Raw genomic sequence first — 576,716 nt, forward strand, 5'->3', positions numbered from 1 at the left:
TGCATCATATTGTAACATGCCCTGCCTATAATTACATCTGACATCACTTCCAGTGGGAAATCCCAGAAGTGGGATCAAGTGGGACAGAAATGGCATTCCAGTCAATTTTCCTCCTCTGTCCATTTAGGTTTACTGCTTAAACTGAAGAGGAAATTGTGTTCACAGCAGAAAGACGGTTTCCATAAGCAGGCTGAGTCTCCTATAAACTGAATCCTACACTCTTGTGTATTTCATGAATGGGGCAACATGCCATGGGACTAATATTTACCCATTAATTACAGTATAATGCACCAGATGCACACTATACTTTCTCCTGTCTACTCTGAAAAATGGTACATACCACATTGCCAGACCATTACGTCAAGGATAAAACAAAAAAGTTTTATTTACAAGTAAGATGATTACATAGAAGCAGTAATGCACAGCAATTCACTGGTATTATATAGAAAATAATAAGTGTAAAATCAGTCTACAAGACTTTAAAATGTCTTCTTCAGGACATATATCTTACATATCTTGGATAATCTGCAAGACTTTTGGAAGAAACAATTTTTCGTAGACTTCCTGATCAGGTAATTGTACATGAATGTGGCACGATTCCTGCTCACCTCATGGAATCCAAAGTCAGGGTCTTTTGTTCAGCCATAATGCCAGTGGAAGTGTGGCTGGGCAGGATGTTCACCTGAACCACATTTGTACCATTGACCCTAGCCAATTTCCTGGAGTCAGCTGATTTAAATAATGTTGGGCAGGCTCCATTGTGGGCCCATCTGTGTTTGATGGTTTATGTCGAGGGGAAGAGAGGTGAAATTCCTTGTGCTGCTGCAGGATTTAAAGTCCTGCTGCAGCTTAAAGGGCCAAGTAGTGCAAGAAAAGAAAAGGAATCCCCATTGACAGTAAAGGCCACTTAGGCATGATGGACAGCTGGTATTGGGGTTAGTGAGATGGAGGTCCTCCTGCACATACAAAAGAGGACAGGAAAAGATCAACTGGTCCATCAGGCATGGTCCATCTTGGCATAGTGTGACATCTGCACATCATCACCCCCATTTCCCACCCAGTTGGACACAGTTTTCTAGATATGGTCTGACCAAGGCCTTATACAAAGAAAGGATAGTATTTCTTCTTTTATATTTATTTGTCCTGGCAAAAGAAAGAAAGGACAAACTTGCATTTATATAGCTCCTTTCACAACCTTAGGACATCCCAAGCACTTCACAGCTAATTAAGTAATTTTGGTGTAGTCACTGTTGCAATTTAGGGAAACACAGCAACCAGTTTGCACACAGCAAGGTCCCACAAACAGCAATCTGATAAATAACCAGATATATTTTGGTGGAGGGATAAATGTTAGACAGGGCACCTACTCTGCTCTTCTTTAAATAGTGCCATGGGTTCTTTTGCAGTCACTTAAGATGGCAGATAGGGCCTCAGTTTAACATCTCATCTGAAGGACAGCTCCCTTACTTCTACACTGAAGTCAGCTGTGCATCTTTGGACTGAAGCTTGAAGCGACAAACTTCGGACTCAGAGGAAGATTGCTATCACTGAGCCAAGGCTGACAATATTTCCTAATGCATAATTCACTTTCACAATGTCTTTATGGTCATGGACCTTCAATGACTCATGCACTGTAACCCCCAGGTCCTTCTCTCACTCAGCAACCTTGAGCAGACAACCCTGCATGATGTATACATGTTCTTTTGGAGTTTCCCCTACCCATGTGCATAAACCTACATTTATCTATATTAAAGAACATCTACCAGACTCAGGCCCATTCTCCCATTGCCTACAATCTATTTTTTTTCATGCAAGGTCCTTTTTGAAGAATGAGAAGACATAGCCTGTTTGGGTGCAGGACCGGAGATTGTTCCGAGAAATTGATGCAGCCCAGTAGAGGGAGGTAGCATTTGTGGCAAGTTTCACCTCTAGATATCTGTGCAATGCAGAAGAAAATTTAATGGTATCACAAGGTAGGTAAGATGAGAGAAGTCACCACGGCTTGCAAGAATTCCTTTATCTATGAATACAGATTGTAGGGCTTATTTAGCAACTAAACATCTTTGACCTGGACTCCTTTTTTCACAAAATGAAAACACCTGATTGAATCAATAAATACAAGCAGGAGCAATTCATTGTGGTGACAGTTTCATTTTCTTGTGATCTCTGTGGATGTAGTATGTGCGGCTAAAATGCCCTAAATCCTTTAATCTCAGAAGCACATTATCACTGTTTATTGTACCAAAATGTAGGGCAGCCTGCATGACAAGCCATTCCATTCTCTTCAGCTGTATGATGCCTGAATAAATAAATAATATCCATTTGAGTTTTAACTGCAAACAATATATAAATAAATATAGTATACAACAGAGGCTTCACAATTGGCTAGTAGTTTCAGATCCCGGAGGCTTAAAGAGAAATAGAGAGAAATAACTTATTTAATTTGTAGTTGCCCTTCGATCTAAAGACCCAACTGGGTTGTCTAATCTCCATATTTACCAAATTTCTAGTAGCTACAAATTCAAAAACATATATCAAGTAAGCTCTTTAGGTAAAAGGAATAAAACTGAAGTTAAGTACAGATCTTATTTCATTTGTTCTCAGGATGTGAACAACATTGGCAAGGTCACATTTATTGCCCACCCCTATTTACCCTGCAATGATAGTTTCATACAACTTGGTGGCTTGCTAGGTCACTTCAGGACTTTTTCCACACCCTATCACCCCCAGTTTTCTGATCTTCCCACACCACATCCAAAAGGGCAAGCAAAGAGCCTGCACCTAGAGCTCCTCCAATATAGCCTTGTTGCAGCTGCAATAAGATGTACGTACAAGCAGCTCAATGATGACTCTCCCTTAGACCACCAAGATCACAAAGATAAATACAAATGAAGGAGGCCATTCAGCCCAAATTGCTCATTGTTCCATTGATACTTATGATCCTCATATCACAACTCCCTCTTCAATGGCTCCAGTCTTGCCTATCCTACCTGGAAGACCATTTCAGGTATTAATCCCTTTTTGTACAAAGAAGTGCTGAGATTAACCCCAAACTTGTCTCTTACCGGATTGTACCTATATCCCTTTGTCCTGAATTTGTGCTTGAAATAGTGCTCAGGATTAACCTTTTTTATTTGAATTAGTATCTTTATACCTCTATAAGGTCCCATATCATTCACCTTCTTTCAAGGCTGAATAGTCCAAGTTTTTCTAACTTTTCCTCATCACTCAGTCCTCCGACACTAGGGATCAGCCTCGTAGCTCCTCTTTGCATTGCTTCCTGGACCTAGATGCTTCCATTGCGCCACAGTAAAGAGAACTGAATGCAATGTTCAAGGAGGAAAACCTGACCAGAGCACTATACAGCTTCAGTAATGTGGCCACAGACTTACGTTCTACTGATACACCTGTCCTCTGCTCAGTGTCTTCCATTAGAAGCACAGCTGAGATCAATAATTCAGCAGCATTGTAGATTGCAAGCTCGTATCCACTTTGTGGTGATGTAATATACTTACACATTTTATGGTGCGTTGTCCTGCTCACCGTGCCACTTGTGAGGAGTTTCTGGTACTTCTATCCTAATGACAGTTCAAGCTTGCACTTGTCAGTTATATAAGTAACTAGTGATTATTTTCTTCAAGGAGGAAGGTATGTGCAGGCTGTTTGGAGTCTATCGATGGAAGCTTAGAAACAAGTCTTTTGCAGACTCGCTAATCAGATACCTGAGCCCGGCAGGTAACAGTACTCCAAAGCACTGTTTATGATTGACCAGCCAACCTGCTTCATTAATTGCACATGGCAGGATAGACCTGTCATGAGGAGCTGGGATTCATCCCACTCACCTCCAGTTAACTGCTAGCCAATTGGTGGTCTTGGCTGGACAAACACTGGGAAGCTTGCCAAAGCTCCATGCTGGTTGATTGAATAATTTTAGCTGGTTAAACTCAAGCAAAATCCCTGCAAATAATCGGGGGCACCCTAAGCCTTGGCCCCTGCCAACCTGGGCCTATGTTCTCTGGTAAGTGAGGTATGTCCTGAGGTGGAGAGAATATGAACTCCTGTGATGTAAAAAGAAATTCTATCTGTGTGGATATCTCAGTAGTTTGGTTTGAAAGAAAGAACGAACTTGCAATTATGTGGTGCTCTATCATGTCTTCACAATATCTCAAAGCGTATCTCAACCAATTAATTATTTTTTGAAGTGCAGTTATTATTGTTATATAAGCAAAAACAGAAACAAATTGCAATGAATGTTCAGTTAATGCGTTTTGGTGGTGTTGGTTGAGAGAGGAACATTGGTGAGGACCGTCTAGAGACTCTTAAGCATGGTGATGGGTTCTGTGCGTGTCAGATACCTGGCTGACCAAAATATGAGAATCGGTACATGTTTGCTGCTATAATGCTGCATGCTCTGACCTTTAAAAAGGCTCAAATTTACAAACTGAGTAAATCAATGAAGGAACGTGTAAGACAGACCGTTACAAATTCTGATCTGGCATAGCTAACTTCTTGGGTTCAGAGGCTTCAGTCACTCCCATAAGTGGTCATCTTACTTATATGGAATTGACTCATACTGTCCAATGTCTATTAGTACGATAGTAATCCAAGGAAGTAACAGTAATATCCCTTGTGATCAGGACTGGACTTTGGACATGGTCTCACCATGTTTGCTTGGTTTGCCTTCTCTCTGAAAATTCAAATTAAGGTCAGGTATGTGTACATGGTGCCCAGGGGGTCCAATGTACCCACCTGAACACTTGCAAAGTAGGTTTGACATCACACTGGATTTATGCTCTGTGTGGTGTCAAATCAAAGTGATGTGCGATGACCCATTCCAGGGAGTCTCACCTTTGCCCAGGGGTCAGATCAGGCTCTGATTCCTGATTTATACTACAAATTTATCATTGGTGCAAAGCTGAAATCACTTTGCACCAATGCTAAACTTGCAGTGCTGATAACAATACATTAAAAAATATCCAAAATTGCTAACTAAAGTAAACGCAATTCATTCCTAATAATTAGCTAATAATATTTTTCATTTTTTGGTAATTGCTTGTGACTATTTTAAATCCACATTGCTAAAAATATCCTCACTGCCTGTTTTCCAGTTGGCTTTAAGTGGACAGCAACAATACTAACAATCTGAATATCACCCTCTACATATTGAAGAATCCTCAAAATTCCAGCATGCCGACATTAACAGACAAATATAATTATCGGGCCTCTGATCAGATATTTTGTTACATCAATTGGTAATTTATGTATATTTGGCATTGATGTATCAGTTAAAGGAGGTATCTCTCAATCTCACATGTGTGGAATTAGATTTTAGCTGACTGAAAATCCTTTCATATGACTCGGTGGGATTTACTGGTTTAGTTCAAATTGCTATGACCGCAGACCAGATTAAATGATCCGTGATGTTTTTTCGACATTTGAGCTATCAGTCAGTGAGAACTGAAAGACATTAGTCGGGCTTGAAAAGAATTAGGATTGTGTTTTTTATTTCTTCTTTCCCTACATTATTCTTTGGACTACTTGCTGTCATTATGTGGTTTGGGGATCTCTTGTTCTTTTGCTGCTTTTTTTGGGCTGTAGAAAGCAGATCAGAAAGGCAGAGGAGAGGAGATCAATTGGAAAATTACCATCAGGGCAGGTAGGAGAACCAACGGCAATCACAGCTGATAGGAGAGCCTGGATTAAGAATAATGGGAATGTGTTCTATTCTTTGTACCTTATTACTATCTCAGTGATTTTGTCCCTACGTATCTGAATGATAAACTGTTTTGATTGATACTAGGTACTATTATATATAGGCAGATATTTAAACTTCTTAACGTGGATCATTTGTTTATGTAGAAATATATTCTATAAGTGTATATAATGAGTAAACATATATCTACAGTAAGTTCAAAGATTTTAGTGGACTAATTTACTAGGTGCAATGAGCCTTTTCTCAGTGGTAGCATTCCCGCCTCTAAGTCAGAAGGTTATGGGTTCAAGCCCCACAGCAGACAGACGCAGAACTGAGAGTTCGGGCCTCTGAATGCTGGGTTGACATCTAGCGGGGTATACATATCCAAGCAGAGGGGGAGCAGAGTGGCCCGCCTCCCCCCCCCACAATCATAGACCTGGCCAGCAGTAGACCAATGATCTGGCCTCTGAATACTGGACTGATATCCAGTGGGGTACTCGTGTCTGATGGGAGTGGAGTGGTGACCCCCGCCATTGCATCTAACTGATCTCTACAGTCAGGCAAATGACCTGGCCACGTAAAGAAGGGGTCTTTGTTACGGAAACACCCAGAGCACGATATGCTGGATGTAAAACTAGTGGGAGAAACGGGTTGCCTTGTGTGCTGCTAGCCACAGAAGAGAAGAAGAATTTACTAGATACAAAGCATCTATTACAGGCACAGATCTCAAAGTTACATAAATTAAGGGAAACACAAAGATTAAGAGAAAATAATAGCAAAACAGATGGATGGCAAAAAAGGAAGATAGATAAGCACATCAACTTAGTAATTGTTTAATTGTTGCACTACATTCTGGTTGTCATCACACTAACTTCAAGTGTTGCTTTTTATGTTATTCTGCTACAATTTTTGGTATTTCATCTGGTTAATGTGTATTTTATCAAAATGTAATGTTGTTTTATGAACAAAAAAAATGAAGCCAGGAGTGTAAGCAAAAATCTAGGTTAATGCCATCTCGAATGTAGTTTCTGTAAACAGAAAACTAGACTAATGCCATCACAGATGAAAGAGAAACATTGGCTAGGACAAATAAAGGAGTGAAAGAGCATCGCAAATTGTTTAGTTTATCACTTTTATCAAGAGACTATGGAGGTGAAATTGCACCCAGTGATATTTGCAACAAACAGATTAACATGCTCAATTAAATTCCTTCATTTTTATTTTAACCATGATGTGGAGATGCCGGTGATGGACTGGGGTTGACAATTGTAAACAATTTTACAACACCAAGTTATAGGTGTTCACCTGAGGAAGGAGGAAGCCACCGAAAGCTTGTGGAATTTAAAATAAATTTGTTGGACTATAACTTGGTGTTGTAAAATTGTTTACAATTTTTATTTTAACACAGTTGTGCCTTTTAGTTTAAATGGGTTAATGAATATGTTAAAATAGTCCAAGAGGAATTTAAAATAAATGTGCTAAGGCTATAAATGTGACAGAAATTTCATCCCAATATGTTATCCATTTAATCTAAATATCAACAGTCACAAGAGACACCCTACAGTTCCCCAATACAACATTCAACAGTTTCTTAAAATAGCAATTCCAGCACTCTATCCAGAAGTTCATTGCAAGTGCTGATCACTCTTTGTGTGAAAAAGAACTTCATGGCATCTATTCTAAATTTGCCTTTTGCTAGTTTGAACCTGTCCCCTACTGTAACAGCTTAATTTGAAGTAATGTTCTGGTTGACGTTAGTTACGATGTTTACTAGTTTATATCTCTCTACAATGTCCCCAGTTACAAGCCTCTTTTCAAGGCTGAAAAGCCCAAGTTTCCCCAGTGTTTTCTCAAAACCCCCAGAGGATTGGCATCAGACTTGTGGCCTGACTCCAGGCCTTTTCTGTCCTAAAGGTGATGCCATAAAAAAATCTTGGAGGAATTTATTGGCCTGCAAAAGGGATTTTTGGGGAATTAATAGACTCCTACCAATTAATTTTCTGTTATAGATCCCATAAAATTTTTAGGGAATTAAAAAAAAAACAGAAGCAGGCTCACAATGATTCTGAAAACAGACTGATCGCATTGACGCTGATATTAAGAGGATGTCCGCACAGGGAATTCCCTTGGCTGACATCACCTAGGCATGTCCTCTTTTCTTTTCACTGAGTACCAACAGGGCTCAAAACAGCATTCTGTTTAACAACGAATTGTTGGCAGAAAATGCTAGGGACACACCGAGGATATGTACCTTGCAACTCTTTTATCCTTTAAAATATTAATATTGTAGGTTGTTTTTAAATCATAGCTTGTGCCATATTTATGACATGATCAGAATACTCAACATTTTAGTATCAAATATGATAATTATTCACTGCATGTGGATAATGCCTGCATGGAGGTAATCCATGCATAAAATGGAAACTATTTTTATGTCGTTCCCTTCACTCATGTTGTAAATTTCTGTGTTCAATTTTGAATGGTAAATCCCCACCACCAAGTTTGAGGCTGCACTTTTGCATCAATGTGAAGTGATTTTGGGTGCACAATGCTGCTGAAGCATCAGCTTATTTGCAGAATCATGTTCTAAATCTGACATCAGCACACCAGGGGGTTAGAGACCCATCCCTCCCCCGCCTCCTGCCCCCAGGAAGCTGTTTCACACCACTTGTGTTTGGCACCATGTGGGTGTGGGTTTGAAAAATGTGAACTTGCTTTTGAAAAGTATTCGGGCAGTCTGCAGGACCTCCCAGGCACTTTATTTCCCTACCAAAGATGCTCCTGCCCACACTGTCTAATATTTAAGAAACAAAAATAACAGAGTACTGGAGCATATGTAAAGAAAGCTTTTTTCTAGTAGGCAGAGTATGATTCTCAACCAGAGACAGGCCCCAATATAACTTGGGTGACTCCAGCTGTGATTCACACTCTAGAGTTATCAGTCTCAGACTGTTAGTGTTAGATTTCCACAACATTCACCTGAGGAAGGGGGAAGCCTCCGAAAGCTTGTGAATTTAAAATAAAATTGCTGGACTATAACTTGGTGTTGTAAAATTGTTTACAATTGTCAACCCCAGTCCATCACCGGCATCTCCACATCACTGTTAGTGCAGCATTTGTGTTACACAAGAGCCAAGGGTGTAGTGGAATATACTCATTTTTTATTTTTGGTGATAATGTGTTCATTTTTTAACACTTATGTGGTGGAGGGTATACTTGACTGTTCTGGGTACACGCACTTTTCATTATTGGATGCTAAGCGACATAGGAACATAGGAACAGGAGTAGGCCATTTAGAACATAAGAACATAAGAAATAGGAGCAGGAGTAGGCCATACGGCCCCTCGTGCCTGCTCCGCCATTCAATCAGATCATGGCTGATCTTTGACCTCAACTCCACTTTCCTGCCCAATCCCCATATCCCTTGATTCCCTTAGAGTCCAAAAATTTAGCCCCTCAAGCCTGTTCCACCATTCAATTAGACCATGGTTGATCTGTGACCTAACTCCATATACCCGCCTTAGCCCCATATCCCTTAATACCTTTGGTTAACAAAAATCTATCAATCCCAGATTTAAAGTTAACAATTGAGCTAGCATCAACTGACGTTTGTGGAAGAGCGTTCCAAACTTCCACCATCCTTTGTGTGTAGAAGTGTTTCCTAACTTCACTGCCGAAAGTCCTGGCTTTAATTTTTAGACTATATCCCCTAGTCCTCGTCTCCCCAAACAGCAGAAATAGTTTGTCTACCTACCCTATCAGTTTCCCTTAATATCTTGAAAATTTTGATCAAATCACCCCTTAATCGTCTAAATTCCAGGGAATACAACCCTGGTTTGTGTAATCTCTCCTCGTAAATTAACCCCTGGAGTCCAGGTATAATTCTAGTAAATCTACGCTGCACTCCCTCCAAGTCCCATATATCCTTCCTAAGGTGCAGTGCCAAGAACTGAACACAGTACTCCAGGTGTGGTCTAACCAGAGCTTTGTATAGCTGTAGCATAACTTCTAAACCCTTGTATTCTAGTCCTCCAGATATAAAGACCAACATTCCATTAGCCTTTTTGATTATTTTCTGTACCTGTCCATGACATTTTAATGATCTATGTACATGGACCACTATGTACATTGGATCTCCAGTGTATGAATTAGTAGGGTAGATTATGGGGACCCAGCAAAGTTCAGTCCAGAATGGTTAGATACGGGTGCAAGGCTACCTAGAAGTGCAGTGAGCTGATCGCACACAATTTTCTGTGGTCAGCTTATTTTCATAATTATTCAGAGCCATTTTATGTAAATCCTGGAGTTCCTGAGTTCCCACCCTTAATTCAGGAATAGTGTTAAGGCAAAACCGTTTTAAAAAAAAAATTCCTCATTCTCCAACTCTGGAAGTTGCTCGAGTCTCATCATCAGCAAGGGAGGGCTCCAACCAAGCGTATCCCTTACTTTTGTGTACTTTTTAATATAAAAATCCTATTGTCAAAACTTGCTGTCCTCAGCCAGATGTCACTCCTGCATGATGGATTGTTGATGTCAGGTGTACAATACCTGATTCCCAAGAGCAGTAATTGTAAATATTTGAATAAATGGCTCACAATTCCCAGTAGGAAATATCCTGGGAGAAGATCCTCACAAATACCTTTTAGCTACAAGGCTTTGCATCTACTGCTGGGAGGTACGTCCCATTGATAATTAGATATGATGTCCCCTTAAAAACAGATTTTTAAAAAGGCAGGTAAACACTGGATTTTCCACTCTTGCGGAATTCAACACACCTTCATAAGAACATAAGAAATTGGAGCAGGAGTAGGCCAATCGGCCCCTCGAGCCTGCTCCGCCATTCAATAAGATCATGGCTGATCTGATCCCAACCACAAATCTAAAGAACACAAGAAGTCGGAGCAGGACCCGGCCACATAGCCCCTGGGCCCTCTCCGCCACCCACAGGGCATTGACCGATCCGAACTCAGCTTCATGTCCAATTTCCTGCCCGCTCCCCATAACCCCTAATTCCCTTTACTTCTAGGAAACTGTCTATTTCTGTTTTAAATTTATCTAATGATGTAGCTTCCACAGCTTCCTGGGGCAGCAAATTCCACAGACCGACCACCCTCTGAGTGAAGAAGTTTCTCCTCATCTCAGTTTTGAAAGAGCAGCCCCTTATTCTAAGATTATGCCCCCTAGTTCTAGTTTCACCCATCTTTGGGAACATCCTTACTGCATCCACCCGATCAAGACCCTTCACAATCTTATATGTTTCAATAAGATCGCCTCTCATTCTTCTGAACTCCAATGAGTAGAGTCCCAATCTACTCAACCTCTCCTCATATGTCCGCCCCCTCATCCCCGGGATTAACCGAGTGAACCTTCTTTGTACTGCCTCGAGAGCAAGTATGTCTTTTCTTAAGTATGGAGACCAAAACTGTATGCAGTATTCCAGGTGCGGTCTCACCAATACCTTATATAACTGCAGCAATACCTCCTTGTTTTTATATTCTATCCCCCTAGCAATAAAAGCCAACATTCCGTTGGCTTTCTTGATCACCTGCTGCACCTGCATACCAACTTTTTGATTTTCTTGCACTAGGACCCCCAGATCCCTTTGTACTGCAGTACTTTCCAGTCTCTCGCCATTAAGAAAATAACTTGCTCTCTGATTTTTCCTGCCAAAGTGCATAACCTCACATTTTCCAATATTATATTGCATCTGCCAAATCTCCGCCCACTCACCCAGCCTGTCTATATCCCCTTGCAGGTTTTTTATGTCCTCCTCACTCTCTACTTTCCCTCCCATCTTTGTATCATCTGCAAATTTTGATATGTTGCACTCGGTCCCCTCCTCCAAATCGTTAATATAGATTGTAAAGAGTTGGGGACCCAGCACCGACCCCTGTGGAGCACCACTGGTTACTGGTTGCCAGTCCGAAAATGAACCATTTATCCCAACTCTCTGCTTCCTTCGGTGGGGAAGGAGGTCCACCCCCCACCCCCCACCCCCCCGCCCCCATTTTCCGGGGTCAAGGACCTTTGCATTTGTTGGGTGGGATCCATGGTCTGCACCAAAGAATCCGCCTGGGGAAGAGGAGGGCTGGACAGAGATTGGCTGAGGCAGGTCTCAGAGATCTGCTGCACCACAGCACGGCCGTGACCTCGGTGATGGTTGAAGAACATTAACATTTTTTTAAACTACCATTGTCCGCATAATCGATTGAACTGTAATTGATTACACAGTCTTTCTGTGGCCCCTCCAATGCCTCTAGCCAGGGATAAACAGGTATCTCTTGCACCAGCATTGCAAAGGCGCAGATGACAGGAAGTACATAATACAATGTATTGGCATTTTTTTTTTAGTAAAGTTATAATATGCCAACCCATCTTTGGGTAAACATATTATATACCCACCATCATTTCTGGCAGAAAATGTTAAAAGTGGCAGAGATGAATGGAGAGCCAACAAAGTGACTCCCTGCCCAGGTCGTTATCTCATTGATGTTAATGGGACCTTGCTGGGCACAAATTGACTGCCACATTTCCCTACATAACAACAGTGACTCCACTTCAAAGGTACTTCATTGACCATGAAGTACTTTGGGACAGTCTTTCTTTCTTTCTTTCTTTCTTTCTTTCTTTCATTCATTCTTTCTTTCTTTCTTTCTTTCTTTAACATCAATCAACCAGGGGCTGAAATTGCTTGGCCATCCTGGTAGACACTACTGTAACTCTGGGGGGAGTCTACTAGAATGGCCCCAAACTTACACGGAAGTTTCCTGTGGCATTATTTTGGAGCAAGAACCACCCATCCCAAACAAGGCCATTGATATGGAGGAGGTAGGTTCATGTTTTTAGCCTTACAGGGACCTAGCAAAACGTCAGAGGCCATTATAGCAAATGAGAAGAGGTGGACGAGCCACCCAAAGGGTGGGTGAGCCCTACAGCTCTAGAGTTCCAAAAAGGAGGTATGGGCAAATTTAAAAAAAAATCTTAGAGTGGCCACCGAAGGCACAGGCTGGTGCTTCTGAGGAGGGAGGCCCTAACACAACCCATAGACCAAACAACCAATGCAGGCTCCTGGGGCAGGCTGGTGTCCGACAAGCTCCCCCAGTGGTACCTAGTAATGTGGGTGCCCGCCAGCCCCATGTTAATGGGAACAGTGGCGTAATGGTTATGCTACTGGACTAGTAATCCAGTGGCCTGGACTAATCATCCAGAAGAACATGTGTTTGAATCCCACCATGGTAGTGTGAGAATCTGAATTTAGTTCAAAAAAGCCTGGAAATAAAAACCTGGGGGTTGATTTTCAGATGGCTGAGCGGGTGCATTCGTGGCGGGGGGGCTGCTAAAATTTGGGATTCCCAGGGCGGGTCCGGAGCCCGGCTCCAACCCACCCATCTCCGGGTTCCCCAATGACACACTTAGATGCGCGCGCAGTCCCCGCATGCGGGACTCCCGCCAGCAATTAAAGCTGGCGGGATCCCACTTAAACCAATTAATTAGATAGTTCAGGTCATTTGCAGACCTGATTTGTAGGATATTTTAGGAGGGGTGGGATTTTCATATCAACTGAGCGTGTTTCCCGTACTGGGGGAAACACTCTCAGTTGAAACAGGCATGTTGCAGCCACCAGCCTGTGGGAGCTGCAAAGGTCCATTTGACAGGTGGGGTGGGAGACCCTCACTCATTGCAGGAGGCCACTCTGTCACTTTGGACAAAGTTTGGCCTTCACCACCCTCCTCCTAACACAAAACTTCACAAACTTGCACACTTACCCCGGTGTGCAGACACATGTACCTACCTTGCAGACCCCCTCAAACGTACATCTTGCGGATGGGGGCTGCCATAGTTGCAATCATGACCTCATCGGAGGACGAGCAGCATCACCAGCCTCGCCAGCCATGCGTCGTCCTCTGACATGTGGAGCTCCACAACACAGTGCTGTGACACATCCACCTGCACAGCAGGAGGGAGGGCAACCTCAGAAAGAGATGCATTGCAGAAGGCACTACCCTCACCACAGGGTCTACAGACCTAGGCTCAGCTTCCTGAACCTCTCTGAGGAGCAGTGCACACAGAGGCTCAGAGTCACTCTACATGTAGTCATGGACATCTGCAGCCTCCTTGATGCCGAGCTGCTCCCGGCTGGCCCAAGCACCATCTTCTTACCTGTCGCTGTCAAAGTCACCACTGCCCTCAACAACTTCTCCTCTGGATCCTTCCAGGGTGCCACCGGGGACATTGCCAGCGTCTCTCAATCGTCTGCACAAAAGAGCCCTGCAAATACACCTACACCCACTCTGCAATGACACAATGGGTGGCATCAGGTGTGGGTCTTCATGGTGATCCTCAGGAAAGGGAATTATTGCACAAACCAGACAAGATTTGCAAAGACATGGCAGTAGTGGTGATAACAAATTTTAATGTGCTTGGCAAAACAAACAAAACAAAATCAAAAATATGACATTCTGTCATACACCCTTGTGCATCCCCTTTGTGCTCACAAAACCTTAGCCTTACATTTACGGGAACCCCTACGTGGTGTTACCCCTGTGGCTTCAGCAGAGGTAGTGGCAGGTTGCTCTTGTCCATGCCCTGACCGATGAGATGCTTTGCGCGGACGCCCTCTGGGCTTCGGTACCCGTGAGGGCCCCTCCAAAGACTGCTCCACCTGCACCTGGAGAGGGGGCAGCATTGCGGGTACTGGTTGAGAGGGGAGCAATGGGTGAGACATGGAAGCGCTTTGAGGGGCGTCCCCACTTCCATGTCCCCTTTCGCCATCATCCCTCTCCTGGGCCAGGCCCACATCACTCCTTCCACCCTGCTGGACAACAGTTTGGAGGACTTGTGTGAAGCCATGGCAGGCCAGTTGTAAGGTATCTGTCAGCCTGTTTAAGGTGGCAGAATGTTGCTCACCCTGAATCTGAACGGCCTTGTAAGGGCCTGAATGGACTCACTGTTGAGCCGTACTTGACGCTCGATGGAGGCTAGCCTTTCTCCATCGCAGACATTCCCGCACCTACCCTCGACACTATCTCAGAGATGCCTTCATGTCCCTGTGACAGTATTCCACTCATGCAGGAGTTGGACTCCTCCATCCTCTGCGCCATTGTGGAGAATGCGTGTGGCAACTGTTCCAGTACCTCGGCAATGTGCTGCTGGCCTTCGATGACTCTCCTTTTCATGGCTGGTCCCGAGGGTTCAGCATCTGGGTCCAGCTGAGCAGAGCCTGGAGAAGAGTGCTCCCACCGACGCAGACTCTCCACAGCTGCCCCTGCCACCAGGGTCTGCTCGTGCTCACATGTGCATGGTGACTCACCATGTGTAACCCCAACTAACTGAGGATGGGGACCCATCGAGGTTTGTGTATCTGCGCGGTGGATGGATGGCTCAGATGTGACGATGCCCCCTCAGAGGCCGGAAAGTCCTCTGAGGAATCGCCCTCCACAGTCACAGCGGTCACAGATGGCCCTGCAAGAGAACAGAAAGCAATATTAAGCATGTGGACAGATGTTGAGGTGCTGCAGATGCCAAGTGATGTTAAGATCATTCGCTATCATGAGTGCTGAGTGTTAGATTTCTGTCACCAGCCGCTTGTGCGCTCCCAGTCTCGGCGTCCGCTACGGACAGGCACTCCTGCGTGCGGCTTACTTCCATTGCCTGCTGCTCTGCGTCCGTTAGGACCACCTGGTGTGGCGGGCCCCCTCCGGTCCTTGCCCTCTCCCGGGCATTCTGGCATCTCTTCTCCTATCAAGGCAAAACACAGAAAGGCGTGATTGAGTGATGGTTGCATAGTGACCCACTGCTTGCATTGGTGTGGGTGGGGGTGACAGTGAGGGAGAGGCATGGGAGGGTGCGTGTGAGACGTAGCCATGAGACTGTATGAAGATTGGGTTGCGTGGTAGTGTTCAAATGGGAACTGGGGCGGTGAGTAAATGCAGGCAAGGTGAGGATGATGGTTGAGTGGATGTGAGGAGTGATGCGAGAGCGTTGTGGTGGCAGTGCAGAAGGAGTTGTGTGGTGGTGGAGGTGATATGGAAAACGGAGTGTGGGAGAATGCGTAAGTATACTCACTTTGGCTGACCTGGTTAGGTCATTAAATCGCTTCCTGCACTGGACCCAGGTTCGGGTGACATTGCTGCTGCTGCTCACCTCCTCTGTCACCTCGAGCCAGGCCTTCTTGGTGGCAGAGGGAGGACACCTCCTCCCATCAGGTGGGAAAAATGTTTCCCTCCTATTCCTCACCCCATCGAGCAGCACCTGGAGTGAGGAGTCAGAAAACCTTGGAGCAGCCTTGCCTCTGGCCTGCTCCATTCTATTATTTTGGTTGTTTGTTGCAGGAGGAGCATTGGAAGACTGCCCCTTTAAATAGGGCTCCTCCTGCTGACAGCCTGTGATGCGGGTGCGCAGTGCGCCCGCTGCACAGGTCTGCAACGGGAAACCCGGAAGCACGCATAAGTACCTTCAATTTGGCTGCGATCGTGTGCAGAGCACTCCGATTTCACTGGGCGCGTTACCCACACGCCCAGTCGACCTCCCGCTGCCAACCCGCCTCCCTCCTAATATTGGGCCCCTGATGTCAGTAAAAGTGACCATGAAGCTGTCAGACTGCTTGAGAAGATGGTCACGTTCATATATTCCTTTCTTTACTAATTGTTTCTTATTTATGGAGAATAGACTCCAGAGGCACGGGAGAGATGATGAAGAAATAAACAAACAGGGCAGGTTAGAGATCCAGGTCTTGGAAGCCCTGTACAACTTATCTGCTATTCTGCCAATCTATCATGGTGACTACCTTCTAATACCTCCACATGTTTGTGCCAAACATTTGTACAACTGTTCTTATTTAAAGATAATTTTTTTAGTTTGTTATCTTGAGGAATATCAGTATTTAGGAATGAGAAATTAAAAGGTTTCTACATTTTGCATCCAGTGATAAAACATTTATTGGCCATGAATATTAATTGACCTGCCCAATGGAAAATTGACATGTTCAGATCGACCGCCTGATTTACATCTCGTCCAATTTTACTTCCCACTGACTTCAGTGAAATGTAAAATCAGACAGGGTGTAAAATAGGCAACCAATCTGAATCCGTCAGTTTCCTGCCGAAGGGGTAATGTTAAAATGACCCCCAGAAGTGTTAGCTTGATTCAGTGCCTCTGAGTCAGAAGGTTCAAGCACCAATCCAGGTTGACATCTGAATGCGGTATTGAGGGGCTGCTGCATTGTTGGAGCTTCCATCTTTTGGATAAGACATTAAACCAAGGCACTGTTCAAATGGATGTAAAAGATCCCATAGTATTTTTCCAAAGATGTCTCGGCCAACATTCATCCCTTAACTAACACCACCCAAAGAAATCATCACAGTCCTGTTTGTGGCATCTCGCTGTGTGCAAATTACTACACTTCAAAAGTGTGAAGTGCTTTGGGTCAATCTGAGGATATGAAAGGCGCTATATAAATACAAGTTTTCTTTCTTTAGATGGAAGACAAAGCTCTCAATACATTGTTTCAACAATGTGCTTCAATCCCAATGTCCTCTACTGCATTAGTATGACATATTTGGTTTTCCACACTAACTGTACTCAGCGAGATTAAGAAAACTCCTGACAAAGTTACCCCAGTCCCCAATGTTTTTCATCTTAGACTCCAGGGAGTGGGGAGAATGGAAGGAGGGTGAAACTTTTTGGAGGGGGAACGAAGTTATTGGTGGGCTGCAGGGATTCACTCATATTGCACATGTCAAGTTTTCTGCCCCATTCTGCCACCAGAAAGAGATGTGCCCAACATCTGTTCAGGGCGTCCATGCAGATGATGGGATTATGTCACCTGCCTTAAATCCCAGCATTTGCGCCCTTAATTCTACCCATGAAAACAACACCAGGATTTAAGTGGGATTTCTCTGCTGACCTTGATGACGAATGCAGAAGAGGGTTCTTAAAGGGGAACTGCAAGTCTAATGTCAATCAAAAACTTCAGGCAGCTGCACCTTTTGTTTCCCTTAGGCAATCTTTAAAAGTTTTTCGGAGCTGCACTTTAGGAGGTTCAAATTGCATCTCACAACATACTGGGAGTATCAATTTCAGTAAGGAAATTTTGGGGCAGGGTTCAAAGTCTTCAGAATAGGATTCCCAAAGGGCATCCCACTGTTTATGCTTTACATATTGGAGACAAGATGAGCGAGAGGTAGCCATGGAAACCAGGAGAATCAGGCAACACCAGAGAAGAGTCAGATGCTCGCGGCGTTACCCTAACACCAGTTTACAATCCAAGAAGCTCTTTTACCAACATATCTTTCTAGCTATGTCTTAGCAGCCTCAGTTTCATGCCTGAATACGTAAAAGAGCTTTGCTCCATCCTTCAGGGTTACTTGAAGGCCGATTAAGAACAAAAATGATGCTTATCATATAGGAGAAAGTTAGAATAGCCCTTAATTTTTTTTACTACTAAGTCACTCGAGGGAGCTACTGGTGATTTCTGCCAGGTAAGTCACTTTGCAGTACCTTGCGGCATTAGGCAGGTTTGCACCTAGTATGCCAGGTTACTTTAGTTCATATATTCTTACTAAATGACAAGGTCATAGTGCTGGAGACCTGTGCACCAAAGTTAGCGACTCCCCTAACTAAGTGGTTTCATTACTGCTATGACACAGACGTGTACCTGGCAATGTGGCAGATTGTCCAGGTATGTCCTTTCCGCAAAAAAAGGAACAATCTAACCCGACCAATCATTGCACCATCAGCCTCCTCCCAACCATCAGTAAAATGATGGAAGGAATCATTAATAGTGCCATCAAGAGACACCTACTCACCAATAACCTGGTCACTGATGGTCAGTTTGAGTTCCGCCCAGAACCACTTGGCTCCAGAACTAATCACAGCCTTGATCCAGACATGGACACAAGAATTGAATGCAAGAGGAGAGGTGAGAGTAGTTGTCCTCAACATCAAGGCAACATTTGACCAATTGTGGCACCAAGGAGCCCTAGCAAAACTGAAGTCAATTGAGGTCAAAGGGAAAATCCCCCAATGGCTGATGTCATACCTGACACAAAGAAAGGTGGTTGTCAGAAGTCAGTCATCACAGGCCCAGGACATCGCTGCAGGAGTTCCTCAGAGAAGCATCCTCGGCCCAACTATCCTCAGCTACTTCATCAATGACCTTACCTCTCTCATAAGGTCAGGAGCGGGGCTGTTCGCTCATGATGCGACAGTGTTGAGCTCCATTCACAACTCCTCTGATAATGAAGCAGCCCATGGCAACCTAGAATAGGACCTGGCTAACACCCAGATTTGGGCTGACAAGTGGCAAGTAACATTCCTGCCAAATAAGTGCCAGGTAATGACCACCTTGAACAAGAAAAAGCCTAGCCACACTAAAAGCACCACCACTGCCAAATCTCCAGCCACCAACATATAAGGGGTCACCAATGACTAGAAGTTGAACTAGACAGCCCTATCAACACTATGGCTACAAGAGCAAGTAGTATGATAGTTATTTTGGGGATTCTAAAGGGACTAGATAATGTAGACCATGACAAGCTATTTCACCTTGTCCAGAACAAAAGAAACTGCGCTTGAAAGCGGTAAATTCAAAATTATTTTGTGAAAATATTATTTCAGTAAGCGAGTGGTAAATCTATGAAATAGGCTCCTTAGAGAGATGGTGGAAGCAGACAGTATTGATTCATTCAAATGCAAATTAGATATATTTCTTTCAGACAATAATATTTTGGGACACGGTATATAAGTAATGAGACATAGCATATGCTAAGTGTAACATGTTTGGGAGGAATAGGTGACTTTTAACATATGGTTCCCAACCATTGGGGGTTTCCTCGCCTCATGTCTGGGTCTGTTGTAGACTAGACGGATTGCTGTGATTAGTCAACAGCTCCATTATCGTTGTATCATGTGACTACCAGGATGGCAGGAGGCGAACTAGATGACCTGGGTCTTTTATCATCTAGCAATTCCTATGTTCCTCCAGAGGCTGGGTACTCTATGACAAGTGGCTCACATCCTATCCCCTCAAAGCCTCTCCACCATCTACAAAGCTCAAGTGAGGACTGTGAGAAGCTTGACATTATTCAGGATAGAGCAGTTTGCTTGATTGGTGCCCCTGTCATTGGACTTAATATCCACCACCGGCACACAGTGGCTGCAGTATGTATGATCTACAGGATGCATTGCAGCAACTGAACATGGTTATTTTGACAGAACCTCCCTTCCCTACAACCTCTACCACCAAGAAGAACAAAAGCAGCAATGACTTGGAAATACCTCACTATTCCTTCATCATCATTACACGTAGATAACTGAAGGACAATTTATACTTGGTCAAGACATTGTACTTCAATGCTATGTTTAGATCATGAATTCTACACAGTGGGAGTGAATTGTAAGATGATTTGGCCTATTGGAATCCTGGAATTGCTTTTGTAGGAGCATTATCAACATAAGGACTGCAGCGGTTTAAGGAGAAGGCCCACCACCATTTTCTCAAGGCAATTAGGGATGGGGAATAAAACCCAACTTATATCCCAAGAACAAATTTTTTAAAATGTCATCCTTGACAATGACCTGCCAGCACTGGACCCAAGAAACTACTCAATGCTTCAAATCCCTGCCCACTAGGCAGGTGCCCCAGTTGCACCAATGCGGGCACGAGAGTCCACCCACTAAATGTTAATTGCTTGACCCAAGGAAACCCGACAGGGTCAGGCACGTCAGTCAGTGGTAGACTGTAAGTCCCATGCTAGTACCATTGGCAGCAAAGAAGGATTTCAGGGGGCCAGTGTCTCACTTTAAATATCTTAAGCTGCCACAGGTAGTCCCTCTTTAGGTGACCTGACCAACTCTGGTCACAAGTTCAGCTACGTGGATCACTCTCAAAGATGATACTCAATGAAGTAGACATGTCTTAGAAACTATAATTGAGAAATTTTAATTTGCTTTAGAAAAGCTCTACTTCCAATTAATGCATTCCTCCCTTTTTCCCAACGTGCAAGTCAACAGCAAAAATTTGAAACTAAGGCCTCTTGTTATTGTGCTATCCGAGCAAGGACCACGGAATATAAATCTCACTTTGTTTTCTCTGTATTGGCAGATTCTAGCCTGTCTTGCAGCAGTGGCCAGCAATGACTGCTCCAAGGCACTGTTGTAAGAATTAGTCCTTAAATTTAAGCATCTCTTAGCATGCACAACATTGAGTTGTTATAACTTATTACATAAAATGTAGCAATTCTACAAACAGCAAAGTGATCCAATATATTAGATGGGTGGACTGGTGGAAATGATAAATAGATAGGTAGATAGAGTTGCTGCGTTTTCTTCATTGTTGAACATAATTACATTTTTCCTTGCAGTCCCATACTAAAGAGGAGCCCAGATGTAACAAAATCTTATTTGACAAAATCTGAACAACTTCTCAGAGTGGATGATCATGACTTCACAATGAGACCTGGATTTGGAGGTAGGAACAAATGGAGTTGAAATTTTCAGTCATATGATAGCACAACTGGATTTTTGGTTTCAAACATTTAGTTTGAATAGTTATTAATCAAATGAGCAGGTTAACATTTTACGAGGTGTAAAAAATAAAACAAATTGAGCTTTGCACTCTCACAGTCAGGTCCGACTGATGTTTGCAAACTACCACTTACTTCTAAGAAGCTGTTGTCACCACTTTAGTTGAGACCACCACCACTCTTGTGGGTATTTCAAGGTTAGCTTTCTTTTCTCTAGATTAGGGAAGTCAAAAGTTAATTTTAAAGAGGTCAGGGCCCAGTTGGTTTCCACAGCTATATAGCAATATTTAATACAGTCATGTTTCAACTTCTAGTTTACTCCACTGAAGAAAATGTAGCATAAGAGCTATTTTTCTATTAACGGGTGGCATAGTGCAGTGAGCCAGGATATTGGAGCTCCAATTGCACTGCCAAAAGGAGGGGCATGGGTTCACCCACTCTCTAAGCAGAGCTCTCATGATATGCTTCCCATCAGGGAACAGGTAAAATCGGAGGGAGCCCCTTCAATGGTTGCTCTTCGAAACCAACTCATTGGCGGAAGCTTTTAATAGCTATTAACCAACCTACATTCTTAGCTACAGCAGGTGTATGGTCTGAGAAGGCCCGGGAATGAGGATCAGAACTGAGCAAAAAATAGACAGAATCATACCCTCAAATACATTTCATAAGAAAATATATATTTTCCTCTTTCTTGTTTGCATTGAACAACATCAGTGAAAAGGAAAAATGTACTTATTTGTTCTTGTTGCAAAATTCCACTCATCCCTATGAGGAATTAAAGCATTTATTTTTAAATTTTCACTACTTTGTCTATAGATGAAGAAACTGGGAATACAATTTCTCTGCGTGTAAAATTAAAATTGAATTTCCATGGGGATTCTCCCGATTACAATAGTTTGCATTTATACAATGCCTTTAAAGTAGTAAAACATCCCAAAGCGCTTCACAGAAGCCTAATCAGACAGAAATTGTTACGGAGCTAAAGAAGGAGACAATAGACGGGTGACCAAACATTTGGTCAAAGAGGTAGGTTTTAAGCAACATCTTAAAGGAAGAGAGAGAGAGGTGGAGAGGCAAAGAGGTTTGGGGAGGCAATTCCAGTGCTTAGGGCTTAGACAGCTGAAGGCACGGCCGCCAATAGCGGGGTGAAGGAAGTGGAGATGCACAAGAAGCCAGAGTTGGAGGAATGCAAAGTTCTCGGATGGTTGTGGGGTTAAAGGAGGTTACAAAGATAGGGAGAGGCGAGGCCATGGAGGGATTCGGGCACTAGGAAAAGAATTTTAAAATTGAGATCTTGATGTATTATAACTGGATAGCCTGGTGGTGAGGGATAGAATATGGAGCCTGGTCTTCAGTTACTTCCAAGCCTTTATTCCCCCAGCTCAACATTACACACCCTCCTATAAATGGATACAAGAGAGTCCCCAATTGATACTCACCACCTGAATACAATTAACACTAATTGATATAAATCACATAGATACAATTAACATGGTGGACCGGGAGCCAATGTAGGTCAGCGAACACAGGGGTGATGGGTGAACGGGACTTGGTACAAGTTAAGGTAAAGGCAGCAGGGTTATGGATTATCCATTTTTCCAGGGTTTCCACACATCCTCTGCTGAAATTATGGTGGACAAATGTAATGGTGGTCAAATTTACAGCGGAGAATAGGGAGAACTCCCGCAGAAGTTCAACCCCGAATTCTTTTACTAAACTGATGTTATAAACCTCCCCAGTTTGGTTAAAGAATCTCTTTGACTTTACACACAGAATAAATTATGTCCCTGATTTTTAATCCCTAAAGCCACTATTTGAGTTCATGGTACAGGTCTAAACTCTACAGAGTTTAAGTTCCCAAATAATTATGTTTTTCAATAATTTTTGGATTTGATTTTTTTAAATTAGGGTACTGTATTTTTCCCCTTCCTCATTGCCTAAGGTTTAGGAGCAGACTACTCACATGTCATCTCCTGGCCTGAAAGTAGCACATATCCTGTGAAGAAGCTCAGGGCAAAACATAAAATAAAAGGGAAGGGGTTAAAACGCAAGACTTGCATTTGTTAAATTAAAGGAAGAAAGAACTCAGAAAGCCCCAAAGCGCTTTACAGCTAATGAAGTACTTTTGAAGTGTAGTCACTATTGTAATATAGGGAAATGTGGCAGCCAATTTGCATACAGCAAGATCCCACAAACAGCAATAAGAAAAATGAGCAGATAATCTTTTTAGTGGTGTTGGTTGAAGGATAAATGTTAGTCAGGACACTAGGAGAGCTCCCCTACATATTCCAGTTAATTATTATAGTATTAATCTGACAAATTTCTTAGGGATTTAATCTCGTACCTGTCAGGGAGAAAATATCCTTCATATTTGCCTTTCATATTTATAAAATAATCAGTTGACCCTTCCAAAGAGAAGGATTAAAGGAAATGCAGTTTAGGCCCACTGGATTAGATTCTGCAGTAATTTATTTAATTTCCACAAACGGCAGATGGTCTTCCAGATAATTCATACTTTAAATTTAAAAAGTACATTTGCTTAAAATGAAGCAACATTTCAGAAACGTAACTATCCTAGTGTTGTCTGGTACATTGAAGCAAACAGAAATTATTCTTATTAATTTGTGAAGAGCACTAATCTGTTGTGAATGGCCATGATCTCTATAAAGGAATCTTTAACTCCTTTTTCACCAATGATTTCCTTCAGTGTTTACGCAATACAGTGTTTTAAGTTATTAATGGATAACATCCAATCTATCATTGCTGAATTGATTCACTTCTTCAAAAATGAACTCAATGAATGTATGGTTTGTGTTAGAAACGTATTTTTGTAACAATATAGGCAGAGGCTGCAGTCCTATGTCTATTTACCAGAGATAATGGTCTGAGATGCAGGAGTCAAAACACTTGCAGTTTATTAAGGGTTAAGTGTTATATACTCATGGCCAACACAAGACGATGCTGTGCTGTAGAAGATTGCACGGTACAGTTAGTTGTGCTCAATCTTCCAGATCTCTTCCTTCTGCTTCATCTTCTAACCTCACGTCACAATTTTGCCATTTTTATATCTTCCTAACTACATTATTACACATGATCTTGATGAACTTTGCACCAATTTTCACCACTCTTTATCAAGAAGTTCCTTGCTCTAAACATCTATCACTATCTAACATCTGTGGTCTCGAAGGTTAATGGAAAATACTGGTGTTTAGGGTTAACAAGGCATAAAATGTATTATTATGGTTAGTTACAGATAACTTAATCTCTAAATATAAACAATGACGTACAAAGCAGGCTGCTTCTGACCTCTGTACAGACATGCACTGCCAATGACATTTGCAGACTTTTAATTTTAGGTTTTTAACTATAGAGCTTAATATAAAATAAAACTTAATACAAATGGATTCTTTTTATAGAAAATGGATTCCCTTACTAGCTCTCGATCTTGATCTCTAACAGTTTGGAATGAAAATGAAGGCTGTAGGTGTAATCTCTTATTCTCAGCACACTCAGTGGGTTCTTTACTACTTTGTGTCTCTATTTCTGACTGTTTCTTACAAATATACACAAGTTCAACACTTCTCTCTCAGAACTTAACAAAGTCTGTGGTGACCTTGTTACATCCCAGCTGCTTAAGGGCAATGGAATTTGAATATAACCAATCGATTTAAGCAGCTAACCATTGATTGCTACATCTGATTGATCATTACATTGACCTGGACTTGGGTATAGAGGGTATAATTTCAAAGTTTGCAGATGACACGAAACTCAGAAATTAAGTAAACAATGTGGAGGATAGAACAGACTCCAGGAGGACATAGACAGACTGGTGAAATTGGCAGACACATGGCAGATGAAATTTAACGCAGAGAAGTGTGAAGTGATGCATTTTGGTAGGAAGAATGAGGAGAGGCAATATAAACCAAATGGTACAATTTTAATGGGGGTGCAGGAACAGAGAGTCCTGGGGGTGCACAGACACAAATCTTTGAAAGTGGCAGGACAAGTTGAGGATCCCATAAGCTGTTAAAAAAGCTTATGGGATCCTGGACGTTATTAATAGAGGCTTAGAGTACAAAAGCAAGGAAGTTATGCTAAGTCTTTATAAAACATTGGTCAGCCCTCAGCTGGAGTATTGTGTTCAATTCTGGGCACCGCACTTTAGGAAGGATGTCAAGGCCTTAGAGAGGGTGCAGAAGAGATTTACTAGAATGGTGCCAGGAATGAGGGACTTCAGTTACGTGGAGAAACTAGAGAAGCTGGGGTCGTTCTCCTTAGAAGGTGAAGGGGAGATTTGATAGAGGTGTTCAAAACCATGAACGGTTTTGATAGAGTAAATAAGGAGAAACTGTTTCCAGTGGCAGAAGGGCCGGTAACCAGAAGGCACAGATTTAAGGTGATCGGCAAAAGAGCCAGAGGCGACATGAGGGAACATTTTTTTACGCAGCAAGTTGTAATGATCGGGAATGCACTGCCTGAAAAGGTGGTGGAAGCAGGTTCAATAGTAACTTTCAAAGGGGAATTGAATAAATACTTGAAGGGAAAAAATTTGTAGGGCATCATGACTTGGCTTTCCCCATTTCTAAGACACTTCTTCATTTCTTTTTGTGCTTTTTTGTTTTGTTTTTGAATCGCTTCCTCTTCATTGCCCAGAGTTTCTCTATTGCTTTTGTCACTAGCTTTCTAACTTTCTAACTTTATTTATAAGGGTTAGTTTTACGAATTTAAGCTCATCTTGCAGAGCACGTATCGGGAGTATGAGCATTTGCCCACCATGGTTTTCGATCCATTACGATAATGGACAGAAGACCATGGGGCCTCGGGCCCAAATTCCACACCAGGGGCACAAATTTATAAAATTACCCTATGAGGTTCGAGTCTATGGGCTCGCATTTCAATGGCTGTCTTTCAGAGAGAAGAAAAATAAAGTGCTCCACACAAATTACTGAGGCTGCTTTTATCATCAAGGCAGGGCAATCCAGTTCTCTTTCTTTAACGAAATGTCCCCATTAATGTGCGGGATGTTGGTGCTGGGGATTGGAAATCTGCCCATTTCAGGCTCCCATTGTCAGCATTAAGCACTCCCGAATTTGCCAGATGCAAAGCAAAAGATGCAAAGTAAAACTCCCCATAATTCACCCCAAAAACATGCCATAGCCCCAACTTCAGATAAGCACTTCCAACCACACTGGTATAACATTCTTCCATTATCCATGCTAGCCATCCTGTGCCCTCTCTGAGTGAGTTTACCAAATTAGTGCCAAATATGGGACAGTTTTTGTGCTGGAGGCATATATCCTCGAGGAACTGGATTGAGACTACCCAAACCCATTTCAAACAAGACCTTTACACCAGCAAATGGAGGAGAATGGAGTTCACCAAAACAAAGGCTTAGGGAGGGGGGCCTGGCTGTTATACTGGGATCACGCCCTGTGTGGAACTCCACCACAGACCATGCCGACGTTTGTGGGGCCAAGGCTCAGGGGCTTCCCCGAGTAAGTCCGAAGACCATGGAAATGCCAGCATAGGGATGCCAGGTCCCTCCCCACTCTAGAAGAACAATCTGGCTGCTCCTGTGGCCCCTTTTAAACGGTGAAAAATCATAAGACCAGGCACTGATGCTATGCCTGGCCCCGACTGAGAGCTGAGGGGCAGAAACCCCTGACCTAGCGAGTCCCTGCCGACAGTCTCACCTCCCTCCCAATAGTAATCCTCCGGTTGGAGCAGGGTTAGCGGTTGGGGAATAATTGGAGCAGGGCACGCAGACATAATTCAGTCTACATTTTAAAGTCATACATTTTGTTGTTATTTTTATATAATATTTTGATTTTCTATTATTATTTAACATTAAATAGAAAAAATTACAGCAGCTTCGGAGGCAGAAGACCAGAAATAGTTATAGGAATTTATTTGCAGTACAGGCTGTGGTGATGGAAGATGCATAACTGAGGCATCACCACTGACAAGAGGGTGTAATTACAGTGTGACAAGTTTACATAATGGGACTAAGAGCTGATAAATCCCCTGGACCTGATGGCCTATATCCGAGGGTTCGAAAAGAGGTGGCTGCAGTGATAGTGGATGCATTGGTTATGATCTTCCAAAATTCTCTAGATTCCAGAATGGTCCCAACGGATTGGAAGGTAGCAAATGTGACCCCACTATTCAAGAAAGGAGGGAGAGAGAAAACAGGGAACTACAGGCCAGTTAGCCTGATATCAGTTGTTGGGAAAATGCGGGAATCCATTATTAAGGAAGTGGTAACAGGGCACTTAGAAAATCATAATATGATTAGGCAAAGTCAACATGGTTTAATGAAAGGGAAATCGTGTTTGACAAACCTATTAGAGTTTTTTGAGGATGTAACTAGCAGGGTAGATAAAGGGGAACCAGTGGATGTAGTATATTTGGATTTTCAAAAGGCATTCGATAAGGTGCCACATAAAAAGGTTGTTACATAAGATAAGGGCTCACGAGGTTGGGGTAATATGTTAGCATGGATAGAGGAATGGTTAACGGACAGAAAACATAGAGTAGGGATAAATGGGTCATTTTCAGGCTGGAAGGCTGTAACTAGTGGAGTGCCGCAAGGATCGGTGCTTGGGCCCAGCTATTTACAATCTATATTAATGATTTAGATGAAGGGACTGAGTGTAATGTATCCAAGTTTGCTGACGATACAAAGCTAGGTGGGAAAGTAAGCTGTGAGGAGGACTCAAAAAGTCTGTGAAGGGATATCGACAGGTTAAGTGAGTGGGCAAGAAGGTGGCAGATGGAGTATAATGTGGGGAAATGTGAGGTTATTCACTTTGGTAGGAAGAATAGAAAAACAGAACATTTTTTAAATGGTGAGAAACTATTAAATGTTGATGTTCAGAGGGACTTGAGTGTCCTTGTACAAGAAACACAAAAAGTTAGCATACAGATACAGCAGGTAATTAGGAAAGCAAATGGAATGTTGGCCTTTATTGCAAGAGGGTTGGAGTACAAGAGTAAGGAAGTCTTACTACAATTGTACAGGGCTTTGGTGAGACCTCACCTGGAGTACTGCGTACAGTTTTGGTCTCCTTATCTAAGGAAGGATATACTTGCCTTAGAGGCAGTGCAGCGAAGGTTCATTAGATTAATTCCTGAAATGAGAGAGTTGTCCTATGAGGCGAGGTTGAGTAGAATGGGCCTATACTCTCTGGAGTTCAGAAGAATGAGAGGTGATCTAATTGAAACATATAAGATTCTGAGGGGGCTTGACAGGGTAGAGGCTGAGAGGTTGTTTCCCATGGCTGGAGAGTCTAGAACTAGGGGGCATAGTCGCAGGATAAGGGGTCGGCCATTTAAGACTGAGATAAGGAGGAATTTCTTCACTCAGAGGGCTGTGAATCTGTGGAATTCTCTACTCCAGAGGGCTGTGGATGCTGAGTCGTTGAATATATTCAAGGCTGAGATAGACAGATTTCTGGACTCTAGGGGAATCAAGGGATATGGGGATCGTGCAGGAAAGTGGATTTGAGGTTGAAGATCAGCCATGATCTTACCATGTGGCCTGTTCCTGCTCCTATTTCTTATATTCTTATGTTCTTATAGGTAGTTTCCACTATAAATGTGGACTTAAGAATCTATAGTGGGAAAAATGGCACAAAAGTATGTCAAAATGTGACAACACTAAATAAGATTTTGTAGACAGGAAATGTAAGAGATTTAATATATTATAGATGTGTTCTGCTTAAGTCATCCAAGGATCCATTTTTACCAGTAGCATTCACCACTTTTGATTGATCCTTACAAAGACATATATTTAACTTTCTCTCCGGCTTTTACTTCTTTCACAGTGAATCACACACATTAGCTCAGATTTTTGTATTAATACTGGTGAATTTTCAGAAAATTGAGCATTAAAGATGAGCCAGTATAGTGCCCACTCAATTTTCCGCTGTCATTTCTGAGCAGGCGCATTTAAAGGAGGTAGTAATAATATGGTGCTGTCGCATGTCCAGTTTTCCATCATTAGCAACTCATTTACACTCAGCAGCAATCATGCCCATATAAAACAGGTGCCCAGGTTTGCTAGACCTTACAGAAAAAGTGGAAGTGGATTCGAAGGCTCAGTAGGTACTTTCCAAAGATTCATAGAAAACTTATTTCTAAGCAGATTTTGTTTTTCTGCTCTTTTTTTGCTGCTGATGACACCTGTCTTATCTACAATGGGGCTGCCATTCCAACCATCCCCCACCCATTCTAAAGAGGTTTGCCATCGGGAATTCCCCTGTATTTTTTGTTTTTTGGAGGAAGGGAAAAAGCAATAGAGGGACGCTAGGCTCGTCAGGCGGGCAGCCGCTTGCCGATACTCCCACACCACAATATACTGCTGTTGTTCCAGTTATCCTTGGCCCCCTCCTCTTCCTCATCTACATATTGCCTCCAGGAACTTGGGTCAGCTTGTAAACGTATGCTGTAGATACCCAGTTCGACCTCTCCACCACCTCTCTCAACCCCTCCACTGCCTCTGTTGTCAGACAGCTTCGAATCATAGAATCATAGAAGTTTACAACATGGAAACAGGCCCTTCGGCCCAACATGTCCATGTCGGCCAGTTTATACCACTAAGCTAGTCCCAATTGCCTGCACTTGGCCCATATCCCTCTATACCCATCTTACCCATGTAACTGTCCAAATGCTTTTTAAAAGACAAAATTGTACCCGCCTCTACTACTGCCTCTGGCAGCTCGTTCCAGACACTCACCACCCTTTGAGTGAAAAAATTGCCCCTCTGGACCCTTTTGTATCTCTCCCCTCTCACCTTAAATCTAAGCCCCCTCGTTATAGACTCCCCTACCTTTGGGAAAAGATTTCGACTATCTACCTTATCTATGCCCCTCATTATTTTATAGACTTCTATAAGATCACCCCTTAACCTCCTACTCTCCAGGGAAAAAAGTCTCAGTCTATCCAACCTCTCCCTATAAGTCAAACCATCAAGTCCCGGTAGCATCCTAGTAAATCTTTTCTGCACTCTTTCTAGTTTGATAATATCCTTTCTATAATAGGGTGACCAGAACTGTACACAGTATTCCAAGTGTGGCCTTACTAATGTCTTGTACAACTTCAACAAGACATCCCAACTCCTGCATTCAATGTTCTGACCAATTAAACCAAGCATGCTGAATGCCTTCTTCACCACCCTATCCACCTGTGACTCCACTTTCAAGGAGCTATGAACCTGTACTCCTAGATCTCTTTGTTCTATAACTCTCCCCAACGCCCTACCATTAACGGAGTAGGTCCTGGCCCGATTCGATCTACCAAAATGCATCACCTCACATTTATCTAAATTAAACTCCATCTGCCATTCATCGGCCCACTGGCCCAATTTATCAAGATCCCGTTGCAATCCTAGATAACCTTCTTCACTGTCCACAATGCCACCAATCTTGGTGTCATCTGCAAACTTACTAACCATGCCTCCTAAATTCTCATCCAAATCATTAATATAAATAACAAATAACAGCGGACCCAGCACTGATCCCTGAGGCACACCGCTGGTCACAGGCCTCCAGTTTGAAAAACAACCCTCTACAACCACCCTCTGTCTTCTGTCGTCAATCCAATTTTGTATCCAATTGGCTACCTCACCTTGGATCCCGTGAGATTTAACCTTATGTAACAACCTACCATGCGGTACCTTGTCAAAGGCTTTGCTAAAGTCCATGTAGACCACGTCTACTGCACAGCCCTCATCTATCTTCTTGGTTACCCCTTCAAAAAACTCAATCAAATTCGTGAGACATGATTTTCCTCTCACAAAACAATGCTGACTGTTCCTAATCAGTCCCTGCCTCTCCAAATGCCTGTAGATCCTGTCCCTCAGAATACCCTCTAACAACTTACCCACTACAGATGTCAGGCTCACCGGTCTGTAGTTCCCAGGCTTTTCCCTGCCGCCCTTCTTAAACAAAGGCACAACATTTGCTACCCTCCAATCTTCAGGCACCTCACCTGTAGCTGTCGATGATTCAAACATCTCTGCTAGGGGACCCGCTATTTCCTCCCTAACCTCCCATAACGTCCTGGGATACATTTCATCAGGTCCCGGAGATTTATCTACCTTGATGCGCGTTAAGCCTTCCAGCACCTCCCTCTCTGTAATATGTACACTCCTCAAGACATCACTATTTATTTCCCCAAGTTCCCTAACATCCATGCCTTTCTCAACCGTAAATACCGATGTGAAATATTCATTCAGGATCTCACCCATCTCTTGTGGTTCCGCACATAGATGACCTTGTTGATCCTTAAGAGGCCCTACTCTCTCCCTAGTTACTCTTTTGCCCTTTATGTATTTGTAGAAGCTCTTTGGATTCTCCTTTGCCTTATCTGCCAAAGCAATCTCATGTCCCCTTTTTGCCCTCCTGATTTCTCTCTTAACTCTACTCCGGCAATCTCTATACTCTTCAAGGGATCCACTTGATCCCAGCTGCCTATGCATGTCATATGCCTCCTTCTTCTTTTTGACTAGGGCTTCAATCTCCCGAGTCATTCAAGGTTCCCTACTTCTACCAGCCTTGCCTTCACTTTATAAGGAATGTGCTTACCCTGAACCCTGGTTAACACACTTTTGAAAGCCTCCCACTTACCGGACGTCCCTTTGCCTGCCAACAGACTCTCCCAATCAACTACTGAAAGTTTCTGTCTAATACCATCAAAATTGGCCTTTCCCCAATTTAGAATTTTAACTTTTGGGCCAGACCTATTATTCTCGATAGCTATCTTAAAACTAATGGAATTATGATCACTGGTCCCAAAGTGATCCCTCACTAACACTTCTGTCACCTGCCCTTCCTTATTTCCCAAGAGGAGGTCAAGTTTTGCCCCCTCTCTAGTCGGGCCATCCACATACTGAATGAGAAATTCCTCCTGAATACACTCAACAAATTTCTCTCCATCCAAGCCCCTAATGCTATGGCTGTCCCAGTCAATGTTGGGAAAGTTAAAGTCCCCTACTATTACCACCCTATTTTTCTTGCAGCTGTCTGTAATCTCCTTACATATTTGCTCCTCAATTTCCCGTTGACTATTTGGGGGTCTGTAGTACAATCCTATCAAAGTGATCTCTCCCTTCTTATTTTTCAGTTCTACCCATATAGACTCAGTGGGCGAACCCTCGGATATATCCCCTCTCACTACTGCCGTGATGTTCTCCCTAATCAAGAACGCAACTCCCCCTCCTCTCTTACCTCCTGCTCTATCTTTCCTATAGCATCTGTACCCTGGAACATTGAGCTGCCAGTCCTGCCCCTCCCTTAGCCATGTTTCAGTAATAGCTATAACATCCCAGTCCCATGTACCCATCCGTGCCCTGAGTTCATCTGCCTTGCCCATCAGACTTCTTGCATTTAAATAAATGCAGTTTAATCTAGACTTCCCTTGGTCTTTGCCCTGCTTTCTCAGACCATCTGTCCGGTCATGTTTTGTACACTCTCCCTTACTGCCTTTTGTTTCTGTCACCACTTTACTTCCCACTGACTTCCTGCATCGGTTCCCATCCCCCTGCCACATTAGTTTAAACCCTCCCCAACAGCACTAGCAAACACTCCCCCCAGCACATTGGTTCCAGTCCTGCCCAGATGCAGACCGTCCAATTTGTACTGGTCCCACCTCCCCCAGAACCGGTTCCAATGGCCCAGGAATTTGAATCTCTCCCTCTTGCACCATCTCTCAAGTCACGTATTCATCCTAGCTATCCTGTCATTCCTACTCTGACTAGCCCGTGGCACTGGTAGCAATCCTGAGATTACTACCTTTGAGGTCCTACTTTTTAGTTTAACTCCTAACTCCCTAAATTCAGCTTGTAGGACCTCATCCCGTTTTTTACCTATATCGTTGGTACCTATATGCACCACGACAACTGGCTGTTCACCCTCCCCCTCCAGAATATCCTGCAGCCGCTCCGAGACATCCCAGACCCTTGCACCAGGGAGGCAACATACCATCCTGGAGTCTCAGTTGCGTCCGCAGAAACGCCTGTCTATTCCCCTTACAATCGAGTCCCCTATCACTATAGCTCTGCCACTCTTTTTCCTGCCCTTCTGTGCAGCAGAGCCAGCCATGGTGCCATGAACCTGGCCGCTGTCACCTTCCCCTGGTGAGCCATCTCCCCCAACAGCATCCAAAACGGTATACCTGTTTGAGAGGGGGATGGCCACAGGGGACCCCTGCACTACCTGCCTGCAGCTCGTACTCTGCCTGGTGGTCACCCATTCAGTTCCTGCCTGTACTCCCTTTACCTGCGGTGTGACCAACTCGCTAAACGTGCTATCCACGAGTTTCTCTGCATCGCGGATGCTCCACAGTGAATCCACTCGCAGCTCTAGCTCCGAGATACGATCGGTCAGTAGCTGCAGGTGGACACACTTCCTGCACACATGGTCGGCAGGGACACTGGTAGTGTCCATGACTTCCCACATCTTGCAGGAGGGGCATATCACGGGTGCGAGGTCTGCTGCCATGACTTGCCTTAGCTTAGTTACCCCTTTTAAATTACGTTGAAATGAGAAAATGTTAACTATACTAGGGACCGAGGTTCACCAAAAAAAACACTACCTGCTATTAAACCTGCAGACCTTCCCTTTCTTATTACTTTACTTACAGTAAAATGGTAGAAATACTCACCTCAACCGACTCACCAATCAGCTCCGGTCTCACCAATCACCAACCCGCTTCACCTGTGACGTCATTCTTTGATTTTTATCGGAACGCGGTCGTTCCACTCCAGCTCTCGCTGTGCGCTGTTTTTATCCTCGCTCCGGTGAACTCCCGCTCTCGCTGTGCGCTGTTTTTATCCTCGCTCCGGTGAACTCCCGCTCTCGCTGTGCGCTGTTTTTATCCTCGCTCCGGTGAACTCCCGCTCTCGCTGTGCGCTGTTTTTATCCTCGCTCCGGTGAACTCCCGCTCTCGCTGTGCGCTGTTTTTATCCTCGCTCCGGTGAACTCCCGCTCTCGCTGTGCGCTGTTTTTATCCTCGCTCCGGTGAACTCCCGCTCTCGCTGTGCGCTGTTTTTATCCTCGCTCCGGTGAACTCCCGCTCTCGCTGTGCGCTGTTTTTATCCTCGCTCCGGTGAACTCCCGCTCTCGCTGTGCGCTGTTTTTATCCTCGCTCCGGTGAACTCCCGCTCTCGCTGTGCGCTGTTTTTATCCTCGCTCCGGTGAACTCCCGCTCTCGCTGTGCGCTGTTTTTATCCTCGCTCCGGTGAACTCCCGCTCTCGCTGTGCGCTGTTTTTATCCTCGCTCCGGTGAACTCCCGCTCTCGCTGTGCGCTGTTTTTATCCTCGCTCCGGTGAACTCCCGCTCTCGCTGTGCGCTGTTTTTATCCTCGCTCCGGTGAACTCCCGCTCTCGCTGTGCGCTGTTTTTATCCTCGCTCCGGTGAACTCCCGCTCTCGCTGTGCGCTGTTTTTATCCTCGCTCCGGTGAACTCCCGCTCTCGCTGTGCGATGTTTTTAACCTCGCTCCGGTGAACTCCCGCTCTCGCTGTGCGCTGTTTTTATCCTCGCTCCGGTGAACTCCCGCTCTCGCTGTGCGCTGTTTTTATCCTCGCTCCGGTGAACTCCCGCTCTCGCTGTGCGCTGTTTTTAACCTCGCTCCGGTGAACTCCCGCTCTCGCTGTGCGCTGTTTTTATCCTCGCTCCGGTGAACTCCCGCTCTCGCTGTGCGCTGTTTTTATCCTCGCTCCGGTGAACTCCCGCTCTCGCTGTGCGCTGTTTTTATCCTCGCTCCGGTGAACTCCCGCTCTCGCTGTGCGCTGTTTTTATCCTCGCTCCGGTGAACTCCCGCTCTCGCTGTGCGCTGTTTTTATCCTCGCTCCGGTGAACTCCCGCTCTCGCTGTGCGCTGTTTTTATCCTCGCTCCGGTGAACTCCCGCTCTCGCTGTGCGCTGTTTTTATCCTCGCTCCGGTGAACTCCCGCTCTCGCTGTGCGCTGTTTTTATCCTCGCTCCGGTGAACTCCCGCTCTCGCTGTGCGCTGTTTTTATCCTCGCTCCGGTGAACACCCGCTCTCGCTGTGCGCTGTTTTTATCCTCGCTCCGGTGAACTCCCGCTCTCGCTGTGCGCTGTTTTTATCCTCGCTCCGGCGAACTCCCGCTCTCGCTGTGCGCTGTTTTTATCCTCGCTCCGGTGAACTCCCGCTCTCGCTGTGCGCTGTTTTTATCCTCGCTTCGGTGAACTCCCGCTCTCGCTGTGCGCTGTTTTTATCCTCGCTCCGGTGAACTCCCGCTCTCTCTGTGCGCTGTTTTTATCCTCGCTCCGGTGAACTCCCGCTCTCGCTGTGCGCTGTTTTTATCCTCGCTCCGGTGAACTCCCGCTCTCGCTGTGCGCTGTTTTTATCCTCGCTCCGGTGAACTCCCGCTCTCGCTGTGCGCTGTTTTTATCCTCGCTCCGGTGAACTCCCGCTCTCGCTGTGCGATGTTTTTAACCTCGCTCCGGTGAACTCCCGCTCTCTCTGTGCGCTGTTTTTATCCTCGCTCCGGTGAACTCCCGCTCTCGCTGTGCGCTGTTTTTATCCTCGCTCCGGTGAACTCCCGCTCTCGCTGTGCGCTGTTTTTATCCTCGCTCCGGTGAACTCCCGCTCTCGCTGTGCGCTGTTTTTATCCTCGCTCCGGTGAACTCCCGCTCTCGCTGTGCGCTGTTTTTATCCTCGCTCCGGTGAACTCCCGCTCTCGCTGTGCGCTGTTTTTATCCTCGCTCCGGTGAACTCCCGCTCTCGCTGTGCGCTGTTTTTATCCTCGCTCCGGTGAACTCCCGCTCTCGCTGTGCGCTGTTTTTATCCTCGCTCCGGTGAACTCCCGCTCTCTCTGTGCGCTGTTTTTAACCTCGCTCCGGTGAACTCCCGCTCTCGCTGTGCGCTGTTTTTAACCTCGCTCCGGTGAACTCCCGCTCTCGCTGTGCGCTGTTTTTAACCTCGCTCCGGTGAACTCCCGCTCTCGCTGTGCGCTGTTTTTAACCTCGCTCCGGTGAACTCCCGCTCTCTCTGTGCGCTGTTTTTATCCTCGCTCCGGTGAACTCCCGCTCTCTCTGTGCGCTGTTTTTATCCTCGCTCCGGTGAACTCCCGCTCTCGCTGTGCGCTGTTTTTATCCTCGCTCCGGTGAACTCCCGCTCTCGCTGTGCGCTGTTTTTATCCTCGCTCCGGTGAACTCCCGCTCTCTCTGTGCGCTGTTTTTAACCTCGCTCCGGTGAACTCCCGCTCTCGCTGTGCGCTGTTTTTAACCTCGCTCCGGTGAACTCCCGCTGTCGCTGTGCGCTGTTTTTATCCTCGCTCCGGTGAACTCCCGCTCTCGCTGTGCGCTGTTTTTATCCTCGCTCCGGTGAACTCCCGCTCTCGCTGTGCGCTGTTTTTAACCTCGCTCCGGTGAACTCCCGCTCTCGCTGTGCGCCGTTTTTATCCTCGCTCCGGTGAAATCCCGCTCTCGCTGTGCGCTGTTTTTAACCTCGCTCCGGTGAACTCCCGCTCTCGCTGTGCGCTGTTTTTATCCTCGCTCCGGTGAACTCCCGCTCCCGCTGTGCGCTGTTTTTATCCTCGCTCCGGTGAACTCCCGCTCTCGCTGTGCGCTGTTTTTATCCTCGCTCCGGTGAACTCCCGCTCCCGCTGTGCGCTGTTTTTATCCTCGCTCCGGTGAACTCCCGCTCTCTCTGTGCGCTGTTTTTATCCTCGCTCCGGTGAACTCCCGCTCTCGCTGTGCGCTGTTTTTAACCTCGCTCCGGTGAACTCCCGCTCCCGCTGTGCGCTGTTTTTATCCTCGCTCCGGTGAACTCCCGCTCTCGCTGTGCGCTGTTTTTATCCTCGCTCCGGTGAACTCCCGCTCTCGCTGTGCGCTGTTTTTATCCTCGCTCCGGTGAACTCCCGCTCTCGCTGTGCGCTGTTTTTAACCTCGCTCCGGTGAACTCCCGCTCTCGCTGTGCGCTGTTTTTATCCTCGCTCCGGTGAACTCCCGCTCTCGCTGTGCGCTGTTTTTATCCTCGCTCCGGTGAACTCCCGCTCTCGCTGTGCGCTGTTTTTAACCTCGCTCTGGTGAACTCCCGCTCTCGCTGTGCGCTGTTTTTATCCTCGCTCCGGTGAACTCCCGCTCTCGCTGTGCGCTGTTTTTATCCTCGCTCCGGTGAACTCCCGCTCTCGCTGTGCGCTGTTTTTATCCTCGCTCCGGTGAACTCCCGCTCTCGCTGTGCGCTGTTTTTATCCTCGCTCCGGTGAACTCCCGCTCTCGCTGTGCGCTGTTTTTATCCTCGCTCCGGTGAACTCCCGCTCTCTCTGTGCGCTGTTTTTAACCTCGCTCCGGTGAACTCCCGCTCTCGCTGTGCGCTGTTTTTATCCTCGCTCCGGTGAACTCCCGCTCTCGCTGTGCGCTGTTTTTATCCTCGCTCCGGTGAACTCCCGCTCTCGCTGTGCGCTGTTTTTATCCTCGCTCCGGTGAACTCCCGCTCTCGCTGTGCGCTGTTTTTATCCTCGCTCCGGTGAACTCCCGCTCTCGCTGTGCGCTGTTTTTATCCTCGCTCCGGTGAACTCCCGCTCTCGCTGTGCGCTGTTTTTAACCTCGCTCCGGTGAACTCCCGCTCTCGCTGTGCGCTGTTTTTATCCTCGCTCCGGTGAACTCCCGCTCTCGCTGTGCGCTGTTTTTAACCTCGCTCCGGTGAACTCCCGCTCTCGCTGTGCGCTGTTTTTATCCTCGCTCCGGTGAACTCCCGCTCTCGCTGTGCGCTGTTTTTATCCTCGCTCCGGTGAACTCCCGCTCTCTCTGTGCGCTGTTTTTAACCTCGCTCCGGTGAACTCCCGCTCTCGCTGTGCGCTGTTTTTAACCTCGCTCCGGTGAACTCCCGCTGTCGCTGTGCGCTGTTTTTATCCTCGCTCCGGTGAACTCCCGCTCTCGCTGTGCGCTGTTTTTATCCTCGCTCCGGTGAACTCCCGCTCTCGCTGTGCGCTGTTTTTATCCTCGCTCCGGTGAACTCCCGCTCTCGCTGTGCGCTGTTTTTAACCTCGCTCCGGTGAACTCCCGCTCTCTCTGTGCGCTGTTTTTATCCTCGCTCCGGTGAACTCCCGCTCTCGCTGTGCGCTGTTTTTATCCTCGCTCCGGTGAACTCCCGCTCTCGCTGTGCGCTGTTTTTATCCTCGCTCCGGTGAACTCCCGCTCTCGCTGTGCGCTGTTTTTATCCTCGCTCCGGTGAACTCCCGCTCTCGCTGTGCGCCGTTTTTAACCTCGCTCCGGTGAACTCCCGCTCTCTCTGTGCGCTGTTTTTATCCTCGCTCCGGTGAACTCCCGCTCTCGCTGTGCGCTGTTTTTAACCTCGCTCCGGTGAACTCCCGCTCTCTCTGTGCGCTGTTTTTATCCTCGCTCCGGTGAACTCCCGCTCTCGCTGTGCGCTGTTTTTATCCTCGCTCCGGTGAACTCCCGCTCTCGCTGTGCGCTGTTTTTATCCTCGCTCCGGTGAACTCCCGCTCTCGCTGTGCGCTGTTTTTATCCTCGCTCCGGTGAACTCCCGCTCTCGCTGTGCGCTGTTTTTATCCTCGCTCCGGTGAACTCCCGCTCTCGCTGTGCGCTGTTTTTATCCTCGCTCCGGTGAACTCCCGCTCTCGCTGTGCGCTGTTTTTATCCTCGCTCCGGTGAACTCCCGCTCTCGCTGTGCGCTGTTTTTATCCTCGCTCCGGTGAACTCCCGCTCTCGCTGTGCGCTGTTTTTATCCTCGCTCCGGTGAACTCCCGCTCTCGCTGTGCGCTGTTTTTATCCTCGCTCCGGTGAACTCCCGCTCTCGCTGTGCGCTGTTTTTATCCTCCCTCCGGTGAACTCCCGCTCTCGCTGTGCGATGTTTTTAACCTCGCTCCGGTGAACTCCCGCTCTCGCTGTGCGCTGTTTTTATCCTCGCTCCGGTGAACTCCCGCTCTCGCTGTGCGCTGTTTTTAACCTCGCTCCGGTGAACTCCCGCTCTCGCTGTGCGCTGTTTTTATCCTCGCTCCGGTGAACTCCCGCTCTCGCTGTGCGCTGTTTTTATCCTCGCTCCGGTGAACTCCCGCTCTCGCTGTGCGCTGTTTTTAACCTTGCTCCGGTGAACTCCCGCTCTCGCTGTGCGCTGTTTTTATCCTCGCTCCGGTGAACTCCCGCTCTCGCTGTGCGCTGTTTTTAACCTCGCTCCGGTGAACTCCCGCTCTCGCTGTGCGCTGTTTTTAACCTCGCTCCGGTGAACTCCCGCTCTCGCTGTGCGCTGTTTTTATCCTCGCTCCGGTGAACTCCCGCTCTCGCTGTGCGCTGTTTTTATCCTCGCTCCGGTGAACTCCCGCTCTCTCTGTGCGCTGTTTTTAACCTCGCTCCGGTGAACTCCCGCTCTCGCTGTGCGCTGTTTTTAACCTCGCTCCGGTGAACTCCCGCTGTCGCTGTGCGCTGTTTTTATCCTCGCTCCGGTGAACTCCCGCTCTCGCTGTGCGCTGTTTTTATCCTCGCTCCGGTGAACTCCCGCTCTCGCTGTGCGCTGTTTTTATCCTCGCTCCGGTGAACTCCCGCTCTCGCTGTGCGCTGTTTTTAACCTCGCTCCGGTGAACTCCCGCTCTCTCTGTGCGCTGTTTTTATCCTCGCTCCGGTGAACTCCCGCTCTCGCTGTGCGCTGTTTTTAACCTCGCTCCGGTGAACTCCCGCTCTCTCTGTGTGCTGTTTTTATCCTCGCTCCGGTGAACTCCCGCTCTCGCTGTGCGCTGTTTTTATCCTCGCTCCGGTGAACTCCCGCTCTCGCTGTGCGCTGTTTTTATCCCCGCTCCGGTGAACTCCCGCTCTCGCTGTGCGCTGTTTTTATCCTCGCTCCGGTGAACTCCCGCTCTCGCTGTGCGCTGTTTTTAACCTCGCTCCGGTGAACTCCCGCTCTCGCTGTGCGCTGTTTTTATCCTCGCTCCGGTGAACTCCCGCTCTCGCTGTGCGCTGTTTTTAACCTCGCTCCGGTGAACTCCCGCTCTCGCTGTGCGCTGTTTTTATCCTCGCTCCGGTGAACTCCCGCTCTCGCTGTGCGCTGTTTTTATCCTCGCTCCGGTGAACTCCCGCTCTCGCTGTGCGCTGTTTTTAACCTCGCTCCGGTGAACTCCCGCTCTCGCTGTGCGCTGTTTTTATCCTCGCTCCGGTGAACTCCCGCTCTCGCTGTGCGCTTTTTTTATCCTCGCTCCGGTGAACTCCCGCTCTCGCTGTGCGCTGTTTTTATCCTCGCTCCGGTGAACTCCCGCTCTCGCTGTGCGCTGTTTTTATCCTCGCTCCGGTGAACTCCCGCTCTCTCTGTGCGCTGTTTTTATCCTCGCTCCGGTGAACTCCCGCTCTCGCTGTGCGCTGTTTTTATCCTCGCTCCGGTGAACTCCCGCTCTCTCTGTGCGCTGTTTTTAACCTCGCTCCGGTGAACTCCCGCTCTCGCTGTGCGCTGTTTTTAACCTCGCTCCGGTGAACTCCCGCTCTCGCTGTGCGCTGTTTTTAACCTCGCTCCGGTGAACTCCCGCTCTCTCTGTGCGCTGTTTTTATCCTCGCTCCGGTGAACTCCCGCTCTCGCTGTGCGCTGTTTTTATCCTCGCTCCGGTGAACTCCCGCTCTCGCTGTGCGCTGTTTTTATCCTCGCTCCGGTGAACTCCCGCTCTCGCTGTGCGCTGTTTTTATCCTCGCTCCGGTGAACTCCCGCTCTCGCTGTGCGCTGTTTTTATCCTCGCTCCGGTGAACTCCCGCTCTCGCTGTGCGCTGTTTTTATCCTCGCTCCGGTGAACTCCAGCTCTCTCTGTGCGCTGTTTTTATCCTCCCTCCGGTGAACTCCCGCTCTCGCTGTGCGCTGTTTTTATCCTCGCTCCGGTGAACTCCCGCTCTCGCGGTGCGCTGTTTTTAACCTCGCTCCGGTGAACTCCCGCTCTCGCTGTGCGCTGTTTTTATCCTCGCTCCGGTGAACTCCCGCTCTCGCTGTGCGCTGTTTTTATCCTCGCTCCGGTGAACTCCCGCTCTCGCTGTGCGCTGTTTTTATCCTCGCTCCGGTGAACTCCCGCTCTCGCTGTGCGCTGTTTTTATCCTCGCTCCGGTGAACTCCCGCTCTCGCTGTGCGCTGTTTTTATCCTCGCTCCGGTGAACTCCCGCTCTCGCTGTGCGCTGTTTTTAACCTCGCTCCGGTGAACTCCCGCTCTCGCTGTGCGCTGTTTTTATCCTCGCTCCGGTGAACTCCCGCTCTCGCTGTGCGCTGTTTTTAACCTCGCTCCGGTGAACTCCCGCTCTCGCTGTGCGCTGTTTTTATCCTCGCTCCGGTGAACTCCCGCTCTCGCTGTGCGCTGTTTTTATCCTCGCTCCGGTGAACCCCCGCTCTCGCTGTGCGCTGTTTTTATCCTCGCTCCGGTGAACTCCCGCTCTCGCTGTGCGCTGTTTTTATCCTCGCTCCGGTGAACTCCCGCTCTCGCTGTGCGCTGTTTTTATCCTCGCTCCGGTGAACTCCCGCTCTCGCTGTGCGCTGTTTTTATCCTCGCTCCGGTGAACTCCCGCTCTCGCTGTGCGCTGTTTTTATCCTCGCTCCGGTGAACTCCCGCTCTCGCTGTGCGCTGTTTTTATCCTCGCTCCGGTGAACTCCCGCTCTCGCTGTGCGCTGTTTTTATCCTCGCTCCGGTGAACTCCCGCTCTCTCTGTGCGCTGTTTTTATCCTCGCTCCGGTGAACCCCCGCTCCCGCTGTGCGCTGTTTTTATCCTCGCTCCGGTGAACTCCCGCTCCCGCTTTGCGCTGTTTTTATCCTCGCTCCGGTGAATTCCCGCTCTCGCTGTGCGCTGTTTTTATCCTCGCTCCGGTGAACTCCCGCTCTCGCTGTGCGCTGTTTTTATCCTCGCTCCGCTCTCACTGTTTCCCGCCGCTCCGGTGAACTCCCGCTCTCGCTGTGCGCTGTTTTTATCCCCGCTCCGCTCTCACTGTTTCCCGCCGCTCCGGTGAACTCCCGCTCTCTCTGTGCGCTGTTTTTATCCCCGCTCCGCTCTCACTGTTTCCCGCCGCTCCGGTGAACTCCCGCTCTCTCTGTGCGCTGTTTTTAACCTCGCTCCGCTCTCACTGTTTCACGCCGCTCCGGTGAACTCCCGTTCTCGCTATGCGCTGTTTTTAACCTCGCTCCGCTCTCACTGTTTCCCGCCGCTCCGGTGAACTCCCGCTCTCGCTGTGCGCTGTTTTTAACCTCGCTCCGCTCTCACTGTTTCCCGCTTGTCCAACATCCAGGCACTGATGTTATGCCAGGGCCTTGGATGAGCTGTCATTTCCTCCAGCCATCATCTTTGGCTCCTGCCTCAAACTCCCTGCTCTTGCCACCAATTCCATCCTCCTTCTCGGCCACTGTCTCAGGCTAAACCAGATTGTTCGCAACCTCATCGTCCCGTTTGAGCCCATATTCTCCCCATTACAAAGTCTTACATAACATCGCACGCCTACACCTTTACCTCAACCCATGTGTTGCTGAAATCAACCCATCCATATCTTTGTCACCTCCAAATTCAACTGGCTGGCCTCCCATCCTCCATTCTCTCTGAACTTCAACTCATCCAAAACTCTGCTGCCTCTCTCCTGTTCCACAACAACTCCTGCTCACCCATCACCCCAGTCCTTGCTGATCTACATTGACTCCCCGACCCCCCATGACTCCAGTTTAAAAGTCTCATCCTCACATTTAAATCACTTCATAGCATTGCCCAACTCTATCTCTGTATCCTCCCCCAGCCCTGAACACTCCACTTCTCTGACTCTGGCTTTTTGTGCATCCTCCACTCCGTTTGCCCCACCATTGGCAGCTGTGCCTTCAGCTGCCTATACCCCTTTTAGAATCCCCTGCATAAGCCCCTCCCCTTCTCCTTCTCCCTCTCCTTTGACCTGGAGGGAAATGGAGAGGTGAGCGGGATGAGGAGGTTGGTGAGGTCAACTCCCAGTGGGCGCACAGGGAGGGAAGATTGGGAAAAGAGGAGGATGGGATTGGGGTTGCTCCTCATAAGGAGGCAGCGACGGGTGCCTCGATGGCTCTTTGGAGAATGCCAAGAGAGGCACAGAGTCTCTAGGCTTATTCAAGGGAGATTCAAGCCTGGGGCAGCGGCAGGAGAGTGGAAGGCAGTGGAGTAGTGATGGGTGGGATAGGGATTATGGGAGGCAAAGTACCCGAGAGTGGAGAAATGAAATGTGCATGTCTGGGTGACAGGAAGGGGAGGAAACACTAGAGAAGGGTCCACGAAGGGCCAGGAGAGAAAAAAAGGGTTTAGAACTATTGGCTCAGGTCTGGAGTGGCAGCCAAAATGCACACGCCCATGGACACAGAGGGAATTGGGATTACGTGGACATGGCAGAGATTAGAATAGACATTTCTTGGTCGTAAACAGAGGACTTCCCTTTATTCCAGGTGCCTTGTATCGGATGAATCAAAAAATTGTTACACTTGGTCTCTTAATGTTACAATAAATATCACAATATCTGATTAACCAACCATCCGTCCACAGGTGCAAAACTTTACTGGATCAACAACCTCACCAAACACTAGGGCTGGGAATTCCCTCGGAGCTGGTCCCATTCCACCATAGTAACTTCCACAGAAGTGCAGCTGCTCATTCACACTACACTCAACAAACTCCATGTCCCATTCGATCCTGAGCTTCAAATCCCACATCAAGAACATCATTAAAACCATTTATTTCCACAGGAGCCAGGAGTAGGCCATTCAGCCCCTCGAGCCTGTTCCACCATTCAATGAGGTCATGGCTGATCAGTATCCTAATTCCATTTACACGCCTTGACTCCATATCCCTTAATACCCTTGGCTAGCAAAAATCTATCGATCTCAGATTTAAATTTATTAATTGAGCTAGCATCTATTGCTTTTTGTGGGAGAGAGTTCCACACTTCTACCACCCTTTGTGTTAGGAAGGGTTTCCTAACTTCTCTCCTGAATGGCCTAGCTCTGATTTTATGGTTATGTCCCCTTGTCCTAGACTCCCCCATCCCCAGCGGAAAAAGTTTCTCTCTATCTAACCTATTAATTCCTTTCAAGATCCTAAAAACCCCAATCAAATCACCCCTTAAACTTTTATATTTGAGGGAATACAAACCTAGTTTATGAAATCTCTCCTCATAATCTAATCTTTGGAGCCTGGTGACATTCTGGTGAATCTGTGCTGCACTCCTTCCAAGGCCAATATATCCTTGCTAAGGTGCGGTGCCCAGAACTGTACACATTATCCAGATGTGGTCTAAACAGGGCTTTGTATGGCTGTAGCAATATTTCCTCCCCTTTATATTCCAGCCCTCTAGATACAAAGGCTAACATTCCATAAGCCTTTTTGATTATTTTTTATAGTTGACCACTACATTTTAGTGATCTGTTTACTTGGACCCCTAAGTCTCTTTGGACCTCCACTGTCCCTAGCTTCTCACCATTTAAAAAATACTCGAATCTATCCTTGTTTGGTCCAAAATGGATGACCTCACACTTACGTGCATTGAAATCCATTTTCCACAGTTTTGCCCAGTCTCTTAATCTATCAATGTCTCTTTGTAATTTTATGCTCCCGTCTACACTACTTGCTGTGTCACCAATTTTTGTGCCATTGGCAAACTTGGATATATGGCTCTCTATTGTGTTCTCTGTCCGCCATCATTGGAGTATCGCCAGCCTCTATCCCTAATGCCACTGGAACCAATATCAATGCCTTCATCACCTTCAGACTCAACTTCACCAATGCCCTCCTCACCTGCCTCCTGACTTCCACCATAACAAATCCCAACTTATCCAGAACTCTGCCACCTGCAACCTACCCCTGACCACATCCTTCTCACTTAGCACCCTTGTTCTCGCTGACTTCCTCAAAACATTGATTTAAAAATCTTTGTCCTCATTTATAAATCCCTTCATGACCACACCTCACCTTACCTCTGCAACCTTCACCAGCCCTACATTCCAGCACACGCCCTCCATTCTCTTGAGTCTGGACTACTTTGTGTCTGCCATCTTTCTGTTGCACCATCAGTGCTACAGCCATCAACCATCAAAGGTCTGCTCTCTGAAATTCTCTCTCAAAACCTCTTTGCCTTAGTTTATCTCTATCCAACTTCCACCTGCCTCTTCCATTTCAGCCTTGGTAATCTCCCATCAAACTTTTCCCAAGCCCTGACTGATGTCCGAACTTTTCCTTTTGTGAAGTGCCTTGGGTTTTGCAACATTAAAAGGGATATATATAAGTGTGAGTTGTTGCTTTTAAATAGTCTTTTTTTCTTATGTTCTTGTATTATTGTATATTTTTCACTTTGGGAATCCTTGAGCAATAGAGGAAAATTTGCTGACAATGTTACATTTGAAATAAATAAAAGCGTTCGCCAAAGCAAATGATTCTATATTAGACCACAATCCACAGTGTGGAATATAAAAGTCTGATTATAGGATGGGATGCAAAAATTCTCTTCTGATCTGGGAAAGAAATTCAGTTTTGATTTAGAAAACCTGTCAAATTATAATATTCAACCAGAGGTGCAACAGTAATCTGCCTTTTTTCCCTTCCCGCAGGTCCACCAATACCCGTTGGTGTTGATGTGCAGGTAGAAAGTCTGGACAGTATATCTGAAGTGGATATGGTAATTCATTAAATTTGCATAATATATCAGGACTCTTTGACTATGTATTCACATGTTGTGTTAAAATGGTTTGATTCCAAAAAATAAGTACGCGTATGGATTAATGTGGCGGCCCAGTTCTCAATTTGCTGTCTCGAGGAACAAAAAATAATGCTTGGGGTTGGCACAAACTTAATCTGATTTTTTTTGTGTGACATTTTCTCACAGGACTTTACAATGACATTGTACCTGAGGCATTACTGGAAAGATGAGCGCCTTTCATTCCCAAGCACTAACAACTTGAGCATGACCTTTGATGGGAGGCTGGTCAAAAAGATCTGGGTCCCTGATATGTTCTTTGTTCATTCAAAAAGGTCCTTCATACATGATACAACCACAGATAATATCATGCTGCGTGTCTATCCTGATGGGAAGATACTGTACAGTTTGAGGTAAGCAGACATTATAGTGAAGTACAGTAGATGCAGGAGCAACCAGCATTAGGGGAAGAAATAGGTATTCATATGATTATTTTTAACAACAAAGGACATTTTTATTTTTTACAAAAATCATTTTGTGAAGTCTTGAAAAAGAAAGAAAAGGTCAATTGCCAACTCATCTCCTCCCTACACTTATTCCTCATGCTCACCAATGAAAATGTCTCCACTGAAATCATGCTATGGTGCCACACACTCAATGGACAATACTCAATTTTTTAGTTCTATATATGCTCTACACAATTGTAAAAATCAGAATTTAGTACATAGGCACAAGCTATGCACAATTCTTCTAACTTTGCATTTAATTTTGCAACAGTAAAATTGGGCCATCTTTATGAGAAAAAAAATATATGAATTTCCTCAGGGCTTCTCCATCTCCGTCACTGTAATTCCAGCGGAAGTTCGTCGGAAACTCTGTTTATGCGCGGAAATAGTGGGGGGGGAGGGTAATTTTAACTTAATTTGCCAGGCAGGAAACTCACTGGATCAGGTGGAATGCTGGTTTTACATCCTGCCCAATGTTACTCTCCATTGACTTCAATAGCTGTTGATATCCACTGGGAAAGGAGATCAAAGTGCTGCCCATGCTGACTGATGCACCAGTCACCTGTTTGATAAATGTGTGCACACTGTATTGACTGATATTACAGTTGATCCCCATGTTATTCTAGAAAAATATGGAGGCAGAAAAATTGAGGGAGGAGATGCAAGCTGGCTGTAGGTGTCCTTGCAGCAGATGGCACAGTGCTGCAATTGGCTCCCTGCTGACCCTTTAGGGTCGATTTTATCTTCCGGTGGGAAGCTGGTGGGAGTGGCCTGCAATCCTGCGTGGGTGAGTCAGAGGTCCGACGGATTTTAACTGGTGGGTTTGGTTTGAATCCCGCCTTCCAGCTGCTCGGCTGCTTCTGATGGAACGCGGCAGCTAGCCGGCGGGAAAGGATGAAAATCAGGTGGCCCGCCAGCATCGGAAGACCCCCGGCAGGAAGGTCATCATGGGGTTGGGGGAGTGGGGGGAAGTTGTTTACAGGATCTCGTGGCTGGGGAGCCTCATCCATCGCCAAATCCAGTGACGGTAAAATCACAGATCGGTGGGAATGGAGCAGGAAATGGAGACACTCCATTTTAACTGCTCCCTTACTCCGTTCTCGCCAATTGGAGTAAGTTACATTCACCCCTATTGCAAAGCCAATTCCTCTCAGTCATTGCCAGGTCGATGTGCAGCAAAATGATCTCCCTGCGAGAGCTTCTTTTATCTTATACCATTTCAACCATGAAATGTTGCATTTTGGGGTGCTTTATAATTCACTCCCATTATTATTTTCCACTTGCCTTTGTTGCCCCTTGATTTCTCATGAAAGTATTGTAAGTGCTCCTTTTTAATATCCCTTCTTTCTTCAGCTATTCTTGTTCTGCTGAAGTGATGAGGAAGTTTACATTTGAACTAAATATGTGCATCACCTCTCTGCAGTCAAATACTGGCTTCTATATCCTGAAAGCTACTTGGGGCACTGATGTAATATTAATTATGAAGACCTGCAGTGTCTCACAACTGTGCAGTAACAATATTGAAAATGATCTGATGTAATGGAGTAGTCTGACTGCATTAAATATATGCTTGTTATGCGTTACTGTATTTGTGCTTTAGCTAGCTCACAGCAATAGTTACAGTATTTCATATGATTGCTTGCAGGGTTACAGTAACATCAATGTGTTACATGGATTTCAGTCGCTTTCCTCTTGATACCCAGAGCTGCTCACTGGAACTTGAGAGCTGTAAGTCAGGCATTGTGTCACATCAAAACCTAATCGTTTGATATAAACTTGTTCATGGCTACCATCTAATCACCTCACCAGGTTCATTCATAATGTAACTTAACATTCTCTTTTCTAATTATAAAAATATTTTAAACACCTTTTAATGTTGAATTAACCATAGGATTAGAATTAGGTGGTTGAAGGTCGTAAGGGATTGAATTCCCGTGTGGGTTCTGCCAATAGTCCGCTGTAAATTTGGCAGAAGATCCGCGCAAACTCCAGAGAAATGGCAATGAATGAGGCTCTACCTCTTCACTGCCTCTCTCGACCCCTTCACTGCCTCCGTGTTGTTAGCCTGTTTGTTCGACATCCAGTCCTGGAGGAGTCACAATTTCCTCCAGTTAAACACTGGGAAGACCGAAGCCATTGTCTCCGTTCCACTAAGTCCACACCCTCAGCAAATGCAAATTGGAGTCCCATGATGTACATGGGACATTGATGGCATTTGAACTGACTCCTGAGCAGGTGGCCCACAGTGGCTGCCCCACTAGGTAAAGCTGTCGTGAAGCCAGCAAGGCCACTGACGATAAGTGAGAAAATTTTTTGTAGTGGGGCCAGGAGAGATAGGAATGTCTGGGCCTCCAATGCCCCAAGCTTTCCCTCCCCAGCTACGAGACCCTCAGAACATCCTCTCCTGGATTTACCATAGTACCGGCAGCTTTTTCTTATTGCCAGTGGACAGCCTCTGGCCCAATCTTCATCGCCGGCCAACTGCTGCTTTACGTCGAAAACTGGTGAGCAGCTGACCAGCGGCATTCAAATGAGGCTCGGCTGTTATAATCTGCCGGGCCTCTGACTCAAACTCCAGGGCAGGAATGCCATCTGCTCCCACCGGCTTCCCGCTGGGAGTCACAATTGGGCCTCTAGGAGCAGGTCACCTGCATGCCTGTTCTCTTAGCAGTCAATGGGACATGCATGTGATTTTTCTTTTAATAGAGCACTAACAAATGTTAAAGCTTCATCTAGTAATTTATAAATAATGTTTTAAAATGTTAGTTCTTATTCAAATTCTACTTTCTAATATGTACTTGCCAATTCATTTATTTGTTATGATAAAATAGAAACTTTAAGGGTTAGTACTATACCTATTTTCCTGTACATGTCCAGAAGTATCGTTATTTTTCATAGCCATTCATTTAAAATAAATCCGATTTACAGGCCTCGCTCTTGAAGCACTGTGTATCTGCCATTCCATCAGCTAAACTGTGAAGTGCTACACTATATTGCAAGGCCGGATCCACACAGATCTTTGTCAGCTGGGTATCATTGGTCTGTGTGATCAGTTTGCTTTGCATTGTATTTGCAAGTTTGTTTTCGGTCTCCGCAAAGATCTTGCTACATTTTATCCAGCTCTGGCTTTACCTCTCTGAGATGTGGAATTATACCATATCTACAAAGATTATTTAATTGTGCTCCATCTTATTTGTCCAAGCTACTAAAATCATGTTGTATTTGATCAATGTTGTCTCCAGATGCTTACACTGACGATGACCTCATGTTGTACTGGAAGATTGGCAATGATTCATTAACGACAGATGAAAAAATTTCTCTATCTCAGTTCATGATACAAGAATTTCACACAACCACAAAGCTGGCCTTTTACAGTAGTACAGGTTGTACATTTATTTTAAGTTTTTTTTAAGTGAGACTTTTTTTTCCAATTCACATTTTAATTTGTATGTTTTGTTACTTAAATCAAAGTAATTCTTATCTTGGATCCTTTCTGGATCTGTATTTTTGGTGCTACTGGGACACATTGGCCAGGGGGATTGCGGAGGGGGTAGGGGAAATGTTGAAGTGGAACCTGCTCCAATGATAAGGAGGCCGATTATTACTGGACGGTAAAACCTAGAGACGTGAGCAATTTTCAAAACTTCTAAGTTTTCATTGGAAGACCAGCATTTGAAATGACTGGGCCCCACCTCTGCTAGGATCTGGCCCTTTCACACTAGTGTGCCTGTGTCATGTAGGCACACTTAGTGTTGAAAGCAACTGAGGCAGCTCTGACAGGATTACTGGCACAGGGCTTTGGTGAGACCGCAACTGGAGTAGTGTGTACACTTTTGGTCTGTTTACCTAAGGAAGGATATACTTGCCTTAGAGGTGGTGCAACAAAGGTTCACTAGATTGATTCCTGGGATGAGAGGGTTGTCCAATGAGGACAGATTGAGTAGAATGGACCCATATTCTCTGGAGTTTAGAAGAATGAGAGGTGACCTCATTGAAACATATAAGATTCTGAGGGGGCTTGACAGGGTGGATGCTGAGAGGTTGTTTCCCCTGGCTGGAGAGTCTAGAACTAGGGGGCGTAGTTTCAGAAAAAGGGATCAGCCATTTAGGACTGAGACGAGGAAAAATTTCTTTACACAGGGGGTTGTGAATCTTTGGAATTCTCTACCCTAGTGCGCTGTAGATGCTCAGTCGTTGAATATATTCAAGACTGAGATCGATAGATTTTTGGACTCTTAAGGGGACTCAATGGGTATGGGGATCGGGCAGAAAATGGAGTTGAGGTCAAAGATCAGCCATGACCTTATTGAATGGCACAACAGGCTCGAGGGGCCATATGGGCAACTCCTGCTCCTATTTCTTATGTTCTTCCCACCAGTGCCGCCTCTTCTGTTGACATCTGTATGGGGAGGGGGGGGAAGAAGCAAGAAACACCAGTCTCCACTTATCGCAGAACTTGACATTGCCCCAATTTCCAGTCACTATTCCTCAATTGCACTGAGTGCACTCCCAGCGTAGCAATTTCGAGGCCCCATTAACCTTGAAGAAGCCATTCAGCTATTTGTGCCTGTGATAGTTCTTCAGCTGGAGCAATTTACTCTACTCCCATTTCCCACTCCTTTTACCGTATCCTTTTATATTCTTCCTTTTCAAATACTTATTCAATTCCCTTTTCAAAGATATTATAATCTCTGCCTCAATATCCACTTCTGGTAAAACATGCCATGTTCTGATAACTGTGTGAAAAAACTCTTCTAACTTCCCCTTTCATTCTTCCAGTGATAGTTGTGAGTTTATGTTCCGTTATTATTGATTCACCAACCAGTGGAAACAATCTTTACTATTTACCCTCTCAAAATCTTTCATAATATTTAAAATTTCTGCTAGATCCTCCTTTAGCCTTCTCTATTCCACTAAAAAAAAGCCCCATTTTTTAAGCCTTTCTTCACAACTAGAACCTCTCATTCCTGGTATAATTCTAGTGACTCTTTACTTATACACTTTCCATGACTCTAATGTCCTTGGTGGCGAGCAAAGCTTGGGTAAAGGAAGGTAATTGGGGGGGCTACATGGAGGCAGAGGTGACTTCAACAAGGCCCTCTCTCTCCATTGGAGTACCTTGGGGCCTATTGCCACCTTACACAGGGTGGCCCCAGGAAGCAGTGATAAGTGGGGCAGACACAAGGAAAATCCACCAGGGGCACAGGCCTCCCCCACCTCCACCACCATGCAGCAGATAGGGAAGGGGTGGATAGCAACAATCCTGACGAGGGTGGAGAGGGGAAATTCAGGTTAGGTGATGAGGCAGTGGTAGGCCTCACCACCCAAATTTTCCCTCATTCTGTATTGTTACTTTGATTTCGGGCAGAATTATGGAAGAGAATCAAACGCCAAGTCTCATGTGGCACCTTACCAAACACCTTCTGAAAATCCATATATAAACATCTGTCACATTGCCTTTATCTATACACACAGTAGTCAAGCACAACCTGTCCTTTACAAATCCATGTGACGATTCCGGATTCTTTACTCTTAGTCTGGTTCAGCAAAAACTGAAAGCGAATACACTTGAAAGTTTTAACACAATTTATTAGCTGCAGCTGGCCCTATCTATAGAATTGATTTCAACTCTTGACAGAGTCTGGTCAATCTCATAGAACAGGCAATTTACACAGTCAAAGTTCACACAATTATACATTTTCAGAGTGGGGAGGGACATGAGTAGCAAGGGGTTAAAACCAATCATAAGCTGAGTCTGGGCAAGCCATACTAACTGACATAATGACCGACCACTCACAGGTGATACCTGTTCATACGTAGGTCACAGGAAAGGGAGTCTCACTTATCTCAGGCCTGGGATGTTTTTCGACCTTGTCCGAAATAAGGATCCATTCATTAGGTAGCTGCAAAACAACACTCCCTACACCTGCTTACCCCAGAATTCAGCTTATCATATCGCTTTGCTTGATTCATAATAAAGCATACATTTTCATACAGGAAATTAATAACAATTCAGCTTATCATATCGCTTTGCTTGATTCATAATAAAGCATACATTTTCATACAGGAAATTAATAACATAAACGAATGATCAAGGATAAACTCATTTGAAAAGCTCATTGTTCTAATTCTAGCTAGCAAAATGGGCCACTTATATTAACCCTTGGTTTACCATACTGCCATTTTGTTATGGAGGCATCTTATTGAGCTACTGAAAGCTTACTACATATGCATTTCATTAGAGGGGCACCTCGTAGGTATTCTCATTCCCCCCTTTTATCATTTATGATAACTAATCTTTGCTCAATCAACAGTTCTGATTGGTCAAGGCTCTATACTCGGATTTGGTTGATGGCTATCTTGCAGACAATTTTGATGCTAAGAATGGTTATGGCGAAAATGAGTATTGCTGCAATTAGGATAACCAATCCATGCACTAGATACGCTCCCCATGAGGTACCGAAAAGCCAGTCTAACCAACCCTCCCTTGGGGTTTGGCGTAATTTCTTTACTTCGTCCCGTATGTGCTTAGCCAGATTAGTTATGTTTTCTGAGTTATCTGGTATGTTTTCTGAGTTATCTGGTATGTATGCATTTCATTAGAGGGGCACCTCGTAGGTATTCTCACATGCTGATTGTCCCTAATTAGCCCGTTGCATTTTAAAGTGTTCACTAATTTCATCTCATATTTTGGACTCAAGAAATTCACTCACAACTGAGTTAAGATTAACTATCTCATAATTTTTTAACTCATTCCTTATCTCTTGAACAGGGATGTAACAATTTTGCCATCCTTTGGTACCATTGTCAAAAGTTTTTGGAAAATTCTGGTTAGTCCTCCACACAGTCCCTCAGTATTCTGGGATGCACATGCTGTTCAATGAATCTAAACCCAAGGGATGAAATCTATCTTTGTGGCTCAGTGCACTTAGGCCAGGAATCATCCATGTTGCCGTCTTCTGGTATGTTTTCTGAGTTATCTGGTATGTTTTCTGAGTTATCTGGTATGAGCCACACATACTACTGTGTGTATAGATAAAGGCAATGTGGCAGATGTTTATATATGGATTTTCAGAAGGTGTTTGGTAAGGTGCTACATGAGACTTGGCGTTTAATTCTCTTCCATAATTCTGCCCGAAATCAAAGTAACAATACAGAATGAGGGAAAACTTGGGTGGTGAGGCCTACCACTGCCTCATCACCTGACCTGAATTCTTGAGATGGAGGGCACCAAAATTGTAATATTGAACAAACTTTATTGTTAAAAAAAATTGCACTGTACTTGCTTTGTCTATCATGGTCATCTAAACAGGCTTTTTTTTCTCAGGTTAAACTAAAAATTATCTGTTTGTTAAACATTCTTTTCACTGCTGAACTGGTCATAAGGATGACCATTTATCTCTCATGTCAACTCATAGGTTGGTACAATCGCCTGTACATCAATTTTACACTACATCGCCACATTTTCTTCTTCTTGCTGCAAACGTACTTCCCAGCGACTCTGATGGTCATGCTGTCCTGGGTGTCATTCTGGATTGATCGCCGCGCTGTACCAGCTAGAGTTCCATTAGGTAAGAAAGGCAAAACTAAAGCAGTTACACCAATAAGATGGGATGTTTGTGTCCTGGTGAAATTCAGTCCAGAATGGCTAAGTTCTTGTGCAAATATAACTAGAAGTGTAGGAAGGAACTCGGGGCGTAAAATCAGCGTCCGATCGGCTACTGCCCGTTTTACGCCCCTGCCAAGGTTGAAAGTTGCGCCCAGGGCATGCTACCTACAAGCAGTGTCTCTGAGTCAGCTTATTTCCGTAATTATTCACAGTTCTGTAGCTTTGAGCTAACCTAATGAGGGGACTGGAAAATCATGGGCTAGGTGAAATTTCTAGGCTGCTAACAGGTTGAAATGATATTTGAACTTTTCTAAAGAATGTAAGAATCTCCCCCCAACCCCCATACAGCCATTTACCTTTAACTTACCATCATTACCTTCTTGCCTCTCTTTCTTCCTACTTCATGGTCATTACTCCTCTTAACTTTCCTTTTTTGTTCCTTTTAAGCTCCTCCTTGTATCTCAAAATCAAGACTCATCGCACCATCTCCTAGTTTAATTCATTCTTTGCCAGAACCTGAGAATTGTGCACCTCCTTACCTCCCTCAGTTTTCCATTTCTTCTGCAAACTATAGACTTTTAAAGTCCAAGCTTTCTGTCGCTTTATCAATACTTCTTAAGTTGCCTTTTTTTCATCTTTTCAGCCTTGATAGTGTCCATATTGTTGGTCTTGGTCCTCCTTTTAGGTATCTCAGTAAAAAAAATAAGACCTGGCAAATAACAGGTTACATTTACATCACATTATAATTAGCCATCATACATTTTGCTAGAGAGTTTTTGTCTAAATTCCTTATTATAAATGGTGTCACTTGTAAAACATGTCCTCTCCCTGTAATTCCAGGTATAACGACAGTTCTAACTATGTCCACCATCATCACGGGTATGAATGCTTCCATGCCAAGGGTGTCGTATATTAAAGCTGTGGACATTTACCTGTGGGTTAGTTTTGTGTTTGTCTTTCTCTCAGTGCTGGAGTACGCAGCTGTGAATTACCTGACTACTATACAAGAGAGGAAAGAAAGAAAACGCCGGGAAAAGGTGAGAATATTAATACTGTCTCCTTTGAATACTACTTTCATTATGTGGTGTGGAATCAACATATTAATCATCTGAAGTCCATCACTAGTATCTCTAATCATTTGTACTAACACTTCTTTAAGGGCTTACTTTAAAGGAGGGTAAAAAGAAAAAGGAAGATTTGCATTTTTATAGAACCTTATCAACTCTCTTGGAAAGGCCTTAAAATGCTTCACATAAATTATTGTCACTTTTGTTACATAGACTTACATGGCAACAATTTGTGCATAGTGAGATCCTATAAACGGTAATGAGATGAATGGCCAATTAATGGCTGAAGGAGGAATGTTGACCAGCACATCAGAAGAACTCCCTGCGCTCCTTCAAAATAGTGCCATTGGACCTTTGGCCGATAGGGCCTTGGTTTAACGTCTCATTTGCAAGATAGTACTTCTGACAATGGAGCACTCCCTCGGTACTGCACTGAAGTGTCAACCTATGCTCAAGTCTCTGGAGTGGGGCTTGAATCAACAACCTTTTGACTCTGAGGCAAGAGTGCTACCAATTAAGCTAAGCTGAGAGAAATCAAACTACTTACCCTGGTCTGGATATTATGCAGCAAAGTTTAAATTTTATCTTGTTTTCTAACTTAAAAATAGTCTTTACTTTTTTATTGAAAATCCTTATAGAAGTTATCACTTTCCAAGAGATATATTTTTCAAGCATTAATGTTTCTGAAGATATTTTACTGTGGTTTTTCCTCTCAATTTTAAATTACATAGGAGCATTGAATGAATAGCACCGGAAAATGATCATTTTGATCTATCTGGCTGGTGTCAGAATTCAAAAACAGATACTTGAATTGATTTTCTTGCCAAATGCCTTTGTCATTCTACCCATCTTTTCCATTTATCTATCACCTTATTCCATGTTGCAGAAACGTCATGCACAATCCTCTGGCTAAGACAATAGGCAGGTGACTGGTACCTAGGCTTCTGCTAATGTTCCTTGAGTTGACTGCATTCTCTGCCCAAGTTCAGGGACTCATTGTATATGAAACTGTATAACTGAACTCTATGCTTCTGCACTCTGGAGTGCACTACAGCAAGCCACTCCATGACTGGATCACCTGCTGTTGTTTCATATTTTTTATGGTATAAGTGCTTATAAATCTTTGACAGTGTTTAATCCTGATGTATAACTTTTTTTTAATAGAATCATAGAGCACAGAAAGAGGTCATTCGGCCCATCATACCTGTGCCAGCTCTTTGAAAGAGCTATCAAATTAGTCCCACTCCCCTGCTCTTTCCCCATAGCCCTGCAGATTTTCCCCCTTCAAGTATTCTTCTTCTATTTTGATCATTAATATAAGCCTCTTCTCTTACAGCTACTTTGCACATGTGCAATACCTCAGGCAAGACCATTAATGGTAGAGCGTACCTACAGTGATGGGGAAGTCAGCAACCTGGCTGAATTTGCTGAATCTGATTACATACCACAAGATGGAGAAAAGCAGGACAGAGGGCTGGCAGATCCACCAATTACTGATGAGACCACTGAAAACAAGGAAAAAACCTTAAGAGGATACATTTGGATTGACACCCACATTATTGATAAATACTCCAGACTGATATTTCCAGTTGCTTACACACTTTTTAATGTGATATATTGGTGTATTTACTCATAGAAATTGCTACATGTAGAAGGTTCTAAAGCCTTATCCTCCCTCCTCAGAAAGAACTCATTGGGAAGGTGCAATGGTTTCAATGGGGATGCTTTCTAACTTCCAATTATGATGGGATCAAGCCAATAACAATGATTAGTTACACTCTAGTCTGAAATATGGGACGCAGAGCTGGCTGATGTGTGAGGTAACAGCTACGTGGTTTAAAGTCTCCTATTCAGAGTAAGGGCTGTTTAATTATGTGATACATTGGTTGGTAGATGGTTTGGGCTAAATCACTTTATATGTACTTCAGGTATATGGTTTTATTCTGCTTTTTCCATAGGCACTTAGGAATGTTCAATATGTTCTTAGAAAGTGTCTTTTCTCATTGATTTTTTTTCTGATATAGATAGGAAATCTTGCATTTGTTCTTTTAATTCTTCAACTCCACATTTTTTGTTAACTTTTTTTTAAAAACTGAATCAATTCTTTGGAGATGTCAGTGAACTAGTTCTAACACAACACAAAATAGTCGCTGTTGGCCAACCATAGATTTTGCTCAACCATCTGCGAATAGGTATTCAGCACAGCTGATGGTGTAAACCCTGGAGGGTAAGGATTCTATAATTAAGATTAATTGTGACTAATTATCTACCATGCATCCATGGAATTAGGTAATTGTTAACAGCACAGCAATCTAAAATACACAACTTTCAGTTTAACATTGCCAAAGGATAAAAGATTGACCTTTGTTACTTAAGTGTTTAAATAAACACCAATATTAAATAAACTGATATACCTTTTAGTGAAGTCTCAGGTGACCATCATGTAGTGTGATTCTTCCTAATCTAATAAAACTTCAAGTGCCAATATTATGAGGCTCAAGTGGCAAGAGGAGACCATAAAATCATGAGGCCAAAGTACAGCATAGTGCATTCTCTAGCAAAGAAACTTGTGTAATTTCCAGTGACTGTTAGAATAAGCCTCGTTGGAAGTTAAAATTGATGTAAGTGGGTTCCTTGCTGGCCAGCTGCAACCCCATCGCTGAGTTCGCCTATATAAAATGAGGACCTGAGCAATGGTTTGTTTTGGGCTGCTGTAGTTGGATTCTTAAAGACAGGTTACTGCAGCAAAACATGATTAGAAAAATCATTTTTTTTCCACTCAGTGCTAATATTTGGTTGCATTTCCTTCCTCTATTAGTTTTAGTTGCTGTGGAGTGCACAATTTTTGTTTTTTCTTAGCAGTGTTGTTATGTTGCTGCAATTCAATAACAATAACTTGCATTTATATCGCACCTTTAATGTAGTAAAACGACCCAAGCAGCTTCACAGGACCGATTTTCAAACAAAATTTGACACCGAGCCACATAAGGAGATATTAGGACAGGTGACCAAAAGCTCTGTCAAAGAGATAGGTTTTAAGAAGCATCAGGAGAGAGAGGTGGAGAGGTTTAGGGAGGGAATTCCAGAGCGTAAGACCTGGGCAGCTGAAGGCACGGCCGCCAATGGTGGAGCAATTAAAATCGGGGCTGTGCAAGAGGTAAGGGTTGGAGGAGCGCAAAGATCTCGGAGGGTTGTAGGGCTGGTGGAGGTTCAGAGATAGGGAGGGGTGAGGCCATGGAGGGATTTGAAAACAAGGATGAGAATTTTAAAATTGAGGCGTTCCTGGACCGGGAGCCAATCTAGGTCAGCGAGCACAGGGCTGATGGACTTGGTGCGACTTAGGATACAGGCAGCAGAGTTTTGGATGAGCTCAAGTTTATGGAAGATGGGAGGCCAGCCAGGAGAGCAATGGAATAGTCGAGTCTAGAAGTAATAAAGGCATTGACTTGCAACTAACAAAGTGTTAAGGATGAAAATTCCTTTGGGGGTTCTATGTATTTAGATGAGGAAGAAGAATACACAAGGAGCCAACAAATGTAGGTTCATTGACACCTGAGGGGATACATAAATAGTCTGTTATCCCAGGATCCTCATTTACTCGCCCAGATCACCCAAACTGGGAATGTCAGAGGTTATCTGTCTTCACTGCTTCTGCCATGTAGCAGTGCCATTTCTTGAAGGCTTACCTCCAGACAACTTGTACCACATGGACAGCTTCTCCTGTGGGTATCATGATATGTTACAGCATAGAAGGAGGCCATTCTGCACATTGTGCTTGTGCAGGCTCCTTGAAAGAGCTATCCAATTAATCCCATTCCCCAGCTATTTCCCCATAGCCCTGTAATTTTTTCCTTTCAAGTATTTATCCAATTCCCTTTTGAAAGTTATTATTGAATCTGCTTCCACCACCCTTTCAGATCATAACAACTCTCTGCATGTTGCCTGTGGTTCTTTTGCCAATCATCTTAAAGCTGTGGCTTCTGATTACCGACCCTTCTGCCACTGGAAACAGTTTCTCCTTATTTACTCTATCAAAACCGTCCATAATTTTGAATACCTCTATCAAATCTCCTCTTAACCTTCTCTGCTCTAAGGAAAACAACCTTCTTCAGTCTCTCCACATAAATGAAGTCCCTCATACCTGGTACCATTCTAGTAAATCTCTTCTGCACCACCTCTAAGGCCTTGACATCCTTCCTAAAGTGTGGTGCCCAGAATTGAACACAATACTCCAGTTGAGGCATAACTAGTGTTTTATAAAGGTTTAGCATAACTTCCTGCTTTTGTACTCTATGCCTCTATTAATAAAGCCTAGGATCCCATGTGCTTTTTTAACAGCCTTCTCAACTTGTCCTGTAACCTTCAAAGATTTGTGTACTTACACCCCAGGTCTTTCTGTTCCTGTACCCACTTTAAAATTATTTATATTGCCTCTCCTTATTCTGCCTACCAAAACATATCATTTCAAACTTCTGTGCATTAAATTTCATTTGCTATGTGTCTGTCCATTACCAGTCTATCTATGTCCTCCTGAAGTCTGTTACAATCCTTCACATTGTTTACTACGTTCTTGAGTTTCATGTCATGCACAAACTTTGAAATAATACCCTGTATACCAAAGTCCAAGTCATTAATATATATCAAAAAGAGCAGTGATCCTAATATTGACCCCTGGAGAACACCACTGTACATTTCCCTCCAGTCTGAAAAACAACTGTTCACCACTACTTTCTGTCCCTTAGCCAGTTTTGTATCCACACTGCCACTGTCCCTTTAATCCAATGGGCTTTAATTTTGTTAACAAGTATATTATGTGGTACTTTATCAAATACCTTTTGAAAGTCCATATACACATCAACTGCATTACCCTCATCAACTCTTTCCGTTACTGCATCAAAGAACTCAATCAAGTTAGTCAAACACGATTTTCCGTTAACAAATCCGTGCTGACTTTCATTTATTAGCCCAACCTTTTCCAAGTGCCGATTTATTTTATCCCGGAATATTGTCTCCAAAAGTTGGCTGCGTTTAGGGCCACCGTTATTGGCTGTAGTGGCTCCATCTAGTGGCACTGGTAAAGGCAGTAGGACATTCTTGTAATGCCACCGACAGGATGTGGGAGGAGACAACTCAACCAAGTTCTCTGGAATGTGTAATTTGATCCAGTCATTGCCAGGCAGGCTACAGAGTTGAGACAAGGCACAGTGCTAACACTACAGATTTCAGAGAACAGACAGTATTAACACTACCGAGTTCAGAGAATGCACAGCACTGAAACTCCCGATTTCCGAGAACGCAGAGCGCTAACACTACCGATTTCAGAGAACGCACAGCGCTAACACTACCGATTTCAGAGAACGCACAGCGCTAACACTACCGATTTCAGAGAACGCACAGCGCTAACACTACCGATTTCAGAGAACGCACAGCGCTAACACTACCGATTTCAGAGAACGCACAGCGCTAACACTACCGATTTCAGAGAACGCACAGCGCTAACACTACTGATTTCAGAGAGTGCACAGCGCTAACACTACTGATTTCAGAGAATGCACAGCGCTAACACTACTGATTTCAGAGAGTGCACAGCGCTAACACTACTGATTTCAGAGAACGCACAGCGCTAACACTACTGATTTCAGAGAATGCACAGCGCTAACACTACTGATTTCAGAGAACGCACAGCGCTAACACTACCGAGTTCAGATAGGAAGGTGTGAGGCCACGGAGGGATTTCAACATGAGGATTAGAATTTTAAAACCAAGGTGTTGGTGGACCAGGAGCCAATGTAGGTCAGCGAGCACAGGGGCGACGGGTGAACAAGTCTTGCTGCAAGTTAGGATACGTGCAGTAGAGTTTTGGATGAGCTCAAGTATATTGAGAGTGGAAGATGGAAGGTCGGCCAGGAAAGCATTGGAATAGTCAAGTTTAGACATATCAAAGGCATGGAAGAGGGTTTCAGCAGCAGATAAGATGAGGCAGGGACCGAGATGGGCAGTTTTAAGGAGGTGGAAGTAGGCGGTCTTGGTGATACAGCGGATATGTGGTCAGAAGCTCATCTGAGGGTCAAATAGGATTCAAGGTTGTGAACGGTCTGGTTCAGCCTTGGACAGTGGCCAGGGAGAAGGATGGAGTCGGCGGCTAGGGAACGGAGTTTGTGGTGGGGACCAAAGACAATGGCTTTGGTCTTCCCAATATTTCATCGGAGGAAATTTTTGATGTAAGTTCAGGGTTAGGGCAGGGGGAAAGGTAGGGGAAGTTTGGCTTGGTGGGCTAGGGGAAGGGAGGGAAGCGGCAGAGGCAGCTGAACGGATAGTCTCAATCTTAGTGACAAACAAGTCCGTGAGCTCCTCGCATTTGTTGTTGGAGTTGAGGGTGAAGGAGGCAGAGAGAGGGGATTAAGAAGACGGTTTGTAGGGGAGAAGAGAAGCCGGGGGTTATCATTGCATTCCAGGACGATCCTGGAAAAGTGAGCAGTTTTGGCAGAAGTGAGCAGGATCCAATAGTGCTTTATGTGGTCGAGCCAGATCTCGCGATGAATGGCTAAACCAGTTGTCCGTCATAAACGTCCCTTGGACTTAAGGGAGTAGAGGTGAGGGCCGTACCAAGGGGAACAACCAGGCAGGGTGAGATAGAGTAATGGTTTTAATGGGGACAAAGGCATCAAGGGGGGAGGTGAGGTTGTGATTGAGCAGATCGGTAGCTGCAGAAATATCGTGTTGAATGGAGGGCCAAAGGATAGACAGTTGGGAATTAGAAACAGCCATTGTAAGTGACTTGGAGGAAGAGTTTGTTCCAGGGGTGAGCACAGAAGGAAGTGGGGTTGGGAGGGAGAAAGGGGATGTGGGAGGAGAGGGATACAAGGAAGTGATCAGAGATGGCCTTATCTGTGATTAGCATGGTGGGAGTAGAGAGGCCACGTGAGATGGCAAGGTCGATGGGGTGGCTGTGAATATGGGCAGGGGAGTTTATATGGAGGGAGAGATTAAGGGAGCATAGGAGGGCAGTGAACTCAGAGGGGAGAGTACATGATGAGTTGAGATGGAGGTTGAAATTACAGAGGAAGAGAAGTCGCTCGGTGCAGAGGCTGAGGGAGGAAAGCAGTCAAGACAGTTCAGTGCCTGCAATTTAGGATAGCAAGTGGGTAGCCATCCAAGAGGGTAAGAAGAGTAGAAGAGTCAGGCAGTGCAGGAATCTTCTGGGTGTGTGGCAATCTCAAACCGGTATACAGCATACCAGTGAAGGTGATGACACCTCGAAGGAGTGCAGTCCTGAGCATGGCACCATGGGGCAAAGGACTGCACAGAGGGGGCACAGCGAAGTGTAGAAATGCAGTAGTCTTAGGGAATTCGATAGTCAGGGAGACAGACATATGTTTCTGTGACTGACGACATGAGTTCTGCGTGGTGTGTTGCCTCTCTGGTGCCAGGATAAAGGACATCACCTAGACGGTGCAGCCATTCTGCGGGGGGAAGGGGAACAGCCAGAAGTCGTGGTCCATGTGGGTACCAATGGCAAAGGAAAGGAAAGGGATGAGGTCCTGTGGTCAGAGTTTCAGGAGCTAGGGAGGAAGTTAAAAAGCAGGACCTCAAAAGTAGTAATCTCTGGATTACTCTCAGTGCCACGCGTGAGTGAGTACAGAAATAGGGCAGGTTAATGCGTGGCTACAGACATGGTGCAAGGTGGAGTGCTTCAGATTCTTTGGGCATTGGGACCAGTTCTGGGGCAGGAGGGACCTGTTCAAGACAGATGGGTTGCACCTCAATAGAGCTGGGACCAATGTCCTCGCGGGAAGGTTCACTAGTGCTGTGGGGGAGGGTTTAAACTAATTCGGCAGGGGGGGAGGCACCAGGATGTAGCATTAGAAAGGAGGAACAAGGTGTACAAAGGATTTGGAGAGACACCTAGCATTAGCATAAGAAACAGTACAGTATTAGGTGGGATCAGACTAAGAGAGAATATGAGATGGTCTAAGATAGATTTAGAGTGTATGTGTGTGAACGCATGAAGCATGGTAAATAAGGTTGGTGAGCTGCAGGCGCAAACAGCCACGTTGGAATATGATGTAGTCATGATAAGAACATAAGACCATAAGAAATAGGAGCAGGAGTAGGCCATAAGACCCCTCAAGCATGCTCCGCCATTCAATCAGATCATGGCTGATCTTCAACTTCAACTCCACTTTCCTGCCCGATCCCCATATCCCTTGATTCCCCTAGAGTCCAAAAATCTATCTACGTCAGCCTGGAATATACTCAACAATTGAGCATCTACAGCCCACTGGGATAGAGAATTCTGAAGATTCACAACCTTCTGAGTGAAGAAATCCCTCCAAATCTCAGTACTAAATGTCCGACCCCCTATCCTGAGACTATGCCCCCTAGTTCTAGACTCTACAGCCAGGGGAAATAGCCTCTCATTGTCTACCCTGTCAAGCCCTCAAGAATTGTGTACATTTCAATGAGATCACCTCTCATTCTTAGAAACCCCAGAGAATATAGGCCCATCCTACTCAATCTCTCCTCATAGGACAACCCTCTCATTCCAGGAAGCAATTTAGTGAACTCTTGTTGCACCCCCTCTAGGGCAAGTATATCCTTCCTTAGGTAAGAAGACCAAAACTGTACTCAGTACTCCAGGTGTGATCCCACCAAAGCCCTGTACAATTGCAGCGAGACTTCCATACTCTTGTTACACCCTTGTTCAAAAAAGGGAGTAAGGATAAACTCGGCAACTTCAGGCCAGTCAGTTTAACCTCGATGGTGGGAAAGCTTCTAGTACCAATAATCTGGGACAAAATTAATAGTCACTTGGACAAGTGTGGAGTTACAAAGGAAATCCAGCACAGATTTGTTAAAGGCAAATCGTGTTTAACTAACCTGATTAAGTTTTTTGATGAGGTAACAGAAAGGGTTGATGAGGATGATGCTGTGTATATGGACTTTCAAAAGGCGTCTGATAAAGTGCCACACAACAGGCTTGTCAGTAAAATTGAAGCCCATGGATAAAAGGGGCAGTGGCAGCATGGATGCAAAATTGGCTAAGTGACAAGAAAGAGAGTAGTGGTGAACGCTTGTTTATTGGACTGGCGGAAGGTATACAGTGGTGTTCCCCAGGGGTTGGTCCTGGGACCACAGCATTTTTTGATATATATTAATGACTTGGAGTTGGGTGCACAGAGCACAGTTTCAAAATTTGCAGTTGACACAAAACTTGGAAGTGTAGTAGACAGTGAGGAGGATAGTAATACACTTCAAGAGGATATAGACAGTGTGTAGAATGGGCAGATACATGGCAGATGAAATTTAATGCAGAGAGGTACAAAATGATACATTTTGGTAGGAAGAATGAGGAGAGTCAATATAAACTAAATGGCACAATTGTAAAGGGGGTGCAGGAACAGGCAGAAGGGTCGAGAAGCAGAGGACACAGATTTAAGGTGATTGTCAAAAAAAACAAAGGCGACATGAGGAAACATTGCTTTACGCAGCGAGTACTTATGATCTGGAATGCACTGCCTGAAAGGGTGGTGGATGCAGATTCAATTGTGACTTTCAGAAAGGAACTGGATAACAACTTGCAGGACAAAAATTTGCAGGGTTGGTTACGGGGAACAAGCGGGGGAATTTGACTAACTGGATTGCTCTTAGACAGGCTCGATGGGCCGAATGGCCTCCTTCTATGCTATAACCATTCTATATGTTCAAGGGAGGACAAGGTGCCCGAGGAGTAGGGGGACAGACTCCAAGGTATGATTTGGTGATAAGGGCCACACCTCCACTGCGGCGGTCTGAGTGGGGCAAGTAGTGGAAGATATAGCCAGGCAGGGAGGTGTCGTTAAGGGGGAAGGTGTCATCACCCGTCAGCAGGTTCCGTCAAAGCCATGATGTCAACGCAATCATCCACAATAAGCTCATGAACAGACATTCTGAAGGGAGATGTAGAGAGGGGCGGTGATAGCTGATCCACTGGCAGAGTCCACAGGGTCAGTGCTGGGAGGGTGAATGGGACGGGAGAACAATAGGAAGGTCGAGGAGTGCTGAAGGATTGGGGTAGGGATTTGGGGGGGCAGAGTACTCGAGAGAGGAGAAATGAAAGGAGGCACAACGACAGGATGGAGGTGCCTAGGAGGGATAAAGAGAAAGAAAAAAGGGGAAAGAGAAGCGATGAGCTCGTGTCCAGATCAGCAGCCAAAACGCACACACGAATGGACACAGGGAAACTCAAGTTACATAGGTGTGGTTACATAGCAAGACTGGGATAGATATGTTCTGGTACTAAACAGGGAATAGAAAGGAGACAATAGGAGGAAGTCCAAAGTTAAAGTCAGAGGTCCCATGGTGGGTTAAGGTTGACATTGATGGGTGGAGTCAGGTTGGAGCATCGACGAACCGATGTCCAGGTTCGGAGACAGGTGTGGAGCGTGAACTAATAGGTTCGCTCCAATTGCATGCGCTCTCACTTTCATTAACAGTCTCTTATGTGGAACCTTGTCGAGTGCTATCAGCGTGATCTGTAAAAGCTCAAACCAAACTCCTGCCTGCTGGAATAAAAGCAGAAAATGCTGGAAAGCTCAGCAAGTCAGGCAGCATCTGTGGAGAAAGAAACGGAGGTAATGTTTCAGGTGGAAGTCCTTTCATCAGAAAGGTCTGCTGGAGGAGTGAGGCCTCCACATTAAGCAGCCTCCCGAGTCGCTTTGGCTCTGAAAACCCTCCACAGGCCAGCCCAGCAGTTGACTCATGGACCCCTACAAATATGTCACTCCATGAATTGGCACTGGTGGGCTTCTGAAGTTCTCTACTCCCCTTGCCCTGGACTCTGAGCATGTGTTCTCAGCACAAACTCTTAACCCTCCCAAGAAGCAGTATCACCACCCCATCCCAGCACAAGGCCTGGTTAATTTGCTCGTTGGTAATTTCACATTCTCTCTTCAATCTCTTACTGAATAGCAAGGAGAGTAGTTGATACTGATGCAGTGAGCAATGCATGTCAAGAACTTGCCATTTTTCTCACTACAGGTGTAGTCGCCTCAGCTTTTGGGCTGCCTATAATTTTTGAAAGTTGGTATCATTGCCATGTTCCTGCATAAAATGGACTCTGCACATTTTCAAAAATGCAGGGGAGCAGTAATGGTAAATAGCTTTATACTTTAGTAGTTGGCACTGTAATATGTGTTAAAATGCCACCCAATATATTGTAGGTGTAATATTTCCATAGCCACATTTTTCATGCAATCAGCACATCCAGATTATCAGCAGATGAATGTTTACTTTCCATTCTTGCCCTGGCTAAATGCAAGTTTTTGTCCAGGCTGCTACGTCATGTCCCTCCATTCTAATAGTGTTTCTACTTTTCCTGGCTTCATTTCTAATGCTTTGCACAGTTGCAGACAAGAACTGCAATCCCAATGTTTATCAGCATTGTTTTTGTTTCTATTCTTATTTCCTTCACCATTGGTTTTGTTAACCTCTCTTATTTGCCTCAAGTTATATCTTCCTATACCCCCCTTGAGATTACTGTTTTAAGAATGCTTTGCCTCTTCACTATACTTATTCTTAGCTTTTTCTCCTATGATCTCCTTCACAAGGGTGAAGTCCTTTCAACATTTGTGTCTCCCTTACATGCCTCCCAGGGCTACGAATCAGCTTCAAGTTCCACTTTTGCACTGATGTTCAAAATCGCCAGCAGTACTGCTTAAAGCTAGTCTGGGTACAGATCGGGGACCACTGTCCCAGTGTTCTGATGCAGTGGTCAGCCGCATTATGGGGCTTCCAGCTAAATATTCACCCCACGATCTGCGGACTCACTTAATCGTAAACTGCAAGGCACCGGGCTTAAACTCAGATTGAGTTGATGCAGGATTCATAAAGTATATAACTGGGACAGTACAATTTTTTACTGATGCAGGATTCATGAAAGAAGCACACGATACATAAAGAATTTCATGAAATTTATTGGCACGGGTCTCGAGACAAACAAGTAACATAGTACGACTTCCATGGATTTAATAGGGTTGACATACAGTATGTGGGGCGTGTGTGCAAGGTGGTGTGATTTGGCTCACAGTTTGTTCTGCATCCCGTGTAGGCCAAAGTAAGCGTGGGTTGCATGATTTAGCCAGATTGAGACAGTGGCATGAATATATGCCCCTCTCAGCAGGGGCCATACTGGCAGCCCATTGGGAGGTACCTGAAACAAAATGAAATTGGGGTCAGAATGATCAGCTGCACACAATGGATTCATGCATGCTCACAACTGCAGCTGGTCACAAGCATCGTGTCCACAGCCTATTAGTGCTCAGTGTAAGTCACTTATTGCGGTACTCGTTTGCATCACATACAAAGTTTGGGAGGGTTTAGGAAAGAAGTGAGCAGTTTTAGTTGCAGCGACAGTGCTGTTGAACAAACAATGTCACACCAGAGAGACAATCCATCTATTCGAGGGATGAGGCCTGGGAGTGCATGGCGGAGAAGCTAAAGATGCCAGTGGTACCACCTGACATGGTGGCTGGAATATCCCAGGAATGTGCTCACAGCCTGCAATTTTCCCCAGCCATTCATTCTGACAGGTGGGAAGCCGCAGGGCAGAGAGCACAATAGTCAGAAGCCCATTTACTGACTCTTAGATTGCTGGGTTGCATGATTTAGCCAGATTGAGACAGTGGCATGAATATATGCCCCTCTCAGCAGGGGCCATACTGGCAGCCCACTGGCTGGACGTCAATCCACAACCATTTCAACATGAACACCACAGTAACCAAACAGATGTGTAGCAGATGTAACACTTACCGCTGATTGGGTCTACTCCCAGTTGACCGGATGCGTGGCTGTCCATAGTGAACACAGCACAGTTTCACAGACATGTACTGAAAGCTGGTGGGGATTGGTATCTCCCGTCTCTTGTTCTCAGTTGCCACTGTGCGTGAGCGTGTCTTCGAGAACAGGCTTCCAGTCGCCTGCAAGAAGAGAGTTGATATTCACTGAAATCTGAGCCTTTTGCCAAGGTTAGATAAGGATGGCAGGGCAGGTGGTGTGTCGTAACTGCAGCATTTAGGAGTTTGTGGAGACCAGCGAGAACCCGAGCAGCCACACCTGCGGGAAGCGTCTGCAACTTAAGGAACTTCAGTTCAGAGTTGTTCAGTTGGGGTCCTAGCTGCAGACATTATGATGCATCAGGGAGGGGGAAGAGTTATCTGGACACTTTGACCTAGGAGGCAGTTAGATTAAGTAGTAGTTTAGAGTTGGTCAGTGGCCAGGGACAGGAGGGTTCTAAAAGAGGTGGGTGCAGAAATAGTGGATGCATTGGTTGTGATTTTCCCAAATTCCCTAGGTTCTAGAACGGTCCCAGTAGATTGAAAGGTAGCAACTATAACCCTGCTAGTCAAGAAAGGAGGGAGAGAAAATAGGGGACTACAGGCCAGATTCCTGACATCAGTTGTAGGGAAAATGCTGGAATCCATTATTAAGGAAGTAGTAACTGGGCACTTAGAAAACCATAACATGATTAGGCAGAGTCAACGTGGTTTTATGAAGGGAAATCATGTTTGACCTGGGGTACTGTGTACAGTTCTGGTGCCCTTATTTAAGGAAGGACATACTTGCATTGGAGGCAGTTCGGAGAAGGTTCACTAGGTTGATTCCGGGTATAGAAGGGTTGTCTTATGAGGAAAGGTTGAACAGGTTGGCTCTATACTCTTTGGAGTTTAGACGAATGAGAGGAAATCTTATTGAAACATACAAGATTCTGAGGGGACTCGATAGGGTAGATGCTGAGAGGATTTTACCCCTCGTGGGGGAATCTAAAACTAGGGGGCATAGTCTCAGAATAAGGGTCGCCTGTTTAAGACAGAAATGAGGAGGAATTTCTTCTCCCAGAGGGTCGTGAATCTTTGGAATTCTTTATCCCAAAAAGCTGTGGAGGCTGAGTCATTGAATACATTCAAGGCTGAGTTAGACAAATTTTTGATCAGCAAGGGAGTCAAAGGATATGGGGAAAAGGCAGGAAAGTGGAGTTGAGGTAAAAATCAGATCAGCCATGATCTCATTAAATGGCGGAGCAGGCTCGAGGGGCCGAACGGCCTACTCCTGCTCTTATCTCTTATGGTCTTGACAAAATTATTACAGTTTCTCGAGGATGTAACTAGCAGGGCAAATAAAGAGGAACCAGTGGATGTAGCATATTTGAATTTTCAAAAGGCATTCAGAAGGTGCCACATAAAAGGTTGTTACACAAGATAAGGGCTCAAGGGGTTGGGGATAAGATATTAGCATGGATAGAGGATTGGTTAACGGACAGAAAAGAGAGTAGGGATAAATGGGTCATTTTCGGATTGGCAGGCTGTAACTAGTGGGGTGCTGTAAGGGTCAGTGCTTGGGCCTCAGCTATTTGTAATCTATATTAATGACTCAGATGAAGGGACTGAGTGTAATGTATCCAAACTTGCTGACGATACAAAGCTAGATGGGAAAGTAAGCTGTGAGGAGGACACAAAGCATCTGCAAAGGGATATGGACAGGTTAAAAGAGTGGGCAAGTAGGTAACAGGTGGAATATAATGTGGGGAAATGTGAGGTTATTCACTTTGGTAGGAAGAATAGAAAAGCTGAATATTTTTACATGAAGAGCAACTATTAAATGTAGGTGTTCAGAGAGATTTGAGTGTCCTCGTACAAGAAATATAGTAAGTTAGCACGCAAGTACAGCAAGCAATTAGGAAGGCAAATGGCATGTTGGCCTTTATTGCAAAGGGGTTGGAGTACAAGAGTGAGGAAATCTTGCTACAATTGTACAGGGCTTTGGTGAGACCACACCTGGAGCACTGTGTACAGTTTTGTTCTCCTTCTTTAAGGAAGTATAGACTTGCCTTGGAGGTGGTGCAACGAAGGTTCACTAGATTAATTCCTGAGTTGAGAGGGTTGTCCTATGAGGAGAGATTGAGTAGGATGGGCCCATCCTAATATAGACTAGGATAACAATAATAATAAGAGGCAAAGAGGGGGAGGAATTTTTGAAATGTGTTCAGGACAACTTTCTTAACCAGTACGTTTCTGGCCCAACGAGGAAGGAGGCATTGCTGGGCTTAGTTCTAGGGAATGAGGCAGGCCAAGTGGAGCAAGTGTCAGTGGGGGAGCATTTAGGGAGCAGCGATCATAGTATCATAAGGTTTAGAACAGCTATGGAAAAGGACACGGACCGCTCTAAACTAAAAATACTCATTTGGAGGAGTGCCAATTTCAATGGGAAGAGAACAGATCTGGCTCCGATATGCTATATATGCTATGCATTTTTAGAACCCTTCACTCACCTGATGAAGGAGGTAAGCTCCGAAAGCTTGTGATTTAAAATAAAACTGTTGGACTATAACCTGGTGTTGTGCAAGTCCTTACATTTGTCCACCCCAGCCCATCACCGGCATCTCCACATCTCCGATAAATTGGAATCAGATTGGCATGCAAAACTGTAATTGAACAGTGGGCGGCCTTTAAAGAGAAGATGGTTCGGGTACAGTCTAGGCATAAAGGTAGGGCAACTAAAGCCAGAGCTCCCTGGATGACTAAAGAGACAGTGAGTAAGATGAAATGGAAAAAGGGGCATATGACAGATGTCAGGTTGATAACACAAGTGAATATTGAAAGTTCAGAGGGGAAGTGAAAAAGGTAATAAGAGAAGCAAAGAGAGAGTATGAGAATAGATTGGCGGCCAACATAAAAAGGAATACAAAAGTCTTCTACAGGCATGTAAACAGTAAACGGGTAATAAAAGGAGGAGTGGGGCCATTTAGGGACCATAAAGGAGATCTACTCATGGAGGCCGAGGTACTAAATGAATACCTTGCATCTGTCTTTACCAGAGTGTCAGTAAAGGAAGATATAGTTGAGATACTGGATGGGCTAAAAATTGATAAAGAGGTACTTGAAAGGCTAGCTGTACTTAAAGTAGATAAGTCACCCAGTTCGGATGGGAAGCATCCTAGGTTGCTGACGGAAGTAAGGGTGGAAATTGCAGAGGTACCGGCCATAATCTTCCAAACATCCATAGATACGGGGGTGGTGCCAGAGGACTGGAGAATGTTTCACCCTTGTTCAAAAAAGGGTGTAAGGATAAACCCAGCAGCTATAGGCCAGTCAGTTTAACCTTAGTGGTGGGGAAACTTTTAGAAACAATAACCTGGGACAGAATTAACAATCACTTGGATGAGGGTGGATTGATTAGGGAAAGCCAACATGGATTTGTTAAAGGCAAATCGTGTTTAACTAACCTGATAGAGTTTTTTGGTGAGGTAACAGAGAGGGTAGATGAGGGCAATGCAGTTGATGTGGTGTGTGTGGACTTTCAAAAGGCGTTTGATAAAGTGCCGCACTGTAGGCTTATCATCACGATTGCGGCCCATGGAATAAAGGGGACAGTTGCAACACAGATACGGAATTGGCTAAGGGACAGGAAACAGAGAGTAATGGTGAACGGTTGTTTTTCAGACTGGAGGGAGGTGTACAGTGGTGTTCCCAGGGGTCGATGCTGGGCCCACTGCTTTTCTTGATATATATTTTAATGATTTGGACGTGGGTGTACAGGGCACAATTTCAAAATTTGCAGATGACACAAAACTTGGATTGGTAATAAACAATGAGGAGGATAGTGATAAACTTCGAGAGGGTATAGTCAGACTGGTGGCATGGGCAGACACGTGGCAGATGAAATTTAACACGGAAAAATGCGAAGTGAAACATTTTGGTAGGAAGAACGAAGAGAGGCAATATAAACTAGAGGGCACAATGCTAAAAGGGATACAGGAACAGAGTGATGTGAGGGCACATGTGCACAATTCGTTGAAGGTGACAGGGGAGGTTGAGAACGCGGTTATAAAAGCATATGGGATCCTAGGCTTTATAAATAGAGGCATAGAGTACAAAAGTATGGAAGTCATGATGAACGTTTATAAAACATAGAAAGGCTACAGCAAGGAAGGAGGCCATTATAAAACACTGGTTCGGCCACAACTGGAGTACTGTGTCCAGTTCTGGGCACCGCACTTTAGGAAAGGTGCGAAGGCCTTAGGGAGGTTGCAGAAGAGATTTGCTAGAATGATTCCACGGATGAGGGACATTAGTTACGTGGATAGACTGGAGAACTGGGGTTCTCCTTGGAACAGATGGTTGCGGGGAGATTTGATAGAGGTATTCAAAATCATGAAGGGTCTAGGCAGAGTAGATAGAAAGAAACTGTTCCCATTGGTGGAAGGATCAAGAACCAGAGGACATAGATTTAAGGTGATTGGCAAAAGAACCAAAGGTCACATGAGGAAAACTTGATTACACATCCAGTGGTTAGGATCTGGAATGCACTGCAGGGGGTGGTGGAGGCTGATTCAATCATGGCCTTCAAAAGGGAACTAGATAATACTTGAAAGGAAAAAAAATGCAGGGCTACCAGGATAAGGCAGGGGAATGGGACTAGCTGGATTGCTCTAGCATAGAGACGGCACAGACTTGATGGGCTGAATGGCCTCCTTCCGTGCTGTAACCTTTATATGATTCTATGATAGCATTAACGTGGCAAGGTGCTGCTCAAGGTCAGAACCGAAACTTGACCTAGGTTTTGAAGCTTTCCAACAGCCTGAACATCCATGCTACCACCTGCCACTCATCATCAAATCAGGAGGCACCGCACCTCAACATTGCACCTCGTCAGTCAACAAATGGGTCATTAATTTCCACGCTCAACGTGCTGCACCTCAGAGGGCTGTCACCTCAATTACAGTAACAAATACAGTAAGTGCCAGAAATGCACAGCAAGCTGTTTGGAGTCTGAAAGAGCAAAGTAGTCGGACATTTTATTGGCGGGTCCGATGAAGGTCCGACTGAAAGATGAATCTTTCTCTGCAAGATGCTGCCTAATGTTCTGCACGTTTGCAGCATTCTCCGTTTTGATTTCAGGTTGCCAGCATTTACTTTTTTAGAAGAAAATCGCTATTTCAATCACATCTTTTTACTGGCAATGATTTAAAACAGGTTCAAATGAAACCCGGTCAGCAATATTATTTACTAGATTTTAAACTTTCACGTCAGGCAACGTCTCCAGAACCGCCTTAAGTGCCCAGGGAAGCGGAGATACCAACCTCGGCAATCAGGTTATGCCCACAGGCGTGCCCGATCTCGGGCAGGGCGTCGTACTCGCACAGCACCCCAACGGTGAGCCCACCTTCCGGGCCCCAGTCAGCCCTGGAAACAGCGTCCAGTTGGTAATGGATCAGCCAGGGGGGAAAAAAAAACTTGCTGAGGGCGTCGTGAGCCCGGGTCTCCTGGTAACGCCGGCTCCGGCTGACCCCAGATCTTCGTTGCTCAGAGGCGACATCTTGTCGGCGGCCTCGTCGATGAGCCCCGGGATCCGCTCCTTCAGCCCCCCGCGAGCTCCCGTCCCGCCCCTACCCGTCCCGCCCCTACCCATCCCGCACGCGCCGTCAACGGTCTCCGTAACACTGCCCGTTCCCTCGCTCGCTCACTCGCATGTGTTTGCCATGATGTGGAGATGCCGGTGATGGACTGGGGTGGACAAATGTAAGGAGTCGCACAACACCAGGTTATAGTCCAACAGCTTTATTTGAAATCACAAGCTTTCGGAGCTTTGCTCCTTCGTCAGGTGAAGTGAGGAGGAGTTGCATAAAGGCACAGCATATATAGTCGGAGAACAATGCCTGGTGATTACAGATAATCTTTCTAACTGCCCTTTATCACACCTCGGCAGACAGATAATCAAAGCAGTGTTCAAACAGGTTAGTCAGGGAAACCATACATCCAAGAATACTGGGGTGGGGTCACCAGGGGTCAAATGTAGCAGATGCTGGGGTTTGTATTAAAAACAGATAACTTTTTTTTGCTGGAAATCACAGCAGGTCCGGCCGCATCTGTGTATGGAGAACAAGCCAACTACGACTTGAGTCTGGATGACTCTACGTCAGGTGGGGTTACATGTAGCATGACATGAACCCAAGATCCCGGTTGAGGCCGTCCTCATGGGTGCGGAACTTGGCTATCAATTTCTGCTCGACAATTTTGCGTTGTCGAGTGTCTCGAAGGCTGCCTTGGAGAACGCTTACCCGAAGATCGGAGGCTGAATGTCCTTGACTGCTGAAGTGTTCCCCGACTGGGAGGGAACCCTCCTGTTTGGCAATTGTTGTGCGGTGTCCGTTCATCCGTTGTCGCAGTGTCTGCATGGTCTCGCCAATGTACCATGCTCCGGGGCATCCTTTCCTGCAACGTATGAGGTAGACAATGTTGGCCGAGTCACAGGAGTATGAACCATGTACCTGGTGGGTGGTGTCCTCTCGTGTGATGGTGGTATCTGTGTCGATGATCTGGCATGTCTTGCAGAGGTTGCCACTGGAAGTACTGGACGGCGAAGGGTACTCTGTTGGTTGTGTCCCGTGTTTGACTTCTGAGGAGGTCTATGCGATTTTTCGCTGTGGCCCGTTGGAACTGTCGATCGACGAGTCGAGCGTCATATCCCGTTCTTACGAGGGCGTCTTTCAGCGTCTGTAGGTGTCCATCACGTTCCTCCTCGTCTGAGCAGATCCTGTGTATTCGTAGGGCCTGTCCATAGGGGATGGCCTCTTTGACATGGTTAGGGTGGAAGCTGGAAAAGTGGAACATCGTGAGGTTGTCCGTGGGCTTGCGGTAGAGTGAGGTGCTGAGGTGCCCGTCTTTGATGGAGATTTGTGTGTCCAAGAATGAAACCGATTCTGAGGAGTAGTCCATGGTGAGTTTGATGGTGGGATGGAACTTGTTGATGTTATCGTGTAGTCTCTTCAGTGATTCTTCGCCGTGGGTCCATAGGAAGAAAATGTCGTCGATGTATCTGGTGCATAGCGTTGGTTGGAGGTCCTGTGCAGTGAAGAAGTCGTGCTCGAACTTGTGCATGAAAATGTTGGCGTATTGGGGTGCGAATTTGGTCCCCATGGCTGTTCCGTTTGTTTGGGTAAAGAACTGGTTATCGAAGGTGAAGACATTGTGATCCAGGATGAAGCGGATGAGTTGTAGGATGGCGTCTGGAGATTGGCTGTTGTTGGTGTTGAGTACTGAGGCTGTTGCAGCGATGCCGTCATCGTGGGGGATACTGGTGTAGAGTGCCGAGACGTCCATCGTGGTGAGAAGTGTTCCTGGTTCAACTGGTCCGTGGGTGCTGAGTTTTTGTAGGAAGTCTGTAGTGTCGCGACAGAAGCTGGGGGTTCCCTGTACGATGGGTTTCAGGATGCCCTCGACTTATCCAGAGAGGTTCTCACACAGGGTTCCGTTGCCTGATACGATAGGACGTCCGGGTGTGTTGGCTTTGTGTATCTTTGGGAGGCAGTAGACGTCTCCCACGCGGGGCGTACGTGGGATGAGAGCGCGTAGGATGCTTTGAAGGTCTGGATCGAAGGTCTTGATCAGTTTGTTGAGCTGGTGGGTGTGTTCTTTGGTCGGATCTGCGGGTAACCGTCTGTAGTGTTCCTGGTTGTCCAGTTGTTGGTATGCTTCTTTGCAATAGTCCGTTCTGTTCTGTATGACGTGTTTTCCAGTCAGCAGCCTCGCGCCATCCGTCACGAGGGGGGTGGGGCCGGGGCATATTCTGCGCATGCGGAGTCGCCATTGGGCGCTACGTTCATTCATCGCTCCAACGCCTTATTTAAGAACTACAGCTCCCGACGTTCTTTGAGCCAAAAGACCACAATCGGAGGCCTGCAGATTGCGTAATCAATGCATGCGTGCGATGTCAATCAAAGGGACTGCTCACAGTGCCCAGACTGCAAAGGACGTGCAAATGTCCGCAGTCCGTGTGAAATCGACAGTCAGAGCTAACCCAAACTTGATGTTGCATTATAATAAAATAAAATCAACCATATGATGAGTAGCGTTACAACATAGCCATACAACAAATGTCCCAGAGCGCTTCACAGGAGCGATTTTCAAACAATATTTGACACCGAACCACATAGGATGATATTAGGACAGGTGACCAAAAGCTTGGCCAAAGAGGCAGGTTTTTAGGAGCGTCTTAAATATGGAGAGAGAGGTAGAGAGGTTTAGGGAGGGAATTCCAGATCTCAGGACCTAGGCAGCTGAAGGCACGGCTGCCAATGGTGGAGCGATAAAAATTGGGGATGTGCAAGAGGCAAGAATTGGAGGAGTGCAGAGATCTCGGAGGGTTGTAGGGCTGGAGGAGTTTACAGAGATAGGGAGGGGCAAAGCCATAGAGGGATTTGAAAAACAAGGATGAGAATTTGAAAATCGAGGCGTTCCCAGACTGGGAGCCAATGTAGGTCAGCGAGCACAGGGGTGATGGGTGAACGGGACTTGGTGCGGGTTAGGATATGGGCAGCAGAGTTTTGGATGAACTCGAGTTTATGGAAGGTGGAAGATGGGAGGTCTCGCAGAACAAAGGCATGAATGAGAGTTTCAGCAGCAGATGAGCTGAGGCAGGGGTGGAAGGAAAAGGAACGTCGAAGATAGTACGTAACTCTACTAACATGAGGCTAATGGCGCTCGCCCTTATTTATGCACAACTGGTACAGCAACCTCAGGCGAGGGGCAGATAAGCGGTTAAACTAAAATATCCAAAAGTTGCTGTCCGAGTTGCACCGCTCCGTCATTAACTTCACAACAACGGCATCTCACTGTCTGCCTCACTATTGAAATGCATTGATTGGCGTGAAGTTGATGTATTTGCGCGGTAGATATGAACTAAATTACATAGAATTAAACAGAACGTACAGCACAGAAAGTGGCAATTCGGTCCAACAGGTCCATGCCGGTTGTTTATGCTTCACATGATCCTCCTCCCTCCCTACTTTATCTGACCCTAACAGCATATCCTCCTATTCCTTTCTCGTGTGTTCATCCAAATTCCCCTTAAATGCATCTATCCCTCTAGAAATGAACCCCGGTGCTTGGTTTGCTTTTTTTATGGCCTTATTAACCTGCGTTGCTACTTTTAGTGATTTGTGTATCTGTACCCCCAGATCCCTCAGCTCCTCTACCCCATTTAGACGCTTATTATCCAAGCAGTGTGTGGCTCCCTTATTCTTCCTACCAAAATGTAATACCTCGCACCTATATTGAAATTCATTTGCCAATTACACACCCATTCTGCAAGTTCATTAATGTCTTCCTGTATTTTGTTGTGGTCCTCCTCGGTATTAACTACACCCCCCAATTTGGTGTCGTCCGCAAATTTTGAAATTGTACTTCCGATTCCTGAGTCTAAATCATTTATGTGGTCCAAATAGTGTATGTTAAACTCGCCCCAGAAAGTTAAGTCTTGTCCATTCCAGTCTAAGTACCCTTTTAATGATGTGCTAAGTGTTAATTCCTGCCAATCCATCTCTCCGGCACTGAAAATTAACTATTACAAGTGAGGAGTCTCATTCCTTCAGGTTTTAATTGTTGGTGGACATTTTAAAATGTAAAATTTTAAATTTAAAAATGTTTTTCTTCTACTTTTCCTTTCTGTCTCCTCTCTCTCTTAATCCAATATTTCTGACTCTATTATTCTCTTTCTGTACCTGATTTGACATTGAATTCAGCCACTCAAATTTACATTTCTTTTTCAGTCTTGGCGCTGTTAATTTCACAATCCTTCAATCTGATAGGTTAAGCAGATACACAGTGCTTGATGTGTTCACTCATGTCCCAAATGCCCCATTTCCATTGCTGTGTCGTTATCAACTCGCACTTTCAGAAAGTCGACGCACAAAAAAGTTAAAAAACCTAAATGTACAATGGCAAGTCTAATTAACGACATAGCTAATTATGGCTCAGTATGTTCATCACGGTTCCACGATTTCAATCACAAGAATATTCCTATTCCAATTAGCATTTTAAAGCGACCTTCCCAATAGTGACGCAGGGTGTTTCTTTACACTGTGACTGGTGCCAGGGACTAGAGCATGCTCACTTGGGCCTGGGCCGCACATGCGCAGTCTGACGCACATCACACATGCGCACTCGATGTTGGACCTCACATGCGGATTCATTAACTATTGGCTGAGCGTGGCCGTCGCCATTAGTCAAGCATGCGGAGACCTTGATCAAGCCTGCTGAGGGAACCTTTGGCAGGTTTGCTACCTTGCTGGACCAACTGAGCCTGCTGAAGGAACTCAGTAGTGTTAGCACTGTGTTCTCTGAACTCGGTAGTGTCAGCGCTGTGCGTTCTCTGAACTCGGTAGTGTCAGCGCTGTGCGTTCTCTGAACTCGGTAGTGTCAGCACCAGCGTTCTCTGAACTCGGTAGTGTCAGCACCAGCGTTCTCTGAACTCGGTAGTGTCAGCACCAGCGTTCTCTGAACTCGGTAGTGTCAGTGCTGTGCGTTCTCTGAACTCCGAAGTGTCAGCGCTGTGCGTTCTCTGAACTCGGTGGTGTCAGTGCTGTGCGTTCTCTGAACTCGGTAGTGTCAGCGCTGTGCATTCTCTGAACTCGGTAGTGTCAGCACCAGCGTTCTCTGGAATCAGTAGTGTCAGCGCATGTGTTCTCTGAACTCGGTAGTGTCAGCGCTCTGCGTTCTCTGAACTCGGTAGTGTCAGCGCCATGCGTTCTCTGAACTCGGTAGTGTCAGCGCTCTGCGTTCTCTGAACTCGGTAGTGTCAGCGCCGTGCGTTCTCTGAACTCGGTAGTGTCAGCGCTCTGCGTTCTCTGAACTCGGGAGTGTCAGCGCCGTGCGTTCTCTGAACTCGGTAGTGTCAGCGCTCTGCGTTCTCTGAACTCGGTAGTGTCAGCGCCGTGCGTTCTCTGAACTCGGTAGTGTCAGCGCTCTGCGTTCTCTGAACTCGGTAGTGTCAGCGCCGTGTGTTCTCTGAACTCGATAGTGTCAGCGCCGTGCGTTCTCTGAACTCGGGAGTGTCAGCGCTCTGCGTTCTCTGAACTCGGGAGTGTCAGCGCCGTGCGTTGCCTGAACTCGGTAGTGTCAGCGCTCTGCGTTCTCTGAACTCGGTAGTGTCAGCGCCGTGCGTTCTCTGAACTCGGTGGTGTCAGCGCCGTGCGTTCCCTGAACTCGTTAGTGTCAGCGCCGTGCGTTCCCTGAACTCGTTAGTGTCAGCGCCGTGCGTTCCCTGAACTCGTTAGTGTCAGCGCCGTGCGTTCTCTGAACTCGGTGGTGTCAGCGCCGTGCGTTCTCTGAACTCGGGAGTGTCAGCGCCGTGCGTTCTCTGAACTCGATAGTGTCAGCGCCGTGCGTTCTCTGAACTCGGTAGTGTCAGCGCCGTGCGTTCTCTGAACTCGGTAGTGTCAGCACCGTGCGTTCCCTGAAATCGATAGTGTCAGCACCGTGCGTTGCCTGAACTCGGTGGTGTCAGCGCTGTGCGTTCTCTGAACTCGGTAGTGTCAGCGCTCTGCGTTCTCTGAACTCGGTGGTGTCAGCGCCGTGCGTTCTCTGAACTCGGGAGTGTCAGCGCCGTGCGTTCTCTGAACTCGGTAGTGTCAGCGCTGTGCGTTCTCTGAACTCGGTAGTGTCAGCGCCGTGCGTTCTCTGAACTCGGTGGTGTCAGCGCTGTGCGTTCTCTGAACTCGGTAGTGTCAGCGCCGTGCGTTCTCTGAACTCGGTAGTGTCAGCGCTGTGCGTTCTCTGAACTCGGTAGTGTCAGCGCTGTGCGTTCTCTGAACTCGGTAGTGTCAGCACCAGCGTTCTCTGAACTCGGTAGTGTCAGCACCAGCGTTCTCTGAACTCGGTAGTGTCAGTGCTGTGCGTTCTCTGAACTCCGAAGTGTCAGCGCTGTGCGTTCTCTGAACTCGGTGGTGTCAGTGCTGTGCGTTCTCTGAACTCGGTAGTGTCAGCGCTGTGCATTCTCTGAACTCGGTGGTGTCAGCACCAGCGTTCTCTGGAATCAGTAGTGTCAGCGCATGTGTTCTCTGAACTCGGTAGTGTCAGCGCTCTGCGTTCTCTGAACTCGGTAGTGTCAGCGCCGTGCGTTCTCTGAACTCGGTAGTGTCAGCGCTCTGCGTTCTCTGAACTCGGTAGTGTCAGCGCCGTGCGTTCTCTGAACTCGGTAGTGTCAGCGCTCTGCGTTCTCTGAACTCGGGAGTGTCAGCGCCGTGCGTTCTCTGAACTCGGTAGTGTCAGCGCTCTGCGTTCTCTGAACTCGGTAGTGTCAGCGCCGTGCGTTCTCTGAACTCGGTAGTGTCAGCGCTCTGCGTTCTCTGAACTCGGTAGTGTCAGCGCCGTGTGTTCTCTGAACTCGATAGTGTCAGCGCCGTGCGTTCTCTGAACTCGGGAGTGTCAGCGCTCTGCGTTCTCTGAACTCGGGAGTGTCAGCGCCGTGCGTTGCCTGAACTCGGTAGTGTCAGCGCTCTGCGTTCTCTGAACTCGGTAGTGTCAGCGCCGTGCGTTCTCTGAACTCGGTGGTGTAAGCGCCGTGCGTTCCCTGAACTCGTTAGTGTCAGCGCCGTGCGTTCCCTGAACTCGTTAGTGTCAGCGCCGTGCGTTCCCTGAACTCGTTAGTGTCAGCGCCGTGCGTTCCCTGAACTCGTTAGTGTCAGCGCTGTGCGTTCTCTGAACTCGGTGGTGTCAGCGCCGTGCGTTCTCTGAACTCGGGAGTGTCAGCGCCGTGCGTTCTCTGAACTCGATAGTGTCAGCGCCGTGCGTTCTCTGAACTCGGTAGTGTCAGCGCCGTGTGTTCTCTGAACTCGGTAGTGTCAGCACCGTGCGTTCCCTGAAATCGATAGTGTCAGCACCGTGCGTTGCCTGAAATCGATAGTGTCAGCACCGTGCGTTGCCTGAACTCGGTGGTGTCAGCGCTGTGCGTTCTCTGAGCTCGGTAGTGTCAGCGCTCTGCGTTCTCTGAGCTCGGTGGTGTCAGCGCTCTGCGTTCTCTGAACTCGGTAGTGTCAGCGCCGTGCGTTCTCTGAACTCGGTAGTGTCAGCGCCGTGCGTTCTCTGAACTCGGTAGTGTCAGCGCCGTGCGTTCTCTGAACTCGGTAGTGTCAGCGCCGTGCGTTCTCTGAACTCGGTAGTGTCAGCGCCGTGCGTTCTCTGAACTCGGTGGTGTCAGCACTGTCTGTTCTCTGAAATCAGTTGTGTTAGCACTGTCTGTTCACTATCAGTTGTGTTAGCACTGTGCCTTGTCTGAACTCTGTAGCCTGCCTGGCAATGACTGGATCAAATTACACATTCCAAGAACTTGAATTACTCTGCAGCAGGCTGGATCAAATTACACATTCCAGACAAAGGGTTGGGTAAGTATTGTCCTCCCATCGGCAACTGTTGGTGCCAATACCAGAATGGTGGCAGTTGATGCAACCGTTTCTTTAACCACCCTTCATTGTAAACATTAAAGTACTGTACTTAGTATCGAGTTTTGTAGTACTAAGGGGGTTGATAGTTGCTGGTGATTCTGGCGTCAAATTTGGTGCTGAAAGAACCTACAGATTACGCACACTGCCAATTGTCCAGTGTCTGGTTACACTGCTCATACACATATTTGTTCACAACTGTTTTGAAAGATGCAGTAATTATCAATAAATAACTATTTAGTTTTACCTAAAGACTGTCCTATAAAAACTATCTGATATAGACTGGTTAACCTCGGTTTAACTATAGAAATTGTTTTCCAAGCCCCATTGGTCTTTTATAAAATTTTCTTCTAATAAAGGACAGGATATTACTGATCAACAATCAATTTAACCAATTGAACCAAGTCAGTTGTCGTGATGGAAATTCATTTTACAAGAAAGAAAGAAAGAACTTGCATTTATATAGAATTCATACAAGAATATTGAGACTGCATTCAACAAGTGTGGCACCAAGGAGCCCTAGTAAAACTGAAGTCAATGGAGATCAGGGGGAAAATTCTCAAGTGGTTAGAGTCATACTGGGCACAAAGGAAGATGGTTATGATTGTTGGAGGCCAATCATTTCAGCCCCAGGACATCGCTACCCAGTTCCTCAGGGTAGTATCCTAGGCCCAACTATCTTCATCTGCTTCATCAATGACCTTCTCTCCATTATAAGGTCAGAAGTCGGACTGTTCACTGATGAAAGCAATGTTCAACTCCATTCATAATTCCTCAGATAATGAAGCAGTGCATCACCACATGCAGCAAGACCAGAACAATAACCAGGCATAGGCTGATAAGTGGCAAGTAGCATTCACACCACACAAGTGCTAGGCAATGACCATCTCCAACAAAAGAGACCCAAATGACTTCCACATGACATTCAATGGCATCACTCATCACCGAGTCAACCATCACCCATGACATCCTGGAGGGTCGCCATTGATTGGAAACTCAACTGATCCAGCCACATAGATCCTGTGGCCAGTAGAGCAGGTCAGAGGCTGGGTATTCTGTGGCGAGTGGCTCATCTGTCTCCCCAAAGCCTTTTCATTAATCAGGAGTGTGATGGAATATTCTCCACTTGTCTGATGGGTGCAACAACAAGAACATTCAAGAAGTTTGACGCCCTAGGAAAAAGCAGTCTGCTTGATTGGCATCTCATCCACCAGCCAAAACATCCACCCCCTTCATTACCAATGTCCATGGCCGCAGTGTGTACTATCTACAGGATACACTGCAGCAAGTTGCCAAGGCTTCTTTGGCAGCAACTCCCACACCTGCGACTGCCACCACCTATAAGAGCAGCAGAAGGTGCATAGGAACACCATCACCTCCAAGTTCCCCTCCCAAGTCACACACCATCCTGACTTGGGACATGTATAGCCATTCCTTCATTGTCACTGGGTCAAAATCCTGGAACTCCCTATCTAACAGCATTGTAGGAGCACCTTCACCACGTGGACTGTAGCGGTTCAAGAAGGCGACACCACCACCACCACCTTCTCAAGAGCAACTAGAGATGGGCAATAAGTGCCGGCCTTGCAGCGAAGTTACACCCCGAGAATAAAAAATGTCTTTAACACAATATGATGATTTATCCAACTGAGCAACAAAAATAAACATTCTGAACTGAAAATGTGAAATCAAATGATAACACAGTGGATGTATATAGACTACCTGCTCTACACAGATTTATGTAAAAGTAACAATGGTATGTAAAAAGTCTTGTGTCTGGTAGGAAATGTATCTAATTTCATTATTGATTTTCAGCACCAGTGAGAATCTCCATCTCTCCGAGGTATATATTCACCTAGGAAACCTTTTGTACATATTAGGGGAGGAAAGAGAATAGTTTTGATAGAAGGTACTCTCCCATCTAGATAGTACTTAAAATGTAAAACCCTTTGTAATGATGTATCCCTCCCTTATCATCTTTTAAACATATCAACAGTTTATACTTAATTCAACTAAGACAAACTTAATAAACAAACAAAATATATCATGCGTTAAACCAGTATATTTGAGGGCCGTAAGCTTGATCTTGAGAACAAATTCATTGACTTTCATGTTCTCACTGTTCAAAACTAACACATGTTGAATGTTCCCCTCACTTAACATGCTCCTTTAACACCAATTTTAGGCATTAGTTCTATTAACTTGGACTTGGAGAATGATATGGCGACGAATTCAATGTGACCTGTGACGTATAAAGCTCTGGGATTGGTTGTAAGCTTTGCTTTCTCCCAATTTTCTGGCATCCCTCACTGAAAGCACTGACTCTGGCAACAGCACCAGCAGCTCTTCAATAACTGATTCACTTAGACAATGAAAGTCAGCAGGCTATTTAACCACAAAGGGCATCACAGCTGGACCTTTTTGTGTTCTTAATCTAGGTCACACACATGCCCATTTTCCAGCAGGGGTCACTGGACACTAATCAGGAGAAGGGACTGTGATTGGTTTTCCCTCTCCTAGCACAATGGGAAATAATACAAAATGAAGCAAACAAATTTAAAAACTGACCGTTCTATCTCATTCATTTAATCGCCACAAACAACATGAAAGGCCGATTATCTAAAAAAGAACATTTTCTCTTTAAGAACTTCTGTAGCCTCCCAACAGTTACATGTTATTCCTGTGCTCTTGTGCTTCTAAAAGTCTCAGCCTTAAATCCCTTTTCAGTTCCTTCTCTCCATTGTCCAGCTATTGCTGACAATCAGGAAAAGCCATGTGGTCTACTTTTTGTATGGAATTGTTTATTAGCTCACTTTGTAGCCATAAGTCTTGTTGTATCTGTTGTTTACTGCCAACAGATACAACACTGAAAGTTTTCTTTTGTTTGCTTTGTTTTTGCCAATACCCAAACCAAGCTTTAAATTCAACTGTTTCTAGTTTTCCAGGTCTGTTGCCTTTCATCAAGGCAGTTTTGAAGAGTCCAGTGCTGGTTGTCATCTATTAAAAGGATTCATCAAGAATTTAGTAACTCATTCATCATAACCAGGCTGGCTATAGTTACCATAAAAGTGCATCATGCTCTCCCCTCTGCGACCTCCTGCAGCTATCTGCCTCCTGTTGTTCTTCCAATTATAATAATGTAAGAAAAAGTCAAAGGCACAAAATTGCCACTTGGCCCATTGAGTTTGTAATTGTAGGTATTTCAACTCATCCAGCATAACATCCAACTACATCTTGAACTCCCTTAATGCCTGATTCCAATACTGGAATAAAGACAGAAAATGCTGAAAATACATAGAAACTAGGAGCAGGAGTAGGCCATTCGGACCTTTGAGCCTGCTCTGCCATTCAATATGATCACGGCTGATCCGCTATCTCAATACCATATTCCCGCTCTCTCCCCATACCTCTTGATGCCTTTTGTGTTCCGAAATCTATCTATCTCCTTCTTAAATATATTCAGTGACTTGGCCTCCACAGCCTTCTTTTTTTTTATTCGTTCATGGGATGTGGGTGTTGCTGGCGAGGCCGGCATTTATTGCCCATCCCTATTGCCCTTGAGAAGGTGGTGGTGAGCCGCCTTCTTGAACTGCTGCAGTCCTTGTGGTGAAGGTTCTCCCACAGTGCTGTTAGGAAGGGAGTTCCAGGATTTTGACCCAGCGACGATGAAGGAACGGCGATATATTTCCAAGTCGGGATGGTGTGTGACTTGGAGGGGAACGTGCAGGTGGTGTTGTTCCCATGTACCTGCTGCTCTTGTCCTTCTAGGTGGTAGCAGTCGCGGGTTTGGGAGGTGCTGTCGAAGAAGCCTTGGCGAGTTGCTGCAGTGCATCCTGTGGATGGTACACACTGCAGACACAGTGCGCCGGTGGTGAAGGGAGTGAATGTTTAGGGTGGTGGATGGGGTGCAAGTTTACTCACGTACTCTATTTTTCCCCTCTTAATCAATCTCTTGGTCCTTTTTTGCTGAATTCTAAACTGCTCCCAATCCCCAGGCTTGCTACTTTTTCTGGCAACTTTATATGACTCCTCTATGGATCTAATACTAACCTTAATTTCTTTTGTTAGCCACGGTCGGGCCGCTTTTTCTTTTGTGTTTTTGTGCCAGAAAGGAATGTACAACTGTTGTAATTCATGCATTCATTCCTTAAATGTTAGCATCGCCTATCCACCGCCTATCAAGCGGGCTGCTTTGTCCTGGATGGTGTCGAGCTTCTTGAGTGTTGTTGGAACTGCACTCATCCAGGCAAGTGGAGAGTATTCCATCACACTCCTGACTTGTGCCTTGTAGATGGTGGAAAGGCTTTGGGGAGTCAGGAGGTGAGTCACTCGCTGCAGAATACCCAGCCTCTGACCTGCTCTTGTAGCCACAGTATTTATATGGTTGGTCCAGTTAAGTTTTTGGTCAATGGTGACCCCAGGACGTTGATGGTGGGGGATTTGGCGATGGTAATGCCGTTGAATGACATGGGGAGGTGGTTAGACTCTCTCTTGTTGGAGATGGTCATTGCCTGGCAATTGTCTGGCGCGAATGTTACTTGCCACTTATGAGCCCAAGCCTGGATGTTGTCCAGGTCTTGCTGCAGCGGGCTCGGACTGCTTCATTATCTGAGGAGTTGCGAATGGAACTGAATACTGTGCAATCATCAGCGAACATTCCCATTTCTAACCTTTTGATGGAGGGAAGGTCATTGATGAAGCAGCTGAAGATGGTTGGGCCTAGGACACTGCCCTGAGGAACTCCTGCAGCAATGCCCTGGGGCTGAGATGAGTGGCCTCCAACAACCACCGCCATCTTCCTTTGTGCTAGGTATGACTCCAGCCACTGGAGAGTTTTCCCCGATTCCCAGTGACTTCAATTTTACTAGGGCTCCTTAGTGCCACACTCGGTCAAATGCTGCCTTGATGTCAAGGGCAGTCTCTCTCACCTCACCTCTGGAATTCAGCTCTTTTGTCCATGTTTGGACCAAGGCTGTAATGAGGTCTGGAGCCAAGTGGTCCTGGCGGAACCCAAACTGAGCATCGGTGAGCAGGTTATTGGTGAGTAAGTGCCGCTTGATAGCACTTGTGGTAGAGAATTCCACAGGTTCACCACCCTCTGAGTGAAGAAATTTCTCCTCATCACCCCGTATCCTGAGACTGTGACCCCTCGTTCCAGACCCCCCAGCCAGGGGAAACATCCTCCCTGCATCCAGTCTGTCTAGCCCCGTCAGAATTTTATACGTTTCAATGAGATCCCCCCTCATTCTTCTAAACTCTAGTGAATACAGGCCTAGCCGATCCAATCTCTCCTCATACGACAGTCCTGCCATCCCAGGAATCTGTCTGGTGAACCTCTGCTGCACTCCCTCTATGGCAAGTATATCCTTTCTTAGGTAAGGAGACCAAAACTGCACACAATACTCCAGGTGTGGTCTCACCAAGGCCCTGTATAACTGCAGTAAGGCATCCTTGCTCCTGTACTCAAATCCTCTTGCAATGAAGGCCAACATACCATTTGCCTTCCTAACTGCTTGCTGCACCTGCATGTTTGCTTTCAGTGACTGGTGTACAAGGACACCCAGGTCCCTTTGTACATCAACATTTTCCAATCTATCACCATTTAAATAATACTCTGCCTTTCTGTTTTTCCTTCTGAAGTGGATAACTTTACATTTATCCACATTATACTGCATCTGCCACGTATTTGCCCACAGGCTCAACTTGTCTAAATCGCCTTGAAGCCTCTTTGCATCCTCCTCACAACTCACAATCCCACCTAGTTTTGTGTCATCAGCAAACTTGGAAATATTACATTTGGTTCCCTCATCCAAATCATTGATATATATTGTGAATAGCTGGGGCCCAAGCACTGATCCCTGCGGTACCCCACTAGTCACCGCCTGCCACCCCGAAAAAGACCCATTTATTCCTACTCTCTGTTTCCTGTCTGTTAACCAATTTTCAATCCATGCCAATATATTACCCCCAATTCCATGTGCTTTAATTTTGCACCCTAACCTCTTACGTGGGACTTTATCAAAGGCCTTCTGAAAATCCAAATACACCACATCCACTGGTTCTCCCTTATCTATTCTACCAGTTACATCCTCAAAAAACTCCAGTAGGTTTGTCAAACATGATTTCCCTTTCCCAAATCCATGTTAACTTTGTCTAATCCTGTTGATATTTTCTAAGTGTCCTGTTCTCACATCCTTTATAATAGACTCTAACGTTTTCCCTACTACAGATGTTAGGCTAACCGGTCTGTAGTTCCCTGTTTTCTCTCTCCCTCCTTTTTTAAATAGTGGGGTTACATTTGCCACCCTCCAATCTGCAGGAATTGTTCCATAATCTATAGAATTTTGGAAGATGACAACCATTGCATCCACTATTCCCATGGCTACCTCTTTAATCTGCACCTGGGATGCAGATTATCAGGCCCTGGGGATTTATCGGCTTTCATACCCATTAATTTCTCCAGCACTATTTTTTTACTAATACTAGTTTCCTTTAATTCCTCCTTCTCACTAATCCCTTGGTTACCTAACATTTCTGGGAAGTTATTTATGTCCTCTGCCGTGAAGACAGAACCAAAGTATTTGTTTAATTGCTCTGCCATTTCCTTGTTCACCATTATAAATGCTCCCATTTCTGACTGTAAGGGACCAACATTTGTCTTCACTAATCTTTTTCTTTTTACACATTGTAGAAGCTTTTACAGTCTGCTTTTATGCTCTTTGCAAGTTTACTCACATACTCTATTTTTCCCCTCTTAATCAATCTCTTGGTCCTTTTTTGCTGAATTCTAAACTGCTCCCAATCCTCAGGCTTGCTACTTTTTCTGGCAACTTTATATGACTCCTCTATGGATCTAATACTATCCTTAATTTCTTTTGTTAGCCACGGTTGGGCCGCTTTTTCTTTTGTGTTTTTGCGCCAGAAAAGAATGTACAACTGTTGTAATTCATGCATTCGTTCCTTAAATGTTAGCATCACCTATCCGCATTCATGCCTTTTAACGAAACTCCTCAATCTATGATAGCCAACTCACTCCTCACACCTTCGTAGTTTCCTTTGTTTAGATTTAGGACCCTAGTTTCGGATTGGACTAATTCACTTTCCATCTTAATGAAGAATTCTATCATGTTATGGTCACTCTTCCCTAAAGGACCCCGCACAACATCCTGGAACTCCCTTCCTAACAGCACTGTGGGAGAACCGTCACCACACGGACTGCAGCGGTTCAAGAAAGCGGCTCACCACCACCTTCTCAAGGGCAATTAGGGATGGCAATAAATGCTGGCCTCGCCAGCGACGCCCACATCCCATGAACGAATAAAAAAACCAAGATTATTAATTAACCCCTTCTCATTGCACAATACCCAATCTAGGATAGCCTGTTCCCTAGTTGGCTTCTCAATGTGCTGATCTAAATAACCATCTCGTACACACTCCAGGAATTCATCCTCCACTGTATTATTGCTAATTTGGTTTGGCCAGTCTATATGTAGGTTAAAGTCACCCATGATTACTGTAGTACCCTTGTTCCATGCATCTCTAATTTCCTGTTTGATGCCTTCCCCTACATTACCACTACTGTTTGGAGGCCTCTAGACAACTCCCACCAGTGTTTTCTGCCTATTGGTGCTTCTTAACTCCACCCAGACTGATTCTACATCTTGATTTTCTGAGCCAATATCCTTTCTCATTATTGCTTTGATGTCATCCTTTACTAACAACACCACCCCACCTCTTTTTCCTTTTTGCCTGCCCATACATAGCAGGTCAGTCAGCATCTGTAAAGACAAAGGACAGGTTATGATGTATACCCATCATCTGTTCTGCTGTGCATTTCCAACATTTTCTGTTTTTAATTTCAGATTTTCAACATTTCCATTTTTTCCCTTTTACCTTACCTGGTAGATCATTACAAACATTTATCAGACTTTAAATAAATCATTTTTTTTCTAAGACCTGTTTTAAATTTATTTTCCTCTAATTTAAATGTATGTACTCTTATTCTATTGGTCTGACTGGCCTTAAAGTAATACTCATCATAGCTGTGCCTCTTGGTACTTTATCTACCTCACTGAGGTTGCCCTTAACTTTCTTCTCTCGAGATTGTACAATTTAAGATTCGCTAAACTGTCCTTCCAATTTCTTTTCTCTGCACCCATTCCAATGCACATCGGGCTCATGATTGTGCACTGTTAAGTAAATTTTGCAATGTCCATGTCACTCCTGGAATCTTTAATGCAGCCAGCAAATACTACACAATTGCAGGCAACATGCCAAGTTTTCTGATTTGCACTGGTCGCATTTGAGGCCGCACCAGCAGTGTGTGGCCTTGCAAAATTTTCCAAGTGAGATCTGACAAGTGAATGCATTATAAAGCCTCAACTTAAACTTTGGCTATGTACTCCAATATTTTACTTGTTTTTAAAATTTCTTCTCCACGTTGTTATCGAAAGCAGTAAGACCTCCGTCACTCCCAAGTCCCTTTCACAGTTTCCCTGTGCTAATTCTAATCCTTTCATTGCATACCTATGTTGTTCATTCTTTCTTTCCAATAGGTAGTGCTTTGCATTTAGCAGATCTAATCTGTCTGCAATACTTTAGTCCTGATTTTAACTCGGGGCGAATCGAGCATGCCAATAACTCGTCCGTCACATCTCTTGCTGCAAGTTTTTGAGGTGGCCCTCCTTCTTCTGTTGCTTCCTAGCTTTTCCACAGTCTTCCTCATCCGAAGAAGACTGCTGCTATCGCTGCAGCTCCTTCAAACTTAGGCCCCTTTGTATGGCAAGGTTATGCAGGATGCAGCACACCGCTATGATGCAGGAGAGTCATTGTGGGGTATGTTGTAGGGAGCCCCCGGACCTGAAGCTCTGTTTTAGCAGCTCCAAGGTGTGCTCAATTGTCATCCTTGTGTTCCCCTGGCTTTGATTATACCTGTGTAACTCGGGCATGGTGGGGTTGCAGAGGGGTGTCATGAGCCACGTGTCCAGGAGGCAGCATCCTGCCACACTCCTGGAAGGGTTGAATATTGGGGGATGATAGACTGTCGCAGGATAAATACATTGTGACTGCTGCTTGGGTACCTTGCACAAACTTGCATGATTCTTTTTCTGTGATCGGGTCCACCTACACTTTAATGGAGTAGTAGCCTTTCCTATTCACAAAGGTTGCTGGCTGGTCTTATGGTGGCCTGATGGTAGCATGTGTGCAGTCAATTACACCCTGGACACAAGACACTGCTTCAAATCCCCAAGCTCTCTCGTGTTGAATGTTGAGGTCAATGGGGAAGGTGATATACTGGTTATCCCTGGCTAAAGGGGCATTGGCGACCTGCTTAATGCAGCTGTGTACTGCAGACTGGGAGATGTAGGTCATGCCCCTGCAGTAGTCTGGAAAGTGCCAGTGGCAAAGAAAGGCTGTGGTGATTTTGATAACTGCTGGCAAAGCATGGCCCCCTGGTCCAGCAGGCAGCAGAAGTCTACAACAGCCTGCTTGGAGAAGCGAAGCCTCCTGCTCTTCACATAGATCCAAGAAAGTGACTCTTCGCCTGTACATCCTGTGTGCTGGGTATGGCCAGCTACAATCTGACTTCCAATAGGCCCAGATACTGCTGGTGCTGGTTGCTGAGGCTGCTTCTGCTCCTTTTCCTCCACCTGTTCATCCACCCAAATGAAACTGTCAATAATAACATTTATGATAAGCAGATAGTGTTTACTGAGGGCAAGTAAAACAAAAGAATATAAGAAAGAAGTGACCTGGAAGCTAGAAACTCTCCTGACAAACCAAACAGCACAAGAGCACACAGATATATACAGGGCATATTTGCCTGCCCTGTTCCCGACAGGCGGTGTTAAAATGAGCCCTTTTAACTACATTACTGCACCTACTGCACCTCCTATTTTAGTGGACTCTGTAAATTTAAGAAGCTTACAATTGTTCTGTGAATCCAGATCTTAATATGGGTAAGAAACATGGTCCTAGTACTGGCCCCTGTTGTACTCCGCTTAGCACTGAGCCAGTCTAGCCTCTCACGAGTACTTCCTGGTTTCTACTTTTCATCCAATTTTTTATCTAATCCCATATTCTATCCAGGACCCCACTGGAATTTAGTTTAATTAGTAGCCTTTCGTGTTGTTCTTTGTCTAAGGCTTTCTGGAATCTAAATAAATTATAATATAGGGACTTCAACAACAATGATGACTTGCATTTACATTGTGCCATTAATGTAAAAAGTGCTCCAAGGCTCTTCATAGATAAGAGTACAGTAAACAGATAGTGAGCCAGAAAACAAGAATTTAGGATGGGTGACTGAAAGCTTGGTCAAAGAGATAGTTCTTGTTAAAGGAGGAGTGAGAAGCAGAGAGGTTTAGGGAGTGAATTTCAGACAGTAGAACCCAGGTGGGTGAAGGCTGTACCATCAGTGGTGGGGTAAAAGGTATGGGGCATGCATTAAAGGCCAAAGTCATAGAAACAGTGTATTGGGGGGTAGGGGGTGGGGGGATGAAGAATGGTAAAAACACAAAATGAAAGGTTCTTTATCTGAATGCGCGCAGCATTCGTAATAAGATAAATGAACTGACGACACAAATAGAAACAAATGGGTGTGATCTCGTGGCCATTACAGAGACTGGGTTCCAAGGTGACCAAGGTTGGGAGCTAAATAGTCAGGATTATTTAACATTTCAGAAGGATAGGAAAAAAGGTAAAGGTGGTGGGGTAGCTCTGATAATAAAGGATGAAATTGGTATAATAGTGAGAAATGATCTTGGCTCAGAAGATCAAGATGTCGAATCAATTTGGGTGGAGCTGAGAAATAGCAAGGGAAAGAAATCACTGGTGGGAGTAGTATATAGGCCCCCTAACAGTAGTTACACTAGGGCAAAATATAAATCAGGAAATAAGGGGGGCTTGTAAAAAAGGTAATGCAATAATCAAGGGCGATTTTAACTTTCACATAGATTGGACAAATCAAATTGGCAAAAATAACCCTGAGGAGGAGTTCGTAGAGTGTATTAGGGACTGTTTCTTAGACCAATACATCGGGGAACCAACCAGGGAACAGGCCATTTGGGATCTGATAATGGTTAACGAAACAGGATTAATTAACGATTTCAAAGTAAAAGATCCCTTAGGAAGCTGTGATCATAACATGATAGAAATTCACATCCAGTTTGAGAGCGAGGATCTTGGGTCTGAAACTACTGTATTAAACTTAAATAAGGGCAAATATAAAGAAATGAGGGCGGAATATGCTAAAGTGGACTGGGTGAACAGATTAGATGGTATGATGGTGGATAAGCAGTGGCAAACATTTAAAAAAATATTTTATGACTCGCAACAAAAATATATCCCTGTGAGGAGGAAAGGCTCTGTGAAAAGGGAGAACCAACCATGGCTAACTAAGGAAGTCAAGGATGGTATCAGGTTAAAAGAAAAAGCACACAACATGGCAAAGATTACTGGTAAGCCCGAAGATTGGGAAAACTTTAAAAACCAGCAAAGGATGACTAAAAGAATAATAAAGAGGGAGAAAATAAATTATGAGAGTAAACTAACAAGAAATGTAAAAACTGACAGTAAAAGCTTCTACAAGTATATAAAAAGGAAGAGGGTAGCTAAAGTAAACATTGGTCCCTTAGAGGATGAGACTGGGGAAATAATAATGGAAAACAAGGAAATGGCAGAGGAATTGAACAGATATTTTGTACCTGTCTTCACAGTAGAAGACACTAATAATATACCAATAATAGAAAATCAAGGTGCAAAGGGGAGGGAGGAACTTAAAACAATCACTATCAGTAGAGAAAAAGTACTAGGTAAACTAATGGGTCTAAAGGCTGACAAGTCCCCTGGGCCTGATGGCTTGCATCCGAGGGTCTTAAAGGAAGTGGCTACAGAGATAGTGGATACATCGGTTGTGATCTTCCAGAATTCACTAGATTCTGGAAAGGTCCCAGCGGATTGGAAAACCGCAAACGTAACACCCCTATTCAAGAAGGGAGTGAGAGAGAAAGCAGGTAACTATAGAACAGTTAGCTTAACATCTGTCATTGGGAAAATGCTAGAATCCATTATTAAGGAAGTAGTAGCAGGACATTTCGAGACTCATAATACAATCAAGGAGAGTCAACATGGTTTTATGAAGGGGAAATCATGTCTGACAAATTTATTAGAGTTCTTTGAGGAAGTAACAGGCAGGGCGGATAAAGGGGAACCAATGGATGCAGTATATTTGGATTTCCAAAAGGCATTCGATAAGGTGCCACATAAAAGATTACTGCACAAGATAAGAACTCATAGTGTTGGGGGTAATACACTGGCATGGATAGAGGATTGGCTAACTAACAGAAAACAAAGAGTCGGGATAAAAGGGTCATTTTCAAAAAGGCAATCTGTAACTAGTGGGGTGCCGCAGGGATCAGTGCTGGGGCCTCAACTATTTACAATATATATCAATGACTTGGATGAAGGAACAGAGTTTCTTGTGGCCAAATTTGCTGATGAAACAAAGATAGGTAGAATAGCAAGTTGCGATGAGTACACAAAGGCCCCAATATTACCAGGGAGGTGGGATGGCAGCGGGGGGGCAACTGGGCGCATGGGTAACCCGCCCAGTAAAATCCATCCGTCCCCCACGCGATCGCGGATAAATTGAAGGCACTTACCGTGGCTTCCGGGTTTCCTGTTGTCAACCTGCGCCACAGGCGGACTGCTCATCCGCATCACAGGCTGTCAGCTGGAGGAGCTCTATTTAAAGGGGCAGTCCTCCAATGCTGCTCCTGAAGTAAACAACCAAAAGTACAGCATGGAGCTGCTCCCAGATTTAACGATGCCTCACTCCAGGTCCTACTGGATGGGTGAGGAGGAGGAGGGATATTTTCTACCCAGCGGATGGGAGGAAGGGGCCTCTCTCTGCCACCAAGAAGGCCTGGCTCGAGGTGGCAGAGGAGGTCACCAGCAGCAGCAACGTCTCCTGCACATGGATCCAGTGCAGGAAGCATTTCAATGACCTAACTAGGTCAGCCAAAGTGAGTACACTTACTCATTCTCCTACACTCCGTCATCCACATCACCGCTCCCACCCCACAACTCCTTCTGCACTGCCAACACTATTCTATCACATCACTCCTCACACCCACTCAAACCTCATCCTCAACTTACTCACCTCCCCAGTACTCATCCCACCACTACCACTCAACCCAATCCTCATACAATGTCATGGCTCTGTCTCATACTCACCCTCTGATGCATCTCTTTCACGGTCAGCCTCACCAAAACCAATGCATTCAGCGTCCCTCATCCCTCACTCATGCCTCTCGACTTTCTCCCCTTATAGGAGAAGAGAGCCCAGAATACACGGGAGAGGGCGAAGACCGGAACGGGGGCTGCAACATCTGATCGTCCTCACGGACAAGGAGCAGGAGGCTCTTGAACTGAGCCGCACCCTTGAGTGCCTGTCCGTCAGGGATGCCGAGACTGCCACCTGACAAATGTCTGGTGACAGAACTTTTAACATTCAGCACTCACAATATCAATTGATGTTAACATGCCTTGCCATCTTCAGCACCTCAACATCTGTCCACATGCTTAATATTGCTTTCCGTTCTCTTACAGGGCCTTCAGCGACCGCCGTGATGGCGAAGGGCGATTCCTCAGAGGACCTGCCGGCCTCTGAGGGGGCATCGTCACATCTGAGCAAGCCGTCCACCAGCGCAGATACACACACCTCGGTGAGTCCCCGTCCTCACTTAGTTGGGGTTGCACATGGTGAGTCACCACACACGTGAGCATGAGCGGACATTGGTGGCAGGGGCAGCTGTGGAGAGTCCGCGTCGGTGGGAGCATTCCTCTCCAGGCTCTGCTCCGCTGGACACAGATGCTGAACCCTGAGGGCCATCCTTTAAAAGGAATGATCGAGGGGCAGCAGCACATTTGCGAGGTGCTGGAACAGGTGCCACGCGCACCCTCCACAATCACGCAGAGGATGGAGGAGTCCAACTCCTGCACAAGTGGAATGGTGGCACAGATACAGGAGGGAATCTCTGAGATACCGTCACAGGGACGTGAGGGCATCTCTGAGATAGTGTCGCAGGTAAGTGCGGGAATATCTGCGATGGAGGGAAGGCTAGCCTCCATCGAGCTTCAAGCACGGCTCACCAATGAATCCATTGAGGCCCTGACAACGGCCCTTCGGACTCAGGGTGAGCAACTTTCTGCTGCCTTAAACAGGCAGGCAGATACACTAGCACTGGCCTTACAAGGCTTCACACATGTCCTCCAAACTGTCGTCCAGCAGGGTGGTAGGGGTTATGTGGGCCTGGCCCAGGAGAGGGATGATGGCAAAAGGGGACATGGAAGTGGGGACACCACTCAAAGCGCCCCCACGTCTCACCCGTTGCCCCCCTCTCAACCAGTACCCACAATGCTGCCTCCTCTCCAGGTGGTTGAGTCTGCCCCTGCACAGGTGCAGGCGGAGCAGTCTTTGGAGAGCCCCTCAAGGGCACTGAAACCCAGAAGGCGTAGGCCCAAAGCATCCAATCGATCAGGGCACGAACAAAAGCAACCTGCCGCTACCTCTGCAGCTGCCAGAGGGGAAGCACCATGTAGGAGTGCTTGTAAGCACAAGGCAAAGATTTTGTGAGCACAAAGGGGATGCACAAGGTGTTTGACGGTTTGTCATGTATTTTATTTATATTTTACTTTTGTTATTGTCACTACTACTGCCATGTCTTGGCCATTCTTGACTGGCTTGTGTAATAAGTCCCTTTCATGAGGTTCACCATGAACACCCACACTTGATGCCACCCATTGGGTCACCCTATAGCGGGTGTATGTGTAGTTGCACAACTATTTTGTGCAGGTGCTTGTGGCGCAGCACTGTGTTGAGGAGCTCCACGTGGCGGAGGTGGACGGCGTGCCTGGCGAGGCTGGTGATGTTGCTCGTCCTCGGATGAAGTGATGAGTGCAGCCATGGCACCCCCCCATCCCGACGGTGGGGGGTGCCATGGTTGAGGGGGTCCGCAAAGTAGGTAAATGTGTTTGCACAGCAGAGTTTAGGGTATAAATTAATAATTTTGAGTGGAAAGACAAAGGGGGTGTTGCAGCCAAAACTTTGTCTGAAGTGACAGAGTGCCCTGCTGCAATAAATGAGGTATTCCCCCCAACTGTCAAATAATCCTTTGCATCTCCCACTGGCTGCTGGCTGAAACATGTCTCCTCCAACAGGGAGTGTTTCCCACAGCACGGGAAACACGCTGTGGATTCTTCAAAATTGCACCCCTGACAAAATCTCCAGTCAATGAGGTCTGTCAAGTACCTCAACTATCTAGATAACTATCTAAAACTGCATCTCGCCGGCTTTAATTGCCGGTGGGAGTCACGCATGCGGGAGTTGTGTGCGCACCCAATGACACGCATGTCATTGGGGAACCCGGAAATCAGCGGGTTGGAGCCGGGCTCTGAACCCGCTCCAGGATTAGGACCCCACCGCCCCCAGCGCACCCGCTCGGCCATCCGAAAATCGGCCCCAAAGTGTCTGCAAAGGGATATCGACAGGTTAAGTGAATGGGCAAAAATTTGGCAGATGGAATATAATGTGGGAAAATGTAAAGTCATTCACTTTGGGAGCAAAAATAAAAAAGCAAAATATTATTTGAATGCAGAAATACTACAACATGCTGCGGTACAGAGGGATCTGGGTGTCCTCGTACATGAAACACAAAAAGTCAACATACAGGTGCAGCAGGTAATCTGGAAGGCAAACGGAATGTTGGCCTTTATGTCTGGGGGATAGAGTATAAAAGCAGGGAAGTCATGCTACAACTGTACAGGGTGCTGGTGAGACCACACCTGGAGTACTGCATACAGTTCTGGTGCCCTTACTTAAGGAAGGACATACTTGCATTGGAGGCAGTTTAGAGAAGGTTCACTGGGTTGATTCAGGGTATGGAAGGGTTGTCTTATGAGGAAAGATTGAACAGGTTGGGTCTATACTCATTGGAGTTTAGAAGAATGAGAGGAAATCTTATTGAAACATACAAGATTCTGAGGGGACTCGATAGGGTAGATGCTGAGAGGATGTTACCCCTCATGGGGGAATCTAAAACTAGGGGGCATTGTCTTAGAATGAGGGATTGCCCCGTTTAAGACGGAAATGAGGAGGAATTTCTTCTCCCAGAGGATCGTGAATCTTTGGAATTCTTTACCCCAAAAAGCTGTGGAGGCTGAGTCATTGAATACATTCAAGGCTGAGTTAGACAAATTTTTGATCAGCAAGGGAGTCAAAGGATATGGGAAAGGGCGGGAAAGTGGAGTTGAGGTAAAAATCAGATCAGCCATGATCCTATTAAATGGCAGAGCAGACTCAAGGGGCCGAATGGCCTACTCCTGCTCCTATCTCTTATGGTCTTATGGTCTTATGGAGAGGGCACTATAGGGCTGGAGAAGATTGCAGAGATATGGTCGGGCAAGGACATGGAAGGATTTAAAGATAAGAATATTAAATTTAAGGCGTTGAGAGATAACTAATGTAGGTCATCGAGGACAGGGGTGATGGGTGAGTGGGATTAAAGTAGTTGTAGGTTGGGAGGCCAGCAAGGAAAGCATTAAAATAACCGAGTCTGGAGGTGGCAACGGCATGTATAAGGGCTTCAGCAGTGGAGGGACTGAGGTGGGTAATGTTGCAGAGGTGTGGACTTTGTGATGGCAGGGATATAGTTTCTGAAACTCAGCTGAGAGTTGAATAGAGCACCACGGTTTCAAACAGTCTGTTTGTGTCTGAGACAGGGGAGAGGGATATGACCAGAATTTGTAGGAGCAACCAAAGACTATGGCTATGGTTTCCCCAATAATAAACTGGAATAAATGAATACTCATCTAAGATTGGATGTTGGCATTCCACTATCTATTTTACTCAATATCGTAATTCGTAACAAGTTGAGGAGATTTGTCGAGCAGGACCTTCCCCTCCTCTAATGCCTGTTAATAATTAAGCTATTACTGTACATGTACTCTTCCAACTTACATCTTAGATTAGTTTCCATTATTTTATCTGATACTGATGTAAAGCTAAAAGGCCTGCAGTTACCTGAGTCCAACTTGTCCCTCTTTTTAAAAATAGGCACAATGTTTGCTTGCTTCAAATAGTGTAGGATCTCTCCAATACTCAATGTCTGTTTCAGCACTCTCAGATATATGCCATCAGGCCCAAAGGATTTGTCAATCTTCAATATTTTTAAACTTACCAAGTATTTCCTTCTCACTGTTTTCAAAATATTCTATGAAATTCATTATACCTCAATAATTGCATAGCAAACCAACTTTTTCATACAGGAACCCATATGGGTCCAAGCTATGTCTACCTTTTTGTGGAATATGTGGAACATTCCTTGTTCCAGTCCTACTCAGGTCCAGCCCCTCACCTCTTTTTCTGGTATATTGATGACTGTATCAGTGCCGTTTTCTCCTCTCGCCCCAAACTGGAAAATTTCATCAACTTTGCTTCCAATTTCCACCCTTCCCTCGCCTTCCCATGGTCCATCTCCGACTCTTGCCTTCCCTTCCTCAACTTCTCTATCTCCATTTCTGGGGATAGGCTGTCAACCAATATCTATTATAAGCCCACCGACTCCCACGGCGACCTTAATTACACTTCCTCCCACCCCACTTCCTGTAAGGACTCTATTCCCTTCTCCCAGCTTCTCCATCTCCATTGCATCTGTTCTGATGATGCCACCTTCCACACCAGTGCTTCCAATATGTCTTTCTTTCTCCTCAACTGAGGATTCCTGTCCAATGTAGTTGACAGGTCCTCGACCGTGTCCGTCCCATTTCCCACACTTCTGCCCTCACCCCTTCCCCTCGCTACCAGAACCATGATAGGGTCCTCCTTGTGATCACCTTCCATCCCACCAGCCTCCACATTCAACGCATCATTCTCCGCCATTTCCACCACCTCCAGCGCGATCCCACCACCAAATACATCTTCCCCTCCCCTTTCAGCATTCCGATGGGATCGCTCCCTCCGCGATAGCCTGGTGCACTCTTCCATCACCCCCAATACCCGCTCTCCTCCCCACGGCACCTTCCCTTGTGAGCGCAGGAGATACAATACCCGCCCTTTCACCTTCTCCCTTCCCACCGTCCAGGGCACCAAACACTCTTTCTAGATGAAACAGTGATATACTTGTACTTCTTTCAATTTAGTACACTGGATTCGCTGCTCACAATGCGGTCTCCTCTACATTGGGCAGATTGGGTGATCGCTTTGCTGAACTCCTCCGCTCAGTCCGCAAGCGTGACCGTAACCTGCCAGACACTTGCCATTTCAATTCCCCGTCCCACTCCCACTCTGACCTCTCTGTCCTCGGCCTCTTACACTGTTCCAATGAAGTTGAACGGAAGCTCGAGAAACAGCACCTCGTCTTTCAATTAGGCACTTTACAACCTTCCGGACTCAGCATTGGTTTCAATAACTTCAGATCGTAACCATGGCTCCCATTTTTTCAGATAGCAGGTACTGGTAATGGTTCTGATGTTGTCATTTACAGCTCCTCTAGACCCATCTTTTGCTTCTTTACTTCTCCCATTACCTCCCTCCTTGCCTTGCACCATCATCCCTTTTGTCATTTTTTTTTTATTCGTTCATGGGATGTGGGCGTCGCTGGCAAGGTCAGCATTTATTGCCCATCCCTAATTGCCCTTGAGAAGGTGGTGGTGAGCCGCCTTCTTGAACCGCTGCAGTCCGCGTAGTGAAGGTTCTCCCACAGTGCTGTTAGGAAGGGAGTTCCAGGATTTTGACCCAGCGACAATGAAGGAACGGCGATATATTTCCAAGTCAGGATGGTGTGTGACTTGGAGGGGAACGTGCAGGTAGTGTTGTTCCCATGTACCTGCTGCTCTTGTCCTTCTAGGTGGTAGAGATCGCGGGTTTGGGAGGTGCTGTCGAAGAAGCCTTGGCAGTTTGTTGAAGTGCGTCCTGTAGATGGTACACACTGCAGCCACAGTGCGCCGGTGGTGAAGGGAGTGAATGTTTAGGGTGGTGGATGGGGTGCCAATCAAGCGAGCTGCTTTATCTTGGATGGTGTCGAGCTTCTTGAGTGTTGTTGGAGCTGCACTCATCCAGGCAAGTGGAGAGTATTCCATCACACTCCTGACATGTGCCTTATAGATGGTGAAAAGGCTTTGGGCAGTCAGGAGGTGAGTCACTCGCCACAGAATACCCAGCCTCTGACCTGCTCTTCTAGCAACAGTATTTATATGGTTGGTCCAGTTAAGTTTCTGGTCAATGGTGACCCCCAGGATGTTGATGGTGGGGGATTCAGCGATGGTAATGCCGTTGAATGTCAAGGGGAGGTGGTTAAACTCTCTCTTGTTGGAGATGGTCATTGCCTGGCATTTGTCTGGCGCGAATGTTACTTGCCACATATCAGCTCAAGCCTGGATGTTGTCCAGATCTTGCTGCATGAGGACTCGGACTGCTTCATTATCTGAGGGGTTGTGAATGGAACTGAACATTGTGCAATCATCAGCGAACATCCCCATTTCTGACCTTATCTTGGAGGGAAGGTCATTGATGAAGCAGCTGAAGATGGTTGGGCCTAGGACACTGCCCTGAGGAACTCCTGCAGCAATGTCCTGGGGCTGAGATGATTGGCGTCCAAAAACCACTACCATCTTCCTTTGTGCTAGGTATGACTCCAGCCACTCGAGAGTTTTCCCCAATTCCCAGTGACTTCAATTTTACTCGGGCTCCTTGGTGCCACACTCGGTCAAATGCTGCCTTGATGTCAAGGGCAGTCACTCTCACCTCACCTCTGGAATTCAGCTCTTTTGTCCATGTTTGGATCAAGGCTGTAATGAGGTCTGGAGCCGAATGGTCCTGGCGGAACCCAAACTGAGCATCGGTGAGCAGGTTATTGGTGAGTAAGTGCCGCTTGATAGCACTGTCGACGACATCTTCCATCACTTTGCTGATGATTGAGAGTAGTCTGATGGGGCGGTAATTGGCCGGATTGGATTTGTCCTGCTTTTTGTGGACAGGATATACCTGGGCAATTTTGCACATTGTCAGGTAGATGCCAATGTTGTAGCTGTACTGGAACAGCTTGGCTAGAGGTATAGCTAATTCTGGAGCACAAGTCTTCAGGACTGCAGCCAGGATGTTGTCGGGGCCCATAGCTTTTGCTGTATCCAGTGCACTCAGCCGTTTCTTGATATCACGTGGAATGAATCGAATTGGCTGAAGATTGGCTTCTGTGATGGTGGGGATATCGGGAGGAGGCCGAGATGGGTCATCCATTCTGCACTTTTGGCTGAAGATGGTTGCAAACGCTTCAGCCTTGTCTTTTGCACTCTCGTGCTGGACTCCGCCATCATTGAGGATGGGAATGTTTACAGAGCCTCCTCCTCCCGTTAGTTGTTTAATTGCCCACCACTATTCATGACTGGATGTGGCAGGACTGCAGAGCTTTGATCTGATCCGTTTGTTGTGGAATCGCTTAGCTCTGTCTATAGCATGTTGCTTCCGCTGTTTAGCACGCATGTAGTCCTGTATTGTAGCTTCACCAGGTTGGCACCTCATTTTTAGGTATGCCTGGTGCTGCTCCTGGCATGCTCTTCTACACTCCTCATTGAACCAGGGTTGATCCCCTGGCTTGTTGGTAATGGTAGAGTGGGGAATATGCCGGGCCATGAGGTTACAGATTGTGCTGGAATACAATTCTGCTGCTGCTGATGGCCCACAGCACCTCATGGATGCCCAGTTTTGAGCTGCTAGATCCCATTTAGCATGGTGATAGTGCCACTCAACACATTGGATGGTGTCCTCAGTGCGAAGACGGGACTCCGTCTCCACGAGGACTGTGCGGTGGTCACTCCTATCAATGCTGGCATGGACAGATGCATCTGTGACAGGTAGATTGGAGAGGATGAGGTCAAGTAGGTTTTTCCCTCATGTTGGTTCGCTCACCACCTGCCACAGGCCCAGTCTGGCAGCTAGGTCCTTCAGGACTCGGCCAGCAGTGGTGCTACCAGAGCCACTCTTGGTGATGGACATTGAAGTCCCCCACCCAGAGTACATTCTGTGCCCTTGCTACCCTCAGTGCTTCCTCCAAATGACGTTCACCATGGAGGAGGACTGATTCATCAGCTGAGGGAGGACGGTAGGTGGTAATCAGCAGGAGGTTTCCTTGGCCATGTTTGACCTAATGCCATGAGATTTCATGGGGTCCGGAGTCAATGTTGAGGACTTCCAGGGCCACTCCCTCATGACTGTATATCACTGTACCGCCACCTCTGGTCGGTCTGTTCTGCCGTTGGGACAGGACATACCCAGAGCTGTTGCTTGACTAGTCTGTGGACAGCTCTCCCAATTTTGGCACAAGTCCTCAGATGTTAGTGAGGAGGACTTTGCAGGGTCAACTGGGCTTGGTTTAGCCTTTGTCATGTCCGGTGCCTAGTGGTCCTAATGGTTATTATGACTTTTTTTAGCGAGATTTTACATCTGAGTGGCTTTATAGGCCATTTCGGAGGGCAATTAAGAATCAACCACATTGCTGTGGGTCTGGAGTCACATATCAGCCAGACCGGGTAAGGACGGCAGGTTTCCTTCCCTAAAGGACATTAGTGAACCAGTTGGGTTTTTAACGACAATCCGGTAGTTTTATGGCCACCATTACTGACACTAGTATTTTAATTCCAGATTTTATTTAATTAATTGAATTTAAATTCCCCAGCTGCCGTGGCGGGATTTGAACTCATGACTCCATAGTCCAGGCCTCTGGATTATTAGTCCAGTAACATAACCACTATGCTACTGTACCCTAATATCATTTAATCACTCCTGCCCTCCACCCTATCAGAGACCTTCCCTTTTGTTCTTTCCTCCCCCACTTTCCCTGGCTCTGTACTTGCTTAAAAACTGTTTAATCTTCAACTTCTTCTCGTCTGGACGAAGGGTCCTCGACCTGAAACGTTAACTCTGTTTCTTTCTCCACGGATGCTGCCTGACTTGCTGAGTGTTTCCAGCATTTTCTGTTTTTATTTTAGATTTGCAGTATCCACAGTATTTTGCTTTCAACTTTTTCTTTATCCTGGTGAACACCAAGAAAATAGCCACCAAGTAATTTAACTATATTCCCTTGATCTTCAATTATTCCACACTTTTCTCTTTTAAAGATCTAACTTCCTTCTTAATTACTCTTTTGTTATAATAATACTGGAAGAAAAGTGTTATTATTGTATTTATGTCCTTTGCTCTGATACTCACTGGTGCTCTTTGTGCACCTTTAATAATTTTAAAATGGTTTTAACATTTTTTTATATTCCTACCAAAGCTCTTGCAGTCCCTTTTCCCTGCATGCTTTATGTAGTATGTTTTTCTCCCAACTGGGATATCTACCCTTGTTTGTTTAACTTACATTTATCTTTCTTTCATAGTCAGTCACCAAACGTCCATTTGGGCTTACCAGTTAATATTGAGTTGGTTAAAGTCACTCATTATTACAGCATTATTAACTATACAAATGTCTATTCTAATCATATTAGGTGCTGTTGTCTTCCTTTACTGCCCTGGAGGTCTGTAGCAGACCCCAATTGTAATTGTTGGAGTTAATTATCAAATTCAGTTATGCTATCTAATTTTTCCCTTCCTCTAAAATATTAAGGCTAATTTTAAATCTTATCCTCATGGGAAATCTCACCCACATATATCTGAATTTCTAATATGAGCTCCAGGTGAACATTCCCGCTTTGATGTAAAGTCAGAAAATTACCCATTGTATCAACTTCCTTGATATCCGAGTTATCCTATACATATAAAGCTATCCCTTCTATTATCACTATTTATCTTGAACAATGCATGTCCCTGCATGTTGAATGCACTCCTATCTTCTGAGGTGAAGTTTTTCCTCAGTCCTTACAACATCTCGTTTCTGTTCTGCTACTTCACTTCCAATTCCAACATTGTATTCCCAATGCTTCTAGCATCTAGGGTTAACACACTTAATTGTACTTTTGTCATAGGTTTTTTAGCCTGAAATAGGACATAGCTGCCAGACTGGGCCTGTGGCAGGTGGTGAGCGAGGGATAAACCTACTTGACCTCGTCCTCACCAATCTACCTGTCACAGATGCATCTGTCCATGACAGTATTGGTACGACTGACCACCACACAGTCCTTGTGGAGACGAAGTCCCGTCTTCACACTGAGGACACCATCCAACGTGTTGTGTGGCACTACCACCGTGCTAAATGGGATAGATTCAGAATGGATCTAGCAGCTCAAAACTGGGCATCCATGAGGCGCAGTGGGCCATCAGCAGCAGCAGAATTGTATTCCAGCACAATCTGTAACCTCATGGCCCGGCATATTCCTCACTCTACCATTACCAACAAGCCAGGGGATCAACCCTGATTCAATGAGGAGTGTAGAAGAGCATGCCAGGAGTAGCACCAGGTGTACCTAAAAATGAGGTGCCAACCTGATGAAGCTACAACACAGGACCAATACATGCTAAACAGTGGAAGCAACATGCTATAGACAGAGATAAGCGATTCCACAACCAACAGATCAGATCAAAGCTCTGCAGTCCTGCCACATCCAGTCGTGAATGGTGGTGGACAATTGAACAACTAACGGGAGGAGGAGGCTCCATGAACATCCCCATCCTCAATGATGGCAGAGTCCAGCACCTGATTGCAAAAGACAAGGCTGAAGCGTTTGCAACCATCTTTAGCCAGAAGTGCCGAGTGGATAATATCCTACCATCACAGAAGCCAGTCTTCAGCCAATTCGATTCACTCCGTGATATCAAGAAATGGCTGAGTGCACTGATACAACAAAGGGCCCTGACAACATCTCAGCTGTAGTGCTGAAGACTTGTGCTCCAGAACTAGCAGTGCCTCTAGCCAAACTGTTCTAGTACAGCTATAACACTGGCATCTACCTGACAATGTGGAAAATTGCCCAGATATGTCCTGTCCACAAAAAGCAGGACGAATTCAATCCAGCCAATTACCGCCCCATCAGTCTACTCTCAATCATCAGCAAAGCGACGGAAGGTGTCGTCGACAGTGCTTTCAAGCAGCACTTACTCACCAATAACCTGGTCACCAATGTTCAGTTTGGGTTCTGCCAGGAACACTCAGCTCCAGACCTCATTACAGCCTTGATCTAAACATGGACAAAAGAGCTGAATTCCAGAGGTGAGGTGAGAGTGATTGCCATTGACATCAAGGCAGCAACCTAGTGTGACACCAAGGAGCCCGAGTAAAATTGAAGTCACTGGGAATTGGGGAAAACTCTCGAGTGGCTGGAGTCATACCTAGCATAAAGGAAGATGGTAGTGGTTGTTGGAGGCCAATCATCTCAGCCTCAGGACATTGCTGCAGGAGTTCCTTCATCGTCGCTGGGTCAAAATCCTGGAACTCCCTACCTAACAGCAAAATCCTGGAACTCTCTACCTAACCTTCACCACGTGGACTGCAGCAGTTCAAGACGGCGGCTCACCACCACCTTCTCAAGGGCATTTAGGAATGGGCAATAAATGCTGGCCTTGCCAGCGACGCCCACATCCCATGAACGAATAAAAAAAATCTTGGTGGAGTCCATTTTCAGGAAAGTTGGTTGGTAAAACGGCAATGTATGTAATGAATGTCTGAAATGCTGGAAGATTATCCTAGAATAAAAGATGGCTTTGTCTGTAGTTGATGGTTTATTCTCTGAATATTTTCTATCCATTCAGGGATTCTTTCACCTGCTCAGTTTCTTCTCTGTATTAATGACCTTTTCCACTCATCATCCAACCTTTTGCTGATTATTTTATTCAATGTACATCAGCTTCCTTCAGATTGTATGCTCTCAATATGCAAACCCTTAATTCATCTTGCAGTATAGTAATTGAATCACTAAATCTTTAACTTATCCACACCTATGATGTAATGAAACTCTTGTTTCTTTCAATTTGGGTATAGTTTCCTTCATTTACTAACATTAGCAAAAAAAGTCTGTGTAATTGAGGTTCCTTGGAGTTTCTTCACATCTCTTGGAAATCTGCAACCTCTTACCTTTGATGGTTTTACCCTTCATTGTTCGTCATCCATTGACATTCTTAGCCTCAATATCGCCTCCAAATCTCAAATGGAATTCCCATATCTTCATCATTCTTAAAGCTACAGCCAAGAAGCTCCATTTCCTTTTTGGTGTCAAACACTTATTTCCCTTAACAACTCCCATTTAACTCTCCATAAAGCTGGAATCCACTTGTATAGTGCTCTCATTTCTGGGGAGACTTTTCTGGCACTTCTCTTGAACTCCTGGACAAGATACAAGAAAAAGCTTGTTAGCTGATTTGTGATTATTCTCTCACTTCCACTCTCAAGCTTCAAACTAACCTTATAACTCAAAAATGAAGTCCTATCCATTGGAAATTATAAGCTATTGGCAAAAATTGCTGCCAAAAACTACCATAGGCAAGTATAGTACTTGTCATAGGAATAAGAATAAAGGGGTAGAGTTTCAGCTTTGGGTGCAATTGGAAAATTGAGTCCAAAATTGCACTTGTTAGGTTACAGATCAAGTTTCCGCTAAAATGCATTTGCATAATCACAAACGTAAAATCTTCCATGAACCTGCACAATCGGGCGGCGTGATAGAATGTAATAATTTTTTTTCCATTAAACAGTAATCATTGATGTATTTAAGAGTAGTAACCTGATGCAGTTTTATTAATACAGCCGAAAATGGGTTTATCACAAAAAATAAGCACTTTTAATAAGAGTGTCCGGTCCTTCACCTGTGAGTAATCCGATTTAAAATCACTGCAAATGACATTAAAAAAAACTATACTGAACCATTTACGAATTTCATTGGTGCACACTAGTCAGTTTCTTGGTAAATTAAATATTGTTTGATATGTAAAAACTTTTAAAACATGCCTACTAGTGCCTGTGCGCCTAAGAAAATTAGTGCATTTTGAAGAGCCTTCCCGAACCAGCACATTCGGCGGAATCTCGCAACGTCAACCTGAAGGCGTAGCCTGATCCCAGCAAATTGAATCATAAACCAGTGTAAAAGATCACGGAAAACACAAACAAAAGAGGTTTTGGGCGTAACTCACTTACGTTTATAATTCCCTGATCTTTTGCACTGGTTCGGCCGATTGTGCTGGAATCTGGGTGCAAAACTAGTTGAAACAAATGGGAACTACCCCGTTATGTTTAGAACTTATTTGTCAAATGACAGAGAACTCATTTTTACATGCAAGTGAGTATATATGATATGCATAATTTTCATATGCATGACAAATAACAAACATTTAATGGCAAACAGATCTCTAATATTACAAGAAGATCTTAAAAATATTTTTTCTTTTGGAGCTCAGTTTGCGGGAGGTATGATTCTCTTCCATTTTGTCTTTTCTTCTCGAGAGATGAAGAAGGGAAAAAAGTGAGTAAATGCAGGCTGCTCTTGTACATCTCCTAGTAACTGATTATAGACAGACTTTAGCAGGTCACTTACTAGCCAGCTGTCTCAATTAAGGAAGTGTAAGTGGCACAAAAAAAAACTTAAGTAGATTACTTTTCAAGGTCTTATATTCCCAAGTTGAAAATCTGTGTTAAAGTCTATTAACTTCCAAATCAAATTATGGTACCCTGTAAGAAAAATACATAAATACTAGCCGATCTTCTGTGGCATTGCATACAGGGAGTCAAGGTGTAATCTTTGGATAAAGTGGGGTTAGACCGCAGGGGATAATTTGACCAGCCACACAGATGTAATTCAACCCCTATTTTTAAAGTCAGCCACTCTGTCCTAATTTTTGATATTTTCTATGTCCACATTAACAATGGCAAGTGCCCATGTAAACTTGTCATGTTGTAATTAAATGCTTCTGCCAATGGGACTTATTGGGTATCACTTTCAGAGAGCCAGCATATCTCCAATGAGCCAAATAGCCTTCTTCTGTGCTGTAAAGTTCTATGATAGTTTTCATACTGTCAGGTCATTTTAACCTAGTGATATTAATGTACAATTAAAAACTAAATACACTGACAAAATTAAATCATGACCTCGAAAACATTCCAAATGTTTTCAGCAGCAAAATGTGACCAATCTCTTCAATCATAACTGTCACACAGTAAGATGACATGCTCCAGAAGTTATGTAACGGCAAACAGCCAGCGAGAAGAGAAATTCTCAATGACCTTTGTAAACAACAGCTGCCACAGTAAATAATTTCTTAATTTAAAACTATTGGATGCCAGTAGTACTTGATCCTATTCCAGTTGCCTTGATATGCTTTTATTAGCATACCAATCCATTTGTACGACCTAAATCCTGTAACACAACATACACTGTCCACAATGTTCAGTAAAGCTTTGTTTCTGATTTTTTTTTCTTTTGCAAGAAATACAGCCACTTGTGCCAATACCCTTGCTGTAACCCCTACTCCTTTTGGCCAAATTCCCAGTAGTAACTAGGGTAATTTAACACTACTCCTGCTCAAATTATCACCTCACTTTTAGTCTATACCCATCGTTCCATTGCTCTCATTGTACTTGGGCCCCTACATTCACCCTTAACAGAGTTAAATAAATAGATGTAAAAAAGCTCCAATGAACAATTTAAGGCTAAAATATACGATTGTAATTGCTGGGTCTTTTCACTCCATATTCAAACTTATTTTCCTTAAACAGAGGAAGTTTAAACTTCGACTAGGTTCAATTTTAGCATGATAAACTAGTAACAAATAAATTCAAATGTAACACATTTAAAGATATGGGCACAAAAATAGCCTTAAAAACACAAGAGGCCTAGAAATTCGATTGTGCCTGAAAACAAGTGTGCAGGGATGGGGCCCATGCTGCATGTTGCAGGGATCATGTGAAATTCGTGCTGGAAAGTGATTATCATTAGACAGGTGTGCAGCCAGCACTACCTGTGCTGTTTTTTAGCTGCGTGCCTGTTTGATGTGGGGGGAAGGCGGAAAATCGGATGTCGCTGATGCCACTTAAAGGCAGCTTGCACCTCTTAAAGGGGAGGTGCACTGTGGCTACAGGCAGCAGGAAGCGTGAGAAGCTGGCAGACATGGCTGAAAGAGCTGCAGATAGGGCACCCAGATTCTCTGATGGAGCTTTGGAAGCCTTTGTGCAGGTACTCAACAGGATCCTGATCCCCCTGAGGGGCAGAAAGCCCTCCGAATAACTCATGTGAAGACAGAAGGAAGAGGTGGCTGAAGAGGTAAATGCGAGGAGCCTAGCTCCCAGGATGCGGCTGCAATGCCAAAAGAAGTTAAATGACTTCACTAAGGTAAGAATATTGCCTCTCAGCTCAACTACTCTCTCCTCACACCTGTACCACCTGCAGACTCATTGCTCACAACATTCCCCTCTTCCAACTCCCCTCACTCTCCTACAATCAATGCACCACACTTCGCTCCATCTCCTTCTGTTCTTACTCACACACTCTGCACCTCTGACTCTCAGCACTATTGCAACCCTCAATCCTCGCATTTTGCACACTACACCTGCCTGACAGGCACATTCTCAAAACAGCTCACAAGACTACCATTAACACTTTTTATTTTCTTATTTCTATCTCACCCTACACACTCTGCATGACAAACTGTAGCTGCTTTCAACAGCCGGTCATCTCTCTCTGCTTACCCTTGACACTAAAAGCTAACCCTTGCCCCTTTTATTTCAGGTGCAGAAAATGTCAAGGTCCCTGTGACATTTGTGGAAGAGGCAGCCTCCCTGAAGATGTGCCATCACTGACCCTAGTAAGCATCAGCTCAGAAACTGACACCACACATAATTTAAAGGCTAGGTTAAAGGAGGAGATATCATTCAGTTAATCACTGGACATAAGTGTGCAGGAATTAGTGCAGTGGGATAGGATAGCACAGGAACCAGCTAGCCAGAGGGAGAGTTCACATGGTAGGCCTGCTGCAGAGGACTCAGATGTTAACTTCGAGGGCCCAGACTACTGAAGAAAGCTGACGGGCATACGCCAGGAAATGCTAAGTGCAATGGCCTGCCTGCCACTAAGCTTTCACGCAATAGCTCTAACCTGTGTCTAGGCTTTGCGTAGAGCACAGAGACAATACCATCAACCATGGAGCAAGTGGTCAGCATTAATGAATACAGCAGTGAGCCCCACCTTGATGGAGCTTTTGGTGACAACTCTGACAATTTCTATGGCAGCTCACACTGCTGCCATGGAAGCTTAGTCTGCTACCATCTTGGCTCTGGGGCCCATCTTAGACAGGGGTTTCCAGTGTGTGACATCACTCCTGCACTCTGTTCTCACGCAGAGCAGTAGAAATGTCGAGGCGAATCCCAAAGAGAGTGGCCTGGGTTCTGTGGGAGAAGGACATACTGCCAGGTGATGGAGAGCATACAGGGCAATTTGAATGCAGTGGATGACCCCTTGGGCTCTGGGGAAGCCTTCAATGTGTGCAAAGCCTAGTACTCTGCCATTCTGCTTTACTTGGTCCATCAGGAAGGCAACGTAGGTGTTCATCCTGGAGTAGAAACCTCAGTCACCTCCTGATGCAGCAACGTACAGCGAACTGGGAGATGTCGCTGATGCCACCTGCAGCAGCCGGCAACAACCGCGTGGTGATCTTGACAACCGCAGGCAGTGCTCTCCATGTCCTGGTTTGAGCTCCAGCAGGTGACAGAGTTCAATTACAGCATCCTTGTTGAAGCGCAGGTACCTCACACACTGATTTTCGGTCAGGTTGAGATAAGAAAAATGTTCCGTGTAGACCCGATGTGGGTAGGGTCTCTTTCAGTGCACTTCTCCTACCTCTTCTCCCAGCCACTCATACTCGCTCCAGTATTCTTTGCTGCTCCCTCCTCCTCCAGCCCTAACAGGCCACCTTGAGTGAAATATTTCCAAGGCAGACAAGCAGTTCAGCAGCAGCAAAATGCTGTTCCCAGAACCCTCAAGTCAGTAGTGGGACAGAGCAAATAGCCATTTTCCCACCTGAATTTTTTTGCCAATTATCGTAAATCTGCGTCTTCTGGTTACTGACTCTCCTGCCAATGGAAACAGTTTCTCACTGTTTGCTCTATCAAAACCGTCATAAATCTCCCCTTAACCTTCTCTGCTTCAAGTAGAACAATCCCAGCTTCTCTAGTCTCTCCACATAACTGAAGTCCCGCATCCTTAGTATAATTTTAGTAAATCTCCTCTGCACCCTCTCCAACACCTTGACATCTTTCCTAAAGCGTGGTGCCCAGAATTGGACACAAAACTCCAGCTGAGGCCTAACCAGTGATTTATAAAGGTTCACCATAACTTCATTGCTTTTGTATTCTATGGGGGTTAAATTCGATAACCCCCGAACCTGGGCGCGAGTGTCGCGGTGCGCGATTAACCCGCGCCCGGTCGTTGCAATGCAGGCAGCACGAGAGCCGTGCTGCCTGGTCACTTACCTGATTCCTGCGAGCAGCCAGGCCTAGCTGTCCTGTTGAGAGGCTGTTCACCTGTAGGGAGGCCCCGATATCGTGCGAGTGGCTCGCAACACAAAGTCAGCCTGCGCCTCTTATTTGCAAAATATAAGATATGGGTCTGCACGGAGTCTGAACGGAGATCAGACATTACACACGTAAAACACAGATGCAGGTCCCGTCCCTATGTTTACAAACTGTTGCGTTATGTTAAAACATTGAATTTAGGTTGTGCATTACTAAATCCCACATCGTCCAATCTGCATGCCAGACATCACCAATATGACGATCTGAGTTTGTACCGGGTCTGCGAGAGCGCGTGCATCAAGGTTCTTTGATGATGCACTAGAGGCCTTGGTGTAAGAGGTGGACAGAAGGAGGGGCATCCTATATCCACAGGGGGGCAAGAGGCCCTCCAGACATATGCTCAAGAGGCAGTAGGGGACGAAGTCAATGGCAGGTGTATAGCACCATGAACATGGATGCAGTGCAGGAAGAAGTTCATTGCTTTGACACAAGTGGTCAAGGTGAGTGAGGTCAACCGTCAAGTGGCATCTCCTACCAACTGCACCACTAGCCGCATCCACTGCTTCACGTACTACACCCCCCTCACCCACCTACCAACAAACTCTTTCAATCAGTACTCAACTCTTCCTCTCACCCTCACACATAACTTCCGTTGCAAGCCCTGCACCCACAGGTCACACACTGGCAGCTATTCAACCATGACAGGCACATCACCCAAACATCCTGCAGGACACTCACCGACACACGCCCTGCTTTCTTGCAGGAGAAGGTGGCGAATAACAGGAGGCAGCAAGTGGCAGTGGCTCCATGGAACATGAACCTGCTGTCCTCTCTCAGGATAACAATATTCTTGTCCCACCCCTGCCACTCTGCCAAAGCCCTTGCTGTTGCCTGTTAGCTAGCCAGCCCACTCCCTGTAGAGTACTGAAATTTTATTATAGGAAGACAGGAACAGGATTGGGCCATTTAGCCCCTCGAGCCTGTTCTGCCATTCAATTAGATCATGGTTGATCCAAGACCTAAATGTGTATACCTGCCTTGGCCCATATCCCTTACTACCCTTGGTTAACAGAAGTCTATCAATCTCCGACTTAAAATTAACAATTGAGCTAGCATCAACTGCCATTTGCGGAAGAGCGTTCCAAACTTCTACCACCCTTTGCATGTAGAAGCGTTTCCTAACTTCACTCCTGCAAGTCCTGGCTCTAATGTTTAGGCTGGTCCTAGTATTCAAGTATAGGAGACCTCCAAAACAGGTGCAAATGCATCAGCAGCCAGAAGCAATAATCCAGCAACTAACCTGTAAGATCCCTTTAAATAGTGCTGGTGGTGGGTCCTTCATGCTGTTTGTGACCTGTTCAGCTGTGCAAGGTTAAGACAGTGCATTGGCTCGCATGTTGAGTTCCAAAATCATATCTGTCCCTTTAAATCGGCATTGCACACTGATCTAACGCATATTCTCCCTACTTTTTATGCTACCAGCGTTTGTTATCTGCGCGTGCGCGCGAACACCTTTACCAAGCTGGTGTCCGTGTGCATTGGGCTATGTGGTCCAATTAAAGCCCAATGTCTCTATTTATAAAGCCTAGGAACCATGTTTTTTTTTAAAACAGCCTTATTGAATTGTCCTGCTACCTTCAAAGATTTGCGTATGTGAACCCCCTATAAAATTTCACCAGTTTATACTGCCTCTATTCATTCTTCCTTCCAAAATGCATCACTTCACACTTCTCTACATTAAATTTCACCTATCATGTGTTTGTCTATCTCACCTGTCTGTCTATATCCTCCTCACTGTTTACTACATTTCCAAGTTTTGTGTCATCTACAAACTTTGAAATTATGCCCCTATACCCATATCCAGGTCATTAATATGTATCAAAGAGCTGTGGTCTGAACACCAAACCCTGGGGGACATCACTGTATACTTCCATCCAATCTGAAATACAACCGTTCACTACTACTCTCCAATATATCTCAGCCAATTTCATATCCACGCTGCCTATGCCCCTTTAATCCCATAGGCCCTAATTTTGCTAACAAGTCTATTATGTGGCGCTTTATCAAATCTCATGACATCAAGTAAATAATTAAAATTTAATAACAGAAGCAGTAAACCATCACATTCAAGGAATATTTCTGAGCTCTGGCAGCAGTACTGAGCAATAGCATCAAGTTAAAAAGGAGAATTGCTCTGAAAGGTGGCATTGAGGATAAATCTCTGAAGGAAATTTTAAAAATTGGTGGACATGTGGCTAACAGCCTGAGTACATTTCACTTTATTGAGGCAGCTTATACTCAGGAAATGGGTGCAAGTGTGATAACCAAAGGTTGTATCAGGAAACATGCATCAACAGGAAAATAAAAGATTGGAACCAAGGGATCAGGAGTGCAGATATATACATAGATTTTTCAAAAGGTGGAAGTGCAGTTAGAAAATTACATAAAAATGAGATTCTGGGTTTACGTCAGGGCATTGAATCATAGAAAATTTACAGCACAGGAGGCCATTCAGCCAATCGTATCCGCACCGGCCGAAAATGAGCCACCCAGCCTAATCCCACTTTCCAGCACTTGGCCTGTAGGCTTGTAGGTTATGGCACTTCAAGTGCACATCCAGGTACTACTTAAATGAGTTGAGGGTTTCTGCCTCTACCACCCTTTCAGACAGTGAGCTCCAGGCCCCCACCACCCTCTGGGTGAAAAAACTTCTTAGCTCCCCTCTAATCCTTCTACCAATCACTTTAAATCTATGCACCCTGGTTATTGACCTCTCTGCTAAGGAAAATAAGTCCTTCATATTCACTCTATCTAGGCCCCTTATAATTTTGTATTCTTCAATTAAATCACCCCTCAGCCTCCTCTGTTCCAAAGAGAACAACCACAGCCTATCCAATCTTTCCTCAGCTAAAATTCTCCAGTCCTGGCAACATCCTCGTAAATCTCCTCTGTACCCTCTCTGGTGCAATTACATCCTTCCTGTAATGTGGTGACCAGAACTGTACACAGTACTCAAGCTGGGTCTAACCAGTGTTTTTTTTACATTTCCAGTATAACCTCCCTGCTCTTATATTCTATGCCTCGGCCAATAAAGGAAAGCATTCCATATGCCCTTTTTAACCACCTTATTTACCTGTCCTGCTACCTTCAGGGATGTGTGGATATGCACTCCAAGGTCCCTCACTTCTTTACCTTTCAGCATCCTCTCATTTATTGTGTACTCCCTTGCCTTGTTTGCCTTCCCCAAACACATTACCTCACACTTCTCCCGATTGAATTCCATTTGCCACTTTTCTGCCAACCTGACCAGTCCATTGATATCTTCCTGCAGCCTACAACTTTCCTCCTCACTATCTACCACACGGCCAATTTTTGTATCTCTGCAAACTTCTTAATCATGCCCCCTACATTTATGCCCAAGTCATTAATATATGTCACAAAAAGCAAGGAACCTAGTACTGAGCCCTGAGGAACCCCACTGGAAACAGCCTTCCAGTCACAAAAACACCCATCAACCATTACCCTTTGTTTCCTGCCACTGAACCAATTTTGGATCCAACTTGCCACTTTCCCTTGGATCCCATGGGCTTGTACTTTTTTGACCAGTCTACCATGCGGGACCTTGTCAAAAGCTTTGCTAAAATCCATATAGACTACATCAAATGCACTACCTTCAACAACCCTCCTTGTTACCTCCTCAAAAAATTCAATCAAGTTAGTCAGACATGACCTTCCCTTAACAAATCTATGCTGATTGTCCTTGATTACTCCGTGCTTTTCTAAGTGACAGTTTATCCTGTCCCTCAGAATTGATTCCAATAATTTGCCCACCACTGAGGTTAGACTGAAAGACCAATAATGACTCGGTCTATCCCTCGCTCCCTTTTTAAACAACAGTCCTCCAATCGTTAGCACTGTGCCTGTATCCAGTGAGGATTGGAAAATTATGGTCAGAGCCTCTGTTATTTCCTCCCTTCTTTTAACAGCCTGGGATACATTTCATCTGGCCCTAGTGATTTATCTACTTTCAAGGATGCTAATCCCCATAGTACTTCCTCTCTCCCTAAGTTTATGCCATCCAATGTTTCACACTCCTCCTCAACTACAATGTCTGCATCGTCCCTCTCTTTTGTGAAGACAGTCGCAAAGTATTTATTAAGAACCATACCAACATCTTCTGCCTCCACACAAAAGCAAGGAAGTAATGTTATTCCACAGCAGTTCTGCACACCCCATTATAGGAAGGCATTAGAACCAATAGATGTACAGCAAAGATTCACTGGAAATATAAAGATTACAGTTATGAAAAAGGGCATGAATATTTTCCAGTGGAACACAAGATTAAGGAGTATCCAATCAAGGTTTTCCAAATTATAAAAAGGATAAAGATTGTTTTCACTTAGTTGAAAAATCAATAACCAGGGGCATTAACTAATTATTACCACTAGAACATGGAATACATTACAAGGTTACAGAAAGAGACCATTTAAAAAGGGAATTTGATAATGATACAAAAATATAAAAGTATATAGGGAAAGGTAGGACATTAGATTAGATAGCTGCAATTAAGGAACTAGCACTGGCATAATGGGCTTTCTCTGTGCTGTAATTTCTATGATCATCCATTGTGTTACTGAGCTGTACAGAGTAAGGTCCCTTGCTTGTCTGGTTAGTGCCTTTGCTGCCAACTGACTAAAATTAACCTCAGCTAGGGAAGAGTGGATCATCCAGGGACCTTGCACCTGATCACTATCCAGTGACCTCTGCTTGAAGTGCACATATACACAATAACTTGCATTTATATAGCACCTTTAATGTAGAAAATCTCCCAAGGAATGAAGTGAGAACAGGATCAGGCTGTAGAGGAATAGAATTTACAAGCAGAGAAGCTATGTTAAACTTATATAGAACCTTGGTTAGACCACACTTAAGAGTACTGTGCAGTTCTGGTCACCCTATTACAAAAAGGATATAGAGGCACTGAAGAAGATGCAATAAAAGATTTACAAGGGTGATAACAGAACTGAAAGGTATTCGTTATCAGGAAAGACTGAACCAACTGGAGCACTTTTCTCTAAAAGAAAAAGCTGACCTAATAGAGGTCTTTAAAATTATGAAGGGTTTTGTAGGGTAGACAGATGTTTCCATTTGTGAAGATTGTTCAAAACTAGGGGTCATAAAAAAAAGGATCACTAGTAAATCCAGTAAGTAATTCAGGAGAAACCTCTTTACTTGGAGAGTGGTTAGAATGTGGAACTTGCTATTCGCCTCAACTAGTCCATGGGGTAGCATAAATGCATTTAAAGGGACAGTAGATAAGTACTAGGGAAGAAAGGAATAGAAGGATATGCTGATAGTGTTAGAGCAAGAGGGCTTGTGTGGAGCATAAACACTGGCATAGATCAGTTGGGCCAAAAGGCTCAATTCTGTGCTGTAAATGCTATGTAATGCTGCATGATGTCCTACATAATTTACCAACACCCAATGTTTATTGTTAAAATGAAGAATGGTCATTTTGATAACCAAGAGTGATTGGACACAACAGTACTAACTGAACTCGAGTTCCTGATAAGGTTTGCTGTTGTAGTCAGGTGCAGAGGCCAAGCATTTTACTCTCTCTAATTGTTCCTTGGTTGTTGCTTAGCATAGAGATATAGTACGAAAGAAATAGAACCACCTCAAAACAGGTAGTGTCACACTTTCTTTTTAAATAAGGATTGGTTGAATTTTAAAAGCTTCATATCTACAACAGTAACTGGAGGAAACAGGTGAGTGACAACCATCTTCACAAAAGAGGCAGGGCAGAGAACTGCTTTTTGTCATCTTGTTGATGTGGACAGAGGTCTAGAAGGGACCTCATGTAGAAAGGACTTGTTTCAAGAGTATAAGAACACAGCCCAACATCCTTTGTAAACTCATGAAAAATACTACATACCTTAAAGTAACACTTTGAAAAAGATACATTAAAAGGAAACAAAAACTATTCCTCCCTCCCATCTACAACGTGCATAAGCAGAATTTCAGAGCAATTATCAATTTAACACGTTAAAAAACATACCTAGTCTCTATTCAGAGCTTTCTCATGACAGCACAAGACCATCGTGGTGGAGGGGGAAAGAGAGAAAGAATCACAGATCGATCCAGCCTCACTACTCCAAGTATACAATGGAAACAGAGGATTATAAAGTGACAAATATAATTGCTACATGAACACTAAACGGAATATGTTGAAAACAAGACAATTGTCAGGGAGACCAATTAAATTTTATTTTTGGTTTTGAAATTTGCCAATTCGTAGGAATGGTACAAGAGGAACTGTTAACAAATGTTGCAGCAAAATATCTTTACTTCAAGGACATCAGCATTTCTTCTGGAAAATACCCCCAGTTTTACATGCCAACATACTTCTTACAAATCTAAAGCATCATTCCTCATTTAACCAGGAGGCAATGCTGTGTTTTTAAAAAGTCAGTCATTGGTAAATAATTGATGACTTGCATAGAGATAAAAGAAAATGTACTACCAGCTCTATTCCAGCTTTTAAGTTTACATGGTAGACCATTAGGCAGAATTACCATTTCCAGTGTTATTACAGAACTTGACTAGAGTAGTGTCAATAGTAATATAAACCACTTTCCAGTGCACAACCCATTCTTTCAAATATCGGTAACAGTACTCAAAAGCTGAAGAGAACATATTCAAAATGGTATTGAGTAGCCCACACAATGTTAGACCCAAAATGAAGACACAGGATCAATTATTTCCAGCATGAGAAGTGCTAATATCTCCATACTTTGTTTTTACCTGAGCTATTAGAACTAGCATTCTAGTTGTGTCACAGCACTTTAATGGGCAAAGTGGCTGTAGGGAGAGAATTTTAGGAAATGTTTTAGAAGCAACTGCACTTCAGATAGTTACCATGTTCAGCAGATACTGCCAACAGCTTTTTCAAAATGTGGCAATTCACAGCTGGATGGACTAGTGCCCAATGTAAACACCAATTAATCATGTAATTGCTTATGTCACATTGTGTTATAGACTCAGACCATGAAGATATAAAGATTTTAGGGATAGGAGTTTGAAACTGTTCTGTAAACAGTTCAGTTTGGATGTGCAATGCTAAAGAAATAAAACTACTGTAAACAGGTAATGTCACCCTTTATGTTCTAAATAAAGATTGGAATGTCATTACTCATCTGAGAAGTAGATAATATGGGTTTTAAAATTAGTTGAAGAATGTAATTATAGAAGCCGGAAAGGTTCATTGGTCCTATGCACATCTTGGTACATTACAGGGTCACTTAGTGAGGACTGAAGTATCCAATAACCACTGCTCTCCTAGAAATCCAGGAAAATACCTACAAGAGAACTGCTACATATTGGCCACAGTACAACTATTACAAATCAGGACTACAAAGTCTAGTGGATTTTGTTCCCACTTTTAAAAGTGCAACTGTAGGAAATTGAGGAGTTGACAAATGTCAGGAGGTACAACTCATTGTGTAAAAAGTGAATAGCAACAGGAACAATGATTTGGGCAAATTGGTGAGGGGAATTTTCAAAGTATTAGAAAAGGTTTATCAGCAGTATTCCATAGAGATCAACAGATTTTATAGACCCTACAAAACTTGCAGGTCAATTGAGTTATTTTACATATCAACAGACCAAACTGGAAAACTTTGCTGTCTCTGGTCAGAGCTTTAGTTAAATTTGGTGACAGAATTTAAAATTCACATTATATATTTAACAACCATTAAGATGAAAGTGCATCTTGTTGATGGTGATATTCTTCGGTAGTGCAGATAAAAGCAGTGCTTGAATCATTCTGCCTTTTGTCCATAGATTTTTTTTCTGTCAAAACACGTTGCAGGTTGTCAAACATCTTTACAAGGGGGTATATAACTCTACAGTCAATGTTTCTTGCATTTGCAGAGGATATATGACTTTGAATGTTCAAGCTTTTAACTTGAGTTTTCCCCTTTTATATATAAAATATAAAATTTAACTCTGCCCACCAACTGGTACAGGGCAACAAATTCTCATATGAAACTATAATTCCTTTCTTTGAAATTGAGTATATGAAAATATACAAATAATTACATGGTTTACATTAATATACACAATCCCACTTCATTACTAGCACCACTTGTATATAATGGTTATCCCAAAAGCACAATGAGAAATTTACAATAGTCTAAAATGCAGGACCTTCTGCTGCAACAAGTTGAATCTTGAATGAAACATTCTTAATTACCTCAATGTTTAAGCTAACCTGAACTGTTCTTGAATTATACATTAACTTTTAATAAAGTCTTTAAGTGGACAGTCATTATTTCCTTACTCTCATCAGGATATTCAGCATGTGCTCCTACCCAGTGACTGGGTGGTTTAGGTAGAACACTGGGAGATGGTGGCTCACTAAACTTTGGCCCAGCATAGTTCTGATCTCCTTGAAGGCCCAGTACAGACTTCAGACCAACCTTCCGTAATTTTAGATTTTTGCAGTGGTTTCCAGAAATAATCGGCTTTTCCCCCTCCTTTTTGAGGATGTTGCAGCGTTCAAGAGAGGGAGCATTCTGGTTATGGTTTTTTTCATTTCTTTTAATTGAAGTTTTTTTCAACGGTAGGTTGCGCTTGTTTCGTTTCTTGGTGGTATTTAAGGGTTGGCAGTACTCTTCTGTTTTATTTACACTATACATGAATTGCGTGTGTTGAATGATGACTTGATCAGATCTTCCCATGTTTGATTTTATCACCTAAGAAACAAAAAAAAACATAAATGCAATGGGCTGCAATGCACACTGTAGCTCAACTTGACCCACAAATTGGATAAAGTTTCAGCAAGGACATGAATTGAAGTATAAGATATTACAGTATGTACAAAAATGCAAGATCTTCACAACATTGAAAGCAGCTATTCTACTCTCACTATTGCATGCCCCAGAGATTCCCCTCTGATATTCTCCCATTCAAAGCTGGCCAGTTCTGCATGTAGACTGAAGATCAGCACCAAGTCTCACCCCCTTTTGGCAGAAATAAGCTCCCATTGCTTTAGGCTCTCCCAACCCATCCAGTGACTGAATGTGAGACACCCTGCATTGCTTTCAGTCATTGGATAGCCTGTTCGCATGTCAAAAGTCCCTTCAAACAGAAAGCACATGCCTGCTTCAATTACTTTTTTTTCTAGGCAATGCAACCGTCTCATTGTAAAAGGGAAGAGGCTGTGTCACCTGGGTTAACTGCAGCTCTGGAGCCACTGATTTCAAAACCCTAGTTGGCAAGGAATTGAGAGGATAGAGAGAGAAACTTTTTCCACTGGTGGGGGAGTCTAGGATAAGGGGGCATAACTTTAAAAAAAATTAGAGCCAGGCCATTCAGGAGAGAAGTTAGGAAACGCTTCACGGAAAAGGGGCGGCAGAAGTGTGGAAATCTCTCCCACAAAAAGCAGTAGCTGCTAGCTCAATTAATAAGTTTAAATCCGAGCTGGACAGACTTTTGCTGCTAGCCAAGGGCATTAAGGGGCATGGAGCCAAGGCGGGTGAATGAAATTAGGGATACGGATCAGCCATGATCTGATAGAATGGCATGATGTGGAGATGCCATCATTTTCCACACCATTCACCTGAGGAAGGAGGAAGCCTCCGAAAGCTTGTGGGATTAAAAATAAATTTGTTGGACTATAACTTGGTGTTGTAAAATTGTTTACAATTGATAGAATGGCGAAAGAGGCTCGATGGGCTGAATGGCATCCGCCCCCAAGCGGAGCGTCTCACCTCACCGCACCGCTCGGGCCCAACGGCTTCACAACAGGCGCATCATTTGAATCTTCTCCACTGGTTCTCCCCCCGGGAGGGGGGGTGGAAGGGATCAGGTTCCAACTTTTACCCCAAATCAGACTATAACCGAGGGCGGGGGGGGGGGGGGGGGGGGGGAGAGGAGGAGTTCACAAACAGACGCGAGCCGCAGAACGGGGGGCGGCGAGGATTCAAAATTCAAAAAAACATTTAACGGAAAACTATCCCTCGGCCCTTCCCCGTCAGTCAGTCAGTCAGAGACACCGACTCTCGGTATCCGATACCAGGGCGACCGCTGTACCCGAGGGTTGCAACCCAAACCCCCCCCTTCCCTCCCTCCCCTCCCCTCCCCACCGTGTCACGGGGGCCGCTTACCTTCCCCTCCGTCTTGCGCTCATCTACGGGTGCGGTTGAACAGGTAGCGGCGGCGGATGATGATGATGGTGATGGTGGTGGTGTTTGCTCCCCCGTCGACGTGCCTCCAGCCCCGCTCTGGGAGCCCGGCTGCTGCTGCGCCCTCGAGTGCGGATGCCTCTGCAGCAGCGTGGCGGACGTAGAGGAGCGGACCTTCCAGCCCCGGCTCACCGCCGCCTTGGCCTGATGATGATGCTGCTGCTGCTGGTGGTGGTGGTGGCGGTGGTTGCCGGTGACTCTCTTGGCGCTGCTGCAGGCGCTGACGGGGAGAGGGCCGGGCGGCGGATGGGGCAGAGGTAAGGGGTGCATCGCGACCTTCCCACACCTCCTCCGCTTTCGACTTCTGGCTAAAATCCCAAGGTGAGCATCGGAGGCGCGACGGCCAGCGGTCACCATGCAACGAAATAACAGGTGGTGGTGGTGGTGGTGGTGGGCGGGCGGCTGGAGGCTGGAAGTCTTCTGCCAACAGAACTCGTCGCCTCTCTCCTTCGGTTAAAAAAGTTTCAAAGCCCGGGAGCGGAGAGGCTGAAAATGGCGGCGGCGGCGGCCGGGCTGAAGCGACTTCCTGCGATTGTGCGCTCACTCCTCGCTCCCGCACCCAAACTATCACCGGCTTTAGGTGCCTTTTACTTTGTTAACGTGTCGAGGACAACGGAGGGAGCCGACTACCTCCTAGTCACGAATGTGACGGACGAACACCCCGTCAGCCGACTCTCTCCTTCTCACTTATCGCCCGACAACAGGGGGAGGGGGAGGAGGGAGGAGGAAGAGGCGGCGCCGGGCGGCCGCGAAAAAAAAAATCGACGTAACTCACGCTCCACTCATCGGCACCGACCAATAGCAGCGGGCCGTGGCCGCACCACGTGATCTCCGCCCCGCCCCCTAGCAACCGTGATGTAATCATGATGTGGAGATGCCGGTGATGGACTGGGGTTGACAATTGTAAACAATTTTACAACACCAAGTTATAGTCCAGCAATTTTATTTTAAATTCACAAGCTTTCGGAGATTTTCTCCTTCCTCAGCAAATGGAAGCTGAGGCCACAATGAACGATCGCTGTGCCTGATTTATTTAATTTGGTGCTCTCACGCAACGTGGTGTGATCTGTAAAAGCATCCTGTATATTTGTTTATGGACGCCTCCTGTTGATCTTGAAACATTTGCCTGAGGAAGGAGAAAATCTCCGAAAGCTTGTGAATTTAAAATAAAATTGCTGGACTATAACTTGGTGATGTAATCAGTACGAGTGAAGGGTTGGTGGTGGTGGTGGTGGGGGGGAAGCGGAATGGAAGCTGAGGCCACAATGAACGATCGCTGTGCCTGATTTATTTAATTTGGTGCTCTCACGCAACGTGGTGTGATCTGTAAAAGCATCCTGTATATTTGTTTATGGACGCCTCCTGTTGTCGGGTTGACGGTTGGGAATTTGGGAGCGCAGGCGTCAAGGGGGGTCGGTCACGTGACGGGACTTTCCGACGACGCGAGCGGTGACGTCAGTTGGGCAAACTTCCTGAAAACTCTGGGTCAGGTCACATCGAAACTTGGATTCGGACCGGGTGACGACTTGTGTTTCCACAGCTTTTTGTTGCAATAATTTCCGCCTCCATCAGCTTGGAATTTCCCAGAATAGTCGGGAATGCACGGCTTGTTGATATGCATTCCCCCCCCCCCCCCGAAAAACGAAAACTCAGTGAAGTGTTCAATGATTGCATTTATTTTATGCACCCTTTCCTCAAATACAAGTATCGGAAAACAAAGTAACCAACATTTTAAGACAGAAACAAGATTTACTCCAATTTTCATCAGTATCTAAAATTGCCACTTGTTTTTTTTACATTCGGTAAGCCGGTGATTTTTTTTGTACAGAACATGCTCGGTTCAATTTCAGTCTGTGTTGGTCTTTGACAGGGTGATATTAGGGGCTTTAGTGACGCCTTCAGGGAGGTGGCAATGAGCTGAGGTTCCTGCTTCTGGTCAAGGCAACCCTTTATGGGAAGTGCAGAGGGGCAGAAATCGCTTTCGAAACAACGGAGAGCTCAGCAGCGCCCACCGCTGTTAGTGGCAAGTTCCAGCATTCGCACATGCGCCGTGAAACGCGGAAATCCGGCACTTGCTCCGACATGGTTTGCCAGCCATATGACAGCTTCGAATTAAAGGGCTATCGCACATTCAAATCGGAGAAATCATTGAAAAAGTGCAAACTTGCTTATCTGCCCAGCTGGCAAGTAACTAATTACGCAACAAAATAGGTATGCTTAAAAATACAGGTCTAAACTAATTTTTAACAGTGTGTAAGTTTTATTGACTGCCAAACAACTAAAAATTAACTTTTAAAAGTATGGGGTCTCTTTACTCTTTATTTTAACAGTTTTTGGTCTTTTTAAGTTAAAATTTTCTTTTTACTTTTCCCTTCTGTCCCTTTTATTTAATTCAGTTATTTCTTACCCTCTTTTTTTTCACTGTCTATAACTGTTTTTACATTGTTTTCAATGTTGTACCTTTCACTTCCTGGTTTAACACTCCAAGCCTGCGGAGACAGTTAACGCAGCTAGTTTAAAAAAATGCTGCAATCTGATTGGTCAAGGGTAGAGTGTGACCCTCTCGCTTCTCCCAGGGTCCTAGCTTCACCTGAACTGATGTTGGGCTCTTGCCCCGCTTCCTATTCGAGGACGTGCCTGAAGAAAAGTTAGCGGGTTAGTATAAATCTATGGAGCGGTGAGCACTGTTGGGTTCACCGCTCCAAGCATTTTCTGCCCCATGTGGCGGGTACAGGATTGGATTTCGCGTTGCTGATTCCCACTCTCTGTCTAGGCTCATGAAGGTGAAGATCAGCCACTTGAGTAAGTTCCTGAAGGTAATTGCATGTGTGGAGCCATACACCAACTAAAGGTCAAGACCATTTGGGTAGGGGCAGATTGGTGGGAAGAGGAGGGACAAAAAAAGGACAATCCCATACAGCATTCACCATTTCTGTTAGTGATTTCTCTCACTAGTTTCTCAATTGAAGATAGGAGCAATTGATCCTCATCCCTTAATGGACATACCATTTGGGGGCTCAAAAGGGAAACATTACAAAAACTCATCTTTAAAAGTTACATGTTATATATGTTAAGATATTTTTTATGTTTTTAGCCCATGGTTTGAACAATGTAGGAACAAGGATTCTACTGCTAACCAGAATTTAAAAATGACATCTTTCACATGGCAATTATTGAGGAAGATGGCCATTTGGCCCATTTTAATGCATCCAACTAGAAATATCTTAGTTTCCCCATTGCAAAATCGAATTGTTTCTTAAATTATTCCAGTGTTTTGGTCTACACTACTGTCTGAAAGTCTAGTCCATATGTTGATCACATTTTATGTGAAGAAGAATTTCCTGATATCAATCCTAAATTATGAGTTTGAACTGGTGTCGCCTTGTTCTACTCTTGGAAATTTAATTTAAAGTAATATTCCAAGTTTCATTTTTCCATTTCCTTAACTAGAATCATAGAATCTTACAGCACAGAAGGAGGCCATTAGGCCCGTCGTGCCTGTGCCTGCTCTTTGAAAGAGCTGTCCAATTTAGTCCCACACCCCAGCTTTTTCCCCATCACCCTGCATATTGGTCCTCTTCAAGGACATGTCCAATTGCCTTTTGAAAGTTCCTATGGAATCTGCATCCTCCACCCTTTCAGGTAGTGTGTTCTAGATCTGAACAACCCTCTGTGAAAAAAAATTAATTATCTTATACACTGTTCTAAGATAACCTCAGGTGCTTCCTTTCCAGTCTCTAGTCTTTCCTCATAACTCAGACCTTTGACACTAAGGATCAGCCTTGTGGCTCTTCCCTGCATTGCCTCCAGTGCTTGAATATCTCTCCCCTGTGTCCAGATGGTGCAATCTGATCAGTGAACTATAAAGTTTGATCACAACTTCTTCTGACTTATAGTCTACTGTTTTGGTTCTGTAGTTCAACATTCTACTGACTTTATTGATTGCTGCTCTGCATTGGTTGCCTATGCCTAATGTTGAGTCTCTTTCAACGTAATCTTTAGCTATTTCAACACCATTCATGAACTATGTGTTTTATTCTTTTCCTTCCTATGTGCAGTGCTTTAAATTTGCCTTTGTTAAATATCATTCTGCCGACATACATATTTTGTTTAACTCAGTAATTTTTGAGTTGCCTCTTCTGAATCCACAGCCCTCCTGCTTTGGTATCATCTTCAAATTTGTCCACTTTTCATTGAGATTTTAAATCAAACTCATTTATGTAAATTAGAAACAGTCGTGGTCCAAACCAAGCTCTGGGGCACTCCACTCAGTACTTCCCCTCCCTTCAAACTGGCACAACTCCTCTAATAAGTACTCATTGTTTTCCACACTTCAGCCAGTTACTTATCCATTCTGAAAGTCTATTCTTACATACAGATACACGTAATGAATAAGTGTATAACACATGTTTTCATTTTTTTCAAATAAAATTTTATTTTTAGATTAAATGATAAACTACAAAAAGAAGCATTCAGCAGTGTCAATATAAACTGATATCCAGCCCAACATGTATTGCAGCAACACAAAACATGGTACAAATGTTCAAGTTAAATGACAATTCGACTCCTGCAACCCCCCTTCCAAATAATCCAGTACCCAGTGTTGCTGTTTACGTGTCTCTTCTGTTTATTTCTCTTTCTGTTTCTTTTGCTTTCATCTCCCTTACTTTGTTCTTCTGTTTGCTTATCTGTTTTTTTCTACTCTCTCTCTTGCTCTTTTTTCATCTCTCTATTTTCTTCTGCTTTGCTCTCTTCCTTTCGGATGGGAGATGGCGAGTGCTGTAGAAGGGAAGGGTTCACCATGGACTGCAGGCTGTATCTTTCTGTGGAGGGTGTAGAATATCAGCTAATTAGATGGGGAAGGAAGCTGCAGACAGTTGCAGGCCACATTTAAGGTCCCGGAGTTGGGGGGGGGGGGGAGGGAGGGAACCAACCTGTGTTGTGAGGTTGCTTTGGGATGGTGGGGTGTAGTGTGTTAGTGGGTGACAGCTGTAGGGAAAAATCCATCCAGGCCTCAGGCCAACTAAGACTTGGAAGGGGGGCATTTGGCCAGGACTTCAGGCAAGTTTTAATTTGTGGGTCTGGGAACATAGGAATAGGAGAAGGTGATTCTGCCCCTCGAGTCTGTTCCACCATTTAATTAGATCATGGCTGATCTACCTCAACTCCATTTATCCCCATAAATTACCAAATACTCTTTTCCTGCACTCCCTTTAAAATTGTACGATTTAGTTTGTATTGCCTTTCCACATTCTTCTTCCAATGTATCACTTCGCACTTCTCTGCTTCACATTTCATTTGCCATGTGTCTGCCTATTTCACCAGTCTGTCTATGTCCTCCTGAAGTCTGTTACTATCCTCCTCACTGTTTACTACATTTCCAAGTTTTGTGCCATCTGCAAACTTTGAAATTTTGCCTCCGATATCCAAGTCCACGCCATTGATATATATCAAAAAGAACTGTGGCCCTAATATGGACCCCTGGGGAACACCAATATATTTCCCTCCAGTCTGATAAACAACCATTCACCTCTACTCTGCTTTCTGTCATTTAGCGAATTTTGAATCCACGCTGCCACTGCCCCTTAAATCCCATGGGCTTCGATTTTGCTAACAAGTCTATTATGCGGCACTTTATCGAATGCCTTTTGAAAGTCCATATAAACAACATCAACTGCACTACCTTCATCAACCCTCTCCGTTATTTCATCGCAGAATTCAATCAAGTTTGACAGACATGATTTGCCTTTAACAAATCCATGTTGGCTGTCATTTATTAACCCGTTTACAATTTTAAGTCCTGGTATCATTCTGGTGAATCTGCACTGTACCCTTCCATATCTTTACATCTTTCCTGAGGTTCAGTGCTCAAAACTGAACGCAGTACTCCAGATCGGGTCCGACCGACGCTCTGTATAACTGAGGCACCACTTCCTCACTTTTGAATTACAACTCCCTTAAGATAACGGCCAACATTCCATTATCCCTTTTGATTACTTTTTGTACCTATAAAATCTGGCCAGGATGCAGGGTGGCACGGAATGTAACATGAAGGATATAGATCTCTAACTTGCTCTATGTCTGTTTCCCAAGTGCCACACCCCATCTCGTCCCCTAACCCTTCCTTCACCCAGTTGCTCCTATTGGCTCCACTTCTCTTTCTCACCACCCTTCACCATCTGTATCTTCCCAACTCCTTGCTTCACTATCACCACCTCTCATCCTCCCTTCCCTCCTGCCTGGTTCCCTCCTGCTTCCTCCCACTCCATCACCTTCCCCATCATTCACCTCACCTACCACCTTTCCCTTTCCTATCGCTTCCTCTTCAATGTCATTAGAGTATTTCAGTTTGTGTATTTTTGAAAATCATGAAGTTGAGTAGCTTTTTGAGTAAACTTTTAAATAAAAGTTACCAACCATTTTGACGTCAGAAAGCATGAACAGTTCTGATAAAGGGTTCACACCTGTAATGTTAACTTGTCTGTTTTCTCCACAGATGCGGCCTGACCTGTTTCCGGAATTTTCTGTTTTTTTACAGATTTCCAGCATCGGCAATTTTTTGCACAGATTGCTAACTGAATTTTGCTAATTACAATTGAAAATATATTTTTTTAAAGCAGTCATGTAACTATTTACAATTCCAGAGAGGCAGAGGAATAGGCACAGAAAGTGGAATCTGTATATTTATCTATGGAGCTATAGCATTCATTTATTGAAAAAAAACAGCATTTACTTATTTTCCAGGACCAAATCACAAAACACGTTTTCAGAGTTCTCGTAGAAACTTAGAAATCAGTGCTGTCAGACCAGTGCCCTCTCCTACTTCACTCCAACTACTGACAAACTCAGGAATCTACCAGTTAGCCAACCCCCACATTCCACATCCCAATTCTGCCAAATCCCAAGCTCCTGCTCCGTTGTGCCAGTGAACTTTCAAAACTCAGCCTCCCATCCCAGTGCTTTCAAACTTCAGGACCTCTATCTCAGTTCCAGCAATTTCCAGGATCATCATTTGAAATTTAAGGTGTTGGGGACTGAGAGTCAACGTAGGTCAGCAAAGACGAGGTGATGGATGAGTGGGATGATGCGGGATTGGATACGGGGAACAGAGTTTTAAATGAGCTGGTTTATGGAGGGTAGAGTTTGGGAGGCTGGCTACGGTAGTATTGGAATAGTTAAGCATGGATGAGGGTTTCAGCAGCAGAAGGGTTGAGGTAGGGGCAAAGGCCGGCGATGTTACAGAGGTGAAGGTAGGCTGTCTTTGTGACGGAGAGAATACGGGGTTGGAAGCTCAGCTGGGGGTCAAATAGGACGCTGAAGTTGCAAATAGTCAGCTTCAACCTGAGACAGTGGCCGTGGTGCGGAGATTGGTGGCAAGGGTATGGAGTTTGTGATGGGGGCTGAAGACGATGGTTTTGGTCTTAACAATATTTAACTGGAGGAAAATTCAGCTTGTTGAGAACTGGATGTCTGTTAAGCAGGCTGACAAGACAAAGGCAGTGGAGTGGTAGAAGGAGGTGCCGTCATCTTACATGTGGAACCTGACGCCATGTCTTCAGATGCCGAAGCGGCAGTATGTAGATGGGAAAGAGGAGGGGCCAAGTATAGATCCTTGGGGTCTCCCGAGGTAACGTTGCGGGGGCAGGAAAATCATTGCTGGAGATGCTATTCAAGAAAGGAGGGAGAGCGAATATAGGGAACTATATTCAGTTAGCCTCACATCAGTAGTAGGGAAAATGATAGAATCTATACTAAGGACGTAGTAACAGGGCACTTAGAAAATCATAATATGATTAGGCAGAATCAACATGGTTTTATGAAAGGGAAATCGTATTTGACAAATCTATTGAGACATTTTTGAGAGTGTAATTAGCAGGGTAGATAAAGGGGAACCAGTGGATGTAGAATATTTGGATTTTCATTTAGGACTGAGATGAAGAAAAATTTCTTCACTCAGAGGGTTGTCAATCTTTGGAATTTTCTACCCCAGAGGGCTGTGGATGCTCAGTCGTTAAGTATATTCAAGACTGAGATTGATAGATGTTTTGACACTAAGGGAATCAAGTGATATGGGGATAGAGCAGGAAAGTGGAGTTGTGGTCGAAGATCATCCATGATCTTATTGAATGGCGGAACAGGCTTGAGGGGCCGTATGGCCTACACCTGCTCCTATTTCTTATGTTCTTACAGCACAGGAGGAGGACATTCGACCCATCATGCCTGTGCCGACTCTTTGAAAGAGCTATCCAATTAGTCTCATTCCCTTGCTCTTTCCCCCATAGCCCTGTAATTTTTCCCTTGAAGTATTTATCCAATTTCCTTTTGAAAGTTACTATTGAATCTGCTTCCACCACCCTTTCAGGCAGTGCATTCCAGATCATTACAACTCACTGCATAAAAAAATGTTTCCTCATGTTGCCTCTGGCTCTTTTGCCGATCACCATAAATTTGTGTCTTCTGTTACCAACCCTTCTGCCACTGGAAACAGTTTCTCCTTATTTACCCTGTCAAAACCGTTCATGATTTTGAATACCCCTTAACCTTCTCTGTTCTAAGGAGAACAATCCCAGCTTCTCCAATTTCTCCACATGACTGAAGTCCCTCATCCCTGGTACCGTTTTAGTAAATCTCTTCTGCACCCTCTCTAAGGCCTTGACATCCTTCCTAAAGTGTGGTGCCCTGAATGGAACACAATACTCCAGCTGAGGCTTAACCAATGTTTTATAAAGGTTTAGCATAACTTCCTTGCTTTTGTACTCTATGTCTCTATTAATAAAGCCCAAGATGTCATATGCTTTTTTACTGGCTGTCTCAATTTGTCCTCCACCTTCAAAGGTTTGTGTATGTACACCCCAGGACTCTCTGTTCCTGGACCCCCTTTAATATTGTACTATTTAGTTTATATTGTCTCTCCTCATTCGTCCTACCAAAATGCATCACTTCACACTTCTCTGCTTTAAATCCACCTGCCATGTGTCTGCCCCTTTCACCGGTCTGTCTATGTCCTCCTGAAGTCTGTTACTATCCTCCACATTGTTTACCACATTTCCGAGTTTCACGTCATCTGCAAACTTTGAAATTATATCCTCTATACACAAGTCCAGGTCATTAATATATGTCAATCCTGATACTGACCCTTGGGGAACACCACAGTTTACTTGCCTCCAGTCTGAAAAACAACCATTCACCACTACTCTCTGCTTTCTGTCCCCTAGCCAATTTTGTATCCACAATGCCACCGTCCCTTTAATCACATGGGTTTTAATTTCATCAAAGAACTCAATCAAGTTAGTCAAATACGGTTTTTCTTTAACAAATCTGTGCTGACTTTCATTTATTGGCTGATACTTTTCCAAGTGCCAGTTTATTTTGTCCTGGATTATTATCTCTCGAAGTTTCTCCACCACCAACGTTAGGCTGACTGGCCTGTAATTGCTGGGTTTAACCCTCTCCCCCCTTTTTTTGAACAGGGATGTAACATTCGCAGTCCTCCGGCACCGTCCCCATATCTAAGGAGGATTGGAAGATTGTGGCCAGAACCTCTGCAATTTCCACCCTTACTTCCTTTAGCAACCTAGGATGCATCCCATCTGGACTGGGTGACTTCTACTTTGAGTACTGCCAATCTTTTAAGTACCTCCTCTTTATTTTTATCCTATCCAATATTGTTACTATCTCCTCCTTTGCTGCTACAATGGCAGCATCCTCTTCTCTAGTGAAGACCCATGCGAAGCATTCATTTAGTGCCTCAGCTATGCCCTCTGCCTCCACAAGAAGATCTCCTTCTTTGACCCTAATCGGTCCGACGCTTCCTGGACAATAACATTATGATTTATCATCAATATAAGTTTTTCTTGAATAAAAACAGAAAAAGCTGGAAACACACAGCAAGTCAGGAAGCGTCTGTGGAGAGAGAAACAGAATTAAGATTTCAGGTCGATGAGTGTTTCCAGCATTTTTTGGTTTTATTTCAGATTTCCAGCATCCGCATTATCTTGCTTAAGTTTCTCTTTTAGATGCCGGGTTGCCCCAGTATAAAGAATCCCAAAATCTTACGACTTAAGTTTCTTTTTTTTTGTGTTTTAAGCCCCCCTTTTATAAGGGGGAAGGGGGTTAGGGTGTGTTCATGTGCAGTAAACCAAAAAAAAAACCCCAAAATAAGTGAGTTAAGTTTCTCTTCGATTTGATGGGACCTCACAGATTATTACACCAGTGGTACCTCCTCAGACTAGGGGAGCACTTGTTAGAGACCTTTTATTGGTCCAATGCAAATAGGCGTGAGCTGATGCGAGGAGGCGCGGGCTGATGCGAGGAGGCGCGGACTGAGGCTCGGGAACGCGCAGTGCCCGCCGGCGCAGGGAGCCCGCATTGACGCGCGTAACACGCGGTGCATTGTGCGACGGTGCACGCGCGGCGCCAGAGCGCGCACTGCTTTCTGTCTCCCGAGTACCTGCGTGCGTCTCCCGGCGATTGCGGTCCGTTAAAGAAGCTCCTCCGCCCCGCTAGACGACCTCTCCACTGGAGTCACCGACTCGCCTTTCATACACGATTTCCCCCGGCTGTTCGATATAAGGATAAAAAAAAGTGCCGCCATACTGGGTAGCGGGAGGTGGCCGGGTGGAGGCCTCAAAGCCGGGGCCTCGCCGCCTCGCCTCGCCTCTGAATAGAGGGAGGGAGAGAGGAAAGAGGAGGGGGAGCCTGGGAACAGCTGCGCGGTGGCGGCGACTGGACTTACATTTTTTTTCATGGTCGTGGACTGTGCTAAAAACTGAAAGCTTTTGGTGTGTTATTGGTGCCGGTGTAAAATATCAGCATGTCAAACAGCTCAATCCCGCCGCGATGGCTGCACTGTCCGAGGAGAGGACAACCTGTAGCAGGTAAGTTTCAGAAATTAACGAGGGTTTGTCGCGTTTGGTCAGTTACAGTGCAGAGTAATTTACAACATTGAGATCCACATCTGTGAACTTCAACTTGGTTCCTGATGTAGTTGAATTGAAATGACTGGTGATTGCAACGAATTAAAGTGATAGCAAATTTCAAAGAAAGAAGTTGAAGAGGAAAAGTTTTCCAGATGTAGACGTGATCCTAATAACATTCATTGCCTGTATTCTACTTTACAAGTGCTGCACTGTTCGGATGGAACTAATGTCAGTTCGTTCTTTTAAACTATATGCTTGTATTGCTGCCCTATTTATAACATTATTTTGTAACCGTTTAAACGTTGTTGAAATCGTTTGTTTAAGCGAATTTTTTTTATAGTAAAGATCAGTATTTCTAGTATATTTACTTCAATCTGGTTTATTCAAAACTTTGCTGAGTACTAAGCATCCTCGAACGCCTTCTAGTGCTTGTAACTGGTGTGTTCACTTTTGAACTTGGTGTGGATAGTTGCACTGTACATAAACGATTTTTCTTTACATATGTGCAAAACTATAAGCATGTGTACCATTGAAAATTTATGTAAGTAGGAATAACCACTTACCTTGTAGATACAAGGCCAAAATGTAGATCACCAAGCAGAATAATGTACTTTGCTGTTATGATAGTTCCTCGTTCATATAACTCTTGCCTGTAATAAATAAAACTGAATCAGAAAAGTTCTCTTTCTATTTAGGTGTGGGGAAAAGATAGAGAAGGAAGGGGGTGAATAAACTCTTTTTAAAAAAAACTTTCAAATTCAACTAGGAATCAGGATGGTTAGTGCTGGAAAAAGTTGGTGAGCTTGCTAAGTCTCCTCAGATCTTTCACATGGATCACAGGGGTGGGGAGGAATGGACAATGAAATTATTAAAATCACATGCAACTGTGTTAAATCTGTTACCAAACTATTGGTTTGAATATCACCCAAGTGCTGTATTTATAATACAGTGCTACCACTGGTTGCTTTGACTTCAACGGGTGCACAGGAGATACTGTAACGCAGATGAAGTGGGCTTTATGGTGGTGCGAGTACCAACTCAAGCAGTGACATGTTTTTACTGCTCCGCTGATACCAAGAGCTGGTGTAGCAACCTAGGCTATATGCATAGACGAACATTGCAGTGCAGCACGGGGAACATTCAACTGAGTTTCCCTCTGTCCACTCTGGTAGTTCCGATGACGTTAAAGATTCTACATTTGAAAAAATGCGGCGTTCTGATGTCCTAGCCAACATTTCACCCTCCATCAACACTGCCAAAAGTAGATTGGTGTTTATGGGATCTTTCGGTGTGCAAACTAACTGCTGTATTTACCTACACCACACCCACTGTGCTTAAAGATAATTTTTCTACATGACTTGTAAATGTCCCAAAGCATTTCAAGTAATATGTTGGTCGTATGAAAGTTTTTTTTTCTTTTCAGGCATGTGGTTTTCACTTTGTTGGTCTGTCTAGAACTTTCCTAGCCATTGGAAAAAAACAGAAAATGAAAGTTTCACTTTTAAATCTGGGGCACAGATTTTGGAGCACCAGGAGCTAACATGTACAGCACCACTTTTATTTAAAGTGGTTCTGCATAATGTAAAGTCAACATAATAAAGGTTGTCTTATGGTAAGATTCAAACCTGCTTGTTGACTGAAGCTAGTTTGTGTGCTGGAGATGGATATATGGGGAATATCACTGCAATTCAAGGTATTTATGGTGACTGTATCAACCTGGAGATCAAAGATAATGGCCGTGTCCTTTTCTACAATACCAACCGTCTCCTTAAACCCCTCTCCCCTGCCCCCTCTACTCTTATCTCCAATAAGTGTGAGGAGCTCATAGGCTTCTTTATCACAAAGACTGTTGGTTCAGTTGCTGCTTCCCCCTTCCCCTTGCCCATCAAGCCAAATGCACAGGCTCTAATTTCGCTCCCCTCATGCTTTATCTGAGCTCATCTCATCCATGAGATCTGCTTCGTCCTCCCTTGACCCCATTTCCATGAAACTGCTGACCACCGAATTGCTCTTCCCGGTTGCCATGCAAGCTGAAATTGTAAATGGTTCTCTCTCCTGAGGTACCGTCTCCTCCCTTTCAAGACCTTATCACCCCACTCCTTATTAAAAAAAAAGAACGTCTTCAACCCCTCTGTGCTTGCAAACTGCTGACCAATCTTCAATCTTCCTTTCCTTTCCAAAGGCTTTGATCATGTCGTCACCTCCTAAATCTATGCCCATCTTTCCTGCAATTTCCAGTTTAAATCTTTCCGATCAGACTCTAACTAAAGTCACAAATGACATCAAGTTACATTGAAACTACAGCATTGAAACTACAGCACGGAAACAGACCATTTGGCCCAACTGGTCTATGTTGATGTTTATGCTCCACATGAGCCTCCTCCCTCCCTACTTCATCTAACCCTATCAGGATACCCTTCTATTCCTTTCTCCCTCCTGTGTATCCAGCTTCCCCTTAAATGCATCTATGTTATTTGCTTCAACTCCTTGTGGTAGCGCGCTTACCACTTCATACCACACTCTGGGTAAAGAAGTTTCTCTTGAATTCCGTATTGGATTTATTAGCAACTATTTTATATTTATGACCTCTAGTTTTGGAAGTCTCCCACGAATGGAGACATTTTCTCTACGTCTACCCTATCAAACCCTTTCATTATCTTAAAGACCTCTATCAGGTCACCCCTCAGCCTTCTCTTTTTGAGAGAAGGCCCCAGCCTGTTCAGCCTTTCCTGATCAGGATATCCTCTTGGTTCTGGCATCATCCTTGTGAATCTTTTTTGCACCCTCTCCAGTGCCTCTACATCATTTCTGTAATGTAATTTGGAGACCAAAACTGTGCTCCAAGGTTCTATACAAGTTTAACACGACTTTGCTTTTCAATTCTATCCCTCTAGAAATGAACCCTCGTGCTTGATTTGCCTTTTTATCACCTTATTAACTTGCGTCGCTACTTTTAATGATTTGTGTATCTGTACCCCTAGATCCCTTTGTTCCTCTACCCCATTTGGAATCTTACTATCCAAGCAGTATGTGGTCTCCTTATTCTTCCTACCAAAATGCACCACCTCACACTTACCTATATTGAAATTCATTTGCCAATTACATGCCCATTCTGCAAGTTTATTATTGTCCTCTTACATTTTGACGCACTCTTGCTTTGTATTAACTACACCCCCCCCCCCCCAATTTGGTGTCATCCACAAATTTTGAAATTGTACTTCTCTGTGACTGTGTCCGTGACACATTATCCCTCCTTGATCTCCCTACAGCCTTTGACATGGATGATCACACTATCCTGCTCCAGCACTTCTTGCCTATTGTCCAGCTCAGTGGGACTGCCGTCGCTTGGTTACACTGTTAGCTGCCCAATTGTAGCCAGATCATTTCCAGCAATGGCTCTCTCTCTGCAGAGTTGCCTCCAGATATGTCCTTGACCCCCCTCCTCTTCCTCATCTGTTGCCCCTTGGTGACATCATCTGCAGAAGAAACAGAGAGTAGAAATAAATGTCTTTTTCGGGGTGGCAGGCGGTGACTAGTGGGGTACTGCAGGGATCAGTGCTTGGGCCCCAGCTATTCACAATATATATCAATTATTTGGATGAGGGAACCAAATGTAATATTTCCAAGTTTGCTGATGACACAAAACTAGGTGGGATTGTGAATTGTGAGGAAGATGCAAAGAGGCTTCAAGACGATTTAGATAAGTAAGTGAGTGGGCAAATCCATGACCGATGCAGTATAACATGGATAAATGTGAAGTTATCCACTTCAGAAGGAAAAACAGAAAGGCAGGGTATTATTTAAATGGTGATAGATTGGGAAATGTTGATGTACAAAGGAGCCTGCCTGGGTGTCCTTGTACACCAGTCACTGAAAGCAAACATGCAGGTGCAGCAAGCAGTTAGGAAGGCAAATGGTATGTTGGTCTTCATTGCAAGAGGATTTGAGTACAGCAGCAAGGAGTCTTATTGCAGTTATACAGGGCGTTGGTGAGACCATACCTGGAGTATTGTGTTTAGTTTTGGTCTCCTTACCTAAGAAAGGATATACTTGCCATAGAGAGAGAGTGCAGCGAAGGTTCACCAGACTGATTCCTGGGATGGCAGGACTGTCGTATGAGGAGAGATTGGGTTGACTAGGCCTGTATTCATTAGAGTTTAGAAGAATGAGAGAGGATCTCATTGAAACATATAAAATTCTGACAGGGCTAGACAGACTGGATGCAGGGAGGATGTTTCCCCTGGCTTTGGGGGGGGGGGTCTAGAACGAGGGGTCACAGTCTCAGGATATGGGGTAGGACGTTTAGGACTGAGATGAGGAGAAATTTCTTCACTCAGAGGGTGGTGAACCTGTGGAATTCTCTACCACAGAAGGCTGTGGAGGCCAAGTCACTGAATATATTTAAGAAGGAGCTAGATAGATTTCTAGGCACAAAAGGCATCAAGGGGTATGGGGAGAGAGCGGGAATATGGTATTGAGATAGAGGATTAGCCATGATCATATTGAATGGTGGAGCAGGCTCGAAGGTCCGAATGGCCTTCTCCTGTTCCTATTTTCTATGTTTCTATGTAGATATGGGACAGCTTTCACATGCATACTGATGACCAGCTCTGCTTCTCTACCACCTCGCTCGACCCCTCCACTGTCTCTGCATTGTCAGATTGCTTGTCTGACGTTGTTGGATGAGCTGCTATTTCCTCCAGTTAACCATTGTGAAGACCAAAGCCATTATGTCTTCTCTCCCCCCCCACCCCCCCATCACAAATGACAATCTCTTGCCACCAATTCTAGTGTGGCCACTGCATCAAGCCGAACCAGAGCGTTTGCGACCTTGCCATCCTGTTCGACCCCGAGCTGAACTTCTGACCCCATATCTTCATCACAAAGACCGCCTCCTTTCAACCCTGTAACATTGCCTGCTTTCGCCCTTGACTCAGCCTATCTGCTTCTGAAACTCATCTATGCCTTTGTCACCTCCAGACTTGACTATTCGAATGTTCTCTTGGCTGGTCTCCCGTCTCTCTCATTCCATAAACCAGCTCATTCAAAACTCTGCTGCCATTATCCTATCCTGCACCGTGTCCCGCTCACCCTTCACCCCTTCCTCAAACTGATGACTCAAATTTAAAATTCTCAGTGTTTAAATCTCTTAATGGCTGCACCCTGCCCCATCTCTGTAACCTCCTTCAGCTCTACAACCCCTCCCCCGAACTCTCCTCTGACTCTGACGCATCCGCCTTTTTACCCCAACATTGATGGCCATGCCTTCAGCCACCTAGGCCTACAATCTAGATTTACCTCCCTAAACCTCTGCCTCTCCACCACATTGGCTGGCAGTACCGAATTTATTGCCCATATCTAACCACCTTGAGAAGGCGGTGATGGGCTGCCTTGAACCACTGCAGCCCTTGCTGGCGTTCCCACAATGTGATAGTTAGGGAATTCCGACATGTTGAATCAGCAATGATGAAGGATCACTGACGTGTCCAAGTCAGGCTGGTGTGTGATTTGGAGGTGATGGTGCTCCAATGACATTGCTGCTCTTGTCTTTCTTGGTGTCAGATGGTCATAGGGGAGGTAGGTGTTGTTGAAGTAACCTTGATGAATTGCTGCAGTGTATCCTGTAGGTAGTACATACTGCAGCCACACTACGTCAGTGATGGAGCAGGTCGATACTGAGAATGGTGAGGGGTGCCAATCAGGCAGACTGGTCTGTTCTGGATGGCAATGAGCTTCGAGTGTTGGTGTGGCTCCATCCACCCAGGTGAGTGGTGAGTATTTTATCGCAATCCTGACCAGCCTCATTAAGATGGGTGGAGAGCCTTTGAGGGGTCAAGAGGTGAGCCACCCGTCACAGAATACCCAGCCTCTGACCTGCTTTAGTAGCTATGGCATTTATGTGGCTGGTCCAGTTTAGTTTCTGGTCAGTGTTGATCCTCTAGGATGCCAGGGGTGTTGGCGGACTCACTGATGGTAATGCCATTGATTGTCAAGGGGTGATGGTTGAGCTTTCTCTTGTTTGCGATGATCTTTACCTGGCACTTGTAGCATAAATGTATCTGCCACTTGTCAGCCCAAGCCTAGATGTTATCCAGGTCCTGCTGTTGGCTGGCATGGCTGCTTCATCATCTGAGTAAATTGGGTGCACGGAAGTTACAGTTCTGATGACAGATCAGGATACCAATGAAAATCAGGTGTCCACTGCACTCGGAACAAAGAATGCGTGAGTTGAAGGAGGTTTTACACTATTGCAATAGTGTTGATTCCCGCCACATGGGTCTTGCACATTTGATTGGATTCCCAAGTGTAAAGTACTTAACATGTCAGCAGAAGTCTACTTTTTCATGGGTCTGCTGATTTGGAATCAGAACTAACCATGTATCAGATTGACCTCCACTCTTGCCTTATATTAGCATTGCTCACCCAGAACTGCACTGACCCATAATGTAGGAAGTCTGCCGAGAATCCTGATGCAGCAGTCAATAACAATTCAGCAATATAAAAGTGCCTTGAAATTTATAGTGTCTTTATCTTGTCAGGGAATGGATGCGTTCAGAAAACTCAAAACTAATACTGTACATTTATTACGGAGCTGAGTGCCAAAGTCAGGCTCAATTGGTTCCATCCCCATAGAAAGGAACACCTGAAATATAATAAAAACAGAAAATGCTGGAAGCACTCAGCAGAGGCCAGGCAGCATCTGTGGAGAGAGAGAAGCATAGGGTTAACGTTTTAGGCAAATGACCTTTCGTTATTCCAGATCTGCAATATTTTGCTTTTTAGCTGAAATATAATGTCTGTTGGAGTTGAGTTAAGTGCACTACTTCAGTGTTTGTCTGATGCTGCTATACTTGAACCTATGTGTAGGATAGCCAATTCATCACGACTCGTGTCCATATGGTTGGTAGTTTTGCGTTGGAAGACTTGAGACGCTTTTCCCACAGCCATTGCTCACAGGGAGAACATAAATGCTGGTCGGTACTTGTGGAGGACCGTGGCCTCTTGGAGGTTTGGAATAAATGGAAAACAGTTCAGGGGCCTATGCGTCCGTGGCAGAGATGGGCATTCAGGAGGACTGATTGTGAGTACTGTAAATATCAATTTGTAATTAAAAAGACAACCTTTTTTTTTCAAAACAGATATTTTCCACAAATGTGTTCAGAAATATTTCCCTTTTGTTCTTGTAATATGTGGACTTTCATACTACATGGGAGACATATTACAAGAACATAAACATAGTAGAATCCCCTGCAAAGGATGTTGATTATTTAAATCTCTTTTGCACATTTCTGTGCAAGGAGCAAAATTGAATTTGCAGGTCAGCCTTGAAGTCTTGAGTTCCAGCAAAACTATGGTCTGTTACAGAAGTTCTTTTGTGTGTGAAGGACCCATGTATCGTGTATGCTGAAAACAGGGTGAGCTAAATGGGCTATTTTTGTCTGATCATCCTTTGTGTGTAAATGAAGAGGAGAGAACTGGGAAAGACATAATATTTTCTTTGAATTTCTATGTAGATATGGAAAGAAAAAATAATGGAATATAATAAATACAAGTTAGGCTGTAGTATTTTCTGCAGGCTGTCTTACATTGTATATAAGATAATTAAAGACAGTTTTTGGCCATTTGAAAACCATTTTTGAGCCTTTTCCAGGTTTTATTTTCAGTGTAAAAAATCAATGGGGAATAATTTACCCAAAAAATGGTAAATTTTGAATTTGTAAAGGAATACTTTTATTTGGGTATCGCTAAAACTCAAAACTTGTAAGGGTCTTTTTTTTAAAAAGAGGTACAGTCGAGCTAAATGACAATTACTTACAGTTCACAGACACCATTTTTGTAGGGCTTACCATCAATGTCTTACTTGACCCCTAAGTATTTAAAAAAAAACTGAAGAACCAATGTTATTGTGGCTTCAGCCATTTAACTGCTACTACAATGGTGCTACATGATATATACTATGATATGATAGATATATCCAACCACATTTCTGCATGGTATTTACACTGGTAATCCCGTGTAAATGTGCATTGTGTTATACCTATTTTGAAGCCTACCTGTCTCAATGCTCTGCTTCGTGCAGTAACACTTGAAATGAAGTGGGCATTCTGTTTTGCATTGGGTCTTTTTAGTGAGCGCATTCTTGCATACCCAACAGACCTAGAGGAAAGTGCAGACCCTACACTTGAAGAATTTATTCTTCCATGGTTTTTCCACTGCTTAATCCTTTTCAATTTGTGGTTGACTGTGAAAGAAGCCAAGGTGAGCACAGTAAGAATGCAAACAATAGGCCAGATAACACTGCTGATCCTTACTAGCGAATGAGCTACCCAAATTAATTCCAACAATTCTCTGACCATGTACCAAAGAAACACATGTACCGCTGACAACACCCAGCTTTACCTCTCCACCACCTCTCTCGACCCCTCCACTGTCTCTCATTTGTCATACTGCTTGTCCGACATCCAGTACCAGATGAGCAAAAATTTCATCCAATTATATATTGGGAAGACCGAAGCCATTGTCTTTGGTCCCCGCCACAAACTCCATTCCCTAGCGACCAACACTGGTGGGAGTTGTCCGTAGGTCTCCAGACAGTAGTGGTAATGTCGGGGACGGCATCAAACAGGAAATTAGAGATGCATGGAACAAGGGTACTACAGTAAACATGGGTGACTTTAATCTGCATATAGACTGGCCAAACCAAATTAGCAATAATACTGTGGAGGATGAATTCCTGGAGTATTTACGAGATGGTTTTTTAGACCAGTACGTTGAGGACCAACTGGGGAACAGGCTATCCCAGATTGGATATTGTGCAATGAGAAGGGGTTAATTAATAATCTTCTTGTGCGGGATCCTTTAGGGAAGAGTGACAATAACATGATAGAATTCTTCATTAAGATGGAAAGTGAAGTAGTCCAATCCGAAACTAGGGTCCTAAATCTAAACAAAGGAAACTACGAAGGTATGAGGAGTGAGTTGGCTATGATAGATTGGGAAGCTTCATTAAAAGGCATGAAGGCGGATAGGCGATGGCTAACATTTAAGGAACAAATGCATGAATTGCAACAGTTATACATTTCTTTCTGGCGAAAAAGCGGCCCAACCATGGCTAACAAAAGAAATTAAGGATAGTATTAGATCCAAAGAGGAGTCATATAAAGTTGCCAGAAAAAGTAGCAAGCCTGAGGATTGGGAGCAGTTTAGAATTCAGCAAAAAAGGACCAAGAGATTGATTTAGAGGGGCAAAATAGAGTATGAGAGTAAACTTGCAAGGAATATAAAAGCGGACTGTAAAAGCTTCTACAAGTATGTAAAAAGAAAAAGATCAGTGAAGGCAAATGTAGGTCCCTTACAGTTAGGAACGGGAGAATTTATAATGGTGAACAAGGAAATGGCAGAGCAATTAAACAAATACTTTGGTTCTGTCTTCACGGCAGAGGACACAAATAACTTCCCAGAAATGCTAGGGAACCAAGAGTCTAGTGAGAAGGAGTAATTAAAGGAAATTAGTATTAGTAAAAAAATAGCGCTGGAGAAATTAATGGGACTGAAAGCCGATAAATCCCCAGGGCCTGATAATCTGTACCCAGAGTGCTAAAAGAGGTAGCCATGGACATAGTGGATGCATTGGTTGTCATCTTCCAAAATTTCATAGATTATGGAACAGTTCCTGCAGATTGGAAGGTGGCAAATGTAACCCACACTATTTAAAAAAGGAGGGAGAGAAAACAAGGAACTACAGACCGGTTAGCCTAACATCAGTAGTAGGGAAAATGCTAGTGTCTATTATAAAGGATGTGATAACAGGACACTTAGAAAATATCAACAGGATTAGACAAAGTTAACATGGATTATGAAAGGGAAATCGTGTTTGACAATCCTACTGGAGTTTTTTGAGGATGTAACTGGTAGAATAGATAAGGGAGAACCAGTGGATGTGGTGTATTTGGATTTTCAGAAGGCCTTTGATAAAGTCTCACATAAGAGGTTAGTGTGCAAAATTAAAGCACATGGGCTTAGTGGTAATACACTGGCATGGATTGAAAATTGGTTAACAAACAGGAAACAGAGAGTAGGAGTAAATGGGTCTTTTTCGGGGTGGCAGGCGGTGACTAGTGGGGTACCGCAGGGATCAGTGCTTGGGCCCCAGCTATTCACAATATATATCAATGATTTGGATGAGGGAACCAAATGTAATATTTCCAAGTTTGCTGATGATTCAAAACTAGGTGGGATTATGAGTTGTGAGGAGGATGCAAAGAGGCTGCAAGGCGATTTAGACAAGTTGAGTGAGTGGGCAAATACATGGCAGATGCAATTTTATGTGGATAAATGTGAAGTTATCCTCTTCGGAAGGAAAAACAGAAAGGCAGAATATTATTTAAATGGTGATAGATTGGGAAATGTTAATGTACAAAGGGACCTGGGTATCCTTGTACACCAGTCACTGAAAGCAAACATGCAGGTGCAGCAAGCAGTTAGGAAGGCAAACGGTATGTTGGCCTTCATTGCAAGAGGATTTGAGAACAAGAGCAAGGATGTCTTATTGCAGTGATATAGGGCCTTGGTGAGACCATACCTGGAGTATTGTGTGCAGTTTTGGTCTCCTTACCTAAGAAAGGATAAACTTGCCATAGAGGGAGTGCAGCGACAGTTCACCAGACAGATCCCTGGGATGGCAGGACTGTCGTATGAGGAGAGATTGGGTTGTCTAAGCCTGTATTTACTAGAGTTTAGAAGAATGAGAGGGAATTTCATTGAAATGTATAAAATTCTGACAGGGCTAGACAGACTGGATGCAGGGAGGGTGTTTCCCCTGGCTGGGGGCTCTAGAACGAGGGGTCACAATCTCAGGATATGGGGTAGGACGTTTAGGACTGAGATGAGAAGAAATTTCTTCACTCAGAGGGTGGTGAACCTGTGGAATTCTCTACCACAGAAGGCTGTGGAGGCCAAGTCACTGAATATATTTAAGAAGGAGCTGGATAGATTTCTAGACACAAGGCATCAAGGGTTATGGGGAGAGAACGGGAATATGGAATTGAGATAGAGGACCAGCCATGATCGTATTGAATGGCGGAGCAGGCTTGAAGGGCCGAATGGCCTACTCCTGCTCCTGTTTTCTATGTCTCTGTCTATGACACCATCCCTCTCCCTTATCTGGGGCTGAACCAGATCATTCACATCCTTGGCGTCCCATTTGACCCTGAGATGAGCTTCTGACCACATGTCCACTCCGTCACCAAGACCACTTACTTCCACCTCTGTAACATTGCCCGTCTCCCCCATGCCTCAGTTCACCTGCTGCTGAAACCCTCATCCATGCCTTTGTTACCTCTAGACTCGACTGTTCCAATATTCTCCTGGCCAGCCTCCCACATTCCACCCTCCATTACCTTGAGCTCATCTAAAACTTTGCTACCCATATCCTAACTTGCACCAAGTTCTGTTCACCCATCACCCCTCTGCTTGCTGACCTAATTGACTCCTGTTCCGGGAACGCCTCGATTTTAAAATTCTCGTCCTTGTTTTCAAATCCTTCCCTATCTCTTAACTTTCTCCAGCCCCACAACCCTCCAAGATGTCTGCTCTTCCAATTCTTGCCTCTTGCGCATCCCCAATTTTAATTGCTCCAATGCTGGCAGCCATGCCTTCAGCTGCTTAGGCCTTAAACACTGGAATTCCCTTACTAAATCTTTGCCTCTCTACTTCTTCCTCCTTTAAGATGCTCCATAAAACCTACCTCTTTGACCGAGCTTTTGGTCACCTGTCCTAATAGCTCCTTATGTGGCTCGGTGTCAAATTTTGTTTGATAATGCTACTGTGAAGCACCTTGGGACGGTTTACTATGTCAAAGGTGCAATATAAATGCAAGTTGTTATACCGAATACTGCCGTTGAGAGGAACAGCGAAGTGCAAGTGATTCAACTGGAAAGTCTGCTCATCAGTTTACAGTTATGTTGGTCTACTGGAATACAGATCTATCATCCCATTTTCTGAGAAACATTGCAAAGAAATCCTTTGCTGCTTTACAAACCAAATAATAGGGTTTCTTCTGCTGTAGTTAGCAATCAGTAATGACCAAATTGTACTGGTGACGTTGGTTGTGCTGAAGCATCTTATTAGTACTGTTCCCTTGCATGGAAAATTATAAATCATTAGGGTATGGTAATGTGGTTATGTTACTGGACCAGTAATCTAGAGCATGTAAATCCAAATCCCACCATGGTAGTTGGAGAATTTGAATTCAGTTTTTAAAAAAAATTCTGGAAATATTTTTTTTAAAAAGGCAGGTATCAGCAAAAAGTGACCATGAAGTTGTTGGATTGTTGTAAAAATCCAACTGATTCACTAATATCCTTTAGGGAAGGAAACCTGGCGTTCTTACCCGGCCTGGCCTACATGTGTCTTCCGTTCCACATCATTGTGGTTGACTCTTAACTGCCCACTGAAGTAGCCTAGCAAGCCACTCAGAAAACACAGGAACTAATGGCAAATATGGCTACAGACTAAGATTGAAGACTACTGTGAAGAATTGATGACTGTGATTGTCGATCATTCATTTTGTAATGTTTCTGGCCGTTCCTGCTAAGTTTTATGATTGCAATGCAGTAAACAGTCTGCAATTCCTTTTTGTACCTTTTTAAACCAAGAAACAAAGAGTTGGGATGGCTGAATTTGGACCTAATTATGTCGAGCATTCAAACTTTCCTAAACCTCTTGGATTGCTGACACAGTTGTTGACTGTGTCTTACTCACTGCATCAGGGAAAAGGCAGAAGTGTTCCTGCTCTGACCTTGTTGAGAATCCTGGGTATTAACAAATATCAAACAGCAGTGGAAGTATGGGAAAAAGGATTTCCAATTTTAGTTGATAATCTCTGGGAGAATTCAGAGAAACCTATACTGCAAAACAGTGGGAAGACAAACCATTCGGGTTTTGTCTGGAGGCAGTAGCAGATGAGGCATGGATTGTCCAGCTCACTGAAGAAATGACTAGCCATGTTACCACTGTTGTCCACAAAAGAAGGAATTTATGTTTAAGTGTAGGTATAATGCTAGAAATGACCCAAAAGAGAAAAGTGGTAAAGAAAAATCTTCGAGATGCTACAGAATGAAGCTTTAGAGAGAGGAGGTGTAGCTACTGGAATCGGTTACTGTGCTGTAAATCACTTGCATGCTACCTTGACTAAACGGATGAACATATGAACAATGACTGATAGGAAAAGACCTACTGGTCCGCCTAGCCTATCCCATACAATAGTGATGTCTTGTGCAACATATACACCCCAAACACACCTGGATGCAGTGCAATCTCCCCGGAGAGAAAAAACACCAGATTTAAAAACCCAATGCAATTAGGGAAAAAAATCTGGAAAATTCCTCTCCGTCCCCTTAGGCAATTGAAATTAATCCAGGAGACTAATCTGGCCCTGATTAATGTTATACAGTACCTGCCTCTTATATGAGGTGATCTCTGCCCAAGCCAAAACAGGCCCAGCTCTCACTTGAAAGAATTCAGGAATCATTGGACGAGCCAGTCGTCTCGTTGAGTATTTTGCAAAATTAAATATTTTTAAGACTGCAAGTTTCTTCCACATTAAGGACAAGCCTGATGTTGAAATAATAAATGTGAAAAGTGCATTTATTTTATGCCATAGACATATAACGTCACATTCTTCGAAGGACCTCATTCTGCATTGGACAGTGTGTTGAACCATTTCAATGTAATGTTTTTGAAAATGTAGGTTCATGTCAAGGACTTGATAAGGAAGAAAAGGTTGATAAACGCTGCAATCCTGTTTGCCAAAGCTATCCACTCCAATGAAGAATAGCCCACCTACATTTTCAATAGAAAGGCTAAATTGGCATATGCAGGAACTCACCATGCCAGCGACAGTGACTACTTTTGTTCAAGAGGTTACCATTGATGCCTATGCATCCCTCATAAAATTAGAGCCTCTGTTAAATGATGACAGTGAATTCATTATAACATGCCTAAATTGTTTTTCAGCTTACCACATTTGGAGGCCGGCAGTGGCAATGAAAGCACAAAGCTGGAGATGGGAAAGAGATATTTTAGTGAGGATCTTCTGAAACAATTTTTACTTTTGCATTTGTCACCTGATGGTTTTGGTTTATATTTAAGAACTTGGAGATTTGGACACTAGACTGCGAATGAGAAACAGCAGTGGAGACTCTACAACTCCTGGTGTTTTACCTGGAAAAAATTGACATTAACAATAAGGTTCCATCCCATAACTTGGTAGCTACTTTGGATATGTGGTGCTTCGATACACAGATCCAGTGATGGTGGTGGTCATTGAAAGCTCGTACATACCACTTTATACTTTATATTCAGTTATGCTTTGAAGAATTGCTTGTAGGTCATAAAAATTATGGTAATGTCATGCATGAAAACCATCAAAGCTGGGTTAAATGACCTCAACAGCCAAGCCCTCTTTTGAATGTACACTGATGTTGGGGAAAATTCTGTCAAAATGAATGGCTCGTGAGAACATTCTATTTTTCATGATTTTTAAGGACTTGCTGATGAGCAATACAGCAGTTCCTGTGTGGCTTCTTTTGTCAGTAATGTCCTAATTATAAAACTTGGAGCTAGCCTTGGAGATATCCCTGGAATAATCAAAATACTGTACAATCCATTGCAGTCAATTACTAAGTGGCAGGTGACACATCCAGCTCTACAGAATGTGCCTATGGTTTTGTTGTGTCTCCTCAAATACTCTATTCAATTTGACAAGTACATTAGGGACATATGGAAATTATTACTGAGATAATACACTAGCCACAGCCTCAATTAAATACTTACTGGATAATGTGAAGTTACTGTGACAGCAAAGAATCTCTTCTCAAGGACATGACAAATTCAGCACCGCAGCAGCCTTTAGCTGTTGTTTCTGCTCTTCATGAGATGGTATGTAACCCTGACTCAAACTATGATAAACATTGTATGCCCCCAGTTATTCAGTTCATCTCTGCTCCACTGCCCGAGTCTGGTTCCAGAGTGATTTTCTTAAAATTGCAAAGGATAGAAAAACCTTCTCGCACAGACAGACGCGTCCAGCACACCACAAAGATGTGGTTTGCTACTGGCAAGCCCAATGACGGCGTGTGCTGTCCCTTATCCGAGCAACATTGAGCAACTCACTCATGTCCTTGTCGGCTTACATGACAGTCAGAGAATCACTGTAGCTGTTCACTGTTCTTTGGCGACCTTTGGCGACTGTTGTGGGAAGCTTGCTTCAATGTTTCTCCTATTGTTCCTTAGTCTATAAAAAAAGGTTTGGGAATTGCTGCAATTGGAGTTTCTCAATCTAGAAAACTATTGCACGCAGTTGTTTGCAATGAGTTCTGTGATAGCTGAGAACTTTAAATTCAACAATCGAATAGCAGTTGAGGCAACATCAAGCATATCCAAGATCATGGATTACCTGTAACAGAATTACACAGCTTCTATTCTTATCAGTTTAGTACTTACAACTGAGACTTTCTTTGAAATGAACATGACATGGTGGAAGCTTATCAGATTTGGTAATAGGCAACTGAACCCTGTATTAATGGAGTATATGTCATTTCTGAATATTTTGACAATTTTTCCACACAAAGGATGTAGATATGAGTTTTTAAGATGTGCTCCTAAGCTAAAGCTATCTTTTAAAGGGTTTAGTTTCTCAGGGCAGCTCTATGCTGGGATGCAAATCAGAAGCCAGACAAAGCATATATCCTCAGACAATGGGGGCTTGTAAAAATTTTTTTCAGCGTACATTCATACTGTAGAGATTCGAATGCCTCAGTCTCTTGAGCTCTGCATGGAGCTCTACCCAGACAGGTTTGGTTGGCAGCTCTACTGGCCAGCCCACAGGTCCAAAAGGGTCAGGGGAAAAATGACCCAACTTCCTCTCTAGGGGAACTCTTGAAACAGTAAAGCTGCAAGGGCAATCAACCGTTTATTAAAGGTAAATCTGTCAGAGGTTTTGCTGAGGCGAATAGCTTAGAAATATGTCAGGATTAGCTGGAAAGCTTATATTATGTAAGATGCCCCACGGAAATTGGGGGATGGGGGGAGAGGATAACATTGTGTTCTTTTTTTACATTCTATCATGAGTATAACTTGTGCTGATTGAATTAAGTGACTCTCATCATTCCGATTGCTCTATACGTTTCACCTTGCTGTGGAACAAGGCACCTTATGATTCAAGAGCGATTGATGCCACTGAAGGAGAGAACTTATGATAGAGCCGAATTCGTAACAACGTTTATGTATCCGTGATCAGTTTGCTGCTGCATCTCAATGACTAGCACGGAGGTGATAAAGGTCTGCAAATTGGTGCTGAATTTGATTAATCCTAACAGCATCAGAGAGTATACACAAGATGTTTTAAGAGATTTCATTGCATTATGAGAGATTGAGTGACATCTCCATGTGCATTAGCAAAGACTTGCCTGACACAATTACTTGATTTGTAAGAATCTCTGCTATCTTCTTCAGCAATGTACAACCTGAGATGAGAGAAAATGCAGTCGCGTTTGAGTTTTCTCGTGCAATGTAATGCCGGATTATTACACATTTCTTTCTGCACATCACATTTGTGAAGAGATTGTTTTGCTGTTGAGATCATATGCAAAGCATCGAATTCAAAGCAACCATGGTGATATGTTATCTCTACATATATTAGCGATCACCTGAACAAAACTATTTGTAAAGTGAGATTTGCTTATGTTAAATTTGGGAAAAAGTATGTCTGAAGTAGAGGAATTCTGCTATTGAAAATTGCCAAAAGGAAGAAAACTTAACTATGGAAACAGCCCAGACTGCTCTACAGGCAACACAAATGCCCCAAATGGGTTTTTAACCTCTTACACAACATTTCTCTGTGAACGTTGTCTCTGCTTTAATTATCAGCAGCAACAAACTGAAATATCAATTATTGGAAAATTATTTTTTGAATAAATACTTACAGAACTATCTATTTACTTTACAAATTGTATTTATAATGGAATGAGAAAGCTCAGAAGGAGGCCATTCAGCTTGTTGTGCCTGGCTGGCTCTTTGAACTTGCTGTCCAATTTAGCCCCACATCCCAGCTTTTTCCCCATAACCCTGCAAATTAGTTCTCCAAGTACATGTCCAATAGGCTTTTGAAAGTTCCTATAAATTCTACTTCCACCACCCTTACAGGTAGTGCGTTCCAGATCTTAACAACAGTTAGTGTGAGAAAATTTCTCCTAATTTCCCCTCTAGTTCTTTTGCCAATTATTTTAAATCTATGATCTCTGGTTACCGACCCACTTGCCAGAGGAATCAGTTTCTATCAAAACCCCACATAATTTTGAATACCTCTATTAAATCTCCCCTTCTCCTTCTCTGCTCTAAGGAGAACAATCCCAGCTTTTCCAATCTCTCCACATAACTGAAGTCTGTCATCCCTGATAAACCTCCTCTGTATCCTCTCCAAGGCCTTAACATCTTTCCTAAAATGTGGTACCAGAATTGTACACAGTACTCCAGCTGAGGCCTAACCAGTGATTTGTAAAGGTTTAGCGTGACTTCCTTGTTTTTGTGTTCAATGTCCCTATTTACAAAGCCAAGTATCCCATATGCTTTCTTAACTGCCTTATCAACTTGCCCTGCCACCGTCAAAGATTTGTGAATATATACCTCCAAGTCCCGCTGCTCTTGCACCCCGTCAAAATAGTTCTACTTAGATTATACTACCTCTCCATATTGTTCCTTCCAAAGTGCATCACTTCACACTTATTCGTATTACCTTGCATCTGCCACTGTCACTTTAATCCCATGTGCATCTATTTTCCGAATAAGTCTGTTATGTGGTACTTTATCAAATGCCTTTGGAAAGTCCATATATACAACACCTACTGCACAACCTTCATCAACCCTTTGTTACTTCATCAAAGAACTCAATCATGTTAGTCAGGTACGATTTGCCCTTAACAAATCCTTGCTGCCTGTCCCTTATTAACCCACGCTTCTCCAAGTGAGAATTAATTTTGTTCTTGACAGTGGTTTCTAGCACCACAGATGTTAGACTGACTGGCTTGTAGTTAGCAGGTTTATCCATGTCCCCTTTTTTGAACAGGGGTATGATATTTGCATCCTCCAGTCCTCTGGCATCACTCCCATATCCAAGGAGGATTGAAAAATTGTGGTCAGAGCTTCTGCTATCTCCACCCTTGCTTCCCTCAGCAATCTAGGATGTGTCCTATCTGGACCATGTGACTTGTTAACTTTGAGCAATGTCAACCTATTTAGCATCACCTTTCTATCTATTTTTATCTACTCCCCTCCTCTTCCTATTGCGACATTAACTTCATCCTCTTTTGTGAAGACAGATGCAAAGTACTAATTCAGTACCTCAGTCATGCCTTCTGCCTCCACAAGAAAATTACCTGTTTTGCCCCTAATTGGCCCCACCATTCGTTTAACTAGCCTTTTACTTTTTATGTTTATAAAAGATTTTTGGGTTCCTTTTATGTTACCTGCTAATCTTTTCTCATGCTCTCTCTTTGCCCTTCTTGAATCCTTTTTCAATTCCCCCCTGCACTCTCTGTATTCTATCTGGTTTTCTACTGTATTCTGTACCTAACATTTGTCATAAATCTTCTTTTTCTGTTTTATTTTAACCTCTTTCCTTTGTCAACCAGGGAGCTCTAGCTTTGGATGTCCTATCTTTCTTTCCTCCTTATGGGAATACGCTTGGTTTGTATGTGAACCATTATGCTGTTTCGATTGTCAGATTGCTTCTCTAAGATTATTTTGCCGTACTTACTGTCAGCAAATTTAAATCTGAGATAGATAGCTTTTTGGCAACCAAAGGTATTAAGGGATATGGGCCAAAAGCAGGTATATGGAGTTAGATCACAGATCAGCCATGATCTTATCAAATGGCGGAGCAGGCACGAGGGGCTGAATGGCCTACTCATGTTCCTATGTTCCTAAACTTTAATTACTTATCATGGGTGACATTATTGCCAGTTTGATTGGATAGACAAAAAGATGGAACAAGAACAGCAGCAGCAACCTCAGCAGCTAGCACAACCAACAGGTGGCCCTATTAGAAGACAGCAGGTGTGGGGTACTGCTTGTAGGAGACCTTACCCAGCAACAGGGCTTATGAGCAAAGAATCAATTTCTTGGATCTATCTGAGGAGCAGTGCATCAGGAGGTTGTGCTTCTCCAGGCAGGCTGTTGCAGATGCCTGCAGCCTTCTGCAACAAGAATTGCTGCCTGCTGGACCAGGTGGCCAAGCTTTGCCATTGGCTTTCAAAGTCACCATGGTCCTTATCTTCATTGCCATTGCTACAGGGAACATTTCCCGCATATCCAAGCTTGCAGTGCACAGCTGCATTAAGTAGGTCCCCAGCGCCCTCCTTGCCAGAACAAACCAGTACGTCACTTTCCCCACTTGACGTCCACAACCAGCAGGAGAGAGCTCAGGGATGAGATGCAGTGGTTACATTCCCTCGCATACAGGGCATAATAGACTGCACGTGCTGCCATCAGGGCATGAGAAGACAAGCCAGAAGCCTTCGTAAATAGGAAGAAATACCACTCAGTTAATGTGCAGCCTGACTCCAATCACAGAAACGGGATAATAAAAATTTGTGCAAGGTTCCCAAGCAGCCGTAACAACGCTTTTATCCTGTGAACTTAATGATCCTCCCAATATTCGACCTTTGCTTTGACCTAATCTGTTAGTTGTGGGATTGCTTAGCTGTCTATAGCATGCTGCTTCTGCTGTTTAGCATGCATATAGTCCTGTGTTGTCGCTTCACCAGGTTGGCAACTCACTTTCAGGTATGCCTGGTGCTGCTCCTGGCATTGGAAATGTGACAGGATGGCTGCTACAGACAAGTGATAACCCCCTATTTAAATGGCTCATGACAACCCTTCTGCAACCCTGAACAACACAGATCTAATCAAAGTCATGGGACCACCAGGATAGTAATTTTAAAAAATTCATTCTTGTGATATGGGCAAAGCTGGCAAGACCATCATTTATAGCCCATCCCTAGTTGCCCTTGAGAAGGTGCTGGTGGGCCGCCTTCTGCAGTCCGTGCAGTGAAAGTACTCCTACAGTTCTGTTAGGTGGGGAGTTCCGGGATTTTGACCAAGTGATGATTAAGGAATGGTGATATATGTCCAAGTCAGGATGGTGTGTGACTTGGAGGGGAATTTGGTGCTGTTTTCCCATGCACCTGCTGCCCTTGTCCTTCTAAACAATTTTACAACACCAAGTTGTCCTTCTAGGTGGTGGAGGTCACAGGTTTGGGAGGTGCTGCCGAAGAAGCCTTAGTGACCTAATCCATTTGTTGTGGGATTGCTTAGCTCTGTCTATAGCATGTTGCTTCTGCTATTTAGCATGCACGTTGTGTTATAGCGCCACCAGTAAACAATTTTTTTTTGCTGTAAAAATTTTTTCTCGAGCGTCATGCACACAACTGAGCGCAAGGGTGGGCAAATCGCTCAAAGACCTCTGGCAGTGTCATTCTACACAGACCACCAACTCCTTTATAGATATCTTTTAATTTTTGAAATACATGTGGTTCTTTGTAGACACTGCTTTCCTGTGGTGTTGCATCCTTTCCTGCGGAGAAGTGTCTGTTTCCTGCTTGACCCCCCTCCCTTCTATCAGCAGCCCAGTGGAGAGCGAGTACTTCAGTGTAAGGACTATAGACATAAACCCAACACCCAGCACTCATAGAATCCTAGAATAGTACAGCACAGAAGAAGGTCATTTGGCCCATCGTGCCCGTGCCTGCTCTTTGAAAGTGCTGTCCAATTAGTTCCACTCCCCTGCTCTTTCCTCATAGCCTCCCTTAATGCAGTTTGTTGAACCACCAAACTGCCACCTTTTATAGTACAAAACAACTTTTCAACAATATACTTTGTTCCCTCGCCACCAATACAATCCCCCTCCCTTCTGTGTCGTATTTGATTTCGAGTCGAGCATACGACCCCATATCCTCTTAGTATCATAGTAGTTACAGCACAGGAGGAAGCCATTCGGCCCATCGTGTCTGTGCTGGCTCCCTGAAAGAACTATCCAATTAGTTCCACTCCCTGCTCTTTCCCCATAACCCTGTAAATGTTTTCCCTTCAGGTATTTATCTCACTCCCTTTTGAAAGTTATTATTGAATCTGCTTCCACCACCCTCTCAGGCAGTGCATTCCAGATCATTACAATTCGCTGGATAAAAAGATTTCCTGGTGTTGCCTTTGGCTGCTTTGCTGATCACCTTAAATCTGTGTCCTCTGGTTACTGACCCTTCTGCCACTGGAAATAGTTTCTCCTTATTTACTCTCTCAAAACAGTTCATGACCTCTAACACCTCTATCCAATCTCCCCAGAACCTTCTCTGTTCTAAGGAGAACAACCCCAGATTCTCCAGTCTCTCCACATAACTGAAGCACCTCATCCCTGGTATCATTCTAGTAAATCTCTTCTGCACCCTCTTTAAGGCCTTGTCATCCTTCCTATAGTGTGGTGCCCAGAATGGAACACAACACTCCAGCTGCGGCCTAACCACACTCAATCACAAAGACCGCCTACTTCCATCTCCATAACATTGCATGTCTCCACCCCTGTCTCAGCCTATCTGCTACTGAAACACTTAGCTGTGCTTTTATCACCACGAGACTCGACTATCCCAATGGTCCCTTGGCTGACCTCCCATCCTCCACCCTCTATAAACTTGAGCACGTCCAAAGTTTTGCTGCCTGCATCCTAACCCACTCACTCATCGCTGCTGTGCTCATTGGCTCCTGGTTTCCAAATACCTCCAGTTTGAAAATCTCATTCTAGTTTTCAAATCCCTTCTTGGCCCCGCCCTCTTGTCCCCTATCTCTGTAACCTCCAGCCCTAAGGACCTGCGTTCCTCCAGCTCTGGCCTCTTGCCCATTCCTCACTCCCTTTGCCCCACTGTTGGCGACCGTGCCTTCAGCTGTCTAGGCCCTAAGCTCCTCCCTAAACCCCTCTGCCTCTTCACCCCTCTCTTGTCCTTTAAGACCCTCCTGAAAACCTACCTCTTTGTTTCCCTCCTAATATCTCCTTTGGCTCAGTGTGAATTTATGTCTGATTATGCTTCTGTGAAGTGCTTTGGGACGGTTTCCTAAGTACAAGGCGCAATATAAATGCAAGTTGTTTATAACATACTATTCGATCTCCCTTGTGTTGGGCATGGTAAGTCAGAGAATTTGGTCACTCTTGCCAGTTGTTGATGCCTTCAGGTTGCTGATTCTCTTTTCCTTCTGCCTCTTTCTCTTCTCTCCCCTTAACGCTTGGCTTCTCCTTCCTCTTTTTTTCCCTTTCCTTTTGGGTGGGAGGTAGTACCTTATGTGGCGGTGAAAAGAGCCAATAATGGCCACTGGGGAAAGGAGCTACCAATGGCAGCAGGTGGCATTTTGGGGAGGGAGGAGTAGGTCCTGAGCATTCACTCACCTCACCTGTAACCCTCTAATCACCCTCCCCCATTCCCACTTGCTTCCACCAAGAGAGGCTGCTAAAAGGTTAAAGGTTCCCCATCAACCTGCTTCCTTCCACCTCTCTGTCTCCGATCTTCCTCTCCCATCTGTTTCCCTCCGAGGCTGTATTTGCTTTCAGATTTTAACTTTAAAAAAAACCAGAATGAAGACGAGTGCCACTGTTCCCCCCCCCCCCCCCCCCTCGCAGGTGCCCCTCTCTTTTCTCTCTCTTTTCTCTCTTTCCCCCTCCCCCCCGCACAAGCTTCTTGTGGAACTGCCCCACAACATAAATAGGTTGAATTTGACTGACACAGAACTACTTGTGGTTGAATAGAACCTATTGCATTTGCAGGAGATTGAGAGGAATTTAAACATATGGACTTGTAATTTGAGACATTGTGGGTGTCAGGAACCAATGTAGGTCATTGAGGTTAGGAGTGATGGACAAGTAGAATTTGGGATGAGATACAGGCAGCAGAGTTTTAGATGAACTAAAGTCTACAAACACAGGAGAGACATTGGAGGAGGATAAATTGCTAACAAAAATCTCTGGTCCTTTATCCCTCCCCTCCCCAAGTTAACATCATCATTGATAACTTAAAGTGTTGACTTCATAAAATCTATTTGTGTGCTTCTTTGACTTAATTTGGCTTTCTCATTACTTTACAGGAAAGTTTTTGCCTTTGAAAACCATGTTAGGAGCAAGGTATGATGATCAAGTTCCTGAAGAGAATCGATTCCATCCTAGTATGCTTTCAAACTATCTAAAGAGTTTGAAGGTAAGTAACTAAGTGTCAATCTTGAATATGTTGTTGTGGAATGCTGCAGATTAAGCTGATGGGATTGCATTTTATATTAAATACTGAATGAGAACTGTGGTTTTATCTAACAACAGAAAAATTACTGAATAATAACTTTAATGGAGAGCAACTGCAGTTCCAATATCCACCAAGTAAGAGACTAAGGATGAGATTTGTTAAGGTGCTGATAGTCCTGAGGGAATTGAAGAAGGCTGGCAGGTCCTGCTGGATTGGGAACAAACTAACTTGGTACTCATTTTCAAAAGAATGACGACAGAACTATTGGTCTCATACAGATGCCAAATAGAACACTAGAATTTACCAAGAGGTAAACTTGAGGATTTCCTGTATGGGAACCTAATAGAAAAAATCTTGCATTTATATAGAGCCTTTCACGTCATCGTGGCATCGCAAACAGCTTTACTTCAAAAGTACTTCATTAGTTGTGTAATCACTGTTGTAACATAGGCAGATGTGGTAGCCGGTTTGTGAACAGCAATGTCCCACAAACAGCAATCAGATCAATGACCAGATACTCTGACTTAGTGGTGTTGGTTGTGGGATAGATATTGGCCAGGACCCTGGTGAGGGGGGGGGAGAATTCCCTTTGCTAATCTTCAAATAGTAATATAGGATCCTTTATACCCACTCGAGGGGCCTGAGTTTAATGACTCAGTTGAAAGTTGATATCTCTGACAATGCAGCACTCCTGCAGTACCACACTGAAGTGCCAGCCTAGATTATGTGCTCAAGCCTCTGGAGTCGGGCTTGAATCCATGACCTTATGAGTCAGAAGTGAGAGCGCTACCATGCATCAAAGCTTGGCATCTATAATAAATAGCAGCCAACGTTGATGTTCAACTGGTCTGACCACTGTGGAGCAGCAATCAACAAAGCAAATAGAATGTTTAGCTATATAGCCAAACGGAGTACAAGTCAGAGGAAGTAATGCTTAAACTGTACAGGCCGCACTATGACTACTGTGTCCAGTTCTGGTCACCAGCACACAAGGGAAATGTTCAAGCAGTATATGCGTTCAAGTCCCACTACAGAAACTTGAGCATGTAATTTAGGTTGACACTTCAGTGCACTACTGAGGGAGTGCTGCTCAGTTGGAAGTGCCGTCTTTCAGATAAGACTTTAAACGAGGCCCCGTCTTCCCTCTGCGGTGGACGTAAAAGATCTCATGGCACTATTTGAAGAAGAGAAGGGGGAGTCCTCCCCAGTGTCCTCAATCAACCAGTAAAACAGATTATCTGATCATTATCTTATTGCTGTTTGTCGAACCTTGCTGTGTGCAAATTGACTGCTACGTTTCCTGACATTACAACAATGACTACACATCAAAAGTATTTAATTAGCTGTAAAGCGCTTTGGGATGTCCTGAGGTCGTAAAAGGTGCACTATAAATGCAAGTTCTTTCTTTCGTTCACACATTCTTTCCACCAAGGGTAACTGGATAATGATCAGGAGAGCAAGCCATGGCAAATTTTGCTCTCCCTTAGCTGAGGAACGCTGGGGCAATCTCCTGCTATCCCATCTAAGATCAACTAACTTAAGATCAACTAACTTAATCCTACACTCACCTGACTAAGGAGGGAGCCTCCGCAAGCTTTTGATTTCAAATAAAACCGTTGGACTATAACCTGGTGTTGTAAGACTCCTTACATTTGTCCACCCCAGTCCATCACCGGCATCTCCACATCATAATACAACCTAGGAATTGAAGCTGAGACTTTCTGGTCTGATTGGCTTCGCTACCTAATGAGCTACTGGAGGAGGTGATGGATACACTTTAATAGTTAGTTTTGTTTGTAAAATTAGACAACGTTCCTTATGGCTCAGCTGGTTAAGTCAGAATGAGTAGTTGAGGCAGAGGGTTGCCAACTCTAGTTGGAGGTACTCCTGGATGTCTGACTTCAGACCACATGACGTTTGAAAATTTTATTGCATTTACCTTATCAAGTTTGTCTCCTCAGTAGTTGAGTATCTTTGTTCATAGTGTTGCACCAGCAACTGTTTTGTGAGAAGTTCCAAGAACCAGGAGGGCACCTATGAGTAGGTGAAGAAGGGAAACCGAAGGCGGGGAAGAGGGCAAATCGAAGGGGTGGGGTTGGGGTTCTCGGGGGAAACCAGAGGTGGGAGGAACTTTGATTCCATCAGTAACTAATAGTAAGTTACTGAAGTTGCACCGATAGTCCATAGTAAGATTGATAACACTCAGATTCCCCTCATAACCAACAGTAATACAATAACTCACCGATGCACCTATTACTACCGGTTACATGTTAACAGTAACTAGTAGTAATCCTATAACCCACTGATATTAGCCCTGTAATTACAGCCAGAATCCCCCTGCACTGCACAAGGTGTGGTTAAGCTCCACAGTCGATGCCACCCTTAACAGGCCCCATTTCTCTCTCTATCTCCTTGGACTATGGTTTGGACTCTGCATGTGAAGGTGACAACTCTGAACTGGGAGCCTCAGTCAGATCCGATCTGTACTTGGACTTGACACGTCAAAATCGGCTGACCTGAACCAAACCGAAAGATCGCACAAAGGATGATGTTTGGGACACTTCTCACAGGGAACGTCGTCTTAAATTCAGCTCAGCACCAACAGTTCTAAACCACTCCCTGGCTTCTGACTCAATAAACGAGAGTTTTCATAGAATGATAGAAATTACAGCATAGGAGGAGGCTATTCGGCCCCTAGTGCCTCTGTCGATGCTGGTGTGTTCTCCTGTAACCCCATTTCCCCAGATCTTTTTATATTCCTTCTTTTAAAATATTTATCCCTTTCGCTTTTAAATGATATTCTCGTCTCTACATCTAAAGCCACTTGCGGTGAAGCACCCATGATGTAATAGCTCTCAGTTCAAGAACCTTCCTTCTCCCTTCCCCCTTGGTTCTTCAGTGAGAATTCTCAATCTCCGTCCCCTTGTTCCCCATTCGCCCATCAATGGTAAGAATTTTTCACTGTTTACTGCTATTCCCCAGTATCCCTTTCACGCACCCCTGACCCTCATTCCCAAGTCTTCCCTTCTTTCCCCTCCTGACTCCTGGCACCTGATTGTTCCTGGTGCACCAGCCTCTCTGTGGCGGTAGCCGGTGACATCATGGATCGGGGGGCCTTGCTGTGGAAATTTGAAGTGCCCAGGAGACCTGTGTCCCATTCCGGAAGACTCTGAGACAATCCAGGAGGGTTGGCAACCCTAATATAGGCCACGAAGGTCTCTGGTTCAATCCCCGGTTTGTGCTACTCCCAGTTTTTAACTCTTAAAATGAATGAATTCATCTTCAAGCAATTTCTCTGCTCCACTGTTGACTTAAAAAATACAATGGGCCGGAAATTGCTCATAAAATAATGGTGAGGCTAACAGTGCTCACTGTTATTAATGAGCAAGTTCCAGCGACCGCACATGCGTAGTCAAACGTGGAAATCTGGAACGTGCCCTTCCTGATTCCCCGCTGACCTGACAGTTTTGCGTTAAAGATATCGCAGGCTAACTTTTAACGGTGTGGTATGTATTAATGACTGCCAAACAGCCTCTCTGGCACTGGAAATCAACTTTAAAAAATGTGGAGTCTCATTATTCCTGAGTAAATTGGAATCAAAGATTGGCAGGCAAAACTGTAATTGAACAATGGGCGGCCTTTAAGGAGACGGTTCAGGTACAGCCTAGTTACATTCCATTCCCACGAGGTAGAAAGATAGGGCAACTAAAGCCAGAGCTCCCTGGATGACAAGAGATAGAGAGTAAGATGAAGCAGAAAAAAGGGGCATATGACAGATGTCAGGTTGATAACACAAGTGAGAACCAGGCTGAATATAGAAAGTTCAGAGGGGAAGTGAAAAAGGAAATAAGAGGGCCAAAGAGAGAGTATGAGAATAGACTGGTGGTAAACATAAAAGGGAACCCAAAAGTCTTCTCTAGGCGTGTAAACGGGTAGTAAAAGGAGGGGTGGGGCCGATCAGGGACCGAAAAGGAGATCTACACATGAAGGCAGAGGGCATGGCTGAGGTACCAAATGAGCACTTTGCATCTGTCTTTATCAAGGAAGAAGATACTGCCAGAATCTCTGAAGGAAGATGTAGTTACTGGATGGGCTAAAAATTGATAGAGGAGGTACTAGAAAGGCGAGTTGTGCTTAAAGTAGATGTCACCAAGTCCGGATGGGAATGCATCCTAGGTTGCTGAGGGAAGTAAGGGTGGAAATTGAGGCAATACTGGCCATAATCTTCCAAACATCCTTAGATACGGAGGTAGTGCCAGAGGACTGGAGAATTGCAAATGTTACACCCTTGTTCAAAAAAGGGTGTAAGGATAAGTCCAGCAACTATAGGCCAGTCAGTTTAACCTCGGTGGTGGGGAAACTTTTAGAGATAGTAATCCGGGACAGAATTAGCAGTCACTTGGACAAGTGTGGATTGATTAGGGAAAGCCAGCACGGATTTGTTAAAGGCAAATTGTGTTTAACTAACTTGATTGAATTTTTTGATGAGGTAACAGAGAGGGTAGATGAGGGCAATGCGGTTGATGTGGTGTATATGGACTTTCAAAAGACATTTGATAAAGTGCCGCATAATAGGCTTGTCATCAAGATTGAAGCCCATGGAATAAAGGGGGCAGTAGCAGCATGGATACAAAATTGGCAAAGTAACAGGAAGCAGAGAGTAGTGGTGAACGGTTGTTTTTCGGATTGGAAGGAGGTGTACGGTGGTGTTCCCCAGGGGTGTGTACTAGGACCACTGCTGTTCTTGATATATATTAATGACTTCGACTTGGGTGTACAGAGCACAATTTCCAAATTTGCAGATGACACAAAACTTGGAAGTGTGGTGAACAGTGAAGAGGATAGTGATAGACTTCAAGAGGATATGGACAGGCTGGTGGAATGGGTGGATATATGGCAGATGAAATTTAACACAAAAAAATGCGAAGTGATACATTTTCGGTATGAAGAATGAGGAGAGGCAAAATAAACTAAAGGGTACAATTCTAAAAAGGGTAGAGGAACAGAGCGATCTGGGGGTAAATGTGCGCAAATTGTTAAAAGTGGCAGGGCAGGTTGAGAAAGCATATGGGATCCTGGGCTTTATAAATAGAGGCATAGAGTACAAAAGTAAGGAAGTCATGATGAACCTTCATAAAACACTGGTTTGACCATAACTGGCGTATTATGGGCACCGCACTTTAGTAAAGATGTGAAGGCCTTAGAGAGGGTGCATGAAAATCCCAACCCCATGAAATCTCATGGCATCAGGTCAAGCACGGGCAAGGAAACCTCCTGCTGATTACCACCGACTGTCCTCCCTCAGCTGATTAATCAGTCCTCCTCCATGTTGAGCACCACTTGGAGGAAGCACTGAGAGTAGCAAGGGCACAGAATGTACTCTGGGTGGGGGACTTCAATGTCCATCACTAAGTGTGGCTCAGTAGCACCACTACTGACCGAGCTGGCCGAGTCCTGAATGACATAGCTGCTAGACTGGGCCTGCGGCAGGTGGCGAGCGAGCCAACACAAGGGAAAAACCTACTTGACCTCGTCCTCACCAATCTACCTGTTGCAGATGCATCTGTCCATGACAGCATTGGTAGGAGTGACCACCGCATAGTCCTCGTGGAGATGAAGTCCCGTCTTCGCACTGAGGACACCATCCAACGTGTTGTGTGGCACTACCTCCGTGCTAAATGGGATAGATTCAGAACAGATCTAGCAGCTGAAAACTGGGCATCCATGCGGCGCTGTGGGCCATCAGCAGCAGCAGAATTGTATTCCAGCACAATCTGTAACCTCATGGCCCGGCATATTCCTCACTCTACCATTACCAACAAGCCAGGGGATCAACCCTGGTTCAATGAGGAGTGTAGAAGAGCATGCCAGGAGCAACACCACCAGGTGTACCTAAAAATGAGGTGCCAACCTGGTGAAGCTACAACTCAGGACTACATGCATGCTAAACAGCGGAAGCAACATGCTATAGACAGAGCTAAGCAATTCCACAACCAACGGATCAGATCAAAGCTCTGCAGTCCTGCCACATCCAGTCGTGAATGGTGTTGGACAATTAAACAACTAACGGGAGGAGGAGGCTCTGTAAACATCCCCATCCTCAATGATGGTGGAGTCCAGCACGTGAGTGCAAAAGACAAGGCTGAAGCGTTTGCAACCATCTTCAGCCAGAAGGGCCGAGTGGATGATCCATCTCTGCCTCCTCCCGATATCTCCACCATCACAGAAGCCTGTCTTCGGCCAATTCGATTCACTCCACGTGATATCAAGAAACAGCTGAGTGCACTGGATACAGCAAAGGCTATGAGCCCTGACAACATCCTGGCTGTAGTGCTGAAGTCTTGTGCTCCAGAACTAGCCGCACCTCTAGCCAAACTGTTCCAGTACAGGTACAACACTGGCATCTACCCGACAATGTAGAAAATTGTCAAGGTATGTCCTGTCCACAAAAAGCAGGACAAATCCAATCCGGCCAATTACCGCCCCATCAGTCTACTCTCAATCATCAGCAAAGTGATGGAAGGTGTCGTCGACAGTGCTATCAAGCGGCACTTACTCACCAATAACAAGCTCACTGATGCTCAGTTTGGGTTCCGCCAGGACCACTCAGCTCCAGACCTCATTTCAGCGTTGGTCCAAACATGGACAAAAGAGCTGAATTCCAGAGGTGAGGTGAGAGTGACTGCCCTTGACATCAAGGTGGCATTCGATCGAGTGTGGCACCAAGGAGCCCTAGTAAAATTGAGGTCAATGGGAATCGGGGGAAAACTCTCCAGTGGCTGGAGTCATACCTAGCACAAAGGAAGATGGTAGTGGTTATTGAAGGCCAATCATCTCAACCCCAGGACATTGCTGCAGGAGTTCCTCAGGGCAGTGTGCTAGGCCCAACCATCTTCAGCTGCTTCATCAATGACCTTCCCTCCAAGATAAGGTCAGAAATGGGGATGTTCGCTGATGATTGCACAGTGTTCAATTCCATTCGCAACCCCTCAGATAATGAAGCAGTCTGTACCCGCTTGCAGCAAGACCTGGACAACATCCAAGCTTGGGCTGATAAGTGGCAAGTAACATTCGCGCCAGACAAGTGCCAGGCAATGACCATCTCCAACAAGAGAGAGTCTAACCATCTCCCCATGACATTCAACGGCATTACCATCGCCGAATCCTCCACCATCAACATCCTGGGGGTCACCATTGACCAGAAACTTAACTGGACCAGCCATATAAATACTGTGGCTACAAGAGCAGGTCAGAGGCTGGGTATTCTGCGGCGAGTGACTCACCTCCTGACTCCCCAAAGCCTTTCCACCATCTACAAGGCACAAGTCAGGAGTGTGATAGAATACTCTCCACTTGCCTGGATGAGTGCAGCTCCAACAACACTCAAGAAGCTCAACACCATCCAGGACAAAGCAGCCCGCTTGATTGGCACCCCATCCACCACCCTAAACATTCACTCCCTTCACCACCGGCGCATTGTGTACTATCCACAGGATGCACTGCAGCAACTTGCCAAGCTTCTTCGACAGCACCTCCCAAACCCACAACCTCTACCACCTGGAAGGACAAGAGCAGCAGGCACATGGGAACAACACCACCTGCACGTTCCCCTCCAAGTAACACACCATTCCGACTTGTAAATATATTGCCGTTCCTTCATCATTGCTGGGTCAAAATCCTGGAACTCTCTACCTTACAGCACTGTGGGAGAACCTTCACCACACAGACTGCAGCGGTTCAAGAAGGCGGCTCACCTTCTCGAGGGCAATTAGGGATGGGCAATAAATGCTGGTCGTGCCAGCAACGCCCACATCCCATGAACGAATTTAAAAAAAGAAAAGATTTACTAGAATGATTCCAGGGATGAGGGACTTTAGTTACTTGGATAACTGGAGAAGCTGGGGTTGTTCTCCTTGGAACAGAGAAGGTTGAGAGGAGATTTGATCGAGGTATTTAAAATCATGAAGGGTCCAGACAGAGTAAATAGAGAGAAACTGTTCCCATTGGCGGAAGGGTCAAGAAACAGAGGACATAGATTTAAGGTGATTGGCAAAAGAACCAAAGGTGACATGAGGAAAAACTTCTTTACGTAGCGAGTGGTTAGGATCTAAATTGCACTGCCTGAGGGGGTGGTGGAGGTGGATTCAATCATGGCTTTCAAAAGGAAACTGGAAAGGAAAAAATTTGCAGAGCTACGGGGATAGGGTTGGGGAGTGGGACTTGCTGGATTGCTCTTGCATCGAACCGCATGGACTCGATGGGCTGAATGGCCTCCTTCCATGCTGTAACCTTTCTATGATTCCCGATTTTAATAGTTTTTGGATATTTATTTACAAATTTTAAAATGTAATATTTTTTGAACTTTTTCTTTGCCTCATCTTTTTTATTCGCAGCCTCTTTATTTCACTATTTGATTTTATAGTACATTTACAAATCTTGTGTAGCACTTCGTAGTCTGCGCAGTTTGTGAATGAGCTTCACTTCCTGGTTCTCACAGCGCAGCTTGCTTCAAGCCGATTGGTGGAGGGGACAAAGGATTCCTTTCGTGCTTTCGCAGCTCAGAGAAGCCCGGGAACAACTAATGTACTTCTTGCAGCTCACAATTAAAGCAAGTTGGCGCCCAGAAGACCGCAAAAAGTTTGTGGGTCAGTTAGTTGCTTATGGGTGGCGGGCGACATCCATGTGCTGCTCAGCCCATTTTCCGGCCCTATGCCTTAAAGTATGATCAGTGGAAGTGGAAAGTTAATCACTCTGATAGTTAAGTAATATTTTCTGCTGATTCTGTAATACACCAGGCTGCTGATGCTTAATAATTTGGCCTATTCACATTGTGTGGTGGATTTCACAGCACTAGAGGGAGCAATGAAATAACTGCAGACACAAGATTGCACCTGTTTGTTCAAAAGTCATGGTGATGACGTTGTTTCTGACTGTAGATCTTCCCTGTTGTTCAGACAAGGTCAGTTTAGGCCAGCTCAGCGTCCCCTACAGTTAGACTAAAATGGCAGTATCCAGTCACCGCTGCAGCACTTGTTCACTTTTGCCACTGGCAGTTTAGAGAGAATCCACCTTGAGGTAGCTTTTCGTGCAGACATTCTAGTTCTGGAGATGTAATTTTGCAGCATTAACTTTAAATCTAAAACTTGAATCTCCTAATTAACTACAACATATTGTGTAGCTTTGCTGATGCTTAGGTGAAAATGTTAATGACTACAACCCTATTTACATAGCAATCGCAGGTGTTCGGCACAGTTTGTTTGTTGTCTGTGTACACATTCGACACACTTAAAATAATATTTGGGTTGCATTTTTATCAAGGTGAAAGATGTTGTTATTGGCAGAATAGTGGTGTCGTACAAAAGGCAGTACTGATGCCACTGAAGGTAGTACGCACCACAAGTATTGTTAACCCTACCTTTGACAGCATGATCAACATTCACTTGTGGAAGTGGCGATGTATTTTGCTTGTGGCAAACTGAGATGCTGAACATTTTATGCTTGCCCCATGGAGGCATATCTTCCCTTGTAGGAAGTTGCAAATAGGGACTGCAAAACAAGTGCACGTAATGGCTGATGCTCCTGTATCTTGAGGATTTGTATAACTAAGAAGGAGGCTATTTGGCTCATCTTGTCTGCCGGCTCTTTGCTGGAACAATCAAAAACTAATTCTACGGGCCCCCGCTCTCTGCAAAGCCCTGTATCTTTCTCTGCTTCAACTGTTTAAACAATTTTCCCATAAAAGAGTCAGTGGTCTCTGCTTCAATCACTTCTGTTTCAGAAATGTTTTAGCATGCAGCTGAAGTTGGACAGTGACAGTGGGCAGAAACTCTGCATTGTGTTTGTGAAAAGCATAACAGTTTATGATTAGTTGTGTAACACCCGAATAATTTGAGTGCAACATTTTTTTTACATTTTGGATCTGTGTTTCTTTTAGGTGAACATGGGACTCTTAGTTGATTTAACGAACACAAGCAGGTTTTATGACAGGACTGAAATCGAGAAAGAAGGAATTAAATATGTCAAACTACAGTGCAAAGGGTAAGTAGTACTTTATCTGCTTTACAACACCAAGTTATAGTCCAGCAATTTTATTTTAAATTCACAAGCTTTCGGAGGCTTCCTCCTTCCTCAGGTGAACGATGTGAAAATCACATCGTTCACCTGACGAAGGAGGAAGCCTCCGAAAGCTTGTGAATTTAAAATAAAATTGCTGGACTATAACTTGGTGTTGTAAAATTGTTTACAATTGTCAACCCCAGTCCATCACCGGCATCTCCACATCATGACTTATCTGCTTTAGCAGTCTGCTGGAGAAATAAAACCCTCGTATATTTATTGGAATTATCAGGTTTTTTTTTGCACCTTTAGCCTTTGACAATAAATGAATGAGAACAGCAAATGGGTCGCGTGATAAATGTTCCAGGTGTCTGGATGGTCAACTAAACTTCTCAAAATAAAAGTAGAATTTCAAATGGTTATTCAATTTGAAAAATCATGCAGAAGATTACTGAATTAGCTATTTTAGAAATTATGACCAATAAAAGGTCATGTAAGTTGAGATTTCTGTTTGATTTTGGTATTTCTAGGGTGTCTCTTATCCTGGTGTTTATCCATTCCTGTTTTAACAAATTCTCAAATTGAGATACTTGCACCAGACAAAAAGTAATCTTCCACAGAAGCCATATGTAAACTAGGGCATTACATTCATTTCTTTTCAAAATGTATTTTCTTCTTGTCTCCATGTCATGTTCTGCACCTGGAAGATAGGGCCATCTTGAATCAGTCAGCCTCCCAGGAGGTGCTTGACGGTGACTTGCTCTCTAATTGTTCCTCTCAGTGGGAAAGTGCCTGATTTTCACTCATTTGCTTCTGCTAATTAGAATTATCTGTCATTTTCTAACATAAATTTATGAGAACTGCACATGATTCGCATGATAAATGTGCCAGGCGTCTGGCTTCTTAACTAAATTTCTCAAAATAAAAGTAAAATATCAAATGGTTGACAAATCATACCAAAAAGATACCAGGGTTGAGATCAGAAACTTGGTAGCATGGAAGAATCAAACATCAGTGTGCTGGACCATTGTACCCCCTCTTGTAAAAGCAGAAGAACTATTGTTCCTTATGCTTTCCTTATTGTTTTGTTCCCTTTGATGCATTGATAGCCTGGTAAACTGTACTACAATACTGCAATACTTAATCCTGCTGCTGGGTGGTGCTACATAAGCAGAGGTGGATGCTGTGCAGTATTCCATGCAGTATTGTCTGCAATGTTGCAGATTTGCATTTCTGTTACAATGTCTCTAGAATCTATATTGAATGACAAAAACTGAAATATGAATGTTGCTATTATGGCATTTTGAGTGTTGGAAAGGAAGAACAAGTAGGGAAATAAATTAAACAAATTGAAAATAATCAAATATTGAGTGAACTGAGAAAAATAAAAGTGAATTTAAAGAAACCTATGAAAAGAAAATAGTTGGATAATATCCAGACAGTCACAAGAAAATAAGTGTTTTCAATTTTCTGACTCAATGATTTAGAAGTCTGTACCAGCACACTCTGCACAGTGGTCCACCAGGAACCAAGAAGAGTACTTTAGGTGCCTTAGTTATTTTTATAAGCTAATGGGAGCTCTGCATTATGTTAGCAGTTACTTGTAACATGGAAAAATGTCCCAATGTACAGAGGGGGGAAAAAAGTCATAGAGAATTAGGTGGGGAGGCTGAAAGCTTGGTTGAAAAGATAGGTATTAAGAAGACTTTTAAAGGTGGAGAGACAGTGTGAAAAACAGAGGGAGAGGGGAAGTGGTTAAAGGAAGCAGTTTCAGAATACGGCTGAAAAGGCTGCAGACTGTGCCTCTGGCGGTGGGGGAAACACAGGCCAGATTTGGAAAATTGAAGGGTAAGAGAGGGGACATACAATGAGTTTGCAGAGATGTCGTGGGGTGCAAAACTGTGGAGGGATTTGAGGATGAGGATTCTAATTTCAGTGCATTGGGAGACGGAGCCAGTGTAGGTGGGTGTGTCGGACAAAATACAGGGCAGCTGAGTTTTGGACAAGTTGGTGTTTAAGTGGGGTCTGAAGCTCAGCTTTGGGTCAAACAGGCTGACACAGTCGTTGATGGCCTGACTAAGTGGCTGTAGAGGGGATGGGTGGGTTTGGAGTTGGTGAGAAGGGAGTGGAGTATATGGTATGGTCCAAAACAGTGTTTTTTGTTGCCTTGCTGTGCATTTGGAGAAAACGTGGACTCATTCACAAATTAACGTCAGAAAGGCAGTCTGATAGCACAGAGATGGATCATGGAGTTGTAGGAAGTGGTGGTGAAGTAGAGTTGGCTATCACCAGCATATATGTGAAAACTGATTTGTTGCTTGCGGATAATGTTACTGATAGCATGTAGATCAAAAAAGAAAAAGGGACTAAGGATAGATTCTCAGAGAACTCCTGAAGTGACAATGTGGTGGCAGGAAGAGAAGCCATTCTTTGGCCTTGCCCTCGCTGCATTCGGACAGGCAGGAATGGAACTATGTGAAGATAGTCCCACCAAGCTGGACAACAAAAGAGAGGTGACAGAGGAAGGTGGTTGGTTAACCATGTCGAATGTTGAGGACAAGGAGTGATAATTCACTACAGTTACAGAAGATGTCATTTGTGATTTTGGCCAGGGCAGTCTCTGAGAGTAGGGTGTAAGGCAGATTGAAGGGATTTGAACAGGGAGTTTTGGAAGAGGTGGGCAAGGATTTGGGAGATGACCGCACATTCATAGATCAGATGGTGCTTGTGCTGTTATGCTGAATTAGAATATGCTTCAAGTAGAAACATTTTCCATTGTTCCTAATGGTGGGAACGAGAGATGAATAAGGAGGGGCGGTGTGGGATGCAGAGAGAATGGAAACATGAAATGAAGAGGGAAGTGGAAAGAGAGAGAGAGATTGGGGAACATGGTAGGGGAGGATAGGCGATGAGGGATTTATTAAAGTAAAGCTTATGATGAGTATTCAAACCAAACAACTTTTTTTCTTTCCTGTACCTAGTATTTAAATGAGGGAGTGAGACATTTATCTCTAGTAGCTGACCTCCCAATTGCTGGCTGCTTCACATAATTTCTAATTTCTTTCAGCGGTACTACTCAAAGTCTGTCATATTTCAGCTTGTTTGCTGAATTCCCCTTCTCTCCAAGAGATGGGAGTTGTTGAGGGAGAGAGTGGTAATTTTTTCTTATCAGCAGGAATTGGCCTGACGTGAGCATCGATTTTGACTCCTTGTGTAGTCTGAAATCTTTAGTATTCCAAATGGACGTTGGAGTTGGCAGAATTAGTTTATGATTCTGTTAGCAGTTATTGATTGAAATATTAAATGACATTCAAGACTTCAAGTCATCAACAGCTTCCATCAACTGCTTGTTCATGCAATGGTGTAGTACCATTTGAGTGCAAACAGATTGCAGTCTCTCTGTTCCAGTACAAATGGGATGTGGACCAAAACTACTGTATGCAAAAAAAGTTTGTTTTTCAGGTTTATATGTGCAGAACAGTACTTTCTAATCTTTCTTTGCCAAAGCTGCTTTTGTTTGTAATCCAGCCTTTTTTTGTCTTTGAATTCAAGCTTCTGCACTTTCAGAAATGGATTGTTACAATGAAGTGCTAGCTAATATACTTAAATACTGGTCGATTGAGGAAGCCTTTGAATGTATGTGTAATGCTGCTTATTATAAATGTGTAAACAGTGTAACTAAAATCTTGTCAGTTGAAACTTAGTATACTGATTCTGGACCCCATGACTTTTGTCCGCATTTACTTTTTAAAAACAAAAACCTAAGTCTTGGGTTTGTGCAGTTGTCAGTGTGACTAGTGCAGCATTACATGTGTATGTGACTAGATTTCATTTTTGTTTTGTTTAGACATGCTGAGTGCCCCACTGAAGAAGTAACAAACATGTTCATTCGGTTGTGTGAGCATTTCATATTGCAGCACCCCATGGAATTAATAGGTATGTACTGAGGAAACAAAATTTGGTTGCATCGTCTAACTTTTTAAAATCTTGTTGCCCTATTGCCTTTAATGGTTCTCTGCTCTTGCAGTATTTGGATAGGAAAATCCGCACTGTAAGTCAAAAAGTGTAAGAAAAAGACCTGAGAGACATATGAGCAGGGTGGGAACAGTTACCTAGATAAGTGTTCTGTACATGAATGCAGATAGCTTAAGAACTAAAACAAGTGAGTTGGAAGCACAAATTTAACTTAAAGAGTATGGTGTAGTAAATATTATAGAATTGGAGGGAGGGCTGAAATCGTGGGGGGGGCTCAAGAGTTGGGGGGAGAGGGAGACTGGGAAATTGGGGCTCGAGGGGAGAGATGAAAGGAATGGTTTCCCCTTTTCCCCGCCCTCAGTTTCCCTGCTCACGGGTGACCTCCTGGTTCTTGGAACTTCTCTCACAACAGCTGCAAAACCACAAATATAGATTCTCAACTACAGGGGACCCAACATTTAGAAGGTAAATCCAATAACATTTGCAGATGCCATGTGGTCAGACCTCCAGGAATGCCTCCAACCCAGAGTTGGCAATCCTACTCCACCAACACGTCAGGAACTGATGAGCTGCTAACAGCCCCTTACCCACCCGTCAGCACATCAAACATTAGCAGCTTCAGCACACGGAGGAAGGGGGACCCAGGCAAGGGTCTGCAGGACATTAATCCCCCCAGTTTGGCTGGGATCTCCCAGGCACTCCAGCCCTACAGCAGCCACCTCGCCCTGTGCAGGCTGCCAACGTAGCAGATCCCAGGATCAGGACATCCCTCCCTAAATGGAAAAGGATCCCGGGATGACAATGAACTGAGAAACCCAACAAAATGAACTGAAATCACATCCTACTGGCAGGGCTTCAGAATTAGGCATGATCCCAGGTGAGGGCGAAAAAAAGAAGGAACACTGCAGGAGATACAACCAATCCCGGGATATTTGGCTCATCTGGTTTACTGTACATACAATGACCATTTTGAAAATAAAGATACCTGCAAATAAAGGACACTTGATGCAAGTATCTTAGGTGTCCCAAATTTTCTAGATTTTGTTTATTTATATATATAATGAGTTGTATATCCAAGTTTGTAAATGACACTAAGTTGGGAGGCACAGTAAGTTGTAAGAGTGGGAGCAGGAAGTTGCAAAGGAACATAGAAAGAGTAATGAGTGGGCAAAAAACTATGGCAGATGGAGTTCAAATGTGGGGAAGTGTGAGGCCATCCACTTTGCATCTGAGAAAGACAAATCGGAATATTTTCTTAATGGTGTTAGTCTAGGAGCTGTGGAGGAGGAAAGGGACTAAAAGCTAGTGCACAGATACAAAACGTAATCAGAAAGGTTAATGGAATGTTGGCCTCTTTCTCAAGGGGATTGGAATTCAAAAGTAAGGAAGTGATGCTTCAGTTGTGCAGAGTCTTGGTCAGAACCCATCTAGTGTACTGTGTTCAGTTTTGGGAACCAATATCAGGAAAGATATATTGGCCTTGGAAGGGGTACAGCGCAGATTCACCAGAATGATACTGGACTTAAAGCATTAAATTATGAGGATAGGTTGTATAAACTTGGTTTGTATTCCCTTAGGTTTACAAGGTTGAGGGGTGATCTAATTGAGGTTTTTAAAATGATCAAGGGATTCAACAGGGTAGATACAAAGAAATTATTTCCTCTGGTGGGGGAATCCAGAACAAGGGGACACAATCCTGAAATTAGAGCTAAGCCTTTAGGAGTGAAATCAGGAAGCACTTTTTCACACAAAGGATAGTGGAAATCAGGAACTTCCTCCCCCAAATGCCTGTGGATGCTGGGTTAGTTGAAATTTTCAATACTGGGATGAATAGATTTTGGTTAGGTAAGGGTATCAAGGGACATGGAACAAAGGTAGATAAATGGAGTTGATGTACAAATCTGCCATGTTCTAATTGAATGGTGCAACCGGCTTAAGGGGCTCTATGGCCTATTCCTGTTCCTGTGTTCCTCATTCCAATTAAGCTTTTGTCAATGCTGCTCTGTAATCAGCCTCTTGGAGTCATGTAGGGGAGACCCACGTTAGTTTGCCACCTGGTTAATTTCTTTCTATTGCGAGATACTACCTGATTTCTTGGTGTGTTCTCCAGTTGACACTTGCAATATTTTAAATTATGAATTCAAATTCCCTCACCTGCCACTCCATGGAATAAGTAGCATGTGGAAAATGCCACTGCATCATTCTTTCACATCCTTATTTCCAGTGAAACTTAAATGAGCAGCTAGTTGCTCCTGGTTATCCACAATAATTTGAAAAAACCTTTTTTTCTTAAGGTGCTAGGGTGTACTTTCTGTGCAAAGTACTCCCATCTCTTTGTGGATTTTTTTTTTATTCGTTCATAGGATGTGGGCATTGCTGGCAAGGCCAGCATTTATTGCCCATCCCGAATTGCCCTTGTGTTGGTGGTGAGCCACCTTCTTGACAACTGTGTGGCTTGCTAGGCCATTTCAGAGGGCAGTTAAGAATCAGCCACATTGCTGTGTGCCTGGAGTCACATATAGGCCAGACTGGGTAAGGACAGCAGGTGACCTAATAAGACATTAGTGAACCAGATGGGTTTTTGCAACAATCCGGTAGTTTCATGGTCACCATCACTGATACTAGCTTTTTTAGTCCAGATTTTAAAAAATTAACTGAATTTAAATTCCCCAGCTGCCATGGTGGGATTTGAACTCATGTCTCTGGATTACTAGTCCAGTAACATAACCGCTATGTTACCACTATGTTACACAACAGGGTGCATTTACTGATTCAGCCTTTGTTTGCTTCAGTCATTGTATACTTTTGTTATACATATTGAGTCCCGGGTTGCCTTGATCCTAAATGAATAGATGAAGAGAGGAAAAATTAGAAGTGTAAATTGGGTAGGAGGAGAAGGGGGCAGAACAGGATATGAAGGTTATATTTAATAAAGGAGAATTGGCACCATAACAAAATGCAGAGTTAATTACTTACCTACTTTTGGTTATTAAAACCCTCATGTTTTCCTCTTGTGTTGACACCATCCCTTGTAACCAGGTTAGTAGAAGTTTGGGTAACTACTTTGCAGTTACATCATGACATGATTAGTTGGCATTGGTTCCTCTGCTCAGGAAATGTTACTGAATTAAGATAGCATATCACCACTAGATGGCCCCCGTGTAGCATTGCAGATACCTTTGATTGGGAAAGTAGTATATCCAGCCGCTTGTATAATGAGTACCTTGTTGGCATTCTAAACATTTGTTATATGTGGATCTTCATTGATTGCAGGCTGATTGTATATTTAAACTTTTGTTTGCCTCCTCGTGTTCTGGTTGCTTTGTTGTGACCATGGCTTAGGTCTTACATTAAAACAAAGGAACCTGTGAAAAGAGAAATTGATCTGTGAACAAGTGGCAATTTGCATGTAATTTGAACAATCAAACCTTTATTTTTAAACAAGGGGTATCCCCATAAAGTTGTACTGAACCAGATTTGGGATAGTTAGAGATTTATGTTACATGCATGCATTCATTAAATATGGATACACAATGAGCATAGATTAGTTTTGCTTTCTGGGTACCACATCTTGGAATCTTTTGACCATTTTTCCATAGAAAGGATTTGGAGAAGAATTTCATTCAAATGTTGGGGTTTTAAAGCAAAATGTATTGACACAAGTTTTTTTTTGAAAAGCAAAGGTATTGAAGATTTTCTCCAAAGACAATAAGCAATTTGTTAGCCTGTCTCAGTAATCAATAAATCTCTCACACCCATTAGTTCTGGGCGCTCGGCAGGGGTTGTCTGGCGTAGGACCTCCCCACTGATTGTTAAAACGAGACGAAAACAAATAATATAAACAGAAACATACACTGACAGTCATGCATTTCAACCATAAGATGCTAGGGTAGGCTTTTGTCTAGACTCGAGGTTAAGATGCAGGAAGGTGGTTAGAAGTTATTTGGTTTTAAATCAAACAAGATGACTCACTGATGTGGGAAGGGTAGCGTGTTCATTATTTTATATGATGCAAAATCAAATTGTACTGATTTTCAGTTAAATCCGTCCAATTATAACTGTTGCTCTATATGTTCAATTACTGCCTGAGAAATAAGGGGTGGTTCATTTTCGGCCTGCGTGGATACGATGGGCCGAATGGCAGCCTCCTGTGCCCTAAGTTTTCTATGATTCTATGAAAACATTTTAATGTTTTGTTCTGATCTGATCTCTCGTACTGAGGGACTGCTGCACTGTCGGAATTGCTGTCTTTCGGATGAGACGTTAAACCAAGGCCTCGTCTGCCCCCTCAGGTAGACGTAAAAGATTTCATGACACTATTTTGATGATGATGTCTTCAGGGGAGTTCTCCCTGGTATCCTGGCCAATATTTATCCCTCAACCAACATTACTTTTTTAAAAAAAAACAAGATTATCTAGTTATTATCACATTGCTGTTTGTGGGACCTTGTGTGCAGTATGGCTGCCGTGTTTTCTGCAACATTGACTCCACTTCAAAAGTTCTCAATTGGCTGTAAAGCGCTTTGGGACATCCTGAGGTCGTGGAAGGGGCTATATAAATGCAAGGCTTTTCTTTTCCTGAATGAAGTGTAAATAGTCCACCTACTGGAAGATTGAAGAAGTATAATTGAAGACGTGCGAAGGACATGATCTCCAGTTTGTATGTCAAGAGGGGTGCATTGTTATATCCTCTGGATTATGCTATTACACAAGTAGATATTGAGCAAGGTGAGCCTGTTACGTAAGGGAGGTTAGATCTGCTTATAGGAGCGAGTGACACCACTGAACCAGAGAAGATATCTGTGGCAGACCTGAATTTGTAACACTGGAGTTAGGTATTCATTTCATATTTATTTATATTCATATTTACTGACCTAGATTCTTTGGATACATCAGTTTGTTGTGGTATCCTCCCCCATTAGTTTTAATGGCCTGTGTGAAAATTTTACTCACTGTTTATTACCAGAAGCCATAGTTGAAGAGTGGAAATACATGTTGTCATCAGTCACTATTGTTCTTATTTTTCTCTCTCAAATTGGAGTTTTCTTGGTTAAGCCACCTCTCCTGAAGACTGCAGTAAGAGTAACGTCATGGTCATTCCCAATTATTTCCTTGCCCAATATCCATACCTGCACTTTCTAACTGGATAGTGGTCAAAGGTGGGAGCCGTGACTGTTTTTATATTTTCCCTTCTCTGACCCAAAGACAGTGAGGCCGGTCTAATATTCCTTTTCCAAAGTGGTGTGTGCTATATAAAAATGTTGTGTGACATTATGATGCAGTAATGTCCAGGGCGTTCCCATATGATTCCTACTTTTGCATGGTACAAGAAGCCTTTTGCTGCCCCTTATGCTCTGCTTTGTTTTTGCCTCCCTGATATGAAATGAGGAATTATATCTGTGTGCGGCAAGATCAATGGGGTTGGTACAGTGGGAGCTTGATGTGTGGAGTATGCTTCTTTGAAGAAAAATGAAAACTGTATCAAAGGTCGGTAATCTCTCTTTCTTGTAGAGGCACTCTGTTGGAGGCTGCCAAGGTATTATCAGACTAGGAAGAGGGAGGACCTTGCAAGGAAATAGAGATGTCTATTACTAAGACCGATGACAATTTTTACAACGACTGTCTGGCACTTCCAGCTGTGTGATCGATAACAACAATAGAAATCGTTAGAAAGACATTTCGGCTGTTGCCATCGAAACAATGGAATTAGCATTCACCATTCCTGGAAGTGTTTTTTATATTGGGTATTTTTAAAAGTACATTTTATGGAGTTATCATAACATATAATGTATATTGACACAAACAATTTATGAAACTATGATGCACGCTGGTCGATCTCCTGTGGTATTGCACACAGGAAGTTGAGACTATCTGCAGTATACAGTTCAAGCAAGGTAGAGGGGGGAATAATGGCATCAAGGTGGAGAATAACTGTATTAACTCTACCCTTTCTTACCCCCTTTCTCTCCGCCTCGTGGCTTGCGCTCTCCGCCCCCTACCTCTCTCTCTTGCTGTCTCACGCTACGCACCCCCCTCCCTCTGACCCCCCCCCCCCCCCCACCCTCTCTTTCTCCCCTCTTTCGCTCCACCTCTCACTCTCTCTTGCTCCACCTCTTTCCCCACCCTGCTGCACTAGTGCGCGGAATCTCTCTCACTATCTGCACTTCCCTCCCTCCCGCCTTGCGGCCCACCCGCCCGCCCTTCAATTTCTATATATTTTGTAAATACTAAATAAAGGTTTGTCAAATTGTAAATGGGGTGCTGTAAGTTACCTTTTTTTTAAGCCAGTAATATCTACTCAAATCTTTGAGGGGGGAGTTGTTGATCATTTCTGTTTTTAAAACTCAAACACTTTGTATTTTCTTATATTTTTGTTAATTTTAAGCAGCCCTCTCACATTAAGGAGAAAAACAAGTAAATCTGAACTCGGATTTACTTGTTTTTTTTATCTCCTTAACATGAGAATGTTCTCAGCACAATGGTAATGTTGGAGCAAAGTTAATCGCATCCTGTTGCTGTGGAAACTATTGTTCTGTCTTTTAAATGTCTTGTTCTTTTTTTGCTTTAGAATGAAAATGGCTGTCAAAAATCCTGGTTTTAATACCAGTGTTGTGCTTGTATTTGTAGCAGACTTAAAGAACAAAATATAAATCCTAATTATTAGTTGAACAACCAGCTGGTACTAGACAAATCATTCCATATATGGATCACCAGTGGCGTGACAAAAAAATAAAATATTTAACATCATACTATCAAAGTTGAATTATGTTCCAGGAGTAACTATATTTGACTTGTGGTAGAATTTAGTGCCTTTCTCCTTTCCCAAAAACATACTTCTCCCCAAAATGTGCCTATCCCAAACTATTGCTTCCTCTATTCCTGTTTATCATTGGCTAAACTTAGGGAGATCGGTACGACTTGTGGTAGGTTTTAATGAGTGAAACCTCACTGAATGCTCAGTAAAGATCTTTTCATAGAAAATAATTTCCTGTAAACATCTCCAACAAGAGAGAGTCTAACCACCTCCCCATGACATTCAGTGGCATTACCATCGCCGAACCCCCACCATCAACATCCTGGGTGTCACCATTGACCAGAAACTTAACTGGACCAGCCACATAAATACTGTGGCTACAAGAGCAGGTCAGAGGCTAGGTATTCTGTGGCGAGTGATTCACCTCCTGACTCCCCAAAGCCTTTCCACCATCTACAAGGCACAAGTCAGGAATGTGATGGAATACTCTCCACTTGCCTGGATGAGTGCAACTCCAACAGCACTCGAGAAGCTCGACACCATCCAGGACAAAGCAGCCCGCTTGATTGGCACCCCATCCACCACCCTAAACATTCAGTCCCTTCACCACCGGCGCACTGTGGCTGCAGTGTGTACCATCCACAGGATGCACTGCAGCAACTCGCCAAGGCTTCTTCGACAGCACCTCCCAAACCTGTGACCTCTACCACCTAGAAGGACAAGAGCAGCAGGCACATGGGAACAACACCACCTGCACGTTCCCCTCCAAGTCACTCACTATCCTGACTTGGAAATATATCGCCGTTCCTTCATAGTCACTGGGTCAAAATCCTGGAACTCCCTACCAAACAGCACTATGGGAGAACCTTCACCACACAGACTGCAGCGGTTCAAGGCAGCAGCTCCCGCCATCTTATCAAGGGCAATTAGGGATGGGCAATAAATGCTGGCCTTGCCAGCGACACCCACATCCCATGAATGAATAAAATGTCATTGCTGACTATGCATTGTATAAAAGCTCATGCATTAATTTGCTAGATTATTCTATACAGAAAATTGCTTTGTTTTGACTATTCACTGACTTTGCAATTTTGTTTTTTCCGTTAATGTTCTCCCCTTTTTGGTGGAGTGTGGTTCCATGGGCACTGGTCATCCTCCAGTAGGATATAGAGTTTTCAGGCAGGATAGAGTGGGTGATTAAAAAAAGGAGTGGGGGGGGGGGCGGGGGAGAGTAGCATTATTGGTTAAAGAATCAATTACAGTTGTGAGAAGGGATGATGTGCTAAATGGATCATCAATTGAGGCCATATGGGTTGAGCTAAGAAATAAAAAAGGGGCAGTCACATTACCAGGAGTGTACTACAGACCCTCGAATAGCGAAAGGGAGATAGAAGAACTAATATGTAGGCAAATTTCTGAGTGCAAAAATAAGAGGGCAATAATAGTAGGGGACTTCAACTATCCTAACATCATCTGGGATTCAAACAGTGTGAGGGGCACAGAGAGCGCAAAATTCTTGATCGGTGTCTAGGAGAACTTTTTTAGCCAGTACATGACAAGCCCAACAAGAGGGGATGCAATTCTAGATTTAGTCCTGGGAAATGAAGATGGGCAAGTGGGTGAAGTGACACTGGGTGACCATATTGGGGATAGTGACCACAATTCAGTTTTTTAAAATTCGTTCATGGGATGTCGGCGTTGCTGGCGAGACCAGCATTCATTGCCCATCCCTAATTGCCCTTGAGAAGGTGGTGATGAGCCGCCTTGAACCGCTGCAGTCCGTGTGGTGAAGGTTCTCCCACAGTGCTGTTAGGAAGGGAGTTCCAGGATTTTGACCCAGCGACGATGAAGGAACAGCGAAATATTTCCAAGTCGGGATGGTGTGTGACTTGGAGGGGAACATGCAGGTAGTGTTGTTCCCATGTGCCTGTTGCTCTTGTCCTTCTAGGTGGTAGAGGTCATAGGTTTGGGAGGTGCTGTTGAAGAAGCCTTGGCAAGTTGCTGCAGTGCATCCTGTGGATGGTACACACTGCAGCCACTGTGCGCCGGTGGTGAAGGGAGTGAATGTTTAGGGTGGTGGATGGGGTGCCAAACAAGCGGGCTGCTTTGTCCTGGGTGGTGTCGAGCTTCTTGAGTGTTGTTGGAGCTGCACTCATCCAGGTAAGTGGAGAGTATTCCATCAAACTCCTGACTTGTGCCTTGTAGATGGTGGAAAGTCTTTGGGGAGTCAGGAGGTGAGTCACTCGCCGCAGAATACCCAGCCTCTGACCTGCTCTTGTAGCCACAGTATTTATATGGCTGGTCCAGTTAAGTTTCTGGTCAATGGTGACCCCCAGGATGTTGATGGTGGGGGATTCGGCGATAGTAATGCTGTTGAATGTCAAGGGGAGGTGGTTAGACTCTCTCTTGTTGGAGATGGTCATTGCCTGGCACTTGTCTGACGCGGATGTTACTTGCCACATATCAGCCCAGTTAATTTTAGCATTATTATGGAAAAGGACAGAGTTAAATCAGGAGTAAACGTTATAAATTGGAGGAAGGCAAATTTTACAGAACTAAGATGATTTGGCAGAAGTGTATTGGACACAACTACTTGAGGAGAAATCAGCGGCAAACCAGTGGGAGGCACTAAAATGTGGAATTCTATGGGTACAATGCAGACAGGTCCCCTCAAAGAAGAACATAGGAACAGGAGTAGGCCATTCAGCCCCTCGTGCCTGCTCCGCCATTTGATAAGATCATGGCTGATCTGTGATCTAACTCCACATACCTGCCTTTGGCCCATATCCCTTAATACCTTTGGTTGCCAAAAAGCTATCTATCTCGCATTTAAATTTAGCAATTGAGCTAGTATCAATTGCCGTTTGCGGAAGAGTTCCAAACTTCTACCACCCTTTGTGTGTAGAAATGTTTTCTAATCTCACTCCTGAAAGGTCTGGCTCTAATTTTTAGACTGTGCCCCCTACTCCTAAAATCCCCAACCAGCGGAAATAGTTTCTCTCTATCCACCCTATCCGTTCCCCTTAATATCTTATAAACTTCGATCAGATCACCCCTTAACCTTCTAAACTCTAGAGAATACAACCCCAATTTGTGTAATCTCGCTTCGTAACTTAACCCTTGAAGTCCGGGTATCATTCTAGTAAACCTACGCTGCACTCCCTCCAAGGCCAATATGTCCTTCCGAAGGTGCAGTGCCCAGAACTGTTCACAGTACTCCAGGTGCGGCCTAACCAGGGTTTTGTATAGCTACAGCATAACTTCTGCCCCCTTGTACTCCAGTCCTCTAGATATAAAGGCCAGCATTCCATTAGCCTTCTTGATTATTTTCTGCACCTGTTCATGACACTTCAATGATCTATGTACCCGAACCCCTAAGTCCCTTTGGACATCCACAGTTTTTAACTTTTTACCATTTAGAAAGTACCCTGTTCTATCCTTTTTTGATCCAAAAGGGTGGCACTGCCAAATTTAGAGCCCCCTGATTGTCTAGAAGTATACGGGACAAGATAAAGCAGAAAAAGAAAGCTGATGACTGTCACAGAAAACTAAATACTGCAGAAAGCCTAGAGGAGTATAGAAAGTACAGGGATGATGTAAAAAAGGAAATAAGGAAACCAAAGAGAGGGCATGAAAATAATATTAGCTGGTAAGATTAAAGAAAACCCAAAGACGGTTTATCAGTATATTAAGAACAAGAGGATAGCTAAGGAAAAGGTGGGACCTATCAGGGATGATAAGGGTAACTTGTGTGTAGAAGCAGAGGATGTGGGTAGGGTTTTAAATGAATATTTTGTCTCCGTATTCACAAAGGAAAGGGATGATCCGGATGTAGTAGTTAAAGAGGAGAGGTGTGAAATATTGGATAAGGTAAACATAACAAGAGAGGAAGTACTAGAGGGACTGGAATCCTTGAAAGTTGATAAGTCACCAGGGCTGAAGGAAGCCAGGGAGGAAATAGCACTTGCTCTGAGGATCATTTTCCAATCCTCACTAGATACAGGGGAGGTACCGGAGGACTGGAAGACTGCAAACATAGTACCATTGTTTAAAAAGAGTACATGGGATAGGCCGGTAAGTCTTACCTTGGTGGTGGGCAAACTATTCGAATCAATTCTGAGAGATAGGATAACCTGTCACTTGGAAAGGCATAGTTTAATCAGGGATAGTCAGCATGGATTTGTTCAGGGAAGGTCATGCCTTACAAATCTGATAAAATTCTTGAGGAAGTGACCAGGAGGATTGATGACGGTAGTGCAGTGGATGTTGTCTACATGGATTTTAGTCAGGCATTTGACAAGGTCCCACATGGCAGACTGGTCACAAAGGTAAAAGCCCATGGGATACAGGGAAATGTGGCGAATTGGATCCAAAATTGGCTCAGTAACAGGAAACAAAGAGTAAAAGTCGATGGATGTCTTTGCGAATGGAAATCCGTTTCCAGTGGTGTGCCACAGGGCTCAGTGTTGGGTCCCTTGCTGTTTGTGGTACATATTAATGATTTGGACTTAAATGTAGTGAGCATGATTGGCAAATTTGCAGATGACACAAAAATTGGCCGTGTAGTTGATAGTGAAGAGGATAGCTGTCGACTCCAAGAAGATAATCAATGGTTGGTGGAGTGGGAGGAAAAGTGGCAAATGGAGTTCAACCCGGAGAAGTGTGAGGTAATGCACTTAGGGAGGGCAAACAGTAAAAGGGAATATAATGAGAGGGGTAGAGGAAGTGAGAGACCTTGGAGTGCATGTGCACAGGTCCCAGAAGGTGGCAGTACAGGTAGATAAGGTTGTGAAGAAGGCATACGGAATGCTCTCCGTTATTAGCCGAGGTATAGAATACAAAAGCAGGGATGTAATGATGGAACTGTATAAAACGCTGGTAAGGCCACAGTTGGAGTATTGTACGCAGTTCTGGTCACCACATTCCAGGAAGGACGTAATTGCTCTGGAGAGAGTGCAGAGAAGATTTACAAAAATGTTGCCGGGGCTTGAAAATTGCAGCTACGAGGAGAGATTGGATAGTCTGGGGTTGTTTTCCTTGGAGCAGAGGAGGCTGAGGGGAGACTTGATTGAGGTGTACAAAATTATGAGGGGCCTAGATAGAGTAGACAGGAAGTACCTGTTTCCCCAAGTCGAGAGTTCAAGAACTAGAGGACATAGATTTAAGCTGATTGGCGGAAGGATTAGAAGGGACATGAGGAAAAACTTTTTTACCCAGAGGGTGGTGGGTGTATGGAATTCACTGCCCGAATTGGTGGTAGAGGCAGGGACCCTCAACTCTTTTTAAAAAGTACCTGGACCTGCAGCTGAAGTGCTGTAAGCTGCAGGGCTACGGACCAGGTGCTGGAAGGTGGGATTAGAATGGGCGCCTGGTTGTTCTTCGAGCTGGCATGGACACGATGTGCCGAATGGCCCCCTTCTGTGCTCTATCTTTTCTATGGTTTTTTAGTCTTGACGGTGAGTGTCAGCAGATTTTGTGACTGAGCATCACAAATGAACTCAATCCTGTCCTCGCACAATGCTCACCCACACTTATGAATTTCCAGCAGAGGTTGCTGAATAGCAATTGGGAGTAGAAACTCTGGCTGATCTCCCCCTCTTAGGCAGGGTGCAGAGACCCACTGTAGTACCCCTACTGCTGTCTCAGCTGAGATTGGCTAGCTCACCACTCATTGGATGAACCAGCTGAGTCTTCAAGGGAGCCATATTTTACATTTGAGAAAAACTTAAATGTCTTCCTTATACTGAAAATGCATATCTTATGAGTAGAGGTTGCAACAAAAAACCCTGTTCTTAAAGCCTTCATTGTAAATCTGTTTTACAGGAGTGCACTGTACACACGGCTTCAATCGAACTGGATTCCTTATCTGTGCTTACTTAGTGGAAAAGATGGATTGGAGGTAATTGATTTTCATAGTATGTTTAGCATACACATTTTGACTATATCAGTAGAGCTGTGCAAAAGAGAAATATCCTATTCTAAGTGAAATTTATCAGAATTAAGCTGTATGGTGGTTCCTTGCAAGTGTGTTGGCTTTAAGATTTTTTTTTGGTTCTATTTATATTTCCTGGTTACAATAAAAAGTTGTAATTTCAAGTATAATATTATGGTCAGTAAAACAGAAGGGCAAACTTTTTCATGATTATGTTCATCCACTTAAAGGGGAAGTGTATTCTACTGATTTGTTGCATAATCCTAAATGTTATACAGGGAATTAAACCACATGTGTGGACTGAATATCGATGGTTTACTTGTGGATTATTTCTGAAACTGGCAATTTTTTGACTCCCAAAATTACGTGATGAATGCACATGCATACTCAATGAAAGCAGCCTTTTGAACTGTCCACCCTCACGTGGAGCATGCAGCAGCCTTCCTCCATGGTAAGTCTCCACAGAATAAAGACGTTACATTGTCTCCAATTTAATTTTTTTCTTTTTAAAAAAAACAAATTTATAAAATTCGTCAACATGGTACAAATGAAATACACAACAGGGCTCCAATGGTTTATTGATAAATAAGCCACCAGTAAGTTTGATTTTGATGAATTATATGCCTGGCATTGGGTGTTTTTCTCCCCTTCCCCCCCCCCCCCCCCCCCCCCAAAACTACAAGGTTCCCATGCATATCCTGAATATAGCTTCACCTTTTTTGGTGTGTTTCAGTGACTCCTTGTTACCATATTTCATCATTTAGAATTGTTGGTTGGAAAGCGTCTTGGAGCCGAGTTTTTGTGTTGAATTTGACTGATTCTGTTCACTGTTCTTATGTTGTCACTGGAACAGAACTTTGTGATATATCTGGGAGAACTGAACATAAAATGATTGTTCCCTGACTGCTTCTGGCTTTCTAAAGCATTGAATATTGTAACAGCAGGGCACTGAGATATGCTGACAAGTGCAAATATCTCCCTTTATAAACAATTAGGATTATGTGGCAATTCAGTAAAAATATACATTTTATTTCATATTCCCATTGTTCTGGACTTAGAACTGTGTTTGTGCAGTAATAGATTGATAATGGAGCCTATTTCAGTTACAGTGATAGCAAAATCATGAAATATAATGAACTGAATACTGTTCAAACATGTCTTCAGTAAAATTTACATGCAGGACGGATTTTGGAATCCTCTCAGTATGTAGCTGTGTAGAATAACAACTAATCTATCAAAATGGGTAGTGCAAGGATAAACATCGCTATTCAAAAGCCAGATACATTAGAATTATATATTTTAAAATATTACCATGGTCTCATTTTCTGATTGAGCGACTATTGCAAGCTGTTTTTTTTTTTATTCGCTCATGGGATGTGGGCGTCGCTGGCGAAGCCAGCATTTATTGCCTATCCCTAATTGCCCTTGAGAAGGTGGTGGTGAGCCGCCTTCTTGAACCGCTGCAGTCCGTGTGATGAAGGTTCTCCCACAGTACTGTTGGGAAGGGAGTTCCAGGATTTTGACCCAGCGATGATGAAGGAACGGCGATACGTTTCCAAGTCGGGATGGTGTGTGACTTGGAGGGGAACGTGCAGGTGGTGGTGTTCCCATGTGCCTGCTGCTCTTGTCCTTCTAAGTGGTAGAGGTCGCGGGTTTGGGAGGTGCTGTCGAAGAAGCCTTGGCGTGTTGCTGCAGTGCATCCTGTGGATGGTACACACTGCAGCCACAGTGCGCCAGTGGTGAAGGGAGTGAATTTTTAGGGTGGTGGATGGGGTGCCAATCAAGCGAGCTGCTTTGTCCTGGATGGTGTTGAGCTTCTTGAGTGTTGTTGGAGCTGCACTCATCCAGGCAAGTGGAGAGTATTCCATCACACTCCTGACTTGTGCCTTGTAGATGGTGGAAAGGCTTTGGGGAGTCAGGAGGTGAGTCACTCGCAAGTATGACAATTGTGATGATTGCATAACTGTCTCCACATGTTGCAGCACAGCAAGGAAATACTTGCCATACAGGCTACACAATAGACCACTGGTGGTCAAAAATACTTCAGTTGAGCACCAGAGGGTTGAATGCAGCTGATTTCAGATGGCCAACCTGGAGATTTAAATCCTTTAATACAGAGTGACATTACCTCACCATCCTTTTTGCTGTAACTTGGCCTGTCACTAATATTGGTTTAGGAACTGCCTGCATTAAACTGTTGCTGCATATTATTTTGACTTTACTAAGATTTTAAAGCCTGATTCCAATTCAATTTAATTTATAACCCATTCTCACACAAGAGATCAGTAACCTTTGTATTTTTGTATTACTTAGCATTGAAGCAGCAGTTGCTACTTTTGCTCAGGCAAGACCCCCAGGCATTTATAAAGCAGAATACCTGCAGGAACTTTTCTGTCGCTATGGTGATGTAGAAGAGGCTCCTCCCCCACCAGAAAGACCAGATTGGTGCTATGAAGATGATGATGAGAATGTTGATGATGACGGATGCAGGATCAGTAAGGATTCGGAACCTGGCTCATCGGGCTCCAACCCATGCAAAAGGAGAAAAGAACGAATTAAGTTGGTAAGAACTTGAATTAAAAGGATATAGGGAGGGGGTTTTAAGGCCAATCAAAATTATTTTGCAAGAATGGAGTAGAATTTGTTTATCCACAAAAGCTGTGACATGTACTATTTTCCTTTGTATAATGATATGGATTCAAAAAAAATAATTTGTTAGAAATATTGAATGTTTTTTTCATCATTGTTCAGGCCTACCAAATTGGCCAGTTGGGTTAAAGTTTGATTAAATGGGTGAAATCAAAATATAAGAAAACATGGAATGAGAAAACAGCATTTAGCTCATCAAACACTTCCTTCCCATTGACCATCTATCTGCAGTTTGGTCTGTTTTACACAACAAAAAACATTTAATTTCTTGAGGAAAGGCTTTGCAAAATTCTTTTGTCCATCCAAGGTAAATTGTGCAAAACTCTAGAATATTTAATCTTGAATCCTAGACCAATTGCCTGTGTCTGATGGATAAACACTAAATCGTGCACAATATACAAGACTTACTGTATGCAGAAATTCTTATCTGTAATATCTATTAGGTAGAGTATCAGATACATTTCCCCCCCACACCACCACCACCACCTTATGTAACACATACATCTCATAAAATTAAAATTAAATTAATTTTAACCTAATACGCCTGGCGGGAAACTGATGGGATCGGTGGAACAACAGTTTTAAACGCGGCTTGATTTTACTCTCCATTGACCTCCGTTCCAGCACAGATTGTATTGTTTAATTTTCTCAAAAGGGAGCAATTTTTCTGGAGGGAATGCAAGTTAAAGGTGTGACACAAGTGACAATCCAATCCAAGTTAGGAGAGATCCAAAGGAAATGTCAGCAGTACTGTGGTTGGGACAGGTGAGTAACTTTCTTTGTGAGTAACTTGCATATTGTAGAAGCCTTTCATGAAGCAGTACTCCTGGATTAGTGGACCTTACCTCTGGCATTCGTGATGGTGATTATAAGTTTTGGTGCCTTCCAATTGTTTGCACTTAATTTGTTACTGTGGCAGTCTGAAATTTAAAGTAAAGAACTATTTTCTTCAGTAAAAATCACTGGAGAGGGATTGTTTCATATATTCTTTCTGACAGAAGAATGCTTCAGGTTGAAGCCCGCTTGTGAGGAAGCCCTTTGCAAAGACCTTAATGTCACTTATTAGATTGCAATCTTCCTCGCTTGTTGGATCAAGAAATGTTCAAATGTAGTAGCCACCCTAACTTCTCCCCAGATTCACAGGAAGAATATCATATTTGCTAAACTAGTGTCTAGCAGACTAAGATGACAACAGAGCTGCAGCCGTTTGTCTACCTGTTAAAAGCTGGATAAGGTTTTATTTCACTGTCTGACTTAAAAGCTGAAAGGAGAAACAGAGGCATATACTCTTTGTAACTTGTTCTTGCCTAAGTGGTTATTTTGGCATCACCTGTGCGGCCATTAAAAATGTTTGAAATGGTGGAAATGTTTAATTTGTGCCGCTCTTGTGGACTTTAATGTACATTACCTCAGGAGGGAAATGGAATCCTGAAATGATGGATCCCCATCAGCCTGAAAATGACCTTTAAAAATGAATGGAGTGGGGGTGGGGGGAGAAAGAGTGTCACTATCTCAATCCCTGCTTTCCCAGCTCAAATTGTAAGATGCATATTTTGTGCAATTTCTGTGACTGTACAGTAATAGAATTTCTATTAATCCAGGTCAGGATTTCCTGGAGCCCAGCCTGTTTCTATGGACAAAAAAAATATAAAATTTGTCGAGCAAATGCCATATAAAGTCAGTTGGAAAGCAGATGGTACACGGTAAGTATTTGTTTGCTTTCTGAGACTTTCCAAAGTGATTCCGATTCAAGATAGTAACATACTGTTCCTCATCTTGGGTTGTACATTTCATCCCCATTGTAACTCTTCAGGAGCCATTGTAATAAGGGCCGTATCATGAATGTTCAATAATCTACCTATTGAATTAACAATCTTGTGTACAGTGCATGTCATACTTTAAATATATTTATAGTATGAAAAGCATTTGATTTGGTTCAAACTATTTCTTAATTTGACTATCCTTGCATATAGGTGAGTAGGAAAAGCTACCAATTAGGAACCAGTAACCAAGACAAAAGCAACTAATCTGGGACCAAAACAAGCCAGTCAAAGCGCTCAAGTATTTTGTTCTGATTTTCTTTGAGTGGCCATGTTCTTTCCTGAGCCAACTGACGATATATCTTCAAAAAATGAAATGTATAACATTAAAAACCTAAATCAGAAAAAAAACTTTAAACTCAGGAGAGGACAAAAGCCTGGTTGAAGAGAAGGTTTTTGAAAGGAGGTGTGTGCAAGTAGAAATTGCTGAGGGAGGGAATTTTGAGTGCAGGGCAAGCTGTCTGAGGAAGCAGCCAATCAAGGAGTGGAGAGAGTTTGGGACAAGAAGTAGGCCAGTGTAGATGGACTGGAGAATAACATATTTTGTAATTCTGTTTTCTGGCCAAGAATATGGTTTAAAAATGAGGAAGTTGGACATGCTGCACTTCAGAATTTATTCAAGTTGAAGTAAATTGCATTGATATATTATGGCCTGAAAACATCCAAGAAGCAAGTCCAATAATAGCCTATGGAAAATTGGGAATAGAGTATTTAAACACTCTAAGATTCTTTTATGACATCTGATCGATCCAGAGAGGCATAGGATTTGAATCACAGACTTGACTGGTAGTCAAATCTGCCTACCCTCATTAGTTATGTTTCACCAGTTCTTAGCTATTACTTGGTGTCACCGCACAGCATGAGACATTTGCCCTGAAGAATTAGCTTCTCTGAACTATTTCTAGAGCAGCATGGGATAATCTATGACCTAAATCGGTTTTGTCTTCTTGGCTGAAGGAGTAAAAGGTAAAGGTGGGGTGGAAGAACACAGAGACTATGACACACTTGTTTATCAACTTCTGTTTGAATTGTGGACTTTTTAAAAAAGGATCAGTGCTTACTTTACATATAAATTTTAGCCTAGAGCATTCCAAGTAAGGTCCTATTTAATAGCAGCTAGTACAATAGTGCATTATAAGTGACAACTTATCTCGACATTCAGGGGGTAGAAATTCCAGTAGCACTGCTGGGAGTGCAGTTGGGCAGAACTACTGCCTGCTGATTTGTCCCCACCATGACCCATCCCACATTCTGGGAGTGCAGTCATTATCATATTAGGAGCTGGTGCCCTAAAACTGTCCAGCTAGTTTTAATGGAGGAAAATGATCAACATTGGCAAGCCATAAATCTGGGAAAGAAAGAGGGAGGAGGGTCAGGCAGTAGGGATCCAGAAAGAACAGGGCTGCTAAAACCACCCTGTCTCCCATTACTCCCACTGGATGGAGTGCATGCGGGTGTAGGGCCACATTTCTTAATTTGTTACAAATTGGGATGTTCATTCCATTGGCTGTGTCAGTGGCAGAAACTGAGGGAGGGCTATGCCGTTCCTTTTGAATTCTGGAGGTTAAAGTGATTGTTTTCTTTGGATAGTTTCTTTGGAACAGTGAGAATTTTCAGTGAAACTATACATACATAAGCTCCCTCTCCATGAATTATCAGAGAGGTACCCTTGAGGTCAGGAAAACTCAGGAGCTTGCAGCCCTCCATTCCATATGTTTTTTTTTTATTCGTTCATGGGATGTGGGTGTCGCTGGCGAGGCCAGCATTTATTGCCCATCCCTAATTGCCCCTTGAGAAGGTGGTGGTGAGCCGCCTTCTTGAACCGCTGCAGTCCGTGTGGTGCAGGTTCTCCCACAGTGCTGTTAGGAAGGGAGTTCCAGGATTTTGACCCAGCGACGATGAAGGAACGGCGATATATTTCCAAGTCGGGATGGTGTGTGACTTGGAGGGGAACGTGCAGGTGATGTTGTTCCCATGTGCCTTCTGCTCTTGTCCTTCTAGGTGGTAGAGGTCACGAGTTTGGGAGGTGCTGTCGAAGAAGCCTTGGCGAGTTGCTGCAGTGCATCCTGTGGATGGTACACACTGCAGGCACTGTGCGCCGGTGGTGAAGGGAGTGAATGTTCAGGGGGTGGATGGGGTGTCAATCAAGCGAGCTGCTTTGTCCTGGATGGTGTCGAGCTTTGAGTGTCGTTGGAGCTGCACTCATCCAGGCAAGTGGGGAGTATTCCATCACACTCCTGACTTGTGCCTTGGTAGATGGTGGAAAGGCTTTGGGGAGTCAGGAGGTGAGTCACTCGCCGGAGAATACCCTGCCTCTGACCTGCTCTTGTAGCCACAGTATTTATATGGCTGGTCCAGTTAAGTTTCTGGTCAATGGTGACCCCCAGGATGTTGATGGTGGGGGATTCGGTGATGGTAATGCTGTTGAATGTCAAGGGGAGGTGGTTAGACACTCTCTTGTTGGAGATGGTCATTGTCTGGCACTTGTCTGGTGCGAATGTTACTTGCCAGTTATCAGCCCAAGCTTGGATGTTGTCCAGGTCTTGCTGCATGCGGGCAAGGACTGCTTCATGATCTGAGGGGTTGCGAATGGAACTGAACACTGTGCAATCATCAGCGAATATCCCCATTTCTGACCTTATGATGGAGAGAAGGTAATTGATGAAGCAGCTGAAGATGGTTGGGCCTAGGACACTGCCCTGAGGAACTCCTGCAGCAATGTCCTGGGGTTGAGATGATTGGCCTTCAATAACCACTACCATCTTCCTTTGTACTAGGTATGACTCGAGCCACTCAGAGTTTTCCTCCTGATTCCCATTGACTTCAATTTTACTCGGGCTCCTTGGTGCCACACTCGGTCAAATGCTGCCTTGATATCAAGGGCAGTCACTCTCACCTCACCTCTGGAATTCAGCTGTTTTGTCCATGTTTGGACCAAGGCTGTAATGAGGTCTGGAGCTGAGTGGTCCTGGCGGAACCCAAACTGAGCATCAATGAGTAAGTGCCGCTTGATAGCACTGTCGACGATACCTTCCGTCACTTTGCTGATCGAGAGTAGACTGATGGGGCGGTAATTGGCCGGATTGGATTTGTCCTGCTTTTTGTGGACAGGACATACCTGGGCAATTTTTCACATTGTCGGGTAGATGCCAGTGTTGTAGCTGTACTGGAACAGCTTGGCTAGAGGCGCAGCTAGTTCTGGAGCACAAGTCTTCAGCACTACAGCCGGGATGTTGTCGGGGCCCATAGCCTTTGTTGTATCCAGTGCACTCAGCCGTTTCTTGATATCACGTGGAATGAATCGAATTGGCTGAAGACTGGCTTCTGTGATGGTGGGGATATCGGGAGGAGGCCGAGATGGATCATCCACTCGGTACTTCTGGCTGAAGATGGTTGCAAACGCTTCAGCCTTGTCTTTTGCACTCACGTGCTGGACTCCGCCATCGTTGAGGATGGGGATGTTTACAGAGTCTCCTCCTCCCGTTAGTTGTTTAATTGTCCACCACCATTCACGACTGGATGTGGCAGGACTGCAGAGCTTTGATCTGATCCGTTGGTTGTGGAATCGCTTGGCTTTGTCTATAGCATGTTTCTTCTGCTGTTCAGCATGCATGTAGTCCTGAGTTGTAGCTTCACCAGGTTGGCACCTCATTTTTAGGTATGCCTGGTGCTGCTCCTGGCATGCTCTTCCACATCTTCATTGAACCAGGGTTGATCCCCTGGCTTGTTGGTAATGGTAGAGTGAGGAATATGCCGGCCATGAGGTTACAGATTGTGCTGGAATACAATTCTGCTGCTGCTGATGGCCCACAGCGCCTCATGGATGCCCAGTTTTGAGCTGCTAGATCTGTCCTGAATCTATCTCATTTAGCACGGTGGTAGTGCCACACAACACGTTGGATGGTGTCCTCAGTGCAAAGACGGGACTTCGTCTCCACAAGGACTGTGCGGTGGTCACTCCTACCAATACTGTCATGGACAGATGCATTTGCGACAGGTAGATTGGTGAGGACGAGGTCAAGTAAGTTTTTCTCTCGTGTTGGTTCGTTCACCACCTGCATATTTTGTGCTGCACACTGATTTTTTCTTTAAATACAAAACTTGCCCTACCAAAACTGTTGTTATAAGATGATGACAAGTTCACTCTTTTATTTCTGTCTTGGTTGTCACAATTTATGTATTAGTAAAACATTACTAATTCTTGACAATTCAAAATATTTAAATACATGTACGCAAGGCAACACCATGAATGCACCTTGCTGCTTAGGCTTTTGGTCGTTGTCTTATAGTTTGGAGTCCATGTAACTGACGTGTCTATTTCAGTCTAGATTTGATCACTGGGTCAGTTAACGTGCCCATTCAGTATAACGGTGGTCTTTGCAGTTAAATTCCTGCTGAGTCTAAATCACTGTTAGGGGAATGTGGTCGCAAAGAAACATTGTACAATACGTACCTTTTCAGGTGGTAATGGATCTTGGATTAATTTGATGGATGGATAGAACAGAAATGATTGTTATTGTACTGAATTATATCAGTGGCTTCTTTTTCCAAAGCTACGAAAAGGTGGTTTGGTAAATAGAGAGCTTTATTCACCCTTGTGTCGGAAATTACTTTCTCTGAATATGTTCCTTGAACTTTTTCTTCAGTAAATTGAAATAGATTGTAATGAAGCTTTGTTATATCTAAAATACCAAGACTTTCTGACTTTTCTCCCCTAAAAAAATAAACAGTTTAAAAGAAACCTCGCATCCAAATTCTGAACACACAGGAGACATCTTGCTCAAACCTGATGCACTTTACCTTCAGTTAGTCAGCTTGGTTTCGTTGGTCACCATTGGCAACCTTGTGTCCTATTTGACCCTGAAATAAGCTTCCAACCCCATAGCTGCTCCATCACCAAGACCGCCTTCCACTTCCGTAATATCGCCTGTCTCCGCCCCAGCCTCAGCTCATCTGTTGCTGAAACCCTCATCCATGCCTTTGTCACCTCTAGACTCGACTATTCCAGTGGTCTTCTGGTTGGCCTCCCATCTTCCAGCTTCGATAAACCTGAGCTCATCCAAAACTCTGCTGCCCGTATCCTAACTCGCATCAAATTCCGTTCACCCATCACCCCTGTGCTCGCTGACCTACATTGGTCCGGCAACGCCTCAATTTTAAAAATTCTCATCCTTATTTTCAAATCCCTCCATGGCCTCACCCCTCCCTATCTCTGTAACCTCCTCCGGCCCTACAACCCTCCGAGATCTCTGCGCTTTTCCAATTCTGGCCTCTTGCATATCCCCGATTTTAATCGCTCTACCATCGGCGACCGTGCCTTCAGTTGCCTCGACCCTAAGCACTGGAATTCCCTCCCTAAACCCCTCTACCTCTCCTCCTTTTAAGATGCTCCTTAAAACTTACCTCTTTGACCAAGCTTTTGGTTGTCCTAATATCTCCTTATGTGGCTCGGTGTCAAACTTTGTTTGATAACGCTCCTGTGAAGCACCTTGGGACATTTTTCTACATTAAAGGTGCTATATAAATGCAAGTTGTTGTTGTTGCACCACTTGCCTCTGAGTCAAAAGGTTGAGAGTTCAACACCCACTACAAACTTGAGCACATATCTGCTGACATTTGAGGTGCTATTTTTCACGAGACTTTAAACTTTGTATCTGACTACCTGCTCTGCTGGAAGTAAAAGATCTTATGGTAGTATTTGAAGATAAGTGGGGAGTTCTTGCAGTGTCTTGGCTAACATTCTTCTCTTTACTCAAACCGTAGAACAAATTTTCTGGTCAGTCATTCATTTTGATGTCAGTTGGACCTTGATGTGCACTGACTGGCTAATGCTTATATAACGATGGTTGCACTTCGAAAGTAATTGATTGATGTAAAGCTCTTTCGGGCATCCTGAGGACATGATAAGGCACTATATAAACGCAAGTTCGTTCTTTCATGAAGCTCACAGTAGATGAAAGCCATAACAGATGTCTGCATTAATGAGATAGAAAATAGAACTTTCAAATGCTACTTATGATGCATTAACTCAGAGCTATTATGTTGATGACTAATGTATTTATAAGAACAAATGAGTAATAAGTGAGTATAAATTTAACAGTTAGTGGCTAAATGTATAATCCCTAGAATAGAAAATAAAAAGTAGAATGAGGTGGTTATAATTGCTAAATGAAAATTGAGGAATTTGATAAATGTGTAGGTTCTGCTGTCTGATTAAAACATGGCAGGTAAACATTTGTGTCGCCTGTCTTTTGTCACTTAACTTGATGGGAATTTTTATTTCTAGAAAATTGCTTTAATTGCATGTGCTAAAAATAATATACAGATATTAAATATGTTGGAATAGGGCCATCACATTGCAGTGACTGCATGGTGCCATGTAGTAGTAGGTTCAATTCCTCCGCTCTGAATTACTGATCTCAACCCTGCTGTGCATGAAGTTGGAGGTTGTGTTTTTATCACTAGAGGCGGAAAAATTGGAGGGAGAATTTTTGCTGATCTGCTGGTGAGCCTCCTGTCAGCCAGCGGAAGAATAACATTGGCAGAAAGAATTCTGAGAATAAGTCCGCACAACTAAAGGTGTGTGGCCTGAGGAGTCAGGGGAGTGGCGATAAAGGTGTGTGGCCTGAGGAGTCAGGGGAGTGGCGATAAAGGTGTGTGGCCTGAGGAGTCAGGGGAGTGGCGATAAAGGTGTGTGGCCTGAGGAGTCAGGGGAGTGGCGATAAAGGTGTGTGGCCTGAGGAGTCAGGGGAGTGGCGATAAAGGTGTGTGGCCTGAGGAGTCAGGGGAGTGGCGATAAAGGTGAAGTATTCAAAACATCACTTAGAAAGATCACTGACTGCCATTTTTTACATGTGCACTGTTTCCAGGCACCCAGAACTTTAATTGACTTTGAAACAACATTTTGTGGGCTGTATTTGGAAAGCAGAAAAGAGACGGGGGAGTGGGGGGCCTTGAATGCTGCAGGATACTCAATATTTTAATAATTCCTTTAAAAATGTGGTAGGTGGTCTGCTTGTAGATAAGGAGACATAACTGCAGGCTTAAATCGAGTGATAACTGGCATATTGCCTTTTTTATGTGCGAGAGCATCAATGTGACGGGTGAAATATGAAGGAGTGTGTCACAGTTGTAAACTGTGCATAGGTCTTGCTAGATTACAGCAAGAATCCTGCTTCATTCCTGAGCAATGTTCAGTCAAGTTGTTTGTCCATTTGCCTAAGTACACAGTTGTAATTAAATGCTATTTTTATTGAAAAAAAAGCTGATGTTTTGCTGACAAGATGGCTTAGTGCTTTGTTTGATTTAGATGCTGTGCCAAGGAATGGTAGGACAGAAGTTCTCCCTCATGGAGCCCAACATGGCAAATTTCCAATCTAAGCTGAGCAACTGGGATTGGTTGTGGGGGGGGGGGGGGTGGTGCCGGTGAAGAAGTGTAAAATGATAAAAGGAACGACAGAAAGTAGCAGCTGAGTCAACCCATGCTGTTCTTGCGCATCTCCCGGCAGCTGGCTCAGGAGCAGAATTTGGCAGGTTGTATGCACGTCTAGGAGTGTGCGATGAACAGAAGGATGTAAAGTTGGGGATAAGCAGCTTTTTCCCCTTAAGCCTCTTTTATTAATGCTAAATATATTAATGCATATAACCAATGGTTTGAATGCGATCACAAGAGAAAGCAGGGAGCCTTGTTGAATTGCCATTCTAAGCAAAGAAATTAGATTAGAAAAGGTTATTAGAAACTACTGAAACAAAGCGAACATTGTCCAAAATTCAGATCCAGTCTTTGAGGTTTACGCCAAAGCTTACTACTTTGTAGCCACTGATTGCTGAAGCTAGGTGGCAATGTTGCTGGGCTTTGATAATCCAATTAAATTTACCCAAAGGAAACTGTGTGGTCTCAAATAATTTTTAAATGACTTGCTCATCTATTATTAGAAAGAATACCTCAGGTGTGCTTGCAAAGATCCTTGCTAGACTTTTGTCGACCACATTCAGTTTTGTGATATGATGGTAGCTGACAGAATGCAAGTATTTTCATATTTTTTTTTAGTAAATCTGAAATGAGCCTCACTTTTGGTGTCTGACAATACTTATCCTGTCTAAGTGCACAGCTGAAAATCCTAAGTAATGGTGCCTCCAAGTTATCACTTTAATATTGTAAAACTAACTATGTAGCTTGATTTTCACTCTGTTGCAAAACAATTGAAAGATTTTCCTTATGTGTCTGACCAATTACTCAGAGTTTCACATAAAATGAATTGCTTTGGGGTGGAATTAGTGTTATTTAGGCAAACATTGCAACCATGTTGCACACAGCAAGATCCCACAAACAGCAATGAAATAAATGACCAGTTAATCTGCTTTTAGTAGTTGAGGTTGAAGGAGAAATGTTGGCTAGAACATTGGAAGAAATGCCTGCTCTTTGATCAATGCCATGGGATCTTCAGATTCATCTTTGAGCATACAGATGAAACATTAAAGATTGGTAGGTGTTGTCATCCCAGTCGCAGCTCTTTACCTGCTCAGAGGAACCTTCTACGCGTTTGTCAAGATCCTGGAATTGTTTGGCAGGGACCCCACCAAGGTGGCATTGGGAACAGTTAGATGAGCGGATACAGCGCAATCATCTTTGTTATACTTGTCTGCTCCAGGAGTGATATTGGTGTATTGCCCCATCTGTCCATACCAGTATATGCTTGCTAGGAGTTGAGGCGAGATAATTCTGCTTGTATAGCGTCTCAAGTTCAGGGGTTATTGTTACACCCAGTTATCTGAACCCTGTCTCTGACCATGCAAAGATGTAGGGTTCCCATATTGTGCAGGAATACCTCATGTGAGGGACATGTCCTCTGTTTTGGCATAATTAAGTTTGTAACCTGAAACTTGCCGAAAGTGCTTGATGTTGGAAGGTTACTGGTAGTGAGTTAGTGGGAGCGATCACCTGCCATTAGTGTACAGTGTTACTTTGTGTTTCAACCCCATCAGCCTGCAGTCCATGGGCTAAATCTGTCCTTATGGCTCTTACCAATGGTTCTTGGGCAAGGCATAAAGAAGGGGGCCAGTGGGCTGGCTCCCCATTTTTGTGGGAATGCAGGAATGGTGTGGGTATTAGCATAAATAGTGGAAGTAGAATGTGAATAGAGGGTTCCAATCCAATTTCTGAATTCCTTGAAAAATGCCTTTGTCCCCGGTGCGGGGAGAAGTCGTCACACTTTCCGCCGCAAATACTTTCTCTCCATCCAGGGAGAGTACACCAGCTGGGGTTGTGGTGCTATTGCAATGGTGGACCACATTAAAGGTACCTACTGTTGTTCTCTGATTAGCGCCCTTGGATGAAGCCTGTTTGGTTTTAGTATTTTGTAAACCGAAACATAAAATACTAACCAAATTCCTGGCCTTTAAACTGGACACAAGCTATCATCTCTCGGCTGCCGACAACTCTCTAAACTCAAGGGAGGATGAATGCTGAAGATGTGGCCAGACTGGTATACTTAAATGCACAATTTGGTCCTACCCCTGAATCCAACTTGTTTGGGAATTGATCTGAGATGCCACAAAGGGCATGAGCAGAATTGATGTTCCCTCAGATCCTTTGCTCTGCTCGGCCTTGATGTCCCTTCAGATCTGATGTTCAGTTTGTTCGTCCTGTCCCCAATTCTCACTGTTCGTGGCAAGAAGATGCATCTACCCCACTATGGCGAAACCATACTCTTCCCATCACAAACTGTGGGAGAACCGTCACCACACGGACTGCAGCGGTTCAAGAAGGCGGCTCACCACCACCTTCTCGAGGGCAATTAGGGATGGGCAATAAATGCCGGCCTCGCCAGCGATGCCCACATCCCATGAACAAATTTTTTAAAAAAACATTAAGGTTAGGCACCTGTTGAACATTTATAAGTCAGAGTACGTGATGTATGGGTTCTATCTAGAACTAGGAAAATGAGCAGTCTGGATACCCTGTCTGGAGATCTATACAACAGATTCCTACTCCAAAACTCAAAGCATGTTTACCGAGGGAGGGAAGGATTAATGCCGATGAGGGAGACACTGCCACTGATCGACAGCTGTACAGAACAATGACCGAACCCAAAATCTCCCTTGGAGGTATGAGATGACTCTGAGATGCACCCCTGTCAAGCTATGTTGCTTATACCTCAGCGTGGCTGTACTTCCCACACCCCATGTCAGTTTATAATCTGTTTGTAATGTTTAGTTTCTTGAAATAAAATGTGGTGAAAAAGATTGATATATATTGTGTCCCAAATATAGAAAATCATATGGAACAAAGTGATGAGCTGCTTTTAGTTCAAAGTTGCTCAATTTGAATGCTCTGATTACTAAATTCCTTTAGCTCTAAATTCCCACTTTGCTATGCTATTTAAATTCCTTAATTTAATTGGTAGATTCAAACTTTTAGGACAAAATGACAAAGTTAGCAGGAGACTGTACATTATTTTAAACTGGAAAATTATAATTGTGTTATGGATAAGCTTTCCAGGCCAGCAAATGTTCTTTGTTCCTATAGAGAAGCCTTGCAGGCATTGAATCTACACAAAGGAATTTCATTGAGTGACCCATCATGTCTGCCGTACAGCTGACATGGATTATGACTGTGAAGGATAGATGCAATTTAAAAAGTAAACGTTTATTTTAACAATGCATAAAGCTTATAGTACAAATATTTTAGATTCAATGTAATAAACCCTTTAATCATATTAATCCAATCACAGTTCTTCTTGATTTGTTATAAAAAAAAAGCATCAATATTCCTGTTGCCTGATTCATGAGCTAATCCTAAGCTTTGATTCTAGTGAAAATTCTTGGAGATAATAGGTTTGCAGCTAACTGCAATTGAATATTTAGATCTACATTTATGTGACTTTTAATAAAGCAGCAATTTTAATATGCGGTCAGCATTGCTTACTATATTTAGCTCATTTTAAATGAATACGCACAAACCAGCAAGTAATCTTAGATGAGTGGTGTCACCATGCACTCAAATCACAAGATACTTATGGATAAGGAAGGCCATTTAACCCCACACTTCTCTGCCTGAGCCATTGCTGCATTTAATTGTTCTTAAATGATTACAGCGTTTTTGCCGCCTTCACCCTGCTCGGAAGTCCATTGCAAGTTTTGATCACTCTGTGAGAAAGAACGCCCTGATGTCAGTCCAAAAGTTGCCTTTTATTAGTTTGAACCTATGTCCCCTTATCCTGCTTCCACTGTTTAAATTGAAGTGGTATTTTGAATTAACCTTTTTAATACAGTTCACTACCTTCCATGCCCTATAATGTCACCTCTCAGATCCTCCTTTCTGGGCTGAAAAGCCCAGTCCCTCTAGTCTTTCCTTCTAACATAGATCTCTGACTCTAGGGTTCGGCCTTGTGGCTCTTCTCTGCACTGCCTTCGGTGCTTGACTTTCCCCTTTCTTTCTTGGCCACTAGAACTGGACGCAGAACTCGACATGTGATCTGACCAGAGCATTGTGCGGTTTGATTGTGACTTTCTCTGACTAACTGCAAAGCCATAACGGTAGAATACACCATTGACTGTTGCTCTGCGTTGGTTGGACATGCTAGACATTGAATCTACTAAGACGGCTAAGTTCCTTTCAACTTCATCCTCAGTTATTTTAGCACCTTTCATACTTATACCTGGTCTTGATTTTCCTTCTTACGTGCCACACTTTTCATTTGTCTGCATTAAATTTCATCTGCCATTGCTCGGCCCATTCACGTATTTTGTTTAGCTTGTTCTGATAGTTTCTGGGCTGCCTCTTTCAATTCCACTGCTCCTGCTAGTTTAGTATCATTAGCAAAATTAACCAATTTGCTTTGAAATTCAGAATCAAAGTCACTGATATAAGTTAGAAACAGTTGTGGTCTCAACACTGAGCTCTGGAGCACCCTACTTAATACTTCAACCACCACCACCACCGCCTCCAGCACCACCCTGACGTTACCCCTTGCAATAAGACTAATGGGTCTGTCGTCTGTCTATTTTGTCAACCTTTTTGAATATGGGCGCCACATTCGTCTGTTTCCAATCTACTGGTCCCTCCCCAGTGTCCAGTGACTCCCTTATAATGATTGTCAGCATCTCATAAATCTCCACTAGTCTCTCTCGACACTCTGGAATAAATATCATCCAATCCTGGGAATTTGTGTTTTGAGCCCTTTCAGCTTATCTCTGACTTCAATTTCATTTGTTTTTGAAGCCTTGAATTGTACAGTGGTATTTTCTTTTTGGGAGAGGCATGTTGTTCATGTCTTCCCTTTGAGGAAGTAATCATTCAGAATATTTACTATCTTGTGCTCTTCATTGTCAAGCACATTCCATGAAACTTTGAAGTAGTCATGCAGTCATGGGGCAATTATTTATTGACAAATACTTGGGAGAAGTCTGAAAACAAGTAATAATCTCAATTGTTAAAAGAAATAACAGTTCTATTTGTAATTATAAGATCCAGGTCTTGCTATTCTGCATCCCAGGGTTGAGGGAGTTCAGTCATGTGGAGAGACTAGAGAAGCTGGGATTGTTCTCTCAACAGCGCACTTAGAAAATCATAACATGATTAGGTCGAGTCAACATGGTTTTATAAAAGGGAAATCGTGTTTGACAAATCTATTAAGACTTTTTTAACTAGCAGGGTAGACAGGAGGGAACCAGGGGATGTAGTATAATTGGATTTTCAAAAGGCATTCGATAAGGTGTCACAAGAGGTTGTTACACCAGATTTGGGCTCATAGGATTGGAAGTACTATATTAGCGTGGATTGAGGATTGGTTAATGGACAGAGAATAGGAATAAACGGGTCATTTTCGGGTTGGCAGGCTGTAACTCATGGAGTGCCGCAAGAATCAGTGCTTGGGCCTCAGCTATTTACAATCTATATTAATGACTTAGATGAGGGGACTGAGTGTAATGTATCCAAGTTTGCTGCTGATACAAAGCTAGATGGGAAAGTAAGCTGTGAGGTGGACGCAAAGAGTCTGCAAAAGGATATAGACAGGTTAAGTGAGTGGGCGAGAAGGTGGCAGATGGAGTATAATGTGGGGAAATGTGAAATTATCCACTTTGATAGAAAGGCAAAATATTTTTTAAAAGGTGGGAGACTAAGAAAGGTTGGTAGTCAGAGAGATTTGGGTGTCCTGGTATACGAATCATAGAAAGTTAACATGCAGGTACAGCAAACAATTAGGAAGGCAAATGGTATGTTGGCCTTTATTGCAAGGCAGTTGGAGTATCAGAGTAAGGAGGTCTTGCTGCAATTATATAGGGGTCTGGTGAGATCACACCTGGAGTGTGGTGTACAGTTTTGGTCTCCTTACTTAAGGAAGGTTATTCTTGCCTTAGAGGGGGTGCAACGAAGGTTCACTAGATTGATTCCTGAGATGGGAGAGTTGTCTTGTGAGGAGAGATTGAGTAGAATGGGCCTATATTCTCTGGAGTTTAGAAGAATGAGAGGTGATCTCATTGAAATGTATAAAATTCTTAGAGGGGCTTGACAGGGTAGATGCTGAGAGGCTCTTTCCCCTGGCTGGAGAGTCTAGGACTAGGGCTCATAGTCTCAAGATAAGGGATCAGCCATTTAGGACCGAGATGAGGAGAGATTTCTTCCCTCGGGGTTGTGAATCTTTGGGATTCTCTGCCCAGAGGCCTGTGGATGCTCAGTTGTTGAGTATATTCAAGACTGAGATTGATGGATACTTGGACACTAAGGGAATCAAGGGATAGGATGGGAAAGTGGAGTTGAGGTAGAAGATCAGCCATGATCTTGTTGAAAGGGGCGCAGGCTCGAGGGGCGTATGGCCTACTCCTGCTCCTATTTCTTATGTTCCTTTAGAGCAGAGTAGGTTAAGGGGAGATTTAATGGAGAGGTTCAAAATTATGAGGGGTTGAGAGTAAATAAGGAGAAACTGTTTCCTCTGGCAGGTGAGTCGGGAACCAGAGGACACAGATTTAAAATAATTGCCAAAAGAACCAGAGGGGAGATGAGAATTTTTTTTTACACAGCGAGTTTGTTATGATTTGGAATGGACTGCCTGGAAGGGTAATGATCGCAGATTCAATAGTAACTTTCAAAAGGGAATTGGATAAATACTTGAAAAGGGAAAATTTACAAGGCTATGGGGAAAGAGCAGGAGAGTGGGACTAATTGGATAGCTCTTTCAAACAGCTGCCATAAGCTCGATGGGCTTCCTGTGCTGTAAGTTTCCAAAAGTTTTAAACCGAGACACTCATTATCTGATCTTTCTAAATCCAAACAGTGCAAAGAACAATGATTATCATCTGTTTGTATTGTCTTGTCTATATTGCCCCCCCCCCCCCCCCCCCGCATTCCATTTTTAAAAAAAAGTGACTTAAATGAGGTGTACTAACTTGGATGTGTTCTGTAGCCCATCGTGTAAGAAAACAGCAATGGTAAAAATAGTTATATTAATTCATCTTCCTCACAGAACTGAATTCAATAGCCAGTATGGTCATCAGCACTCAATGTTTTAAACAAAACTGTTCCAAAAAATCAAGTGAAATGGATGAAATGAAACAGAATGGATGTGAGTTGTTTTTAATTCTTTTAGCCTTTTTAAAAGGGTTCCTTTAATCCATTACTAATGGAATGCTGCACTTTGGAGGTGCCATCTTTTGGATGAGACGTTAAAATGTGGCCTTGTCTGCTCTCTCTGGTGAATGTAAGAGATTGCATGGCACAATGGTATTAAATAAACTTCTCACTGAGCATTTCATGCTACAATTTTGGGCTGCTTGTGCTTGCATTCTGGTGAAGGCAGTCACCCTGGTCCATTCCTGGTGAAACTTTGGAGGAGGTGAGTGTTAGCCATCACTTTTTTGGCTTGGAGGAAGAAAGTGTCTGCAAGGCTGCTGTTTGTACTATTGAAAAGGCTTTACAGTTTATCAAGAAAGAAGGACACAGGATACACTCAGGTGTTGAAGTTGCTTCTATCTGATAAAATAAAATGAAAAATTGCAGCGTCAGTACATGGTGACCCCTCCCTTCATCCCTACTCTTGGTACCCTTCCTACTTCTATGGACTAATTTTTAGTTTTTAAATGTATCTTCTCTTTGAGTCCTACAATAGTGAACAAAATGATATAATAACCTAGGCCAGGTAATATGATACAGTCTGGGGAGATTCAGCCTACACTCAATGGGTAGAATATATGGCTTTGTGTGTTTTATGATGACAAATCTGAATAATGCTCTTGCAGCTTACTATAAGTAAAAAGGTGACAGCTGCTGGTGGTAGCAGTATTCTGATGGAGCCATTATATTTTGGGGTTTTTATTCCTTTTTTCAGGCTCAGCCTCTCAGAGCATACTATAGATGGGACCTTGCTCTCTAAACCAAAGTTTGTCGTTAGCTGGTAATTTATAGTGAGTCCAGGGAATAGAAAATCCTTGCTACTGTATTTTGGCGTACTAGCTATATTGTGATCTTCCTTGACTTTGGAAGGTGGTCAAATAAACACTTTGCTAAACTGTGACTTGGGCATCAAGCTGCCAAATCGATTTATTAAGCAGTAAATGAACAAACAGAAGCGATGCCATACCAATTTTAAAATTCAATCTCCGGATGTGGGCGCGCTAGCAAAGCTGCCATTTATTGCCAATCTTTAGTTGACCTTGAGAAGGTGGTGATGGGCCGCCTTCTTGAACCGCTGCAGTCTGTGCAGTGAAGGAAATTCCACAGTGCTGTTAGGTAGGAAGTTCTAGAGTTTTGACCCAGCAATGATGAAGGAATGGCGATATATGTCCAAGTCGTGATGGTGTGTGACTTGGAGGGGAATTTAGAGGTGATGGTGTTCCCGTGCACATGCTGCCCTTGTCCTTCTGGGTGGTGGAGGTTGCAGGTTTAGGAGGTGCTTTTGAAGAAGTCTTAGAGTTGCTGCAGCCATGGTATGCCAGTAGTGGAGGAGGTGGATGTTTAGGCTATTTGGTGAAGTGCCGATCTAGCGGACTGCTTTGTCTTGGATGGTATCGGGCAAATGGAGAGTATTCAATCACACTCCTGACTTGGGCCTTGTACAAAGTGGAAAGGCCTTGGGGAGTGAGGAGATGAGCAACTTGCCGCATAATACCCAGCCTCTGACCTGCTCCAGTAGCTACAGCATTTATGTGGCTGGTCCAGTTGAGTTTTTGGTCACTGGTGACCTCCCAGGATGTTGGTCGGAGACTCAGCGATGGTAATGCCATTGAATGTCAAGGGGAGGTGGTTAAGCTCTCTCTTAATGGAGATAGTCATTAGCTGGCACTTGTGTGGCGTGACTGTTACTTGCCACTTATCTGCCCAAGCCTGGATGTTGTCCAGGCCTTGTTGCATGTGGGCACAGACTGCTTTATTATCTGAAGAATTGCAAATGGAGCTGGACACTGTGCAATCATCAGTGAAAAGCCCCATCTCAAACCTTATGATCGAGGGAAGGTCATTGATGAAGCAGCTAAAGACAGTTGGGCCTTGGATGCTGCCCTGAGGAACACCTGCAGTGATGTCCTGGGGCTGAGATGATTGGAAGAAAAAAGGGGGGCACATGTAATGACTGGTATTGAACTTGTTGGGGGGCGGGAGCCTGACAAATCTGGAAGTGATCATAGACTTAACACTAACCAATTCATAAGAACATAAGAAATAGGAGCAGGAGTAGGCCATACGGCCCCTCGAGCATGCTCCGCCATTCAGTAAGATCATGGCTGATCTTCGACCTCAACTCCACTTTCCTGTCCGATCCCCATATCCCTTGATTCCCTTAGAGTCCAAAAATCTATCAATCTCAGTCTTGAATATACTCAATGACTGAGCAGTCACAGTCCTCTGGGGTAGACAATTCCAAAGATTCACATCCCTCTGAGCAAAGAAATTCCTCATCTCAGTCTTAAATGGCCGACCCCTTATCCTGAGACTATGTCCCCTAGTTCTAGACTCTCCAGCCAGGGGAAAGAGCCTCTCAGCATCTACCCTGTCAAGCCCTCTCTATCTTATGTTTCAAAGAGATCACCTCTCATTCTTCTGAACTCGAGAGTATAGGGCCTATTCTACTCGATCTCTCCTCATAGGACCCTCTCATCCCAGGAATCAATCTAGTGAACCTTTGTTGCACCGCTTCTAAGGCATGTATATCCTTCTTTAGATAAGGAAACCAAAACTGTACACAGTACTCTAGATGTGGCCTCACCAAAGCCCTGTACAATTGTAGCAAGACTTCCCGTCATTGCAGAGCAATAATCAACAATGGAAATGGAATACTGAGCTATATTGCCAAATTAGTAGAATTTGAGGCTTTCATGCTGAACTTGTTTATTGCTCTGGTCAGGCCACATCTTGAGTACTGGTCATAGAAGCAGTACCAAGAAAGGGAATCAGGATGAGCTGAAGACTCAGTTATGAGAAAAATCAGAAAAGCATTGAAATGGGATGAGTGCGAAAGAACCTCAGTCTGTAAGCTGCTAAGTGGAATAGAAAAGATTAATCCAAAGCTTCATTTAAAATGAAAGCACAACTGTAGGACAAGGAGATTGCAGAAAGAGCGATTAAAACCTGGAGTGGGCTTCGAGGCGAAGTAGCACAGGCAAAAACTCTGGAACCATTGAAGAAGCGGTTGGATGCTGTAATGCTTGGACTGTGTTTCTAAAGAAGCATAAGCTAGATGGTTTGCTTCATCTGTGACCCTTTGTGAAATAAAATCTTGATTTTTCAGTAGTTCATGTATTCTAATCGCACAACTGATTTTGTTTATTCATTAAAACTGGCGTGATATCAAATTTTTGGCTTATCCCTCCCCCCTTTCTACAATTTTTTACACCCTTCCCCAAAGGCATATTTGCACGCTCAATTGCCTTGCACTATTTCCCAGTAGAGGGGGATGTGCAAGTTGTCTGCTTTCTGGTCTGTAACCAATGCCTGAGATTGACTCATCTGTGTGCCCTTTTCCTCCTCCATTCACTGTCTCTGCCAATGACACAGATGAGCTAAGAAACTTGCTGTGTGCGAAACTGCATGGGGCAGGGTGTTGGTACACTGAGACACTGCATGACTGCGACACCTAAATTGTTAATCGTTACTAATCCTCAGATGTTTCAAGTTTATCTCATTAGTTTAGCTGATCAGAAATTTGGTGTTGTTTTACCCGACCACCGCCCTTTTTGCATAAGCAATCAATTCTCTGCGAACACAATAACAGAAGACTTAATTGCAGGAGCTTCATGTTGATTCCTTGGATGTCAGCAAGCTTTTAATATGACTCTAAAAGGTGGTAATCTCAAAGTATTTCTGGATAAATCTCAGGGATGTGATAAATTTCTTTTTTAAATGGACTGTCTTTGTGGTATTGTCACGATCGTTTCCAGAATCAGGAAAACTAATTCATGGGAGGACTGTAAAAAGTTGCAAAATAAGTGCAGTTTTAATTGCCTCTTGATGTATAGGACATCTTTTTCACTTGGATTTGCATACAGTCCTGATAAGTGGGTTCAGTGATTCCCTTCTGTCTCTTCCTTGGAATTAATTGCCAACTAATTGCTCACACTGGACAGTTTACTGCCCAATCTTACTTCACTTAGGATCCTTATCAATTAAAATACTTGTCGCACTAATTGTATAAGTGTTACAGTAAGTAAGGGTAAAGAGTCCCTCTTTAGTTTAGCAAGTGAAGTGTAAAGTCTAGCGATTTGTTAGTGACTTCTGCATTTATCTTGATAGAAGTCCTGGGATTGCAAAGTGACAATATTTAATTTAGAATAAATCCAACTGGTAGCTAAGCGATGTCTCCTTTCATATTTTAAAACAGTTGACCAAACAAAAAGTGCTGTTTCTGAAAAGAACAGAACTTGCGAAGTGGTTTGGCACCTGCGTCATTACTGTAATGCACTTGAGATGCTTGAGGAGGCTTCCTTTTAGGTGTTTTTGGTAGTCATTCAGCTGTGTGTGTGTTTACAGCGAAAATGTTAACGTCACTCTTATTCTCGCAAAATATTACGGTCTGATTTTTTTTTGTTCTTAAAATGTAGGTGATGTTAGCAATGCTACATTTATTGCCCATCCCTCGTTGCTGTGAGAAGACGGTAGTGGGCAGTTTTGAACTGCTGCAGTCCTTGTATTGATGGTGCTTCCACATTATGTTGTCAGTACAGCAACTGTTCAGTGTATGCATCACGTAACATTTGCATAGTGCTGCTGTATATAAAGAGAGAAAACGGTGGAGGCTGATGTACTTTATTGGATGCAAAATTTAATAAAGTCTGAATTAGTTGACCTTGATCTTCATTTTACAGATTTTCAGTGTCACTGCCAAATGCTTTTGTGACTCATAACTTATTTCAAAATAGAATCAAAGAACTGAATACCATTTGAAAGAATATAATCTGAATAATGGAATAAATTTCATCAATCAAATTCTTTATATATTTGAACACCCATTTTAGAAATGGTACCGATTATGATGCATGTTCCACCTGAGTATTGAAAATAAAAAGCTAATAATTGGCACAATGCAGAAACATGTCCATAAGAAACTTGCATTTATCATGGGGATTTATCAGCAGAAATTATTGTTTGCAGATATTACAAATTGAATTGTTTTTCTCAAATTGTGGCTTCCAGGGCAACAACAAAAAGTGATCTTGGGGATTTCCAATGTAAAATACTGCCAACCATGCTACAAGGCTTTAAAACATAAATAACTTCACAATAAAAATAACAACTTGCTTTTATATATTGCCTTTAGGGTAGAAATACATCCCAAAGCACTTCAGAGACATAATCAAAAAATGAAGGCTAAGCCAAAGTAGTGTTTTTTTTAGGAGGAGAGAGAGTGGTGGAGGGGTTTAGGGAGAGAATTCTGCAGTGTGGGGCCTAGATGACTGAATCATAGAAATCGTAGAATCATAGGTTGTAGCACGGAAGGAAGCCATTCGGCCCATCGAGTCTGGGCTGGCTCTATGCAAGAGCAATCCAGCTAGTCCCACTCCCCTACCCTATCCCCGTAGCCCTGCAAATGTTTTCCTTTCAAGAACTTATCCAGTTCCCTTTTGAAGGCTAGGATTGAATCTGCCTCCACCACCCCCTCAGGCAGTGCATTCCAGATCCTAACCACTTGCTGTGTAAAAAAGTTTCTCCTCATGTCACCTTTGGTTCTTTTGCCAATCACCTTAAATCTATGTCCTCTGGTTCTTGACCCTTCCGCCAATGGGAACAGTTTCTCTCTATCTACTCTGTCTAGACCCTTCATGATTTTTAATACCTCTATCAAATCTCCTCGCAACCGTCCAACTGTTCCAAGGAGAACAACCCCAGCTTCTCCAGTCTATCCACGTAACTAAAGTCCCTTATCCCTGGAATCATTCCAGTAAATCTCTTCTGCACCCTCTCTAAGGCCTTCACATCTTTCCTAAAGTGCAGTGCCCAGAACTGGACGCAATACTCCAGTTGTGGCCGAACCTGTGTTTTCTAAAGATTCATCATGACTTCCATACTTTTGCACTCTATGCCTCTATTTATAAAGACCAGGATCCTGTGTATTTTTTTTAACCGCTTTCTCAACCTGCCCTGCCACCTTCAATGATTTGTGCACATATACCTCCAGATCTCTGTTCCTGTACCCCTTTTAGAGTTGTGCCCTCTAGTTTATATTGCCTCTCCTCATTTTTCCTTCCGAAATGTATCACTTTGCATTTTTCTGCGTTAAATTTTATCTGCCACTTGTCCACCCATTTCACCAGCCTGTCTATATCCCTTTGAAGTCTATCACTATCCTCCTCACTGTTTACTACCCTTCCAAGTTGTGTGTCATCTGCAAATTTGGAAATTGTGCCCTGTACACCCAAGTCCAAGTCATTAATATTTATATCAAGAAAAGCAGTGGTCCCAGCACCGACCCCTGGGGAACACCACTGTGCAGCTCCCTCCAGTCCAAAAAACAACTGTTCACCACAACGGATGGGTGCCAGTGGATGGGGCCAGGGGCAGGAGGGATGGAGGCACAAAAGGCTACAGTCAGAGGAAGAGAAAGTTTGGGATGGGGTGGGGATGCTGGAGGAGGTTAGAGATTAGGAAGGACAAGATAAATTCTTGGTGGGGGGGGTGGTGGTGGTGGCTAGTCTCTGGAGGTAATGATGTGTGGTTGGGGAGAGAAGCTATAGCTTTTGCAATAAATCACACACCATCCCGACTTGGAAATATATCGCCGTTCCTTCATCGTCGCTGGGTCAAAATCCTGGAACACCCTACCTAACAGCACTGTGGGAGAACCTTCATCACATGAACTGCAGCAGTTCAAGAAGGCGGCTCACCACCACTTTCTCGAGGGCAATTAGGGATGGGCAATAAATGCTGGCCTCGCCAGCGTGCCCACATCCCATGAACGAATTTTTTTAAGTAGTAAAAGGAGCAGAAAATGTTTCTTGTGGATGAGATGAGTTTGGAGAGGGCATGGAGGAAGATAGGGGAGAAGTTAGAAAGAGATACAGGTTCAGGGCTAGAGCAGGGAGGAGGGGTCAAAGGGGGAAGCAGCAAAGGTATCTGAGTATTATTGCAAGTACTGAGCATTGATCGTATGTATAATATTCGAATCTCAATTACAGCTTGACATTTCAGCATCTACATTGATTGAGGACAGATGGCCGTTTACCACAGTTAGGCCAAATAATTTTCAGTGCAGGATTAATGCTGTATAAGTTATGAATTTTCACTGGCTCTATCTGATGCCTCTCCACCTCCACATGATTATCTTTTATCCAGGACTATGGAACAGCCTGAGCTGTGGACAGCATGGTGGCAAGCAGTTGTGGTTTGTGCCACCGGGCAACAAGGGGGTGTTTTGCACACAGAATGAGCCTTCTGTAATGTGCAGTGATGTTTAAGTGATAGATTTTATTTGATAGATTTCCAGGACTGTGGCTCAGATGGTTTGGTACTTCTCCAGCTTTAGGCAGAGGAAAATACCACTCACTGTGACTTGCATACACGCCATTGGTGCTTTACCGGTATCAATAACCGTTGCAGCCATGGAGACCTTCGGTCCACCTATTCACAGTATTCCCGTGGTGCATTTCTAGTAATCCTGAATCCCATGTATGTGGCTGCAGATGAGCAGCGGGACTTTGCTACAGTAAGTGGCATGAACCTCCTCGCTGCTAACAGGAAGAACTGTCTCCCTCCCCCCTTTGAGCAAACATGTGACTGAGTCTGAGTTACTGCGAAGTCAGGCATCACTTCTCTGGCATGCGAGGGCACGCAAGATGGAGTATAAAAGTGAACTTGCCCAGCTGTAGTCTTTCCAATGATTTTTGGAATGGAATTGATGGATTTTGAGTTTTAGACAAAATGCTAGATTTGAAGAATTGCAGCTGATCCACTTCAGTGATGTAGGAGGAAATTGACAACATCATCATTGATGGGGCTGAAATGATTGGGCGTGCAAAAGAGTGGTTACCTAAACATACCTATCTTGGGCAAGCAGGCAGCTATTAATGTTGAGTCCTTTATATCCATTTACTTATTTGCAGTTGCCGTTTCAAAGATGGTCTCGTGAGTTTGTAGCCTGTTTAATTGTACAGAAATATAACTGGTTAGCTTTCTAAACCAAAGTCACTAATGTGACCTTGGCACAAACGGAACTGTCCTATCATATGGTGGAGTCATTCGCGCTGTGTACAGCTGCTTGCATCTTAGTGACCAGAATTAGTACTTACTGATCATTTCCCATTTTTGTAAAATCCTGCAAGTATATTTTTTGGAACAGAGGTGAGCATCCATGAAGTAGAAATTCTTTCAAGCATTCAGAATACTGATGTATGCTGGTTGTTATTGCAGGTATATGATGATTATTGATGGCAAGAATGAAGTGTACATGATTGACCGAGACAATTCAGTTTTTCATGTAGCAAACCTGGAGTTTCCTCTTCGGAAAGACCTTCGTATTCATCTGACTAACACCCTGCTGGATGGGGTAAGAAAGCTTTTTACCTTTTTAAGTGACTTTATTGTAGACAAAAAACACGTTGCTGTTGTTTACTCCTTATTGTCATTTAATGTCACTTAAAGGAAATGAAAGAAAGGGAAGGGACTTTTGTGAAAAAAGGACACCCCAAAGCAGCTTACTTATGAAGTGTAGTTATTATTGTAAGATAGGGAAATTTGTGCACAGCAAGGCCCCACGAGCAGCAGTGAGAATATATGACCAGATAATCGCTCTTCTTGATGTTGGTTGAAGGATAAATATTGAGGACACCAGGGAGAACTCTCCTGCTCGTCTTCAACTAGTGTCATGGAATCTTTTAAGGGGGCAGGTGAGGCCTCCGTTTAATGTCTCATCTGAAAGATGGCAGCTCTGACACTCCCTCAGTACCGCACTGAAAGTCTGGATTATGTACTCCAGTCTCTGGAGTGCGACTTGAACACATGACCTTCTGACTCAGTGGTAAGAATGCTACCATTGAGCCAAGGTTGACACCTAAAATATTTTCACTTGATCCAGGCTCCTGTCATGTCGCAATGTTGCTTAATTGTCTCATTTTAAAGTAATTTTCATGTACTTAATAACTTTGTTCATGCAAGTTTTTGCAGCACTTTCTCAATGTCAGTATATTCACACGATTACCATAGAATGCATGCACTTTTCTTTGAAAAACATCACTCTAATAACTATTTCATTGAAACTGGGCTCATCTTGAAGTATTTGAGGAAAACATTTCTATTGGAGTAACTAAATGTTACTGTGCAGAAAGAGAAAGGACTTTCCTTTATATAGCACCTTATTGTGTTTTTCAGGATGTCCCAAAGCCGGATAATTACTTTTGAAGTGCGATCACTGTTATATAGTCAAATGCAGCAGCCATTTGGCATACAAAAAGTCCCACAAACAGCAATGAGATGAATGCCCAGTTAATCTGTTTTTGGTTGTGGTGGTTGAGAGGAATTATGGCCAGGATACAGAGAATTCCATGCTCTTCTTTGAATAGTGCCATGGGATCTTTCTCATTCATCTGAAACATCAGATGGGCACGTGGTTTAATAATTTATCTGATGGATGGCACCTCTGACCATGCAGCACTCCCTCAGTACTGCACTGAACTGTCAGCCTAGATTATAATGGTAATTTTCCAAGGTTGAGAGGTTGGAAGATCCTTCCTTATGTGTTCAAGTACCGGAGTGGATCTTAAGTCTACAATCTTCAGAATTTAGTCACTAATTAAAATGGGAAATTTGAGTCACTGGTATAATTTTGTATGTTTTTTTTCCGTTGTGCATACCCTTAAATTTATTTCCATTAAAAGACTACAGTTCTGCATAAGATTAAAACCACTACTAATCTGCCCAATCGCCTTAATAAACATAGAAACATAGAAAATAGGAGCAGGAGTAGGCCATTCGGCCCTTCGAGCCTGCTCCGCCATTCGATATGATCATGACTGATCCTCTATCTCAATACCATATTGCCACTCACTCCCCATATCCCTTGATGCCTTCTGTGTCTAGAAATCTATCTATCTCCTTCTTAAATATATTCAGTGACTTGGTCTCCACAGCCTTCTGTGGTAGAGAATTCCACAGGTTCACCACCTTCTGAGTGAAGAAATTTCTCCTCATCTCAGTCTTAAATGTTCTGCCCTGTATCCTGAGACTGACACCCCTCATTCTGGCCCCCTCCCAGCCAGGGGAAACATCCTCCCTGCATCCAGTCTGTCTAGCCCTGTCAGAATTTTATATGTTTCAATGAGATCCTCTCTCATTCTTCTAAACTCGAATGAATACAGGCCTAGCCGACCCAATCTCTCCTCATACGACAGTCCTGCCATCCTAGGAATCAGCCTGGTGAACCTTCGCTGCACTCCCTGTATGGCAAATATATCCTTTCTTAAGTAAGGAGACCAAAACTGCGCACACTACTCCAGTTATGGTCTCACCAAGGCTCTGTATAACTGCAGGAAGACATCCTTGCTCCTGTACTCAAATCCTCTTGCAATGAAGGCCAACATACCATTTGCCTTCCTAACTGCTTGCTGCACCTGCATGTTTGCTTTCAGTGACTGGTGTACAAGGACACCCAGGTCCCTTTGTACATCAACATTTCCCAATCAATCATCATTCAAATAATACTCTGCCTTTCTGTTTTTCCTTCTGAAGTGGATAACTTCACATTTATCCATGTTATACTGCATCTGCCATGTATTTGCCCACTTACTCAAATTGTCTAAATCGCCTTGAAGCCTCTTTGCATCCTCCACAACTCACAATCAGCAAACTTGGAAATATTACATTTGGTTCCCTCATTCAAATCATTGATATATATTGTGAAAAACTGGGGCCCAAGCACTGATCCCTGCGGTACCCCACTAGTCACTGCCTGCCACCCCGAGAAAGACCCATTTATTCCTACTCTCTGTTTCCTGTGTGTTAACCAATTTTCAATCCATGCCAGTATATTACCACCAATCCCATGTGCTTTAATTTTGCACACTAACCTCTTATATGGGACTTTATCAAAGGCCTTCTGAAAATCCAAATAAACCACATCCATTGGTTCTCCCTTATCTATTCAACCAGTTACAGCCTCAAAAAAACTCCAGTAGGTTTGTCAAACACGATTTCCCTTTCATAAATCTATGTTGACTTTTTCTAATCCCGTTGATATTTTCTAAGTGTCCTGTTATGACATCCTTTATAATAAGTACAGGCGGCGCCCAGAATAACAACAACAACTTGCATTTATATAGCGCTTTTAACATAGCAAAATGCCCCAAGGCGCTTCACAGGATCATTATCAAACAAAATTTGACACCGAGCCACGTAAGGAGATATTAGCGGAAAATGCAGGAGATGCTCAGCAAGTCAGGCAGCATCTGTGGAGAAAGAAACAGAGTTAACATTTCAGGTCAAAGACCTTTCATCAGAACTGGAAGATGTTAAAAGAGGTGAAGTTTTTTAGCAAATACAGAGCCTGGAAAAGGAAGGGAGGAAAGAACAAAAGGGAAGATTCTGATGAAAGGTCTTCGACCTGAAACATTAACTCTGTTTCCTTCTCCGCAGACGTTGCCTGACTTGCTAAGTATTTCCTGCATTTTCTGTTTTTATTTCAGATTTCCAGCATCCTCAGTATTTTGCTTTTGATTTAAGGAGATATTAGGACAGGTGACCAAAAGCTTGGTTAAAGAGGTAGGTTTTAAGGAGCATCTTAAAGGAGGAGAGAGAGATAGAGTGACAGAGAGGTTTAGGGAAGGAATTCCAGAGCTTAGGAACCAGACAGCTGAAGGCACGGCCGTCAATGGTGCAGCGATTTAAAATCGGGGATGCTCGAGGCAAGAATTGGAGGAGCGCAGAGATCTCGGAGGATTGTAGGGCTGGAGAAGGTTGCAGAGATAGGGAGGGGCGAGGCCATGGAGAGATCTGAAAACAAGGATGAGAATTTTAAAATCGAGGCGTTCCTGGACTCAGAGCCACTGTAGGTCAGCGAGCACAGGGATGATGGGAGAACGGGACTTGGTGCGAGTTAGGAGATGGTTCACTTGGATCCCAGCTGATTTTTTTTCCCCTGACTAATCCAGAGCCATAGACCAATTGCAACACACCAGCTGAGATCAGAACATCTTCCAGCTCTGGCGATGGGTGAACGGGACTTGGTGCGAGTTAGGGTACTGGCAGCAGAGTTTAGGCTGAGCTGAAGTTTATGGAGGGTGGAAGATGGGAGGCCAGTCAGGTGACCATTGGAATAGTCCAGTCTGGAAGTAACAAAGGCATGGATAAGGGTTTCAGCAGCAGATGAGCTGAGGGGGGGGGGGGTGGAGATGGGCGATGTTACGGAGGTGGAAGTTGGTAGTCTTGGTGATGGAGCGGATATGTGGTCGGAAACTCATCTCGGGGTCATGTAGGATGCCAAGTTTGCCAACGGTCTGGTTCAGCCTCAAACAGTGGTCAGGGAGAGGGATGGAGTTGGTGGCTAGGAAATAGAGTTTGCGGTGGGGACCAAAGACAATGGCTTCGGTATTCCCAATATTTAGTTGGAGGAAATTTTTGCTCATCCAGTACTGGATAGCGGACAGGCGTTGTGACAAATGAGAGACAATGGAGGGGTCGAGAGGTGGTGGTGAGGTAGACCTGGATGTTGTCAGCATACATGTAGAATCTGGCGTGTTTTCGGATGATGTCCCCGAGGGGTGGCATGTAGATGAGAAATAGGAGGGGGTCAAGGATGGATCTTTGGGTGACTCCAGAGGTAATGGTGTGGGAGCGGGAAGAGAAGCCATATTACAGGCGATTCTCTGGCTACGACTGAATAGATAAGAATGGAACCAGGTGAGCGCAGTCTCACCCAGCTGGATGACGGAGGAGAGGCGTTGGAGGAGGATGGTGTGGTCAACCATGTCAAAGGCTGCAGACAGGTTGAGAAGGATGAGGAGGGATAGTTTACCATGGTCACAGTCACATAGGTTGTTATTTCTGACTTTGATAAGGGCCGTTTCAGTTCTGTGGTAGGGGCGGAAACCTGATTGGAGGGATTCAAACATGGAGTTGCAGGAAAGATGGGCACGGATTTGGGTGGCAACAACACATTCAAGGACTTTGGAGAGGAAAGGGAGGTTGGAGATGGGGTGGTGGTTTTGCAAGGACAGAGGGATCAAGGGTGAGTTTTTTGAGGAGGGGTGTGATGATGCCAGATTTGAAGGGAGGGGTACAGTACCTGAGGACAGGGAACCATTAACAATATCAGCTAACATGGGACCAGGATGGGAAGTTGGGTGATCATCAGTTTGGTGGGAATGTGGTCGAGGGAGCAGGAGGTGGGTCTCAAGGTCAAGATGAGCTCGGAGAGGGCATGAGGGGAGAAAGGAGAAAAACTAGACAAAGATGCAAGTTCAGGGCTAGGGTAAGGGGGAACCTTAAGGGAAGTTTGACTGGGTGGGCTGGTGAAGGAAGCGAAGCATCAGAGGCAGCTGAACGGATGGCCTCAATGTTAGTGACAAAGAAGTCCTTGAGCTCCTTGCACTTTTTGTTGGAGGTGAGGGTGGAGGGGGCAGGGGAGAGGGGTTTAAGATGATGGTTTGTAGTGGAGAAGAGAAGCCGGGGGTTATCTTTACATTCCAGGATGATCCTGGAATAGTGAGCAGTTTTGGCAGAGCAGAGCAGGACCTAATAGTGCTTTATATAATCTAGCCAGATCTGGCGATGAATGGCGGACGACTGGTTTAGCCATAGAATAGTACAAAACCATACAGATCAGAGTTTCAAGGTTCAAATTCCTGGTCTGTGTTGAGTTAGCTGATCTCAGCTGGTATGTTGCAATTGGTCTGTGGCTCTGGATTAGTGAGGGGAAAAATCATCTGGGATCCAGGTGGATCAGATGAAAACAGGATCAGGCATGATTGATTTCCCTGTGGTTGAATGGTCAGCTGACATTCCCTTGATCCACACGAGGAATGGCGGCTTGCATGAGGTATTGGAAGATTGCTGGTGTCGATGGAACTATACCCTATGAAGAGAAGGGGAAAAAATTAGGGAATAAAAAACACAGCTGGAAAAGTAATCTTTTTTTACTCTCGGTTTCAGAGCATGAGCCAAAGTATTCTGACTCTTGTGCAGTAGTGAAGAACAAACTTTTTAATTACAGCGAAGAGTACTGTGCAGTTTGATGCTTGGCAATTATAGTGACGTAACTGAAGTTAAGGCTCAATTGGAAAGCTGACAAAATTGGAATGTCAGCATGTACAATGTGACTATCAATTTATGTGGCTTGTAAACGTGCTGTAGCTACTTGCTTGTATATTATTGGAAATGAAGTTAATATGTGAGCAGCAGCAGGTGGCACAGACTGGATGGCAGTTGGGTCTGACCCTTTCCAAAATTCACTGCACTAATGTTTGTAATGAATACAGAGAATGAAAGTCAGATCATACATTACCAGTGGACGAACATACAGATTTTTTTTCTTTTAGGTTTAGTTCTTCCGCGTGCGTGAATATTATATTCAAGCCACTCACCCTTAGATCTGAATTTTTGAAAAATGTTTCAAGGGGCAAAGAAATCTCTTGCCTGATTATAAAGAGATTCTTAATTTTTTTGAAGCCCTAAACTGAGATCATTCCAGGCCTGGGTACTGTTAGTTTTGTTCTTAATATTTGTGCTATTTGGTATGCAGAATAAAAACATGAGGCTAGTTCAGTTGTACTGCACAATGAAACACCTGCATGCAGTGTTATGAAGTGGTTGGTTTCAGGTTCAGACCCCTACTCTGTTGACATATATTCAGAGGGGATGCTGACTATTTCCTTGGAGGAGGGAGAGAAAGGAGAGTTGGATAAGTTGTTCTCTGGCCCAGAGTTGTGTTGATGAAGGCTGATTGCAGGATTTAAATATGAGTGAAGTCCTTGGGACACTGGAGGAATGTGTAGTGTTGTCTGGTTGCTTACTGTTGTCAACTGCTGTGTAGAGCAACATAGGAGTGTGATAATAATGCTGCAGTGCATAGCTGCTGCTTCAAAACTTCCAGTAAGAATAGGCTTGTTCTGCGTTTCATATTGTAGAACCATTTCAAAATGCCAACAATTTGTAATACTTTAGGCTTCCAGTTCTTTGGAATTAGCAGCACCAGAGCAATAGACAACTTGACAATCAATTTTATTTTCTGACCACTGGATCTTCCCAGATCGACGGAGAAGATCTGCACAGTATGATTGGGAAATCACATTAGTGATATGTGAAGCTGGACAGATCATTCAGCTCATTAGTGGCAAGAAAAATACATTTGTACATAAGTAGTGGGGAAAATGCTAGAGTCTATTATAAAGGATGTGATAACAGGACACTTGGAAAGCATTAACGGGATTGGACAAAGTCAGCATGGGTTTATGAAAGGGAAATCATGCTTAACAAATCTACTGGAGTCTTTTGAGGAGGTAACTAGTAGAATAGAAAGGGGAGAACCAGCGGATGTGGTGTACTTGGATTCTCAGAAGGCTTTTGATAAGGTCCCACACAAGAGGTTAGTGTGCAAAATTAAAGCACATGGGATTGTGGGGAATATACTGGCATGGATTGAGAATTGGTTGACAGACAGGAAACGGAGAGTAGGAATAAATGGGTCTTTTTCCGGGTGGCAGGCAGTGACTAGTGGGGTACTGCAGGGATCAGTGCTTGGGCCCCAGCTATTCACAATATATATCAATCATTTGGATGAGGGAACTGAATGTAACATTTCCAAGTTTACAGATGACACAAAGCTGGGGTGGAATGTGAGCTGTGAGGAGGATGCAAAGAGACTCCAATGTGATTTAGACAAGTTGGGTGAGTGGGCAAGAACATGGCAGATGCAGTATAACGCAGATAAATGTGAGGTTATCCACTTTGGTTGTAAAAACAGAAAGACATTATTATCTGAATGGTGATAGATTGGGAAAAGGGGAGATGCAATGAGACCTGGATGTCCTTGTACACCAGTCGCTGAAAGCGAGCATTCAGGTGCAGCAAGCAGTTAGGAAGGCGAATAGTATGTTGGCCTTCATTGCAAGAGGATTTGAGTACATGAACAGGGATGTCTTACTGCAGTTATGATGTGGAGATGCCGGTGATGGACTGGGGTTGACAATTGTAAAGAATTTTACAACACCAAGTTGTAGTCCAACAAATTTATTTTTAATTCCACAAGCTTTCGGAGGCTTCCTCCTTCCTCAGGTGAACGGTTCACCTGAGGAAGGAGGAAGCCTCCGAAAGCTTGTGGAATTAAAAATAAATTTGTTGGACTATAACTTGGTGTTGTAAAATTGTTTACAATTACTGCAGTTATACAGGGCCTTGGTGAGAACACATCTGGAGTATTGTGTGCAGTTTTGGTGTCCTTATCTGAGGAAGGATGTCCTTGCCATGGAGGGAGTGCAACAAAGGTTTACCAGACTGATTCCTGAGATGGCAGGACTGACATATGAGGAGAGATTGGGTCGACTAGGCCTATATTCACTAGAGTTTAGAAGAATGAGAGGTGATCTCATCGAAACATATAAAATTCTAACAGGACTAGACAGATTAGATGCAGGGAGGATGTTCCCGACGGCTGGGGAGTCCAGAACCAGGGGTCACAGTCTCAGGATATGGGGTATGACATTTAGAACCGAGAGGAGGAGAAATTTCTTCACTCAGAGGGTGGTGAACCTGTGGAATTCTCTACCACAGAAGGCAGTGGAGGCCAAGCCATTAGATGTATTCAAGAAGGAGATAGATATATTTCTTAATGCTAAAGGGATCAAGGGATATGAGGCAAAAGCGGGAACAGGGTACTGAGTTAGACGGTCAGCCATGATCATTTTGAATGGCGGAGCAGGCCCGAAGGGCCGAATGGCCTACTCTTGCTCCTATTTTCTATGATTCTATACTACAATGCTAATACCTCCTGGCACTCCGGTGAAAACTACCTCCTTAGATTGTCCTCAATGCCTCATGGTAAGATAACTTGAACATTAAAGAAGAAAGTATTTGTAGGAAGTACTTCGAAAATATGGTGTATCTCAGAAAAAAAAACTATTTGGGTTTGAATCCCCTCAGAAGGATCAGTGTAAATATAACTCTTTTATCGTCCCAACTGAATTTTCTTTCCCTTCATCTAGCATGTCCCTCAACAGTTAAGCTGAGATTGAGAACTCACTATGTAACAAATGATGCAAAAATGAACGTACATCATTGTTGTACTTGTAGTGAAGTACTTGGTGCACCAATGAGCTTCATTACTGGGCTGCCCTTTTCATGATAAATTTCATTTATTAGGTTCACAGAGAATGCCCACTTGATGGAGAACTTAACTGCATAACCGCTGAAACTTGTGTAATGTTAAGCTAATCGATATATTCACATATATCTGAATTACAGTGACCAGATACAGTTTAATGAAGAGACACCAGTGTCCCCCATGCAGCCTGTTATGATCTTGTTATTGAAAAAAATGAATGGGAAGACAAATAGTTTTTGGTCTTAACAGCTCCTGTAGTTCTCCTAATGATCAATAACAGATAAGAGATAGTGTGTTGCAAGAGAACATTGATTTTGCAATGTCATGTGGTCTACACTAATAAGAGCTAATCGTAGCTCAATATAGCAGGCTGACTGTAAAGCGAGTAACATTTGATCAGGTGACTGTTGAATATCTAAACTTGAATGTCTTGGTTGAATTGTCTACTAAATTTGTAAATGTTGTCAAGATGTTAAATCAACTTGTTTTCCTTTTTTGTTGCTAGGAAATGATCATTGACAAAGTAAATGGACAGCCTGTTCCTCGGTACTTGATATACGACATAGTAAAATTTAGTGTAAGTAGCAGTTTTGTTATCTGATTATTCCTTTAATGCCAATGTTGTTTGTTTTCTAGCAGTGTGGTTAGTTGACAGGATTCAGTTAAGATTTATGTTGATGTGTTGATTTTCATGAGTTGAACATAAAGTGAATTTCAAGGTTGAAATGCATTAAACTTGCTCTAATATTTTGAATACACTTATTTTATCTTTCACGTGTGCAAGTAAGGAGTGTTAGTTTGGACAGTGGAGTCACTATTCCATGATGAACAATTCCAACCTGAAAAACTGAAGTACAAGCATGAGAAATGTGCATCCTCACGGCATGTTGAGCTGCCTCAAATCGTCTGTGCTGTTTCTCCAGCAATTTGTTTACATAAATTATTACTTTTGTCTGGGAGCATAGTAATGATATGGATTGTAGAGGCAGTGGCCCAAGGGAAGGGCATGTTGGTGACCTTAAGGTGATTGGGGACTGCACTGGATGTGATGGTCTGCATTGGAAGATAATTTAGTCTGATCTCATTAGAGATTACTTGGGGAGGGCATGGGGGTCATGCATATATTTTAGACGGACATAGATTTTTGGGCCTCAAAGATCAAAACCAGGCTCTGCTGAATGTTAATGTATAAATGGGCCTTGTTGTAAGGTAATTGAAGTTAAAAATGAAAGCATTTTATATACAATCATTTTCTAAAATACTGTAAAATATCATGAACAAGTAAAAAAAAAAAGTTCAGCGGTCACGAAAAATGATGCTAAAATTGGCATTGTTGGAGGTCTATTTACAAATATCATAGCAGTATTAAATGTTGGCCAGCATTTTCAAAAATACAATACCCTTCTCAACAAATAGCTTTTAAGTCCCCATAAATTAAAATATTTGATTAGATCAGAAGATCAAATGCTATTTTGGCTTTCATGTGATTGAATGATGCACTGCTCAATCAAAGATTTATTTAACATTTTGAGATGGGCACTTATGAAAGTTAAAGTTGAAGATACATATTCTGTTCCTGCAAGAGGTGCAACAAGGTTTAGAAGAATGGTGAGTATAATAGAAAGTGAAGAGTGTGTAGTTTTGAGTTTTTGTTTTTGAGAACATTGAAAATTAGGAATGTGTTCCCTAACAGATGTGGAACAGATTACAGATGTACTTGATAGGACCTCTTTTAAAATGTGCCATGAGCTTATTACCTCCCCTCCCCCACAATCCCAGCTCTACGAATGGGTGATAGAGAGAGGCTATAGATCACTGTGCTCTTCACATATTGTGCTGTCTGTCTCTGAGATGCCTTTAGGTCTCTGCACTTTTTTTCTTTCTTCCATTTTACTTTACTGTTTTTTTTTCTCTTGGAATACTATATGGTAGATCCCAGTCATTCAGCATTCATATTGGCAATGTTTTGTTTGGATTCCAGGAAGCCAGTCTCTGCATTAATTCCACGAAGTCTATGAACTGGGTCTGCGAGTGAACAACCAGGATAATGAGCTAGATTTAGCAATATAAATGATGAGAGCCGGTTCATCAACACTGGCCCCAGAAGCAGAACTAAAATAGCACCAAGTATATAAGTGGCTTAGGTTATTCGTTGTTAGTTCCATGCTGTGTACTCACTGCCCCTCTCCCCACAGGCTAGGATGAAGTAGTTGTTATGATCATGACATCCAGCACAGCAGTGACGGGTTTTGTTTTAATGTCACAAAATGAAGTAAATGTGATTTTTAAGGAAAAGTGGTGGTGAAAAAGTCTGTGAGGAAAATGTGCTAAGACTAGTTCTAATTTTATTTCACAAACCTTTCAAATGTCAGCCTTGGCTCATTGTTAGCTCCCTAGCTTAATCAGCCTTGGCTAAGTGGTACCATCCTTGCTTTGAGTCAGAAGGTCATGGATTCAAGCCCCACTCCAGAGACTTGAGCAAGGCTGGCACTTTCAGTGCAGTACTGAGGGAGTGCTGCTCTGTCGGAAGTGCCGTCTTTTGGATGAGACTTTAAACCAAAGCCCTGTCTGCTCCCTCAGGTGGATGTAAAAGTTTGCATGGCACTATTGGAAGAAGAGCAGCAGAATTCTCAGCAGCGTTTACCTACATTACAACAATGACTACAGTGCAAAAGCACTTCATTGGCTATGAAGTATTTTGGAATGTCCCAAGTGCATGAGCAGTGCTATATAAATTCAAGTTCTTTTTCGTTTGATTTAATTTGACTATTATCATTTTTGAGCACAGACTGAGTTGGAAAGATACAAGGAAAGGAATGGAGTTCTTTATTTCCCCAAGAGGATGGGGATGAAAGAATTCATCCATAGAAGGACAATTTCTCTCAGGAAGCACTGTTGAGGTGTGAAGAAGTCAGTGACCCTGACCCTGCCATCTGCCCTCCCAATTTAGACAAAAGCATAATAACAAAAGGAAGCAATGGGGGAATTTTAAAAGAGAAAAGGAGGCAAGAAATATAAAGTAATTCTAAATTAAATCTAAAGTGTTTTGTTAGTAGTTGGATGTTGATGTGAGGGTTCTAAAAGCATTTGGTGCACTTTTTAATGCCATGATTGTGGTTGTGGTTCATGTGGAATTGATCCATGCGACATTTAATTAGATTAGTATGTGACTGACACATTTTGGCAGTTTTCAAATTTCATTTCAAATATGGTGTTTATATATTTGTTTATTTAGCAGGTATACTCATTTTATGTGAACTACCTGCAAAATGTATTTCTCATTTTGGTTTCACTATATTCATTTACATAACAAAGTTTATCATCCTATAATAGTGGAGGAATATTCAGCTAAATAGAATATTTAATATACAATGGCCCAGGATTTGCTGTAGCTGGTCAACAAATGGCGTCTGCCGTTAGTTAGACTTGCCATTGCTCTTGCCTGTTTAATCTCCCTGATATTTTGCACTGCAAGTTGCTGGAAGGGCGAGATGGAAAGGACATGGCACCCTCTACAGGGCATCTGGGATCTGTGTGAACAGGGAAAGCAACTGTGTATCTCTTTAACCAATCAGATTGAAGGATTGTGAAATTAACAGCACAAGGACTGAGAAGGAAGTGAAAGTTAGAGTGGGTGAATTCAATGTCAAATCAAGCACAGAAAGAGAATTAGAAAGGGAAAGAAAGATTGGAATAAGAGAAGAAAAAGTTTTTTAAAAAAAATTAAAACTTAATTTAAAAAAATTCTCCAACATCAATTAAAACCTGAAGGAATGAGACTCCACACTTGTAATAATTAATTTTCAATGCTAGAGGGGTTGACTGGCTTTAATTAACACATATGTCAGTTAAAAGGGTACTTAGACTTGAAATGGCTTGACTTAACTTTCTGTGGCGATTTTAGTTCGTATCTACTGTGCAAATAGACGAACTTCACGCCGTTCAGTGCATTTGAATGGTGAGGCAGACAGTTAGATCCTGTTTTTGCGAAGCTAATGGCGGAGCTGCTCATCTCGGACAGCAACTTTTGGATTTCCGCATTTAACTGCGCATCTGCCCTTGCCTGAGGTTGCTGTGCGATTTGTGCATAAATAACGGTGAGCGCCATTAGCCTCATCGTTATTTTGACAGCAAATTCTGGGCCAATATTTATTTTGAAACAGGGCCTGTAAAATTCAGAAAACCATTGAAATCAGAAATTATCCATAATTCATGTACAAAAACATATTTTCTAAAGACAGGTATGTTAACTTGGGCAATCAAGTATCCACGTTAGTCAAAGATATTGCATTTTTATCATAGAGAAAGTACAGATCTGTTATGCCCAGCAAATTTTCTTTTTGTTTATATCTATTTGCTCTTGCTCCCGTTATGTTGTATTTCAAGTTATTTTTTGACTCCTCTTTAGGTTCTGTTTGATGAAGTGCTCTGTTTCTCTACTAAGAATGTGGGCATTTGACCTGCTTCCAGGCAGGGACTGTGCTGTTATCACGCTGGTTGTTAAGAATTTTCTTCTCTTATTGTGGAGAAGGATTTAATCCCTGCTTGGTCCTTTTCATAAAGAGAATGAGAACTTGCTGCATGGGCAATTATGGATATAACATTATTCTTGTATTGCCATTTCGTTGTCTTAATTTTGCTTACCCATTCTTTCAACTTTGTTTGTTTCTGGTTTGTTTTTCTACCTTTGTTTCATTAATCTCTCTCCCTCCCTCCCTCATATTCTGTGTGCGTCTGTAACTTGTAGCATTCTAATAGGAGATTGCAAATTCAGTGCTGTAGTGGTATTTGTGAGTAATTGAATTGGAGGAGAATGCTGCAGATGTTAAACCATCGAAAAAAAGCATCTGGTTATTTTACTATAAGAGTGTAAACAACGGAGGAAGATTATTGAAGTTGAGGTACAGGAGGAATTTCTTTGGTGAACTGAAAGGCCAAAGATATAGTGTACGTTTTATTACCGTTGCTGTATCCAGAATGTTATAATGGCTTTTTAAAAGTTTTTTTATTTCTGATTACATCAATCAAATTGAAATGCATAAAAGTGAATTGTGGAAATTATTTTGACAGACAGGACTGAATGAAAAAGATGGCATTGTGCTCCTTTCCTGTATTTTTCTGCTTCGATATTTTGGTGAAAATGGTTCCTCAGTCGCACAGCATGAAGGATTCTTTGAGAAAAATAGTTGGATAAGAATCAAAATGTATTTTTCCAGTAATACAAATTTGAGACTGGCTTATACGAAGCTCAGTAAAGGTTGTTCATGTATAGTTAAAAGTAGATAGCCAATGAGTAACTAGATGGCAGATGGAGAAATCACCAGTGCTCAGCTTCTAATAAAAAAAACAATAATTTACCATCTCTGTGCAACTAATTGAGATTGTGAAAGAAGATAATCACTTGGTTTCTCAAAGAAAATCTGTCCCAAAGATATTTAATCTCCAAAATTTATATACATTTCTAACTTGTTCAGAAATAATCTTTGTTCTCCAGTACTGCTTTATTTATCTCCACTGTCATTTAACTCCCCAACAAAATACACTTGAGTTTATCACTACCTGCAATATTATGTCATCAGATAAAGATAAAGAGCTGGATCTTGCTGGAGCAGGGCATCTCACGGCGTGCACAGTTAGTTTGACTTTTTTCTGCACCTTTAGCTCAAAATTCTTTCTCGCCGTAACTTGCTGGAAGTGTGAGTTGATGTGTAGTGAGGGCTATGGGGCATCTGGGACCCCGGTGAATGGTAGGACCAACAGTGTATCTCCTTAACCAAAGAGATTTAAGGATTGTGAAACAAACAAGAGGAGCTATTGAGAAGGAGGGTGAATTAGAGTCAAATCAGGTCCAAACGGGGCCAAAGAAAGTTTGAAGCCATTCTACTTTCCACAAGGCTGTTATACCTGGCCACCTGAAGACTGCCAGTTCTAGCAATACCCCCAATACTGCTATACTCTGGTCTCCCCCTCTCCAATTTTTCAGAATCCCATGTCCCCACCCCAGAGGAAGTCTTCCCATCCTGCCCCTCCACTTCTGAATTTCAGGATCTCTTTTCAATGCTCCCAAACTCCTCGAGCACTTTCCCAGTGCTCCCAAATCACAGATCTTGAGATTTCACTCCTCGGTGTGGTCCGAGGTTCCAGGATGCCTCTTGGTGATCCCTGATCCTCAGGTCTGCCCCAGAATGCTCATTATTCTGCAGTGTTCCTGAGGACACCCTCCCTGTGCTCCTAGACCCTGGGACACCTTATCATTGGTCCCTGATGACGGTTCCCTTCTCATAATACTGCTGGACCCTGTGACCCCATCTCAGTACTGCTAGACCCCGGGCCCTTTCTAAGTGCAGACTGATCCCAAAACTACCTCATTGCTCCGAGACAATGTAGTAATCAGTGAGGAGGACATAGACAGACTGGTGTCTATGTGAAGTGATGTATTTAGGAAGGAAGAATGAGGAGAAGCAATATAAACTAAATGGTACAATCTTCAAGGTGGTGCAGGACAGAGAGACCTGGGGGTTCACATATACAAACCTTTGAAGGTGGCAGGACAAGTTAAGACTGTTACAAAATCATATGGGCTTTATAAATGGAGGCATAGAATACAAAAACAAGGACGTTACGCTAAACCTTTATAAATCACTGGTTAGGCCTTAGCTGGAGTATTGTGTCCAGTCCTGGGCATCACACTTTAGGAAGGATATCAAGGCCTTGGAAAGGGTGCACAGGAGATTTGCTAGAATGACACCAGTGATGAGGGAATTCAGTTATGTGGAGAGACTGGAGAAACTGGGGTTGTTCTGCATAGAGCAGGGAAGGTTAAGGGGCAATTTAATAGATGTATTCACAATTATGAAGGGTTTTGATAGAGCAGGTAGGGAGAAACTGTTTTCATTGGCAGGAGGGTCAGTAACCAGAGGACACTGTTTTAAGATAATTGGCAAAAGAACCAGAGGGGAGATGACGAAAAAAAAATTACTCAGCGAGTTGTTACGATCTGGAATGCACTGCCTGAAAGGGTGGTGGAAGCTGATTCAATAGTAACTTTTAAAAGGGAATTGGATAAATACTTGAAAAGGAAAAAATTGCAGGGCTAAGGGGAAAGAGCAGAGGAGTGGGACGAATCGGATAGCTCTTTCAAAGAGCTGGCAGAAGCACAATGGGCCAAATGGCCTCCTCCTGTGCTGTCTGATTCTATGATCTCCTCCACTACTCCCACATTCCACTGTCACCCTCAATTACGATAAAACAGTCACCCTGGTAATACCACTTGACATAGCAGCCCTGTTCTTGTAGAACCTATTACTCACTTTGAGCAATGCACTCCCAGGAGATTTGCTCATATAGACTTGTGTACAGCATACAGTTGCTGTAAGTGTCACTTAGAACATAAGAAATGGGAGCACGAGTAGTCCATACAGCTGTTCGAGCCTGCTCCGCCATTCACTAAGATCATGGCTGACCTTCTACCACAAATCCTCTTTCCTGCCCTATCCCCGTATCCTTTGATTCCCTTAGTGTCCAAAAATCTATCGATCTCAGTCTTGAATATACTCAACGACTGAGCATCCACAAACCTCTGGGGTAGAGAATTCCAAAGATTCACAACCCTCTCGGTGAAGAAATATTTCCTCATCTCGGTCCTAAATGGCTGACCTCATCATGAGATTATGACCTATAGTTCTAGACTCTTCAGCCAGGGGAAACAGCCTCTCAACATCTACCTTGTCAAGCCCTCTAAGAATTTTATATGTTTGAGTATGATCACCTCTCGTTCTTTTAAATTCCAGAGAATTTTACTCAATCTCTCCTCATAGGACAGCCCTCATCCCAGGAATCAATCCAGTGAACCTTTGTTGCACCCACTTTAAGGCAAGAAAATCCTTCCTTAGGTAAGGAGACCAAAACTGTACACCACACTCCAGGCATGGTCTCACCAGAGCCCTATATAATTACAGCAAGAAATCTGAGGCATTTTAGCCAATTTGGTAGAAGGCACATCACAATATTTTGAACCTCTTCCAAGCCAATAAAGTGATGGCTAACACTCACCTCCTCCAAAGTTTCTCCAGGAATGGACCAGGGTGACTGCCTTCACCAGAATGCAAGCACAAGCAGCCCAAAATTGTAGCATGAAATGCTCAGTGAGAAGTTTATTCAATACCATTGTGCCATGCAATCTCTTATATTCACCAGAGAGAGCAGACAAGGCCACATTTTAACGTCTCATCCAAAAGACGGCACCTCCAAAGTGCAGCACTCCATTAGTAATGGATTAAAGGAACCCTTCTAAAAAGGCTAAAAGAATTAAAATCAACTTACATCCATTCTGTTTCATTTCATCCATTTCACTTGATTTTTTGGAACAGTTTTGTTTAAAACATTGAGTGCTGATGACCATACTGGCTATTGAGTTCAGTTCTGTGAGGAAGATGAATTAATATAACTATTTTTACCATTGTTGTTTTCTTACACTATGGGCTACAGAACACATCCAAGTTAGTACACCTCATTTAGGTCATTGTGTTTTTTTAAATTGGGGGAGGGGGGTGCAATATAGACAAGACAATACAAACGGATGATAATCATAGTGCAAAGAACTATTTGGATTTAGAAAGATCAGATAATGAGAGTCTCGGTTTAAAACTTTTGGAAACTTACAGCACAGGAAGCCCATCGAGCTTGTGGTAGCTGTTTGAAAGAGCTATCCAATTAGTCCCACTCTCCTGGTCTTTCCCCATAGCCTTGTAAATTTTCCCTTTTCAAGTATATATCCAATTCCCTTTTGAAAGTTACTATTGAATCTGCGATCATTACCCTTCCAGGCAGTCCATTCCAAATCATAACAAACTCGCTGTGTTTAGAAAAAAGTCTCATCTCCCCTCTGGTTCTTCTGGCAATTATTTTTTTTTATTCGTTCATGGGATGTGGGCATCGCTGGCAAAGCCAGCATTGCCCATCCCTAATTGCCCTTGAGAAGGTGGTGGTGAGCCGCCTTCTTGAACCGCTGCAGTCTGTGTGGTGAAAGTTCTCCCACGGTGCTGTTAGGAAGGGAGTTCCAGGATTTTGACCCAGCGACGATGAAGGAACGGTGATATAGTTCCAAATCGGGATGGTGTGTGACTTGGATGGGAACGTGCAGATGGTGTTGTTCCCATGTGCCTGCTGCCCTTGTCCTTCTAGGTGGTAGAGGTCACGGGTTTGGGAGGTGCTGTCGAAGAAGCCTTGGCGAGTTGCTGCAGTGCATCCTGTAGATGGTACACACTGCAGCCACGGTGCGCTGGTGGTGAAGGGAGTGTATGTTTAGGGTGGTGGATGGGGTGCCAATCAAGCGGGCTGCTTTGTCCTGGATGGTGTTGAGCTTCTTGAGTGGTGTTGGAGCTGCACTCATCCAGGCAATTGGAGAGTATTCCATCATACTCCTGACTTGTGCCTTGTTGATGGTGGAAAGGCTTTGGGGAGTCAGGAGGTGAGTCACTCGCTGCAGAATACCCAGCCTCTGACCTGCTCTTGTAGGCACAGTATTTATGTGGCTGGTCCAGTTAAGTTTCTGGTCAATGGTGACCCCCAGGATGTTGATGGTGGGGGATTCGGCGATGGTAAAGCCGTAGAATGTCAAGGGGAGGAGGTTAGACTCTCTCTTGTTGGAGATTGTCATTGCCTGGCACTTGTCTGGCGCGAATGTTACTTGCCACTTATCAGCCCAATCCTGGATGTTGTCCAGGTCTTGCTACATGCGGGCACAGACTGCTTCATTATTTGAGGGGTTTGTGAATGGAACTGAACACTGCAATCATCAGCCAACATTCCCATTTCTGACCTTATGATGGAGGGAAGGTCATTGATGAAACAGCTGAAGATGGTTGGGCCCGTGACACTGCCTTGAGGAACTCCTGCAGCAATATCCTAGGGCTGAGATGATTGGCCTCCAACAACCACTACCATCTTTGTGCTAGTTATGAGTCCAGCCACTGGAGAGTTTTCCCCCTGATTCCCATTGACTTCCATTTTAATAGGGCTCCTTGGTGCCACACTCGGTCAAATGCTGCCTTGATGTCAAGGGCAGTCACTCTCACCTCACCTCTGGAATTCAGCTCTTTTGTCCACGTTTGGACCAAGGCTTAAATGAGGCCTGGAGCCGAGTGGTCCTGGCGGGACCCAAACTGAGCGTCGGTGCGCAGGTTATTGGTGAGTAAATGCCACTTAATAGCACTGTCGACGACACCTTCCATCACTTTGCTGATGATTGAGAGGAGGCTGATGGGGTGGTAATTGGCCGGATTGGATTTGTCCTGCTTTTTGTGGACAGGAGATACCTGGACAATTTTCCACATTGTCGGGTAGATGCCAGTATTGTAGCTGTACTGGAACAGTTTGGTTAGAAGTGCAGCTAGTTCTGGAGCACAGGTCTTCAGCACTATAGCCGGGATGTTGTTGGGGCCCACAGCCTTTGCTGCATCCAGTGCACTCAGCCGTTCCTTGATATCATGTGGAAAATCTGTGTCCTCTGGTTCCCGACTCACCTGGCAGAGGAAACAGTTTCTCCTTATTTACTCTCAACCCCTCATAATTTTGAACATCTCCATTAAATCTCCCCATAACCTTCTCTGCTCTAAAGGAAGATAAGAAATAGGAGCAGGAGTATGCCATATGGCCGCTTGAGCCTGCTCTCCCATTCAATAAGATCGTGGCTGATCATCTACCTCAACTCTACTTTCCTGCCCTCTCCCCCTATCCCTTGATTCCCTTAGTGTCCAAATATCCATCGATCTCAGTCCTGAATATACTCAACGACTGAGCATCCACAGCCCTCTGGGCAGAGATCCCAAAGATTCACAACCCTCTGAGGGAAGAAATCTCTCCTCATCTCGGTCCTAAATGGCTGAACCCTTATCTTGAGACTCTGACCTCTAGTTCCAGACTCTCCAGCCAGGGGAAAGAGCCTCTCAGCATCTACCCTATCAAGGCCTCTAAGAATTTTATACATTTCAATGAGATCACCTCTCATTCTTCTAAACTCCAGATTATATAAACCCATTCTACTCAATCGCTCCCCATAAGACAACTCTTTCATCTCAGGAATCAATCTAGTGAACCTTCGTTGCACCCCCTCTAAGGCAAGAATATCCTTCCTTAGGTAAGAAGACCAAAACTGTACACCACACTCCAGGTGTGATCTCACCAGACCCCTATATAATTGCAGCAAGACCTCCTTACTCTTAGTTATAGTCCAGCAATTTTATTTTAAATTCACAAGCTTTCGGAGGCTACCTCCTTCCTCAGGTGAACGATGTGGAATTCCACATCGTTCACCTGAGGAAGGAGGTAGCCTCCGAAAGCTTGTGAATTTAAAATAAAATTGCTGGACTATAACTTGGTGTTGTAAAATTGTTTACAATTGTCAACCCCAGTCCATCACCGGCATCTCCACATCATCCTTACTCTTAGCCTTTATTGCAAGGCAGTTGGAGTATAACATACCATTTTCCTTCCTAATTGCTTGCAGTACCTGCATGTTAACTTTCTGTGATTCATGTAGAAGGACACCCAAGTCCCTCTGAATACCAACCTTTCTTGGTCTTTCACCTTTTAAAAAATATTCTGCTTTTCTACTCTCCCTATCAAAGTGGATAATTTCACATTTCTCCACATTATACTCCATCTGCCACCTTCCCGCCCACTCACTTAACCTGTCTATATACCTTTGCAGCCTCTTTGAGTCCTCCTCACAGCTTTCTTTCCCACCTAGGTTTGTATTGTTGGTTGCACTATTCCTGTCACACTTTATTGACTGACTCAAAATAAAATGGCTGAAATTCAGAACTGAGGAAGTAGAGAACGTAGGTATGAAAAGTGAGGAAAGCAGCTAGAAAACTGTTAGTGAGAAATAATTAATAAAAACTTCCTCTTCTGAATACCTAATAAGGAGAACCTATGAGTAAAAGAAAGGAGACAAAACAATCATCACTGAAAACACCTTTTGAAAAAAAAACAATTTTTTTCACAGTAACAAAGTTTTAATGTCCAAAATAATTAAATTTAAATTAAAGTTGTTTATTGTGTCTTTGGATATCTTGATTGATATTTTTTGCTTGAAGGCCTATCTCAAAAGTTATTTTTGCTCACAGTTGTGATTCTACTGAAGGCAGACCCTACAATCTGAGCATATGCAATGTGCACAATTTGCCAAGATGCATTAACCCCATTTTGGAAAAATATTTCTCCCTCTAATATTACATGTTTTGTTTGTTTTTCAAAACGAATTCAAAAGCTAGGGGGAAAATTTCAAAAAGTTTATTTAATTAAAATTTCTGTTTTTATTAAAGGGAGAAGCTGTGTATGTGTGTGTAGCTCATTTCAAACATGTACTGTTTAAAACTTGCAGCAACTTTTGTTATGTTTGAATTCCAATTGGATTTTTCCACTGACAAATAATATTTCTCAAGGGAAAGTCAAACTGTGTCTGTATAACAATATTTTAGTTTTGATGTAGGGTCTTTGTATATAACAGTATTTCAGTTTGTGTGAATACAAACTGGATGATGAATTTGAATAGGTTTTCAACAAAACTTTTAAATAAAGCTATTTTTTTACTTCAGAAAGTGTGACAAGATGAGAGAGAGACAGACAGCGAGGGAGCAGCTATGGTAGCTATTGGAGAAACAGAAATGTAACCATGATATTGTAAAATAGATATTTTTCTGTTATTTCTGGATGGATTCTTAGAAGACAAAATGTAATTTTTAAAACTTTGCAGTTAAGCAGAGCAGGCTAATTATATTGCCTGGTTTTATTTATATTTAGGACTTATCTTTGAGAAGCTAATTACATCACCTGCATTATTAGATTGTAAAGCTTCTAATTAATTACAGCTGTATACACAGTCAACAATTACAATAGTAAGTGCTCTTTATGTTTAAAACTGGCTTTAGACCAGGAACTGGGCAGCCTGGGATTGCAGTGTGGGGTGTCTGTTGGCCTGTAACAGTCCAAGGCAGGTCTGCCCAGATTCTCGTTCATCCTCCTCCCCTTTGATACTGCCAGACTATGACCTCCCCCTCAATGCTTCTAGGCTCCACCCCCTCCATTGGTACCCTAGCCCTAGGAAACCCCTTTTCAGTGCTTCCCTGGTCCTCCCAGGCACTGGGACAACTCTGAATGTTCCTAATCTGTGGAATTTCCCAAACCTCAGTTTCTCCTTCCCTGCGTTTCCCAACACTGAAAATAACCCTCCCAGTATTCCTAGACCCCAATGCTTCTAGACAGTGATTTGCCCCCTCATCAAGTTTGCCAGCCAATGCCCAGTATTACGAGATCCCGGGACCCTCTGCCCCTAATACTTAAGGACCCTGATACATTCCTCCAATGAACGCTTTAAAGCCCAGGGACTGTAAGCCCCAACCCTCAATGTTGCCAGACTCTGACACTGCCTAGTGTAGCCTGATCTTGGGATTCTCCTTCCAATATCAGCTGTTAGTTCTGCCAGACAAACTGTCCCCACCTAAAACTGATCAGAACCGTCACTGGAGCTGGGGCACCAATGTGCTTCTGCTGAAATCAGAATACTGCTGCTCTCGTCACCATTCGCCTCTTACTCCTGTCTGCCATACTTGAGCTTATTTGTTTCATACATAGTGTCATTGAGGATTGAGCTTTGCTTAGTTTGTAGCACTCTTCCTGGATCAGAGTGTTCCAAGATCCCACGCCATATACATGCCAACCTAGAAAATTGGCAAAAGCTTGACCAATACTTTCACAAAAGCTGGCACTGTCGTACAAAAGTACACTGAGCGTAAGCTTTATGATGTATGTAGGAGTTGAAATGAAAGTACAGCAGAATAAGTACCTTTCATGACTTAATCTGCAGGTATATCAACTTTCCATTATTTATATTGCGTGGGAAAAATCCTGAAATACACAAAATGTAGCTTACTGCAGTGGTGGATTTATAAATTTCTGAAAGGGTGTGGGAGGGTTATTTTCAGTGTTGGGAAAGGCAGGGAAGGAGAAACTGAGGTTTGGGAAATTGCACAGATTAGGAACATTCAGAGTTGTCCCAGTGCCTGGGAGGACCAGGGAAGCACTGAAAAGGGGTTTCCTAGGGCTAGGGTACCAATGGAGGAGGTGGAGCCTAGAAGCATTGAGGGGGAGGTCATAGTCTGGCAGTATCAAGGGGGAAGAGAATAAAGGGGGTGTGGGTGCTGAAGTTGTGAGCTTTATTTTATAGGATGGTTTTAGAGCATGCCTCATCAGAGAATTTATCTGCTGCATTGTCCTAGACTTTGGAGAAATTCTGCCTTTCAAACCAAAAAAAAAATGAATTATGGAAAGGATATAAATATTTTAAATAGAAAATGAAACAGTTATACAAATTTCAAAACAACTTTAGAGACGACTAGAAATGATTAAAGGTTATGGAATTAGGGGGAGGATAGCAAACTGGATTAAACATTGTTTAGAAGAGAGAAAACAGAGTAGGAGTGAAAGACAGTTTTTCAGAATGTTTGGAAATGGGTAGTGGTGTCGCTCAGGGCTGTTCACTGCGTATGTCAATGATTTGGATATTGGCCTAGAGGAGTGGTGGTGAAATTTGCAGATGATAGAAGTTTACAACATGGAAACAGGCCCTTCGGCCCAACATGTCCATGTCGCCTAGTTTATACCACTAAGCTAGTCCCAATTGCCTGCACTTGGCCCATATCCCTCTATACCCATCTTACCCATGTAACTGTCCAAATGCTTTTTAAAAGACAAAATTGTACCCGCCTCTACTACTGCCTCTGGCAGCTCGATCCAGACACTCACCACCCTTTGAGTGAAAAAATTGCCCCTCTGGACCCTTTTGTATCTCTCCCCTCTCACCTTAAATCTATGTCCCCTCGTTATAGACTCCCCTACCTTTGGGAAAATATTTTGACTATCTACCTTATCTATGCCCCTCATGATACCAAAATAGGTATGGTTAATTCTTCAGAAGACCAAAGGAAGCTGCAAAGGGATATTGATATGAGGGAATGGGCTGCAAAGGAGCCTTTGAAATTCAATATCAGTGTGTGAGGTGATACATTTTAGTTTGAACATTGCTGCAGGAGTTTCTCAGGGCAGTGTCCTAGGTAGAACCATCTTCAGCTGCTTCATCAATGACCTTCCCTCCATCATAAGGTCAGAAAAGGGGATGTTTGCTGATGATTGCACAGTGTTCAGTTCCATTCGCAACCCCTCAAATAATGAAGCAGACCGTGCCTGCATGTAGCAAGACCTGGACAACATCCAGGATTGGGCTGATAAGTGGCAAGTAACATTCACGCCAGACAAGTGCCAGGCAATGACCATCTCCAACAAGAGAGAGTCTAACCAACTCCCCTTGACATTCAACGGCATTACCATCGCCGAATCCCCCACCATCAACATCCTGGGGGTCACCATTGACCAGAAACTTAACTGGACCAGCCATATAAATACTGTGCCTACAAGAGCAGATCAGAGGCTGGGTATTCTGCGGAGAATGACTCACCTCCTGACTCCCCTAAGCCTTTCCACCATCGACAAGGCACAAGTCAGGAGTGTGATGGAATACTCTCCACTTGCCTGGATGAGTGCAGCTCCAACAACACTCAAGAAGCTCGACACCATTCAGGACAAAGCAGCCCGCTTGATTGGCACCCCATCCACCACCCTAAACATTCACTCCCTTCACCACTGGCGCACTGTGGCTGCAGTGTGTACCATCTACAGGATGCACTGCAGCAACTCGCCAAGGCTTCTTCGACAGCATCTCCCAAACCCGCGACCTCTACCACCTAGAAGGACAAGGGCAGCAGGCACATGGGAACAACGCCACCTGCACGTTCCCCTCCAGGTCACACACCATCCCGACTTGGAAATATATCGCCGTTCCTTCATCGTCGCTGGGTCAAAATCCTGGAACTCCCTTCCTAACAGCACTGTGGGAGAACCTTCACCACACAGATTGCAGCGGTTCAAGAAGGCGGCTCACCACCAGCTTCTCAAGGGCAATTATGGATGGGCAATAAATGCTGGCTTTGCCAGCGATGCCCACATCCCATGAACGAATAAGAAAAAACATTTTAGTTTGAAAAAAATAACAGCAGTAATTATACTCGATGTAAGTAGGGTCAGCATTGTCGAAGAGCAGAGGGTTTTGGAGGTACAGGGTCACAGAAGATTAAAGGCAGCACCTCAGGTTAATGAGGCGGGGAAAAAAAGCTGAAGGAATTCTAGGTTTTATCACGAGAGGTATAGAACATAACAGTTAAGATATAGAACTTTAGTAAGATCTCGGAGCACTGTGTGCAGCATTTGGAGTTCCACACTGTAGGAAGAATATTGAGGTTTTAGAGAGGATACAATGCAGATTTACTAGCTAATTGAAAAGTTAGGTCTTTTTTCGTTAGAACAGCGCAGATTACGGGGTGATATGGTAATGTTTAAATGGGACAGGGTAGATAGAAGCAGATTGTTTCCAGTAGTTGAGGGGCCATAGATACAAGATTAAATGTAAATAATTTAGAACAGAAGTCAAGAGAAACTTGTTCATACAGAGTTGTGAGGCTTTGGATTTCAATTCCAGGGTTGGTGGTTGAAGCAGAAGTGTGGTCAACATTCAAGATTAGATAGGATAGGTGGTTGAAGGGATATGGGAATAGAGGGCATGTGCTTCAGGCACGATGTCCTCATGCAAATATGGGAGTTCCACCTCTTTGCAAGGTCAGGGTCTGGCCTTTAAATGTGTATGTTGTACAGAATCTCTGCACAATAAAGATGAATATTGTTCTCTGATTCATTTACTTATTTTATGCCGCCTGTCAAAGTACCAGTCTGTCAATTCAGTGATAGGATAGTTGTATCTCCAAGTTCCTCCAGGTGAACAAGAGGCTGCAAATATGCCGTGAGTACCTAAAGCTCTCAAAACGAGAGAGGGCACTCGGTCTCCCAAATTTCAGACTGTACTTGTGATTGTCGTATGGTCTCTGGCCTTCCAGCAAAACCTATAGCTTGGAATGGAGTCCAGAACATTCCTACCAAACCCTTCTGAACAGCTTACTATTTATACACCCTGAAGAGACTAAGTAAGAAACATCCTATTGTTGCTGCAACCCTCTCAGTCTGGAGGGATCTCTGTGCCTCCCTGAAAAGCCCACCAAGTCTATCAGCCCTCTCCCCAATCTGACAAAAGGGAGAGCTCCTAGGAGGACTCACCTCAGGTGGATTCAGAGCATGGTACAAGAAAAGGATCACCAGATTAGGCCAACTTCTCCACTGGGGCTACTCGTTAGCCTAATTAACTTAAGGATTGCGTGCACAAGAAGATTTAATAAGAATTTTTTTTTAGAACAAATTTTCCCAAGTGCTGGAGTCCAATGCTGAATGTATGTTACTTACCGTTCCCAGGGAACTGGAACGCAGTCTGGTTGAGAGTGCATGTTAGAGGCATCTCAAGTATATGGAGAGCAGCATCTGATTTTAGAAAATGCCAATCCCGATCAACGCAGATTGTTGTGCAAATTTTGAAGTTAACTTCTGGAAGTGTGTTTAGAACCCGGCTTATTGGATGCTCCCCTTTAGAACACAGCCCCTGAAAGCCATGAAAATTACTGCTATTACTCGATAAAATGTTTTGTCTAGAGAAATTATTGATCACTGCTATAAAATATCAGTATCATGCCTAATGGTCAGAACAAAGGCGTTCAATCAGTTGGCAAAAAAGAAAGCCACAAATGGAATCAGTTTTGGATTGCGCTACCAAAGAGACAGCACAGACACAATGGGGAAAAATAGCTTGCTTCTGTGGTGTGAACTTATTTGGTTCTAAATCTTTTTACTTCTACCTCCTGTAAATGTGTCTACCACTGATTCATTGTGTGGCCTCAGATTTGCTGCAAAAGTTTTTTTGGACTTGAGGTGCTAACTTACTGACGCCGCTGATGATGAGCCTGCTCTAGATTGAACAGAATGTTATGGTTGCACATGGTGTGATTCAGTCTGAGCAAATGGTCAAGGGGGGTGGATGGAGTCAGTGGCAAGCGGGCATAGTTTGTGTTGGGTGCCAAAACTGTAGCTTTGGTTTGAGCAAGTGTTCAGTGGGACTGGCCTTGGAGTGAATCCCGAGCTGCACAACACTAGGAAAACATGCTGTTGGCTAGTCATGCTTTATGTCCATAGGTGTCACATGTAGTTCAATGATGGCACTCTTGCCTCTAAGTCAGAAGGTTGTGGGTTCAATTCCCACTCCAGATACTTGAGCGCAACATCTTGGCTGAAGGACCATTGCTCTGACAGGCTGAAGGACCATTGCTCTGACAGGCTGAAGGACCATTGCTCTGACAGGCTGAAGGACCATTGCTCTGACAGGCTGAAGGACCATTGCTCTGACAGACTGAAGGACCATTGCTCTGAAGAGACTGAAGGACCATTGCTCTGAAGAGACTGAAGGACCATTGCTCTGAAGAGACTGAAGGACCATTGCTCTGAAGAGACTGAAGGACCATTGCTCTGAAGAGACTGAAGGACCATTGCTCTGAAGAGACTGAAGGACCATTGCTCTGAAGAGACTGAAGGACCATTGCTCTGAAGAGACTGAAGGACCATTGCTCTGAAGAGACTGAAGGACCATTGCTCTGAAGAGACTGAAGGACCATTGCTCTGAAGAGACTGAAGGACCATTGCTCTGAAGAGACTGAAGGACCATTGCTCTGAAGAGACTGAAGGACCATTGCTCTGAAGAGACTGAAGGACCATTGCTCTGAAGAGACTGAAGGACCATTGCTCTGAAGAGACTGAAGGACCATTGCTCTGACAGACTGAAGGACCATTGCTCTGACAGACTGAAGGACCATTGCTCTGACAGACTGAAGGACCATTGCTCTGACAGACCTTTCAGATGAGACGCTAAACCGAAGCCCCGTCTGCGCTCTTGGGTGGATGTGAAAGATCCCATGGCACTATTCGAAGACGAGCAGGAGAGTTCTTCCTGGTGTCCTGGCCAATATTTATCCCTCAACCAACATCACAAACAGATTATCTGGTCATTATCTCATTGGTGTTTGCGGGACCTTGCTGTGTGCAAATTGGCTGCCGAGTTTCCTACATTAGTTGTACATCTAGAATACTGTGTGCTGTTTTGGTCTCCTTATTTAAGAAAGGACATAATTGCTTTGGAGGCAGTTCAGAGAAGGTTCACTTCAGTCGAGTGAACCTTCTCTGAACTGCCTCCAAAGCAATTCCTGGGATGAGGAGGTTATCTTATGAGGAAAGGTTGGACAAGTTGGGCCTGTATACACTGGAGTTTAGAAGAATGAGAGGTAATCTAATTGAAACATATAAGATCCTGAGGGGTCTAGAAGGGGTCGATGCTGAGAGGATGTTTCCCCTTGTGGGAGAGACTAGAACTAGGGGCCACAATTTAAAAATAAGAGGTCTCCCATTTAAGACGGAGATGAGGAGAAATTTTTTCTGAATTGTGAGTCTGTGGAACTCCCTACCCCAGAGAGCAGTAGAAACAGGGTCATTGAATATTTTTAAGACTGAGTTAGATAGATTCCTGATTAACAAGGGAGTCAAAGGTTATAGTAGGTAGACGGGAAAGTAGGGTTGTGGTCACAATCAGAACAGCCATGATCTTATCAATGGCAGAGCGGGCTCGAGGGGCTGAATGGCCTACTCCTGCTTGTAATTTGTATGTTCATATTACATCAGTGACTACACTTCAAAAGTACTTCATTGGCTGTAAAGTGTTTTGGGACGTCCTGAGGTCGTGAAAGGCGCTATATAAATGCAAGTTCTTTCTTACCTAGTCAGTGTAATGATTTTGTTGTGTTGGGCATCTTTTGCATTTGTTTGCAATTCTGGTTGCTGCTGCAAGCCATAGAGCCATTCCAAACGGTCTTTGCACTGGTGATGTTGTGGAGCAACATGGCAGGACTCTGGAAAGTGGAAAAAAAAGTCAAATATTTTTGTAGATTCTCCTTTTCCTTTAAGTATCGTTCCAGTGGGGGGGAAAAAAGTGTTAGTTTGTTTTGCAGTATGGTGACCCAACTCTTGTTTTGCTGGATCACTGGAATGGTGTTGTTAAATGGGTCTATCACTGCTGACAGGCTGGGGTGATTTAACAAGGTGTGACGTGCAGGAGCAGTGAGTAAGCCACTTTATCACATCTCTTACTGTCTGGTTGCTGTCATGTTATTCAGCGGCATTAGCAAAGGCCTGAGTGCTAGTCACATAACTTTTTGTGCAAGTACTGATGCACAGTGCAGACTGGAAGTTAGAAAACTGAAAATCATTTTGGAGATGGAGGGAAACGCACATATTTTCAACAATTATATAATAGTTTTTGATACATTAAAAATTTGTACATTTAAAAATACAGGTTCAAGACTTCCATCAAGAAAATATTTGAAATCTGCAATGTAGAATTGTAATGTAGCAATGCACAGTAACTGCAGTCAGAACTGTAAATTAATCTTTTCCTTCAAGCAAAGATGAGGAATTCATAAAAGCACGTTTTGCAGTTGTGCCATTTGCATCGAGAAACAGCAGTGGGAACTTTTCCCCTTTTATTTCAATATGGCACTACTATAAAAATTAAATCATTGGACTTATGAAATATGAATCTTTGAGTTGTGTTGGAGAAATTGGTAGCTAAAGAACAATAAGTACAGATAAAGATCTAAACATTGAGGCAAATAATACAACCTAATGTCCCAATGGAATATTTTTAAATTGAAGTACCCTCAGTACTGTGTGTTTTTTCGAAACTCAGCGCAAACAATATGACTTTTGAGATGTATTTTTACTATTTTTAAAAAACTTACTCAGGGTATTTTGATTAAGTTTAAAGTCAATACAATGTCCATGTCCGCAGATATTAAAGTAGGCAAGGCAAGTAATTAGTAACAGTGGAACAAGAGGCAGAGAGGTTTCAAGAGACGAAGCTTTCAAAATTATGAAAGGAATTGGATAAAATCGATTATTATGGCAGAGTTCAATATTAGGGATCATAGGTTTAAAAATTAGGATGCTCGGCAAAACTGTTTCTACCCAAAAAGTAATAAACTTGTGGAATGGTTGGGACCAGGGCAGACCTTTGAGGTGAATAGTACAAGTAGGTTTCTGGAGAGGAAAGGGTTTGAGGGATGTGGTGAGAAAATAATTGGTCGGTTTGCAATAAGAATAAAGGAACAAGCTTGTCGGGATCCAATGACCATTTCTGTTCCTAATAAATGTAATAAGAACATAAGAAATAGGAGCAGAAGTAGGCCATACGGCCCCTCGAGCCTGCTCTGCCATTCAATAAGATCATGGTTGATCTTCTACCTCAACTCCACTTTCCCGCCCTATTCCCATATCCTTGATTCCCTTAAGTGTCCAAAAATGTATCGATCTCAGTCTTGAATATTCTCAACGGCTGAGTATCCACAGCCCTCTGGGGTAGAGAATCCCAAAGATTCACAATCCTCTGAGGGAAGAAATCTCTCCTCATCTTGGTCCTAAATGGCTGCCCCCTTATCTTGAGACTAAGACCCCTAGTTCCAGACTCTCCCGCCAGGGGAAACAACCTCAACATCGACCCTGTCAACTCCTCTAAGAATTATATACATTTCAATGAGATCGCCTCTCATTCTTCTAAACTCCAGAGAATATAGGTAACATTGCTACTCTTAAATCATTCTTGTACCTTGTTTTTAAAAAAAATATAATGTATATTGTGCAGTTGGATTTATTTGTTTTTTTGCTGGTAGATACATGGCAGACATAAGCCTGGGCTCTGTATATAATTAATGTATAATGTCCTCTCCGAAGAATTAAAAATTGTGCTGTCACTGTGTGCTTAAGAGATAATTCATGGTAGTTAACTGCTGAGTTACTTTTGATTCTTACTAATTAATCCAGTTCCCACAACTGAAAAATAAGGATAAATTGTATCTAAATCTGTGTGCTTTTGGGGCAAAAAAAATCACAGCATAGAAATGTTTTAAAAGATACTGCAAAATCAGCTATATAGCAGTTAGGAAGTTCACTCAGTCTGTCCTTCACCATCATAATCTGCCTGTGGTGGAGAGAGAGAACTTGTTGGAAGAGTAGTTGATTCTGTTGGGATTTAGTCCCATTGAAACAAATCTAATTAACTCAAATTTAAATCTTTCAGGCAGTCTGCTATTATGTATTAGAAGTATCATTTGAAAAGGTGATGGGCTCTACAAATATACACATGATTAGTGTTCTGCCAGTGATGGCAGAAAATCCATTTCTAAAACTGGCATCAAAAAGAACAAAGAACTTCAGCTGTAGTTGAATTTAATATAGGAAACAATAGCGAGGGAGAAACTTGAATATATATTGAGATTTCTCCTTGACCAGTTTGAATAGGAAGAAAGAAAGAACATGCAATTATATAGCATCTTTCACGTCCTCATGATAGTCCAAAGTGCTTTACAGCCAATGAATTATTTTTGAAATGTACACACTGATATTCTGTAGGTAAACGTAGCCGTCAATTGGCACGGCAAGGTCTCACAAGCAGCAGTTATTCGTTTTGACAGTGTTGGTTGAGGGATAAACGATGGTCAGCATACGAAAAGAACTTCCCTGCTCCTCTCCGAATAATGCCATGGATCTTGTACAAAGCCTCAGTTTCATGTCTCATCTGAAAGATGGCCTCCCTCAATACTACACTGAATTTTCATCTCCGATCATGTGCTCAAGTCCCCACGACCTCACATTTAAAATCATAATCCTCGTGTTTAAATGCATTCATGGCCCTGTCCTTCCATGTCTGTAACCTCCTCTAGCCTACAGCCCTGGCCCTGATCGCTCCCTTCCTCTGACTCTGGCCTCTTGTGCCTCCCCTTTGTTTCCCCCATTGGCAGTTGTTCCTGTAATAAATTGGATAGCCAGGTGGTGAAGGATAGAATACGAGAGCCTGATCTTCAGATGCTTCCAAGTCTTTATTCACAGAGATCCACATTCCCCACTCCACAACCAAGATAAGCTCTCATATAAATGGATACAAGAGAATCCCCAATTGATACGCACCACCTAATACAATTAACACTAATTGATATAAATCATATGGCTACAATTAACAGATCCTTCAGCTTCCTCGGCCCCACACTCTGGAATGTCCTCCCTAATTCCTTCTGCCTTTCCAACTCTTTCTCCTCTTTTAAGACCCTCCTTAAAATCCACCTCTTTGACCAAGCTTTTGGTCATCCCTCCTAAAATCTCCTTCAGCTTGATGTCTTTTTTTTGGTTACAGCTCTGAAGTGCCTTGAGATGTTTTTCTACATTAAAGGCACACAATAAATGTAAGTTTTTTTGTATTGAACTATAAATGATGTCCAGTCAAAGTAGTATATATGAATGTATGACTTTAAAATAGGGACTAAAATTGAAACTGCCTGAATTAGTCTGATTATCGCCTACCCTCTAACCCCTTTCACCTGAAGACTACACTTGGACTTTACATCCCATATGAAACACCACAGGAGATTGACTATAATGTGATATATTTGCGATGTAGGCTACATTGTATTTACAGCACTGAAACAGGCCATTCGGTCCAACAGGTTTATGCCAATGTTTATGCTCCACTCTACTGCACTGATACAAGGCCTTGGTGAGAGTATTGTGTGCAGTTTTGGTCTCCTTACCTAAGAAAGGATATACTTGCCATAGAGGGAGTGCAGTGAAGGTTCACCAGACTGATTCCTGGGATGGCAGGACTGCCGTACGAGGAGAGATTGGGTGGACTCGGCCTGTATTCACTCGAGTTTAGAAGAATGAGAGTGGATCTCATTGAAATGTATAAAATTCTGACAGGGCTGGACAGACTGGATGCAGGGAGGATGTTTCCCCTGGCTGCAGGGTCCAGAATGAGGGGTCACAGTCTCAGGATACTGGGTAGGACATTTAGGATGGAGACGAGGAGAAATTTCTTCACTCAGAGGGTGGTGAACCTGTGGAATTCTTTACCGCAGAAGGCTGTGGAGGCCAAGTCACTGAATATATTTAAGAAGGAGCTAGATAGATTTCTAGACACAAAAGGCATCAAGAGGTAGAGGGAGAGAGCGGGAATGTGGTATTGAGATAGAGGATCAGCCATGATCATATTGAATGGCGGAGCAGGCTTGCAGGGCCGAATGGCCGACTCCTGTTCCTATTTTCTATGTTTCTATATCATGTGTACTTATTTGGACATCACAGTTCTGCCATGCCTCTATGCAGTGTCTCAATAGGATTTTTCCATTATGAAGTTCCATGCGCACAGACATGCTTGCAATTGCACACCTTTACCACTAGATTAAGCTTCCTGAGCTCCGACAGTGGGACAATTGCACTCTGAGGAAAATTCGCCCTGTTCTGACTTTCCACGGGCAACGCCATGTGAGATCCACTAGTATTCTTTAAAACTTCAAATATATATATATAACATACATATGAGCAATAAACTGGGTAGCTTATATAGAACACATTTGCTAGCAAGTGGAACCTGCTTGCATGGAGATTGATTTTGAATGATGCCTTGGGGCCCACAGATTTCTGTGTGTTTTTTATTATTAAAGTAAAATGTCTTTTCAAAGTCCTGTTTCAGACATTGCCTATCTCCCTTATTTAACATTCGTGCAGTTCGTTTTGATATAGTGATGGACTAATTTGCATTTTCATCATTTTAAATTGTTAAAGTTAATAACTCTGTTTTCAAATTTTGTGCATCAATCTTCCCTGTGCAAAGATTTTTGTGGTTATTGTTGACTTAAAAACAAAACCGAGCCTTGAACCTGGCAATCCAGATGATGCATGTAGCTTATCTCAAATAGGACAATCATCTTGTATAATCTTTAGGGAAAGTTTCAACTGTAATACCACAGTATATATGTAGAGCAGAGATTTATCTTCTTGGTGATTTTGGCCTGTTTTCCATCTTTTTATAAGCCAATGGATGACTGATTTAGAAATCAAAAGGTAAGTATTTTGAGAGCAGTTTCCGTCCTCTGACAATTTTAATTGTTCTGAAACTAATTTGCATTTTCTTTTACAATTGCAGTTCTGAAAGTGTGTTTTTTGCATGTTCGTAACTATCAATCAGGTCTGTCCCATTTATCTGTGTGCAATAGGCAACATGATCCCTAACGCTCCCTATCCACCACCAGCCATGTAATCTCCTGGGGAGAGGCAAAAAGACAGAAGAAAAAATCCTTAAGCCAATATTGAGATTAAAAAGAATTCTAGGAAATTCTTATTTGACCCCCTAAAGGCAATCAAAAACAAGTTCCAGGAGATAATTGTGACCATGAGGTACATCACCCAACGTCCCACCTAGCTGTTGTATGCAGGCTTATTGTAGACTGAGCTCGAGCAGAGAGCGCTGCAGACTGAGCTGCTAACAGGAATAAGCTGGGAACAGAGTTGAGGACTTTTAAAGTGGGAATTTGGTGAGGATGGGAATTAAGTGCAGAAGGTGCTCAGTAAATTAATCGAGGATCAAAAGCTGTGTTCAATTATTTACTCTTTCTTTAACACTTAACTTTGTGGGAAATTAAAGGACTACTAAAGTTAAAACAAAAAAAAATAGAAATGAAAACAAGGATGAGAATTTTAAAATTGAGATGTTGCTGGACCAGGAGTCAATGTAGGTCAGCGAGTGCAGGGGTGATGGGTGAACGGGACTTGGTGTGAGTTAGGATATGAGCAGCAGAGTTTTGGATGAGCTCAAATTTATGGAGGGTGGAAGATGGGAGGCCAGCCAGGGGAGCATTGGAATAGTCGAGTCTAAAGGTGACAAAGGCATGGATGAGGGTTTCAGCAGCAGATTAGCTGAGGCAGGAGCGGAGACGGGCAATGTTAGAGGTGGAAGTAGTTGGCCTTGGTGATGGAGCGGCTATGGGGCTGGAAGCTTATCTCAGGGTCAAAAAGGATGCCAAGGTTGACAACAGTTACCGGCCAAACCAAACTGACACATTTCACCTTCGGTTAATCAGGTTTGAGCAAGTCGTCTCCCATGTGTTCAAAATTTGGATGCGAGGTTTCTTTTAAACTATTTTTTAGGGGAGAAAAGTCAGAAACTCTTGGTATTTTAGATATAATGAAGCTTCATTACAATCTATTTCAAAAGCAAGAAAGTTATGTTGAACCTTTATAAAACACTGGTTCGGCCACAACTGGAGCATTGTGTCCAGTTCTGGGCACCGCACGTTAGGAAGGATGTGAAGGCCTTAGAGAGGGTGCAGAAGAGATTTACCAGGACGGTTCCAGAGATGCGTGACTTCAGTTACGTGGATAGACTGGAGAAGCTGGGGTTATTCTCCTTAGAGCAGTGAAGGTTAAGAGGAGATTTGATAGAAGTGTTCAAAATCATGAAGGGTTTAGATAAAGTAAATAAAGAGAAACTGTTCCCATTGGCAGAAGGGTTGAGAACCAGAGGATACAGATTTAAGGTGATTGGCAAAAGAAACAAAGGCGACATGAGGAGAAACATTTTTTATGCAGTGAGTGGTTATGATCTGAAATGCGCTGCCTGAAAGGGTGGTGGAAGATGATTCAATTGTGGCTTTCAAAAAGGAGTTGGATAAATACTTGAAGGGAAAAAAATTTCAGGGCTATGGGGAAAGAGCGGGGGAATGGGACTAACTGGATTGCTCTTACAAAGAGCCAGCATGGGCTCGATGGCCATAATGGCCTCCTTCTGTGCTGTAACCATTCTATGATTCTATCAAGTACTGGATGTCGGACAAGCAGAATGACAAATCAGAGACAGTGGAGGGGTGAGAGGTGGATTAATTAATTTAATTAATAAACTAAATTGAGCATAAAAAAATTACCTAAAAGGAATCATCCGATCAAAATTTAGTATTAAAGGTGAATCAATTAGCTTTGGAAATAGATGAATAAGTAACTGCTGGACAATAAATAAAAAATATAAAGATCAGATAATGGCTGGCAGCACAGGCAGTCTGTTGGAACTGCAGAATGTATGAATTTGTGGACTCTGGACTGTCCCGGATGAACGCACCTGTGGGAAATGTCTATCTCGAGTTATTGTCGCTCAGAGTTGTTGAACTGGAATGCGAGTTAGAGGCACTCTGACACATAAGGGAGGGGAAGGAATATTTGGATAGTTTACTCCAGCACATAGTCACGCCACATAGAGGGGTACAGGAAGAGCAGTGTGTAACTGACAGTTGGCAGGGTAAGGGGAATCTAGTGGAGGCAGGGAAGGAGGAACTGCAGAATCAGGTCCTGTCTGACAGGCACGAGGTAATTTCTACATGCTGGGTTAAGGGAGAAGGCTGTGGGGAGGATGGCCAAAATGCTAATCAAGGGCATCATGGAGCAAGAGGCAGTCCGGGGGCAGGGGCGGTGGGTGTGGACGGAACAGCAAAATAGAAAGGTTGTAGTTACAGGGGATTTGATACTTAGGGGGATAGAGGGTACCATCTGCAAATGAAGATACTATCTCCTGTTATGAAACAGCCCCAATTATACTGTGGGTCAGTATCACAAACGAGAGAGATAAAATGGTGGAAGTGGCAAAAGAATAACGTAGGTCCCTTGATGATTCGGCGGATGACTGCATGACCTGTTGGGATACTGATAAGTCCCAGGCTTGATCCCTGGTTTGGGCTGAACTAGCTAGACTCAGTCGTGGTAGGAATGCTGGAGTAGGCCTTTGTGCCTATGAACAGGAGGTGAAAAATCTAAACAGGCTTTTCCTCCCAATTGTTTTTTAGTGATATTGCAGGACTGTGTGTATTTGTGGATATTGGGTGATGACTAAGTTAAGCTTGCTTGTGTTCTGTCAGGGAGAGACTTCGAATATGAATCTGAAAATATGAAACTATGTAATAGGATGGTATCAGGCAAGTTTTTGAATAGATTAAGGCCTTGTATAAACTGAGCCAAACTGACATTAAACGATGCTAAATCAAAATGAGGAAGCAACTTAATTTCAGCAATCATGTTTCATCACTGCTATCTGTTGAAGAATGTATGCTGTTTTTAGGCAGATCTTTTTAACCGTTTGTTACCTGCTCTATAATGGCGATGGGGCAGGGGGGGGCTCTTTATTAAATGTGGAAGTGTATCAAAACAATTCAGTTTCAATTTGCTGCTGAAGAGACAAATGGTTCAATCGGTATAACAAAACATTTCCTACTCACTTGAAGTCAATTTGAGGAGAGGAGGAATTGAATATAATTCAAGATATGAAATCTCCAAAAAAATAAATCTGTTTATTGAGGTGCTTGAAAGGTTACAGTGAACAGGAAACTGGTTGTACGACAGTGCTGCTGGGGAAAAAAAACACAAACAGTTAATCCGTCAAGGAGTTCTGGGACATGCGCTGTTCTGAGAACATCAGTTTAAAGGGCTAAAGCTTTTCATCCTTTGCATTGTTTTGTATGTTATTTTTTTAGCTTGCATGCACTTGTTTTGCTGTAATAAATGTCTATTTTTTGTGTCAGCTAGGCTCAGCTTATATCACTCTTGCCCCTGGGTTTGAGTCCTATACCGGAAGTTTAAGCTCAGTAAATGCCGACACTCCAGTGCAGTACTGAAGGAATGTGGCATTGTTAGAATCATAGAATCACAGAAGTTTACAACATGGAAACAGGCCCTTCGGCCCAACATGTCCATGTTGCCCAGTTTATACCACTAAGCTAGTCCCAATTGCCTGCACTTGTCCCATATCCCTCTATACCCATCTTACCCATGTAACTGTCCAAATGCTTTTTAAAAGACAAAATTGTACCCGCCTCTACTACTGCCTCTGGCAGCTCGTTCCAGACACTCACCACCCTTTGAGTGAAAAAATTGCCCCTCTGGACCCTTTTGTATCTCTCCCCTCTCACCTTAAATCTATGTCCCCTCGTTATAGACTCCCTTACCTTTGGGAAAAGATTTTGACTATCTACCTTATCTATGCCCCTCGTTATTTTATAGACTTCTATAAGATCACCCCTAAACCTCCTACTCTCCAGGGAAAAAAGTCCCAGTCTATCCAACCTCTCCCTATAAGTCAAGTCCCGGTAGCATCCTAGTAAATCTTTTCTGCACTCTTTCTAGTTTAATAATATCCTTTCTATAATAGGGTGACCAGAACTGTACACAGTATTCCAAGTGTGGCCTTACTAATGTCTTGTACAACTTCAACAAGACATCCCAACTCCTGTATTCAGTGTTCTGACCAATGAAACCAAGCATGCCGAATGCCTTCTTTACCACCCTATCCACCTGTGACTCCACTTTCAAGGAGCTATGAACCTGTACTCCTAGATCTCTTTGTTCTATAACTCTCCCCAACGCCCTACCATTAACGGAGTAGGTCCTGGCCCGATTCGATCTACCAAAATGCATCACCTCACATTTATCTAAATTAAACTCCATCTGCCATTCATCGGCCCACTGGCCCAATTTATCAAGATCCCGTTGCAATCCTAGATAACCTTCTTCACTGTCCACAATGCCACCAATCTTGGTGTCATCTGCAAACTTACTAACCATGCCTCCTAAATTCTCATCCAAGTCATTAATATAAATAACAAATAACAGCGGACCAAGCACCGATCCCTGAGGCACACCGCTGGTCACAGGCCTCCAGTTTGAAAAACAACCCTCTACAACCACCCTCTGTCTTCTGTCGTCAATCCAATTTTGTATCCAATTGGCTACCTCACCTTGGATCCCGTGAGATTTAACCTTATATAACAACCTACCATGCCGTACCTTGTCAAAGGCTTTGCTAAAGTCCATGTAGACCACGTCTACTGCACAGCCCTCATCTATCTTCTTGGTTACCCCTTCAAAAAACTCAATCAAATTTGTGAGACATGATTTTCCTCTCACAAAACCATGCTGACTGTTCCTAATCAGTCCCTGTCTCTCCAAATGCCTGTAGATCCTGTCCCTCAGAATACCCTCTAACAACTTACCCACTACAGATGTCAGGCTCACCGGTCTGTAGTTCCCAGGCTTTTCCCTGCCGCCCTTCTTAAACAAAGGCATAACATTTGCTACCCTCCAATCTTCAGGCACCTCACCTGTAGCTGTTGATGATTGAAATATCTCTGCTAGGGGACCCGCAATTTCCTCCCTAACCTCCCATAACGTCCTGGGATACATTTCATCAGGTCCCGGAGATTTATCTACCTTGATGCGCGTTAAGCCTTCCAGCACCTCCCTCTCTGTAATATGTACGCTCCTCAAGACATCACTATTTATTTCCCCAAGTTCCCTAACATCCATGCCTTTCTCAACCGTAAATACCGATGTGAAATATTCATTCAGGATCTCACCCATCTCTTGTGGTTCCGCACATAGATGACCTTGTTGGAAGAATCAAGCCTTCAAAAAAGACATTAAACCATCAACCTGGTATCAGCCTCGGCTCAGCGGTAGAACTCTAAATTCTGAATCAGAAGGTATTGGTTTTAATCCCCGCTCCAGAGACTTGAACCCATTATCTCTGCTGACACTTCAGTGCAGTACTGAGCGAGTGCTGCACAGTGGGAGGTGATATTTTTCAGATGAGACATTAAGCTGACTCCCCATCTGCCCCCACAGGTGGGCGGAAAAGATGCCATGCCATTATTTGGAGAAGATCAGGGGAGTTCTCCTCGTTTCCTGGCCAACATTTATCCACCAAGCAGTATCGCTAAAACAGATATTCTGGTCATTTATCTCAATGCTGTTTGTGGGACCTGGCTGTGTGGAAATTGGCTGCTCTGTTTCCCTACCCTACAACTGTGACTGCACTTTGAAAGCGTTTCATTGACTGTGAAGTATTTTGGGACATCCTGAGGTCATGAAATACGCCATATATATGCAAGTTGGTTCTTTCTCACCTGCTCCAATGATTGAGAGGGACATTGGAGGTCCCTTGGCACTGTTTGAAATTTGCCTTGTGTACTGGACAATCCACCTCCTACAACCAATGTGCCATTAGCTGGGTTCAATTTAACACAACATTCAGTTCAGAATGTCAGTATCATAGCCTTAGCAGGGTTCAACTTAATATACCATAACTGCTGTTTTTAGATTACAGTATATGATTGTCAGCATTGGCGTTTTAATTTGTATACCAAAGTAACAAACATACTCTTTTTGTTTGTATCTCTGAAGACAGAAAGATTGTGATAGAGCATTTACATTTCTACCTGTTGGAGGTCAAGTGTTTTTATATTAACATCCAACCTGGATTCTTTTTAATTGTGGATGGGCAACATTTCAAAAATTAAAGAGCTAAAAAAAAAATTGTATTGGGTGAAGAACTGTTACAGAGGCCAGGTTCTTCCTGTTAAAGAGTGGAATATTGGTGTACATTAACACCATAAACTTCCCAGGGTGGGACAGCTCCAGAGCAGACCTCCAGCAGAACTGAAATCATATTCTCTTCTGTTTACAATGAGGCCACTTGAGGATACTTCCCATAATTCACATTATTGGAGAGGCTTGCAAGGAGTGAAATCGAACTCTAAGATCTTTATGTTGGTAGGAAGTTGACGTATTCTTTTAAAAAGTGTTTTTGTTTAAAACACTTGTGTTGCACAGCCAAGGCTTAGGCCTTGCACCCATAAGTGCACTAAAATTCACTTGTCCACAGGTTAACTGTTCAAATTATTATAAATAGAAGTAATTTCCCATAACCATACTTGCCACAAAATTATTTTCTACTGTATATGTCTGACTCATCAGTTTGCTTATTGTTGGGACCATGCTCCCTGCTACTCCTTGCCACTTCTCTCGCCAAATGTTCATTATAGCTGCTGCTCCCTTTCATTGTGCTTCTTCCCACTTTCCATTGCTGCGCTTAAGTGCTGCTAATGGGTTGCCCAAGCAGCAGACCATGCTTGTGGTGGCTCAGCTAACCAGTGAAGGGAAGCTGCACTATAGGTAATTTGAATGAGGGCAAAGAGATGCACTTCAAGAGAAGAACTGCAGGATGGCCATCCCTATTCTATTTTCTGTAATAAGTGTCCAAATTGTGCATCATAGTCCATAGCAAGAATTGAGCTAGGACCGGCAGAGTTAGATGGGAGGAAATGAAGACAACTGGGTAGTACAGTATAAATTCTGTTTCAGTGATCAATGTGGCTTTGAATCCAGGCAGAGGGAATAAAGACCACCTTTGATGATTCTTATTGTTAATTAATTATTGTAGTTTGCTCTGATGACTGAAATAGAAATATTTCACAAATGATAGAATATTGAGATATTTGAAATGACTATGATTTTCTGAAAGTTGAAGGGTGGCAACATGTATTGTCCTAGCATTGTAGGAGTACCTCCGCATTCAACTACTTGCATTATATTTTTGACTTGGTGTGCAAATGCAGTCAGTAAAGTCAAAACGTAATGAATATTTTGTTCCTTTCCAAAATAAAGGAAAATCTACTGGTTATTATGAGCTAGAAATGAGCGAAACCAAACTTTGTAAAATTTCAAATTGTAATCTTATATTTTTGAGTTTGGTATAGAAATGCCACCATTTTATGTGCGCTTAAAAATAGATAAATGTGAACTTTATAGCATTGGGATAAAATCGGGACGACTGAACTGATAATGGAATTTCCATGATGTGGTCTGGTCCATATGACTTATAATGTCAGTATCAGTGCAGCACTCCCCTGAAGCGTGAAGTTAAACTTCTATGAGTAACTGTAATGTCAAATAATGACATTTTTTAATTAATCATCACAATGCCTTTTAAATGCTTCCACATTTGTCTTTTCACTGGACGATTTTTCTGAAATTTGTTTTTAAGATGAAAATTTTTGGGCACTACCAGCTTTAGGTGTGCAATTAGTCAGTTAAGGTGATATAGATATGTGTAATATTAAAATATCAATTAAGACCTACCCAAAAGTTGAATATGCTGTTTCATTAACCGATCAGAATAAATCTGAGGAAAGGCCTTTCTTAAAAAGGGCAGTCTATCCTTAAACAGGGATTCAAGGTGCTGGCTTTTTTTTCTATTAGCTTATATCATATACCTTGTACAGTTGGAGCTTACTTTGAAGACTAAACATGAGAGAAAAAAAGGCAATCCAATGTTTAGGGATTTTTCCAAAATAAAACTCAAAAGTATAACTTATTTCTAATGCTTCCTTGATAAGTATTGCCTTTTATGAAGACACTAATTTAATTTAAATCTCTTCCCACTGCCCCATTTGTGTAGCACCTTTCATGATCTCAGGACGTCTTAGACGGCTTTACAGCCATTTAAGTAGTTTTTGATGTGTTGTAATATAGGAAATGCGGCAGCCAATTTGCACACAGCAAGATCCCACAAATAGCAATGTGATAATGATCAGTAAATCTGTTTTTTAGTGATGTTGGTTGAGGGATAAATATTGGCCAGGACACCGGGGAGAGCTCCCCTGCTCTTCTAAGAATAGAGCCATTATATCTATTATGTCTAAGATCTTAGATCTGTTATGTCCACCTGAGAGGGCAGACATGGTTTAACATCTTAGCTGAAAAATGGCACCTCAGACATTACAGCACTCCCTCAGTACTGTACTGGGGTGTGAGCCTAGATTTTGTGCTGAAGTCTCCAGAGTGGTGTTTGAACTCTGAGGATCAGAGGTCGAAGCTTTGGCTTCCTGTTTAGTTGGTAGGAAAGACAATTTGCATATGTTTGGATTGGAAATAGTCACAAAGGAAGAGAACTGTCAAGGTTAGAGCTGACTAGTTAAAGGGATTTGCTAGTCTGTAAAGTGAATTCAGCCCATTACGAGGTTGAGTGGGATGTTTCGTATTTTCTGTATTACAAGGAGCGTTATGAAGTAGGTTGAAATTCATGGAAAACTGTTTGTTTATGTTACATGTAAAGTAAACCAGTTTCTTGGTTCACAATTAGACTTGTCTCAGAGTATTGACCAGTCTGCTTTCTGGAAGATAGGAGAAATGCATGTGGGGACATGTTCGAGATTACAGTATCCAGTACATGAAAAGAGGGATCTTTTTGTTATGGTTCCCAGGTCGTGCTATTGCATGACTAGATATTGGGCAGTAAAGGTAAACTCCAGTTGTAGGAAATGAAGATTTTGCTTATGAGAGAGACTGTTGATGCTGAACCCAAGAAAATATCTATTGTAGCGCCAGATTTTATAGTAGGAAGTCATTTGAGTCAGAACTGCGGCATTATGAATCACATGAATAATTTAAACTTTGTCTGGTTAGAGCATGGGAAATTAAAGAACCAATTGCTTACTGCCAACTGTAGAACTTTTATCTATACTCTGCGCTTTCCCCTCCCCCTTTTGTGTCTCACTTGCAGATTTTAAAAAATCTCTACCTATTATGAAAAACAGCACATGGTCTCGTTGTATTGCACTCCCTTGGAGCCTTGCATTTCAGATGGGTAGAGCCCTGGTTTCGCACTCAGCCTTAAGCTCAGTCAGCAGTTAGCTCCAAACATGACAGTGGTCCTGGGGTTTAACATCTGCTTCTGATTTGCATCTTGTAACGAGAAGGATCTTTCGATGTGTTGTGTGAATGCAAGTACTTGCTGATTGAACCTGTGGCAGATGTCAGTTGAGTGGAAATATGGACCGTCATCCAACCTAAAATATCAGACTTCAGGGTGGCAACACAGTGATGCTGATTTTTTTTTTGTAGCAGGCTGTTTGAAACCTATATATAAGTAACATAAAAAGCAACACTAATCAGTATTGAATGTTCCTTCAACATTTTTTATATAATGTTTACTAATATCTCTTTTTCATGAAGATGTTGTTTTCAGTTATCCCAAAATGCTAACAGCACCCAGTTTGTCTGTTGGATAGATATTTTCTTTGCATTGGTAACCCACACAACATGGGCACTTTTGCCTTTTGGTGACTAATTTTTTGTTTGGTATGGGCTGGGGGAAGAGCGATAGAATTTCACTGCATTTGTAATCTTGCTGACAAAATATTAAAAACCCTTGTTAAAGCCACCTGTCTGCTGGCCGGGGTTTCCTTTTTGACCCTTATTTTATTCAAGAAAAATATGGAGAAACAGTAGGGCTGCCCACTCGAGTTGGAGGCCTGACCACTTGATGACCGCAAATGTTATTGCATTTACCTTATAGAGGTTGGGTCCCCTGTAGTTGAGCATCTTTGTTCGTGGTTTCACGCCGGCAGCTGTTGTGCGTGAAGTTCCAACAACTAGGAGGTCACCACGAGTAGGTGAAGAAGGGAAACTGAGGGCAGGCAGAAGGGAAATCAAAGGTGGAGGAGTGATTCTCAGATCTTTGATTCCACCAGCAACTAATAGTGACTCACTGAAATTGCACTGGTAACTAATGGTAATACTTTTAACATTTGGGTTCCCCTCATAACCAACAGTAATACAATAACTCCCTGATAGTCTATATGTAACCAATATTAATAGGTGTAACGCTTGATAGATACCTGTAACTAGTAGTAATGCTATAACCTGCTGATATTCACCCTGTAACTACAGCCAGAATCCCCCTCCACTGCACAAGGTGAAGTCAGGCTTCCCAGTCAATGCCATTTTTAATAGGCCCTATCTCTCTCCCTTTTGCCTTGGACTCTGGTTCCGTGTAAAGGTGACAACTCTGAACCGGGAACCTCAGTTAGAACTGATCTGTACTTGTATTTCACACGATAAAACCGGCCAGTACTGACTGACCTTAACCAAACTGAGAGATCGCACAACGGGCAGGGTTTGGGGCACTTCTCATGTGGCACGTCATCCTAAACTCAACTCAAGACCAACGTTTCTAAATCGCTCTCTAGGCTTGGACTCAATAAAGGAGAGTTTTCATAGAATGGTAGAAATTACAGGACAGGAGGAGGCCATTCGGCCCGCTGTACTGGTGCTGATGCTTTCTCATGTAACCCCATTCACCTAGATCCTTTTATATTGCTCCTTTTCAAATACTTATTCCATTCCCTTGTAAATGATGCTTTTGTCTGTACATCAATAGCCACTTGTAGTGAAGCATCCTATGGTCTAATAGCTCTCAGTTCAAGAATCTTCCTTCTCTCTTCCCCCTTGGTTCTTCCAGTACGAATCCTTGGTCTCCGTCCCTTTGTTCCCCATTACCCCATCAATAGAAACAATCGTTCCTTGTTCACCCACGGTAAAGTCCCCAGGTTTCACCCTTTACTGGCTGCTCCTCTCATGGTGCCGATCCTACTCGGGGTTGCTGCTGCTGCTCCTGGCTCTGCAGGAAATACTGGGCCCCACACCCACCCCATTCCCCCTCTCTTTCTCTTCCCTCCCACCCCCCCCCAGCACCATACGAGCCCCAATCACCCTGCCCCTTGGGCTTCCTCTCCCTGACCCCAATTCTCAAGTCTCCCTCTTCTCAATTGAAATCTTCAAGACTAAGATTGATATATTTTTGTTAGTTAAGGGTATCAAGGGATATGGATCAAAGGCAACTAAATGGGGTTGAGGTACAACCATGATCGGATTGAAAGGCGGAACAGGCTTGAGGGGCTGAATGGCCTACTCTGTTTCTATGTTCCAGTGTCATGAGAAGACCTATAATCTACATCTAAATTTGCCTTTTTAAAGAAAAGTATGTACTAATTTTTTTATTTTGCTTTCCTTGTAGGGGAAGCCAGTTGGTGAGTGTGATTTTAATGTTCGATTGAGCTGTATTGAGAAGGAGATAATACAACCAAGGCACGAAAAAATGAAGAGTGGGCAGATTGACAAAACAAGGGAACCATTTAGTGTCCGAAACAAGCCATTCTTTGACATCCATGCAGCAAGAAAGGTGAATAATTAAGAACGTCTATGTTGTTTGAAGTTTCTGTTCTTTATCTATCTTTGATGGTCCAAATAAGACGCATAGTATGACTTAGGATTGCACTTTCACCCCATATGACAATACGGAAGTACTTAATGTATGAGCAATGTTGGACTGCGGTTGAAATATTTTTGCATCTTATAACTATTTTCACTTGAGGGTGTGAAATCCTTTTTCTCCACTGGCAATGGTTCTATCTGTGTCCAACAGTAAACTGCTCCCAAGCTCCTGTTAAACCAACTCTGAATAGGCCACTTGTCTTACACCAGAGAAACTGTTGATGCCTTTTCCCAACCTTGTGACAAGGCCTTGGTTTGACAGCTTCCTACGTGAGGAACATGGAGTGGGGATTGAACAGCTATTGTACCACTTCTTGGTGCTACATATTGGCACTGAAAAGTGCTGTGCCACTACACATAATAAATATCTTCACAAATTAAGCTCTTTGAATAACTCAAGGGACGAAGTCACGAGTGAGTTAAGGTTGTTTCAAAAGCAATTATATCATGGCTAGCCATGACATTCCATTTATGACACTTCGCTCACAGCAAGATCCCATAAACAGCATTATAATGGCCAGATTATCTGTGTTTAGTGATGATTAGTTGAGGGATAAATATTGGCCAGGACACCGAGGAGAACTCCTCTTTAAAATAGTGCCATGGAATCTTTTACACCCACCTGAGAGGACATTCAGGACCTTGGTTTAATGTCTCATCTGAAAGACGGCACTCCCTCAGTGCTGTGCTCAAGTCTTTGAAGTGGGACTTGAGCCCATAACCTACAGGCTCAGAGGCAAGAGTGCTTCCAACTGAGCCAAGCTGACATCTAATAGGGTTGGGTGAAGCCATAAAGAGATCTGTGAGGAGGATTTTGAAATCAGTACTTTAGGGACAATGGACCACTTGATGTTAGGTAAGGTAGGGGTAATAGATGAGCAGAACTTGGTGAACTTTGAACTAATTAGAGTTCATGTAGGATGGAGCACAGAAGACTGACCAGGTTATTGGATCAAGTGGAAAACAAGATCGGCTGATATGCTACCGCTCAAGACAGGTTTCATGCCTTATGCATCTGGAGGTCACAAAGGCATGGGTGAAGGTTTCAGCAGCAGCCGGATTGTTAAGTGTGGAGGTGGGCAATGTTATGAAGGTGGAAATAGGCAATCTTGATGATGCATTGGAGTTTGAAGTTCAGCTCACGGTCAAACAGGGCATAGAGATTGCACACTGATGGGTTCATTTTGACCAAGCAGCCACGGAGAGCGATGGAATCGTTTGGGATAGGACTAGGGTATGGAGTTTCTGGAGCGAGATGAATAGGATGGTTTTGGTCTTGTCAATGTTAAATAGAAAAAAGTCCTGGTCATCCACGATTTGATGACAGGCAGAACAATGGTAATTATGGACTTGTGGGTAGTAGAATTGGATGTTGTCAGCTTCCATAAGTTTGCTGACTCTGTGCTTCAAGATAATGTCGTTGAAGGGCAGCATTTAGACGAGGAATAGAAAGAGGCCAAAGGTGAAACCTTGGACATTCATGAAGTGATTGCGGGCATGGGAGCGGAAGCTATTGCATGAGATTTGTTGACTACACTGGGACGAGCAGGACTGGATTCATGCAAGGGTGGTACCATAGTGGCAAACTATGGAGGAGAGATGGAGAATTGAGTAGTAGTTTTATGTTGAAAGCTATGGAGAGGTCTTGGAGAAAACAAGGACAACGGCCACAGTCGCAATTACAATAGATTTGTTTGGTATTTTTGATCGGAGCCAAGCATGTGTGCGTGCGTGTTTGTCAGCATAATTGTATCTATTGGTACATCAGTTTTGCACACATCATCAGGGTAGCCAGAGGAGAGAATTGAACAGGGCGTTTTATATAAAATTAAGATGAAATTTGTAGACATAAGCTTTGTAATTATAATTTAAATCGTGACTTCCTGAAAACTACAATATGTTTCAGTAAAATGCATGAATAGAAATCTGAGAGTCCCAGTACTTGGAAAATTCTTGGAAATTGGGAGTGGTCTTCCACAAGTTGAATGACCACCTTAATTTATAGATAGTACTAAAGTCCAGTAACATTTTCTTCTATTCTGAAGTAGTCATTTATAAGAAGTTGGGGTGCTCGCTTGAAGTCTAGCAAAGGATCATCCTGCCTATGGGCTGAAGTAGCTACATTGCCAAAATTGTAATTTAAATAGAAACCAATAAATTGGATGGTTTTTTTTAAAGCGTGTATTAAGAATTTTAAATTTTGACTACATTTGTAGGCTACTGAAACTTAGATTTGCATGAGTTTTTAATCTCTCCTAGGTACTATTATACTATATAATCTGATATATAATCCAAATTGATGTGGAAGTGATCTTTATACCAGCTGGCAAAAGATTGTTCATAATGGTACATGTGTTGTATTTCCATGTTTACAGGTCATTGAAAACACACATGAGGATGTAGCTTGTGCAATAGAATTTTGATTAATTTTGACTTTGAGAAATATCAAGTAGTTGTAGAATGCAATTTCAAACATATTGGAACTATTTTAGCTTGAGAAGGTATGACTGTATTCATCTTTTAGAAAAAGAGGGTCTACTTTTATTAATAATCTGCTAGATGCCCTGAATTATAAATAGGCATGGTATGATGCACCATCAATTTGAACTGACGATTGGGATTGATTAGCTTTAGCATTTGCAGTGCAGCCACTATATTCGTGATTTGTGCCACTAACCTTAAAATCAATTTATATTATAAGTAATTTCTATGAGTGAAAATGCCAGCTTTTAGAAGAAGAAAGTATCTTCTCCCATGGTCGGATTTGTATCAGTTCAAGGGCTTCATGCCTATGTATTCTTGTCCATTTGATGCAGAATGAATTCCGTTTTCATATTGTGCATAGTTTAGTGAGAAAAATTGAGTGTGTACTATCCTAAGAGTATTGTAACATTTAATCCAAATGTTAAGGTTTACAATAATAGCTCTTGGAAGGGATGTGGATGTGTAAATATGCAAACAGTACTGCTCTTTTAAGCCAATTCCTGTCAAGTCACACGTTTCTCTTTTTTTGTAAAGTGTTGCTCTGTTTGTAATGTTTAAATTAACAATTATTAAAAGTTTTTTGTTTTATTACCAGCATAAATAGAGGCAAAAATATAACTTGATACTTGGCTATTTTACTAATTCAGTGTGCATTATTGAAATATCTACGGAAATAACGTATTCAAATTAGCTTTAAAAGAAGATTTTTTTTTTAACCCTGTGGCTGTAGAAAACAAATCTGTGCAAATCTAATAATGTGTGCGAAAGTATTTCAGAATCTTCTGTGTAGCCTTATTAATAGAGTAAAAAATGAACTCTTACCATAGTACTCCCTGGATGCTACAGAAAACATCCAGGAATTTGAGATAAACTGTATGTTTTGGAATTGCGTAAGGAAGTTTCAATTGAGAGAAATAAATCAAAGTTGCTGTTGCCAGCTTGTATTGGGATTTCTATTTAATGGAACTGAGTCAGCCTTTAAAGTTCTCATGAGGATGGTTTGCTATCTAAAAGGTGGTAGAGATCAGTTTAATTGACTTATATGGCTCCGGTGCTTTCTTACGTTTGGTTGGGGTCGAAAGTGTTCTTGGTATATTTTTCTCTGGTATATTATTATGGATCTTTGTCATTGTGCTCCATTTGCTTGCAGGAAATTCCTACATATGTTTCTCACTTCCGCCATATGGATAAATAACACCTTTTAAAAATATGCATCCCTGACTCATCCAGTTCAATCTCTGCGACTAACTAGTGAAAAGTATCCATACGTTTAGCTGAATACTGATTATTCTGTTTCTACCATCAGCTCAGTTGGTAGAACTCTTGCCTCTGAGTCAGAAAGTTGTTGGTTCAAGTGCCATTTGAGTACATAATGAGGCTAAAATTTCAGCACTGTATTGTCAGAGGTGCTGTGTTTCAGATAAGATGTTGAACTGAGGCGTCGTCCACTTGTTCAGGTGGACGTAAAAGATCTCAAAGTAGAGCAGAGGCCCTCCCGGTGTCCTGGCCAACATTTATGTCTCGAGCAACACCACTAAAACTAATTAATTGGTTATCCATCTCATTGTGTAATCCCACTCACTTGTTCCCCAAGCAACTGTCTAATGCCCTTTTAAAATGGACTGTGCTTCAAAACAGTTTGCATCTGAAAATCCCACTTTATAACCATCCTCTATGTAAAGAAGTTTTTATTAACCTCCACTAATTCATCTTGTGATCATAAATTGGTGCCCTCTTAATGCTATTATGCTCCAGTGGAGATGATCCATCAGTATTCACCTTAAAATAACCTCGAAAATATGTATCAGGTCAACCCCTTAACCTTCTCAGCTCGAGGGAAAATGTTCTAATTTCTCAAGTTCTCTTTATAACTGTAACCCCACATCCCTGGTTACAGCCTAGATAATCTATGCTGCATCTTTTCTGTTGCTTTTAGATTCTTAATAGGGAACCCAAAATTGTACACAATTCTCCCAACTGTGACCTAACTACGGTCTTGTACAAGTTCAACATTGCCGCTTTAATTTTGTATTCTGTGCCTGTAGATACACAACCTATTTTTATGGTCATATCCATTGATGCTGCCAGTTTTAATGACCTGTGTATCTTCACACCAAGGTCCTACTGAGTCTCCATTTAAATGCTTGCCTTGAAGTGTAATTCCTTTCCCTGTTCTTACTTCCAAAATGTGTTACTTCACATTTTTCTATATTGAACTGTATCTGCCACCTTTCTGCACATTCTGTCAGTCTATTGATGTCTTCCTGCAGATTTTTAACAACCATCATGGCAATTTACCAAATGTCCCAAATTGATGTCGTCAAATTTCAATATTGTACCCTCAATACTAAGTTCAGATCATTTATGTAGATGAGTGATCCCAACACACACACTTGCAAAACACCATTCACCCTATGTTTCCAGTCTGATTCCTACCCTTTGCTTTCTGTCCTCCAATCACTTCTCTATCCCTGTTTCCACATTACCTTTAATTCCATGTGTCATTTATCTTTGCCATATCTTATCAATGCTTTTTGATAAAAACCGGAGTCAATACAATTCCTTTATCTCTCCTCTGTCATTTCTTCTCACAATTCTATAAGGTTGGTTAAGCACAACTGGCCTTTTAGAAATGTGTACTGACTGATCCTAATTAACTTACATTTCTCCAAGTGCTTAGTAATTTCATCCTCTAGTAGTTTAACAGGAATTGAAATAAGACTAACTGGCCTATAATTCCATGGTTTAATTCTATCTCCTTTTTGAAGATGAAAATCACTTTTGTCTCCCTCGTCTTCTGGCACAATTTGCCTTTCTAAAGTTTTGTAAAATTATAATCAGCCCTCCAATATCTCTTTCCTAGTTTCCCTCAGGATCATCCAATCGATGCTATCTGCTCCAGGTGATTTGTCTACCTTAAGTTTGAATAACTTTGTTAGTACCATTTCTCTTTGAATAGGAACTTTAATTAACTGTTCTACACCTACCTCTGTTGTTTCCACATCCCAGTACTCAGCGCCTCTGTAAAAACTGAGCTGAAGTGTTTATTTGGTATCTCTGCCATTCCTTCACTCTCCACTACAAGCTTTTCTCCTTCATCTCTGAACAGCACTATACCAACCTTGTGTATCCTCTTTCTAATAACTTATCTATAGAAAGTCTTTATATTGTCCATTATGATTCTTGCTAATTTTCTGTCATATTTCATTCTTTTTAATCTTCCTCTTAGTAGCTTTGATATTTTTTCATTATTATCTGCTAGAAACACTAAACGGTTCTTCAGTTTCAAATCTGATCTAATCTCCCTATTCATCCAAGTTACCCGAGGCTTTGATACGTTGCCTTTTTTTCTTTATTAGAATATATTTGATTCATACCCTTTCCACTCTTGTTTAAATATTTCACATTTCTGTTCTACAGTTCTGTACGCCAATTTTCCCCTGCATTGAATCAGATCAACATCTCATTTGCTTTTTTTTTTCCCAAGTCAGGTACCCATGTCCTCAACTTCTTTTTCCTTTCTATTCTTACACTGAACTTAATTATATTGTGATCATTGTTTCCCTGTTTTTAGGTTGCTACTTGCTGTTCTTCATTGTTTAGAACTAGGTCAAGTAATGCTTCCTTCCCTGTTGGAGTAGCAACATATTGACTAAGATAACAGTCCACAACACACTGCAATAAAAAAAACCTTCTTAGCACAAACATTTCTCTCTCTCTCAATCTTTTTTCTAGATAATTAAATCCTATAATTGTAACTCATTTATTAACACACCCCTCTCCAATTTGTCTACAATTTTCATTTTCAATTTTCTTTCCACTATTTGGCAGTATGTAATATATTTCTAAAAGTTTGACCCGTATCTTTCTATTTTATTCCTCAGCTCAATTCAAAATGATCCTGTCTGGACCACTCATTGTTAAAAATCTTTAAGTTTTAGTGCTATGATATTGTCTCTAATTAATACTGGTTTTATACTCTGGAATATGTAATTGCCATCATGCCCCAGTTGCAGCCCTGTTCGTTACTGCAATTACATTTTGATTTTCTATTTTAATCTGACTCTAGCTCTTCAATCTTGTTTCTTATACTCTGCATTAATATGCATTTTAGTTTGGATTCTATTGGTCTAACAATTTTTCCTATTATTTGCCTCTTGATTTCTTCTTTAGCATTTTTTCCTGTTTAATGTCTTTGTCTCCTTATTACCAATATATCTAAAGTTACCTTTCCCCTTCCAAAATGCCTATTGAAATTTTTTTTCCCCTCCTTCTGCCATTATTAATTTAAACTCTCCCCCACAGCAGTGGTTAATCTCCCTTAAGAATATTGGTCCTAAATCTGTTCACCTGTCGAATCGTAGAACTTTACAGCATCGTGCCTGCACCGACTGAGATATCAACTTCATCTCATTCCTCTACCCTTAACTCATACCCTTTTAACTTTATATTTTTCAAATATTTATTCACTTCACTTTTAAAAGCCATTATAAACTCTGCTACTACCACTGTTTCTGGTAGGGCATTCCATATCCTAATAGCCCTGAGTGTAAAACTTCCTGCTAACCTGCCCGTTCCTCCTTTTTAATGTTTATGCCTTCTCCTGCTGACTTACCTTTCAGTGGAAGTTTATTTTCATAATTGTCTTGTCAAAATCTCGTATAATTTTGAACACCTCAGTTAGAACTCTTTATTTTCTCTGTTCTAGAGAAAAGAGCTCTGGTATCTCTCCTTTGTACTCACAACTAAACCCTCTCTTCCCAGGTATCATAAATTGCAAGAATAAGACATGAGTGCAAGCTAGTAAAGTTCTTCTTCAAACAGGGAGTGATCAATGTATGGATTAGACTTCCAGGAAGTGTGGTGGAGCCAGAAACCCTGGAATTTTGTAAAGAAACAATTGAATGTTGAAATGGGGGGATCTTTAGGATCTCTCTGGATGAATGAATTAGCCTGCCTCATCTCTAATTATCCTGTGATCTTAGTAAATCTTTTCCGTACCTTCTCCATGGCCATGACATCTTTCCTAAAGTAGAGTTCCCAAAACGGGGTACAGTATTCTAACTGTGACCTAACTAATGATTTGTATAGATTTAACATTCCCTCTTTGTTTTTGTATTCTGTGCCACTTAAGATCTTGTATGTGTTTTTTTTAAACATCTTTATCAACTTGTCCTCCCACGTTTAAAGATTTGTTTGCTGCCATATCTCTAATGCTCACTCCTGCTCAGAACTAGTCCCAAAGCTCCAAGAATTTGAACTTTTCCTACACCATGTCTCTAGCTAGGCAATCTAACTCATTAATCTGGTTGTTTCTTTGCTGGATAGTGGATGGCAGTGATAGTATTTCTGAGAGAAGCTGTGAGCTCTTGCTTCGTGTAATCTAATTTGCATCAATCTTATAGCAGACAGTTGAGCAGTAAAATACTATTTGTGGTAGTTATGTAAATTGCTGTAAATCCCTGCAATGTTAGTGAAATGGAATTAGTCAAATTAATGGCAAGAACGCCACAAACAATGCTTGTAACAAAGGTTATAGTATATCATTGAGTGTTGAGAAGCATGTTATATTGGGATATTTTTTATGGGTTCTGTGTTATTGAAAAATGATTCATAAAAGTGCAATATATCCACAAAATACATGTGTGCCTTTAACAAAACGTCTCAAGATATTTCACAGCAGGGAAAATTTCTGGATACTCTGCAGGTATTGGAAGAACAGTTGAGAGAGAGATGAGCTAAAGAAGTGGTGTTTGCTGCCAAATTTTGGTTTCGGCTTCTAATTTTTCCCTCCCAAGTATGCTGGCCCCCAACTTGTCAACTTGAAATCAAATAAACTAATCAACACTTTCTCCCTTCTTGTTGCCATTGCGAAGCACATCCTCTTTTGATCATCATTGTCCATTAGGATATGCATTACACAGTACTATAATTTTAATAAGAAAAACATTTCATCAGCTGAAAATCACCTAACCGACTTAACAATCGCCCATTTAGTGCTTTGGGATATAAAGGCCCATGAAAATGACGAGGCAGCTCCGAAGCAATTGTGGCATTGTTATCTTATAAATATGCTTAAAATGTATTTTTTCAGGTCTGCAGCTCAAAGTGTGAAGTGTAAGTTGTATTCTGAATTACAAAACACACTTTTCCAAATATTCAGCGGTAATGAAGAAAATAAATTATTGAAGGGTAATAAAATTTAGGATCTAAAATCTTTATTTCTTTTGCTTGCTTGACCACCATATGGGTTTCTTTGGAAAATGTGTCCACTGGAAACCAGCCATATGATCCTTCATTTTTTTGTCTTGCCCCTTTGAATTAAGAAAGACTGTGCGTGGAACCATCAGCATATGCAGATTCTTCTTGAGCGGTAATTTGACACCTCAGTAACCTGGGCTGCATAATCCCATTATTATAGAAATTAAGACTACTTGCCAAAGCTAATACAGTGAAACCTGTAAATTAGGGACTTGCACGGGACTTGCACAGGTGTCCTTTGTTTGCAGGTGTCTTTATTTTCGAAATGGTCATTGTATGTACAGTAAAACGGATGAGCCAAATATCCCAGGATTGGTTGTATCTCCTGCAACATTCCTTTTTTTTCACCTTCACCTGGGATTGTGCCTAATTCTGTAGCCCTGCCAGCAGGATGTGATTTCAGTTCATTTTGTTGGTTTTCTCAGTTCATTGTCATTCCGGGATCCTTTTACATTGAGGGAGGGATGTCCTGATCCAGAGATCTGTTAGGCTGGCAGCCTGCACAGGAAGAGGTGGCTGCTGTAGGGCCGGAGTGCCTGGGAGGTCCCAGCCAAATTGGGGGGATTAATATCCTGCAGACCCCTGTCTGGGACCCCCTTCCTCCTTGTGCTGAAGCTGCTAATGTTTGCTGTGGGTAGGGGGCTCCTTTTTTATATTCGTTCATGGGATGTGGGCATCGCTGGCAAGGCCAGCATTTATTGCCCATCCCTAATTGCCTTTGAGAAGGTGGTGGTGAGCCGCCGCCTTGAACCGCTGCAGTCTGTGGTGAAGGTTCTCCCACAGTGCTGTTAAGAAGAGAGTTCCAGGATTTTGACCCAGCAACGATGAAGGAACAGCGATATATTTCCAAGTCGGTATGGTGTGTGACTTGGAGGGGAACGTGCAAGTGTTGTTCCTTTGTGCCTGCTGCCCTTGTCCTTCTAGGTGGTAGAGGTCACAGGAGAAGCCTTGGCGAGTTGCTGCAGTGCATCCTGTGGATGGTACACACTGCAGCCACAGTGCGCCGGTGGTGAAGGGAGTGAATGTTTAGGGTGGTGGATGGGGTGCCAATCAAGTGGGCTGCTTTGTCCTGGATGGTGTCAAACTTCTTGAGTGTTGTTGGAGCTGCACTCATCCAGGCAAGTGGAGAGTATTCCATCACACTCCTGACTTGTGCCTTGTAGATGGTGGAAAGGCTTTGGGGAGTCAGGAGGTGAGTCACTCGCCACAGAATACCCAGCCTCTGACCTGCTCTTGTAGCCACAGTATTTATATGGCTGGTCCAGTTAAGTTTCTGGTCAATGGTGACCCCCGGGATGTTGATGGTGGGGGATTCGGCGATGGTAATGCCGTTGAATGTCAAGGGGAGGTGGCTAGACTCTCTCTTGATGGAGATGGTCATTGCCTGGCACTTGTCTGGTCCAAATGTCACTTCACTTCTGAGCCCAAGCCGGATGTTGTCCAGGTCTTGCTGCATGCGGGCAAGGACTGCTTCATTATCTGAGGGGTTGCGAATGGAACTGAACACTGCAATCATCAGCGAACATCCCCATTTCTGACCTTTTATGATGGTGGGACGGTCATTGATGAAGCAGCTGAAGATGGTTGGGCCTAGGACACTGCCTTGAGGAACTCCTGCAGCAATGTCCTGGGGCTGAGATGATTGGCCTCCAACAACCACTACCATCTTCCTTTGCGCTAGGTATGACTCCAGCCACTGGAGAGTTTTCCCCCTGATTCCCATTGACTTCAATTTTACTCGGGCTCCTTGGTGCCACCCTCGGTCAAGTGCTGCCTTGATGTCAAGGGCAGTCACTCTCACCTCTGGAATTCGGCTCTTTTGTCCATGTTTGGACCAAGGTTGTAATGAGGTCTGGAGCCGAGTGGCCCTGGCGGAACCCAAACTGAGCATCGGTGAGCAGGTTATTGGTGAGTAAGTGCCGCCTGATAGCACTGTCAAAGACACCTTCCATCACTTTGCTGATGATTGAGAGTAGACTGATGGGGCGGTAATTGGCTGGATTGGATTTGTCCTGCTTATTGCGGATTGGACATACCTGGGCAATTTTCCACATTGATGGGTAGATGCCAGTGTTGTAGCTGTGTCATCTACTTGGCACTTCTGGCTGAAGACGGTTGCAAACGCTTCAGCCTTGTCTTTTGCATCATTGAGGATGGGGATGTTTACAGAATCTCCTCCTCCCGTTAGTTGTTTAATTTTCCACCACCATTCACAACAGGATGTGGCAGGACTGCAGAGCTTTGATCTGATCCGTTGGTTGTGGAATTGCATAGCTCTGTCTATAGCATGTTGCTTCTGCTGTTTAGCATGCATGTAGTCCTGTGTTGTAGCTTCACCAGGTTGGCACCTCATTTTTAGGTACACCTGGTGGTGTTGCTCCTGGCATGCTCTTCTACACTCCTCGTTGAACCAGGGTTGATCCCCTGGCTTGTTGATAATGGTAGAGTGAGGAATATGCCGGGCCATAAGGTTACAGATTGTGCTGGAATACAATTCTGCTGCTGATTGCCCACAGCGCCTCATGGATGCCCAGTTTTGAGCTGCTGGATCTGTTCTGAATCTATCCCATTTAGAACGGTGATAGTGCCACACAACACGTTGGATGGTGTCCTCAGTGCAAAGACGGGACTTCGTCTCCACGAGGATTGTGCAGTTGTCACTCCTACCAATACTGTCATGGACAGATGCATTTGCGACAGGTAGATTGGTGAGGACGAGGTCAAGTAGGTTTTTCCCTCGTTCGCTCACCACCTGCCGCAGGCCCAGTCTCACAGCTGTGTCCTTCAGGACTCGGCCAGCTCGGTCAGTAGTGGTGCTACCGAGCCACTCTTGGTGATGGACATTGAAGTCCCCCACCCAGAGTACAGGCTGTTAGCAGCTCATCAGTTTCTGACGTACTTGTGGAGTAGGGTTGCCAGCCCTGATTGGAGGCATTCCTGGAGATCTGACCACACGGTGTCTTCAAATGTTAATTGGAGTTACCTTCTAAATGTTTGTTCGCCTGTAGTTGAGAATCTTTATTTGTGGTTTTGCACCAGCAGCTGTCGTGTGAGAAGTTTCAAGAACCAGGAGGTAACCCGTGAGCAGGCAAAGAGGGGGAAACTGAGGGCAGAGAAAAGAGGAAACCATTCTTTCCATCTCTCTCTCTTTCCCCCCCCCCCAAGCCCCCATTCTCCACTCTCCATCTCCCCCCAATTCTTGATCTCACCCCCCCACCCCCCCCAACCACCAACGATTTCAGGCCCCCGACTCCCCGCCCCCCCACTCTCGTTCCCCCCCCCCCCCCCCCGGGGCGGTTGTGGCTCTCTGTGGATGACGGCATCGAGCAGCAGCCTGTGATGAGCACCGTGGAAAAGGCGGGAAATTATTCTGTTTAAAATTAATCTTTGTGATAGAGTCGTGCAAACATTCAATCCCAGAGATCGAGCGATTTCTCTGCTGGTGTGGATGCTGGGTAAAGAGATCTCCATTCCACAAAAGCCGTTTCTTTCACCTGCTGCCGTCTCGCACTCACCTGCACGGTCCTGTGTTTTAAGTTGCAAACTGACTTGGTGCATTGAAGGCTGTCGCGGTTCATAATTTGCGAGTGTCTGTGGTTTCAAGGTGCAGCTTGTATCTATTACAATGTAAGTTATTTGGGACTGTCAATAAGTGCCTGTTTTTTGCAGGTGTCCGTTTGCACAGGTTTCACTGTAGTTACTTGGAAATTGTTTCTAAATCCATTTTATGTTGGAATTTTAAAACAAAACCCTTACTGAATTTAATTTGAAGCGTTAACGTGTTATTTCAATGCTATGTATGCGCCAGTCTGACGCCGATAACTGCATATTTTTTGGTCAGCCACATATCAGACTCCCCAAACGAAGCTAATGAAAAATTCACACAGGTAGAATATTACTTTGACGAATAAGAATTTTCTTCTTGGCGTCTTCAAAGAGCCGGCACGGGCAGGTTGGGCCAAATGGCCTCCTTCTGTGCTGTATCATTCTATGATTCTATGAGAGTAGACGTATTTTGGCAACAGCTAAAAGTTTAGGGACACAAGTATATGTAGAGAGAGTGCTAGAGGTTAACCAATTAACAGTGTGCAACTTACCTGCGCAGAGCACTATTAAGTTTCCTGCTGATAATCCATCTTGGACAATCCTATCCAGGATTATCTGGAGCCAAGTGGGAAGAATCCTAGTCCCCAGTGACCAGTCCAGCATCCACATCCTGTAAATGAGCTAGGCTGACTGGTCAATCATCATCAGTCAAAATCAACATTAATTTAGAGAGGACTTTTAATCCTTTTTTTTTCATTCAATGGGCAGGATCCGGGACTTTGTGAACTTCAGTTTTTGGGGATAGTAAAGCAATACTGCAAATTATCAGTGTACAATAGTTTGTACCTGTGCTTTGCTTTTTATGTAGTAGAAGAATGATACCTAATGTCATCATTACTAGGGTGAAGACAACTCTGCAGGAGGGCAGTGCACTCCAATTTACAGGTTCCCCTCCAAAATTAAAGAAAATGGTTCTTGACACTTTGAGGATCTTCAGACAAGAACAATGTGGTACAGAAGCATTCATTATTTTTTATATTTGAGTTTGTTTCAGAAGTAGTGAAAAAAAGTTCTATTAAGCCAGGCTTTATTCCTGCCAAAAGCAAAATACTGCGGATGCTGGAAATCTGAAATAAGAACAGAAAATACTGGAGAAGCTCAGCAAGTCAGGCAGCATCTGTGGAGAAAGAAACAGAGTCAGAACTGGAAGATGTTAAAAGAGTTAACTTTTTGAGCAAGTACAGAGCCAGGGAAAGGGGGGAGGGAGGGGTGGGAAGGAGAGGCAAGAACAAAAGGGAAGGTCTGTGATAGGGCAGAGGGCATGAGTGATTAAATGACAAAAGGGATAATGGTGCAAGGCAAGGAAGGTGGTAATGGGACAGGTTAAGAAACGAAAGATTGATCAGTAGCAGCTGTAAATGGCAGCAGCTGACTGAAAAAATGGGATCAGTGGTTATGATCTGAAGTTATTGAAATCAATGTTGAGTCTGGAAGGTTGTAAACACTTTACAACCTTCTGTTGGTACAGATCAATCTTTTCTTTCTTAACCTGTCCCATTACCACCTTCCTTGCTTTGCACCATCTTCCCTTTTGTCATTTAATCACTCATACTCTATACCCTATCACACACCTTCCCTTTTGTTCTTTCCTCCCCTCCCCCTTTCCCTGGCTTTGTACTTGCTCAAAAAACTCTTAACATCTTCCAGCCCTGATGAAAGGTCTTTGACCTGAAATGTTAACTCTGTTTCTTTATTCATGTTACTTTATAATTTCCATAAAACACAGGAGGTTTTTACCTGACCCTGGACCTCAGAGTCTTGAATTTTTTAATCTTTAAGAAAAATTTCCAGATTGTCAATTCACCATAGATTGTACAAGCAGTGCAGCAAGAGACTGGATTATTGTAATCTGGTGTAGTAAAGAAGAAGCTTAAATTTGCATCTGATCAGGGAGTGTCTAATATTAACACTGGATGTCAAAAGTATTGGAAGCGTTCAATTCTATAGTACTGGCATTTCTCGATTTAATGAGCATGAAAATGCATCCCCACAATTTTGATGGAAAGAAAAAGCAATTCTCCTGAAAAAATTGTGACATTTTGTGACACTCACAGGATCAATTCCATATTCAATGTCAGTTCTGTTACATCACAAGCATGTAACTAAAATTATTAAAATTAAATTGTATTTTCTTTGATTATGTTCATCTTAGTCAGGGCTATTATAAGCACAATGCATTTTAATTTTTCCAATATGCTCATGTACATCAACAACTTTGGCTGAATAAAGAACAGGCCACATAAAAATTCAATAAAAACAATGAAGAAATTCGCTATCAAACTCCAGACATTTACCCGATAAGAGGGTAAACATAGAGATGATGTTTCCACTGGTGGGAGAGTCCAAACCTAGGGGCCTTAAATACAAGATAATCATTAATAAACCCAATAAAGAATTCAAGAGAAACTTCTTTACCCAGAGAGTGGGGAGATTGTGGAACTCTCTACCACATGGAGTGGTTGAGGCAAATAGCATAGATGCATTTAAGGGGAAGCTAGAAAAACAAATGAGGGAGAAAGGAATAGAAGGATCTATTGATAGGGTCATATGAAGTAAGGTGGGAGGAGGCTCGTGTGGAGCATAAACAGCGAGCACAGACTAGTTGGGCTGAATGGCCTGTTTCTGTGCTGTAGAATTCTATGTAATCTGGACACAGTATTCTAAGCAGGGCCTAAATAAAGTCGTATACAAGGACAATGTGGTGTGTTTTGTTTTATACTGAATCGTTCTGGCAATGTAATGTAGTACAACCTAATGTACTGTACTTGTCAGCTCCACACACTGCACTTTGGAGGCAGTATAAACACAGTACATGCCGATTTTACACGCGATCCTGTGGCCAAACACAGTACAATTCCCAGCTACAACATTGCAAGTAATGATGTATATTTTCACTCGCAGTGCAGATCTTCCGCTCCAAACTCTGCAGCATGATGAGTTGTCCTGTCAATCACTCTGGCATCTGGAGACTAGGAAATTTAAATTTCTTCCTGTTTGAAGATTGGCCGTCTTGTGTCATTAAAAGCTGTAATAATAACAATCATAAATCAGGAGTTATAGGGACGATTTAACAATTCCACCCTCACACCTATGTTTTTCTGAAGTTGGTCTGTCAGTAATGTCTAGGTTTTGGGGTTTTTGGTTGGAAAGTAGGATGGATAGCCTCATATGCTGGTCACCTTAGATGCAAGTGTGTCACATATTTAAGATACAAATTTTGACAGGAGTGCTGAATGCTGCAAGAGGATGTACTTTGTGATTCAGTTTTTTTTATCCTGACTTGTTTTTATTATATTGATAAATGCATGGAGAGACAAATAGAAATTTAAATGATCATTATTAAGATGTTATGTCTGCACCATTCAGTCCACAGAACTATCATATAGTTCTAAAAAAAAATGTCATTGTCTCAGTGTCTACAAGCATATTTGTTATGGGAATGAGACTGTTGAATAGCAAGAGCCTGTTCCAAGTCTATGAATATAAAACATAATACCATAGGTGTATGTATAATTTATGGCAAGAATTCATGTGCATGTGGTAATGGCATAACCCTGAGATCGGGGTCCTACTTCCACTTAAACAATTCTTATGCTATGGTGGACCAATTTACATCTTGAAAAGAATATTTTTGAAACTACTGATCGTAACTTCTCTCTAGACATATTTTGCAGACTTTGTATTCGCAATGCGTTCCTTCTTGTAACAGCTGTTTTCTATGATGTACCTGTCAGTGATCTGCTGAATTTAAATTCTCCAAACAGTATATGCTCAGTACTAATTTTCTATCCAATAACATATGCTAGTCACTGAAGCACAAAATTAACAGCTGCTTCAAATATGAGCTCAATATATTGAACAACATATTCAGTCTGTCCTCAATTTGTTGTCGATCACCTACTTCATATTTTCCATCCAAAATTTTAAGAAGCTCATTGGTTTTAATTGCACATCTGTTGTTTCATAGTTTACGTGTGACCTTTCTTTCTGTTGTAAAGTTTACCTTTCCATGACTCTTTGGTTCATAGTGAGCCAATCTTATACATATGCTGTGTGGGTACTCTTTTTTATATACTTCACATTCAGTCCAGGATCCTTCGGCATGTAACGCATTGCAACAGAGTAATTCACTGTCCAATGCAAGTTTTCAATTTTTTTAAGATTACATATGGGACTTGAGCCTTTAAATATCAGCACGGATTGATTTGGATAAAAGTTTCCTCTGTGTGATGGTTTTAAAAGCTCCATGTAAAATGATTTTGGATGACTTCAATGCAGTTTGTATTAAATATTGCCCCAATGCACACAGTACTTTTTAGCCACAAATTTGGAATCAGTCAGCTGCCATGAGGATGTACAGTTTGGGTTTTTTTCCCCCCTAGCACCTCTCATGTAAGTGGCTCAATGGTCATTTCTGTAAACAGGCTGAGGCCTCCTATGAGCCGTCCTGATGTCTTTTTTTCTGTGCTGTCTTTAAATTAGTCTAACCTGATCACAATGAATTGAATACTGGAGACTATCACATCATTATACCATTTTATACGGGCTAACCTACTGTACTAGATTAATTACAAATAAAATAGTATATGGAAGCAGAAACACAGACAAAATACTAAATAACGCAATAGTTATATGAAGGAACTGGAATTCTTGGTCTAAAGTTAATTTCTTTTGAAGCAATTAAACAAACAAAATGTTAAGTTCTTCCACCTTCGCCTGCATTTTCCCCCAGACTGTTTTCATCCATGACCCCAACTGGAACCTACATATTCATCCGCATCCATAAACATGTTGCCCCACCATCCATTAGCCTTTATCATATATATTAAAAACGGGAAGCAATATCAAGATTCTAAAGGTACGACACCTGCTAGTGGCATTGTGAACATAACATTATGTGACTAGTTGACCAGCATCTAGTATTACATGAGCGACCCCTACTGAAGACTAATCCCAATTTACAGCCTTGCAATAAAAACATATTGGATCTGGGAAGCTAAAACATTTCGAAGGCAGCAAAATATTGAGGACCTCAAAGATACCTAGCCTGGATATTTTAAGAAATGGACTTCCACACCCCAAAATGTCAGAAGACTGTGGCAATAGAAGCAGGACCAGAAGAAAGAAGACCTATGCCTCCAGAATTAAAGCACACTGAATGAAGCCCAAAAAAACCAGAAGCTGCTTAAATAAAATGTTCCCCAGATACAGAATATTGCAAAATGATCCCTTGAACATGTTTAAACCCAACTAAATCGAGCAGATTTCTGATCGTACAGATTGAACTTCGCAAACAACGCCATCCATATAAAAGAGAAACTGAGCAGCAAACTCCAAGTCTAGATTGTTTGAAACTGCCAACTATAGCAAAGATTGTGATGAGCAACTAGCCAACAATGACCAACGATAGTGCTCCCCTCATAGAATCGAAATATGGAGACAGTCTCCTAATCCCCTTCCATTAGCAGGGAGTACATGCTCAGACTGCTGCAACTGATGGTTCAAATTGATCTTGTTATCTACAATCTACTCCTTAATTCTAAATCGTTTTTGCTTGGGGAAAAAATTGAATTGTCCAGTAATATTAATTAAGCAACTTCAAGCAACACTGGAAGCATTTTTACTGGCAAAAAAAATTAGAATTAATGGGTACTTGGAATTAAGCGACTTCAAATTAAAAGGACTAGACTGCATTTCCCTCTAAAGAGCACAAAAATGACTTTTTTTAAAAGCAGAGCAGCACCACAAGAGTTGTCACTTAAAGGGGGAATGATGGTCTAGGCAAAACACTTTATGTGCAGCAACAACAGTTCTATAGTGCCTCATATGTAACCAAATGTTCCAAGGCACTTCACTGTGGAATCGCAGAAAGTACAGCACCGAAGAAGGTAATTCGACACATTGATCCTGTCCTAGTGCTGGATTTTCAACTGAAGTTATTTGCTTTCTCTATTCTTTTAAATTCTAACTTTTCAAAAGATTAAGGTATGTGTGTGTGTGTCATGTGTCTTGTAATAATCCTGAGACTATGCCCCTTCATACAGATTCGTCAATCAGTGGAAAAAGTCTTTTACTCTTGACTTTCGTTCCAAATTTTGAAAATCTGTATGACATTTCTGCTTAACCATTGAACAAAGCTACAATTTGCCACGCCTTTCATTCCAGTGTAACCTTCCGTGGCTCTAATATCTATCTTACAGTGGGATGGCCGTAACTGAATGTAGCACTGCAACTGTAGCCTAACAAATATCTTGTGTAAATTCAACATAATTTCCTTGCTTTTATTCTATGGCCGTATGTATAAAACATAGAATCCCATTTGCCCCAAAGGACACAAGTAGGAAGGGGAAGGCGATTAAGGGAGCTGCCCAAACGTATGGTCTGAGAGTCAGGTTTTAAGGCTTTTGTTGGTTGGGATCGGGCAATGACACCCCCCCACACACAGTCAAATCATCTGCTGACACTTCAAAGTCACAAGTCTATTGGCCACTGCTCAGCAAGGTACCAGATGGTGCTTTGCACCCATGGTCCCAAACTCCATCAGAAGGAGAAGGGATGAAATGGCAAGAAAAAGGGGACAAAAATATCGTCCTAGCTGTGCCCCATTGTTTTGGATATCCTTCCTTCGACTGTTCTGGTGGTGTGTGTTTCAGGGATAATCTGTGCCGGTCTCAGAGCAGCTCCATTTCAATGGGACCAGGTTGTGAATATGAACACTTAAATATTAGCAAAAGTTAAGGTTGCAAATTCAAATTTGGTTGAATTTCATTATTTGCTGCAATACAGACAAATGTTATCAATGTTGCATTTTTGTATTTAAATTGTTCTCAAAAAACCTATAATAGGATTTGCTCAAAGTAATTGATTTATTAGTAGTCACTTATTAGTTTTTACATAAAATTTACAGCACAAAAACAGCCATTCGGCCCAACAGGTCCATGCCAGTGTTTATGCTCCACATGCGCCTACTTCATCTCACCCGAACAACATATCATTCTATTCCTTTCTCCCTCACGTATTTATCTAGCTTCCCCTTAAATGCATCTGTTATTTGCCTCAACTACTCCATGTGATAGCAAGATCCATATTCTAACTACTCTCTGGGTAAAGAAGTTTCTCCTTAATTCCTTATTGGATTTATTAATGACTATCTTGTATTTATGCATCCTAGTTTTAGATTCCTCGTCACTTTGGATGTTATAATGACCTTTTATTAGTTGTCAGCCTTGGCTCAGTGGTAGCACTCTCACCTCTGAGTCAGAAGGTTGTGGGTTCAAGCCCCACTCCAGGGACTTGAGTACATAATCCAGGTTGGCACTTTAGTGCAGTACTGACGGAGTGCTGCACTGTCGGAGATGTTGTCTTCCGTGGCTCTGTCTATCCTCTTGGGTGAACGTAAAAGATGCCACGGCACTATTGGAAGAAGAGCAGGGGAGTTCTCCCGGTGTCCCAGCCAATGTTGATCCCTTAACTAACATCACAAACAGATGTTTTGGTCATTTATTTCATTGCTGTTTGTGGGAGCTTGCTGTGTACAAATTGTCTGCTGCGTTTACTATATTACAACAGTGACTACACTTCAGAAGTACTTCATTGCCTGTAAAGCGCTTTGGGACATCCTGAGGTCATGAAAGGCGCTATATAAATGCAAGTCTTTGTTTCTTTATTGCTTGTAAGAAGTGATGAGCATGGACTTGCAGAGACATTCAGAAATTTTGAAGCTAACCTTGTCCACTAAATTACATTCTTCTGAGCACATTGTGAAGTAAATTTGTTCCATGCACCCTAATTGGTTAATGCACTCCTGACTTGTCATCTATGAGCCTTTGGACAAGCAGGGAAGAGTGAGTTTATTAATGTGCACTGTTCTGTACATACAAAAAAATTACTAGGTATATTATAAGTCAGTTACACATCAAGCAGTTCATACATTCTTGGCAATTTCAGGAAAAATATCTACTTATAGAAAATTTTTATGCAGTTGAAGTTAGCCCAGGTTCCCAAATCTTAAGGATGTGACCCAGCTGCCCAAATCAAAATTCTACATTTTTCTATTCCTTTGTTGGGCTAGAATGTGTGCAATCACAAAGTCCTCCCTTTTTTTAAAAAAACAAGTTTGTCCAGGAGGTAGAAGAAATGTAGAAAGAGTGTGCTAGGACGGGGCCTTCCTGGGAAGGCAACTTAAAACCTGTTGCTTAAGTTTGTGTGTTTTAAGATGTTCATGGGATTCATTACACAACGATTTATCAGCTGGAGATGAGTCAAATCTGGATTCCCTTCTTCCCTTGCAATGAAATTGTTCCAGAGTCATCCTTTTGGGATAGAAATAATAAAAACACAATTAGTTCTATTTAGATTGTGATCTCATGTTAACATATTTTGCTGATTGGGAGAGAATACTGGTAAGATTACTAATATACTTATTATAACTACTTGATTTTACTTATGGTATTATCCAGTGGTTAGCTACATTTTGTAGTATTACTATGTTATTCCTTTGAAAAGAAGCAGTAAATATTAGTTTAAAGAAACAGTAAATGTCAGTTGTTTACTCACCAGAATTCTTTGCCAAAAAGTAACCTAAATCATTATCCTAAATCGCAAAAAAACAGCATCTGTGCCTTCCTCAGTTAATTGTATTTGGAGATTTTTCCCAAGTTATGGTTACTGTAGAGATTTCTTATGAAGCAGATTGTTCTTCAGAAATAGAAAAACACAAACTCTACTCCATTAACCAAGTAGTGTAGAGATGGGAGCCATATGGGTCCTGGAATGACTTAAATGAGTGAACCATCTGCATAATATGTGAGTAGTAATGTTATGAGTTTGTTTTGATTGAGTGCCTGAGTTGTTTAAATGTATTATAACTGCAGCCTCCATATAGTATATTCTATTTATAAAATGGTTAAGCGTTAAAATAAGAAATCTTTAAAATAAACTACATTTAAACCTATGATGTACTGTACCTATGTATTGATGCCTGGTGCCATCATAGCTGAATGTTGTAATTCAGTAAATTCGCTGGGAATTAGCTAAGTGGGTAAATGTACTGCCTGATGTGGTATTAAGCCCTATAAATCCAGGTAGATCGCAGGTCGGTGCTGGATGATGGTAGGTGTGCTACAATTGACCACAGTGCTCATCGAGTGGGGTGGGTGAAAAATAGCTAGGGTTCTGCCTCCTGATAGCAACGCAGTGACGCTTGCTGGAAATGTATGCGTGTGTGGACCTAGAGTGAGGATAGGGTGAGACTTGACTATGATGTCCCCTGCAATTGAATAGCTTGCCAACTTTTGCTGTCTCAGCTCATACAGGCAAATGACCACTTGGGTGAGGCATTGGAGGCCACCCAGTGTAAAACCATACTCCAACATGAGTAGTGCATTCAGAGGAGGAGGGCAAAAAGTTTTGGGGATGGAGTGGAAACTGAGGTTTGGCCTTGTACATGCATATCAGCCTATTGTGTTTTGGCCTCGTATGTACATATTAGCCCAGAAAATTGGCAAAAGCTGACCATCAGCTTCAAAAAAGCTGACAACTCGAAATCAGTACTGAATATTGGCTTACAGAATATAGTTGCCTGAAGATGCAGTGAGAAGGTTTGTCATAACTTGTGCTATAGATCCACTCAACATTTCAGTACTTGAACTTGAAAGATTGTGGCAAAAATTGGAGGGACTATCCCTCATTTCTTTTGGGCTATTGTGAGATATGTATTGGTACTCTCTGCTGGTAAATCCAATGGTTAAATTGTTTCTATGGTTGTTGCACTGACAAAGGTACTCTTCCATCCAACCCCACCCCGCCCTCCAAACCCAGGTTCACACTGGCGTTCAACTCCCTCTCGCTTCTTTCCCTCCCTCACACTGATAATCTTCTATTACCTCCTTATATTGCCCCACCAGTTAAGAACATAAGAAATAGGAGCAGGAGTAGGCCAATCGGCCCCTCGAGCCTGCTCCGCCATTCAATAAGATCATGGCTGATCTGATCCTAACCTCAAATCTAAATTCATGTCCAATTTCCTGCCCGCTCCCCGTCACCCGTAATTCCCTTTACTTCTAGGAAACTGTCTATTTCTGTTTTAAATTTATTTAATGATGTAGCTTCCACAGCTTCCTGGGGCAGCAAATTCCACAGACCTACTACCCTCTGAGTGAAGAAGTTTCTCCTCATCTCAGTTTTGAAAGAGCAGCCCCTTATTCTAAGATTATGCCCCCTAGTTCTAGTTTCACCCATCCTTGGGAACATCCTTACCGCATCCACCCGATCAAGCCCCTTCACAATCTTATATGTTTTAATAAGATTGCCTCTCATTCTTCTGAACTCCAATGAGTAGAGTCCCAATCTACTCAACCTCTCCTCATACGTCCGCCCCCTCATCCCCGGGATTAACCGAGTGAACCTTCTTTGCACTGCCTCGAGAGCAAGTATGTCTTTTCTTAAGTATGGAGACCAAAACTGTATGCAGTATTCCAGGTGTGGTCTCACCAATACCTTATATAACTGCAGCAATACCTCCCTGTTTTTATATTCTATCCCCCTAGCAATAAAAGCCAACATTCCGTTGGCCTTCTTGATCACCTGCTGCACCTGCATACTAACTTTTTGATCTTCTTGCACTAGGACCCCCCAGATCCCTTAGTACTGCAGTACTTTCCAGTTTCTTGCCATTAAGATAATAACTTGCTCTCTGATTTTTCCTGCCAAAGTGCATAACCTCACATTTTCCAATATTGTATTGCATCTGCCAAATCTCCACCCACTCACCCAGCCTGTCTATATCCCCCTGTAGGTTTTTTATGTCCTCCTCACTCTCCACTTTCCCTCCCATCTTTGTATCATCTGCAAACTTTGATATGTTATACTCGGTCCCCTCCTCCAAATCGTTAATATAGATTGTAAAGAGTTGGGGACCCAGCACCGACCCCTGCGGAACACCACTGGCTACTGGTTGCCAGTCCGAGAATGAACCGTTTATCCCAACTCTCTGCTTCCTGTTAGGTAACCAATCCTCCACCCAGTTGCTGTTGGCACTCTTCTCTCCCCTCTCCCAGTTCATATTGATACTGATATGTCAGGATTTTCCTCTCACTTCTGCTTATCCGGAGATTGAATGACACTGCACTCTGAAGGTGAGAATTCCAGATCTCACAAAACTATCGCAAGATGATGAATTACTGCCTCTCCTCCTAGGCTCAGATGTCCAACTTTATTTTATAATTTAATACAAGCTGGTGTGCCACTATTTTTGGATGACGATATGGTTCACCTTGCTTCCTTCAGCATGTAGCAAAGTTAATCCCCAAGCAAAGCAACAGCAGCATTTGGTAGGAGCCAGGAATAGCTAAGACAGTGGTGCAGTGGGACAATCTATATTTTACGACTAATGCAGGTTCTATGTGCATTCTTGTCAATTTATTGTTTTGATTTTGTTTGTTTTAGAGGGGATGGGGGCTAATTTAATGCAGTCTACTCTTAATTTGAAGTTGCTTAATTCGGATGACTGGATAAAATATTTTTTCATGGCAAAAATATTTCCTGTACAATTTAATTTAAATTGCTTCATTTGAAATACTGTCTAATTTAATTTTTTTTGTGCAAAAAAAACTTTCAATTGACATGTAAATTGTATTTTAATTACCAAAAATAGAATGGGTCAATATTTCTTTTTACCAAGTTTGAAACATTTTTAGGCAATTATTAGGCTTGGTTTTGTCCGAGGTATTGAACCTTTCACTTTTAAATTGGATAGATATATTTTTATCTCTAACTTGCAGTATTACCGTAAGGATTGAAAATAAATTATGTGGGTAATAATTTTATCATATGGCATTAGTGTATACAGGACAATTTGATTCTAATTTCCTAATTGCTCCGACATGCTTATTTTGAGGTGTGTTTTCGTTATATAGGGCACGTCAGATCATGAACTTACTAATGTTGGCTAACATTCAGTGAAACCAGCCCAGAAGAACCTGGGAGCTTGAAAATTGGCTTCCTTAAAAGTGCAAGAAAAGTTATGGGGGAGTATGATTTCTACAAAGTACCTTTCACAATGCATGCTGGAAAATATCTTGATTTGAATCATACATTTTTAGTTTTTTTTAATTTATTCGTTCATGGGATGTGGGTGTTGCTGGCGAGGCCGGCATTTATTGCCCATCCCTAATTGCCCTTGAGAAGGTGGTGGTGAGCCGCCTTCTTGAACCGCTGCAGTCCGTGTGGTGAATGTTCTCCCACAGTGCTGTTAGGAAGGGAGTTCCAGGATTTTGGCCCAGCGACGATGAAGGAACGGCGATATATTTCCAAGTCGGGATGGTGTGTGACTTGGAGGGGAACTTGCAGGTGGTGTTGTTCCCATGTACCTGCTGCTCTTGTCCTTCTAGGTGGTAGAGGTCGCGAGTTTGGGAGGTGCTGTCGAAGAAGGCTTGGCGAGTTGCTGCAGTGCATCCTGTGCATCATAGAAATTCACCATTTTGGATCCTTCTGTCCCAAGCTTCTCTGACTGCACCTTAAATCTATGTCCTCTGGTCCTTGACCTTTCTGCCAATGGGAACAGTTTGTCTCTGTCTACTCTGTCTAGACCCATCATGATTTTGAATACCTCTATCAAATCTTCTCATAACCGTCTCTGTTCCAAGGAAAATAACCCCAGCTTCTCCAGTCTATCCACGTAACTAAAGTCCCTCATCTCTGGAATCATTCTAGTAAATCTCTTCTGCACTCTCTCTAAGGCCTTCACATCTTTATTAAAGTGCGATGCCCAGAACTGGACACAATACTCCAACTGTGGCCGAACCAGTGTTTTATAAAGGTTCATCATAACTTCCATACTTTTGTACTCTAATGCATCTATTTATAAAGCCCAGGATCCCGTATGCTTTTTTAACTGCTTTTTCAATCTGCCCTGCCACTTTCAACGATTTGTGCACATGTACCCCCAAATCTCTCTGTTCCTGTACCCCTTTTAGAGTTATGTCCTCCAGTTTATATTGCCTCTCCTCATTCTTCCTACCGAAATGTAACACTTTACATTTTTCTGTGTTAAATTTCATCTGCCACATGTCCGCCCATGCCACCAGTCTGTCTATATCCTCTTGAAGTCTATCACTTTCCTCCTCACTGTTTACTATCCTTCCAAGTTTTGTGTCATCTGCAAATTTTGAAATTGTGCCTTGTGCACCCAAATCCAAGTCATTAATATATATCAAGAAAAGCAGTGGTCCCAGCACCGGCCCCTGGGGAACACCACTGTACCCCTCCCTCCAGTCCGAAAAACAACCGTTCACCATTACTCTCTGTTTCCTGTCCCTTAGCCAATTCTGTATCTATGTTGCTACTGCCCCCTTTATTCCATGGGCCGCAATTTTGATGATAACCATGTGGCACTTTATCGGACGCCTTTTGAAAATCTATATACACCACATCAACTGCATTGTCCTCATCTGCCCTCTCTGTTACCTCATCAAAAAATTCTATCAGGTTAAACATGACTTACCTTTAACAAATCTGTGCTGGCTTTCCCTAATCAATCTACATTCATCCAAGTGACTGTTAATTCTGTTCCGGATTGTCATTTCTAAAAGTTTCCCCACCACTGAGGTTAAACTGACTGACCTATTGCTGGGTTTATCCTTACACCCATGTTTGAACAAGGGTATAACATTTGCAATTCTCCAGTCCTCTGGCACCATCCCCGCATCTACGGATGTTTGGAAGATTATGGCCAGTACCTCCGCAATTTCCCCTCTTGTTTCCCTCAGCAATCTAGGATGCATCCCATCCGGACCGGGTAACTTATCTACTTTAAGTACAGCTAGCCTTTCAAATCCCTCTATCAATTTTTAGCCCATCCAGTATCTCAACTATATCTTCCTTTACTGAGACTCTGGCAGCGTCTTCTTCCTTGGTAAAGACAGATGCAAAGTACTCATTTAGTACCGCAGCCATCCCCTCTGCATCCATGAGTAAATCTCCTTTATGGTCCCTAATAGGCCCCACCCCTCCTCTTACTACCTGTTTACTGTTTACATGCCTGCAGAAGACTTTTGGATTCCCTTTGCCAGTCTATTCTCATACTCTTTCTTTGCCTCTCTTATTTCCTTTTTCGCTCTCCCTCTGAACTTTCTATATTCTGCCTGGTTCTCACTTGTGTTATCAACCTGACATCTGTCATACACCCCTTTTTCTCCATTTCATCTTACTCACTCACTCTCTCGTCATTCAGGGAGCTCTGGCTTTAGTTGCCCTACCTTTCTGTGTTGTGGGAATGCGCCTCAACTGTACCCGAACCATCTCATTAAAGGCCGCCCACTGTTCAGTTACAGTTTTGCCTGTCAAACTTTGATTCCAATTTATCCGGCCCTGTTCCGTTCTCATCCCATTGAAATTGGCCCTCCTGCAATTGAGTATTTTTACTTTAGAGTGGTCTGTGTCCATTTCCATAGCTATTTTAAACCTGATGATACTATAATCGCTGCTCCCTAAATCCTCCCCCACTGATACTTGCTCCACTTGGCCCGCCTTATTCCCTAGAACCAAGTCCAGCAATGCCTCCTTCCTCGTTGGGCCAAGAATGCACTGGTTAAGAAAATTATCCTGAACACATTTCAGAAATTCCTCCCCCTCTGTGCTCCTTATTATTATTCTCCCAGTCTGTATTAGGATAGTTGAAGTCCCCAGTTATCACTACTCTATAGCTTTTGCACCTCTCTGTAATTTCCCTGCATATTTGCTCCTCTATATCCTTCCTGCTAGTTGGAGGCCTATAGAAAACACCCAGTAGTGTAATGGCACCTCTTTTATTTCTTAACTCTAACCAAATAGATTCTGTCCTTGACCCCTCCAGGACATCCTCTCTCCAGTACAGCAATATTCTCCTTAATCAATACTGCCACCTCCCCCCCCCCCCCTCCTTTCTTTCCTTCCCGATCTTTCCTGAACACCTTGTATCCAGGAATATTTAGTACCCAATCCTGCCCTTTTTTGAGCCAGGTCTCTCTTATCGCCACAACGTTGTATTCCCATGTGGCTATTTATGCCTGCAGCTCACCAACCTTGTTTACCATGCTTTGTACATTTGCACACATGCACTGCAAACCAGTCTTAGACTTTCTTGTACTCTCTCTTAGTCTGATCCCACCTAATATTGTACTATTACTTGCTGTAGTGCTATCTGTTTCCCCCGATCCTTTGTGCCCCTTGTTTCTCCTTTCCATTGCTACATCCTGGTGCCCATCCTCCCGCCAAATTAATTTGAACCCCCCTCACCCCACAGCACTAGCGAACCTCCCTGCAAGGACGTTGGTCCCAGCTCCATTGAGGTGCAACCTGTCTGGCCTGAGAAAGGTCCCATCTTCCCCAGAACTGGTCCCAGTACCCCAGGAATCTAAAGCCCTCCCACCTACACCATCTCTCCAGCCACGTATTCATCTGCCGTATCCTCCAATTTCTATACTCGCTAGCGCGTGGCACCAGGAGTAATCCAGAGATTACTACCTTTTGAGGTCCTGCTTGTTAATCTCTTTCCTAACTCCTTAAAATCTACCTGCAGGACCTCATCCCTCTTTTCTACCTATGTCATTGGTACTGATATGGACCATGACCTCTGGTTGTTCACCACCCCCCCCCCCCCACCCAGCCCAACAAGAATGTTCTGCAGCCGCTCAGTGACATCCTTGACCCTGGCACCAGGGAGGCAACATACCACCCTGGAATCATGTCTGCGGCCACAGAAATGCCTGTCTGCTCCACTAACTATAGAGTCCCCTGTCACCATTGCTCTCCTGTCCTTTCTCCTTACCCCCCCCCCCACCCCCCCCCGTACAGTTGAGCATCCATGTGTTGTGGATGTGGCTCTGGCTGCATTCCCCAGAGGAACCCTCTCCCACACCAGTATTCAGGACATACCTGCTAAGACCAAAATGCCTCTAAACTGGTGGGAGATATGTTGAATTTTGTTTTAAATGGAACGTGGAGAAATACTTTATAACGAAAGTGTTATCCCTTGGCTTATTTTCTGCTTCAGCTTGACTTTTAATTTTAAGCCAGATTATTGATCTATACTAAGATGAGACCTCAACATTTTTATTAACTGTAGAAAGGCTTTTTCTGTAACTTGCCATGCTTACATGTCTTGCCTTCTTGTGAATTTCTGAAGTCTCAAAGTTCAGGATAGCTTATGTGATGTTTTTAAGCTCAAGCAATACCATGAACTTTCCAATGTTTACATTCTGTGGAGTCAGGAGGATGAGACTGCATTGCATATGATGGTATACTGACATGGTAAAGTTTCTCTTCTGATGTTTGAGTTAAAACATGTTGGAGCAGTTCAGCAGGATCTTTACTCTGCATCTAGTCCATCCTTTTCCTGACCTTGGAGTGCTTGATACTGGTGCCAGAAGTGGAAGTGTTTCAATTCATCAGCATTAAGATTTTTCCCTTTGACCAACACAAACATCAAGTAATTCCTATTATTGTCTTTTTATAAAGTAAGATAGCACAAATCCAAGATACCACTCTTTGATCAATGCTTTCAGTCCCTAATCAGCATTCATTGGTTACAAACTTCTCTCTCAAATAGGATGCTATGATGAGTTCTGTTTTATTTTGGGACAAGATACAAGTGGGTTGAGATCTGCATTACCTGTAAATGTGGATGGCCTCCAACTCGATAAAGACTGTCGCATTTGGTCTTTTTCCCATAACCCTATGTGCAGTACATATACTAGTTTCAGAGATGCCTACTGTATGGATGAGCAACCTGGTACACCCATCATGCTAGAAGATGGATGCGTTATCTTGAAAACACTATACAGGTACAGATCAGTATTTGTCTGTTTTTGCAAGGTGAATCTTTGATCCTCACCCAGTAGAGCAACATGAGAATTATAAGTCCCAACTCAATATAGCTACTGGGTGTTGGCATTTTCTTTTCACCAAGTTGCTTTCCTCTAGGCATTGGGAAAACTATTGGACATCCAGAAGCTGACAACAAATCTGCATTTTGATGGCAACTGCCTTTCCACTGATGTTTGAATAGATCTTCACTCGCTTTTAAGAGAAACCAGCAGGACATAAGGGCCATTCCGGATTCTGCTCTAAAGCACAGATGTCAGTCTAATTGGCATGTTTCATAAACAGCAGGCACCGAGTTCTTTACTGAATTTGTTTTGAAAGTTGATTGGAGGGAGACCAATTACATTGATATTAACACTTGCTAGTGGATGTGCTCTGTGGGAATCCACTTGCTTTGTGTAACCAGAGTTCATCCACATCAGTATTCTCTTTTGAAGTGCTTGTCTTACAGGCTGTGTTCATCAAATGCTGTTCTACATTAAGTTCCATAATTGCATATTTTTTATAAGTTTTTTTACATTGAGTATTTCTATAGAATCAACTTCTCAAGATCTTTGTTCTTTTAATCTAAATAAAAAGTGATAATGTAACCTATTACAATAGAAAGAACAATATTTGAATTAATAATTAAATAAGGTTCACAGTGCAGTACAAAGCTTTATCATAATCAATCATTACTTCCTACAGTTTATGTAGGCTATATCTCAGAACTTCTCAAAAAGTTAACCATCACAGATCTTACACACACCCTTTTCTTGAATTTATCAGAACCTGCTGTGCATAATAATGATTATTACAGTTTGTACACACAGCCAGTGTTCTGTGTGCAAACTATTTCTTCCATTTTGATACTGTAGGGAAAAAAACATGTACAAATGCAGCTTTCCGTGCAGAGAACTTAATTTGTAATGCGGCATAAGATTGTTCATCAGCATTGATCCATGCAGAGTGGGCTAAAGTATTAAGTTAACATTACAAATAAACTTGAATAAATGCAACAAAGCAGAGCTTTGTACTATTGAAAACATTTTTATAGTTAAGAAAAATACTATTTTAGTGTTGAAGATGGAATGTTACATTGTCAAATTTATTAAAATGCTCATTTGGTCCATAATTTAAAAAGGAAAAATTGCACAAAATATTGGTGCCAGTACTACGTACGTTACTGTATATAACATTTTATGACCCCAGTGGCTGAAAAAAATAGCCTTTGGGAGACGGCTTTCAGCCAATCAGAGGTTTGTTGTTTTCAATGTTTAAAAATGGATGGTAGGACTCGGGAGGCATTTAAAGTATATATAATTTAATTTATAGGTTACATTATTAGTTATAAAAATGTGAAGGTAAATAAATATAAATAAATAAAAATGGCTGTCACATTAAAACTTGAATTTTGCTGTACCTATTGTTGCTCAAAAGGTTAAAATTCTGAGGTAAGTACAAAAATGACTCTCTTTTTGAAATTGAAACAACTGAGCTAGATGAATTTGACTTTATTTACGTCTCTAAATTAGATTGTTAGATAACAGACTGGACCTTGGCATCATTGTTCTAATGATTCTCTGATTCTCCTATAATTTATTTTGGTCTGTGTTTCTGTCAGATATCCTAAGACCATTTTTCAAATACAGCATCCAACATTGGCGATATCCTTCATACATGTTTTCTGCCAAAGTATCTAAAGAAGAAAAAATTTGATTTGGAGAGAATTAAGCAAAAAAAAATTCAAGGCAATTCTGGGAGGATTACCTTGCCAGAACTATTTACCTCTCCTGTCGTCTTAAGGAAGTGGAGTTGTCCTCAGAAGATTCTTTGGCTTCAATCTTTTCTCTTCCAAGAACATGGTCGCCCAGTGCCCTGTCTGTGAAAACTTTCTTTTGAAACCATTCCCTCCACAGAAGACTATATACCAGTTTTTCCTACCACCAAACTACAGCATTTTTCTTTTCCCAGAACATAAGAGGGAGGGGGCCAAAACAGAACAACATATTGAACAGTTGGCCAAGTTCCCAAGAATGAACACTGCAGTCCAATTAATATAATTCCATAGCTGTTGGTAACCTTTTGATACCTCACTCAAGTCCATTCTTAATGTCTGAGTGTAAACAATTATTGTTGCTGGGCTGTTTGACTTTGACTTTGGTTAATGTCACAGTCCTGCCAAATCATGTCTTTACAAGACATAGTTTCTAGATAGCAATCATGAGTGTAAACCTTGATTTTTGTTTTAAACTTACTCCCCCTCAACCCCATGCCCCCAACAACCTCAGAGGGCAATGAGATCAACCCTTGTGCTTCCACTACTGCCACAGTTAAAGTCATCAATCTCGGCACAGACCAGAGACTGATCCTGGTCTATATGGTTCAGTATCACACCAAACAATGTATTTTACCCACTAAACCATTAGGGGAGCTCTGGGTCAGTGTTCCAACTACATTTCAAGAATGAGAAAGACTGCCAATTTTGGCGATGGAGGGATTAGATTATGAGGAGCAATTATGTAAATTGGACATGGTCTCACTGAAAAGGAGAAGGTGGAGAGGTGATATAATTACTGTTTTTAGGATTCGAAAGGGACTTGCTAATGTAGACCATGACGAGCTATTTCACCTTGTCTAGAACAGTAGAATCAGAGGACATGCATGTGCTTGATGGGGGTAAATTCTAAACTGATCTACGGAAACAATATTTCAATGAGTGAATGGACAATCTATGCAACAGGCTCCCTAGATGATGAAAGGGGATAGTACTGATACATTCAAATGCAAATTAGGTAGATTTCTTTCAGAAAATAAAATTTTGAGCTACAGTGTATGAGTACTTTGAGACATGATGTGGTAAGTATAACATGCTTGGAAGGATCAGGTAACTTTGGACCTATGGTTCCCAAGCTCTCCACCACAGGGATTTTCCTCATGTCATGTCTGGGTCTGTTATAGACTAATTCATAGAGATTGATTGCTATGATTAGTCAACAACTCCATTTTTGTTGTATCATGCGACTACCAGGATGATAGAAGGTAAACTAAATGGACCTTGGTCTTTTTTTGTCTAGCAATTCCTATGTTCCAAAGTAAGCAGTCTATCATTTTCATACTTAAATAATTGTTTCTTGCATTTATCAATATGCGAAACTTTATAATACAAGTTAAATGCATTAGTAGTGAATTCACATATCTGTCATTAAATGTACATCAGCACTGACTTAATTCCTTCGATAACTGGATGGGAAGATAGCAACAATCTGAAATGTCATTGCAAAAATACCAATCACCAACCTATATTTGTTGTTTAAGTAATCAGTCATTTAGAAATTCCTTAGTGTTCTACTTTATAGAAGTGTTTGTGCTGTATTTTAAAGATGGAAAGTAACATTCCAGATGCAATTAAATGACAAGTTAGCCAAACCACTTATTGACATAATTTATAATTTAATTGAAAAAGAGAAACCCTTGGCAGCTGACTCAGGATGCTTAATCACTGTCTTAAGTAGCCTGCCTGATGAGCTCAGGAGTGTCAGTATAAATCTCCAGTAATAGGAAATAACAAAGTTTAGCTCAAAATAAATTACCTCTGATATGTTGGTGGGAACAGTTTTTTTTGTTAGAGTTTTAATAATACGGTCCTACAAAAGGCCTTATCTTTTATATTAGTGCTGGTGTTGGACTCAAATCATTCTGCTTTATATCAGAATAATTAGTACAGCTGGCTCCTTGCATTTATATATAGCCCTGTGATAGCTGAACTATTGGCCAGAATCTTCACATCTTGCCGCTTCCAAGCCTGGACAGTAAAATATAAAATTGCAATTGCTTGTTGCTTTCACTGGACAAGTCAGGCAGTGGAAGAGTGTTAAAATTTTATGCTTGTGCCCAGCCTTAAAAAAATATTCAGTAATGCTAGTTTCTGTCAGGAAACCAGTTTGATTTTTTTCTTATTACACCTTTGTGTGTTTTTTTGGGGCGGGAAGGTTATGCACACACATTCAATAGATTACAATAGGACGTTACCTTGAAGCATTCCTTTAACATTCTTATTTAACTAATCTGATGTTGTTGCAAGTCTAGATACAAGTTAAATATTAATTGCTTTAAATCATTTAGGTGATTACCAGATGGTTAGCATTTGTCATATTTATAAAGTGAATTTTACACACTGGATAAACACCAGTGAATACTGGTAACTTTGGAGTCTGTAGAGCATTTATTTAGGTAGAATTTTCCAGAGAATTCTGCATGTTCTTTCTGCAACAAATGCAGTAACGTTCATTTGTTTCTGGTTGTATAAAATCACATTTTTCTCTTTTTTCCTTCTTTTGATTTTTAGTGTTAACAGGAATTTCTTGCTGTTCCAATGGTGTACTTGTGCTGAAGTCACGCTTTGCTGCTGCTTTGGTAGCCATGTTGCAGTTGTTTGTAGATGGAAATTGGATTTTGTGGAAAGAGTAAACAGTGTGCTCCCAAACATCTGTGTTTTCATGTCAAGAATTGAACAGGAAGGATAAATCCACATGTCCTCTATTGAGTTTGTTTACATTGTAAAAATTCAACTTGTACGAGATTACTGGTGGGACACAAATAACCTAAATACCTGCATGTAAAGCTAGTTCAGAAGGCTGACATATGTTAATCATTCAAATATGTTCAGTTATGCATAATGCTATTCCTGAAAATTTCAAAGTTTGTTTCACATATTCTATATGAAAATCTAGAACTTTAAATTGTACCCTTCAGTTTATAATACCTCTCCTCATTCTTCCTATCAAAATCTATCACTTCACACCTCTCTGCATTAAATTTCATCTGCCATATGTCTGCCCATTTCACCAATCTGTCTATGTCCCCCTGAGGTCTGTTACTATCCTCCACGTTGTTTACTACATTTCTGAATTTCATGTCATCTGCAGACTTTGAAATTATATCCTGTATACCCAAGTCCAGGTTATTAATATATATCGAAAAGAGCAGTGGTCCTAATACTGACGCCTGGGGAATACCACTGTATACTTCCCTCCAGTCTGAAAAACAACTGTTCACCACTACTCTCTGCTTTCTGTCCCTTAGCCAATTTTGTATCCATGCTGCTACTATCCCTTTAATTCCATGGGCTTTAATTTTGCTAACAAGTCTATTATGTGGTACTTTATCAAATGCCTTTTGAAAGTTCAAATACGCAATATCAACTGCACTACCCTCATCAACACTCTCTGTTACTTCATCAAAGAACTCAATCAAGTTAGTCAAACACGATTTTCCTTTAACAAACCCGTGCTGACTTTCATTTATTTGCCCATACTTTTCCAAGTGCCGATTAATTTTGTCCCAGATTATTGTCTCCAAAAGTTTCCCCACTACCGACATTGGGCTGAATGATTTACCAGAATGATACCAAGGGTGAGGGACTTCAGTTATGTGGTGAGATTAAAAAAGCTGGGATTGTTCTCCTTGCAGCAGAGAAGGTTAAGGGGAAATTTAATAGAGGTATTCAAAATTATTAGAGATTTGATACATGATTAAATAAGGAGAAAGTATTTTCACAGGCAGGACGGTTGGTAACCAGAGGACACAGATTTAAGATAATTGGCAAAAGAACCAGTGGGGAGATAAGGAGAATTTTTTTTAATATTGTGATCTGGAATGCACTGCCTGAAAGGGTAGTGTAAGCAGATTCAATAGTAACTTTCAAAAGGGAACTGAATATATATTTGAAAAGGAAAAATTTGCATGGTTACGGGGAAAGAACAGGGGATTGGGACTAATTGGATAGCTCTCTCGAAGGGCCGGCACAGGCACGATGGGCTGAATGGCCGCCTTCTGTGCTGTATGATTCTATGAAAATGTGTCAAATAGAAATTCCCCTCCCCTGGTACTCAGGTATTAAGCAGTTTTCAATAGAAGTGGAATGTATTGCTCCTTTTATTCTCATGATACTGACTGTGACAAAACAACAGAGAATTTGGTGCAGCAGTCTCACTATTAAATTAACCCAGTGGTGCAGATGTGATCTTTAATTCACAGTTCAATGAATAGTGCTGTGATCTATATATGTGCTGTACATCATCTCCTAACAGTATGTAGGAAAATGGTGACATCCTTGTGCTATGGTGAAAGCTGCTCCTATGCTTTTGAATGACAGGCTAAAAAAATAACGAGTGAAATTACCTACGTTTAGCTGCATCTCAACAATATTCTAGTTAATTTCTGTCCTGGAAACTTTTAACAGTTTTAGAGGAACACTGCATGATTAGGTAATTCAGTGGCTTTTTTATTGCTTCTCATGTTAAAAAGAAACGTCTTCCTGGATTAAATTTTAGAAATTCGGAAACATTCATCCTGATCTAGGCTAACCTATCTTTGGTGTATATGATTTAGTTTTTGGTATCCCTTCCTGTATTGAAAGGGAGAGTAAATATATACAATTGAAATGACACTAAGTGAAGGCTCACGAGGTAAATGATTATATTCCTACATACTGCGGGACCTAGCAGTTCCTTCGAGCCAGCTTCTCTCCAGAAGAAAGATTTTGCTTAAACTACCTATTCAAAGCATATTTTAGTTCAAAGTGAATAGTTGTCCATTTGATCTAAGCTGGGGCAGCAATTGAGGTGCTAAAATTGACCTTGGCGTCTATGGGCTAGGAAAGGAGAAAAAAAATCTGCCAGGGCTCCCAATCCTTATTCTTTGTGCAGTAATTCCTGCTGGAAAGTGCTCATGTGCTTGTATCAGATATTTAGTGAGGTCAGAAATAGGCGGATTGACATGCTCCATTTGGTCAAATGGCTCACTGACATTCACTGTTTCATCCCATATAATTGTAAACAATTTTACAACACCAAGTTATAGTCCAGCAATTTTATTTTAAATTCACAAGCTTTCGGAGGCTTCCCCCTTCGTCAGGTGAACGATGGGGGAAGCCTCCGAAAGCTTGTGAATTTAAAATAAAATTGCTGGACTATAACTTGGTGTTGTAAAATTGTTTACAATTGTCAACCCCAGTCCATCACCGGCATCTCCACATCATCCCATATAGGAAGAGTAGCCACTTTGGCCGTATAAATTTATCCCAGTAAGAGTCGTGGCCTTCAGGAGAGGAGGTGAGAAAATTGAGCAACTCTTCTTCCTCCTCCCTTCAAATAATCTTTCATTTTTAAAAATTGTTGCTCATGTATTTCTATACATAGTATTTTAATAAGCAGTGCAGAAATGTTAAATTTTAACCGAGGTGATTCAAAGAAGCATTGTTCCCGAGGCATAGTTTAATCACAGAAATTCACCATCCTCCACTGTTTAAAAGTGGAGGAACTGTCATTTTAATTTTGGATGGCCTGAGGAGACATTAGGTGTATTATTCTATTCACCTGCTGTCCAGCTATGTTTTACAGGCAGTACAGGAGAGAGACAATAGGCTCAGTTGTAACTGTCAGTTTATTTAACCAGAGAAAGCACAAAGTGTGACAGAAAATAGTGCAACAGAAAAAGCGAGACAGGAAATGTGGCACTTAAATGGGGTGCACGGAAATGTTGATCTGTTAAAACAGGTATAGATTAAGTATATTATGTATATAATTACCTACACTAAGGATATTTTTAAAAGCTGAATTACATGGGTGGCATAGTGGAGTTGCTAGGGTGTTTTGTTCAAAGATGCCCTGTTTCTTTCTTTTTTCCCCAAATAGTGTTCTCCTTTATGTCCCATCCTGAGATAACAAGTAGGCAACCCCCTCCCAGGCTTCTGCTAATGCTGCACTCAAGTAGTCACCAGGTCCCAAACATGGAGGAGATGACTCTTCTTTACCTATATGTTAAGAAGCAGCTGCTTTAAATCTCCTGAGCAATTTCCCACAGTGATACTGCATTTGGTAATAGGAGAAGTGCATGGTGAGCCCATGTCCAACCACTCACTGGGAGTGCACACTGGAGCTCCATGTCCACTATGCCACCCGTGTAATTCAACTTTTACAAATATCCTTAGTGTAGGTAATTATGTACAGAATTTACTATCTACATCGGTTTTAACAGATCACAGTTTCCGTGCACCCCATTTAAGTGCCACATTTCCTGTCTCACTTTTCCTGTTGTACTATTTTCTATCACACTTTTTGGTTACGATTAAATGTCTCTTTGGTTGTGTTCTATCCAAGGTAGGTGACACTGTTGCATGTTTACCTGTTGCATGCACCCTTCCATGTGAGTAGTGAGTATTCCATCACATTCCTGTTGCATGAGTCCTTCCAGTTTCATTTCCAAAATAAGTGGTGCTGTTGTCCACATCTTGAAGTTTCTAAAATTGGACCTTTTGACCTCTTACTGTGTATCTCCGCTGTTGTCCTCTCCTACCCACTTCTCTCGTGCCATTGTCCCAAGCTGAAGTCCAAGGCTTCAGCTGCACGGCATTGGGGAAAGTTGTACTATTTAAAATAAATACTGCTGTTTAATTATTTTTTAAAAAGAGGTTTGCCTGGAGTGCTGTGGAACCCTTTTCCACACTTGCGTGAAGTGAAGAGAATTAGTTCTTCATTATCTTCCTCCCCATTCCGATCCTAATCACCCCTACCTTCCTTACGCTTTCGCTCACCACACGTTCCTGCTGCCTTTTACCACTCCCACCCTACTGCCTGGAGCATCCTTTCCATCTTCCCCATCTGCCACCTCTTGTCCCCACTGAGTATTCAAGCCTCCTCCACCCCGCCCCCCCCCCCCCCCCCCCCCACACTCTCGGACAGGTCTGCCCTCCTCACACTCCCTCCAGAAAACCCCTAACTCTGCTATTTTTAGCGGCACCCTACGAAAGCCCTCTCTATGTTCTCGTCCCCCAGGATTCCCCTCCCAGGATTCCCACAGTCAGCAACTCGCCCTCCCCTAATGCGCCCACGCCACGTTACCATGCCCGGTTGCTGCCATGCCCCAAGTTACGATCCCACGTTGCAACATCCCGCAACCTTCTCCCAGTACTCCCACATTTTGGGATCTCTCTCTCATTCCTCCCATATTCTGTCACCATCTCCCACTTCTATCAGATACTGGTACCCCTTTTGCAGTGCTTCCAAGCATCATTACTTCCCTCTCTGGTCCCACATGTTGCAGCTGCTGCCCACCCTTTCCTGGTTTTCCCAGAAAATCTCTCACTTTGCAATGCTCCCACAGGCCATGACCCCTGCTCATAATGCTGCTAAATCCGAGGAACACTCTCTCAAGACTTCCAATCCGTATGCAGATACACACAATTCCTGCAACTTACCTACCTGGAACATCTTTCCTATCTTTAAAAAAAAATGTTCTCCAGATGTGGGCAGTGGTGGCAAGGCAGCATTTATTGCCCATCCACGGTTGTCTTGAGAAGGTGGTGGTGCGCCTTCTTGAACTGCTGCAGTCCTTATAGTGGTGGTGCTCCCACAATGGTGCTATGTAGGGCATTCAGGATCTTGAACTAGTGACGATGAAGGAATAGCGATATATGTCCAAGTTAGGGTTGTGTGTGACTTGGAGATGATGATGGTATTCTCATGTGTCCTTCTCAATAGTAGAAGTGCTGTCGGCGTAACTCTTGGTAAATTTTAATAATGCTTCCTATAGGCTGTACATATTGCAGCCATAGTGCACCTGTGTTGGAGGGGGTGGATATTGAACGCATCAGTCAAATTGAACTGCTCTGTCTTGGATGATGAACTTTGAGTGTTATAGCTGCACCCTTCCATGTGAGTAGTGAGTATTCCATCACATTCCTGACTTGAGCCTTGTCAATGGTGGCGAGGCTTTGAGGGGTTTGGTGGGGAGTCACTTGTCTCAGTACCTAACCTCTGCCCAGCTCTTGTAGCCGAAGTGTTGATTTAGCTGCTCCGTTTCAGCTTCTGGTCAATAGTGACCCCCAAGATATTGATGGTGAAGGACTCAGCAGTATGGTGCCGTTGAAGGCCAAGGTGGTCATTACCCGGCACTTAGATGGTGCAAATGTTACCGGCCGTTTGTCAGTCCAAGCCTGGATGTTATCCAAGTCCTGTTGTAGGCTGGCATGAGCTGCTTCCTCTGTATCCTGGGCTTGCTTCCTACTGATACAAAACAGTTTTAAAATACTGTATTTTTCAGTTCCAGCTCTTGAAGAATATATCAGTTTGACAACGTTTCAACATTCTTAATTGGCTTGTCAATCAAACAAGGCCAATGTTCTGATCTTCACATCATCTCAAACCGAACCACTATTCATTTCGAGAATGCAGAGTGATTACCCTTAAAGGGACCCTGCACCCAAGTCTATTTAGCAAGGTGTAATGTTCCTCTTCCTACACGACAGCTCGTTCTTTGATTTACCATTTTCAGTGGTTCACTAATAATATCAAAATGCACATTTAGTGCCTGTTTTTGTTACACACGTGTTGCATTTTGTTGCAACAGCTGGGCAGCACATTTCTTGTATGCAAATTTATTTTCAATTTATTCAAATACTTGATATTAAAATTCTCCCAGTTAATTTGTGCTCAATTTTTTTTCCAGAAGTTTGCTTGATATGCAAATTTATAAATTGTGATTCAAATTTGTTAATTATAATTTGATCAGATGCACAACTCTTTGAAAGAAGGCAAAACAATCAAATCATTCAAAATTTTTAAAAAGTACGACCTTTTTTTGCTCTCAACCTGGCGAGTATGGACTAAAACTAAGGTTTATAACATAAACTTTAGCTGTAAAGTTGTCTTGTGTTTTGAATAGCTTTATTAATATTTTACATGAAGGTCTCAGCCTTTCCCAAAAGTCTGGGCTTGAAGTTGAAATTTTGATCCAGTATCACACTTACTACCTTCAGGGAGATGTTGCAATTTGAGCATGTGCCAGATTTCTCATTTCATGTTAGTAGGATTCTGTCAGTTGGCTGGCAGGCTGACACACAATTCTTCTCATTGTGTAAAGAGATTTTAGTCTTTTTCCAAGATATTTGGAAATGATGCAGAATTGATTTTTCATGTATAGTTTCATTTTCTCAATTGTTAACATTTTAGTTAAAAGAGACAGCATAAGCCAGATATGGCTAGGTAGAAAGGGAAAGGTAGCTATATAAGTAAACACTACCAGTAAGCACTTATCCATTAGCATTTTCCTGGTATTACTTTTAAGAATTTAATTGCAAGATATCTCTGTTCACAAACTCCTTCTTGGCACTGTGTATACTTTCATTGGGGTCAATTTTAACTTGCGAAATCACGAAGCGGTAACGGCCTCAAAATGAGGTTGGTAGATTTACTGGAGTGTTAACGCCGCAGATTGGCTGGCTGCCCCTTTCACAGTAGCCTACCGCGAGGCGACCGAAACCCATACATGGGACCCTGATTGCAATTTTAGGATAGAGGTTATTGGAGCGTGCCCTGTGCACTATCTGACCAGCTTCGTTGGTGATAGAAACGAAGAGGCCCTGAAAAGACAAGTTTTAAATGACCTTTTGTGGAGCAGGAGTGCTCCTCAGAGAGCCACGAATAATCTGGGTCGTTGCTGCCTAAATCCGGCGATCTGCCCATTTGACGCCTGCAGCTGACGGCTCCTATTTAAATGAGGCCCAGGTCTAAAAATGACTCTGGCCTCTTCGCTGCTGGACCGGGCGGGCTGGTGGCTCGCTCTGCCAGTCGGCTGCCCAAAGGTTAAAATCAATTCCATTGAGTGGAATCATTCAGTGGTCGGAATCATTCAATGGTCAGAATCATTGGGGTGGTGTTTATTCTTTCTCTTTTTGTGGGCCGGTTGGCTGAGGTTGTTTTTCAGTCTTTGCTGTACATTAGAAATTGTTTTTTGGAAATGGGAATTGGGGGGAGAAGGGGGTTAAGATTCCACTAGTGTTTTCATTCACTGGAAAACCCTCCTTCACAACTTCTTGCTTTGATCTTCCCTCCATGATACTAAAATACATCCACAAGGCGGCTACACCGAGCGATTGGTAGGTAATCTGTCGTGGACTCTCCTGGTATTCCTGTGCGAAGGAGCATCTTGCTTTTCTATAGTGCTGCTCACACAGTTTACAGAGGAATAACTGTGGATGCCACGTAGAAGGGAAGAAGGGGATAATGGAAAGATTGTGGGTGCCAAAGGCAAAGTGGAAGTAAAGAATTTTTTTTTTATTTTAGAGGTTTTTGAAAGTGGAGAGGTGGAGGAATTTACAAAAGGACATGTAACACAATTTCCCACATGGAATAAATAGAATGTGTCGCTTTCCATTTGTGTACAATGGCCCAGAAATTGCTCCAAGCAGCGAATGAAGGGCACCCGCCATTCCATTGATTTATTCTCACCCACAAACTTAACGCGATCTTTAATGCGTGAAGTTCCTCTAGTTCAAAGCTGAAAATAGTCCAGCATTAACTCCGGTAGCACTAGGACCATGCGAGCCACGAAAGGATCTCTCCCTTCGACCAATCAGAGTGCAGCATTTTTGACGAGCCGCGAAGAGTCAGAACCAGGAAATGAAAGGTTAAAAACCTTGAAAACGCAGTTGGATACAGCAAAAGAGACAGGTTAAGAAATATTGAATTAAAAGTTAGAGATAAGAGAGACAAAGTTTTTTTTAAAAAATGAAATTAAAAATTTTTTTTTTGAATGTCCAACAACTCTTAAAATCACAACAAGACTCCACATTTTTAAAATTTAATTTTCAAAGCCAGAGAGGTTGATAGGCAGTCATTAAGACTTACCACGCCGTTAAATCTTAGTTTGGAGCTGATATTTTTGAGTGTACCTTTTGGCAATATTACTTAGTTTCAACTGGGCAGGAGAGCAAGTTGACGCTGGTCCATTGATTCCAATGATTCCAGCCGGCGAGGTCCCTTTAACATGAGTCATCACATCACTGGTGAACCAGGAAAAACAAGTTCTGGATTTCCGCGTTTAATTGTGCGTGTACGGTCGCCAGAACTTGCTCTTCAGTTTCGCCACTAATCACGCTATTGAGCTCACCATTATTTTAGAAGCAATTTCTGGGCCATTACTTTTTTTTTAAAAGTGTGAACTAATCTACTGGTGACTTCAACTTTTGTCTTAGTTGGTTGGCTTTATTCGTACCATGTATCCTGTTTTTGTAGAATATCCCCTTAATTTATTTTTATAGAGTATTATTAAGGATGTTCTTTCTTGCTTGCTATGGTTGACATTTTAACTTTGCCTTGATAACATTTTTTTTCTTCGTGTCTAACATTTGGAAAAATGACCACTTTGATGATGTGCACTGTAGTTGACCTTAAACAGTGCTGTTAAGATAACAAATGTCTAGCCCCATTAATTAGATCTAGTTTTGCATGGTAGGTTTTTGGTCTTTTAATCTGCATTTCTCGGTTGTCTTGGTAAAGATTAGCTGCTGGAAATTAACATTATTTACTGGCTGCTAATGCATGCATGATTAATTTAACTGCCCACAAGATGAATAATTCACGGGTGTGAATTGATCAGTTTAAAGTTGTCTTCAACATGTAACGTTCATTAGTGGATTTTAAGAGCTTGAGATTTGACCAGAAGATAAATGACTGTAGAATAAATATAATTGTTCATTAATTGCGATAAATTCTGGACATCGGTTAGTTTATAGGGGATAGTAAGTTAACTCACAGGTACCAACGTTACACGGCTTTCACATTACAAAAACAAATGCAGTAAGTGACGATCTCTGGGATTATACCTTCTGCATGTATTTTTTATGTAACAACATGTACACAAGCTTGAGATGTTTTTACTTTTTCTGCAAAAATATTCACCCTTTCTCCTTCCCTGAATACTTCTTGCTGGGTTATGGTTTTACAGATGCTAGTTCCCTTTGTGTCTTGCCCAAATGACCTTTTGCATTGCATGAGCATGGACTGCGGATGCCAGTAGGGCATGGTATGAGAAGCTTGATCCCTCCCTCACCTGATGTCCACATACAAACTTCCAAAGAGAGGTTGCTAGTGATCAGTATCAGGACCTCTGGCCAATTTCCCCCTCCTTAATGCATACTTGAGTTTTACTTTGAATTTGGAGGCAATGTAAAGAAAAATAAAACATACATCCTTTGATATCCCATACAGTTAAATAAATGTGGGTTTGGTTGCTGTCATAAGGCCTTAATGACTTAGATGAAGGGACTGCATGTAATGTATCCAAATTTGCTGACGATACAAAGCTAGGTGGGAAAGTAAGCTGTGAGGAGGACACAGAGTCTGCAAAAGTTATAGACAGACTACGTGAGTGGGCAAGAAGGGGGCAGGTGGAGTATAAGTGTGAGTTTTTTTTTATTCGTTCATGGGATGTGGGTGCCGCTGGCAAGGCTAGCATTTATTGCCCATCCCTAATTACCCTTGAGAAGGTGGTGGTGAGCTACCTTCTTGAACTGCTGCAGTCCGTGTGGTGAAGATTCTCCCACGGTGCTGTTCGGTAGGGAGTTCCAGGATTTTGACCTAGCGACAATGAAGGAACGGCGATATATTTCCAAGTCGGGATGGTGTGTGACTTGGAGGGGAACGTGCAGGTGGTGTTGTTCCCATGTACCTGCTGCTCTTGTCCTTCTAGGTGGTAGAGGTCGCGGGTTTGGGAGGTGCAGTCGATGAAGCCTTGGCGAGTTGCTGCAGTGCATCCTGTGGAGGGAGTGAATGTTTAGGGTGGTGGATGGGGTGTCAATCAAGTGGGCTGCTTTGTCCTGGATGGTGTCGAGCTTCTTGAGTGTTGTTGGAGCTGCACTCATCCAGGCAAGTGGAGAGTATTCCATCACACTCCTGACTTGTGCCTTGTAGATGGTGGAAAGGCTTTGGGGAATCAGGAGGTGAGTCACTCGCCGCAGAATACCCAGCCTCTGACCTGCTCTTGTAGCCACAGTATTTATTTTGCTGGTCCAGTTAAGTTTCTGGTCAATGGTGACCCCCAAGATGTTGATGGTTGGGGATTCGGTAATGGTAATGCCGTTGAATGTCAAGGGGAGATGGTTAGACTCTCTCTTGTTGGAGATGGTCATTGCCTGGCACTTGTCTGGCGCGAATGTTATTTGCTACTTATCAGCCCAAGTCTTGCTGAATGCGGGCACGGACTGCATCATTATCTGAGGGGTTGCGAATGGAACTGAACACTGTACAATCATCAGCGAACATCCCCATTTCTGACCTTATGATGGAGGGAAGGTCATTGATGAAGCAGCTGAAGATGGTTTGGCCCATGACACTGCCCTGAGGAACTCCTGCAGCAATGTCCTAGGGCTGAGATGATTGGCCTCCAACAACCACTACCATCTTCCTTTGTGCTAGATATGACTCCAGCCACTGGATAGTTTTCCCCTGATTCCCATTGACTTCAATTTTACTAGAGCTCCTTGGTGCCACACTCGGTCAAATGCTGCGCTGATGTCAAGGGTAGTCACTCTCACCTCACCTCTGGAATTCAGCTCTTTTGTCCATGTTTGGACCAAGGCTGTAATGAGGCCTGGAGCCGAGTGGTCCTGGGGGGACCCAAACTGAGCATCGGTGAGCAGGTTATTGGTGAGTAAGTGCCGCTTGATAGCACTGTCGTCGACACCTTCCATCACTTTGCTGATGACTGAGAGTAGACTGATGGGATGGTAATTGGCCGGATTGGATGTGTCTTGCTTTTTGTGGACAGGACATACCTGGGCAATTTTCCACATTGTCGGGTAGATGCCAGTGTTGTAGCTGTACTGGAACAGTTTGGCTAGAGGCGCAGCTTGTTCTGGAGCACAAGTCTTCAGCATTACAGCTGGAATGTGGTCGGGGCTGATAGCCTTTGCTGTATCCAGTGCTTTAAATTAAAATTAAATTTCCACATTCACCTGAGGAAGGAGGAAGCCTCCGAAAGCTTGTGAATTTCAAATAAAATTGCTGGACTATAACTTGGTGTTGTAAAATTGTTTACAATTAAATTAAAATGAGAGAGTAGCACTAAGGGAGATAAGTTTAAACTAGTAAAGACTGATAGCAGGAATGTTCTTCTTCAAACTCAGTGATCAGTACATGGAGTGGGCTCCTGGATAAATTAGTGAAGGTGGAAACCTTGGAATCAATTAACGTACAATTGGCTTATGCCATGGGGAACTTTAGGATCTTTATGGATGGACAAACTGATGGGCCAAACAGCCTCCCTCATCCATAGTTATTTTCTGATCTTGTGAAATGATTCAGTAGTTTAAAAATGTGACTGTTACTTTTGTGCATTAGGCTTTTTGGTCCTTTATACTTATCTGGGAAATAAAACTATGGCTACAGGAAGTAGAACAATAGTCTTTGTTGCTTGAGTGGTGCCACAGCTTATTGGTTGAGGCATACCTAGCTTTTCTGTTGTCATGGCTTACAGTAAAACCCGTTATCAGCCAACAACATGCTCAGTTTATAGCAGCTATCAGCCTAAGAAATGATGGATGCATTTCAGGGTTATCTGTAAAGTGAATTTATGTAAAAATGAATTAAAATTGGTTTTGAAAATGTGCATATTGGAAGAACTTGATACTTATCAGGACTGGGTTAATAATTTGTGAAAAGCACATCAGAAATTACATCCAACTGAGGGACAGATTGAGTTATCTTTGACAGAAGTGAAAAAAGTACTAAATGCCAGCTTGTTATAAATGTGCATCTTTTTTGATCATAGTTTTCTCTCTCTGGTGCGCTTAAGCAGACAAATTTCTTTTTGTGTTCCTCAATTTTTAGTTAATTTGCTCTCTGTTGCTATGATATATTGCAGGAGAAGGCTGGAAGTTTCTTTGGGGAAATGCATAGTACATTTTTTTTAATTTGCTGAGGTGCTAATTAACACTCTCAACAGTTGGAGGGAGTCTCTCAGTCTCACGTACTGTGAATCATTTTTATTGATTTCCCAGCATTCTGACAGTTCATTGGATGTTCAGTGAAATTACAATTTTTCTACGCTGCAGACAGTAATAGATCTACAAAATGTTTGTGGATTTTAATGAAGACTAATGGAAGAACAGCTGCTACAAATTAAAAATTCACAACCTCCAGTGTGTATCATAGCAACATCGTGCAACCTAAATATGACTTTCTTTAAATAAAAAATATCCGTGAACAAGAGAACTAATAAGTTTATCAAAATGTGTTATCTAATTGTTGGTCAGAAGCCAACATTGCACCTGCCATCCATGACCTCGTTGTGAATAATTGCATTGATATCGATGGAAACTTGGCTCATGTGAGATGACTCCTTGTCCCTTCTGAAACATCCCTGCCTGGCTATACATTCCACCAGCTGCCCTTATATGTTGCATCAGCTGCTCTGCCCAAACTGCCGCAGTGGCCCTCATCAACGAATTACAGTCTGGTCTCTCTCCATACTCCTGGCACCTTCTCCTTCGAGCACCTCATCTTGTTCCACCCCCTCACCTCTCCTTTAAAACCCTTGTTCTCAACCACTGCCTTCCCCCCGCCAAGTTACCTCTGGAGACCCCAAGGATTTATCTTTGATCCCCTGCTCTTCCTCATTTACATGCTGCCCCTTGGCGACATCATCTGAAGATGTGGGGTCAGGTTTCACATGTACGCTAACAACACCCAGCTCTACCTCTCCACCACCTCTCTTGACCGCTTCACTGCCTCAGTCTTACTGGTCTGCTTGTCCGACGCCCATTCGTGGATAAACTGCAATTTCCTCCAGTTGGGAAGACCAAAGCCAGTGACTTCGCCACAAACTCCGTATCCTTGCCACTGATTCCTCCCTCCTCCCTTGCCACCGTCTCAGCTTGAAGCTGATGGTTTGTAACCTTGACGTCCTATTTGACTACAAGCTGAGCTTCTGACCCCATTTCCTTTCCATCACAAAGACCGCCTACCTTCACCTCTGTAACGTCACCCATCTCTGCCGCTGTCTCGGCCCATCTACTGCCAAAAACCTTATCCACGCCTTTATCACCTCCAGCCTCGACTATTCCAATGCCCTCCCTAGCCAGCCTCCCATCCTCCACCTTCCATAAACTTCATCTCATCCAAAACCCTGTTGCCCGTATCCTATCTGGCAGCAGGTCCCACTTGCCCATCGTCCCTGTGCTTGTTAACCCACAGTGGCTCCAGGTCCCCTAACACCTTGAATTTAAAATTATCATTGTCGTGTTCACATCCCTTCATGGCCTTGCCCTCCCTAGCTCGATAACCTTCTCCAAGAAACTGGGCAGCCACACTAACTGTCCTATATAGGCGATCTCTGTCAGGTCAACCAACCTGAATTCACAGAAAAAAAATCCCAAAATTAAGGATCTCCAGATGAATGCAAGAATCGGATTAAAATACTATGGACAATAGGGCATATTAACACTTTTTTCTCAAATTAATAATCAGTGGGAGTAAGAAATCACTGCTTGAGTTCTGCTGACTGCATTGCTACTAATGAAACATCATTGAATACCTTAATCATTTTTTTAAAAAAAAATATTTAAAAAAGAAGCCCTATAGATTTTGGGTGTCTAGTTAACATTTTAGTTGTTTTTGGACAGGCCACTCAGAAAAACAGATAGATCAAAATCCTAATGAAGTATATAGACTGAGAGACAGGTCTCTGATCAGTACCACAGGACATCAATGCTAGAACATCAATATTGGTTTCTGTTGACATTTTACGTTGTATAGAATCATTGAAAGAAACTGTTTTACAGCAGCTTCTGTAAGTAAACTTTGTCCGGATCTGGATGCTGTATCTTTTCACTAATCTACCCTTGCAGAATCACATGACTCATATGATTAACAATTGCCCTATTTGCAGTAAACAGCTCACTTAGATTAACTGTAGTTGCATGGTATAATACCATTCTCTTTTGAAAGTAGTAGAACATTAAGCATAGTCCAGATTTTTATTGGCTAACACAACTAAAACTATTATTTACAATACAGTTGCAATCATTAAGCAAATGCTGTCTAAATGATGCGTTGTAGAAATATAATGAGAAAAGTAAGTAATTGTTGTTTAATCTTTTCATGAAAAGTCTGGAAAATAACCATTTTTGAATTGGACTTGTATTGTGACGTATGCAACATAAGTCTTGCTTATGAAGTCCCTTGCCTCCAAATGGAAGAAAAATCCACTGAACTGAACCTCCTGGTTTCAACTGGTTCTTTCTTTTCATGACTCATAATCTGATTTAACAGATTTGCTTTTGATGTTTGTGTAGATGGGTTCTTTGGGAAATAGATGCGGTTTAACAATATTACCATTATTATATACAAAGAAAGTAATTTAATAATGATTCAAATGTATACGTAAGTGATGGTAGCTCAATAGAAATTCACATGATCCATTGAGCACACTTTTCAACCTCGTCTGCAGAGGTGTCAAACACACAATTTCCCAGCAATAACTTGTGGAAGTAAACCACTTTTTACTTTGGATCTGACCTCCCTTTTGATTTCTCAATTGGAAGCTATTGTCTGAACTTCTAATTGATAATTATACCAGGAAATGTAATATATAGTATAAGTATAATATAATTTGTATATTTTCAACAGTTGCTTTAAATTCACAGAAATAATAGTTATAATATTGGAATTATTTAAAAGGGATTGGAATATAATTTCTTTATGAATATTCTTTTAATGAAACTCAAAGCACAGTGGTGCCAACACAATATCTCGTGAAGTGGTCGGAAGTGCATTTGCACCTGCTGTTTCCCACGTAGTGAAATCTTGCTATCAGTTGCCATGGGGAGAAGTGTGAGCAGAACCCAAGTACCTCCCTGAAGGGAGGACTAGTTGTCTCTGGCCACTTTTGTGCTGCTTCTTGTGGTCAGTTATAGAATTTCATAGCATTTACAGCGCAGAAATGGGCTATTTGGCCCAACTGGTCTATGCTGGTGTTTGTGCTCCACACGAGCCTCCTTCCTCTCTACTTCATCTAACCCTATCAGCATATCCTTCTATTCTTTTCTCCCTCATGTGTTTGTCTAGCTTCTCCTCAAATGCATCTATGTTATTTGCCTCAACCACTCCATGTGGTAGCAAGTTGCACATTCTAACCACTCTGGGTGAAGAAGTTTCTCCTGAATTTGTTATTAGATTCATAGAACAGTGCTGGAAAGGACCTGTGAGTGGGTCTGCAGCTTAGTCAAAAAAAAATGCTTGGTAGAGAGTGAATGCAAATGTTCCCATACTGTTCCCATTGGCGGAAAGGTGGAGAATCAGAGGACATAGATTTAAGGTGATTGGCAAAAGAATCAAAGGCGACATGAGGAAAAGCTTCTTTACGCAGCGAGTGGTTATGATCTGGATTGCACTGCCTGAGGGGGTGGTGGAGGCAGATTCAATCGTGGCTTTCAAAAGGGAATTGAATAAGTACTTGAAAGAAAAAAATTTGCAGGGCTACGGGGAAAGGGCGGGGGAGTGGGACTAGCTGGATTGCTCTTGCAGAGAGCTGGCGCGGACTCGATGGGCCGAATGGCTGCCTCCTGTGTTGTAACCATTCTATGACAAATGAATAAAGACAGAAGGAACACTAAAATGAGTTTTAAATTTTTTTAAAAATTCTAGACCTTAATTGCTTTTGAAATACTATTATGTCTACCATAGTTTTTTTTGTGGTGATTTATAACAATCATTATGGTTTTCCAAGCAAACATTACAAGTATTGAGTGTATTAATTAACGCAAAGTTCCTAAATACAGAATCGTTTTTTGAGACATGCATGCAGCTTATGATCCCAATAGTCAATCAATGCACTGCAGGGTGGTAACCCTCTGATGACTTCATGTTTGAATTTACTTAAGTTGTTGAGCATGCTTTTACCCTCTGGAATAGCAGAATGTAGACTATAAAATTAACTTTATTTAATAGCTAATCAAGGCATGTGCTAATTAAGGCTAATGTAATTCTATATGAGGAAAGAAACTTCCAGAAATTGTTATTTGAATTTCTTCAACTGCTGAGCTAGATTTGAATGTTCGAGGTTGAAATTTATGTAATCCCTTTTGAGTAGCAAATGTTTTTTTTACTATCATAAATATGTTAAATTCTTATACATTTGTGTACTCAGATCTTGGTTATGTTATATTTTTATGATTCACTGCTTTTTCATTTATTTTATTTTAAAGTAAATTTCTCTGCTGATGGCAATGTGAAATCCAAAATTTTAAGTAACATATTTGATTGCTGTAGTTAGCACTCTGTTCAGTAATCTTTTGTCCTTCGTAAGCAATTTTAGGCACTATAAATGTGTATCAGCAAGAAATCCAAGGTGGTTATCAAAAACATTTGGCGTTTTTTAGAAATTGTAATGGAAAGTGTTTTGAAAACACAACCTGATAATGAAGTGTAATTGAAAATTGTTTCTATAATCCGTACACTATCTCCCTGATTTTGTACCAAATTAAAAATTTGACTCCAATTCACAAATTGTTTGTGAAAAGATCCACTACCTTAGATGTATTTGGAGACCAGTTCAGAATGTGGCTCCAAGCATTTGGAGATGCTATGAAATAGCCTGTGCTGCCTACTGGAGGGGTGAAACGCCAAGCAAGCTGTCGGCCATTCTGACTCTGACCCTGACCTCTGCCAGCCTTTCAACTAGTTTTAAAGGAACTTTGCTTCAATCTGACAACTGTCTCACTGTAAAATGGATTTGACGAGCTGTGATAAAGCCTTTTAAAAACATTTGTGTAGAAGGTCACGTAGTGTTAGTAAACAACATAAGCAGGTGTTGTGATTAGTGATTACTGATTAATGAAAAGGATCCATGGGATCCACTGCAGATCTTGAACTTGTGTAGTGGCATCGTCCAGGCTAAATTTGATTCAGCTAAAACAGATCTGTTCAAAGCAGGCCTCGGCTAACATTCTGGGAGTGCGCAAATGAGACACCTACTGATTAAGGCTTTAGTGCAGTTGTCTTTCGAAATTAAAACTGTCTATCAGTAAAAACTTATCAAAAGCCTTGTAAAACTTCTGAAAAAATCAACCTGCAAGATTTCTCTTAAGTACAAGAAAAAAACCCCGCATGTATAAAAGGAGTCTAAAATACTGCAGTTAACTTGCAGCTAAAGATTTAGGGCAGAACCAAGATTAATTTATTATACAGCAATACATCCTCTTGCCATACAAGATTAATTTTCCCTCCTTTTGCTACTGAGGGTGCTCACTCTTGCTGGGACATAGTTCCACTGCTGCTGGCAAACTCTGGTACCTTGGCAAGTGGCCGTTATTGACATGTGAGCTCAAGACAGTCAGTTTCCTCTTGCTGTTTAAGTAGGGAGGGCAACACAACTGAGCCTCATCATCGTCTCACTCAGTGTTCACAAATGCACACATTCCAACATGGGTCAGTGGATATCAATGAAAATAGGGAACCTAGTTGATTTCCCCCCTCCCCGCCCTGCTCTGCCCTGGGGAGCTGAGGCAAACTGTAATACCCCCACTGCTGCTTTGGCCAAGATCAAGTTAGTACAGACTCAAACCAAATCTGGGACTTACTGATGACTTAGTCCTACATCTGGTGGTGACTTTATCCATGAGGCTATCTATAAAGCATTTGGACAGTTACATGGGTAAGATGGGTATAGAGGGATATGGGCCAAGTGCAGGAAATTGGGACTAGCTTAGTGGTATAAACTGGGCGACATGGACATGTTGGGCCGAAGGGCCTGTTTCCATGTTGTAACTTCTATGATTCTATGAAAGCTAACAACATGCATGATGGTGTAATAAACTTAATCAGTAGTTTATAATAACTTGGGGGAAGGGCCTGAAGGAATAAACTCAAAAAAAACCCAAAATAATATTCTATTGGTATATCAGAATTATTGTGAATTGATGTGAGTGGTTATTTCTGTATTAAGCAGAATGATATCTGACACGTAGTTGAAGAGAAGCCATTGTTTCTCGTGCTGTATATCTTGTACAAGTATCAAAATTAAACGTGACAATGTACTTAATGTTCTATAAAATAACATTTTGCCTTTATAAGAGACTGGGTAAAAGCTTCAACTATAATATTCTAACAACAATTTCCAACATCATTACCTTTCTATTAGTTATTCTTCAGTCTGAAGTAATGTTGCTCCCTTGTATTTTTGTTTCTTTAAGAACTGTTGTATTGCTGACCTTCAGATCTCCACATATCTTGAATTTATTACCCCTCTAACCAGTGAACCTCTAATTTTTTTGAGATATTTTAGGCAAACCAGCTTATCATCCATTTATTGCATTATATAAGAACATAATGTGGCAGGTATTTTTTTTCTCTTATCCCCTATTGACGCCTGTTTCATAGGAACACAGAAACAGGAGTAGGCCATTTAACCCTCTCAAACCTGTTCCACCATTCAATCAGATCATGGCTGATCTGTAACTCCACTCCATTTATCCCCCTTTGCTCCATATCTCTTGATACCCTTACCTAACAAAGTTTCATTGTGATTGAGGCACTGTGATGTCCAAAATGATGATATGCAGATGCTTATGTTCCTGTAATTCATTGTATCAGGATTGTTGAACAGGAGGAGCCATGGAACTCTTCCCTGTCCAAATTACTCCCCATGTCTGAAATCGTCTAGTGTTGGAGGTCTTGAGATTGCTCCTTCATAGGAATGGGAACTGTTGCTTCTATTTTCCAGATTTTTTTTTTGTTATGGAGGTGGTAATGTGTTTTTCTCAGCGTTCACATTTACCTATAGATTTCTGCTTGTAGTTTGGGAGCGTTTCATTTTGACGATGTTTGTGCTGATAGGTCTGGACCTATTCTATAATTTATTATTCCTGTTAGGCAAAGATCATCACTGCTTTGGCAGGTTTAGGTTTCAGGAAACTTTGGACTTCGAACCTGTAATCTCTAGATTTTAAAAAGCAATATTTTACCATCAATAGTTTTGTATCACTACCAGATATTTTACTGCTCGTATTTTAGCCATTTTATTGCTATTTATTCATCTAACAGTTACGTCCCACCTATTTTTCACAATGAAATTAAGAAGGTGAGGGGATATACACATTATATATCATCATATTTTCTTTTTTTGCCCTGAATTTTCTTCCCCTTTCTCCTGAACGTGTGAACTCTTGCTGGGCACGGCTCCATGGTCACTCTGAGCCTTGTGGTATTTCACACAAGTGGCTATACTTAATTTGCACTTTCCTGCAGGGATCGTTGGAGAGGTGGGAACCTTGGTTCACTTTTCCCCATTCCCCAAACCCAGGCACGCTGAAGCCATATGCAATGCCTGGAGATGGGTTAACTCAGTGTAGATCAGGGATTAAACCATAGATCCTCCTCATCTTTATGCCTCAAAACCACTTTGATACATTTTCCCATTGAGCATGTGGGAGGGCTCTATATTTATTGTAGAAAATTACATGGACATCAACCCAGAACTAATTCCAACATGTCTGCAGTTCACCCTCACTACAAATACTATATGTAATTTTACCTGTCATTGCTGACTCCAAACAAGTAAAGTTGTAGCTGCAGTTATGTCCAAAATATGTATTTTATAATAGTGATAAATTAACAGCATTTATTGAAATTTTGTTTTACCTTATATTGGTTTGAAGGTTAATAAACAAGGTGAATGACATTTGTTTTATTGTAAAGTAATTTCATTCTAAATGCGGATATCATTTTTTTAAAAATCGCCCTCCCACGTAATAGGTTTCATTAATCTGGACAAAGCACCATAATGTAGTGCAATTTAATTTTCATGTGGAAACTGCAGTACAATGACCTTTTCTATTCACTTAATTGTGTGCAGTACTAAATCTGTAAGGAACAACCCAATTAGTAAGATCCATCAGAGTTTCTCTCTATTCTCCCATATTGCTCATAATTCTGTGCCCACAGAAGCAGTATTCCACAATTACTTAAATAAGCTACTCAAAGTGTCGTAGAAAACAGATTTTTTAAAGATATCAAATATTCAGCACATATTTTAAGCTGCAATATTGCATTGTGAAACAAAGTAAATCTTCAAAAATTCTTAGTAAGATGAATTAATTCTAATATGAAATGAGCCTGAATCTCTATATGCAGTTTGCTAGTAGTGACAATTTGGTTAAAAGAACTTCAGGAAATCTGAAGTGCAAGACCAAGTTGAAGATCAAATAAGTATTTACCTACTTAACTAAATAGTATTACACAGAGTGTGCAGAAACTAAGCATATTAAAACACCAGCAAAATCTTGGTAGAAACCAGGGGCAGGGGAGGGGAAAGAAGAGAATTACTGCACTGCAGGAAGATATCATGTTCCAGAGGAATGCCCTTGATTCATCCCACCTCATTGTGATTACTTAGAATTATAGAAAGGTTACAGCATGAAAGGAGGCCATTCGGCCCATTGAGTCCGTGCCGGCTCTGTGCGAGAGCAAACCAGCTAGTCCCACTCCCCCGCCCTTACCTGTAGCCCTGCAATTTTTTTCCTTTCAAGTACTTATCCAGTTCCCTTTTGAAGGCCATGATTGAATCTGCCTCCACCACCTCAGGCAGTGCATTCCAGATCCTAACCGCTCACTGTGTAAAAAGGTTTTTCCTCATCACCTTTGGTTCTTTTGCTAATCAGCTTAAATCTATGTCCTCTGGTCCTTGACCCCTCCGCCAATGGGAGCAGTTTCTCTCTATCTAATCTGTCTAGACCTTTCAAGATTTTGAATACCTCTATCAAATCACTTCGCAACCATCTCTGTTCCAAGGAGAACAACCCCAGCTTCTCCAGTCTATCTACATAACTAAGGTCCCTCATCCCTGGAATCATTCTATTAAATCTCTTCTGCACCCTTTCTTAAGGCCTTCACATCTTTCCTGAAGTGCGGCACCCAGAACTGGGCACAATACTCCAGTTGTGGCCGAACCAGTGTTTTATAACGGTTCATCGTGACTATACTTTTGTACTCTATGCCTCTATTTATAAAGCCCAGGATCCCGTATGCTTTCTCAACCGCTTTCTCAACCTGCCCTGCCACCTTCAATGATTTGTGCACATATTGCCCCAGATCTCTCTGTTCCTCTACCCCTTTGAGTTGTGCCCTCTAGTTTATATTGCCTCTCCTCATTCTTCCTTCTGAAATGTAACACTTCACATTTTTCTGCGTTAAACTTCATCTGCCACGTTTCCGCCCATGCCACCAGCCTGTCGATATCCTCTTGAAGTCTATCACTATCCTCCTCACTGTTTACTACCCTTCCAAGTTTTGTGTCATCTGAAAATTTTGAAATTGTGCCCTGTACACCCAAGTCCAAGTCATTAATATATATCAAGAAAAGCAGTGGTCCCAGCACCGACCCCGGGGAACACCACTGTACACCTCCCTCCAGTCCGAAAAACAACTGTTCACCACTACTCTCTGTTTCCTGTCACTTAGCCAATTCTGTATCCATGTTGCTTCTGCCCCCTTTATTCCTTGGGCCGCAATCTTGATAAGTCTACCATGTGGCACTTTATCAAACGTCTTTTGAAAGCCCGTATACACCACATCATCTGCATTGCCCTCGTCCACCCTCTCTGTTACCTCATCAAAAAACTATATCAGGTTAGTTAAACACGATTTGTCTGTAACAAATCCGTGCTGGCTTTCCCTAATCGATCTACCCTCATCCAAGTGACTGTTAATTCTGTCCCAGATTATTGTTTCTAAAAGTTTCCCCACCACTGAGGTTAAACTGACTTGCCTATAGTTGCTGGGTTTATCTTTACACCCTTTTTTGAATAAGGGTGTAACATTTGCAATTCTCCAGTCCTCTGGCACCATCCCCATATCTACGGATGTTTGGAAGGTTATGGCCAGTACCTCCGCAATTTCCACCCTTCCCTCAGCAACCTAGGATGCATCCCATCCGGACCGGGTGACTTATCTACTTTAAGTACAGCCAGCCTTTCAAGTACCTCTTTATCAATTTTTAGCCCATCCAGTATCTCAACTATATCTTCCTTTACTGACAATCTGGCAGCATCTTCCTCCTTGGTAAAGACAGATGTAAAGTACTTATTTAGTACCTCGGCCATCCCCTCTGCCTTCAAGAATAGATCTCCTTTTTGGTCCCTAATTGGCCCCACCCTTCCTTTTACTACCCATTTACTGTTTACATGCCTGTAGAAGACTTTTGGATGCCCTTTTATGTTGGCCGCCAATCTATTCTCAGACTCTCTCTTTGCCCCTCTTATTTCCTTTTTCACTTCCCCACTGAACTTTCTATATTCTGCCTGGTTCTCAGTTATGTTGTCAACCTGACATCTGTAATATGCCCCTTTTTTTCTGTTTCATCTTACTCACTATCTCTTTTGTCATCCAGGGAGCTCTGGCTTTAGTTGCCCTATCTTTCTGCCTCGTGGAAATGTGCCTAGACTGTACCCTTAAAGGCCTACTGTTCAGTTACAGTTTTGCCTGCCAATCTTTGATTCCAATTTACCCAGGCCTGTTCTGTTCTCATCCCATTGAAATTGGCCCTCCTCCAATTGAGTATTTTTACTTTAGAGTGGTCCATGACATTTTCCATAGCTATTCTAAACATTTATGATACTATGATCGCTGTTCCCTAAATCCTCCCCCACTGACGCTTGCTCCACTTGGCCCACCTCATTCCCTAGAACCAAGTCCAGCAATGCCTCCTTTCTTGTTGGGCCAGAAACTGGTTAAGAAAGTTATCCTGAACACATTTCAAAAATTCCTCCCCCTCTGTGCTCCTTATTGTTATTGTTATCCCAGTCTGTATTAGGATAGTTGAAGTCCCCAGTTACCACTACTCTATAGTTTTTGCTCTCTGTAATTTCCCTGAAAATTTGCTCTTCTATATCCTTCCCACTAGTTGGAGACCTATGGAATACACCCAGTAATGTAATGGCACCTCTTTTATTTCTTAATTCTAACCAAATAGATTCTGTCCTCGACCCCTCCTGGACATTCACTCTTTCCAGTACTGCAATATTCTCCTTAATCAATTCTGCCACCCCCCTCATTTCTTTCCTTCCCTATCTTTCCTGAACACCTTGTATCCAAGAATATTTATTACCCAGTCCTGCCCTTTTTTGAGCCAGGTCTCTGTTATCACTATGACATCGTATTCCCATATGGCTATTTGCGCTTTCAACTCACCAACCTTGTTTACCGTGCTTCCTTCATTTACACACATGCACTGCAAGCCAATCTTAGACTTTCTTGTCCTCTCTTTTTTTATTATTCGTTCATGGGATGTGGGCGTCGTTGGCAAGGTCAGCATTTATTGCCCATCCCTAATTGCACTTGAGAAGGTGGTGGTGAGCCGCCTTCTTGAACTGCTGCAGTCCGTGAGGTGAAGATTCTCCCACAGTCTCTCTTAATCTGCTCCCACATAATACTGTACTATTACTTGTTCTGGTGCTATCTTTCTCCCCTGATCCTTTGTGGCCCTTGTTTCTCCTTTCCATTGCTACATCCTGATGCCCACCCCCCTGCCAAATTAATTTTAACACCCCCCACAGCACCAGCGAGCCTCCCTGCGAGGACATTGGTGGTGTTTCCTCCCCAGGAGATGCAGGGCAGAAAATTGGAAAAAGAAAATTGAACAAGTACCACAAGGACTTTGAGGTTGTTATTTTTGGCCTCCTGGCTAGCTGGATCACTTTGTTCTGGTTCCAGGCTGAAGTTGTAGATCTATCCCCTATTGTAATATGATTCAGAGTTGAAGTTGAACTTCCTTGTTTGATGAAGGAAGGACATGTAATAATTTAAATAATCTAAGGAGTCGCACAACACCAGGTTATAGTCCAACAGCTTTATTTGAAATCACAAGCTTTTGGAGCTTTGCTCCTTCGTCAGGTGAAGTGAAGAGTTGCATAAAGGCACAGCATATATAGTCTCAGCCGGGGAACACTTCAGCAGTCAAGGACATTCAGCCTCCGATCTTCGGGTAAGCGTTCTCCAAGGCGGCCTTCGAGACACACGACAACGCAAAATCGTCGAGCAGAAATTGATAGCCAAGTTCCGCACCCATGAGGACGGCCTCAACCGGGATCTTGGGTTCATGTCACGCTACATGTAACCCCACCTGATGTAGAGTCATCCAGACTCAAGTCGTAGTTGGCTTGTTCTCCATACACAGATGCAGCCGGACCTGCTGCGATTTCCAGCAAAAAAGAAGTTATCTGTTTTTAATACAAACCCCAGCATCATCTACATTTGACCCCTGGTGACCCCACCCCAGTATTCTTGGATGTAATGTTTCCCTGACTAACCTGTTTGAACACCATTCACTCCTTTGATTGCTGTGATTATCTGTCTGCCGAGGTGTGATAAAGGGCAGTTAGAAAGATTATCTGTAATCACCAGGCATTGTTCTTCGACTATATATGCTGTGCCTTTATGTAACTCTTCACTTCACCTGACGAAGGAGCAAAGCTCCGAAAGCTTGTGATTTCAAATAAAGCTGTTGGACTATAACCTGGTGTTGTGCGACTCCTTACATTTGTCCACCCCAGTCCATCACCGGCATCTCCACATCTTAAATAATCTCGGAACTATACATGATTTTGAAATGTTTTATCTCCTTGAAATTAATTTGAATTAAAAACAAATTGCTATAACTTTTACCCATTTTCTGTGAATATTGGTTGTTACATTATTAACTGAAGATTGCAGAATTTCTCTCAATATTTCCATGTGATACACATAGCTAAAGCTGCTTTTTGTGTCTCACATAGCTACTAAATTGTTTTACATTTTGATCCGTGCAGTTCTAATTATGGAGGTTAATGTTTTGTTTTAGGCGTCTTATAAAGGGGCTGCATTGGTTTTGGTGAAACTCCAATATGAAAAATCCTGATCAAATTATCATTGAAAGATGTAAAATGAATGCTGTTAATAAATCACTGATCATAATGTAATGGTAACTGAACAGTGGGTTAAGTTTGCAATTAAGAACCTCAGTATTGCCAACTGTGGTATTCACATTGCAATCTTCAATTGGTGGATACTATTTCAAACACTGCTTCTGATTTCTGAAACTCCATTACTAAACCCCCTGCTTTGCCGCTGCCTTCCTTCCTTTCAAAAGCCTCCTAAAAATCTTTCTCTTTAACCATGCTACAACACTTCTACTTCCCCTTTTCCTCTTTTGCTTACTGTTCACTATTTTTCCTCCACCCTATAAAGTGTTCTTATTGTATATAAAAAAAATTATGTAGAAATTGTAATTTGTTATGTTGTCAGCGATGTTACTTCCATCAATGTCTAATCAAGTTGGTCTGACGACAAAGTGACATTGCATTGCTCCATTGTTAACTGAGGAGCTAACATGCCTAAATGCAGAACGCATTTCAAATCCCTCCATGGTCTCGCCCCTCCCTATCTCTGTAAACCCCTCCAGCCCCACAACCCTCTGATCTCTGCGCTCCTCCAATTCTGGCATCTTGCACATCCCTGATTTTAATCTCTCCATCATTGATGGCTGTGCCTTCAGCTGTCTAGGCCCTAAGCTCTGGAATTCCCATCATAAAACTCTCCTCCTCTCTAGCTCTCTCTCTTCCTCTTAAAACCTACCTCTTTGACCAAGCTTTTGGCCACCTGCCTTAATATCGCCTTACATGGGTCGGTGTCAAATTTTAAAGGAGGTGCAGGAACAGAGATTCCTGGGGGTGTACGTACCCAAATCTTTGAAGGTGGTCGGACCAGTTGAGAAGGCAGTTAAGAAAGCATACAGGATCCTTGGCTTTATAAGCAGAGGTATAAGAGTACAAAAGTAAGGAAATTATGTTAAATCTTTATAAATCATTGGTTAAGCCCCAGCCTTGTGGAGCATTGTGCCCAATTTTAGGCACCGCACTTTAGGAAGGATGGCAATGCCTTTGGGGGGGGTGGGGGGGTGCAGAGGAGATTTACTAGAATGGTATCAGGGACGTGGGACTTCGTTACATGGAAAGACTAGAGAAGCTGGGGTGGTTTGATTAATTCAATAAATAAAACAAGGTTAGATAGGGATGGTAGTGCAGGTGGTGTACCGTAACAGCAGCATGAGCGAGTTTGTAGAGAGCAACGTGATCCCAGGCAACCACATCTGCAATAAGTGTCTACAACTCAAGTAACTTCAGCTTAGAGTTGTTGAGTTGGAGTTCGAGGTGCAGACATTGCAATGCATTGGGGATGGGGAGAGTTACCTGGACACTTTGACCCAAGAGGCAGTCACACCCACTAGGTTAGGTAGTGGTTTAGATTTGGTTAGTGGTCAGGGACAGGAGGGTATGGGAACCCAGGATGTAGTGATGGAGGATCCTCAACCCTTGACCTTGTCCAACAGGTACAAGGTACTTGCTATCTGTGTGGATGAGTGCACAGACTGCAAGGAGGATGGGCAAATTGACCACGGCGCCGTGGTACAGAAGGCCATTCAAGTGGGGAGAGCAAAAAGGAATGTGATAGTGATATGGGATAGTATAGTTAGGGAGATAGGTACTGTTCTCTGCAGCTGCGATTGAAAGTCCCGACGGCTGTGTTGCCTGCCCTGCCTGCCCGGTGCAAAGATTAAGGATATCTCCTCGCAGCTGGAGAAGAACTTGGAACAGGAGGGGAAGGACCAGTTGTCGTGGTCCACGTAGGAACCAACGGCATAGGTAGAACTAAGAATGAGTTTCTGCTGAGGGCGTTTGAAGAGCTAGGGCCCAAATTACAAAGCAAAACCTCAAAGGTAATAATCTCTGGATTACTACCTGAGACATGCGCAAATTGGCATAGGGACAAACAGATGAGAGGGTTAAATGCGCGGCTGAAAGAGTGGTGTGGGAAATAGGGGTTTCAGTTCATGGGGCACCGGCACCGGTACTGGGGAAAGGAGGAGCTGTTCTATTGGGACGGACTCCATTTAAACCGGGCTGGGACCAATGTCCTGGTGAATCGAATAACTAGGGTGGTAGATAGGGCTTTAAACTAATAAGTGGGGAGAGGGTTCAGGTAAGGATAAATTTATAAGTTTAAAGAGAAAAGTCAAGGCTGTTGAGCAGAGTAACGATTTGGGTAAAAACAAGCAGAGTGTGTCAGGAAGGGACAGAGAGCTTAACAAAGGTAATAGGGCACGAGTGACTGAGGTCACACCAGGAAAAAATAGTAATGTTAAAATTAAAGGCACTTTATCTGAAATCAAGAAGCATTCATAACAAGATGAATTAATGGCGCACACAGCGATAAATGGGTTTGATCTAGTAGCCATTACTGAGACATGGTTGCAAGGTGACCAAGGTTGGGAACGAAATATTCCACGGTACTTGACTTTTAGAAAAGATAGGAAAAATGGAAAAGGAGGGGGGTAGCTCTGATAATGAAGGATGAGATAAAGATAGTCGTAGGAAAGCATCTTAGCTCAGAAAACCAGGATGTAGAATCAGTATGAGTGGAGCTAAGAAATAACAAGGGGCGGAAAACCTTGGTGGGAGTAGTTTATAGGCCGCCTAACAGTAGTTATAGTGTTGAACAGAGTATAAATCAGGAAATTTGAACATGTAACAAGGGTAAGGCAATAATTGTGGACGACTTCAATCTTCATATAGATTGGGCAAAGCAAAATGGCAAAAGTAGTTTGGAGGACGAGTTCATGGAATGCATTCGAGGCAGTTTTCTAGAACAATATGTCGAGGAACCAACGGGGGAGCAGGCTATTTTAGATCTAGTATTGTGTAATGATGCAGGGTTAATTGGTAATCTTATAGTAAAGGATCCTCTGGGGCAGAGTGATCATAATATGATAGAATTTCATATTGAGTTTGAGAGTGATGTAGTTAAGTCCGAAACTAGGGTCTTAAATTTAAACAAAGCCAATTACGTAGGTATGAGGGGCGAGTTGGCTAAGGTAGATTGGGAAATTGGATTAAAATATACGATGGTAGATAAGCAATGGCGAACATTTAAAGAGATAATTCATAATTCTCAATGAATATACATTCCCTTGAGGAATAAAAATTCTACGGAAAAAGTGATCCAACATTGGCTAATTAAAGGAGTTAAGGATGGTATTAGATTAAAAGAAGAGGCATACAATGTTGCCAAAAAGAGTAGTAAGCCTGTGGTTCGGGAGGGTTTTAGAAATAATCAAAGGATGGCCAAGCAATTGATAGTGGGAGAAAATTAAAAATGAGAGTAAACTAGCAAGAAATATAAAAACAGATTGTAAGAGCTTCTACAAATATGTAAAAAGGAAGAGATTAGCAAAAGTAAACGTGGATCCCTTAGAGACAGAGACAGGAGAAATCATAATGGGGAATAAGGAAATAGCAGAGATGTTAAACAAATATTTTGTATCTGTCTTCACAGTAGAAGACACAAAAAAAATACCGGGAATAGTGGGGAACCAATGAGTGTGAGGAACTTAAAGCAATTAAGATTAGTAAAGAAAAAGTACTGGAGAAATTAATGGGACTAAAAGCTGACAAATCACCTGGACCTGATGGCCTATATCCTAGGGTTTTAAAAGAATTGGCTGCACAGATAGTGAATGCATTGGTTTTGATCTTCCAGAATTCCCTAGATTCTAGAACAGTCCCCGTGGATTGGAAGGTAGCAAATGGAACCCTGCTATTCAAGAAAGGAGGGAGAGAGAGAACAGGGAACTATAGGCCAGTTAGCCTGACATCAGTAGAAGGGAAAATGCAAGAATCTGTTAAGGATGTAGTAACAAGGCACTTAGAGAATCATAATATTATTAGGCAGAGTCAACATGGTTTTATGAAAGGGAAATCGTGTTGACAAATCTATTAGAATTTATTGAGGGTGTGATTAGCGGGGTAGATAAGGAGGAACCAATAGATGTAGTATATTTGGATTTTCAAAAGGCATTCGATAAGGTGGCGCACAAAAGGTTGTTACACAAAATTAGGGCTCATGGGATTGGGGGTAATATATTAGCATGGGTTGAGGATTGGTTGACGGACAGAAAACAGGGTTGGCAGGTTGTAACTAGTGGGGTGCCACAAGGGTCAGTGCTTGGGTCTCAGCTATTTACAATCTATATCAATGACTTGGATGAGGTGACCAAGTGCAATGTATCCAAGTTTGCTGACAATACAAAGCTAGGTGGGAAAGTAAGTTGTGAGGAGGACACAAAGAGGCTACAAAGAGATTATAGACAGGTTAAGTGATTGGGCAAGAAGGTGGCAGATGGAGTACAATGTGGGGAAATGTGAGGATATCCACATTGGTAGGAAGAATAGAAGAGCAGAATATTTTTTAAAAGGTGAGAGACTAGTAAATGTTGGTATTCAGAGGGATTTGGGTGTCCTTGTACACTAATCACAAAAAGTTACATGCAGGTACAGCAAGCAATTAGGAAAGCAAATGGCATGTTAGCCTTGCAAGGGGGTTGGCGCATTAGAGTAAGGAAATCTTGATGCAATCATATCGGGCTTTGATGAGACCACGCCCTAGAGTACTGTGTACAGTTTTAGTCTCCTTACCTAAGGAAGGATATACTTGCCTTAGAGGCAGTGCAACGAAGGCTCACTAGGTTGATTCCTGGGATGAGCGGGTTGTACTATGAAGAGAGATTGAGTAAAATGGGTCTCTCTTTTCTGGAGTTTAGAAGAATGAGGGGTGGTCTCATTGAAATGTATAAAATTCTTAGAGGGCTTGACAGGGTAGATGCCGGAGAGTCTAGAACTAGGGGTCATAGTCTCAGGATAAGGGACTAAAATGAGAAATTTCTTCACTGAGAGGGTTGTGAATCTTTGGAATTCCCTGCCCCAGAGGGATGTGGATGCTCAGTCGTTGAGTATATTCAAAACTGAGATCTATAGATTTTTGGACACTAAGGGAATCAAGGGTTATGGAGATAGGGCGGGAAAGTGGAGTTGAGGTTGAAGATCAGCCATGATCTTATTGAATGGCGGAGCAGGCTTGAGGGGCAGTATGGCCTACTCCTGATCCTATTTCTTATGTTCTTAGAGCAGAAAAGGTTATGGGGAGGTTTAATAGATGTGTTGAAAATCATGAAGGGTTTTGATGGCATAAATAAGGGGAAACTGATTCCAGTGGTAGAAGGATCGATAACCAGAGATTTAAGGTAGTTGACAAAAGAGCCAGAGGCAAGATTATGAGAAATTTGTTTACCCAGTGACTTATGATCTGGAATGCACTGCCTGAAAGGATGGTGGCAACAGATTCAATAATAACTTTCCAAAGGGATTTGGGCAAATACTTGAAGGGGAAAAACTTACAGGGCTATGGGGAAAGGGCCTAATTGGATAGCTCTTAAAGAGCCGGCACAGGCATGATGGGCCGAATGGTCTGCTTCTGTGCTGTATGATTCGATGATTCTAACACTCCTGTGTAACGCCTTGGGATGTCTTACTGTGTTAATGGCACTATATAAATGCAAGTAGTTGTAATATGATACTGTTTATGCCTACCTACGAGGCCAGATCAGACAGGTCAGGTCAACAGATATGTTTTAGGTACAAATAAAGAAAAGAAAGACCTATAATTTATATTGTGCCATACCAATTCTCTCAGATATCTTGTGTTTTGCATTCAGTGAATTATGATGAACTCACTGTTATGTAGGCGAATGCAGACAGCAATATCCGCAAACAGCAATTAGATGAATGAAAGAAGAAAAGACTTGCATTGATTTAGTGCCTTTCACGACCTCAGGATGTACCAAAGAGCTTTACAGCCAATGAAGTACTCTTGTAATGTAGGAAATGTGGCAGCCAATTTGTGCACAGCAAGATCCCACAAACACAATGTGATAATGAACAGATAATCTGTTTTAGTGATGTTGGTTGAGGGATAAATATCGTCCAGGACACCGGGGCGAGCACCCCTGCTCTTCATCGAAATAGTGCTATGGGATCTTTGACCGCCTGAGAGGGCAGACGGGACCTTGGTTTAACATTTCATCTGAAAGACGGCAACTCCAACAGTGTAGCACTCCCTTAGAACTGCTTTGGAGTGTCAGCCTAGATTTTTGTGCTCAAGTCTCTGGAGTGGGACTTGAATACACAACCTTCTCACTCAGGTGAAAGTGGTACCACTGAGTCACGGCTGACACCGTTAATGGGAAGTTAATCGGGGATTTATAATGCTCGAAGTACTATATCTATGCCTGTGCAGCTGCGATAGTTCTTTGAGTCTGAAGCAGCCAGAGCTGAGGTACGCAGCTAGTGTTTCTTGGCCAATGCAACCAGCATTATTCATTAGAAGTCAGAACTTACACCAGCAAGTTTGCTTGACTTAGACATTCGGGAGGAAGAGATGTACATGACTTGTGAGGGTATCAATTAATATGGAGAAAAGGTGCATAAATGGAGTTGAGGTAGAGATCAGCCATGATCTAATAGAATGGCAGAAGAGGCTTTGGTGTCCTGGATGGCCTACTCATGTTCCCATGATGTCTGCGCCATTTGAACATGATAGTTGTGGGTTGTATGCAGATACTATTACTCATGCGCTATATATTAAGTTGACCGTAATTAAATATCATGTTAATAGTGCATATTTTCATTATTATATAAGAATGTAAGAAATAGGAGCAGGAGTAGGCCATACGGCCCCTCAAGTCTGCTCCGCCATTCAATTAGATCATGGTTGCTCTTCAACCTCAATTCCACTTTTCCGCCCGATCCCCATATCCCTTGATTCCCGTAGAGTCCAAAAATCTATCTATCTCAGCCTTGAATCTACTCAATGACTGAGCATCCACAGCCCTCTGGGGTAGAGAATTCCAAAGATTCACAACCCACAGAGTGAAGAAATGCCTCCTCATCTCAGTCTTAAATGGCCGACCCCTTATCCTGAGACTATGCCCTCTAGTTCTACTCTCCAGCCAGGGGAAACAGCCTCTCACCCTCTATCCTGTCAAGCCCTCTCAGAATCTTATATGTTTCAATGAAATCACCTCTCATTCTTCTAAACGCCAGACAGCATAGGCCCATTCTACTCAATCTCTCCTCATAGGACAATCCTTTCATCCCAGGAATTAATCTAGTGAACCATTGTTGCACTGCCTCTAAGGCAAGTATATCCTTCCGTAGATAAGATAAGTAGCCTAAGCAGAATTCTGATGGTTAATGTGCAAAGAATTGCTATAGTTCAAAATTAAATTTCATGTAGCTGTACAGCACTGGTAATTGCACTGTGCATAAAATCTCTGTGATTTGTTAGAATTAATGCTTGGATTAGCAAGCTATTTCTCCAGATTCCATTGTATGTATGTGCTAAACAGACATTAAGAAAAGGGCAAGTCCAGGAGGAAGAACTTACGGAGTCTGAAGATGTGAAATGATGGGCTTCTTAGATCAGGGGAAAGCAGCAAGAGCCAGGTTCGGGGCACCACGAGTGGCTCTGCTGCACAGGAGGGGAGGAAGAAGAGTGGCAGGGCTATAGTGATAGGGGATTCAATTGTAAGGGGAACAGATAGGCGTTTCTGCGGCCGCAACGTGACTCCAGGATGGAATGTTGCCTCCCTGGTGCTAGGGTCAAGGATGTCACGGAGCGGCTGCAGGGCATTCTGGAGGGGGAGGTTGAACAGCCAGTAGTCGTGGTCCATATTGGTACCAACGACATAGGTAAAAAAAGGGATGAGGTCCTGCAAGGTGAATTTAAGGAGTTAGGAGATAAATTAAAAAGCAGGACTTCAAAGGTAGTGATCTCAGGATTACTACCGGTGCCACGTGCTAGTGAGTATAGGAACAGGAGAATAGACAGGATGAATGCGTGGCTGCAGGGATGGTGGAGGAGGGAGGGTTTTAGATTCCTGGGATATTGGGAGCGGTTCTGGGGAAGGTGGGACCTGTACAAGCGGGACGGGTTACACCCGAGCAGGACCGGGACCAATGTCCTCGCAGGGGTGTTTGCTAGTGCTGTTGGGGAAGGTTTAAACTAGAGTGGCAGGGGGATGGGAACCTGAGCGGGGAGTCGGAAGGGAATAAATTTGAGAGCAGCAAGAGAGGGGAAGACCCAGGGGAAATCTACAATACAAATAGTACAAACAGTTGTTCAAGAACAAGTGAAAGGGAGAAGCGTAGAGCAGCGGTAAGAAAGTGTACTTTAGGCACGACAGATAAAATAAAAACTAGAAGGTGCAAGGCGATTAACCCAGCATCAAAGCTGTGGCAGGGGGTTGGGAACCTGAGCAGGGAGACAGAGGAAAGCATGTCAGGAAGGGACAGAAGGTATGGAGTAAAAGGTAAAGTGTTAAAAAAGGAAAAAGCAGGAACTAAGTGTCACAAAACATATTTGAAAGTTCTTTATCTGAATGCACGTAGCATTCGTAACAAAATGGACGAGTTAACGGCACAAATAACTACGTATGGATATGATCTTGTGGCCATTACAGAAACATGGCTGCAGGGTGACAACGACTGGGAATTAAATATGCCAGGGTATTTAACAATCAGGAAGGACAGGCAGGAAGGAAGGGGAGGTGGGGTGGCTATGTTAATAAAGGAAGGAATCACTGTAATACAGAGAAATGATATTGGGACAAAGGATCAGGATAATGAAACAGTTTGGGTCGAGATAAGGAATAATAAGGGGAAAGAAACACTAGTGGGCGTAGTATATAGGCCTCCTAATAGTTGCAACTCTGCTGGAAGAAGTATTAATCAGGAAATAGTCGGGGCATGTAATAAGGGAACAGTTAGCCTAACATCTGTGGTGGGTAAAATTTTGGAGTCTTATTAAGGAGACTGTAGCGGAACATTTGGATAAGCATAATTTAATTGGACGAAGTCAGCATGGCTTTACGAAGGTGAAGTCATGTCTGACAAATTTGCTTGAGTTCTTTGAGGACATAACGTACAGGGTGGATAAAGGGGAACCAGTGGATGTAGTGTATTTAGACTTCCAGAAGGCATTCGACAAGGTGCCACATAAAAGATTATTGCTCAAGATAAAGAATCACTGGATTGGGGGTAATATTCTGGCAAGGGGGGAGGATTGGTTATCTAACAGGAAAGCAGAGAGTTTGGATAAATGGTTCATTCTCGGACTGGCAACCAGTAGCCAGTGGTGTTCCGCAGGGGTCGCTGCTGGGTCCCCAACTCTTTACAATCTATATTAACGATTTGGAGGAGGGGACCGAGTGTAACATATCAAAGTTTGCAGATGATACAAAGATGGGAGGGAAAGTGGAGAGTGAGGAGGACATAAAAAACCTACAGGGGGATATAGACAGGCTGGGTGAGTGGGCGGCGATTTGGCAGGTGCAATACAATATTGGAAAATGTGAGGTTGTGCACTTTGGCAGGAAAAATCAGAGAGCAAGTTATTATCTTAATGGCGAGAAACTGGAAAGTACTGCAGTACAAAGGGATCTGAGGGTCCTAGTGCAAGAAAGTCAAAAAGTTAGTATGCAGGTGCAGCAGGTGATCAAGAAGGCCAACGGAATATTGGCTTTTATTGCTAGGGGGATAGAATATAAAAACAGGGAGGTATTGCTGCAGTTATATAAGGTATTGGTGAGACCGCACCTGGAATACTGCATACAGTTTTGGTGTCCAGACTTAAGAAGAGACATACTTGCTCTCGAGGCAGTACAAAGAAGGTTCACTCGGTTAATCCCGGGGATGAGGGGGCGGATGTATGAGGAGAGGTTGAGTAGATTGGGACTCTACTCATTGGAGTTCAGAAGAATGAGAGGCGATCTTATTGAAACATATAAGATTGTGAAGCGGCTTGATCGGGTGGATGCGGTAAGGATGTTCCCAAGGATGGGTGAAACTAGAACTAGGGGGCATAATCTTAGAATAAGGGGCTGCTCTTTCAAAACTGAGATGAGGAGAAACTTCTTCACTCAGAGGGTAGTAGGTCTGTGGAATTTGCTGCCCCAGGAAGCTGTGGAAGCTACATCATTAAATAAATTTAAAACAGAAATCGACAGTTTCCTAGAAGTAAAGGGAATTAGGGGTTACGGGGAGCGGGCATGAATTTAGATTTGAGGTTAGGATCAGATCAGCCACGATCTTATTGAATGGCGAAGCAGGCTCGAGGGGCTGATTGGCCTACTCCTGATCCTATTTCTTATGTTCTTATGTTCAGGAAGTGACAATACATTTAAAATAATTCCTAGAGCTAGCAGTTTTTGTTTACATCTAGATTTTTGTGGTGTGGTGAATGGTGACCTTGCATTGAAAGTCCTGAAGTTATCTTTTTTCAATTTTTTTCATCTTGCAGAGAAGATATGATACAGATTTCACATATGATAAGAGGTGTAAACAAAGTGAAAGTGTGTATGCTCTGTGAATGTTGTAGGATACAGCTGTATCCTGAACAAACTGCAAGCTTAATGACTTTTTATGTTGTCTTTTATTTATTTGTAGCAGCAATGCACGACAGGAGCTACAGTTATAGTGTGCCTTTGCATTGCTGTGGTATGTTGGAGGGGTGGGGGATTGGTAGTCAGGCAGACCTCTGTGGACACATGCTCGAACACAACCACAGATTGCTACGCAGTGGCTTCTGACTCAGGTCAGTTCTTCCCATTCAGAAGAACTGATTGAACAGCCAGAATGGACAGAAATGAATTTGTTTCCTTTTATTTATTTTTAAATGCATAAACAAGACCAGGGTCCTGGGCGACATTTTTATTTATTTGTTCATGGGATGTGAGCGTCGCTGGCAAGGCCAGCATTTATTGCCCATCCCTAATTGCCCTTGAGAAGGTGGTGGTGAGCCGCCTTCTTGAACCGCTGCAGTCCGTGTGGTGAAGGTTCTCCCACAGTGCTGTTCGGAAGGGAGTTCCAGGATTTCGACCCAGCGACGATGAATGAACGGTGATATATTTCCAAGTCGGGATGGTGTGTGACTTGGAGGGGAACGTGCAGGTGGTGGTGTTCCCATGTGCCTGTTGCTCTTGTCCTTCTAGGTGGTAGAGGTCGCGGGTTTGGGAGGTGCTGTCGAAGAAGCCTTGGCGACTTGCTGCATTGCATCCTGTGGATGGCACACACTGCAGCCACAGTGCACCGGTGGTGAAAGGAGTGAATGTTTAGGGTGGTGGATGGGGTGCCAATCAAGCGGGCTGCTTTGTCCTGGATGGTGTCGAGCTTCTTGAGTGTTGTTGGAGCTGCACTCATCCAGGCAAGTGGAGAGTATTCCATCACACTCCTGACTTGTGGAAAGGCTTTGGGGAGTCAGGAGGTGAGTCACTTGCCGCAGAATACCCAGCCTCTGACCTGCTCTTGTAGCCACGGTATTTATGTGGCTGGTCCAGTTAAGTTTCTGGTCAATGGTGACCTCCAGGATGTTGATGGTGGGGAATTCGGTGATAGTAATGCTGTTGAATGTCATGGGGAGGTGGTTAGACTCTCTCTTGGAGATGGTCATTGCCTGGCACTTGTCTGCCCTGAATGTTACTTGCCACTTATGAGCCCAAGCCTGGATGTTATCCAAATCTTGCTGCATGCGGGCACGGACTGCTTAATTATCTGAGGGGTTGCAAATGGAACTGAACATGGTTACCCAGGACACCTGAAGAGTTCCCACATGGCACAGGAATTTCAAGCATTGGGTTTCAGCTGTCCCTCCATTCTATTTAGAGTCTATGTTACCTTTTTTAAGATAGTTTTCTCAATCAATGATGACTAACTGTAATTAAAATTATAGAGCGTATACTGGACTCTAAGGGTTAAATTGTGAGGAGAGATTACACAAACTAAGGTTGTATTCCCTGGCATTTAGACGATTAAGGGGTGATGTGGTTGAAGTTTTCAAGATATTAAGGGGAACTGATAGAAACTATTTCCGCTGGTAGGGATGTCTAGGATAGGTGAATAGCCTAAAAATTAGAGCCAGGACTTTCAGGAGTGAAGTTAGGAAACACTTCTACACGCAAAGGGTGGTAGAAGTTTGGAACTCTTCCACAAATGACAGTTTATGCTGACGATCCGGATTCTTTCCCCCTCAGTCTGGTTCAGTAAAAACTGAAGTCGAATACATTTTAAAGTTCATCACAACTTTAATAGCAGGTCCTTTGGCTAAGCTCGTTACCTATATTGATCTGCCATAAACATGGAGACATTGACCAGTCCTTGAATCACATCAAAGACTCTACAATGCAAACCTGCTGACTACGCAAACATATGGCCCAGCAGGAGGCCAGGCCACCTGTACCAATCTCAGTTACTAACTAATTAACCCTTTCTAACCATTTTGCATTCTGCTTCTTTGCCACGTAGGCATTTTAATATTTTACCAAAAACTGACCACGTAGGGATTCTCAATGCTAGCTCAATTGTTAATTTTAAATCTGAGATTGATAGATTTTTGTAACCAAAGGTATTAAGGGATATGGGGCCAAGGTGGGTATATGGAGATAGATCAGCCATGATCTCATCGAGTGGTGGAACAGGCTCGAGGGGCTAAATGGCCTCGTCCTGTTCCTATGTTCCTAAACTAGGCTTGTATTCCCTGTAATATAGAAGGTAATGGGGTGATTTGATTGAGGTTTTTAGAATTTTGAAAGGAATTGATAGAGTAGATTGAGAGAAGCTTTTTCCGCTGATGGGAGAGTTTAGGACAGGGGGACATAACCTTAAAATCAGAGCGAGGCCAATCAGAAGAGAAGTAAGGAAACACTTCTTCACGCAAAGAGTGGTAGATGTGTGGAACCCTCATAAAAAGCAGTAGATGCTAGCTCAATTAATAATTTTAAATCTGAGATCGATAGAATTTTGCTAGCCCAGGGTATTAAGGGATATGGAGCCAAGGCGGGTGGATGGAGTTAGGATACATGATCTCATTGAATAGCGGAACAGGTTCGAGGGGCTGAATGACCTACTCCTGTACCGAGGTTCCTAATATGGCGTGCGCACACTCACCGCAGGGACAAACTTCACTGACCTGAGTTTAGAGAGCTTAGATACTGCTGGCAAGAGCCAAGACTTGGGGACCCCCAAGATGAACTGCTGGAGTTCAACCAGCATTTTATCAGCACAGTACACTGGCAAGCTTCCCACTGCTAGTCCAGTTTAAGGGTCAGATTATCTGGACCAGGTTTATCGCTCAATTGCAGTCTACTCAAAAGGTGATAATCGGGGGAACTGTTCACCCTTCATTAATGAAGGAGGAAATTGTTCATCTGCAGTGGGTAGCAGTTGAATGTGGTCACTTAATCAATTACAGAGTCAGATAAATTTTAGTTCTATTTTACTATTTTAAACTAAAATATTTCATTTGTCTTTGAAGAAGCTGTCATCAAGTTGAATTATCATCTTTTGCGTCAACTGTGTAATTTTCAGCTTTAATAGCGTCCTCAACTGTTTGATAAAGTAATCAGTTCAGCTGTTGAAATTATACCTATTCATTCGTTTGTTCCATTTCTAATTTAGCTGCTGGAAGGAAGTTTTGCTCGTGAAGTCAGCCATGAAGTGGATGGACTCATTTTTCAACCAAATGGGGTAAGGTGTATGTGTGTGGTCTGGCCAGTGCCCCGAACTGAGTGCGCTCGGTGACTTTTGATTAATATGGGGAAAGTATGTAAACGGTCCCTTGAGAAGCTATCAACTGTCCATGCTATCATATAATTATACAGCACAGAAGGAGGCCAGTTCAAACCATGTACCTGTGTTGGCTCTTTGAAAGAGCTATCCACTTTAGTCCCATTTTAAAAAGCTTTATTTTTCAAATGTTTATACATGAAGTTGGCGGGGATTGAACCATGTGCCTCATGCATGCTACCACTGAGCCACATCTGACAAAATACATAGTTATTCGGATGCCCCCATTACACATCTCTTCAGTGGTTTGTGAAAATTCTTTTAGGATCGCTGAAACATTTGTGGAGCGTAAATCTAAGGTGATTTTATTTAATGGTTATTATATGGTAAAGAGAAGCATTCCATTGTAAGCAACTCTGGATTCCAATTGGGGCCAATTTCCTTTTTCATTTTTTATATAAATTTGGTCTTAACTGTGCTAAGTTTTATAACTTAGAATTTTTCTCATCGCAAAGGAGAATGCATACCTTAAAAAAAGTCTCCTGGCAGATATTAAGAACCATATGCTGTTGTGTCATGGAAAAATTAATTTTGAAACCGCATCAGGCGATTCTTTTCCTTGAATGTTAGTGCATGGTAGGCATTTGTTCTGTAATTTTTGCTTTACAACTTTCCGGAGAGTTGTGGTCATAAAGGAGTACTTTTTAAAAGTGAGTATTAAAGAACAATGGAATGAACTTTATATAGTGCGTTCATGTTCTCAGGACACCCCAAAGCACTTCACAGCCAATACATTACTTTTAAAGTGTAGTCACTGTTGTTTTGTAGGCAAATGCAGCAATCAAGGTGCATATATACAAGATCCCACAAATAGGCATGAGAAAAATGACATTAATTTGTTTTTGATAGTGTTGGTTGAGAGATAAAGGTCGGCCATTGTATTGGAAAAACTCCCTGCTCCTCTTGGTATGATCCTCTTGGGATCGTTTACATGCACCTGAACAGGCAGACAGGGCCTCATTTTAAAATCTCATCCGAAAGATGGCATCTCCGACAGCACAACCTCACCCCGCCGAACTGCATTGAGCCTAGATTATGTACTCAAGTCCTGGAATGTGGCTTGAACCTACAGCCTTCTGACTCAAAATTGAGAGTGATACCACTGAGTCAAACTAAGCAGATTCTCAGCCTGACTCCCAGGTAGAAGCAGAGGAAAAGCAGTCAGTCAATGAATGGCATTGTCATATTAGTTCAATGTTCTCAAAAAGCTTTTATTGTAATGTGAAGCTTTTAGCTTCTGATCGGAACTTTTTTTTAAACTACAGTTGTCAGGGCCCACAGTTTTAATGCATTAAGATGTGATGTACTATCAATGCTGTCATATCTAAAAATGATTTGTTATGGACTTTCTTGCTGAGTGATGTTGCTGCAATTTGTGCTAACCACTCACTTCCACCATGAAGAGTAGTTAGAGTACAACCCTTATGTGTCCACTCTTATGAAAGGTGCCTGGAAAGTATATTTGTTCTTCAGGTTGTCCCTAAATGTGATTTGTATTAGTTTCTGAGCGAATTGATGTCAGAACTATTTGAACCTATGGAATCTTGTGAGCTTCCATTCAAAATAATTACTTTGCTAGCCTTCATTTTGGCATTGAGTTGCAAACAGTGGCAGACCCCTTATGGCTTTGTTTGGCAGACTGATAAGCTGCTTGCTGGCCCCATCATTAGTCCTTTTCACCAGAAACTGTAGCCAAGTCTCCATTATCATGGGGAAATTGTGGTGCTAAAGATTTATTGCCATCTTAGTTTTAGTCTCTTGAATAGGCGTATCACTTGGTAGGGTACGCATATTATTGGCTTCCTGCATAAATAGGAATAGGGGATTTTTGTCAGTTTAGGCATTTGTTTCCTTTGGGAATAAGATTTCAGTAAATGTGATATTTGTTGGTGGGGTAGGACGATCAGCGAACATAGAGAGATTGCTCCTCTTATGCTGTTACTATTTTTCGCTGCAACATGCAAAGCATTCCTCTTGAGGCCAGCTACAGTGCAGTCACCTAGAGCAGTGAACATGCTTTTACTAAAGGATTAATGTCCTGTGTTGACAGGATGTTGTGATAAATGGGTTGGTGCTGCTGTGCTCCAAGCTGGTCTGCAGATGGAGGTCCTCAGACCCTCCCTCTCCTCCCCTGCCTTGTTTTTCTCCTATTTGAAAGTGGACGTTGATTGAATAAGGGAGGGTGTTAAACTTGACTTCTATGACTGATTTTATTCGTTCTTATAGGCCAGCCCCCACATACAAAATTAGCCCCCAGGCTGTGTGTCTTTGTACTCTAATGTGACTTAAAACTGCTGCAGTGTTTACATATAGACATTTCAAATGCCCTTGCTATTAGTTGGAGTCTTAATGCTGCCTCTTTCAGTCAAAAAAACTAAGGGTGCTATCCAGAATGCAGCCTTGTATACAATGAAGGAAAATCACTTGATAGTGCAGGATGAGAATTTCTTAAAGCTGATTGTTCCGAGGTGGTTTTCCCCCGTGGAGTAATGGTGACTTCCTATTAGTAAATTAAAGTCAAAATTCTTTTCAAGAATGAGGCAGACATTCTGGCAACAGATAATCTAACATTCCTTGCAAAGCAAAAATGTAGACAATAAATTGTCACAATTTTATTGTATTGTATAATATTCCTCAAGATGTGCTGGCTGATTAAGTTACCTACCAAGTAACCTATCTCATCAGAGAAACCATACAAACTAATGTTTAACTAAATTTGATTGTGTTTGAGTTGCAAAACTTTGAGAATCCACAGAAACAATTCATATAGTGGATAAATCTATGGCAGTGATTCGCTAGAAAAGAGAAGACTGAGGGGTCACCTGATAGAGGTCTTTAAGATTATGAAAGGGTTTGATAGGGTAGACTTGGAGGAGATATTTCCACTTGTGGGGGAGACCAGAACAAGGGGCCATAAATATAAGATAGTCACTAATAAATCCAATGGAGGATTCAGGAGAAAGTTCTTTACCCAGCGAGTGGTTAGAATGTGGAACTCGCTACCACAAGGAGTAGTTGAGGTGACTAGCATAGTTGCATTTAAGGGGAAGCTAGATAAACACATGAGGGAGAAAGAAATAGAAGGATATGCTGTTAGGATTAGATGAAGTAGGGAGGGAGGAGGCTCGTGTGGAGCATAAACACCTGCACAGACCAGTTGGACCGAATGGCTTGTTTCTGTGCTGTACATTCTTTGTAATATTGTCCAATATTTTAGCCACTAGCCACATGTGGCTAATTGGGAATCCAGATGCATTTTTGATTAGTAGCATACTGTTGTTCAACATGTGATCTCAATACTCATATTGACACGGCATATGCATGTATAGTTTAACCTTTTTGTGCATATGTTTGTAAAATGGTAAGACAAAAAGCAGTGTGTGAGTGTTTTTGGATTGTTGTGTGCCCTTTACTTCCCTGATTACTGCATATTGGTTGTCTGCTAAAATGGTGTGTAACATAGGTGAAAATGCCAGACTTCAGAACTAAGGAAAACACCAGTAATTGGAATAACTGCTCAAAGCCACTACCAGTGTCCCTGCCGACCATGTGTGCGGGAAGTGTGTCCACCTGCAGCTACTGACCGATCGTATCTCGGAGCTGGAGCTGCGGGTGGACTCACTGTGGAGCATCCGCGATGCAGAGAAACTCGTGGATAGCACGTTTAGCGAGTTGGTCACACCGCAGGTAAAGGGTATACAGGCAGGAAGTGAATGGGTGACCACCAGGAAGAGTAAGAGATGCAGGCAGGTAGTGCAGGGGTCCCCTGTGTCCATCCCCCTCTCAAACAGATATGCCACTTTGGATGCTGTTGGGGGGGATGACTTATCAGGGGAAGGCAGCAGCAGCCAACTTCCTGGCACCACGGGTAGCTCTGCTGCACAGGCTGGGAGGAAAAAGAGTGGCAGAGCTATAGTGATAGGGGACTCAATTGTAAGGGGAATAGACAGGCGTTTCTGCGGCCGCAACCGAGACTCCAGGATGGTGTGTTGCCTCCCTGGTGCAAGGATCAAGGATGTCTCGGAGCGGCTACAGAACATTTTGGAGGGGGAGGGCGAACAGCCAGCTGTCGTGGTGCACATAGGCACCAACGATATAGGTAAAAAAGGGGATGAGGTCCTAAAAGCAGAATATAGGGAGTTAGGAGGTAAATTAAAAAATAGGACCTCAAAGGTAGTAATCTCAGGATTGCTGCCAGTGCCACGTGCTAGTCAGAGTAGAAATAGGAGGATATTTCAAATGAATACGTGGCTAGAGGAATGGTGCAAGGGGGAGGGATTCAAATTCCTGGGACACTGGAAACGGTTCTGGGGGAGGTGGGACCAGTACAAACCGGACGGTCTGCACCTGGGCAGGGCCGGGACCGCTGTCCTAGGAGGAGTGTTTGCTAGTGCTGTTGGGGAGGGTTTAAACTAAAGTGGCAGGGGGTTGGGAACCTGAGCAGGGAGAGAGAGGAAAGCGTAACAGGAAGGGACAGAAGGTATGGAGTAATAGGTAAAGTGTTAAAAAAGGAAAAAGCAGGAACTAAGCGTCACAAAACAGATTTGAAAGTTCTTTATCTGAATGCACGTAGCATTCGTAATAAAATGGACGAGTTAACGGCACAAATAACTACGTATGGGTATGATCTTGTGGCCATTACAGAAACATGGCTGCAGGGTGACAACGACTGGGAATTAAATATGCCAGGGTATTTAACAATCAGGAAGGACAGGCAGGAAGGAAGGGGAGGTGGGGTGGCTATGTTAATAAAGGAAGGAATCACTGTAATACAGAGAAATGATATTGGGACAAAGCATCAAGATAATGAAACAGTTTGGGTGGAGATAAGGAATAATAAGGGAAAAGAAACATTAGTGGGCGTAGTATATAGGCCTCCTAATAGTTGCAACTCTGCTGGAAGAAGTATTAATCAGGAGATAGTCGGGGCATGTAATAAGGGAACAGCCATAATTATGGGGGATTTTAATTATCATATTAACTGGACAAATCAAATTGGGCAGAGCAGCCTTGAGGACGAGTTCATTGAGTGCATCAGGGATGGATTTCTTGAGCAGTATGTAACTGATCCTACAAGGGGGCAGGCAACCTTGGACCTGGTCCTGTGTAATGAGTCAGGATTAATTAATAATGTCCTAGTTAAGGATCCCCTTGGAACGAGCGACCACAACATGGTTGAATTCCATATCCAATTAGAGGGTGAGAAGGTTGATTCTCAAACAAGCGTACTGAGCTTGAATAAAGGAGACTATGATGGTATGAGAGCGGAATTGATTAAAGTGGACTGGGAAAATAGATTAAAGGGTAAGACGGTACATGAGCAGTGGTGTTCATTTAGGGAGTTATTTTACAACTTTCAAAATAAATATATTCCACTGAGGAAAAAAGGGTGTAAAAGAAATGACAGCCATCTGTGGCTAAGTAAAGAAATCAAGGATAGTATCCGACTAAAAACAAGGACATATAAGGTAGCCAAACTTAGTGGGAGGATAGAAGATTGGGAATTCTTCAAAAGACAGCAAAAAGTAACTAAAGGATTGATTAAGAAAGGGAAGTTAGATTATGAAAAGAAATTAGCAAAAAATATAAAAACAGATAGCAAGAGTTTCTATAGTTATATAAAAAGAAAAAGGGTGGCTAAGGCAAACATAGGTCCCTTAGAGGATGAGACCGGGAAATTAATGGTGGGAAACATGGAGATGGCAAAAATGCTGAACAAATATTTTGTTTCAGTCTTTACAGTAGAGGACACTAAGAATATCCCAACACTGGACAAACAGGGGACTCTCGGGGGGGAGGAGCTAAATACGATTAAAATCACTCAAGAGATGGTACTCAGTAAAATAATGGGACTCAAGGCGGATAAATCCCCTGGACCTGATTGCTTCCATCCTAGGGTCTTGAGGGAAGTGGCAGTAGGGATTGTGGATGCTTTGGTGATAGTTTTCCAAAATTCCCTGGACTCAGGAGAGGTCCCGGCAGATTGGAAAACTGCTAATGTAACACCGTTATTTAAAAAGGGTAGTAGGCAGAAGGCTGGAAATTATAGGCCAGTTAGCTTAACATCTGTGGTGGGTAAAATTTTGGAGTCTATTATTAAGGAGACAGTAACGGAACATTTAGATAAGCATAATTTAATAGGACAAAGTCAGCATGGCTTTATGAAGGGGAAGTCATGTCTGACAAATTTGCTTGAGTTCTTCGAGGATATAACGTATAGGGTGGATAAAGGGGAACCAGTGGACGTAGTGTATTTAGACTTCCAGAAGGCATTCGACAAGGTGCCACATAAAAGATTATTACTTAAGATAAAAAATCACGGGATTGGGGGTAATATTCTGGCATGGGTGGAGGATTGGTTATCGAACAGGAAGCAGAGAGTTGGGATAAATGGTTCATTTTCGGACTGGCAACCAGTAACCAGTGGTGTTCCACAGGGGTCGGTGCTGGGTCCCCAACTCTTTACAATCTATATTAACGATTTGGAGGAGGGGACCGAGTGCAACATATCAAAATTTGCAGATGATACAAAGATGGGAGGGAAAGTAGAGAGTGAGGAGGACATAAAAAACCTGCAAGAGGATATAGACAGGCTGGGTGAGTGGGCGGAGATTTGGCAGATGCAATATAATATTGGAAAATGTGAGGTTATGCACTTTGGCAGGAAAAATCAGAGAGCAAGTTATTTTCTTAATGGCGAGAGACTGGAAAGTACTGCAGTACAAAGGGATCTGGGGGTCCTAGTGCAAGAAAATCAAAAAGTTGGTATGCAGGTGCAGCAGGTGATCAAGAAAGCCAACGGAATGTTGGCTTTTATTGCTAGGGGGATAGAATATAAAAACAAGGAGGTATTGCTGCAGTTATATAAGGTATTGGTGAGACCGCACCTGGAATACTGCATACAGTTTTGGTCTCCATACTTAAGAAAAGACATACTTGCTCTCGAGGCAGTACAAAGAAGGTTCACTCGGTTAATCCCGGGGATGAGGGGGCGGACATATGAGGAGAGGTTGAGTAGATTGGGACTCTACTCATTGGAGTTCAGAAGAATGAGAGGCGATCTTATTGAAACATATAAGATTGTGAAGGGTCTTGATCGGGTGGATGCAGTAAGGATGTTCCCAAAGATGGGTGAAACTAGAACTAGGGGGCATAATCTTTCAAAACTGAGATGAGGACAAACTTCTTCACTCAGAGGGTGGTAGGTCTGTGGAATTTGCTGCCCCAGGAAGCAGTGGAAGCTACATCATTAGATAAATTTAAAACAGAAATAGACAGTTTCCTAGAAGTAAAGGGAATTAGGGGTTATGGGGAGCGGGCAGGAAATTGGACATGAAGCTGAGTTCGGATCGGTCAATGCCCTGTGGGTGGCGGAGAGGGCCCAGGGGCTATGTGGCCGGGTCCTGCTCCGACTTCTTGTGTTCTTTAGATTTGTGGTTGGGATCAGATCAGCCATGATCTTATTGAATGGCGGAGCAGGCTCGAGGGGCCGATTGGCCTACTCCTGCTCCAATTTCTTATGTTCTTATGTTCTAATAATGAGCAGCTTCAACGGGGCACGTCATGGCAACAGTTAAGCAGCAACCAACTGCGTTCTGAATGGAGAATAGGAGTGGGCCTGGTGCATCTCATTGTGCGAGTCAACAATCACTCTTTCAAAGTCAAAGTACTGCTCCCAACTGCTGGACAAAAGCCCAGAAGCTGATCAATTCATGCCAGAATTCCAAACTTTGGTGAAAAAGACTGCAAAATTACACATTCAATGGTGGTAGATGTTTGTTAATTCAATATACACCTGAACTATGTCTACTTGTATTGTGTGTAAGGCGCTTTTTTGCTTAACTTAGTACATGAGGCTAGAACAGTATCGCCATAGTCACACCTGTGGCTCGTCAGTGATTTCTATTGGACAATACTGATCTATGGGACTTTTACCCAGAGCTGTGACAAATATTTACTTGATGCAGGAGGATGATTTTTTTTTACACTACATCAAGTGCATTGTACTTGAGTACTTTTGATGGTGTGCAAGCCATACGTTACATTTATTTCTACCAAGTGAGCTGTACACATGCAAAAGGAATTAGGCAACAGTTGCTCTTTGACTAACAGCATTTGCGTTTTCCTTGTAGCAGAAAATCATCAACAAAACTGCTTTTCCTGTTTTGATTCTCCATTTAATACTTTTACTGTTTTTAATTTGTTATGCTTTGTCAATCGGTATAATTGGTATGGTCTTTTCTAACTGGTTCTATTGCACAGCTGTATATAGCAGAAACACCATGACAGTGGGATAAATACAACACAAAACCTTTTTAGTACTGTATTAAACAGCTGTCCTGTCCATAATAATAGCTGTTAAATGAGATAATCGGATATGCATCTTAAGGAAACAAACCAAGCAGCAAATTCCTATTTGTGAAACCAAGCTGGTTCTTAATTTCAAAGAATGTTTTGCCACCAACAGACTTTGCATTTGTGATCTCCCTGATTCCTAGACCAGAAAGTGAGGCAAGGTAATCTTTGCATGTCATGCAACACATTTAGCCTCTTTTAAGCCTTTTCCTTATTCCTTATTCCTAGCCTATTAAACTCATTAATTGCTTTATTGTGCCAGTAATTAGTGCATTTGATTCATGACATTTAAAAATGTTGATCTCCCAACCTATCTTCCTTTTTAGTCCTCTAAAGAGCCTCTCATATGTTACTTTTTAATTTCGAAGGCGCGTTTCTAATCAAAACATTAACTAGTCTTTTTTCTTTTTAGAAGCTTATAGGCCTGCTCCCAGCATCCTATTGCTTCAAAGGTGGTACAAAATCCCGCCAGCAACAGTGCTGCCTGCTTTCTTCTCAAGATTTACCAATTATGTGGCATCAGCATGAGTTTCAGAGCACTGCAACAATTGGCATATGCTTTGCTTTCCACATGTGTTGTTTGATGTCACTGCCCCTCGGCAACATCATCTGAAAACACAACATGTTCCACATGTACGCTGACGACACCCAGCTCTACCCCACCACCACCAGCTCTCTCGACCCGAGCACTGCCTCTGATTTGTCACACTGCTTGTCTGACATCTAGTATTGGATGAGCAGAAATTTCCTCCAGTTAAATATTGGGAAGACTGAAGCCATTGTCTCCAGTCCCTGCTCCCGAGTCACCGATTCCATCCCTCTCCCTGGGCACTGTCTTAGGCTGAACCAGACTATTCGCAACCGTGGCATCCTATTTGGCCCTGAGCTGAGCTTCCAACCCCATATCCTCTCTCTCATCAAGACCACCTATTTCCATCTCTGTAATATCGCCCGTCTCCACCCCGCCTCAGCTCATCTGTTGTTAAAACCCTCATCCATGCCTTTGTTACCTCTAAACTTGACTCTTCCAATGTTCTCCTGGCCGGTCTCCTACCTTGCATGCCCCATAAACTTGAGCTAATCCAAAACTCTGCTGCCCGTATCCTAACTCGCACCAAGTCCCATTCACTCATCAACCCTGTGCTCACTGACCTACATTGGCTCCCGATCCAGCAACGCCTATTTTAAAATTCTCATGCTTGTTTTCAAATCCCTCCGTGGCCTCGCCCCTCCCTATCTCTGTAATCTCCTCTAGCCCTACAATCCTCCGAGATCGCTGCACTCCTCCATTCTGACCTCTTGTGTGTCCCCAATTTTCATTGCTTGACTATTGATGGCCGTGCCTTCAGCTGCCTAGGCGCTAAGCTCTGGAATTCCCTCCCTAAACTTCTCCGCCTCTCTACCTCTCTCTCTCCTCCTTTTAAGATGCTCCTTAAAACCTACTTCTTTGACCAAGCTTTTGTTCACCTGTTCTAATATTTCCTTATGTGGCACGGTGTCAAATTTTGTTTGATGTCACTCCTGTGAAGCACCTTGGGACGATTTACTACTTTAAAGGTGCTTTATAAATGCAAGTTTTTATTTTTGAGAAGCTTTAAAGCACTGGCAGGATACCTATTTTTTTTTAGAGCAAAGGTTGTCTGTCTTGGGCAAGATATTGGTCTTGTGACAAAGGGTTACTGCCAAGCTGGCGGTCTTTGTGGTACCAGTGTATGGGTCTGTGTGCTCAGACTCAGTAAGGGTATTGCTCACTATTTCTGTAGGGCTGCCGATATGGAAGTTAATATGGTCAATAATTTCCTTGCCTCTGCAAACAAACTGAATCTGGAGACTGCTTGCTGCTCATCACTAAACAGCATTCTTTCAAGGTAACTGCAAAGGGAGGAAAAGCTGTTAAATGAAAGCAGAAAGCTTCAAGCCTTTTCGGAGCAATCAAGAGCTGCGACAGGTTATAATGCAGCCCATTATGTGGTCTGGAGACAGATTAAGGCAGTTACATGAGAGTTGTGTTCATCTGTAAGGTCATGCAGTTACTTAAAAACAATTACATAAAAATGATCATAAACCGTTTTTTGTATGGCCAAAGTTTGTTGTTGCTGGTTCCTCTGGGCTAGTGCCTAAAATTGACACGGTTGCTGCTCTCCAGTAATCCGTTAGGCCATCCTCAGGATCTGGAGAGAGCACTATACTGAGTTGATGTTTGACCCTTCTACATGGAGGTTGGAAAAGCCAGTGTAGTGTGCTGCACAGATGAAAGGTCTTAATGAACCTGTTCAGCAGGAGGAAGTGGACTTTGCAGTGTAATGCCGAACTAATGGTAGGGCAGCAGGCATGGATGATATTCATGCCAAATTCTTTCTAGCTGCTCTGGGTGAACGGGAGGGATTAAATGATCATAGAAAGCAGTAGCAGGAACTACCACTTCAACTTGGAGCTGTGCTTCTGAGGTTGGTGACTAGGATTCCGTTTGAGATATACATATATATATCTTTGATCTTCCAGAGTCCATTTGTGGTTTCTATCCCGAAGAATAGGGATCCCTGTGAGCCCAAAAACTACCAATAAATCTCACTGATACTGGTAGCTTTTAAAATAGTTCTTCTTTTGTGCCAGTGGGACAAGACATACCATGGGATGGTAATGGATGAGTGTGGGACGTTGGCTGATAAATATGATTCTGTGAATACAACTAGGTCAAGCTAGTCAATATTGGCTTGACTAATCTGTGGGCCTGCACTCCCAACTTGGGTACCAACCCCCAGATGTTAGTGAGGAAGACTTCACAAGGTCGACTAGGCTGAGAATGATACAATGCCTGGATTGTTGCCAGTTGTTTACGACTGGATCACTTGGTCGGCCACTTCAATTACGTAGTGTGGGTCTGGAGTCCCGTGTAGGCCGGACCAAGTAGGAGTGGCAGGCTCCCTTCCTCGGAGGACATTAATGAACCAGTTGGGTTTTTACAACAATTCGGAAATTTTTTGGGGTATTCTTCTGGTGCTAACTGACAAATTATTACTTTTAATTTCACAACTTGCCATTGGTAAGATTTGAACTCATGACCCCTGGCTGTTAGGCCATTACCAAAACCACTAGGTTGCCAAACCTGTGTAAACAGTTAATATTGTGTATTTTGTATTTGGGTTTCTGGATTACATTACGAGCGGAGACAGTACCTGACACAGCATGATGCGAGGTCAATCTCCCAAGACGAGAGCAGTTTTTCTTTTAAGGAAACGTATAATGGACTGCTTAAGTTTATGGATCCTGAAAGAGGGAAGTGAGATTGTTGCTAACAGCACTAAGATTATGGCAATGTGCAAGGGAAACTTTCACTTTGTTAAAATATTATCAGGAATACAACGTATATACAATCTGTGGGCAGTATCCTTTTAGCTGCTTCTCAGGAATAGCCTGGAGGATTGGCCCTTACAGATAAGCTCTATTGTATACTTGGAGCACTGTTAGCCAACAATCCAGACAATGTTCAGAGGGGAATTTTCAGATATGATGTCAATCAAATTGATTTTGTGAAAGGATTACATTGATCTTTGTGTTGTTTTTGGTAAGGCTTGAAATTTATTTCATTTATGGGAAATTTAAAATATTTGTCTCAAAGCTATTCCTGCCCTCCATGTCCCTCCTCCAAGATCTTTTTTTAATAGATTTTGTAGTGAAACCAAATGTTAAAACACAAAGTACTTCTAACATTTTTGATTCATTCTTACTGTGGTACAAATTTCCTGGGTGCTACTGGATTCCAATGCCCTTCAAAGTGGGGAGCCTATCCAAAGATAGTTGTTGGTCTTGTACTCTGAGTATCAGCACCCTCAGCATTAATGTCTGAATGGCAGTGTTGCATGCTTAGGAAAACATGCTTTTGCTTTTACAGGTGGATCCCGCTCTTGATTCTTGCAGGAATCCTTAAGGCAGTACATTTGGTGTCTGATGGTGTTAAAGTTGGACTTGTGACAGTAATCATATCAAAATCATGTATTTGTTTTGGCTTGGAGCCCCATGCTAGACAGAGCAGCATGAGAGTAAGTGGCTAGAGATGTAAAACTAAAGAGAAGTTCAGAAGCATCTGGTATCTGTCAGTAAATTTCTTTTGAGTAGGAAAAGTATCTATACAGAAAGGCACAGTCCAATTTGGCGTTTTCCTCAAGGTGAATTGGGTGTCTGTTTTTATCATACATTAGAATTTTTTTTTTATTCGTTCATGGGATGTGGGCGTCGCTGGTGAGGCCGGCATTTATTGCCCATCCCTAATTGCCCTTGAGAAGGTGGTGGTGAGCCGCCGCCTTGAACCGCTGCAGTCCGTGTGGTGACGGTTCGCCCACAGTGCTGTTAGGAAGGGAGTTCCAGGATTTTGAACCAGCGACGATGAAGGAACGGCGATATATTTCCAAGTCGGGTTGGTGCGTGACTTGGAGGGGAACGTGCAGGTGGTGTTGTTCCCATGTGCCTGCTGCTCTTGTCCTTCCAGGTGGCAGAGGTCGCGGGTTTGGGAGGTGCTGTCGCAGAAGCCTTGGCGAGTTGCTGCAGTGCATCTTGTGGAGGGTACACACTGCAGCCCCAGTGTGCCGGTGGTGAAGGGAGTGAATTTTTAGGGTGGTGGATGGGGTGCCAATCAAGCGGGCTGCTTTACCTTGGATGGTGTCGAGCTTCTTGAGTGTTGTTGGAGCTGCATTCATCCAGGCAAGTGGAGAGTATTCCATTACACTCCTGACTTGTGCCTTGTAGATGGTGGAAAAGCTTTGGGGAGTCAGGAGGTGAGTCACTCGCCACAGAATACCCAGCCTCTGACCTGCTCTCGTAGCCACAGTATTTATATGGCTGGTCCAATTAAGTTTCTGGTCAATGGTGACCCCCAGGATGTTGATGGTGGGGGATTCGGCGATGGTAATGCCGTTGAATGTCATGGGGAGGTGGTTAGACTCTCTCTTGTTGGAGATGGTCATTGCCTGGCACTTATCTGGCCCGAATGTTACTTGCCACTTATGAGCCCAAGCCTGGATGTTGTCCAGATCTTGCTGCATGTGGGCTCGGACTGCTTCATTATTTGAGGGGTTGCGAATGGAACTGAACACTGTGCAATCATCAGCGAACATCCCCATTTCTGACCTTATGATGGAGGGAAGGTCATTGATGAAGCAGCTGAAGATGGTTGGGCCTAGGACACTGCCTTGAGGAACTCCTGCAGCAATGTCCTGGGGCTGAGATGATTGGCCTCCAACAACCACTACCATCTTCCTTTGCGCTAGGTATGACTCCAGCCACTGGAGAGTTTTCCCCCTGATTCCCATTGACTTCAATTTTACGAGGGCTCCTTGGTGCCACACTCGGTCAAATGCTGCCTTGTTGTCAAGGGCAGTCACTCTCGCCTCACCTCTGGAATTCAGCTCTTTTGTCCATGTTTGGACCAAGGCTGTAATGAGGTCTGGAGCCGAGTGGTCCTGGCAGAACCCAAACTGAGCATCGGTGAGCAGGTTATTGGTGAGTAAGTGCCGCTTGATAGCACTGTCGACGACACCTTCCATCTCTTTGTTGATGATTGAGAGCAGACTGATGGGGCGGTAATTGGCTGGATTGGATTTGTCCTGCTTTTTGTGGACAGGACATACCTGGACAATTTTCCACATTGTCGGGTAGATGCCAGTGTTGTAGCTGTACTGGAACAGCTTGGCTAGAGGGGCAGCTAGTTCTGGAGCACAAGTCTTCAGCACTACAGCTGGGATGTTGTCGGGGCCAATAGCCTTTGCTGTATCCAGTGCACTCAGCCGTTTCTTGATATCACGTGGAGTGAATCGAATTGGCTGAAGACTGGCTTCTGTGATGGTGGGGATATCGGGAGGAGGCCGAGATGGATCATCCACTCGGCACTTCTGGCTGAAGATGGTTGCAAACGCTTCAGCCTTGTCTTTTGCACTCACATGCTGGACTCTGCCATCGATGGGGATGTTTGCAGAGCCTCCTCCTCCCGTTAGTTGTTTAATTGTCCACCACCATTCACGACTGGATGTGGCAGGACTGCAGAGCTTTGATCTGATCCGTTGGTTGTGGAATCGCTTAGCCCTGTCTATTGCACGTTGTTTCCGCTGTTTAGCATGCATGTAGTCCTGAGTTGTAGCTTCACCAGGTTGGCACCTCATTTTTAGGTACGCCTGGTGCTGCTCCTGGCATGCTCTTCTACACGCCTCATTGAACCAGGGTTGATGATCTGGCTTGTTGGTAATGGTAGAGTGAGGAATATGCCGGGCCATGAGGTTACAGATTGTGCTGGAATACAATTCTGCTGCTGCTGATGGCCCACAATGCCTCATGGATGCCCAGTTTTGAGCTGCTAGATGTGTTCTGAATCTATGCCATTTAGCACGGTGGTAGTGCCACACAACACGTTGCATGGTGTCCTCAGTGCGAAGACGGGACTTCATCTCCACGAGGACTGTGCGGTGGTCACTCCTACCAATACTGTCATGGACAGATGCATTTGCGACAGGTAGATTGGTGAGGACGAGGTCAAGTAAGTTTTTCCCTCGTGTTGGTTCGCTCACCACCTGCTGCAGGCCCAGTCTGGCAGCTGTGTCCTTCAGGACTCGGCCAGCTCGGTCAGTAGTGGTGCTACCGAGCCACTCTTGGTGATGGACATTGAAGTCCCCCACCCAGAGTACGTTTTGTGCCCTTGCTACCCTCAGTGTTTCCTCCAAGTGGTGCTCAACATGGAGGAGGACTGATTCATCAGCTGAGGGAGGACGGTAGGTGGTAATCAGCAGGAGGTTTCTTTGCCCATGTTTGACCTGATGCCATGAGATTTCATGAGGCCCAGAGTCAATGTTGAGGACTCCCAGGGCCACTCCCTCCTGACTGTATATCACTGTACCGCCACCTCTGGTGGGTATGTTGTCGAAAACTTAATTACCTCTTATATACAATGCATTAACTCCAAACACTTATTTTCAGACAAGTAAGAATTTTAATTAAAAGAAACTTGAGCTCAAGGAAGACCTGTTCTAAACAATGGTCAGAACAACCTCTTCTCTGAACAAACTAAACAGTTCACATTTATACAGTTTAGTTAGTAATGCCTGTCTGTCATAGAATATGGGCGTACATGTACATTCTTTATTAGTTCAAGTGGTTCGTCAATCAAGTAGTGAGCCTGCCTCCTCTGGACATCCATAGCTCATTCCTGTTTTGGCACGTAGGCCTCGTAGGCCTGAGAGCACTCCCTCCCTAAATTCCGAAGCTGGCTTATCAGTGGGGCTGAAGTCAGAATCAAGGCCACATGGTCTCTCGAAACTGTATTCTCATTATAGCAATACCCTTATCTGCACGGGGGAAGGTGGGGGGGGGCAGACAGTACCAAGCACCTGGACAGCCAACTTAATTATCAACGTACCAAGGACAATTGTGTCTTTGTGTGTGTGTGTGTGCTGCAGCTACCCCATGTATGGGAGTCAAGGAGTTAACATTGGTCAAATACCCATCATGCTTTTCTTTTTTTTATGGTCAAGTAACTGTTCACGTATTTCTACATTAATGTGGTCTTTATGGTTTTCCACACTGTCCTGCCGGTGGGACAGGACATACCCAGGGATGGTGATGGAAGTGTCTGGGATGTTGGCTGAAAGATATGATTGTGTGAGTATGGCTATGTCAGGCTGTTGCTTGACTAATTTGTTCAGCTGTTTCCTGTAATCGAGTAAATCTGAAGCAGTCTACTTGATTTGGGGGGGTGAGATAGGTTGTGAGATTCTCTCCTGGTTTGCTTAATGTAAGGTATATTTTTCGATTGAAGAAATCATTTTGGGAAGGAGTAAGTCAGGCAACATTCACTTTTTTTAAAAGGATAATGTTGCAGACTTTCAACGTGTTCATCGGGCGCATGTGCCTTTTTCGTGTCTCCAAAACTATATTATTGGGCCATATTTTGCTGTGAAAGCAGCGTTAAGGCTAACAGCACTCACCGTTATTTATGCACAAATCAGACAGCAACTTCCGGCGAATGCACATGTGCAGTTAAATGCAAAAATCCGTAAGTTGCTGTCGAGATGTGCTGCCCCCTCCGTAAGCTGTGCGAAAATTACATCTTGCCACCTGGCTTCCCATTCAAATGTATTGAACGGCGTGAAGTTCCTGTACTGATGTCGCAGATACGGACTGAACTCGCCACAAAAAGTTAGGGCTTGTCCATTCCGGTCTAAGTACCCTCTTAATGGTGTGCTAAGTCTTAATTACTGCCAAACAACCTCTCTGGCACTAAAAATTAACTTTTATAAGTGTGGTGTCTCATTCCTTCAGCTTTTAATTATTGTTGGATTTTTTTTTTAAATTAAGTTTTTGTTTTACTTTGTCTCTTTTATCTCTCTCTCTCTTAATCCATTCTTTCTTTCCTCCTCTTTATTTTGCCTTCTGTACCTGATTTGACATTGAATTCACTATTGTAACTTACACTTCCTGGTTCGGACCCTGCATTGCTCATTAATGATTCTTCAATCTGATTGATTAAGGAGATGCACAGTTGCTTGCCTGTTCACACCGGTCCCAGATGCCCTGTAGAGGGCACTGTGCTGTTAGGATGCTAAAATCTCCAGCATCACCCTTGACTTAGCTTGAAATTGGACACAGGATTCAATCTTTTGGCTAATAGCTTAGCATTTTGCTTCACAATTGGCCCTGACAGAGATACCTCACATTGACACTATTGTGTGGACCCTACAATATCCATCATGTTATCAATAACTGAACTGGCTCTGCTTTCCATATTCAGAAATGACTGAATAAACTATACCACAGAGCTCAAACTCATCCTTGATCCAGCCACATATGGTCTCTTTTGGGACTCTGATGCTGAGTCATCTCAATCATAAGTGTCCCACAATGCAAAGGTTAGTGTGACAAAATTGGTTTTCATCCTGTGTGACATAGGCCAGGTTGTTTGATCTTTAAATTAGTCAAGGTACAAAGGTTTTGTTCTAAGTGCTCATCAAATTATACACAGTCAAAACATTAACATTTACGTAAGACCCGGTCGAGGTATGAACACTTGTTCATTAGTGTGGAATGCAAACATCTTGTACCATTGCATTGTTTAATTTGAATGATTAGCAGCTCCTTATTCACATGTCTTTGGGTCTGGATTATATACTGACTATTTCTCTTAATAAATTGTGAGATCAACATAGGAATTATGTCACTTACATATAATGTTCCATCAGGATGTTCACAGAAGACTTTCAGTCAGAAATCTTGCAGATTAGTGAACTGTTTTAAGAATTATATTCTGAAGAAGATGGAATCATTGAAAAGGTTACAGCGCGGAAGGGGCCATTCGGTCCACTGAGTCCGTGCTGGCTCTATGCAAGAGCAATCCAGCTAGTCCCACTGCCCCGCCCTATCCGCGTAGCCCTGCACATTTTTTTGTTTCAAGTACTTATCCAGTTCCCTTTTGAAGGCCATGATTGAATCAGCCTCCACCATTCCCTCAGGCAGTGCATTCCAGATCCTAACCACTCGCTGTGTAAAAAAGTTTTTCCTCATGTCACCTTTGATTCTTTTGCCAATCACCTTAAATTGTGCCCTCTGGTTCTTGACCTTTCTGCCAAAGGGAACAGTTTCTACTCTGTCTAAACCCTTCCTGATTTTGAATACCTCTATCAAATCTCTGTTCCAAGGAGAACAACCCAGCTTCTCCAGTCTATCCACGTAATTTAAGTCCCTCATCCCTCTCTAAGGCCTTCACATATTTCCTAAAGTGCGATGCCCAGAACTGGACACAATACTCCAGTTGTGGCCAAACCAGTGTTTTATAAAGGTTCACCATGACTTCCTTGCTTTTGTACTCTATGCCTTTATTTATAAAGCCAAGGACCACGTATGCTTTTTTTAACCGCTTTCTCAACCTGCCCTGCTACCGTCAATGATTTGTGCACATATATCCCCAGATCCCTCTGTTCCTCTATCCCTTTTAGAATTGTGCCCTCTAGTTTATATTGCCTCGCCTCATTTTTCCTACCAAAATGCGTCAACTTGCATTTTTTCACATTAAACTTCATCTGCCACGTGTCTACCCATGCCACCAACCTGTCTATATCCCCTTGAAGCTTATCACTATCCTCCTCACTGTTCAGTACCCTTCCAAGTTTTGTGTCATCTGCAAATTTTGAAATTAGTGCCCTGTCCTCCTAAATCCAAGTCATTAATATATATCAAGAAAAGCAGTGGTCCCAGCACCGACCCCTGGGGAACACCACTGTACCCCTCCCTCCAGTCCGAAAAACAACCGTACACCACTACTCTCTGTTTCCCGTCATTTAGCTAATTCTATATCAGTGTTGCTATTGCCCCCTTTATCCCATGGGCCACAATCTTAATAGCAAGCCTACCATGTGGCACTTTTATCAAATGCTTTTTGAAAATCCATATACACCACTTCAACTGCATTGCCCTCATCCACCCTCTCTGTTACCTCATCAAAAATCTCTAGTAGTAGTTTAACCTTTTGAGGAGTGATTTTATTTTTATTGTTTGCTAAGTATTTGTATTTTAACTTTTCGTGTCTTACTATTTCTGAGCATTATCTTATTGTAAATAAACCTGATAATTTTAGGTTCAATTTAAGGTGCAACAATGTGGTATGTACTAGCTTTCAGAGAAGAAATGAGAGTTTGGTTGGCATCCTATTCTCTGTGGTGTGTAATACCATAATTCAAGGGTAATTGTTAGTTCTGTGGTAGGGTACGGTATTCACTTACAGAATATATAAAGATGCAGATTTTGGTAGTGGACTTGGTACCTTATGGAAACTGCCTCTGTACTGCGAGCACAAGGAAAAAGAGCTGGGAGAAAGCCATAGCACGAAGCAGCAGCATAGCATTAACAACTTCCATTTTTATAGTGCCTTTTATGTTGAATTTCAGAAAGATTGAGGAGACCAACGATTTTATAAGAGGCCTTTGAAGGCAGGGAGCATGGTACTAAAATGATTTTGGAAAGGAGTTTCAAAGAGTGGGGATGTATTGGCTGAAAGATTGATCTCTGGTGGAGTGGGTGAGGCATTAGATGTGCATGTAATCTGGAGTCAGAGGAGCAGAGGGTGAGGCCTGGGACATACAAATTGAAGATTGCTCAAAGGGACAGCAAAACATGAGGATTGTAAAAATTAGGATAAGGACCTAGAAGTCAGTATGCTCAGGGGGGATTGGGGTGTGGTGACAGGGAGCCAGTGGAGCTTGTGAAAGACAAGAGTGATGGTGTGTCGGATTATGTGTGACCCAAGACTAGGCCTACAGATTTCTGTAGGAGTTTGCACATGATGAAGAAAGTTGCACATCACCTGAGCAGATAGCCAGGCAGGTTGAGGGAGTTGGACCTAAGGCAGACAGCTGCCTCTGGCTAACACTTAGCAACCAATAAGGATAAAATCATTCCTCAAGGGGTTAAAATATCTTGTGAATCAAAGAGGATGGCTTCAGTTTTACCAGTGTTGATGTGAAGGAAATGCATACTCACCCACTGGCCCCTGCCGCCGCCCCACCCCCTCCCTCCTCCCCTTCCCCCACACCGCCGCCTCCTCCTTCCGCGCTTCCCCCTTCCCAAACAAGTGCTTAAAAGCCACCGAAAGCATAGCAATAATTTCAATTGTACAATGTATTTAGGGCTGTTGTGTTCTTATAGCTATGAGAAGTAGATGCAGGATAGACTAACTGCGTTTGCAATCGCAGTGTGTAGTGAATGAATTAAGCCAATGTTTAGCTTGATATCTGTGATTATATCTGTATAATTAAAAAAAAACTTGACATGGTTAATGAGCAGCCTGCATGTTGACTGAAATGCTGTGCATTGACTTGCATTTATTTGATTTTGGGAATGTTTAATGTCAGCACCACTTCATCATACTGTTAGCATTGAATTAATATGTTATTTGCATGCGGATCCATATTAATGCTGTCTTTTTATTGAACCCTTTGGAGGTCAGATTTCCATAATACGATTTGGTATTTGTGTTTGCAGGCAGGGGAGCGTTAAAGCCTTATTTTCTATTGGTGGCTGCAGCTGCTGCATTTCAAATTGCTGCAGGCTCCAGGCACATTAACTTTAAACCGCCCCATTTGCACTGCAGCACAGCAGGGAGGCTAGCCAAATAAACCACAACAAAAAATCCAGCTATCAGTGGTCATTTAAAGTGCTCTTATTCATAAGATTGTAGATATTCACCCATTCCTGCTTATTTGATCAACTTGGGTCACTTTATTATCTTCTAAATGATGGATTAAATTGTGTTGTCATAGAATCATAGAAAGTTATGGCACAGAAGGAGGCCATTCAGCCCATCGTGCCTTTGCTGGCTCTTTAAAAGAAGTACCCATTTAGTCCCATTCCCCTGCTCTTTCCCCAGAGTCCTGTAATTTTTTTCCCTTCAAGTATTTATCCAATTCCCTTTTGAAAATTACTATTGAATCTGCTTCCACCACCCTTTCAGGCAGTGCATTCCAGATCATCACAACTTGCTGCCTAAAAAAAATGTTTCTTCATGTTGCCTCTGGCTCTTTTGCCAATCATCTTAAATCTGAGTCCTCTAGTTACCGACCTTCTGCCACTGGAAACAGCTTGTCCTTATTTATTCTGTCAAAACCGTCATGATTTTGAACATCTCTGTCAAACCTCCCCTTAATCTTCTCTGTTCTAAGGAGAACAACCTCAGCTTCTCCAGTCTCTCCACATAACTGAAGTCCCTCGTCCCTGACACCATTTTAGTAAATCACTTCTACACCCTCTCTAAGGCCTTAACATCCTTCCAAAAGTGTGGTGCCCAGAATTGAACACAGTACTCCTGGTGAGGCCAAGCCAGCCTTTTATAAAGGTTTAGTATAACTTCCTTGCTTTTATACTGTATGCCTCTATTAATAAAGCCCAGGATCCCATATGCTTTTTTAACAGTCTTCTCAACTTGCCTGCCACCTTCAGCGATTTGTGAATGTGCAGGTCTCTCTGTTCCTGAATTCCCTTTAAAATTGTACCATTTAGTTTATATTGCCTTTAATCATTCCTCCTACCAAAATGCATCACTTCACACTTCTCTGCGATAAATTTCACCTGCCATGTGTCTGCCCATTTCACCAGTTTGTCTATGTCCTCCTGAAGTCTGTTACTATCCTTCACATTGTTTACTACATTTCCGAGTTTTGTGTCATCTGCAAACCTTGAAATTATACCCTCTATACCCAAATCCAGGTCATTAACATATATCAAAAAGAGCAGTGGTCCTAATACTGACCCCTGGGGAATACCACTATACTTCCATCCAGTCTGAAAAAAAACATTACTCTCTGCTTTCTGTTCCGTAGACAATTTTGCAACAACGCTGCAACTGTCCCTTTAATCCCATGGGCTTCAATTTTGCTAACAAGTCTATTATGTGGTACTTTATCAAATGCCTTTTGAAAATCCGTATACACAACATCAACCGCGCTACCCTCATCAACCCTCTCTGTTACTTCATCGAAGAACTCAATCAAGTTTAGCCAAATATGATTTTCCTTTAACAAATCTGTGCTGACTTTAATTTATCAGCCCAGACTTTTCCAAGTGCCAATTTATTTTGTCCCTGATTATTGTCTCTAAAAGTTTCCCCACCACCGACATTAGGCTGACTGGCCTGTATTTGCCCGGTTTATCCCCCTCCCTTTTTTTTTTGAACAGGGGTGTAGCATTTGCAACTCTCCAGTCCTTCTGCACCATCCCCATGTTTAAGGAGGATTGGAAGTTTGTTGCCAGAGCCTCTGCAATTTCCATCCTCAGTAACCTAGGATGCATCCCATCTGGACTGGGTGACTTTTCTACTTTGAGTCCTGCCAATCTATTAAGTACCTCCTTTATCTATTTTTATCCTATCCAATATGGCTACTACCTCCTCCTTTATACTTACAATGGCAGCATCCTCTTCTCTAGTGAAGACAGATGTGAAGTTTTCATTTAGTGCCTCAGCCATGCCCTCTGCCTCCTCAAGAAGATCTCCTTTTTTTGTCCCTAATCGGTCCCACGCTTCCTTTGACTACCCTTGTGCTATTGATATGTTAGTAAAAGACTTTTGGGTTCCCTTTTATGTTAATCTCATAAATTAGAGGGGTCTCATACTCTATGCCCCTCATTCCCTTTTTTAGATCTCCTCTGTACTTTCTGTATTCAGCCTGGTGCTCTACTGTTTTATGAACCTTACATTCATCATATGCCTCCTTTTTCTGCTTCATTTTCATCTCTATATCTTTACGCATCCAGGGAGCCCTAGCTTTGGATGCCCTTCCTTTCCCCCTCATAGGGATGTGTCTACTCTGTACCCGTGCCAGCGCCTCCTTGAAGGCCTCCCATTGTTCAATTACCGTTTTGCCTACCAATTTTTGATTCCAATCCACCTGGACAAGATCCCTTTTAACTCACTGAAACTTGCCCTCCTCCAGTTGAGCATTTTACATTTGATTGTTCCTTGTCCTTTTCCATAACGATTGTAAACCTAATGATATGTTGATCACTGTTCCCCAAATGCTCCCCACTGAAACATGCTCCACCTGCCCCACTTCAATCCCCAAAACTAGATCCAACAGTGTTTCCTTCCTGGCTGGGCTGGAAACACAGAGTTCCAGAAAGTTCTCTTGAACATATTTCAGGAACTCTTCCCCCCCCCCCCCCTCACTCTTTTCCCTTTACATTGTTACTGTCCCAGTCTACATAGGGACAATTGAAGTCCCCCATTATCACACTCTATATAGTTCTTGCATCTTTCTGTAATTTGCCTCCAAATGTTCTCCTCTATCTTCTTCCCACTATTTGATGGCCTATAGTATACACCCATTAGCAAAATAGTTCCTGTTGTTCCTTACTTCTAACCAAATCAATTCTGTCTTGGACCCCAAAACTACACCATCCCTTTCCAGTGTATAATAATTTCTTTGATGAATACTGCCACCCTCCCTCCCTCCTTTCTTTCCCTATCTTTCCTGAATACCTTGTAGCCAGCAATATTAAGTACCCAATCCGCCCCTTCTTTGAGCCAGGTCTCTGTTATTGCCACTATACCATAGTCCCTTACTTGAAATATGCAGGTTGATAAAGTCCTCATAGAATTACGTAGAATCTACAGCACAGAAACAGCCTATTTGGCCCAACTGATCTATGCCGGTGTTCATACTCCACACAAGGCTCTTCCCCCTCTAATTACCGCTTTCTACTCTGCCCCCTTCTCCCTCCATTCCCTTGTCCCTCATGTATGCATCAAGTTTCTCTTTAAATGCATCAGTGCTGTTTGCTTCAACCATTCCATGTGACAGCAAGTTCCACATTCGCACCACCCTCTCTCTAAAGAAATTCTTCCTAAATTCTGTTAGTGGCTATTTTGTATTTATGCCCCCTTGGAACTAAAGGCAGTAAGAGCACAACAAAAAGCCAGGAAGGATATTTTGAAGATGTAATGCAAAAAGACCAGCAAGGATGTTGTGAATACAGTAACAAAAACATGCTGAAAATGCACAGATGACTAAACAGCAGAGAAAAAAAAGAAGTGAAAATCTGAAATAAAAATAGAAAAGATAAGAAAAGAAAAAGACCGATTAATGTTTTGGATAGAGTCTTTTTGTCAACTAGAAAGGGAAGTGAGGCGAACCCATATCAGATTGACCAAAAGTGATCTACCTTCTCTTTCCAGTTCTGAGGACGGGTCACTTTCCTAAAATGTAACTTGTTTTTTTCCTCTTTGTCGATGATTTTAAGTTTTCTTTTATAGCTGAAAGTTTAGTGTTTTTGGTGGGACCCTTCATCAAAATCAATACAATGCTGATACTGTATTTGTGTTTGTTGTTGATTCCTTCAATAACTCTAAGACTTTCTTTTGGTTAGAAACTAAGCCTCCTCTTGCTTTTTAAGAAGTTATTCACAGAAATTACTTATTCAAAACAACTTGCCTCTGAAGTTGTTACAAAAGCAAAACATACGTTCTGTTAAAAGCCTAAAACCCACTGATATTTCAGAACGCAGATGCTATAAAGGGTTCAAAAGCAAAATACTGCGGATGCTGGAAATCTGAAATAGAAACAGCAAATGCTGGAGAAGCTCAGCAAGTCAGGCAGCATCTGTGGAGAAAGAAAGAGTTAAGTGCAGAACTGCAGTTCTGACGCAAGGTCTTCGACCTGAAACGTTAACTCTGTTTCTTTCTCCACAGATGCTGCCTGACTTGCTGAGCTTCTCCAGCATTTTCTTTTTTGTTGCTATAAAGGGTTCCATGTTTTTGTACGCAGTATTAATGCAGCCACTTAAAAACGCTCCTTAAGGGATCAGCCACTTTCTTGAGTATTCAACTCCCTGCCTCTTTGAAATGATCCATGGGGAGCATCCTCTGCAGTCACCGAAGAATTGATGTAGATGAAATTGATGTTTGAACAGTCTTTACAAATAAAAATTGTATTTCCTGCCATGCACCAACTACTTAAATTGCTTTTGAACATGAACACTTCGAACAAATTCAAATCCATAAGCTATTTTTACTTGAGTGAATATGATGAATTGAATTTTTCTGTAGTGTGATATGATGCCTTATTATGTGGAAAGGGAAGTATTAGCCTTTGATCAGCTAAATAAAATATGCATATTGACCAGCATTCAGCGATACTGAATAAATTCAGTGGCTTTCCCTAATGGCTATGTTTTTCTTTTTCCCACTAAATGGTGTTCGCATTTTGTTTGTTCATTCATTATTGTGTGTGTGTGTATATTCTGTACGTGGGGGAGGTGCAAGTGTTTCTGTCATCAATTTTTTTCCTGCATATTTTTGCTTTGTTTCATGGGTTTCTACAGCCCTCTGCAGCCTTGCCCAAGTGGTTATTTTTCATGTGTGAGCAGAGATGTGTGAAGAATGTTGACAGGTCGTTCAGCTGCGGAACGAGAGCATCACAGTCGAGCCTGATTCTGTCCTCACTTCTTCAACTACTAAAATTGTTCGACACAACATATGATGTGTGCACGTACTTTTCCAACCTTTTTAACTGTCCTCTGTTGCACCAGTATTCTCTATTATCAGTTACAGCTGTTTCGTTATGCTACATCCTCCACTTCCTGAACATTGCTAGTACTATAATTTTTTTTAAGTGATCACTATTAGCACAATATACACACCGGCAACCTCCTTCCATAGCAGCCTCACCAACTGCTTTGTAACCATGTAACAGTACAGTTGTGTATCTGAACCTGTGGCAGTCTTTTGATATGGTGAGCCCCTGCAGAACAAAGCCGTTATGTACTCTGTCTTTAAAAAACAACTTAAAATCAATAGTATAGACGAGGTGCACAGTGGGACTCAGATGTACAGAAAAATAAACCATTGAGTGAGTTAGACCTTCATATTTGACTCCTCCTGGTGGGTCTATGAATTTTGCACTCGGTGTCACTTGAGTTATTTTTCAGTAAATTATTTTGAGGGAAATAATTTTTGAATCGTAATGGGAAGGGGTGGAATTACCGGCATGCCCCTCCTTTCCCGCATTTTCCCAGAATAGCAAATATTGTGACTAGCGCCCGAAAGGCAACTGGCAGGGTGGCAAATTATATTTAAGGAGGAAAGCCTGCATAAGTTCAGCAAATGCTAATGAGATAGACTTTTTTTTTAAAAAAGACAAAAAGAAAGCTGTGTTTAGCACAGCCATAGGTAGTAATGAGTCTCATTTTGTTTTGCATTTGCTCTTGCAACTCCTTCATCACAGCAGGCAGCAGTGTTTCTGTGTTGTGACAAATATGTGCCATCACACACAGGGACAAATGCAAATCTTTTTATGAGAAATGTATAAACCTATCCAGCTTTCTTTTAAAGCTAAATAGATTTATGAATTCTAAGGAATACAACACCAGACAGTTACTTAATTTTCTTTCCTGGGGAAATCTTTTGGTAAGCGCCCACTCTCAATGAGGCTGTCTAAAGGAAGTAACAGTTGGAGTTGATGTCCTTCTGTGCAGATAGAAAAAAAAGAAGGGCTGGTTAACCGCATTTAAAAATCTTCCATTTGTAAGTCACAGAGGAGTTTTACCAGAAATTTGAGAATATGTTACCTCCCTATTATTTAGTGACTGGTGTGTAGTGCACAGAGACTTGAATTAAAGAATTTTACAACATACCTTGAAAAGAAAATGTGAGAAAGGAGGCAGGAAGGGGAGGTTTAATGCAGTTTTCCAGAAATTGTGCTTTTGCGCAATAGCCAAAACCAGGCAGAGGTCAAGCCATTATTCAACTGTTCTCGGTCAGACTTGAGCAATATAAATTTATACAGGCTCACTGAAAATCGTGTTTGTCCAAATGAATAATGTCCCCGTCATAGGTGCTGAGCTGAACAGATGAGTTTAAAGACTTTGAGCAGACCTATTCAGTCACTTTGTCACTTCTAATTCTTTTTCTTTCCAATGTTGCAGAAAATGAAAATTGCTGATTTTGAAGATTGTGCTTACACTTTTTTACTTGCTTGTTTGGCTTTCTGTATTACAAATTACTAAACTAAACTGGTAAAAGAACAGTGTCCTACAAGAGAGCAACAGATGCTTCAAATCGAATGAAGGATCACAGTGACCCAGATTTTGAGCATTGTATTTTAAAAGCAAGACCAGATGCCCTTCCTGTGATTTTACCAATTGCATTGAGCCCTCAAGCAGCTAACTTTCACTCAGCTCTAACCAACATCACTTTGATGTGGGTCCTCCTTTGTATGAGTTTTCAAAATATGAAACTTGTTCCTATCTCGAATGAAGATCAACTGTAGCCACCGCACTCAGTGGAAATTCAAGAGTACAGGCTGGGGTTGTGGTCTCAATTACAATTTACTGTGTAGTGGAAGTAATAATAGAACATGCTTAAGGGGAAGTTGAAAGACCTAGTGATGTTAATTGACTCATTGCTCACCAAGTCTCAGCTTTGTGAGTTGCCAATAAACCAAGCAATTGGGTTGTTGGTTATGTTGCTAAATCAGCTGAGTTCAAATCCCCATAGGTCATGCCGAGGTTGTGTAGTGAAGTTGTGAAGAAAAAATTTAGAGCAAACATTGGAAAATACAACTTTACATCAAGGATGATCAACAGCTGGAAGATGTTGTCAGGAAGAATGATTGAAATTAGGACACAGGATAATTTAATGAACACTTAGATGTTGTAATGCAAATGCAGTAATTTTCGTATTCTGGAAGGGTAAAAGGGCTGAAGGACCTTTGGCTGTTTCTATCTTGTGAGCCCCACAGCCATACTTCTCAACTCATGGATACAAATCCAAAAAATTAGGCCAAAATCATGGACTTTTATCCATAGCACCATAAATATACAAATTATTGAATATCTACATTTACTTTTTTATGCAAACATAAACCTAGAAAACTCCGAATATGTGAGGGGAAAGGCCAATGTTGGCTGTTGATATGTGTAACATTAATTAGTCAATTTAAGAATGGGGAAAATCAAACCAAGTTTATGGCTGGGGAATTCAAATAGTTTAAATAAAAAAGCTGTGTCCCTTGAAAAGTTCTAGCCCAGAAAGCAAATACAATTTTTTAAAAATTCGTAACATGTTCTTGCAGCTTATTTTTCCAACTATTGGAGAATAAAAAGAATAATGCGATAACAACTTTCTAAATGCAGCTTCTGTTCCACAAAAACAATAGTGTGTCAGCCTTGTGCAGCAGCACGTCCTCCAGGTGGCCTTTCCTTTGTGTAGTGGACTGACCTGGTACACACAGGCTTGGCAGGTTCCTCTTGGGTCTTTGCCAGTTGAGGGAATCTTCTAACCTCCTATTGGCAGATCTACCTGCAAGTAATCTAGTAATGGCAAATGCCAACTCGCAAGTAGACCAAGCAAGGAAAATGATGTCAGTCATCAGAGAGCTGTAAGAAGATGGCATGTATGCCATTCCAAATTTTAAAAGACCATGGCAAGAGCATGGCTCATTTCAAGGAGATTTGCTAGGGAGATTTTGTCACCTTGTACCCATTTTTTTTCTGCAGTTTAGTGGGAATGAGATCAAGGGAGCAGGAAATAGACATGGACAAGATGAGCTTAGAGAGGGCACGGGGGAAATAAGAGTAAAATTAGAGAAAAATGCAGCGGGGGTGGTGGAGTTTGGCTTGGTGGGCAGGAGGAATGGGAGCGGGAGAAGCAGCAGACGCAACTCAACGGATGATACCAATCATAGTGACAAAGAGTCCCATGAACTCCTCACACTTGTTGGAGATGTGGGTGGTGGATGCAGGGGAGGGGGTGGGGTTTAAGAAGACAGCTGGTTTTAGAGAAAAGAAGGTGAGGGTTATCTTGGCTCTCCAGGATGAGCTTGGAGTAGTGAAGAGTTTTGGCAGAGGAGAGTTAAAACACACAAACAAAAATCCTGAAATCCAATTAAACAAAAAGAAATTTAATTTATTGTTTTTTGATTTGTCAGCTATTTTGAAGTTGTTTGTCGGCCTTTCTGGGTTTTGTAGGTTGGCATGTATGCCCTGTACTTGCCTGTACTTTGTTGGTCCTTGTTGCCAGATATAGGAAACCACTCCATCCCTGCTTTAACTTGAAAATTGTTCCACTCTATCCCTGCTCCAGCTCCTCCTTTGCCTAACTGCTCTGCTCCCTGGCACAACTGCAGATCGATTAGTCTTAATAAAGATGGTAGCTGTTGCGCAGCTGCATCAAAGGTACCCCAGTTGTTGTGGATGACTCCGAATACTTGAATGTTTTGTTCTATATGTCATTAATATTCAATTAATTTCACACCATTTTTTCTTCTTTTGAATTTGCACAGTTTTAAACTGCTTGCAATGAAAACAATACTGTAATGGATCCCATTGCAAAACAAAATTAAATTTGATATTAAACCATGCAGACAGTTCAGTGGAAGTGTTACATTTTTTGAAAGAGGCACAGAATTATGTAATACTGTCTAAGGTGGACATACTTAAATTACTTCCTAAAATGTTTTTTGATACTTAACCATATATATATATATAAAATATACAGCCTTTAAAGTACTGCTGCTCATTTGTTTTTATCTGTACGTGTTCAGTCTTTGTTCTTGTGACCTTCAGTTCACAACTGACAAAGAAATGATCATTTATGATTTCTACCTATTCTGTACGGTGATTTTTACATCCGCAAAAGATCTTTTTTTAAAATTTCTATTTTTGTTTTTTCCCTTATTCATTTCTTCCTCTGTGAAATCTCAGTTTTGCCCAGTGCCAGTACCCCAGCCGGATGGTTAATAAGTGGGCTGAAGACTCCTTCGCTGCTTTTGATGGTCGATGTGGAAATTAGTCAGCAGTAGGCATGCAAGAGAGGGATGGTGGGGGACCAGACTTTTTTTCTGTGTTTTCTCTCTCACTCTTTCTCTCGATGTCCCTCTCTTATAGAATCATAGAAGTTACAACATGGAAACAGGCCCTTCGGCCCAACATGTCCATGTCGCCCAGTTTATACCACTAAGCTAGTCCCAATTGCCTGCACTTGGCCCATATCCCTCGATACCCATCTTCCCCATGTAACTGTCCAAATGCTTTTTAAAAGACAAAATTGTACCCGCCTCTACTACTGCCTCTGGCAGCTCGTTCCAGACACTCACCACCCTTTGAGTGAAAAAATTGCCCCTCTGGATCCTTTTGTATCTCTCCCCTCTCACCTTAAATCTGTGCCCCCTCGTTATAGACTCCCCTACCTTTGGGAAAAGATTTTGACTATCGACCTTATCTATGCCCCTCATTATTTTATAGACTTCTATAAGATCACCCCTTAACCTCCTACTCTCCAGGGAATAAAGTCCCAGTCTGTCTATTCTCTCCATTTCTTTGTTCCCCTTCCAGTTTCTTTCCCTGCCCACTCCCACAACTCATCCCTTCTCTCCCCTCATAATTTCTACATTTGCTCTTCTCCGTCCATCTCCCCACTCTCTATCTTCCCTTCCCTTTTTCTCCCTCCCATACACCTCTTTCTGCCACCATCTGTTCCCTGCTGCCCCTCACTCCCTCCTTCCTTTTCCCCTCTCCCCATATTCTATCTCTCTTTAATTCCTCTGCTTCTCTCCCCACCCCCTTCCTTCCCCATCCCTCTCATCCCTACCCCATCCCTCTCTCTCCCTACCTCCCCATACCTCTCTCTCTCCCTAACTCCCCATACTTCTCTCTCTCTCCCTAACTCCCCATACTTCTCTCTCTCTCCCTAACTCCCCATACTTCTCTCTCCCTCTCCCTCTCCCTCTCTCTCCCTCCCTACCTCCCCATACATCTTTCTCTCTCTCTCTCTCTCTCTCTCTCTCCCCATTCCTCTCTCTCTCTCTCTCTCTCCCTATTCCTCTCTCTCTCTCTCTCTCCCTACCTCCCCATATCTCTCTCTCTCCCCCTCTCTCGCTCTCCCTACCTCCCCATACCGCTCTCGCTCTCTTTCTCTCTCGCTCTCCCCATACCTCTACCCCTCCCTGTCTCCCTCCTTTTTGTCACTCTTCACCTACCCTCTGTCTTTCCTGCTTTCTCGACCCCTCTTTGCCACACACTCTCTTTTTTGCTACCTTCACTCTGCCTCTTAATGCAGAGATTAAATGTGCTTCCTTTGAAGCAACATCAACAGTCCACTATAACATTGATGTCAATTTGCAGCCATCTTTTTTTAGAATATGGTATTTGTTTCATCATTCCTTTGACTGCTACAAGACCCCAAAACACGGCCATCCCATATTTTCGCCCTCCCTGCCCTCCCCCCCCCCCCCACGCCCCCCCCCATGACCTAGCATGCATGGCTTCCTTTGCCCAGACCCCAGATCTCCTGAATTCCATTTCTCAAATACCTTCAGGCCCCAGAGCTTCCCAAATCCCCACACATTCTCAGCTCTCAACTACACATGTTACAGCAGCTCCCAGTCAGCCTCCCACTGCTCAATACCACTAACAATCTACAACCCAGTACATTTTTGACTATCATTTTGCTGCACATTTTCTGCTTTAAAAACGTTGTGAAATAGAATTTGAGTACATCAGTAAAGGGACATGTGTGGTGAGAGATTGGGAGGCATACAGGAGAGAAGAGAAATATAGGGAAGCAAAGACTTCAAAGACAAAGAGTTGGACACAAATAGAGACATTGCAAAGAGAAGTATGAGAGGCAGACTGAGAGAAAGAGTGGAAGACAAACTAAAAGGTACCAAAGCATTAATATCAGCAAAAGTGAGACCGTTGCAAGGAGGGGCCGTTTTGGATTTCTCCATGAGCTGTGCCATAGGACATGAGCTGGTATATTTTAATAATGAACCCAATTCAGCATTTTTTAAAAATGCTGCCCTAGGACTAGAGCATTCATTCAGACTTTGTTATAACTAAACTGGGTAATGATCTCATCTGCAGTCCTATTGCAAAATCATACTTTTCCAGTTTAATATAGAGGAGGTACTTGTATGTCAATGAAAAAATTCCCACAGCAATAAGCAGCAACTCATTGCAGGCTAAAGCATAAGCCAAATATTTTCTTAATCACAGATTTGTTGTGAGAAATGCAAATTGAGAAAGTATTTATTTACTGAAAATATATTATGGGATAATACTGCATAATTTGTTCTTAATGATTTCATATACTAGACAGTATTCGAGTTAAGATTTGTGACATTTGAAATGCATTCAATCATAGATTCATTGAACATTTTTATGGCCAATTCATTGCTGCACAACTGCATCTCAAATTGCAAGCAGTTTTTTTCTTATTAACTCAGTTGCAACTTTAAAAAATTCATAAAACATTCTGTTTTCCTTAACTTTGGTTTGAAAAAATCGTTACTGTATTTTGTTCAGTTCTGTTTCTGTGTATCCCTATAGGCTGTTTACAGAGCAAAACTAGTAACAGCAAAATCTGCAGCATAAAAAACTAAAAATTGTTTAATCGTGTGGAGTACTTTGTAGCCTAATTTGTTTTCGTGGATTATGACAGTTACTTTGAAGTCTCTATATCTTCCTCTGATACACCACTTCATCTAATAATACTTATTGTCCCTTTAATAGTGCAAGTATATTAAAGTCCTCCTTTTACTATAATGTAAGTTTTCCATTGCAATTGGAGACTGCTATGTGGAAAGGATATTTACCAGCGTCCTGGCCAATATTCCTCTTCAACCAACAATAGCAGAAATAGGTTAACTGATCATCAATCTTGTCATTTGTGGTGTCTGCAAAATGTACGTGCTTACATCTACTGCACCTCCAAAAGAAATCCATTTATAATTCATGATACGTTTGAGAGAGATGTGATTAAAGCATTAGATAAATGCAAGATTTTCTTTTTACTACAGTGAAACTCTTTATGATGTCTGTAATCCCATGCCTTTGTAGTAAAAGGACTGATTTTTCCTGTGCTAACCTGCCCTAAATAGAAACGGAGGGAAAATTGAGGCCCACCAACGCCTGCCTCCCTGCCCTGCCTGCCGTGGATTTCCTGTCTCCACCGGGGACTGCTGCCGACTATCCTTTCCCCACTCACTGCAAATAATTGCTATTGGGAGGCAGGAATCGGTATCCTGGTCCATTTTGCTCCCATCTGCCCCTCTTACTGCTGTTCCTTGGGACTGCTGGCTGGAAGTTTCTAACAGGCCCAGAGTGGTGGTAGTAATGACCCTGATGCTCACAAATGGAGGGAGAAAGCCTAGAAGAAGCTGCCTCACCCTTCAATTTGGCCACGGGCACACATCTTTGTAGGCCCCAGTCCCTTCCATGGCCTATAAACACTGCAACTTCTTCCTTCTTTGGGCTCTTCTGCCGTCCCTCACCGCCTTTTGTGCTGTAACCGCATTCCTGCTGCAGCACTCCCTCGTTCCCCTCTTCAGCCCAGGCAGTAGGAATCCCGCCAGGAGCCTGTCTGTATGGTCAATGATCCCCAACCCAGGAAAATATTGGTATTGTAGCAATTTCGGAGGAATGGGCAGTTGAAAAATCCAGCCTTCAGCTTCTTTTAACACCCTCAACCTTCTGTCTTTTGGGGTGACAGCCTCATGTGACTTCACTGGATGGTTGAATGAGATCAGGAATCCACCATGAGAAGATTTGAGGGGGAGAAACAAATAATTTGATACTGTGTAACACTCCCTCCGGTGTTGCAGTTTTAATTTTGTTGCATGTTGGAACTGATGAGCTAGGTTACTAGTGTACCTCAAGGGCAATTAGGGATAGGTAATAAATGCCGGCCTCACCAGCGATGCCCACATCCCATGAACGAATAAAAAAATATATGCCTACACTGTTGCAATTTCAGCTTACCGCTATCCAGATAGCCTTGATACCTAACATTTGCTGGTTGCATTTATTAATTGAATATAATATTTTACAAAGATCAGTAAATTAGTATATTCTTCTGGAAGTGATTGTTTATATTTACATCATCTAAAGTCATGATAAACCAGCCGAAGCAGATCATTGAAGTTCCTCAAAAGAACTTTGCTTCTTTACACTTTGAAAGTTTTAATCTTTAAAAGTATCCTGGGAGTTGGTGTGTTCAATTGAACAAATTGTAATTTCTGCAAAATTAGTTTCATATTGTGATTGGTTCAGAGTTGGATCCTAGCTTTATGTGCAACGTTAATGGTTCATATTCCAATTTGACACTTTGAGAAGGGTTCAATTTGGACAATCTCAATATGATTTTCTATTACTGCCACATTGATTATCTATTCTATTGTACAATGGTCAGAAAAGACATCAAAGAATGAGCATCTTCACCAAAGTAACATTCGCCATTGAATCCAGTTTCCTTAAAAACTGGACATAAGCACCTGAATGGGCACTAAGGTTCAAAATTGTAGACCTGTTTGTAATGTGACATGATGCATAGTTTGTATTCTTACAAATTAATCAACTATTTTACCGCTCTAAACTATAATATTTTATATTTTTTTCACATTTGGCACACTAGTATTTGTTTTGTAAATGATGCCTATGTACCATTATTAAATATTTTAAATGTGTGTAGAAGAGAATAAATGCAGCTAAATGCATTTTTTAAACTTTATATAGAAGTACAAGCCTGGTCGATGTGATGATATACTTAAGTGGAAACCTCCAAGCCATAACTCTGTTGACTTTCGTCTGAAAATAACAAAAGTAGGAGGAGAAGGGTGAGTAATCTCTACAAAGATTTATTTCAATAACTTTGACCTGATTTTTCTGAAAGCATGACATGAAATGTTGTTTTGTAAACCTGTGGGCAGACTGCTTTTGATCTATCTCTTTTTTTCATGATGTTCATCAAGCATATAGTTGTCAAATACTGCATTTGGAGTGATTGCATAATGGAGAAAGAAATTGTTTGTTTCTATTTTGCGAAAGACTGGGACTATTTATTTAATTTTATTCAAATGAATTAAATCATAATGGGTGCAAACATACATGTTGAATAGAGCTACAACAAAGATACAGACCTTCAGGCTTTTCATTCTATTTAGGTACATTGTTAAAATACCCTTTGTCACTTCCCCGTTCCCTAATTTGAATCCTTTGCTGATCATTTAAATTGCATGACCTTTAAAATGTCAAAAACCTTATTTAGTTGCAGTACTTCCAATAAATTTTCAATCTATGTTATATTAAAAATCTTATGTGCACATTTCCTGTGGTCGTGATTTTTGGTCACTTTTTAATGCCAACATTTAGCAATTGCAAATTCCTATGTAATCAGCTATATTGGAAATTCCATATGTAAACAAGTCCTGGTAGCAGGCTGCAGCAACTAGGTGGCATTGTAACTGCACTGTATCCTCTGACACACTGAGGAATGCTACATGCAACCTATTTATATAAAAGTTTGAGAGCATCTGTCACATTCCAGATAATATTTTGTATCAAATACCAACAAATTATAACTCAACATTCTTTTTTTTTTAAAAAATACAAAAAGCAAATGAAATCCATTCATTTCCTAACATTCTTTTCTGACCTTGAGGTAACATTTAGAGATTGTTGAATTAACAAAGAGAGGAACCAAGCATGCTGCCAATCTAGAGAATTTTCTAACTTCCAATAACCCTCTAATCGACCTCCACCTATTTAGACCATTTCCCCACAGGGTACCTGAGCAGTGGGTTTAAAGGGACAGGCGCAATTCACTGCTATGCATGATAACCATGCTGAAGACCCCAGACTATACGTGAGCAATGCCATATGAGATCAGCTTGTATTTATAAATTTATTTTAGCTATAACTAGGAAATTATACTCTAATAATGTTCGAGAAGATTAAGTTGCAAAAATAATAGTGGCAGATAAACAGTACTAACTGGAAAAGGGATTTGACATTTTTGGTCAAAACTGTTTTTTCTCTGGTAAGTTTTTTTTTAAACTGTGGAGGAAGCTGCATTTGCCGCAACAGTGCGTCAGAAGCATCCCTGTATATTGTGTGATTTATTAAAAAGTATTAATAGATTTCATTGTGTCAAAAAAAGAGAAAAATCTGCTGGTTTCAAAGGAGTGAATATATCATCTATACAATGCCCTCACCAATAATAAGTGATGTATAGGCTAACACACAGTTTACAATGTGTTATGAAGTAGTAATGCATCTCAACCCCAGAATATGTTGCTGCCTTGGAATGTACTTGGCAGTGTGTTATTCATATATGAATATCAGTTTTTTTTAAACGGCGTTGTCATGGCATACATTAATGAATGACAGCTTCCATTACTCAATTGTACCATATGATTCAGTGTATAGTGATATTGGGATTTATTTTTACTAACAGGTAGAGAGTAATATATTTTCTGTACATCATAAAAGCATAAGCCCTAATGAAGAACATCTAAATATTAAACATCTCCAGGAAAAGGAATACTCCACTTTAATTTCTCATGTATTTCATATCTCTTCATAGTATTACTTCTGGCCTTGATGAATAATTGCTCAGCTTTCTTCAGCCCAGGGATCTGTTGGGTTATTCCAATATAATCACTTTGATGCAGCCACCTTAATATGCACATAACACACAAATACATAAAACATAAGTTTTGCTCTATAACACAAATATGGTATTTTATCCCAGTGTAAAATGTACTTCTAAAATCAGGCCCACAGTTTACTGCTAATGGCACATGGTTACATATCACTGGTTGCTTTATAATTTAATTTGTCACTATAAACACATCTGTCACATAATTAAATAACTGTTGATATCAAGCCAGAATTTTACATGAAGTTCTTAGTACCTCAGGCACAATGCACAAATGTCATTCAGATCTTTTAAAACATTTCACTGTGAACTTAAATAGTTTATGTATTTTTAACTAAACTGTTCATAACTTTGGGATCCTGTTTAACCCCGAGCTGAGCTTTTAACCCCATATCCATCCCATCACAAAGACCGCCTACTTTCAGCTCTGTAATGATGCCCGTTTCCGCCCCTGCCTCAGCCTGTCTGCTGCTGAAACCCTCATCCATGCTGTTGCCACCTTCAAATTCAACTATTCCAAAACACTCTCAGCTTGGCCTACCAAGTCTACCCTCCACAAACTTCAGCTCATCCAAAACTCTGCTGCCCGTATCCTATCCTGCACCAAGTCCCACTCAACTATCACTTCTATCCTTGCTGACCTACATTGGTTCCTGGTCCCCCAATGACTCCAATTTAACATTTTCATCTGTGTGTTTAAATCTGTCCATGGACCGACCCCTTTACTTCTGTAACCTCATCCAGCCCTACAACCCAGCACCACCCACCTCGAGCTCACTGTTCCTCTGATTCATGCCCCTGTGCATCTTCCTCCCTTTGCCCCCCCCCCCCCCCCCATTTACAACCCTTGTTATCTTTCAGATGTTTATAATTTCTTTCATAGGGGCAACATTGTTTGTTCTTAGTGGGTGTGGGCACAAAACACTTAACTGACACTAACTTGGTCATGTAACTGAGAGGGCTTGGGAATGACTGGTTTTCATGATGAACGTGTCATGCTTGTACAGTAAGGGTTGTGCTTCTCTGGTCAGGGCTACTGTGCATTACTGGAGCAGGGAAAAGTGAGATTTATTTTGCAGTTAGCTGAGCTACACCTGATCTGTGCTTGCTTGAAGCCAACACTGGTTGCCAACATCTCTCATCCTGATGAGCACAAAAAATCTATATTGAAGTGAACTCCCATCAACCAGATTTGCCAAATTATCTTAAATGTCTCAAACAAAGTTACATGTATCTCTGTCTTCCCTCATTTTAAGTCTTAATATTGGAAGGCAGAGATAGTGTGGGGCAGGCATTTTGAGAAGAATAACTAATTTAGTGCTTGTGACGTTCCACTCCAGTGATGACATAAGTAGATGTAAAGATCTGTCTACCCAAGACATGATGTGGAGATGCCAGTGATGGACTGGGGTTGACAGTTGTAAACAATTTTACAACACCAAGTTATAGTCCAACAATTTTATTTGAAATTCACAAGCTTTCGGAGGCTTCCTCCTTCCTCAGGTGAATGTTGTGGAAATGAAATTCTCGAACCCTTCGCATTTATAAATCACAGAACAATACCTGGTGATTACAGATAGTCTTTCCAACTGCCCGTTCATCCATTGTCGCAGCGTCTGCATGGTCTCGCCAATGTACCATGCTCTGGGGCATGTTGCAGGAAAGGATGCCTCAGAGCATGGACACCGCGCAACAATCGCCAGACAGGAGGGTTCCCACCCAGTCGGGGAACACTTCAGCAGTCAAGGACATTCAGCCACCGACCTTCGGGTAAGCATACTCCAAGGCGGCCTTCGAGACACACGACAACGCAAAATCGTCAAGCAGAAATTGATAGCCAAGTTCCGCACCCATGAGGACGGCCTCAACCGGGATCTTGGGTTCATGTCACGCTACACGTAACCCCACCAGCGAACAAATGTTATCTGTTTTTAATATAACGGGTCATTTGCTGTCTTTCTCTTCCTTCCGGATGTTTCTATGTTTCTGCCTCTCTCTCTTTTTTTGGTTGTTTGTATATTCGGTGGCCTTGTAGGTAACACCTCTCTGCCTGCACACTGTGATTGCCTTGGCAACGGGCATTTGGAAAGACTATCTGTAATCACCAGGTATTGTTCTGTGATTTATAAATGCGAAGGGTTCGAGGATTTCATTTCCACAACATTCACCTGAGGAAGGAGGAAGCCTCCGAAAGCTTGTGAATTTCAAATAAAATTGTTGGACTATAACTTGGTGTTGTAAAATTGTTTACAATACCCAAGACATGATATTGTTTGTAGAAGAGCTGAATCAAGACAAAGTAACTGTTCCCATGAGTGCTCCAGTCAACTGTTTAAAAGAATAAAACATGGCAGCAAAAGAGGACTGCTGGAAACCAGCATGTGTACTGACATCTATGGCAGTGACCACAGTTCTGGTATCAAGCCCCGAACTGATCATCTCCCTACCTCCTCTTAAAATAAGTTTTTATTGATTAATTTATGGTTCCACACTTTATAAAATTGCTCAGTGTACGTGTGCTACTCGTGCTGCTTTTCTATCAGTGGCTGTGACCCTGAAAACTGGAGACTGATCAGCTCTCAACTCCCTCAAATATTCTTTTCTTACTCTGCTTAAAAATTTCTGCTGTAGAAACTTTTTCCAATATGCATATAGAATCAACGATTTTTTAAGGTAGAAGGGAGCGCTGTGGACATGAGCTTAAATTTGTGTCCCGACCTCTTGGCGGTCTTGAGGTGAAGCATTTTGAAATACCAGGTGCATATCAACTAGTTTTACGCCAATTAAATAGTTTCTGTTTTTCCCTGTCATAAATAAATGCAAAAGATTTAGTCTGAACCTCAGCAAAAAATATCAACCAGAAACAAACTATCCTACAATGTGTTTAATCATTACATAAGGTTAAATCCAAACAGTGCTAAACCACATTCTCGGTGCAGCTGAAGCACTGTTCAGGATTGTTTCCCATTCAGAACATGAAGTTTGTCAGACCATTCAACTGGAACAACAAAGAATTTCAAGATTTTAATAAAAATCTTCACAACAAAAAACATCATCAGAATTTTGAAAGGATCAGCCATCTTTAAACAAAGATGGAAAACAACATCCACCTTAAAATTTGCTGACCAATGTTTAGCTAACAAGCTTTTTGCCATTATAAAAGAATAGCAAAATTAACCTTTGTAATACTTACTGAAGGGAAATTAAATCTACAGCATTCAGTTTTACATACTATTCCCCGATAAGAATTAGAAAAAGAAATCCATCTACACTTTTATGATCTTTATCCAAGTAGATGACAACCAGCAAAAAACCTAGTCCTGATGGTTGATTCATTCTTTTGTATTCCTTTATTCCATGTCAGTTGCTAGCTTGTGTCCTTTCTTATATTCAATGAATCATAGAATGGTTACAGCACAGAAGGCGGCCATTCGGCCCATCGAGCCCATGCCATCTCTTTGTAAGAGCATTCCAGTTAGTCCTATTCCCCCACTCTTTTCCTGTAGCCCTGCAAATTTTTTCCTTTCAAGTATTTATCCGGTTCCATTTTTGAAAACCATGATTGAATCTGCTTCCAACACTCTTTCAGGCAGCGCATTCTAGATCGTAACTACTCACTGCATGAAAAGTTTTTCCTCATGTCACTTTTGATATATTATAGTCTTACCGTAACAAATCATTTTATGTGGTATACTCAACAATATAGTAAAAATCTTACATTTGCGATCCTTTTTAGTCTGAACAACTTCATTTCTTGTTACTTTTTGTGTCAACTTTATGGCATTAGAAATTTCTATGTTCTCATGTTTTGCCTCAGTAAACGTGTCACTGTGAGTGTGCAATCTAGACTCAAAGTGCTTTCTGAAAACTTTTTAGCCACCACTTTCTTTCTCTAACTGAAATTTCTAATGTCCAAAAATAAAAGTTTAAAACAAAATAAAAAATCTAAAACGATATGTTTCACAAAAATGTAATATATTCATTGAATTGTCTTTTATGTCTCTAAATGCCTTCATAAAAGTTTCTACTTAAAGGTCTCAGCCTCTCCTGAAAGCCTGCCTGGGCACAAACTTGATATTTTTCCCCAGAACTGTGACTGAGAGCTGGATGTGGATTGTCCAGTCTGAGCAAGTGCGGTGTACCCAATTTCCTAGGATGCATCAGTACCATTCAGTCAGCTGCACTGCTGGAATATCTTTCTTTAGATTCTAGCACTTCCTGCTTAGCTTTTTTTCAAATAATTTTGAAAAATGACAAATTTCAAGTTTTATTGAAGTAAAATTGACATTATTCTTTAAATCTGAGAAACTTTTTATATATTATATAATGTATATAAATAGATAGAAATGATCATGTTTTGATTACACACCTGTTATCTTGTTTCATGCTCTATAAACTTTAGGAAGTGCATTAAGCTGAGAGAGAGGAGGGGGAATGTGCGAGAGAGAGGAGAGAGAATGAATATATTAATTTCATGTTACTTCAATTCTCAAAACAAAATGCCAGTTGAATTATGAAGCCAACTAATTATCTCATCTGTTTTTTGTTGACAGTTAGAAAAGATCAATGCTGTCGCATACACCTATTGAGAGAGATTCTGATTTCTAACACCCGAGATCAAGTGGGAGAGCGATCTCTTTTTTTAAAAAAAAAAGTTGAGTTTTGAAGGCAAACCAAGCCTCTGAAGGAAACGGAGGGAATTTTGTCTCTCGCCACTCTACCTCGGGTGGGGTGGGAGGAGTGGAGTGAGAACAGAGTAAGGAGGAATGGGGCTCCAGGGGTTCATCAGGTAGGTCAGAGGGGAAGAGTTAGGAGTAGTGGTGAGAGAGAAGGAGAACGAGTAGCAGAAAATTGAAGGGGAAGCAAGAAATCCTTTTCGTATGACTAACATTGTTCCCAGAACCAATATCGTCTAAGTACAAATTAAATAGTCAATCATATCATTACTGTTGCCAGATGTTACTGATGCAGAATAGCTGATGAGTTTCTCTGCATAACAACAGTCACTGAAATTCATAAGTAATTAATTGTGTGAAGAGTTTTGAGGCATTATTATGATGAGGTACTATTAATAAATTTTAAAAACTACAAGTTAATTACTTGTATCATTACACATATTCAAGTTGGAAAATATGAACAGTGAAGGGGATGAGATCGGACCAAGGCGTTGGGGAAGTGCAAATGATTGGAAGGAGGGGACGGGTAGGAAGCCACTGAAGGCCACATTTTCCCTGCAACCACTACCTCAGATGCAACTTGCAGCCATTGGTGACTCCTTTCCTCACCAACACACACCACACCACACCACACCATCCACCAACTTTTGCTCAAAATGAAAGAGAGAGAAGCATAAGATAGAGACCGAAGGGGAAAGAAAAGAGAAAGAGACAAAAGCAGTGGGGGGAGACAGAGAAACAGCATCACAAGTATTACTAGAGACGAGTAAGAGTGGCCATATTTTCCAACTTAACAGATGATTAACTTGTAGTTTTGTTGCACATAATCATGTGTTATGATGGCAGTAATAAAAAAAACAAGGCTTTTACCATCCCAGCAATTATTTCCCTGTTCAGCTTCACCTTGTGCCAAACAATCTTTACCCTTTTTCTTCATTGCCTAATTAATGGTCTTACATTCTGGAATTATAATCTTTCATATTATTTGTTTAAACAATGAAGTGTATTCTTTTTAAGTCACAATAATATTCATTAGGAGCATAACTGTTTAAAAAAGGCCATTTTGAAATAGGTCAATCTATTCTATTGTTGCATTTTGAAATGGTTTTGAGAGTAGATTTGGGAAAATAATTTTTGCCACAAATATCATGTGGAAAAAGTATTTGGATGTTTAAAAATTAGATAACAGGCCTCAATTGGAACAATTGGACAACGTATTCAGAAGCCCCTGAATGAATTTCCTGAAGAAGAAAAAATCCCAAGTTCCAAAATTTGAGGATATGACAGGTTTTTAATTTGTTACATAAATTTTGGAATATAAACAGGGAGAATAAGGAAGTACATCACATTAATTGGTCGAATGTGCTCTGCTTGTCATTATTCCACAATAGGTTCTCAATCTCAGTCATTATTATTGAGAGGTGCTGAGCAGAGGCCAGTCACTTCCCGGCAGTTTGGCAGAGAAAGTCTGAATGAAGACTCTCTGTGGGTTGCTTTATTGCATCACTTATGCTGCTATATCGCATCTCTAACGCTGCTTTTTTACAACTGCTTGTTTCAGTCAGATTCTGGGAATATAGAGTCCATGTTAAAGTGCTGGAATATTACTCTCCAGTGTGTAGGGTGGCCCATTCAGTCTTGGGTAGATTGGACACGGAGCTGTAATAAGTGCTTTTTCCCCTATCACTCCCCAGAGAGCAAGGTAGCAATAAGGGAAGTGATAATCAGAGAGTGGCAGGAAGGGACAGAGCATGCAAACTTACGAGTGCACCAGCCGATAAGGCTAGAGGGTTGCAAAAATAGTAAAAAGACAGCACTAAAGGCTTTGTATCTGAATATGTGTAGCATTCGTAACAAAATGAATGAATTGACAGCTCAAATAGAAATAAACATGTACGATCTGATAGCCATTACAGAGGCATGGCTGCAAGATGACAAAGGCTGGAACCTGAATATTCAAAGGTACTTGACATTTCAGAAGGACAGGAAGCTAGGAACAGGCGGAGGGGTAGCTCTGTTAATTAAGGGTGACATGAGTATAATAGAGAGAAATGACCTTAGTTCTAAAGACCAAGATGTAGAATCAGTTTGGGTAGAGATAAGAAATAGTAAAGGCAAGAAGTCACTTGTGGGAGTAGTTTATCGGCCCCCCTAACAGTAACCACACTGTAGGACGGGGTATACAGGAAGAAATAATGGGGCCTTGTGAGAAAGGAACAGCAATAATCATGGGTAATTTTAATCTAAATATTGATTGGAAGAATCTGATTGGCAAAGGTAGCCTGGAAGATGAGTTCAATGACAGTTTCTTAGAGCAGCACACTCGAGCCAACCGGAGAGCAGGCGATTCCAGATCTGGTAAGGTATTGAGACAGGATTAATTAATGACCTCATTGTAAAGGAGCCTCGAGGTATGATTGAATTTCACATTCAGTTTGAGGTAGAGAAGAGTAGGTCTAAGTCTAGTGTTTTAAACTTAAATAAGGGCAATTATGAGGGCATGAAGACAGAGCTGGCCAAAGTGAACTGGGAAGTTAGGTTAAGGGATAGGTCAGTAGAGATGCAGTGGCAGACATTTAATGATATATTTCATAACACTCAGCAAAGATACATTCCAGTGAGAGAGACAGACTCGAAGGGAAGGACGTACCATCTGTGGCTAACTAAGGAAGTTAAAGAGAGTATCAAATTGAAAGAAAAAGCATCCTCTATCCGTGCTGTATAACTCTATGACTCTATTGGAATATGGGATTAGAGTAGACAGGGCTGATGGCCGGCGCGGACATGATGGGCCGAAGGGCCTCTATCCGTGCTGTATAACTCTATGACTCTCTAACTCTATGACAACTTCGCGAAGATTAGTGGCAGGTCAGAAGATTGGACAGAATATAAAAAAACAGCAAAGAATGACTAAAAGAATAATGATGTGGAGATGCCGGTGATGGACTGGGGTTGACAATTGTAAACAATTTTACAACACCAAGTTATAGTCCAACGTTGGACTATAACTTGGTGTTGTAAAATTGTTTACAATTGTTTATAAAAGAATAATAAGGAGGGAGAAATTAGAGTACGAAAGAAAGCTAGCTAGAAATATAAAAACAGATAGTAAGAGTACCTTAAAAAGGAAAAGAGTAAGTAAGGTGAGCATTGGTCCTCTAGAGAGAGAGACTGGAGAATTAATAATGGAGAACAAGGAAATGGCGGATGAATTGAACAGATATTTTGCGTCCGTCTTCACTGTAGAGGATACAAATAACATGCCTGAAATAATTGTGAATCAAGAGGTGAAAGGGAAGGACGAACTTAAAATGTTTACAATCACCAGGGAAAGGGTTCTGAAAAAATTATTAGAACTAAAAGCTGACAAAGCTGACTGACTTCATCCTAGGGTCTTAAAAGAAGTGGCTGCAGAGATAGTAGACGCATTGGTATTAATTTTCCAAAATTCCCTAGCTTCTGGAAGGGTCCCATCAGATTGGAAAATAGCGAATGTAACTCCTCTATTCAAGAAAGGAGGGAGACAGAAAGCAGGAAGCTACAGGCCAGTTAGCTTAACATCTGTCATAGGGAAAATGCTAGAATCTATTATTAGGGAGGTTATAGCAAGGCACTTCGAAAATCTCAATGTAATCAGGCAGAGTCAACCTTCCGTGTGGTGAAGGGAGAACCTTCACCACACGGACTGCAGTGGTTCAAGAAGGCGGCTCGCCACCACCTTCTCAAGGGCAATTAGGGATGGGCAATATATGCTGGCCTTGCCAGCGACGCCCACATCCCATGAACGAATAAAAAAAACACGGCTTTGTGAAAGGGAAATCGTGTTTGAGGAAGTAACGAACATTTTGGATAAAGGGGATCCTGTGGATGTGGTCTACTTGGATTTCCAGAAGGCATTTGACACGGTGCCACATCAAAGGCTACTGCACAAAATAAGAGCTCGTGGTGTAGGGGGTAACATATTAGCATGGATAAAGGATTGGTTAGCTAACAGGAAACAGAGAGTAGGCATAAATGGGTCATTTTCAGGTTGGCAAGATGTAACATAAGAATATAAGAGATAGGAGCAGAAGTAGGCCATTTGGCCCTTTGAGCCATTCAATGAGATCATGGCTGATCTGATTCTGGCCTCAACTTCACTTCCCTACCTGTTCCCCATATCCTTTGACTCGCTTGCTGATCAAAAATTTGTCTAACTCAGCCTTGAATATATTCAATGACTCAGCCTTCACTTCTCCAAAGAATTCCAAAGGTTCAAAACCCTCAGAAGAAATTTCTCCTCATTTCCGTCTTAAATGGCTGACTTCTTATTCTGAGACTATGCCCCCTAGTTCTAGATTCCCCTATGAGGGGAAAAATCCTCTCAGCATTTACCCTGTCAAGCCCCTTCAGAATCTTGTATGTTTCAATAAGATCTCCTCTCATTCTTCTAAACTCCAGTGAGTATAGGCCCAACCTGCTCAATCTTTCCTCATAAGAAAACCCTTCCATACCCAGAATCAACCTAGTGAACCTTCTCTGAACCACCTCTAATGCAAGTATATCCTTCCTAAATAAGGGGACCAAAACTGTACGTAGTACTCTAGGTATGGTCTCACCCAGCACCCTGTACAGTTGTAGCAAGACTTCCCTATTTTATACTCCATCCCCCTTGAAATAAAGGCAATATTCCATTTGCCTTCCCAATTACCTGCTGCACCTGTATGCTAACTTTTTGTGTTTTATGTACGAGGACACCCAAATCCCTCTGTACCCCAGAATTCTGTCGTCTTTCTCCATTTATATAATATTTTGCTTTTTTTATTCTTCCTACCAAAGTGGATGACTTCACATTTTCCCACATTATACTCCATCTGCCAAATTTTTGCCCATTCACTTAACCGGGAACACTCGATTAAGCGGGAACAGGGTACTGAGTTAGACGATCAGCCATGATCATTTTGAATGTCAGAGAAGGGCCAAATGGCCTACTCTTGCTCCTATTTTCTATGATTCTATGATCCCTTTGGAGACACTTTGTGTCCGCCTCACAACTTACTTTTCTGCCTATCTTTGTATCATCAGCAAACTTGGCCACACTATACTCACTTCCTTCATCCAAGTCATTGATATAGATTGTAAATAGTTAAGGCCCCAACACTGATCCCTGTGACACCCCACCAGTTACAGATTGCCATGCTGAAAATGACCCCTTTATCCCGACTCTGTTTTCTGTTAGTTAGCCAATCCTCTATCCATGCTAATACATTACCCCCAACACGATGAGCTCTTACCTTGTGTAGTAACCTTTTATGTGGCACCTTATCGAATGCCTTTTTGAAATCCAAATACACTACATCTACTGGTTTCCCTTTATCTACCCTGCTTGTTACTTCCTCAAAGGACATAAAATCACGTTGACTCTTATTGATTTTATTTTGAGTCTCTAAATGTCCTGCAACTATTTCCTTAATAATCGATTCTAGCATTTTCCCAATGACAGATGTTAGGCTAATTGGCCTATTATTACCTGCTTTCTGTCTCTCTCCTTTCTTGAATAGGGGGTTACATTTGTGGTTTTCCAATCCGCTGCGACCTTTCCAGAATCTAGTGAATTTTGGAAGAATACAACCAATGCATCCACTATCTCTGTAGCCACTTTAAGGCCCTTGGAGGTAACGAGTGGAGTGCCACAGGGATCACTGCTGGTGCCTCAACTATTTACAATCTATATTAATGACTTGGATGAAGGGATCGAATGTATGGTTGCTAAATTTGCTGATGACACAAAGGTAGGTAGGAAAGTAAGTTGTGAAGAAGACATAAGGAGTCTGCAAAGGTATATAGATAGATTAAGTGAGTGGGCAAAAATTTGGCAGATGGAGTATAATGTGGGAAAGTGTGAACTTGTCCACTTTGGCAGGAGGAATAGAAAAGTAGTATATTTTAATGGAGAGAGATTGCAGAACTCTGAGGTACAGAGGGATCTGGGTGTCCTCGTACATTAATCACAAAAAGTTAGTATGCAGGTACAGCAAGTGATTAGGAAGGCAAATGGAATGTCGTCATTTATTGCCAGGGGAAAGAATATGAAAGTAGAGATGTTTTGCTACAATTGTACAGGGCATTGGTGAGACCACATCTAGAATACTGTGTGCAGTTTTGGTCTCCTTATTTGAGAAAGGACATAATTGCTTTGGAGGCGGTTCAGAGAAGGTTCACTCGACTGATTCCTGGGATGAGGAGGTTATCTTATGAGGAAAGGTTGGACAAGTTGGGCCTGTATACATAAGAGTTTAGGAGAATGAGAGGTGATCTTATTGAAACATTTAGGATCTTGTGGGGACTTGAAGGGATAGATGATGCGAGGATGTTTCCCCTTGTGGGAGAGACTAGAACTAGGGGCCACAGTTTAAAAATAAGGGGTCTCCCATTTAAGATGGAGATGAGGAGAATTTTTTTCTCTCAGGGTTGTGAGTCTGTGGAACTCCCTTCCCCAGAGAGCGGTGAGGCAGGGTCATTGAATATTTTTGAGGCTGAGTTGGATAGATTCCTGACTAACAAGGGAGTCAAAGGTTATAGTAGGTAGACGGGAAAGTAGGGTTGATGTCACAATCAGATCAGCCATGATCTTATCAAATGGCAGAGCAGGCTCAAAGGGCCGAATAGCCTACTCCTGATCTTAATTCGAATGTTCGTATGTATGCCTTATGAGGTGTTGCCTTGTGGCACTTTTGCCTGGACTTGTAACTACCTATTTGTAATGGTAACAGCTCAGAAGCATGAGGCTTCCTTTGTTTTTGGTAGCCATTTGTTCATTTTGGACTTCTTGTCCTTTCAGATGAATTTGATGATAGGTTTAGTAATTTGGTGAAAATAACTTTTTGGGAGGTCGGGTGGGGGGTGGGTCCTAATTGGGAACTTTTGTATTTTGGAGTAGAATGTTTCTTTTAAGATTGTAGGAAAATTTGGAGAGTTACTCAGCAGTACATATTTTCACAAAAGGCCCTGAGTATCCCTGTGAAGTTAGAACCAGTTGTGCATCAGAATCTTGTGTGTAAACATTCCTGGAGCAAACAAATGCACTTCTGACACACAGCCATAAAACTACTCAGCCAACATAAGAACTTGGGAAATAGAAGCAGGAATAGGCCATACAGCCACCTCGAGCCTGCTCCACCGTTCAATCGGATCATGACTGATCTTTGACCTCAACTCCACTTTCCCGCCCGATCCCTTGATTCCCCTGGAGTCCAAACATCTATCCATCTCAGCCTTGAATCTATTCAGTGACTCAGCATCCACAGCCCTCTGGAGTAGAGAATTCCAATGATTCACAACCCTCTGCGTGAAGAAATACCTCCTCATCTCAGTCTTGAATGACTGACCCCATATCCTGCGATTCTGCCCCCTAGTTCTAGACTCTCTAGCCAGGGGAAACAATCTCTCAGCATCTACCCTTTCAAGCCCCCTCATAATCTTGTATGTTTCAATGAGATCACCTGTCATTCTCCTGAATTCCAGAGTATAGGCCCATTCTACTCAACCTCTCTTCATGGGACAACCCTTTCATCCCTGGAATTAATCTAGTGAGCCTTCGTTGCACTGCCTCTAAGGCAAGTATATCCTTCCTTAGATAAGGAGACCAAAACTGTATGCGGTACTCCAGGTGAGGTCTCACCAATGCCCTGTACAACTGTAGTAAGACCTCCTTACTCTTGTACTCCAACCCCCTTGCAATAAAGGCCAACATGCCATTTGCTTTCCTAATTGCTTGCTGTACCTGCATACTAACTTTTTATGTTTCTTGTACAAGTATACCCAAGTCTCTCTGAACACCAGCATTTAATATTTTTTAATATTTTTTAAATGGTGAGAAACTATTCTGTTTTTCTATTCTTCCTACCAAAATGAATAACCTCACATTTCCCCACATTATACTCCATCTACCACCTTCTTGCCCACTCACTTAACTTGTCTATATCCCTTTGCAGACTCTGTGTCCGCCTCACACCTTACTTTCCCACCTAGCTTTGTATCGTCAGCAAACTTGGATACATTACACTCGGTTCCTTCATCCAAGTCATTAATATAGATTGTAAATAGCTGAGACCCAAGCACCGATCCTTGCGGCACCCCAACCCTATGAGTCCTTACATTGTGTAACAACCTTTCATGTGGCACCTTATCGAATGCCTTTTGAAAATCCAAATATATTACATCCAGTGGTTCTCCTTTGTCTACCCTGCTAGTTACAGCCTCAAAAAACTCTAATAAATTTGTCAAACACAATTTCCCTTTCATAAAACCATGTTGACTCTGCCTAATCATATTATGATTTTCTAAGTGCCCTGTTACCACTTCCTTAATAATGGATTCCAGCATTTTCCCAACGACAGGTGTCAGGCTAACTCATGGTTTATCTGGGTCTGCTTATCCTGCATTTACTATAGGATAATGCAACATCCAACACAATTCTATACATTTCACTTGCAAAATTAGAAGTCACTGATTGCTTTGGATCAGTAAGTGAGGTTGACCGAACGCTGTAATTTAAATAAATGAATTTCGTTATCACTTTTAGCATCTTTGAATTTCTTGTTGATTTCAAAGACTGTCATTGTGCGAACATTAGAGATGATTCCCCAACCCCCATCCCCTAGTAAAAGCACCACCTTCTGTTGAAGATTAAGTTTGCAAGTACCACAGTATTTTCATCTTAAATTCAGTGATCTTGCTTTTGCTGTAGCAAAACAATTTTATGCTGTCATTGAAAGTATGGGCCATCAATCAAGCTCACTGAATAGTCTGAATTGGGCTGTTATTCATTTTTTAATATAATGAAAACAACAATGGTCAAAGTAGATGACTTTGATTGTTTTGTGTTTTTCTACTGATATTTTCAGCTTTGCTTTCAACAAATATGTTAATTTCTTTTGGTTTGAGGGCATATTGATTGAACATGACAGTAGTAATTGTACGGATTGTTCTTTAAAACATTTACAGTACTTGAGTAGTGTTGATTGAGAGATTTTTCAGTGGCAGAGCTTTATAATACTGATTTGGGTCCTTTGGGTTTGGATTGATAAACATTTTTCATTTGTAACTCCTCAAAGCAATCACAATGCAGGTTTTTTTCAAACTAATGCCGGTGGCTTGAATTTCAAGCGCATGATTCTAGGGATACACAAAGTTGTCCATAGCTGTCACTACATAATGATGTTTCAAAGAAACTGCCAGTAATTACTGTAAACACACTGCAGCAATACAAAGATTTGACGTTATCTTACAACTCGTTTAGAAGACCTCAGAGTTAACACAACAGTTTCTGTACAACTGATATCTTTCATTTAACTACATATATGAATGCATAGCTCTAAATCTCAGTCTTGAAAGATTGCAGTGATAGTTTCAAGAATGATTAATAGTGTAAATGAATATAATCTAAATCCATAAGTATAACAATGAAACTTATTTCCAGAGTTAAATTGGTACTAGTTCTGATTAACTTAAAACATAATGGTGACCATTTGTGTAATATCATTTATAACATTGGTGTCAATATTCAGTTCTTGGATTGCAACCTTAACTTTTGGCCTAAATAAAAGATAACAGTCAGAGATTTTCAACATTAATCCTATAATTTGGGAATATAGAAACAGAAAAAGCCTCTTGGCCCAACAAGTCCTTGTTTGCTTCAGTAGAACTGAGGAACTTGTCCCATAGGTGCATTATTCATTATGTGAAATAGTTCTGACTCAATTTCCTAGCTACTTCCAATTTCTAAATCATATCCCCTAATTTTTAAACTATTCGGCAATTTACCTAGATCAACCTTTATCCATTCCCTTAGTAATCTTGAAAACTTCCATATGTCATGTATGTCATTACATTAGGTTTCTTAAAGTCTCCTCTGTTCCAATGACAGAAAGCCCAATGCCCGTAACCTTTTCTCATAACTTGGATTGGTTTTTTAATTTGTCTTGGGATGTGGGTGACACTGACAAGGCCACATTTATTGTCCATCCCTAGTTGCCCTGAGAAGATGGCGATGGGCCTTTTCCTTGAACCACTGTAGTCCCTGTGATGGTGCTCCCACAATAGTGATAGGTATAGAATTCCAGTATATTACCCCGATTGACAATGAAGGCATGGCAATTATACATCCACATCAGGCTGGTGTGTGACTTGGCGATGGGGATGTTCCCATTACATTGCTGCTCTTGTCTTTCTTGGTGGTAGAGGTCACAGGGGAGGGGAGGTGCTTTTGAAATAACCTTGGTGAATTGCTTCTGAGCATCCTCTAGATTGGACATATCACAGCCACAGTGCTCTGGTGGTAGAGAGGGTTGATATTGAGTTCACTGGCAGGGGCACCGATCAAGCAAACTGTCCGCGATGGTATGAAGCTTCTTGAGTGTTGATGCAGCTGCACCCATCCATGGAACTGGTGAGAATTCCATTGCACTCCTGACTTAAGTCTTGTAGATGATGGAGAGGAATTGAGTGAGGGTCAGGAGGTGAGCCATTCATGGATGTGGTACAGCTAAGAGATTTGTTCTGATCTGTTTATTGTGGGACTATGTAGCTCTGTCTACAGCCTGCTGCTTTTAGTGTTTACCATGCAGGTAGGCCTGTGAAGTAGCTTCACTAGGTTCCTATCTCATTCTAAGGTGGCGTACCCTTCTATACTTTACATCGAATCAGGACATGCCAAAGTGCATCACAGCCAATCATGTACTTTTGAAGTATAATCCCTGTTGTAATGTAGGGAAACACGACAGGTAATTTGTACACAGCAGGGTGCCACAAATAGTAATGAGATAAATGACCAGATAATCGGTTTCAGTGTTGTTAGTTGAGGGATAAATGTTGGCCAGGGACAACGTCCTTGCTCTCCTTGGAATAGTGCCATGACATCTTTTATGCCCACCTGAGAGGGCAAATGGAGCATCGGTTTACAAAAGACGGCACCTTGGAAAGTACAGAATTTTCTCAGTGCAGCACTGAAGTGTCAGTCTAGATTATATGTTCAAGTCTCTGGAGTGGAGCTTGAACCTTCTGACTCAAAGGCGAGAGTGCTAACACTATGCCAAGGCTGACACCTTATAAGACTTTATCGGGTCCAGAGTCGAAGTTGAGGACTCCCAGGGCTACTCCCACGTGCCTGTATATCACTTTGCCCTACCTCTGGCGGGTCTACCCTGCTGGTGGGACAGAACATACCCAGCGATAGCGATTGAGGAATCTGGGATGTTGGCTGATAGATATGATTCTCTGAAAACATGTATGTCAGACTATTGCCTGACTAGTCCGTGGGACAGCTATCCCATCTTGGCCACCAAATGTTAGTGAGGATGACTTTATAGAATCATAGAAGTTTACAACATGGAAACAGGCCCTTCGGCCCAACATGTCCATGTCGCCCAGTTTATACCACTAAGCTAGTCCCAATTGCCCGCACTTGGCCCATATCCCTCTATACCCATATTACCCATGTAACTGTCCAAATGCTTTTTAAAAGACAAAATTGTACCCGCCTCTACTACTGCCTCTGGCAGCTCGTTCCAGACACTTACCACCCTTTGAGTGAAAAAATTTCCCCTCTGGACCCTTTTGTATCTCTCCCCTCTCACCTTAATTCTATGCCCCCTCGTTATAGACTCCCCTACCTTTGGGAAAAGATTTTGACTATCTACCTTATCTATGCCCCTCATTATTTTATAGACTTCTATAAGACATCCCAACTCCTGTATTCAGTGTTCTAACCAATGAAACCAAGCATGCTGAATGCCTTCTTCACCACCCTATCCACCTGTGACTCCACTTTCAAGGAGCTATGAACCTGTACTCCTAGATCTCTTTGCTGGGTTGAACGGGCTGAGACTAACATATCTTAAGATGCCTCGGTCATTAACAATAAGTCCATCTAAGCTTTTATTTTAGATCACCTTGTTGCCTTGTGCTGCATGCTTTAAGGCAATAATATCCTTCCTGTTGAATTGTGACTAGTGCTTACATGGTACTCCAGATGGAGTGTAATAAGTGTCACATTGCAATGACATTCTCTATCCATATGCTTGTTTGCCTTTTTCGCTACAACTATACGATGACTGATCTTTTCAATAATTTTTTCTGATCTTTTCATGATCAAACTACAGAACTATTTAATTCAGTGTATACTCTCCATTTAGTTCCTTGCTCCCAAACTAATTAATTTACATTCGTGTATATTTTATTAGATTTGTCATCTACTATTCAGTTTCATTTTTAAAAAAATCCAAATCTTCCTAAATTTGGTTGCATTTTTTCCTAATTGTTTGCTGTGCTGCTGATCTTGCTTTCAGTATCCTCAGCCAAACCATTGGGTGGGGTCCCAAGAACAACCAATGCAGCTTACCTGTGACCCTTTACAACTTGAAAAGTTTTCCATTATAGCAGCCCTTGATTTCCTGCTTTTGAATCATTTTCTATTCATTACTCCATTTTATATCCTATTTGCTGGATCATCAGTGTGATTCAATCGGTAGTACTCTGAGTCACAGGTTATGGGTTAAGGCCCCCTCCAACACATGAGTGCATGGACTTGGTGACATTCCAGTGCAGCTCTGAGACAGTGCTGATTTTTAAGAAGTGCAATGCTTTAGATCAGACGTTAAACTTGACACCCTGTCTGCTTGCTATGGTTAATGAACCCTAGCATTATTCAAAGAAGAACAAGAAGTTCTCCTGGTGTCCAGCCAATCAACCACCAGTACAGAGTAATTGGTCATTCATCTCATTGCTGTTTGTAGGATTTTGCTGTGCACAAAATGGTTACTGTTTACTTACATGACAACAGTCGCTGCACTTCCGAACAATTCATTTTATCTGAGTTCATTTTATTCATTCTCTCTCCTCCCTCTCCCTCTCCTATTAACCTCTGTTGTAGAATCATAGAAATTACAACACAGAGGAGGTCATTTAACTCACCATGCCTGAAGCAGTGCTAGTTCTTTCATGGGAGCTAACTAATCTTAAATCCCTGCCTTTCCCGATACCGTTTTGTATTCTTTCTTTTCAAATACTTATCTAATTCAATTTTATAATAGTTTCAGTCTCTGCCTCAATTGACATTTATGGTAAAACATTTCATTTTCTGAAAAAAAATCTTTAATTTCCCCCCTTTGTTCTCTTAGTGATCTTGCATTTATGCTCTTTGTTACGAATTCACCAACCTTTGGAATTAATCTTTAACCGTTCGCCCTCTCAAAAGACTTTCACTTATACTTTTCATAAAATGCATGTTGTCATTGAAACCTATCTCAAAGATATAAGTGATTAATATTGCTGACCGAGATCTGAGACCTACTTTCTTCGTTCCCCTCACACCACCATGATTTCTACCAATGAACTCAAAACTATTTCTAAGGTTTCAATACTAACTTGCCCTATAGCACCAGCACCATGTAATTAAATTAAGTCTATAGTGTAGATTTACTCTTTTTTTCCAATCCAGAGCTGAGAGCTGCTCTTTGGACGGCGATATGTTCAATCGGGTTTAAAGCACAACTTGTATTTCAGAACCCTAACATAATTCATGTTTATTTGAGTCTGCGCATTTAGTGCAAGGCATTATTTGTCACATACTGATGTGGGGAAAGAGAGACTATGAATAAAATGACACCTGAAAGTGTGGACGAGCACTTGATTTGCAGGTCGAACCAATAAGTTTAGAGGGGACTGTCGTATGAGGAGAGATTGGGTCGACTCGGCCTGTATTCACTCAAGTTTAGAAGAATGAGAGGGGATCTCATTGAAAAATATAAAATTCTGACCGGGCTAGACAGACTGGATGCAGGGAGGATGTTTCCCCTGGCTGGCGGGTCCAAAACGAGGGGTCACAGTCTCAGGATACGGGGTAGGACATTTAGGACGGAGATGAGGAGAAATGTTTTCACTCAGAGGGTGGTGAACATGTGGAATTCTCTACCACAGAAGGCTGTGGATGCCAAGTCACTAAATGTACTTAAGAAGAAGCTAGATAGATTTTTAGACACAAAAAGCATCAAGGGGTATGGGGAGAGAGCGGGAATATGGTATTGAGATAGAGAATCAGCCGTGATCAATTTGAATGGCGGAGCAGGCTCGAAGGGCCGAATGGCCTACTCCTGCTCCTATTTTCTGTGTTTCTATGTGGTAGAGGCAGAAACCCTCAACTCATTTAAAAAGGTACCTGGATGTGCATCTGAAGTGCCGTAACCTACAGGGCTACGGACCAAGTACTGGAAAGTGGGATTCGGCTGGGTGGCTCATTTTTTGGCCGGCGTGGACACAGTGAGCCAAATTGCCTCCTTCTGTGCCATAAATTTTCAATGATTCTCTGAACTTAAGCAGTCTTTACCGGGTGCACTTCCTCTAATAGGAAGCGGAGACCAGCCCAGCGTTAGCTGCAGCGAAGCTAGGACCCATGGGAGAAGCGAGAGGATCACTCTCTTCCCCCCTTGACCGATCAGATTGCAGTGTTTTTGACAAGCTCCGAAGTGTTTCTGCAAGTTTGGAGTGTAAAATTCAGGAAGTGAAAGGTACAAGACTGAAATCATTGTGAAAACAGTTATGGACAGTGAAAAAAGAGAGGGTAAGAAATAATCGAATTAAATAAAAGTGACGGCAGGGAAAAGTGAATACATTTTTTAAAAAATTTTAAATTTAAAAAAAAACTTTTAATGACCAACAACTATTAAAATAAGGAATAATAAAACTCCACATTTTTAAAAGTTAATTTTTAGTTGTTTGGCAGTCATTAATACTTAGTTTAGACCTGGTATTTTTAAGCGTACCTGTTTGGTGGCGACATTACTTACTTTCCAGTTGGACAGATGAGCAAGTTGGCACTGGTCTCTTGTTTCCATTGATTCCAGCTGGTGATATCCCTTTAATTCGAAGCTGGCATATCACCAACGAACCAGGAGGAGAAAGTTCTGGATTTCTGCATTTCACTGCACGTGTACGAACGCCGGAACTTGCTCCTTGATTTCGCCACTAACAACGGCGAACGCGGTTGAGCTCACCATTCTTTTTTTTAAGCAATTTCTGGGCCAATATTTTTTCCAAAATCTGTTAATGAAATCTTGCTTTGGTTGAGTGCAAGAGAGTCTTTATTAGAAAGTGTTTTGTGTACTTATTGAAATCATCAAGAAACTGTGGATCTTGTAGCAGGATGTGTTCTATCACATTGCTGGTGCTGTGTGACACCTATATTGATCTTGTGGCTGTGTCTCATCATTCATGCTTGTGTGGCTTATTAGTAAATAAACATCCTCATCTACTACACACAGACCATTAAAATGACATCTCGCACTTCAGCATGTGCTCATTATATTCCAGAATGCCCACGGCAAAGATGACAACTAGAGCTCCATCTCCACGGGAACAGATAAATAGCCTTTCACATTTATATGTGCGCTGTCGATGATTGACAGTCTTTTGTTATGTTTTTTTCAATCCTCTTAAAATTTTGCTTTCTGAATGTGAGCTGTTTTCTAAAGGATTCAAACAAAGGAGATCTGTCCTTGAAAATTGTACATTGGTCATTTTAGATGCAGCAGTGCTTGTGATACAGAATTCTGTTGCATGATTATTATGAGGGATGAATTTACAAGTCTTCTGTTGAATATCTTTTTAATTTGTTAACCTTTAGAATGCTAGTCACGTATAGATATGAGTAGACAGTAAATGGAAATGTTTGGTGCTGCCTCTGATTCCTGCCTAGTCTGGTACTCTGAAAGGCTTACAGCTTCACTCATATCTATCTATCTCTCTCTCTCTCTCTCTCTCTCTCATCGAGCGGGCGAGCACAGTGATGTCCGAACACTGGGATTTAATTAATTTGAGAGGAAAAAATAAAAATGGACAATTTTATCTTGCATTACCTACCCTCTCGTTATGGTTTCGATGTACCCTCTTTTCGCCATACCTCCTCAATTTTTGTTTGCTATCATGATCCCTAGGTTTGGACTGAAACATTGGAGAGGTTGCTCTGCTTCTCTAGTATCCAAGCATTAGTATTTTTATTACATTAATTTAAATCGAGTACATTTGGTATATATCTGTATATTGGTGTTTGCACAAAAAAGTGAGTGCATGGTTTTTTTCTAAACCTCTATCCATCCTTGATCAACGAGTGTTTAATTCTGTCTGAATCCTCCTCACACTGATGGTCCCTCTCCCCTTTCAAGGTTTTCAGTAGGCAGTCACAATCTAGTTCCAAGTGTGAACAAGTTTGGAGTATAAAACCACTCATCATCATTATTTGTTAGTTGCTAGCAACTTTGGGAAATTAAGTTATCGCACTGCTTCAGTGAGAGGGTGTTTTTTCTTACAGCTGCTAATCCTAATGGTATTTACCTTCACAGGTCGGAAAAAAGTTAGTGATCTCTGTAATGGTTAACTCTGGTAACTAGTTTAATTACTTTCCCCATCCATTTAAATTTGCAACATTCCAAAACAGATTTAATTAACAGATTTTTTTTCACTTGATTCCTATAAATTCAATGTACTGAAACTTTTATATCAAATAAACACTTAAAAGATACCAAAAGAAACCTTAACACGTTGAAAAAAACCTTTTAAAATCATAGTAAAAGCTGTATGTGCTCCAGTGTATTTTCATGTAGGTCACATTTTAAAAGATGGTATTAGTGGGTCAATATTTTGCTAAATTAACTTGTGACGCCCATAACTAAAAATAGGATGCCTTTTAATTTATTAGTTTAAAAAGTGGCCTAAATCTCAATGTAACACAGCTCTGTAAACATTTATATCAAGTATGGGTTACAGTACACTTGCACTTACTACCCAGTTCTTTATATATATTTGTCTTGAAACATTGTGGAGCACCACCACCTAAAAATATGTGCATGACATAAATCATCGGATGGCAGGTAAATAGCTGGATAGCTGAAACAGTCTGGCCCATGTTGGCTATGATATTTCTTCAATTGAATTAAAAACACCACTTGCTAATGCTAGATATCATTAATAAATCAATTAATAAATGGGACTACTACCTTAACAGTGGGTAGCTGTAATCAATAAAGATTAGTTTCGCAAAATATGCAGATTTGACTTAAATTATAAAGGATCTTCAGTGTATTAGTGAGTGTTGAGAATGGTAAGTACTTAACTGCAAATGAGTCTCGGATGCATTTTTTTATGATGATTTTTTTTTTCCCTAAATAATCCCATTTGCAGAACTCCTCCATGAAGCTTATCTGCCTTTCAGCAACCAAACAATGGAACGTATATGATGGGGTGATGTGCACCAGAGGCATCTTTCCATCCTTCCTCTCAACTCTCTTCTTTTTTTCTCCCCCCGCCCCGGCGCATCTGTTTCTTGTTATTGATGTCCGTGTGATTGATCTGATTCATTATCGTGGTCTCTTTTTTAAAATTAAATCTGGTTTCATCAAGTATTTGCTGAATCATTATTTGAAAGATGCACTTTCGGAAGCAAGACCATATTATTTACAACCAGTAGTTATAGGATCCTTCTTGTCTAATAAGTTATCTTGACAGGCTAATTAGTGGAGGAGACATTGATAATGTAGCCAATGATCACACTTCTGATCCTACACTGTCATATTGTAACGGATACAGTTGGCTGTCGTGGAAACTATATCAGCAGTGGATGTCGTTTCCATGACAGCCAACGTGACCGGTGTGGTGGGGTTTTCAAAGCTCAGCTGACCCAAATGTTATGACAATCAGGCAACTTGCATATGTTATATTACTGGATGAAATAGGAATGTAATCTTTTCTGCATTGTATCTACAGGCTCAGCTGCCAGGTACTAACTGGATATCAGTCAATCTAAAGTAGCATTATATTTACTTTAGTGCATAGGCGGAAACATCTGTTGAATTAAGGGGCAAGCATTCAAATAATACTTGGTAAGCTCTTATAGTAACAAACAGACTCTCTGTGTGTAGTGCATTGTGTGCTCTGACTAGGCCATTATTGATTAAAAGACCAGTAATTAGTTGCACAGAGAGCAGAAAATTTTGCTGTGAGGATTTTGGATTATTTGAAAAAAGCATAATGACACAGCAGTGAGCGAGGTTGGATTGGAAACAAATGTTAACTTCTCAACATCTACTGAGCTTCTCCCCTGCCCCCCACCCCATATCACAAACTTTAAAATTGTGTTTATTCTCTCATGTCCTGATTTCTTTCTCTCTCCCCCCATCCCCATCCTCTCCATAATTTCTCCATCAGAATTCTTTGTCTCCGTAGTCCCTTCAATGTCTATCTAATATGCTTGTCTGGCTGCCTCCCTCTCTACTGTGTCCAGCCAGCCTGTAGCACTAGTGCTCCCGAAGTGTCCCACCTGCTATTTTTAAAAATATTTTAAAATTTGTTTTAACCGTTCAACTCCTAATTTTGATGTGGATTTTATTCTATTTAATAAAGACTGAAAAATTTGAGTCAATCTTTCTCCAAAGTGCAGTTTATTTTTTTAATATTGTTTTATTTTTACTGCTTCATTAATTTAGCATTTAACATTTGCGTGTTCTTTAAATGTTGTAAAATTAAGTAGAATTTATTGCATTACAGCAGATCAGTCATGGGTCATTGGAAACAGTATGTTAATAATATGCGGACTTTTAATTATTCTGTGTTTCATTTATTAGTCCATTTAAAGGTCAGTACAGTGCTGAGTAGTCATTTTGAGCCTTATTGCGACAGGCCTGTTTTCTGTGGGCCTCTTGTGAATTAATTATTCTGAAAGCAGGAATTATACATGGCTGTCAGTCAAAACTGATAAGCTTTATAGTAGAAAAGGCCTAAGGTCAGAATAGGTTCAATTGCATTTTGGTCAACCAAGCATAGTGGGTGTTCAGGAGGAGTTTGAAATTAGGACAGAGACAGCAATAGTAAAGGAAATTATCCTTTCCTAAAAGCACAACTTTTGCAATTTAAAACTTTTGACATTTGTACCTGGAACATAAATATATTTAAGTAGGATATAGCCATTGCGGCAATCTGCAATAGACAACATCGTATCCATCATAATTATGAGGTCATATTCACTGACTATTAAGTGTGTTGTGGAGTTTTATATAGAGTTTATATAGAGTTCTATAGAACAAAACCCATTCACTTGTCAGCACGTTGCTCTGATTAATGACTTTTAAAATATAACTGTGAAGTTAATTACTTCTATACTGCGAGCATCATTTCAGTTTCCCATTAACACATATGAGTGAATTTTTATTCACTTAGATTTCTTCAGAGCTCCTGCTATGTTTAATGGTAAATCACTTCCTTCTGCCACGTTGCACTTTATCAATAAAAACAAAACATAAATGCAGCAGGTCTTAATTGAAACTATTGCCTAGAGATACACAAGTGTTATTGTTGGTTTTGTAATTACATTGGCTAGATCAGTTTAGATGCCCGGAGAAGAATCACTTGTGAAACTTGCTCTCCCTCCCTCTATCTCTTCCCCCTTTCCCTCCTTCCCCAACTTTCCTCTCATTTCTCCCATTCCTGCCTCAAGATATCAATGGTAGCACTCTCGCCTGTGAGTCAGAGGGTCGTGGGTTCAGATCCCACTCCAGAACTTGAGCCCATAGTCCAGCCTGATACTTCAGTGCAGTATTGAGGGAATGCTGCACTGTCGGAGCTGTTGTCTTTCAGATTTAACTAAATCCAACATTGCTATTCGAAGAAGAGCAGGGGAGTTCTCCTGGTGTCTTGGCCAATTTTTATCCCTCAACCAACACCTTAAAAATAGATGATCTGGGCATTTATTTTGTTGCTGATTCTGGGACCTTGCTGTGCACAAATTGGCAGCTGTGTTTCCTGCATTACAACAGTGACCACACTTTAGAAAATTGGTTATAAAACGCTATGGGACATCCTGAGTCGTGAAAGGTGCCATATAAATGCAAATTCTTTTCTTTCTATCTTTCTCATTCGCTTTTTTTTCTTTTTCTTTTTCCTTTCTTTCTCTTTTTCCCTTTTTTTCTCTTTTTTGTTCCTTTTCCCTCGCTTTCTCTTTCTCTCTATCTCTTTCTCACTTCTGTTTTCTTTCTCACTTTCTCACTCTTTCTCACTTGTCCCTCTTTCCTTGTGTCTCTCGCTTGCTCTTCATTTCCCTTGTCCTTTAACCCTCTGCCACCTCTCTTTTTCTCCATCTCTCAACATATGCTCTGTATCGCTCATCTCTTTCCCCCTTCCGTGTTGTACATTCTCCATTTATCTCTGTCTCCCCTTGCGCGCGCGCGCGCTCGCTCGCTCTCTCTCTCTCTCTCTCTCTCTCTACCTTTTCCTTCTTTCCCCATCTCCTCCCACTCCCCCCATCTCACTCAATCTCTACCTCTCTTGCCTTTTCTATATTTTTCAATTTATTGTGTTGTTACAGTCTGTCTCTCTTGATCTTTCCCTACTCCATGGCCCAGATAGGTACAGCCACTGTTCTCCTTGTAATATCTGCGACAAACTGCAGGTGCACAGTTCAAGTGTTTGTGCTTTGAGCTTGCATGGAGAGATCTTCTGGTACCCGCACTGTTTTTCTAACTATTGCTATTTTGTTTTCAATTAAATAAATTTCTGGACAACCAGTGCCAAAACTGAACTGCTCAGCTTAAGCACACAGTTCAAGACCAATACATAATAAATTGGCTTTCTTATTACTGTTGAGATATACGCTATAATTAATCTACTTTACAGCACTGGAAAGGAAGTAGGTGAGCACATTGCGGATGCCCTAACTATAATCTTTCAAAGTTCTCTAGATTCAAGAACTGTCCCTCTAGATTGGAAAATTGCACATGTCACTCCGCTTTTTAAGATAGGAGAGAGAGGGAAACCGGGGAATTATAGACCAGTTAGCCTAACATCTGTTGTGGGGAAAATGCTGGAGTCTATAATTAAGGATAGGGTGACTGAACACCTCAAGAATTTTCAGCTAATCAGAGAGAGCCAGCATGGATTTGTGAAAGGTAGGTCGTGCCTGACTGAATTTTTTGAAGAGGTGACTAAAGTAGTGGACAGGGGAATGTCAATGGATGTTATTTATATGGACTTCCAGAAGGCATTTGATAAGTTCCCACATAAGAGACTGTTAGCTAAGATAGAAGCCCATGGAATCGAGGGAAAAGTACGGACTTGGTTAGGAAGTTGGCTGAGCGAAAGGCGACAGAGAGTAGGGATAATGGGAAGGTACTCACATTGGCAGGATGTGACTAGTGGAGTCCTGCAGGGATCTGTCTTGGGGCCTCAATTATTCACAATATTTATTAACGACTTAGATGAAGGCATAGAAAGTCTCATATCTAAGTTTGCCAATGACACAAAGATTGGTGGCATTGTAAGCAGTGTAGATGAAAACATAAAATTACAAAGGGATATTGATAGATTAGGTGAAAGGGCAAAACTGTGGCAAATGGAATTCAGTGTAGACAAATGTGAGGTCATCCACTTTGGATCAAAAAAGGATAGAACAGGGTATTTTCTAAATGGTAAAAAGTTAAAAACTGTGGATGTCCAAAGGGACTTAGGGGTTCAGGTACATAGATCATTGAAGTGTCATGAACAGGTGCAGAAAATAATCAAGAGGCAAATGGAATGCTGGCCTTTATATCTAGAGGACTGGAGTACAAGGGGACAGAAATTATGCTGCAGCTATACAAAACCCTGGTTAGACCACACCTGGAGTACTGTGAGCAGTTCTGGGCACCGCACCTTCGGAAGGACATATTGGCCTTGGAGGGAGGGAGTGCAGCGTAGGTTTACTAGAATGATACCCGGACTTCAAGGGTTAAGTTACGAGGAGAAATTACACAAATTGGGGATGTATTCTCTAGAGTTTCGAAGGTTAAGGGGTGATCTGATCGAAGTTTATAAGATATTAAGGGGAACAGATAGGGTGGATAGAGAGAAACTATTTCCGCTGGTTGGGGATTTTAGGAGTAGGGGGCACAGTCTAAAAATTAGAGCCAGACCTTTCAGGAGCGAGATTAGAAAACATTTCTACACAAAGGGTTGTAGAAGTTTGGAACTCTCTTCCGCAAACGGCAATTGATACTAGCTCAATTGCTAAATTTAAATGTGAGATAGATAGCTTTTTGGCAACCAAAGGTATTAAGGGATATGGAGCTAGATCACAGATCAACCATGATCTTATCAAATGGCGGAGCAGGCACGAGGAGCTGAATGGCCTACTCCTGTTCCTATGTTCCTAATAAACCGTGCAGGGTAAGCGAGGTGATGCTGCTGCCTGCAGCAGTGCATAGAACCACCTACAGGGGTGTGTTTTTCAGCAATGTTGCCAGCTGCTGTGAAGCTAGAGCAGCAATAAGTTGGATTTGTATTGACGTTGTTGCTGCAATTAACTTTTAGTCTGTGAGCAGCTTCAGTAAAATGATTGTCTGCCTGAACACAGTGATTTTTCAAATTTTAAGCTCCCTGTATGTGATGCTGAAATGAACGCTGTTGTGGTAATAAAGTTAGTTGAATGTTAAGAGTTACTTCATTACGGTAGTATTAATCTTGAGCTACGAAAACAAACAGCTGAAACACAATCAGTCTGTGTTGGTTTCTTTTTTTTCTTTCATGGTATAAGTGTATGTTTTGTCAATCGCACTTTTCTGTGTCCAAATTTAGGATCACACTTGCACCTGATTGGCTCAGATTTTGTATTCATAAAAGTGACTAGTTACAACTGAACTTGTAAGGAACATGTCAATCACACATAGCAAGGAGGAATGGAAACCAGTGAAAGGACATTGTAAAGCAACCACTTTGCGCCAAAAAGTGGGCCACCATTTTGTTTTCTTAGTAACTGAAATATTTGATGTTGAAAATAATGGTTATAATGTAACGGACATCAAATTGCACCAATACTGCCGTGCTATACAGCTTTTTTGTCTGATTATTAATGGGATGAGAGATTTTCATGTGAACAAATAATTTGATAAATAGTGCAAAGGTGAACAGTTGTCATGGAGCCATGCTAAAGGCAAGTGTTACCAGTGTACATCTGTTATCAACTGTAGTTTAGAATAACCACTGTATTACCTGGTAGTGTGCCACAAAAGCATTGTAACACAATAAATGTGTTTGGATGACATCTTAACTGCAGTCATTAAGCTCAATTGGTTTAAAAGGATATCTGAGCCCCAAATGTGTGTTTCACTTTCATTATGTACTCCTATCCATCTGTTATCTTATGTAATAATATATAGAGTTTGTAAAAGTTGCACAGAATGCCTGTGTCGCTCTGTTGTGTTTTTGACTACTATGCTGCTATTGCGCAATCAGCACATAAATATTTATTATAAACTTTTTATAGAATGCAGGGACAGGAAGATGATATGGAGAGGTTATTAAGGATTTTACGAGGTGGGAGGACTGGGTGACAGTAAGTTAGCACAGATGCTTCCAACACTCTGGAACCTGAATTTCAATCTGATCCAGCCCAAGGGAAGAAAAGTGTCCCCCCTGCCATTGGTAAAGATTTTAAGTGAAATGAGTTTGAGCAGCTATCGGGGGAGGGAGGGGGGGCAAAGGCACAAGCCTGCCCATAAATTGTTCTGAATTGGCACTAAATTGCAGTCTCATTTGTACACTGGTTTAAGAACGGCAAATAAAATTGCAGGTACAGTACAAGTGCTCTTCCTGGTTCGCAGACTCTACTACACCAATGCCCTCCTGGCCAGCCCCCCCACACACTGTAAACTTAAGCTAATCCAAAACTTTGGTGCCTGTGTTCATCCTGCACCTGGTCCCACTCAACAATCGCTCATATTCTTGTTGACCGACATTGGCTCCCAGTTCATCAACTCCTTCAATTTAAAATTCTTATCCTTGTGATTAAATTCCTTCATGGCCTTGCCCCTTGGTGTCCCTATAACATCCTCCAGCCCTACTATTTGCCCAGAACTCTACATTCCTCTCATTCTGGCCTCTTGTGCATCCTCCCTCGCTTTGTCCCACCATTAGTGGCTGTGTCTAGGCCACATGCTCTGGAATTTCCTCCATAAGCACCTCTGCTTCTCTACCTCCCTCTCCTTTTAAGATCCTCATTAAAACCCACCTCTGTGACCAAATTTTTGATATATTTCTTTCTTTGGCTCACCATCCTTTTTTTTGTCTGATTACACCTCTGTGAAACACTTTGGGATGTTTTTCTATGTTAAAGGTGCCATATAAATGCAAGTTCTTGTTAGCAAATAAAGACTGCATTTACTCTGTAGTTGTATAAATGTGGCCAAGTTATTTAACTAAAACAACAATTCAGTTACATACCTTTTCCTCAGTCCTACCAATGTAGTTCGTTCCCGCATGGACTACAGCCATTGAATGCCCACCCAACCATCTCAAAGGTCTGTCCAAGTGCCTCTTGATGTCTTTCACCCTGGCACCATTCTGGACTCCAGATTGCACCCGCAGAGATACCTGTCTCTTCATTGAAATTCCTACTACCAGTAGCTGTCATCTCCTGTGCTCACTGCTCTTGCTTGTTTTCTTCAGAAACAGCCTCCAGGGACTGATCCTCAAACAATTTGTTCGCATTCCATCTGAGAGAAGAAGCTGGTTAGTTTTAGCTCTGGTGGGGCAACAAGGCTGATCTAAAGGGCTCGATTTTCCCAGGAAATTGCGGGTGTGTTGGGGGAGGGGGGCTCCGAAAATCGTGGAAATCCTGTTCCGATTCGGAGCCCGGCTCCAACCCGCAGACTTCCAGGTTCCCCATTGATGTGTCTGGGTGCGCATGCGCCTCCCAAATACAAAGTCCCACTGGCAATTAAAGCCGGCAGGATGATCATTTACAGAGTTGTTGAGCTAGTTTAAGTACTTGAAGTACTTAATTTTCTCCACATTTTGGCAGGGGTACGATTTTGAAGCAGCCTCAGCATGTTTCCCGTGCTGTGGGAAACACTCCATGTTGCAACAGATGTGCTTCAGCCAGCAGCCAGTGGGACATTCAAATGCTTATTTGACAGATGGGGATAAAAGGTCACTTACTGCAGCAGGGCACTGTTATTTCAGACAAAGTTTTGGCTGCAAGATCATTGTGTTTTCACTGAAAATTCTTGCTTGCCACTCAAAACTCTTGCTGTTCAAACATATTTAACTACTTTGCGGACCCCCTCAAACTCTCACTGTCAGGATGGGGACGCCATGGCTGCATTCACCACTACATCCGAGGACGAGCAACATCACCAGCCTTGCCAGGCACAGCATGCACTTCCGCCATGTGGAGCTCCACCACACAGGTATCTGCACAAGAGCACAGAGGGCAACAACAGAGAGAGCGCCATCACAGGAGGCACTACCCTCGCCACAGGGTCTACAGACCGAGGCTCAGCTTCCTGGACCTCTCTGAGGCACAGTGCATACAGAAGCTCAGTCAGTCACCAGGTAGTCGCAGACATCTGCAGCCTCCGAGGATTTCATTTCCACATTCACCTGAGGAAGGAGGAAGCCTCCGAAAGCTTGTGAATTTCAAATAAATTTGTTGGACTATAACTTGGTGTTGTAAAATTGTTTACAATTGTCAACCCCAGTCCATCACCGGCATCTCCACATCAACTGCAGGTAAGTTGAGGATGAGCCTTAAGTGGGTGTGGGGAGTGATGTGATAGTGTAGTGTTGGCAGTGCAGAATGAGTTGGGGGATGGGGCGATGATGTGGAAGACGGGAATGTAGGGGAATGAGTAAGTGTACTCACTTTGGCTGACCTAATAGGTCACTGAAGCGCTTCCTGCACGGATCCAGGTGCGGGATATGTTGCTGCTTCTGGTGACCTCCTCTGCCACCTCGAGCCAGGCCTTGGTGGCAGAGGCAGGCCGCTTCCTCCCGTCCACTGGGTAGAAGACATCCCTCCTCCTCCACGCTGAATCCAGTGGCACCTGGAGTGAGGCATCGTTGAATCTTGGAGTAGCCTTGCGCCTGTGCTGCTCCATTGTGCTGTGTGGTTGTTTGCTCCAGGAGCAGCCATTGGAGGACTGCCCCTTTAAATAGAACTCCTCCAGCTGACAGCCTGTGATGTAGGTGCGCAGTCCGCGCTCTGCGCAGCTTTCGGATGGCAAACCCGGAAGTCACGTTAAGTGGCTCCAATTGACTCGCAATCGGGTGTAAAACAGACATTTTTTATTAGGCGGGTTACTCACAACTTTATTATAAGGAAAGTTGAAAAGAGCTCAGACTGTTCAGCCTTGAAAGGAGGAAGATGAGAGGAACCTTATAGAGATACACATTAAGTGGAATAGAAAAGGTTAATCTAGAGCAATATTCAAGTTGAACCACAATTTCTGGATAGGGAGATAGGTACAAATTAAAAGGTAACTTAAGGACTGATGTCAGGAAGCACTTCCTTACAAATGGTGCAATTAATCCTTTGAATGGTCTTCCATGTCAATCTAGAAACTAGGAAAAGCTGCCCAAGAGCAGATATAGCCCCCAAAAAGCTGAACTCTAGTATGACCATTACTTACCCAAATGTTACTTCAATAGTCACTCTCCTACATCCAACAACCTGCCCCCCTTCCCCCACCGCCTTCCCCTGAGTTCACAAAGGCACTGTACCCACTGTGGACCCAGTTGAGAGAAACACTGCACGCAATTCAATTTCCTCCCCTTCCACAGAGAATTTATTTTCCAGGTTGAATTGAGGGAGGAGGGAGGAGAAAGGAGGAATGCTGGTATGAACTTGGAGGATTGGAGGAGAGTTTCTGTGAAAGGATGGAGAGTTGGATGGGATACAGTGTTTCTGATCTGAGGTTGGGTGGGAATTCATGTAGAAAACTGACCGTTGAGGTAACTTGATGGCGTTGTTGGTCCATTGAAAATTCAAATGTAACTTTGTTTTTATCCTTTTTTTAAAAAAAAGAACAATAGTGCTTAAAATTAACTAGAATGAAGTATGTTTAATGCAAAAATTCTAAATTTTCATCTTGGAGATCTCCAACGTGCAGCACAAGGTTAATTAAAGGGGAAAACAGTGTTGTAATTCAGTGAATATAACCTCCCTTTAAGAGGTGTGTTCACCCTTTAAATATGCTGCCTCAGGACTCCCTCTGGATATCGCGCAGAAAAGATGGGCTGGTGTTTTGCTGCCGTGATCAATCTGCCATTCTGATGAGCCCAGGCAGTTAAAATGCGCCAGGCCCCGCGTCCATGACGTCTGTCTGGTGCGCTGCCAGCCCTGGCCCCCCTAACCCCCTCCCCACGCATCGATCCCGCGCTCAGTTACAACTGACCCCTGGCGGTCAGCTTTTGCTAATTTTCTAGGTTGACTTCTTGACGTGAGTTCTATAAATTTCTGCTGCTGTAATTGGATCTGAAGAATAAAACCTGTTCAATCAGTAGGAAAAAGGCTTTGTAGCAGTTCAGTGCACTTATACAATCAAAGGCATGAACAGTTTTAAAAAATTAGACTGCAGTTTGAAAATTACTAGTTGATTTAGTTGCCCGTTAACTAGATTTCACCAAAGTGTTTCATAATGAACTAATATTATGCAAAATGCATCCTGATTCTGATAGTACATTTTACATTAGCCTCTTAATGTCTGCTGGACATTTGAAGGCAGATCAATTTAGTTTTATTAGATGCTAACAATCCATAATTTGTGACGCGCTAACAGTTTTAGTATAAAGCAGTACCATTAAAAGCCAAGGAATAAAAGCATCCGATCAATGTTCTGCCAGTGTGTATTTTTCAAATTCAACCTTGAGTATCCTTTATTGCTGACTTTAATAAATTTGGGAGCATTTTAATGTTCATGGGTTTATTTTCTTGTCTTCATCTTTGCAGTGTCACCTTGGCTGAGCGGTAACAGTCTTGCCCCTTGAGTCTGAAGGTCATGAATTCAAGTCCAACTCCAGGACTTGAGCGCATAATCTAGACTTGATAGTTCAGTGCAGTACTGAGGGTGTGTTGCATTTTTGGAAGTGCTGTTTTCGGGATGAGATGTTAAACTGATCTTTATCTGCAATGGATTCATTACATATTGAATAGTTGTATTGTGTGTTTTATAAGAAAATGTAATAATTTTATTTTGTTTTTAGAGGGATAATTAGAATTGGTATCATTGTCATCACTATGCCATTTATCAAAAATGAACCATGTTAAATTTTGACTTAAATAATTTGGCAATGCATTAAAATGAAGTTGTGTTGCATAAAACCTTATTCTACTGAGATATGAATCCGGCTTGAATTCAGCCACAGGAACCTGCTGACCACACCTACAACAACTTGTATTTAAATAGTACCTTTAACGTAGTAAAAACGTCCCAAGGCACTTCACAGGAGCGTTATCAGACAAAATTTGACACCTAGCCACAGAGATATTAGGACAGGTAGTCACAGAAGTACGTTTTAAGGAATGACTTAAAGGAGGAGAGGGAGGTGGAGAGGTTTATGGAGTGAATCCCAGAGTTTTGGGCCTAGGCAGCTGAAGGCTCGGCCGCCAATAGTGAAGTGATGAAAATCAGGGATGCATAAGAGGCCAGAATTGGAGGAGTGCAGAGATCTCGGCGGGATGTAAGGCTGGAGGAGATTACAGAGATAGGGAGGGGCGTGGCCATGGAGGGATTTGAACATAAGGATGAGAATTTTAAAATGGATACATTGCTGGACTGCGAGCCAATGTAGGTCAGAGAGCACACAGGTGATGGGTGAATGGGACTTGGCACGAGTTAGGATACAGGCAGCAGAGTTTTGGATCGGCTCAAGTTTACAAGGGTAGAAGGTGGGAGGCCGGCCAGGAGAGAATTGGAATAGTCGGTAACAAAGGCATGGACTAGGAGTTAGTTGTGCATTTTGTTCAGATTAGTGTTCCACTTTGACCTAATACATATCTCTAGGGACCCAATATCCTAGCAGCCTGAAGCAGATTAGATAGTTAGGTACATGCTGGAAGGAATTGGGTTCATCCTGTTGCAAAGGCATAAAGTGGCAGCCTTCCTGAAAAGGAAATGTTTTGCTTATGTCAGTTTATTGTACCGTTGCAAATAAACCAGACAGGAATCATTGGCAGAATTTGGCCAAAAAGCATGTGCCTCCAGTATTAGGCTGTAGAATAATGTTAAGCACTGTTTTGGGAGTAATCTCTATGGTAATTCCAACATTCAACAACCTGAAAATGGATTTGCCCACCACGAGGAAAATGCACCTCCACTTTATAATAATATGTGCCATATTCCAGTATTATAAAGAAAAGGAGCAGCCAGGATGGCTGTAATCATTTCACTCTCAGCACAAAAACCATGGTTCTCCTATTGCTCCCCGCTGGAGATTGAACCTGTGACCATCACGTCTGGAAAGATTTACTCTCTTTAAAATCCTGCTGCAGTCAGTCTTGCACTTGTGGAGTAATGATCAAAAGGGGCAGGAAAAGTAGTTCCGGTTGTCCACTGCTGGTGATTAATGCAGGAAGCTCAGAACAATAAATTGAAAGGATTTTGCCTTGCCAAATCTACAGTATGTTTTAAGTAAAGGTTTTATCCAGTGCCGTTGCATGCAGCAGCTAAATCCATATTTCTTCTTTCCAAGAGAGCCGAACAAAGGAACATTCCGTTGTCTTGATATTTAATAATGGTCCTTGGAAGACCAGACTCCTCATAAATAATTATACCTGAAAGTAGTTCATATATCTTCTGTTTTTGCAGATAGCTTAATTTCCCCTAAAGTTCCTGACATGCAAAACTAATGTTATGGTGGTTTTAGTGTTAGTGAACTGCATTGCTTAATCACTGAGCAGTCCTATTTTATCTGTCGTCAATGAGGACATCATTTCCTGCTTGAGATGGCATCCGAATTGACCCAGCTCAGAATCAACTATCATGGTATCATACAGCACAGAAGGAGGCCAATCGGCCCATCGTGCCTGTGCCGTCTCTGTGGTAGAGTTCTCCAATTAGTTCCACTCCCCTGCTCTTTCCCCGTAGCCCTGTAAATATTTTCCCTTCAAGTATTTATCCAATTCCCTTTTGAAAGTTATTATTGAATCTGCTTCCACCACCCTTTCAGGCAGTACATTCCAGATCATTACAACTCACTGCATAAAAAAATATTTCTTCATGTCGCTTCAGGTTCTTTTGCCAATTACCTTAAATCTGTGTCCTCTGGTTACCAATCCTTCTGCCACTGGAAACAGTTTCTCCTTATTTACTCTTATCAAAACTGTTCATGATTTTGAACACCTCTATCAAATCTCCTCTTAACCTTCTCTGCTCTAAGGAAAACAACCTCAGCTTCTCCAGTCTCTTCACATAACTGAAGGCGCATGGGAACAACACCACCTGCACGTTCCCCTCCAAGTCACACACCATCCCGACTTGGAAATATATCGCCATTCCTTCATTGTCGCTGGGTCAAAATCCTGGAACTCCCTTCCTAACAGCACTGTGGGAGAACCGTCACCACACGGACTGCAGCGGTTCAAGAAGGCGGCTCACCACCACCTTCTCGAGGGCAACTAGGGATGGGCAATAAATGCCGGCCTTGCCAGCGACGCCCACATCCCGTGAACGAATAAAAAAAAAAAAGTCCTTCAACCCTGGTATCATTCTAGTAAATCTCTTCTATACCCTCTCTAAGGCCTTGACATCCTTCCTAAAGTCCTAAATGCTGAGTCATTGAGTATATTCAAGGCTGAGTTGGATAGATTTTTGGACTCTAGGGGAATCAAGGGGTATGGGGATCGGGTGGGGAAAATGGAGTTGAGGTCGAAGATCAGCCATGATCAGGCTCGAGGGACCGTATGGCCTACTCCTGCTCCTATCTCTTATGTTCTTAAAGTGTGGTGCCCAAAATTGAACACAAAACTCTAGCTGAGGCCTAACCAGTGTTTCACAAAGGTTTAGCATAATTTCCTTGCGTTTGTACTATATGCCTCTTTTAATAAAGCCCAGGATCCTATATGCTTTTTTAACAGCCTTCTCAACTTGTCCTGCCACCTTCTAACATTTGTGTACATACACCCCCAGGTGTCCCAGTTTCTGCACCTCCTTTAAAATTGTACCATTTAGTTTATACTGCCTCTCCTCATTCTTCCTATCACTTTACACTTTTGTGCCTGCATTAAACTCCATCTGTCATGTGTCTGCCCATTTCACCAGTCTGCCTACGTATTCCTGAAGTCTGCTGCTATTATCCACATTGTTTATTACATTTCTGAGTTTCGTGTCATCTGCAAACTTTGAAATTATATTCTCTATACCCAAGTCAATATCAAAATTATGCCCTCTATACCCAAGTATATATCAAAAAGAGCAGTGGTCCTAATAGTGATCCCTGGGGAACATTACTGTAAACTCCCCTCCGGTCTGGAAACACAACTGTTCAAAACTCCTCTCTGCTTTCTGTCCTTAGCCAATTTTGTATCCACGCTGCCACTGTCCCTTTAATGCCATGGGCTTTAATTTTGCTAACAAGCCTATTATGAGGTACGTTATCAAATGCCTTTTGAAAGTCCATATACACATCAACCCTCTCTGTTACTTCATCAAAGAATTCAATCAAGTTAGTCAAACACGATTTTCCTTTAACAAATTCGTGCTGACTTTCATTTATTAGCCCATACTTTTCCAAATGCCAATTAATTTTGTCCTAGATTATTGTCTCCAGAAGTTACCCCACCCCGATGTTAGGCTGACTGGCCTGTAATTGCCGGGTTTATCCCTCTTCCCCCTTTTTTGAACAGGGGTGTAACATTTGCAATCCTCCAGTCCTCTGGCACCGACCCATATCTAAGGAGGATTAGAAGATTGTGGCCAGAGCCTCTGCAATTTCTACACTTACTTCCCTCAGTAACCTAGGATGCATCCCATCTGGACCGAGTGCCTTTTCTACTTTGAGTACTGCTAACCTTTTAAGTACCTCCTCTATCTATTTTTATCCTATCTAATATCGCTACTCTCTGCTCCTTTATTGCTACATCGGCAGCATCCTTTTCTCTCGTAAAGACCGATGTGAAGTATTCATTTAGTACCTCAGCCATACCCTCTGCCTCCATAAGAAAAACTATCCCGTCTTTTCCAATTCCATGTGAAACAGTTGATTCTTGATCATAGCAAATTAAACTTGACAAGGAAAATATAATTTTAATTCTGCACCCGAAGAAAAATGCTTTACTTTCGCAGTGGAATTTGGAAAATGAGACTTTTACTTGATGTAACAGAAAATCTTTTCACACAGAGGGTCGTGGAAATCTGGAATTCTCTTCCCTCCCCAAAAGGCTGTGGATGGTGGGCCAATTAAAATTTTCAAAAGTGAGATTGATAGATTATTGTTGGATAAGGGTATGGATCAAGAGTGGGTAAATTGAGTTGAGGTACAGATCAGCCATGATCTGATTGAATGGCAGAAAGGGTTGGATTCACTCTTAATCCTTTCATCAGCATTTCTACGCCCTGTCCCAGACTCTTGGTTACCTCCAAAAACAAGATTTGAAGGGCACATCTGTATCATAGAATCATAGAAAATTTACGACACAGAAGGAGGCCATTCGGCCCATCATGTCCGCGCTGGCTGAGAAATGAGACACCCAGCCTAATCCCACTTTCCCGCATTTGGTCCGTAGCCCTGCAGGTCACGGCTCTTCAGGTGCACATCCAGGCACTTTTTAAATGAGTTGAGGGTTTCTGCCTCTACCACCCTCTCAGGCAGTGAGTTCCAGACCCCTGCCACCATCTGGGTGAAAAACTTTTTCCTCATTTCTGCTCTAATCTTTCTACCAGTCACTTTAAATCTATGCCCCCTAGTTATTGGCCCCTCCACTAAGGGAAATAGGTCCTTCCTATCCACTGTCTAGGCCCCTCATAATTTTGTACACCTCAATCAAATCACCCCTCAGCCTCCTCTGTTCCAAGGTAAACAACCCTAGCCTATCCAATCTGTCATCATAGCTAAAATTCTCCAATCTTGGCAACATCCTCGTAAATCTCTGCACCCTCTCTAAAGCAATTACATCCGTCCTGTAATGTGGTGACCAGAACTGTGCGCAGTACTCAAACTGTGGCCCAACTTGTGTTTTATACAGTTCCAACATAACATCCCTGCTTTTATATTCTATGCCTTGGCTAATAAAGGAAAGCATTCCGTATGCCTTTTCAACCACCTTATCTACCTGTCCTGCTACCTTCAGGGATCTGTAGACATGCATTCCGAAGTCCCTCACTTCCTCTACACCTCTCAGTATCCTCCCATTTATTGTATATTCCCTTGCCTTGTTTGCTCTCCCCAAATGCATTACCTCACACTTCTCCGGATTGAACTCCATTTGCCACTTTTCTGCCCATCTGACCAGTCCATTGATGTCTTCCTGCAGTCTACAGCTTTCCTCCTCACTATCAACCACATGGCCTATCTTTGTGTCATCCACAAATTTCTTAATCATGCCCCCTACGTTTAAGTCCACATCGTTAATGTATACCACAAAAAGCAAAGGACCTAGTACTGAGCCCTGTGGCACCTCATTGGAAGCAGCCTTCCATTCACAAAAACACCGTCAACCATAACCCCTTGCTTCCTGCCACTGAGCCAATTTTGGATCCAATTTGCCACAGTCCCTTGGATCCCATGGGCCTTTATTTTTTTGACTAATCTGCCATGTGGGACCTTGTCAAAAGCCTTGCTAAAATCCATGTAGACTACATCAGTTGTGCTACCCTCATCGACCCTCCTTGTCACCTTCTTGAAAAATTCAATCAAGTTAGTCAGACATTATCTCTATGTCCTACCATCTTATTCCAGTAACTCAGTGATTGATCCAAGTTTGACCAACCTTGGTAAGTGGCAAAAGAACCAGAGGGGAGATTAGGAAAAACATTTTTTAGGTAGCGACTTGTTATGCTGTGGAATGCACTGCCTGACAGGTGGCTAAAGCAGATTCATTAGTAACTTTCAAAAGGCAATTGGATATATACTTGAAAAGGAAAAATTTGCAGGGCTATGGGGAATGAGTGATGGAGTGGGACTAATTGGATAGCTCTTTCAAGGAGCTGGCTCCAGCACGACGGGCCGAATGGTGGTCTCCTATGATTCTGTGAAGTGGTTTCTTATCAAACTCTTGGGTTCTCGAAAAAGATACCTATTTTAAGAATAGGTTAGATAGATGGTTGAAGGAAAGGAGGAGAAAGGGATATGGGAACAGGGTGAGCACATGGGATTAAGACTACTGCTCATGTGGAGGATAAGCACCAACATGGACTGGTTGTGGTTAACTGTCTGTTTCTGTGTTGAGAATCTTATTGTAATTCTGCATCAATGTGGACTATCTTGACTAGATATCCTTGAACACTTGTTCACCAATTCAACAACTTATAAAGCAGTTAATAAGACAATAACTTCCTTTTGTCAAATAAAGTGACTTCCCCTCATCAGGCTTGAGAGCTTTCTACAAAACATTGTAGGAACTATTTGTATATTCTTCCTTGAACAATATGTCATTACTGAAGTTTGTCCAAATACATTGTTCAGTTTTCCCAAATCTTTTATATATTACCATAGAATATTTTCATTCTCTTTCTCTCATATGCACACATTGCATATTTCAGTATTTCTGAAGTTTTTACACATTGCATTTTAATGCCAGTCAATAATAAAACTTGTTTTATAAGTACATCATGTAGTACAGTATAATTTGAGTCCTTGGTTTTTAAAAAAAAACTAAGTTTTTTGTTGCAAATATTCCCTAGAAATGCCTTTGCATTGGGAACCCTTTCATTTAATGTGGAAATTGAACTATTTCCAGTTTATTCAATGGAAGTGTAGTGATTGAATCAATACATTTTGATCACATCTGAGCTCTTCAATGGGGCGGTGAACATTTTTCATTGTGTGGAGATGAGCAAGTTTTCTGTAGTAAAAAAATAAAAACATTATTCACAGGCAAGATCACACTGTTGCAAAGAAGATTGTCTGACCATATAGATTGAAGATTCAAAGAGCAGAGATCAGAAATTGTATACAAAATACTATAATTTGTGGGTTGCTTTGTGAAGGACTTACCAGGTACTTGATGATTTTTTAAAAATTCATTCATGGGATGTGGGCGTCACTGGCAAGGCCAGCATTTATTGCCCACTCCTAATTGCCCTTGAGAAGATGGTGGTGAGCCGGCGTCTTGAACCACTGGAGTCCATGTGGTGAAGGTTCTCCCACAGTGCTGTTAGGATTGCGACCCAGCGACGATGAAGGAACAGCAATATATTTCCATGTCAGGATGGTGTGTGACTTGGAGGGGAACGTACAGGTGGTGGTATTCCCATGTGCCTGTTGCCCTTGTCCTTCTAGATGGTAGTGGTCGCGGGTTTGGAAGGTGCTGTCGAAGAAGCCTTGGCGAGTTGCTGCAGTGCATCTTGTTACACACTGCAGCCACGGTGCGCTGGTGGTGGAGGGAGTAAATGTTTAGGGTGGTGGATGGGGTGTCAATCAAGCGGGCTGCTTTGTCCTGGATGGTGTCGAGCTTGAGTGTTGTTGGAGCTGCACTCATCCAGGCAAGTGGAGAGTATTCCATCACACTCCTGACTTGTGCCTTGTAGATGGTGGAAAGGCTTTGGGGAGTCAGGAGGTGAGTCACTCAGCGCAGAATACCCAGCTTCTGACCTCATAAATATACAAAGGTCTGTGAAAAATAATAATGGAATCATCAAAAATGGCAACAAAAAAAAAAATCATATGGGTTTCCATTAAAGCTGCATTCATGGCTATCTAGTTTCCTTTCAATCACTATCTATGCTGTAGTTAATGGATTCTCCTCTGACCCTATAATGGCTTATATTTTTCCAACTCCAGGCTCTCTTCCCTCACTACTTTGGTCATCTCATCAAAGACCTTCTTCACTTATTATCCTAGTCCCATCCACTCTTTCTATGATAATTCTATTCTATGTTCATCAGTTTCCTTCAGATGACCAGCATTCTCCAGTTTTCCTACAGTGCAATACCTGAATCAAGCCTTTTGATCTCCATTAACTTTAATTGAGCAGCAGAAATGTTGTCTTTTCAATTGTTTAGTTTCATCATGTTTGTCAAGTTCAAACCACAGCCACCGTCCTTCACTTCAATGGATCCATCCATAATCAAACAACAACTTGCATTTATGTAGCGCCTATAACTTAACAACTTAAAAACGTGTTGTGGAGGATGGAAGGCTGGCCAAGAGAGCAATGAAATAGTCGAATCTGGAGATGACAGAGGCATGGATGAGGCCTTCAGCAGCAGATGTGCGGAGTCAGGGGAAGAGACTGGCGAATTTACAGAGTTCAAAGCAGGTTGTCTTCATCCTGGGGTCAAATCGGAAGCCAAGGTTGCAATTAGTCTGGTTCAATCCAAGAGAGTAGCCAGAGAAGGGTTTGGAGTCAGTGGCAAGGGTACGTAGATTGGTGCCATGTTTAACTGGAGGAAATTGCACAACTGGATATTGGACAAACAGTATAACAGCACAGTAGGTAGTGGGGGGATCATGAGAGGTGGTGGAGAGGGAGAGCATATGTGGAGGCTGGTTACATGTCTTCCGATGATATCGCCAAGGGACCGCAAGTAGATGAGGAAGAGGAGGGGGTCCAAGGATAGCTCCTTGGGGGATTCCAGCGGTAATGGTGTGGGGGTGTGAAGAGAAGCCATTGCTAGATTTGCTCTGGCTATAATTGGATATGAGTGGAACCAAGCAAGGGCAGCCCCACTAACTGGACAATGCAGGAGAGGCATTGGAGGAAGATGGTGTGGTTGACTGTGCAAAGGCTGCAGAGAGGGCAAGGAGGAAAAATGTACCATGGTCACAGAGAAGGTGTCATTTGTGGCTTTGATTCGGCCCAATTCAGTGCTGCGACAGGGAGGAAATTTGATTGGAGCAATTCAATCATTCAGTTGTGTGAAAGATAGGCATGGATTTGGGCAGTGACAAAATGTTGAAGGATTTTGGAGAGGTAAGGAAGGTTGGAGATGAGATGTACTGTAACACTGAGGCTTATAACTTTGCAGGGTTGCATATTGAATCCCTGACTTGTGGTAAATTAACCAATCAGGACCAGGACATTAGCTTGCTGCTACTGCCCTCAGCGTTCCTGAGCTAGAAGATGAAAAATCAGGCAGAGTTTCCTTTCCTGGCTGCTTACACTTGCACACATGTAGAATGGATTATTGGACAATGTATAGGAGGGCTGCTGCTGCCCTAGAACTGTATCCCAGCATAAGTTTCTGTCCTCAGGATAAAGAGAAAAATCTGTGGGAAGAAGTGAGTGCGGAGCTGGGAAAGGCCATTGGGTTGTCAGAGCAACCCTTTTAACAGATCATAGTCATTCAATGCCAGATTGGTTCAGTGGTTGCACTTTTGCCTCTGGATTAGAAGGTTGTGGGTTCAAGTCCCATTCCAGGAATTGAGCACATAATCTAAGCTGATGCTTCGGTGCAATACTGACAAAGGTGCTGCAGCTAATACCACCAAAATAGATTATCTGGCCAATCGTTTCATTGTTTGTGGGACCTTGTTATGTGCATTTTGTCGTGTGAAGTACTTTGGGATTCGCGAGGATGTGAAAGGTGGTATGTAAATGCACATTCAGGATACAAAATTGGCTTGACGACAGAAGACAGAGGGTGGTTGTCGAGGGTTGTTTTTCAAACTGGATGCCTGTGTCCAGCGGTGTGCCTCAGGGATCGGTGCTGGGTCCGCTGTTATTTGTTATTTATATTAATGATTTGGATGAGAATTTAGGAGGCATGGTTAGTAAGTTTGCAGATGACACCAAGATTGGTGGCATTGTGGACAGTGAAGAAGGTTATCTAGGATTGCAACGGGATCTTGATAAATTGGGCCAGTGGGCCGATGAATGGCAGATGGAGTTTAATTTAGATAAATGTGAGGTGATGCATTTTGGTAGATCGAATCGGGCCAGGACCTACTCCGTTAATGGTAGGGCGTTGGGGAGAGTTATAGAACAAAGAGATCTAGGAGTACAGGTTCATAGCTCCTTGAAAGTGGAGTCACAGGTGGATAGGGTGGTGAAGAAGGCATTCGGCATGCTTGGCTTCATTGGTCAGAACATTGAATGCAGGAGTTGGGATGTCTTGTTGAAGTTGTACAGGGCATTGGTGAGGCCACACTTGGAATACTGTGTACAGTTCTGGTCACCCTATTATAGAAAGGATATTATTAAACTAGAAAGAGTGCAGAAAAGATTTACTAGGATGCTACCGGGACTTGATGGTTTGACTTACAGGGAGAGGTTAGACAGACTGGGACTTTTTTCCCTGGAGAGTAGGAGGTTAAGGGGTGATCTTATAGAAGTCTATAAAATAATGAGGGGCATAGATAAGGTCGATAGTCAAAATCTTTTCCCAAAGGTAGGGGAGTCTATAACGAGGGGGCATAGATTTAAGGTGAGAGATACAAAAGGGTCCATTGGGGCAATTTTTTCACTCAAAGGGTGGTGAGTGTCTGGAACGAGCTGCCAGAGGCAGTAGTAGAGGCGGGTACAATTTTGTCTTTTAAAAAGCATTTGGACAGTTACATGGGTAAGATGGGTATAGAGGGATATGGGCCAAGTGCAGGAAATTGGGACTAGCTTAGTGGTATAAACTGGGCGACATGGACATGTTGGGCCGAAGGGCCTGTTTCCATGTTGTAACTTCTATGATTCTATGATTCTTTTTTTTTCATTTTCTTCAATTTCTATAATTTTCTTCCTTTCTCAAGCCTCTTGCCCTGGCTCGTGTAATATCGACAGTACTTATTATATGGATCAATGGTCGATTAAAATCTCTTGCGTCCTTCAATCCAGCCCTGCTCCCTATTTTATCACCATCCTGTCCCAATGCCATCCCAAATGCTGCTGCTGATTCCAATGCAGCTACCATCCATTTAAGGAGTGCAGGTTGAGGGGTGGGTAGCTGAGCTTTCAAAATAGCCTGTTACATAAAATTCAAGTCCATTCTCAGTGGCCTGTAGAATAGCTTTTCCATTCAGTTGGTTGCTGACATGGGCTATTGGCCAACGGAATAGCCTGTAACATATTGTACAAGTTTATTGAGTTAAAGATCTGCAGAGAACAGTACATACAGCTAAGGGAAGCTGCGTGTATTCACACTGTAAATAGGTGGGTAAAGGACCAGTCAAGACTGCAAGAAGGAAACCTAGAGGAAAAAAGAGAAAATAATTTTTGTGTTTGTAGTTTCTTTTTCATAGTTTGGGGGGGGGTGGGGGCATAGTGGGGGTTATGTATTTCCTCTCGTATTTTGCCTCTTGCAATTTTCTAATGCTGCACTACCTTTTCCAGGCTGAAAACCTGACAACACAAGCCGTGTCTCATTTATGAGCTTGTTAACAGCAAACAGCTCTATAGTTTTCCATGCTGTAATCTTTTTGGTCTGTAATGCCAATTAAAAGATACCTCAGCCTAGAACATTCATTGCTTAACTGTTACTGATTGCTCCCAGTTGGGACTGATTGCTGCAAAAAATATGGTGTAGTATAGAAAATTATGGAGTCCACTTTGCTCCCAGCCTGTAGCTGTGGAGCCAAGTCTCCAACCTGTTCTCTTAAAAATTGGATGTAAAAGTCGCATAATGCAGGACGGAGGAGACTTATGATATCCGATTACAACCAAACTTACAAACAAATAGTTTAGGGGGAAATGTTGATCAAATTCAAAGAGTATTAAACATACTCATTGTACTGTATCTAATGCTAATGCCTGCTTATTTATATGGTTTGATATTTCTGAATTTTTGCTGATATTTTCTTTTTGGAAAGCACCTATACTATTTATTTAAAGTAAATGCATGAAGTTGCCTTACACTAAGCATGTAAGTGAGAGACTCGATTTTGCTGCTGGTAATCACAGCCCTCAGTCAAAAATTAGTGTATAATCCTGTGTTATACCAACTCCATTACTCTCCTATCTGCACAATCCAAAATCTGCATGTCCTTTGAATCATCGATGGACATAAGGATAATGGGAAGGGGCTTGGCTGTATAATAAATTTCCTCTAACTGCTAACAGCGTTCTATGTTTGATGGTAAGTTTTTTTTAAATAAATAAAATTGGAGCATATTTCTTATAGAACGGATATACTGGTGACTAGAAATAAACAGATTACAGAAAATACTTGTTAAGCCATCTAATATTGGAAGCTCGCCTACAGGACCATATAAGGGTGTGAAAATCTAGTCTTGAAACTAAGTTTTCATTCATAACATTCGGCAGCAGGGCTCTATTTCATCACAGTGCCATTTCTCTATGTTTTGATCCTGCATAAGCCAATCAAGTATCAGCTAGAGCTAATAGTTTTGCTGGCTTCAGTGTGTCCTTATCTTTGATGTGGAGATGCCGGTGATGGACTGGGGTTGACAAATGTAAGGAATCTTACAACACCAGGTTATAGTCCAACTGTTTTATTTGAAAATCACAAGCTTTCGGAGGCTTTCCCCTTCGTCAGGTGAGCGAGTGTGACGAAGGAGAAAGCCTCCGAATCCCTATCTTTAGCATTTGTTTTGTTTGTGAGTGTTAATGCTCTCTTTCACAGAGATCCCACCCATGATTCAGTTGGAACTTCTGGGGAGACACCAAAAATGGGTGAAGTGTTTTTCACAAGAAGGGAGATAAAAGTGGTGGGCAAGTCAACATTTTTACATTCAGCTTGTGACTGGTTCAAATACGACGTTGGCAAGTGCTGGGAGGAGGTCACCTGCTGGGAGGAGGTCACCTGCTCATTGTCAGAAAAGAAAGAAAACCATCGAAATCGTGATGGGAAGAGCACCACTGTGCAGCCGCAGCGTGGTTAAAACATAAGTTCTCACCCATGACTACTTCCTGTCAGCTATATTGCTTGAGGACATGCTGAACCGAGAGGTAGTCACTTATCACATAAGGGAAAGCATGTCCTGCACAACTGACTCTTAAAAATTTGGATGGAGAAAAGTTAATTAATGAAAATCGAATTGAAGAAACTGACCTGCCAGAAAGCGTGCTTACATCGAATTACATCGAGTTAACAGCACAGTAACATGCCATTTGGCCCAACTGGTCTATGCTGGTGTCTGTGCTCCACACGAGCCTCCTTCCTCCCTACTTCATCTAACACTATCAGGATACCCTTCTATTCCTTTTTCCCTCATGTGCTTATCTAGCTTCCCCTTAAATGCATCTATGCTATTTGCCTCAACTACTCCTTGTAGTTTCACATTCCACATTCTTACCACTCTCTAGGTAAAGAAATTTCTCCTGAATTTCCTATTGTATTTATTCGCGACTATTTTATATTTATGACCTCTAGTTTTGGACTTCCCCCACAAGTGGAAACTCTACGTCTACGCTATCAAACCCTTTCATTATCTTAAAGACCTCTATCAGGTCACCCCTCAGCCTTCTCTTTTCTAGAGAAAAGAGCCCCAGCTTGTTCAGCCTTTCCTGATAAGGATATCCTCTCAGTTCTGGTATCCTCCTTGTGAATCTTTTTTGCACCCTCTCCAGTGCCTCTATATCCTTTCTATAATATGGAGCCCAGAACCATGCAAAATACTCCGTGTGCTTCAAACCTGATTTCTTCCTGGCTATTTGTCAGGATCCTGGAGAGCAGAAATTAGCCAAATTTGTGCAACTGTTCCCATTGCTGCTACAAAAAGGAACATACTTTAATTATGTTTGAAATGTGAGTTTTAGCAGATGTGTCTCTTTAATTGTATCTCTTCCTAAAATACCAGCTCTCTGGTCGTATTTGCGAACTGAGCTCTTTGCTGCCAACAGAGTTGTGGTGTAGCTGTGACATGTTGCATGATCAATTAATGTATTTTGATGTCCTCTGCCATGCGAATGTCAAATTGATGAAGTGCAGGAAAAAAATGAATAATGAAAACATCCTCATTTGTATGATGAGCTGTTCACCCCAATGCTGCTCATTCCGCCTTCCTCCATTGAAGGTTTTAAAATGCAGATTTCATGTGAAGTCTGAGAAAATATATAATTTCTGTCAATTTTAATCACTGAATATTTATGAACTAAAAACAAAGACTGTTGACAGGGTTCTGAAATGTTGGTGTTCCCTCTGCTCAGCAGCAAGATTGTTTTATTTTTATCAAAAGAAATTTCAGCATATAGCACTTTGTCCCATGTCTCAGAAGCATCCCAGTGTTTTAGAGACAATGAATTATTTTGAAGTACAAGCACTGTTATATACTGCCTTTCACATCCTAAGAATGTCTCAAAGTGCTTCACAGCAAATTAATTACTTTTTGAAATGTAGTTGCTGTTGTTATGCAGGCAAATTCGGCATCCAATTTGCACAAAGCAAGATCCCGCAAAAAGCAACGAGATAAATGACCAATTAATGTTGTTTTGATAGTGTTGGTTAACAGATAAATGTTACTCGGGATACTGGGAGAATTTCCTGTTCTTCGAATAGTGCCACAGGATCTTTTAAGCCCACTTAAATAGGTAGAAGGGCCCCCGGCTTAACGTCTCATCTGAAAGGTGGCACCTCCAAAAATGCAGCACTCAGTGCTGCACTGAAGTATCAGCCTAGATTATGTGCTCAAGTCTTGGAACGAGACTTGAACCTACCATCTTCTGACTCGGAGGCAAGAGTGCCAAAACTGCAGGGAATGTGGCAACCATTTTATAAATGGCAAGATCCTAAAAAGAGCAATGAGATGAATGGCCTGTTCATTTGAGTTTTTGGGAGGAATGTTGATTGGACACCAAGAGAACACTTTGCTGTTCTTCGAGTCGTACTGCATGATCTGTAACATCCACTTGAGCCAGCAGATCGGGCAGACGAGCATCAGTTAATGTCTCATTTGAAAGAAGGAACTTCAGACAATGCAGCATTATGCAGTGAATGCACTTTCAGTCAGACCATGTGCTTAAGTCCTGGAAGGAGCTTGAACCCACCGCAATTTGTTGCAGAGGCAGGAGTGCTACCAACTGAGGCATGCGGACACTAGAATTAAGCAAATGTATTAGTAACTCATTCCCCAGTTGAATAGTATGCTTCAGTGAGAGGCGATTTTTAAAAAAATACTCAAAGAAGAGCATAGAGATCTCCTAGTGTTATGACTGGCATTCCTCCCTAATCCAACACCACCAAACCAGATTAGTTGGTCATTTATCTAATTTGCTGCTTGTGGGATCCGTCTTTCCCATTCGCTTACAAAAACATTAGTGACTACACTTCAAAGGTAATTCATTGGTTGTGAATCATTTTGGGACATCCCAAGGACGTGAAAGGAGCTAGATAAATTCAGGTTCGTTCACGGTATGATCGCTCTCTTTCTCTTACCCCCCTCCCCATCACCAATTTGATGCTCAGAGCTGTTAAACTACCACATTAACTCCTGAAAAGATTAAAAGTACATTTTGTCTGTTGACATTTTTGAGATAATAGGCAGAATTTTTCAAGACCCTGTGTCACTGCCAGGCTTCTGCACTACGGGCAACTTATCAGCAAATAGTAAGTGCATCGTCCACAATTTTTCTCCATTGACATCAATAGTTGGATAATTCTGCCCTCTATCTTTTAAAGGAGATGGGGTTGCCGTAGTAGTTTCTACCCATATTAGATACTGGCTTTGCAATATGTTACTGGGATTGCTCGCTTCTTATGTCTTTTATGCATACTGAATTTTGTGCCCTTTTATATTTGTTTTCAAAGGTTGGTGCCACAGACTGTTGGACTGCTATATGTTGGCAATTACGAACGCCCTTTTGCACAGATGAAGGTAAGTGATTAAAGCAGTGCAATGATCTGAAATTCACTGCAACTTTTGTCCACTGAAGTTTGTGTTTTATGAAATCCCAAAAGCTCGTGTTACCTTAATGATGAAATTTATGTGGAGAAAATCAAGCTCAAAGCCAAGTGACATTTCATATTAATAATGGAAGGATTTTTGTTCCAGATATAATTGAAAAAGAATGACCTTGAACATTCATTATTGGTTATAGACATGTGCTCCGTGCTGAAACATGGCAATTGTGAATATACTATTCACAGTAAACATATTGATAGATTTGTGAATTTAGCATAATTGACAAAACCACAGTTTGATATTTTGAGGAAACCATTTGTCAACTTAAGTTGTGTGAGGCATTTTTCAGCTGCTATGTGTCAAGAATTAAAATGTTACTTTTCTGAACTGCACCCAAGCATCCTGCAGCAAATACAGTCTGAACCAGAGACGTCCACGGCCACAATCAGTTCTCAATCATTTTAAAATTAACTTAAAGGAGAAACTGAAAGTCTTGCGAACTCTTTGCAAAAACTAATTTGGACTGTTTCTTTAAATTGTGGATTCATATTTTTTTAAAATATAATGATTGAAGGAGAAAGTAGAATTTAGGTTTAAAAAGATGATTTACAAAGAATTGCCATTTCTTTTACTCTTTAACTGAATTGGTGCATGGGGTCTGGAAAACATTTCCAGTTTTCTGTATATTTTGGAAAATTGAAATTTTGTTAATAGTTTCGGAACAATGTAAATTTGTTTATCAGATATAAAGTCAGATGTTTTCTCTGATCTATATATAAAATAGGAAGAGTATTTGACGAACTAGCTTGTAACCATAGTTTAAAAATAACAAACTCGAGAATTAAACGGTTGAGTGCTTGATTCCCAACCAGAAGGTTATAAACTGTCACTTGGGCTCATTTGTTGGATGAGTTTTATCTGCTTTCCAGCTGGCCATTTGATAAACAGTGCTACATGGAAATTGAACTTTCCATGTTTAATTTAAAATTTGGACCCATAGGAAGTGAATAAAATCTAGTGGCTTCTGGCATTCCTCTTTTAAGTTGCACCTTCTGTCAACTGATTTTATTTTTTGGAAGAACCATGATTAAGAGCCAAGGCTTATGGTGCAGGAGACCACTGGGGTTGATAAGAGTAAACGCTGAGCTTGATAAGAGTAAACGCTGAGCTTGATAAGAGTAAACGCTGAGCTTGATAAGAGTAAACGCTGAGCTTGATAAGAGTAAACGCTGAGCTTGATAAGAGTAAACGCTGAGCTTGATAAGAGTAAACGCTGAGCTTAATCAGGAAGTTTATTTGCATTTTAAAAGCCCGAAAATTGTAGAAGGAAGAAAAGACGGAGTAGAGTAAGGAGTTCTATAATTTTGAGGTCTGGAAAAGAATGAGTTAATGTAGGAGACATTATGATGAGTCTCAATTTTAACATTGTTTGAATGTAAAGATAAGGAAGAGTGTGTAGGGTTTTTGCAGCTTATAATAAACTGAGAGCAAAATTCAGAGGAGCACGACCGTAAAAGTATTGGTAAAGCAGAGAAAAAAACGAGAGGTTGACAACTTAAGGTGAGAGAGGATTCACCTATTAGATGGAGAGCTTGTTCCTGTATCCTGTACAGGAGTACAATAGAGCTTCATCTGTGATCCGAGCTGGCAGTGAGGCTAAAATTACCGATAGATGATTGCATAAAGATCAGTCACAGGGAAACATTTGGGCAAGATTGGAGAAAGAAGCCTATGAAGATTTTTTTTAAATTGTAAAATTATAGTAAGTTTCTGTAGAATATATATTCAAAAAATAATTCTAGGAAAGCATTCTAATGCCTGATGTGCTTTTTGATTCCTACTTAATTTGTTGCATAATCAATAAGTACTTTAAAGCCCTTTTTCTAATCTGTCAAGGATACAGTTAGCTAATCATCTCAAAAAGAACTTTAATTTGGCTTAGGCACATTAATGATGTATAACTCAATTCAGAATTATATTAGCACAGCCTTAGCTAGGTTCTATTTTTGTTCATAAAGTTAGCCCTTTTCAGTTAATATAGAGAAGTAACAGGAGAAACTTCTTTACTATCGCTGAATCCCCCACCATCAACATCCTGGGGGTCACCATTGACCAGAAACTTAACTGGACCAGCCACATAAATACTGTGGCTACAAGAGCAGGTCAGAGACTAGGTATTCTGGAGTGAGTGATTCACCTCCTGACTCCCCAAAGCCTTTCCACCATCTACAAGGCACAAGTCAGGAGTGTGATGGAATACTCTCCACTTGCCTGGATGAGTGCAGCTGCAACAACACTCAAGAAGCTCGACACCATCCAGGACAAAGCTGCCTGCTTGATTGGCACCCCGTCCACTACCTTAAACATTCACTCCCTCGACCACCAACACACTGTGGTTGGAGTGTGTACCACCTATAAGATGCACTGCAGCAACTCCCAAACCCGCGACCTCCACCACCTAGAAGGACAAGGGCAGCAGTCGTGTGGGATCAATACCACCTGCACGTTCCCTTCCAAGTCACACACCATCCTGACAAGGAAATATATCACCGTTCCTTCATCGTCGCTGGGTCAAAATCCTGGAACTCCCTACCTAACAGCATTGTGGGAGAACCTTCACCACATGGATTGCAACGGTTCAAGAAGGTGGCTCACCACCACCTTCTCAAGGGCAATTAGGGATGGGCAATAAATGCTGGCCTTGCCAGCGATGCCCACATCCCATGAATGAATTTTTTTAAAACTCAGAACGGTGAGAATGTGGAACTCGCTACCATGGTGGAGTGGTTGAGGCAAATAGCATAGATGCATTTAAGGGGAAGCTAGATAAGTACATGAGAGAGAAAGGAGTAGAAGGATATTTTGATAGGGTGAGATGAAGTAAGGTAGGAGGAAGCGCATGTGGAGCACAAATACCAGCATAGACCTGTTGGGCCAAATGGCCTGTTTCTGTGCTATAAATTCTATGTAATACGTAATTCTTCCTGTTCACGTTTACATTGTGGCTGATAATATAACAACATTCAGTGTCTTTTGACCTAGTAGCAGTTTGCTATATGGAAACATTGCTGTGATGTGCTAATTTCAGCTCCAGGGATGCAACTTCAACAAGTGAGCTATGATTCTTTTCCTTCCTTATCAGCCTTGACTTTCGCCTCAGAAATGTTTGGGTTCAAGCCCCATTCTAGAACTTGAGCACGTAATCTAAAAGAAACAGTTACTTCTGCGAGTAATGTGAATGAACTATACTGCTGCCAGGAAGCTGTGTTTAAGCTGGCCTGATCCTTTAAGGTCATGAAGTTTAATTCCTGTGGGGGAAAAACACTCAGGTCAATCAGAGTTTAAAGAAAGAACTTGCATTTATATAGTACATTATCACATCTCTCAAACACCTCAAAGCTCTTCGCATTCAACAAATTACTTTGAAGTGTGTAGTCATATAAGCAAATGCACAGCAATGACCCACAAACTGACGTATGTTCAGTGATCAGTTAATCTGCTTTTGGTGATGCTTGAGGGAAGAATTCTTTGAACAGTACAGTGGGATCTTTATAATTTCCATTTGAACTGCTGGAACAGGGGATGAAGCCTTGGTTTAACACCTCATCTGAAACAATGCGACACTTACTCAGTACTGCACTGGAATGTCAACCTGGATTATGTGCTTTATTAGGCCTTGAATCCACATCTTCTGAACCAAACTGACCCTTTAATTCTGTTTGGTGAGGCAAGGTAACAGATTGCAGATGCTCGTAAATTTCCAGCTCCAGGTCAATCTACAAACCCACCTCATCAACATCAAGTAATTTGTAATTAGCCTCAGCATGACATGACTGCCTTTCTTTCTAATTTTTTTTAATATGTTTAACTGGCCAGGGGTTTGTGGAGTTTCAATCAGAGTTTAACTTTAGACAGAATTCTTTCTTCAGTTACAGTTGACTTAAATTATACTTGTGTTAAATTACTACATTGTTATATTTGTTCAACTGTTAAAAGAAAGCAGTGTAGAATGAGGGAACAGCTGAAGCCCGTGATGTGCAGTATCTGACATGATGTGAGAGATCCTGTATGTTTCGTGTGTCCAGGATGACCATATGGGGGATACATCTCCAACTACTTGAGCTCCAGCTTTCAGAGTTTGAGGAGCAGCTAACAAAACTTCGTCACATTTGGGAGACCGAAGGGTTCAAGGAATGCACATTCCACAAACAGAACCAGTTAGTGCAGAAAGGAAATGGGTGACAATGCATTTGGGGTAGGAAGAACAGACAGGAGGCAGTATCGCGATCTCCTGAGAGTGTTAAATTCACACAGATATTCAGTATTGAATTTCTGTGACAATGAAAACAACTCGGAGAATGGCAACCACGAGCAAAATCATGGCAACACAGAGCAAGTGATTGACAAAGGGGAGTCAATTACAAAAGCGCAGTAGCAACAAGGGATTCCACAGTCAGGAAAACAGATGGGTGCTTTTGTATTAGCAACCGAGGGTCCCGAATGATTTGTTGCCTCCCAGGTGCTAGGATAAGGGATATTTCAGAGCGGGTGCAAAAAATTTGCAGCGAGGAGAACAGTCTGAATTCATGGTTCCTTGGTGCTGGAACCAATGACATAGAAAGTAATAGAATTGAGGTCCTACAAAGGTGTCTCAGCAATTAGGAGACAGATTGAAGAGCAGGACCTCCAGGCTAGTAATCTCAGCATTAGTTCCAATGTCATGTGCTAGTTAAAATAGGAATAGTAAGATAAAGAAGTTAAAGACATGGCTGGAGAAATAGTGTAGAAGAGAATGGTTCAGCTTCTTGGGACCAGTTCTGGGACAGGGCTAGCCTGTACAGGATGGACAAGCTTCACCTAAATAAGGCTGAGATCAGTACCCTTACAGTCAAAGTAACTATTGCTGCGGGGAAGGATTTATACTAAATGCAGGGGGATGGGAAGAAATGAAATAAGGAAGTAGTAAGTGTAGGAAAGATACAAGAAAAAAAAGATCAGAAGGAGTTGAGAATAAAACGAGTAAGATTGTCAAACAGAGTGAGGTTTAAGTTGTATGTACATAAATATCACTGGGTAAACCTTAGCTGGAGTATTGTGTCCAATTCTGGGCACCACGATTGTGGTGTCAAGGCCTTGGAGAGGATGCAGAGAGGGGCAGTTTTTTCACTCAAAGGGTAGTGAGTGTCTGGAACGAGCTGCCAGAGGCAGTAGTAGAGGCGGGTACAATTTTGTCTTTTAAAAAGCATTTAGACAGTTACATGGGTAAGATGGGTTTAGAGGGATATGGGCCAAGTGCAGGAAATTGGGACTAGCTTAGTGGTATAAACTGGGCGACATGGACATGTTGGGCCGAAGGGCCTGTTTCCATGTTGTAACTTCTATGATTCTATTTACCAGAATGGTACCAGAGATGAGGAACTTCAGTTATGTGGAGAGACTAGAGAAGCTGGGATTGTTCTCCTTGAGGGGAGATTTAATGGAGGTGATCAAAATTATGAGAGGTTTTGATGGAATAAACAAGGAGAAACTGTTTCCACTGGCAGGAGGGTCAGTAACCACAGATTTAAGATAATTAGCAAAAGAACCAGCGGGAATATGGGGAGAATTTTTTTTAACGCAGTGAGTTGTTATAATCTGGAATGCACTGCCTGAAAGGGTGGTGGAAACAGTTTCAGCAGTGACTTTCAAAAGGGAATTGGATATATACTTGAAAATGAAAAATTTACAGGGCAATGGGGAAAGAGCAGGGGAGTGGGACTAATTGTAAGCTCTTTCAAAGAGTGGGCACAGGTACGATGAGCTGAATGACCTCCTTCTGTGTTCCAAGATTCTTTGAAGTGATTTCTTATCAAACTCTTAGGTTCTCTTGGGGGAAAAAATTACATTTAAGACTAGGTTAGAGAGATGGTTGAAGGAAAGGGGGATAAAGGGATAGAGGAACAGAGTGAGCACATAGGATTAGGACTGTTACTCGTGTAGGGGGAAAACAATAACTTCCTCTTGTTAAATCAAGTGACTTACTCTCAACAGACTTGAGATCTTTCTACCAAACATTGGAGGAACTATTTGTGTATTCTTCCTTGAACAATATGTTATTACTTAAGTTAGTCCAAATACATTGTTTGGTTTTCCTAAAGCTTTTTTATATTGTGTAGAATAGTCTCTCTCTCTCTCTCTCATTGCATAGTTCAGTATTTCTGAAGTTCATATGAAATTCTGTGAAATACACAAAAGTATTGTCAATAAAATTGGTGAGCAAGTCTCAAATTTCCAGGTATAGCTCAATGTAACATTTTTAATTTCCCGTACTAGCCATCCTATAGTCTCTCGAATTTAATACCAAATTAGAGGCCATTTTATCGTTTGAGCCCATGCCCACTAGGAACTGGTTTGACACTATCCAAACTCAATTCATTCGACTTAAAGCCAGCAGTCATAGGATACTTCAATCTAATCAGTTTTGTGTTGGGTTTGAATCCAGATTTCAGAGCTGAAAGGCCCATGTCAACAAATCATGCTACGGATAATATTCCGAGGGTTGAATATTTCATTGGTAGCAGAAGTTAATTATGTTGATGATTAGTTAAAATTATCATTGGCAGTAAGATATCAGATTGTATTGACCAAGAATAATGGACTTAAGATCGATAGTGCTTCAGGGCCTGATTTAATTTATACTAGTGTGCTTGAGGAAATTGTCGAGGTACCATGTGAGGCATTGGTTGATATTTTCAATAGCTCACTGTTGTATGGATTAATCCTGAGGATTGGAGGTTAGCTTGTATGTCATGTTACTTAAATAAAGAAAATAAATCAGACCTTGGGAACTGTTGGCCGATAAGCTTAGCTTCAGTTGTATCTAAAATATTAGGAAGTACTATATTATTGATTACCACTGCCCTTGGGGGTACCCAGAGCTCATGCTTTGTTGACGTCATTGAGTTTTTTGAGAAAGTGACTAAAGCAATCGATGATGGAAGTCCAGCGGATATTGTCTACTTAGGTCTCCAAAGGGTTTTTGATAAAGTTCTGCATCGATGACAATTAGAAAAAATTAGGTGTTGTGGTATTATTGGGGCAAAAGAGCAGAATCCTATTTGGCAGCTGAACAACGCCCTACCTTTTTTTATGTCTGGTTGTTTCTGCATTTCTCTGTCTCTGGAAGTTGTGGTGCCAAAATTTTACCTGGCACCTTGTATTTCGTCCCTTGAACAGAAGTGTCACTTAGTTAATATGCACAGGACATTATGTTAGTAAGCTGAAATACTCATTAGTCCAGCCAGTTCTTTGTTTCCTTTAGGATAAAGAACTTTAGTAAAAGGAGCTTAGTGTAGTATATCTCCAGCTAGGATTGGACCCATTTAATTCAAATTATCTGATAATTCACATTTTTAAGCACTAAATTCCCACTTTGTTCTAATAGTTATATTGCTTAATTCAAATTATTGCACATTTCATTTTTTTTCTAGTGCAAAAAGTGACTTTGAATTATTAGGAGTAGACTGTACATATATACTGCTACTTCCTGGGCTAACTTTTGGATGGTTCCACTCAAGACCATCTGTAAGGCAGGTACCTCGATCATAATGCACACTTTCATTAAGCATTACTGTCTTGAGTTTACTGCACTACTGCTTTGCTCCTGGCTGAAATAAAAATGTGCATTTTCAAAACCCCACCAACATTTTTTGTATGGATAAGGTATACTCCTTGTGTATGGAGGCTGAACACATGAGGAAAAATGTCGGATAAGCCACCATAAGCAGAGACTTCTGCTCTGGAGGAAGTTCAACCTTCACATGCAAAGCTTACTCCCAGTCTACCACACACTCTTTTATTGCCCTGGCATGTTTTAATGTTTCTCTAGTTTTATTTTATTGTTTCAGTGCTGTTGCTTGGGTGTTTTTTATTTGTTCTCTAAATGTGGGTGATGTCCTGAAGGACATCAGTGAACCGGCTGGGTTGTTGTGTGCCAGCCCAAAAATGATCAGATTGATTGAATTCAATTTCAACTTGCCACGGTGGGATTTCTTCCTTACAAGCCCTGGGTTGCTACTTCAGTACCATAACCGATACGATATCGCAGCCACATGAATTCTCAGTGTAGTCTCTTCTGGGCAACGAATTATGGGGTGTGGTCCGAAACAAAATATTACCGACAGTGGGAAAAGGGTCACCTGACTATCAGTACGCCTACTTCTTAAAGAGGCAATACCCAGATGTATTTTTTCCATTATCGGGTGATAGCAATATCCTAACTTTATGTGGAGGTTGAACTTCTTTCAAAACATGAGGAAAACCATACTTCTGGCTAGACACGCAAGTTTCAGCTGTTCAACGAAGGAACTCGACTCGTAATAAACTTCTGGATGAATCAACTGTCATTGCAGATGTCTGTAATTGACCTGTTTTTAGGCTGATTGTGGGTATCCCCCAGTCCTTCCCCTCCATCTGTCAGAAATTGAATTCCTCCCCCACCCATATTAATATTCACCATTTAAAAATTAGATACTATGCAGAATTATAATTCCTAGTTTGTTCAGCCTCCACATCCAAATGGGAAATAATAGGTCTGTGAGAGTAGTTTAATTTTCTGACCTTCGCTTCCCTGAAGTATTATAAGTACTTGGTGTTTAAATGACAATATATATAAAAAATTTATCATAATTATGTATGCACACAGTTTGTTGTCACAGGGCAGTCAAGCTCCACAATTCCTAGTAACTATGATGAAGTGCCTAGTCGCTCGGAATTGTGAAGCCCTACTAACTACTGGTAAGAAATATCAGAGCAAGTGTTGGGAAACATGCAAGACAAAGAAATAAGAGTTATTAAAGCAGAAAATGCTGGAGAAGCTCAGCAAGTCAGGCAGCATCTGCGGGGAAAGAAACAGAGTTGACATTTCAGGTCGAAGACCTTTTGTCAGAACTGGAAGGTGTTAAAGAGTTAAAGTTTTTGAGCAAGTACAGAGCCATGGGAAGTGGGGGGGGTGGGAGGGGAGGGGAAGAAAGAACAAAAGGGAAGGTCTGTGATAGGGTGAAGGGCAGGAATGATTAAATGACAAAAAGGATGATGGTGCAAGACAAGGAAGGTGGTAATGGGACAGGTTAAGAAACGAAAGATTGATCAGTAGCAGCTGTAAATGGCAGCAGCAGAACCATTAGCAGCTCTAGTTGACCGAAAAAATGGGATCAGTGGTTATGATCTGATGTTATTGAAATCAATGTTGAGTCCGGAAGGTTGTAAAGTGCCAAATCGAAAGATGAGGTGCTGTTCCTCGAGCTTACGTTGAGCTTCAATGGAACAGTGTAAGAGGCCGAGGACAGAGAGGTCAGGGTGGGAGTAGGAAGGGGAATTAAAATGGGAAGCGACCGGCAGGTCAGAAATAAGCGTCATGGCTATCAGGAGAAACACATGTTGTAACAGGTGAAAGATGATGATTAAAACTTGAGCTGAAGGAAAGCAAAGTGCTGATAAAGGATTATAACTATGTCTGCCAAAAAATATAAAGATGAATGGAGATCAGGAGACGTATATCAGTAATATCTATTACCTGGCTGGCTGAGTACTAATGGATCAAGAAGGAAATGTAAGAAAGCTGGGAAAGTCTGTGAAGATCTATATGATGAACATAATCCTGTTAATAAAACAATGTTGAGTGACAGGAGAGGTGAATGTAATCAGAATCAAAAATCAGACATGAGAAGTGAGGCAGTGATTAAGGAACTACACAAAGGAAAAGTACTGGAATTAGATCAGATAGCACAAGAATTCTGCAAGACTGGCTATATGAGACTGAATTGAACATAAAAGGAAGTGTCCCGCCACGGCAGCTGGGGAATTTAAATTCAATTAATTAAATAAAATCTGGAATTAAAAAAACTAGTATCAGTAATGGTGGCCATGAAACTACCGGATTGACATAAAAACCCATCTGGTTCACTAATGCCCTTTAGGGAAGGAAACCTGCCGTCCTTACCCGGTCTGGCCTATATGTGACTCCAGACCCACAGCAATGTGGTTGATTCTTAATCGCCCTCTGAAATGGCCTAGCAAGCCACTCAGTTGTAAAATCTTGCTACGAAAAGTCATAATAAGAATAAAACCGGAAGGACCACCCGGCATCGAACCACTAGACACCGGACACAACAAAGACAAACCAAGCCCAGTCGACCCTGTAAATTTCTCCTCACTAACATCTGGGGACTTGTGCCAAAATTGTGCCACAGACTAGTCAAGCAACAGCCTGACATAGCCATACTCACAGAATCATACCTTTCAGCCAACGTCCCAGACTCTTCCATCACCATCCCTGGGTATGTCCTGTCCCACCGGCAGGACAGACCCACCAGAGGCGGCGGTACAGTGATATACAGTCAGGAGGGAGTGGCCCTGGGAGTCCTCAACATTGACTCTGGACCTCATGCAATCTCATGGCATCAGGTTCAAACATGGGCAAGGAAACCTCCTGCTGATTACTGCCTACCGCCCTCCCTCAGCTGATGAATCAGTCCTCCTCCATGTTGACACCACTTGGAGGAAGCACTGAGAGTAGCAAGGGCACAGAATGTACTCTGGATGGGGGACTTCAATGTCCATCACCAAGAGAAGCTCGGTAGCATCACTACTGACTGAGCTGGCCGAGTCCTGAAGGACATAGCTGAAAGACTGGGCCTGCGGCAGGTGGTGAGCGAACCAACACGAGGGAAAAGCCTACGTGACCTCGTCCGTACCAATCTACCTGTCGCAGATGCGTCTGTCCATCACTGTATAGATAGGAGAGACCAGCGCACAGTCCTCGTGAAGATGAAGTCCCGTCTTCACGCTGAGGACACCATCCAACATGTTGTGTGGCACTACCACCGGGCTAAATGGGATAGATTCAGAATAGATCTAGCAGCTCAAAACTGGGCATCCATGAGGCGCTGTGGGCTATCAGCAGCAGCAGATTTGTAATCCAGCACAATCTGTAACCTCATGGCCCAGCATATTCCTCACTCTACCATTACCAACAAGCCAGGGGATCAACCCTGGTTCAATGAGGAGTGTAGAAGAGCATGCCAGGAGCAGCACCAGGAGTACCTAAAAATGAGGTGCCAACCTGGTGAAGCTACAACACAGGACTACATGCATGCTAAACCGGAAGCAACATGCTATAGACAGAGCTAAGCGATTCCACAACCAACAGATCAGATCAAAGCTCTGCAGTCCTGCCACATCCAGTCGTGAATGGTGGTGGACAATTAAACGACTAACAGGAGGAGGAGGCTCTGTGAACATCCCCAACCTCAATGATAGAATCATAGAATCATAGAATCATAGAAGTTTACAACATGGAAACAGGCCCTTCGGCCCAACATGTCCATGTCGCCCAGTTTATACCACTAAGCTAGTCCCAATTGCCTGCACTTGGCCCATATCCCTCTATACCCATCTTACCCATGTAACTGTCCAAATGCTTTTTAAAAGACAAAATTGTACCCGCCTCTACTACTGCCTCTGGCAGCTCGTTCCAGACACTCACCACCCTTTGAGTGAAAAAATTGCCCCTCTGGACCCTTTTGTATCTCTCCCCTCTCACCTTAAATCTATGCCCCCTCGTTATAGACTCCCCTACCTTTGGGAAAAGATTTTGACTATCGACCTTATCTATGCCCCTCATTATTTTATAGACTTCGATAAGATCACCCCTTAACCTCCTACTCTCCAGGGAAAAAAGTCCCAGTCTGTCTAACCTCTCCCTGTAAGTCAAACCATCAAGTCCCGGTAGCATCCTAGTAAATCTTTTCTGCACTCTTTCTAGTTTAATAATATCCTTTCTATAATAGGGTGACCAGAACTGTACACAGTACTCCAAGTGTGGCCTCACCAATGCCCTGTACAACTTCAACAAGACATCCCAACTCCTGCATTCAATGTTCTGACCAATGAAACCAAGCATGCCGAATGCCTTCTTCACTACCCTATCCACCTGTGACTCCACTTTCAAGGAGCTATGAATCTGTACTCCCAGATCTCTTTGTTCTATAACTCTCCCCAACGCCCTACCATTAACGGAGTAGGTCCTGGCCCGATTCGATCTACCAAAATGCATCACCTCACATTTATCTAAATTAAACTCCATCTGCCATTCATCGGCCCACTGGCCCAATTTATCAAGATCCCGTTGCAATCCTAGATAACCTTCTTCACTGTCCACAATGCCACCAATCTTGGTGTCATCTGCAAACTTACTAACCATGCCTCCTAAATTCTCATCCAAATCATTAATATAAATAACAAATAACAGCGGACCCAGCACCGATCCCTGAGGCACACCGCTGGACACAGGCATCCAGTTTGAAAAACAACCCTCTACAACCACCCTCTGTCTTCTGTCGTCAAGCCAATTTTGTATCCAATTGGCTACCTCACCTTGGATCCCATGAGATTTAACCTTATGTAACAACCTACCATGCGGTACCTTGTCAAATGCTTTGCTGAAGTCCATGTAGACCACGTCTACTGCACAGCCCTCATCTATCTTCTTGGTTACCCCTTCAAAAAACTCAATCAAATTCGTGAGACATGATTTTCCTCTCACAAAACCATGCTGACTGTTCCTAATTAGTCCCTGCCTCTCCAAATGCCTGTAGATCCTGTCCCTCAGAATACCCTCTAACAACTTACCCACTACAGATGTCAGGCTCACTGGTCTGTAGTTCCCAGGCTTTTCCCTGCCGCCCTTCTTAAACAAAGGCACAACATTTGCTACCCTCCAATCTTCAGGCACCTCACCTGTAGCGGTGGATGATTCAAATATCTCTGCTAGGGGACCCGCAATTTCCTCCCTAACCTCCCATAACGTCCTGGGATACATTTCATCAGGTCCCGGAGATTTATCTACCTTGATGCGCGTTAAGACTTCCAGCACCTCCCTCTCTGTAATATGTACACTCCTCAAGACATCACTATTTATTTCCCCAAGTTCAGAGTCCAGCACATGAGTGCAAAAGACAAGGCTCTGAAGCGTTTGCAACCATCTTCAGCCAGAAGTGCCGAGTGGACGATCCATCTCGGCCTCCTCCCGATATCCCCACCATCACAGAAGCCAGTCTTCAGCCAATTCGATTCACTCCACGTGACATCAAGAAACGGCTGAGTGCACTGGATACAGCAAAGGCTATGGGCCCCAACAACATCACAGCTGTCCCAAGGATGGGTGAAACTAGAACTAGGGGGCATAATCTTAGAATAAGGGGCTGCTCTTTCAAAACTGAGATGAGGAGAAACTTCTTCACTCAGAGGGTAGTAGGTCTGTGGAATTTGCTGCCCCAGGAAGCTGTGGAAGCGACATCATTAAATAAATTTAAAACAGAAATAGACAGTTTCCTAGAAGTAAAGGGAATTAGGGGTTACGGGGAGCGGGCAGGAAATTGGACATGAATTTAAATTTGAGGTTAGGATCAGATCAGCCATGATCTTATTGAATGGCGGAGCAGGCTCGAGGGGCCGATTGGCCTACTCCTGCTCCTATTTCTTATGCTCTTATGTAATGCTGAAGACTTGTGCTCCTGAACTAGCCGCGCCTCTAGCCAAGCTGTTCCAGTACAGCGACAACACTGGCATCTACCCGACAATGTGGAAAATTGCCCAGGTATGTCCTGTCCACAAAAAGCAGGACAAATCCAATCCGGCCAATTACCGCCCCATCAGTCTACTCTCAATCATCAACAAAGTGATGGAAGGTGCCGTTGACAGTGCTATCAAGCGGCACTTACTCACCAATAACCTGCTCACCGATGCTCAGTTTGGGTCCCGCCAGGACCACTCGGCTCCAGACCTCATTACAGCCTTGGTCCAATCATGGACAAAAGAGCTGAATTCCAGAGGTGAGGTGAGAGTGACTGCCCTTGACATCAAGGCAGCATTTGACCGAGTGTGGCACCAAGGAGCTCTAGTAAAATTAAAGTCAATGGGAATCAGGGGGAAAACTCTCCAGTGGCTGAAGTCATATCTAGCACAAAGGAAGATGGTGGTGGTTGTTGGAGGCCAATCATCTCAGCCCCAGGACATTGCTGTAGGATTTCCTCAAGACAGTGTCCTAGGCCCAACCATCTTCAGCTGCTTTACCAATGACCTTCCCTCCATCATAAGGTCAGAAATGGGGATGTTCGCTGATGATTGCAGAGTGTTCAGTTCCATTCGCAACCCCTCAGATAATGAAGCAGTCCAAGCCCTCATGCAGCAAGACCTGGACAACATCCAGGCTTGGGCTCATAAGTGGCAAGTAACATTCACTCCAGATAAGTGCCAGGCAATGACCATCTCCAACAAGAGAGAGTCTAACCACCTCCCCTTGACATTCAACGGCATTATCATTGCCGAATCCCCCACCATTGACATCCTGGGGGTCGTCATTGACCAGAAACTTAACTGGACCAGCCACATAAATACTGTGGCTACAAGAGCAGGTCAGAGGCTGGGTATTCTGCGCCGAGTGACTCACCTCCTGACTCCCCAAAGCCTTTCCACCATCTACAAGGCACAATTCAGGAGTGTGATGGAATACTCTCCACTTGCCTGGATGAGTGCAGCTCCAACAACACTCAAGAAGCTCGATACTATCCAGGACAAAGCAGCCCGCTTGATTAGCACCCCATCCACCACCCTAAACATTCACTCCCTTCACCACCGGCGCACCGTGGCTACAGTGTGTACCATCTACAGGCTACACTTCAGCAACTCGCCAAGGCTTCTTCGACAGCACCTCCCAAACCCGTGACCTCTACCACCTAGAAGGACAAGAGCAGCAGGCACATGGGAACAACACCACCTGCACGTTCCCCTCCAAGTCACACACCATCCCGACTTGGAAATATATCACCATTCCTTCATCGTCACTGAGACAAAATCCTGGAACTCCCTACCTAGCAGCACTGTGGGAGAACCTTCACCACACAGACTGCAGCGGTTCAAGACTGCACCACCTTCTCGAGGGCAATTAGGGATGGGCAATAAATGCTGGCCTTGCCAGCGACGCTCAAACCCCATGAACGAATAATAAAAAAATGTGTAACAGCTCATTGGAGCTAATACAGTTTGCAACCATGGTGTTGGATAAAATCTGCTTTCAGTCCTGTATCTGCAGTGCACTGCAGCGATTTTGAAAGACAGCAACAGCTGGTGATACTTTGGAACAATATAAAGAAAGGAGAGGCAACATAAGAATGATGAAATAATGACCACCCTAACCACACACTGTTTAGCAGCCTTCCATTACTTCAGTCATTCTTCATATATGAGCTGAAACAGTAACTGGTGGCAGCCTTTCAACCATCACAGCTGAGCACTGCCCTGTCCTTACCTACTCCCACACAAATGCACTTCCAGTGGCAATCATTGGAGCAAGAGTCGTTTTTGTCCCTCCCTGGACTGAGGATGCTGTGGCCAGCTTCAATATCTTTGCCCACTGCTAACCCAGCTGACATTCACTCAGTACAGATGGGGAATTGAATTTGAGATCTTGCTGGTCTGTAGAGCTCACTGGTGCACCATCAATTTACCCATTTATCAATTAGAAGACCAAGCTCCTTAAAATCCAGTCTTCAGAAATCTTAAAACTATAAAGTAGAATTATTACATGTCCAAATTTTTTACATTTTGCAAGAGTAGTTTAGTTTGGAAATTAACTTGAACAGAGGCATGCAGTAAAAAAAAAAGCAAGTAAGTCATGCTAAACCTTTATAAAACATTGGTTAGGCCGCAGCTGGTGTTTTGTGTCCAATTCTGGGCACCACACTTTAGGAAGGATGTCAAGGCCTTAGAGAGGGTGCAGAGGAGATTTGCTAGAATAGTACCAGGGATAAACGACTTCAGTTACGTGGAGAAACTGGAGTTGTTTGCCTTAGAGCAGAGATGATTAAGAGGAGATATAATACAGGCGTTCAAAATCATGACAGGTTTTGATAGAGTAATTAAGGAGAAACTGTTTCCAGTGGCAGAAGGGTCGGTAACCAGAGGACACAGATTTAAGATAATTGGCAAAAGAACCAGAGGTGAAATGAGGAGAATTTTTTTTTAAGCAGCGAGTTGTAATGATCTGGAATGCACTGTCTGAAAGGGTGGTGGAAGCAGATTCAATAGTAACTTTCAAAAGGGAATTGGATGAATACTTGAAGGGAAAAAATTGCACGGCTATGGGGGAGGAGCAGGGGAGTGGAACTAATTGGATAGCTCTTTCAAAGAGCCGGCGCAGGCACGATGGGCCGAATGGCGGCCTCCATTGCTGTATCATTCTATGATTCTAAGTGCAAAGCTTATCTGACATCGGTTAAGATCTCTCTCATCAGCCCATAATCACTGTGTTAACGTGAGCAATTGTAAACAATTTTACAACACCAAGTTATAGTCCAGCAATTTTATTTTAAATTCACAAGCCTCCGAAAGCTTGTGAATTTAAAATAAAATTGCTGGACTATAACTTGGTGTTGTAAAATTGTTTACAATTGTCAACCCCAGTCCATCACCGGCATCTCCACATCATTAACGTGAGCAGGTTGACATGCAGATTTGGAAAGTCCATTCTTTGAAGGGTAAACCCACAAATTAAACGGGTTACTTTGTGCATAAAACTGGATGTAGGTACTATGAAAGATTGTAACTTTGAAATTACATTCTGAATCCAGTAGATGAATCTGTTGCTTCAAAGTAAACTGCAGTGTTTGCACTAAATTCCAATTAGGTGCCCATGCTTCAGTGTTTAATTAACAGATAATTTCACAGGTAATTAACTTGGACTCGGGTTATCAATTACCTACACAAACAACAATACACTATAAAAATGTGCTTTCTCGCCTGCCCTGCAATAAATTACCATAGCATGTGAATCAGCCAATTTTGCCACTTTGCAGGAAAGTGAAAATTTGCAGCACACGAGTGCAATGCCTATAAATTGTATCAAATTGTAAATGCTGGAAATCGGAAATAAAACCAGAAATACGAGATCGACCAGCATCTGTAAAGAGAAAAGACAGGTTAACATTTCAGGTGTAGACTCTTAATCATAACAGTGATTCTGTGACATTTCATATTCTGATGGTGGGGGATGTTGCAGAAATGACAGCAGCTCTTTTCATTTCTCTGCATTAAGAGAACAGTGCCCAAGATGAGTCGGAGAGATTATGCTTTACTCTTTAAGATCACTCAATCAACATAGGAGCATAGTTTTCCATTAGGCAGAGAAACTGAGCAAAGCTTCATAACTTTACACTGGATTCTTGAGTGAGGGAAGGAACCTGTTCTGATCCCATGGCACTATTCAAAGAAGAGCAGGGAAGTTCTCCCAGTGCCTTGGCCAACATTTATCCCTCACCCAATACCACCAATAACAGATTAACTGGTCATTCATACATTTGTTTTTTATGGGATCCTACTGTGTGCAAATTGGCTGCTATGTTTGCCTGCAAAACAACAATAATTACACAAAAGTAACTAATTGGCTCTGAAGCATCTTCAAACATCCTGCGGACACGAAAGGGCCTATGTAATTGTAAGTTGTTTTTTTTCTCTTCTCCCATCAATATGCTTCAACCCTAACCGGTAAACAGCGTCTACTACACCACACCATCTGTTCTTCTAGGTGCTCTGAGTGAGATTGCTCAAATTCATGTTAAATTAGTTGTTTTGTATTCATAGAATCATACAGCTCAGAAGGAGGCCATTCGTCCCATTGTGCCTGTGCTGGCTCTTTGAAAGAGCTAGTCAATTAGTCCCACTGCCCTGTTCTTTCCCCAATGCCCTCCACACGAGCCCTATGTGGATTTATAAACCTAGGTTCTGGCTTGAGACTAGCCATGCTCATTTTACTCCAGACTCTTAACAGAACATTTGAGAAATTAGATTTAAATTCAGTCTTTGCAAGAGAAAGAAAGGTGTTCTAGTCCATCGTGTCACCCAGTGCAAGAATTCATCAAAGACTTTGTCAATTTCTACAGAACAACTTTCCCAATTTTATTGACTGAATTTACTAAAATTCATCATCACTAGCCCTCACTAAAAATTAAAAAGTTGTTGAGAATTATGATTAAAATTCCTCTGCAAATCTGGTAAATGCTAAGAGTTTAGGATTAGCAAAAGTGATGCAGATTATGAACCTATTTAAACATGGAATTCTATTTATTTTTCAGCGAAATGCATCAGAGGAGGTTCTATGACATTTCTTAGATCTGTTTTAATTCTTTTTCCTTGTCTGTTTTTGTTGTACGTTTGAATATTTTGCTTAAACAAGTGGGTTTTCCATGGCATTGTTCATGGTGTGTCAGAGGATGGATAAATTTGTAGGTTTTAAATGCCATATTCTGGAGGTAGGGAATGGTGCAGGGATGAGTAGTGTTGCCGAAATGAAAGCAGCTCTTTTCATTTCTCTGCATCAAGATTAAAAGGTACAGATGTTTTGTGTGCCTGCCACAGGTTCCAAGAAACCTTTGAGTAGGGATCTTTCCTGGCTTGGCAGAAATTGTAGAGCAACTGCCCTGTTCTAAGTCAGTGAGTCAGACATGCTGACTTTGGCAGTGAAAAGTGTAAGTGCTTCAACAGATGGTGTTGTGCTGGTCAGTGTGCACTTGGTTCAACAAAAGAGGGGGAAGAGAGGAACTGGGTACAGTATATAATTAACACAAGTTAGTAAGAACCATAGTTTGTTGGGTAGGAGATGTATCCATCAGACAGTCAATAGTATATGTTGAATCTTGTAGAGTGTGGATAAGCATCACATTCATTGACGAATGGAAAATGGAGATGTATAAATGGGACAAAACAGGCCTGAATGGGAAGATAAGTGATAAAACCAGCTGGAAAGAATGAAGATAAAACACCTCACAACCTCAGGATGTCCCATAGCGCTTTACAGCCAATGAAGTGCTTTTGAAGTGTAGTCACTGTTGTAATGTAGGAAAGTAAATCCATAAACTAGGAGAAATTGCTGGAATTGCAATGAAGAAAGTAAAAGAGCAGATGCAGCCCCAGGTAGAAATAAATAAATATAAGTAAAGGAAAATAATATGGATGGAGTGAATAAAATAAATAGAAGTGGCCAAGAGATGGAGGGAATCAAAAGAGGCGAAAAGTACCAGTATGGATAAAGAGAGGATTTGTTTGGGGGGGGGGGGATTGTTTTTAGATATATGCTTAAAGACAATGGGGCTGAAAATCCGCAGCCCTTCTGGCATGGTCCCAACCCAAGTGCTTCAAGTTAGGCTCAGACCCAGATAATCTGAGCCCTGGCCTTCCCTGAGTATCCATACATGGGAACAGGAGTAGGCCATTCAACCCCTCGAGCCTGTTCCGCCATTCAATGAGATCATGGCTGATCTGTATCCTAACTCCATTTACCCGCCTTGGCTCCATATCCCTTGACACCTTTGGCTAGCAAAAATCTGTCAATCTCAAATTTAAAATTATTAATTGAGCTAGCATCTACTGCTTTTTGTGGGAGAAAATTCCACACTTCTACCATCTTTTGCGTGAAGAAGTGTTTCCTACCTTCTCTCTGAATGGCCCCAAACAAGGATAGTGGTGTAAGAAGGGCCATGGATAGAGAAAGGACACTTGGAGATGGAGCTGGGGGTGGGCGGGCCTCAGATGCATCAGCGTCATCTGCCCTGAAGACAAAGCTTGGAGGACTCAATCAGAAGTAAGTAAAATGAATGGGTCTGTTTAATCGTGAAGGAAAGAAAGAAGATCTTGCATTTATAAAGTGTCTTTCATGACCTCGGGATGTCCCAAAGCACTTAACAGCCAATGAAGTCCTTTTGAAGTGTAGTCACTGTTGTAATGCAGTCAATTTATGCACAGCAAGGTCTCAACAAACAGTATTGCAAGAAATGACCAGATAAATCTTTTTTAGGTGTTGTGTAATATATGTTGGAGAACTTCCCTGCTTGTCTTTGAATATTGCTAGGGGATCCTTTATGTCCACCTGAAAACAAATGGGGCCTTGGCTTAACAACTCACCTGGGAATTATGGACTAAATTGCCAGAGCTTGAGAGCTCAGGTTGTTAACAGGCCATAATTTCAACATCCATACATTTTACAGACAGATAAATAGCGATCACAGCAGTCATAATGGCTGAGAGCAGTTGGTGATCATGTAAAGGAACCAATTACATTTATAAAGTTGAAATCATAGGGTTGTAGTATCTTAGGTTAATGACTGTATATATTATTAATCAGCTCCTTTCTACTGTTAGACTCAGTCATTCCTCCCAGTCATTTTCCCCGATGAAGCCTTCGGCAATGATTGTTTAAACAAAAATATAGATTCACTTAAAAAATAGGAAATTAAAATGTCATTTCGTGGTTCATAATTTAGATTTTTAAAAGGTGTGCTGGTTAGAGTGATACAATGCATTAGTGTTTCGATGTGCTGCACTACAGCATTGATTGGATGTGAATATGTGGCATCACAGTGACTTCTCTAATTTCAGGCAGGCCATCAGAGATGTGCTGAGTAAAGATTATGTACTTCTCCAGCAAAGGGAGCAAATGGAAAAACAAGCTGCTCTGAGCCATTTTCGCACAAAGTCTAATGGCCAAGACAGCGATCTGGACATATATCCCCTACCTACCCTTTTAGTGGAAAATTGGTCCACTTAGTAACTTGGCAAATATGTGGGTGTGTGTTTTTTTTGAAGTAGAAATTCCTGTCAGGTACTTTGGTTTTAGTGATATATGGTTGTTGCAATTGCTTAAACAATTGCTTAAATTGTCAAAAAATTCTGACTTTAGTCGATATTTTTGAATCTCCTGCATTATATCACAGATCTAATTCCTTTTCGAAAGGTTCACGTTTTATTTTTTTAAATCCATTTTATATGTATGTATATATATATTGGGGGAAAAGCTATTTGCAATATCCAGTTGTTCATATTTTATATTGTGATGCCTGTAATGTTATACCTAGTTGGATATTTGCCTGAAAATTGTAATCTCTTTAGTTTAATGCGTTAAGTATCTCATGCGTACCTAGGAAAGGGAAAAACAACAACAACAACAACAACAACAATTATTGGAATGGAAATAATACTTGTCTTCACTGGTTATGTGAGAACTTTATTCTTAATGGCCTATTCCTAGTAATAGACAGTTTTCTCTTCCCCATCTGTGTTTGTATTTTAGGTGAACAAAGAACTGAGAATGTATGACAACAAGATCATTGAATGCAAGTTTGAGAACAACAGCTGGGTTATTATGCGAGAAAGAGTAGACAAGAGCTTCCCAAATTCCTACGACACAGCTATGGGTAAGTAGTTTTGAAAAATTTCAAGTGGGCTAATTATCTAAGGAATATGGTGAAAAAACTATACCACATGTAAAGTAATTACCATTAAATTGTTCCTATGTATCACGTTGCATGCTAATTAATGAGGCTATTTATCTTATAAAAATTCATGAACCTTTTAAGCCCAAGGGTGTCATGGGCGAGACCTGGAATGTGCTCCTACAGCAGAATTGGGGTAAAGCCATGGAAACAAACTCTTGGCCACAATGGACAAATCAATTTTAGATGACTGGCTTAAAATTGTATGCCAAACATACTATGCCTTGTATAGCATACATAGATTCCATCACCTTGCTTTCAAATAATTGCTAAATGGGTTCTGGCTACTAAGGCACACTATTACATAATTTGGTCCTGTACAGGCAATCAACCTAGCTGGCCAACAGTCCTAAGCCATACCTCTCAATCAGTCAAGGCCAACTTGCTTGTCTGCTTAGCTTCCTCCCTAGATGCAGAGATGCCAGTGACACAGAAACTAGCATAATTTACAATGGTAAACCCTTAAATAGTACAAATTTGCCCCTCTCACCACAAATATGGATAAAATAGCTATTGAAAATATATACATACACTAGTTTGAATAAATAATGCATTGACTGTGCCTGGAGCTGGAAAGTACCTGACTATCTGTGCCCTTTCCTGTTTATTTAACATCCAGTCCAATCGTGGATGAGATTGGTCAAATCTAACACCCCACTGCACTATATAAACATTCCGTAACCCCTCCCATACGAAGTCCTGCTCCCTATTTCCCCTGTCATTGATAAGCTTCATTGGTTTCCTATTCCTAATGCATCAGTTTCCAAACCCTTGTCCTTATCTACTAGTCTCTCCATGGCCATGCCTCTCCCTACCTTTGCAACTTCCAACAACTTTGTGTTCCTTCCTCTACTCTTCTGATTTTTGCCTTCTCCCCACTTCCACCTTTGGCGGCAGAGCCTTCAACTACCTTAGCCTCATGCTCTGAAAAGCTCATTTGCGTTGCTACCTCTCTCTGCTTCACTTCAAAAGCCTCCTCAAAACCATTCTCTTTGATCATGCCTTCAGTCATACCCTAACCTTTCTCCCTCCATGCTTAGTGTCTTGTTATTTGTGCCTCTCTGAAGCACTTTGGGTCATTTTATAAGTGTGAGTTGTAGTTACCTAAGGGTTTCCCCTGTACAACTATCACCCATAATCACTGCCTCCTGCCAGCTGTCTCAATGATTTCACTTCGAGTTGAATTGTACAATCTTGCAATGTGTTGTATGAACAAAATTCACACAGTTGTCACTCATTAGCATCTTAGAAACATTAATAAAGGACTTTTTAAAAAAAAAACAAAGAAAATGTTCAAAGTATAAATATTCTAAACCCACACAAAAAACTAATAAGCATTCACACTGCTTCCAGTTTCATGGGAACCAAACTTCTAAAGAATATCGTGCATCATTAAATTCATCCTGTTAACCACTTAACCCTATTATTTTATAGCGTATAAACAGAACAAATGCATCCTATTGAGTCCCCTAACTTTATTGTTTTGGGTATTGTATTGTATTGGGTCATGCATGGGATACAAATTACATCTCGTAGGTATACTTTATGGTAAATGATTTGGTGCAGCTTGACATCCTGTGGCAAATCACTTGCTCCATGTGGCATGATTTGTTGCCTGAATATCTTAGCTTTACATCAAAAAATCCTAATGGAAGTGAAATCGCATTTTCTGAGCCGATCCAAGTGATAAGCAATCGCTTGCTGCAACACATCTCTTGTTCTGTCCATAATGCTTCCTTCACCACATAGTCGGGTATTAAACCAAACAGAGCAGGAAGTCCCAAGTTTTATCCTTGAACTGCATCAAGTTAGCTGACCTCAGACAGGGCAGCAGTAAAGGTTATACATTTTTCCTCACCTCCCCTGGACTAGGGACAGGAAAAATCAGCCTGTTATCTTGTGAATCCTAATGGAGGCTGCACTTGTTTGAAGGACAGTGAAGATAGTATTGAGCTTGGCTCTGATGCCATCCACAGTCAAATAGCCTGCTAGCACTTGTGGCTCATGGCTCGTGGAAAATGGCTAATTGATTGAGGTTCTAGAGGGCTGGCAATGCCCATAGAGCTTTACTCCAGCAAGGGTCAGTACCTTAATAAGAGGGAAGAAAAATAATGCATTGTTAATATGAACCACTCAAATCAAGGAAGCAGAAAGAACTGTATAGATATATAGGGGGTAAAATTGGACTTGTGCAGTAGCGCAAAAGAGGCGATACTGAATCAGCAACCCTTTTTATCATGTGTTTTGAAATCAGAAATAACAAATGGTTTTAAAATCAAATGGATAACCAATTATTATCATTTTAAAATTTCTGGGTTTTTTTGGTTCTGTGAACAATGAGTGCTGATAATATTGTAGGTGTTGCCAAACTTAACAATACGAGAGAGCTACAGCTCAGATAATCACTGGGTTACTGCCTTTTAACAGCGTTCACTATTCAAAGAAAAATATTCAAAAAAAGACAAAAATAGAGTAAAGAAGAACAAAAGGATGTTAATGATAATTCTTTGTTACTGCTTGATTTGCAAAAGGATGGTGACATTTGCTCTCCTGCTTTCCTGTTTTAACTATTTCTAAGAGCCCTTTCATCACTGAGGTTCCTCCAGATCCTGCTTAAATTAAATATTTTGTTGCTGTTCAAGGAAAGGAAGATGCAATCCTATTACGCAGTTCACTGCGCACTGATACCATGTGTCCAGAAAAGATTACTTGTTTTACTGAGTTATAATTTGTCACTGTCATTTTAGTTGTCACTGTACTTCTGAATCAGGTAATGTATTTGCTTTCACTGAACAGACTGTCAACCTGCTTTCCAAAAAAATGAAGTTTCCAGTTACAAGCATTCATTTGTTACCAATGATAAACTATATTAACCCAGTCAGTAGACAAATCACAGAAACTCGGCCTCTTTTAAAAACCCTGGGGCCAGAAATCCTGGGCCTTGCTGCAGTGTCACGATGGATGCGTCTGCCGGAGGGGGAGGGGGAGGGGTTGGAGGGGGGGCCGAGAGAAAAGTGATGCTAGTCACCTGCTAGTACAGCAGTCAGCAACATGGCCGTGAAAATATTTTAGGACTGCCCTGATCGGCCCACTTTATGAAGGGGTCAAAATGAATCATGCTGCAGGGATTGTTAGTAGAGGTCTAGGACTGAAACCAGGCCCCAGTGCTCCAATGTCATGGGCCACATTTAGGGTGGGTGAGGGTTCCACCCCCATTGAGGTTGCCAACTATGATTGGAGGCATTCGTGGAGGTTTGACCATGTGATGCCCTGAACACATGATATCTGCAAATGTTACTGCATTTACCATGTAAAGTTTGGGTTGCTTGTAGTTGAGTATCTTTGCTCATGGCATCACCGCAGCGACTGTAGTGAGAAGTTCCGAGAACCAGGAGGTCACCTCATGAGCAGGTAAAGAAGGGAAACTGAGGACGGGGGAACCAAAGGTGGGAGAAACTTTGATTCCACCAGTAACTAATAGTAACTCACTGAAATTGTACTGATAACTAATAGCAAGACTGGTAACATTCAGATTACCCTCAAAACCAAAAGTAATACAATGAGCTCGATTTTCAGACCTCCGAGCCAGCGGGTTCGTGGCGGGGGGGGGGCTCCGAAAATTGGGGATTCCCGGGGCGGGTCCGGAGCCCGGCTCTAACCCGCCCACTTCCAGGTTCCCCAGTGACGCGCTTACAGCGCGCAGCCCCCGCATGTGGGACTCCCACCGGCAATTAAAGCCAGCGGGATGCCACTTGAACGAATTAAGTAGGTACTTCAGGTCGTTTGCAGACCTGATTGACCTGATATTTTAGGAGGGGTGGGATTTTCCAATCAACTGAGACTGTTTCCCGTACTGGGGGAAACACTCCCAGTTGAAATGGACGTGTTGCAGCCACCAGCCTGTGGGAGCTGCAAAGGTCCATTGGACAGGTGGGGGGAGGGGGGGGGGGGGGAGAGACCCTCATTGCAGGAGGCCACTCTGTCACTTTGGACAAAGTTTGGCCTGCACCACCCTCCTCCTAACACTAAAATTCATCAACTTGGAACCTCAACCCCAGTGTGCAGACACATTTACCTACCTTGCGGACCCCCTCAAACATACATCTTTCGGATGGGGGCCGCCGTAGCTGCAGTCATGACCTCCTCGGAGGACGAACAGCATCACCTGCCTCGCCGACCACGTCGTGGAGCTCCACAACACAGTGCTGTGACACATTCACCTGCACAGCAGGAGGGAGGGCAACCGCAGAGAGAGATGCGTCGCGGAAGGTCTACAGACCGAGGCTCAGCTTCCTGGACCTCTCTGAGCAGCAGTGCACACGGCGGCTCAGACTCAGTCGCCAGGTAGTCGCGGACATCTGCAGCCTCCTTAATAATGAGCTGCTCCCGGATGGACCGAGCACCATCTTCTTACCTGTCACTGTCAAAGTCACCACTGCCCTCAACTTCTTCGCCTCCGGATCCTTTCAGGGTGCCACCGGGGACATCACCGGGGTCTCTCAGTTGTCTCCACACAAATGGATAAGGCAGGTCACCGACGGCTTGTTTCACAAGGCCTCGCGCTATATCAACTTCCCAATGGATGACCTCAGCCACATGGAGAGGGCTGTGGGATTCCACGCTGTGGCTGGCTTCCCACGGGTGCAGGGTGTAATCGATTGCACCCATATAGCCATACGAGCACCTCCACACGAGCCAGGACTGTTCATCAACAGGAAGGGCTATCACTCCATCAACACTCAGCTCATCTGTGACCACTGCAAGAGATTCCTTCACGTGTGCGCCAGATACCCTGGCAGCTGCCACAATTCCTTCATCCTCAGGGAGTCCAATGTCCCGCCCCTCTTCCACTCACCCAACATCAGCAAGGGCTGGCTCCTCGAGGACAAGGGATATCCCCTGCACACGTGGCTTATGACACCTCTGAGGAACCCCACCACCGAGCCACAGCGTCGATATAATGACAGCCACATCGTTACCAGGTCTACAATTGAGCAGGTTATAGGGCTGCTCAAAATGTGCTTCAGGTGCCTTGATCGTTCTGGGTGAGCGCTTCAATATGTGCCACACAGAGTGGGGTGCATTATAGTCGTCTGTCGCCCTGCACAACATGGCACAACAGAGAGGGGTGCCGCTGGAGGAGGTCCCATCCACATCTGCCACCCATATTGAGGAGGAGGAGACTGAGGAGGAGGAAAAACCCATGGGCAGGACAGCGGCTCACCTGGCTGCTTGTGAGGCCAGGGAGTCACTGGTGTGTGAACGGTTCTCCTGACATCAGACTGTGTGAAGAGTCCAGTCCTCATCACCTGGACAGAGGATCGGCCACACCAGCCCCTCCCCTGCCCCCTGCACAAAACAGCAACTACACCAACACCCACTGTAGAATGACCCAATGGGTCGGACCAAGTGTGCGTGTTCATGGTGAACCTCATGAAAGGGACCTATTCCACAAGCCAGTTAAGAATGGGCAAGACGTGGCAGTACTGGTGATGATAATAGGATTTATTGTGAATGTGGAAGAAAACAAATATAAATAAAAAACATGACAAATCGTCAAACACCCTTGTGCATTCCCTTTGTGCTCACAAAACCTTCACCTTGCGTTTACGGGAACCCCTACGTGGTGCTACCCCTGTGGCTTCAGTAGAGTTAGTGGCAGGTTGCTCTTGTCCATGCCCTGACCGATGAGATGCTTTGCGCGGACGCCCTCTGGGTTTCGGTGCCCATGAGGGCCCCTCCAAAGATTGCTTCACCTGCACCTGTGCAGGGGCAGGCTCGGCCACCTGGCGAGGGGGCAGCATTGCGGGTACTGGTTGAGAGGGGGGCAACGGGTGAGACGTGGGAGCGCTTTGAGTGGCGTCCCCACTTCCATGTCCCCTTTCACCATCATCCCTCTCCTGGCTCAGGCCCACATCACTCCTTCCACCCTGCTGGACGACAGTTTGGAGGACTTGTGTAAAGCCATGGCAGGCCAGTTGTAAGGTATCTGTCAGCCTGTTTAAGGCGGCAGAATGTTGCTCACCCTGAGTCCGAAGGGTCATTGTCAGGGCTTGAATGGACTCATTGTTGAACCGTGCTTGACGCTCGATGGAGGCTAGCCTTTCCTCATCGCAGACATTCCCGCACTTACCTGCGACACTATCTCAGAGATGCCTTCATGTCCCTGTGACAGTATTCCACTCGTGCAGGAGTTGGACTCCTCCATCCTCTGCGCGATTTTGGAGAGTGCGTGTGGCAACTGTTCCAGTACCTCGGCAATGTGCTGCTGCCCCTCAATGACTCTGCTTTTCACAGCTGGCTCCCAGGGTTCAGCATCTGGGTCCAGCTGAGCAGAGCCTGGAGAAGAGTGCTCCCACGGACGCGGACTCTCCACGGCTGCCCCTGCCACCAGGGTCTGCTTGTGCTCACATGTGCGTGGTGACTCACCATGTGCAAGCCCAACTAAGTGAGGACGGGGACCCACCGAGGTGTGTGTATCTGCACTGGTGGATGGCTGGCTCAGATGTGATGATGGACCCTCAGAGGCTGGCAGGTCCTCTGAGGAATCGCCCTCCACAGTCATGGTGGTCGCAGATGGCCCTGCAAGAGAACAGAAAGCAATATTAAGCATGTAGACAGATGTTGAGGTGCTGCAGATGCCAAGTGATGTTAAGATCATTCGCTATCATGAGTGCTGAGTGTTAGATTTCTGTCACCAGCCACTTGTGCAATCCCAGTCTCAGCATTCGCCACGGACAGGCACTCCAGCGTGCGGCTTATCTCGAGTGCCTGCTGCTCCGCATCTGTTAATGCCACCTGGTGTGGAGGGCCCCCTCCGGTCCTTGCCCTCTCCCGGGCATTCTGGCATCTCTTCTCCTATCAAGGCAAAACACAGACGTGATTGAGTGATGGTTGCATAGTGACCCGCTGTCGTGTGGGTGGGGTTGAGCGTGAGGGAGATGCATGGGAGGGTGCGTGTGAGACATAGCCATGAGATTGTATGAGGATTGGGTTGCATGGTAGTGTTCGAATGGGAACTGGGGCGGTGAGTACGTGCAGGCAAGGTGAGGATGATAGTTGAGTGGATGCGAGAGCATTGTGGTGGCAGTGCAGAAGGAGTTGTGTGGTGGTGGAGGTGATGTGGAAGACGGAGTGTGGGAGAATGCGTAAGTACACTCACTTTGGCTGACCTGGTTAGGTCATTAAATCTCTTCCTGCACTGCACCTAGGTTCTGGACACATTGCCACTGCTGGTGACCACCTTGGCCACCTTTAGCCAGGCCTTCTTGGTGGTGGAGGGAGGGCACTTCCTCCCATCCGATGGGAAAAAGATTTCCCTCCTACTCCTCACCCCATTGAGCAGCACCTGGAGTGAGGAGTCAGAGAACCTTGGAGCAGCCTTGCCTCTGGCCTGCTCCATGCTCCTAAATTGGTTGTTTGCTGCAGGAGGAGCATTGGAGGACTGCCCCTTTAAATAGGACTCTTCCTGCTGAAGGCCAGTGATGCGGGTGTGCAGTGCCCCCGCTGCGCAGGTCTAGGACGGGAAACCTGGAAGCCAAGGTAAGTGCCTTCAATTAGGCTGCGATTGCGTGTGGAGCACCCCGAATTCACTGGGCGCGTTACCCAGTCGACCCCCCCGCTACCAACCCGCCTCCCTCCTAATATCAGGCCCAATAACTCACTGATAGTCTTTATGTAACTGGTGTAATGGTCCAATATCCTACTTGTAACTCGTAGTAATCCTATAACCCACTGATATTCACCCCGAAACTACATCCAGAATCCCCCTCCCCTGCACAAGGTACAGTCTGCCTCCCCAGTCATTGTCACTTTTAATAGGCATGATCTCTCGCCCTATCTCCCTGGAGGCTTCCGGGAGATCCATTACCCATTCCAGTTATATTATAGCACTTGAGGACATCGATGTTAGGTACCCTGTCTTGCCACTTGATGCCAGCGATACATCGTAAACAATGGAAATAGTCTAGCCGTTTGTGATGGCAGTAACAGACCCACAACTCTGATCCATATAGTAAGGTGGTGAGGACAACAGCTTGGTATTTGGCAACTTTTGTTGGCAGGCTAACACCTCGATCCTGCCAGATTCTCCGCTCAAGTTTGCCAAAGTAGAGCTCGTCCTGCCAATTCGGTGAATGACATCGTCATCAATTGTGGGGTTCTGCTACTGAGGTACCAGAATTTGCCTGTGACCTTAAGTGGTACGTTATTGATCGTAATCACAGTGGGTGTAACTGAATGACCAGGTATGGGCTGTCGGATAGCGACTGGGTACCCTCGAGAGCGTGGGCAAGTAACGATAGCGTCATGTCTGACAGGTCGATTTGACGAATTTGAGGTTGTGAAATCCGTCTGCCAACACCTGGCATGCCATCTACCTGCCTCCATTGACTTTCATTGCGATACACGTGGCCGTATATGTGCTGCCAGAATTGGGCTCTTCTCCCATCAGCGCACCCACCATAACTAAGAGTGATCCATCAATTCGACGGGAGAATATGTCCATCACTGGTTAACAACAAAACGTGACTGTCAGAACAATCAACTTTGGAGGAGCCATCTTGGGTTTGATTGCAACCACAGCTATAAATCTGACTGTAAGCAGCAGGACTTGAATCAAACATTAATTTGAGGGCTAATTGCTTGCTCTCAGCTATGTTGAATTATCACCGGTAATAGCTCTCCTGGGGACCTAAATTAAACTCCATCTTAAATCTGGCTACCTGCCAGCTCCACCTTGTCTCAGTTCCTTGGTAATACAGCAGCTAACAAAATGTAATTTGTAAGAGCCGGAAAGCAAAGTCAAGTTGATGGGTACGGGAGCCAATGAGAGACCCCCAAAACAAAGCAGATTCACTGGGGATTTTTGAAAATGGCCAGTAAACCAGCCGGAAATGAGATCATGGAACGTACTGTGTCGAAGGAGGCCATCCGGTCTATTACAGCTGTGTTGGTGCAAGCTCTTCAGCTGGAACTCTCTAATTTAATTGCCCTTTCACCGTATCTTTTTATATTATTCCTTTTCAAATACTCCACTCAATTCCCTTTCTGCTTCAAAAAACCACTTGTGGTAAAGCATTTTGTATTCTAATAACCCCCTGTATGGAAAAAAAATTCGAACTTTCCCCCTTTAATCTTCTAGTAATAATTCTGAGTTCCATCACTACCAATTTGCCAGCCAGTGGAAATAATCTTTTGCTATTTATCCTCTCAAAAAGTTTCATAATTTTGAACTTATATTAGATCCCTCTTCAAACTTCTCTGTTGCAGTGGGGAAAAAACATTTTTTTTTATAACTTTCTTCATTTATTCCTGGTAGTATTCTAGTGAATCTTTGTTGCACTTTTCCCATGGCTCTAATATCCTTCCTATAATGGGTTGCCCAGAACTGCAGGCAGTACTCTAACTGCAGTCTAATCAGTATCATTACAAATTCAACATCACTTCCTTGTATTTATATTTATTATACCCCTATATATATATAAAACCCAGAATTCCACTTGCCTTTTTATGGCCTTTTCTACTTGCACTCCCACCTTTAAAGATCTCTGGGGTAGAGTTTCCGCTAGTTTTGCGCCCAGATTCCAAAGCAATCAGCCGAACAAGTGCAGAAGATCGAGGAATTTAAAACGTAAATGAGTTACGCCAAAAACATTTAAACTAGTTCAAGATTCAGTTCACCCGAATCAGGCCCCGCGCACGATACAGGCCACGCTCCCAGCTCAAAATTGAGAGATTCCGCCAATCGCGCTGGTTTGGGAAGGCTTTTCAAATTGTGTTCGTTTTCTTAGGCGCACAGATACTCGTAGGCCTGGTTTTAAAGGTTTTTCATATCAAAAAATATTAAATTTATTAAGTAACTGACTAGTGTACACCAACAAAACTTAAATAGTTCAGTTTAGTTCTTTTAAGTCATTTTCAGGATTTTAAGTCCGATAACTCACAGGTGAAGGACTGAACACTTATTAAAATGTTTGTTTTTTGTGATAAACTAATTTTCAGCTGTATTAATAAAACTGCACCCGGTTACCACTCTTAAATACATCAAGCAATACTTTTTACTGTAAAGAAGAAAAAAAAGAAAAAATTACTTTCTAATATGCTCCCCGATTGCGCAGGTTCATGGAAGATTTTACGTTTGTGATTATACAAATGATTTTTTAGTGGAAACTTGAACTGTAACCCAACCAGCATTATGTATGAGTACATGGAATACACGGTGGACGTTTCTGTGACAAAATGTATGTTATAAGACGGTACATAATCAATCTCTTTTTCTGTATTGTAATGTTAGCCTGAAGTCCAGAAAAGACACGGTCTGTTTGGCTAAGTACACCCAATTGGAATCTTAACTGTGAGCAAAAAGGTTAATGAGTAACATTTTCTCTGGCTTTTATTACTTCTATCTTGTCCTTTATTTGATTTAATCACTTATTGCCATCTCCTTAGTCCAGTGTTTTAAAAAAAATCGGTCCTGTTTGATGAATATTTCTGCTGGTAAAATTATAGTTCTAAGACCACTCCATACATGTATTTTTTAAGAGATTTCAAAAATATATATATGTTAGGTGGAGGGGGAGGCATTTAATATAATGAATACAGCACCCAGCATGGCCTGAAAGTCTTTATTATTATTTCACTGTTCTGTGGGTATGAGTCATGGATACAGGCAAAGTGTGTTATAGAGAATGGATGAGCTGTTCAAAGTAAATAAATCTATAAGTAACTATTGCTGCTGTTCCTTATGTGGAGCACAGTTTCTCTTGTAAAGATGAAGTTCCTTGAATTCCAAATGGTGACTCATGTCTGCTCAGTTGTTGAATGTAGTTTGTTTAAAATCCAGATGCAGTCAGTGGATAAGATGGTGTGTTTTATTTGTGTGTGTGTGTGAAGGATGATTTTTGGGTAGGCATTTAATGTTACCTCCTGCTTCCTACCAAATGGAACATGGTAATTTGAACAGTAATTGCACTTTTGATGGTGTTACTGTTAAACCACATTTTCCAACAAGGATATGATTACCACTGCTTAAATAAAAACACCAATTAAGCCAATTATTAATGGTGGATCTCATTTGAATTTAGTTGTCTTCCACTTTCTGCCTTTTCAAAACCTGGATGAACTTAGTTCATTGTAGCCATGGGCCTATAGCACAAAACTGCCATTAATTCAGTACAAATTGGCATTAAGTTGACGATTGATCTCAGCGACCATTGGTTAGTTGGTATGGAAAATATTACAATGGTGCAGTAGGTGTTTCTTCTGAGGGAGGCAGAGGCACATTGTTTCAACAGAGTAGAGGGAGCTTATCTCTATATCTAACTGTACCACACAGAGGTATGAAGACCCACCACCACCTTCTCAAGGGCAACTAGTGATGGGCAATAAATGCTGGCCTCAGCAGCAATGCCCACATCCCGAAAAATGATTTTAAAAAAATCTTACCTGAGATTGCTTGAAGCTGACACTGGAGGCATGATCTTGACCCCGAGCCAGGAAGGAGGCGGGGGTCAAATTGCAGACGGGAAACCTAGAAGTACGGGTTTCCCGGACTTCCTTACGATTTTGACGTAAGGACGTCTTTTTTGTCGGTTTGCCAACCGACTGACCGGCTCGATTGACCGTTTGGTCTCAGTCGAACGGGAGACCAGCCAGGGAGAGGACGTGTTCAGATAAGTCTTTGTTTGTATGGTTGGGGGGGAGGCACAGGGGGCATAGGTTGGGACAGGGGTGTCAGTCAGTCATGGGGGGAGGGATCGGTGGTCCGCAATCGTTGGGGGGTCGGGGGTCTGCGATCGTTGTGGGGGAGGATCCGGGTCTGGGATCGGGAGTAGGGGTGATCCGGAATCAGGGTTGGGAGTCTGCGATCGGTGGGGGGGTCCGCAATCGTTGGGGGTTGGTGCAGGTAGGCTTCTTGGGCTGGGGGTAGCACTCCTGCTCCTCAAGGCCCTCAAGCTGTGCCAGAAAGGCACCTGTCTGTTAGCCTCAGGCCTTCTCGCCTCCTTTCACGAGGCGTAAAAGAGAAGGCCCAGGATCCCGGCCCCTCGGGGTTGAAATCGGAAACTGTGGGAAAATGGAGGCCCGAAGCCTCCTTGAAGGGTTTTAAGGCCCGACCCGCCTCCTGAGAGCGGAGTGGTCTCCCACCCTGGTGAAAACTGGAAATAGGTGGGTTGGGGGCAATTTTGAATGCCCCCTCCAAGCCACCAACCCACCCATTTTTCACAGTTAAAGTCGTGCCCTGAGTGCCTAAAGTGGGAAGGTGGTTGGGCCTTTTCTTGTTGGAGATGGTCATTGCCTGGCACTTATTTGGGGCAAGTGGCACATGCCACTTGTCAGCCAAAGCAGACATGGTCCTATTATAGGCTGGCATGGACTGCTTCGTTATCAAAGGAATTGTGGATGGAACTGGACACTGGAGAATCCCTTCACTCATGGCCTTATGATGGAGAGAAGATTATTGGTGAAGCAGATGAAGGAGGTCGGGCCATAGACTCTACCCTTAAGAATTCCTGCAGCAATGTCCTGGGGCTGTGATGATTGGCCTCTCAACAACCGCAACCATCACCACCTTCCTTTGTCTCAAATATGATCCGAGCCTGTGGAGGGTTTTCCTCTTAAACCTAACCCCCTACTGCCAACTCCTGCATTGACCTCAGTTTTACTACAATTCCTTGCTGCCTTGACCTCAGTTTTACTACAATTCCTTGCTGCCTTGACCTCAGTTTTACTACAATTCCTTGCTGCCTTGATGTTGAAGGCAGTTACTGTTGTCTCTCCTCAGACATTCAGCATGTGCCCATGCCTGGATCAAGACTGTGAAAAGGTCCGGAGCCAAGTATTTCTGGCAGAACCCAAACTGAGTGTCAGTGAGCTGGTTATTGATGTTGTAGAGCTTGCTTGATGACATTAGTGAAGACTCCTTCCATCACTTTACTGATAATTGGGAGGAGACAGGGGAATAGGACTAAGTAGATAACCTTCAGAGAGCCAGCCCAGGCACAATGGGCTGAATTGTTTTCTCCTGTTCTGTAAAATTCCATTATTTCAATCCCTTAGCTGAGTGAAAGATAAAAATGGAAATCCACAAACACCAAAATGAGTGTAATTTTTTTTACTTTTTATGATGTGATCATTGTATAGTAACTGTGATGCTTTTTTTTGCTTAATGCTGTAGGACTTTGTACTTGTGTACATAAGGTGTTAACTCCAATCTTAGTGTGATCCCAGTGTTGACACAACCACTGGAGCAGTTATACTGCAGAAGGTGTAAAGCTGAAGTGATGTGAGTTAAAATCTGGTGGTGGTCTCACATGACTTGCCTAAATATGCTTCATGTGACTTTACATCCAAAATTAAAGTACACAGTTTGTATTGATGTGAAGCCAAACGCACTTTGAAAACTGCAGTATAAATTGCATAAAATCTCTGAATGTTTTTTTAAAAACCTATAAATTGAGGTTCAAGTGTAAAGAGGAAAAAGAAATACATACTTAAGGGACAACTGACATTCTGGCGTCTAGAGTCAAGCTTTCCTTTTATTATCATGTAGATAAAGCCTGCATACGGGCAGAAAGAAGCCAGTGAGGATTTATTTTGCTGGAAGTGAATCGGGCCTGAGTCTGTGTGAAATGCTATTTGATCCTCAGATAGAGAATTTTTGCTTGCGTATTTTGTAAAAAGGCAGTTCATAAACAACATGAGCCTGTCAGCAATAGGATTATATAAACATCACAGAAATATCACAAATTAACCGTGTAGGGAGAAGCCTAAAGATACATTTGGAAAAAAAATGATTTTGCCTTGTGTTTTGCATGATTTTTATACGGAATTTTATTTTGTAAGTACATGATCTTAGAAAGTACAGTGGCAAAAAAAAAAGGCTTGTTAACATAGGAGTTTTTAATTGAACTACTCTTTTCCATTGCAAAGAGAAAATATTTTACGATAGTGATAAACTGGTCAGTTTTCCCAGATTCCAACCTCTCTGCAACTATAAATTGATCAGGTCCTGTGCATGCACCTCACCGTATCTTCTGCTGCAAGGATACTTAATAAAAAAAATTAGTATTCATATGCACATAAAGATAAAATATCCTTCACCTCTGTAGCTGCAGCTGGAGCACAGTTCCATTCCATCCAGCTATATAAGTTTGAATGTTGAACATAAATTTATGGAACTGGGTATCGGCAAAGTGAAAGACTAATGTTTATTTTAGAAATATAGCTTGCCCAGGTTAAGATCACTGACAATTCAGGGTATATTTTACTTAACCAAGTTTTTATGAAGGAAAACATTTTCATTCAGTTTACCTTTCTGTCGACCAGCACATTGTTTTTTTGGGTTAACAAGGAAAGTGAAATAGGTAGAACTTTTTTAAGTATTTACCATAAATCTTTAAAGCATGAGCAAAACATAATCTTAAGTCCTCAGCATAACTTGGAATAAAATAGATGTAGATATTCCATCTCATTCAGGTATATGAATGTACGGCAGTAGTGTCACTTTAGAGAATTAAACCATTTCCCATCTCACTGTCTGATTCCCATCTTCTTTTCCCAGCTGTCTGCAGCAGTATCTCTAATCCAGTTACAAAGGAATTCCTGTTTGAATTCATTGAAAGGAATCAAATGCAATCCCAAAGAGAACCAAGGAAAAAGTCCCTGGATATGGACTCTGAGCTAATGCCACCGCCACCTCCGAAGCGACCAAACCATGCTTTGTAAGCGTCAGATTTGTAAACATTACATCTCTGTAAAAAGTTTCAAATACAGTGTCATTAGTTTTGCAGGTCTGCAGAGGCTGATATCAAAACTATCCTCTCTGGGGGTGAGGGGTGCAGTTGTGGGGGGTGGGTGGGGGATAGATTTAGGTTGTCTTTAACATAATTAGATTTTTCTATTTTATTTCAATAAACTGTAAAACATAAAAATCATTCGTTATTAGGAGCGGTTATTTTTATTCATTTACGTATACGCAGTTCTCTTTGGTTAGTTCAGAAGTTGTTTGTGGGCTTTTCTTTAATTATTGCACTGCAACTTTTAGTCCCCATTTTATATTTGCAAGAGACTACAAATATATAAATATTTCTTCTATGGAGAAAATCATGCTTTTTCTTTGTTTTTTCAGTCTAGACCAGTTGATTCAAAGTACTCAGAATGCAGCGGAGCTATTTTGCTTTCTATCATTTTTGCAGTCTGTTGTGGATGTAATGTGGAGACTAAATTATCATACAGTTTTCTACAGCTTTTATTTTTAAATTTAATTCACTTGATAGTTTTCATAGACAAACTATGCAGGCCACAAAATAAAAGGATCCTCTTTAATAGGTTTATTTTGTGTACTAAGACAGTACAAGAGCATGGGAAGTGAACGAACTTTGTGTTAATAAAATTGAATAAAGATTTCCCCTCTCTTTCCCCCCCCCCCCAAACCATGTATTTGCTTTAATTTAAATAAGATAGGCATATCAGCCTAAGTGCTTCCCCCACTCCCCTTCCCCTCCCAACCCCCAATCGCTCACTAAGTTTCATGTTTACTCTTTTAAATTGTAGGGACTTGATGTAAACAATTGCAATAAGTGTCAGTAAAAGACACCACCTTCTACTTGCTTAAGATATGGAGTGTGTTGGATTATGTAATTTTTAGAAGAACTTTGTTGCATCTTTTTGTCTGTTAATTAAAAAAGATAGATGTTTTGAGCTTGTTTGTAAGATCTCTCATTCTTGTTTTAGCTGCTGTGTTTTAACCTCTCTGCCAGCCTGCATAGGCTGTCACTGTAAATTGTTCAAAAAGCACACACTTGAAACAATTTGCATTTTTTTTAATCTGCCATACAACTGTTGTCTTAATTAACTAAAAGGTATTTAAAATCATTGAAACTTTCAGTGAAGCGAAAATAAACAAGCACACTTCAGGGAGTACAATATTTCAGCAAATTAACAAACGTCAATTTTTTTATGGTTGAGTTTAGCCATGCAATACAACCAAAAAAACACACTGTAGACGCATGTTTTAAAAAAAAAAAAAAAAATTTTTTTGTAATCCTGTCCATGCTTTACCTGGACTTCACTTCCTCAGTAAAAATGGATAAAATGCCCTAAAATGTGAGTGTTTTGCATTGAGTTTCTATTAGATTTGGATGTTCCCTCATTTGCTCAGAAGCTGTTGTAAAATGTGCATGGTGGATCACAGCCATCTTTCAGGTTAAACAGTTGCTGTGAGAGGAGCGGAAAGTGTTTCCACAGGACTGAGTCACTCATTAGGGGATAATATATTCTGTTTTTTGTTTTAAAAAAAAATTGCTTTAGTATTTTGTATTCCAATCTAGGTAGGCTGCATGCAAAAGATTCTGTCTTTCCAAATAATCTTGCCTCCGTTCAGGTCAATATGCAAATATTTACACATTTTATATCTAAGTGTATATATGTATTTTATTAATTTTCTGGATGTGGGCATTGCTAACGAGGCCGGCATTTATTGCCAAACCCCAGTTGCCCTCGAGAAGATGGTGATGGGCCGCTGCAATCCGTTAAGTGAAGGTGCTCTCACAATGCTGTTCAGTAGGGAATTCCAGCATTTTAACCCAGCGACGAGGAAGGAATGACGATATCTGTCCAAGTAGGGATATGGAGGGAGACCTGGAGGTGATTGGTGTTCCTGTGCACCTGCTGCCTTGTATCCTTCTAGGCGGTGAAGGGTTTGAGAGGAGCTGCTGAAGAAGCCATTTGTGAGCTGCTGAAGTGCATCCTGTAGATAGCACACTCAGTAACCGCCATACGCCAGTGGTGCAGGGAGTGGATATTTAAGCTGGTGAATGAGGTGCCGATCTGGCGGACTGCTTTATCCTAGATGGTGTCGAACTCCGTGAGTGTTCCAGCTGCACCCATCCAGGCAAGTATTCCATTACACTCCTGCCTTGTGCCTTGTAAATGGTGAAGAGGCTTTGGTAAGTCATTCACCAGGGAATACTGAGCCTCTGACCTCATAGCCATGGCTTTTATGTGGCTGGTCTACATTGCTTTTCTGGTCAATGGTGACCCCCAGCCCCAGCCTGTTGATGGTGGGAGACTCAGCGATGGTAATGGCATTTAATGTCAAAGAGAGGTAGTTAGCCTCTCTCTTGTTGGAGATGGTCATTGCCTGGCAGTTCTGTGGTGTGAATGTTATTTATCACTTATCAGTCCAAGCCTGGATATTGTCTAGGTCTTGCTGTGTGCAATCATGGACTGCTTCATTATCTGAGGAATCACAAATGGAACTGAGCAATGTGCAATCATTAGCAAACAGCCCCATTTCTGACTTTTTATTCGTTCAAGGGATGTGGGCATCGCTGGCAAGGCCAGCATTTATTGCCCATCCCTAATTGCCCTTGAGAAGGTGGTGGTGAGCTGCCTTCTTGAACAACTGAGTGGCTTGCTAGGCCATTTCAGAGGGCGATTAAGAATCAACCACATTGCAGTAGGTCTGGAATCACATATAGGCCAGACCGGGTAAGGACAGCAGGTTTCCTTCCCGAAAGGACATTAGTGAACCAGATAGGTTTTTACGACAGTCAGGTAGTTTCGTGGCCACCATTACTGATACTAGTTTTTTTATATATGGAGAGAAGGTCATTGATGAAGCATCTAAAGACAGTTTGGCCTAGGACGCTGCCCTGAGGAACTCCTGCAGCTATAGAACCACAGAAAAGATACAGCACAGAAGGGGGCCATTCGGCCCATCAGAGCATCCGCTATTTCCTCCCTGGCTTCCTTCAATAGCCTAGGAAACAATCCATCCGGCCCTGATGACTTATCAACTTTCAAGGATTCCAATCCCTCTAGTACTTCCTCTCTCGTTATGTTTACCTTATCCAATATTTCACACCTCTCCTCTTTAACTACTATGTCCGGATCATCCCTTTCCTTTGTGAACATGGAGACAAAATATTCATTTAAAACCCTACCCACTTCCTCTGCTTCTACACACAAGTTACCCTTATCATCCCTGATAGGTCCCACCTTTTCCTTAGCTATCCTCTTGTTCTTAATGTACTGATAAAACATCTTTGGGTTTTCTTAATTTTACTAGCTAATATCTTTTCATGCCCTCTCTTTGCTTTCCTTATTTCCTTTTTTACATCATCCCTGTACTTTCTATACTCCTCTAGGCTTTCTGCAGTATTTAGTTTTCTGTGACAGTCATAAGCTTTCTATTTCTGCTTTATCTTGTCCCGTATACTTCTAGACAACCAGGGGGCTCTAAATTTGGCAGTGCCACCCTTTTTCTTTGAGGGGACGTGTCTGCATTGTACCTGTAGAATTTCACTTTTTAGTGCCTCCCACTGGCTTGCCACTGATTTCTCCTCAAGTAGTTGTGTCCAGTCCACTTCTGCCAAATCACCTTAGTTCTGTAAAATTTGCCTTCCCCCAATTTAAAACTTTCACTCCTGATTTAACTCTGTCCTTTTCCATAATAATGCTAAAAGTAACTGAATTGTGGTAACTATCCCCAATATGGTCACCCATTGTGACTTCACCCACTTGCCCATCTTCATTTCCCAGAACTAAATCTAGAATTGCATCCCCTCTTGTTGGGCTTGTCACGTACTGGCTAAAAAAGTTCTCCTAGACACCGATCAAGAATTTTGCACCCTCTGTGCCCCTCACACTGTTTGAATCCCGGTTGATGGTAGGATAGTTGAAGTCCCCTACTATTATTGCCCTCTTATTTTTGCACTCAGAAATTTGCCTACATATTTGTTCTTCTATCTCCCTTTCGCTGTTTGGGGGTCTACAGTACACTCCTATTAGTGTGACTGCCCCTTTTTTATTTCTTAGCTCAACCGATATGGCCTCGATTGATGATCCATTTAGCACATCATCCCTTCTCACAACTATAATTGATTCTTTAACCAATAATGCTACCCCCCCCTCCTTTTTTTTAATCACCCACTCGATCCTGCCTGAAACCTTTATATAGAGAAATATTGAGCTGCCAATTATCCTCTTTAAGCCAGGTTTCCGTTATAGCAATGATACCATGCTGCCATGTGTCTATCTGTGCCCTTAGCTCATCTGCTTTGTTTGTAATACTCCTTGCATTGAAGTATATACCCTTTAACCCCATCAAATTCCTGTGCTGAACACTATTTAACCTTTGCTTCTTTTGCCTTTCTGAGTCACTAACTACCTCACTAACTGCTTTTCTACTTCCCGTTTCGGTCTGAATGTGTCCTATCTGTACCTGCCCTTTGGTTCTCATCCCCCTGCCATACTAGTTTAAACCCTCCCCGACAGAACTAGCAAATGCCCCCGCAAGGATATTGGTCCCAGTTCTGCTTGTGTCCAACCCGTCCAGCTTGTTCAGGTCCTGCCTTTCCCAGAATCGATCCCACTGCCTCAGGAATTTAAACCCCTCTCTCCTACACCATCTCTCAAGCCATGCATTCATCTGGTCTATTCTCCTATTTCTGCTCTCGCTACCTTGTGGTACTGGGAGTAATCCTGAGATCACTACCTTAGAGGTCCTGCTTTTTAATTTATTTCCTAACTCCCTATATTCTGCTTGCAGGACCTCATCCCTTTTTTTTTTACAGATGTCGTTGGTACCGATATGGACCACGACCTCTGGCTGTTCACCCTCCCCCTTCAGAATGTCCTGCAGTGATGTCCATCTTCCTTTGTGCCAGGTATGACTCCAGCCACTTGCGAGTTTCTCTCTCTTCCCCCCCCCCCCCCACCAATCCCCATTGACTTCAGTTTTACTAGGGCTCCTTGGTGCCACACTTGGTCGAATGCTTCCCTAATGTCAAGGGCAGTCACTCACACCCTCCAGAATAAATAACTGGTATTTTGCTTATTGTTAGAATAGCGCACACCATTTTTAAAACCTGTTTTATAATTTTATATTACTTTTTGATAAAACCTGTTCTACCATGACTTCTCATAGTTAAACATTGGGAACATAATAGGTCAGTGAAAATGTTTCTTGCCTGTGGCAGAATGAGTTTGGCATGTAAGCTCACACTCTCATCGCTTTTAATGAGAGAATAAAGCACTGGCATTCGTTCCCTGCAATTGTCAGTTCCTCCTTTAAATGAAATTTGATCTCACTTTTTAGAAATAAAGCATATTTTAACCCCATATTCCTAATTAGAAGATGGGTTGTAAAAATCTTGCAGTACAACATGGTGATCTTGGATGTGGACAAAATGCATCTACTCAGAGCCTCAAAAAGCACTAGAAAATGCAGTAATCTTTTAATACAGTATATATGAAGCACTCTGATTCTTCAGTCATCGTTCTCCACAAACAAATGAGATAAGCCATCAACAACAACTTGCATTTATATCGCTCCTTTAACATAAAACGTCCCAGGATGTTTCACTGGAGACAAAGCTTGATACCGAGGCAAAGAAGGAGAAGTGGACAGGACCAAAAGTTTGGTCAGAGGTAGGTTTTAAGGAGCGTCTTAAAGGAGGAGAGAAAGGTAGAGGGGTTTAGGGAGGGAATTCCAGAGCTTAGGGCCTAGATGGCTGAAGGCACAGCCACCAATGGTGGGGCAAAGGAAGTGGGGGATGCACAAGAGGCCAGAGCTGGAGGACTGCAGAGTTCTAGGAGGGTTGTAAGGCTGGAGGAGATTACAGAGATAGGGAGGAGCAAGGATGTGGAGAGATTTGACCTGGAAAATAATCTAGCGACCCTGTGTCTTTAAGAATTTCACACTATGTACACCCAATGACCATTCCAAACACAGCTGCATTCAGGATTTCAATCTGTGACACATCCATGGTTATCTTTCTTCCATCATTGGGACAAGATTCGGCTTTGAGCCAGTGCATCTGATGTAAGTTCCATCGTTTAATGCTTCTTGATAACCCATTTCATAGACTAACTGTTTGAATTTTTTTCAGACTTTTCTTAATTTTGGCAATGTTTTTTTTGAGAGTTCCAACACAATCTTGCTTAGGTTGACAACTTTGGCCAAACAACCTCTTTTGGTTAGGTTCCAGTCAATTCATTCTCAGCCTCTGGTCCATTCAGATCCCTACATTTAAAGTATGTGTCAAATATCATGAATCCTTCCCAGTGATTGAAACTCATGACCAGTACTAATGATGCCTGTCAACTCTGCATAGCTTTCCGTGATATGTAGTCCATCCCCAAATGTAGCAAGAGAGCTCCACATAACCATCCCCTTTGTTGGAAAGAAATCCTGTTCAAGTTTGATTCTCTCGCACTTGGAGACATTGAGAATGGGCCCTGTAGAGAAGCATCCTTCCAGGTCAGTGGATTATCGAATAGAGGCAGGGAACATTAATTTTCCAAAGATAAGTGATGTTCTGTACTCACTCAGGTATCTGAAGGAGCAGGTAATTGATTCAGCTGGCATCACTGGTTTTAATCTTCAGCTGCCAGACCCTTATACTAATTTCTCAACTGAAGATGAAAAATCATTGGAGAGGAAGACCGTATTCTTATCAAGGGCCCCAGCTGGTTTATAATATGCCTTTTTGTTCATGACTTGTTATCACCCAGTTGGGCATCCAGATGCCAGAGTGTTCTACTTCCAATAAAACATCCATCAGACCGATGATGGAGTTAACAGCTTATCATACCTTTACTGGCTTTCAATTTCTTTATGGACTCCACAAAGGTTCTCTGAAGCAGGCTTACCTCCATGGTGCAAGTAAGGTGTGGAATTTTTTCCATTCAAGGTAAGACTCTGAAGAAAACTAAAATATCAAAATGTCTTCATTTATATTGTAGGACCACTTGAGAAGGAGTGGGGAAGGTGAGTGCCAGCGAGGGGTGGGAGAGTATCAGCTTAGGGGGAGGGAGAAAAAGTACCAGCATGAACTCTTAAAAGGGGGGAGAAAGAGTGTCAGAATAAACTCTTGCGGGGGCAGGAGGAAGAAAGAAGAGTGGCAGCTTTAACTGAGGGAGTAAAAGAAGAGTACCAACTCACCTGGTGAGAAAGGAAAGAAGTGTCGGGTTGAATTGGGGGGAAGGGGAAGAGCAGAGTGCTGGTATGATTTTGGAGCATTGGAGGGAAAGAGAATATCTCCATGAAAGGATGTGAAGTTGGATGTGTTACAGTGTATTTGTGAACTGGGTCTGGAGGGGATAGAGTGCCTTTGTGAAATGGGGTGGAGGTGGATGACGGATGTGAGCGTGTCTGTTGAGATAATCTTTGGCAAAGTGATGGTCCAGTTGGTTTGTTGAAAATCCAAATGTGAGATTTTTAATCTCTAAGAAAGGAGAAACAATTATTAGTGAAGTATTAGATTGATTAACCGGTCTGCATCATTTTTAATATAAAATTTCAAAACTTTCTGTTCCCAGAACCCCTCTTTGGACCCCCCCCTCACACCACCAATTGGTTCGCATGTATTCAAAAGGTGTTTGAGCAACTTAAGATACAACTACACGTTTTGGGAGGAGGTGACCAAATTCAATTTTGTTACTTTCAAGCTGTTAGCTATGTTCTTGTTTGAGGAAAAAATAGAACATTTTCTTGTGGGAATTGTCAGAGTTGCTTATTTTTTCTTCTGTATAAACAACCACTAAGTTAGACCACAATCTTTGTGTGCTGTCGCGTTTAAGATCAAAATGCAGAGGATTCTCTGGGTCTTGTTTGTGGACCAACTTTGTACTGCAATCTGAAGCTTTCCTGAAGGCATCATTGTTCTAAGCTGGGCGTGTGGTTCATGTCAACAGATTTCCATCTCCATTTCTGATGTGGTTTTGATACGTTTGTGTTTGTATTGAAGATTGATGAATGTAGAGTGCTGGATTATCTGCCAGGTGGAGGGTTCTTCATTCTTTGAAAATATTCCCATCTCTGCATACAAATCTGTCACTCAGCTTACTTCTTGATTCTCTGACCTGTTATTGGAACTATTAGAATTTAAAATAAGCATATGTTTTATTGCTTATGAAATGTCATCACAATCTCATTGCTGCATCCTCTGGTTGAAGAAACAAGGCCCTTTTTAACAGCTGAATGGGGAGGGTCACCAGGTGTGGCTAGCATGAAATCCTAAAGTGACTTCTTGTGTAAAGATGTTGGATGATCCTGTTTATATGTGAAGATTGGGCTATATTTGAAGAATCATGATGACTATACCACTGTATAGCTAATCGAGCATTCTTAAAAAAAAAAGTTTTTCTGTATAAATTGCCAACAGATTAGACCCCATTAATATACAATGACAGATGAAAGTTATCTACAAGTTATGTTTAAAATTTATGTAGAATAACTAGTTGTACAGTATGTTTAGTTCTCATTTGTCAGACTTGTATATAAGAAAATAGTCTATCCATTGTGTAGTTAGCGCTTGTCTTTCATTAACACATGGATGCAAAGATGGGACTGTATCTCTGTCATGCAAAATTCTAATTAATTTTTCATTTTGAATCATCTGCATTCTGTTCACTAGCAAAGTATGCTACTTAGGTTCAGTCTAACATTTTAACATTTCAGTATTCCGTTTTTTTGTTTTCAGTCAGATTATTTTTGCTGATGGAAAAGAGCATTTGCTTATGACAGTTGAAGCTATTAGCAAAAATGCAGTGCTCACAAAAAAAATGTTCAAGACCTGTCTTATTTTATGGAGTGTTTTTGGGTTGGAAGTAGATAGAGTAGTGTTTGCTCTCAATTTATTACAGCAGTCACACAGTCCTTTTCTTTTCCAGTACTGCACTATATATGAACCCTTCCAAATCATGATTTCAATATTATGGAGGACATAAAGCTTCTGTAGAGGGGCAGGGGCAGAATACAAATATCTACTTGGTGTTATATTTGGAAAGTTGGATTAAACAGAACGTTAGTGAATGGGTAAGCACACTGGCGCTTGACGCTCTGGACAAGGTTGTGAATTACATACGTAGAAATTGCAACACAGAAACAGGCTGTTTGGCCCAACCAGTCTGTGTTGATTTTTATCCTCTGCATGAACAGTAATCCTAACCCCATATGCTCACCATGTTCTCATATCTCTTTATTCACCTTTCCTTCAACCACCTATCTAACTTATTCTTAAATGTTGACATGCTCTATGCTTCAATCACTAACTCTGGTAGTACATTCTACAGCCTCGTAACCCGCTGTCTCTCATGCTATCTGTCCTAAATCTCTTGCATTAAATCTTATGTCTGTGTTTCCCCATTCTAGACCACCAACCACTGGAAGCACTCTATCTACCCTGTTCCATCCCCTCATAATTTTAAACGCCTCTATCAAATCACCTCATAATCTCCTCTGTTCTAACAGAAGCACCGTGGAGCCCAAAACTGCATGTAGTATTCCAACTGTGGTCTTACTGATGTCTTATATAGATTCACCATTACATATCAACTTTTATATTCTATACTTCTTGCCATTAGCTTTTTTATGGCCTTATCCTCTTGAGGTGCTGCCTTTAATGTCTTGGGAACCTGAATCCCCAATTCTTTCTGTTCTTCCACATCAAGTTGAATCATCCCCCATTCAAAGTATAATTATTACTTTTTTTAAATCAAAATATACCACTTTACAATGACACTGAATTACATCTACACTCTTTTGCCCATTCCACCATTTTATCAATAGTTCGTTGCAGCTTCCTTTGGTCCTCAGGATTATTTACTATGCCTCCTATTTTAGTATGGTTTGCAGATTTGGACACCACTCCCACTACCTTATATCCAAATCTTTGATGTACACAGTGAACAGAATCCTGTGGGACACCACTACCCACTTCAATCCTCTCTGAGAAACTGCCCTTAACTCTTACTCTCAGTCTGCTCCCTTCTAACCAGTTTGAATCCAATTTGCTAGCCTTCCCCCTATTTACATACTCCTTAATCTTCTCCGGTGGTCGCCTGTGTGGTACCTGTCAAAGGCGTTCTGAAAGTCCATGTGCATCACATCCACTGCATTTTCTCTCACCCACTATACTCGACACCACCTCATTACCCTTAGGGTCCTTGGATGTATCCCATTAGGTCCAGGCACTTTTATCTCCTTCAACTTAACTGACTGATACATTCCTTTTATTCATAATATCAGCAGATATATATTTTGTCAATACTGACAAAGCCTTTGTTGCATTAGGAACATTAATACTTCGTGCAGAACAGATATAACCAGTGGCTTTCTTTGCTGTAGAAAGTAGAGCACAATGAGGAGGACGTAGGCATATGAGAACAGGCTTCCTCTGGATGCATCACCGATATCACAGCACTATTAAATCTGCATCTTTCCAATTAGAAAGAATACTGAAGAAAACAAAAAATGCTTCACAGGTTCCACATCACCTTGTTGAATGAATACGGGAGAGAATGTGGCCTGAGTGACGTGCTCTGGTCCTGCCCCCAAACCCAACCATTTTGGGAATGGTCCAGGATTTTTCAAGGCCAATGACCAATAGCAAGTTGCCTTCCGACCCATTCCCCTGGCTGTTAGTCTTGTTCCCAACGGTTTACGCTCTGCCTGAGATTCACCGATTGGTACAACTGTCACTGCTGGCAAGTATAAGAGGCGTCCCCTGTTACAGCAAAACCCCAGCTTTCCTATCACAAAAATGGATTCAGCACTTGTGGACATTTCCCAATCAGAGCACATGATGTTTGGCTTCTGCCTGGAACTGGGAAAGTACCAAACAATCTGGAGCCTTATCCTGGAGACCTATACAAGAAGTCCTCTCTAACAAATCAAATAATGATAGTGAAGGTGGGGCATTATCCCTCCTCCTTCTTGACCTTACTGCAGCCCATGACATGGTGAATCACACCATCCTCCTACGCCTTTCCTCCATTGTCCAGCTCAGTGACACTGCACTCTGTTGGCTCTCTTCCCTATCTGATCATAGCCAGAGCATCTCCATCAATGGTTTCTCTTCCCACTCCCACCCCCGCCCCATTAACTTTGGATTCCTCCCAGGATCCATCTTTGGCCGCCTTCTCGTCCTCATCTACATGCTTCCCCTTGGCGACGACATCCGTTGACGTGGTCAGCTTCCACATGTAATGTTGATGACACCCAGCTCTACCCCTCTATCACTTCTCTTAACCCCTCCATTCCCTACGTGTTGTCAGTCTGCTTGTCTGGTATCAAGTCGTGGATGAGCCACAGTTTCCTCCAGTAAAAACAGGTACAGTACTTCCTGGACCCTTCTTCAAACAATGCAATCAATAATGTCTCTACCAAATACAATTTGAAGCTATAATTACAGAATTCAGACGTAGCACACTCCAGAGTATGAGCCATTATTCCAATTAAATAAGCAACAGTAGATTTAACAAAAATAAAAATGTATGTATGTGGAGAAATTAGTTTAAAATGTAGGTGCAAAACTGAAGATTTATGATAAAATGTTGAATTTTGGACAATGCTTTAATTGGAATGCGAATTCCTTTTCTGTCAGTAAAAGAAAAATATTAATCAATGTTGAGAAACTGATTTGTATTCTGTCACTCAATAAACGTGGAACATGTGACGATGTAGATAAAATAATCTGCAATTCTATTCTGTACACTTTGTTATGCACAATATGCTGAAATCATTCACTTGTATCTTCTATACGATAGAGGCTACTTTCAAATCCATTCTGCTCTCTGCTGTTAATAGGGAAGCTGTAGCTTACATCAGTCATTTGTGTTAACTTTGCTTCATGATAGGAAAGCACTTAACTTTAAAAATCTACTTTCTTTTTGTTGTTAACATTCCCAACTTCCTCTTGAAGTATTTTTTGAGTGGAGAAAATATTCCCTAAGATTGGCAAATGAACTAAATTGTCCTCAACAGAAGTAATGGTTATGGGGACGCTGTATGGTGGAGTTAAATGGAAGATGATATGTTAAGAACTCACTGCACTTCAAGGTCCAGCCATCCAGAAAAGCAGTCTTTACTGGTCTTGGATCATTACCAATGGTACATGAATAATTCAAAGATGAAAATTGTTACACATTTGTTCTCTTCCCTATACACAGTTTGCATATTTAGGCTCCTACACGTGAAGCTATTAATCAAAATGGTTTAATATCTATATAACTACAGGATTCCTATAATTAGATTTTAAACGGGGAAAGCAGTCGTGCAGTTTACCTCTGTGCACACCCGTGGAACTCGAACCAGTGTAACAACGATGTAACAACAAAGGAAACAGCAGCAGGGCCGCATTACCATTGAACCCTGACCTCTCAGTAAAGAGGGTAAACAGATGATTCTGCGGTTTGAACAACACCCTCAAACTGGCAAGTCACTGACTAGGGCTCAGCTTCCCTGCTCCAGGCTATACATTCTATATCAGCAATGGCACAACATCAACTACTTTTATGTAGAAGTACAAAATATTAGAAATGTACAATTTAACATCGAACATAGTAATATTAAGGTGGATAAGAAGAAATATCTCAAGCATAATTGGAAACGGCAGAAAGTTAGGATTAGAGTACATCTCTGAAGGGGGGATAACATCAGCACAGTCGCAATGGAACAAATGGCCTTCCTTACCGAAGTTTCTGAGATTCTACTTCAGACTATTTTTAAAGGCAAATCGATATAGAATTTTTAGCCTTAAGGATAAGGAAGAACCGAAAAGTATCAGTTATCGGCTTCAACAAAATCGTATTATTGATTAAAGTTTATAAGTTCACTGAAGTATACCTCATGTATTCTGTGATTTATATATAAAGGTGCCCACAAAAATAGTTCTGATACATGAAGACAGCGTTAATTTGTGAACAAACATGTCCTTCAGGAGTGTGTCTCTCACTAACCGGTTTTCAGTATTGAAGGTGATGACACCCCGAAGGAGTGCAGTCCATAGCATAGCACCGTGGTGCGAAGGACTGCACAGGGGGCCACAGCGAAATGTAGGACTGCAGTGGTTATAGGGGATACGACAGCCAGGGGGACCGACAGGCGTTTCTGCAACCGCCAATGTGAGTCCCACATGGTGTGTTGCCTCCCTGGTGCAAGGGTAAAGGATTTCACTGATGAGGGTGCAGAATATTTTGAGGGGGGAAGGGGAACAACCAGAAGTCGTGGTCCATGTGGGAACCAATGACATAGGAAGGGAAAGGGTCGAGGTCCTGCAGTCAGAGTTTCAGGAGCTAGGGAGGAAGTTAAAAAGCAGGTCCTCAAAGGTGGTAATCTGTATTACTCCCAGTGCCACGCGCTAGTGAATATAGGAATAGTAGGGTAAGACAGGTAAATGCGTGACTGAAGAAATGGTAAAAGAGGGAGGGCTTCAGATTCCTGTGGCTTTGGGACCAGTTCTGGGGCAAGAGGGATCTGTCCAAGATGGATGGGTTGCACCTCAACAGAGTTGAGACCAATGTCCTGGTGGGGAGGTTAACTAGTGCTGTGGGGGGAGGGTTTTATCTAATTTGGCAGGGGGATGGGCACCAGGATGACACATTAGAGAGGAGAAACAAGGTGCACAGAGGACTGGAAAGAATAAATAGCATGAGAGTATAGAAAAGTTCAGAAATAGGAGGGATCAGATAGGGGGCAAATGTGAGGCAGTCTAAGATGAGTTTGGAGTGCATATGCGTAAATGTACGGAGCATGATCAATAAGGTTGGTGAGCTGCAGGCTCAAGTTGCCACATGGGACTATGATTGAGCCAGGTCTCTGTTATTGCCACTCTAAGAAGGGGAGGATTGGGTACTTAATATTCCTGGCTACAAGGTATTCAGGAAAGATAGAGAAGGAAAGAGATGAGAGGGCATGGGTGGATGCAGTATTGATCAAAGAAACTTATAGACCTGGAAAGGGATAATGTAGTCGAGGGGGTCAAAGAATCTATTTGGTTAGAATTAAGGAGCAACAGAAGAGCCATTACACTGCTGGGTGGTGTGTACTATAGGCCATCAAATAGTGGGAAGGAGATAGAGGAGCAAATTTGCAGGCTAATTACAGAAAGGTGCAAGAACTATAGAATGTGATAATGGGGGACTTCAATTATCCCAATATAGACTGGGATAGCAACAGTGAAAAGGGCAAAGAGGGAGAGGAATTCCGAAATGTATACAAGAGAACTTTCTTGATCAGTATGTTTCCAGTCCAATGAGGAAGGAAGCATTGCTGGATCTAGTTCTGGGGAATGAAGTGGGGCAACTGGAGCATGTTTCAACGGGGGGAGCATTTGGAGAACAGTGATCATAATAGTGAGTATAGAATAGTTGTGGAAAAGGACAAGGAACAATCAAGCGTAAAAATACTTAACCAGAGGAAGGCTAATTGCAGAGAGTTAAAAAGGGATCTTATCCAGGTGGATTGGAATCAAAAACTGTTAGTCAAAACAGTAATTGAACAATGGGAGGCCTTCAAGGAGGATATGGTTCGGGTACAGAGTTGACACATTTACACAAGGGGGAAAGGAAGGGCATTCAAAGCTAGAGCTCCCTGGATGACTAAAGTTATAGAGATTAAAATGAAACAGAAAAAGGAGGTTTACGACAAAGATAAGGTTCATAATACAATAGAGAACCAGGCTGAATACAGAAAGTACAGAGGAGATCTAAAAAAGGGAATAAGAGGGGCATAGAGAGAGTATGAGAATAGATTAGCGGCTAACAAAAGGGAACTCAAAAGTCTTTTATAAACATATAAATAGTAAAAGGGTAGTCAAAGGATTAAAGACAAAAAGGAGATCTTCTGGAGACAGAGGGCGTGGCAGAAGTACTAAATGAATACTTTGCTACAGTCTTCACTACAGAAGAGGATGCTGCCAATATAGCAGTAAAGAAGGAGGTAATAGTGATATTGGTTAAGATAAAAATAGATAAAGAGGAGGTATTAAAAGGTTGGTAGTACTCAAGTAGAAAAATCACTCAGTCCAGTTAGGCTGCATCCTAGGTTACTGAAGGAAGTAAGGGTGGAATTTGTGGAGCCTTTGGCCACAATTTTCCAATCCTCCTTAGATATGGGGTTGGTGCCAAAGGACTGGAGGATTACAAATGTTATACCTCTGTTTTTAAAAAAAAAAGGGGGAGGGGGATAAACCCCGCTTACAGGCCAGGCAGCCTGACGTTGGTGGTGGGGAAACTTTTAGAGATAATAATCTGGGACAAAATTAATTGGCACTTGGTAAAGTATGGGTTAATAAATGAAAGTCTGCACGGATTTGATAAAGGAAAGTCGTGTTTGACATAACTTGATTGAGTTCTTTGATAAAGTAATGGAGAGTGTTGCTGAGGTTAATACGGTTATATGGACTTTCAAAAGGCATTTAATAAAGTACCACATAATAGACCTGTAAGCAAAATTAAAGCCCATGGGATTAAAGGGACAGTGGCAGCATGGATACAAAATTGGCTAAGTTACAGAAAGCAGAGAGTAGTGGTGAACGGTTGTTTTTCAGACTTGGAGGGAAGTACGCAGTGGTGTCCCCCAGGGGTCAGTGTTAGGACCACTGCTCTTTTTGCTATATAGTAATGACATGGACTTGGGTATTGAGGGTGTAATTTCAAAGTTTGCAGATGACAACGAAACTTGGAAATGTGGTAAACAATGTGGAGGATAGTAACAGACTTCAGGAGGACATAGACAGACTGGTGAAATGGGCAGATACATGGCAGATGAAATTTAATGCAGAGAAGTGTGAAGTGATACATTTTGGTAGGAAGAATGAGGAGAGGCAATATAAACTAAATGGTACCATTTTAAAGGGGGTGCAGGAACAGAGCGACCTGGGGGTATATATGCACAAATCTTTGAAGGTGGCAGGATAAGTTGAGAAGACTGTTAAAAAAGCATATGGGATCCTGGGCTTTATTAATAGAGGCATAGAGTACAAAAGCAAGGAAGTTATGCTAAACCTTTATAAAACACTGGATAGGCCTCAGCTGGAGTATTGTGTTCAATTCTGGGCACCACACTTTAGGAAGGATGTTAAGGCCTTAGAAAGGGTGCAGAAGAGATTTACTAAAATGGTACCAGGGACGAGGGATTTCAGTTACATGGATAGACTGGAGAAGCTGGAGTTTTTCTCCTTAGAGCAGAGAAGGTTAAGAGGCGATTTGATAGAGGTGTTCAAAATCATGAATGGTTTTGATAGAGTAAATAAGGAGAAACTGTTTCCAGTGGCAGAAGGGTCGGTAACCGGAGGACACAGATTTAAGGTGATTGGGAAAAGAACCAGAGGTGACATGAGGAAACATTTTTTTACGCAGCGAGTTGTAATGATCTGGAATTTACTGCAGGTATAAAAATTGCAGGGCTATGGGGAAAGAGCAGGGGAGTGGGACTAATCGGATAGCTCTACCAAAGACCCGGCACAGGCACGATGGATCGAAAGACTCCTTCTGTGCTGTACCTTACGGTGACACTACTATGTTGAGCTAGAAGTAGAACCTCGGAGCAAAAGAAAATGACCTTGGAATCCTCAAGTTCTAGATTACAGGAATGGGGGCACAAGCTCTTTCCACATTGGTCCTTAAATCTATTCAAAATTGAGGCCATGAATATACCGGGTATATATTGCTATTTAATTCATCTATGAAAAACATTTTGAGAGTTTTCTCTCTTTGGTTTAACAATAGCATTCCCTTAGTCATCATAAGCATCACTAAAACCATTTACTTTGCAGTGAAGCCTCTAGAAACCCCATGGCCTACAATAATACAACAACAACTACTACTACTACTACTACTACTACTACTACTCGCATTTATATAGTGCCTTTAACTTGGTAAAACGTCCCGGGGCGTTATCAAACAAAATTTGACACAGAGCCACGTAAGGAGATATTAGGACAGGTTGGTCACTGAGGTAGGTTTCAAGGAGCATCTTGGAGGAGAGAGAGGTAAAGATGCAGAGAAGTTTAGGGAGGAACTTCCAAGGTTTAGGGCCCAGGCAGGTGAAGGCCTGTGACACAACTGTGTCAAAGGCTGCAGACAGGTCGAGAAGGATGAGGAGGGATAGTTGAGTGGTCAGTAGTTTGGTGGGAATATGGTCGAGGGAGCAGGAGGTGGGTCTCATGAACAAGATGAGCTCGGAGAGGGCATATGGGGAGATAGGAGAGAAACTAGAGAAAGATGCAAGTTCAGGGCTAGGGCAGGGGAGAATCTTAGGGAAAGTTTGGCTTGGTGGGCTAGGGGAAGGGAGGGAAGTGGCTGAAGCAGCTGAATGGATGGACTCCATCTTAGTGACAAAGCTCCTCACATTTGTTGGAGGTGAGGGTGGTGGAGGCAGCGGGGAGGGGTTTAAGAAGATGGTTTGTAGTGGAGAAGAGAAGCCAGGAGTTATCTTTGCATTCCAGGATGATCCTGGAATAGTGAACAGTTTTGGCAGAGGAGAGCAGGTCCCGATAGTGCTTTATGTGGTCCAGCCAAATCTGGTGATAAATGGCTAAACCAATTGTCCGCCATAAACGTTCAAGTCTGCGTCCCTTGGACTTAGGGAGCAGAGATAGGGGCTGTATTGGGGGAACGACTATGGTGATAATATGCACTTAATAGGAAATTCAGGGCCTGAAATGTCTTCTAGGAGGTAATGACAATTGAACAATATCAGAGCATATCTACACTAATATAACTTTTATCCAGTGAAAGGGGAGATGCTGAGAGGATGTTTCCCCTTGTGGAAGAGACTAGAACTAGGGGCCACAATTTAAAAATAAGGGGCCTCCCATTTAAGAGGGAGATGATGAAATTTTTTTCTCTGAGTGTTGTGAGTCTGTGGAACTCCCTTCCCCAGAGAGCGGTGGAGACAGGGTCACTGAATATTTTTAAGGCTGAGTTAGATAGATTCCTGATTAACAAGGGAGTCAAAGGTTATAGTATTTTGAGGGGAAAGTAGGGTTGAGGTCACAATCAGGTCAGCCATGATCTTATCAAATGGCAGAGCAGGCTCGAGGGGCCGAATGGCCTACTCTTAATTCGTATGTTCGTATGAAACTGCCCCAGAGTGGAGTTATCATGGAATACTCCTATTTAAAATCTTACATTTGATTAGCCAGATTTATGCAATAGTGGAGGAAAGTTTAACCTCAGCTCATATGTCTCCACATCAAAAATGTTGGAAATACACTGCAGATCAGTCAGTATGCAAAGAAAAAGACAGATTAATATTTCAGACGGGACCCTTTATCAGAGAATTCGCACAGGCTTGGCTGGTTTGAAAATGGAAAGTGTCAGACTAGTGTAGTTGGAAATGCTGTCATGTTGTTGTGGCAGTGTAGTGGGAACTTCACAGTATATGTAACCACGCTACTAGAGTGCTTGATGTTACAGGGTTACAGAACACCATTCCTTGCCATGTTGAAAAATCAAAGAAGCTACACTGTTCAATGGAAGTAATAATAAATTAAGTCACCAGGCTTTCCAATTGTATTGTAATTCAGCTGGTCTAGTCAAACATGGAGTGTTTTGTCGATGGCTGCAATATGGTGAGCTAAATGCCATCTGCAAACTTCTGCAGAAATGTAATTAATACCTGAATGAGGCAATCATTAAATTACTTAGAACAGAAGGTAGATTTAATGTTGTGGAACAAGGGGTTCTAAAGTAGAAGATTTACTGAAAGCAAAGAAAGCTGGATGATGTAGGGAACCATAATGGGGACATTTTTCACTTAGTGGGAATTCCTGAGTAGAACAAGGCCAACCTCTAAATTTAAAGAATGTGCTTGTAAAAATCCTGGGCTTTTGTGCTGTTATTGCATTTGAGCAGGCCTGCAGATTACTAGTCCTGACACCTAAAGCAAGGCAGAAGCTTCACACAAACCTTCTTTCAACTGTTTCATATGTGGACACTTTGTATGAGGGGGCGAGGAAATTTTCTTGACATCATCAGTAAAATGGTGTGATGGGATTTCACCCGCCAGCATCTGATTGCATTATCCTTGGAGGGGCTCTCTGAGTATGCAGCATGGAATTTCAACGAGAATCTCGCTCTGCTTCTGGGAGAATGGAAAATTGGGGTGGGCTGCAGCAGTGAAAAGGTTGATGTAGCTGAGATGGCCATTAGTGCAGAAGGTCAGTCAATGGGGAGGGAGGGGGCTGGAGCTGCACTTGGACATTGAAATTCTTGGCAGAAGAAGAAGCACCATCTGGGGGGAGGGTCTGCAATGATCAAGAACCAAAGATTCTCAAGCTGTGGTGGAGAGAGTGCGGGCAATGATAAGGGCCAGACGACATGGGTTGTTTGGCTCCCAGGAAGTTATGCCCCAGAGAAAGGATGTGCAGACAGTCTGGAGGGAGGTGGACAGTCCCGACTCTACCACCTCATGAATAGCTATTTATTGTTGGAAACATTTTAATGATCCCACCAGACTCGCAAGGTAAATGAAGGCATGAGTGCTGTGCAGATGTTGGGATACTGCTGGGAACGCAGCACCACACTATCCAGGACCACATGGTGTCTTAAGATGAAACTAATGAGAACCTTAGGCACAAGAGACCCCCACCGTCCTCCTCATGGGTACCCCTCCTCTCCTACCACTCCACTGTCCCATATCGCATTTACTACAATGTTTGCATGAGAAAAGAACAGACTGCTGCATTGTCTGCACCTGATTCCATGTTCACAAGGGAACGTCTGCAGACACCCGGATTAAAACACCCTGTGAATTAGTCATACTATGTTTAAATCTTTGTGTCCTTTGCAAAGCAGAAATGTGCACACAACCAGAGGCAAAGGACTGCCTCGGGTAGAGGAATGGCAAGCATGAAGCCTTTCAATTGACATCAGTAAGAAGCTCTAAGTCCTGAGCAGACACACTGGGGAACCTGTGGAAGATGGAGCTGTCAGGTTGGTAATGGGTTGAAGTGTTTGCACAACTGTGCGTTTCTGCTGTCTGCAGACATTCTGATGACTTGAAAGGCCTCCTGCTATTATTCAGTCACATCTTATGATTCATGAATCAGAGATCACCTTCCTAAGATAATGTCCTTTGTGTCCCTCACAGGTGCTGAACATTTACAGAAAGAAACATCTGCTAACCACCTGACACCTCGAGAAGGACCCTTCCTGCACCTCACTCACTCAAACACTAGCCCAGGTACACCCACTTGGGCTGAGGGCATTGCTAAGACAGAGGGGATATCACTGGGTGAATCACAGAGTACAAGTGAGCAGGAGGAGCTGGAAGGAAATGATGAGGAAAAAGCCACCTCTACCTGGAGAGGGTAGAAACTGCTGCCTTCGGCTGAAAGAGGCCAAGGACCAACATTTCAGGGGCCCAGTCTTTAAAAGACCTAAGATCTGGGAGCATTGACTCAGCATCCGCAGCCCTTTAGGGTAGAGTGTTCCAGATTTCTACTACTCTCTGTGTGAAAAAATGCTTCCGGATTTCAATACCAAATGGCCTGGCTCTAGTATTAAAATTTTGACCCCTTGTTCCGGATTCCCCCACCAGAGGAAATAGTTTCACTGTATCTGCCCTATCGAATCCCTTGATCATTTAAAGACCTCGATTAGATCGCCCCTCAATCTTCTAAACTCAGGGATTACAAACCTTATTTATGCAACCTGTCCTCATAATTTAACCCTTTAAGCCCTAGTATAATTCTGGTGAATCTGCACTGTACCCACTTCAAGGCCAATATATCCTTCCTGAGGTTCGGTGCCCAAAACTGAACACAGTTCTCCAGATGGGGTCTGACCAAGGTTCCGCACAACTGAAGCATCACTTCCTCACTTTTACATTCCAGTCCAACAGGTCAACATTTCCTTAGCCTTTTTGATTGCTTTTTGTACTAACTTTTAGTGATTTGTGTACATGGACACTTAAATGCCTTTGCTCCTCCACAGCTCCTCGTCTCTCCCCTTAAGAAAATATTCTAATTTATCTTTCTTAGATCCAAAATGGATGACCTCCCACTTCCCCACATTGAACTCCATCAGACATTGTTTTGCCCACTCACTTAGTCTGTCTATGTCCCTTTGTAACTTTTTGCTTCCTTCCACACATGTCTCCTAACTTAGGGGGTAATTTTGACTTTGAGCGATAGCATAAAACGGATTTAGCGAATCGACAGCCTGTTTTACATCTCTCCCGGTATTTATTTCCATTGGAGTCATAGCCAGTCACCCGTTTTACACTATCGCACAAGGTCAAAATTACCCCTTTAGTGTCATCTGCAAACTTGGATATACAACACTCTATTCCTTCATCTAAGTCATTAATGTACATGGTGTAAAGCTGAGGCCCTAGTACAGACCCCTGGGGAACACCACTTGTGTTCCACTTGCCAATCAGAGAATGTTCCCTTTATTCCTACTCTCAGTTTTTAATTCTTTGGCTGAGGCAAAGGTTTTCCTATCCTAGCATTCGGTTCCCAATTGAACCTATTCCAAAGGGTCTTGTAAGCTGGCGTGTAGGCTGTTGCACAAGATAATTGAGTGTAGGCCAGTCCCTTAAGGATTGTATTTAATTAAATGAGAATAGCTTCTGGCCTTTTTGAAAGATAGGTTGCTTCTCTTACCTGCAGTCTAATCTTTATGCTATGAAGTCAACTAGGTTGTATTTCCCTAAGGAAAGCTAGTGAGATTTATTATTTTCTGTTGCGGGACATGTACTCTGGGCTATTTTTTGTATAGATTAAGATAATATAGATTTATACTGCTACAGAGTTTTCTTTTTTTTTGTTTGGAATAATATTGGAACACTGTTTCACTATCAGGGATTTGAAAGGTATTATTAGTTAAAATTAGTATTTGCCTTTAATGCCTTTGGAGCCTCTTTTTATGAAAATGGTGACTGAATGGCTAAGTATTAGTATATACTGCTAAACATGCAGAGGTTATTAGGTTTATTCCCTCACATACTAAGTTCTTAAAAGCCCTGAGAAAAACACTGAGTTTGAGATATTACAGAAAGTAAAATAATGCAGGGTACGGTAGCGTAGTGGTTATGTTACTGGGCTAGTAATCCAGAGGCCTGGACTAAAATCCAGAGTCACGAGTTCAAATCCCGCCACGGCGGCTGGCGAATTTAAATTCAATTAATTAAATAAAAATCTGGAATTAAAATACTAGTATCAGTAATGATAGCCATGAAACTACCGGATTGTCGTAAAAACCCATCTGGTTCACTAATGTCCTTTAGGGAAGGAAACCTGCCGTCCTTACCCGGTCTGGCCTATATGTGACTCCAGACCCACAGCAATGTGGTTGATTCTTAATTGCCCTCTTAGGGATGGGCAATAAATGCCGGCCTTGCCAGCGACGCCCACATCCCGTGAACGAATAAAAAAAAACTCAGAATGTTTTCACTCATAGTCATGTACAATGCAGTCACTTTGCAAATTTAGCATTGGTGTTTCAGCTTCATACCAATGCTAAATTGTGGAGTATAAGTCAGGTATTCAGACCTGAAATGACTCTCAAGAGGTATGAAACTGCCTCTTTCAAGGAGTTTTGCTCCAGTGTTAGGTTGGGCCTGTGCTCCAAAATCAGGCTGCATTTCCACTGTTACTGCAGTGTTAGTGCGAAGTAAAACTACTTTGAGCTACTGAAACCACAGTGATAGTACACAGAGGTATAATCAATATAATGGGCACCGAGCCAAGGATGGAGGTATTAAGAGGGGTGACAAAAAACTTGGTTAAAGAGGTGGGTTTCAAAGAGGGTCTTAAAGGAGGAGAGGGCGGCCAAGTGGTAAACAGGTTAAAGGAGGAAATACCAGAGCCTGGAGCCTAGGCGGCCAAAGGCATGGCCGCCAATGGTGGAGCAAGGGTACGGGGGGGTGGGGTGGGTACGCACAAGAGGGCAGAGTATCAATGAAGATATTAGCCTTCCATTTAGATAAGATGTTAGGCTCCTACATTTATTCATATCAGAGATTTGCGATGGGGAGGTTCACTTTAGACTGTACCACCACAATCCTGCAATTATACTGAGATGGGCATGTACATGATTGTGATATTTCTTCAAACTGAGAAATCTTTTGACATCTCATACATTTTTATACTCTCCATCTTTCTCAGGATTAACCTTGTATTCTTCAAGTTGATCTCTGCATTATATTCAGAACCTAAGGCATTGATGCACTATAACCTTTATAATTAGGAAGGAATACTCAACAAGGGTGACTGTTGCTCCTGTTACTTGTCATGCTTATATTTGAGATGTTGCAACACATATTAGTGACTCTTAAAATTAAACTCATCTGTTTTGTTGATAGATGCCACAAGATTTTACTGTTGGCAGGAAGTATGCTTTGATTTTTTTCAGATCCTCATGATATCCCTATTGGTGAAGATTGAAAAGTTTGCTTAACTCTAGATCCAGCCTGTGGTCCTGAACATGCTCTCAGTTCTGATGTTTTGCCTTATTCTGGGATAGTCTGCTTTATTTGGGAGCTACGTTTTCCACTGACTTGCATAACTCTGGGGGTGTCTTTTAATCTTGCCTACTTGCTGACTAATACAGAGGTGATAAAGGGCATTTATTTCTTTGTGGGGCAGGGTGGAAAAATTCAAAAAATGCAGACATGTCAACATAGAAAGCTAGCAAAAGTTGACACAACCCTCCAATAGATGAATAATGATCTATGATATGTGACGATAAGGGGCTCGATTTTGAAAAGGCGGCGGGATGGCAGCGGGGGAGGGGGGGTCATTGTGCTTGCGGGTAACCCGACTAATAAAATCTTACCGTTTCCCACGCGATCATGAGTTAATTGGTGGCTGTTAACGTGGCTTCTGGGTTTGCCGTTCGAAAGCTGGGCAGAGGGCGGACTGCGCACCTGCATGACAGGCTGTCAGCTGGAGCGGCTCTATTTAAAGGGCCATTGCTCCAAAGACTTTTGCTGCAACAAACTTCAAAAAACACAAAGGAGCAGCACAGTGGCAAGGCTGCTCCAAGATTCAATGGTGCCTCACTGTAGCAGCTGCTGGCCGGGGTGAGGAGGAGGGAAGTGTTTTACCCCGCAGATGGAAGGAAGTGGCCTGCCTCTGCTACCAAAAAGGCCTGGCTCGAGGTGGCAGAGGAGGTCACCAGCAGTAGCAACATATCCTGCACCTGGGTCCAGTGCAGGAAGCGCTTCAATGACCTAACTAGGTCAGCCAAAGTGAGTACACTTAGTCATTCTCCTACACTCCATCTTTCACATCACCGCTCCCACCCCACGACTCATTCTGTACTGCCAGGACTACTCCATCACATCACTCCTCGCACCCACTTAAGGCTCATCCTCAACTTACCTGCACTTCCTCAGCACTTCCTCATCTCCCCATTAGTCACTCCACCACTACCACTCACCCCAATCCTCATCCATTGTGATGTCTCTGTGTCATACTCACCCTCTGATCCATCTCTTTCACGGTCAGCCTCACCCAAAGCATTTATCGGCTGACTGCTTCACCATCACTCACTCGTCTGTACTTTCTCCCCTTCCAGGAGAAGAGAGCGTAAAATGCAACAACAAATAGCAGTCCTCACAGACGCGGAGGAGGAGGCCCTGGAGATCAGCCGCACCCTCGAGTGCCTGTCCGTCAGGGACGCCAAGACTGGCACCCCACAAACTTCTGGTGACACAACTTTAACATTCATCACACACAACATGAATTGATGTTAACAATGCTTGACATGTTGAACACCTCAGTATGCTCATTGCAACATGACACATCTGTGATGATGCTTAATATTGCCTTCTGTTCTCTTCCAGGACCTTCAACGACTGCGGTGATGGCAGAGGGCGATTCGTCAGAGGAGCTCCAGGCCTCTGAGGGCGCACCGTCACATCTCAGTGAGCCATCCACCAGCACAGATACTCACACCTCAGTGGATCCTAGTAGTCAGTTAGTTGGGTTGGCACTTGGTGAGTCGCCACGCACAAGTGAGCACGAGCAGATACTGGTGGCAGGGACAGCTGCGGTGAGTCCGAGTCGGTGGGAGCACTCCTCTCCAGGCTCTGCTCAGCTGGACGCAGAGGCTGAACCCCGGGGACCATCCTTTAAAAGGAGAATGATTGAGAGACAGCAGCACATTTGCAAGATACTGGAACAGGTGCCACACACACTCTCCACAATAGTGCAGAGGATGGAGAAGTCCAACTTCTGCATGAGTGGAATGGTGCTACAGGTACAGGAGAAAATCTCTGAGATAGTGTCACAGGGACGTGCGCAACTGTCTGAGATAGTGTTGCAGGTAAGTGCAGGAATATCTGCGATGGAGAGAAGGCTAGCCTCCATTGAGCTTCACACACGGTTCACAAATGAGTCCATTCAGGCCCTGACAATGGCTGTTCGGACTCGGGGTGAACAACATTCTGCCGCTGTAAACAGGCTGACAGATACTTTAGAAGCTGCATTCCAAGGCATCACACGTGTCCTCCAAACTGTTTTCCAGCAGAGTGGTAGGAGTGATGTGGGCCTGGCCCGGGAGAAGGATGATGGCGAAAGGGGACGTGGAAGTGGGGATGCCACTCAAAGCACTCCCACGTCTCACCCGTTGCCCCCCTCTCAACCAGTACCCGCAATGCTGCCCCCTCTCCAGGTGGCCGAGTCAGCCCCTGCACAGGTGCCGGTGGAGCAGTCTCTGGATGGGCCCTCACTGGCTCCAAAACCTAGAGGGCGTAGGCCGAAAGCATCTAATCGGTCAGGGCATGAACATGAGCAACCTGCCCCTACTTCTGCTGCAGCCACAGGGGATGCACCACGTAGAAGTAGTAAGGAGAGAAAGGCGAAAGTTTTGTGATCACGAAGGGTGTGCACAAGGGTGTCTAACAGACTGTCATGTTTTCCAGTTATATTTGGTTTTTGTTAAAGTCACATTAAATGTTATCATTCTCACCACTACTGCCAAGTCTCGCCCGTTCTTGACTGGCTTTTGTGATAGCGCCCTTTCATGAGCTTCACCATGAACGGCGACACTTGATGCCACCCATTGGGTCACTTTACAGTCGGTGTATGTGTAGTTGCAGGACTGTTTTGTGCAGGGAGGCGGGGGGTGCTGGTGTTGGCGCTGGTCTTTTCAGGTGGTATGAGGACTGGACTCTTCACACTTTCTGGTGTTAGGAGAACTGTTCAGATATCAGTGACTCCCTGGCCTCACGAGCAGCCAGGTGAGCCGCTGCTCTGGCCATGGGTTCGTCCTCCTCCGCCTCCTCAATGTGGATGACAGATGTGGATGGGGCCTCCTCAAGCGGCCCCTCTGTTGTGCCACGTTGTGCAGGTCACAACACACTACTATAATGCGTCCCACTCTGGTGCGTATTGAAGCACTCCCCCAAAACAATCAAGGCACCTAAATCACATCTTGAGCAGCCCTATAGCATGCTCAATTGTAGACCTGGTGGTAATGTGGCTGTTATTGTATCACCTTTGTTGCTCGGTGATCGGGTTTCTCAGAGATGTCATGAGCCACGTGTGCAGGGGGTATCTCTTGTCCCCGAGGATCCAGCCCCTATGGGTGTTCAGTGCGTGGAAGAGCCCCGGAATGTTGGACTCCTGGGGGATGAAGGAATCATGGCAGATGCCAGGGAATCCGGCGTACACGTGAAGAAATCTTTTGCGGTGATCACAAACGAGCTGAGCGTTGATGGAGTGATAGCCCTTCCTGTTGATGAACAGTCCTGGCTCATGTGGAGGTGCTCGTATTGCTATATGGGTGCAATTGATTGCACCCTGAACACTGGGAAGCCAGCCACAGAGTGGAATCCCACTGCCCTCTCCGTCTGGCTGAGGTCGTCCATGGGGAAGTTGACTTATTGCAAGTTGACTTGTGTGCAGGTGACTGAGACACCCTGGCGATGTCACCGGTGGCGCCTTGGAATGATCTGGAGGTGAAGAAGTTGAGGGCAGTGGTGACTTTAACAGCGACCGGCCCAGCTGGGAGCAACTCGGCATGAAGGAGGCTGCAGATGTCTTCGACCACCTGGTGACTCACTCTGAGCCTCCGTATGCACTGCTCCTCAGAGAGGTCCAGGAAGCTCAGCCTCGGTCTGTAGACCCTGTGGCGAGGGTAGACCCTCTGTTGTTCACCTCTGTGCTCTTGTGCAGGTCCCTGTGATGCAGCACTGTGTTGTGGAGCTCCAAGTGGCAGAAGTGCATGCCATGCCTGGCGAGAATGGTGATGTTCCTCGTCCTCGGATGTACTGGTGAATGCAGCCATGGCACCCCCCCATCCTGATGGTGTCAGTTTGAGGGAGTCCAAAAAGTTGGTAAATATGTGTGAACAGAAGAATTCTGAGTGTAAAGCAAGAATTTTCAGCCCAAACACAAAGATCTCCCAGCCAAAAGTTTGTCTGAGACACCTGAGTGCCCTGCTGCAATAACTCACCTTTTATCCCCATCTTTCAAACAGGGATTTAAATGTCCAACTGGCTGCTGCCTGAAACACATCTCCTTGAACATGGAGTGTTTCCCACAGCACGGGAAACACGCTGAGGTTGAATTAAAATCGCACCCCTGCCTCAATCTCCACAAAATTAACGACTTAAACAAGATCAACTATGTCAATAAGTGGTTTAACTATCCGGCAGGACTTCCAGACTCGTGAACCGCGCGCACACAGGTGCGTCTGTGGCAGCCTCGGAAGTCGGCGGGTTGGAGCCGGCTTCCGAACCCGCTCGGGATTTTCCCGATTTTTGCACCCACCCGCTGCCCCCAACGCACCCCGAAGTTCCATTTTAAAATCAGCCCCAAGGAGTTGGACTGAGAGTGCAGTGGGACATGGGCTTGTCGTAACCTAGGCTACAGGTTTACTCAACACGCCATTGTTTTTATTGCAGTAAACGAAAGCAGTTAGCAGCACTGGTGACTTAGAAATTATTGAAGGCATGAGAATTACTTTCTATGGGGGTATTCCCACCAGGCTATTTTGATTTTTGACACTGATTTGGTGCATTTATTGGTATTTTCAAGCCTCATTGTAATTCTGAGTGTGAATCTCAGTGACACTTTATTTAATTAAGTAAAACACTCCAACCCTACTCCCTATTATAACTCCAAACCATGGCAATTTCACAAGTACAGTAATTGTCAAATAAAACCAGTTACTGCATTCACACAAGGGAACATATAGGGGGCAAAATTGGGCCACGTAGCACCCATCGTGTAGGTGCTACGCGGACTCCTAAGCCCCGAAAATGGCGTCCGGGATGCATGCGCACACTTCTGGCATGATGTGTGCAGGACGCCATCTTGGTAAAGGTGTTTGTGTTCGCACACCTAACGAACGTCAGCAGCATGTAAAGTTGGGAGATTATGACGTTAATCAGTGTGCAACGCTGCTTTGAAGTAGCCAGTGGCATTTTTGAGCTCCCAGCTCCAGCCAACACACCGTCCTAACCTCGCACAGCTGAACAGGAGTTAAAGGGCATGAAGGATTCCCCCGCCAGTACGATTTAAAGGGAGCATGCAGGAGTTACAGGTTAGTTGTTGGATTTGTTATTCAGGCTGCTGGTACAATTGTACGTGGTTGTGGAAGTTTCCTATACTTGGAGAAAGTTGCAATATTATATAAAGAGTGGTCTGGCTGGTCTTGCAGTACTGTTAGTGGCATTTTAAATAGTGTACTGAATTAGGTTGCTGCCAGACATGGGTGGCCTGCTAGGGCTCCCTGTGGGAATTGAACATGACTGGGAGCATGCAAAGAGGTCACGCAGAGCAGGTCAGGCTGCGAGAAGAGGGAGGAGGAGGACGAAGTGCAGCAGGAAGTGGAGGAAGAGGTAGAGAGGCAACAAGATAGACAGGCCATGTTTGCCAGGGCTCTGCGTGATCAGATTATTAATGTGCGATACCAGTAACCTCTATCATAGCCTCTAAAGTACATATAGCGCCAGTCTCTGAGGTGGTGGCTGCGAGTGTAAGATCGAGTGACAGTGTGTCTTCATCATCAATGTCTTCGTCCTCTGCCTCCTCTGATGCCAGTTCCCGTTCTTGGGTATCTGCAGTGACAAAGGAACACGGGTTGAGTTGTGGTGAGGGGAGAGGAGAAAGTAAGACGTGCGTGCTCACACCATCTGCAGTACGGGAGTCATAAACGATTGTGGGATGAGGGTGAAGTGGGGAGCGAGAAGAAGGATTTGGTAAGCAGAGACCCTCATCATCGATCCCTCCAGCGCCGTCAGTGGCCACGGCCTCAGCGATGACCCTTCCAATGATGGACAGCACTGTCTCCTCCATTGGGGTGAGGACGTGTAGGCGGGCCTGTCCTCCCCCAGGCTTTTCCTGCTGCCTGTTGTTATGCCCCACATTCTCCTGCAAGAAAGAGGGAAATGTGTCAGTGAGTGTCCTGCAAGATGTTTGGGTGATGTGGCTGTCATGGATGAATAGCTGCCAGTATGTGTGGCCTGTGAGTTTTGGGTGTGCGGCTTGCAAGAATGGTACAGTGTGAGGGTGAGATACAGTATCTGATTTGAAGAGTTGAGTACTGATTGAAAGAGTTTGTTAGTAGGTGGGTGATGGGGGGTTTAGTGCATGGGGCAGTGGATGAGGCTGGTGGTGCAGTTGGTAGGAGATGCTACTTGACAGTCATTCACCTTGACCACTCGTGTCAAATCGTTGAACTTCTTCCTGCACTACATCCATGTGCGTGGTGCGAGGCTCCTGGCATTCACCTCATGCATGACTTCCTCCCACTGCCTCTTAAGCATGTGACTGGAGGGCCACCTGCCCCCCACTGTGGATAAAGGATGCCCTTCCGTGTGTCCACCTCCTGCACCAAGGCCTCTAGTGCATCGTCTGAGAACCTTGGTGCATGATCTCTTGCAGGCCCAGCCAACCTTCAGTATATTCCACCACAGAGTTAATTGCCACACCAATTCCACATCTTCCTGCAGCCACAGTGCACCTCCCCTTTAAGAGGTGCAGGCTGCCTTTAAGTAGTGCTAGCCACTCCCGATATCGGGGCCCCCTGGTGGTGCATGCAGTCAATCAACAGCACAGGTAGGGCTGGCTGCACGCAGCAATCACCAGGCAGCACAAATGTTACGTGCTGCCTGTATCAACGACTGGGCCACAGGTTAATCGCGCACTGTGATCCCAACGCCTGTTTTCGGGATTTAACCAATTTAACCCCTACACTATCTCAAAAAGCTGCTGTGACCTGTATTGAAGAAAATAAACTTCACAACAGCCAGGCATGCCCCAGAAAGTTCCTTTTGAAAAGAATAAAAAGTTTTTAGAAGCTGCATTTTTATCAGCTTATTTGTTATTTATAACTTCTTTGGGGGAGAAACACTAAATAAACACCTGTAATTGGGACACTCAGAAACCAATGGCTCAAATGTTCTGTGTTTATTTCAGATTTCCAGCATCTGCAGTATTTTGCTTTTGCTCAAATTTTTCTGCCTCTTCTGTGGGTAACAAGCAATGGGAAAAGTAACATCTGGTTCTGACAGCTGTGGGTCCACCTTCCAAATGATTTAACCTCCAATGCCAGTGAAAAGGCTGATTTTTCTTGTACCACACTGACAAACTGCCACATGGGTTGAAAAGATGATGGTTGGCGTGTATGCAAATTTGATACTGAGGCTGAAGTATTTGTGACCACTTTCCCTGTAGAAGCTAATATGACGATCTTTAAAATGGTTGAGCCTTTGACCTTGAAATTTGTTACGGCGATGGAGAAAAAGGGCATTTGCTCACATGTAAAGGATATCGAATAGCTTTGGCCTTCCAAGTGTAATTTAGTGCTACTTAGAGTATCAGGTTCGGCCACTAGTCCTAGAATTGGATCCCTATTTGGTATGTGGAAGGAGAATTAATTAATGGTCCTTCGCTGAGATATAGCGCCCTTAGATTATCGAGTGAAACTCTCTCCAGTTTACCCAACCTCAGAAAACCACGCCCACTACAGCAACATTATGAAATTTTCCTTTTCCTGCTCGAGTCAACCATGTGGTTTCTCTGAATAAGATTATCAGTTTAAAGCCAGTTTTATGTTGTAAGATCATCACCACTAGGAACTGCCTTGTTACTGCCCAAATTCATTTTACTTAGGGGCCTTATATCCTTGCAAGCAGAGGAGACTTTCATCACATCTGTCTGGACTGGATTTGAACCTAGGTCTGAGACATGGAAGATTTATGCCCAACCCATAGCGCTGCCTAGTTTCTCTTCAGTCTTCTAAAAGAGGCGTAATAATTCTTCTAAAAGGTTTCTACAACATATCCAGATTATCTACCAAATTTAAATCTACGGGTCTGAGAGCTTTGTAGAGTTAGGATTTGGGCATGGAACTTGTATCTCCATGTTGGAGATATATTTGGAATTTATTGAAGAAAACCAGAGTCAAAACCAGCCGTTTATTGGTCCAATAAAGATTCTCAATAGAATCCACGTATTTCAAGTAGGTTAAAACATACACACATGAGGGTTGTCCAAATGCTAGGGATGTGTAATGCTAAAGGTGTGTTAGTGTTTTGTGGGTTCTGCATTTTTTACATGCTGTGTTGTCAATATTTGCATCTTTAAGTCTGTATCAGAGGATCCTCTACATATGTGCTCCAGGAGAGAAGACTCAAATCATGCTGTAGATTCTTTTAGTGACCAGAAAAAAACAAATTTATGAAATGATCCTTCCACTATCTGCTTTATTACAGGGATCTGGCAATTAGATATTGTTGGTATTTTGGAGGAAAAGTAAGTCTGTACTAATAAACTCGAGATTAGCAAAACCAGCATGGTCTTTGCATCCAATGTTAAAAGTCTGTGCTTGTGTGCTCACTGGATAGTAAGTGCAATTTGTAGAGATTGCAGGCCATCACTGGATTTGTCCCTTTGTGATTATCTTTATTTTATTCTTTGGGTACCTCAAATATCCAGAAGCATTAGTTGGCTGAAGTACCATTTATCATTTGATACATCTTGTCTGTTTTTAAAAAATAATTTATTTTTATGTTAATAGCTACATTGTGTAAATTTCAGAAGATATCAATGAAGTCAAGAAAACGTATTAATGGTCATTGGAATTTTATTGTAACAGTTTTCACCAACGTATGAAAGAAAGAAAGCCTTGCATTTTTATAGCACCTTTCATGACTTCAGGATGTCCCAAAGCACTTTACAGCCAATGAAGCACTTTTGTAGTCATTGTTGTAATGTAGGAAACGTGCATAGCAAGGTTCCACAAACAGCAACGTGATAATGACCGGATAACCTGTTTTTAGTGATGTTGGTTGAGGGATAAATATCGGCCAGGATACCATATGAACATACGAATTAAGAGCAGGAGTAGGCCATTCGGCCCCTCGAGCCTGCTCTGCCATTTGATAAGATCATGGCTGATCTGATTGTGACCTCAACCCTACTTTCCCGACTACCTTTGACTCCCTTGTTAATCAGGAATCTATCTAACTCAGCCTTAAAAATATTCAATGATCCTGCCCCCACCGCTCTCTGGGGAAGGGAGTTCCACAGACTTATGACCCTCTGAGAGAAAAAATGTCTCCACATCTCTGCCTTAAATGGGAGACCCCTTATTTTTAAACTGTGGCCCCTAGTTCTAGTCTCTCCCACAAGGGGAAACATCCTCTCAGCATCTGCCCCTTCTAGTCCCCTCAGGATCTTATATGTTTCAATAAGATCACCTCTCATTCTTCTAAAGCCAATGTATACAGGCCCAACTTGTCCAACCTTTCTTCATAAGATAACCCCCTCATCCCAGGAATCAGTCGAGTGAACCTTCTCTGAACTGCGTCCAAAGCAATTGTGTCCTTTCTTAAATAAGGAGACCAAAACTGCACACAGTATCCTAGATGTGGTTTCACCAATGCCCTGTACAATTGTAGCAAAACATCTCTACTTTTATATTCCATTCCCCTTGCAATAAATGACAACATTCCATTTGCCTTCCTAATCACTTGCTGTACCTACATACTAACTTTTTGTGATTCATGTACTAGGACACCCAGATCCCTCTGTATCTGAGAGTTCTGCAATCCCTTCATCCAAGTCATTGATATAGATTGTAAATAGTTGAGGCCCGAACACTGATCCCTGTGGCACTCCACTCGTTACATCTTGCCAACCTGAAAGTGACCCATTTATGCCTACTCTCTGTTTGCTGTTAGCTAACCAATCCTTTATCCATGCTAATATGTTACCCCCTACACCATGAGCTCTTATTTTATATTCTCAGGGAGAAATCCCCTGCTCTTCTTCAAAATAGTGCCAGGAGATCTTTTACATCCACCTGACAGGGCAGATGGGGCTTTGGTTTAACGTCTCATCTGAAAGACTCCCTCAGTACTGCAGTCGAGTGCCAGCCTGGATTATGGGTTCAAGTCTCTGGAGTGGGTCTTGAACCCACAACCTTCTCACTTGGAGGTGAGAGAGCCACCACTGGTCCACGGCTGACAATGAGAATCTTCAGGTTCAATAGGGTGGCAGTGCAGAAAGTGAACATTGAAGTCAGCCCAAGCTGTTCTTCTACAGACAACAGACACTTTCACTGTGGTATTGACAGGGCATTTGAGAGCATGTTGCCTATCATCCTCTCATTCAGAGATGTTGAAGGATGCAGGAGACCCAAGAAATGAGAAGGGGAGAAAGTATCTCTGTTTTTATATAAAAAAATTCAACATTAAGCTTCAGAACAGTTGGCAATTCAATAAATCAAGAATATAATCATAACAAAATGTACTTTGCCTTTGGTAACCTAGTTTGAGTTCAGCCAATACATGAATGACCTGAAAAACAAATTGCCTACCTCACGACCTATTTCATTATGAACACAAGATCATTTTATGGATCTGATGCTGCTAAATTCCCAAAAGAAGACTGTATGCACAAATCCCTCAGGCCTTACTGATTTTATATACTGGGGTGTGTGTTTGGCTCTTTCTGAAAAGTTATCCGCTATGCTCAGTGCACTTGAGAATTACCCAGGAGGAGAATGCTGCCAATCTAATGTCACTGAGCAGAGACTTGAGAGGAGCTGATAGTTGCAACAATAAATACATAAGTTCGAAGAGAAAATGACTGACGCTCACCACCCCTTCACCCCTCCCCCTTGCAAAATTTGAATGAATTCCTTTACTTTTGTATGCTTTGGCATTTATTTGATGGACGTACATCAAATCATAGTGGATGCTTGCTCTCAGGTCTTGTTACTCGTCTCCACTCTGCTCTCCCGGTGTTTGAATAAGAAGGGGAATTTCATTTAAGTTTTGACGAGTTCTGTTTAAGGATTTGCAAATACCTCAACCCTGAAAATATTAAGTGCATCAGCACACAAATTAATCAACATGGACTCAAGGTTCTGGTCACAGCAGTCTCAGTAAATATAAATATATTTCTTCAAATTGAAGAACCTTGACGGTAATTCTCCTATATGTCCACGGGGACGATTGAACAGTCTTGTATAATTTGGTTGAGTGCTGGGTTTCCTTCCAAGGTAAATAGTTGACTGTAAATACATTAGCAATCTACATAAATGGCACAGCCAGCAATCCTAGTAGCAGAATGCTGTACTACTCATCCCAATAGGTTATAACAGACTGTCATGATGTATACAATACAACAGCCCTGGCTTTTTAACCTAATTTTATCAACTGAAGTTGCGATGTTTTGACTAATAATTTATACAAACATTTGGGTCCTTTGAGTGAACTTGAAGATCAAAATCACCATGTTAATGGCATTTGTAGCTGTCCATTTAGGATGCCTGTCAAAGTCCACGTGTACTACTTTCATACACTGATAATTTGGAACCAGATTGCATATTTAGTATATCAAAATACTAAACTGAGATTCCAGCTGTCAGGGAAGATTTTTTTCTCGCTATTATTAATTCAATTTCCATCTGTGGACGCTTGATAAATGCTCAGAAAAATGTTGTCTGACCAAGTTATACCTATTAGAAATGTTATTGTGCAGTAGGTCAATACATTTGCTTTCAGCTCTGGGGCCTGGGTATGAATCCAACACATCTTAATGAAGATGGAAGTCTCCTCTGGCTGCGGGCTATATAGAATGAGTTTGGACAATCCCAGTTGATGTAGGCCCACAGTACAATACTACCTATAATTTGGCACAAATTGGAACTAAATTGCAAATCTTACCAAGAGAGCCTGTAAGGTTGGTTTATTTTTAGCATTTACTGTCTTTATTTTTTTCCTATTCTTTTTTTTTATATTGTAACCTGTTTTTCTTTAAAAAATGTAACTTTAAAACTGGACCTTGTTTAATTTTCCTCGACCATTTTAGAAGTGGGAGTGGCGTGAAAATACAGGGTATTCATTGACTGAAAAGCCAGCTCTATAGGATGTTTTTTCTCTGTTGTCACCACATTTCTCGCCCCCTCAAGTGCTGACTAATGCTGGTGTATGGATCCATGAGTACTAGTAACTCCCAGTACTTCACACAAGTGGCATTCTTAATGAAACCATTTATGTAGTGAGCGTTGGCAGGTTATTTCACCGGAGGGGCACAACAGATATGGACATTCCAGTAGGGGCCACTAGATAGTCGTCAGAAACAGGAATCCTGGCTGCTTTGCTCCCTCTCCAACTCTGAACCCACCAGGATGCCACCCCAGCTGAGATCACTTAATTCAGCATAGATCAAGGGTTGAACAAGAGCCTTCCTAGATGAATGGTTCAGTACCACATAAGACAACACATTCAAAAGCAGAGTCATTGAGGTACCACAAGCCAGTTTTCAGCCAATTGAAAACCTAGAGATTGGTGATTCACATGGCGATGTCATTGATGTAATCAGATCAATTGAAAATTTCTAAACTGGGCTTGAAAGATTTTTGCGAGCCGAGGGTATTAAGGGTTACAGAACCAAGGCAGGTAGATAGAGTTAAGATACAGTTCAGCCATGATCTAATTGAACGGTGGAACAGGCTTGAGGGGCTTGAATGGCCTACTCCTGTTCTTATGTTCCTAGGTGACTCTCTGATGTGTAAAAATTCAATAAAACAGGAAGGGCTTTTGACAAATTACAACTTTCATTTTTCTCCCTTTTCTAGTGGCTTGCATTATTTTCCAGCTGAGGGAGAGGGCAAGTAACTAGCTTGAAGACCTCTGGCAGTGCTATCAGCCACTAACTAGCTTACAAAATCAACTGGAGGTGACATGCCTGCCAACTTTCTCTCTCCCCTAGCGAGAAGTCCTTGACAATTTGGAACTTTCTAAATGTTGAATTGTGTGTGTGTGCTAGTACTCCAATTCTCCTCACTTTCTTCCCCCTCCCCTGCACATCTGCAGTTCTATTTGTTGAGATTTGGAAAGAGGTTGTCATGATTCTCTTTGCTCACAGCCATTCAATAAAAAGTTTAAACTGTTTCCATTTTATATTTTCCAAGTGATTTTGCATTTGCACATTAATGATATGTTTCATTAAATTTCACTGGAGCTAGGGAAAACCTACAGTGGTTTAATGGTGAAGCTTGCTGATTTATGTGACTTAATAGTCTGGAATGTCATTTTAACAGCATTGAATCAGCAATTCTGACATTAAAATAGCTATTAATTTAGTAATTTGAAATATAAAATGTATAGTCAAGAGATAATCCAGAGTTTTATTCCAATTTTCTATGGCTACAGCTGTGGACTGTCAAAAAAAACTGGTGATTAGAATTCTGGACTCGGGCATACTTTCTGCACCATAGCCATTATTTGATTCAAACTGCTTGCCTAATTGTGCATGAAGTAAAGGCTGATGAAACGGGCCGAACTCTGTGTGTGTGTGTGTGTGTGTGTGTGTGTGTGTGTGTATATATATGATGTGTATATTCGAGCTTAGTTCCAACACTTTTTGTTGCTTGCTATGCTGATTGATAACCTGTGTTTAGTCTCTCAACAAACAGCTTTTGTTTTATTCAGCTACATCCAGTGCTTCTTCCAAACTTAGATCAAAATCCACCTTGAGGAAGTTGGGCTATGAGACTCCGTAAGATGTCCACTACACCAAATGTTTAGTTCCCTTCTCATTCTACTTTAAAATGTAAATATAATTTTTTTACATCAATTATATGATAGTTTTATTCTACAGCAATAAGATCACAATAGTTCTTTACTGTCTTCAATCTGCGTAATCTGAATTTGTCTCTTGGCTCGCCTTAGCACAGTCCTTAATTGAGATTATGATCACTTTGTTAAAAAAATGTTAGCACCTGAGTATATGGTTATAATTTAACTTCAATTGCACAGACCATTTAAGGCGCCACTTTTGTTTCTTATGATGATACCTGATCTCCCAAGAGCAAGTGGCAGCCTTATAATTCATTCCCAGCTACTTGGCATTCACTATATCACTGCAGGTAGATTTTATGTTACTGAAGAAATAACACTACCACCAATATATAATTCAGTAAAGTACCCTTGGGCCACCCATTTGTCATACGTGAATTGCCAACGTCTTCACATACGTTATAGTAATTACACTTAACATGGGTGTCAGTACAACTCATGAATCGGGGATCACAGACCCCACAAAACAAAGAAGGCTAGAAAGCTCATATAATGCAGTTTCCAAAAATATTAAAATACTTCAGCAATTTGTTTTTAATAATGAGACATCTAGATGAAGGACTAAGGCATGGTTGACCCATAGTCACACTATACTTTGCAATCTTAGTGTGATAACTTTAAAATAATAGTTACAGTAATGCACTCAACCACTTGTGTCTTATTGAATCCACATTAGGTTCTGTTCAACCCATAATGGCTTCTAAAATTCAGTTTGCAAGAATAGTGCAACAGTGATGAAGAAGCTGCATACATTTTACAAACACTTGCATTTTGTTACCATTAGAAAATGAGATTATGGGGGCATGAAATTACAAGCGACATTAAGGGAATAAAAAGAGATCCTTTAGTTAAGTTCATAAAACACTGAAGAACAACTGGGATGAGAAAAAGGTGTGGAAGGTTTCCTTTGACTGCCATATGTTAATGACATTGTAAACATAATGGGAAGATTTCCCATTTTCACTTTTTAGTGAAATTATAGAACTATTCTAAAACTATGGGTTTATGATTTTTCCAGAACTATGATCAGAGGAAATCTTTCCATAATGTTTACAATATCACTAACGATGCGACCAGAGAAAATCATCCTCCATAGTGAGGAAGGGAGAATGTGAAAAATGTTTTATTTTATCACTTGTAAACAATTTTACAACACCAAGTTATAGTCCAGCAATTTTATTTTAAATTCACAAGCTTTCGGAGGCTACCTCCTTCCTCAGGTGAACGATGTGGAAATGAATTCCACATCGTTCACCTGAGGAAGGAGGTAGCCTCCGAAAGCTTGTGAATTTAAAATAAAATTGCTGGACTATAACTTGGTGTTGTAAAATTGTTTACAATTGTCAACCCCAGTCCATCACCGGCATCTCCACATTATTTTATCACAACAGAAAACATGGATAGGATTACCTCTCCAGTTCTTGAGGGATGAGGAATGCATCTGAGTTTGTAGAGAAAATGGAAATGATAAGATGGTCATTAAAAAGCTGTAGGGCTTGAATATTCATGAATGATAAAGACCAGATGGAGTGCATGCTAAACTACTTAAGGAAATGAGGGCAGAAGAGGAAAGAGCTGTGGCTGAACATCCTCACAGCTCGTTGAACACGTGGGTGGTGGTTCCAGAAGAGTGGAAAATAGCTAATGTTCCAATTTAAATAAAACATTAGGAGCCGAAACCTGTGAATCATAGTCCCATTAGTTTGACAAAAATAGTGGGGAAAGTATTAGAGCCTATTGTAAAGGAATCAATTAAAGTGTAATTAATGAGAATGAAACCAATGTTCCCCTGGCAATATAGATCTATGATGTGGAGATGCCGGTGATGGACTGGGGTTGACAATTGTAAACAATTTTACAACACCAAGTTATAGTCCAGCAATTTTATTTTAAATTCACAAGCTTTCGGAGGCTACCTCCTTTTCCACATCGTTCACCTGAGGAAGGAGGTAGCCTCCGAAAGCTTGTGAATTTAAAATAAAATTGCTGGACTATAACTTGGTGTTGTAAAATTGTTTACAATATAGATCTAGGAAAAGCAAATTGTGGCTAACAAATTTATTGGAATGTTTTGCGCTGTAACATATTTGGTGGATGAAGGTGATGTGGTGGGTATTGTGTATTTTGAATTTTCATGGATAAAATGGATAAAGGAAGGTGTTATAAATTAGTGAATGAATTGGTAAAATAATGGGAAACAAAGGAAGTAATCAATGGTAGTAGTTCTAATTGGACAGCTGTGACCAGCGGAGTACCCTAGGGTTTAGCCCTGGGACCTATGCTGTTTACTTATAAATAATCTTGATGGAAATACTGACATCTAGTTGGCAGATGATACCAAGTCGTGTGGAAAAGCAGGATGTTCGAGCAAAGTGATATAGTTCAGAATAATCTAGAGAGACTTTACTGGGCAGAGCAATGACAGATGGGGTTTAAGAATGATTAATGTAAGGTAATGTTCACTGTTACTGAAGCAGGAAATGTGATTACAATGAGGAGACATCCTTTCCCATATCTTTGTTTTGGAGGTAATGTTACATCGGCATTAAAATGTAGTAGAAATATATTCCTGCACACAGTGCTGCTCTGATATTTCTTCATATCTCTCGTTCTGCTTATTGAACCAAAATACAAATTTTCTATTCAATAATATTCTCTTAAAGTGACAGTGAAACTAGACTAAAATTTACTTGGACATTGAACAAATGAAAAGGAAGCAAACTGATTCCAAATTTTCCTTTGACAAAAGCAAGGATGGCCTATAGAAGCAAAAAATAAAGCTACAAAACTCCTGGAAACCAGAAGCATGAGGATGAGACTGAATAAGTTGTACTACTACCAGTCTGAGTAAAAATGCTGATGGACAGCTTGAAATGAGAAAAAGCCATTTGAGGAAATCATGTGTGGACTGTTGAAGGGGTGAAGTTGATGGAGCAATCATGGACTCCCCCTGCACCAGAATCTAATACAATTTTCCAACAAGCATTATCTATATCTTCCTGATTTCCATCTGTTTGTAGATTTACTTTGTTTTTAGGTTGGCCTGCCTTTTTCTTCTCCTATAGTGATTATATTATATAGAATAGTTCAAACATAAAATGTATTACTACAGAATTTAATTGTTTTTGACTATTATTTAGTGTGTTCATTTTAATCAGGAAGCATAATTCTAATCAAATTAATTACAGATACATTAATGAAAGATGTAACAGACCTTAATATATCACATTATTTGTATTACACCACTAAACAGATATTTTTCTTCCAGTCCTGTTTAAATCATAATAGTTAATTTTATAGCAATCACGCAGAAATACATAATTTTAACTAATTAGAAATAAAAGCGACCATTCCCTTGATAAATCAGTAGGTAAATGCAATGCATGATCTGGCACTAAACCATACAGAAAGGTTCCAGATTGCTGAAGTGTGCTGAGGTAACTAAATTCATGCAGTACAGCAGTGGGATTTGCGGGGAATAGGGCACCACAATTGATCTCAGTAGCATCAGGCCAGGAGGGGAAAATAAAATCAGTCTTGGTTCCTGTGCTGATCACTAGCCAAGAATTGCTGCTGAAAAGCCTGTGGGCCTGAAAATACATGGGCCACCCACCCTGGCATATGTGCCAGGATGCGCCTGCCTGTGACCACTGGTGCTGACCCTGCCATAGTATGCAGGGTCAGGCGGAGGTCAACTAATTTGAATAAGCCGGTCGGGCACCTGTGCCACTAAGGACGTATCGCGAGTGCCCACCAGAGGAAGGAAGCCACAAAATGCGTTGGAGGGAGCCAGGTCAGGGGAGTGCTGGTGACCAACCCCTTGGTAAGTTCACGTAAGTGTGTCCATCACCACATAAGAGGGCCATTAAATGTTGAAAGCAATTCCTTAGATCCAGCACTGGAAATGCCCCCCTCCCCCTCCTTCTCCTGGTGGCCTCCACTTGCACCAGACGATAGGTTGATACACCTGGTTTCACTTGGCACACTGGCTCACCATTAGTCCACCAGGCCGGGGTTCACATTTTCTGGTGCTATCATCTATTGTTTAAATTTCAATTCAATAATGTGCTACGAGTCCTGAAATACTCTCCATTCAGCGATATCTGTATTGTCTCATAAGAGGTACAATACAGGATGGGGGGGTGGGGGTCGGCCAACTTGAGGAATGGATGCTTTAATAATTCTTGTGCAGAACTATATCTAAGTGATCATATCTAAACTACTTGACTGTGAAATGGGAGGAAAGCATCACATCTGAGCCTGAACATGTCCTTACCCAACACCTACAGGGGCCAAAAATCTGTAGCCCTTCCTGGCGTAAGCAGATACGCCAATCCCAGCCTTGTTTAGGGCAGAGCCTTCGTATATCCCAAACATGTCAGAGGAGGCATGGCTAGCGGAGGGGCTTCCAAGCCAGGAGTTACTTCCCCCACGCAGGCCTGGAGGGAATTAATTCAGCATGAATCAGCCCATTTAGGAGTTCAGCAGAGAAAATCAGGAGGAAAGGAATGAAAGTGGCTAGGTGGGCTGATGATGTGCGTTGGGAGGTCATAGTGATGGGATTTGACATCTTCCCACAATTCCCTGTACGGTGAACTCCAATTTTCAGATGGTCCATCTGGGGAGTTGAAATCAAAGATTAATGTTTTATTGCAATGTTCTAGAGTTGTGTGGCCAGAGAGCTGAGAGAAAGCCACCTGTCCATCCCTTTTTGTCTCATTGTCCGCAATGTGGTCATTACAGAGCTGGCACAGTCACGATGGGCCGAATGGTTGCCTCCTGTGCTGTCTGATCCTGGTATTGGTACTCTAAAGGTCCACATCCTGTAAATGCTGAAGGGGGATGGATCCTAAATCCACCAATGAAGAAGCAGCACTGGGAACAGATTGCTACATCTACGAAATTCCAAGAGGCTAATCCAGCAGCATCAGAAGTATAATCAAAGGGCACAGGTATAGGAGTCAGAACATTACAGAGACCAGGCATGGCAAATCTAAATACAGGAGGTAGTCAATCTGAACAGCAGGGAGGCCGATTTTAACATTTGGTGCAAAATGGCCTCATTTGCATGGATGGATGGGCTGCATGCACCAAACAATGCTAGCAATGGGGCTCGCTGGTCGGAGAGGGCGGCAAATCGGCTAGTTCCCAATTAGAGCCCTCCAACAGTCCAGCCCTGTATTGGGGGCGGGGGGGGGCGGGGGCGGCGTGGAAGCGATCCAAGGAAGATGGGTCAGTGTGAGCTGGAGTATTTTTGTGGGGCCAGGAGGAACAGGAAAAGCCTCAGCCTCCAGAAGTCCCTTTAAGACCAACTGGTTAGGCTGCTCAATGCTGCACGGTCCTACCCGTTCCTATGTACGTCATGGGACCATCTGAAGACCCCTACTAAGATGCCAGTGGCCGGTGCTCCAGCGTAAATGGGGTAGGAAGTTATTTGATGCCATTTTTAGGTCACTACCACCCTGTTTATGCCAGGCAACCACAGTTAATTTCAGTCCCAGAGAGTTTAAACAAAGGGAAAACAAGTCTGAGCAGTGGAGAGAGCAATTACGGTCAGTGGGGAGAGAGGTGCAGTGAGTCTGAACAGTGGGGAGAGCGGGGGTGAGGAGTCTATACATCAGAGATAGCACGGCTGCAATTCTGGACATGTGCGAGACTACAGATTATAAACTGATACATCAGTTTCAGAGTTTAAATTTTATTATGAAACAAGTGGAAAGGAACAGTATGAAAATGTTTATGTATTAACCGAATTGAGTTAGGATATGAGAGCAAATGGAATTTAGTTTTGAATAAAGTGTATGGAAGCTTTCTATCTAAAATTATTGCTAAAAACTTAGCAGGCAAATGATGTAGCTGAACATCTCAATAGATTTTATAAGATCTTTCTCCAAAGATCTTAAGATTCTGTTGGCAGGCAAAGAGAAAGAAGTTGGAATCCTGTCCTCTGGATCCATAAATCAATGAAGTATATGTTACAGGATGTTATGCTTAAAACTGCTGGATGCTGGTCAGACTGTACCTTCAGTACCATGTCCAGTTTTGGTCACCAAGACAACAGCATTTATATAGCAGCTTTAATGTAGAAAAACATTTCAAAGCCCTACACAGAGGGGTAATCAAAAAAAAACAGATGCCAAACCAATAAGGAAATATTAGAAAGGGTGACCAAAAGCTTGGTCAAAGACATGGTTTTTAAGGAGAGAGGTGAGATTTAGTTAAGTAAGAGGAATTTGCTTTGATTGTGACCCTGTATATTCTGTCTGAAATAAAGCAACTTAACAATTCACATCTGGCCTTATTTCTCCATCTGCCTTCATAAAAATAGGAGAAATGCACAAGTTCACATGTGAAAGATACAATATCCAGTTCAAATCACAAGGGAATTCTATTGTTACGCCCCTGGTTTACGCTATCATATAAGTAGATTTAGAGCAGTTTAGGCACACCGTCTAAATGTAAGATGCTGAGACTGCCTATGGGAGTGACTAGCACTACCATACCAGAGAGAATATCTGAGGAAGATCCTAAACGTATAACTGGGTCATTAGCATAAAAGGGGCAGGAATCCTGAGATCGATTACCAACGGGAACCAAGATTGTGGGCCTCACATACACATGTATGGCAAGTATGCCTGCATCACCCAGGTATAGCATATGTTGGTTTACACTAGGCAGGACGGTGGAATTTCTGGCAGTGAAGGTCATCCAGTCATTACAGTGAAATCATGACAGAGGGGCAGTGGGTGGAATTCTCTTCCACCTGCACCAGAAAGGGGCAGATACCCGGTGGAATTAAATTCTGACCGAAATTCTTCTCCATACCCAGTTTATGTGAAAAATTGATGAATTTGAGGGTTATGTGTTATTTAGCCTTGAATGGAGGTGACTGAGAGGAGATCTCATAAAGTTAATCTTACTTTCTATTGCTATGCTTTTGTCGCACTTCAATGACAGCCTATTTCTATTATAAATTCCTATGTCCACATTTATAATGGAAACTGCCAATGTAAACTTGTCACACTGTAATTACACCCACCCACCAGTGACGGTGCTGTAGTACCTCAGTTTTGCATATCCTAGATTGTACTGCAGAGAAACTCCTATTCCAACCAATGCTACATCTCTGTTTCTCATGTTACTGTAAATGTTGCTATTTAGCTATAAATCTTTCTATATGTTAAATCTTACCTCTGCACTCATTTCCTATCTGCACAATTCGACTGTCTATTATCATACTTTTGTCACACTTTTTGTGTCAACTTTTTTCCACATATGTCCACAATGGGTTTTGTCTAAATAAATTTGTCACTCTGTGATTGTATAATTTGACCACTGGGTTCAAAATACCTTCTGGAAAAAAATTTCATCACTTTTTTTCCACAATAACTGAAATTTCTAATGTCCAAAATAAGGGTTTAAACAAAATAACAAGTTCAAAAAATTACACATTTCACAAAAACATTGAATTGTCTTTTGTGTTTTTTAATTCCTTCATTAAAGTTTTACTTGAAAGCCTGCACTTCTCACAAAAGCCTGGGTTTGAAATTGATATTTTGCCCAGAGCTGTGACTCTGTGGGCTGAACTTGGATTGTGCAGTCTGAGCTTTTGGAACATATTTAATTTCCTAGGATACATCAATACTGTTCAATCAGTTGTACTGGTAGAATATTTTCCTTTAGCTTTTGGCACTTTCTGCTCAAATAGCTTTTCTTCAAATTAATTAAAAAGCAAAAGGACAAATTTCAAAAGCTTTATTGGAGTAAAATTTATATTGAGTGCTTTTAAAAAAACTAAGAGGCTGTGTATTTATGTGTGAGAGAGGGAAGAAAATGATAATCTCTTTAGATAACTGCCTTTTTTCTGTGTGCTATAAACTTTAGAAGTTATGGGGAGAGAGAGAGAGAGTGTCTTTCTTCATTTAATGTTACTTCAATGTTCAACAGCAGATACTAATTGAATATTTCAGCCAACTAATCATCCTGCCCGTGTTTTGTTCAAAAAGTCACTTGAACCTGTGGGACAGAGATTATAATTTCTAACCCAAATGAGACACCAACATGTGGCAGATGGATGGCCTGTGGAGCCATGAAGTGTCCAGCTGCTGGAGAGTGAGTCATCAAGTCATAGCCAAGGTGGTGGTCTGCAGAGTGGAGAAAAGAACAATTGTACCAGTGCCACAGCAGCATCTTAGTGGGGAACGATGTACAGGTTCAAAGAGGTTCCTAAATGCAATAGAATATGGGAACAGATTGAATTCACTGGCAGTGACATCTAAGTCATCCAATACATCATCGTGCTCGACTCTGATGGATTGTCACATACTGTCTGGCTACTGTTATAATTTTAGGAACCAGCACTGTTCAAATAGGTAGAGAAACAAGGTGCTACACTGTCAACTGAATGTTTAAACTATCATTTAAAAATGATGAGCAGCAAATTGGAATACGTATATGCTGTGCCTTGGAGGGAAGGAATGAACTTCTGGACTGTTTTACTGAGTTCCCAATCTGTAACGTGTTACGGAGAAGGACGTGATAAATCGAGGCCAAGCACTTTCCTAGGGGGTGAGTCAGGACATGCTACCCGCACCAGTTTGGGTATAGGCTTCACTCACTCTTGGACTTGCAGAGGAAAAGGAGCAAGTGTTAAACTACCATTTTTAAAAAATTAGTGTTTAGCATTTTGCTTCTGCTGGAGGGGAATCGAATGAATAAGCAATGGGAATGGAGATCATTCCTCCCTGATAAAGTAAGCAGAAAAGTCGGGGTGGGGCGGAGGGAACTCCCTCAGAGGCCATTCCGAACCCACTCAGGTCAGGAGTCTGCAGGGTTCCTTCTGCTGTATTTAAAAAAAAAACGAGTTGCTTAGTTTGCACTGAGTAAAATAAAAGCTGCCATTGAGAGTAAGGAAAGTTGGCTTCGCTCTTCTCTAGCAAGAGACAGACTGGCAGAGTTCAGCGGAAAACACTTTTATTTTAAAACTAGCCCTTGAGCTCCGCCGTTGTGAGCAGGGTTGGCCATGGCCCCTTCCACCTGACTTTCGCCTTTCTCAGCAGTGGGCGGGAAGTTCAGCAAATTGCAGCTGACCCCACTATAGGAAGTGTTTTCTACTTCCCCGAAAGGAGCAGGTGAGCTGCTGGACGGTGTCGCCCGAGCGCTTCCAGTGTAAAGTGGTTTTCAGCTGTCACACGCGGAGACAAGTCAAATGAGAGCGACAGGACTCATGGATGGAGCAGTTGGCCAATTCATTTGAGGAAAGAAAGAACTTGCATTTATACAGTGCTCTTCATGACCTCAGGACGTCCCAAAGCGCTTCACAGCCAATGAAGTACTTTTTGAAGTATAATCGCTGTTGTAATGTAGGAAACGTGACAGCCAATTTGCGCCCAGCAAGGTCCCACGAACAGCAATGAGATAAATAATAATCTGCTTTAGTGATCTTGGTCGAGGGATAAATATTGACCAGGACACCGGGGAGAACTCCCCGTGAATGCTGCTACAAACCAACTGAACAGCTTCTGTGATTCACTCTTTTCTCTGAATCAGACAAAACAGGAAAGAGAACTGCTTTGCTTTACTAAAAGGAAAATACTGCAGATGCTGGAAATCTAAAATAAAAACATAAAATGCTGGAAAAACTCAAAGTCAGGCAGCATATGTGAAAAGATGTTTTATAAATACATTAAGAGCAAGAGGATAACTAAGGAAAGAGTAGGGCCTATTAGAGACTAAAAAGGTAACCTATGTGTGGAGGTGGAAGATGTGGGTATGGTTCTTCATGAATACTTTTCACCTGTCTTCACAAAAGAGGGGGACGATGCAGACATTGTAGTTAAGGAGGAGGAGTGTAAAATATTGGATGGGATAAACAAGGTGGGGGCAGTGATTTTAAACTCCAAGAACGGGTGGGTTGGGGGTGGGTGAGAGTTGAAAATAGTTGTTTTTTGGGTCACGACCTCAACCCGGCTTTATTTTCGGGTTTAACATTGGCGCGTAAAAGTACAGGCTTCCCACTGGGAATGCAAAGTCCGAAAATGTTGTGTTTGTGACCCAAAAAAAACAACTATTTTCAACTCTCACCCACCCCTAACCCACCCGTTCTTTGGGTTTAAAATCACCCCCAGTGAGAGAGGAAGTATTAAGGGGATTAGCATCTTTGAAAGTAGATAAATCACCAGGCCCGAATGAAATGTAGCCCAGGCTATTAAAAGAAGCAAGGGAGGAAATAATGGAGGCTCTGACCATCATTTTCCAATCCTCCCTAGATACAGGCGTGGTGCCTGAGGATTGGAGGACTGCTAATGTACCGTTCTTTAAAAATGGAGAGAGGGATAGACCGAGTAATTACAGGCCAATCAATCTAACCTTGGTGGTGGGCAAATTAATGGAATCAATTCTGAGGGACAGGATAAACCATCACTTAGAAAGGCATGGAGTAATCAAGGACAGTCAGCACGAATTTGTTGAACGAAGATCATGTCTAACTAACTTGATTGAATTTTTTGAGAAGGTAACAAGGAGGGTCGATGAGGGTAGTGCATTTGATGTAGTTTACATGGATTTTAGCAAGGCTTTTGACAAGGTCCCACATGGCAGACTGGTCAAAAGAGTACAAGCCCATGGGATCCAAAGGAAAGTGGCAAGTTGGATCCAAAATTGGCTCAGTGGCAGGAAGCAAAGAGTAATGATCGACGGGTGTTTTTGTGACTGGAAGGCTGTTTCCAGCGGGGTTCTGCAGGGCTCAGTAGTAGGTCCCTTGCTTTTTGTGGTGTATATTAATGATTTGGACTTAAATGTAGGGGGCATGATTAAGAAGTTTGCAGATGATACAAAAATTGGCCATGTGGTTGATAGTGAGGAGGAAAGCTGTAGACTGCAGGAAGATATCAATGGACTGATCAGGTGGGCAGAAAAGTGGTAAATGGAATTCAATCCGGAGAAGTGTGAGGTAATGCATTTGGGGAGAGCAAACAAGGCAAGGGAATACACAATAAATGGGAGGATACTGAGAGGTGTAGAGGAAGTGAGGGACCTTGGAGTGCATGTCCACAGACCCCTGAAGGTAGCAGAACCCGTCGATAAGGTGGTTAAAAAGGCATACGGGATACTTTCCTTTATTAGCCGAGGCATGAAATATAAGAGTAGGAAGGTTATGCTGGAACTGTATAAAACACTAATTAGGCCACAGCTAGACCACCACATTACAGGAAGGATGTAATTGCACTAGAGAGGTTACAGAGGAGATTTACGAGGATGTTGCCAGGACTGGAGAATTTTAGCTATGAGGAAAGATTGGATAGGCTGTGGTTGTTTTCTTTGGAACAGAGGAGGGTAAGGGGTGATTTAATTGAGGTATATGAAATTATGAAGGACCTAGATAGAGTGGATAAAGGGGACCTATTTCCCTGAGCAGAGAGGTCAATAACCAGGGACATAGATTTAAAGTGATTGGTAGCAGGATTAGAGGGGAGCTGAGGAAAAGTTTTTTCACCCAGAGGGTGGCAGGAGTCTGGAACTCACTGCCTGAAAGGGTGGTGGAGACAGAAACCCTCATCACATTTAAAAAGTACCTGGATGTGCACTTGAAGTGCCATAACCTACAAGGCTACGGACCAAGTGCTGGAAAGTGGGATTAGGCTGGGTGGCTCATTTTCGGCCGGTGCGGACACGATGGGCTGAATGGCCTCCTTTGGTGCCATAAATTTTCTATGATTCTAGGAGAGAAACAAAGTTAACGTTTCAAGTTGATGATTTTTTAAAACTCTTTGCTTGGAAGCTTTATAATTCTTCACACATGGGTACTGAGGGTGAGAAATGCAAACCTTTCTTTGTAAAAATGTGTATTAGTGAGAGTGTTTTGTACTTTTTTTTTAGGCAAATGTATACATTTCTAAGGAGGGAGTATAATATTGCCATCACTTTCTGATTCTTACTAAATATAGGACAGTTTCAGGGCCTCAATCATGACCAGAACCCTCTGTTGTCTTAAAAAGGTCCCTTTGTTGGTGTTATGGAATGATCCATTAAAGTATTTCTAGCAACCTTTCTCCAGGAAATATTCATTTTACTCCATTATCTAACTGTATCAACCGCCATTCAGTTCTGTTCTATTTTCATACAAATGTAAATGAACCCAAGACTTTTTTTCATTGACACAAGCATTGTTCAGAACAGCTAATGATGTTATACTTGCAAAACAGTGTAGCATCATGCAATGTTGGGCGAACTTTCAGCTGTGTGTGGGCGGATGTTAAAGCCTACTTCTGCAGGGTTCTTGATTTAATAATATAGTTCAGCTATTACCTCCACTCTGTCAGATTGATGGCAATCTGCACCTACTGCACCAAGCCACAATAACCTTTTAACTCCTGTTCCTCATCTTTTCTAAGTTCCACTCTGCTCCTCAGGTTTTTTTGTTTCCTGGTATTTGTGTACTTTTTTTTTGCAATGTTGCCCCCAGTATTTATGTTTTTAAGTATAGCTCTGAGGTTTCCTTTTCATTCCTGCTTTCAATGTTTTTTTTAAACAGCTCTGCTATTTGTTCTTAGGTTTTTGTTTTACTGTTGGTTCAGACACAGTTTTAACCACTGCTCCCAGTGTTTGTATTTTTCTTTAATGCCACTCAGCCTTTTTTTCTACATCTGCACTGCTTCCTTTTAATTCCCACTCCCAGTACTTCTTGTTTCTTTTATTTCCACTCCTGATATCTCCATGTTTTAGTCCCATTCCCATTTATTTTTTAATTGCTGCTCTTCTTTTATTTTTACTCCTGGCTTTTTCTTTAACAAAAAAGCTTCAAACTCCCTAAAATCTCCCAAGACTCCTGTCCCAATACTTAAAAATTATATTTAATTTTTACATTTTCACTCGCTGTTCTCTTCATCCTAACTCTTTTTCTCCCTCAGATTTCATACCACTAACATATACACTCCAGCTCCAAATTCTCTGGAACCCCCTTTCATTCTGAAACTTTTCAACACTTACCCACCACCAAACTTACCACCCACTCACCATGACGACCTATTTTCCCCTCTTACTGCCACCAAACTCTCCAGAACCCAAGGGGGTAATTTTGACTTTGGGTGATGGTGTAAAACGGACGATATCGGATCAGCCGCCCGTTATACATTTCTCCCGATTTTCATTTCCCTTGATTTCAGTGACATTAAAATGGGGAGCGAATAACATCTCCATGCCCTGGTCTGATTTTCCTCCATCCTCTGACCCAGGTTTACCTGGAGATGACACTTGGTCTTGACTCCCTGTGGAAGGCTGACTGGTAAGGTATTAAATGGCACAGATAAGATAAATCCAGAACACTATGGTATGCCAAAACCGTAGAACTAGAGGGCACAGTCTGCAACTTCTGAAAGGCCAATTTAGCATGGAAATAAGGAAGAACCACTTCATGGAAAGAATGATGAAGATTTGGAATGATACTCTGGGAAGGATAGCGGAGGCGAGAAGCTTACATTCATTTAAGATCCAGTTTGGTGACATAATGGGGGGAATGTCATTTATTTTCCTGGCTGGATGAGCTGAGATGGCCTTCCTCATTTGTATTTATCTTGTGATTCCAGTAGTGTCAGCAGTCGGGGTACTGCACCCCAAGAGGAAAATCAGCTCGAGTTTCCACTCCAGAGCTTTATCCAGCGACCTGTATAGGAGGTATCCGTATATGGACAGTAGGTAAGAATGGGATTGGCCTTAGCTATGATGTCCCTACAGTCGAATAGCCTGCTGGTACTCACTGTCAAGGCTGGTCTAGTTTTAAAAGATGATTTTACAGTTCCACTTTAAAAGTTTTCAGTATTGGTGCTTTGGATAGCGGTCAAGAAGAACCATCCAAACTTTAGCATGTTTAATGTGAAATAATTGAGGATGGTTAATGATTTTTAAAAAAAATCTCACTAGTGCTAGCTATGATGAGATTGCTCAAATGTCAATACTTTGCAGTGAATTTAAAAAAAAATTAAATACAATCTTATTTTTCCAATTTTCTCCTCTTCTCCCCTGAAGGCACAGATGCCATCCTCCCCACCTCGCCCAAGTGGTCACGTGTGAATCTTGACATCACCGCCAAGCTGATCGTGTCCTCATGCAACACTAATACGTGTGCACTTCCGAGCAGGGATCACGGGATGATGATCAGGAGCAGAAGCAATGGTCAATTCACGCTAATCCAGGGATGCCGAGATCAATTGTGCCTCTACCACCGCCCCAGTGGAGATCAGCTAACTCAGCACAGACCAGGCATCGAACTTGCTGTCAGGTATCACGATAAACAGCGCTAGATGGCAGACACCATTGATTAAACCATATGGTTTTGAATTGCAATCATGTTGTATCGTGCGATCTAGAATGTACAGAGTTTTCTTTCACTGCATGTTACAAGGGCAGAATATCAAAGTTTCAAACTTTTGTTCACTGGCACACTACACATTTTATACACCTTCCACCATTAGGAAACTCTCCCTCGCAATTTATTTCCGTCACTGGATGAGTTTAGGAAACCTGTTAATAGGTACAATTACAGTTAAGGACCTCAAATTACAAATTGTTTTTAATGTTGTGGTTTTGGCACTTGCAATTAATTTTCCCAAAAATGGATAAACTTTTTTTCAAGTTTAAACTTATTTTAGCTTTAGCTGGAATTTTATTGTTTGACTCTAAGCAGCTGTGTTTCTAAATAAATTCCAATCTGATGGGGCGAAGCTGAAATCCTTTAAAATGGTAGCAGCAAAATCATTGGGTTGCTCCTATCAAGTCTATGGAATGTATAGGATCATTAATAACCAACTAAAACAGAGTGTGCTGGGGACAGTCTGCAACCCAGGCAGCATCTGTGGAGAGAACAGGTAAGTTAACCTTTCAGAGTCGACCCTTCATTAGAACAAGAAAATATTACAGAAAAAAAAGCATTTAAGAAAGAACAGAACAAGTGAAAACAGGTGGGAGAAATGCAAACACACACACTGGAGAAGAAATAGAAAGTTCTGGAAAGCTGTGCATATGTGTGTTTTTTTTAACCCATCCCCCTTCCCTTTGTTCCATTCCTTTTTAAATGCTACTCATCTATAATATCTTCCAGTTCTGATGAACGGTCCACACCTGAAACGTTCATTTGCCTGTCCTCGCCACAGATGCTAACTGACCTGCTGTTTTTGTTCTATATTTCCAGCATCTGCAGTGCTTTGCTTTGTGTTCATAATTAATAATATAGACGAGAGAGGAAAACCAAGATGGAAATTGAAAAGGACAGGATTAATTAAGGAAGAAATATTATTGTGAGATATAAGTGTAGCAAATGTAAGGAACTGGAAAGAGTTGGAACAGAAAGTGGGAAGGCTGAGGATGAGAATTTGGTGAACCAATATTTTGCTCAGTTGGCGTCAAAAGTGGAAGAGATGCAAAATCATGGTACCAATTACAAGGGGAGCAAAGCACAAGGATAAAGGGTGAATCTGTTACCATGGATACCATGGGAATGGGAGAAAAGTGGAGGTGAGAGACCAATAGGCAGTCATATTGATAATTGACTGCAGAAACAAAACAAATAGGATAAGACTGCTGACGAGATTAGGAAAATTCAATGTGGAGGTCAGAGTAATGTCACGACAAGACCAGAGCAAATGGTTACAATTGTGGATTCCGTCGTGAGGAGTAAATTTGAGGTTTGTTGAAATAATAAAGAATGTACCTGGAGCCAAACTAAAGGATATTGAGGAAAGAATGGAAAAACAGTCGATGGATTCAAGAGATAAGTCAGTGGCAGTGCTGTGCTTTGGTAAAAATTATGTGAAAAATGGGTGTGAAGATGGGAGATGATAAAAGAAAGGTACAAGTCTGTAGTGGCAGAACTTGGGCATTTTGGGTATTCATTTCACACACACACATCTGATACGACAGGTCCTGACCTCCAGACTCACCTATCCCCCCGCTCGCCCTGGTCCCGACCTCCAGGTCATATAAGGCATGACAGTAAAGAGTCATTTTAAATTGCACATGATTCAACAGTTCCAAACTTTATCGTTATTTCATCTCAATATTTTCAGTGATAGACAATCTGGAAATTATTGACATGATTACAAGTATCAGATATGAAGCAATTGTTAGTGTTAACTAATGTGCGCTTTGTCTGAGAGGGAATCACCATGGCAATCAATTGAGGGATCTGGCGATGTCATAAAACTGAGACAACAAAGCCGAAAATGGTGATGTTTGCAAAAACTTTTGATATATACTGTATTTGTTTAATTAGGAAATGTGTAGAAAATGTTATTTACAAGAATGTTCATTGTAAGTGTCAAAATTTCATTTGTTAAAAATCTGCAGTGAAAAGGAGAGCATGTGAGCAAGCAGCTGGCCAGCCAGCCAAGAAGAGCATGAGTGGGGTAGCTGGCTAATGGAGAGTAGTGAGCAGGCAACCAGCCTGTAGAGAGTGGGATTCAGGCATTGGGAATCAGTGGGATTCTCCTGGGGAAAGGTGAGTGTGAGCAGGCAGCACGGGTGTGAGCAGGAGCAAATGACTTGTTCATTTGAAACAGGTGGTGCGACTGGGAAGCGATGGCTCTGTAACTACCAAAATTGACAACCAGTGGTATTTTTTTAATGAGCCTTGATCTTCGGAAAATGTCTTCATGGATCAAGGTGGCTTCCTGTTGTTTCTCATCTGTAAATCTACTGTTGCCATGCTGAAGAAGGCAAATGATCCACTACACTGTGAAAGGCTGCACAAGAACAGATATGACTGCTTCAAAGAAACAAAAGCAGAGTAGACAAGTTAGAGTTAGGGAAACGGCAGCAGATGTTCATTGTTCAAACCAACAAAATCCAGTTATGGAGTTGTTTATCAAATTGCCCAACAGTGCAAACCATTTAGTGATGGAGACTTTGTCAAGGAGTATTTGTTGGATATGGTCAATAACCTGTGCCCTAGGGAAAGCTAAAAATGCAATTCTGTCAACCAAAGGCAGAAGACTGTTCAAGAGGGAATCTCAGATATGGCAACTGAGGGTTTCCATTTTATTAGCATCAGTTCTGGGGCAGATGGGAGCTATTCTACAATGATGGGCTACATCTGAACAGGAAGGGACAGGCGAAACGGATAAATAGGGAAGTGAAGAGCTATTTAAACTAGGAAAGAAGGGGTAGGGGAAATAAAAGCAATCAGAAGAGTACGTAGATGAGGTAAATATGCAAATAAAAATGAATTTAGCAAAATGGATAGCATGCAGACTTGAGAAAATAACAGAATCAGCCAATATGGATTTTAGAAAGGAAGATTATGCTTGGCAAACCTGATAGAATTCTTTGAGGGGGTGGATGGGGGAAATGCAATAAATGTGGTATACATGGACTTTCAAATAGCCTTTGACAAATTACCACACAAGACTCTATTGGAGAAGATTAAGAGTATGGAATCAGGGGAAGGGCAACAAATTAGATTAACATCTAAGGTTAGAAGGGAAGAAACAGAGAGTAGGAGTTAATGGCCGTTTTATCAAAGCGGTTGGAAGAGGGTAGCGATGTCCCATGGGGTTCTATTTTGGGACCACTTCAGTTCACTGTGTACATCAATGATTTGCATATAGGACTAGAGGAGGTGGTGTCCAAATTTACAGACAATACTAAAATAGGAGGCATAGTAAATAATTATACTTTGAATGGGGGAAGATTGGGTGATGTGGAAAAGTAGAAGGATTTGGGGCTTTAGATTCACAACACCTTAAAAGGAGCACCTCAAGTGGGTAAGGCCATTAAAACAAAGCTAATGGAATGTTGGATTTCATGGTACGAGATATACAATATAAAAGTCGAGATGTAATGAAGAATCTATATAAAACCTTAGTAAGATCACAGTTGGAGTTCTGTGTGGCAGTTTTGGACTCCACACTACAGGAAGGATGTTGATGCAATAGAGAGGGTACAACTTGGATTCAGTGGGAAGCTGTCTGGTATGAGGGAATATAAAAACAAAGAAAGACGTGAAAATTGGGGCTGTTTTCACTAGAACAGAGGAGATGCTAGGGGGGATTTGTTGGAGGTATTTAAAATAATGAAGGGATAGGATAGAGCAGATAGAAACAGACTGTTTCCAGTAGTGGGGTGGGGGGGGGGTCTAGAATATAAATTTAGGACCGAGAAGAGGAGCAACTTTTTTTACACCAAGGGTTGTGAGGCTGTGGAATGCATTACCAGAGTTAGTGGGGCCGATTTTCACTTTTAACTGTGGTGAAAAACTGGCAATGGAAAGAAAAATCAGGCACGTATTATAATGGGCGGCCGATCTGCTAACACCAGATTTCCACCACTGAAGCAGTGACCACGTCAACATTTAAGATTAGGTTAGACAGATGGCTGAAGGAAACTGGGGGAACTGGCATTGTAGATAACATTAAAGAACTAATAAATAACCTGGACAAAGCTAGCTGGTATAAATGAAGAAGGAGCTAAAATATGACTCGAAAAAGTGCAGAAAGAGCAAGCCTAATAATGAGCTATGCTTGTGAAGCAGCAGCAAGAACAATATGATCATTCATCATTGCAATACCGTACATCTGAAGCATTCTGTGCTCAGGAGCTGCCAAATAAATATCAGCCAGTGACGTCTGGTGTTATGTTTTCCTAATAATAATTTAATGAATGGCCAGGGTTTAAATCAACACCAGTTTGGTATTTTCCTTGAAGAAATGGAGAACAAATATTCAAGATGTTATGTTCCAGGCAAAGTGCTGAACCAATTCTTTTGTCTTCTGTGCAGAAATTTTTTTTTTATTCGTTCATGGGATGTGGGCGTCACTGACAAGGCCAGAATTTTTTGCCCATTCCTAATTACTCATGAGAAGGTGGTGGTGAGCCGCCTTCTTTAACCGCTGCAGTCTGTGTGGTGAAGGTTCTCCCACAGTGCTGTTAGGAAGGGAGTTCCAGGATTTTGACCCAGCGACGATGAAGGAACGGTGACATATTTCCAAGTTGTGATGGTGTGTGACTTGGAGGGGAACATGCAGGTGGTGTTGTTCCCATGTGCCTGCTGCCCTTATTCTTCTAGGTGGTAGAGGTTGCGGGTTTGAGAGGTGCTGTCGAAGAAGCCTTGGCAAGTTGCTGCAGGGCATCCTGTAGATGGTACACACTGCAGCCACTGTGTGCCGGTGGTGAAGGGAGTGAATGTTTAGGGTGGTGGATGGGGTGCCAATCAAGCGGGTTGCTTTGTCCTGGTTGATGTCGAGCTTCTTGAGTGTTGTTGGAGCTGCACTCATCCAGGCAATTGGAGACTATTCCATCACACTCCTGACTTGTGCCTTGTAGATGGTGGAAAGGCACTGTGGGAGAACCTTCACCACACAGACTGCAGCGGTTCAAGAAGGCGGCTCACCACCACCTTCTCATGAGTAATTAGGAATGGGCAAAAAATTCTGGCCTTGCCAGCGACGCCCACATCCCATGAACGAATAAAAAAAAAATTTCTGCACAGAAGACAAAAGAATTGGTCAGGAGGTGAGATACTTGCTGCAGAATACCCAGCCTCTGACCTGCTCTTGTAGCCACAGTACTTATGTGGCTGGTCCAGTTAAGTTTCTGACCAATGGTGACCCCCAGGATGTTGATGGTGGGGGATTCGGCGATGGTAATGCCCTTTGAATTTCAAGGGGAGGTGGTTAAACTCTCTCTTGTTGGAGATGGTCATTGCCTGGCACTTGTCTGGCGTGAATGTTACTTGCTACTTATCAGCCCAAGCCTGGATGTTGTCCAGGTCTTGCTGCATGCGGGCATGGACTGCTTCATTATCTGAGGGCTGCGAATGGAACTGAATACTGTGCAATCATCAGCGAACATCCCCATTTCTGACCTTATGATGGAAGGAAGGTCATTGATGAAGCAGCTGAAGATGGTTGGGCCATGGACACGGCCCTGAGGAACTCCTGCAGCAATGTCCTGGGGCTGAGATGATTGGCCTCCAGCAACCACTACCATCTTCCTTTGTAAGGAATCTTACAACACCAGGTTATAGTCCAACAAATTTATTTTAAAATCACAAGCTTTCGGAGATTATCCCCTTCATCAGGCGATTTTAAAATAAATTTGTTGGACTATAACCTGGTGTTGTAAGATTCCTTACATTTGTCCACCCAAGTCCATCACCGGCATCTCCACATCATCTTCCTTTGTGCTAGGTATGACTCCAGCCACTGGAGAGTTTTCCCCCTGATTCCCATTGATTTCAATTTTACTAGGGCTCCTTGGTGCCACACTCGGCCAAATGCTGCCTTGATGTCAAGGGCAGTCACTCTCACCTAACCTCTTGAATGCAGCTCTTTTGTTCATGTTTGGACCAAGGCTGTAATGAGGTCTGGAGCCGAGTGGTCCTGACGGAACCCATACTGAGCATCGGTGAGCAGGTTATTGATGAGTAAGTGCCCCTTGATAGCACTGTCGACGACACCTTCCATCACTTTGCTGATGATTGAGAGCAGACTGATGGGGTGGTAATTGGCCGGATTGGATTTGTCCTGCTTTTTGTGGACAGGACATACCGGGCAATTTTCCACATTATCGGGTAGATGCCAGTGTTGTAGCTGTACTGGAACAGTTTGGCTAGAGGCGCAGCTATTTCTGGAGCACAAGTCTTCAGCACTACAGCGGGGATGTTGTCAGGATCCATAGCCTTTGCTGTATCCAACGCACTCTGCCATTTCTTGATATCACGTGGAGTGAATTGAATTGGCTGAAGACTGGCTTCTGTGATGGTGGGGATATCGGGAGGAGGCTGAGATGGATCATCCACTCGGCTCTTCTGGCTGAAGATGCTTGCAAACGCTTCAACCTTGTCTTTTGCACTCACATGCTGGACTCCGCCATCATTGAGGATGGGGATGTTTACAGAATCTCCTCCTCCCGTTAGTTGTTCAATTGTCCACCACCATTCACGACTGCAGAGCTTTGATATGATCCGTTGGTTGTGGAATCACTTAGCTCTGTCTATAGCATGTTGCTTCCGCTGTTTAGCATGTACGTAGTCCTGTGTTGTAGCTTCACTAGGTTGCACCTCATTTTTAGGTATGCCTGGTGCTGCTTCTGGCATGCTCTTCTACACTCCTCATTGAACCAGGGTTGATCCCCTGGCTTGTTGGTAATGGTGGAGTGAGGAATATGCCGGGCAATGAGGTTACAGATTGTGCTGGAATACAATTCTGCTGCTGATAGCCCACAGCGCCTCATGGATGCACCAGTTTTGAGCTGCTAGATCTGTTCTGAATCTATGCCATTTAGCACGGTGGTAGTGCCATACAACCCGTTGGATGGTGTCCTCAGTGTGAAGACAGGACTTCATCTCCACGAGGACTGTGAGTGGTCACTTCTACCAATACTGTCATGGACAGGTGCATCTGCGACAGGTAGATTGGTGAGGACTAGGTCAAGTGGGTTTCTCCCCTCGTGTTGGTTCACTCGCCACCTGCCACAGGCCCAGTCTGGCAGCTATGTCCTTCAGGACATGGCCAGCTCAGTCAGTAGTGATGCTACCGAGCCACTCTTGGTGATGGACATTGAAGTCCCCCACCCAGAGTACATTCTGTGCCCTTGCTACCTTCAGTGCCTTCTCCAAGTGGTGCTCAACATGGAGGAGGACTGATTCATCAGCTGAGGGAGGGCGGTAGGTGGTAATCAGCAGGAGGTTTCCTTGCCCATGTTTGACCTGATGCCATGAGATTTCATGGGGTCCAGAGTCAATATTATGGACTCCCAGGGCCATTCCCTCCTGACTATATATCACTGTTCCGCCACCTCTGGTGGGTCTGTCCTGCCAGTGGGACAGGACATACCCAGGGATGGTGATGGAAGAGTCTGGGCCGTTGGCTGAAAGGTATGATTCTGTGAGTATGGCTATGTCAGGCTGTTGCCGGGTGGTCTGTCCGGTTTTTTTCTTATTATGACTTTTTGTAGCGAGATTGTATAACTGAGTGGCTTGCTAGTTATTAGGAATCAACTACATTGCTGTGGGTCTGGAGTCACATACAGGCCAGACTAGGTAAGGATAGTAGGCTTCCTTCCCTAAAGGGCATTAGTGAACCAGATGGGCTTTTATGAAAATCTGGTAGTTTCATGGCCACCATTACTGATATTAGTTTTTTAAAATTATTATTTAATTAATTGAATTTAAATTCCCCGGCTGCTGTGGCGGGATTTGAACGCATGACTCTTGATTATTCGTCCAGTAACATAATCACTATGCTACCATACCCGACAGTTATCACAGTTCTTAATGTAAAGAACAGGGATATAGACTGTTGAATCCTGCACTTGTAGTTTTGGCTTTCCTTGGCTAGCTTGACAAATAATAACAACAGCTTTCATTTATAAATGGTTCCTGGTGTCAGAACGACATTCTTGAACGCTTACAGACAGAAGAAAATGGATTGAATGTCTAAGCTTCAGAGAATAAACATGAATGATTGCAGCTCATGGTGTTCTGGTGTAATGGTTTTTGCTGTGAAATTGAAACAGCAAAGGAAAAAAAACATTTACTTTTTCAAAACTGTGCTTTTTTAAAAGTTGTCGCTTTCAGCTTAGCTCCCAATAGAGACCAGTTGTTGAGGGAACCAAAGTCATGCTTTACGTTAGTTATAGTGACACTCGCTGATTAACAAAAGACTAAAAAAGTACTTTAGTTTAATTTTAGTAAGTAAAAGAAGTGCTACCTTTAATAAAGTATTCCTCGCCTTTAGGGTTTCTATCTGTATCTGGCCAGGGGGTCAGCAGTTGAGTGGGACACGTAGAAAAATGTTGAGGCACTGCAGTCCAGCTTTTCTGATTGGGAATGTTTTTTTAGGCCTATAGCGGTTGTTCCAAATTGGAGCATTGGCAGCAGGAGGCAGCCAATAGATTGTGGATGACTGCATGCAAATTAGTGAATAATAAATTAATGACACAGTTCATGTTAATTTCCATAATTTCCTCCCATTTTGCACTGTTTTCTTTAGCGTCCCATATATACTGGCCATTCAAGGTTGTAAGGCACAAGCTCCATGTAGGAATCAGTTTAAAGAGGCCAGTGGTGAGATTGCCCACTGTCAGTCCATTGTTGAAGCTTTTCTCTCGTTTTTTCCCTGTTGTCAGTGAGTCATTTGGTTTACGGCTATTGCTTGTGATGCTGCCATTTTTCTACTCCAGATGCCTTAGTGCCACAGTGGGTTTCCCACTGGGATTTCTCCTATATCTCTGCCTTTTGAAGGAAGAAGAGGAAGACAATCAGAGTGATGCCAGGCAGATGATGGAGGCTGAGTCATTGAATACATTCAAGGCTGAGTTAGACAAATTTTTGATTAGCAAGGGAGTCAAAGGATATGAGGAAAAGACGGGAAAGTGGAGTTGAGGTAAAAATCAGATCGGCCATGATCTCATTGAATGGCGGAGCAGGCTCGAGGGGCCGAATGGCCTACTCCTGCTCCTATCTCTTATGGTCTTATCCAGAATGCACCAAAAACACTCTGCTGTTATCCCCACTAGAATATACAGGTGTTACATGTTTCGGGTTTGCTTTTTATGTAAGTATATATATTCTTGTGGGTTCAGTGTTGCCAGTCACTCCGGTAAGCAGTTCTCATGCCTCTTGTGGTTAGGAGTACATCTGTAGTTCCCAATATCTAAATATACAATAGCATCACCATGAGGTGTAGCAATAGGACCCTGTTGTTATCTGAATTGCATATTGTGTCATTCACAGCTGCCCTCTCCTTTTCAATCCTTCAGTAGACAAACTAGTAACACTTTAGTGGGATGAGGCCTGATTACGTTGCTTTATTTAACAGAGAGCAAGTGAACATAAAGAATGACAGTAATAATCAAAACTCAATTACTTCATTTAGCTCCAAACTCCTCCTTGTGAATAAGAGAAATAATAAATCACACCACACTATCCCACAGTAATGAGTTAAATTACATTTTGCTGGTCAGCCTTCTGGTTCTGACTGGCTCTGACCTTTAGGTAAGTGAATTTTCCCTCACTAGGCCAGGCTCCCTTCAAAGACCTAACTGGACTGACTTTGCCCATGTGTTTCCTGCTTTCTTTTGTCCTCTGTGTCCATAGGAAGTCAGGAGGCTTATCTTCCGACCCCTCCGTTGTCCAAGGGTTGATCAGTAGGGACACCAATTAAACCGGCACCGCCATCACCAGAGCTGCCTCTGTCAGACAACCCCTGTTGAGCTTGCAAGCAAAGCAGCGATGTCAACCTACCATGTGTGAGCACAGGCTGGAATCATCTGAAAATGTAAACCACTTATTTATTTCATAAGATCACAAGATAATTATGGATAAGGATGACAGAATGTCATCCATCCAGAAACACCCTACGGTCTGCATGTAATTGTTCTTGAATACATCTAAGGTTTTCCGCTCCATCACTTTATTTTGAAATCCATCTGAAGTGTTGATCAGTCGCTGTGTGAAGAAGAACTTCCTGATATCAGTCTAATTACCTTTAGCTTGATTGAACCTATGTCTCCTTGTCCTACTCCTGGATTTAATATTCCATGCCATTTACTATCTTGTAAACAATTTTACAACACCAAGTTATAGTCCAGCAATTTTATTTTAAATTCACAAGCTTTCGGAGGCTTCCTCCTTCCTCAGGTGAACGTTTGTTGGAACAAACGTTCACCTGAGGAAGGAAGAAGCCTCCGAAAGCTTGTGAATTTAAAATAAAATTGCTGGACTATAACTGGGTGTTGTAAAATTGTTTACAATTGTCAACCCCAGTCCATCACCGGCATCTCCACATCATTTACTATCTTGTATACCTCCATTATATCAGCTTTCAGAAAGCTCCTTTCCAGGCTGAAAAGCCAATTCTCTTTAGTCTCTCCACATATCTCAGATGCCTGACACCAGGAATCAGCTTCATGGCTCTTCTCTGCATTGCCTCCAGTATTTGAGTGTTTCCCTTGTGTCCTGGTGACCAGAATGGGACACAATAGTCAAGGTGTGGACTGGTCAGAGCAATTTGATCTCTGGACAGCAAGTTCACTAATGACCTAATTGTGGTTCTACGGTTCCAAATTGCTGTTTGGGATTTAATTGTACCTGTAGCGTCATGAAGAAGAAATCAGTGTTGAAATGATGTGGGCCTTAGAATATAACACGCAATGATATTCCTTTAAGCTGAAGGCAAGCAGCATTATATGAGAAGTACAGCAGTACAATATGCTTCCACTACCCAACCAGCAGTGCTTGCTTCTAACGTTTAGCCATCTTAAGAAAAAATGGGGCAAAGAAAAGTTGACTCAGCCTATCAAACTCACTCCTTTCAATGGACTTTACAATTTGCACCCTCATGGACTCGCCCCAATTTATTCAATCTCCTGAGACAGATGAATACCACAGATAAACTCTGCAGTCTGTGAAATTTCCCCAACCCATAAAAGTAATTGAACAAAAGCTCCAGAATATCAATGTAACATTTCAATTTGCGTTATTCAACTCTGACTAGCTTGCATTCCACAGCTGACATTTCCGTGGTCCCAAAAGGACTGGAGCCACTGATTTCTGCAAAGTATTTCATCATCTAATGTTTATATTTATTTCTGCTGATCTAAGCTTGATTGTTGGTCTCCACTTGGCCCCCCTGCTAACCTTAGGAGTGAATCACAGCAAGTTATGTATGACGATTTACTTAGGTGAACTGAGCACTGAAAGAAACAATCCAAGAATGAGGGCTCTCTATTCGACTCCTGGGTATTGCTATATTTACCTAGATATTGGGTAAGTAAAGGCACATTTTGATTCATATGAGAAATCCGCTTACAGGAGCAGCCTGCAACACTGAAAGTAAGGTATTAGATGGCTGACCATCAAAGGTAGTTAAGAGAAATACAATTTTAAAATTCTTTTGTTTAGGGATTTCTTCAAAGAAGTTTGGAACTATATCTTGGGTGGTTTGGCACGACGTCAGTCTGAATCAATCAGAGATAAGGGACAGGGGTCACCACATAAGAAGTAAATGACACACTAAAAACCCCAAAACATAACACCATCAATAAAAATGATAGTTTTTGCTGCAGCTGATTTCAAGTAATATAAATTCGTTAATGGGAATGACAGAAAATAAGCCAATCCTGACACATTTGTAATAATGCTCCTTTCTGACCTCTCAGGCAGTCAACTAGCCACTTAACCGGTACAAATGATCATAATTTCATTTACCCAACTGTGGAGTGCGCAAAAAGTGCATAATGGTCCCGTATAAAATTTGAAGAACATGATTCACGGATGATGAAGATTGCATAGAATGTACAGCACAGGTCATTCAGCCCAACTGGTCTATGCCAGTGTTTATACTCCACACGAGCCTCCTCCCACCCCTCTTCATCTAACCCGATCAACATATCCTTCTATTTCTTTCTCCCTCATGTGTTTATCCACCTTCCCCTTACATGCTTCTATGCTATTCGACTCTGAGGTCATAACAAATCGCATAATTTAGAAATGGGATGGCTTTTTTTTGTCGGTGGGGTGTGGCAGCCAACAAGCATGAGCCTGAGTTAAAGAACATCACATGACATATGAAACAAAAACAGAAAATGCTGGAGACACTCAGCAAGTCAATCAGCATCTGCGGAGAGAGCAGACAAGTTAACCTTTCAGGTTCACCAGAAGCATAAGCACGTGAACTTGGGCTCAATTACTATGAGGAGATCTAGAAGAAGCTTTAGAAATTTAAAAAGCGCATCAAGGTTAAGCAAGAATATTATTGTAAAGTAACAGCAACAGATAGCTATGGCACTAAAGGAAATATACTGAGAAAAAGTTCTAGTACAGTGGTTCTCAAGTGAGGAGATGAGCCCATATTTGCTGATTCCCAATCTTCTACAGCCTCCTGTGACATTGCAGTTGAGGATAATTGTTGGAGGATGGTTTATATTTATGATTAGATGTTCTTTCTATTCATCAAAATCAATAAGGTTCTTGAAATGTTGAGGTCAAGCATTCATAGATTTATTAAGCATACAGTACATGCAATAATACTTAAACATACACTTAAAAGATAATACTTACCATCACACCTGATAGTTGGGGCATTCAAACACTTTCCAGTTTTGAACTCACTATTTCTGGTCGATGAATCCAAATGTTTATTACAAACTGCTACTTTTTAAACATTTCTCTTAACCTGACTACGCAACAATTTGCACATTTCCACATTACATGATTACATCAAAAGGTATCTTTGATTATCTATCATTCAACACTGATTTGATTATGTTCTGTCCTTGTAGCTAGGGATTAATACTACAATGATCGTCATGGGTGAAAATAACTTAACCTTCAAAACATCTCTGTTTCTAACTCCCTTAACGAGTACAAAAAGCACACTCCCTAACTTTCCAGCTCCTGGCTGTGATCTTTCTCAGGCAGGTGCTTATCTTAAGCAAGGTTTCAAGGCCTCCATTCTAATGAATGAAATAATTCAAAAGGTAGCTTTTCTGCCTGTCGTATGGCTGTGCTGGTGAAGTTAGTAACCTTTCTTATCCATGTCTCCTATTAACTCATTAAGATGGTGGTTACTTATTAGAATTTTCCAGTGTTGCAAGAGTCATTCTCAATTCTAAAAATCAGTGGTCACTACCTTAGAATTACCGTGTACTTGTAACCATTTTAAGATATTAAGAAGCATACTTCCCTGCTTAACAAACAAAGGCTAAGATTACCACAATATAAAGAAAAATCAATAACAGTTTTGCACTAGCAGACCTCAAGTTAGATGCATTAACCCTTTCCTTACAGCAATGGTAACCTTCACTGGCACTGGCAGTGCAAAGCAGATGATTGAATATCCTTGCAAGTCTTCTTGAACAAACTGGTACCCCTCAGTCACACCTTCCCCACTGAATCTAAACTTCCTCTGCAGTGCTCCACCATCAGGCCCAGGTAACTGATGCTGACCCAGCCACAGAAACATGTTTTTCTTGTGTGTTACGAGCAAGAAACTCATGAATAAAGCTGTTAAGGAAACTTACCTTGAAGTATTCTTTTTAAGCCAAAATACCAGAAAGGCAATACAATTCATAGCATTGTAACTCTGAACATTGTATTCATTCCCCCACATATCTGAACTCCATATGGAGTCAAGTTGCACACTTGAATTGAAATAATATTGAAATTTTAAAATGTCATTTTGTAGGGGCACATTGTAGTGCACAGTATAGTACATGCAGCATCACAGAGTGCTGGGTTGCATGTTTGACTCCTCACCCCCACATCCCCAGTAGGCATACTGTCGAATTCCTGAGTTTGTCAACTCAGCCACTATGAGGTAGTGTCACGTGGAGGCCAGACGTCTCCCCATAAAACTCAGAAGGAGAATTGCCCTTGGGTTACCCTAACTGATTATTCAGAATTGCATTGGAGGAGACCTGTGAGCAGCTTGCCTGCTCACCTGTCACAGTTGGTACATAATGTGAGGAGACCTCAAGAATGGGGTGAAAAATAGAGGGAATTTCCCATTGTATCACATCAAGAAAAAATTACTTTTGTACAAATGACCATTGGAGTGAGGGATTTTGGAAAGACTTCCAGTTGTTAGGAATTGAAGAAGTGAAAGATCGTACTATGAAGGAAAAGCATTAACTAGTTTATAACATGTCCATGTTGCTAAGGTACAGGTTGCCATAGCAGCTACAAGGTAAAAGTTGCACAAAGCATTTTCAAATGGGTAAAATTGTCAAGAAATACATAGATTTTAAAATCATAATTTCACGATTAAGGATAACTTTATTATGAAAATGTTTCTATTATGTTTGCTACACATTTGCCGTTTGTCCAGAAACAAATTGAGTTCCTGACCGTGCCTTATTATTGAAATGGATTTTTTAACCTAAGTACGTTGCTTTTGAGCATGACAAGAGCAATCATGAAGAACAGATGAATTATAGGAAAGCATGTTGGGTAAATTAAGACTAATCACCCCCAGTAATTTTCAATCCCACACAGAGCGATTACAACATGGAAATAATAGAGGTGTTGCATTGTGTTAGTTGTGATACCTTAGTTATAACTTAGCAACTAATCATTAAAAAACTGCAATCTTATCATTAAAGTGAAGATGTATTCATTTGAATAACCTTTTAATCCTAAGTGCTATAAAGAGAGGTATCTTCACACTTACCACTGTCTCTCAGGCTATAGTTATATTGCCACTTATGTGTTGCTGTGAAGGATTTCTGTTTTGCAGCAATGACGAACTGACAGTATAACTCCAGAAAAGGGTTAGGACCAGACTCTGGAGAGAAGAGACGTGAGGGTCCCTGGAGGAGACCGCCTAACGCAGCAGTGTAACCTCAGTGAGGTGTCAAGCAAAGTTTCAAAAGTACTCAGGGGATATGGACACTTTATAAACTGAAGCATAGTTTATTTAGTATTTATATGAATATTTTGTGAGTTCAGACATCCACCCTCTGTGCTCTCAATACATTTAACATTTATCACTAATGGGGACATATGTCCCAACCCAGAAAATGAACAAAGCTGGTCATCAGCTTCAAAAAAGCTAACAACAGCCCTAAAAGAAACTGATACAATCCCCAAAAAGCTGACAGCTCAAAACCAGCTCTTAATGTAGACCCATGACTTGTGATGAAAAGGAGTTAGACTGAGAGTGTGAGGGACTTGGGCTTGTCATAACCCACGCTGCAAGTATGTCCAATACTCCAACACTTCTATTGTTGTACAGAAAAGCATAGTTAGCAGCTGTGGGGATTTAGAATTATTTTCTATGAGTGTATTCCCGTCAGAACCTTTTTAATTTTTGGCACTTGATTTGATGTATTTAGAGGCTTTCTGGAGCATCTATATAATCTCTATATAATTTGCTTTAATTAAGTAAAATACGTTATCACTGCAAGCTCACTCTATTATATTTGCAACTCTTGGTAATAGGAAAATAAGAAATAGGAGCAGGAGTAGGCCATACGGCTCCTCGAGCCTGCTCCGCCTTTCAATAAGATCATGGCTGATCTTTGACATCAACTCCACTTTCCCGCTCGATCCCCATATCCCTTGATTCCCTTAGAGTCCAAAAATCTATCGATCTCAGCCTTGAATATATTCAATGACTGAGCATCCACAGCCCTCTGGGATAGAGAATTCCAAAGATCCACAATCCTCTGAGTGAAGAAATTTCTCCTCATCTCAGTCCTAAATGACCGACCCCTTATCCTGAGACTGTGCCCCCTAGTTCTAGACTCTCCAGCCAGGGGAAACAATCTCTCAGCATCTACCCTGTCAAGCCCCCTCAGAATCTTATATGTTTCAATGAGATCACCTCTCATTCTTCTAAACTCCAGAGAGTATCGGCCCATTCTACTCAGTCTCTCCTCACAGGATAACCCGCTCATCCTGGGAATTTCGAAAGTACAAAGTCTTGTTGAAGTTGTACAGGGCATTGGTGAGGCCACACTTGGAGTACTGTGTACAGTTCTGGTCACCCTATTATAGAAAGGATATTATTAAACTAGAAAGAGTGCAGAAAAGATTTACTAGGATGCTACCGGGACTTGATGGTTTGACTTATAGGGAGAGGTTAGACAGACTGGGACTTTTTTCCCTGGAGAGTAGGAGGTTAAGGGGTGATCTTATAGAAGTCTATAAAATAATGAGGGGCATAGATAAGGTCGATAGTCAAAATCTTTTCCCAAAGGTAGGGGAGTCTATAACGAGGGGGCATAGATTTAAGGTGAGAGGGGAGAGATACAAAAGGGTCCAGAGGGGCAATTTTTTCACTCAAAGGGTGGTGAGTGTCTGGAACGAGCTGCCAGAGGCAGTAGTAGAGGCGGGTACAATTTTGTCTTTTAAAAAGCATTTGGACAGTTACATGGGTAAGATGGGTATAGAGGGATATGGGCCAAGTGCAGGCAATTGGGACTAGCTTAGTGGTATAAACTGGGTGACATGGACATGTTGGGCCGAAGGGCCTGTTTCCATGTTGTAACTTCTATGATTCTATGATTCTATGACTGTAATTGTCAAATAAAGCCCAGTTACTGCCTTCACACCAGGGAATATCCGCCTTATCTCAAAGAAGCAGCTGCAATTAGTATTGAAGAAAATAGAAGTCAAATAAGCCAGGCATGCCCAGTAAGTTACTTTTGAGGAAAATGAAAAGTTTTCTGAAGCACCGTATTTGTTATTTATGACTTCTTTGAGATGAACATTAAATAAGTAATGGGACCCTATGTACTAACAGCTCATTTCATTTTTCTGCCTCAAGTTTGTGTGCGATACACAATAAGAAAAGTAACACCTGATTGGTCCTAGCCCTGGTTTACAAACTCACTGGTTCTGATAGGCTCTAGTCCCACCCTCCAATGATCTGATTGTTTAAGACTGGCAACCTAAAATGCCAGAGAAAAAATTATTTTAGAAGTAAAACCTTGACCAGCTGCTTTCTCTCCTATCTCCCCTCATACCCACTCCGAGCTCACCTTGTCCATGAGACCCATCTCTTGCTCTCTCGACCCCAAACACACTAAATCGCTGACCATCCAATTGCCCTTCCTGGCCCCCATACAAGCAGACACAGTAAATGATTTCCTCTCCTCAGGTACTGTCCCCCTTCCTTTCAACACTGCCATCATCACCCCCTCCTCAAAAAAACACCCCCTCAATCCCTCTATCCTTGCAAACTACTGCCTCTGCGCTCACCTCCCTTTCTTCTCCAAAGTCATTGAACGTGTTGTTGCCTCCTAAATCTGTATACATCATTCCCACAACTCTCTTCAATCAGGTTTCCACCCCTAACACAGCACTAAAACGACCCTAATCAAAGTCACAAATGATATCCTCTGTGACTGTGAGCATGGTGCACTATCCCTCCTCATCCTTCTTGACCTCTTGCAACCTTTAACATGGTCGACCACACCATCTTCTTCTAACTCCTCTCCTCTGTGGTCCAGCTGAATGGGACTACTCTCACCTGGGTCCACTCCTACCTATCCAATCATAGCCAGCGCATCTCCAGCTATGGCTTCTCTTCCTGCCTTGTAGTGTTATTTCTGGAGTTCCCCAAGGATTTATCCTTAGTCTCTTCCTCTTACTCATCCATTTGCTGCACCTTGGCAACATCATCCAAAGATATGACATCAGGTTACACTGAAGACATGCAGCTCTACCTCTCCAACACCCCTCTTGACGCCTCCACTGCTTCTGTCTTGTCAGCTTGCTTGTCCGACACCCAGTCCTGGATGAGCTTTAATTTCCTCCAATTAAACCATTGTCTTTGGCTCTCACCATAAACTCCTTACCCTTGTCTCTGATTCCATCCCCACCGTCTCAGGTTGAAGCCGACTGTTTACAACCTTGGTGTCCTATTTGACCCTGAGCTGAGCTTCCGATCCCCTATCCTCTCCATCACAAAGACTGCCTACTTTCGTCTCCTTAACATTGCTTGTCTCCATCCCTGCCTCAGCCCATCTGCTGCCAAAACCCTTATCCATGCCTTTGTCACCTCCAGACTTGACTATTCCAATGCTCTCCTGACTGGCCTCCTATCCTCCACCCTCCATAAAAATTGAGCTCCATTCAAAACTCTTACTATCCTAACCTGCACCAAGACCCGTTTATCCATCACCCCAGTGCTCACTGACCTACATTGGCTCTCGGTCCCCCAGCGCCTCTAATTTAAAATTCTCATCCTCCTGTTAAAATCATTTCATGCCCTCACCCCTCTCTATCTTTGTAATCTACTTCAGATCTACAACCCTCTGAGAACTCTGCACTCCTCCAACTCTGGGCTCTGACCCCATTCCTTTCACCCACCATCGATGGCCATGCCTTCATCCGTCTAGGGGCTAAGCTCTGGAATTCCCTTCCTAAACTTCTCCGCCTCTCCACCTTTATCTCCTCCTTTAAGATCCTCCTGAAAACTAACTTATTTGGTCAAGATTTTAGTCACCCCTCCTAATAACTCCTATTTTGGCTTGGTGTCAATCTTTGTCTGATTATGTCTCTGTGAAGAGCCTAGGGATATTTTCATACATTAAAGGTGCTATATAAATGCAAGGTGTTGTTGTTGAAAAGCTGACGGTTGATTTAGCTGAGTGGAGCTTCACACATGCATGATAGGATGGATGGGCAGAACTCTTTCCTGGAGCAGGGAGTCAGAATCTTAGTCAGGCTATATAAACAAGGTGCTGTTGGCTGTGAATCAATACTGTAGCTATTAATCTGAGATTAGTAGCTATAATATACCAGCAGCTGAAGATCATAATAGGAGCAGGCCATTTAGCACATTGAGCCTGCTCTGTCATTTTGCTAGGCGCATGGTAGCTCTTTATCTTTTTAATCTTAATTCACTGTCTTTTCTCTGCATCTCTTAACATCTTTATTTCTCAAGTGAGTATCTATCTCCCTTTTACACACCTCAATTGATTCTGCATTTATGGACTTTTGGGGCAGTGAATTCATCACTCATACATGAAGAAATATTTGTGGATTTGCTCTTAACCAGCTAAGTTCTAATTTAAAATATTTGAGATTCTCCTACTAGAGGGAAAAGTAATTCCCGACCTACCTTGTCAATTCCCTTCATTATCTTTAACATCTTAATTAAATCATCCTGTAACCTACTCATTCCTAAGCAATAACCCAAATTTATCCCATCTTTCATCATAGCTTAGTCCTCTCATCCCAGGTATTATCCTGCTAAACCCTCACCAAACTCCCCCTCTAAGGTCAATATATCCTTTCCAAAGTGGGATGCTCAAAATTGAACTGAATAATTCAAAGGAGGTCTGAAGCCCATTAGTCATTCTGATCAGTTTTTCACATTAAGAGAAATCAATAAGCTAAAAGCAAAGGTCATCCAAAGGATATTTTACAACATGTCTGTTCCCTTCCCTCACTCTAATCTATCTCCCTCTGAACTTGCAGCATTCCATTCTCTCAGGTCCAACCCTGACATTGTCATTAAATCTGTTGATAAGGGAGGCACTGTTATTGTTTGGCAAGACGTCCTCTACCTTGTGGAAGCCTACCTCTTCTCCTACGCCCCCCTGGACCATGATCCCACCACCGAACATCAAGCCATCATTTCCTAGACAGTCACTGACTTCATCTCCTCTGGCGATCTTCCCCCCATGACCTCCAACCTCTTAGTCCCCCAACCTCACACAGCCCGCTTCTACGTCCTTCCCAAGATCCACAAACGGGACTGTCCCGGTAGACCCATCATTTCAGCCTTTTCCTTTCTCGTGGAACTTATTTCTTCATATCTCAACTCTATTTTTTCTCCCCTTGTCCAGTCTCTTCTGACATACATCCACAACTCTTCTGATGCCCTCCGCCACTTTAACCATTTCCAGTTTCCTGGCCCTAACTGTCTCCTATTCACTATGGATGTTCAGTCCCTCTACACCTCCATCCCCCACCAGGACTGCCTGCTTCTTTCTTCAATGGAGGACCGACCAGTCCCCATCCACCACCCCCCTCCACCATCTGGCTGAATTTGTTCTCGTATTGAACTATTTTCCTTTAACTCCCCTCACTTCCTCCAAATAAAGGGTGTTGCTTTGCAAACCCATATGGGTCCCAGCTATGCCTGCCTTTTTGTAGGATACATGGAACATTCTTGTTCCAGTCCTAATCGGGTCTCCTTCCTGACCTCTTTTTCCAGTACACTGATGATTGTGTCGGTGCTGCTTCTTCCTCTCCCTTTGAACTGAAAAATTTCATTTAACTTCTAACAAGTCAATGTGCCTAACAAATTTGCTAAGAGTTTTTTGAGGAAGTCACTAGGGTAGTGGATGAGGGTAATCTGGTAGACATTGTCTAACTGAACTTTCAGAAAGCCTTTGATGAGGTACCTCACACTAGGATACTTCACAAGATAGAATTTTGCGTAGCAGTAGAAATTTGATAAGATGGATTAGGAATTGGCTCCAATCCCGCAGCCAAAAAGTTGCAGTTAACAGATGTGGTTCAGCTTGGAGATATGTTACTAGTGGTGTCCCTCAGGGACCCGCTACTCTTCACGGACTTTATTAATCCAATCCGGCCAATTACCACCTCATCAGTCTACTCTCAATCATCAGCAAAGTGATGGAAGGTGTCGTCAACAGTGCTATCAAGCGGCACTTACTCACCAATAACCTGCTCACCGATGCTCAGTTTGGGTTGCGCCAGGACCACTCGGCTCCAGACCTCATTACAGCCTTGGTCCAAACATGGACAAAAGAGCTGAATTCCAGAGGTGAGGTGAGAGTGACTGCCCTTGACATCAAGGCAGCATTTGACCGAGTGTGGCACCAAGGAGCCCTAGTAAAATTGAAATCAATGGGAATCAGGGGGAAAACTCTCCAGTGGCTGGAGTCATACCTAGCACAAAGGAAGATGGTAGTGATTGTTGGAGGCCAATCATCTCAGCCCCAGGACATTGCTGCAGGAGTTCCTCAGGGCAGTGTCCTAGGCCCAACCATCTTCAGCTGCTTCATCAATGACCTACCCTCCATCATAAGGTCAGAAATGGGGATGTTCGCTGATGATCGCAGTGTTCAGTTCCATTCACAACCTCTCAGATAATGAAGCAGTCTGAGCCCGGATGCAGCAAGCCCTGGTTAACATCCAGGCTTGGGCTCATAAGTGGCAAGTAACATTCGCGCCAGACAAGTGCCAGGCAATGACCATCTCCAACAAGAGAGAGTCTAACCACCTCCCCTTGACATTCAACGGCATTACCATCGCTGAATCCCCCACCATCAACATCCTGGGGGTCACCATTGACCAGAAACTTAACTGGACCAGCAATATAAATACTGTGGCTACTAGAGCAGGTCAGAGGCTGGGTATTCTGTGCCGAGTGACTCACCTCCTGACTCCCCAAAGCCTTTCCACCATCTACAAGGCACAAGTCAGGAGTGTGATGGAATACTCTCCACTTGCCTGGGTGAGTGCAGCTGCAACAACACTCACGAAGCTCAACACCATCCAGGACAAAGCAACCCGCTTGATTGGCACCCCATCCACCACCCTAAACATTCACTCCCTTCACCACTGGCGCACTGTGGCTGCAGTGTGTACCATCCACAGGATGCATTGCAGCAACTTGCCAAGGCTTCGCCGACAGCACTTCCCAAACCCGCGACCTCTACCACTTAGAAGGACAAGAGCAGCAGGTACATGGGAACAACACCACCTGCACGTTCCCCTCCAAGTCACACACCATCCCGACTTGGAAATATATCGCCGTTCCTTCATCGTCGCTGGGTCAAAATCCTGGAACTCCCTTCCTAACAGCACTGTGGGAGAACCTTCACCACACAGACTGCAGCGGTTCAAGAAGGCAGCTCACCACCACCTTCTCAAGGGCAATTAGGGATGGGCAATAAATGCCGGCCTCGCCAGCGACGCCCACATCCCACGAACAAATAAAAAAAAATGACCTGGACAGTGGTGGTGGGTGTATGGTAAGTAAGTTTGCACATGACACCAAAATCTGTGCAAGGGTTAAATTGGTAGAGGAATGCAATCAAATCCAAAAAGATTTTGATGTGCTAGGAGAATGGGCCACACATTGACAAATAGCGTTTAATTTAGATAAATGTAATGTTGGTAGGGCATGTATCATTTGCAGGGAATAATACTTAGAGGTTGAGCAACAAAAAGATCTTGGTGTTATTGTGCACAGGCCACTAAAGGTTCATGACCATTGTAGAGTAACTGTAGCTAAAGCTAGCAAGGTATTGGGTTGTATTAATAGAACCATTCAAAGGACACCATTTTGATACTATGTGGTCAGACCGCATTTAGAGTACTGTGCCCAGTTTTGGTCCCCCCACATAGTGGGTGATACAGCGGCTTTGGAAAAGGTCCAGAGGAGAGCTACAAGAATGATTCCTAGCTTAAAGAACCTTGGCTACTCAAATAGGCTGAAGGACCTTGGCCTATTTACTTTAGAGCAGCGTAGACTTAGAGGTGACCTGATAGAGGTCTATGAAATAATTAAAGGGCTGGACAGCATCTCTATTGATCGATTATTCCAGTTTAACAGGTTGGGGAGGACCAGGGGACACGAGTTTAAACTATGTTAAGCTGTGATAGGGTCACGACAGGTCGACATCGAGTGAGAGACAGAGAGAGAGAGAAAAAAAAGAACAGCAGTTTCAAACCAGAAGACGAATTTGTTTTCTTTTTCGACACAACTATAGTTCTTTTTTTAAAAAAAGCACAAGGAATGGTTTATTTAAACATTGAAACTATGGAAGAGTAGTAATAGACTGGATGTTAGGCGGTTCTTCTTTTCCCAGAGAATTGTGAGCCTCTGGAATCCATTGCTGGCTGGTGTGGTGGGTGCTGACTCTCTGCCTTCAAGAGGGAGCTGGACCGGTTGCTGACTGGGGCAGAAATCGCATCATACAGAAGGTAAATGCCTTTATAGATAACACTTGGTCCATGTAATCTCCTGGACCTGTTTTGATCGTCTGAGGGGGTCGGAGAGGAATTTTACAATGTATTTTTTTTCCTTATTGGCCTGGGTTTTTTCTGTTTTTTGCCTCTCCCAGGAGATTGCATGGCTGCGGGGATGGTTGTGGGGTGGCGGGGGAGAGAGGAGGCGGGGGGAGGGAAGAAGTGTTTAGCCATGATAGTCTGCCCATTATGTGTGGGGCAGACTTGATGGACCAGCTGCTCTTTTCCTGCCCGTCAATTTCATATGTTCGTATGTAACAGAATGCAGTGGAAATTTAGGTGAAAGCAGCTCCTCTTATAGCAACTGAACACTTCTTCAGAAAGTGACATTGGGTCATTTTACAAGTCCATGCTACCGATGGAGAGCCTAGTCTGCTGGCAACATGGAGTTGTAATAGAAATGTCATCATGTTTGCTCAATATGTGTGATTGAACATGTTTACTTCAGATGATGCTACAACTATTTTCCTGCTCTGGGGAGAATGTGCTGTACTAAAATTATAATGATTTCTGTTATTCTCAATTTCTAAAACACAGACCATATGATTTAAATGTATTTTGTGAAACATTTGGTATCTATAATACTTGCTTGACCGTAGATTGGCCTGGAGTTTCCTGTGTATTTGCATCCAGATACACGCGCAATCGGTGTAATGGTCAAACCAGGAATAAAGATAATATAAACAGTGAAAGAACAAATACAGTTCTATAACAGAAGTATAAAAAGGCTGTTAAAATAAAGTAAAAGGAACAACTATTAAAGACGAATTAAACTGCCTGTACTGCAATGTACACAGCGTCCAAAATAAAACAGGGAAACTGGAGGCAATAATCTGTAGAGAAGAACCAGATGTAATGGGAATAACTGAAACATGGCTACATAAAGAACAGGACTGGCAACTAAATATTACAGACTATAACATAATCAGAAAGGATAGGAAAGGAAGGGGGGGTGGAGTAGCTATACTAATTAAAGATAACATAATGGCAGTAGAAAAAAGGGACATAACTAACAGAATAGAAACAGAATCCATATGGATTGAAATAAAGGATAAGAAGGGATCGATCACGCTATTAGGGGCATACTACAGACCACCTAATAGTCGAAAGGAAGAGGAAGAAGAAATATGTAAGCAAATATGTGAAATGAGTAAAGGACATAGAATAATAATCATGGAAGATTTTAACCACCCCCAAATAAACTGGCAAGAAAAGGAAGGTAAAGAGAGTGGAGATTTTATAATGTGTGCAGGACTCCATTCTTACCCAATATGTAAAAAGCCCAACAAGAGAGGAAACACTGCTGGATCCAGTAATGGGAAGTGAACCAGAACAGATAAGAGAAGTAAGTGTAGGGGAACATCTAGGCAATAGTGATCACAACATAATAAGGTTTAAAATAAAGATTGAGAAGGACATAATTAAGACAAAGACCAAAATAATAAATTGGAAAAAAGCTGATTTTCAGGGGATGAGAATGGAACTAAGGAAAATAAACTGGAAAAATTTACTGACAAATAAAGAAATAGAATAGCAGTGGGAGCCATTTAAAATGGTGATCAATAGAGTCCAGGAGAAATACATCTGCTAAAAAGTAAGAACAAACTAACTAGTAATGACACATAATTGATGAATAAAGAAATGAGGGCAAAATTGAAATGAAAGAAAAAGGCATACACTAAGTACATAGACAACAAAGGAGATGATGATAAATGGGAAAATGAAAAGGTTAGGAAAGAAGTTAAAAAAACACAATCAGGAAGGCAAAGTGAAAATTAAATTATTAAGGAATATAAAAAGAAATTGTAAAGTATACTACAGACACATAAATAACAAATGAAAAATTAGAATAGGGATAGGGCCACTAAGGGATAAATACACAGGTAATGACAGCGAAATGGCAGAAATATTAAATAATTACTTTGCCTCAGTATTTACCAGGGAGACTAACATGGTCGGCATGACATTAGAAGAAGAGATCAAAAAAGATATGAAGACATTTAAGATAGAAATGGGGGAGATAATTGATAAACTAATCAAACTTAGAGAGGATAAGACCCCTGGTCCTGATGGATTGCATCTGTGCACATTAAAAGAAGTTAGGGAAGAGATAGCAGAGGCACTATTACATATATATAAAAATTCATTAGAAAAGGGAATAGTGCCAGAGGACTGGTGGAAAACTAATGTGATTCCTATATTTAAAAAGGGAGATAGAACAAGTCCAGGGAACTATAGATCAGTTATCTTAACGTTGGTGGTAGGAAAGATGATGGAATCCTTACTCAAAGATGTAATAAAAAAACATTTAGAAACCAAAAATATAATAAAGAATAGCCAGCACGGATTTCAAAAGGAATGGTCATGCTTGATCAATCTTATTGAATTCTTTGAAGAAGTAACAGAAAGGGTAGACAAGGCTGATGCAGTAGACGTAATATATTTCGATTTTCAAAAGGCCTTCGATAAGATACTGCATAGTAGACTCATGACTAAGGACAGAGAGTGTGGGGTCAGGGGACAAATAGCAGAATGGATAGCAAGCTGGCTACAAAACAGAAAACAGAGAGTAGGGGTTAAAGGTAGTTACTCAGACTGGCAAAAGGTGGTGTTCCATAGGGATTGGTGCTGTGACCACTGTTGTTCACCATTTACATAAATGATTTGGACTCGGGAATCACAAGTACAATTTCAAAATTTGCAGATGACACTAAATTGGGCGTACATTTAATACTGAGGAGGACTGTGACAAAATACAGGAAGACATTAATAAACTTGCAGAATGGGCATGTAATTGGCAAATAAATTTTAATATAGATAAATGTGAGGTGGTACATTTTGGTAGGAAGAATAAGGAGGCCACATACTGCTTGGAAAGTAAGAGTCTAAATGGGATAGAGGAGCAGAAGGATCTAGGGGTACAGATACACAAATCACTAAAAGTAGCGACGCAGATTAATAGGGCCATAAAAAAAGCAAACAAAGCACTGGGGTTCATTTCTAGAGGAATAGAATTGAAAAGCAGAGAACTTATTTTAAACTTGTATAGAACCCTGGTTAGACCACACTTGGAGTACTGTGAACAGTTCTGGTCTCCATATTATAAAAAGGATATAGAGGCACTGGAGAAGGTGCAAAAAAGATTTACTAGGATGATACCAGAACTGAGAGGTTATACCTATTAGGAAAGATTGAACAGGCTGGGGCTCTTTTCTCTAGAAGACTGAGGGGTGACCTGTTAGAGATCTTTAAGATTATGAAAGGGTTTGATAGGGTAGACGTAGAGAAGATGTTTCCACTTGCGGGGGAGACCAGAACTTATATAAATATAAGATAGTCACTATTAAATCCAATAGGGAATTCAGGAGAATCTTCTTTACCCAGAGTGTGTTAGAATGTGGAATTCGCTACCATGAGGAGTAGTTGAGGTGGCTAGCACAGATGCATTTAAGGGGAAGCTAGAGAAACATGTGGGAGAAAGGAATAAAAGGATATGTTGAAGAAGGTTGGGCGGAAGCTTGTGTGGAGCATAAACACCGGCATGAGCCTGTTGGGCTGAATGGCCTGTTTCCGTGCTGTATATTCTATGTAATTCTATGTAAGAAAGTCAAAGATGTGGCCTAATAGATCACAGAATTTTAGGTGTGAGTTACGCGCATAAGTGCAACACGCCCAAATCCCCTCAATCTTTTACGATCGCCTATCAATCCCTCTGCCCGAATGCATCTCCGCCAAAATAGTGGACCCACCCCCAGGTTGCACAGCATTATACGCGAGTTTAGTGCAATTGTGCTTACTCAGAGGTTCCCTTCAAATTGCGACCAGATTTTCAGGCACAGGAGGAAAGAAAGTAATTTTTCTGGTGTTTTATTGCAATGTTTTGAGAGTTTAAAAAAAAATATCGTCACTGTAATCTGCTCTGTATTTTCTGTTTCTTTGAATGGATTTTTATGGCATTAGCATAAGACCTATTAAATATTGATAAGCTTCCCGAATTGCAGGTTCCTAAACATGCTGTGCCTAATGTGCCTGGATGATGGTTAAATGACTTGAAACTTTAATTTTCATACTTAAAGGAGAAACATATGGTGTGAGTTCAACGCTTTCCTTTGGCCCTGATTGTTTATGCTGATTTACGCCCATTTTATGTTCAAGCGTATAATAATGAGATTCTCAGGAAATTTGTGTGTAACTTGACATCGGCAGAATGGGTACGGGAACGGCTGAATTGTCAGGTCTAACTTCCGGCTTGCGCCCATGGAGGAAATTCCAAGCCATACTTTCCCCCATTGCATATGATCTTTTCCCCCCTTTTTCAGTATCTTCAATGCATTTTCAAGCCTGATAAAACCAATACTGCATTGTTTAAATAAATCGCAAATTACAAAAGATGGCAAACTCAACAAACCACATCATTCTCCAGGCAGAAAGAACCCAATCTCAGGCATCACAGGAAGCATTCAGAGGCAGAATGGTGTCACCTCATATAAAAGGAGAGCAAATTCAGTGGGATGTTTAACCAGGCCTTCCGCTCTATTATTTAGGTTATGATATAAGGCACAGGAAAAGAGAACCTAATGATAGTGAGAAAAATAGCTAAGAAAATGAGGCTTCAAAAATATTAAAGACTGCTTCATTGTGTAAGTTGTTGCAATGCCAATTATTGAGATATAATTTCCTGTGTGTGTGTGTTGGGGGGGTTCAGTTTACTATATATTTTAAAACATTGGGGCAGATACTCTTTACAACTTTTTAGTTGTAGGTAATCGCATGGGTGGAGCACATCGGGCAGGGAACATTGCATTATGTTAAAGGCACTATATAAATGCAAGTTGTTTGGTGTTGTTGCAGCATGCCTAAAATATTGCCTGATTTTCCATTAATTTAAATAGATGGATAATTGGGCCTACTCCGTTGTGGAACATCCACTCCACCCAATCTTCATTTGTGTGCTCCACCCAGGCTTTTATTTCCACTCAAGCAGAATAGGGGAAAAACTGCCCCATTATTTTTGGCATCGCTATAGCTCAGTGGATAGGTGTATTGACTGGGTGATATTAAGTCATCCAGATCGGGATTACTCAAGATTAAGAGTTGGCCAACATAAGCTGGGGTGGTGTGTTATAATTGGGTTCAGCACTCCTGGACTTGAGAAGGGGGGGGAAAATTCAGCCACTGACTGGCCCCTGATGAAAAATGGGTTTGTGTGGACATCAGGTGAGGACAGAGTCAAGACCAGTTCTAATGCCCCTATCGTCATATAGCCTGCTGATACTCATTGTTTAGAATAGCCAGGGGGCTGAAGGGTTGCTGACGTCCACAAAACTCTTGTGCAGCAGAAGTCAGTGCCTTCAGTACAGGAGAGGTTAAGGGGAGAAAACATGACAAAAATGTGGCACAGACACATTCAGTGACACAATGAAATTATTATGTCATTGGCCATCTCTCCAAACAACCAATAATATCATATCCATATCCTTGTTACTATGGATCATAGAATGATGCAGCACAGAAGGAGGCCATTCGGCCCATTATGCCTGTGCCGGCTCTTTGAAAGAGCTATCCAATTTCCAAAAAGGGGAAAAAAAACATGGATAGCGAATGTTTAATTCTCCTCCCCCGCCGCTGTCAGTCATTACAGAAGGTCCACTGCCTATTTCTAATTTCAGTTTGATCAAGGTCCCCATTAAAACTCAAGTTTTTTTTTATTCATTCACGGAACGTGGGCGTCGCTAGCAAGACCAGCATTTATTGCCCATCCCTAATTGCCCTTGAGGAGGTGATGATGAGCCGCCTTCTTGAACCGCTGCAGTCCGTGTGGTGAAGGTTCTCCCACAGTGCTGTTAGGAAGGGAGTTCCAGGATTTTGACCCAGCGACGATGAAGGAACGGCGATATATTTCCAAGTCGGGATGGTGTGTGACTTGGAGGGGAATGTGCAGGTGGTGTTGTTCCCATGCGCCTGCTGCCCTTGTCCTTCTAGTGGTAGAGGTCGCGGGTTTGGGAAGTGCTGTCGAAGAAGCCTTGGCGAGTTGCTGCAGTGCATCCTGTAGATGGTACACACTGCAGCTACGGTGCGCCGGTGGTGAAGGGAGTGAATGTTTAAGGTGGTGGACAGGGTGCCAATGAAGCGGGCTGCTTTGTCCTGGATGGTGTTGAGCTTCTTGAGTGTTGTTGGAGCTGCACTCACCCAGGCAAGTGGAGAGTATTCCATCACACTCCTGGCTTGTGCCTTGTAGATGGTGGAAAGGCTTTGGGGAGTCAGGTGGTGAGTCACTTGTCACAGAATACCCAGCCTCTGACCTGCTCTTGTAGCCACAGTATTTATGTGGCTGGCCCAGTTAAGTTTCTGACCAATGGTGACCCCCAGGATGTTGATGGTGGGGGATTCGGCGATGGTGATGTAGTTGAATGTCAAGGTGAGGTGGTTAAACTCTCTCTTGTTGGAGATGGTCATTGCCTGGCACTTGTCTGGCGCGAATGTTACTTGCCACTTATCAGCCCAAGCCTGGATGTTGTCCAGGTCTTGCTGCATGCGGGCACGGACTGCTTCATTATCTGAGGGGTTGCGAATGGAACTGAACACTGTGCAATCATAAATGAACATCCCCACTTCTGACCTCAATTTCTGACAAGTCATGTCAGTAATTTTGTGAACTCAAACCATGTGACTGGACTTTCCTGCACTCTAGAAAAAACAAAACTCAGTTTTTGGCCCTGTATTTGAAATATAGCATCATAATATTGTTGGCGCTGTTTTCATTGTGTTATGATTTTGACTATGCTAATGAGAAAGTGCTAATATTTTCTTGTGGAACCGTATATTTTTTGATGCATGACATTAATAGCATATCAAGGATCAGCAAGAATATCAAAAAGCAGAAGGATGTGAAATTCCAGTGGTTGCAGGCTGTTATTATTAACTATTCATTTAGGCTATGTGACCTAAATTTATTGATACAATATATTATTGTCAAAAACAGCACCCAAGAGAGTTTCATTTAGATGGCTGTCTCCCTTTCTATCTCCAGGTGCAAAACAATTCATAATGAATCTCAACATTACATCAATAATGAATTCAAACATTTTTACCAATGGATCAAAAACTACACACTACAACAGAAGATAATTTGCTTTCCAAGATCTGTGAAAAGAACTGCAGATACCATTATTTATAACTCGAATTAATCATGATAAGTGGCTCACATCAAAAGCACTGAATGTTTTGTTCTTTTAATTTTAAGTCAAGAAATCATTCAGTCCTCCAGGGAGGCTTCAATAAGACAAGTGTGATGATTGTGTCTTGAGAAGTGGAATCATTTTTATTTGGATGTCTCTTTTATGAAGCCCAGGCTTGCTGGCGGTGTTTTTGCAAGTGTTGTGCATTGCAGCAGATGGAAATGGAAATTTCACAGGTTACAGTCAAGTCCGAATGAGCGATCTCACTGCACCAATTCACGCCTTTCCTGTTCCAGCAATCAGTATAAATTTTGGCCTTGGGTGTAAAGCAGGGGGCGGAGGGACGGGGAGGAGGGGGAATAGAGGAAGCATTTTAGAGTACATTGTTGGATCTCCCATGATGGTTCTCCATATATGCTATCCCATTTAAAAAGAAATTCTTAATGGAGTAATATTTTTATGAATGACTATTTGGCAAGCCTTTCCTTTTTGTTTAGAAATACATAAAATTAAAATGAACAGATTAAAAAAACCTGTGGGGAGTAGGTGCCCGAATTCCCAATATGTACTCCTGGTGGGTAGTGCTCCGCACATGGAATGCAAATTTGTAATATTACCCTCTAATGCCATGATGGAAATTGTAACATGATAAATCATCCTTTCACTTTCTTATGGTGTCAATATGAGAAAAATGAAACTTCAAGGCATTTGCAAATACTTTGTTTCATGAAGGCAATGCTCCTTTAAAGAACACACAGGACACAAGTCAAATGACAGCAGTTTTTACCCATGCTCTTCAATAGAATGATTCACCTACTTTACGAAGTATGCTTGTGTTTTGCACTGTGTACCATGTGCTCCTAAATTTGAGTGAATGCACTGTGTAAGACTATACAGAGCTTTCATTATGTTAAGATGCATGGGTATTAACTTTTGGATTATGCACTGCATTTTTCTTCAGTAGAGGCACAGTGGGATTTCTTTTTGATCACCTGATTATCTGACACATGTAGAAACCCATCACTTTATTTTATAGTCTCCAAACCAAACAATTGAGAAATCATATAAGTAGAGTTACCATTTACCTGCTACAGAACGCACTCCGTGGCTGATAATGCGCTGGTGGTGACCAAAGTGAAGTTTCCCTGTATTATCAGGTGCTGAGTAAGCCTGTGGTGTACACAGCACCCGATGAAGAGCACATAAGAATGTGGAGTACAAGTGCATTGAGCATCACTGTGTGCAGACTCATTAAGGTCCTGGATTTCATGGAAGTGAAGAGAGCTGCCCATAATGCAGTGCCTAAAAAGTGCATCAGTCGCTCAGTATCTGATTCATTTGGGCACGTCAAGGGAGGACAAAATCAATGAAGTTATTTATTTTTCTCTGAGTGGTCTTCACCAACATTCTTGGCCCTCCTGCTGCTTAGCCAACTTGTCAATGAGGCTGTTCTGCCTTTAATAGCTGATGGTGCACCATAACCTGGCCCCCCTCTGTGGCACTCCCAGTGACGCACTGAGCGCCAACATTTTCGACACACATTAAGATGCACCAAAGACATCATGTTCACTATTCGATCTTTGTTAATATTTTAGTCACTGATGTTTCGACTCCTTTTCTGAGCTTTAATCCTCCGTCCTGTGCATTTACCTTTGGAAGGTAATAACAAGCATGTCTTAAAATTGGAACAAATGTAAGAAAAAAGGAGAGGTTACATTACACGCAGTTCAAGAAGGCGGCTCACCACCACCTTCTCAAGGGCAATTAGGGATGGGCAATAAATGCTGGCCTTGCCAGCGACGCCCACATCCCATGAACGAATAAAAAAAAAATGCCACATGGAAACTATGTCTCATATTACAAACAGCTTTGGCTAATTTATTTAACTAATAAAATGTTATTGATTGTAGATTGAAACTCAAAATAGAAAAAAGAAATATTAATCATTCGAGTGCAGCATCAACTTGCATTTATATAGTGCTCCTCACGTTGGAAAGGCCTCCCAGAAAATGAGATGAACACTGAGCAGGAGGTAAAATAGATAAAGGAGCAGGCCTGAAGAATGGTTGAGAAGCAGTCTTCAATAGTCTTTTGAAAACCAGGGGGAAGAGGCAAAGTAGAGGGATTTTGGGGAATGTTCAAAAGGTAATGGCTAGGTGGCTGAAAGATTGGCCACCAATGGTGTAGTGAAGAGGACGGAGAATGAGGAGGCGAATGGTGTCAGAGGAGGCAATGATGCGAGCAGGAACATAGGGTGGGGCAAGGCAGTGGTGTCATTTGAAGGTGTTAATAAGGTTCTTGGCAATGATTCATAATTGAATGGGGAACCAGTGGAGCCTAGTGTGGACTGGGGCAATGGAGGTATACGGCTTTGCATGGGTAAGAACACGAGCAGAGGCACTCTGAATGAGTTGCAGTGTTTGGAGGGTGGATGCAAGGAGGCTGGCCAGGAAAGCATTTAGAGAAGTCAAGTCTCAAGGTGCCAAAGGCATGGATCAGATCCTTGGTGAGGATGGGACAGAAGTATAGAAACTGATATTCAACTCAACATGTTTACCATCAATATTATGAACCATGGGAGAAGGATATGCTGATAGGGTTAGATGAAGTAGGGAGGGAGGAGGCTCGGGTGGAGCGTAAAAACTGGCATGGACCTGTTGGGCGGAATGGCCTGTTTCTGTGCTGTACGTTCTATGTAATTCTATGTATGTATGGTGTAAATGTTGAATACAATTCAAACTATACCCCTGTATACCATCAATTAAATGGAAACCAATAGAACTCAAATTGGCATAGAGTCAAGCAGTTCAGAGAGTTAAATGCATGGCTCAAAGAGTGGTGTGGGAGGAAGGGGTTTCGATTCATGGGGCTTTGGCACCAGTACTGGGGAAAGAGGGAGCTGTTCCGTTGGGATGGGCTGGGCTGGGACCAGTGTCCTGGCGAATTGAATAACTGGGGCTGTAGATAGGGCTTTAAACTAAAAAGGGGAGAGGAGGGGTCAGTGAGGGGAAATTTAAAGGGAAAAGACAAGGGTAAAGATTTGGGTAAAGATAAGCAGAGTGTGACAGGAAGGGACAGAGAGTTTAACAGAAATAGTACATCAACGAATAAGGTCAAAGCAGGGTATAATGGTTAAAAAGTTAAAATTAAAGGCTGTTTACCTGAATGAATGAAACATTCGTAACAAGATAGATGAATTAGTGGCACAAATACAGATAAATGGTTTTGATCTAATAGCCATTACAGAGACGTGGTTGCAAGGTGACCAAGGTTGGGAACTAAATATTCTGTGCATGTAGTCCTGAGTTGTAGCTTCACCAGGTGCCAACCTGGTGAAGCTACAACTCAGGACTACATGCATGCTAAACAGCGGAAGCAACATGCTATAGACAGAGCTAAGCGATTCCACAACCAACGGATCAGATCAAAGCTCTGCAGTCCTGCCACATCCAGTCGTGAATGGTGGTGGACAATTAAACAACTAACGGGAGGAGGAGGCTCTGCAAACATCCCCATTCTCAATGATGGCGGAGTCCAGCACGTGAGTGCAAAAGACAAGGCTGAAGCGTTTGCAACCATCTTCAGCCAGAAGTGCCGAGTGGATAATCCATCTCAGCCTCCTCCCGATATCCCCACCATCACGGAAGCCAGTCTTCGGCCAATTCGATTCACTCCACGTGATATCAAGAAACGGCTGAGTGCACTGGATACAGCAAAGGCTATGGGCCCTGACAACATCCCAGCTGTAGTGCTGCAGACTTGTGCTCCAGAACTAGCTGCGCCTCTAGCCAAGCTGTTCCAGTACAGCTACAACACTGGCATCCACCCGACAATGTGGAAAATTGCCCAGGTATGTCCTGTCCACAAAAAGCAGGACAAATCCAATCCGGCCAATTACCGCCCCATCAGTCTACTCTCAATCATCAGCAAAGTGATGGAAGGTGTCGTCGACAGTGCTATCAAGCGGCACTTACTCACCAATAACCTGCTCACCGATGCTCAGTTTGGGTTCCGCCAGGACCACTCGGCTCCAGACCTCATTACAGCCTTGGTCCAAACATGGACAAAAGAGCTGAATTCCAGAGGTGAGGTGAGAGTGACTGCCCTTGACATCAAGGCAGCATTTGACCGAGTGTGGCACCAAGGAGCCCTAGTAAAATTGAAGTCAATGGGAATCAGGGGGAAAACTCTCCAGTGGCTGGAGGCATACCTAGCACAAAGGAAGATGGTAGTGGTTGTTGGAGGCCAATCATCTCAGCCCCAGGGCATTGCTGCAGGAGTTCCTCAGGGCAGTGTCCTAGGCCCAACCATCTTCAGCTGCTTCATCAATGACCTTCCCTCCATCATAAGGTCAGAAATGGGGATGTTCGCTGATGACTGCACAGTGTTCAGTTCCATTCGCAACCCCTCAGATAATGAAGCATTCCGAGCCTGCATGCAGCAAGACCTGGACAACATCCAGGCTTGGGCTCATAAGTGGCAAGTAACATTCGCGCCAGATAAGTGCCAGGCAATGACCATCTCCAACAAGAGAGAGTCTAACCACCTCCCCTTGACATTCAACGGCATTACCATCGCCGAATCCCCCACCATCAACATCCTGGGGGTCACCATTGACCAGAAACTTAACTGGACCAGCCATATAAATACTGTGGCTACGAGAGCAGGTCAGAGGCTGGGTATTCTGCAGCGAGTGACTCACCTCCTGACTCCCCAAAGCCTTTCCACCATCTACCAAGGCACAAGTCAGGAGTGTGATGGAATACTCTCCACTTGCCTGGATGAGTGCAGCTCCAACAACACTCAAGAAGCTCGACACCATCCAAGATAAAGCAGCCCGCTTGATTGGCACACCATCCACCACCCTAAACATTCACTCCCTTCACCACCGGTGCACTGTGGCTGCAGTGTGCACCATCCACAGGATGCACTGCAGCAACTCGCCAAGGCTTCTTCGACAGCACCTCCCAAACCCACGACCTCTACCACCTAGAAGGACAAGGGCAGCAGGCACATGGGAACAACACCACCTGCACGTTCCCCTCCAAGTCACACACCATCCCGACTTGGAAATATATCGCCGTTCCTTCATTGTCGCTGGGTCAAAATCCTGGAACTCCCTTCCTAACAGCACTGTGGGAGAACCGTCACCACGCGGACTGCAGCGGTTCAAGAAGGCGGCTCACCACCACCTTCTCGAGGGCAATTAGGGATGGGCAATAAATGCCGGCCTTGCCAGCGACGCCCACATCCCGTGAACGAATAAAAAAAATAAAAAAAAATTCCAGGGTACTTGACGTTTCAAAAAGGCAGGCAGAATGGAAAAGAAGTGGGGAGGGGGCGCGGTAGCCCTGATAATAAAGGATGACCTAAGGACAATAGTGAGAAAGGATCTTGGCTCTGAAGATCATGAAGTAGAATAAGTATGGGTGGAGATAAGAAATAACAAGGGGCAGAAAACACAGGTGGGAGTAGTTTATAGGCCCCCTAACATTAGCTACACTGTTGGACAGATTATTAATCAAGAAATAATAGGAGCTTGTAGCAAAGGTAATGCAATAATCGAGGGGGGACTTTAATCTTCTTATAGGCTGGGCAAATCAAATTGGTAATGGTAGTTTGGAGAACGAGTGCATGGAATGCATTCGAGACAGTCTCTTAGAACAATACTTTGTGGAACCAACCAGGGAACAGGCTATTTCAGTTCTTGTATCGTGTAATGAGACAGGGTTAATTAGTAACTCATAGTAAAGGATCCTCTGGGGAAGAGTGATCATACTATGATAAAATTTCACATTGAGTTTGAGAGTGATTTAAGTCCGAAGCTGGAGTCTTAAGATTTAAATAAAGCCAATTAAATAGGTATGAGTGGCGAGTTGGCTAAGGTAGATTGGGAAATTAAACTAAAAGGTATAACAATAGATAAGCAGTGGCAGACATTTAAAGAAATATTTCAAAATTCTCAACGCATATACATTCCATTGAGAAATAAAAACTCCAAGGGAAAAGTGATCCATTCGTGGCTTACTAAAGAAGTTAAGGATAGTATTAGATTAAAAGAAGACTTATAATATTGCAAAGAATAATAGTAAGTCTGAGGATTGGGAGAGTTTTAGAAACCAGCAGAGGATGACCAAAAAATTGGTAAAAAGGAAGAAAATAGAATGTGAGAGTAAATTAGCAAGAAACATAAAAACAGATTATGACAACTTCTACAAGTATGTAAAAAGGAAGAGTGTAGCAAAAGTAAATGTTGGTCCCTTAGAGGCTGAGACAGAAGAAATTATAATGGGGAATAAGGAAATGGCAGAGACATTAAACAAATATTTTGTATCTGTCTTCACAGTAGAAGACACAAAAAGCATATCAAAAATAATGGGGAACCAAGGGGCTAATGAGAGTGAGGAACTTAAAGTAATTAATATCAGTAGAGAAAAAATACTAGAGAAAATAATGGGACTAAAAGCTGACAAATCCCCTGGACCTGATGGCCCACATTCTAAAAGAGGTGGCTGCAGAGATAGTGGATGCATTGGTTGTGATCTTCCAAAATTCCCTAGATTCTAGAACGGTCCCAACGGATTGGAAGTAACATTGTTATTCAAGAAAGGAGGGAGAGAGAAAACAGGGAACTATAAACCAGTTAGTCTGACATCAGTTGTTAGGAAAATGTTGGAATCCATTATTAAGGAAGTAATAACAGGACACTTAGACAATTATAATATGATTAGGCAGAGTCAACATGGTTTTATGAAAGGGAAATCGTGTTTAACAAATTTATTAGTGTTCTTTAAGGATGTAACTAGCAGGGTAGATAAAGGGGAACCAGTGGATGTAGTATATTTGGATTTCTAAAAGGCATTCGATAAAGTGCCACACTTACTACACACAATAAGTGCTCATGGGGTTGGGTGTAATATATTAACATGCTTAGAGGATTGGTTAATGGACAGAAAACAGAGAGTAGGGATAACCTGGTCATTTTCAGGTTGGCAGGCTGTAATTAGTGGGGTGCTGCAACGATCAGTGTTGGGGCCTCAGCTATTTACAATCTATATTAATGACTTAGATGAAGGGGGACCGAGTGTAATGTATCCAAATTTGCTGATGACACAAAGCTAGATGGGAAAGTAAGCTGTGAGGAGTACACAAAGAGTCTGCAAAGGGATATAGACAGATTAAGTGAGTGGGCAAGAAGGTAGCAGATGGAATATAATGTGGGGAAATGTGAGGTTATTCACTTTGGTAGGAAGAATAGGAAAACAAAATATTTTTTAAATGGTGAGAAACTATTAAATGTTGGTGTTCAGACAGATCTGGGTGTCCTCGTAGAAGAAACACATAATGTTAGCATGGAGGTACAGCAATTAGAAAGGCAAATGGCATGTTGGCCTTTATTGCAAGGGGGTTGGAGTACAACAGTAAGGAAATCTTGCTACAATTGTACAGGGCTTTGGTGAGACCACACCTGGAGTACTGTGTACACTCTTGGTCTCCTTATCTAAGGAAGGATGTACTTGCCTTAGAGGCGGTCCATCGAAGGTTCACTAGATTAATTCCTGGAATGAGAGGCTTGTGCTATGATGAGAGATTGAGTAAAATGGGCCTATACTCTCTGGAGTTTAGAAGAATGAGAGGTGATCTCATTGAAACATCGAAGATTCTGAGGGGGCTTGTCAGGGTAGATGCTGAGAGGTTGTTTCCCCGGCTGGAGAGTCTAGAACTAGGAGGCATAATCTCAGGATAAGGGGTCAACCATTTAAGACTGAAATGAGGAGGAATTTCTTCATTCAGAGGGTTGTGAATCTTTCGAATTCTCTAGCCCAGAGGGCTGTGGATGCTGAGTCATTGAGTATATTCAAGGCTGAGATAGATAGATTTTTGGCCTCTATGGAAATCAAGGGATATGGGAAATGCGCGGGAAAGTGGAGTTGAGGTTGAAGATCAGCCATGATCTTACAGAATGGCGAAGCAGGCCCGAGGGCCGTATGGCCTGTTCCTGCTCCTATTTCTTACATTCTTATGTTCTTAAAAGAAAGGAGAAAAAAAGTGTCCTGCTGTTTTACTGGGTGGGCTCACAGCCTCCCAGCATTTCCTTGACTCCAAAACAATGGGATTCAGAATTAAAATGGAGTAGTGGAGATGATCTCCTCTGCACCCCTCCCCACCCCCACTTCCCCACCCCTGGTGATTTTTGTCCCTCAGTTCTTCACTACAACTGAGTAATCAGCTGCTTGTGTGGAAATCGTAAAACAAATTATTTTTGTCCCTTGAAATAAATACTCAGAACGCCTGTCTAGGGTTACAACAACAAAAGGTGTCAGCAGGGATAATGAATGACATGCCTAGTGGAATGCGATATGGCATATTTTAGAAGATTATTAGTAATTATCTGCATTACCCGTCTGTCAGATTAGAACAGATTATAGTGATAGAAGTAATAGTGACATGCTATACTCTCAAGCTGCAGTATCAAGGATAATAAGGACTGAGTTTTACATACCCATATAGTACCACTAACTATACTGTTAGGAGAATCTGAGAGCAAATCTTTTCTTACATATAACAAGAACGACCAGACAAAATACATTTTTGAATGATGACACGTCTTATTATTGGTGTATGATGACCATTTAAATGCCACTTGTCAGGTGTTACATTAGTTATAGAATGCCTTTGTCTTTATCTCACAGTTTCTTATGCTTTCCCTTTTCGGGACTACTTTGCAAAATCATTTATCACTGTAATTGTTCCCATTTATTTTCAAAAACTGCATAGACAAGGTAATTCTGAACAAGGTCAGTTTATCCAAAAATATTGTTAGGATGTTCTACTGAACAAGGCTACTTCAGCCATCTGTACTGTGCCTTTGTTAGTTATCACATTTTCTTCAATTATTGCCTTATGCAAATACTTAGAGAGGCATAAAAAGACTAACAAATACATGAACCCATCATCAATGGATTTAATCTATTGCTGTTTGTTTGTAAAAAATTCTGGATCCTTTAATAATAAAAGCTCAAAGCTGTTAAAGCACAGAGCATTTCACTTTGATCTGTATAACAACATGTTCTGTATCTGGGAATGGCTGAAATTAAGTGCTGTGTGTGGATGAGTGCAGTCAGTTCTTCAGAAACCCACTCTAGTGACAACATCTTCACCCAGGGATAATATAATGAATGGAGCTTGTGAACAGACCCTGCTCATCCAATGTGAAACAATAACCTTCACACTGTAGTTGAAGGAAAAATATTGATTTTTAGATTTTTAGATGACACAATAATATTTATGGTCATCAAGATGAAAGATTGCAGTGCTGGGAAATGGAATAATGACAGCATGAGAAGTCCCATATTGTGGGTTAAGTAGAGTTATAGAATCATAGAATGATACAGCACAGAAGGAGGCCATTCGGCCCATTGTGCCTGTACCGGCTCTTTGAAAGAGCTATCCACTTAGTCCCATTTCCCTGCTCTTTCTCCATACCCCTGCAAATTTTTCCATTTCAAGTATTTGTCCAATTCCCTTGTACTGTCACGATAGTCAGGCTTCATTATTATATCAATGTTTCTGTGGCTGAAGTAATAATGATGTGTCAGAACATCGTGTATAATAACTCTGCAGCAGGGGATGCACAATTTGGTGGTACTTCAGTGAATTCTAACATAGTCTGTAGAAACTGATATAGACTTCAACAGAAGAGAAACATCAGTCCAGTCTATGACATTGATCTGCATTAAAGTGCCCTAGTAAGTGGGGTTTGTTTGAAGTCAAAGTGGCTCCAAATGCTCGGTGATAGAAATTCAGAATATCAACCCTTTGTGATCAGATATCTGTAAACAATTTTACAACACCAAGTTATAGTCCAGCAATTTTATTTTAAATTCACAAGCTTTCGGAGGCTTCCCCCTTCGTCAGGTGAACGATGTGAAATGAAATCCTCAAAATGAAATCGCATTTATAATTCACAGAACAATGCTTGGTGAGTACAGACAGTTTTTTCAACTGCCCGTTGCCAAGGCAATCAGTGTGCAGACAGACAGGTGTTACCTGCCAGGTCTCACAGAATATACAAATCACCAAAAAAAAACAACAAACAAAAAAAAAAGATAGAGAGGTAGAAACATAGAAAAGACAGCAACTGACCCGTTATATTAAAAACAGATAACATTTGTTCGCTGGTGGGGTAACGTGTAGCGTGACATGAACCCAAGATCCCGGTTGAGGCCGTCCTCATGGGTGCGGAACTTGGCTATCAATTTCTGCTCGACGATTTTGCGTTGTCGTGTGTCTCGAAGGCCGCCTTGGAGAACGCTTACCCGAAGGTCGGTGGATGAATGTCCATGACTGCTGAAGTGTTCCCCGACTGGGAGGGAACCCTCCTGTTTGGCGATTGTTGCGCGGTGTCCGTTCATCCGTTGTCGCAGCGTCTGCATGGTCTCGCCAATGTACCATGCTCTGGGGCATCCTTTCCTGCAACGTATGAGGTAGACAACGTTGGCCGAGTCACAGGAGTATGAACCATGCACCTGGTGGGTGGTGTCCTCTCGTGTGATGGTGGTATCTGTGTCGATGATCTGGCATGTCTTGCAGAGGTTACCGTGGCAGGGTTGTGTGGTGTCGTGGACGCTGTTCTCTTGAAAGCTAGGTAATTTGCTGCGAACGATGGTCTGTTTGAGGTTGGGTGGCTGTTTAAAGGCGAGTAGTGGAGGTGTGGGGATGGCCATAGCGAGGTGTTTGTCCTCATTGATGACATGTTGAAGGCTGCGGAGAACATGACGTAGTTTCTCCGCTCCGGGGAAGTACTGGACGACAAAGGGTACTCTGTTGGTTGCGTCCCGTGTTAGTCTCCTGAGGAGGTCTATGCGATTTTTTGCTGTGGCCCGTCGGAACTGTCGATCGATGAGTCGAGCGTCATATCCCGTTCTTACTAGGGCGTCTTTCAGCGTCTGTAGGTGTCCATCGCGTTCCTCCTCGTCTGAGCAGACCCTGTGTATTCGCAGGGCCTGTCCATAGGGGATGGCCTCTTTGACGTGGTTAGGGTGGAAGCTGGAAAAGTGGAGCATCGTGAGGTTGTCCGTGGGCTTGCGGTAGAGTGAGGTGCTGAGGTGCCCGTCTTTGATGGAGATTCGTGTGTCCAAGAAAGAAACTGATTCTGAGGAGTAGTCCATGGTGAGCTTGATGGTGGGATGGAACTTGTTGATGTTATCGTGTAGTCTCTTTAGTGATTCCTTGCCGTGGGTCCATAGAAAGAAAATGTCATCGATGTATCTGGTGTATAGTGTTGGTTGGAGGTCTTGTGCAGTGAAGAAGTCCTGCTCGAACTTGTGCATGAAAATGTTGGCGTATTGGGGTACGCCAACATTTTCATGCACAATACGCCAACATTTTCATGCACAAGTTCGAGCAGGACTTCTTCACTGCACAAGACCTCCAACCAACACTATACACCAGATACATCGATGACATTTTCTTTCTATGGACCCACGGCAAGGAATCACTAAAGAGACTACACGATAACATCAACAAGTTCCATCCCACCATCAAGCTCACCATGGACTACTCCTCAGAATCAGTTTCTTTCTTGGACACACGAATCTCCATCAAAGACGGGCACCTCAGCACCTCACTCTACCGCAAGCCCACGGACAACCTCACGATGCTCCACTTTTCCAGCTTCCACCCTAACCACGTCAAAGAGGCCATCCCCTATGGACAGGCCCTGCGAATACACAGGGTCTGCTCAGACGAGGAGGAACGCGATGGACACCTACAGACGCTGAAAGACGCCCTAGTAAGAACGGGATATGACGCTCGACTCATCGATCGACAGTTCCGACGGGCCACAGCAAAAAATCGCATAGACCTCCTCAGGAGACTAACACGGGACGCAACCAACAGAGTACCCTTTGTCGTCCAGTACTTCCCCGGAGCGGAGAAACTACGTCATGTTCTCCGCAGCCTTCAACATGTCATCAATGAGGACAAACACCTCGCTATGGCCATCCCCACACCTCCACTACTCGCCTTTAAACAGCCACCCAACCTCAAACAGACCATCGTTCGCAGCAAATTACCTAGCTTTCAAGAGAACAGCGTCCACGACACCACACAACCCTGCCACGGTAACCTCTGCAAGACATGCCAGATCATCGACACAGATACCACCATCACACGAGAGGACACCACCCACCAGGTGCATGGTTCATACTCCTGTGACTCGGCCAACGTTGTCTACCTCATACGTTGCAGGAAAGGATGCCCCAGAGCATGGTACATTGGCGAGACCATGCAGACGCTGCGACAACGGATGAACGGACACCGCGCAACAATCGCCAAACAGGAGGGTTCCCTCCCAGTCGGGGAACACTTCAGCAGTCATGGACATTCATCCACCGACCTTCGGGTAAGCGTTCTCCAAGGCGGCCTTCGAGACACACGACAACGCAAAATCGTCGAGCAGAAATTGATAGCCAAGTTCCGCACCCATGAGGACGGCCTCAACCGGGATCTTGGGTTCATGTCACGCTACACGTTACCCCACCAGCGAACAAATGTTATCTGTTTTTAATATAACGGGTCAGTTGCTGTCTTTTCTATGTTTCTACCTCTCTATCTGTTTTTTTTTGTTTGTTGTTTTTTTTTGGTGATTTGTATATTCTGTGAGACCTGGCAGGTAACACCTGTCTGTCTGCACACTGATTGCCTTGGCAACGGGCAGTTGAAAAAACTGTCTGTACTCACCAAGCATTGTTCTGTGAATTATAAATGCGATTTCATTTTGAGGATTTCATTTCACATCGTTCACCTGACGAAGGGGGAAGCCTCCGAAAGCTTGTGAATTTAAAATAAAATTGCTGGACTATAACTTGGTGTTGTAAAATTGTTTACAATTGTCAACCCCAGTCCATCACCGGCATCTCCACATCAGATATCTGAACCAGGCAGGTTGATATGGTATCCAGTATCACTCACAAATAGCCCCTAGATGGGTAGAGCTGTCACTGAGGGCTGGAATTCGTCACAAGCATCTTCAGATAATCTTGCAAGCCAGTGGCGTAACAGGTGGGGTGGTTGTAGCTGGTGAAGCAGTGGGAAGCTTACTGGCACTCTGTACTGGTAAGTTGTGTGGTTTAATCTGGTTAAACTCCAACTCCTAATACACGCTTGGGATGCTTAAGACCTGGCTCTGCCAACCTGCATCTAAGCTTTCTGCAATTAGAAAGTTATATATATATGGTAAAAAGTTAAAAACAGTGGATATCCAAAGGGACTTAGGGGTTCAGGAACATAGATCATTGAAGTGTCATGAACAGGTGCAGAAAATAATCAATAAGGCTAATGGAATGTTGGCCTTTATATCTAGAGGACTAGAGTACAAGGGGGCAGAAGTTATGCTGCAGCTATACAAAACTCTGGTTAGACCGCACCTGGAGTACTGTGAGCAGTTCTGGGCACTGCACCTCTGGAAGGACATATTGGCCTTGGAGGGAGTGCAGCGTAGGTTTACTAGAATGATACCCGGACTTCAAGGGTTAAGTTATGAGGAGAGATTACACAAATTGGGGTTGTATTCTCTGGAGTTTCGAAGGTTAAGGGGTGATCTGATCGAAGTTTATAAGATATTAAGGGGAACAGATAGGGTGGATAGAGAGAAACTATTTCTGCTGGTTGGGGATTTTAGGAGTAGGGGGCACAGTCTAAAAATTAGAGCCAGACCTTTCAGGAGCGAGATTAGAAAACATTTCTACACACACAGGGTTGTAGAAGTTTGGAACTCTCTTCCGCAAACGGCAATTGATACTAGCTCAATTGCTAAATTTAAATCTGAGATAGATAGCTTTTTGGCAACCAAAGGTGTTAAGGGATATGGGCCAAAGGCAGGTATATGGAGCTAGATCACAGATCAACCATGATCTTATCAAATGGCGGAGCAGGCACGAGGGGCTGAATGGTCTACTCCTGTTCCTATGTTCCTAGATAAAGAACTGGGTGTGTGTCTACAGGGAGAGAGTGCGCACTCTGTATTAGGTGAACAGAAATTCTACGTGGTGTAGATTTCTCAGTGGCTTAGTTTGGAGATTCCTAAACATGGTGTGGATTTCTTCAAATATCACACACGCAGCTGACCAAAAAAAGCATTATAAGTAATGAAGGAAAGCCCAACTAGCTCACCTGTTGTTTAGGTCAATATATAAATTCTAATGTGTCTTTCTCCTGCCTTGGCATCAGACTGTATCCTCCCTCCTCTTAGAAATCAGTCCATTTATTTATTTTTTAATGTGCTTGGTGGCTATCTAATTCATATGTTAATAACTCTTGCTCTGAACTAATTACTCCTTTTGTTTAGCTTGAAGTTCTCTTTAACTTGTAATCATATCTCCTAATTCTTCTATCCAGGTTCAGGACAAAGAATTGTTCATGTCTATATTAATGATTCTCATGAATAAGGTCCCCCTCCATCCATTTTCCAATGATTGAGCTCCTTCAGTCTCTCATCACAGTTGATTGATTTACTATAGGATACCAACTTTGTTCTCCTACTATAATGGGCACTGTTCCGGCCTGATGAGTATTAGGAATGAACACTCTATGTAGGTCCACAAAATTTACCAGTGCATACCATGTGTATATTTGCCACCTGTCACAGTACCTCATATCAGAGAAATAACAGAGAATCCAGAAAGGTTAGTTACATTGACAAAGATATCAATAAAAATTGTATCATCTTGAAATATCTAATTATCAAATGTGCTGATGTTTACATCATCTTCCTGAAAGGTATTCCAAGTAACCCGAATGTATCAAACAAGGGAGCCCATTGTACTGGGGTGAAGCAGCCCAGACTCTGGATTTAAGGAACATGTTTGAGATAAAATTCATTTCACATAGAATTCATGTAGCTAACAAAGAAAGGATATTTTTATCTCAATGGTCTTCACTGGATTTGAACTGTAGGTTAAGGTTATTAAAATTTCATAAAATGTTTACATGACTTCATTTCTTGAAACAAGATCAATGGATGACTGAAAGCCATTAGTGCTGAATTTAGGAACAAAAAATCTCAAGCTAAACATGACGGTAGAACAGTAGTTTCAGTGCATAACATGATCTGTAGTAAACATGTGTGTGCAGTAAAACCAAAACACTGGTGAAAGATGGACACTGCCCAATTTATAAAAGTTAAACATGTCTGTCTTTTTAAAAAATTAATCCATGGGATGTGGGCGTCGCTGGCAAGGGCAGCATTTATTGCCCATCCCGAATTGCCCTTGAGAAGGTGGTGGTGAGCAGCCTTCTTGAACTGTTGCAGTCCAAGTGGTGAAGGTTCTCCCACAGTGCTGTTAGGAAGGGAGTTCCAGGATTTTGACCCAGCGACGATGAAGGAACGGCGAAATATTTCCAAGCTGGGATGGTGTGAGACTTGGAGGGGAACATGCAGGTGGTGCTGCTCCCATGCACCTGCTGCCCTTGTCATTCTAGGTGGTAAAGGTCACGAGTTTGGGAGGTGCTGTCAAAGATGCCTTGGCGAATTGCTGCAGTACATCCTGTAGCTGGTACACACTGCGGCCATGCTGCGCTGGGTGGTGGAGGGAGTGAATGTTTAGGGTGGTGGATGGGGTGCCAATCAAGCGGGCTGCTTTGTCCTGAATGGCGTTGAGCTTCTTGAGTGTTGTTGGAGCTGCACTCATCCAGGCAAGTGGAGAGTATTCCATCACACTCCTGACTTGTGCCTTGTAGATGGTGGAAAGGCTTTGGGGAGTCAGGGGATGAGTCACTCGCCGCACAATACCCAGCCTCTGACCTGCTCTTGTAGCCACAGTATTTATGTGGCTGGTCCAGTTAAGTTTCTGGTCAATGGTGACCCCCAGGATGTTGATGGTGGGGGATTCGGCGATGGTAATGCTGTTGAATATCAAGGGGAGGTGGTTAATTCTCTTTTGTTGGAGATAGTCATTGCCTGCACTTGTCTGGCGCGAATGTTACTTGTCACTTATCAGCCCAAGCCTGGATGTTGTCCAGGTCTTGCTTCATGCTGGCACAGACTGCTTCATTACCTGAGGAATTGCGAATGGAGCTGAACACTGTGCAATCATCAGCGAACATCCCCACTTATGTAAGATTCTCAAAATTCACAGATCCCCAAAACTCGGAGAAAAACCCTAAAGAAAAGGACTTTGGACTCTTCATCACCCTGAAATGGTTAGAAAAATGTATTGGGCCTAACAGAGGGTGATTCAAGGTCAAAAACCAAGATTTGGTATTTTTTTTAAAAAGGCATGTTTGGGCTTGTAAAGGAAAAGGCTGCAACAGGAGTTGGGATCAACTTCTGTAATAGACGGTTTGAGTATTGGAGTTAATCAAACTGTCTGGGGAACTGTGTGACCTCACTCAGCCCCTATCAGATATTTACATTCAGACAATAGACCCACAGAAGAGCAGTCTCCACCCAAATTACAGGACCCATCCAAAACATGCATAAAACAAATCCAATCACCCCACTCCATAGAAATCTCAGGCCCAGTCATGAAACTCAAAACCTGAGCACAACGACCACAATCAAGCAAGAGCTCAACAACTCATGAAACCATCCCGAAACCACTTCAAACATTCATAAACAAGTTACCCTTAACGAGCCCGCCAAAATCTTATAATAAACCGGGTCAGATTTGGCACGCAGATAAGGAGGCCTCAATTAGTATAACTGAAGGCCCGTTTTCTCAAGAAGGCAGTTCAGCCAGGAGTTCGACAGCTCGGAAGACAATAGTTCAACAAGGCGAGGGGGCAATAGAAAGAAGTTCAACAGAGAAGGTCAGCAGCTCTAGAAGCAGGCCGACACACAAGAAGAAACCAGAGCAACAGCCCCAATGACCACCAGACACTTCGCGGCAACAAGGGCCTTACGAAACAACCAACCGAATATTAACACCAACCAACCGGGTAATATTGCGCCACCGCGACCAAAGAAAACCAACTCGGGAGAAAACCGAAGATCCATAAAGTTTCCACTCTACAATCTATTCCTGACTTACCCCTGGGTAAGTTTTCTACTTACGATGGGCCGAAGGGCCTCTATCCGTGCTGTATAACTCTAAAAGACTCTAAATCCTATCCCTTTACGAAGAAAAGTGGGTACTCACCCGATAGATCCAATACGCACCCTACCGCATCAGCGGACTCGCAAAGACTGACCAGCTACGCAGTTGAAGTCCTCTACCACGTCCGGGGTACGGCAGACACCAACCAACACATACAGCGAACCCCGAAATCACGAACCAGCTCAACTGTCAACGATTCGTTTGGTGAGCATTATCCCTGGTCCTTTAGAGCCCAATTTAGCTAGTAAAGTGGGATTGGGAGGGGTGAGGTATCCTTCTACTGTAATTTCCCTCGTGTGTATCAAAGTGTTCCCCATTTTATTAGAGTGTTAAGATTGTTGTGTTGTATTTTCTCTCTTGAATAAAGATCAAAGTTTCTTGCACCAAAACCAGTTGTCTGCTGCACTTTTGTCACAACCCCCAAATAAGTCCAAGGTCTAGAACCAAGGGAGTGGGAGCGATTTGAACCCTCAGAAGTCAGAAGTGAAGCTGACACACACCACCACCCTCTACACTTATGATGGAGGGAAGGTCATTGATGAAGCAGCTGAAGATGGTTGGGCCTAGGACGTTGCCCTGAGGAACTCCTGCAGCAATGTCCTGGGGCTGAGATGATGTCTGCTACAGATTAAGCACATTTATATTCACTGATAAAATGCAGGCAATATTGTCAGTTCTTTATTATTCGAATCCATTTCAATTATTTCAATACCATGGAATTGGCACTAACGTTATTGAATTAATAAGAACATAAGAAATAGGAGCAGGAGTAGGCCAATTGGCCCTTCGAGCCTGCTCCGCCATTTAATAAGATCATGGCTGATCTGATCCTAACCTCAAATCTAAATTCATGTCCAAGTTCCTGCCCGCTCCCCGTAACCCCTAATTCCCTTCACTTCTAGGAAACTGTCTATTTCTGCTTTGAATTGGTTGGACCCTACCAGAAATGGCATCTGAGACGTCTAGGCCATGATGTTCTCCTTCTGCACTTGCAAGCCCATGATTTTCCACCCATTCACCATGGGATGTCAAGCGCAAAAGTGGACTGTAGTTTGTGGAACGAATGACGCAGTCATGGACATCTGCTTCACATGACAACGTATTCAAGCACCCGTAGAGGACAGCACTTCCTGTCTAATATGTGTGACAATTTCTGCCAGTTCACAGGTCACAAGATAAATACAAATGAGGAAGACCATTCGGCCCATCTTAGCTTATCCATCGAGAAAGACCCTAACTACGCCAATTGCAGCATCTAGTTTTTTCTTAAATAAATGATTTCACGGTTTTCACCTCCACTACACTATCTGAGAGTCTGTTTCATGTATCGATCGCTCTTTGTGTGAAGAGAAACCTCTTGATATCAGACCTAAAATTGCTCTTTACTAGTTTGAACCTGTGTCTCCTTATCTTACTTTCACAATTTAGTTTGAGGTAATATTCCTGATTTACCTTTTCTATACTGGTTACAGCCATGCATAAGATGGGTTTAGGCCAGAATGACATCATCCATCCTAAATTTTGTCAATTTGCCCTGCATTCTACTGATCTAAGATATGCCAGATGAAACAGGGGTATCGTAGATCAGCTGCTGAGAAAGAATGATATTGAAATCTTAAAGGTGAGTTAGTACATTTCATTGTGGTGTAATATAGAGAGTCAAAACTTTACCTTGGAGTGGTCTTTTTGGAAATTTTTTTTGTATTTTATTTTGGAGGCTCCCAGCTTAATTTGAAAGTCTCCTTTGAGATGGTCTCCATTCATGGTTGGGGAAGGCTGTAAAATGTTTTACTCCATGGAGAATTCCATTTTTATGATTTATTTGTTAGAGGAAGAAGAAAAACAGAAGCAACTTGAAGCTCATAAGGCAGCACTGCAGGAGATCTAGTCCCCCCTTACAGATACTCAGTCACCAGGGTATATATCCCCAGGAGATCATTCCTTAATATTTCTGTGGAGTTTTGTGTCAGGAGGCCTCTGTGGGCTGTGTGCACAAGTTTCTGGAACTGCCACTTGCTCCAAAATGTTCTGCATTGGAGAGAAGCCCCTCTGATAATGCCACAAAGGATGGCATTCAACTCTATTGCCATTCCTACGATTTGCCATACACCTTTGGGGAGTCCTTACGGTATCTTCATATGATTCTGATGCTCGGCAAGTATTCATTTTTTTCATGGCAGGCTCACTGAGATCATCGTCCGAAGCTCAACAGCCAGGGACTAACATCTCCTACCAGTCAGGTACATCGTGCTCCACCTCCAATACCAATAGTTTCCTTGTGAGTTGTGAATCACCCTATGTCAATTCTTCATCTAAACTATCTGAATCACACTTATCTGGGCTGGTGAGTGCAAGTGACAGGGTTCATGATGGAGTGGGCAATTTCTGCTAGCAGTGTCAGATGGTGAAGGTTCTGGCATTGGTTCCTTCTTTCCCTCTACAGCATCTTTCTTGCCTCCAGCTTCTGCGAAGATAAGAATGAGAAATGTAATGAGATTCCTGTTGACCACCATTTCATTCCTGTTAAGCTCATGTAAGGGTCTCAGAGTATGAGCCTCAGAAAAGAGAAACCACTTCTGATCTTAAACCATTAGCACGTAGTCAACTGTGGGTTCAGGTCTTCCCACATCTCCATCCCTTACAGCATTAACTGAATGAGTTCCCAGGATTTGATTTGCCCGCTCCTCCTGCTGCTTGTCCTTCTTGACAATTGTGTGCAATCTTTTCCTGCATAACAAAATAATGTTTTTGTTGTCGGTCACAATTTGACAACTATTTGAAAGGATTCAACAGGCATGCGTGCATTATGGGATACTATATCCATATAATTCAAGTTTTGGAAAAATTAATTCAGGACACTTTCACTGATGCCTAGACTAATATGTCTTTGAGGTCTCAGCCTATCAAAGATCTGCCTCCTCTCGCCAACCTGTCTACAGCCTAAGTAAAATCCTTGCTCCTCACAACTAACCATCACATCATAATCATGAGCCTCAACATCAGCACAGTACCTGTTCCCCATTGTCCTACAAGACAATCAAACACCAAGCAGTCATTGCATCAATAATTCCAGTGATTTATTATAACTATTTACAAAAATATTACTTAGATTCTTCACCATGCACACCCCTTGTGACTGCACAATCTTTCCTCTACCCTATTCTAACACTTCTTCTAAGTCCCAACTGAGGCTCTGGGGTCTAAGATGTAGGTGGCTGCTCTCAACAGACATATCAGAGATGGGGTTCCAAGGGTAAGCCAGGAACACCCCCAATCACAGCCCCAAACTGCTGCCCGGATGTTGGGATAGAAGAAGCACCTACACTCCCCTTCCCACCCATGATCGAAATTTTGTGTGCTTTCGTAATGCAGCAGAAACCTTGTGGATCTGGGTTACACCACAAAATCTGGTGCCTCCGCCCACATTGCATTAGAATTCTATCTCTAGAATTCCTACCCTTTAATCCCCACTAATGGCTTTTTCACATTATCCTGAAGTACTTCTATATTTTCACTTTCACTTTCCTCTAAAAATACTGAGGCAAAATACTTATTAAGCATCTCCACCATTCTCTTACTCTCAAACATAAGATGGCACCCTACATCTCTAAATGGTCCTATCCTCTTTGATTACCATTTTGCTTCTTATCTGCTTTTATAAGCCCCTGCTATTTCATTTTTGTTGACTGACAAACTTCTTTCATACTTTCCTTGTATAATTTATTTTTCCGTGTTTTCTTCTGTGTTATTCCTCCTAAATTTATTATATGGAATTTAAGTTGCTAACTTTACAGATGTTTTAAATTTTATGGGGAGGGCTTTTACGTGTAGGAGCGGCTGCAACTGGTCACATAAGTACATGTTGAACATTAACTGAGGATTTTTCAATAAAATATTGATGGGAATTATTTATTAAAAATGATTGTAAAAATTGAATGAATTAGTACCGACGGATTCACGCAGTAAAACTGATGAACTTTTACAATAAAAACAGACGTGCCCTGTCCTTGTAATCTTGAATGTCTGATCTAAAATACCATAGTGACCAACTTCATTTAAGTTGACAGAAATATGTTTTGCCCCAAATTAAAAATTTAGCGCATGTTAAATAAAACAGTATTTTAAAATTAACCATAACACAGTCAGTGAAAAGAACAGCCCTGAGGCTGATCCCTGGTGTCAGGAGCCTGAGATATGAGGAAAGACTGGAGAGACTCAGCCTGGAGAAGTGAGGGTAGATTTTGCCTTTGTGTGATAGCGAATCGGCAGCCGGTTTTACACTATCATCCATTTTACACTATCGCACAAAGTCAAAACCTACCCTACGGTGTCTGAGAGGTGGTCTTATAGAGAAATATAAAATAGTAAATGGTGCAGAAAAGATCAAGTTTGAATAATACTTTAAATGAAATTGTGGGAGTAGAACAAGGGGACGGTTCAAATTAGTAAGAGGTAACTTTAGGACTGATATCAGGAAGTTTTTCTTCACACAGAAACACTTGGAATACCCTTCTGGGCAGAGTGCTGGAGGAAAAAATCCTCGAATCATTTATGGATCAATTAGATATTGTAATGGGAGACTGTAGAGTGCCTCCGTATGGATGAACTAATATGGGTTGAATGGTTTTCCTCATGCATGGTTATCTTGTGATGCCGTGAAGAATATTACAGCTCTTTAAACTCTAATTAGCTTACAATCCACCCACAATGGGCTATAACTGTTTTATCCAGCTTCTTATTTCTCTCCTTACCTGCTGCGTGAGGAGTACAACACATCGGGTGGGACTCGAGGGAGGCTGACATTCTGAAAGAGATCATGACTATGCCAACAGTAAATTGGGAAGCAGCCTGTTGATAGAACCAGCTGGTACTCATTTTACCATTTTCAGAGGTTTGTTCATCATTCTACAGAAGTCACAGAGAGAAAAAAAGCTCTCAGACTTTCAAGTCAAATTTACAAGATTATGGGAACTAAATTAATGGGGAATGTTGTAATAATGTGTAGTATATGAATTACTGCTAAACACAGCCCTGTATATTATTTTGGCATAATACGTTTGGACTTGTGAACTAAACTGTAATATTGAAATATTTTAAAACCCATTTATGTTCTTTCATTTGTTGTCAATCAAGTTATAACACCATGGAGCATTGGCAGTGAATACTTCTGGTCTAGTGACAAGTAAGCTGTAATGATCAAATATAGGCCTTCTCAAATGGATGGCTATAATTGAAGTCATTATACTTTTCGTAAATCCTGAATTGTTACCATTAATTCACAGAGTAATCTATTCAAGTTCAAGTTTGAATTATTTCCTTCACTCTTGTCTTTAAAACGTTAGTGTCAACCCAAAGGAACATTCTTACTGCAAGCAGGTCTTCATTTCATACAAAACTGACATCATTTGAAAATGAAAACAGAAGTCAAGACATTGAACATTGCAGTGTAAATAGGAGCTCTCTCTGTATTGAAACCTTGTTTATCTGAAACCTTGTTCATCCAAATCCCTTGGGACAAAAGATAACCTGACTTTTATGTTTTCTGTACATGTAAAAGCAGAAAAAAAAGATACTGAAGGAAAATAATCCACAAGGAAAGTAATGTATCAAGATCTTTGGTGTAATCTAGGATTTCAGTAAGACGTGGATCAGTGAGTCTTCATATGGAAAGGGTCGTACGATGATGTGAAACAATATTAAACCTAAGCAACGATTTGAAATGTTAAAGCAAGACCCTGGACTTTGATTCTAGTACAGTAATGGATTTGAGATGGTCCACCTCTAACAATTTTTTTTTTTTTTTTTTTATTCGTTCACGGGATGTGGGCGTCGCTGGCAAGGCCGGCATTTATTGCCCATCCCTAATTGCCCTCGAGAAGGTGGTGGTGAGCCGCCTTCTTGAACCGCTGCAGTACTTTTCGTAGCGAGATTTTACAACTGAGTGGCTTGCTAGGCCATTTCAGAGGGCAATTAAGAATCAACCACATTGCTGTGGGTCTGGAGTCACATATAGGCCAGACCGGGTAAGGGCAGCAGGCTTCCTTCCCTAAAGGACATTAGTGAACCAGATGGGTTTTTACGACAATCCGGTAGTTTCATGGCCATCATTACTGATACTAGTATTTTAATTCCAGATTTTTATTTAATTAATTGAATTTAATTAATTAATTGAATTTAAATTCGCCAGCTGCCGTGGCGGGATTTGAACTCGTGACTCTGGATTTTAGTCCAGGCCTCTGGATTACTAGCCCAGTAACATAACCACTATGCTACCGTACCCCTTATTATAACCAAGTCACTCGATTAGAAGGAAATTGATCACTTTGATTTTTTAAAATACAATTAACAAATAAAAGTAATTAGGAACATAGGATCAGGAGCAGGCCATTTAGCCCCTCGAGCCTGTTCCACCATTGAATGAGATCAGTGCTGATCTGCATCCTAACTCCATCCACTCGCCTTGGTTCCATATCCCTTAATACCCTTGACTAGCAAAAATCTATCGCTCTCAGATTTAAAATTATTAATTGAGCTAGCATCTACTGCTTTTTATGGGAGAGAGTTCCACACTTCTACCACCCTTTGCGTGAAGAAGTGTTTCCTAACTTCTCTCCTGAATGGCCTGGCTCTGAATTTATGGTTATGTCCCCTTGTCCTAGACTCCCCCACGAGTGGAAAAAGTTTCTCTCTATCTACCCAATCAATTCCTTTCGAAATCTTAAAAACCTCAATCGAGTCACCCCTAAAACTTCTATATTCCAGGCAATATAAGCCTAGTTTATGTAATCTCTCCTCATAATTTAACCCTTGGAGACCTGGTAACATTCTGGTGAATCTGCGCTGCATCCTTCCAAGGCCAATATATCCTTCCTAAGGTGCGGTGCCTAGGTCTGTACCCAGTACTCCAGATGTGGTCTAACTAGGGCTTTGTATAGCTGTAGCAAAACTTCCTCCCCTTTATATTCTAGCCCTCTAGATATAAAGACTAACATTCCATTAGCCTTTTTGATTATTTTTTGTACCTGACCAGTACATTTTAGTGATCAGTGTACATGGACCCCTAATCTTTTTGGACTTCCACTGTTCCTAGCTTTTCATCATTTAAAAAATACTCGGTTCGATCCTTTTTTGATCCAAAATGGATGACCTCAAACATACCTGCGTTGAAATCCAACTACCACAGTTTTGTCCACTCACTTAATCTATCAATGTCTCTTTGTAATTTTATGTTCCCGTCTACACTACTTACTATGCTACCTATCTTTGTGTCATCAGCAAACTTGGATATATGGCTCTCTATTTTGTTATCTAAGTCATTAATAAATATAGTGAATAGTTGAGGCCCCAACACAGATCCTTGTGGGACACCACTCGTCATTTCCTTCCAATTTGAGTACATACCCAATATCCCTACTCTCTGTCTTCTACCGCCTAACCAATCTCTTAACCAGGTCAATAATTTGCCTTCAATGCCATGAGCTTTAATTTTAGCTAACAGTCTCTTGCCTTCTGGAAGTCCATATAAACCACATCTAGCGACATTCCCCTGTCTACTACTTTAGTTACTTCCTCAAAAAATTCAATTAGGTCCATTAGACATGTTCGTTAGATAATTAAAGGGGAGTACACTTCAATTAGGAAGGCAAATAGTGTGTAGGAAGGCAAATGATATGTTTGTAAGGCAAATGGTATGTTAGGAAGGCAAATGGTATGTTAGGAAGGCAAATGGTATTCGAGGAAGGCAAATGATGTGTTAGGAAGGCAAATGGTATGTTAGGAAGGCAAATGGTATTCGAGGAAGGCAAATGATGTGTTAGGAAGGCAAATGGTATGATAGGAAGGCAAATAGTATGTTGGCCTTCATTGCAAGAAGATTTGAGTACAGGAGCAGGGATGTCTTACTGCAGTTATACAGGGCCTTGGTGAGACCACACCTGGAGTAGTGTGTGCAGTTTTGGTCTCCTTACCTAAGAAAGGATATACTTGCCATAGAGGGAATGCAGCGAAGGTTCACCAGACAGATTCCTGGGATGGCAGGACTGTCGTATGAGAAGAAATTGGGTCGACGAGGCCTGTAATCACTCGAGTTTAGCAGAATGAGAGGGGATCTCATTGAAACATATAAAATTCTGACAGGGCTAGACAGACTGGATGCAGGGAGGATGTTTCCCCTGGCTGGGGGGGGGGGGGGGGGGGGGGTCCAGAATGAGCGGTCACAGTCTCAGGATATGGGGTAGGACATTTAGGACTGAGATGAGGAGAAATTTCTTCACTCAGAGGGTGGTGAACCTGTGGAATTCTCTACCACAGAAGGATGTGGAGGCCAAGTCACTGAATATATTTAAGAAGGAGCTAGATAGATTTCTAGACACAAAAGGCATCAAGGGGTATGGGGAGAGAGCGGGAATATGATATTGAGATAGAGGATCAGCCATGATCATATTGAATGGCGGAGCAGGCTCGAAGGGCCGAATGGCCTACTCCTGCTCCTATTATCTATATTTCTATGTTTCTAACTCTCTGCAGAAGCACCTCACGTTGCACCTGACTTCTCCATTACCAAACCATCCAACCGTGTACCTCTGAATGGTCCACTGTGTACCTCAGCTTTACTACAGAACCACCACTGAATGGTCCACTGTGTACCTCAGCTTTACTACAGAACCACCACTGAATGGTCCACTGTGTACCTCAGCTTTACTACAGAACCACCACTGAATGGTCCACTGTGTACCTCAGCTTTACTACAGAACCACCCAACTGCGTACCTCAACTTTACTACAGAAACATCCAACTGTGTACCTCAACAATTTTTTCCATTCCCTGCTGTTCATTTCAGGATTTGATGACCATTTAATGACATTACTTTCTTAGAAAATGTTAGTTCTACCAGCGTTTTATTAACAGTAAAATTAATAGCATACATTAGTGAAGACACTTATTTCTAGATTTAGAAGAATATAGCCGTAGCAAAGTGCTGTAGTGTTAAGTTCTAACGACAATGTGCTGAATCGTAAGTGAATTTGAATAATGCTGAATGGAAAGACCGGACGATACTTTTCTTAAGTAAACAGTTTTAAGTGCAATCTCCCAAATTGGAATGTGTCATTTTGTGATGTTTATATCTGACGGTTTTTGGTAACTTGATTCTGAACTGCATTGTTTTATAGGTTAACATGTAACAGGAGTTTAATTTGATTTACTGCTGGAGTAACCGACCTGCCAAAAAATTAACTTGGAAAATGAGAGGGCGAAGCAATACATCGAAGTGGTCATTATAGAAATTCAGAACCTTTCTCTTAAATCAAAACCTTTTAAAAATTGTCACTTTTTTATTCTTAATAATGATGAATGAACGTTCCCATTATAAACCCCTTTTGAAAAGGCAGCAATCTAATAGTTACAGCACCTACCTCCTATCCAGATGGTCCTAGGCTTGATTCCCAGGGGTTGCCTGTCACTATCTACCTGTCACCATCGGAAAAGTTTAGTCAGCCATAACCGTGCTTGTTGGACCATCTCATTACACGGTGCACCTCGGGAGAGGGGAAGACTGACCTTGTCCAGTTACGCTGCAGGTATGCCTCCTATCGGCAGGTTACAGAGCAGAACTGCCGGTAACTGGGGAAACTGCAGCTCACAAAAGAATGGGATCCAGAAACATTTGTGTTAATGCTTAGCCATTTCCATTCTAACCCAAAGGTACCAGCCGGTGCCGTGGATTAGGAGACTGTCTATTTACCTCAGGGACTGGGATTTAAATCCAACTCAGACAGATGGGGTGAGAAGCCCCTCTATCTTTAACAGATGCAATGGGCTCCAAATATAATTAGTTTAGGCGACTAAGATAAACTAGTTCCCTGTGGATGCAATTCCGTGCATAATTAAAACTGCCGTCACAATTTGAACTAGCAAAATAATTTTTGAAAGATCTTTAATTAATGCCTAATATTACCAGGGCCAATGATACTTACATGACAATTTGGTCTCCTACTAAACTATGGCCATACAGAGGTAACGGCATAAGTGCAAGAATAACTATTGACACAGATAAAGAGCAAGAGAGGGGAAGGGCCTGTATAGACAACAGGGTTGGCACAATGGTTAAATATATAGGTCATAGTGAAGTTCTTGGCAGTTGGAAACTATGTACCAAAATTACCTAAATTTATTGCAATGGCAGGAGTGAAGATGCAACCATCGCCATTAGTTTGTACAACTCTTCTACCTAAGTGACAATACGAAACAGTGTGTGTCATTTCTTTTAGCTAAAACCTATTATAATTTTTTCAATACGTAATTTAAAAGAACACCAGTCAGGAAGACTCTCAAAAAGAAAGAAAAAAACACTGCAAATATTGGAAATCTGAAATAAAATTAGAAAATGCTGGAAATACACAGTGGGTCCTCAGCATTTGTAAAGAGAAAGGACTAGTGAATATTTCTGGTGTATACTTCTCATTTGTAAGCTTGATGGATCTTGTAACAAACTTGAGCTGGCAGAATTTTCAATTTTAGACAATTTTGTACCAACCTCTTTTGGAACTATAATAGCCCCAAATGCAATCAAATTACTGTGGAAGGTTTTTTTTTACACACTGCAGGCGATTCAGAGGGAAAGAAAAGAGAGTCAGAATGTGATTCCTGTATGATTGTTTGTGTTGAAGGGTCAAACTCAAGCCACTTATTTGTCTTTCTCTTTCAGATGTTTATGTTACTGTGCATTTCCGGTATTTTACAAAGATAGAAAGAACTTGCATTTACATAGCAACTTTCACATCCTCAGGATGTCCCAAAGTGCTTCATAGCCAATGAAATACTTTTGGATTGTAGTCAGTGTTGTAATATAGGCAAACATTTTTTATTTCAGATTTTTTGCATCCACAGCATTTCTTTTCATAATCCTTTATATTTGATTCATAAAGTTTCTGATTACAGGGGAGTAGTTCCATGTATGTCCAATTCCAAATCTCCTTTTAGGTAATGAAAATTTGTCACTCAAAAGAAACTTGCCTAAGAACTAAATAATTCAGTAGATGTAATTTACTTGGATTTTCAAAAGCATTCAACAAATTCCCCCATGTGAGACCATTAGGAAAGCGTTACAAATTCAGGTCTGCCATGGATACCTTCTCAAGGTTAGTGGCAGCAGTCACTCCCATTAATGGACCCACATCCCTTACATTCCAGAGTTGACTCACACTGCCCAATCTCTACTTATACGATAAAAAAGACCTCCGCTTCTCAGATGCAAGTCTGGAATTACTGCTGGAGGAAATCCCACAGATGAGGGAGGCGCTGTTTGAAATGCAACGATGTAGGCCCCCAAAGAGAGCTACTCCAAGGCAGTAGAAGGAGGGAGCCAGAGGAAGGAGGCAGTGAGCTCCTTGTAGCCAATCAGTGCCAGAAAAAGTTTAATGTCCTTACCAGATCCAGCCAGGTTATTTTAGCACTCTTCTCCCTCTCACTCTTCAATTCAACCTGGCATTCTTCTTGCCCCTCCAACCCAATTAAGCTGTTACTTTTCTTTCACTTCCCCACATTTCATGCTCGTACACTCCATCCCAGTTAATACAGGCACTCTCCTACTCACTCCCCAAAGTGCTGCTCCTCTCCTCCTCCTCCTCAAAGCACCATTACCTGCTTCTGTCCCCTTCCCTTTGCCCTTCATTGTCATGCATTTCCCACTTTCCTGCATACCTTCAGTTAACCACTTCCTTCTTTCCCTCATTTGTCATCTATTTCCCCCATTCGTTGTCATTCATTTGCCCCTTTCATTGCCTTCCACTCTCTCATTTTTTCCCCTTTTATTAGCATTTTTTTGCCTCCTTTTATTGCCATCCAATCCCCACTGCCTGCTCAGTCCTTCTAGCTGAGTTCAGCTGCTAATGTACCATATTGTACCTCTATCTCCTTTAAACGTTGCTCCTGGAGCTAATGGCAGAAACAGTGGACTCTATATAGTGTAGAGAGAAACTGCCACGTCAATAAGAGTTTTTGTCTGTTGCAATCCCTGCCATTAGTGCTGGGTGCAGAGAAGGACCCGGTCCAGTGCAACAGCAGTCAGACTTTGAACACAACGAAGGGGAGAGGAGACCAGACTGTGCTGATTTCTGATAACAAAAGCTGACTGTCAGTGTATGCTTTGACAGGCTTGGCAACAGGTTGCAGACAATTGTGAGGCAGGACTTTATTGATCTCCTTGGTTCCATTCGGTCTATTTTCCTGCAGATAAATGACCATGCTGAGTCAGTGTCCAGTACTAGTGACATGACAGGAATGCACACAGATAATGGCGTCGCCTTTCAAGATAGCACAACGTGCGGGACCTCCTGTTGGTCCCTTCTGATGCCTACACATATGGAGAAAAGACACAAGCCAACTTATTCATGCAGCAGCACTGGTGGAACAACCTACAGCAGGTCCATTTCAGGCCTTAGCTGCAATGAGACAAGTCTCACAACTGGAATGCAGCAGCCAGACTCATGGACTCTTACTATTCAATATCATGGAGAACCATAAGGTCAGCTTTAAGAGTGCTCACAGGATCGTTATGCATGAGGAAGGTTCTTCTGCTCATCTGAATTCATCCATCCTAAACTCTTCCCATGGCAGCATCCCATTGTTTCTTAAATGCTTCCAGGGATTTTGCTTTTATCTGGCAATCTGTTCTGTATGTTGTTCAGTCTCTGCGTGAAGATCTTCCTGATACCAGTCCTAAATTACCTTTTACTAGTTTAAACCAATGTTCCCTTATTCTACCCTTACAATTTAATTTAAAGTAACATTCCAAATTTGCCTTCTATTAGATCAGCTCTCAGTTGCCTCCTGCTCAGGCTGAAAAATCCAAATTACATGAGTTTTCCTCATATTCAGACCTTTGACACTGGAGATTAGCCTTGTGGCTTTTCTCTGCACTGGGGGACCAGAACTGAGCAGCTGTCAAGGTACAGTCTGACCAGAGCACCGTACAATTTGATCACGACTTCCTCTGACTTATATTCTACTGTTTTGGCTACCTAGTTCAATATGTATTGACTTTATTGATTGCTGCTCTGCATTGGTTGGACATGTTTAGTGTCTACGACTCCTGGGTCTCTTTCAGCTCAAAAGGAGGGAGGTGGTGGTGGAGGGAGGTGGTGGGGGGAAGTGGGGGGTTGGTTTGGAAGAAGTATTTAGCCCTGATGGTCTGGCCATCGTGGTGTGGGGCAGGCTTGATGGACCAGCTGGTCTTTTCCTGCCCGTCAATTTTGTATGTTCATATGTTAACTATTTCAACATCATTCATAGAGTATTGTACGTGTGTCATCTATCTTTCTTTTCTGTGTGCAGTGCTTTGAACTTATCTGCATTAAATTTCATCTGCCAATATTCTGCCCACATACAAATTTGGCCAGCTCATTCTGTAATTTCTGCGTGGCCTCCAGAGGTGAGGTGAGAGTGACTGCCCTTGACATCAAGGCAGCATTTGACCGAGTGTGTCATCAAGGAGCCCTAGTAAAATTGAAGTCAGCGGGAATCACGGGGAAAACTCTCCAATGGCTAGAGTCATACCTAACACAAAGGAAGACGGTAGTGGTTGTTGGAGGCCAATCATCTCAGCCCGAGGACATCGCTGCAGGAGTTCCTCAGGGCAGTGTCCTAGGCCCAACCATCTTCAGCTGTTTCATCAATGACCTTTCCTCCATCATAAGGTCAGAAGTGAGGATGTTCGCTGATGATTGCAGTGTTCAGTTCCATTCGCAACCGTCAGATAATGAAGCAGCCCGTGCCCGCATGCAGCTAGACCTGGACAACATCCAGGCTTGGGCTGATAAGTGGTAAGTAACATTCATGCCAGACAAGTGCCAGACAATGACAATGGCCAAACAGGAGGGTTCCCTCCCAGTCGGGGAACACTTCAGCAGTCATGGACATTCATCCACCGACCTTCGGGTAAGCGTACTCCAAGGCGGCCTTCGAGACACACGACAACGCAAAATCGTCGAGCAGAAATTGATAGCCAAGTTCCGCACCCATGAGGACGGCCTCAACCGGGATCTTGGGTTCATGTCACGCTACACGTTACCCCACCAGCGAACAAATGTTATCTGTTTTTAATATAATGGGTCATTTGCTGGCTCTCTCTGCCTTCCGGATGTTTCTGCCTCTCTCTGTTTTTTTTCTCTGTTTTTTTTTCCCTGTTTGTTTTTTTGTTGAATGTGTATTCGGGGGTTCTGCAGGTGACACCTCTCTGTCTGAACACGGTGATTGCCTTGGCAACGGGCAGTTGCAGGGGCAGTCTGTAAACACCATGTATTGTTCTATATGTATAAATGCGTAGGCTTCAAGGAGCTCTTGAAACATTTGCCTGAGGAAGGAGGAAATCTCCGAAAGCTTGTGAATTTAAAATAAAATTGCTGGACTATAACTTGGTGTTGTAAAATTGTTTACAATCATCTCCAACAAGAGAGAGTCTAATCACCTCCACATGGCGGCATTACTATTGCTGAATCCCCCACAATCAACATCCTGGGGGTTACCAATGACCAGAAACTTAAGTGGACCAGCCATAAGAATACTGTGACAACAGAGCAGATCAGAGGTTGGGTATTCTGTGGTGAGTGACTTACCTCCTGACTCCCCAAAGCCTTTTTACCATCTACAAGGCACAAGTCAGGAGTGTGATGGAATACTCTCTACTTGTCTGGATGAGTACAGCTCCAACAACACTCAAGAAGCTGGACACCATCCAGGACAAAGCAACCCGCTTGATTGGCACACCATCCACCACTTTAAACATTCACTCCCTTCACCATCGGCGCACTGTGGCTGCAGTGTGTACCATCCAAAGGATGCACTGCAGCAACTTGCCAAGGCTTCTTTGACAGCACCTTTCAAACCTGTGACTTCTACCATCTAAAAGGACAAGGGCAGCAGGCACATGGGAACGCCACCACCTGCACGTTCCCCTCCAAGCCACACACCATCCCAACTTGGAAATATACCGCCGTGCCTTCATCATCGCTGGGTCAAATCCTGTAACTCCCTTCATAACAGCACTGTGGGAGAACCTTCACCACACAGACTACAGCAGTTCAAGCAGGCGGCTCACCACCATCTTCTCAAGGGCAGTTAGGGATGGGCAATAAATGCTGGCCTTGCCAGCGATGCCCACATCCCATGAATGAATTAATAAAACTTGTCTAGGATTTCCATCTCATTTATATGCCGGTAATAAATTTTACTTTGGTTATCTCTACTTGGGGATGGCATGTTGCTCATGTCTTCCCTTGTGAATGAATACATGATGGAATCAATCATTCAGAACATTTACCATTTTGTGCTCAGCTGGCACCAAGGGAGAGTAAAGGTGATAAGAAGTACTAGGCACAGAGACACAACAGGTTTGAAATAAAATTATGCTTGCATTAAAGTTGTGCATGTAGGCTTTGTTCATAGAAAGGTGTGTAAGTTGGTTTCATATGCTAGCATTAACATTAGCTTTGTGAGTTTTTGTGCACAAAGTCAGGTCTGTAGATGATGCCATATATGTGGAAGGAAGGAAGATTTATGGACAGTTGTTAATGCATTGGCCAGATATAGTAGTGAAGAGAAGGTCTCTGTGAGTGTGACACAAATGTCTCTTGCAGTTAGCATCTCCGTGGGTCCTCCATGACAAGGCCTCTTTGTAAGGCAAAATTATGCAACATGTAGCACTCAACAATGATTCTTGAGACCAAAGAGGGGCTACATTGCAGGGAGCCCCCGAATCAATCCACGCACATGAAGCACGCCGTCAACATCCCATTGGTGTGTTCAATTATTAATCTGGTGCATACATGGACCTCATTATACTGGTGCTCAGCTGGTGCCATCAGAAACCACATAGATGTCATCAACCAATGCTGCAGAGGAGAGCCTTGGTCTCTCATAAGCCACCTAGAGATTTGCCATTCTGGGTCAAAGATTGTCTTAAAAAAAAGGCATTGTGTCAACTTCCTGGAAAGTGAGTATTTGAAATAATGCAGTTCTACAAGTTGCAATCAAGCTGGGCATTGAGAGAGTGAATTCTTTCCTGTTAACATAGATGGTGGCATTACGCAAGGATGTATGTGGGTGCAATGTTCCATATGGGAGCAGCTGGGAACCCCCCCCCCCCCGCCCCCCATTCTGTACAATTGCAGTGACCTGCCATGATGCTGCCATGGAGAAGGAGATTAAATTACTTGTGCAAATAAAACAATGCATCTGTGACTTGCTTAATGCACCTGTACAGAGTTGATTGGCTAACGCTTGTAATCTTTCCAGTGGCAAATTGGGAGCTGAAATGACTCTTTAGTGTAAAAACCAAGGGCATTTATGACCTTTACAGCCATTGGCAGTGGTGCAGTGCCTGTGGTGGAAGTGGGCCATGGGTTGGGATGCAGCCTGCAGCATAATTCAGTGACATCTTCCTTTTTAAAGTGCAGTCCCCACAAACACTGCCCTGGGACAACCAGAAGTAGGAGTACCTCTGCGTGTATATTCTGGTATGGGAGTGCTACTGGGTGGGTGCCATACACCTCTGATGCTGCGCACCATCTCGCCTTTGATCCTCCTCTGCATTCTCCAAAAAGCACAGGTACAGAAGAATTCACATGAGAAGCCCAATATGCTCTGTCTGAAATGGCAGTTGGGTAAAATGGCAGCCTCCCTCCCTCCAGCAAATGGCACAAAGGCAGATTGGGAAGTGATTGCTAAAAACAATAAAATGAAACAAGCGCACCAACATCGAGTCAAAAAGTTTGTTGATAATCTTCCAAATATTGCTGCTTGTTTCCTTAACTTTGCTTCTTCCTTCTGGACAACAGCTCTGAAGACTGGTTTTATTCAAACGAGAACAAGAACTGGTGCAAATGAAGCAGAAATGGTGGAAAGCATAACATATAACATCACCCCATCATTACCACCTCATTTACATGCGCGCTATCAAAAATGGGCTGGTACTTCCCCTTTCTGCCGGAAATGATGGTGGAAATGTGGATGGAGTTCTGATGATACAATGGGTGATCCTGATCAAAATATTTAGGTTATTGCAACTGATTCAATTGCAGTGAAATCTTTACAAATATTTGTTGGCCAAAAGAAATATTGTGGAGATACCAAAAACTAATGTTTAATATAATTCCATTTAGGATAAGGTTAGAATAGACAATGGAATCCTTCAATAATGAAAAATGACAGTAGGACTCAAATGCTGATAGAAAGCAGAAAAGAATGTAACAGGAATGTTAGTGAAAATGAGAAATATTAGATTCATGGACTTAATCTGGTCCAACAAGCATAACATTAGGGAACTGAATGGATTAAATGAAGTATGAGGTAATGAAAGGAGACTGTCAAGTGAAGAAACAATTCTTAAATTCAGGGGGACCTCTGCAAAGGAATAGATAAATAAGTAAACATAGAAAGAATTATGGAAGAAAGATAACATTGGAGTATCCATAGGGAGGTAGATATGTGGAGGGAATAGGAAGAGAAAAAAGATGGGGTGAGAAGACAGGGAAAAAGAGGGAACATTGGCAATTGCAAGGGAGTGAAAAAGAACAATCAATTAGTAATCAAATTCAAATAAATGATAACAAATATTTATGTACTATTGCTTATCTTATCTAACAGTGTCAAATCAGTGAGGGAATCCCATTTACAATGTGTGAACAGTATGATCAAATGGAAATTTATGGTGATAGATATACATAGAGAATTGAATAAGCCCAGAAGAGGCTTAAATGTGACAAAACTGTTTATGTGCGTTGCATTATTAATGTGAATACTGTGCAATGGATAAAACATGAAAAGAGTTGATGCAAATAAGAATATCAGAGATCCGAGCCCTAGAATATCTCTGCTACTCAAAAGGAAAGGATAAACCCCACTGCCAAGAAAAGAGGAGGGGGCATTAATTCAAGATTTATCATAATAATTTAGCTTAATGAGGATGCTACCAACTGGGTGGATAGAGACAGAACACAGGGGAGAGGCAACCAAAGAGTCTTTTATATTCTTGAATATTAAACAGCCAAAAAGAAAAGAGGTTGAATCACAGATAATAAAGAAATGCTTGATGAATCCAGAAAATGGATGGCTAACAGCTTAGGAAATTTCATCTCCTGAGCTAGCCAGTTTTTAAAGTTTTCAGTTCTCATCTAAACAAAGCCTAATATTACAGTCATCAAGTTACTTGGATGGCAGAAATAGCCTTATTACTTAAATATTAAACTTATACAACTAAACACTTAATTAATAAAAGACAATTTTAAAAAGGTTTAGACCTGCCCTTCCTGTTGTCTATTTTCCTTACTGTCTCTTTCCCGTTTACTTTCTAATCCATTTTTTTCTATTTTAACTTTACTTTGACTTTATTTCTGACTAATATTGTCCCTAATTCTAACTTTGATTTCATACCTCTTTCCAGTCAATCAAACCCCGGGACTTGAAAAATTGATCTGGCCACCTCATCGAAACAACTGGGTTAATTTTTGACTGTTGTTTTCTTGAGCTGAACAGAAATTTCGATGTCAGATGAGTTATGTCATTGGAGGATCCAGCAGTGAGATTGCATTCTGACAAAATAACTTGTCAGTCATGCTCTAAGGGTTAATATATAGAAGCTGTGGGATTTCCTGTATCAGATAGTACAATAACTGCTAATATCACCTGGCGTAATCACACGGTACATAAGCAGGAGCTAACTATCTGCTGACGTCTGCAAAATAAAAAGAAAGCAAATAATTAGATGGGAAAAGGGTAAGAAATCACTACCTTTCTGCATATTATTAACTTTAGCACATGCTTGAAGGTTTTCCAAGGCAGTAGCACATCCTGGGGTTGAGATAATGTTGATAAATCACTCAAGTTTTGTCTTTGTGGACGACCAATGTCATATCTTCACTTTATGTATATTACACACCAGTCTGTACACACTTGCTCTGCTGTTTAGGGCGGTGCCTTGGCATGAGAGAAGATAAAGTATCCAAATTAAGAAGAAAAAGCACCAACAAATTTGTGCAGTTGGAACATTTTATATTTTCCCTGTTGCAGAAGAACCACTAGGAAGAAAAAAAATGGCACATTTCATATCCAGGGGGATTAAATAAGTTAGGTCTTTTTGGCAGGGCACACTTAAAATAAAGGAACTACAATCTAATTAACCAAGGAATGCAATTCAATATGATGAAAGCAATCCGAATGGTTTACCTTTATTGATTGTGCATTCAGCAGGGATAAATCCACTTGTTGACCAAAAACAGGCAGCCCTGTGTTACACACGGAGCTGGGGAAAGAAGTAATCACACAATGTCCATTATACTATGGGAATTTCTGTTTATATTGAAGAACCATACTTTAAGAATCTGAGAGTAGGGCTATTGATATGATGGAGCTATAACCCTATTATAGCAACAATTAGGATGATGGAATTATTTATAGCTGTCAGTGCGGGGTGTCAATTTGATGAAAATGAGTACCACCCCTAAGATGAATTATTTCTACACAAAGATTACTCTTCTCCTGTTGTGCATTTTTTAAAAGCTAATTCAATCAGATGGTTCAATTTGTTTTTGGCTGGGTAAAAAGAATAGCAAAAAACAATTATGTTGGTACAATAATCTTGCATTATCAACCACGTTCCTGTACTATCCTTCCTCTCAGTACACATGAATACTGAAATAGCGAGATAACTGAAATCAGAAGTAAAACAAAACATGCTGGAAATACATAGCAGGTTGATCAGCATCTGAAACAGAAAAAAGCAATTAATGTTTCGAGTGGAAACCTCCATCGTGTCCATTTTGGGTATTTCCTGCAGCTTTTGTGTTAATGCAGTTTAAGCTTGACCCTTCAAAAGTGTTCTGACAAAGGGTCCCATCTGAAACATTAATCTTTCTTTCTTTTCAGATGCTGATCGAGATGCTGTGCATTCTCTGGATTTTCTATTTTTATTGCAGAATTTTCAACATTCCTGCTTTTATCTTTTATCCTTAATTTAAATGAAACTCTTGAGTTAGGTCAGTGAGAAGAGAGAGAACTAACTCCAGTATTTCTAAATCTAATAATATACAACAAATTACCTCCCTAACATATCACATTAGACTCATCGGTAGCGATTTTAACCCACCCCGCCTCGTGGGATAGGGGCAGGCAATTAAAATCGCTACATAATACTTACTTCTCTATTTCCGCCAACCGCCATTTTAACCATGCAGTTTTTTTGGTCGGCTTAGGCAGGCAGTGGCTTCATGAAGACATGCAAATCAGAGTCCTATGATGTCATTAGGTCCCCAATGCCTTTTTGACTCAAAATCATAGCAGTCCCGCCCAGCGCCCAACTCACCAGTGAAACATAGTGGGATTGGTCTCTCAGAGAAACAGTATTTAAAGGGGTACTCAGCTGCAGGTAATTGAATCATAGGATCTGTCTGCCATTGTTCTGTTTGGATTGCCAGGAGAGTTTCGAGCTTCCAGATCGCTTCTTTCTGATATATTTTGCCTTACATACCCTCAGTAAGCTTTATCGGTGTATCATGGGTGCTATTATTGCCAGTTTGATTTGGATGGAGGAACATTTAGCAAAATAGGCTAAGCAGCAGCAGCTGTACCTATTAGAAGTCTGCTTGTAGGAGGCCATACCCAGCACACAGGATGTAAAGGCCAATGGTCAAATTTTGGATCTATCTGAAGAGCTGTGCATCAGGAGGCTGCGCTTCTCCAGACAGGCTGTTGTAGACCTCTGCAGCCTCCTGCAACAGGACCTGCTGCCTGCTGGGCCAGTAGATCATGCTTTGCCAGTGGCTGTCAAAGTCACTACAGCCCTTAATTTCTTTGCGATCGGCTCCTTTCAGGAGACATCATCTACATCTCTCAGTCTGCAGTACACAGCTGTATTAAGCAGATCACCAATGCTCTGTTAGCCAGGGATAACAAGTATAGCACCTTCCCCATTGTCCTCAACAGTCAACACGAGAGACTGCAGGGATTTTCAGCAGTGGCTGGCTTCCCTCGCAGCCACGGTGTCATTGACTGCACGCATGTTGCCATCAGGGCACCAGAACGCCAGCCAGCAGCATTTGTGAATAGGAAAGGCTACAACTTCATTAATGTCTAGGCGGTCTCCAATCACAGAAAAAGGATCATGCAAATTTGTCTAAGGTACCCAAGCAGCTGTCACAATGTATTTATCCTGCGACAATATATCATCCCGACAATATTCAATCCTTCCAGGAGTGTGGCAGGATGTCTGCTGGGGGACAAGGGGTGCCCCCTGCACACGTGGCTCATGACACCCCTCTGCGACCCCACCATGCATGAGTAACACAGGTATAATCAAAGGCGGGGGACCACAAGGATGATTATCAAACAAAGGTTCAGGTTTCTCAATAGGTCTGGGGGCTCCCTACAATATGCCCCACAATGGGTCTCCTGCATCAAAGCGATGAGCAAGCTTGCCACGTAGAGAGGACTGCATTTGGAGGAGGCAGAGCATCAGCAGCAGCAGTCCTCATCGAATAAGGAACGAACGCCAACTTTGATATCAATGGCATACTGACAATACAGAATCAGAAGCTACTATGAAACCACACTGCAGACCAAAGTGCCAAATGCGATTAAGGTGATGAATTTAATGCCAAACACAATAATCGCATTGAATTAATTTTTCACCCAAGTGCCAATTCATGGTGCCTTTCTTAAAAGAAGGTTTACTAACTCTACTACTCCTATGAGGTGTTCCTTAGTAGCCTCAGCAAAGCTGGTGGAAGGCTACTGTTCCTCATGTTGGGAACCCTTGTGATGCTCGTGGTTGGTGACTTCTGGGTGCTCAAGCCATCTGCAGAGCGTATGCAGACCATGTGCAGAGCGCTCTTATTGACTAACCCATGCGGAGTACCAATCTCTGTACTGGTGCTTGGGAGGGGTGGAGCACCTGCCGGTGCTTTCTCAGGAGGATTTTCTGCCTCTGAGGTTTCTTCTTCAGGGTCCAGGTGCTGAGAAGGACCTAGAGGAAAGACAAAAGGGACAAGAGGCAAGAGTTACCTTGAAGTTGTCAAGCTGGCTGAATGAGCGATTTACTAAGTTTTCTTCTTTTTTGCGGTTATTGCTGGTTCACAGTGTACAACTGCATTCTAAGTTTTCTTGAGCTCAATAGTACTTTACTTTCATGTTGCCTGCCACATTTCATTAAATATTTCTTGTCACTCCCTCTCGTAAGGGAAGATTTAATAGAAGTGTTCAATATTATGAAGGGTTTTGATAGAGTAGATAGGGAGAAACTGTTTCCATTGGCAGGAGGGTCGATAACCAGAGGACACAGATTTAAGATAATTGGTAAAAGAACCACAGGGGAAATGAGGAGAATTTTTTTTTATGCAGCGAGTTGTTGTGATTTGGAATGCACTACCTGAAAGGCTGGTGGAAGCAGATTCAATAGTGGTTTTCAAAAGGGAATTGAATACATACTTATAAAGGAAAAATTTGCAGGGCTATGGGGAAAGTGCAGGGAAGTGGGACTATTCGATAGCTCTGTCAAAGAGCCGGCACAGGCAAGATGGGCCAACTGGCCTCCTCCTGTGCGGTGAGGTTTTATGGGGTCTAAATTGGTCTGCATAGCGCCCGTTGTGTAGGTGCTATGAGGACTCCTAAGGACCCAAAATGGCGTCCGCGATGCACACGCACACTTCCGGTGTGACGTGCACAGGATGCTATATTGGTAAAGGCGTTTGCACATGCGCACTTAATGAACGCCAGCAGCATGTAAAGTAGGGAGATCATGTGGTAGATCAGTGTGCAATGCTGATTTAAAGGGACAGATGCGATTTTGGAACTCAACACTCCAGCCAATGCACTGACCTAACCTCGCACAGCTGAACAGATCTTAAACAATATGCCACCAGGGCTATTTAAAGGGATCGTGCACGAGTTACAGGTTAGTTGCTGGATTATTGCTTCTGGCTGCTGATGCATTTGTACCTGTTTTTGGAGGTCTCCTATACTTGAATACTAGGACTAGGGGACATAGCCTAAAAATTAGAGCCAGGACTTTCAGGAGTGAAGTTAGAAAACGCTTCTACACACAAAGGGTAGTAGAAGTTTTGAACTCTCTTCCACAAACGACAGTTGATGCTAGCTCAATTGTTAATTTTAAATCTGAGATTGATAGATTTTTGTTAACCAAAGGTATTAAGGGATATGGGGCTAAGGCGGGTATATGGAGTTAGGTCACAGATCAGCCATGATTTCATTGAATGGCGAAACAGGCTTGAAGGGCTAAATGGCCTACTCGTGTTCCTCTGTTCCTATAATAAAGTTTCAATACTGTACAGGAGTGGGCTGGCTAGCTGACAGACAACAGCAAGGGCACTGGCGGAGTGGCAGGGGTGGGACAGGATTGCTGTTATCCTGAGAGAGGACAGCAGGTTCATGTTCCATGGAGCCACTGCCACTCCCTGCCTCCTGTAATGCGCCACCTTCTCCTGCAAGAAAGCGGGACTTGTGTCGGTGAGTGTCCTGCAAGATGTTTGGGTGATGTGGCTGTCATGATTGAATAGCTGCCAGTGTATGTGACCTGTGAGTTGTGGGTGTGCGGCTTGCAACAGTGGTAATGTGTGAGGGTGAGAGGAAGCATCTGATTGGAAGAGTTGAGTACTGATTGAAAGAGTTTGTTGGTAGGTGGGTGATGGGGGGTGTAGTGCTGAGCAACCTTTATTCAATGTTTTGAAGGAACTCAACAGTTTGTAAACATAAGGACGGGACCTGAATCTGTGTTTTACATGTGCGATGTCCGATCTCCATTTGGACCCGTATCTTATATTTTGAAAATATAAGAGTCCCGCAAACTTTGAGCAGCCAAGTTGTTGCTCATTAAAAATTCCAGAGTTCCCATCATCACCACTCTTCACTATATTGCAGCACAGATTCTCTTCACCGTTGACTTCCACCACTTCCTGCAGCCACAGTGCACCTTCCCTTTAAGGGGTGCAGGTTGCCTTTAAGTGATGCTGGCCACTCGCGATATCTGGGTCCCCTGCTGGTGAGCAGCAACTCAACAGTGCAGGTAGCACTGGCTGCACACAGCAATCATAGAAGTCACCAGGCAGCACAAATGTTACGTGCTGCCTGCATGTCAACGACTGGGTGTGGATTAATTCCGCACCGCAATCCCTGCGCCCATTTTCGGGGGTTAACCAATTTAATCCCCTATGATTGTGTGATTCAGTCTGGTATCGGATTTGAACGATCAGCAGGAGGGCACCTAATTTGCATGAAGTCGATGGGTGCCCGCACCAATACAAATACATCTCTGGTGCCCGCTTGCCCCATGCAGTTGGATAACCCCCCCACTTGCCCACCATCATGGCAGATGTGCAGGCCTATCCCTCACCAACACTCCAGCCTTCTCCCTTTTGACTCCCTTTGTAAAGTAGCCAATACAGATTTTTGAAATGAAAGCTTTGGCCTTTTTTTTATTGGGGTTGGGGGTGGGTGGGGGGGTGGGGTCCAGACCGTTCCCCTCCCTGGATCTTCCCTGGCAGTGCAAGACATCCATTACCACATGTTGCAAACAAGGAAACAAGAAAGTTGCTGGGCAGGCAGGCTTCTAACTGTCAACTTTTGGAGATTTACATTTCTTTTCTCGGTATGAAATCTCTCAATTTATCTCGAGTTCTCTTGATTTCCCTGGGGCACAGACCACCGAGGCCAAGTAAGCAGTTTTATGATTTAGGCTTTCTTCAACAGCTTTATTTTGTACAAACAACTTGATAACAGTTTCTGCAAACAGATCACATCTCCTACTGAAAAAATAACCTGCATCTGTTATTTTCTTCTGCACCGAGTTAACGTAGCATAGCTCAAGTCTAACTGTTAACCCTGATCACAGTACATTCGTTGATCCGTGCTGCCAGGGGGTTGGCTGGCTTTGAAGGTAACATGGGTCAGAGAGTCAGACCTAAACTGCTGTAGCCCTATCTCTGAACTGTGCTCTCTTATGCATGGCTAGAATGGTGGATCGTTGTGTTTACCCTTACACTTGGTGATCAAGTCAATGCACATTTTAATGTGGCCGGGCTCAGAACGTCATTCACAAACTGTGATGTCTTTATTCTTCTTGACTGAAGCAGGTTTCATTAATCATTTTGTTGAAAATCTATTCAGAGCAAACGTATTAAGTAAAATCAATGTTAATTAAATTAGAAAAACAGCCAGTTCCCCTGATGGCTTCATGAGTTTATCCAGTGAGTAGCTGAGCCATACAGATGAGGAAGGAACCAGGTTTGTGCTGAATTTGTTGATCTCAGTTGGGGTAGAAGTACAACTGTTGTCACGTCCCTGAGCTGGAAAGGCAAAAACTGCTATCCAACCCTCACTCACTGTGTGGCCGCCAGTTCGGGACAGGATTGGCTGTGAAGGTCCCACAGTAGAATAGCCTACTAACACGCACGAGCTCACACACAAATAGAAAGCCCTGAGCATATTGTTTTTAAAAAATGATGTTTGTAGCACTGATGTGCGTCAGGCACAGATGATTCATATTATTGGGCGCTGAGGGATACTGTGCATCTGTTGCTCGTAGTTTAGCATAATGTGGTGGGGGTTTGCATTCCAGGACTTGCACTTGGCTCATTGAGGTCTCAAAAATATATTAATGAAGTCCTGAACCCAAATTGCGGTCTCAGCACCTGAACAGATGGAGCTCAGTGTCCATATGAACTAGGCACTGCATGGTTAGTCTATTCAGCCATGTTGGCTCCTGTTCCTTAAAGAGGTGTCTGCTTGGTAGTTGCCTCTAGTAGCTGCATGTTGACCCAGTGATTTCAATGTTTATTTCAAGGCGTCCTTGAATTTCAGTACTGAAACAACAACAACAACTTGCATTTATTTGGCACCTTTAACATAGTAAAACGTCCCAAGGCACGTCACAGGACCGATTGTCAAACAAAATTTGACACCGAGCCACATGGAACTACTAGGACAAAGGTTGATCAAAGAGGTAGGTTTTAAGGAGAGTCTTAAAGGAGGAAAGAGAGATAGAGAGGCAGAGGAGTTTAGGGAGGGAATTCCAGAACTTAGGGCTTAGGCAGACCGTGCGCGAATGATGGAGCGAAGGAAATCGGGGATGTGCAAGACGCCAGAATTGGAGGATTGCAGAGATCTCAGAGGGTTGTGGGGCCAAATGACGTTACAGAGATCGGGAGGGGCGAGGCCATGGAGGGATTTGAAAACCAGAATGAGAATTTTAAAATCGAGGCGTTGCCAATGTAGGTCAGCAAGAACAGGGGTGATGGGTGAACGGGACTTGGTGTGAGTTAGGATACGGGCAGCAGAGTTTTGGTGGAGCTCAAATTTAAGGGGGGTGCAAGGTGGGAGGTCGGCCAGGAGAGCATTGGAACAGTCAGCTATTCCCACCTTTTTAAATCTGCACCCCATCTGCCATCAATTGGTGTTACCCATGGGATCCATACACATTTCTTTGACCAAGTTTTTAGTCACCCTTCCTAATGGGCCAGATTTTGCTGTGAGTGGCGAATGAACGGCACCCGCCATTCACTAGACTTGCACTATCTATAGTCTTTCTATGGGGTTTTGCACAGCAAGTTGCTGTCAGTGGGACAGCCAAGCAGTGCAGCGCCCTCTACAGGGCATCTGGGACCTATGTGAACAGGGCAAGCAGCTGTGTCATTAACCAATCAGATTGAAGAATTGTTAATATGCAGCGCAGAGCCTGAACCAGGAAGTGTAAGTTAGAATAGTGAATTCAATGTCAAATCAGGTACAGAAAGTGAAATAAAGTGGGAAAGAAAGATTGGATTAGGAGAGAGAGATAAAAGAGACTGAAAAAAAAGTTTAAAGAAAATTTTATTTACATTATTTTTTAAAATCTCCAACAATAATTAAAAACTGAAGGAATGAGCCTCCAGGCTTGTAAAAGTTATTTTTCAGTGCCGGAGAGGTTGTTTGGCAGTAATTAAGATTTACCACATCATTAAAAGGGTACTTAGACTGGAATGGACAAGCCCTAACTTTTTGTGGCGAGTTTAGTCCGTACCTACAACGTCAGTACAGGAACTTCATGCTGCTCAATACACTTGAATGGGAAGCCAGATGGCACAATGCCATTTTAGCGCAGCTTACAGAGGAGTGGCGCATCTCGGACAGCTACTTCCAGATTTTGGTGTTTAACTGCGCATCTTTGCTCGACGGAAGTTGCTGTCCGATTTGCGCATAAATAACGGTGAGCGCTGTTAGTCTCACTGTTATTTTCACAGCAAAATCTGGGCCAATATCCCCTTCTTTGCTCGGTGTCAATTTTTGTCTGATAACACGTCTCTGTTAAAGGCACTTTATAAATGCAAGTTGTTGTCGTTGTGGCCATCTCTCTCCATCTGCTGGCTCAGAAAGAGGACAAGCAGTTATCAGAGGAAGCATAAAAGGCTGGCTTACATAGCGAGGTGAATGCAACCTAAAGTGCCCTTCATGACCTCGCTCTACAAAGGCTATTGTAAAGGAACAGGTGAAGAAGAAGAAGAGAACCTGTCCTAACCAGTGGTAGAAGAGGACCCCAGCCAACAGACACCTTATGTGAGTCTGTAAGCATACTACATGCAGATACTTTGTTTTGGCTAAATGCTTTTTATTCATTTTTTGCCACATTTCATGGGTTATGGAGCAAATGTGTTGGCATGGCAGCAATATAAAGTGCAGTGCTAAAACATGGGCATTCTTGTGCTTTTGGAAATTAGGCGAACGGTTGCCAGAATGCTGTGCATTCTCCCTCTGTGATTCTCCATCCAGCTCACAGTAGAAAGCTGTTAAGATGCATTGTAAGGCAACATTGTGAAATTAAGCAAAGTGTGAGCACACATGCTTTGGCAACCTTGCTGAGACTAGCAAATTTATTTCTCACCTGCTCCTAGGATCAGGTCACAGGTGAGACAACATTCATTTTTTCTGCTGCCTCCATCAGGCTGCTCTTATACTCTTCAGAGTAGTTGCTCTCTGCTCCAAAAGCATCACCTTTTCTCCAGCAAACGCTGCAGCAAAGCCTCCGAGGCTGCATCTTAGAAGGGTGTCATTCATCATTGTGATCTTGTGGTAGTCATTTCTACCTTTCAGTAGCAATGCAGTTTTAAGATGACTAGCAACCCTTTAAGAGTTACCGGCAGCAGATAGCGCCCCCTTTTCCTTCTAGCAATGCGCACCCAGACTGCTGTGATATTATGCAAAGTAGCTGATCTTGCATTATGGTGTCAGTGTCTACAGCACCAGGGCTGTATTATTAGTCTGACTAGTAAGAAGTGATTTTATGAAATTGCATCAAAAAAATCCCAACATAAAGCCTCATCTTCCAGGACCACCTGTCAGGAATGCGGGCATACGCTGCCCATGATTTTCCATCAACAATGGACAGAAAATTATGCTGAGCATGTGTTCAACTTCTTGACTGAGGTTATGCTGCAATCCAGCATGGTGCTGACAGGGAG

General features: G+C 42.8%; 3 protein-coding genes across 5 annotated transcripts; 2 read left to right on the forward strand and 1 right to left on the reverse strand.

The window, feature by feature from the left end:
• Positions 1–5,549: 5,549 nt before the first annotated feature.
• Positions 5,550–56,796, forward strand: LOC137321472 (gamma-aminobutyric acid receptor subunit rho-1-like). Its single transcript, XM_067983864.1, has 10 exons — positions 5,550–5,656; positions 16,364–16,411; positions 21,058–21,164; positions 45,759–45,826; positions 46,034–46,257; positions 47,996–48,078; positions 49,593–49,733; positions 53,769–53,921; positions 54,800–54,996; positions 56,363–56,796. The coding sequence occupies exons 1-10, from the start codon at positions 5,550–5,552 to the stop codon at positions 56,660–56,662; spliced, it is 1,428 nt and encodes a 475-aa protein (XP_067839965.1). The 3' UTR covers positions 56,663–56,796.
• A 61,205-nt stretch (positions 56,797–118,001) lies between these two features.
• pnrc1 (proline-rich nuclear receptor coactivator 1) lies at positions 118,002–122,728 on the reverse strand. The gene is made up of 2 exons (XM_067984895.1): positions 121,929–122,728; positions 118,002–120,515 (listed from the first exon to the last, which is right to left on the reverse strand). The coding sequence occupies exons 1-2, from the start codon at positions 122,361–122,363 to the stop codon at positions 120,048–120,050; spliced, it is 903 nt and encodes a 300-aa protein (XP_067840996.1). The 5' UTR covers positions 122,364–122,728; the 3' UTR covers positions 118,002–120,047.
• A 525-nt stretch (positions 122,729–123,253) lies between these two features.
• Positions 123,254–449,488, forward strand: rngtt (RNA guanylyltransferase and 5'-phosphatase). Of its 3 annotated transcripts, none has more exons than XM_067984898.1 (16): positions 123,254–124,217; positions 156,104–156,213; positions 166,187–166,290; positions 170,156–170,244; positions 182,861–182,936; positions 185,283–185,532; positions 186,274–186,383; positions 187,220–187,321; positions 210,270–210,405; positions 219,671–219,742; positions 255,755–255,919; positions 328,415–328,483; positions 362,969–363,069; positions 413,191–413,257; positions 434,442–434,565; positions 449,204–449,488. In XM_067984898.1, exons 2-16 carry the CDS (start codon positions 156,127–156,129, stop codon positions 449,365–449,367), a joined length of 1,716 nt encoding a protein of 571 aa, XP_067840999.1. In that variant the 5' UTR covers positions 123,254–124,217; positions 156,104–156,126; the 3' UTR covers positions 449,368–449,488. The 3 variants fall into 3 exon arrangements, with proteins under 3 accessions (XP_067840999.1, XP_067840997.1, XP_067840998.1); XM_067984896.1 differs by lacking the exon at positions 123,254–124,217 and adding an exon at positions 132,112–132,883; XM_067984897.1 differs by lacking the exon at positions 123,254–124,217 and adding an exon at positions 139,805–140,006.
• The last annotated feature ends 127,228 nt before the right edge of the window (positions 449,489–576,716 follow it).

The sequence above is a fragment of the Heptranchias perlo genome, chromosome 5 (assembly GCF_035084215.1).
Source record: "Heptranchias perlo isolate sHepPer1 chromosome 5, sHepPer1.hap1, whole genome shotgun sequence".
Taxonomy (NCBI): Eukaryota; Metazoa; Chordata; class Chondrichthyes; order Hexanchiformes; family Hexanchidae; genus Heptranchias; species Heptranchias perlo.

Coding starts and splice junctions, on each gene's coding strand:
- LOC137321472 (XM_067983864.1), top strand. CDS start 5,550: ATGTGGTTTGGGGATCTCTTGTTCTTTTGCTGCTTTTTTTGGGCTGTA. Junction 5,657..16,363: donor GAAAATTACCATCAGGGCAG/GTAGGAGAACCA, acceptor TATGGAGAATAG/ACTCCAGAGGCACGGGAGAG. Junction 54,997..56,362: donor AAAGAAAACGCCGGGAAAAG/GTGAGAATATTA, acceptor CTTCTCTTACAG/CTACTTTGCACATGTGCAAT.
- pnrc1 (XM_067984895.1), bottom strand. CDS start 122,363: ATGGTGACCGCTGGCCGTCGCGCCTCCGATGCTCACCTTGGGATTTTA. Junction 120,516..121,928: donor AGCGCAAGACGGAGGGGAAG/GTAAGCGGCCCC, acceptor TTTGTTTCTTAG/GTGATAAAATCAAACATGGG.
- rngtt (XM_067984896.1), top strand. CDS start 132,820: ATGTCAAACAGCTCAATCCCGCCGCGATGGCTGCACTGTCCGAGGAGA. Junction 186,384..187,219: donor CAGTACTGTGGTTGGGACAG/GTGAGTAACTTT, acceptor CTATTAATCCAG/GTCAGGATTTCCTGGAGCCC. Junction 187,322..210,269: donor TGGAAAGCAGATGGTACACG/GTAAGTATTTGT, acceptor TTGTTATTGCAG/GTATATGATGATTATTGATG.